Source organism: Ciconia boyciana, chromosome 3 (assembly GCF_034638445.1).
Source record: "Ciconia boyciana chromosome 3, ASM3463844v1, whole genome shotgun sequence".
Lineage (NCBI taxonomy): Eukaryota > Metazoa > Chordata > Aves > Ciconiiformes > Ciconiidae > Ciconia > Ciconia boyciana.
Genome location: NC_132936.1, coordinates 123,370,236 through 123,877,138, shown reverse-complemented (window position 1 = coordinate 123,877,138; position 506,903 = coordinate 123,370,236). Strand labels below are relative to the sequence as shown.

General features: G+C 43.5%; 1 protein-coding gene and 4 long non-coding RNA genes across 12 annotated transcripts; 2 read left to right on the top strand and 3 right to left on the bottom strand.

Moving 5' to 3' along the window:
- Positions 1-112,833: 112,833 nt before the first annotated feature.
- LOC140649780 (uncharacterized) lies at positions 112,834-130,474 on the bottom strand. 2 transcript variants are annotated; one of them, XR_012041754.1, is made up of 4 exons: positions 130,222-130,474; positions 124,887-127,263; positions 113,960-114,059; positions 112,834-113,176 (listed from the first exon to the last, which is right to left on the bottom strand). It is a non-coding gene; the product is annotated as an uncharacterized lncRNA (long non-coding RNA). The 2 variants fall into 2 exon arrangements; XR_012041753.1 differs by lacking the exons at positions 112,834-113,176; positions 113,960-114,059 and adding an exon at positions 121,090-121,392.
- A 35,626-nt stretch (positions 130,475-166,100) lies between these two features.
- On the top strand, positions 166,101-269,409 carry BMP2 (bone morphogenetic protein 2). 6 transcript variants are annotated; one of them, XR_012041749.1, is made up of 6 exons: positions 166,111-166,809; positions 167,819-168,177; positions 170,677-170,914; positions 243,506-243,640; positions 266,985-267,106; positions 267,432-269,409. XR_012041749.1 is itself a non-coding variant. In XM_072857470.1 (5 exons), exons 2-5 carry the CDS (start codon positions 167,826-167,828, stop codon positions 264,968-264,970), a joined length of 738 nt encoding a protein of 245 aa, XP_072713571.1. In that variant the 5' UTR covers positions 166,112-166,809; positions 167,819-167,825; the 3' UTR covers positions 264,971-265,285. The 6 variants fall into 6 exon arrangements, 2 of the variants coding, with proteins under 2 accessions (XP_072713569.1, XP_072713571.1); XR_012041750.1 differs by lacking the exon at positions 267,432-269,409 and adding an exon at positions 264,958-265,113 and having other exon boundaries at positions 166,112-166,809; XM_072857470.1 differs by lacking the exons at positions 266,985-267,106; positions 267,432-269,409 and adding an exon at positions 264,958-265,285 and having other exon boundaries at positions 166,112-166,809.
- Positions 260,989-269,842, bottom strand: LOC140649782 (uncharacterized). The gene is made up of 3 exons (XR_012041756.1): positions 269,761-269,842; positions 261,937-262,101; positions 260,989-261,071 (listed from the first exon to the last, which is right to left on the bottom strand). It is a non-coding gene; the product is annotated as an uncharacterized lncRNA (long non-coding RNA).
- A 3,622-nt stretch (positions 269,843-273,464) lies between these two features.
- On the bottom strand, positions 273,465-435,653 carry LOC140649775 (uncharacterized). Its single transcript, XR_012041748.1, has 3 exons — positions 435,458-435,653; positions 397,459-397,634; positions 273,465-273,511 (listed from the first exon to the last, which is right to left on the bottom strand). It is a non-coding gene; the product is annotated as an uncharacterized lncRNA (long non-coding RNA).
- On the top strand, positions 343,592-369,660 carry LOC140649774 (uncharacterized). Of its 2 annotated transcripts, XR_012041747.1 has the most exons (4): positions 343,592-344,040; positions 344,359-344,464; positions 344,918-345,031; positions 369,130-369,660. It is a non-coding gene; the product is annotated as an uncharacterized lncRNA (long non-coding RNA). The 2 variants fall into 2 exon arrangements; XR_012041746.1 differs by lacking the exon at positions 369,130-369,660 and having other exon boundaries at positions 344,918-345,463.
- Positions 435,654-506,903: the final 71,250 nt, after the last annotated feature.

Sequence of the window (506,903 nt, the reverse complement as noted above, 5' to 3'; positions counted from 1 at the left end):
CTGACTGGCACCCCAGGCTGTGGCACACGCTGCGGGGGACAAGCCCAAGTACACCACCATGGAGGGGTTAATAAGCATTTAGACCTCTCATTGGCACCAGTCCACACACACTCCCATATGGCCAAGGCCCTTGTCAAAGGAAGGCTGTGTCCCTCATGTCTCCACATGTTATGTTTTATCAGCTATTGACATAAAGTTGATGGTGCAATTGCCAATATTATTTTTACAGATAGGCAAAATAAATAATCACTCCTCTGGTTTATTTGCTGAAAAAATCAGACTCAGTTCAACTGAAACTGCTTGCAGTCAAACTTGGCAAACAATTTTGGCCAAGCTTTCCCACCCTGGAAAAAATGAGTGAAGTGAAAGCTGTCACTTCAGTATTTTCTACATGAAATGTTTAGGCTTTGTTTTGAAATGGGGTTCCTAGATCAGGTTCAATTAAACTTAATAAATAAAATTCTAGAAGTAAAGAAGCGCCCTCAAATAGAAAAAACAACTTGCCAGTTGTGAACATAATGAAACATTTCTTTTAGTCTGAAATGCGTTTTCTCCCAAGTTTATCTTTTGACAAGAAAACAGAGACATTTTGATTTTACAATGACCCTAAACAATTAGAATGAATAACCTGGAGAAATATTCCCTAGATCATTCCCTCATCCAGGCGCTGGTAGATTATGCGCATGTGCTGATGCTAATAGATGAGGTTTTGTGGGGGCTTGCTTTGTGCTGAGGAAGCAATGTTATCTAGTCCGAACTATCTCAAAGTCACCAGCTTAGTGCTGTAAATCACTCTCAGGACTCCAACCGGTTGTGATGGTGCTGGGGCAGTGATGTGGTGGTGCATTTTCTTGATGTCCCATTTGTTTATATTTTGCATGAGGCAGTGAGGGTGTCCACAGCATTTTTATCAGATAATGCCATGAAGCAGGACAAATGAGGGGAAATGGAAGAAAGAAACATTTACAGCCCATCACCACAGCAGAAATTTGCCTCGGTGAAAATGAGACCCAAGAGACACGTATAAAAATAACTTAGGATATGTTTAGTTAAAATAAGACTAAATCTCAGCATTTTGGCTAAGCTAAGTGGAAGAATCAGATACTAACTGTACATCTGCAGCCAGAAATATTTTGGACATGGACCTGTTAAATGATCAAATGCGTGTTATGTGTGGAACCTTGTTTAAATCTGAATGTTAATACCACTCAGAAGATTTACAGAAACTGTTTGATTCTTAATACCTCTTCTAAAGATATATCTCTACAATCCAAGTGTGTTTATTGCTCAATAATAAACAGTGTCGACAGGAAACTCATACAGAGTAAACACGATCCTTATGTTTTACTTCTGCGTTTTCATAAGAGGTCAATGCCCTGCTATAGCTTTCTTCTCCAAATTCTTAGGAGTTCAGTTTAGATGTTTCTTCAATGATACATGTCATCAAAGAGTAGAAAGAGCTTAGTTAGTAATACACTTTTTAGGCCTGTGAAATATTTAACCAGTAAATGAGTCTGTAGAAACACTTTATATAAACAGGCATCTTTATTATTATTATTATTTTTATTATTTTTTTAATTCCCAAAATGGCTAGCAGTAGTTTAATTCCACTGACACTAATAATTCTTGTACAAACTGTTTTCTTCTAATATGTTAAGCATTATGTTAACTAAAGCTAGATAAAACAAAATTAAATGTCGTCAGTATATATTGTTCACATTTCCCGTTCAAAACATTTGTGATGAAAGACAGCCTTCTTACTAGGTTAGAAACAACACTTTTTTTTTTGCTTTTTCATTAAAAATAGAAATGTTAATCTTGTGGAATTTTGATATCTTAGTTCTACCTATTTTTCTACTTTATTGATACTGAATGCAATTGAACAAAGGCATTAAAAAGTTTCAGAAGACAAAAAAGTCTAGAAAACTTAAAAAATTAAGAAAAAGCTGAAAAAGAAAAGTAAAACAGAAAAGTTATAGTTAGCAACAGTGATGTTAGACGTGATTTGAAACAATAAAAAAAGTAATAGCCTTCCACGTCTTTAAAAATATGATTTTTTTAAAAATTGTAAATATTTTGTATTAACTTTGAATTTTTATAAGAAATGTTGTTTTGTAAATATTTTAAACATGAATTAATTCCATTATGGAATAAAAATTGCTTCAAAATCCCCTATCTCTATCCAGAATTTCTGTACACCATAGATTTCCAACACCTCTTAGTCAGGACTCAAAAGGTTAGTGTTTAACTAGGGAGAGCATCTTACCCTTTTATGTCTTTTTATTAACCAGATTTTTTTTTCTTTTCCACTTTTAACTGCAGCATTATAAATTTTGCAGGGTCTCTGAATTCTTGGAACCAAAGAAGACTCACTTCCACCCCATGTCCTGCTGGAATTCTTTGAACCCTTGATGAACAACGATATAAGTTGTAGGGACCGCTTTATAAGATCCACAGCTCAGGAACTTTCTGTATTATTTTCATTTTCTTGTATCTCTGAGCTTTGAGAAAGAGAAGATTCCTGACTTTTTTTTTTTTTTAGAAGATCAGATGAATGTGTATCACGATAATCATGTTTACAAACATCCATCTTTTCAGCTTTACAGAGTTTAAGTTTGTGCAGACTGTCTTCGTTGGACAGCAGTAGAGCCAGTTACAGGACTGTTTAAAGAAGAAAAACCCAAATCAAATAGAATCTCAGAACTTTGGCTTATAAAAATCACTCTGTAAATTTACATCAGGAAGAGGGTCTTGCCCTGTTTATTATTTGGTGTTTAAATTATAGCACGCTTGTCTCTTAGCCTTAACAGCTATGCCTGCATTAAGGGGTGTGCTACAGTAGGAGTGCATCTGTAGACAAATCGATGCTGAAGAACAGATGTCCGCAGCGTATGTGGCTCGAGGGTTTCACTGCGGACGTAGTATGGACCCATACGCTTAAGGTGCTTTAATAGTTGGAGCATATCTTCTGGTTTAGTTTCGTGAGAAAGAATTCAGTTCTTGTGCCCTGAGTCTGCTTTGTGATGGGAACCAAAGCACAGCAAATGAAGATGACTGAAAGATTTGTCTCAGGAAGATACTTGCTGATTAGCATTAAAATGCTAGCATAGACACACCCAAATTAGTTGGAAACAGCAAAAAAACTTCCTTTCAGTCATCTCTATAATTAACTAGGTTCCTTTCAACTGCAGACTGGTGGTTTTAGGGTAAAATTGAAACTACGTAGGTTGAGAATTGATTTTTCTCTGGCATTCTCTGCTGAGCTTTCTTGAATTTCGAAGCTGATGGTCTGTCTTTCCACTGCCAGAGCTGTTGACTGATTGCAAGGAGCAAGTTGTGGGGGGCTGAGAGAGATGAAAGAAACAGGAAACAACCAGACGTGAGATCCGAAGCTTCCTGTCCTGAATTTGTTCCTTTGCTGAAACCTACCTGTAATATCTGAGCTGCTGTACGGCTGAGGTTCTCTATTGCCATTAAAGGCGTCCAAGTGTTATTATCATGTACTCTGGGCTCTTTAATTTTTCCTCTCAGTCCTTTGACTGATGTGAGGGGGTGATTCTGAGCAACTTTTCTGGTTCCCGCATACCTTTGAAGAAGCAAAACCGTCTTTTCTCTAGGCACGCAACAGCCGGAGCCTACTTCTTACGAGCTTTTTCTTCTGCTGATAGGGAGTAATTGTGTTCTTAGTGACACATGCCAGGGTGCTTGGGTGCTGCTGAAGGTAAAGCCTGCAGACAGGTATCTCCTTGGGGGTGTTGTGACCTGAGTTTGAGAAAACACAAAAAACTTCGTGCAAGTATTAAAATCTCATGCTTTGTAAGTACTATTTGTGATTTTTCTTTTTTTTAAGTTAAAACAGCTGTATGATCTCCAGACTCAGTGATGTGAGTGAATACAAGTGCTCTTCTCCAAAGTGACTGGGAGCTCGTGCTGCCTGTAGTATGGCCTCACCGTATGAGTCTTTAAAGAGTCCACTGGATTGTACTTAGGGGAGTGTGATAGACAGATATTTTTCCAGACGTGAGCTAGCAAGTGGTGAATTCTTACATGGATTCATTAATTAAACTGCTATAGTGTTGCAGTTAAGACCTTTTGGTTGCATGGTTTTTAGTAGCACTCTCTTTTTCCTCTTTTTGAAGAAGGGCTGTATATGAATTTTTGTCCATCTCCTTATTTGCTCACTTGCCAATAAATGGAGCACTAATTCATCACAGCTCTTAAATGTTAAATGTCAGAATAAATTTTATGCTAATCTGGTATGGGATAGCTGTAACCTGGGGCCTTGCAAGTCAGTTCCCGAGTGAAGGGAGATCACTGGTAGACAGACCAGCCAGATGGAGGGTGTATAGCTCTCGAGTCATGGGATCTGCTACATATTTATGTTTTAATCAGCAACTGCTGTGTGGGCTTAGGAAGAGGGAAGACTACAGTTCCTTTAGTCTCTTTGAGTTAATGAAATAAGGATGTATGTTTAGAAATACTTGTTTACTTGTGTACTCACATGCACTATTAAACTCATTCATGGAACTACAGATGGTCCGACAAGACATAGGCAAAACCCTCTTTCAGCAGTACCGGCACAGCTCCAGCACGGCTTTCCCGGTAACTGCCTCTAAAACTGAGTTGAGAGGGCTGTGGTCAGAGAGGGAAGCTAGTCCTGCTGCTAGTTTAAACTAGGAGAAGCAAGAAGGAAGAGAGAACAGTTTGCCTGAAGTCATACAGCCAGGCTGTGGCCTGGTGTACACCTGCGGCTGCTGGGTTCACTCTACCCTGTTTGACCTTTCTTGAATGCCAAGGCTAAGTTCAGCTCTAAGTTTTTAGCTCTTTTCATTGAGAAGATGGGTTTGAAGGCAACAGCTGGTTGTCAGCATTGGTAACTGGTCACCTGGCTTTTTCTGAAGAATGACCAATTATCCCCGTGTGCCCAAAGAAGCAGGTAGCTCAGTCTATAAAACCTTGTACTGGGTGATTTCCTGAATCACTGAATCCCGGTGGAAAAAACTTCTCAGAAGACTAATTCTGTCTCCTTTGTCATTGTCTCTTTATGGAGCAATCACAAAGTCTTCCCTCCTGTCTCTTTTTTTTTTTTTTCTGATCAGTATTTTTATTTTACAGCTCTGCATCTTTCCAATTCCTTTCCTGCCCTATGAGAAACTCTGGGGGTCATGTCTCTGCCTGATCCTGCCTTTCTAGTGATCATTATAAGCAGCATTTCCAGGAGCTTGACTCCCCTTGCTCCTACTAACAGAACAGCGCTTTGCAGGGCCATCACAGAGTGCTTTTTCATCTTGGCATCCATTGGGCATTACCCAGGCATCTCCTACCTTTCTGCTGTTAGTCAAAGAGTGCTCAGCAGAGGTGGTCTTTCCTTTGAAGAAATAAAGAATTCCTTGTTCTGGGTTATGGATGTGAAATAAGGATATTAAGTGTGGAGCATGGCATTTGCCTACCCCAACAGATTGCTTCCAGCAGGGCATTGTGGCATAAAGCATCAGTGCAACATATGTTGTGGCATCACATGGAAGGAGAGCCTGTAAGACTGGTCTTTAAGAGCTTTGCAAAAGAAAAATAAAGGTGTGTTTAAATTTACTGTGCAGTCAATATCACCTTTACTGTGTCTATTTTAGGTTTCAGTGCATAATTGTAAAGTTTTTGAATTGCTTAAACAATTATTTGCTAGTCACCTTTAACATACTTACTGTTCTTTTGCAGCTGAGAGGCTAAATATCATTACCTTTCACTGGTACATATTTTTTTCCCCACATGAAATGCTAAAAACATTTCTACAAAAGGCGGCCTGGGAACACTTAAAGGCATTTATTATTCAGATCTATTTTTAACCAACTAATACCCTCTTAAAAAAAAAAAAGCTCCTCAACTTCTCAAACTGTCCATCTTGAAAGGACTTTATTTTTTTTTCATCAAGTATTAAATTTATTCTTGGAAAAGTTGTGACAGCTTCTGGACAGCCAAATATGCAATTAGCTAACTCCTAGAGCTATCTAAGGCGGGTGCAGCTTCCAACATAGTCATCTTCTCAGACAATATGGTTTCTACTGGAGAATTAACTGGTTCAAATTTACTGTATTTTGCAAGGGATTTGAGATCTGGCATGTTCCTTCTGTTCTGGTCAGTGAGTTTATCAATATGAATGACTTCTGACAGAGTAAAATAAATTGAAGGTGTCCTCACTGAGAATCTGTGGATTATTTTCTGAAGTGGTGAAGCTGAAAACCTCCTCGTCCTTCTGTGTGAAACGCAGAGCCTTGCACTGGAGCTCCGAGTGCTGAGGTCAGTCCTGGCCTTATTAAAGTCAGTGGCAACGTTCCCATTGACTTCAGTGGAGCCAGAATTTCACCCTTTATTTTTATAATTCCTTAAGGGGATCTCTGGGGAGGGAAGGCAGGAAAGTATGGCTTTAATGCTAGCAAAAGGAGCCTGGATTCATGCGTAGGGCTCAGCAGATGATGGAAGGCTGGCCCATTCAAAATGGTGTCTGAGGGTAGGGCGTGGAGTCAAGTTACTTGCTGATGGGGCTTCGTGCAGAAGGTTATCGGAGGGGAATGGCTTAAGGAAGACAGGACAATCAAGGAGGTGGTGGTGGCATATTCAGAACATAAGGTTTTTGATGTAGATTATAGGAAGAAAATAAGGGGTCATCAAACACGAAGTAACAGAAAACCCATAATGGTCTAAAAAGGAACAGAAACTTGGAGTGGATGTAACACTGGATATAGCTCTGTTCATAAAAAGTGATTTTAAAAGTGCAAGGAAAATGTAAAAATAAGTAAGTACAGATGAAACTGCAGTACAGAGCTGTGGAAGAGAGCTTGCAACTCAGTGCTGCTTGGATCGTGCTGTGGAGCCGGTCTGCTTGATATTTAGAAATACCTGGGCCGAAATTCTCAAACTACGGAATTATATGGAAATCCTTGATCCATTGTGTGACTTCCTTAACCTTGCCAGGTAGTGCAATGTGCCGATCTCAGTATGAAGCCTTTTTATTCTCTGAAATTCAAGACTGGACTATGCAAACATATAAATGGGATTAATGAATGCAGCTCATTACCGGCTCTTGATTGAGACCACACATGATGATAATCAATCACTTTGGAGTGCTAATGGCTTTGGGTGACTGACCCCTAACCTAGTCTTTGATGGCCATCTTGTCAGGGACACTGAGCAGAGAGCTCTGGACAGCGTCCACTGCTCTGTAAAGCAGTCCAAGAAACCCTGGCCAGATGCATGCGTTGACTAGAGAAATGATGTATGCTCCGCAGTACAAATTGCCTCTACGCTGAGCTTTTTCTTCCTGTGACAATAGGCGACCAACTTGGGTTGTGCCAAGGAGATTTTGATGAAGAGGTCCTGTGAAGAAAGAGATAGGAATTGCGTAAAGGAGGGGGTGTTAGGGTAAAAGTCCAGCTGAATTCCCCTCAGCAACAGGGTCTGGCAGAGGTGTGGGTGAATTACATCAGATGGCAGTTCTCTGGTGTCACGCTGAGGAAGGATGGCAGACGAATCTACTGGATGCTGTAGCCCTGTCTCCCCAGGGTGCCAGTGTGTGTGTCCTGGGGCAGCTCAGTGGTGCGAGAGCTGGGGGGCGGGGGGGAGTGCTGAGAGGTGCCACAGATTTGTCAAGCTTTGCTGAAGAGTCAGCCTTTCTGCAGGCATGGTTGGGTCACGCTGTCTCCATCTTTGGCGTACGTTTCCATGTTGTCCTGACACTGTATGTCCTACTTCCTGAGAGTAATTAATTTTTAATTACATCGAGACTGCCAATAAAGAAGCTTCCTGAAAATATCTGTTCCCTTTAGATTTGATAAATCCTAACGACTGGTTTCAATTTGCTGTAATAAAACTTAGCAGATGGAATATTTTTCGTTGTCCCAGACGGTAATCTAAGTAAGATAATTTCGATGGCACCTCATCTGAAGCAGAATAGTGCTGGACTCGGAGAGATAGGAGAAATAACTGTGAAGAACAGTTTGCAATGGAAGCCTGTGGTGGAGCTTCTCATCCAAGGAGGAGGGTGTACAGCAGCTACTACAGGGGACTCAGGCCTTGCTTCGCAGCTGAGGTTCCCTGTTTCCTGCTGCACATTAACTCTGACTTCTGTGCCAGTTAATTCTGCAGTAGCTGAGGGTGAGCCAGATTTCCCCTCCTCCCTCTTACCCCAGCCCCAAAATATAGAGCCTTTTGTTTGGACTAAAAATTACAAATTCAAGTGGTTCATTTCTGAATAGCGAGACAAATTAAAAACAGCTGGTCTTGGAATGGCTGAAACGAGTCAGGTTCCTAGAGCATTTGTATTCATGGCTGAAAGTAGGTTTTTGGAGAGTCCTCTGAATGCAGGTCTGTTGCATCGCAGAAGGTAGGGTGTTTGGAGTAACAGCTAGTGTTTTGTGGCAGTTGCCTGTTCCCTGCTGAGCCATTGCTATCGTTTAGTTGTATCACTTACCTCTGATTATCTGTCCATTCGCTTCTATTTGTTGCTTTGTCATAAATAATAAGAATCACAAGGAATCAGAGAGCAGATTGGATTGGAGTACCATAGATGGCATGTCAACGTAGGGAGACATGAACCTTACCCTGGGAGTTTTGAGTCAGATGGTGTGATTGCAGGAAAGCCTGTTTCCTATAAAACTCCAGGCTAAACATGAATTCACGTTTTGAAGTATGCTAACCCCTAGAATTAAATACAGCTCTGCTCACCTGATGTAATTTTCTAATGATATCTGATTCGTGTTGGCATCAGTCTTTGGGGAGAGATTTACCCTGGGTGAGGAGCGTGGTGCCCTGGACTTTCGATCTTTGCAGAATGGAACGTTTACCAGCGAGAGATGGGTCGAAGCCCAGTGGCTGCTCTGGACTCCGAGAGCAACGCAGGCAATGAGGGTGTCTATTTTTGGAGAGCTGACAGCAGCGGGCCCTGAATCTAGTTCCCACAGCAGATAACTCGTCTCTGCACTTTAAGCATCAATGCTACTGGCACCATGTCACAAAAGAATAGAAATTCAGACTGGTATGCCCACAAACCCTGCTTCTTTTCCCTAGTGCTACTCTTCTAATGAACCTACCACCTTGCCTACCTTCCTTAGCTCTCTCCCATCTCTGGATGTTCCTCCAGAGATGTCTATACTATCGATTCACTCTACATCCCAAATCCAGTTGCCCCGTGATTGCCAGGGCTGGATATGTTGGCACACAGCTTAGAAAATGAGCTGATGCTGCTAGGAATGGTTATACTTAGTGTAGACTGTGAACCACTGGTCTGGAAGGGTTAGGAGCTAGATTTTGATACCCTTGCTCACCTTCAATAGTAAGAAATAATTTTGGGGGGTGGAGGTTGTGCTATAATGTAGAGAGAGGCAAGAGCAGGACTGTTGAAAGAACGGCTCTGTCTTAATATTGGCAATTCTCCCTTTGGTCTCTCCTGTCATATTTTGACATTTTGGATCAGTTTTAGCCCACTAAGAGATGTCCGAAAGGGGACCCTGAGGTTGTATGTTCAAGGCAGTAAGTATTGTGATATCATGATTAGGGCAGAACAGGAACTAGTGTGCCTGCATATAATTATGAAGAAGTATGGAGCATGCAGTGCAGAAAAGGCTATTCCCAAAACAACTATATTACTTATATCTCATGGATTTCGTGCCTTTGATATTGCTTTGGCTATCTCTTATTATGGGTTTCCTTCAGCAATAGGGTTGGATGTTCAGTTTTGACAAGTGGCCAGACGTTTTCAGTTCTCTCAGAAAGGTCATTGAAAGTTGGTCTGGCTATCTAACTGGAAATCTCATGACTCTAGGTCTTCTCAGGAGATTTCTTATTCTTCAGGTTTTCACTTGGCCAGTTGGAAATGTTAACAGCTGCCTTTGTTTCACTACTTCTGGACCTAGACCAGACATAGAAACAGAGGCGTGTGTGCTGCAGAAGACTGTAACTGTAGTGCATGATCCATAGAGTGAATGTGAGTGAGAAAAGGATTGTAGTTTGCCAATTTTATCTCATAATACTAGGCGCTTTACTAGGAGTTGCGACCGCAAAAGATGCGTACAAGTGAGAAAACTTCAGCATCTATTAAGGAAGGAAAAGTGGGTTGTTCACAGTCCTCTAGTTAAAGAGAAAAGAATTAAAATATGTGCATAAAGCAAAGAAAAAACCCAAACCCCAGACCTGCTTGAGAGTCTTGTCCTAAAATAAAATCAGTTGGCAAGAGACTTTAAAGCAAATTAAGAGTAGAATCAGCAGCTTATTGTGACGATGTAAAAAGATCACTATTTCTACTACGCATTGGTGGATTTACCAGTTAAGTATTGTGGACTAATGAATCAGTAATATATTGATTTGAAGAGCAGAAAGTCAAGACACAGGCTGAAAGTAGAGCTTTATGTATGGATTACTTTTTTTTTTTTTTTAAATTGCCAGCAGGACAAAAGAGGAAAAAGCTTTAAACACCAGTGAAATTTTCAGCAATATCTTGTTTTACACCTGGAATGAGAATTGAAGGTGCGGATTAGAGGGGGCTTCACTGCCCACACCTGTTAAAATAGCATCACAAAGACAAGTGTGTAAGATTTCAATTAAGTTCTTTTGCTGCCTTGGTTTTCTGTGAAGACCGTACATTTTTATAGTTGCAGATTTCACTGAAAAGGGTATAACGGAATCAGGCAAGGAATCTCTTTGTGACTGCCGAAATCTGAAAAATATTCCCAACTCCTGGCTTGGGTCAAAGTTTTCAGTGGAAACTAGGTTTTTCAGCAAAAAATGCAGATTTAGCTATGGTAATAGTTTCACAAATATATGTCACTTTTGCCAAATTGTTCTTCTATTAAAAACAAAAACATCCCCCAAATCAGGTAGATCTTGAAATCTAACAATTCAAGAGAGTTTGTGTTTCAAAATTGCCTCTTTAAAACACTTCAAAATTGAAATAAAGTAATCCCTTCAGATCAAGTTAATGTTTAGTTTGGACCCAAAATAAGTAATTACAATTTTCTACTTTGCTGGAACTTTTGAAAGACATTTGGATTGGATAGATCTAAAACAATGCTCTCCGGTTTTTAGAGGCTGCCGCAAAGTCAAAATCAGTTATTTACGTAGTTCAGCTTCTGAATATGATCCTACTCTTATTCAAGACAAGAGAAATCCTTTATCTGACATAAGGTGATGGAAATCCTCAGTGCTTTTTCTGCCACAACAGACAATATTTTGCGTAAGTGGGACATCTTTCCTGTTGCCAGCAGGCAGAGCCATAAAGTGGAATGCCAGCTCTTCCAGGACTTACTGCGAATGTCCTTGCTTTATTTCGTTAGACGAATTAATCTTTATCTAGCTGTGTGGTTCTGATCTGTTTTCTATACTCACAAATATTTCTCATCCAGGAAGATCAGTGTTCACGATGCCCAAAGCAGTCGTGTATGTATATTCGAATTCTCCCTGTGTTTATGTTCCTTAGTTGGGTACCAGCCAGCATTGACTTAAATTTGCAGTTTGCCATTGAGGTCAGCAGAGTAAGGATTGGTTTGCACATAGCTTTAGCCATCCTGCTGCCTTGCAGAGAATACTGTTTGGTTGTTACTTAAGCAGTTACCACCCTGATGGGATAGGAAATTCATAAAACCTTTTTGCCTCAATTCAAGTATCTGCCATGGTGCTTGGAGGGGTCTGCTGAGGCCTTCTGGAGGCAGTCAGATACCATAGGGAGCAATTGCAGATACTTGCAATTTCTGCCTTACTTGTCTTGCCAGTAAATGTCATTAAGACTTTTTTATGAAACAAGTTTAATTAATTCACTTGAATTTAATGGCCACGTTGCAATAGTCTGTCACCCATTTACAGCATTATTTTTTGAATGTACACAGCCCTTTTAAAAGATGAGAGCTGGCTTTGCTAGATCAAGTTGTCATTACGCTTAACTAGGTCTTTAATTATAACCAGATGGATGAATTATTTTAATCGCTGCTATATATCTTAACAGTAGTTTGTACATTGACACAAAGTTGAGAACATCAAACAGAAATTAAACGCGAGAGCAGGAAAGCTGCCAACCTCTAAGGGAAGCAGTTGATCAGAACCTGTCATCTTAAAAGGCTCAAAGAATGCAAAACAAACATTCGGGATTAGTATACTAAATATGGTTTATCAGCCCCACTCTCTTCTCTGGTAATTCATCTATATCATTTATTTTAATACTTTGCCATGCATATCTCAGACTCTGTAATTAGAGAGCTTCAGGTATTCGCTTCTTCCTGTCTTTGAAACAGTTTGCTTTGAGGCTCTTCAGAGAAAAAGATACAATTATTACAAGGCTATTTGATGCACAGTACAAAAGAATATTCGCATAGAACTGTCCCTTTGTGTGTAACAATTGACTGAAGTTCATATTGGCACCTACCGTGATTTCCACTCTTCTGATCAGCCTGACGGAAACTGAGGAAAGGGCTTGCAGGCTGAGACTGTGTTGATCTCAAGAATAAGAGGCCACAGATAAAAGCTGGCTCTAGGCAAGCATTTTGCTGCACTTTATTTAAAGAGAGAGGGAAGGAACAGTTGGAGTGCTGGTAAAGCTTTTGCGTACCATGTGTCATGAAAAACTTGGGTCCTGCACTGAGAGCACACAGCGTCAGATAAGATGCTAGGAAGCCTGAGCTTCCATACCGTGTCCGCAGGGGAATATTCCTCATCCAGTTGGGAAGAAGCTTAGATACTTTTCCCGCATTAGCCCCTCTCTTCTGCTTCTCAGTACGGTGCTGCATTCTGCCAGTCTCTAAATCTGGGGTGTAGGGTTAAGATGTGAAGATGGGGAACGGTGCTAAGCTGGGCACCTGTGCGTTTCTGGGACTGCGGCAGAGAGCAGCGGTGTGCTGCGGTCCGTCGTGCCACGCACCAACGCCAGCTCGTGGGTCAGAAGCTGTCTGGCACTGGACCTCTGCATCTCCCCTCTTGCTGTAAGGAAAGAATTAGGAAGGGGGTTCGGGAAGTCTCAGTACTGTCACCTTTTGAGTAAAGCCTCCAAAGGGAGTAGAATTAAACTGACACCAAGTGATTTTGTTAGAAACACCCAGGGTGATTTTGTCTGTTTGATGTCTAATTATACAGCAATTACTTTCTAATTATGGTGTTGATTTGAATGAGATTATTGTGCTCCTGATCAAATGCAAGTGCTGTGATAAAACTTGCTGCATTTGTTTGTTTTCTTGCCAAGTAATAATGATGTATTAAGTAGGATTATGTTATCTTTTGAGAATGTTTTGCATTTATCAGCTATGGTCCAGCTATGGCCGTTACTGTTTAAAACAGTGAGCAGGTATCTGTGAAAATCAGTTAAGTTATAATATTTCAGTTTCACTTTCTCTTGATTTTGAATTATCTTACTCTTCTAAATAAAAAACAATAATTTATACTTTATGTAAAGCGATATTTTATATGTAAAAAAGCCCTCAACCCTAATATGCTTTTCACTCAGTTAGAAATCTTTCTCTCCAGCCAGAGCCAAAATGACCCTTGCTGCAGCAGTGCTGTAGAGTTATTTTCAAAACAAGATTTTTTTTTTTTTCCCCACAAACATTTTTCCTCCAGAAATTTAGGAAGTTTAGAAAATGTTAGTACTCAGGAGCTTCTTTACCTACCCTATAACAGACTTCCTCTAGGACACTGGATGATTCTGTGAAAGTCAGGTCCAAAGGGCGTTCCAGGGACTATAAATACCTTGCACATCTGCTGATCAGACTCTCTGTGCCTAACTTCCCTGACTGGGTAAGCTTATGAGGTAGTCAGGTAGTATAAGTTTTGCAGGTGGGAATCATAATTATATCTAAGATAGGTAAAATGTGCTTTTTACTTCACTTTCTTGTTGTTTCCAAACTTTGCGATGGCAATGATGGCCGTAGGTGTTTAGAAGGTACCGGGAGTGATGCTCTGTTGTGCAAGTCACTATGAAAAACACCAGCAGAGAGCACCTGGAGAGAACGGCAGCACGTACAGGCAGAGGCAGCCGACTCGACATGGGGTGAGAGGAGGGGTGGAACACCCAAGCAGAATGACCAGTATGAACCTAGCAAGTGTCATGTTAGTTATCTAAAAATTCATCTCTCTAATGGATAGTTTCAAAAAGCCTAGAGCCCAGCGTGCAGGAACTTGCATCTTTGACAACTAACTCTTGAAAACTGAGAGCTGCTTGTGACCTGAACGCTTGCCTTTCCAAAGGATATTGCAAATGCTTTCTCTCATTTAGTTTTCCTTTTTCTGTTCTTGTAGTTTGTCCACACTTGAAAGCAGAACAGGCTCAGACTTCTTTGTTTAATACTGAAACACTGAAGCAAATGTCAGCTAGGTAGTGGATAGCTGAAAAGGAGAGGAGAGCTTAATATGCTTTTACCTGCTGCCTCCCAGAAACCAGCAGGAGAGATGAGCAGAAATTGGAGTTTCCATTCAGGGCTACATTTCAGGATTTACTTTGACATTTACCTTCACAGAATCGAAGACTAAGGCAGGTTGGAAGCAGCCTCTGTGTGTCATCGGGTTCACCCCTGTGCTGAGAGGAGGGCCACTTTCACAGTTAGATCTTTTTTGTTCCGAGTCAGAGTAAAGAGTCCAAGTTTTTTATATACCTTTAAATCTGATATTTTATATGTATAAAAGGAAAGGAATAAAAAGTTCAGAAAAAAACCTTTGATCCAGGAATGATGAAATATTCTCGATCAAAGTAGAATGTTGTTGACATTCTTAAATTGAGACACTTCATTAGAATCTGTTTGACAATAAAATGCATCTGCTTGCGATACCATGGCCTCTTATCAGAGTTGTAGTTCCAGCTGCTGATGCTTTGTTTTTCCCGGTGTGCCATGCTTCCCGAGTTATACTTCTGATGATGTTCCTTCTCCTCCTCCTGTCTTGCAATCATAGCTATATTATTTTTCTAAAATTAAATGTGTGCTCTTTCCAGTCTCTAGCGCTACTTTAATCTTTGATCTTTCATGGCTCTCCTAAAATCGCACAGGATCTCCAGTCTCCTTCCTGCGTGTCTATTGGCAATTCTGGGGAATCAAGGAGTTGCCCTTTGCCTAAAGACGTGATTATTGTTTTAGATAGACTTTTCTGTTCAAAGCCAGAGGCTTTCATAAGCCAGTCCTACATCTTCTGTTAGATAGTTGTGGTGGATGGACAGGGTGTCGAGGAGTTAGCCCTTTGTCTTTCATGAGACAAAGAGGCTCATGAAAGCCTCTTTGAAAACATCCACCATGAGAAGGTGGATGTTTAAGTGCTCGTTGTACCCACAAGGATCTCCAACAACAGGGAGTGCCTGGGTTAGACAGCTTCTGCCAGGGAGAAGTATGGAAACGGACCAGGTGCAGAGATTTTCCCTGTCAGACTTGGAAGCTAGTTTCATCTGTGATGTTATTGATGCCACCGCTAAATAAAAGCAGCTTTGAGATTCCCTGTTTTCACAGGCATTTATATTTGCTGTGAGGAAGAATTGCTTGCTAGAATCACCCAAAGGAAAAAAGGAGAGCCCTGTCTTTTTTACACCGCTTCGTGTATGGCGGTCAGCTTATTGTAGTGGCCCAAAGGGCAGGCTCTGCATTAGCTCACCTACGGAGTAGCGTGTGAATTTACACCTCCAGGCCTCAGTGTGCCTGTTGAACGATGATGGCTTCCTTATGTCTTCTGTCCTGTTTTTCATTTAGCCATTCCTGGAACTGGCCAGATTTGCACCCTTGCAAGCTACATTAGGGCAGCAGGACAAAGGAGCTCCTCCTGTGAGCTGGGCCAAAAAAAGAAAGTCAAATAAAACCTCCATTCATGGGATGAAGGACGATGAAAGGCAGAGAGGAAAGATGACACAAAGCTGACAGCTGTGGCACACGTCTCCTCTCTTAGCCAGGAAAGCTGACAAGTAGATTGCTCAGGACAGGCACTTACAGGTTACCCTGTCAGCTACTTGAATGCCTTGTCTTTTATCTGCCACCTTCATAGGGAAGAACAGAGGGAGCTTGTGCCCATCTGATGAGTTGGTTCATACTGGCACATCATCGGCTTTAGCAACACATGAACAAAATATAGTCCAAAAGCTACAGTTGGGTTACTGAAATCTTTCTCTTCTGTTTTCTTGCATACATGCATGCGTGAAGACACGTACCTGCCCAAGCAGCTGTATGCCCTTGAAGAGTCCTATTCATAGAAGTAAAATTCTCCCTCCTGTCAGAATTGGTCTTGTTTGGTCTCGTAAAGCCCCGCTCCATTAGTCACTGCATAATAGTGTGACTTTCTCTGTGTAGGGTAACTCCTGCAATGTACGGAGGTCATTCGGGCTGTATGTGATTTCAGTTCTTTTGCCTTGCTTCTGTCTCCACTGAAGAGAAGGACAGCGAGGACTGTGACTTCTTTCCCCTAACATTTGCGTTGAGTTTCATGTAAAAGGAAGTATTTATTTGTGTCTAATCTCGGAATGAGGGAGAAGACGTGATACTTCCTTTTGCCTATACCTGGTGCAGCAGCATGGGGTGGGGGCAAGTGCGTCGTCTTCTCAGTATATTCATCCGAGTGAAAACTGACAATGCAACTAAGCAGAACTTGCCCAAACAACCTGAAATTCCAACATTTCCTAACTTCAATTGTTTGATGTGGAATGTTGACTTAAGATGGGGTATATGTTGGAGGTGACACAGAAACCCTAAAATTTAGTTTCAAACTAATAATTGTCTTGTTTTGTAACTCAGCCATATTCAGATTTCCCCAGCAAGAACATTGCTTCCTTTGCACAATTTCAAGTTATTTCTGACCATGACCATGGTAGAGTTATTTGACCTGGCAGCAAAATTACTTCATTCTCTATCCTTATGTACAGAAATGACTTAATGATCTCTCTGAAAAAATCAGCCTGAGATCAATATAAAACTTGGAAACTATCAGTCTTAAGAGTTGCAGCTGTTTCAGTCATACCCTGTTCTAAACAGGGACGTGCTAGGTAACATTATCTACTGTTACCTTAAAATTAAAGGCTTACTCCATTTCCTCTTGATGTCAGCAGTAAAGATATCACTGCTTGTAGCGAAAGCAAGTAGAGTTTAAGGCTCTGTTCAAGAAAAAACGTAAGCAGTTGTTATTTTGAGTAGAGGCAGGATTGCATGAGCCTGAGGTGTTTTGCCCGAGTGCAATGTAGGAAGGTAGATAATGGCTGTGACCATAGATATTAAGGACCATCTAGAACTTGACTGTAAATCAGGATTTTTAGCAGTTGACTCTCAGGACTCTACAGATGTTAATAAAAGTAAATGCAAAGTAGTGAGTCTTTCAGCAAATGTAGTAATTCCTTTAACACATCATCCCATCCTCCTTTTCTTCTCCAGAACTGTGTAGTCAGTGTTTATAGGAGACTAAACATGCTGTGTGGTACAAGAGCTTAAAGATTAATTAGTAAACAATTATGATACACTTTGAAGAGGAGAAGGGTTGAGTATGATTATGATAGAGATACATTTGTGGGCCATGGGCCATTCAGAGTATTGCCAGTAATTAAAAATATGTTCTCTACCGCTTCAGTAGCTCTCTTTTAATTAGCTTGTATAAATGTATATATCTGCGGTATCATCAAGCAATTTTCTTGAGCATACAGGTTTTGTTGTTACAGATTATTTGAGATGATTGCATACAATTTTTTTTGTGGTTGCTTATTAAATGAATTTAACTGCCTACATTCTCAATTGCTATAAATCAGTGTCACTCCAGGCCAGGGAGCTGTGCTGATTCACACCAGGGAAAGCTGCAGTCAGTGGGGTTTTCTGGATGTTGCGATCTTTTATTGTCAGTCAATGGAGTGTGGTCAGGCCAAGAGACTGTGCCCCTCGGCACTTGAGAATGGAAAGGAAAAGACACTTCTTTTCCTTGGGCTCTCAGTACTATGTGCTCTCCAGGTGTCAATCATACTGATGAGGAATAACATCCATTTACTCATTAAAACATTCAAAAGCGAAATAGATGGTCTGCGTCTCAGGAAATCTTAGTTTCAGCTCCATCCCTTTTATTGCTGTGCTTGAGGAACTCATTCACAGCCCAAGAAAAATGATTTGTATTTGGAGTGCTTTAATTGGTCAGGAGCGCTGATAAATAGTCACAGCAAAGCTGTGGTTTGTGCTGCTTGAGGAAAACAACATATGGACACAACAAGGTAAAACAGAGCAAGTGAAGTTTTGTTGGAAAGTCGAGGCTCCTGCTGGCAGGACCAGACCTTTGAGAAGCCTGGCTTTACTGGTTGAAGTCTGTGGGGTAGATGTAACCTGCTTAAGGAAAGAAAAACAAGATCCATTTATTAAAGTATTTAGCAGGAAAAACATGGTGAATCTCTGCCAAGGGGCAAGAATTTAGATGACCTTGGCTGCAATAAGAATATATTGTTCCCATTCAACAGAGAACAGAAACATGGAGCTGTGCTTACTCCAATGTCAGAAAAAAAATGTTTGTGTTCAGTACATTGGAGAAATGTCCAGAAATAGTTCACCTTAGTGAAAATATTACTTCTGGAATATTACCAAGGTCAGCAAGACCCTGACTTATCAATCCTGTTAATGTTCACATAAATTCAAGCTGTCAAACACTAACTTGTGCAACCAAGATATTATAAAAGACTTTCATCTATGTCTCCCTTCTCCATATTTCTTTCCTTTTTTGCACGCTTCCATCCTTCTCCCGTTGCAATTTAGAGGTTCAGCCTGTGGCAAGGCAGGAATTCAAGGCTTTAGATTTTCTAGACCTTAAATGAGGCAGAAAAGCTAGATTCTGCAACGTCTTAAAATAATACGTGATTCCCAAAACATCCTCTGAGTGTAGCCACATCTGTGAGCAGGATATCAGTGTCTCGACAGTGAACTGTTGGATAACCCTCTGCTGTAGTTATTGTTCTGGTGAGTAACGGTAACGGGTGAGGGTTCAGCATATGGGATGTAATTCTCTGTTAGACTTCGGTTCTGCAAGGGGCTGAACAGCTTGGCTCTGAGTTAGCGAAGCAAGTTAATGCTTGTTTAAAATGAGGCGTACAATGTCTATAACCTCTGTAGATAAAGGAAACTCTTTATAGGCTCAAAGAAATTGAATTTGGCCAGAACGACTGGCGAGAACGCAGTCAGGACAGCTCTGTTGCTGTTTCCCAGTGTACTCGCTTATATCTGTGTGAAGCACATCACCAGTCCGCTAACGCTTCCTACGCCTGGCTCGCTCCTGGGGCCTGGCAAACAGCCCTTTTGCCACCAAGGGCAAGAATAGCAAAGGTGCTCCCTGTTCCTGTAAGTGCTTTTGGGCAGTCTGGACGCTGACTCTACACTAGAGCACCCTCAAGACCGCTCTAAATTTTGTTGGCGATGATGCCTGTTTAAGCACAAAGGCATCGGTTTAGGTCTGTGGACCTTGACCCCTCGGTCTCAGTGCCAGCCCCATCACAGCAGGGAATCTTCAGCTGCCTGTTTGCAAAGAGACTGAACAGGCACTTTGCTGCAGGAGAGAAACTGTCGCAGTTAAAAGTTCCCTATAAGAGTATAGTACACAAATCCAATATGGTCTGATCTGTTCTTAAAAGTTCATGAACTGATTTGTCATTTATGGAAGAGACAATAAACAACTTGCACTTTTCTTTCTTTGTTTCTCTCTCTCTGTTTCATACTGCTTTAAAACAATAACTACATATATCTGAAAGACTGATAAGAAATGGGAAGCCCGGGGGTACTGGTGACATTTCACAGGATGAAGTTAAGAGATAACTGACCTAATGTGACAAGTGTCTTTTTTCAAGTCTTTGCTAATAGCAGTAACCACTTAGACTCCTTAGGTGTGTGTCAGATGCCATGGGCAGTCAACTGAATCATGTCAAAAGGCTGCCTCTCATGACTACATAGTCTCATATCAGCACAAAGCCCTGTAAATCCACCAGGTGGACTTTAATCATTTTGCTTTCAATGGATTTTGGTTAGCGAGAAGTGACTGAGAGGCTAATATTTCACCCACTGTGGCTGTGAGTGTTTCATTACTGCTCAGTGATGCCGACTGTCCTTTTAGCTGTACAGCGTGGTTTGGTTTTCTGTTGTTTGTCCTTTGAGGACCCGAGCTGATAACAAAGCTGGGGGAATTTTCTGTTGATTTTCACCAGACTTCAGTCATTCTTGACCAACACTGATTTTTGAAGCACTTTGTAGCTGAAATCCTGTTTAGAAGAGTCTCGGGTTAAAGTTTTCAAGCATAGGGCTGGGATTTACCATAGAGTATAGCTGAGATCAGGTATCTGTGCTAATGTATTGACCTTGCAGTGACAGAGCACTTAATGACTGGCACTAATGAATTTACTCTTGTATATCAATAACTCTCTGGGATGTTAAGCATGAGAGGTAAACTCGAGGCAGACCAGCAGGCAGTTTGTGCCTGGGTATGATGATAAAGTATTGTATTGCCATTCTTTTATTTTCTGTGCTCAGATTCAATTAGACAATCCTAGACCAGGCTTCCATTTTTCTTGGTGCTTTACGAACACATACCGGGAGAGTCCAAAGAGATTCTTGTCTATTTGTGTTAACAAGAAGTACGTATGACAGATGGTATTCTAGGAGCAGAAAGGAACTAGCATTAAAAAGGGATTGTAAAGTGAAGTTTCAGGTTGCTGTGCAGGATTATGCTTAAAAATGAGTACAGCAAACGATAGTGAAAAGTTGGAAATATCTTTAAAAAATTCTGCAGTGTAGACATTCATATGTCTTGGATATTAATATAACTGTTATGGGAAATCATTCCTTCACAGCTTTCCCCTTCTCCTCTCCCAGTTTCCAGTCTTTTACCTATTGCCCTCCAGTCCTTGCAACTTCCCCTAGAAGAGGAATGATGCTAGCACTTTCGGATAATGTCTAAAGCAGCAAAATCCTGAGTTGTTTTTGGCTGTTCCCCAGAAGAGAGTAAGTCACAAAATGTGGCAAGAAAAATCAATGTGAGTTCCTCTGTTTGAACACTGGCGTACCTCCTCTTAGCCTGGAGGCTTTCTTAAACAGTGACACTCGCTCCGCATCTTCATTTCTCTGAGGGTCGATACGTTATCGCTTGGCCTACAGGCTGCCCACAGCCATGAGTAGATGCTCTCTTCTTTATTCAGTTGTGCTGCAGTAGAAGTCACTGCTCGCAGCCTCTCCCAACTTCTGATCGCTGCCTCTCTGCTGGAGCTACTGATCCCACAGCAGAGGAAGACAGCTGCTGATGTGAGCAATCCCTAATCTGGCTCAATCCACATAAACCAGTTTAGTTTGTCTTCACTAATCTGGTTCATTTTGAATGCAGTGGCTTAAGAAGTGCTCGTGTGAGCAACACCACTGTGGAGGCTGCGACCGTTAGGAGAGATGGTGGTGGACACTGAAGAGGAAGAGATGATCGCCATCTTCTGCTGTTTGCCAAAGCCACGTCTCTTTTCACTCCAAGGGTCTGCCAAGTGCTCCCTCCTACAGCTCGGGACCACAAGCTGCCTAGTCAAAGTCAAGTGTTTCTGTAGTCACTGGAGCAGAAGAGAGCTTAAAGGGAGGGATTTGAAACCTGATAGTAGAATGGATTTGTCTTGTTTACAATGAATCCCTTCCATGTTTGAGAAGCACTTTGCAAGAAAGCATGAAGGCGCTTGTTTGGAGCAGTCATAAACGGGCATGAGGCTGTTCCCGCTGGCCAGTGGAGCTGGAACCTGTCTGTAAGTCTGTGATATATGGTGGTGCAGGCAAGAATAGGCCAGGAGGAACCTGAAAATGAAGATAAATAGCCTGATGCAGTGTAAGAGGAGGAACCAAGAATTTGTCCCTGATGACCATTTCCTTATTATTTTCTGTTCTTGGTGCAAATATTTGGGATTTCAGGCACTCGTGTGCTAAGTTTTGGTCAATGCAGGCTTTTTGAATGACCATAACTTTTAGTCTACTCTTTTTCTTTCTTTTTTTTTTTTTCTTTTTTAAGACTCATCGTTAGAAAAACTTAACTACATGAACAGGAAAAAAAGCCCCTTCCTTTGACAAATTGGAAATCTCCAAAGACTTATAAGCCAGCATGAAAGATTGACTTAATGGAGCAGTATATTTTTGATACAGCAAGGAGCCCCCCAATCCTCTGATTAGACTGATATATAGATTTTCTAGAGATTAGCAAAATCTGAAATGCATTAAAAAAAAATCCAGTGTGACAAAACAGTTTTGACAGCATAAATGAAACCTAAAGCAATGTAAAATGTAATTACTGCAGCTATCCCTGTGACCCGTCAGTATATGCTGCCTTGCTCTGGCCTCAAGAGAGCTGGGCTTACTTTCCACTTATTTATTTTTCTGCATGTTTGGCAAGAATATTTTTAGTCTATTCATTTGCTTTTCTTTAGTACCCCTTTTCTGGTTCCTCTGTATTCCAACATGGGTTTTGGTGAAAAGATTAAAAAAATAAATAAATAAGGGATTGGAAGGTTATGATGAGGGTACAGGAAGTTCAAAGACAAACCGGAATCAATCTCTTACTGCCTTTTCACATGCTTTGGTGGTAGGGCTGTGCGATTACTTTATTTAACTTGCAGAAGTCCAGGAGAAGTGCTGGGTTTTATTTACATTCCAGTGGAATAGAGGGGCCCTCACTGGTATTAGGAATTCATAGTGCTAGGACCTGTGTGTCTACGTAGTGAGAGACAGTTTCTGCTTTGAAGAAACCAAGTGACCATGAGACAGGAGAGGAGGAAAAAGCCTTGGAAGTCCCGAGGTCACGCAGAAGATGTAGGAGTGTTGGGCCAGTGCTTTACCCTCCAAATAGCCCTGCTTTCCAACATGAAGCGTCCTGGCATCAGCCACGCAAGCATTGGGAATGTGACTCGACCCGCCTGTGCCTCCTTCTGAAAAACCTCTTCAGAACTGATTTATTTTTTTACCAAAGGTAGCATGGTGGATCTACTGAATATTGTATTTTATGTGTCATAGTTATACCCAAAGAAGCAGTGCTGATTTGCTTCTCCCCATGCTGTCATGGTGAGGGAAAGATAATTGAAGATTTAGTGTGATGGAAAGAGAGCTTGAATACAAAAGTCTCTGCGTGGGTGGTTTTTTTTAATCTTTTTTTTTTTTTCCCTTCTGCAAGCTAACATGTAATTGTTGTGGTGTGACTGGAGGTGGTGCATTTTACCTTAGGGATGATAAAAAGATCACAAACTTGCCATGAGGTAACTGCCTTGCATCAGTGAGCAACCTGGTTTTGAGCTGGCGACCTTGGGGAATGAGTTTTTGATCCTTGAGTCACCTTGTCTTCCTAGCCACTGTCACAGCAGAGAATGCTAACTAAATCAGTCAGCAGATAGCTCCAGATGCAAAAACATATCTTTTAAAAATAACCCCAGGGTCGGTTATTTGGTGTTTTGGGGAGGGATCGTAGATGGAAATGTTATCTGGCTCTTGGACAGCATCTATCTGAGGTATTTGCGTGGCTTCCATTACCACGGGATCTGAGCAACCTTGTAATCATCAGTATGCTCATCCCGCGGGCGCTCCTGCGAGGAGGCAGAGTGCTGCTGGTGGTGTCAGTCGGAGTGAGCCGCTGCCCGGTTTGCCCAAAGTCAGGCGGGAGCTCTGTCGCAGAGCCTGACAGCCCAACGCTGGCTTGCGGACAAGCACACAAAAGCATCCTCCGGCGAGGTAGCCAGCACAGCCCAGAGCGGTTCGCAGGGGCTGCTGGTTCTCATGGCTGTGTTTGATGTCAAGTCTTAAGAAAACCTCCAATTGCTCTAGTGGTGTCAGCCGTAAACTAAAACACAGGTTCCCCAGACGTTTTTGACCTCTGGAAGGCTGGCAACCCTCCAGTTTTCGTGGGTCTTGCTTCCGCTTCCATCCCCTTGTCATAGCTTTTAATTAAAACTGCTGTTCTGTGTGGCACATACCAAACTCGGTGCTGGTAATGTATCCTGTGATATTTTTAATGAGTTGCTTCTTGTGTCTCTAGCTCACTTATAACTTCTGATGGAAATTTTGCAGGGAAGGGGACTCTCTTTGTGTCGGTAAATGGCTAGCACAATGGCTTTCCGGTACTGATGTCAACACGGTTATGGTAATTTCTGTAAGTACTTCTACTGTAACATATGATTCTAACAACTACAGTAAAATAAATGCCATATCTGTTTTATGCAAAATCATGAATTTAATTGAGAACCCAAAGATAATCAGAGCTCACAGTAACTGGCAACACTAGCTGCATTTTGCATTGTTTTACATTTATGTATGTTAATACAGTCCGAATGGTTTTATTGCCCTGGAATTTAATGCATTTTAGATTTGCTAATCTCTCTAAAATCTATACATCAGTTTAATCAAAGGATTAAGGCTTCTTTAGTAAATCAAAAATATACTGCTCAATTAAGTCAATCTTTCACATCAGCTTATAAGTCTTTGGAGATTTTTAACTTGTAAAAGGCGATTTTTCAAGTAGGATTTACACTTTTATAACAATGCAGGAAAACAGAGAGAAATACAAAATAAATAGGCATTACAATTAAGTAATGCCCATGGAGAGAGGCATGTTTTTTTCGCCACAGGGTGTAACTTTGGAGATGCTGATGTTGTAGGTGAGGTGCAATGAATTCACAGGGACTCGTGAACTTTATCCTTACATTTCTACTGCATAGATTCAGGCTAGTGAGGTCTGAGACCAAATTAACCCCAAACTTGATATAATCCTGCAGAAATTTTCATTACCTGTGATAGGTTGTTATATCTGATACTTTTTGAATCATCAGTAATGGTGTTAAGAGGGGGAAAAAAAACCCTCTCAAGTTTTGAAAGATGTAGAAATCTTCATGCTTCAGGGCACAAAACCAGTATCTGAGCAACAGGAACTGGGCAGAAATTTTCTGTGTTGGCAACTGTAATTCCACAGTCACCAGTGGTGGGTTTTATTCCTGTGAGGATTCATGGGAGCTCATGATTGTCAATATTTTTATTTTCCCCAAACCTTTCAGATGTAGGGCAAGTATCATTTCTTAACTTTACAGGTAAAGAACTAAGGCACAGATCCCCAAACATTTGTGGGTACCCATATACTTCAAAGCTTTTGGGCAGAAGTGACTTGCCCAAAGTCATGTAGGAATGCGGTGAAGTGGAGAGCTGAACACAGCTTTTCTGAGCCCCCAGGTAGCACCCAGACTTCTGGACCACCCATCACACCTTCCTCTGGAACGGCGGTTATAGGCTGCTCCTAGATGCAAGCTGAAGTTCTTACACAAAGTGGCTGAGGTCAGTGGGGATCCTTTTCAGGGATGCCCATGCCAGGGATGTCTACGTATCGGTGGCTGCTGTGTTCCTTTAACCAAGGTCGTCTTTCAAGCAGCATTGCCACAGTTCACCGTGTTGTTGGTATACATCAGTGATGTTTTATTGTGGTTGTGCTGCAAAACAGATAATGCCTATTAGAAACAGCAAAGCTTCTGTAAACTGCCTTAGAGCTAAATTATTTATTTCACACATGTCTGGGAAGGAGAACAAAGAGCTAAGCCCAATGCATAGCAGCCCATATAAGAATCATTTATTTGTGTTGTGTGCCAAACCAGCGCTGTGTTAGATGGGGATGAGGTGGCAATATGTAAGTCACAACACAAACATCGTGTTGCTAAGTTTGACTGTAATGCCTTAGGAAAATTAATTTGCTGTGCAGCCCCTGTGTAAAAATTATTATAGTAGTTGCAATAGCAAACGCAGTTGTTAAGGCTGAGTTCTAATCCCCACTCTTGGCTAATAACTTTTTGCTAATAACTTTCTCAAATTCTTTTTGCTCTGAAATTTTCCGTGCTCGGTGTTAGCCCTAAGGTGAATTTTTTGGAAAGTCTGAGAGGATTTTGAATGATGAGAGCATGAATAAAATACATTTTTCCTCCTCATGCTTTAATGAAACTTTTGCATTCTGAAAAGTCTCTGAAGCTAGAAACTTCAGATTTGTTTTGTAGCCCTGAGTAAGGAAAGAAAGCAGCATAATTGATGTCTGCAGAATATCCTGGTTCACGGAACTGCAAGAGTTGTGGTGACTGTGTGTGGTCACAGCAACGTTAAAGATGAAGGATGACATTCTCAAAAGTATCTAATGATTTAGGCCCATTTCAAAAGCAACATTGACATTTAGGAGATTAAATGTCATAGAATCTTGTAGGACTGAGGCACCTGCATGCCTGCCGCTCTTGAAAGTAAAAGGCTGTTTTAATAGAGCTGGGCAAGGAGCGTTTCTCTTTTCATGAAGCGTGGGGTTATTTTGATTCCCAAGTTGGATCAGGAACCTACTAATACACTACAGTTACGCAGCTCCCATGATGTGCCACACAGCTAAGTCATATAGAAGAGCGTGGTGGAATGCTGGAAATGTGTAGTGAGGGATTTCCCCTCTGTGCAGTTCCTGTGAGGGTCTGGGTGCTTTAGGGGCTGTAGGGTTGAGTAGACTCAGTTTGAAATATTCTGTATTCCTGACAAAAGATTGAGCCCCTTTGGTCCCATCTACACCTCTGAGTCAGAGGTTTGGAACATTAATCTTAAATACGATGAGTGAGTAAAACAAAATTACGTTTAAGGAAATCTTTACATGGGAAAGTGTTACAACCTATATCTGACTTTAGACCATTAAACACAGTTTGGTTTTAATTTCAATGATATCTTAAAGGGCTTCAGCTGACCTCCACTTGAGCTTGTCTATTAAAACCCTTAGATTCCACCAATACCAGAAGCACAAAAAGTGCTGCTTCAGTGGCTCCTCTGGACTTTCCGTGGCTGTTGGCAAGATCTGAAAAGTCTTTTCCATGTTACAGGAACAGATTTGTGACTAAGTAGATTTACTTGCCGGCGCCTTCTACTGCCTTTCGCTATCCTGTTCTCACTTTGTGTAAGTGCTTTTCCAGTAGAGGTCCATTGGTGAACATTCTTAGAAGAGCCGAATTTCCACCAAGGAGCTTGGCTACCAAATGCAAGATGCCTTGGTCTGTTAATGATGCCTAGGTGAGGGCTGCTCGGGTTAATGTTTCATTTACTGGTGCCTCCATCAGAGCTGCATTAGGTGTTGATTCCTAAAACACTGTACCTTTACAATGAATGAAAGAAGTCATTGAGATGTTGCAGTTCTTAGAAATCCCCCTATGCTTTAAATAATTGCAAAAATCAGTGCTAGAATAATATGAAAGCTGAGGAGTCCAAAGTTCAGAGCAAGGAGAGTCTGAAATACGTGGTTTGTATCACTAACTCAGCCATGGTACACATACGCAGAGTGAGTCTAGAAGGCATTTTCCAGTTCAGTTTTCCTTGTTAAATGTAATGTGTTACTGTTTATTATTTAATCTATGCTTTACAATATACAGGATGTATAATGTGGCTGAGTTAATACTGTGGCTGGAAAGTTCATTTTTGGAATTTTTTTGCACTTCTGGCCTTTTTTTTTTTTTTTTGACCTGGATTTAGTGACAACTTTTACGTTTTCATCTGTATCATATGCAGAAGAATTGAATGGCTTGAATGCATGCTCAAGTGCCCGCCCTGGGACCAGAAGGAAGTAATTCTCCTCTGGAACCCCCCGCAACTGCTGCTCCCAGCTGAATTAGCTGAATGAGCCTTTGCCTGTATTTGATTCTTTTGTGTTCTCCCTCATTCACTGCGTGGTGAGGGTCAGCTTCGTTTTACTCACTGGAAGCAAGTTAAACGTGATGGCTTCGTTGATTCTGGCTCCCCTAGTCCAGAATGAATATTAATGCGCATCTCTCTTAAATTGGTCTGGTGTCCATCAAATGGATGATGGAAAGTTCCCTGCCAGCTTTGGTGGGATTTGTTCAAACCCTTCCTTTGGATCACTTTAGGGGCAGTTAGAAAAATCATCAGAAAGATTAGTTTTGGGAAGGGACTCCCACATTAATTGACTAAATCCTTGTGTATGGAATAAGGAAAAATATATCTTATCTGAAATTTTGTGGCAATAACAATTAAGTGATTTCAAAAAAACCCCTTATAAATAAATAAAGAATACACAAATGTCGGCCATGGAGAGACTCAAAACACAGAGTGAACATTTGGACTGGTTTTTTTTTTTTTACCACTGCCTATATTGCTTCCTTCTCAGCAGATCTGTTCCTTTAAAATTTTAGTACATAACACCTTCCTTTCCTTGCATTTCTAGGACCCTGTATGTCATGCATGTTTGGCTTTGAAATCCTGGAGGTTTTTATTTTTCTTAGGACAATTTCCTCCAAGACCTTAGCAATGAATCTGGTATGCATCACAGCTGCCATGTGCTAAGCAGCTAAATTGCATTACCAATTGGGGGAATAATTATCAGCCTCAGATTATGGCATTATTAGCGCCTTAATACTGATAACTCTTAGCAGTTCACAAGACCATCAAATGTTTTCTTTTTAATACTGTCACAGATTTTTCAGCGAGCACTGGAGATAACATGACAGCCCAATAGAGTTTGATGTATGTGTCTGGAGAGGGGGAAGAAAAAAAAAAGTCGAGATCCTCCAGTCAAACCAATGTCTTTAATGGCTTCCCTAGATTAAAATAATCCCTATGGGAAATCCACTATGACAACAGTTCTTATACAGATTTTCCGATTTTCCAGTCACTGCTTCTGTGCCACAACCATTCTTTGAAACTGTTTATGTTAGTGAAAGGCCACATTCTCAGCGACTTCTTTTTTTTTTTTTTTTTTTAAAGAATGTGTTTTAACTCCATTAAGAAGAGTTTGAAGTTCTCACTTTCTTCCTTGGGCATTAGCGTGCCTATTAGTCCTGTATCTTCTGAATGTTTGACAACGTGAAGAAATGTAGAGGTCAGCTCTGACTCTCGTATTAAAGGTCATCCTAGTGTTTGCGCTTAAGTACAGTATTTATAACATGGGTGACTTCATGCATCAGCCCTTTAGGGGATTGAAGAATTAGGCTGCATGACAGAAGGCCAGGCAGTAACAATACTAAAACGCTAACTAGTGTTGATTTAAAATCAAAATGAGAGAACAGATTTGCAGTCTTGAAATCGGGCACACTTATTCCTATTTAGATGTAACTGCAATACGAATCTAGCACTGAACAGGCTCTTTTCAAAAACAAGTCCCAAGGCCAGATTCTTAAAATGGGGAGACTTTCTGAAGAGCCCAGATTAATTCAGCAGTTTCTTGTTGGAAGAAAAAAGTTGTCATTTTTGATAATGACAGGAATTTAAAGCTACTAGGGAAGCTCCAAACTACTAGGGGGAAAAATCCATGAGAGAGCAAAAGACTGGAGTATTTCTGTGGGTGTCCACTGAGACCCAAGGTCATATGTTTTGTAGCATTGTTACACTTAACCTTTGTACCTTTGCTTTCAGGTTATATGATCAGCCGGAAAGCTGTGAACATGAAGAAGGTCATACTATTTTTTGTGTCCCTGCCACGAAAATACTGTTGGAACACATTGCCATGGCCACAGGTCATAGATTGTCAAATTAAAAAGGAGGATGAGGCTTTTCCTGCTCACTACTAGTTGCATGGGGCTTTTGACTGTTAGATGGTCATTTAAGTAGCAGCTTCTCTTGTTCCCAGTTTGATTTGGTGCTTGCAGCGATAAGGTTGATTAATTTGTGTTCAAGACCTGTGTGCTGTATAGTAAGTAGCTCTGAAGCACTTTGCAGTATTTCTGTAGTGTACATTGTTATTGTAGCACCCTCCACTGGCTCGTCTATCTACTTTACTTCTCTGAAAGATTAATCCTTAGGTATGTCGTGTGAAAAGCATCAATTTATTCCCAATTTAGAGTGGTGTCTCAGGCACCATGCAAATGTTAGTGTTACGTTGAGGTTTAGCTAGCAAAATGTCGTTAAAGACATTGTGAAGAATAATAATGATTTGAGACCCAAATTCATGATCAAAGGCTACATAGTATGAGATACTTCGGATATTTAGTAAAAAAAATAGTTCAACCTGAAGGAACAGGGAGGTCGTGGTGAATGGTGCGGTACCGTGAGGGCTGCCCAAACTGATAACAGTGCCGTGTTATCTCTAACCAGGACTCAAAGGTGTTATTCAAAAAGATAGAATTGCAGCTTTGTAGATTGTGATTAAGGTCTGCTCCTTGGAAATGTGACTAATGACTGTCTTTTAATTATACTCTGTATTCTGCTACTTTTGCATCTTGCTGCTGGTGTTGGGCACGGCGCTGCCAAGGCTGAACAGCAGTATAGCTTCATGACTTTGCAGATCAGCTTCCCAGGCAGAGTATGGTCATGTTTTCTACATCAAGCTCACTTGCTAGGCATATACCTCTCATCCTCCTAATGACCTTTACACAACAGCCCAGGGCCTCTTTACAGTTTGCGCACGGCTAGGAACCAGGTCTGCTGGCAGCCAGGAGCAGAGCTGCCTGGTGACATCTGCCCCCTCCTTGTCTGCCACAGTGGAATGGAGATGAAAATGGGAGCGTCTCGCTTAGTCCTGTGTCACTGTGCTCTTGTACTCAAAACGCTGCTCTCGGTTAGTGACCCGCTGGCAGGAGTCCTGTTGCTGGTGGTGATGGATATGTGAAATCAAACCACCTTCGAGGGGTTAAGCTGTGGTTTGTTGTAATGCTTTGGAAGGAGAAAGTCAAAGTTACCAAAACAGTTTTCAATCAGAGTGCCGGGCAGGGTCAGCTCTGGGTGTGGTGACCTTTCTGCTCTGACCACTACCCAGCTTAAAGTTCAACTGTATTGATATAATCTCAGGGGTGTTTACATGATAGGCTATAAAAACAGTGTTGCTCCAGCAAATTTTCACACTTCAATTTGTTTTAAGAGTTAGGGGGGAAAAAAAAAATCAACATTTCATAAATTCTTTTTCTCACAGACAGGTCTGCCTGAATGAAACAAGCAGTCCCACAACTTTATTTTAAGCTGCTTTTCCTGTTTCCCACACATTGCAGTCAGCAACCTTTGCCCAGGGCAGGGCGACCGTTGAGTAACATGGAAGACCCGAGTCCTGCCTGTAGCAGTAGGGATGCTCCAGCAAATAGGATGTTTGTTCCGCTTGCGGGCCAAGGAAAAAGGAATTTCTGGAATGATCTGGGTAAAAAATAATTGTTTCTTTTGGCAGTCTTGCTTGGACAGTCCTTGAGCTGTTGTGTGGTGGTTCTATTTACACCAAGAAAATTCAAACAAACAGGCTGCCCTGGGCTATCAGGATGAGTTAAGTTTCCAACATATTTTTCCTGCATATCAAAAGTTTGGATCTTTGCCACGCAATCGTTTTACAGAACCGTGAGTGGAAAGCACTCCAGTTGTGGTCAGTCTGTTTTCTAAATTCTCCAGCTACTGCTTTTCTGGGAATGGTCAGTGCAGCCCCCCATCAAATGAAATACCTCTAAATTTGTCCTTTCTTGATCTAATTCTTTACAAACAACTGCTCCTTCTGGGGAACTGTTTTTAGTGCTTACGGTGCTGTTATATTAATTCAATCCTTACCACCTTTCATCTGTGTAATTACATAGCAATGACAAGGCTATATACTGCAATGGTACTAGCAGTTTTTCATTGCCCTCAGTGTTGTTCAGCAGAGATGCACGAGTCCTGTCATGCAATTCTTCCAGCATCTCAGTATCACTGCGTGCCCATCCAGTTAATGCCTAGTGGTTTGCTGACTCATTCTGGATTTATGAATTCTGGAGCAAATTTCTTGAAGAATAACATCCCCAGGGTTGTGAATGGTCATTGAGAATACTACAGTGTTTTCTTCCCTGTAAGACACATTGCACCCTGGAGGACGACAGGGATTAAGGAAAATTAGCTTTGACTGAATCGGATGAAACTGAAATGAAAGTGGAGGAAGAGCAGAGCACTCTGAAGAGATCTTCCATCCACTGTAACACAGATGAAGCTGCAGATTTCAGCCTTCATACTTTCTCTTTTACCATTAGTCACAGACCCAGACTGGTGAAAAGAAAAAGCAAGCTAATTTCTGTCGATACTGTAGGACCCAATAGTGCTGGTTGTATGTACAGTGGTCCATCTCTTGGAGAGTTTACTTACTTATACAGGGACAGGATGCAACCTTGCCTATATCTTCACCCACCCAGTACCCACTCCTGCTACGGCTTCAATGCCAGTATCTCAAGGACATGCTTGGGAAACAGTCTTTTGGTTGTCTTTCATGTCGTGCTTGTGCTGTGGGAGTATTTTCACAGCTTTTCAGGCTTTCTTTTTGTTGTTGCTGCTATGTTAAAATTAAAGCCTATTTCCAGCTTGTTCAGGATAAGGCAATTCATATAGGTAGCCCTGAGCAAGTCCTCCCTCTCTGCCCTTCCCCACCCCACCCCTGTGCGCTCTTTCATGGCTCCTGGGGCAGTTCGAGGTTTCTGTTTTAATTTCTTATATGGAGCTGCCCAAAATTCCTGTCTGTGACCCTCTGTATGTTGAAGACAGGGTGTTACCATGGGCTGAAGAGGGAAGAAATGGTTAAAAAAGAAAACAAACCAGTAGCTAGCTTCCATGGGAAGTGTAGAAGAAATGTTACTTTTTTTGAGTTTTGCACTGTGTCAACAGGCACTCTTTGGTAGCATCTATGGAGAGATGATAGTTCCAGGAATCGTCTCCAGGCTTTATTTATCAGGGAAATAGCAAAAGAGTTGTTCATATTGCCCATAAACAGGCTTCCGGTGCTTCAGACTGATGTTTGTTCGTTCTGTTTACACCATGGTTAAAACAAAAATGAAAGTCTAAGATGTAAATCAGCTGATTAGTCTCGCTTGCTGTGTTCAGACCTGGGTAGCAGGATGAGAGAGCACAGAGTGGTGCTTTGGACCTCTGCCTGGCTATTCCCAGCTCTGCTGTCCAGCCAGGGATGACCTTAGCTGAGCCATGTTTCTCTGTGCCTCCGTTTCCATGTGTGTGAAAAGTTAGTCATGATCCTGATTTTTTTTTTTTTTTTTTTTTGGAAAGTATTTTGACCCCTGCTGCTGAAAAGAGCCAGACACTCCTCTTCGTGATTTACCCAGGTGCATGGGATAAAAGCAGGCTGCCTAGGAGGAACAGGCTCCCTTCTTTGGGGAGCTCGGTGTCGCTGGAGGTGCATGACTGTCTGAAGTGTTTACATCCTGGACTTCTAAAGTAATATCTGTAGGCCATCACTTCAGGTTGAAAATTGATTTTATTAGGTGAAAATGAAAATGAACTGAAGAAATTAACTGCAAGCCACATTGCTGCGCTTACAAAATGCGTTATCCAGCCTTATGTGCCCGGATGTAATGAATACGCAGAGACCACCTACTTTGAACACTCCTCTGATTTTCCAGTTTCTTTAAAGTCTAATAATATTGGCAATGCAGGATGAAAGCAATTGTGAAAAGTGAAAAAGTCCTTGTTTGCCTATCCTGTCATCTGGGGTCTGTTTCACTGAAGCTGAAAATGAAGGTAACTTGCCTTAATGCTGTAGGACAGCTTTTAGTCTAATTGAACCATGCATCGGCAAGAACCCAGTATTGAGCCTTCAGTCTCGGGTTAATCCCTTTTATTGGCTTGGGTGCAGGTTATCATCCCTTCTTATCAAACAAGGACCCCTTTCTTCTCGCTCGGGATCAGAACTAAAAGCCAGTTGAGAAAGAAATGACAAATTCAAAGCTTTAAGCCTCCCCCCCCAAAAAAAAAACCCCACCCTATGCATCCACGAGGTGTTCTGCAACACACACTCTTCAGCTGCAAGGCTCCGGCGCATTTTTGTTGCTAGGAAGCTCCCTCCCTCCCTCCCCTTTCAGCTGTGATTTTTGTAGCAGCAGCTTCAAAGCGTGCGGACTTGGTTCAATTGTTTTGCCCAGCATTTGCCGATCAGCATGTCAGATTAAATTTATGGGCAGTTGACTAGTGCTTAGTATTTGAACACCTGCTTCAACCTCCTCTTCTGGCATAGCTTTTTGAGCAGAGGTATGTTAAAGTCACCAATAGCGAGTGTGTAGTGTGGGTCAGTAATATTTTTTTAAGGAAAATAAAGATGGCTTTTGGGAAAAAATGATAAATAGTTCCTTTGTGTGATGCAGCTGGTCAAACTCCAGGATCACAATTGTCCTTTCTGACCTTAAACTCTAGGAATCTGCTTAAACTAACCCGGCCAAAAATCCCCCAAATTCATGTGAACTGTTTTACCATGATTATAGGTCAAATCACTGAGAACTAAATAAAAAGATACACTCTGCATATTTTTATATACAGGCAAAGATTTTCAAAGGAATTAATATGAAGTCTTCAACAAAGACTATCCTATATATACTTCCCATTTATCCCATACTGGGTTTTGAGAGTCACTTATTCTGACACTCTATTCTTTAAATATAGTTTAAAACTACCAAAAACCCCCACTTTTTTTTCCTCTATACTCAGTGCCTGCCTTGGTCTTTTGAAACAGCTTCTACAATGAGAGCAATATTTTAACAGGTTTTATGACAACGGACAGGAGGAGAAGAGGAGGAGAAATTAGGCTTATTAAAGGTCAGGACAGTCTAGTTAGTGGATATAATAAAATAAGGTCTTTATAAAGGCCTGAACCTTCGTGCTTCCGCAGTAGGGTTTCTCGCACTTTCCTCTGAAACATCTGGTCTGTGACTCCTAGAAACAGGATACTGAACTAGATGAACCGTGGGTCTGATCCAGTTTGGCGTTTTAGTTCCCCTTTGCACACTCCAAACTCCAGCAGTCAACAGCAATTTGAGGTGTGTGAGAAGTGTATGACCCAGCAATATTTCGATGCCTCTGAAAGAATCTGATCCTTTGTCTGTTTCTGGGATGTTCAGCCAAATTCTTCCCCTCTTCTGTTGTATTGCCTTCAAGACGCTTTCCCTGCAGGCGCCCTGAAAGAAAAGGTTGCAATGTCTTTAAAAACATTCTTTCCCTCCATATTGTTCTTTGGTAAAAGCATAGCATGGCTGGGATCATTTTTTCATACAAAACAGCACAATGCCTGCTGGCCTGGGTATCCAAAATATAGTTTTATTGTTGTGGAAAGGCCTTAATGAGGAAGAAAAAAACCCCTATTTAATAAAGTGCATCAAGTGCCCTTGGGAAAAATTAGCACACAATGACTTCTTGTGCCGCCAATTGAAACAGCAGATTGGTGTAGTGATAGGCTTTACAGGAAATATTAAAAAAGCACAGATGGCTCAAGTTTACATGTTTACAGTGGAGCTGGAACAGCAGCTAAAACCTTCCAGTATAGTATAATTTACTAGAAGGTCATAGACCTAGTGGTTAAGAATGAACCTGAAGACTATTGTAAACACACTATTAGGGTTTGTAGAGGTTTAATCCCAGCATTTTTCATTCTTTTCTGCAATATTAGAAGCAATTGGCTGCAGTGTTAGTGAAAATAGATACTTAAAGCATGGAAAAATGTGACATTCCATTGGCGAATGGGGAGCTGGGCTGTTGCAGGGAGCTGGAAGAGGGTTATGCAATTGCTACTGTTACTATGTAATTAGAAGCTCTTTGGCACTAATCTGTGATTCGGCTCACAATGTGATTAAAAAAAAAGTACTGAAAAATGTAACTAGAAACAAGCTGCTTCAGCAATTACAAGAGTATCTGCTATGCCCTTAAGAGCTGTGGTTCACAACGCTGTGGGGAAGGCTGACCAGCGAAAGAGATACCCAGGGGATCTGGGTTTAAGTCCTTGCTCTGCCATGAGCTTCCTATAGGGCCTAGGTCAAGCCAGCTAGGATGTTTCCTTATTTAGGTAACTAATGAAATGCTGCTTTTTTTTTTTTTTTTTAAGTTTGTTGTGCCTCTGGTGGGATCTAGGAGAAGTTTGACCACAGCAGATAACAGGGCACTCTGCAGGGATGCTTCAAACTCCCTGGGCATACTTTTCATCATCTGTCTAACTGCGATAAATGTCACTTCTTCTACTCTTCCTGCTCTTTGTTCAGGCTGTCAGCTCTTCAGGACAGGAATTGTAACATCCAAAACTCAGACAGAAAATGGGTTTCAAGAAGGCCTGTTGCAGGCTGTAGTGTAAGATAATAAGATGGGGTCAGCAAATGGACAGGCGAGCCTTGCTAGAAAAGGACTAACTGCCTTTAGTGACAGGTGTCCTTCAAGGATGTGATTTACGTGGTTTGTTCCCTACGGAAATCAGCAACCTTGGTCAATCAAGCATCTGCTTAACTTAATGACATTTTAATGTGGAACCATGTTCTGCCTCCCCTGCAGATTGAACTATTTGTTTACTTAAAACAAGACGTAACCCATAGAAATAGGACGAGCAGCTAATCTGGCCCAGACACTGAAAGTAAATCTGAAGTAATGAAAAGCTCTAAACAAAAAATATAACAAAATCTAGCTCATGTATTTCCCTTCATGACCAATTTTCAAAGCACTATGCAAAGCAGTTCAGTGTTGTTATCCCCTTCCAACAGATGGACAGACTGAAGCACAAAGAAGTGATTTGCCAGAAAAGTGATGAAGTTTGGACTCAGAAATAGGTATCTTGATTTCCCAGTCGAACGTTCTGTCCTTTGGACCAGAACCATTGGGTTGCGCTTAGTGGAGTCTTTGCATTTTCACGGTATAGTAGCTCACTAAGGTGCAATTAAATGTCACCGATTCAAACGACATCATTCCAGTTGCTGTCAGCCCAGGAGCAGCTGGTTTTTGTTTTTTTTTTTTTTTTCCTTGCACATGTACATGCAAATGTGAATGGCGTTATTTTCATTTAACAAGCTCCTGTAATATCATTGAAATCACTTGACAGTTAAGGCATGTTAAATTAAAACTGGCTGCTGCTGCCGTGTCATCACAATCAACAGTACAATAGGTACATTGTTAACTGAATATTTACTTTGCAGACAGTTATCTTCCTCATCATAAAGTTGACTTCACCTGGGAATGTTAAAATAAGTGAGTTGAAGCTGGAGTTCTCAGCTAATCTGGTGCTGATCTAGATGGCAATATCTCCATGTGAATTTTACCAAATGAAACCTGCATGACTCACCCTAGAAAAATCTCAACCAATAACATGAGCTCATTAAACAGAAATCAATCACCATAGCAACTAAAACCACAACATGGCAAGGAGTACCTCATAAAAAAGGAAATTTGGGTGAAAGTGCCCACCGTACCCAGCTTTCCAAGCAGAACTCATTGCTGGTGATGGTTAGGGGACAGAGCAGATGGTGAGGGTTGCTCCAGGACAGGGCCCAAAGCAAGCGTAGTGAGTTTCTGAAAAACCCACATTTTGTTCACTATGCAACCTTTTCCAGCTCCTTGCAGCAGAACTCATTTCAGGAGTCAGAAGCGTGGTAGCGAGCCTTGCAATTTAACAGCTGGTGGCGTTATCTACCTCCCCACTTCTCCAGTGGAGATTGTCCATACCTGGAATACTGTATCAAGGTCTGAAAATATTTGCGTCCACATGCAAGAGAGAGAAGTGGAATATAACACGTGGTTGCCCTCACCCGGGTCAGAAGGATGGAGTCCAATTTGAGGGCCTGCAAGCTAAGGTCAAGAGCCAAACACCCTCTGATTATTGGAGCAAGGGCAGGAATCTGTGATGATGCTGAGCACAAAAGGGAGACCTTCAGGTCGAGCTCAGTGCTGCTTTGGCCTCGTGCAGCCTTTCTGTGCCTGCCCTCAGCATGTTCTGGGAATTCCGCCAACCAAAATTCCCTGCTCACTGTGTGAGTAGCTTTTTAAACATCTCAGCCTAATCTGGGGGTGTACTATGCCACCATTTCAATTAACGACCTTCTATGAATCCTAAGTTCAGGAGACCTTTCAAGTTGAGTATCTTGCAGTTGAATAGGTGTTGCTGTCTGGATGCTTATTGTCCCAGCTGTGAGAATGACAGGGCATGCCCTAGAGAATGCCGTGAGCTGAAGCTAAGTGCCTTCTGGGTCCTAGGGTCAGTAACATCAGCCCTGATAATTTTGGCAACTATGTGTTTTTCACAATTCAGTGACAATTGCATTTTAGTTGATCTGCATGGGATTTATTTCATTTATATTTGTGGGTGTATGCGAGAGGAGAAACAGCTCGATGATCTGCTGTGACTTTCCTTCTCACTTCTGACCTGGGGGGAGAAAGGTTTAATACCAAATTCATCTTGTAGGTGTCCCACATGAGGCAGCATGCCTCACCAAGGTCTCAATGCATGTCTGGGAGACTCACTTCCCAGTCAGTTTGAGCTCAGTTACCAATGGCTACTGTTCACAATATGTCTGAAGTTGGAGAGCTTCCACACTGGTGAATGCAATCCTAATGACTGCAGGAGAAGGAATTCGGAGAAAAGATTTCTGTTCGAAAATCTGCAGCGAATGATAGATCTCCTATTAATTGCAATGGGATCCAGACTGGATCACGCTGTGGCCACTAGTAAGCACCATAAATTAATATATGTGACAATTTCCAGTTTACTAGATCTTCATTTAAATGACATGCACACACACATCTATTTTTATACACACACACACTTATGTAAGCCTGTTACCCTCTTTTGCCTGGTAGCAGTAGCTTTAGTTTATAGAAAGAAATGCAGTGTATCAGACCCCGTCCGTCTCTAGATATGTATGTTTATATAGGCCAGAGTTCCACATGATGTAAATCAGTGATAGCCATTAAATTCAGTGATGAATATTAGCTGAGGGTGGACTGTTTCTATTTACAGCACAAGCCCTGCTGTGTTTTATGTTTTGATAAGAACCTAAAATAAATTACGGGGGGGGGAATAGTTAAAGCTGCTCAGCATAGAGACTTCTTACGCAGAAAATACCAGTGTTGAAAGTGCTTTAATTTCTGAGAAGAAAGTGTAATGGGGAACCACTGCGATTTAGAACTGACCTCAGCAAATTCGAATGAGAAGTAGAATATTGTTAAAATATAATGTTAACTAGAGGGAGGGATAGCAAACTGTGAAGGGGAGGAGTGGATTCTCCATGTGAAATGGTTTCTTCTTCAAGAATAAATGAATTTTTTTTTTTTTTTAAATATACTCAAGCCAGACATAAGCTAGTGGAATCCATGTAGAAAAACTGGTCTGTGTTAAACAAAAGGTCAGGACTAAATGATCTAAATAATCTCTTCTGGCCCTTAATCTGGTCTATGAATCTTACTAGGTGTTTATCTAAGTCCTGGCACAATGAGTTCTTGAGCTCAGCTGTGACTTTGTGGTATAATAATTATTAATAACTGAAATACACTGTAATAAATTTGGAAAGTGAAAGTTTGTCTCCATACATAAGAATGCAGAAAAATTTATTCCTATTAGTTGTAGGTATGAATTCACAATGAGGTGGGTAGCCTGCTTGAAACCATTGGTGAACAATCTACTTCAGAAATAAAAGACACTTTAATTTAATTCAGCTTAAGTTTGGAAGTGAAAGAAGAAAAATCCACTTGAGGTCACAAACTCGGAACCAGTCTATTCTCACAAGGACTTAACACAGTTTAAAAAACCCTTTCTATGTTCAAATTATACTTCAGATTAATTTCCTCAAGTTGTCCCATGTAGACAAGTCTGTGGTCATGATACTCCTGCTTGTGCCTTTCAGAGTCTCCACACCGAAGCTAATGTTTCCTCATCTCTTTTTGGTGATGATAACTCTGTCCTTTATCTCCTAGATGACTGTTATGTTAAATGCAGAAGACATAAGATTGGATGCCTCTCAGTTTGGATGAAATTTATTACTTCAGGGCTTAACATTTCATCTTGGCTTATGATTAGGAGGATGAATGCTGATAGAATGTTGTCTTCATTCTCCAGGAATGCCGAAGAGGTAAATAGAGTGTCTTACTGAGCATGGTTTAGACCACACGAGTTGTTGGTCCTTACTATATATATGTATATCTTTTAGAGAAAGAAATCTACTACTGGAAGCATACTTGCTAAATAAGGGACAGAAGCATGGCAAAGGGGCACTAACACAGCGTTGTTAAAAGGTCTAACCAGGCATGACACTGCACGGTCTGCACCTTTTGAATCTAACGCGGATGTTGGCTCCAGCATGGTGTTGCTGTATGCGGGCATAGGTTTAGATGATTTAAGGTTTTTCTACTGGTGTTTAAAGTTCAGATTCTCTTTCTGTCATAAACTTCCCGTGTGACATAAGAGACATTAATCCTGCCCAAATCCTGTTAAAATTCAGGAGGCATTGTCTGCCGCACCTATGAATGTTGTTAGCTGTTTTGGACAGAGTAGATGATCTCTCACAGTGCGTCTGCGCAATACATAAAAGAATGAGAGTATAAAAAGAGGGACTCTGAGGTGATGTGCGTACCTCTTACAGCTCTAATACTTGGGCCTGCCATTGTCTAAGGAGTGTATCTGCCTAAAAATCCATGAGAATAAATGCATCATGTCAGGAAAGGAGAGGGCTTTTGTTTTCCTTTTTATTCAGCTGAGCCAAACTCCATACTGGCTTCAGAGAAATCATGTTGGGAAACAGAACTGTTCCAGTGAATGCAAATGGCTGATACCGGTGGGCTGTGATACCTATGAACTTCTGTGTGCTTTCTAAAGGAGTTAAGTGCCTTCAGCTTTCAGAAGCTGATTCTTTTACTCGTGTTTCGTGCAAAGATGTTGAAACATCACCTTGAATATTTGACGATCAGAAAATGTCATCTGTTGTTCTGGCCCCTGGTTTGTACTGTGTTACATTACCTCACTAGATTATATTTCAGTACTTTCTTTAGAAGAAGTCACGTTAACTTGCCTCAAGAGACTGGAAAATTCAAGAATAAGAATCCCCCAAGACTGTTTAATGCAAAGACACCATCTGTGGCTCACGAAATTCACAAATCGCGAATCCACAGATGCTGGGAGAGTATTCTGGATAAATATCACTGCATATGTACCCTGGCTATTTTATTGTTCTCCAGGTACCTGCTAGTGGTTGGAGACAGAGTCAGGTGTTAGATGGACTTTTGCTGGGACTTGTTACGCTGTTCTTATGCTGAAATCTGCTTCAACCTCCACATTGACTTTGAGTGGACACTCGTGGTACTCTGTTTTCCCATAAATGCTTGTATATAGATGGTGATGATAGTGTTACGGTCATGATTTTTACTTTTATGATCTGCCCCTGCAGTCCCCACTGAGGTCCGTACCAGGTGCTGTACAAGTCTCTGCAACAACAGGCTTTGAGCCAAAGGGTGGAGTTTTCATCTTCATTTGAAGATTTGAGAGGAGAAGTGCTTGCTCCACTAAATCCCTAAGACACTCATAAATCTCTCTTTCCCAATACACAAGGCAGATGTACAGTGGGAAAGGAAAACAAATGAAAACAGGAGCGAAGGGATTTACCTGCTGTCACAAAGCAGTTCTTGGCACAGCCACGCATGGAATTCAGGTTTTTTTTAGCCTTAGCCTGCTGTCCTGTGCAGTGGGCAATTCCTCCACTCCCCCACTGTCTTTTCATGAAAATGCTGTTGTAAAACAAAAACATTCAAAAGCTTTGATTCAAATACTTCCTCTCTCCAAGCACCAGGTGATGAATCAGAATAGTAAGCTGTCATTTCCATCCCTAAATCCTACATGTTCTGGCAGTTCCAATATGAAAGACAATAGCTTAGGACAAGTAGTTGCAGTGATTTCCATTCTTGACCACTTTTCATCACTTTGGTGATCAGAGATGGTCTCTTTAACCCTGGCTCAGCCTCTGAATATTCCCTGCTCTTTATAACAGTGTTCATTGCTTGCTGAAACTGCTTTGAAGGCATGATTGAGTTAAATCACCTGTAAATCCTACTTGACACAATATCTGTTTCAAGGTAGTGAAATATACACTTAACAAAATCATTCTGAATCATTAGCTGGTGCTGGGAGAGAGGAAGTATTTCAATCAAAGCTTACAAGCATTTTGTCTTACATTAGCTTTTTGACAAGACCCCAAGGGGCCAACTTTTGTCTTGTTAGTGTCAGATACATCACACGGTACTCAGAAGTCAGGAGGAAAAATTCACTTATAAGAAAGATTTATCAGAAATCATAGATGCAGTGGAATAGATGGAATTGGAGACAGTTAGTACAGGTAAGTAGTGGCCAGATGTATAGCTCCAGGGAGGAAGATCTTAGTCCATATATGTTGACCATATATAGTGGAAGTAGACAGCCTGTAGTTTTATCAGTAATTTGCAAGAGTTACCAGCTCTCAGTCATTGTGTTCTGATGGGAAGTGTATTTCTTAGAAGCATGTTACATGTATTTTTACTATTACTTTATAAATAGTTCAAGGCCGTTTGATAGTCTGCTTTGACCTTCTAAACAGCAATAGGGAATAATTTTTCCCAGGTGATTCTGCCATGAAACCAGTAACTTCTCCTGAAAATTGAGCACATTTTAAAAAGAACTAAAGATATAATCAGAGGGTTTGCCAAAAAATCACTGCTTCTAGGTGTAGGGTTTTTCAGGTCAGGACCTTTATTTTTGTGTATTGGACAGTGCTGAGCCCTCTGGTGGTGTTCAGCAAACAAAAAACGCTGTGCAGAGTCTTTGTAAGAGTCAGCCAAATTCATCTCTGGTGTCACGGCCTTGAGGCTATTCAGGACGCACCAGGAATGAATCGTCTCTCTTAGAGAGAGGTGAAAAACTAGCTTTCTCGTGCGCCTGGGTGGGCTACTGTATAACTCAGACAATAGCTTGGGCATAGGAAAGCTGTGGCAAGGGAGAGAAAACAGACCCATTGTTTCCCTTCTCCCAGTAATGTTCCTTGCTCAGTATACTAAAAAAACCCCCAAAACTTTGAAGAGCTTTACAGTTGTCATACAGCTGTCATGTAGTTGGTCTGATGTTGCTTCTTAGCCCTGAGTATTCGATCTACTGTCATCGCTTCACTCTGTATTAGAGTGTAACCAAACAAAACAGATTAACTACCTTTTTTTTGGTAAGATACGGCTAAATAATCCTTATCTGGTCCTATGTGGGGCCAGTTTCCGACAACGATTTCTTTCTTATGGTGCACGACCTATTTAAGCGTGACTGTTACAGATCAGTATGTACAAGTATCAATATGTTAGCCTACAATGAAGTCTGTGCATGCTGCTGCTCATAGACTTGTTTGTGATGGAGATAACTGAAGGTTGAAAGCAGGGAAACAATAGGCAGGGGAATGCTGATGACTGAGACGAGATGATAAAAAATTACATTCATGTTTCTTGCATGCAGCTTTATGCTGAGTTTGCAGATTTGGAAGTTTCAGTCCTCATAATATTGCACACCTCTGTCAAATGAGGGCAGAAGATTTATCTTAAAAGGCCTGCCTTGTGTAATTGCCTCCAGGAAACTAGAGACACTGATCTATGCTACCTACAGTAGTGCAGCGCAACACAGCGCAGTGGGGTCTGGTCCCTGAAGGGGTTCTGCAGTGCCTATAGCTTCTCCATTTATTTATTAACAACTGTCAGTAAAACCTTTCTCTTCTCAGTGCCACATTTTAATGTAGTTACCAAGAATTTGGATTATGTGCCAGGCAAGCTGTTGATGTAAGACACCTCTGTGCACCTGTCCACTTAGAAGGCTAATCTTATATCGGTCTTTACTTCAGGAAGTGGCTGTTACTAATAATTTATTGAGTGCTGACAGCCTGTTCTTCTCTGTCCAAAATACCTCCTCCCTACGAAGACTGCATACTGAGTAAGGCAGACGGTGCCCTATAAATCATGATCAAATACAGCCATGCTGCGGTGATTCAATATGTGATTCATTTAAGATTGGAGGGGAGGAGGAGAGATGGGAAAAGATGGGATAAAAGCACTTTCCTGAAGAATGCTAAGTGTAGATCACAGATTATTTTCAATTAGATTTGCTGGCGTGCGGCTTTTGCATGCAGGCAGGAACTGGTCGTCATGTGAACTGTCTGCTTTATTCACAGGAGCAATGCTTAGATGTCCTTCTCAGGAGCTACTTAAAAAGCAGTTCTGTTTATCTGCAAAGGAAAAAAATTATAGATGTTGCTCTGCTTTTCAGCCCTAAGGTTATGTCTATTTTCACCAAGTTCTTGCTAAGCATTTGTTCTTGAATCAAAAGATACTTTCGATTGATGAAAGCAATTAAACAATTTGAAGATGGTTGTCTGTGTTAGGTCTGTCTTTAAGGATTTTGGTGTCTCTCAGAAATTCTACACTGAAGGTTTCTGATGTGTGTCAAAGAACTCGATTTAAACTCAGATTCTGGCGCAGGGTGTGTGTGTATGTGTAATGACACAGGAAAGGAAGTCTGTCTTTCAGTTTTGCTGTCTGAAGAGGTGTTCAGAAGACTCCGCAGCTTTTGTCAGACTTGCTTTCTTGTGTGAATGACTTAAAAGTTCAAAGAGACTGTTACACAGACCTACGTCTGAGAGACTGGTCTCCCTCAGGGGTATCAACCATCACCCTTTGTTGATGATGAGTTATTCTCCTGGGTAGTACAGAAGAAGTCAGTGGGACCACTGTGAAAGTGACTGCATAGCAGAGGAAATGCAAGGCTCACAGTTTGACCCCAGGTTGTGTCTTGGTAATATTTTAACCCCGAAGTGTCCAATTCTGGACAGACGTGGAATCAAGGTACAACATTATCAAAACCCAGGGGCTGTTCTGCTGTGGCAAGTACCGTTTCCCTAGAGGGTAGGTGTCCTTTGCATCCTGTGCTGGCATGGGCACTGGAGGTAAACTATTTTAAAAGCATCTACATAATTTGGGAATCTATAGGTTCTGACTGATATATGATAGTTAAAATTAGGCAGCTGAAGTTATTACTTCCCACGTAAGTAACTTCCCAGCTTCCTCTGATGGACGTCATTGCCCTGAGACAGTGATGTCTGACCTACTTGGGAATTGCCACCGTTCGCAGCCTGGCATGTTCAAGTTTACCTGCAGCCTGCTTTCTTGGCTGATTTTTATGTGCCAGCCTGACTGTTAATGGTCGTGCTACCTTTGCTGCTCTGCCAGCTTCTGTCTGAGCCCCACACACATCCCCTTGGTTGTCTGTGCGATGTAGGTGATTGTCACATGAGCTATGTCTCCACTGCAGTTGCAGGCATGCTGATCGTCCAGACTGATGGGAAATGGCAGCCCGTTTAGCTCCCGCCTGGGCCTGTGCACCCTCTTCCTTCTGCGCAATCACCAGCGAGCAAGGGAGTGGATCGCTGCATCTCCAGGGCTACGGCCGAGCTATGGTTCTAGACCCAGGATCTTCAGTCTAGAAACTCCCCTCTGTTTTTTGGGCATGCAGGTGCCGTGCAGGTAATCTGTTCAGCATGACTGGCTGGAAAAACGGAGCTTGTCCACCAGCTCTGCCAGGGGGCCTTCTGTACAAGTGCCAAGAGGGAACCTGCATCCGGGCTTCAGTTTGGATCATGCTTGAGCTTTTGAAGTGAATCTTTCTACTGCCACACTTCAGTTAACATCACAGAGTGGCCCTGGACTGCTTTTGGATGAGGCTAAGCCAGAACATACGCACATAACATACTCTAAATGCTGACAGGCATTCAGTTCATAGGTTAGGTTTAGGGATAGGGTACATCTCAACACTGTTTTTTTTTCCCCTCGATCCTCTTGTATCGCTCCACAGTATCTGCTGATGTAAATGTAGCCTTAGGCTGGTCTTAAGGACGGCTCTCAGGCTGCAGTGTTCCTAATGCCTAGGGTTCTTTTTAACATATGGTCTGTTTTCAGTTGTACTCCAAACCAATGCCGCCTGTCATAAACTGTGAGAAATCTTCACAAAATTAGAAAGCAAGAAGGAAAAAACCAAGAACTTCCAAATTCTGCTTGTTAAATCAGGATACAGACCTGAATGACTCGAAACACTGGATTCACCCCTCCCCTCTCTTGTACCATGCGTGGTATTTCACACCAGCACATACGTGGTGGTTCTCAGATGACCAAACCGCAGTGGTAGCACCTGCCCCTGGGCTTGCGGTGATATAAACAGGTACGTTCCTCCAGGGTGAATCTCAGCTGGTATCAGGGAGGTGGCCCAGGGAGGTTTTTCCTTGGGGGTACACAGGGCACTGTCTCACACAGGACAGCACATCAAACCCTTGCCTTGATCCCAGGTCTCTGCACCATTTTGGGCTGGTAGGTTCGTCTCTCCTCAAGAGGGCAGCAAGACTTTAGGGAGGGCACCCGTACTGTGAGCCTGCAACCCTTGCAGAGAACCAGGGTAATTTTAGCAAGTCTTTCACAAGTAGGTGAATGTCCAGCTAACACGTCTCAGACCTATGTTGGAGTCATCTCTGGAGTCTAGGTAGCTCAGATTATTCTGTCTTTACATCAGGGATTTCAGCAAACTTCAGTGCAGCAAGATGGGGAGCCTGTGCAAAATGAGTTGGCCATCTGTATGACTGTGAGTGGACGGGAATCCCTAACACAAAGATGTCCAAAGACTTTCAGCAAGGGAGAGGGCTTCTTTAAATTCAAGGCACCAAGAACAACTCTGAAACGGGTAGTTTTCATCCGTGAGTCACCAGCACATGTCAGCTTGGGTTCCTCTCCCATTGCCAAAAACTTCCTGGTAATGAATTCTAGCAACCCGCCGTATATTGCAGCAAACCAGTGGAAGGTTAGGCACTACTTGTATTGTTAACCCACACATGTAACATGTATCAACATATCCCAAGCTGTAAGTAGGAGTCTTGTGAATTCCCAGCACTCAATATACTTGTCAATACACATTTATTCTCACTAGGCTTGGAACTTATGATCTAATTAGGATTTATTAGAAGGTAAACGATCTCCTTAACAGAAAATGCAATTTAAACTGATGAGGGTTTTGTGTAAACGCACATGTGCACACACACTTGTTTGTATAAGATTATCGTTCAAGTTCTTGCCCTCTTCTGTATAAGCCAACATTGCTATCTTCTCTAGTGAATCAGAGAAAGGAATGGATTATTTTTCTTTTTATTAATCAAAATATATCTTCAAGCAAAATTATTTGAGCATCACTGGTTTTGAGCGTCAAGGTAATGGCCGTTAGAAAAACAGGTATTGTGTCTGCAGTCAACAGTCTCAAGATGTGCTTCATGGACCGTTTCTTTGCCTTTGAAGAACTGTCCAGGTAGTGAGGCTGGTGGACCAGCCCATCCGTAGCTCCAAGAGCATGAGGTAGGCTGTGTTGTGGAGTGCTCCTGATATTAGTAGTACTTAAAAGACTTAAAGAATCATGAGGTATCCCTGGACACCTTTGTGCAGTGAGGTCCCTGTGTGGACAGGAGGTGGGACAGGTTTGGAAACATGCCGTGCTCTTGACCTTCTGCATAACCATTCCTCACTCATGATGTGGGTATACTCTTCAGCACTCTTTGTGAACCAGAGAGCAGGCAAGCCACCAGCACTTCAAGTTGGACCATTCCCACTGCTTTAACCAGCCCTTCCCACATATGTTTTGCATGTGGGAACAGGAGGGGAGATGGTTTGGGATGGGAGAAGGGGTGGGTCAGTGAGAAAGGCTCCTAAAATGTGTTCTACGCAAGAGAAATGCTTCACCTAGGCAAGGAGGGGGAAGGAGGGAGCTAGCTATATCTCTGCTAATAAATTAAACAATGCGCAGGAATGTTCCTGGGCCGGGAGCGTGACTGCCCGCCCTGGTAAACTGTTAGAACAGTCCCTGGCGAGGTTTTGGCATGCGCCAACCAGTGCTGCCCCGGGTAGTTTTCGAGTATGGTTTGGCAGCAAGCGTGTTCCTGGGACCGTCCCCAGTCGGCTGTTTGCATGCAGCCTCCCTGTTTTGAAGGTTAAGGGTGTTCACTGGCGGAGACTCAGGCTGTTCTGTGCCAGCTGGCCTCCGTGCCCAGGAATGTTCCCAGGCACACTTAATTTACTTGTATAGATATAACCTAATGTTAACAGTTATCATCTGTCCCTGAAACTCACATCACTGGGCTAAACTAGTACGGTGCTGCTTGTACACAAGCTGTTTTCAGCAGTGCCTTCTGCTGCACGGGGCGTTAAGGCTTGTGTTGTGTGTGTTTGAAATCAGGTCAAGGTGTCTTAATTGAGAACCCTGACACCAACGGGAGCTTTGTCCCAGATATGCTCCTGCTGTAAGGGCTCCAAGCAATGGTGCTTTGGGGACTACAGCAATGAACCCCCCCTTTATGGTAATTCCTTTCAGTTCGTCAGCAGTTTAGGTTGGCGTGCCGCATTTTCTTATTTACTTCTCATTGACATTAAGTTTACTTTGGAATTGTTGCTTTCTAAAGGAGAAATACCAACCCAAATGAATTGAGTAGAAAATTCTCACTGATTCTGTAGGGATAGGATTTTGCTGCAATTTCCTATATCCATCAACTTTCTGTGTTACTGGTTATTTTATTTTAGATGCATTTCTTGTATTCTTTCTAGATATTTTCTTCCAATATTTCTCAGTCTTCTGAGTCCCATGGTACAATTTCTTTCTTCTTTGCTGTTTACAGTTCTTTTCCTCTCTGCATCTCCAATCCATTTCATTATGTAAAAAGTCTTTGGCGTATTCATGATATAGTTACTGAAACCATATTTACAAAAGTTTAGGGCAGCACAGATCACAAAAAATAACAGGTCTGGTGGAAAACTATAATTTTTGCATGACAGTGTCTCCTTCTGGATTGATAGGAGTGAGGCTATCATATGTCAGGGTGCCTAGGTGTGTGTAATTTCTTCATTAATGATGTGGAGGAAAATAGAATATATTTTAGGATTGGCATGAGCTTTCTATTCAAAGACCAAAGAGATTAGGACACGCTTCAATGATATGACATCAAATTTGTAGTAAACTGTTAGTCATAGCTGAGATAGTCACCAGATTTTGTGATGTGGGAGCGATGGTGATATTTTGTATATTCTTTATTAGGTGTCCGTAATTACACTTTGCTGGTGACCTCTGTCTCTAAGCCAAGGCAAACCAGGCATTTTGGTTCATTACAGTATAATTGTAGGATTTCATTGTTTATTTTTGTAACCTGCATAATGATGGCACCTGCAGATAATGTTGGGGTAGCCACTTTCCACAAATGTGGAGGGAGTGAGTTGGGCTGGGGAATACTTATACTGAAGGTTATTAGCTTTATTCTTTAAGTATAAAAAACCCCAAACTTTTTATAGACCTCTTCCTGAGGTGTATCTAAGAGCTGAAGTCAGTGAACTACTTTATATTAAAAAATAAACGGATACATGGCATGGTGGTAGCCCCCTTGGATGCAGATCTACCACCTCCTCCTCCTGTAGTCCCAAACTGTCAGAACAGGCATATCTATTCCCCTATCCTCCCTTTTGATTTATTTTACATAGCTGGAAAATAATCACAAACTCTTTTATTCACAGAAGAACTGCTCAGCATGATGCAGGTGACTGACACGCAAATAACGGATCTGGAGTGATTTTGCAGTAAATAAAGGAGCAAGTAGCTCCCCTGAGTCTTTAATGCTATTATTTGTATTGATGAGAGACTGTGGGTTTGAAGGTAAAGCTGCTTCCTGATTTCTCACTGGGAGCTGAACATCTGAAATGCTTATGGTACTCAAATCTCTGACTGCTCCATCTGAGCAAGCAGTTAAACTTGGATCCAAAATGGCAGTAGTTCAGAACAGATGCATTACCCTTGTTTTAAATTCATGTTATATACCCACCATGATATATATCCATATATATCCATTTTGATCCAATCTTCTAATCTGATTTGGTGGATACAACTCCTCAGTAAAGACAGAAGCAGTTACAAAGCATGCTGCAATGCACAGCTCCCATATCTTCTTGAGATGCATTTTATTCTCCTCTGGACCACCAGCTCCACAGCCAAATTAGCCACCTCTTTGAGAAGCAAAGGCCAATGGCCTGAAGGAAAGTTTTATGGTTTAATGAAACAGTAAGAAAACAAATATTAAGTTCTTAATGAAAGAAATGAAAATGAAAAGCACACAGTAGTCAGTACTTTATGATGCATGAATTCCTTTCTCTTGCCCTGCAGAAAGCACATGTGTTCTGCAGTAGTTGGGCTGATCTTGTTGGCAAATCTTTTGTTCAATGTAATGGTGCAGGCTCAGGGGTTTGGGAAGGAAACTGGGAGCAGAAGTAGATGAGACCTGCTGAGACATAAATCCAGCCTTTTGCTATCGTGGGCTCTGCACCATAAAATCACTTCCATCAACTTTTCAAACCTCCATCACTGATTGTCAGATTTCTTTGTCCTCACAGCTCCCCTTGGCATGCTTTTCTAGTGACTCACCTTCTTCTCCTTTTTTGCCCAAATTAATTCACGGCTGTAGATGCCGCTTTGTTCTTGAGCCAAAGTTGTTCTTTAGCTTGCATGGATCTCCTTTCTGCTGTGCATGCCTCTGACATAGATGGCGACAGCAGCTACACTCCCTCTGCCTTTCATTGTCAGCCATAACAGCCGAACTCTTCTAGTCGTCTGCCATGGGACGGTGCTTTGATTGTGCTAGCAACTTTGCCCTGTCCCAGAATTCCTACTTGGTATGAAGACTGGAAAACCACATAAGGTAACGCCAGCATTAGTGTCACTTTGGAAACCACCCCCAGCAAGCTTTGGTGGTGACAGCAAGCGTGAAATGAACTGTGGTGTCTCACAAATACCAGGCCAAACTACGTATTTCTTTATATGACTTTTGTGTTCAGCACTAAAATTTCTGAGGAAACCCTGCCACACAGACATTGTGAAGTATGTTGCTGGTGCACGCAATGGTTTGCATAACACACTGTGATGTTCTCCCAGCTAGCCAGAAGGCTGATTGTGGGCCACCCCACTGACACAGGGCTCAGGATCTGATCTGAGTGGAAACTGAGTGGATGGCTTATTTCTGTGGTTACCAGTTTCTGTATTTCCGTGGGTTCAGTTTTTCATCGCTACAGTCACCATTCTCTGTGTTTTCAAGATAATTATGATTCCTTTACCTATTGAGTTTGTAAGGTCTTCAAGGCAGAATCTGCCATTTTCTGTGGGCAAATTCATCAGTGCGCACAACAGGATCATGGCAACCGAAGGCTTTTAGAGAGAGAACTGTAATGTGAGTAATTGTCATTACAGGAGCACTTTCAAGGTAGTAATTTTCAAATGATTTTATGGTTTTGCTGCATAAGTCACAAGGTACCTAGGTAGGCTCAAATCAAAGTATTTTGACCTCAGTACGTTTGAGCTAAGCCTTTATTGATGGAAATTTTCATGGAACACATTTTTTCATGGAAATTTAATTTTCTACATTTAAAGCTGTGTTTCTTGCAGATGGAAGTGAGTGTGCTTGTTCATTGTGAAGATAACAATACAGCCAATGAATTGCATATGCCTGGGTAAACTCTAAACACACAAGCCTAACATGGAATATAAATCTAAATGTCTTGCACATGCTATGCAAATTCAAAAGTCTTCAATAGGGCCCTGTTTCACCAAGAAGCTGATTCCAGAAAAGTTTGAAAAAGCAGTGGAATAACTTTAACATTATTAACCCACATAAAGACTCCTGAATATAGTACAAAATCACTCATGTTGATATTGGCTCCCCCCCGGAAAGAAAAAGAGATCAAAGTTTTTTTTTCCCCTGAAAATATTAGCCTTGAGTTTGTTTTCAGATCTTTAATGTAGAATTGCATTTACTTTCTATGTTTTCAAGACTGAGGCATTATTGTTACTCCAGTTCAGTAGGCTTTTTATAATCAGTTCATATACTCACATTTATTTAGCTCCTTCTTCTGAATGGCAAGGAGATGATTTTCCCTACAGAAATGGAGGGTCTTTTCAAAGATGGAAATATCTTAAAGAATTGCACCTTTATGATTATTCATAGATTTTTTTTATAAGGTTAGAGCCCCATAAAGTATTCAGAAGTAATTTAATTGGTAAGCTAACACTGGCTTGACATAACTTGCTGAATCCCGATGCTTTGTTCATTTTCTGTCCTAGCATATTGTATTTTTTAGTGCATTGTAATACTGGGTTACTCAAACAAGATGAGAATGCTCATTTCAACAAGAGCAGGACTAAAGCTGTTTTTTTTTGAAGAATATTACATATTGTCTTTTAATGTAACAATTTCAAAATGGTGCCTGTGTCTTCCTGTCAAAACAGAGAGAGTTATACTGCATCTTAATGGGATATATTTGTTTAATATCTGCAGGCAAAACCACAAAGTAACCTTCTCTAATGCATCCTGAGTTTCTGCTTTAGGTCTTTGTTCACCAGTGGCCACATTGACTCTGGGATTTTGTACAGCCTTGAGAGATGTATTGGGGCTGACTAATATACTACCAGTCAGTGTACTGTTACACTCCCTAGACAGGCCCTTACATGAGGCGAGGGGATGTGAAAAAAAACCTTCTCCATTTCAATTTTTTCAACTATGCTTTCTACCTCCTCCACCTACCAGGAGTGAGAATACCTTTATTGTAAACTGCTGGTACTGCAAAGATGAGTAAATGCATTCGGAGCAGCCCGGATCCTGGGTGACACCAGCAATTCTGTTCACGCTGCTGAGAAGAAATGCTGTAAGTTATCTTGGTTCCCCAGAGTCTTGAGAGACAGCTGGAAAACCACTGGATGGTCCATTTTTCACACGGCTTGAGAACTGAGGGGGAGCAGCTCTGTCTAACCTTCGGCTGCTTTTTCCTGCCTAGAAGAATCAAAATAGCTAACATGAAGGCAATGGCAAGAGCCAGGATGGCTTCTTTCTTTCCTTCAAAATTAAGACTCTATCCTGCAGTCATGGTGTTAGAGGGGAGGTCTTGCCTAAGTGAGGAATGCGGCACAAAATGAGTTCCTTACGCCAGGACGTTAATTGCTGTTGAGAATATTTACGAATGGGCTTCTTTAATGAAGTGATTTGTTGGTCCTAAGTAACTGCTTTATCTCATCAAGTCCACAGCACAGGAAATCTAATGTGAAGGTTTGGTCCCAGCAAAGTATGCTTGGCTTGAAGAAAAGAATCACACTTTGGAAAAAAGGAATAATGGAATGTTAAATTAGTAATGGCTTTTGCAGCTTGTTTGCAGTTTGATCTTTCTATGCTGTAAAAATTATTTCAGTATTTATTTTCTGGGGCTTAATTTGTGCCTTTGCTTGGATTATTTTTTAAAGAATTTCTTCTGCTTGGAAGAGTTTGTTTCCTACAACAGAAGAATAATATTACAATAGATGGTTTGCATTTGGCTGCCAGAAGCCCCAGCTGTTGGTAGGAGGATATTCTGAGCAAGTGTGTAAATAATGTTAAGACTGACAGGCTTCCTTGAATCTCCACAAAAACATAGCTTACCTCTCCCAGGCCTCCAGTCCAGGAGAGCAATGATGTTTGTATTACCTTGGCTTTTATAGGTCTGTTCACATATTCAAGGGATAGCTCATCTGCTTGGCTGGACTGGAGTCACACAGCTATGTCTGTGTTGCTGTGGGCTGCAGCTCATGTAAACATGCTCAAACTATCTTTACATGAAGTCTCTTGGGTATTGCTATTAATACAGACACAGGAACTTGGAGCCCAGCGTGTGGCACCAAGATCTGGCTGACCTGCGCTGAGCTCTGCCCTGCGTTAGCCATGCGTCTCAGCGTCCAGCCAGCTAGGTAAGGACATGTCGATAAAACCTGTAGCCATAGCTTCCAGGTGTGCTCAGCGAGCTTGAAGTAAACAAGGATACTGGTTTGACACTCCCTTTTGTACCCTGTTGTGGGGGTAACAGACCTTACTGGGCCCATAGAGGGGTAGAGGAAGAGTTACACCCGCTGAGATGGTGCTGGTAAGTGTCTCTGCACATTCATCTCCTGTATCAGATGTCCCTCAATTTCTCCACACTTGCACTCGTTAGGTTACATACCTAGACTTACGAAAGGGAAGCTGATGTGCAGAGAAATGAAATGATTTGCACAGGGTCAGGAATGGTAGAGCTGAAGACTGAATCCAAGTCTCTTGAAACCATGCCAGTACCTCAACCACAAGGCCACCGTTCCTTCGTAGCATATTTTCCTTTGACTCTAGCAGCTTTTGCAGCTGGCTGGCTTTGTAGAGCAGATCCAAAGCTCACTGAAGTCAGTGGGAGTCCACTTACCGATTTCCAGCAGGCTTTGGATCAGTCCCATTAGGTGCTTTTTTCCTATGCGCTAGAAAGAATAGTTCTGTCTTTTAATGCTCCCTTTACCTGTCCGTGTTGTGTGTTAGGGAAGCTGTACAGTTTGAGATTCGGGTTGTTTATTTTACCTTGTAAGGACCCCTGGCAACTGTTGGAAAACACTGATAGAAACCAAGGTTATTGCTCCCATCTCCTCACTGGAAATTTCTGCTCCCTCGGAGCACAGCTACGTAAACAGCTGATTTGGCATTTAGCACAAGGGAAGGAACGGAAACGCCTGGCAGGGTGGTGGGAATGAGTTATTGGAGGTGATGGGGGAAGGGCCAGAGCCTTGGAGCAGAGCTACTGCCAGTGGAAGAAGCTGTGCTGGATGCTGAATCCACTGTTTGTGTGGCTGCAGCCTCTTTGAAGAGATGAGAACTATCAGATGTGGGTGGGAAGGAATCTCTTCAACTGCTAATAAAATGTTATAATTAGTATGATCACTGATCACCCAGTTAGTATTTAACAGCTGTATGTGAAGATTTCCTTTAGTTCCCCAGGGTCAGTACTATCCACTGCCATCTCCCCAGACTGCAAAAATGAAGACTGGGAATTCACGGCCTTTTTTTACATTCCCGTACTTCCCCATGTGAGCTAATACCCATTTTTCTTAGCAGATTTGTCTCCACTCACGAAGAATTCGATCCTGTTCTTTATGAAATCAATGGCTAAATTACCAGTGGCTTCTGTGGCATGGTCTCGTTAGGTTTACTCTGTGAGGGAGGGAGAAGGCTGAGAAGAGCTGAACACAAAGCTGATGTGCACCAAAACCTCCCAAAACTTTAGCTGTATTTCTGTTGACTGTATTTGGCTTTTGATCTTACCCAAAGACCATTGAAACTGTCATTAAGATGAGGTAGTCTACTGCAACTGCAGTATAGTCATTATCTTTATTTAAAATTATATACATGGGCTAGAAACTAAAACGTGCTCCTGGCAGGTCCTCTGCTTGTTTGCTGATACTGCTGAGGACCCCAGAGTCTGGATTCATCCCAATTTGCATTAGATTCTTAGTTAATTGTTTAAGTTGGAGACCTAATTCCTCTGTGGGCCTGGGAGCCCTCTGTAATCAGGGAAGAAAAAATAGTTACTTCTAGAAAGCAATTCAGAAATTTAGATGGGATGCAAGTACCTGCAGTCTTCATGGTCCTGAAGTCATTTCTACTGACTGTAGGGGGAGTTCAGTGTAGGTGAACTTCTAATTTAGGCAGTGTAGTGAAGTGCCTGAAGTTAGGTGAGATGGATTTGTGGGCTGGTGACTAGTGATTTCTCATGGACCTCACTAAACTTTCATGGAGCTGCTTAACTACAGATATGTTGTTTAATAAGGAAAAGAGAAACCTGTGGGAAAACAAAGAATATCAATAATCACACGTACTTACATCTGGCAATAAAGTTTTTGGAAAAAAAAATCAGTACAGCAGCTTGTTGCCTTTGAAACTTAATGCTATTAAAATGTTCAACATGAAGTTTCTATTTTTAAAATAGCAGTTGAAAGAAATGCGCAAGATTAATAAGAAGCTAAATTGAAACCATGTTGGTTCATAGGTAATACAGACAAACACTGAGTTAATGGGGAGGCATTCTTGGGGAGAGCTATGTGTGCGCTCCGGTTTGGGCCACTGCTTGTTTGTTTTTTATTTTGTCTTTCTTAGAAAGCAGAAGGGGGTAGAAATACCAGCCTGTTAAATCTTTTATTTCCTTTTTTAGACTGTTGTTCAGTCGAGTTTATTAAGCTTTCTGAAACAGCAGCCTATGACAAGTTAAGACACCGTCTACCACCCCAATACCCAGAGAGTCGCTAATATAAACCATTCTCCAGCAGAAGTGGACAGCAGGTCTGCCTGTGGGAAAGCCTTAAAGACAAACAAGGACACATGTAGCAATCATGTAGGAAGTGGTGAAAGGGAGATTTGAGTATTGAGCTGTTTACCTGGAAGGGAGAAGCCATCTGACACAGGTATCCGAGAGAGCTGTACATCTCTGTCTCTATTTGTTGCTGTTGGAGCAGATGCAGCTTAGAATAGACAATTCTCGTCTAGCTAAAAAGCAGGAGAGAGGAGCTGCACCTCCAAGGAAGTGTTTACAAAAGCAGTTGCAGGTACAGGTTTGTTCCAAGATGACCACAGTCTCGTGCTAATAACCATAATTGCCAGCCCAGAGGACTGGATGGACTCTACTTCTTGATATTAGATGAAAAAAAGGGAGTTTGAGCAGGGAAGTAGGGCATTGGTAGGTTGGACCCTGGAGAAGAGCTTTGGTTTCATTGGCACTGTCACCATTTACATGATGTCAAGGTCCAGCCCACTGACTGCAGTGGAGTTAGGATGATCCATGCCAGCAGCAGAGCTGTCCCATATGGCTTTTATTTTCTCCCAGATTATTATTAATTTTTTTTAAAGTCTAAAGGGAACTGGCTGTGTGGTAATAATAGAAGAATGAGCACTGGAGGACCTTGTTAGCAGCCCGAAGGAGAATATGCAGATAGTTGTTCAGTTTGTGAATTGTTAGCAGAAGCAGTGAATGTTACCAGCAGGCACTGCATGAAGCTGCATATGGAATAACCTGCCGTGAATGAACTGCCCAGAACATCCAATGTATGTTTACATAAGGGAGACGTCTGTAAAATATTAAAGTAATAAATGTATTTATGTACATTTATATGTGCATTATTACCTTACACTAATACTCAAATGTGGGCTCTGTATTTCATTATGAGTTTGAATCAAAATGTATCTTTACGGGGCTGAATTAAATGTGGTATTAAGGCCTGTTCAACAGCATGCTGAAGCTGGCAGGGTGCTTTCCATTAGCTGTGGCTTGTATTAGTGAAATACCCCAAGATACTCACTGTGCTCAAAAAATCAGTTAGAGGTGGTTCCTGCCTTGCACTGTTGCCACTGACACCATGGTGTAAGGAATGGGCAGCGAGGAGCAGACTTGTCCATGCAGTGCAGGTGACAGACGTGAGAAAAGAACCAAGAACTTGTTGGAATAGAAGGACAAGATAAAGCCAGGGCAATTGCTGCTGCATCATAGATCGAGGTGCTGTCAGTCAACTCCAGCGATGGCCTCAGACTCCTTCCATGCTAGTATGACCTCTAGACGTGCTTCACAAGACCAGGTTTCTGGCTGCTCCTCTGAGGATGTTTGATTTTCAGCTGAACTCTGCGTGTCTCATAATGAGCTCTGGGTCTTAGTTTTGTGGTCATGGTTTGTGTTTTACGAATCTTACTTCTTAGATGATGGAGATTGGTAACAGGGATAGAAGCAGTGATGAGAACCTCAGGGAAGGCCATGGGTATGTGGGGAGGGATCTGCTGGTGTTTAACAACAAAACATGAAAATCTTTTGGCTTACTGTTATGATTATTCTGCTTTTGTAGATGAACAAGTTACATAACTTGCAAAGCTTCAATAACTTAAGCTCTGCAAAACGCCCAGATGAATGACAGGAACACAGGTACAAACTGCCCAATGGTAGCATTGCTAGTGAAATCCTTTTTTTCTGGCCAAAGTTGTTCAGTATTAAAGAAAAACAAACAAAACCCTCACAATTTTGAATGTTAGAGGAAGAAACCCCATTTTTTTCTCATTGACCAGATGTCTCACTTTCACAAATGCTGACCTTCTATTTACTCAAGCACTTTGGAGTCTCAAAGTGGTTGTTAAGGTGTTATGCATTATTGGTAGAATGGGTTGGAAACTAGAACTTTCTCTATTGAAGTAAAATTTGAAGTTTCAAAATGAGTTTGCATACCCTATCAGGATATCAGGCACTCAGTGAATTTGGAGTGAGGTGGGCACTCGCTGTGCAGGGGATATTCTGAGAAGTTTCACTTTGAAGGCGTCAGAACATTTTGATTCCGAAATTTGAAAATATGACATTTGATAATACTGATTTTATATTATCATATAGTATAGTATAACAGCATAATACTGAATAGGGTATAACAGTATGCACACGTGGTATATATTAAGGTTTGTTTTCATGTAATATATGTATAAATTGAAACAATGAAATACAGTGATATGGTGAGAATAAAACGTATGAGTCAAGATTAACTCAGAAAGCTAAAACATTTAGCTGAAGTCAGTTTCTGTAAAACAATTTGGTTTCAAAAAAATGGTATTTATTATGTAAAACTACTGCATCAAACTGCTCCTAGCTTTCAACCGAGTTTCATTATTATAAGTGAAACCAGTAATGCCTAACAATTTCCATTGTGGCAGCCCCTAATGTTGTTAAACTTTTACCATGCGTGCTGAAATCGTACATGCTGAGGTCTGCTTCAGGCTGAATTTCTTTGGAAATGATCAGCAGAAATGCTTCAGCAGTTTCTGAGACAGAGCACAGGGAAGATACATTATTTTGCTTACACTAAAATGTTACAGCTGTTTCAGAGAAGGGCCTTAAAAACGACTGGAAATCAGGATACTGGAATGGACTTTTTCGTCCCATGTGTCTGCCCCGGTTTGGCCAAGGTGTGAACTTGCATAGTGTTGGCGTGTTCTCTGTGTTAGAGCTCAGCAGTTAAACTCTGTTGGCTCAAGGAGGGTTTGGTGGGACCAGGGACTCGTATCTGGTTTTTTGTATCACTTTTACGGTGCAAATATGTAGGCAAGGTTTGGAAGGAACAGTAGCTTCAGGTGCCCTGTGTTCTTGATTGATCTCATTAGTTAATTATTCCTTTTTACTAAGGAAAAACCAGCAGATCTGCAGAAAAGGGAGTTTGTTACGTGGGACATCTGCCATTCTTTCTGTTCTGCCTTCAACCTCAGGTCCAAGTTTTAACGCAGGCTCGCAGGCTTGGTGAGACGATGCTCTCCTTGTTGCCAAAGCGGAGCCAGCGATGCCAGAGATCTAATCAGGTGGTGACACCAAGGACTAGCAGAGATGTTTGTGAACATGGAAAAAGTAGTTCTCCTGGCTCTCCCTGCCAAATGGCTGGCCAGAAGTAAGGTTTCAATTAGAAGCAGAGCTAAAGTATGTTTGCGTTAATGACAGATCCGTCAGCTGAAGCGCAGATACTCTAACGAGAATATGTGTGATGGGATCGTGTGCATGTTGCTAATTGATTTGACATAGCTGCCTACTTGAGTTTGGGTCATTAAGATGGATGATCTCTGTTGGCTGAGAGGCATCACTGAACCCAAATTTCTGCTAGAAGTTTAAGATTGCCGTGTTTCCTGGGCTGCTAGGTGTCAGGCCTACCTTCAGAGCGCCAGACTGGGGTCTGTATAGCAGCGCGAGTGACGTGCAGCAGATTATCAGTGATAACACAGGACGGGGCGGTTTTCAGTCACTGCTGGTTTCTCTGAAAATCTTCAGGATCCATTTGTGGCTAATTTCTCATTATTTTTGAACGGCAGCGCCGCTGCTCCCTGTCTGGCTGTGGGTGCCCGGGCATCGGCCGCGCTGTGAGGAGAGGCAGGGGCTGCCCCTGCCGGGCAAAGCCGGTTCCAGCCGGTTCCGGCCGGCTCCAGCGGCCCCATCCCAGGGCACAGCCGTATACAGCGTATACGCAGAATTAACAGAATTAATAACTTTTGAAGTACTTTTAATTAATTCCTTCAATTTGGGGGAAATTATTGAAATCTCCTGTTTCAGAAAGGTAATAATATTTTGTTGGTTTTATCTTTGTTCATCATTTTTACCTTAACAGAACTAGTCCGTATCAATAGGAAAATACTTTATGTGAGTTCATTTTTCTGAAACCAAATTTCTTCATACCGGCCTGCTTTGTGGGAATCCTGGTGCCACCCAAGCGTGAACTGCTTTCTATAATTCTGCCTCCTGAAGGAAAGATGATCTTAGCTCTAATTTATTTTTAGTCTGGTTCTGAGTTTGAACACATCAGGGCTAACTTTCGCCTTTTGGCTCGCGTATGGTCCCCAGGGGCCTGTCACTTCTGGCTCTACATGTGGAGTGGAATGTAACCTGGTTGTCCAGGGCAGGCTGCTAATTACAGCTTTAATTTTATTGTGTTTAGGAGGAGACAGATATCCAACCTTTTCTTACTTGTAACTACGGATCTGAAGAAAGGCATGATAGCAGATAAGGTGTGCCGACAGACAGGATGGCCTTGATGGCAAATTGCCCATCCGGTGAGTAAAACCTGCTATTGAGGAGCCGTATGAAAGGATGACTATTGCTATAACGATACATGTAGACAGATATAGCTGTGTATCTACGTACACATATACTCATGACACACACACACATATATGTATTTGTTTCTGTGTATTGTTAACAGAACCAGTTCCAAAAAGAGTTTAGAAAAGAGGGGAAAAGGTGTGGTTTGTATTATTCCTGTGTATACACTTGCTTATGTAATACATGCTTCATTTCCTCTGGGGAGTTCTTAAAGAAGTTACTAATGTATAAGCAGTGCAACTTAAAATAAACCAACTGGAATCTAAATAGTTTCTTACAATGCTGACAGTTTTGCAATAAGGAAAAAAAATTTGCACTTTGTGGCAACAGAAATGATCTATTATTTTACAAGAAATGAGCTATTATTATACAGTAAGAAAATAAAAGGAAGGGTCTGCTCTTAGCTCTAAATACTACAAAAATTATTATAATTTTGAAAATGGTGAGCTGTGGTTTTGTTAGCTGCAGCTCCATTGCTTTGAAAGGGAAACAGCTGATTTATATCAGCTGAAGATCTGTCTTTGCATTGTTGATGTTTTATTCAGAATTCTTGGATCACAGTACGTTAGAAATCGCTGCGGTAGATTTACCATAAGTATTCAGGTTCTGTGGTGCGTTAGTCCTTGAGTAATCCCATTGATTTCAGAGGCTTAAAAGTACTCAAGAGCACAGATTCCTCTGGAAAGAGGAAAAGCTGATCAGTCTTGAAATATGGTTGCTGGGAGTATTACCACAGCCTGCTTTCCAGTGTGGTGATGAACTTAATTGCTATAGCGTCAGCTCTGTTCCTTGTTCCATGCACTATTGTTTGCCAATCCTGTTGGGCCCAGTACAGCACCTCTTGAAATTGATAGGAGCCTTTCCACTGACTTCACCAGGTATTGGGTGGTTAGGGATCTTGAACTAGATCAAATAGAAGCTATTAATGTAGCTTGGCCTTCTTCCAGCTTTAGTTATTGCCTGTGGTGCTTATACAATCTGTTTGGTATATAATTTTCTCTCATTTCATAAAAGAGAGAGAATGACTCAGAGCAAAGCTATGCCACTTGGTATTTTTGTTTGTGTATTGTCACTTACCTTTGTATTCCAAGAAGATAAACCCAACAGCCATCTAGTTACTGACTCTTTCTATACGCGTTTATGTATACGAAGGCTGCTCTTACCTTTATATAACTGAGCAAAATGATTATGCGAGTTCAAAGCCATGTTCGTGCTCTCTTATAGTACTAATTTTTCAAAATTGGGACAGATGTTTGGTGCTGTTGAAAGAAAAAACCACAAAACCTGGGACAATGGAAAGGTCCAGTTTTGGTGCTGAGGATGTTTCAGAAATGGAGCTGGTTGAAATATTTCCAATTTTAAGATGGTGTAAACCCTTTTTATTTAAATTTCGGGCAAAGGGAAAAAAACAGTAAAGAAAATAACTGCAGAAAATATTTCATTTAAGTATTTTGCACATTTCTGCACTCTGAGCGTTGAAGAGCAGGGACATGGTCAATAATGAGCCTACGAGTGTCACAGGGATGTGAGTTTGGTATTGTAGATGCTGTGTGTTCTGCACTACTGATTGAAGAAGGCAAGAAGACTGCTGTCCAAAGTTTGGTAGCTCTCATCACACTAGGAGTTTTCTCCCAGCTCCATTGCCACCAGCAGTTTGTCCTGCTTTCTGCTTTTTTTCTCTGGTTGTTTGAATGAAACAGGTGTTTCACAGAAAGATTGAGTGCTTACAGCTCAATCTGTCTCTCACAAATGGATCTTTTGTACTGTCTGGTGGATTAAGAGGGGGTTAGGTGCTTAAAAAAATAAACAGTGAGTGCAAACAGTGGGAAGGAAGGGGGAAGGAGTAAAGCTGCATGTGGTTGATGAGCGAGATGATGTCATTTATTTAGCAGAGGTGATACAGTAGTCAAGAGATGCTACGAGAGGAAGGGCTCCTTTTAAGGAAATAGGGTAGTACACCACCGAGGACTAGTATACCACCAGGCGTGAAGCAAACCACAGCATATCTGTTAGTGGCCAATGAAAAAAGTTCATTGGTTTTGAAGCCTTGGAGCTCAGGTGCAGTGCAAGAGAATAGGGGCTCATTGTTAAGGCAAGGATCAGCACTCCCTTTTGTTCGTTCCCCTGCCCCCCTCCTCCTTTGGCACTGCAATAATAATATCTTGTCACTCCTAAGACATGCTGGCATAGATCACGTTCACTGATGGATGTTCAGTCAATGAATGTACTAAAATGGTCTGTTTCTGTTGATGTATGTCTTTGTAGACTCCTCTAATGGGAATGTAAATAAATGAACCCTTCACCAGTCATTTCTTTCACTGTAGTCCGGTTTAACCCTTGAGTGCCTCCCTGCTAGGAGGCACTCCAAATGCTTTACTGTCGTACATTGCTACAGCTTTTGCCTTTTTCTTGAGTTTCATGTATTCCATTTGCTGTCTGAGTACACAGGCAACTTCCTATATGTGGATGCAAGTATTTTTTTAAAATCGGTATTCAGTAAAACAAGGTTGAGAGATTAAGATGGGCAGTCAAGAAAGGTAAGGGCCTAACGTCCACTGAGATCATTGAAAGGATTTCTCATGATTTCCCTGGGAACTGTAGAGGTGATGACAAGCTCGTGAGATTCATTTATTTTCAGCTGTGTGCGAGACCTGGTTTGTATGGGGTTGTGAATGATAGAACTGTAACATTTTTCTGTGGTTAGTTCTCACCAGTATGTAAATTCTACAGTGGTGCTTGTCCTTAAGACACTGGCACTCAAAAACATAATCAGAAAATACCCAGAATAAATATATTTACCCTTAATGATGAACCAAGAATAATTTTTACAGAGAAGGTAGGCCCTAATGTATTTATTCTCAGGAGATTTTTTAACCATAAGTGTATGGGAAGGAAAGTTTTGAAAGAAGGTTAACATAGTTTTCACAGGTCCCTTCTAGACTTTGAAGTGCTTGTACTTGGACAATTTACCTACACCACTAGAAATGCCATTTCCATAATCGTGCATTTAAAGAACCATGTGATGACCACTAGCCAAACCCCATTTCTTCAAGTCTCCACTTGAAGAGGCTTCTTTTCCAGAGAAATTCATGCACCAGCGGTAAAGAGCTTCTGGTGAAGATGGAAATGGAAGGTAACAGGCCTAATGCTGTCAGTGTAATTTCATTTGTCATTTGGAAAAATTGCAAAACTGGTTGCGGTTTCCCTCCCATTTCCATAATCAGACAAATCAGTCATGGAACAGGATATGCTTGCACAACAGAGATCGAGAATGGTGGAATATCACATGGCTATAGAAATGCTCACCAACTGCAGAGCACTATCTGATATGATCAGTGTAACCTTGTAACAAGTTCATGTGTTGGGACAACATACTGTTGTATCATATAGCTGGAGCAAAGACAATTAAAAACAGCCTTCTCCCACTTCAGCCTCTTGTATGTAGGAGATGCAAATGCCAGATTTTGCCAGGAGACCAACTATTGACAGAGATCATCCCTTCCTGAAAGGCTTTTGCTAAATCTCATCTGTTCTGGAGTTTTCAATGCAAATGTACTCACTGATGGAGAAAATCCTCTTTTTAAAATGTGCTATGTATTTTTTAGCCTATGCGCTTGCTGACCCTGCTAATAAAGTGCTATTTAAAAGCTGTATTCTAGAATGGGGAACTTTGTACCTCCATCCCCTTCTCCTATATATTTATTGTAGTGGAAATGTAAGAACTTTATTAAATGCTTGACTGTGAGGACACTGGAACAGAGCATCCAGTATCTCCATATCATTCCTTCGTTATTTATGGTTGCAGCATAGTAACATGCAGCACCAGATGTGAGTAAGAAGAAGGAGGGGTGCAAAAGAGAACTTCAAATGACTGTGATGAATAGTTGAAAGTGAACAGAGGGGCTTTTAAAACTCCTTTAAAGAAAGCCTAATGCTCTGCTTCCCTAAGCAGCAGGCTACTGATGATGGAAAAGTCACAGACATACCTGCAGAGATTTGGGAAGCTCTTGTTTCAGTGGGTCTTTATGGCAGCTAAAAAAAAATTCCTGTGCTCCTGCCAACTTGGTTGGTGTGTCCAGCTTGCTTTTCTTCTTTGCATTTTGCTCTGTAAGGACAACATGCAATGACTTGGACAGTGCCGACTTCCAAACTGTGTTTATTCTTAGTTAGCTACCCCCACCAAGACCAGGCCCTACTTGTGTCTGGTACTTTACCATGCAGTGTCAGGATGGGTATATTGTAAATGATGTCATACAGAGGGAAAAATTTTGCTGGGAAAATAGTTATTTGTCATCAAGACTGTTGCCAATGAGACTGAATTCAAATTTCACGTGGTTATAATCTTCCTGTCCAATGCACCATCAAGGTGGTAAACATAGAGGACTCGAGCAGTGCTCTCTTGAGGATTGCTGTCTCCTGGCTGCATTTGATTTCTGATGGTAGCATGAAATACCAGGCCCTGAAAGCCCTGACTCTTCTTTGCCTTATTAAAACCAAATGGTGACGTTTTATTTGACAGGCACTACCCGTACTTCCCTGATGGCACCCTTGAAATCCAGCATTAGTATAAATCATGAATGAAGCACTTCCTATCCTCCTCCTGCTTGTTAACAAGCTTTCTAAAATATTCTGGATTCAGAATAAAAAATGTTGGCTTTTCCAACCATCAAATTCCTTGATTCAATTTTTTTTTCCTTTTTTGGCAACATGACTTGAAAAATTCAGCAAAAAAATTTTGACTGATGCAAAGGCATTTTTTTAAGGAATTGTTTAAGCTATAAGTGAGTCTGTTGTTTGAGTACAGCTAAAATTGTTTAAAGTAGAATCAAACAGTAGTCTTTGTGTACTCTGAGCTCTGCAGCAGTACATCTCTGAGAAGGATGCAATGCACTGCAAGCGTATGGCAGAGTGCTGCTCCTCCCCATGCCCGCTGACACTGAGCTACCGCTTCATGCTGTCCCCATGGGCTTTCTCCCTCCTGCCACTTCCACTTTCTACCGTGGTGGGTGTGTGTGCTTCAGGGACCGAGTAGATGCACTGCGGGTGGCTGAATCCTAGAGGTGAGGGTGAGCTTGTTGTGTGGAAGCGGAGTCAGTGAGAGCCTGTAGGTATTACGGTGCGTGGGCAGCAAGGCATGTAAAACATGGCGTGTACAGCTGGCCTGAGCATCAGTGCTGCCTTAACTGATGGTTTCCTTGGTTTATGCTGATTGCATGGATAGGAAAATGCACTCGAAGAGCTTTAGCTCTTCCGTTAACACAGTTTTTGTGTGGGTGAACTAATTGGCATAGCAGGCCACACCTCTTCACACAGACATTTAGGAAATGGTAAAGCAAATAAGCCCGGTGGTGCCAAAATCAGAGCAATAGCTGATGAAGCCCTGATGGGGAGAACAGCCAAATAGCGTGAATGGAATGTCAGTACGTACAGAAGTTAAAAATACACATCTCAAACCTTGAGGACACTCTGGGGACTAAGAAGCTATATTGAAACTAGACTTCAAAAGATCCAAATAAACAGCAGGATTTTCTCAATGCACAGAAGTACATACTTGTGATGTCAGAGAGATGTTATTTCTGCACTGCAAATCTCAAAACAGATGCCTAAAAAACCAGTCCAGATAAGTTGCTTCTTATTTAATTTACATTTATAGTTGCTCTTGTTTTATTTTCATTTATGTTAGAAACTTAGTTTTAGACTCATACTGTGAATCCCAAGTTTCCATATTTCTGGAGATAACATTACTCTAATGCTTGTTTAGGGGAGAGTGTGTGGCTTGTGTGGTACTGAGCAGGATTTCAGAGTATTAGAGTTCAGCTGGTGTCTATGCTGGATGAGCTTGGACAAGTAAAGCAGGAATAATAACGTTGATTTGCTTTGTGAGATACTTTGAGATCCACAGATGAGAAATACCAGAGAAGAGAGAAGTGTTAATCTAAAGCCAGACTTTTCCTGGATGCTTCTCATGCTAAGTGTTAGGAAGACCAACATGTCCCTTCTCCCAATGCAGGTGGCTTCCCAGTTCTCAAACCCTGGGTAGGCTGTGGCTTTGTCTCTCTATTCTAGACAAATGAAGACTGTAGATGGTATATACATACAGTGCCTGGATGGAAACTGCTGGAAATAGCTACAATTCTGGTATCTCCATCTGTGTTACTTATCCGGGGCTCCTGTCATAATGAGCAAGGAGGATTTTAGAGGATGATTCAAGTGACCCGTTTTAGATATCTGCTTTAGGATGAGATTACTTTTGTCTTGAAGTACCCGTTCTCTCCAGCACTCACAAAGGGAGTTTACTGTGACTACCTGGATCTTGCCATGGAGTCTTAACAAAAGCTCCTAGTGTGTGTTTCACACTGCTGTTTCAGAAAACAGCTGCCCTGGCTGGCAGTGAGCAGCGGCAGTTGACTTTCTACTGGTTAGATGTGAAAAACTGTGAGTTGCTTTCTCAGCTATACTTCAGCTCCCTTTGGTTTGTCTAAGAGAAAATGGAAAGACAGTAAGATAGGGAGAACATTTTTTTAATTAGTGCCCTACTTGGTTTAATGGAGAAGCTCAAATAGAAGCAAAGGCATGACAATACAGACCATAAAAGAAAATAAAATTGACCAATTTTTTAATAGTAGAGAGAATCTGTGGAATAATTTTCCGTGATACAAAAACTTTGAATCAGAGTTGTAAGCTGGATTAATTGATGACTGTATTCTACATATAGAATAGATTGGTCAATTGTAACAGTGCTCTCAGACGTGAAAAACCCCGCGCTGCTCTAGAGGAAAATGAAGAGCTTGTTGTTCTTGCGACAAAGTGTATTTATGATAAATGCCAACCTCCTAATGGGAGGCCAAATTAAGTGTGTTTTTACAAGCTTCTAAGAGTGGCAGCTAGTTGCTGCAGGAAGAAGGACCTCACTCAGGGTAGCACAGTTTACGCATAGGTTGACATGAATTAAAATAGCAGCATCAGAATATTAGCAATCTGCACGTCTTCATGTAAAAGCTTGATTAACTCTGAGAACATGAAACTCCTATGTTTTACACATGGTGTTTTGGCCAGACTAGGTTTCTCAACAGAAATACAGAAAATGTAAGAAAAGACATAAAGACATAATAAGGTTTTAAGAAACTACATTGAAGCAGCATCTAGATTCACGAACAAAATCAGGGACCACTGGGCGTACTGCTGTGCAAATGAGTAGTAACAGACATCTCCTGCTGTGCAAACATTTAAAACACACATTGGGGGAAGCGTTTTACCCTCATGGATGGCTCTGGCCATGTGAGTTGTTTCAGTTCAGGCTGTTCCCTGCGAGGGAACAGCCATGTCGAAGGGAGGAGGAGAAGACCACTTCTGTGCATTTCATCACTTCCTATTTTAGAGAACACCGTAGTCTTCAGAGCACGAAGAAAAATGCCCTCTAGAACCTGTTTTGTATTTTTAATGCATCCAAACTATTTGTATGAGAAGGAAGCTCAGACAGAAATATTGATGAGCTTTTCTGTATGTGTCCCACCTTGGAAATTCCCTTAGTTAATCTTCTCAGCTCTGTGCTTCAGTAGTATATGAGAGCTCTGTAGTGCTCTGTAGCACTAAGTGAGCTTCGGCAGGGGAGCTGCTTTTAGAGCTGGATTTGAGCTCTATTATTGAGAACTCATTGGAGGGCAGTGCAGTACAAAGTGGGACACTTGAAAGCTAGGTGCTGGGGAGAGGGAAAGTGCTGCATGAGCAAGAAGTGAGATTATAAATTAGAATTCAGCTCAGCACGTTTGGAGCCACATAAATAGATTAGAGGTTTGTAAAAGAACACCCTCAAGGATTCAGAATTACAGCCAAAGAGGAGGGAAAACATAATGCTTTAGTACCCTGTGATTTATGCACCAAATAAGTTTGGATTAGTCACTACTGTGAAGTGGGTTTGGAAGGATTAATAACCCTTACCCAGCACTTATTGTATGATGATCAGCTATAAATCTTCTTTGAGCAAAACAGGAAGTAGCCAAATCCTTTCTCTCTGGAGATGGGCAATACTCATGCCATTGTTCAAGGGCAGCCCAGTTTGAATTCTGGTTTTTTTTTTCTCAGGGTGAGGCTATGGATTGCTCATGGCAACTTGGCCATTTCCAGTTTTGCTCAGAAGATACATGCTGCCAGATGGGCCTGTCAAGGGATGGGACAACTGTGTGAAACTGTGAACTCCCATTTGCTTGGCTTATACAATTAGCAGCATACAGTTCATTTCTTGGAATGGTCATATTTGCCCGGAGAGGGACTATAAAAAGTGTGAAAATGCTGTAGGTTGCAAACTCTTCATTGTTGCTTTTCATGTTCTGACTATTTCAGTCCTGAACGACTTTTAGCTCATTTTTCCTACTTGTTGTGGTTGTTTGAAGTGGAAAACTTTCCATTAAGGACTAAAAATCCTGTTCTAGTTGATGCTTTGCCCATTTGTATTTGTGCCAAAAACAGTACGACTTTTGATTTCTTCCGAGCATATGTCAGCTGGTGACCCACCACACCTTCTCTTGTGTGGCCTATATAAACCGATGCCGACTGAAGCTTCAAAGAGTGACTTTCCTCCCTGTAGGACTCTACCTCACACTTATTTCCAATAAACTGCCATCCTTTCAATTTTCCACAAGCAACAGTATAATTGAGCAGTAACCTCAGTGTATGAAAATCTGTGTGGCAGATGAAAAAAACATAATTAGACTAGAGGCAGCTGGAGTGCAGTCATGAAGCGTACAGAGCTCAGCTCCCATAGAATCTCTTTTATGAATATTTAGGATTTAAGAGAAAAAACTGCTCAGCTGTTTGATGGAGGTGGAATTCTTATCAAACCAGGAAAGAGGGAGTGAGAGCTGTTTGACTAAACAAATTGCTGTTCATCCAAAGAATAAGGAAGGGAAGAGTTAGCCTTCCCTGTGGAGAGGTCTGGCTAGATCAGCCAACTGTGAACCCCCTGGGGTATTTCCATCTGGACAGTCAAATTTGTTTAGGCTGTTGGGGGAGAGGTACCAGAAGATGCACTGTCCATAAGACACAGGGAGTCCTCTGGATGGCAGAACAGACTGCTGCTATGTTATAAAGAGGTATCTTTTGTTTGTTGCTGTCTTTATTATTTTAAATCAATATTTAGCATATTTTTGTTAAATTTACCTGAACTTACCCAGCTGATATTTACAGCAACTTTGCTGCTGCAAACTGATTGCAGAAGATGTAGTTGATCTGCATAAGGCATCCTGGTAGACTGAAGCACAAGACTGTGATGGACCTACAGTCAGCACTTGCTCTGAAATCCATCCTTAGAAATGGTCAAGGCTTCCCTTCGCTGAAAGCGCACCAAGGAGGTTGTCGTGGTTGCTGAGAAGCCGCATGTGTGGAGTAGAAATGATACCTGCTCTTTTCAGCTTAGCTGAGCAGTCCTAGAGAGTCAAAGTAGTTCTTAAGCTGAGTCACGTGTGTGTCACCGCTGCTGTTACCCACAGAAGTTGTTCCAGGTGGCTCTTTCCCCTTTTCCAACAAGGGGGCATTGCCTGTTTGCTTCTAAGAGGACCTTAATAAAAACTAGAATATCCACGTGAAAATCAAGTGAGAATTGCCTTGGCTTAGGCTTACATTTTCCAAGTCTATGTGGAAGGACTTGTAAAACTGATCGGTAGATCTTTTCAAGATTAGGCTCCTGGCAGTACTTTTGTGAATAACGATGATGGAACCAGAACCATAAAAGGCATTAAAATACTCTTCCTAAGCACACTTACCCCTGTGCACATCTATGGAATGTGATTTTGAAATGCCTCAAATTCACACTCACGCAGAATCTGTCACCATTCCCTGTGACCTTGATCAGGAGCATTTCTTTTAATGCCTGTTATGCTTCCAGATAAGCAGAGCACCACCCATTGACCCAGGCAGGTCATTATCCTCTTCCTCTTTATCAGGAATCCTTCAGCCAATTAATCACGCACTGCTCTGCAATCTTGAGGCTCAATTATGCCTGGACAAGTGTTGCTCAGCTGTTCCTCCTGCTACAGATGTGACATATCCTGAGATTAGCTCTGATTCACAGAAGGTCACTGATTCAGTATCAGGTGCTAAGAAAAGCTGGGCTGTCTGGGAGGGAAGTGACACCATCTTAGAAGCATTTTATCACAAAGTAAGTGCAGATGTCTAAAAAATCCTGCTTGCCACCACCACATCACAGCAAGTCCTTTTCACTCACTGTTGCCTCTCATCCTGAGACAATTTACCAGTTTTTTCTAGATGGACATGTCAGCGGACTAATAAACTGTTAGTAGTGCACCGATGACAGACAGTAGCTAGTTCTCTTTTGGGATAGTAGATAGCTTAACTCTGAATCCCTATAAGAAACCTGTTTTTTTTCCTATTTTGTGAAAACCCATTTTAGGCACATCAAATAGTGGCTTTTTTTTTCATTTTCCTGTTGTTACTAGGTGCTTGGAGTACTCCATCATGGACAAGTTGCGCATGTGAAATAGTTTGATGGTATTTTTGATTGTTCTAAAAATTCTGCCTTAGATTTTTGGGGTTTTTTTCAGTGGCTGTGGCTTGACACACTTGCTTGTTTTTAGAGTGCCTGGGTCAGAGTACGTTTTGTGGCCCCCACAAGTACTATGGGGCACCCACTGAAACTATAAGCAAGCTGTAGCTAATCTTGGCAGCGTGATTCTGCATTTGGGAGGTTGGTCTCTTGTAACCATTTTCTTTTCGGTTACACGGAAACACAAGCAAACATTTAGTAGAGATGCTTGCAATTCTATCAATTTATATTATCCTTTTAGAAAAAAATAGCCTTCCAATTCCTATAAGCAGACCTAGTTAAAAAAAATTCTGTGTTTCAAATCTTTAAATATGGTTCTTATGGTTTTTATTTTTAAAAACTCTTTTTTGAACAAGATAAGCAGATGCTGAATATGTAATTGTTTGCTATAGAAAATAGTTTACTATACAGAATAACTACCCTTTATCACTTTCAGGCTTCAAATAAATTTTCTTAGAAACCCCTACAGAATGCAAGCAATATTTGCATTGCAGCTGTGGATGGTGCCGCATAGAGTCAATGAGCAGATAGGATCTGATTCTGCACCGTACCCCTGGCTGGGGACTCTTTACACGCTGGTGTGAATACAGAGATACACAGTGAAGTTAAATAGGGTTTGGAGCTGTGCATGAACAACTTGATTTAACTGGGGCTGAAGCAGATATAGCAGATAACAAGGCTGTATGTTAGCTCACAGGGCTGAGCCTGCCAGTTTGAGAGCCGGAAAGCTTCTGTCTTAAAACACCCAGATAGGCTGCACCTCATTTTCTGCAGATAGAGCTACTGCTGCTATTACTTCTCACATTGGCATCTAAATCTTAACTAGAGCTGTTTGTGGGTTAGACATTGTACAGAAGTATAAGCAAGGTAGTCTTTTTTTTGTAACAAGTTATTGCTCACCAGACAAGGGAAAAGTGAAATGTGTTGTCCAAGGTTAACACAGCTAGGAAATAGCAGGACAAGGAGGAAAAACTCAAACTACACTGCCTGTCATGACACCATTCAATGGATATTGGTGAATACATATAAACAGTTGTAATAGTACTGTAGCTAGTGTTCTCTCATACAGCCTAACATTACTGTTCTACATTGTCTTTTACAGGTTTAAATAAGGTTTAGAAAAGATTTAAGTGGGCTCATTTTGAATGGGCTTTATTACTCAGATTCTCACATACAAGTTCTTACTGACCGGTAGGTTCAGGTGGTGGATGAATCCCACCATGCTAAGACACTGAAAAATGGCTCTTGCTTCAAAGAGTGTATTGGAATCTAAGTATACGGCTACATGAGTCTAATTTGATATATTTGTTGCTGAAAAAGTTATATTTGCATCTTGTTATAAAACTTTATTTGCATTTTCAAGATACAGAAAATGGAGACTGTGGAAAGGGAGAAATGGAGACTGTGGAAAGGGAGAAAAGGAGGCTGAGGGGAGACCTTATTGCTCTCTACAACTACCTGAAAGGAGGTTGTAGAGAGGTGGGGGTCGGTCTCTTCTCCCAGGTAGCAAGTGATAGGACGAGAGGAAATGGCCTCAAGTTGTGCCAGGGGAGGTTTAGACTGGATATTAGGAAATTTTACTTCACTGAAAGGGTTATCAAGCATTGGAACAGGCTGCCCAGGGAAGGGGTTGAGTCGCCATCCCTGGAGGTATTTAAAAGACGTTTGGATGAGGTGCTTAGGGACATGGTGTAGTGGTGGTCTTGGTAGTGTTAGGTTTATGGTTGGACTCGATGATCTTAAAGGTCTTTTCCAACCTATACGATTCTGTGATTCTGTGAAAGATGTGAGTGCAGAAGTGGTATTTCACTTGAAACTTGTTCTATTTTATTTTATTTCTCAAAATTACTAGATAATATTTGGGCTTGGCTGCTTGCTCAACAGCAAATACTGCAGTTGTATTTATTTTTTAGGACACAGTTATTTGAATTGCAATACTTCTATTATTTTGACTATCAGGAAAGTTGTTGGGAAGCAAGCCAAACTGAACTCTTTAAGAAAATAAATAGTTGCCTAATTGAGACATTTCATCTTAAAAGCCACCTCGTTAAAAAGATGTTCAAGAGGGAAACTGGACATAAATGCTGTAGTTGTTCTTCATGAAAATATTTTGCACTGTTCAGCAAAGGAAGAAAGCACTGCAGTCTGTGATGGTAATAAATACAGAGCTCCCTGACGGCATTGCCAGAAGGCCTGTGGCTGAAGGGTAGCGCACAGTGGTGATGGACTAGAGTCTGAGGAACCGGATTGAGACTATGACTTCCAGGTATTCTCCGTTATGTTGTGCTGCGTACACTTGCCTTGTGTCGTGGACTTTCGGTGCAGGACGTGTTCCCAGCAAAGGCTGCAAGTGGTGTCTGATGCTATGTTTTAGACTAGTCTGTGAGCTAGATGTCACCTTCTGCCATGCCTTCTCAACACATCAGCCAGACTTAGTTACATGCCGCTTGCTCACCTCGTAGTGTGCGTAGCGTTAAAGCCTCACACAGAGAGGAGAATATAGACTGCTTTTGTTTCTGCAGCTCAGAGCTCTCCAGCCTTCCCCTCAGCCTTTTAAAAATAATTAAATGGGAACCTTAAACTCAAACACATCTCCAAAAAACCAAATAGAGGTGGTCTCGTCCTAAAGATGAAAATCAGGATTAGAACTGGGGGGAACTTAAGTTATTTTGGTGTTTTATAAATAATCTTCCAATTTCCTATCACTTGCCACTTCATCCCTCGTGGGGTTAGTGCTGGACTCTGCTATTCTTTTTGCCAGACATTCTGCTTTCTGTGCTGATCAGCCACAGGAGTGGAAAAGAAGCCGGAAAGATGAAAGGAGCTATAGACTCCTAAAAAAAGGCATAGAAATTTGCTAGGGATGGAGGTAGGAGTGGAATGTGCAATTCAGTTGGGGGCAGCTAATTTGCCATGTAGTCCCAATAGGAACCAGGCAGAGCTAAGAATAGAGCAGATATGACAGCTGGCTTCTTAGTATGAAGGTGAAGGACATGAAGGTTTTCTATCAAATCAAGTATTTTTGTTCTCGCTGCTGTCCACTGACAGCTATTAGATAATTCGTTAAAGACAAGAGAGGCTGGCTGAGGAATTCATGAGCAGTGTGTGTCTGTTACAGTGATTGTCTATAATAATCCACTAGAATAGTGCAAGAGCTCTATGCAAGAGCTCTCTTTTGGGCTTCTTTGTGGAAAGGACACCTATCCATAAGCAGGAGAAATTCTTGGAAACCTTGAATAATAAAAAGTTAAGCCAAGCTTTTACTGCTCTTCATTTTTCTACCAGTATGTTCAAGTTATTTGAAAGGGACCTCTGCTATCACTGAAAAGCACAAGAAATTTTCATCTGTGTATTCAGATCTGGGTTAAAATTTGCTCCATTCCTTCCAACATTGCACTATTTATAAACAATTCTTAAAAGTTAAAAATAGAAAAGCTCTTTCTCAGCATTGGCCCCAAACCTTTCAACCTCTTTGACTAGGAATTAAAATATTTGGCATATAATCTGAAAGGGATTATGTAGTGCTGTTTCTCCAGTGTTGGATCTCCAGTGCGCTGTATCTCTGCTGCTCTGATGGGGTCTTGGCAAAATGAAGAAACACTGAATGAAGTTTATTTCCTCTATGGCCAGATTGTATCCACTCTGTCTAAAAGCACGGCCTTTTATTTTTATTTTATTACCATGTGTTCTCAAAGGATCACTTCCTGCTTGGAAAAAGTTAAATCTTTTTCTTGTTTTCAATTTGTTTCACTAGTTTTAAAATACAACTTTACTTACAGTCTTGAGCATTATGGTTCATTACTAAAACCAAGTAATTTGCTTTACCATGTCTCAAATTGAAAGCTAGACTTCACCAGCTACCTTTTACAGGTAGGGATATTTAGGTGCAGAAGTATCAAGTTGTCCAGGATCACCCTGTAGCTCAGCAGTAGACTCAGGAGTAAAACCCATGTTTCTCTGCTTAGTCCAAGAAGCATCACTTTTTTTGGGGACACTTAAAATTTAGTTGAATTATAAGATATGTTGTTAGTGATTGTGTGGATGAGCAGATTATTAACTGTGGTATTGGCCAGGGAAAATATTTGTGTTCAGACTCCCAATTATCTAACAGGTGTGACTGGATGTGATTTAGCACAGGGACTCTACTAAGTTAGGAAAAGAAAGACAAACATTGGGATACCTGGTAAGTAATCATAAACTGCAACAAGGTGAAAACGTTTCAGCCAAACATAAAAACAAAACCAAGAGCCTGACCTCATAAGGAGTTATGATGGTAAAACGCTACTGTGAGATGAGATAGGGCCCTAAACATGGAGTGCTATGGCCAGTTAAAGTCACTAAGAATGTGTCTGTCAATTTAAGGAACATTGAATCCTGTAAGTGGTCCTGTAAATATCTATACTGTCTTCCGTGAAATCTTCTCTTTCCTAGGTCCTGCTTCTCTTTCCCTTTTTCCCCCTAAGAAATTATGGACTCTGTTGGTGGTGATTGTACTTTACCTTTCCCAAGTTCCTTGGTTCCGGATGGATGTGGTCAGGTTTTCATGAGATTTTAGATTAAGGTCCTGTGAGCAAACACCAGCATGCATGTAAGCACTGCTGTATGCTTTTCTCCTTCTCTAATTTATTACCTTGCAGCATCTGAATACAGAGGAAATTAGAGATTCAGATTTGTACTTCTCAAAGGGGGGGAAAAAGAAAGAGAGAGAAAAAGAAAAAGGGGGAAGGATCCCACCAAAATTGCTTTGTGATTCACTGTGGGGTCGTGACCCCATCCCGCTGAGACTGCTGTTCCAAAGTAGTAACTTGGTAGCTAGAGTTTTTTAAAGTGGTTGTTGATTGGCTTAGCTGTAAGAAAATCACATTTCCCTGAAACTCTTAGGGATACTTTAAATGGGTGGATTATCCAGCTGCCTGATTAGAAGTTTGGGTTATGTAAACACTGAGTGTTTAGATTTAGGCTTTTCAGTTGAAGTCCAGGCAGCTGTTTGCACTTAACTCCATCAAGAAGCCCAGTTAATCAAAGAGCAGGAAGGATTTTTTACCTCCTTAAACCTGTGTCATTATTTCTGCTGTCCAAACTCTTTGGAGTTAGGCTTGTTGCATTGTAGAACAAGGTATTTTGGATGTTCTGCTGAGGAAACAGGAAAAAATGGATGGGGTTTTGGTTAGCGAGATGTTGTGCCTTGTGGATTTTTCCCCCGTCGCTGTGACGTATTCATTTCTCCAGTCAAAACTGCATCAAGCCTCTAATTGCAACCAGTTCGTGCCTTTAAAGCTATGGATCATAGAGGTGATCTGTATTGTTATCCAATCTTGTTTAATAGTTTCTCTGCATATTTGTGTATTTGAGGGATCAGCTTGCTTTCGTAACCTCAGTGGATGAATATCCTCTGAAATTAAGTCCTTTTCTGTAGGGCAGACCTCTGGCAGAGATCTGCCCAGGACCAGGGGTGTGAGATATCTGTCCATACTTAGACCTTTATGTCCATGCCCTGTGGTTGACATAGCAGAAAAAAGTAGATGATTTTTCATGGCCTTCGTCTTGGTGCTTTTACACTGCAAGGATCTTATGCCCTGCTCCTTCTCGTGGGTGTGTTTTTTTTTTTTTTTTTTTGAACAGCTCCAGTGAGTCCCAGTGGGGCACTAATATACCCTGAGTTGTTTCCGTGTTGTGACATATGGTATGTGCTACGTTTGCTCGTGATGTCCCCAGATACATGCTCAGAGAGAGAAAGATTGGTAGAGGAGTAGGTGGGAGAAGGAGAGGATGTTCTGGGGAGCAGGGAGCTGTCAGTCAGGCCCCGAGGGAACAGAGGGGACTGCGGAGAGTCCCTAGAGTCAGTGGGGCACAATTTGCTGCAGCTCAGAAGGCTGTTGAAGCCAAGGAAAAAGAGACAGAGACAGGGAGTTACAGTTATAACTCTTTTATCAGAGGTTATATGTAGTTTCCTGTCGTCTTCTACTTGCCTTGAGTTTTCACTATGAAAAAAATCAGTTGCTGCTGAAGTCAAACTTGACTTTCTGAGTCTTACTTGGGGAGCTTCTTAGAAGGTTGAGGCAGATCTGCCTCAAAGCTCTGGCTCACTCATGTCGCTCTCCTACACACGTACCATTTCCAACCATCAGGACCTGTGGACCCTGTTTACACCGGATTTATTTTAGGGAATGCTTGACAGTGTGAATAGATAGCACAGTAGAGTAACTAGCTTAACACTTCAGGATCCAAGCAAATGAAAGAGTCTTTGTGTAGCAAAGAAACAGAGTCTTTCTTCTCCAGGAAAAAAAAAAAGAAAGAAAGAAAAGAAAAAGAAACTTCTAAAAAATTGGTTTTGTTTTTGTGTGTTCTGTTTTAACCCCTGCTAATTCGGAAATTTCAGAAGAAAAAAACACAAAAAACCTTTTTGTGAAACAGCTTCTCTCAGTGGTTATCTCTTTACATTCCACTTCTGGTTGTTGTAATTATAATTTTGCTTTTTAGTTACAAGTCACCAGTATTAATTGTTGATTTCTATTTCTGATATTTTTCTTTGTTTTCTAAATCTAGAGATATCCAGAGGCAAACAACGAGCACTTTAATGTGCATCTCTGATAGCATGTGTACTTGTGATTAGCTAAAAATAATTTATGCTTACTTGATATCAGTAAGATATGCTTCCTTGTATGTATGCTTACAATTGTACTGTGTGCTACCTAAACAATATATAATACGGTACAAATTCATAAAGAAGTAAGCAAAGTTTAGCTTTGACAAGCAAAACATGTTAAATATTTTATTTTTCTGAAATAATCTTCTCCAAATGTTTGAAATTGCCAGCTATTATATAGTTCTAACTGTGACAGCATCACCAGTGAACTCTCATGATGCTGTTAACACACAAGGGATACTACTTGCATCAAACTGTCCTGAAGCCATCGAGGGCCCAGCTGTGATCTTTTATGGCTGGAGAGGAAACACCCAGATAACTGTGGTTTAATAGGGTAGACGTTTCCCTATCAGTTTACTGGATAATAAATCCAAGACCCATAATTCCAGCCTGAATTACTAATCAGTGTCATACTGTAATTACAGAAAACATTTTTGAGAATGTTATTGCTAGATATTGATTTGCTTTTAATCTATAAAACAAACCTTAAGTTATATTTTATAATCTACATGGCTTTCCCTGTAATTAGATCTAATACTTATGATGTTGTTAACTAAGAAAATGTGTGTCAAATTATCCTGAGGAAACCCTAACTGACATGGGGATCATTCTATCTTGTACACTGTGTGGTGCCTGGGGACAAATCTATTCCTATGAGAATTAGAATAAAACCCACACAAATAATAAGCATATGGGGATACGATAGTCAGTAAAGGAGTCTGGTGAAAAATTGGCATGTCTCTGCTGACATTTAATAATGTTATCTAAATTGAGATATTGATTGATATTTGCAGACAATTTAAACCGATCAGATGGTCCTGACAGGAAGGTCAGTCAGTCGAATGATCTTTCTATGTTTTCCGTCCTTTCATTCACATTGCTCTGAAGATACACTTTAAGTGTGCTGGTCTTTAAGGTCTTTAAGTGGCAGTTGGCTATCAGGTTGTAGGCATATGGACTGAAATGATACTGAGTTTTTGTTATTATTGTTCATACTGTTTATCTTCAGAGAACCAGACATCTGGGTGGAGTATAATATTGTCACAACCTTTCATGTTTTCACATGTATTTATACCTGTGCTTTTCTACTTGCCTCTCTTGTTTTGCAAGCCTTGCCTATGAAAGGGAGCAGGCAGTGTTTCAGATACCTCCTCCCAGGCGATCCTGTGCTATTTACCATTACCAGATGTGGAGGGCTCTGGTGTCCCTTCTGTAAAGAATAAGGTAGTACTTAGGGCTTGTTTTTCTTACACCATGCCACGCTAGAATAACATTATCAGGTACTGCCTGGTCTCCTGGGAAATGCTTCCACCTTCTACCTGTGATTAACCCATCAGGCCACTTTATGTCACTATTGCTCCATGTTCAGTTGTGGCTGAAGCAGCATTTATTGAGCAGGAGGGCAGGATGCACTTTCCAGTCTGTTATAGACTTCAGAAATTCAACCTTCCAGAAATGGGATCTCAGAATTGGCCTTGGATGGCTCCTTTTGGTGGGAACGTCCCTGTCAGTTGTGTACCAGCCAGGTGACTCTGGTTTCCAAATGCAGGAGATGCATGGTCACTTGGGTTCCCTGGGTAATTATTTCCTTTTAGATTGTGCTCCTTTGTGACTTCAGCTGGAAGTAGATGAGCTGAGGCATGATCTCATCAACATTCTCTCTTTTCCCTCCAACTTTTGGGACAGCTGGCTTAGCAGCCACCCAGTCAGGAACGGTAGCAAGCCAGTCCTCCCTCTCTGCGGTAAGGCTGTGGCCAATAAGTAAATGTCACGCTTGCCAAGATAAGATTAATAAAATCTTATGCTTGAGGGCATAAGACAATCACTGCAGAAGTCAAGCTGGAATTCCTCCGCAAACATGCTACAGCATTACACACTTACCTCAGCCAACAGTTCTCATGAGTTTTCCATAGTGTAGCTTCTCTTTGCAAGGAAGGTCCCTCAGACGGTCTCTTCCCCATTTCTACATGCTGAATCTTCCTTGTAGCTGTTCTAGTGCTTACTTGTGCAAAAAAGTAAAGTTGGAAAAGTTGGGGGGTAGGCGGAACCTCACCTTGATGCCAGTTGTGCTGTCGCTGCTTGCTGGTATCTATTTACCATTGACGTACGTGCTGGGTTTTTCTCCTTCCCTTTGGAGACATGTCTACATTGAAGTAGTTTCTGCAAAACTCCTACTGTTGTGATGCAGCTGCAAGGGCGGAAGTGTGAGTTTAAACCAGCTGTGGGTGTCTTCGCCTCCATATGTTCTAGACTCTGCTTTATATCCAGGCTTGGTGGAAAAGAAATGTGTGCCAGAGAGAAAGTCTAGAGTTTTAAATCATCAGCTGATATAAATGGGCATCATTCCATTGACCTCAGTGGAATGACACTGGCCTGTGCCAGCTTAGGAGTCTCCATGGTGGGGAGGGAAACTGGAGAAAAGCAACTGTGAGGCATATTCATTCACTTGATTTAGCTGTGAAGTAATGCGCAAATTTTCTTGAGCAGCTTGAGTCCGGTAAAGGACTCGAGCGTCTGCAGCCTCAGGTTAGGAGCGTGGGCTCCCTGTGCGTGCCGCAGGAGAGGCACGTGCCAGCATGCTGTGCGCTTTGAGCTGGGCAGTAGGAAGTACGCAAGCCTGGCCCTCTGCAAAATGCCTCCCTCCATGGGCAGTCAGAGGCAGGAGCCTTCTCCTGGAAGTAGATGTTTTAGTGGCCTTTTGATAAAAGACATGGATGTGAAATGGTGCTTCCTTTTTAGACAGTGCTTTAGTGGTTGGTACTCACTATTTTGCAAGTCCTGTGGTATCGGGGCAGTGTCTTCTCGTTCACACAACCTATGTGGGAACCAGTATGTGAGAGATTTCTGCAGATGCCTGTAGGTGTCTGTGATGTGAAGCCACATCTGATGCAGCCTTCTGCCCAGAGGTGGACCTTGCAGGGAGTTTTGTGAGTCTCAGACCTGCGCCCCCGGTTACTGTGAGCTAGCACGTGCCCTAGGCTGGCACTATTAAGACACAAGACACTTTGAGGTCTGGTGAATGCTGTGTTTGCACAGTGAATCAGATTCATCACAGACTTACTTAGTAGCGACAGTAAAAGAGAATCTATAATTATGATTCAGTGGGAAAATATACAGTGGTCAATAACCCACATAACTCTTGCTTCTATTTATGTGGTGCAGCAATGTAATGTCAGGGTCCTGAGCTCTAATATGAAATATCTACATATACTGGGTTTTCCCAGCACTCTTTGTTTAGTAATCTTAAGAGCACAGCTGAATGTGAACTTTGGATTTTCCCCTTCTGAAGGGAGAGGTGCTGCCATGCCCCATCTACACGACAGATTGGAGTGGGAATGGCAATTGCTAGAGTCAAGTGGAGGTCCTCAACCCAGAGAAGTTGATCTTTCACTCTTAAATGTTACTGTATTTTAGTAGCTGATTCACCTGTCATATCCATTGGCTTTGCTCAATTTTCGGGATAAGTACCTGTGGCAATGGTAAAATTGATTAGAATAATTAGACTAAAATAATTAGGATTATGCAAAGATATTGCTTTGCCCTCTGAATAGTTTGGATGTCCTCTTCAATCTGAACCAGAATCTCCTGCTGTGTTAGGCCCTTGGAGAGAGGGTGGGGACAGCTATGGGCACCAGGGTCCTGCCGCATCCTGGGAAACACGGCAGAGCCTGGCCCAGAGGGGAGGATGGGGACATGAGGCAACTGAAGCAGAACTTCTCTTCAGCCAACGTTTTCAAACACAAAGAGTTGAAATTTAGGCCAGAATAGTCCCATCATAACAGAAAGCCAGTTCAACAGCCAACTGTTTTTTTAAAAGCTCCTTCTGCAAAAAATGAGTTGTGTCATCTTTGCTTCTGAGTGATGTTTAGAGATAGCTGGAAAGATTACTTTCAAGTGTGATTTTTGCTTTTTTTACATTACAAATATTTAATCCTTATATCCTCTGGCTTTGAAACACAGGCAGAGGTTATACTTTTTCTTTTTATATATATATGTATAAATATATGTTTACACATATATGTCAAGAGCTCTTGATAAAGTAACTGAAAGGAAAAAAACCTCGAATCTTTAACAGACCTTCTTTATCAGAAATGCTAACCAGCCATGTCAATAAAAGTAAACTGAACCCAAAAGATTTTAAGTTAACTTTTCCTCTTAGTAGTTACATTGTCTGCATTTCAAGACTTCTACAGTCATTAGAGCTAATGTCAGCAGTCATTAAGCTAACTTTAATGTTGGGAAAAAAAAAATCACACAAAATCTAAAAACAACTCGAAGCAAATTTGAAAAAAGTAAGCATTCTCACTATCATTTGCAGATAATCTCTCAGATTTTAAACAAAATAAAAACTTTCTAATCAATCCAGTTCTTCCTAATCTGCAGCAAAAGAGTTTGCCTACATTTTTTTTCCCCTTCTACAGTGTTTATTTGTTCCCTGTGATGTTAAATCTTACCGGTAGGTCACACCCCAGCCTCGTTTCAAATTGAGGGTTTTTACCTCTTGGATGACATAAGGCACAACTTTCAGTTCCTGTGAATCTAGGAGGAGTTTAGAGTGACCAAAATTATATATACCTACATGGCGTTTTGCCCTCACAAACCGTTGAAGCACAAAAGCCAGTGAGAGTGAGTGACACAGTGTAAGAAGTTTTATTTGCCACTCAGAGTGGCCATCATTGCAGAAAATACACTAATTTCCTGGTTACTTTATTAAGGGTTAGTAAAGTAACCTCTGTTTACTTTGGGTTTGTTTTTTTTTTTTTAGTTTGCCAGGTTGCTGAGTCCATCTCTAACTATTCCAGAATCAAACTCCACCAGCAGAGCACACTAGGAAACCTACAGCGGAGCTGCAGAGTGCCTGCTGCTCCTGCTTATAAGTAGCAGCATCTGTGCAGTAGTAATTAGGAGCTGTAATGGAATGGGCCACGTTATGAAAGTAGTTTGGCCAGACTAGTGTGGCCGAGCATTTTCTTAACAGGCATTACCTGTTTCAGTTAAATGGCATTCTTATGTTTCAAACCTAAGAAATAAAGAAGGATGGGGGTACCACAAGATGCAAAACTCCTGAAGCCTCCCAGAGCTAAGGTGACCAGATATTTTCATTATCCAGTTGTTCAACCTGCCTAGTCCTTCCAGTCCGTTCTCTTTAGCTGTAGAAAAAAGAAACATGGCTCTTTTTTTAGTAGTTATTTTTCAGTAAATTCACCAACACCAATAAAACCAAGAAAGCTGGTTCTTTGAATCACTGATTCAGTGTTAAGTGTCCATCCCATTTTGCCAAGGTATACAGTGCCATATATTTACTCTAGGGGAGCTTACTAACAGTAAATAATTCCATGCCATCATTTTTCCCATGGCAAAACTAAGAAGATAACCAGCTGTTAACAGAGGAGGTGTGGAGAGGGAAGTAGCCCAGGGTGCTCAGAATATAAAGATATGTGTGTTAGTGCAGGGGAAACAGTCAGCTCTTGCTACCTTGCCTTTTCAGCGCCAGAGCCTGGCCCTAACTGCTTCCAATTCTGACAGCCAGTTTCTGACCTTTCACTCTCTATGATCAGTGTTCATTTTTGCAAGAAACTTGGTCTCCTTTCTTGTCCAAAAATTTTAAGCAAATACTGTTGTTATTATGATTACCTCTGCAGTACTGGCTTCTAGGAACCAAGAAAAATCTCACATCACCACTGTGTACAATTACATCATCTCAACATCACAGCTGCCAACTCTTACTATTTGCTGGAGAGTCATTATTTTTGCTTTAAAGAGCTGGAGTGACCTCATGAGCTTCTGAAGAAACCCCACAGCTGAGTGCTTGCCATACCGACATAATAAAATGGTCATATGGGACTTTGGTTGATGAATACTTCAACACAGGAGCACCTGTGCTCGTTGCAAGAGATCAGGTCCTCTCCACTAGACCAGATCCTAAACCTGAGCTCCTCTTCTGTGTTCTTTTAAAAGTGGTAGACTGAGAATGGAAAAGAGTAACTGTTGTTCACAGCTAATCTGGAATGTGTTGGGATTTAAGAAAAAAAAAATCTGGCATTAGTTCAAGCTTGATTTTAAAGCTGAAACAAATCTAAGTGTAACTGAAAACAAGGGTGTGCATAGAAATTGTGAACCTGATTCTTATTTACACTGCACACCCTTTGCACCTATCCAGCAACGTGAAAGGTCTTGGAGCATGGCTCAGTTATTTTTATACTCTCATGAAGGGCCTGTTTATTGAGTTGGAGCTTAGAAATATTTATACGAGTGCAGGATCTGCCTTTTAGAGCAGTGGAAAGTCAGCACTGTATGACTCTCGGGCACCGTGCTTTAACTTATTTGGGGTATCCAGTTGGACAGTTGAGGGGAAAAATAGGGCCTGGACAACGGGTGGGTCAGAGGTTCAATAATGAAATGTGAAGTACCTCATCTGTAGGTCATTTGCGTGAATCAAGTAGACTTTGGTTATTGGCTGGAAAGCGCTGTGGCCTTTGAAGTCTAGGTAAAAGCAAATGGTCTCTGGGCTGTCTCATTGGCCAGATGATCTCATCCCAACTGGCAGCATTTGACAGACCCACCCTTGTTTGACACTGTAGCTCTCACCGAGCAACCCAATGATGCTACAAGATAATGAAGTATCTGCATGTCCTTGTGGGAGAAGACCTGCAGGTCAAGGTACTCGGCAACCTGGGTGGGACAGTGCATGGAAAATCTTCCATTGCTGTTGCCTTTTCTGTGCCCGTTCTGAGGACAAGCAGACATGATCAGGCTCCTGGATGACTGAATGCTGCCTATTGAAAGCTCTAAATTGGCTTAACCTTTACTAAAGGAATGGTAGAAAATGGAGAGGCAAAATGAGAAAGTGAAGGAGTGGTCTGGGAGAAACATAGTCATCATGAAGCTAGCAGGAAAATAAGGGCTTGATTATGTAGCTCCAAGAGGGCCCTGCCAAATTGCAGTGCAATGGGAAGAACCTGAGCTGGTGGCAGTCATTTCTTAGGGTGTTGACATCCTGTATAAGGGAGGTGCTTTCTGCACTGGCCTGAGCACGGTGAGTTTTCTTCTCCTGGCAGTGCCAGTCCTCCTCTGCAACTGGGGACTATGATTCTGCTATGTTGCAGGTTCCCTCAGTCGGCTGCCTCCAACTGACTAGGACCGAAGCAATTCTTTAGCGTGCAGATTATAATAGAATAAAACAGGGATGCATCTGCTGTACGTTTTTTATTTCATGTTTTACCAGTTGCCATGGTCTTTCTTAACACATGAACTCCAGGAGTTACAGGAGAATTTAACTTTCCAATTTTAAATGCTTGTAGAGGAAACCTGGAAAACACAAGACTTTTTAAAGCTCACTCAGAAGGAAATAAAAAGACACAAAGTCAACGTCTTAAAAAGTCCCAAGCACTATTTGGGGAATGTGGGAGAGGAAAAAAGATGGAGATGTTCAGATTATTGCCAACACAAAGTACTTCACACCGTTATGCAACATGTAGCACAGCAGAGCCTTGCTCAAGTGTGTTTTCAGGGAATTTCTGCTGCACCAATATTTGAGTCCGTGCTGTACAGAGGAGGTCAAATGCGAGAACAAGTTCATACCTTCTGGCCAAGCCAAGAATGTTTTCAAGTTCTCCCCCTCCCCAAAAGAGCCAAACCACTAGCAAATCACAGCTGCAAAAATGTTTGACTAAAGCAACATTTTTATGGATCAACATTAAAAATAGACCTCAAGAATTGGACCTAAAAAAAAAGTAATCCTGCTGCCCTGAATTTCCTGTCACTCTTGGATATTGTATTAGATTTTGATATGAAATGTATTTTCCTGAATTGGAATTTGTCCTTAAATTACTTATGAACACTGAACTCTTTCAAGAAAAATAACTGCTTGCTTATCACAAGAATTAATGCTGTGGTTTTTGTGAGTGAGTTTCCATAGCTTATCAAATCCTTTCGTTCCTCTTAGTTGGAGAGGAACTGAAAAATGTCTATCAGTTAATTCTCTTTGATTTCATGATTTTAAATCAGGTAATATTCCACATTTTACCTCGCTAAAAGTGGCTACAGGCCACTATTCATTCTTGTTCTCCCTTGTAATATCTTTAGCCCAAAGAAACTCAGTCTCTTTTTTCACTCATTTTACAGCTGCTTTGACTAAGGAACCATATTAACACCAACATAAGCACATAGGTTCTTTTGCAACTAATTTTGCTCTGCAGGATCCCAGCGTGGTTATCGCGTGGTTGTGTTTGCCACTGAAGTACTGCCACCTGTGGGTGAATCTGAGTTGTGATTCTGCATGGCAGGGTGAGGGGAAAGGGAAGAGTTTATATTGCTGGTCTGATGCTGAGTTAGTGATAAAAATGTCTGTTTTGTACCGTTTCAAAGCTCATTCGTGCTTATTTAGGAATGTCACATTAGTTATATGTGTGACAGTGGCATTCTAACCCTTTGACCGTTAGGTTGATGCTGCATTAGTGTTAATAAGCTTAGTTCAAGCTATAGATAATAGTAGTATAGCAGACTCTACAGATGAAAGTTGCAAGCAGTTTCCTTGACTTCTGGCATGCCTTGAAGGTCAGAGCTTGAGGGCCTTTTCATACTGAAAGGGTATGTTACAGGTGTTCTCAGTTGCAGAGGACAGAGCTTGAATCTGGGAACTTGTAGCAAGAGCACTAGCTCACTTCTGCAACTGTGGCAGCATAAGAAGATAAATGGTTCCTGAAGGCTCGATCCAAACCCAATGGCAATCAACAGGACTTTTAATCTTTCCTTCGGTGAGCTTTGGAAGTCCTCCAAAGGACTGATTCCCAAACAACACTAAATTTCTAAGTTAAAACCAGCCCCAGAGCTTAATCACATAAACCATTTCATCCCACAAGAAATCTGGGAGTGCAGTGTAAGACATAGATCTGCCCTGCTTGGCACTCATGGCACTGAAGACATATCCCAGCGCGTGGTTTGTGTTCACTGCTGAATGAAGCGTGAGTGGATTTCAAAGGCTCTTCCTGTCAGAATTCAGCAAAGAGGATGAGCAAGGGATGAGTATGAAATGGGCAGACCTTTGATAGATGGGTGACATCAGTGGATATAACTCGAGGAACAGTAGTAGTCATGCTGAGTCTTGCTTTTTAAGGTATGTAGGTTTATTTGTGCAGTCACAGTTTCTTGGTGACTGGTGGAATGGTTGACTGGAGGATTATGAAAATCTGATACAGCATTGCCCGTCAAGCGATGAGGAATCATCTAATTTGGAAGGCTGTCTGTATTTAAAATGCATCAAATACTTGGGAGTGTCAATAATTTAAAAAAAATCACAATGTGAAGCTTAGGTGAGCTGCACCATTTGCAGTTCAGATAATCATTTAAGCACAATTTTATTGGCTTCAGGAGCTGCAAGCATATACCCAAAGTTGGGTGTTTTCCTTAAAGGTAGTTGTTTCTTGTACTGGGGCTAACAACTGTAACTCATAGCAACTGCATCGTCATATATTGTTCAGATTGCAGTTAATATGTATAGTTCCATACAACAATGTGTTCTTTGTGCTTCCATTCATGCAAAAAAAATCCTTGTTTTCCCTTCATACTGTTGAAGTATGTGCCTAAATACGATGTCATTTGTAAAGCGGAAAGCAGATATCTACAACAAGGATTTAAAAAGAAAAATTGGACTTCCTAATTTGTATAAAAGGGAAACCCATTAAAAGGGTACAGAGGATAATGCTCAGATTATTTTTCAAACAATAGACAACTTGCGTAATCCCATTATGAACAGTATACATTTCACAGTCCATCTGGCAGACACTAAACATTGTGACTCTATGGGCTTGAAATGCTGGGTGTTGTACTGCCAAAAACAAAAGCTCTGCACATATGGCATTGGGTGAAAAAGCAGTCATGGCACGTCTCTCCCAAAAATATCCATTATGTTTGTTAGCTTTATGCTTTCTGCAAGATAATATGTGCTTAATAACTACTGAGCAGACCTATGTCAGTATTTGGCATTGAGTGCCTGCCACTGAAGTGGCGTGGATCTTGCCATGCTGAACTGCCACAAAGGCTGCCTTTGGTGTGTGCAGCCAGGCACTTTATATGCCTGTGCATCAGCTTAATGAATTTGCTCTTGCTAGAGTTGTATGAGCTCTCCTAAAGAGATTTTACTTGGAAGAGCCAGTCAGTCTGGAGAAATGCAGAAGCTGGAGTGCCAGCAGTTACATCAACTTGACCTTGTATCAAGGTGGTTTGCGTTTGCGTTTCTGTGGTGAAGAAGGAAATTCAGAAGATGACTCCTTAAGTTGTGGAATGTTTTAGTGTCCTTAAAAACACATGTGCAGCATTGCTACCAGATCTCAATTTTAACCATTGGAAGTCTTGTATATCAAATTACTGAACACTGCTGTCTTCCAAGGCACTAAGAGTCTTAGTCCCAGTAAGTAAGTAAAAGTCTTTCTTCCTGTTGTGGTTATCACTGGTCACTTGATTTTTTGGCCAAACTGCTCACTAGTCTTCACTATTACCCTGTGTATGCTTATATACATTAAACTTTTTTCTTTCTTTGCAAGAGAAAAGATTAGTCTTTGCTCTTTGACATGGTACTGTGTAATCTCCCAGGAAGTCAGTGAAAAAAAGAGAGTCTTGATTAAGTGTCTGTGAGTGTCCTTCCAGATCGCACTTCAGTGAAGGGTAGTTGCAGATTTATTATCCTTCAACAGGTTGCCATCACCAAAGAGAAATCTGCTGCCACAAGGCAACTGGGAATAATGCCTGGTCAGTAAGATCAATACTAGCCTTGGCTTGAACTGCCTGTGACAATGAGTGTCCCCCACTCCCACCCTTTTCTGCATGGAAGTGCCTCCTGGGTACTCCATAGCTAAGGGCTGTAACCTCCTGGAAGTTCAGCGCTAGTTCGCATCACTTGATGATGTGACATAAGGTAACTGTCCACACCTGCAACTGGCTTCCCAAAACATCTGGATCATGTTAGAAGCAGGCTTTGCTGCTAATTTCAATGCTAGAAATGGAAGGTGTGACCCTTTTCAGGGTCCATTACAGGATGGGGTGTGTCATGTAGTCAATACTGATACATGTGAATATCAAGCTACATTTCAAGATGTGAATATCAAGATATTTCTGGCCTCCTATTACTTATGCCACCAGGCGTCAAGTTCCAACTCTAGTGCGAGCAAAGAGGAAGTATCTGCAAACATGTTATGTCCACACGTTGAAGAGTTAGAAAACCTGTGGCTTAGCTGAAGAGTTCATGAAAGTAGCAGGCAGAGTGTTGTCGTGTTGATGGGATTTTTTTTTCCATGTCTTGACTCATTCAACTCCTGGGGGTGTGTGACAACCAACAGAAGAAACAGTGCCAAAAAGAAACACATTTTTACATGGAGCTGCCTTTATGTTATGATTAGCATTGCCTGTTGTGGCATCATTGCAGTAAGATCAGATTACTTGGTTTTACTAATGCCATACTTGTTCTCATAGTGAAAAAAGTAAATTTGATGTGGACTAAACCCCCCTGTCTTTTCCTCCCTCCTGATTTCATTCTCTTTAAATATTTATGAGTGCTGCAGCCCCACAATAGCTGACCCTTCATGATTTCAGCACCATAGGATTCCTCTGAGGCAGAGAATCAGGACTCCATTTTGTAGCTGGAGAACTAAGGCAGAGCAAAGTTGTCCATGGCCTGATCAGGATTACACAGATACCCTGAGACAGAATCAAAACCCACATTGGCACCTCCTGAGTCTTGTTTCACTCATTGACTCGGATCTCCTGAGGTGCCCTTCCTTTTCTACCCATCTAGGCAGCACTAAAAGGGTTTCCTGTAGCAAAGAAAAGCTAATGAATTTAGGTAACTAGCTAATGAATCTCAGTAACTGTATGTGGGTATGTATTTGCTTGAGGTGAGAGAAGAATTTTCCAAGAGGCTGAGACTGGCATGCTGATGAAAACAAGCAGAGATTATTTTATAACTAGGAAACCATTTAAATCTTTGCTTCAGTGGAGGAGTTTCAAAGGATTTTCATGAAAGAGTAGGAAGCATGATTTCCTGCTTCTGTAATTTTGTTGTTCTTTATAGTTGATTGGAAGTTGAGAGATCTGAGAAGCTTGTTGGAGCTTCCTTTTTGTGGAGATCCACAGTTGATTGTTTGCTTGTAGGACATCCACTTGCAGCTGCATTCTTAGTAATGTTGCTGTTGGAGAGCTGATATGCTTTTGTCAGATTTAACTTTCTAAAAAAATCAAGTGTCACTTTGCAAGCTCTGAAATGTTCAAACTCTCTTTTATCAGGGCACCTTTGATCTGCAGCCTGTGCCTTCACTGCATAGTCAGCTTGGGCTTTTAGTAGGTTGTTGTACTTTATCCTCTCTGTCCCATGGAAAACCCTGCAGTGAGTTTAGCACTTCTATCAACAGGGACAGACCTTACGGAGAGCAACAGTTAGAATATGGGCTTTGGTTTTACTTGGAGTAGCCACACTTAGGGTGGCAGGTAAGTCATTCCAGCCCAGCTTGTCCTTCAGTGCCTTTTTACAGCTCACAACCTGCATCTAAAAGGGGAGACCAATTCCCCTGTGACTCCCTGGATGAGAGCTGTGCAGTGCCGTGGGGAGCCATGGGACGCGCTCCCTGAAGGCTCAGCAACTGTTGGGGTATGTAGGATCATTAGGATACACTTGCTTTGTAGTGTGGCTGCTCACACCTAGGCTTAACTAACTGAGGTCCTGCTCACCAGAGGTAGTGATGGTATGTCCTAAGTTCCCATCCTCACCAGAAGCTTAAGTATGTGCTCCTGGAAATACAAAGCTATCTCATACTTGAGAAATAAATCCATCTCATTTCAGCAAGTCAATAGGTGGGAAAAACCTTCCACAGATATTTAAATGAAAAACAGAGGAATTTTTGCTGGGCGAGATTGGCAGGTAGATGCAGATAGATGATGTCTTTGATTGCAAGCCTGAGCATTAAAAGCCGTAAGCAGCTACCAGACAGAGTCCCATATTAAACAATGAGCAGCTGACAGTGTCCTTCAGGTGCCATTGTATCCAAAGGACATTAGTTTGGCCTCTAGACTGTGAAAAAACACCTCCCTTTTCCTCAGTGTTTGAATTGTTCTGTACAAATATATGCAAAATGCTGTTTTCTCTAGTTTGTGGATAAATCCATTTTTCTTCATGTCAAGAGACAGAAAATGAGAATGGCAAATACTGCCTCCCAGGAGCTCACATGCAAATGTCTTCCCATTTGATTTAGAGTGAGTTTCATGTACAGAAAAGCAGCTGAGCGCACAGCTCCTGTAACTCAGAAAAGGTAGCAGCCTTTAAAGAAGAATTAAGGGAAGTGGCATTAAAAGACATTATGTAGCCTTGTGACTGGAGAAAAGCAAATGATCTTTCTAAATTGTTCTAATTCAAACCCACTAAAGGAATGGAGTGGCTCTCACTGACATTTTTCTTTGAATCTAGTCCGCGTGAACAAGGGCAGCTTTATTGTGCAAGAGTGTCCTGGCTTTGCAAATCACATATGCAAAAGCAGTCCTTCTGCTTTGCATCTTCTAAAGGGCTGAAACATCAGGTTGTCTAGTCCCAACTAGAAAAGGGAGTCCCACAGGAGCTGCTCGTTGGCTGGATGTCCTTGCTCTACCAGTAGCAACTAATCTTACTTTGGGTTTTCTCCTGCAATATTCCCCAAGTGTCGTCGTGGTTTGCAAGGACTTCCACAAAAGGAGAGATCCTAGGATCTAGAGCAGTGGCTTTCAACCTGCCACCCACATATCCTGGGGAAGAGGCTAGTGGAAGCTGACAAAGCTTCCAAAACTCCCTTGCGAGAAAATCTTCATTCTTGGCTTGCTACTGCCAGATGTTTCATGAGTCACTGTGTCTTGCTGCATCTGCCATTCTTTGTGCACGTAGACTGTAAGCTTTTCAGGGCAGGGACTGTCTTTCGCTGCATGCTTGTACAGTGCTCTGGTCTTGCCTGGTACCCCTAGGGCCTAGCACAGTATAGATCAGTTTAGCTGTAACTGATGGGAATGATTCTTGATGAGGATGCACAACCAACCAGAAGAATCCAGCTGGCTCCTTTATATACATATGTGTTCTCCAGTGCTAACAGCAGTAGAAATTAAGCAATTGAAACTGCAGATGCTTATAAAGACTTTGATTACCCACAGGAAGCACATCTTTTGAATAAATCAGTGCGGTAATTTCTTTTCAGACTAAAAGGGATATTGAAGTCAGGAACAAACTTGCAGTTGTTGGGAATATTCTGTGAATGGGTAAGTGGTGTTGTTTTTGGCAGTAGTTAATTGTAGACATCTTAGGATGGTAACTGCAGGATCACTGATAATACTCAGGCAGCATTCCTGCTTATTACTAGCAGGGATTTGGATCGCTGCTTTCTTCTCAGAAGGTGATTATTCCAAACAACAGAAGATTTGGAAATATGTCACTTCAGCATGCTTGTTTTTATAAGATCTTAGGAATTAGTATGTTTGATCATTCTACTTAAAATGGTAGCAAGTTGTTCCGCAACATATGGTTTAAAGGTTGAGTGTGCTGTAAGTACTACCTTTTTTTAATAAAGTCTTTGAGGTTTAGCTGCGGCTGGTAGAAAAATGGGAAAGTACAGGTAGTAGATGACTAACATAGTAGATGACTAAGGCAGTAGATAACTTAAAATGGCCGTAGACTGTAGCTGGAAATAGTGCAGCTGACAGGTACATGTTGTACCTTATAGATGTTTTCAGCCCTGCCTGAGCTTTGCCTGGCATTAGTTTGAAACTCCAGCCATGTCATTATGGTGGGGGATCTGATATGCAAGAACAACGTTTAAAAAGGCACCTTACTTTATTTTCTAAAGTGACTTAGAGATGCAGGTATTTCAGTCTGGCAGGATGTAGAGTCCTATGCGAAGTAGATCAGACTTTTTTTGAGAGATGTTTTTCCAAAAGAGTGAGACATTTACTTGAATTGAAAATCTTTTGCAGTAATCAGTCAGTTTTGATGTATTGTTTTATGTAATCTTTTATATTTTTTTTAAAGAAAACTCAGTTAAGTCAGCTATAAACATGAGAATTGGATTGGCAAGAACTGGAGAGGAGATGGGAGGACATTTGCGTCTTATTTTTCATTTGGTTTTGGGACTGGCTTAAGGGTTGAGTGTGCTGAAGCGTGTTGCTTGAAGTATATCAAGAAAATTAATGTAGGACAGAGGGAGGTATTCTTCATCTAGTTCTTCTGGTCAGGCACTTTTCAGATATCTTTACTCACCTGGCAGAGTGAGGATTGAACTTGGATCATGGGCCCTAGTTGCGTATTGAAGAGGCAATCCCCTTATGCATGGTTACAACACATATGACTGAAGTCATGAGTCCCCTCCGTGCCATTCCTGCCCATAATGCAGAATGGTACACTTTTCTTTTTTTGTTTCTGCTTTTGTTTTGGAGAGAGGAATCTGTTTGGTTTGGGTTTTTACGTGGCTTATTTTTGGTGAAATGGAGGGGTTTGCATCTGCAGAACAGTGCTGACAACTTGGTACCCAGAATAATGTGATGACCTTTTGCTTCCCTTTTGGCATGTGTATGCTTGCAGAACATTCAGTTTGAAATAAAATGCATCTCACTGCTAAGTATTTGAGTTATTTAGTAAACATTTTTCCACATGTGCCTAAAGGCAAGCCTGAACAATACAGTGCAAAACAGTGCTTTCTTTGTTTCTTATTAAAGCATATTAAGTCTAGCTCTATCCTGGACTTGACCACTTTTCCGTTTTACTTGATTTAGAAAATCTTCGGAAGGAATCATGCCACATTATGCACTGTTCTGGTTCTCTGTTTGGAGTGGCTGTACAGATAGTGTTCCTCATTTGGAGGGATCAGGAACAGCAAGGATTTTTCATTCTATAGCCACATGGCATGTCAGAGGAGAGCAGGCATCTTCTTCCACAGGCCAGCAAGGGAACCTGGACAAGCCTGCACTTTGCTATTGACCTTACTGGCACCTGGAGTTCAGAGTCCCTCTGTGTGTCCCCCAAAAATGAGACATGCCAATTTACTGTTCCAGTCTGATAATTTATCTAGTGGAGCTTTCCCAGCTCAATCATCGAAGTGTTTTTGTACTGGAAAAAACACATTTTCCATTGTCATGCCTGGGAACTAAAATTTGTAAGTGATCAACATCAGAGGTTTTAAGATACACTTGAATTTCCTACACGACATAGAGCACCTTCATATTCCGCTAGCTATAAATTATTTCTTCTCCCCAATCCTGCAAAGATTATCACCTTGCCACTCTTAATTTTATGCTGCTAACATCCCCCACATATACCAGTTACTGTTTCTTAAATAGATGGCCTCACTGGTACGTGTTAAATTAAACTCCAGGCAATTTTTTTTCAATTTGCACTTAGTTTTGAATTCTGCTGCTTATGTTTTAGATCTGGAAGAAAGGCCTGTGAGCTGTCCTGAAAGCTCATCTGCTTTTCAAATGATACTAGTCGGTCTGATAGGGGAAATTCCTTCCACATACAAACCTCATCTTGCTGGCTTGGATGAGAGACAAGCTAGTAGAATTTTTAGTGGTTGTAGGTGCAGAACGTATTGCTCCTGAATGTCAGTTTAGTATGATTCTTCTTGGATAGTAGCAGTGGCTTTGTGAAGGAGGCAGGTGTGGGAGGAATGGGGCACAGAAGTGAAAAACCTCTACCTTTTAGGAAAAGGAAGAAAGCACTTGTCTGGCTGGAGATTTGTATTTGTCGACATATGAATATGTGCTGGAAATTTCACCTACTCTTAGCTCTTATTTGAATTGTGCCAGGATAAGAGGATTATGCCATGGAGGTGGACATGGGTCCAAGTGCTGCTGGACAAATGTACATATTATAGTGGACTTCTATCAAATTACTTTTCTGCTGATCACATGACTGTTACTGACTCAAGTATAGCATAAACACCAAGTAAGGAAAAGAATTGTAACTACAGTGAAGAAAAAAAATAAAAGAGATGAATAACAAGAAAATGTAAGGTGAAAGACCAGAATATTTCTGTTTGGAAAAGCTGCCATAGTACCTGGCTTTAAGCTTCTTTCTTTAAGCTTCTTTAAACCTGGCTTCTATTTGGACTAATCCTCTGTGGTCTCCTCCCTTAAAGATGATAGATATATGACATTTGAAATGTAATTCATTTAAGGAGTTTGGCTTAGATGAACACCATAGAACAAAATCCAGCTCCCATGGAACATTGCAAAAGCATGCAGAAATGTCTTTGTGCATGGTTGGAATACTTTAATATTTCGAACAATCAGTTTCTTCAGGGGAAAATAGGATCCTTTTCATGCAGAATGGGCACTTTTCAGAAGAATTGTGTTACGAAAAGACCCATTCTCCATCAAAACATCTGTGATTCATTTCCAGACCACTATTTATAATGATAGCTAATTTGATTCATATTTTCCTCATTCTGTTCATAAGTTGTATGTGAAAAGATGGTGATTGTCACATACGGCTTTACATTTGAGCCATGCTTGTCAAACAGTCTTTGCCTATAGATCATTAACTGCCAGTTTGTTGAAAAGACTCAAGATCCAAAATTTAATTGGTGTTGAGTTGCTGTGACATGGTATAGAGGGTGGGATTTTCAAAATAACTGGTTGACCTACCTTTACTGCTACTGAAGTCAGAAAGGATATCTGGGAAGGAAGATGAGGCTACCTTGGAGACAAAGGTACAGTTTCTGCCAGCAAATATTAAAAGGTTGGAGCTGTTCAGAGAAATAGTAAATAGTAGGGCTTGGTTTTCAAAAGAACTCAACACCAAGCTCACTTCAGAAAAGCAGTGATGAATTCTGCCCTTCCCAAAGAGAATACAGGGTGGTGAAGAATGGTTGGGTGTGCTTGGCATATTTGAAAATCTGGGCATTCCATTGATGTATCAGCCAGAGAACTGAGTGCATGTGAGAATGTGTCCTTGAGTGTGGATGGTGAACTGTTTCAAAATCAGTCTTTTGGTTCTTATTGCTAACTGTACTTGCAAGACTAGGATTTTCAAAAAGCATCTCTGGGACGCAGAGGCACAAATTCAATTGAAAATTGATAGACTGTGTTCCTAATTCACTGACAAATATTTTATGTAAGTGCAGTTTGGAGATGTAAATATCTGTAAACATCTGGCCCTAAGATACCTCTGAATTTGTACCCTAAATGACTTAGGAGTTAGTAAGTGCCACTGACTTTTGGTGAGGGAGATGTAGGCAGTTATAGAACAGTATACACAGCAGCTGGAGTTCTTAAGTTATCTTGGGCGTGCCCAGACCAACATATACATGGTGAGCGGGAAGGACAGGACTTTCCTATCCTGCCTTGCATTGCCGAAGCGAGGTAGGTGTCTACCTCTGGATATGACTCTTTCCTCACCTTGCCATTAATCCTCTCTTAGAATTAAGGCTTAAGTCCTATCTCATATAAAAAACAAACAAAACAAACCAAACCACAAGAAAACCAGAAGAGATCTGATGCATTTTCCTCTCCCAAAACATTCTTCAAGTCTCAAGGCTGGGCTTTGAAAACCAGCTTCCCACCTCTGGGGGGAACGTTGATCTCTAGACTATGGAACCATTCTGGGTTTCTCTTGGCCCCAGTGAATCTTTCAGTATTTTACACAAAGCAAAGGATCTTCAGCAGGAAGAGCACAGCAAAACCCTTCAGTATGCCGTGCAGTCAGGGAAAAAGCTGTCTCCTAAAAGTGGGAGAGTCCACATTTAAATCTTGCTCCAGGTTAGCTGATGATGGAGTTTGAATGAGGTGTTCAAGGGACAGCTAACTGGTACCACTAAGCCCTGTCATGGGGGGCAACGCTAAGCACAGGGTATGATGAGGCTTATGTCTGTTCATTGTGTACCAACCAGATCCAGTGGGCGATCACCTGATTTCTGATTCAGCCTGGGATTTAGGCAGGAGGTGGGCGCTGATCTGCTCGCTGCTGCCAAGATACAACCTGTGCCTACCCACAGAGAGAGATCTTGGGGACTTTCCCCATGAAATGAGGTGGTGGCAAAGTCAGGATGTGGCAATGCCAGTCTGACTGGTAGAATTAGGACTGGCTTCAGAAGGGGGTTTTTGCTCTTAACTTCCTTTTGAAAATAAGACTTTGACTCCTAAGTCAGTAAAGAGCTTTTAAAAACATGAGCTTTAGCCCTTTTCAAAACCACAGCCTTGATCCCTACCACCAGTAATTTGCATTGGTACGGTGTGAATGAAATTAGTCCAGTAAGTTTTCTGGCATTACTTGCTTACTCAGAAAGTCTGACTATCTAGTCCTTGTTGTGTCTGAATTCTTTTTTTCTTGTCTTCAAACCATCTGGGGCAAATGGGGTTTAATCCTATGCAGGCCTTTGGAGTTGGATTTTTTCTTTTTTTTCCCCCCTCTCTTTTTCTTTTTTTTTTATTTTTTTTTTTTTTACTATCAGACCTGAGGCATTTGGCTTACAGCCCAGGGTGAAGAAAGAAATAAGGAGGAGAGAGGAAGAGTCTGACTGAAGTGGGAAAATCAGAGAGAGTGATGAGCACACAGAGGCAAAGGACAGAAAGTTGGCTGCCGTGGAGGTGGAAGAGTAGTGACAACGTACGGACAGAGGGTGTGATGGCACAGACTGAAGGTCATATCCATCTTGGGACTTGGTGGAGGAGAAGGGAAAGCCAGAGTGCAGCCAGCCACGGGTTCTGGTCAGGTCTGGCATATCACTGCAAAGAAATAATTGGATAATGCGCTACCATCTCTTCTTGCATTGCTATGAGGATGACACAGGGCCGACTAAAAAAGGAGGTAGAAATTAGTGAGGGAAACACAGGAAGAAAAAGGAATAGGCTAATATAGAAAAAAAAGAAAGGATATGCTGCTAGGCTGAATGAGGAAAGAGAAAATAAGAGAGAGAGAGAGAGAGAGAGGAAAGAGTCACAGCAGCAGAAAGTTCAAGTAGAATATGATTTCCTTAATTCTCCAGTCTTTCTCGTACAGAGGAAAAAACCCAGCATTTGCAGAGAGAACTGACGAAATCACTGATTTGTGTGGCTGAGCCCTTTCCTTGCAAAGGGAGCTATAAGACAGGGATTTGAGATATCTATTTTTTAAATTTAGCATTTGGTCTTTTGTAGGGGAAGGGGTAGACTTTCAGGGCTGATTGTGGTCTAGAAAGGAAATAGATTGTGGCGTAATTAGGGATGAGAAGAAAAGGTAAAGGCGTTCCTATAGCCTCTATGACCTGAATGTGGTGGGAAAGATTAGGGTTGATGGATATTTCCATAGCAAAAAATGCAGGTGTGTTCTTAATTTGGATTTGCTTACCTGAGCTAGATAATTCAGATTAAATCAGATAAACCAAAGCAATTTGAGAGCCCTCACTGTTATTTTAACCTGAATCGGCCAGCCCCAATTAAAAGTGCATATTTGTAGACTTGCCCTGTGCTAGGCAGCCATACCCATGTTCTTACTGGCTCCGGGAAGCATCTCTGTACAGTCACTGTTGGAGGGTTAGGCTTTGGCTGTGCTGCAAGCCCTGAGCTCTTGCGCGTAGCTGTGCTGGCCCAGGAGCAGACTGAACTGGAGAGATTGCTCGAGTTGCCCAGGATCAGACAGGGAGTCTGGCAGAGACAGGGACTGAGTGGAGGCCTCTTGAACTGCAGCCCAGCGCGTGGGATTGGATAAGCAGAACACTTAATATTGGGTTTCTGTTGAGAATACGCACAATTATGAACACTAAATTTCTTTCCCAGGAGCATTCCCCAGTTCTGATTTAAAAAGTACCGTTTCCACAAATATTCCTGCCAGAAAATTAATTTGTTAAAATATTCGTTGAAAGCAAATATGGAAAGGGGGCTGGCACACAGCTGAATGTTAAGGATTCAAATGAATATTAAATCTCTTTTGCAATAGTACATTCCTGTCTCTAATTATGACTCTGGGTGAGTAGATGACTCTGTAAAGTCACTCCTGGAAGGTGTACATACAGCAATCAATGTGATAACAGCCTTGCAGATCGAAGTGGGTGGATGACTTGAGCAGTATGTTAATGACATATGGAGCCTTCCCTATCTTGGAGACGAGCTCCTGTCTAGCTCAGATCAATAGTGGGGTGAGCATTATTGCTTGTGGAGAAGCTCTGTAACACAGAGACGTCCAGAGGCTGTGATATGTTGGGAGATGCTGGCCACAGCCCTGCCAGGTCCAGGAGCAGCCCAAGGCAGGAAGCCAGGCCTGAGCAATTAGACTCCGTGGGCGATAGCCTCCTGTTGAGATACTGGCACGGATGGGAACTGCTGCGAGAAGGGGGCGACCACCTATTCAAACAAACTCCAGGCTTCTCTTGGTGGCTTTCATTTAAGGCCAGACCACCCTTTTAGGTACCTGAAGCACACACAAGATTTTGGGCTAAAATAAAGAAAGATTTTGAGATGTAATGGCCTATGATACACAGGACATCAACCTGCATGACCTAAGGGTCTGTAGGCTGTGGAGAAGCCTGCCTGGTACAGGCTGGCCTGCCTGCACCTATTGCAGTAGAGCTGTGTTGGTTCCCAGTAGCTGGGCTCTGGTGCTGTGTCCACAGGCTCCTGCCCAGTACTCATAGCCAGCTGCATGGTGCTTGTGGCAATTTGTCAGGAAAACAGCTCCCACCATCTTTCTGTGTTTTTTTTTTTTTTTTCCTTCTGTTTCCCCTTGCCTCTTGCTCCTTTGATACTCGTATAAATGGCCTTTTATTTTATGATAGTTGGCTTTGCTTTTACCTTCCTCATGCTATTCATTTTTCTTCAGCCACTTTCACTTTACCCTCCTTGCTTCCCTGCTGTCCCCACTCCTTTCCTTTCCTTCCTCCACATTTTATGCCAGTAGATGGTGGTATTCAGCAAGTTCTTTGAGTGCCAATGTCGCTCCCTTTGTCACTAGCTGGCAGTCCAGCTCAGCAGTAGGAAGAGCTGTTAATGTGTGCAGGAGTTTGTCTGTGGCTGGGTGACTGTCTCAGTGGTGACCTGCATGAACAAGAAGCACAAGTTCTGCTAAGTTACTCTTTATTTTCCTTCTTGTAGGCCTGTGAAAGAGCTGTCAAATTGACAGAGAGTCCTAAACATCACCAGGGGAAGCAATTATTTGTTGTGATGTATGGGATTTGGGAGAACTTCGTGTACACATTTCTGTGGGGTTACTCAACCAGCTGGCAGAGGCTGATGTTGGTTTTGTAGCCTGCTGTCTGACAAAAAAATTAGGGCTGGAAATGAGGGAACATATTTCTGAACAAGATTATCACTGGTGAAATAGTAGGTCTCAGGTCTGGATGCCCAATGCAGGATAATTGGATTATAAAAACTCAGACCCCTTTAAACTATCTTGCGTCAGGCACCAAAGAATTGAAATTCATGGTACTTCGGCAAGTAAGTTCTCAGCGAGCCTCACCCCTGCTTAAGGGCAGGATTTGCAGTGAGAGGTTGGCTGAGGGTTTTCCTCTTATCATGGATAGCATAATGGGACTACGCGTGCTTTGCACCATGTGTGATGAGACCAGTAAAGAGCCTTAATCCAATATGACAGCACGCTGCTCTGTAGGTAAAGGTGTGGAAAGCATTCTCTTCCACATCTTCCTTTTGTGTGTGCTTTATTCATTCATGTGATGTCTGTATTCCTCTTTGGAAATGATTTTTATACCAGGATGCTGGTGCTTATTTGAGTCAATGGGAAGGCTGTATAGAAGTTATAGAAATTGGATAGAAATTATGTTAAGGATTAAAGCAAAGATTTTTCTAATTTGGTGGTGGGAGTAGTGTGCAAAATTCCTCCTGAAAGACGATGGGCAGCAGTACAAGCAGCACATGTACTTTCTAGGTGCTGTCAGTTCTTGTTCAGCTCTGTGATGCTTCCTAGCCAGCACTGGCCAAAGTTTTTTTTAAAAAATAAATGCTTTGAGTGTGAAACTCTTCTTGCCTTGCTTTTAACATCTTCCTGTAGTTCTCGCATGTTCTACGTGTAACTTTGCAGCTCTTTCCATCCCAAGCTCCTTTTGGGCGTGCTTGAGTGGGAATAGCTTTTATTCCTTTTCTGAGTTTGGAATTTGGACTTCCTTCCTATGGAGAGCTCTACTCCAGCAGCAGATCTGAAATAAATTTGCTTTTTAATATTGAGATTATCATTAGTCAGTTAAGAGTAGCCAGACAATAAGAACTAAAATGTTGAGGTGGTGTCGTGATTAACCCCAGCTGGTAACTGAGCAGCACCCAGCCGCTCGCTCACTCCCACACTGTGGGATGGGGGAGAGAATCAGAAGAGTAAAAGTGAGAAAACTCGTGGGTTGTGATAAAGGCAATTTAATAGGGAAAGCAAAAGTCGTGCACGCAAGCAAAGCAAACCAAGGAATTCATTCACCACTTCCCATGAGCAGGCAGGTGTTCAGCCATCTGCAGGAAAGCAGGGCTCCATCACGCGTAATGATTACTTGGGGAGACAAACGCCATCACTCCGAACGTCCCCCCCTCCCTTCTCTTTCCCCAGCTTTATATGCTGAGCACGACGCCATATGGTGTGGAATGTCCCTTTGGTCAGCTGGGGTCAGCTGTCCCGGCTGTGTCCCCTCCCAGCTTCTTGTGCCCCCCCAGCCTCCTCGCTGGTGGGGTGGGGTGAGGAGCAGAAAAGGCCTTGACTCTGTGTCAGCACTGCTCAGCAGGAACGAAAACATCCCTGGGTTATCAACACTGTGTCCAGCACAAATCCAAACCACAGCCCCATACTAGCTACTGTGAAGAAAATTAACTCTGTCCCAGCCAAAACCAGCACAGGTGTGATGCTTTGATAAGCTTCTGGCTGGAAAATTACTGATTCAACTACATGGAAAAAACGTGGAGAAATCTGAAGTGGTGTGCTATTTTGGTGTCTATTTTAAGAGATTTTGCAGGTCGCTGGTATTCAAGAGTTGCTCAGTACTTACTTTCTGTAACAAGTTGTTTCAAACTTTTTTACCTGAGAAACAAATACTTTGCTGATCTGAAGAGTCACTTGACCTCAGAACCCTTAAACATAAACCTTAGAAAGACCTTGTGTCTCACTGCAAGAATTGCTGTGTTTTCGATGCCCCAACCTGTCATTGAAAATATGCTTATCTCTTTTTAGTAATGTACCTCAGGAAGGTATCTTGTCCCAGGAAGTGTCTCTCCTTCTTTTTCAGTTGCAGCACACTATTGTTTCTTGTTCTAGCAAGGAGTGTTTCATAGCCAATGTGTCTCCTTCCCATTCTTTCTCCCCTTTGTCATTCCCTGGGGCTTTACCAGCCCAGTTGATAAACGTTCATCAGCATACTGTAGATTACCTCATCCTAAGATAAGAACTCAATACACAATTACAATCCTATTTCTAAATAACAGTGGGCCAGGCTGTAATGCCTTTACTCTTCCTAAATAGCACCCACAGTTCACTAGTGGAGTGGCCTGAAATCAAAATGCTATTCCGTGTGGGTAAGAATATTCAAACTGAGCCTCAGAGTCAAGTCCGATGGATTTTAATTCAGTATTACTTTTTCAGTACTTCCCTTCTTCAATACTTCCCTTCTTCAATTTTCATCTGGTTCTCATGGATGTATTCCAAAGATTGTTGTCCCACATCTGAAGTTCTTTGAATATCTGTGAAAAGCATGTTCTCCAAGATCCCAAGATGAATGATACCCGTGTCTCCTAAATGTTAGCAACGTTAATAATGCTGCTTTGTCTCCACATGTATTAGCAATAGGACTGCTTTAGAGATGTCTTTTCCATGTGGAAAAATACAATTCAAAAATCCCTTCCTCTGCTATTTTTGATGTATGTTTTATCCAAATCTTTTTTGTGAGAGGGTTGCAACAAGAAACAAAAGCAAGAAATAATATAAAGGGGGATTTCAACATCTGAAATAATGTTTTGTTTTTTGATCAAAGTTACTTTCTGATCCACAATCAGAGTGTTTAGTTTGGGATTTTCAATGAAATTGAGTTCTCAATGAAAACTCCAAAATTTTGTCAACAGTTGAATTGTGTTAGTTGAAGAAGCCAACATCCTTCAGCAGAAAAATCTTGCCCAGTTCTAATCAGCAATGCTGGAAAAACTATTGGATCCTGCAGAAGTCCCCTTCAATCAATGAAAAGACATAGTCAGCTCTGGACTTGCTTCTGTTTATGTAACTGTGGCCAACATCGCTGCTGTTCTATCAAATGATCCTGCTGAGAACAAACCTTCCTCAACGTGGGGTCGAATTGCCAGTGGTGCATTATAGCATTGATGGAACAGAGCCAGCGTTTGTAACAGTACTGTCTGCAGACATGAGATTGATTTCCAGAAAAACATCTCAGGACAACTGAGAAACATTTCACAAATCCTGAATCTAGTTCTCCTTTGGAGGAGAGAGCTGTAGCATGAGTAGGACCCATTTCTAACCTATTTGCCCACCCTACTGGAAGCAGCAGACTCTGTTGTGGAAGCACGTATGCTGGATACTGGTCTCCCTTGTTCCCTGTGCTGGGTTCAGAGGGATTGCTCCTGAGCAAGGGCTTGTCCATGTGAATAATATGTCACAGACAAGTTTCTAATGAGCTGTTAATTTTAGGACTCCTGGCTAATTGCCAGGTAGACACGATTGACTTTATAGTAAGTACAGCTCACTTCAGCCACTAGAACTGTCAACTAGCATTGCTAACCCAAAGCATTAACAAGTCATGAGTCAAGCCTCTCAAATCATGCCACTGGATAAAAATGATGAGATTTTGTAAATAATGCCTTCTGGGGTTTTATTTGACTGGTGATTATTTGGGTTCATGTTTCTATATTTCATTTTCTGCAGCTGTGGGAATTTGAGTTTTACTATTTTGTTTTTTCTAATAGGAGCTCTGATCATCAGCCCCTAGATTGTCACACCCATGTCTGCATTCATAGGGTCTTCGTAAAGGTCTTACAAATAAAATTGGCAGAGAGGCTTCTGCCTTCTGGCCTCTCAGATTTTACTCCCGAACTTGAGCATAACTTGCCCTGAAAACTTTAAAGACAAGCATCTGGGGTAATTTGGAAGATGCTTGGTTTAGACATTTCCAGGTTACGGGGCTGGCAACTCCTTATCATTCTAACTTGGTTCGCATGGCATGAGATAGAGATTACAATCTAGGACATTATATAATCTTGTGAAGATTATATGGTCCAGTGTGAGTATCATCCATGTTAAGTGTGCCAATAAAGCCTGCCATGCTTCCTTAAAATGTGTGTCAGATACCGGCACATCGTGCTCCCAGTGAAGGCAATGAGGAGAATGTGAATCCTCATGGGGCACATCCAGCATCTTTGTTAGATAATTTGCTACATATCTACAAATACATAATATATTTTAGATGAGCAAGTCTGAGGAATCCATATTAAGAAGATATTGGATGTTTTACAATATTCTCTCTCAGAGCCTATTTCTGTAAAACTTTTTAATAATTTCTTAGTCAGACCAAATTCAACAGAAGTTTTACCTGAGTAAGGAGTGTGGAAGGGATCTCTTGAGGGGCTTGGAGGTTTTCCTGCAGGTGAGCACATCTGTGTGTGAGTGCATCCTGCAGTGAATACTTTATGAATCGCACACATCTTTCAGTTCAAGGGGCAGACCATTTCCAAAAGGATGTCTGAGTAGGCCAGCTCTTGTGTAATATTCCAAGCTCAATGAATTTGGGTTTTGGTGAGCATTGGGTGAGGAATAGCAAGAGGTGACACCTGTAGCAGAACATCCTGTGATATAATAGGCACTACGATGTCCCTCCTAAAAGGGCTTCTTTGCTTTCCTCACAGGTCTTCCTTTTTCCTAGCTTTTATCCACTTTGATATTCAGGAAGGCGTTCTGCCTGAAAGGCAGTTTTTGTAGTAGGGAGGTACTAAGGCAGGGCAGAATGGAAGGCCACGTCATTATTTTCTCTTTTTGTTGCTGACTGTTTAAATAAAAGGGATTTCCTTTTCAGAAAGTATCATTATTTGATAGTTAAGAAAAGCTGAATAGTGTCGGGATGAGGCTCCCCTTCAGTCCCTGCTCTCCCCGTTGCACCTCTGCACAAGATGAGGAGCCTACATAAACCAAATGAAGCTGCAATCTCTCTTTCCAGGTTGGAGAAGGCAAGGGAGTAAGTACTTAATTCCTGCTGCCTGGGACTTACTGGTAAAATGCCAGTTTTTGAAGAGTCCCAGACTTGCTCTGGGAACTTCTCTGGTAACCAAAGATGTGCAGGTGGTTTCGCTTGTATTCCAGGACTCTCCAGGTGCGTGCAAAGTATAAAACAGTCACTGATGCTGAAGAGATATTCACGCCAGCTCCTGTCCTTTCATCTGAAGTTGGTAAGGAACCTCCTTTGAAAAGTTTTTTTACAAGAAGAAAGGAAGAAAGTCTCTCTCAAGGATCAGTGCCACCACAGGGAAAGGAAATGGCTCATAACACAAGGCATCTCGCATCTCCATCTCTTTCATCCCCTACCAGAAGCCCTACTGTACTTCAGCACCTGAAGTATCCTCAAATGCAGCATGTACTATCTTGTATTAGGCTTCCCTAGATACTGTAACATGCAAGAGGAGCTTCAAGGGCTTTAGACTGAAGTCAGGATAGTGGTTATGTGGTGGATTTCATACCCCAAACCCACTGCACTTGTGTGGAGAAGTCTCTGTTTGGCTAGCAGGACTGAGAACAGCAGCAGATGGACATTTGGGGGTCAAAGCTTTCTACAGGGAAATAAAGTAGGAATGTTTTTTCTCAAGACAACCCTCTGTGAAAACTCTGAAATTCCATCAAAATGCATGGCTTTTCTGAAGACAAAACATCAGATTGTTTCCTAGGTCTTTCTTATTTGGGTTTTCTTTTTCCTTTTGTCAAAAAATTGTCAGCGGGACAGTACTGCATTTAAAAGCACAGGAAATGTTTTTGTTTCTTTAAACCTTTTGGTAGAAAATATTTCTCACTTTCCTTCTAGTTGTGATCAGAATCTCATCTGCACTTCTCAGGTGTTATCTATATCTAATCTGAACAGGCACAAGGAGATACTTGAAGCTGTCACATTGGCAGATGTATTTGAAAGCATTCCCTGGAACAAACTCAGTGCAAATCAGTGGTGGGGGAAGGGAGAGTAAAACTTAATTTTAAGCTCTTTGGGAGAGGCACTGTCATTATGTTCTGTATGCATTAAATGCAAACACAGAACAGGTTCAGGTCTGTGGCTGGTGCTCTTAGGTGTGACAGCAGTACAAATGAAATAATAATATCAAGTAATCTCAGCTGGTCATTAACCCTGCAGTAAATGCCTGTTTCATTTGCCAGGTAGGAGCACTGAGGGACCTCAGCTAAAATTGGCACCTTATTGTGCTAAGCACATGCAGGCACCTAATTAAAGACAGTCCCTTTCAATGAAGTATTTTTTGGTATAGATGGGCAAGACAGATAAAGGATGGGAGTAAGAAAGCATAATTATCCCTGTTTCACAGATGGGGAGCTGAGGAACTCTGGTCACACAGGGACTCTGCCGTGGGTTTTCTGTGCTATCCTGGAGACATGCTGTGGGTTAGCAGGGTCTTACACCCTAGCCCTGTGCTTCAGCCACAAGACCATCCTTCCTCTGCAGAAGGATGCATCGAGTTTCTTGTTGCTTAAATAGAAACCTCAATTTTCATTTTCCTTGTTCCTCTTTTAAAAAAAGCTCCCTGACCATTTTGGTTTCTCTCATCCTCTCAGACTGTTAGTCATCATTCAAAATACACACAATGATTAAAATGAGTCTGATCATGTTCAAGTACAATATTTCAGGGAGGCTACTTGGTATGACTTGCATGAGGACATGAAATGCCAGAAGGACCAGTGCAATCAACAGCAAACTTCTGTGCCAAAAAGAGTGGGTGGGGTCATGTGCCATATACAAGGGATTCATAAATGTTTACTATAATTTGCTGCCTGGTTATATTTGACCTCTGTGGGTTGGCACACGGACTGATTTATTGCATCCATGCTATCCTAATTACTAAGGACACAGCTGAGAGCTTTTTAAAATTAAAAGTGACTTATTTTCCTCAATTACTTAAGTGCAGAGGCTTAAGCACATAGGCAGTTGTATTTTTCTATCAAGAGAATATATGATTCGTACAGCCAGTTACACTTGTTTGTGGTTCTCCCGGATGCTGGACTTCAGGTATGCACAGATGCAGGCACTTGACACTGGCTCATACAGATATGTTTACCAAGACTTTGCAAACTTTTCTTTCCCCCACTGCTGGTCCTGCTTACAAAACTTTGCTCTTCTGGGTCTCAGCTGGAACTGGAAGGCAAAATGAGGAAAGTCTCTGAAAGGTTGCTCCGAGTATTTTTCTAGCCCAGCTGGATGCAGGTATTATTGGAGACCTCATGAGAAGGATTATTCCAACAAAATTTTCACCCTGGCTTCATGGACTAAGGGATACAAACAAGTTTTAAATAAGTATCCAAACTTATGCTTGCTTAGCCAAACTCAAACACTGAAGCTTTTGATGCAGCCCTGCTAACACGTACATTGTTGGACCATTTCAAATGTGTGACACTAAACAGTTATGTAGCAGGTCAGCAGGAATTCACAAGTGCTTGGACTTAATTTTTTCATAGTTCTCATTTTGAAAATGTGTCTGAATAATCAGGTCAAGACATTAGGGAAGCTGGTGTTCTGTCAGCTATAGCCCTGTCTTGACTTTTGCAAATTTAGGCAAAGATTATGAGAAGCAGTTTGCAATTTGAAGTTTTCTGTCTGGGACTTGAGACTTCCTCAAAGGGTCTAACTTTCAGAGGCCCTTTCAGTGTAGCCCCTAAAAACTGAAAAGTCCAAATTGCTCTTACCTTTCTCTTACTTATTATTGCACTTCTGTGTACAGATAAGGTACATAACCATATCTATGGATCTGAATTTGCAGATGCTCCAGCTGTGCTAGAGCATAGTTGCAGAATTAGGTACTTACAGGCTTTATTCTTATTTCACATTAGTTATGCTCACATATAACTCAGCTGCAGCTGGTGGCATTTCTCTTCAAGTCAGATAGCAGTGCAGTGCAGTGATTTTCAGCGTCTGGTTCCAGGACCCCAAGCATCCTCCGCAGGATCCTCGACAAGTAAAACACTCAGTAGAGCAAACCTGTCAGAAGACATAAAGTCACTCTAAAGATGTTCACATCTCTTCTGTAAGTGGAAACAAGTTGTAAACTCTGAACTGGTGTAAGAAAAGTGGTAATTCAATTTCTGTAAATCTCCATGGTAGCTCATCTCATGCTCATTCCAGGATTTAAAATACGTAATGCAAATAGCAACTTCATACAAAAGTGTGTTTCTCTCCCTTTAACAGATCACTTGTTGAGAAAGCAGCTAAAATAAATTCAATCTATCCCAGTCCTAAGTCTATCTTCTCTGCCAGAGCGTGGGGATGAAAGGGGGAGACTGAAATATCACGGTGTTTGTGAGCTACTAACAAAACTATGGCTGCTCTGGAACAAAACAGGCAGGCTGCAGGCAGGGAGGACCACCTCGGTACAGCCTTCCAGCCCCCCTTGCTTCTCACGCAGCTAGTGCATACTTCTGACAATACAGCATAGAGAGAGGAACAGTCCCCTGGTCACCGACTGTGCACCTACATTGCAACTGGGAGGTGTGATTGCAGCACAGATAATCAAATAACAACTGGCTTTAATCTTCACAGGGTTTAGGGCAGGCTGGACAAGCCTGCCCGGGATGCGGCATGCATATTCAAGAGCTGGTGCCTGAACACTGTGTCTCCACTGCTTAAGGTATCCAAAGTAGCTAGGTTGAAGCTGGTCAACGTGTTGCTGTCATCCCTTTGACTGCGAGGCGGACAAAGTCACAGCTGCAAATTAAGGTGTTGTAAGTTAACTTGAGCAATAGGTATTCTTCATCCAGAATTACTATCGAGATGCTCCCAGTTCTGTACAAGCCTCGGGTCCCATTGCTCTTACTGCTGTGCAGACAGGCAGCAAAACCAGCACCAGTTCCTGAAGGACTTGCAGTCCAAATGTGCAGAACGCCTCTCTGTACAGAGAGAGATGGATCTGACAGTGGAATGACTTCTTCATGGTCACACCAGAAGGCCAACATGATCTGGAAACTTAGACCAAATTGCCAGTCCGGACCCATAATAATAACAACAAATCATTTTCCCTAGATCATTCACTGATAGCTAGGATCTGTTTATAGACCTATGTTACAAAAGGTATTAAATACAGAAGACCTGATCATGGAGAAGAGAAAAGCACAGGAAAGGCAAAAAACATTTGAAACTTGAGACAACAAAGGAGAGAAAACTAAAGTGTTAAGAAGTAAATACGGATGACGTGTACACAGATACGCCTGGAACAGGGAACTGCATCTGTGATTGTACAGTACCAAAGGAAGAAGAGAAGCATAAGGAACATGGAACAGGCCTTTGTAACAAGTCAGAACTAACCCTTGGAGCGAGATTGGAGGGAAATCAGCATTGTAGAAACCTAGAGAGCCAGTTAGTAAAGAGTCGTGTAACCAAACCTCGAGTCCAATGGCATCAGAGTCCTGCATGAAATCATGACTCTACTGAAATCAGTGGCAAAAATCCCAGTGATGTCAGTGGAGCAGCTCCTGGCATCTACCCATAGCCAACTGGTTCTGCTCATGAGCTGCGGGACTGTACGTGGTACTGTAGTCTGCAGGAAAAGCAAAGGCTAGTAATAGGTGGATTCACGTGTGCACTGAAAGAAAGTTTTTTCAGAAACATGGCTTTTTGATTAGGTGTGTTTCTTTTGAAAAGCGCTCGCTTTCTTTGGGAAGTGCCACTGTCACATCAAAAAATGAAACTCTCGAAAAGCAGTAGGTTTTCAGCTGAAGTAGATGACCATCCTGGAAAATGTCCTTTGTCTCAAGAACCTGACCCGTGGAGTCAAAGGGAAGCACAATTTCATTTCCGATGGGACACCAAAGACACCATCTTGAATCACAATATTAAGGTATTGGCTAGAATACTGCAGTGATGTTTTACCTCCGCGTCAAATTTTTCAGCACAAAACCCCGTTCTGTTTTGTGAGCAATGCAGAAACCAAACTCGGAGGCCTGCTTGGACAAAACCCTGTTTGTCCAGCTGCTGCACAGGAAAAATCCGCTTCTTCCCAGGATAAGCCAGCATCTTGCCGCCTCTCAGAAGGTGTATTGTCACCTCTCCAAGGGTAACAGCACCCCAGGCTGAGTCCCTGGATGCAGGAATTGGACCCGGGACCGACTGTTGCAGTCAGTAGAGGGGGACAGAGAGCCACACCAGGAGACGAGCCCGTACTGGGCTTCACAGCTTTGTTAGCAGCTGTGTGAGAAATGGCATTTTGTTCTGTGTTTTTACAGTGACCGATGCACTGGAGTGGTGTTGGTCTGTAAGCGGAGACCCTGTATGCTTTGGTAATACAGATGGAGAATGCTAGTTCAACAAAGGAGCGTTGTTAGATAAATCTAACTTAAAATAAAGGCTGGTTTTGCAAAGCAAATTCCAAGCCGTGACAGGGAAGACTTTTCATTTTATGTGCTGCTAAAAGGAAGATGCTTCAGGGCCTATCTCCAAAGGGAAAATATGTGCTCATTTAATTGCATCTTTTCTGGCAAAGGGAGAGTGCATTATTATTATTTATTATTATTATTGTTAGACATATTAGAAAGAGCTATATGCTGTAATATCCTTCATTGCAACCACATTGATTAGCACTAACTGAGAACGTAGTATAATATTAACGCGAGGCGCAGAGGACTTGTTTGGCCTGTCCTGTTTGTTACTTAATTACGCATGTATAAAGTAAGAGGCACAGCACCTGTAGAGATTCCCAGCACCTCCTGTTAAGCTGAGGCAGGAGCTGCAGTGTATGAGAGCAGTAACCAAATCCTGCAAGCATGTTTACATTTTGAACTTACCAAATCTTCCCAAGTGGAATGCAGGGTCCGGTTTCAGCCAAGGAACTGTTAGCAGTGAGTGAGAGTTAATGGATCAATCTGCTGTCTCTTGTCAGTGCTTTTACTGTTGACTTCTGGAATGTGTTTGATGAAAAGAAAGCAACTTCTTGAGACAGAAGATACAGATGTAGCATGTTAAGGTTGGGACCTACATGAACAATAAAGCAATGTTATCAGTGTTTCGCTTCCCCAGTGCTGCTTGCCAAAACTGACAATAGAATAGCAGCAGAGCATTTCTTTTTTTAACTACCATAACTGCACATTAACCATTTGCTCTGATTCTTTTTGGAGACAGTCAGATGTTGTACTGGTGTTATAAGTGAAAGATGCCAGATATTTAAATGGGAGCACGTTGCACAGGCCCCTGTTGCCTTTCTGCGGCCAGTGGAAGCTGCTTTCTGAAAAGCTGAATTAAAATGGAATTTGCAGGATCGTTCAGCCGAACCAAGCCTGCTGGCTCCCTGTGCTTTACGTGCTGCTCACCAGCAGAACGCCCGGGCACCACGCGAATCTTATGGGATGCACTCATTCTCCCCGTATCCCGACGAGGCAGGCTGTTACCCAAATTGCAGTGTAATTTTGAGGCATGTGGGTTGTACCCACCCAGCAGGACGCAGTGCTGTGTGGAGATACCCAGGCTAGCTCTGAGCGTGCTGTAGCTGGGAATGCTGTGGTGAGAGTTATCCACAATCAGATTATATTCCACTCTTGGCTGAATAGTAGACCAACACCAGGATATTGCTCTTCTACCGGAGCCAGGTTGTTAAGAGTTAGCTCTGATGTGCCCACTCGGTACTATGGATACCCTTGTGCTGTGTAGACATAACCACAGAGGCTAAAACCCAGATCCATTGAGGTATTTAGGCTTTTAACTCTCACTGAAATGAACAGGAGTTAAAAGCCTAAATACCTTTGGGGATTTGGGCCTAAGTGGCTTACAGAAAGCCTGTAGCACAGCAGAGACTCAGATATTTTGACTCAGAGGCTAGTGCCTCCGATACGAAATCATGCTTCCTCTCTACATCTGGTAGCAGTTTGCATTCACATTTCCCAGCTCGGGCCATCAAAAATATGCCCATGCTTAGGACAGGAGGTGAAGAATAATTTAGGTAATTGAAACTACAGCAGGAATGTGGTTCTGTCAGAGGGCTGTTGCCTGACCTGGAATTTAACCAGACAAGTAGGGCTTGGGGAAACTGCGCGCCAGCTCTCGCCTTTCAGGTGCACTGAAGGCAGTTAGTTTCTCTGGTAGAAGGGGATAAATAGTTGAGCTTATGTGTCTGTTGAAAAGGAAGCCATATTGCTGAGAATGAAAGCAGGAGACTTGCCAAACACTTGCCTTGTTATCCACATGACTGTTTATCAGTTATAACTAGAGCTGAGCCAATAATTCTTAATAGGTAATTCATATGATGAATATCTCCCCCTTACACTATGTTTGAATGGTGTATGAACCAGCCATTACTTTCAAATATTTATTTACTAGTCACAATTATTTGTTTAATACTGTGAATAATTCATGGTTTGTGGAATGTTTTCAGGCAGTTCTCTGAAAGTAGCCAATACCCAGGCTATTTTCATTGGGCAGAGAAGTAAATGTCGCCTTTTTCTGATTACGCCAGTGTTAACTGAGGATAACTTGAAGTCAAAAGGCTGGATCCTTCACTGATGTAATTTGGCATAGCTCCATTTTTTTCAATTGATTTCAAATGACCAGTCTTAATTCACACCAACTTACTAGATGGTCCTGAAAAGAAGAATTGTACGAAGGAAGAATGACTCCCACACCACATTGTCCCAGGACTGGCTAAATGTACTGCATTTTACAGTCACATCTTTCCATTAAAGTTCCCATATGTATAAATTCAAAATTTACCTTTAAAAATATCATTCAGTATTCATATCTCCATTGCTTATTAATGAGTAGCTTTGCAGTAAATTATGCTTGTGTGATTGTACACTCAGTGACAATTTTTGCAGAAATAGTCTGACTTCAGTGTTTATTTGCAGGGCGGGGGGGGGGGAAATTGTTTTGAGGACAAATCCGTGGCTTTTGTTGAGGTTAACCTGAAAAAAAATTCCTTGTTCAGTGTGCAGGACTTTGCAGTTCCAGTATTACTTTTACCATTACAAAATCTTCCCTTATATAAGTCTCACTGACGTCAGTGGAGCTTTGCCACTTGTATTTGCCTTATCAGATTTCCAATCCTTAAAGCTATTTTAGAAGACATTTTTAACTACATTCTCTGTGGTACCCAGCTAATGATGGGAAAAGTAGAGCAGGAGATTGTGTTGGATTGTGTCTCTGTGAGTCTCGCACCAGTTGTCCGTGGTCTCCAAGGGTTGTATGTCAGAAGGATTTTGCTGGAATACCTCATGCCCTGTCTGTATCCTGTATCTGTCCCTCTCTGTCCCAGTTCCCTTCATTGCAATAGCAAATTATACGTAATGATACCACCAAGAGAACCAGGGATGGGTTAAAGGCTTGGTCCCTAAAAGTAGATTTCTAGGTTGTTTCCGTTTCCAGATTTTCAGAGCAACACATCAAGCTTGCACTCAACACTGCTGCAAATTTCCCAGCTGAATCTCCACATATCTCTGTTCCTCTTTAGTGTTTCTTGTCTAGCTATACAGCAAAAATTGAAACGCTGCTACTCAGATTGCCACCATAATGTGGCTGTGGTCCTGGCAGCAGGATCCTTGTGTTCATAGCAAACTGATTGTTAACAGCGCTTCATAGGGAGAAGTCTTGTGCTTTTCTTTCTTCTCTTTCGTTCTTGCTTTTTGGTACTTCTGCTCCACTGATGATATGGCTCCTAGAAATACAAAAGCATAAAGAAAAAAATCACATTTCAGAAAGATCTGTTGCTTTTTTTGCTGAAGTAGCACAACCAATTTGGATGTTACAGAATCTACTCAGACTAAATGTCCAGGTGCGTGCCATTGCTCACTACACGTAATTTACTAATGAGTGGATCCAGACAAACAAACTGAGGATCCAGCATGCCCTCTGGCTGCCTATAAAAACAAGGAAAGATAATGAAGTGCTGTGAATCAGGGCCTTTCTGTAGCAGCGAGGCATGAAAAAACTGGAACACAACAGCTTTTGCTGTTAGGTACCAAATATTATCTCAACAGTTCTGTAACCAACCAGGGGGGCAAATCGGTTTCACAAACCTTATTAGATTAGCGCAGTTGGCTGTTTAATATTTTTCATGTCTCAGGTTTCACGTTTCTGGATGTCAACGGAAGTTTCCATTGTGAAATTTGTATACGTTTGGTTTTTGACTGTGCAAAGGTAAGCGTGATTCTCAGAAAGGCACAGCTACTGACCTTTCTTTAATTACAAGCAAATGCAGGGGGTTGATGGATATTGCCATACTGTTGGTCTCTTCTGTTGAGTGAACATTACTGAACAGCCTTCTGAAAAACAGTGGTGTCTTTGTACTGCGGGCTGCAGTTCAGTAGGAACACACCTGATTACACCAAGCCCTTTTTAAGCAGAGCCCCGCACAGTGTCAAAGGAAAATGTTTTATTGTAAGTGTAGGGAAGAGCAGATGCATAGAAGAAAGGTCAAAGAAGAAGAGAACCAACTGACCTGCTAAAACAGAGCATCTTTGGGGATTTTTAGCAGAAAACCTCTTTGTCTTCCAACCACCATGATGGTGCAACCTTCAATCAGAAAGAACTGCTGTGACCTGAAAGATACGATACCTTTTTATATAAAGTCCTTCCAGCCAGTTCAAAGGCAGTAGCTCTTCTTCAGCCATGTACTGTCATTACAACCGTTTCCTGGACTGTGATTCAGGGCTCAGTCCTGCAAACACTTGGTTTCCCATTTATATTTGTATTTGTAAGACTCTCACTTCCTGAAGCACAGTCCTCAGAGACGCAGGCTTGTAAAATTGTCCCTATTGACGGAGTGACGGAGACGAAGAGCACACACACACCGCACAGGGGAGCTGGCTGCCCATGTGTTGGTACAGCCACACAGTGCGGTGCCGTCTGGGGACACTTGTGTTGGCCCAGTGCAGACCTACATCAGGGTCGTGTTACGCTGGGCTATTTCAGCAGGACAAAAGAGCCTGGGCATAGTGTCACGCTGACTTGGTTATACTGCTGTGGCTCTCGCCCTGTAGCTATGTCAGGAGATATTTGCTCAGAAATCTCTGAAGCATTGGAAGGTCAGCAGTGCATGTGTATCCCCATGTGTATGCCCAGGAGGGAGATCCCTCTAAGAGGGGGACTGGCATTAGCATTTTATTTGAGATCAACAGCGTGCTTCTGAAATGAGTCTCCAAGTGATCCCCACTTAACTGCACATTTATGTTGCAGAGCAGTCATGGAGGACATGAACTGGATTCCGCTGGGATGGCACTCAGCTGGTGGATGTGCTTCAGGACTGCATCTGGCACGGGACAGCTCATGCTGGTTGCTGCTCCCACTAGACTGCAGCTAGTCTGAAGTAAAGCATGTACAGAATGGACATGCACGGTGTGGATGTCAGGTCCTCGGCACCAATTGTTTCTCTCTATGTATCCATTCCTCTTGTTCTGCACTACTTGCTATTATAGATGTGGTCAGAGGTGCCGCAAGTCCCACCTCAGTACATTGACCCTTCTTTCCCTCCCCTGGGCTGTGCCATTCAGGCCATTTTCAATATGTATGTAAGACTTTGGGAAATCAGGTTTACTTTGATAAGACTCTCCATATGCTTACAGTGATTTCTGTATGTGAATACCGTGCTGAAGAGGGACTGGTGGGTCAGATCAGGCAGCACAAAACTTAGACCTCTTGTACAGTTGCAAAGCTATGAGGTGCGTAAGGGGCAAGGGTGAATTTCTTTCTTTCTCCCCTTGTTATATGGTATCTGATCACATCTCATGATAGTCCCCTTCCCCTTACTTGCACTCATATAATTACCAAACATTGCTCTTTCGTGCTGCCTCTGGAGACTGATACTGTTGAAGCATGTAGTTTAACTCTCCTATTGACCCTCTGGGGCAAAGATAGGAAGAAAGACTGAAATTAAACGTAGGTGGGGTAGCAATGATAATTATGTTGGATCATAACTTCCACTGATCTAATTAATGCCACCTAAGTTGTGGCTTGTGCAACTGCCTTGATTTATTGGTTATATCCACAGTTCGCAGAATGACGTTTTTGCAGAAGGCCCGTGGCTCTGATACACGGAGCGATAGAAGTCATATTTCATGAACTTCATGCGGTATAGTTACGGTTTGTGTAACAGTTTGAAAGGTGCCTGTTCTGTGATGCTATTTAGAGGCACTGTAAATTGGTGATCCAGATAGGATTAATGATGTAGGCTGTACAGACCAATTAATTTGTTTCCAGCCAAAATCCCTTCATGCTGCTCTTAAAATTACATTTTCCTATTGAACCTAGTATAACAAGCTCTAGGTGTTCCCAGCATTAAGTGACAGTAAAAGATGACTCTCACCTAAGTTCCAGTTTATGTATTTGTTTTATTACTCAGGATATGTCTGGATTTTACAGCTGAGTATGTTAGGAATTTAGTTACAAGTTGAAACCGCTTATAATGCGTGGCTATAAAGATCAAAGGTTGCAAAACCAACATTGGAGAGCCAGGTCCTGCTCTTCCAAGGCTCATCAATCATGACTTAGTTCTGGCCCATCTCACATAATTTTCCACCATGTGCTGTCATTCGGACAAATGTTTACCCATAGCAGTAGACCAGAGACTCCCACAACTCTTACGCTAAGTGTTGCCATCGGTTCCTGACAGCACTTCTCTTTTCCTATTTACCTGGTATCTCTTTTTCCTCCCCAGTTTTTTTCTTTATCTCACACTTGATAATTTGAGGTATGTGGCTTCTGCTAGTGGCACACTGGGAGTTCTCCTTTCTTCCAGGTGGACAAAAATCAAGATCAATATAAGATCAAGATAAAGATCTTCCTTGGTTCCCCCTAGGTATCTGCTGAAGACCATTAAATTTGTACTTGCTGAAGTTCTGCAACCCTCTGCCAGCCCGTGAAGCAGAAATAAGGCAGGAGAAACCAAAATGAAGGCTTTATCCAGCGAGTCTGACCATACACTCCTATCAGATAGGTCACTGAAGGAAGAGTCGAGGTGAACCAGACTCTTTTTTGCACCACTGCCATCAGTCTGCTCTACGGCACTTGGCAAGTCACTTTATTTTTGGTTTCCCATCTTTGTTTCTCTTTTAATTGTGAGCTCCTCAAGTAAGGGGCAGTCTTTTGCATAATGGGGCACCCACAAGCCACAGTCTTAGGAGGCTTCTTGATGCCACTGTCACAGAAAAAATTATCTTTGTGCAATTCATCATCCCAACTTTGCCCGGGAAAACTGCAACGCCTATTATGAGTTTTCTTATGAAAGATTCCTTGGTGGGAGGTATAAGAACAACTGGTAGGTACTAGGATCACTGGCAATTCTGTTTTTTTAGGTCTTCCTAAATGAATTTTTCCCCAAGATATCAATTCTGTCAAAAACTAAAAAAAAAACTTAAAAGAAGATTAATTTTGTCTTAAATAAAATATATTGTGCAATCTGAAACAAAACATTTAATTTATTAGTTTTTGAAACTTTTAAATTTATTTATTTCAAAAAATAAAGTGTATTTAAAAGTAAAGCAGCTTTTTGAATGGAGACATTCAGACTTCTCTCCAGAAATATCTAAATTAAATATTTAAATAAAAATGAGCATTGGTATATTAGATTTAGCATCAAAACGTAACAGCTGTTAACTTCAGGTTTTAGTTTTGCCTACTTTGGTGACAGAGTTTGAGAAAATCAGCAGCATAAAATGCGTTTTAATATTTTTGAGACCTGAAAGTTTTCCTTACTTCTGTTCCTGAATGAACTTTTTGTGGAACTCCAAGGAGTAGATTGAGTTTATAGTCAGTTGTCATTTAAGTTACAGGGTTAGAAATGAGAATTAATCTGAACGGCTGTTCAAATGACTCATTTATTTCCTTTCTGAAATGTCTGTTTCTGTAGATCCAGCTTCGGTTTTCTCACCCCGTGCTGCCCCTTGCTTGTAAGGATTGCTAGGAAGAATAATGATTAATGTAATTTGCTTGTTATTGTGGCTGTCACTGTCATAGCTGGAGGGTTAGATGCATATTTGACAATGAAAATCCAGGTTTTCCGAAATGATTGGTGAGCCTAGGTACTTGTTTTTTTCACTGTCCTGTCTTTGGATATGTGAAAGAAGCTCAAAGCATTAAGCCTTAATTTTTTACGGTGCCTGAGAAAAGAGTCGCAGGCAGAACTGTTTCCTGTTCTACTTTGTGCCTTTGAGGGTGCAAGAAAGTTGGATCAAAAGGGAAAACAGCAAAAAACAAAACAGGGAAGCATGGGTGCATTATCATTCTGAAGAAGCATTTTTATGCAAATGCATGTAACAGTTAAAATAAAGCTCATGTTATGTTGCGTTTGACTTTTGTAACTGTTGGGGTGTGACAGGATTTAAACTTTTCATGGCATGCCAAAAATATTTCTTAACATAAAGTTACTTTGACTAGCTAATGTAATTATGTCCATTACTCACAGGGATTCCACTTTGTCCTTTACTTTGTCTTATTAATGTATTTACTGCTAGCGGGAGCTGGGGCCAGTGTTGATACCAGCATTCAGATGTTTCTTTCTGCTGCTGTTCACCCCTGAAGAGTCTGCTGGAGGTTTCGTGGAGGAGGAGGATAGGCATCTGGCTCGCTTGAGGGCTGGGAATGACAGGAGCTCCTGGGGTGGGGTAGGGCTGGAGGTAGAGGTAGGATTTGAGCTGGCGGCTGCTGCAGAGCTGAGGCAGGGGCTGGGCAAGATGTGCTGGGTGAAACCCCTACGGACCCATGAGCTGTGTCCCCAGCTGGAAGGAGCCCTGTGGATAGACTGAATCAACTCTGGCTGGGGCTGCTGGGCTGGCTTGAGTGGGGAGCGGGTTTGTGCCGGTCCTCAGGCATAAGGTTATGGTGGGGTCTGGAATTGGTGCTGGGATAAGCTTACGTTTGGCAGCGGTGGGCCTCTCTGCCTGGATTTCCACCTGAGGCCGGCTGGGATTTGGATTAGAATTTGGCTGTTTGGCTGATTTCATTGAGGATTAAGTTGTATAGCATTGGGTGGGATTTTTAAAGACACTCAGCTAAACGTCCTTTAACTTGCAAGAGGGCAAAGTTATTTCTCCCCATTGGTCCCCATAACTTCTGAGGGAGCTATTTTTTTGTCCCCTCAAGGCAGAGCCCAGATGTCCAAGGTACACATCCCCTGTGAGCACAGGACCATGTGGGTGCACCTCTCCCTGCCCTCCTGGGCAGGGGTATGGGCAGATGAGGAGACCTAGAGCCTCAAGTTAATTTAATCTGTACCTGCCTCTGTAACTACACCTGGCTTCCTCTGACCCAAATTACCTAACTCAGTTGGTATTTCCTTCCTCATATTCCTTCCCTTACATCTATGCATCTCACCTGCTATAGTTTAACTGGCTGCAGTGGGGGAGATGGGGAAACTGTGCTAACGCTGCGCCCACCTCTGCCCTTCTCCCTGCCTGGCTTAGAGAGACACTGTGTAAATGGAATTTTTAATATCAAAAGTTTCAATTACAGCAGGAAATGTCAGGCCGACAGAGTGCGACTGTTCCAGGTTTCCCATAAGGAATTCTCCCACCCCTACTATTTACCCATATGGAAAAAACAACCTCCGATGGTATTTTTTTAAGTTCTCAGGTAAACGGAGCTGAATGGTATCATCACATACACGGCAGGCTTTCTACAGGAGATGAAAAAGTGTAAATCATAGCACAGGGTCCAGAGCCTTTACAGTGCCTTTTTCATGAAAGAAAATCCCAGGATACAGGCTAAGTGGGATGGGGGCTGTTTGAGAGGCAGCTTAACCTCTAGCAAGTTAGCAGTCTCGGGGAAAGAGGAACAGGATAGAAACGTTGATCTCAGGGCAGGAGATCATATGGAAAACAGCATACAGAGTGGCACGTACACATAATGCTGGAGAAGGTGGGTTACAGAAGGAGAGCCTTACTGGGCTGCTTTCTAGGAGATGCGAGTTGTCAGTGCAATGACCAGCAGAGCTGTGCACCTTCAAGAAGAGCCTGGCTCTGTCTTCTTGGTACTGTCTCTGAGGTAGCTGAGACAAGAATAAGGTCTCCCCTTCATCTTCTCTTCTAGAGGCTGAACGAATCTAATTCTCTCAGTCTCTCTTTGGTCATGATGAGCTCCAGCTCCTGATAATCTTGGTTGCTGTCTCCTCGATTCATCCAGAAAATGTATCCCCAACATGTCTTGCAGGTCACTAGGCAGTATCAAGCTCAGCTTTTATTGGAAGAAATGTAAGACTTTTACCATGGCCTCGGAGATCTCCAGTGGTCTTAGGTCTTGCTTCATAGTGCAGAGCCACTGCTGAGGTGGATGATACAGCCACTTAATTCACTACCACTCCTGCAGGGACTCCATCATTTGCCTCAAGCAGGAACAGGTCATGCTTTTAATGACAGTGTTCAACCTGTGGGATTGTCTTGGACATACTGGTTCCTGAAATCGCAACTGGGGCTTCCAAAAAAGCCCGGAGAACTTCAGTGGTCAAATTTAATCAGTAAACGTGGTAAGGAATTTGGCACTTAAGTCACCTGGCTCTTCAGGATAATTCAGTGTATCCCAAAATCAGGCTCAGTCAGCATATTGTCCAGCAGAAGAGTTGTTGCTGTTGAGTTTTCAGAAGCATTTAAGCTCTCCAGCCTGCTCAGCAAACTGCTTCCTCATGGGAAGTGTCTGTCTTCATGTGTGCTGTATGTATAGATCGGCACTTATTTACAGGAGCGAAGTTTTGCGTGAGGTCAGCTGGTAATGTCATGTGAAACCTCATTGTGTTTCTGTGCAGAACGGCACAAGATCATAGCACAATACTATATGTTTTGCAGAAGTGGTGGTACAGTGCTTCTGGTTAGGGCAAGTGGGAACACAAGAATTCAATTTAATAGAAAATGGTAAGGTTTTGAAATGTGTTTTTACTCCATAGGAAGATGAAAGCAAGGCCTCTTGAATTGTTTCATGAAATGAAAATGAAAGGGAAGGAGAACTTTTTAAAAATAGCTATTAGCTTGCTGGTTAAGGAGTTCACCTGGGCAGAGGGAGCTGTGCATTGAACTTGCTGCCCTCTATCAAACAGAGCAGGAATTTTTACCTACATCCCATGTGTGAGCCTGGGTGGTAGTGAAGAGGGCTCTGTCCTCAGCAGGACTCGAGGACATGTGGGATGGGTTGTATTCACAGCGTTACTTGGGGAGATGGAAAGGGAACAGAGCTACATGTCAGCAAGCAGATCCAGCCATGGGTTCATCCGTGGGCACTATCCTCAGCAGCTCAGCTCAGCTCTGGCTCACATGGCACTGGGAGGCACCCTTTATTAAAGGGACCCTCTAAAGAGAAGCAGGATGAAGGACATGAGATAGGGTGGGAGAAGGCATCCTCTGAAATCTTTATCTCCACATACCAGTTTAATAGATGTCAAGGGTATTTTTTCTTTTTTTTTGAGAAGCTTATTAGCTATGGAAAAAAATGTAGCACTATTGCCCATGATGTAAATCGGTATAGATTTAAATTGGTGGGAGAAATTTGCAACTTGTGTAAACAGGCATAGCTCTGTGAAGTCAGTGGAGTCACACCAAATTATATCAGCTAAGGATATAACTCATCATTTTTAATGGTATCATTCTTCCATATAAGAAAAGGCAAGGAAATGGGGGTATGTGAGGGAGAAAATGAAGAAAAAAACACAGCACAGGATTTACAAAATCTTGACCATCACTTTTCTCAACCTCTGCATGGAAAACATCTGCGTGTTACAAAACACTTTGATGTCTGCCATACAAACTCTGGGCTCTCCTATCCACTGAATGGTACATTCACAGGGCATTGCTTCTCTGATGTCAGCTGCCCTCGCTGGGAATAGGCAAGCCGAGTATTGCTCTGAGCAGCTGAACATACACCACCTGCTGATTCCAGTGAGTTCATTCCGCTTGTCTGCAAATGTAAAATATTGAAAGGGTCGCAATTATTGTTCCTTTGGAGATATTAAAGTTTAGAAGCTGCCTCTAATGACTGATGTGTAGTAGTAGAGTGGGATCTTTCCATGGAAAGTTGATGGCTACTACAAGATAAACCTTGTGTGGGTAAAATAAATAACATCTTTCTCTTAGGAGCTAATGCATGATGTTTGGTTAACCAGTGGTGCCAAATCCAATGGGAATATACCTGTAACTATAGCAGGGAACCATGTAGCTTTCTAAGTTCAGAAATCTGCTGGGTGAAACACTGACTGGTAGCGCAGGAGACCAGCAGAGATGTTTGCGAAGGTCCCTGTTGGGGCTTTATGTCTACATGTAAGAACTCGGCTAACCAGTTCTGCTTCAAGCCTTTGTGCTAGAGCAGCACCGCCTGTGCACACGTGGCGTTCTTCATGTTCTAGTTGCCTATTGGAGGTGTAGAAACAGCAGCCGGTTCCCTGTCCTAGGGTCAGTCATAAAAGGCAGATTAGAACAAGGCAAAATAGGTGGGCAATGAGCAAAGGATGTACACAAGGCCAATTGTGTGTGTAAAGCAACTGCGCTTTTAATTTGTTGCAGCACAAGCTCAGCATCTGACCACTCAGTTGGGATAGGATTCCTCTGGCTGTATGTGGACATCTACAGCTGACCTAGAGCTAAACGGTCTTTACAGCTGTCAGGGAGCGATACTGATCTCATCCTAAGGGAGACATCTGCTGTAGGCCAGGTGATTTACTCCCCAGAAGTGCCTACTAACTCTGTTGGGAGGTCAGTGTGGCTGAGCAGACATAGGTACCAATGTTGTTGGGAGTTAGGTGAGAAAAAACCCATCCTTTGCCGCAAGGCAAGTGGTGATCAGGCTGGCTCCTAGGGAAAAACAGCAGGTCAATGAGTGAAGGGTCAGTCAGACAAATCTGCTTGAAGCCCTGCTGACCTCTCTCCAGCCTAGCCCAGTATCAGAATTGTGCATTTGGAGAACTGGTCCTGAAATACCTTTCGCCATCTGCCAACCTAGTGCCAGGTGTGACGTTGTTTCTAGGTTGTGTTTGGAGACAGTTGTGTTGGAAAAGGCCAAGACAGCCTCTTGGTATGGCTAGAAGTTGTCAGCATTGGACAATTTGTGAAAAATCCTGTTCGCTGATCCCTGCCAAACCCATCTCTCCAGTGGAGCCAAATTTAGCAATGACATCAGTGGTGATGTGCATTAAGTGTCATTAAAGCAACAGAGCTAGCACTATGGATGGACTTGTCCCAGAGGGCGAATGTTCCCTTCTGATCTGCTCTGCAGATCCTTTGCCTTCGATGTGTGGATCTGTACACCTCGCTTCTTCCACACACTGACATCAGTGGAAACTCCACGTTTAGACAGGTGCAAAATATGTGGTACTTAGATGCATCGCAGTGATAAGGGCTCTGAACTGCTAATCGTGGAGGAAAATTCCCCGTCCTGCTCCTACCCCACTGTTTAATTTTGTGTTACCTAGCAGGAGAGGATGATTCTATGCTGTATCCTCTTCTGAGATCACTGAATTTTCTGTACGGTGAGACTCACCATACCAATATGAGTCATTTAAAGAGTTCAATTAGTAATTTATGAAACTAATTAGCAAGATATTAAAGGCCTAGTGCAATGACGTGCTTCTGAAGTGATCTGATGAAGGACTTGTAATGCAAACTATTGTATCAGATAGGCTAATAATAAAGCAAACTTGTTCATTCAAAAGAAAATAGTCATTCTGAGGTTACCATCCCCTGCCATAAATATGGCACAGTAGCAGGGCTAGCACTGTACGATGTCAGTGAGCAAAAGGCAAAGGGCTTTTTTATGGAAATGGCAATAGCTTGTAGGTTGCAATTAGGGATGTATAAGGCAGGGTCACTATTTTTGTGTAACTCTGAAATTCTGCAGAACTCTTAAGGCTGCATCTGGACTGCAGTTGGGTCAGAGGATCCCAGCACAAGTTGCTGTGGCTGGGCTAGCTTTAAATTCCAGATTTTGGGTGCCTGGTGCACTTATATCATCAGACAAAGGAACGCCCACATTGTCCAGCAGATACGCTCACTGCTCTTTGCAAACCCTCCAGCTCACACTGAGAGCCCTCCTCAGTCTGAGTTTGGAGAGAGGCAACAGAGATACAGGAGGGGAGGAGAGGAGAGGAGTGCAGTTGATGCCCCAATACATTTGGCCAAAGCTTTCCTTCCTCCAGGTTGCCTTAGACATGAGTGCAATCTCATGTGCACTTCAGTCCGAGACAGTCCTCCAAAAAGGTCCTGAGCTCAGCTCTTCCTCAGTGCAATATTGAGACTTTGAGCCCAAGCAGCAGCCAGGCTAGCAGCCAGAAATGTGGACAGAAAGCAGGTAAGTCACAGGGCTGGGCACACTTGAACTGTTTTGAATCCCACTCATTACACAGTGATGTAGAAATAGCCTTGGATTATATTTTAAAACTGTTTAGCCCTGACCCACATCCCAGTGAAGTCAATGAGATGTTTGCCAGTGACTTACGCGGGCTCTGGAACAGGCCTGCAATGTTACTAGTGCCTTCAAATACTTCCTTCACCTGTAGGATGAAAGTCCTTCTCCTGAGTCAATGGGCCTCCTTACTTCTTCCTCCCCTCTCAGTTTCCATGGGCCCCTAGCATGGGAAACTCAGCCTTATTCATCTTTGTATTTCCATGTCTCTGAATCAGGCAGGTTCTGGGTATGTTCCACATAGAAGCCTGTTATCTTTTCAAATGGCAAAAAAGAGGGGATTTTTCCATAGTCACATAGTTTTTCCACAGAAATGTATTCATGAGAGTTAAACTTGCCCAAACTATGTTAATGTATGTGGTTGGCTTCTGTGCCAACTTTCATTGTGAATAAGACGCAAAATAAAAGGGCTCTTGTGTCTCCCTTTCCTCCTCCCTGAATCCCTCCCATAATTTTTGAGTTCATAAGCCCATTTTGTATGCGAATCAGATCAGGAGAGGAAAGGCAGGGGGATTACTTTTTCTTTTAAACTGTGCCTTTGCATTAAACTGCTGATAGACACATGAAAGTTATGACTGAACCAAGAAGAGGTTAATACAATGGGGTTGGACCTTGTAGTTGGTGTAAATTGGGATAACTCCATTTGTCCTGAGCAAACTTTGCTGATTTACACCAAAGGAGGACACAGCCTTAGCTCATTAGGGACTCTGTTCATTGCTGCATTGCTATTCTAAGGCATTTTCATCTTACAAGAGAAGCGGTGTCTCTTTTTAATACAGATGTTAGGACTTCAGCTTGGCAGTCTCCTTCCAGAGCATGCACCATGGATTACCACGGCATACACAAAACATCAGTTGAGTTTAGGCAGCTCTGTTAGCCAGATGGCTATGAAACATTCATAATACAAGCCGTAGCTATTATGAGCCATTTCTCTTCGGTGCATGTCCTGACAAGCTGCTGTTATTAAGTTTCAGTGTATTTCTGTTAATGTTACCTACCTATTTTCATTCCTGTATGCTGTCACACGGAGCTGGTTGGCGTGGTCTTGGGAACTGGGCTTCAAGGCTCCTCCCTGTGAAAGTTGCCAGCTCATTTATTTGTTTCTTTCCAGTGGTTCAAGCTGGTGCGTTATTCAGAAACTTCTGAAAGAGCGGGGTTGGGTAAACCTCTGATTCAGTTCGTTTGAAAGCACCCTTGAAGTCCTCCTCCACATCTTGCCCTCCTGTGGCTCTGAAATAGGTTTGACTAGGCTAATTTGGAGCCCATTTCTGAGAAATCATCAGTGCTTCTGTTGGAAATGTCCCTCAACTTGAAGGTCCCTGTCCTTTCTTGCAGAACTGTGATACTTCTAGTTTGGGCCCTGACTCTCCCTGGTCTTTGTTTCTCAGTCTTAGAGGGCAGAAGTGCAGGAGGAGAGGGGGGCAAACATAACGCAAGTTGTGAGGTGTGAAGGTCAGGTGACGAGAAGATTGCTTGTATTTTATCCTCATCCCAGCATTACTCTGCAGGGACAGCGGTCGCCTGTCCAAATTATGTTCTCCTGATGGCTGCTCAATTTTGCAAAGCCCTTTAACGTTGCATATATGGGAAGTCTCAAGGGGGCTCTGAGTACTCGCTGCTTTTGATCCTGCCAGTGTTGTCTCCCTATGTTTAGCAACAGCTCCTGTGGTGCAGGAGCCGCTCTAGGCTGTTGGCTGGTGGTATAATCCTTCTGGGATGGGTTGCATTAGATGAGGTGGTTTGACCGATAGCTGTAGGCTCTCCTCAGCCCACCTTTGCCCTGTAGAAAAGCTGCTGATGCTGCTGCAGCTACCCAGGAGTCTGCACACAGCCAACAGCATAGACTGTGAGCTGTTGTCTCTACGGATGGAGCACACTTCTACATGCAGTGACAGCAATATGCTAAGTGGTTACATGCAACTGGAAATACTTGGTATCTAAGTGTCATTCCTGACAAGACATTTAGTTTTTGGAGGCAATGTATACTATGTAAGATTAACAGATGGACTAAGGAAGCTCTTTGTAGAACATACTTTCAGCAAACCAGTTCAGTTGGTTTGTTGGTTTATAGCACTTCTTATATGAACCGCCTGCATACTGACAGCTGTTTCTTTTTTATATGACAGTAGTCATGTTAGCATCCAAAAAAGTGTAATCTTGAGATGGGCTTTAGAAATCCTGAGATTTTAGTACGTAGAGCTGGGGAGTTGCCTTCTGTTTTTTGCATCAGAGGCACTCAGGTCCTTGCATTCACAGAGGATAAAAACTGACTTTAAATCAGAGATGAGGTTCTTAGGTACGAAAATTATTTTAGTGGAAAGTCACTATATGTAGTACTACTCACTATAAAATTGTAGGAGTTGGCCATTCTGGAGAAATCGGGCAACACCTGGTATTTGAAGAAATTATTCACAGTACAAGGAGAGCCTTTTGTTCATGTGCAGCTGAATGGGTAGCAGACAGGTCTAAATTACTCTTTGCAAATGTTTTGTTGCAGTGGTGGGTGCAAGACCCTTACAGGATGGATGCTGCAAAAATAAGAGGGCACCCACAAGCTCTTTGGCTGGAGTAGCCTCCTGCAGCGTCCCCAGTATCTCTCTGTGACTTGACCACATGAGCCAAGGTGCAGTCCCCGAAGGGCAAGATCTCCTCTTGACAGATCTCGGTGGCTCTCATTTCAGCTGCTACTTTTTGGAGAGGAAGAGAGATGAGTGAATGCATGGTAGTTGTTTTGTAATGGATAGCCTGAGAAATTTCCATCACAGTTGCAATCTGCTTAGGTGGACCCATGTTCTCCTTTTCCAGCGTGTGAAGAGAAACAATATGTCTGGAAGGCAACAACTAGATTACTTCAGAAACTCCCTGCTCTCCTTTCAAGGAAATGCTTTATGCCATGATACAAGACTACCCAGTCTTGCAGACTTTGTTCCCTTGGCTTTGGCTCTAATCTCCCATGTTCCTGTCCTTTCCTGGGAGGGGGGCCTTCTTTCACATCTCAGATGTTTATAGAGAGGTCAGCCAGGTATTCATCCAAAGGAACCAGTGTCTTGGGCTCCGATGCAGACCCAGAGCTGTGCCCAGGAGAATGGCCCAGGGGACCCGCTCACCCACCCACCTCCGGGTGGTCAGGAACTATGGCAAGGCTTTGGGTAGCGTGTTTACGGTACATTTTCCAGCTGCAAAGGGAGAAGGGTTTTCTTTGCAGTTGTATGTAAATTGTTGTGGAAATGGAGAGTAATAATGTTCTTGTTTCAAGAATTGTCACGAATGCTTGGTTTTGAGGCCAACCATTCAGCTCCTGTTATCTCTAGGAATCAAGATGTTTATCTGTCTAAATGATTGCAGTGTGTCTCAGGTATTTGAAGGTGGTTCTTCCTATTTGTGGGAAAAAGAAAAAAAAAAAGAATCAATCTTTGTTTCCCAAACTATCAAAAGCTTATTAGCCTCAGGCAGATCTTTTTATCTGCAAGGAATAAAGCAGATATGTCCAGATCCTCAGCCAGTATAAATCAGTTTAATGCCCTTGGCCCATTATTTCTTCTCATGCAGTTTCTCTCGAGTGGGATTTAGGCTATGTTTAAGCATCTCCTTGTCTTCATGTGTCCAGTTTGAAGCTTAGCAGAACAACCATTAGCCCAGGCTCTTGGAGACCTTGCACCGGATGCCACCCTGGTCTCCAGTGCCTAGAGAGTCGATAGAGTGAGGTTGTGAGCCTTTTGTCAAGTAGCCAAGCAAGACAATTGCTTTGAAGGGTCAGTGGAGAAATGTGAGCTCAAAAGGTGAAGAAGGTGGTGGAGCTGAGTTCAGGTGACCCCAGATATAAGCAGCATGCATATGTGTGCCTCTCAGTTCATTGCAAGGCTGATGCAGTTTTATCTGATGTTTAGGCAGAACTTCACCCAAGGCAGCGGGTGCCCTGGGGGGCTGCTAAAGGTTTAGGCTTCCTGCTTCCCGACTGAATTGACTGGTGCTCTGGCAAAGTGGAGTATGCCTCCAGAAAATCTGGTTGCCACATGAAATCGGCAATGTTTGCCTCCCAAAATAAAACCTACAGCTTCCACTTGCAGTTGGTTAGACTGACTAAGGGACACAGAGTTGAAAATTATAACGTTCATAGGGACACAGAGACTCCTCTGCCAAGATTCACGTCAAGAAGAGGATAAGAGCAGTAAAGGAGGCCGGCTCCCACTGTTTCGGGGTTACTGGCAGAGCGGGGCCCTCTTCCCCTCCTGAGGGGACAGCTACGCTAGCCAGGAGCAGTGGTGGCACCAGGCGAGGAGGTGAGGATGAGGGGCCCGAGGGCCATAGGTGCAGTGGGTGCTGGCAGCCCAGCCTCCTGGTGCCCAGGAGGAAACCTGCCTGAGTCAGCCCAAATCCCTCTGGCAGCTCCCAGCCCTGCAGAGTCCCTCCGTGTTTCCCCCGAGCAGGACCCTACCTTAAAGCCAGGGCAAACCCTCATGTATCCACAGGTGCTTTCTTTGGGGTTGGGGGTATCAAATCAAAGCAGGCTGGCCCTTCTGGCCGAGAAGATCATGTTTCTGCAGTCCTGTGTGTGTTGTCGTCGTCCCCCTCCCCCCCGCTTTTTCCTTTTTTATTTTAAGGGCGTGGTATATTTTGTAAGTTTTATGTTTATCAAGAAGGTGATTGTGTAAATAAAATTGCTGCCTTGTGTGCCAAATAGCTGGGTTATGATTTCCTGGAGGAGAGCCAAGGCGGTGTGTGGGAGCATGCCAGTGTTAATATGTTCACTTTGCTAAGAAATACGGCATGTGTGAAGCAGCGAGGGAGGATGCTCTTCGAGCCGTAGCGCTGGTTAACCCTTCCCTGCCACCATCATCTCCATGCCTCTGCCGGGCTTCCCCCAGCAGTGGTTCACAAACAATTTGTGCATTCACCTGCAGAAGGGGCTGAGGCTCTCATGGGCTTACCTGGAGCCTGGCCAAATCAACGCGGGACTTCACAAGGCTCGGGATCCCACCCTGATTCCCCTCCCGTGGCGGGAACCTGGTGTTTTCTTCAGCCGGCGTGTGAAGCTGCGTCGCACAAACCTCAAAGGGGCCTCCGAGAGAGGCCAGGTCAGGCACGTGCCTGGGGATGCCAGGGCAGGGAAAAGGGCCTTGGGCTAAATGAGAATAAACTCCCCGACTGTAATGACTTTATTCCCTTTTTACTACTAAGTGCTCTCCAAAGTTTACCCTGTTTCCATCCTGCAGAGGCAGCCAGAGTTTTTCTCCAGTGGCTGTTCGAATAGCAGCTGAATCACTGAATAGTTTGAGAGTATTTTCTGCACAGGATGGTGCTGCAGAGGGGAAGCCTCATGTCACTGAAGGCAACAGGAGGATTACTACCAGGCTTTGACAGCACCAGAATTATGCTCTGGTTGCTTGTTTTGTTACTTTTTCCCTACAGATCATGCAGTCCCTGTCTCGGAGCAGCTCGTATCTCCTTCCACTCATCCTTAGGTCATTACATTCTGGAAGTATTTAAAACAAATGAATGCAGAAAATGTAACCTCTCGCTTTCCACCAAAAAGGAAATAATGAGTCGGCTACTTCTGCAGACAAAGCAAAAGTCCCGAGGATGCATGAAAGGACTTCATTTTGCCAAACAGCAGGGAGTGGAGTTAGCTGTGTTACAGTGGGGAGGGGATGGGGAGCCTGTGTGTGCAGAGAATTCTTGCAACTCAGACAAAAATAGTGACTTCCATTATTTACCAACCTAAGCCGGAAACCTGCTTGCATTTCAGGCATTTATTGTAATTCCTCACATAGCTGGGGATGATAAGCCCCGCTAACTAGTCATTGCATGCTGACTGAAAATGATAGTTAATGTACACTGTCTACCCAAACAACTTTCTTCTTTAACCCTTTCAAACTTGCTAGGTTTGGGGTTTTTTTCAGATAATATTGCTGCCGATCAGCCTCACCTCAACCCTCCGTCTTCATAAAATTCAGTTTAGTGGAACTCTTTGATCGCAGTCTAATCTATATGGGAGACTTCTCAGAGCAGTTCACACGTCTAAGATACAATGACAGTTATGGCTCATATTTCAAAGGAATCAAAGGGAGCCATTTGGCCGACTTCCACTAAATGTCACTGAAATTTGGATGCATAACTCTTATGTGTTCCTTGAGTAGGCTGGATACTGTGGTTTGAGCCTATTAATGATCCTGAGCTGTAGCTCGTTGCAGTCGGTGGAATTCTTTTCTTTGTGTGCTATTTTGTATTGTCTAGGCCCAAATGCCGAGGAGGCGAATGAGCTTTGCTCTCAGGGGAGCATATGGGAGAGGAAGCGCCCACCTAAGGGTTAGAGTTTAGGCAAGGGGAGCTTACCTTTTCTGTCTGTGCTTGTGCCTGTATCTGTGTCTTCCTGCAGCCATCCCGTCTCACTGCAGCCCTCGTGGCTTTGCCGCGTGCAGGAGCGTGCTCGGCTGTCCCAGGCGCCCCATCCCACATGGGCTGTCCTCTCGGCAGTGTGTAGCATCTGTTGCCTGGGCTGGTGTGCCCGTGGGCTTTGTATAGCACACTGAGCTCTAGACCTGAGGTCACCGCTGAAATGCCTGATGGAAACATTTACTAATTTCAATTCGTGGGGGAAGAGAGAGAAAGAGTTTGCAGTTGGGCTCCTGCCCAAAGCTGTTTGCACCGGGATGGTGCATCACATGACTCCCAGCAGGCTGCTGTTCTGGGGATTTGGCAACGTCGAAGGTACAAGGTGCATACTGATGTTTGGTACCAATGTTATATAAATGCTACTTGCGCAAGCCTAGCAGCTGATTTTACAAGACATGAGGAAAGACGCATCTTCTTCCAAGGGCAGGATTTAGCCCTAACTGCAATATCTTCCCAGCCATGATACAATAACAATACTTAGCAGGCATGTAGTTCTTAACATCATCAAAGCGATGTACAAGCAGCAACTAATTAATCCTCACAACACCCCTGTGAGGCAAGTATTACTATCCCCATTTCACAGATGGGGATGATGTGACTTTGGAAGGTCAAGTGACTTGTCCAGAGCTAAACAGTCTGCAATGGAGCTCATTAGTTCCTGGCTCACAGCCACCGCTCAATGTACTTGCCCAGCCTATTACTGTATTTTATTATGCAAATCTCCATGGAAATTAGAAGCCCAAAGCAACCCACAGATCTAAACATGGTGCCTTAGATGTAAATGCTGGATCCATTTTTTTTTAAATCGGTTCCGGAGGCCTTCCAGTAATTTCACTGGATTTTGGGTAGCAATGGAAAAAAACCAGAGTGACTGTCATGCCTGGAAGTCTCCAAGAAAAATGGGGGTCGTGAAGATGTGTGTTGGTGGCTGTCCAGCTTTATCATTGTTTGCGCAGGCTCTTCTGAGGCCACCAAATAGTGCCGAGCTAGACAGGGCGTCACTGAGATCAGTAAAATGACAAAGAAAAATTCAGCCTCAATTCACTGCAAGCAGTGAATGGAGATCAGTCTGCCTAGTCCCTGGAAGACTCTTTGGCCACAAGGTTAAAGCTGGCTGAAGAGACAACCCAGGAAAGCCAGCTAGCTGCAGTGAACTGGGGTCTAATTCAGGCATAAAGTTTTTTTTCAGTATTGGCAAGCTTTGCTCAAAAGCTGATGTTGTCCATGCAAACTGGCGCTATTTTGATGATTCAGAAAATAAGCCAAGCCCTGTTTGGCTTGCACAACCACAGTTCTTCCGGAAATTGCCGGGGATTTTGCGTGTGCAAGGAAAGGAAAAGATACTCACCGTGTAACGTTGGATCAGGACTGGTTCTTGGCTCCATATTTCATGGACTGACAAGTGCACTACTAGATTTCATGAGGGTGTCATCATGCCACTGAAAGTTATTTACACTAAGTCACCCTCCAGGAACTGGGTCACAACTTTTTCTTTCATGAGACTTGGCAGCGATCTCAAGGTTTACTAGAAGCTGAAGAGAGGATGCCTATGTGCAACGCCAAAACCAACTTAGATGCAAGGGGAACTGGGCCCTGTGCCACTGATCAGTGCGTGGCATGTCGGGCTCTGAAGGCGATGGGATGGGACTTCACTGCTTTGCAGCTCCAGCGGTTGCTGCTGGTTGCCTTTTGCACTCTGAACAGGTGTAAATGACTACCCAGAGGCAAAGCACGGCAGAATCGGGGCCAGATCTTCAGCTAGTGTCAATCAGTGCCTCGGCTTCAATGAGGCTGCATCAATTTGCCTTAGGAAAGGGTGTAATGTGGGAAAGAGAGATAAGGGAACTCATGTTCTCGCACCCTATATCCTATATAATTGCTTAAATGCAAGCACAGCCCAAAACGGGTTTGCCAGATTCTGGGGTGGTGCAGAATCAATCCCGTGTTTTACGGGCAGGTTTATACACCCAAATGGAGGAAGCCTATGGCCACGATGGGCACACCTTGCTTCAGCAGCGCAGCTTGGGTACCAGCTGTTGGGAAGGATGTGGTTGTATAGACCTCAGCACAGAGCCCATATAGGAGGCCTTACATTCTGGTTGCTGGGCTGTGCTCGGGCCGTGCCTCCATATCTCCTCTGCTTTTATGACCCATGGTAGCTGGAGTGAAGCCAGCGCAGGTCTGGGAGCTGGAGCAACAATCATACCTTTGTTTTGCCGGGCAGATGAATAGATAGATAACAGCGAGTTAATGGATGGCAGCCCCTTCCCCCCCCAAAACGTCAGTCCTATCACTCACCTCCTCCCCCAGCAAAACGAGGCCTCGGGGACAGAGAAAGAGCGCAAAGGCTAAAACGAACCCGTTGCTTTGGAACTCCTCAGCGAAAGGGTCTGATAAGAGAGGGCTGAGATCAGGAATCAGATTTCAGGGGTAACAAATGAATAACCAGAAAACGGAAGGATGCCGAAAGGGTTATCAGAAGAGAGCGAGATGGTGAGCACGTCCCAACAGCTTCTCTTTTGAAAAAAAAAAGGGGGAAAGGTGTTTCTTTTATAGCAGCTACAAACACACAGAACTGTTCAGACCACTTTGTGCCCGAAAGATGAAAGGGTGTCCCAGAGCTCTGGTGGAGGTTTGTAAGTTTTTAGTCAAGAACTGTTTCCATGCTGGCAGATTCACAGGAGCTGTAAGCCCCACTGTTTCATGCTCTCGCCGGGAGGCGATCAGCACTGGAAAGACTCAGGGAATAGACAGGGCTCATGCGGCAGGCTCTGGCTCAGGCTGGGCAATGTGGTTTCAATTTAGGAGCTCTCCTCTCAAAAGCCTCCATAAAAGCAGCCTGCATATAAAAGCCCATGTTCTTACAGCGCAGAAGCATTGGGAAGACTACCCCGCCTCTAGAGAGGAGTAAGATTCAGCAGTGGAGGCTTCACAAAAGCACTGCAAAGGTAAAGTTCACACCTCTGTAGTCTCACAAAAAAGTTGTTGGAGTCAATGCGTGATCCGAGTAGTGTATTTCCCCTGCTGAGACATGGGCCTTTCTTACATTCTTTGCACAGGACAGATTATCAAGAGTCAGCAGTACAGTGAGATAGAGGCATCAGGGAGCTTTTCCTCTTTTTGGGACGGTGAGGAAGGGGGAACCCACTTGCTGTTTTTCACCCCAGTGGAGATTGCAGGGGCTTGTTTAACTTGGAGGAAGAAAGCAGACTGCTATGGCAAGGTTGCAAGGTTACTCCAGCAAGCACACAGTTAGCAGGTTTCTGCCCCGTATCTGGGTGATCTGGACGAAGCTATGAAAGAGGCTAAAAACAGGCAAGGAGGATCCTGGGGCCTTGTCCCTCCTGCCTGGTTTTGATTCTGTCTTTAAAAATAAAGGTAAGCCTGAGGAAAGGGAGGAGAAGAGATCTGCCTTGGAGAATTTGTTTTCCCGTTCCCAGTGGGTGAGCCTGTCTACTTACTCACTTGGGCAAGTAGTAGTTAATACAATTTTCTTGATAATAAGTTTGGGGGCTCTGAAAAGCCAGCAGGTGGGAGCCAGATAAACCAGTTGTGAAGGTAAACGTTGACAACTCCTTGGATGGCCCCAGCCATCTCCAGTGAGGCTGCGGCAGCCTCAGCTGCGGGGCTGGAGACCTGTCTCTGGCTGCTCTCGGGGCCAGAGAGCTCCCTTGGGGCAGCACCAGAGGAACATCATCATCATCGTCAGCCTCAGCAGGTGTCCTTTAGCTGCCCACCTGAGTGGTGAATAGGCTACGATTACAGTGTTTCCTTCTTCTGAAATTCTGGATTTGGAGCCCACATCGGTCCCCTGGTTTTGCACCTTCAGCGTTGCTGTTTTCGAGCATCTCTGAGCAGACCCCAAGGCTAGCTGGTGCCATTGCAAGGACAGGGCTTTTAAAAGCCGTACTGGGTACCATGAGACTTGGGGAAGAGTTGGAATATTAGGCAATTTTCCTGGCAGCTACTCTAAGAACCATTTCTGAGGCCTGGCTTACATGAAAAATTGTCCTTTATACAATTTTTTTCTTAGGAAATAATTCTGTAGAATTTTTTTACCACTGGTTATAGTGGGACAAGACCTCATGTGAATGCAGTGATTTTGGTGTCAAAGTGACTTATACCAGACAGCTTTTCTTTCCGGTGAGAGCTGTAGTGCTTTCACTATTCTAATATACTCAAAGATGCACTGCCTTTGTATGTAGATGAGATGTTAATGGCAGAGACTTCATTGCAGCATGGTGAGGGTGAGCAGGAAGGTAATTATAGTCTTGCTTTTTATTGTTCTTACATAATGCTACTGTGGATATTTTCCACCCCAGCTGTAGCTCCCAGCCTGCCCAGTCTTACTTTCCATTGCGGTGTGGATTTTGGATCCCACAGATTCAGGGACACATGGCAAGATATCACAGAATGGCTCATTTTCCCCTGCACCATGACCATGGAGGTGCAGAGGCAGACCTGTGCTTGCAGATTTTGTCTGCATGAAGCCAGGGATACTGTCCAGTTTTCTTTTCATAGTCAGTTTTCTAGAACCAAGGAAGGGCCTGATCCCAAATCTGGATTCTTAAAGCAGCAGGTTTTTAAGGATACTTGAAACCTGAACCTGGATTTCATCCCAAATCTTGTGAGCAGCATTGCACTTACAATAAATCAGATCTGCACTATATGATCAGAAATCACGCAATAACTTTCTACTGTCCTGTGCAAGCATCTTCCCTTTGCAGAATGCAACCACCATGAATCTGACACTTCTCTGGAAGAGCTGGGCTGTAGGTCAGGGCGCTTTTGTTGGGCTCTGTGTGTTTGCTGGCTGTGTGGCAGTGCTGGCTGAGCCTTGCAGGTGGGCTTAGCTGTGTGGGGACCTTCCCTCAACATCAGGGGAACTGTACTTCTGGAAATCCCAGACTAACAGGTCGATTCCTCAAGTCCTTCCAGGTGAGGTTTCCAAGCAGGGAAATTAAGGGTAGAAAACAAGATGTACAACAGCTTTTCTTAGGCTATGTATTATTCCTCTCCAGTAGTTCTTGACAAGTTCTGCAAAATTACTTCACAAAACCTTTCCCTGAGGTGAGAGTATTCTTGCAAGCTGGAGAAGCAGAAATGTCTACAAGAGCTCAGTAGGTCCTACAAGGCATTTCACGCCTGATTGAGTACTAACAGAAACATTTAAGGAATATGAAAAAACCCCATTCTTTAGGGTTTCATCCCATGTCCAGCAAAGATACCATCAGGGATCTTACACCTGAACAATCATTATTATTGCACATTTAGATCTTCTGTGATTCCTCAGGGAGAGAACAAGAGATAATAGCATACATCCCATGAAATAACTTCTCGTCTCACTACCTCTGTGATGCTGGGTCACAAATCCTTTTGTTATATGCATGTAGAAGAACTAGCATGTTGAAACCTGTTAGCACTACAATGACATTATTATTAGCATTATTCCTATTAACACCACTACTGCTACTAATATGTTAATGAGTCATATCATTAATAGATTAAGAATGAATTATGTACTGACGTAATGTAAGTTACACTTTGATTTCAAGTGAAGGTCATCTGCAAATGTCATGTATGCCTTACTGTGGGGATGTATTTCCCTGTTTAGGAACGCCAGTGCTAGAGAAGCATTTGGCATTGCTCCTGTTTTCGTTAATGAAATAAGAAAGGACCTAATTCTATAGTTTTTGAGGCCCAGAATTTCCCATTAGTTTCGAAAGGAACAAGGAAGAAAACCAAAAATACAGGGCCAGTCCTCAGATATGCTCTTTGAGGTAGTAGGCAAGAGGCAGTGAAGCATTCCTCTTTCTGACTCCTGCAATTTCAGAGGAAATACCCAGAGAAGCTCCTTTAGCACGGTAATATCCATAGTCTACCTACCGTGTCCTGGACAGTGCTTCGGCAGCATGCATCGCCCAAAGTAATATTCCTCAGTGTCAACAGAACGATATTTGATTTATGTTTGCGGGTTTGAAATTTGATGCTGTGATTTAATTTTTGGAGGAACTGTGTTCCCTTCCAGGGGAAATTCTTGTTTAAGAAAGAAAGAAAGAAAGGAAGGGGGTGGGGGAAGGAAAAAAGAAAAGAGCGAGAATGATAGAGGTTACGATAGTATTACGTTACCGATTGGATAAACTGACAAAACAGCCTACTGTGACTCGGAGAGTTTAATTTTGTACATTTTGGCAACTTCTTAAAGCAGAAAATGAGAGGAGTACTGTCAACAGGGCTTTTGATATTTCTCGGTGTTTATACTAGAGATGAAAGTGCATTCTGAATTAGGGTGGAAGGCAGCGGGCCAGATTCTGACTTTGGCGACAAGAGGTGATAAACACTGCAGATCTACCCCCCGTAACAGCGGGTAGGAAACGGTTCTCCTGTTGCACAAGATGTTGTGAGATTTCAAGTTTTTTCCATTCTGCTTGAAAGACACAGGATCCGTAAAGCGTTTGTTTTTTTCTTATTACTGCAATAAACTAGTAGATAGCCAAGTCACTCGCTTGGCATATGGGAGACCCAGCGTCATGTTCCTGCTCTTTCTGCTTCAGTCTTCTGGCCTCTGGGCTGCAGAATTGGTCTCGCTGTTACCAGCAAATATTTTATGACTTACATCCGATATGAAATGACTCCTACAGGAAAGCAACATCCAAGAACGGCCTCTTGTCTGGGGGTTAAGATATCCCTCTTGGATTTAGGAGATCCAAGTTCAACTCCCTGATCTGTATCAGGCCTTCAAATGTACGCCTTCTGCACTCCAGCTGAATGCTGAAACCATTGGCTGCTCTGGACAGGTTTGTTTATGTGTGTTTTGACCAGAAGTTTCTTCCTGGACCAGAGAAAACTTTTCCTAGTGGAAGTTTTGCTGAAGCTGATATGTATAAACAACCAAAAAAACATGTTGGGGGGGACGACAAACTATCACAACCAATTCTCTGAACAAATATGGGCAAAGACATATGTTTGCCAGTGATTCACATCAGGCTCTGTGCCATTGTGTCCTTTTGCTAAGATTTAATGGAAAGAGCTATAAATTGTGGTTATGATTAGCCAGCAAGAAAGGTATCTGTCAGGCAAGTTCTGCCACCCTTACTCATGTGCAGTATTTCATTTCACAGGTTGTCTCGGCTATTTTGCTGGACCATCCCTGCAAGGCTGCTCTGCCCTGCTCCTCTCTGCCTCCAGCAGTGCTATTAAGGGAAGGAGGGAGTTGTGAATTCCCGCAGTCTTTGGTAAGGTACAACTTCCTTCCTTGCTCACAACTAATGAGAAAGGCTTCACCTCTTCTCCAAACCTTCTTGCCTGTTTATTTATAGAGGCCAGTATCCAGACAGTATGGGTAATGCTTCAAACCAGACTTGGACCTGGGATGTAGGCTGGTCCAGCTCAGCTGCACAGTAGAGTTTTTGTTGAGTGGAGGCATCTTAGTGTCCTGCTTGGGACAGAATATCTTGCCTCTAAATAAATGGTCTGCCCTGCAGGGTAAGGTGAATCTCAACATGAGTGAGGCTGGTGGAACTGGGCTTATATAAATATCTGAGCAGTGGAAGAAAATAACTGCTGTTTTCCAAGAAGATGCATTTTTCTATTTTAATTTTTTAAGGCTGTGATAAAATAAATGTTTTCTATGATGTAAAGCTGAAGGGTTGACCAGAACTTCCTTTGTGGTCAAGCTCTTTTTTTATTGATTGATTTTAAGTCCTCTAAATTTGTCAGGCTCACAAGTGCAGCGGTGACTTAAGTTATAAGAGAATGTTTGTGTCTTTAAGGAAAAATACAGCGACCCCTCCTCCCCCTTGCCCTTCTCAACCTTGCAAGGAAACCTACACTTGGCCAGAATATTTTTTCTCCCTCAGTGGAAAATGTTGATTAAATATTCAGAAAAAATAGCAATTAACCCCCCCAGACTCCTAAATCCCAAGAATCTTTAATGGGAAACTGCTGAATATGGAATAGTTGCATAATTTTGGCTGAAAATGCACATTGGCATTTTTTTGGTAGAAGCTCAAAACTTTAAGAGAAATGTCTTGAAAAAATCACTTTTCTGTTGATAAAAAGAGATATTTTTCCAAGCATTTCTATGCAAGTTTTTCTGCAGTTGAGTTGGTTGAGCAAAGCCATAGCCACATGGCTGTGCCACCGAAAGGCACATCAGTGACTTTCCATACTAATTTTTTCTTCCTGAGCCAGAAATGGTTTCAGTTCAGCTTTTTGGTCATTCTTCACACCAGGACAGACATCAGGGTTTGGGCTGGGATCATTTGAGTGGTCAAGTCCAGTCTTGTCACACCGTACTGATGCTGCTGTTGCTGTCAGCCCCTCAGGGTCTGGCATCAAGCTCTCTCTGCACTTTTGGGGCACATCTTTGCTTAGCTGGTTTAACAGGGGTAAAATTCCTACTCTTATTACTCCCCACTGGCATACACTGCTTCACTGCTGACTCGGGTTTGTTCTACAAATAATGTGCAAGTGTTGTGTGTGGAGGTACAAAATACGAAATGACCAGGTGAGATGACCAGGTTATGGCCAGTCAGTGACCCGAACAGCAAAGCTCAGCTGAACTCTGTGTAGTGAGATCACAAAGTGCTCAGTCCTCAAATAATACAAAATTACTCATCTTCCTTCAAAATCCGTGCCTACTTATGTAGCTAGCTTTTGAATGTAGAAATATATGGAATCTGGATATCTGAAGTGAATTCCAGGGAAGAGAAAAACAAGCAATATGAACATGGAAGAGCTTTGCAAATCCCTGTAAATTCTGCACTGTTTCTCTTATTCCCTGGGCATGCTGGCCGCTTCTCTAATACATCCAGTACTCAGTGGTTCTCAGGGTTTTCTGTGTTAGGAGTCTGATCCCTCTCCCATCTGACTGGGTCTTGCTTCTGGTTGAAGATTTAGAGAAGAGCTGGATATTGGCAATCTGCAAGACTGGAAAGAGAAAAGATGGAGCCATGTTTTGATAGCAGTTGAGTTTATTTACACCATTTAGGATGTGGACTTCTCTGCTTTGTTTTCCCTCAAGGAAGAGAGATACAGGGAAGTTAAAGGAGCTCCTGTGTATGATTGCGCAGTCAGTCAGCAGCAGAATCAGCCACGCAGGTTGCCTGTGGGGGTATTTCTTCAGGTTGGCTCAGTTTAGCTGTTGTTGAGGTCAGTTTTTCCAGTGATCTCTATTATGGGAGCCGAGGTTGGCCATTCCTCATCCACATGCCAGTTGGCGAGGGGCCCTTACGATGGCCAGGAGTACAGCTCCAGAGTAAGCTAGATGTTCACAAGGTAGTTTTCAGCGGCACTAGGGAAAACAGTTAACAGAAGGGGAAGAGATTTCTTTCCAGAGACCTTTGTTTTAAAGGGTATTTTGGGGTGTGAGTTAACCTTTCCTTGGGTCTCTTGCCAGCAGGTGGGAACCTTTTTAAGTTGTCCTTTTTCTGAGAAGGGCTGAATCGTCCGCCCTAAAGCATCCCTTAATGCAATTAAAACCAGCAGTACTGCTTCTCCAACACTGGGGCCTCCAATACTGGGAGGGGAAGCAGTGGCTCTTCTTTGAAGTCCCACCTACGTGAACATCAGTGGCAGGACTTCAAAGGGAAACTGCTATTTCCTGTTGGAGCTCAGCCCTGGTGCTCAGCACTGCTAACAAAGCAGTCGGACTGGTTGTAAAGGCACTGATCCAGCAGAGAACTTAAGCACATGCTTAAGTCCCTCAGGACTTAACCGCATGGTCTGCTGGGTTGGGACTCAGCTGGGTTGGGACTCAGTCTGGAGACTGGACTGATGGTCAGGGTTACGTCTCCCAGGTCAAATTTTCAAGGGGAAGGGCCAGGTTAAAAAGCCTTTCACAAATGGCTTGATGGGTGCTGCAAAGCTGGGCTCGCCATTCGTAACCCAATGACTTGGGGCACCTGTGCAGCAGCAGGAGGTGGAAATACCACAAGCAATACTACTGAATTTAGCAAACAACCTGGAGACATATAACAGGCTGCAGTAACTATCAGCAAATGCTTGTAAATCATTAATTCAGAGCTAGCCTAAATCAGCATTGTTGAGTTCACCTCAGAGGAGCTGGCCAGGATCAATAGAGTTGTAAAGATGGGAGTCTATTTGCAAACAGGTAAGAAATGCTAAAGGCACAATCACTCAGCCCCACCTTTTTCTGAGTAATATTTTATTTTAGTGTTCGTTCCTCTGCTGTCTGTGGAGCTGCTTGCAGACTAACGGATAGCAGAATTGGGATGTAATTTTCTAGCAAGCATTATTTAGGTAATTCATGTAATTTGCACCAACTTATTCTAGTTTTTGTCCTCAGGCTACAGACAGACCTTGTGGTCGTGATCTGCAGCTGATGCACAGGTACCACGCTGCTGGCCCTGTTGTCAGCATCACGTCATCCCCTCTTCAGTAGCAGTGCAGCATGAGAGCTTCTCCTTCATCATAACCTCCACGAAGCCCCATGGTTGCCTCATGTGTAGCAATTAAAAGATGTCTGGGAGATGTTTCATGCTGGCAGCATGGGTGTTTGCAATTGGAAAGGCTGCTCTTCTTTGTGGAACAGACGTATTGGATTGAACATGGTACCTCCCACATGGTTTATTCCCACATGGCTGTGGGAATAAACAGGTCACGAAGCCTGAGAAACCCCAGTAGTTTCCAGGTCCTGCTCCCTGAGGTCCTCCTGTACTTGGGGTAGCACAGCCTGCCAAACCCAACAGCAGACTGCTGTTTTCCTCCACCTTGCTGTTCTCCCTATAGGGGAGAAATGTCCCTAGGGATTGCCTAGTTGCTAATCCCCCATCCCAAGAAAGTGAACCAAGAACAGTGTATTTCCTGGAGATTGTAATCTGAGACAAACTGGAAACATCTTCATTTGGATTATGAAAATATCTATGAAACTGTTAGGACACTGGTTTTAGATGTCACCAGCAGACACCTGCCCAGCCACTCAGGTTCCCAGAAGAAACTTCTGACATGTCTTCACTGTGCGGATGAGCACTGCGTAGTTAGTGCTGACCAAAGCAGCCAGACTTACTCAATTCTGTGCTGACCTGCTATGTTACATGCCCGCAGTCCTGCCCAGAGAAAGTACGGCCCCCACACCTCTGCTTCTTGCTTCAAGTGTAGGATGCTAGTACAGTGCTAACGTTACTGTTAGCGCTGCGTGATACGTCCTTGGCATACTCCTTGTGGGCTCAGGTTGGTGTCTCCACTCTGTGATTTTGTGTGAAGGTCTGGTTTGGAAGTACCCACACACAAAGAGCAGTCATGCTTTTCTTTGGATGGGTAGGTTGCATGGGGCAGTCGTTGACAAACAGCAGCGTGACTCATTGCTCACGCCTGAATGCTCTGCAAGGGGTTTTTGTTCCTGAAAGTGAGTGTGGTCACTTCACCTGAGAGTGAAGCTGGTGACCTCAGAGACTTGAAAAAGTTCAAACTCAGCTTTTCTGCACCTTGAAAATTCACAAGAAGCAGCTGATGCGATTTCTTGGGAAGGAAGCCTTGTGTTGTGACTGAGGCATGGGACTAGTGTGCAAGAAAACTGTTCAGTTCTTGGTGCTGACACAGGCGTCTCGGGTGGCCTTGAGCAGTTCGTTTGGTCTCTTTTTTCCTTTGGTCTCCCACCTGTAAATTAGGCTAATAACTCCTTACCCATCTGGCTATTAGCCAGCAAGTTCTTCGGGTAAGGGGTATATCTCATTGCGTGCTGTATAGGTACTAGGTTTGCTCTTGAGCAGGATTCTCCTGTAAAATGAAGAAATAATATTAATAACCAATTGAGACAGGATGGATTTTTGGAAGGATTTCTTCTAAAGGCTCTTTGGATTCCAAGAAGGTGCATTTTGTTAATCTTCTTCATTTGTGTGGTTTCTACCCATGGGTTAGTACTGAAAGGGTTTTATCCGATTCAGGGTGTACATGCAAATATTTCTATTTGAATAATACTGGAGAATAAATTTAGAAATGTTTAAAGAGGGTATGAATACCTCAATCTGCTAGGTGGAAAAATTACTACTTCTTGTGGGTAACCCAACCTGTTTAAGTTGCTAAAAACATACCTGACTTAAAAAAAAGAGAAGAAGGAATAGCTGAAAAGAGAGCTTTTTAAAAAAACAACTCTCTTCAGATTTCTAGTTTAATATTTCAGTATGCAACAGTATTTTCATAACTGCAGCTTTTTTGGGCAGAGGTGGGGGAAATTAGAATATATTAAAGAACTCTGGAAACCACTTTCTATTTGTAAAACATGTTGTGTGTGTATCATAACACCTACAGTACTTGTAGCTCTGCCAGATTGTGCATCCACTGCCAGAATTTTCCTCACTAAATTACATTATACTACTTTGTGGGTATTGAAAACAAATATTTTGAGGGGAGGGAGCATTCTCATCCACAAAACGTTCGTCTTGCTTGCAATATTCAGTCACAGTGTTTTATTTGAAGGCTGCTGCGTTTTTCAGCTGCTTGCCATAAGTCAAAGGATAGGTTTGATGAATGTTTGCGTGCTCTCCAGCTGTTCATTGGTATATATTTTTTGCAATATAGCAGCCCCTAGGGGCTCTGAAGGAGATGAGGGCCTTGGGATGCTGGGCACCGTCCGAACATGTAGTAGAGGACAGTAGTGGAAATTGAAAAACATGGTGGTTATCTTCAGAAGTGCAGCCCCAGCGTAGTTTCTCTCGCACAAGGCGGTGTTGGGAGGGATGTGAGATTGCCTGGCTGGGTGGATGGAGCAAGGTAGACGGTGCGAGCGTGAGGTATGGTTGGGTGAAGCCATGGGGCACTGCAGAGAGGACTTCTGGTGTCTGGTACTGGAAATGAAGGAGACGGGAGAGATGCATTGCTAGCTGGGCAGCCACCGTTGCTGCTGAATAGGTTATGCAAAAGCTACAGCCTTGCTGTGAGATGCAGATACACTGCAGATATCTCTAACCAGCTGAGGTTATCAATTAACCCAGGGTCTCCCACACGCTTGTGGGTTTTGAGGGTGACACAGAGGCATTCCCTTGCCAACGTGAGATGAGCCCTGACAGATCCCACTGTATCCAGAAGAAAAATCCAGAAGAAAAGCCTCCAGAAGAGGAGCGAGGAAGGAGCAAACAGGATTAGAGGCTGCTGAGGTCTCCTCGGTTCAGCCGCTGGAGCAGCCTCCACTGGATTTTTGCTGCTGCCTATGAAGTAAAGCTGCCTTAAGACTGCTCTAACTTACACCCAGGGTTATGCCCCAGCCGCAGCCCGGTGCAGAGCTGTTCCTGTGCCAAAGCCCGAGAGGAGCATGGAGCATTGCCCATGCCCTTCAGTGCCCTGATGTCATCCGCACATTGCAAGCTGCATTTGCGAAGCACAGAAGTGGAGACATTTGCTGACATTTTATATTATGTTTCAGTGGCACTCCTGTTTTTGTTTGGCATAAAAGCCACGATTAAAATGTAAGCTAATTAGTAGTTAGTTATTAATATCTGCTTGCTTTTTAATCATAATAGTTGTGATCAATTTTCACAGGTATAAAGAATTAGTGTCCTGCTAAAAACTGTAACGTGCTTTAATTCGCCACTGAGAAGTTTTCTGTGACGGGAGAGACCTGTTGGTTTTTAGAATTTGTTATTAGAGATGGATGATTAAAATGGAAAGGAAATGGAAAGATGTTTTGGAGCCAGTTAGGAAAAAATCTTCAGGAATGGACTCTCTTGGCTTTTTTACTCTCCTTCTAGAAATGATATTATCTGGGATCGATGGGGTTGCTCCAGACGCTTCAGGGCACATTAAAGGGTAATAAGAAGGGCATGGGGTGAGAAAAAGGTTCCTGCTGGGTTAAAGAGAGACACATGATAGCTCATCTGGGAGCAGAGAGTCAGGTTTAATAATGTCCTTGCTAAACGCAGTTAATAATTGAGGTCAGGGCCCTGGGTGAGGGTAATAAGGGGACAGTCTCCCATGTGTGGAGTGATGGGGTAAGGACAAGCTGTTCAGAGTACACAAGTGATGCTGATAGCAGGCGCACAGCAGAGCTGGGCTGGGTCACTTGGGACCATGATGGCAGCAGGTAGTTCACAAAACACTGCTTTTTGTGTGTGTGTGTGTCTTTTCTTTTAAAATGCCCGATAATTGCATCGCTTGCAGAATAGGGGGGCAGCACAGAAGCAAGTGTCCTGGCTTAGCACAGTCAAAATGCTAACCGATCAGCTAGTAGAGATCTGGTTAAGACAACAGGCTTATCTTGCTCCATCTTGCTGATGTGGTAATGTATAGCTGGAATTAGGAACTAAAGGGCTATAAATGTTTCCATGAGAAGGATTGGTTTTAGGTATCTGGAGGTCATTACGCATGCTGTACATCAGAGTCCCTCCCAAAACCCAGTGCAGTCATCCTCAGAGTGCTCTGCTGAAGGCAGGATTACCTTCTCGTTGTTGTACAGATGAGAAATTGAACTATCAAATACCTGAGAGACTTGGCTAAAGTTGTACAGGGAATCTCTGTCAAAACAGAGTTAGGTTTTTACTCCAAGCACTGGTGCTGGCCAGTTCCCGTACAGCATTTACGCTCACTTGGTCTGTGTTGCCACCGACACTGGCGTATTCTCACAAAAATGTTGGGAGAAGAGTTCATACCTACTAGAAGAGACAAAATATGTGATGATCATGTTCAAGACACCATTTTTTGGGTTACAAATGAAACCAAACTGTTAAGAGTAGAATAAATGTTACTTTCTCGTTACATCTAGTTGTCATCAGTCTAAGAAGTCCAAACCACCTCTGTATCAAGGAGACGCTGAAGAATAGCCTTTATCTGAAAACATGGACTTATTTAATGTGTTGCTCGCTTTGCATGGCCTGTACTTCGTGGCCTTGATCCTGCCACAAGGTGCGGGAGGAAAAATGCCCATTAGTTTTGGTGGGGCCATGGGCTATGTGCTGCAAGCCTGGCGCTTTCTCTGTGACGGGATTTGAGCTACAGCTTTCTGGGACGAGGCACGCATCATTCCTGGCACAGCAGGGGAAAGCGAGCGCAACCCATCACAGTTTCTTCCACCTCATGGCAAAGTTGGAGGGAGGATGGGAAAAAACGCTCTCTGATTACAACTCATGTATGTGCTTTGGCAGAGAGAACACAGCGTAATTGTGGGCCAGAATTTTGCCAGTAAGTGGTAAATCCTTGAAAACTGTAATTCTGCAGACTTTAGGCAAGGGAAAAGCATGTTTCTCAGGTTTGCACTGAGAGTTGGGAGGAATGGGAACGTGTTGTCGGGGGGGAAGAGAGGTATTGCGGTGCTGTGTAGGTCTGGATTTAGCTCCAGGCACTTGCACGGTTTCTGTTGCAGCATGGCCACCCCGTGCACTCGATCAGCCAGCGCCTTTATTGCCCTTCCCATTACATAGGAGGGGGAAACTACCACTGCCTAGTTAAAAGGTCTGGGAAAAGGACGCCCTCTTCCTAGTCAATACATTGCCTAGCACAGCATCAATACGTTGCCTAGCACAGGCAGGGTCCTGTGACCCGCAGGGACTTCTGTGCCAGCAATTAATAATAAATCACAAATATCATACAAGTTCTCTGACAGACCCTTCCTTCCTTCCACAGGCTTGTACTCAAGGTATGGGGTAAGAAAAACAAAAAAGGAAAGAAACAGCTTACTAAATGGCCAGATTGCATTAGTTTGGCAGCCTTTGCTCTAAAAAGGCCTGGTAGCACATGAAAAATTAATCAGTATGTGAAGGACTGGAACATTAGCACAAGATCTAGTAGACCGATGAAGGACTGAAAATACTGCATGAATAAGTCATTCATAGCTTATCATCCCAGTAATCATTTCCTCAGTGATAACGACTTTTTAGAAAGCATTAAACTGAACATGGCATGGGCTTAAAATTTAAGATAAATCCGGGTCACATTTTGGCTGTCCGTGAGGTTGAGTGGCAGAGGGGGGATGGCAGGAAACGAGCCATTTCTGTGAGCTCTTTGTGCAGGGACGCGTGCTGGGCGAGTCCCCAGGGTCAGCAGTGCCCAAAGGGGCATCTTTTAAGGGATGCAGCTATACACAATTCCTCTCACATCTAAACGCTGCAGTCGTCCTATGTCAGTAAAATACTTGGCATAGCTTGTGGCTAGCTGGACCTTCCATGTCCCCACTCCCGAGCATGGGTCCCATTCCAAAAAATAGTATGTGGTCTGCAGAAAAAATATTATACCGTGAGGCATAAGTTAATCTTAATTGCTGTGTTCCCTCGCTTTTTAGGCTTGGCTTTGTCACTGCCGTAATGCTCTTTTAATGTTGTTATTGTTTCTTACGTACATTAAGTGTTTTACAAATGATGGATGGCCAGGCCTCTCTGATGTTTGGTTGCAACAGCTCAGTTACGTGTACTGCTAAAATGTTAGCCAAAGGAGACGATTAAGAGTCTGTGTGTACAACTAAGATGGATCTGGGGCTTCTGATCCTCTGGCTGGGTGTTCTCTGTCCTCACAGGTATTACCAGCCCAGATTACACTGCTGTGCCCCTGCTATAACTTCTTCTGCATTACTCCACTGTTCCCAGGGGAGAATCCATCCCCGCTAGTGGTGGCGAGTGCTCCCAAAATCACAGAGTCCCAATTGTCCTCCCTGTGCGATTCGTTTGCCACATGTTTAAAAATGAATGTAGCTATGTGAATAAGAGGAAAAGTTCAGGCAGAGGAATAATTTATAATTCCCAATAATACTGCTTCTAGCTACTGCTCTATAGTGCCAGTTCCTGCCCAGTGTGGTTTAAGCAGCTAACAGCTATAAAAGTTTGTTGACCTGAGAGGCTTAGTATCAACCATAGGTACAGTCAAAGTCAATATGGAGGCTGAAAATCCAGTGCTAATAGAAAAATAGAAGTCAATATTTAGGATGTGAGTCAGGAACTTAAAATAGGAAAGTGAAACAGATGAGGGCTGTAGCTGCAAGAGTGCTGGAGGTGAAATGTTTAGATCCAAGGACCACTGCTGATTACTATCTTCCTCTCTAACAAGGTTGCTCATTCTGCTTCAGAAATTCATTTCCAGTGGCCAGGCCACCTCCCTGACCTATATTCCTCAGACTGCCATTACGTCAGAGCCTGCCTATTTGGGGTTATAAGTGAAATCCTCTGTCTTCTAGGTGAAATCCACAGGTAATTATATGTGGGGCAAATATGGGCTGGGGCATGGAGAGGCCAGGAGAAGAGTTTGGCTTAGCTCTGTTTATACTGGAAAATCCCCTTTCTAAGGCTGTACTGTTAAGTCTTGGAGGGAAGGGTAGGGGGCACAGGGGAACTCCCCCCGTACGAGGCGGTAGCTGCCGAGAACAGGGATTTCACAGTGTGGCTCTTCCAGCTAAGCATCAGGCGGAAAAGTAACCAGCCGTAAGTGGGGGTTTTCGTACTGGAGAGGGGCATGAGGAACTGAGAGCTCTTACCCACAAATGAAAATGATGTGGCCTTATTTACACGATGAGGGATGGGGAGCAATGCCCGAGCACGCTGATGATGAATTTATATGCCCTTCAGTGAGGCGGTATTTTAATTTATACATCCTTTCCTCAGTTTGGTTGCAGTGGACCAGATCTCCAGCAGATGTGAATCTGTCCAGCTCCATTAAAGTCAGTAGAGCCTCTTTACTCCAGCTAGGGACTGCATCCACATCTTCTGGTATTTAAAGAAATTGCCATCTGCCAGATTCTCCCATTGCACTCCCTTTCCACAGAGAGACTTGGTAGCTGAGAAGGTTTCTTAGGAGTCACACTGACGTTATCATATCCTCTTCCGACACATGCGATGACATTCCTTTGTTTTGGCTTTGATGTCATAACATTCTTTTCACAGACTTGTCCTGATCTTGTTGTGACAAAGTCAAGTCCCATTCAATTCAAGAGGAAAGTATTAATACCAGGGTGAAAAACCCTGGTATTAATTAAGCTCTGAGCAGTAACTTCAGGCATATGCTGCTGTCTTTATTTCTTGCATGTAAAGTGCTTCAGCCAACACAATTGGTTCATGGTGCAACCCCAGCTTTGATTAAAAAAAATGTATGTACTCTAATGAATGATTGCTGGACAGGAAGGAATCAGATTCAAAATCAGAGCTGTGCTCAAAAGTAACACCAGAAGTAGCAGGGAGATAAAGTAGAAGGGAGATAAGTCTGACAAACTGTGTTGCAGTACACACTGACTGGGAAAATCTGTTATTGAAACTATTTTTTTGTGAAAAGTAAGGTTTGTTTCCACTGAACTACCTCAGGTCTCTATATAAATTTGAGCTTTTTATTTTTAAAACCAAATGCCCCAAACCTCAAATATTTAAGCTGAAACAGTTTGATTGTAATACAGTTCCTGTTTCATGCTACCCCATCTGACTATTGTGAACTGCACCAGGTTTTAATTTAATGTAATTGCAGACACCTATAATTTACTAGCATTATTGTAATATCAGTAGTGTTTGTTATTTTTTCTGACCAAATGCTCAGGCAATATGGCATGTCAGCACATCCTAAAATATATACATTGGGTTATGCAATGCCTGGTAGCTATTTAACTTAGTATTTCAGGTGTAGAAACTGAGGCACATTGCGAGGAATGATTTGCCCATGGTCCTAAATGCAACCTGTTGTAGACTCGGTACGTAACTGGATCCCAGTCTGATGGGATGTTTCCCCGATCTAGAAGAAGCCCAGTCATCTCATACTCCCCTTTGCTGCAGCCTTACTTTTGCTAAGGAAGAAACAAACTGATCTCTGTTTGTCTCACCTTGGGGACCAATATTAAAATGGATATGGCACCTCTCAGCCAAGCTTTTTCAGCTGGAGAGTTCTCAGAGATAAGGTATCCATAGAGATACATTATCTACACATAAAGTTATACGTAGAGGGCTCTCTTAAGGCTGGCAAAAATCCAGGGTTTCTGATTCTCAAGAAACCAAAAGAAACTACATTTTCTTTCCTTTTTTAACTTCAGGTAAAGCAGCAGCTCTTGGATCTGGGAGCTGCTCGGTTTCCCTTCTGTAGCAATTCTGCTGAGGCTGTGCTTTGATGCCTTTCTGCCTCTGAGGGAAAAGTTAATGTAGTCCTGATCCCCCGACTGCCCTTTGGCTCCTTGCTCCATCCCTGCACAGCAATTTGATGGCCTTTCGCCGGTGTTGCCACTGGTATTTGAGTGACTGTGCTATGGGCTGGGTGATGGGAACTTGCTGCTGATCCCAGCGCACTGTGGAGCTGCAGGGAGCTTCTGCTATTTCCCTGCTGGGGCACAAGGCAGAGGATGCCCACTTCAGGGTCACATCGCCTGCTGCTTCCAGGTATGCCAACAATACAGGCAAGGCTCTTTCTAAATCCTTGCTTTGCCTTTGACAGGACAAAAGTGAATCAAATGTAGGATATTTCAAATGAAACTTTTTGAGGATCCTTGAACCATCTTGTCTGATGGAACTTTGCTTCTATAGAGAGCCTTTCAACTGGGAGCAGTTTTCATCATCATACCTCTGGGGTAGTCCCATGATTTCAGAATAGACAAGCCATGAGTCAGTTATAAACGAAACTGCAAACAAGGTTTTGTTTGCAGACCATTGTATAAAGCATTGGGTATCTGTCAAAGGCTTTAAAGATTTTGTTTTAAATATAGTTGGGTATTGTAAAACCTTCTTTTTACAACATATAGATTTCCTATTATCTAGACACAAATTTAGCAGTACAGATTTTAGAGGGATGGAACATCCTAAATTGACCTAAAGTTGTTTTACTCTGCATAAACATGTCATGATTTTTAAAGAACTTAGGCTCTTTCATGGACAGAAACTTGGAATTTCTCCCCTCAGACAGTACAAAGCTTTCCATTGTGAGCTCTGATGAGTCAGGAAATACTGGATCTTAAACTTATCGCTTTTGCAAGACTGAATATTGCATATTCTGTTGCTCAGAAGATTGTGATTTCGCAGAGGTGTTACCCATTGAGGAACAAAGCTTGAATCGCTGTCATCTGGGCTTATGTCTAAAGATATATCTCCAAGGAGGCCCCAAGGAGGAATATTGACATCTGTTTCCTTACTCTGTTTGCCAAAAAGAGGATGAAAAATATCTTGACAAGTGGACATGAAGAACTTTGCAAGACTGGTCTAAAAATGAGTTGCAAGACAAAACAACTCCTTTATTGAACCCATGACTGCTTGGAGTAGAAGACGACAACATTCTTCCCCGCCATCCCAATACAAAGAAACATGTGCCTGGACATGTTAAAACACCAGCTATATTTCCTAGATCTTCCTACGAAACTGATCATGAGAAAGGGAAGAGAAAAAGATAGAAAGTAAAATAAAATATCTCTTCCTAAGAGGCTATTTGACACACAAAGAAATAATTTAAGTGAGAGGAAAAGAGCCCTCGCACCATTGCAGGCCCCTGGGTAAAGCTGGAAAAAACAAACCGCAGGCTCCTGGGCTAAGCTGCTGCAGGTACATTTGACCCTTTTGCCCAAGCTGTATTTCATTAGTATATCTCAAAGAGGATGGGCTGTTAAATGATTCAAGCTGGATAAGACTTGCTGCAATGGAAAACTTGTATGCCTCTATGCCTCTCTAGTTGAAAAACCATTTGCGAAAATAGATTAGCAAATCATTGTTGCAAAGTGGACTGTTAACCTAAGAGCAGAAAATGCAAGGGGATTTGAAACTGCATTTTAATTTGTCACGCTTCTAAATAATTTATTGTACATCTCACAATATATTGAAATTAAAACCTGAAGTATGACATACAGTAAATAATTCAGAATGGCTCTTTCATCAAGTGTGAGCTGGGTTATTGATACTTCATTTTAGGTAGATAGACGTCAATGTCAGCTCCTGCAGGGGATCTCTCAGTTGACTCATTTTGCTTGTGTTGGTACTGGTGAAATCCTCCTTTAGGCAGTCTGCAAACTCCTTGTGCTTAGTAATCATTCAGTTCTCCTAATAAAATGATTGTAAGGAAGGCTTCCTGAAGCCTGAGAAGCAAGGGCAAATGACCTCATCTAAGGATGTAGCCTCACATATACTTTAGGAGCAGCCACCCTACCTTGAGGATAAGGCTGCGGGTATTGATCAAAACCTGGTCATCTCCGCTACGTATCTAAGATGCCCAAGAAGCGTGTGTAGGGTACACAGCAGCAACAGAAGCCAGTGCAGGAGTGGTGTGTTATTTGCAGATTGGTGGCACGTGCTTTCACACTGGCAAAAACAAATACATGCATCCCTGCAAAACTGTTTTTGTTATTTGAGACTGAAATCTTAACAACCAATTAGTGTCTTATTAGGGTTCTATTTACATAGCTAATGAAGATAATTTATGAGGAAAGAAAACATTTGAGACTCCCCAGCACAGTCAATTGACTTCAACTTTGGTGAAGCAGACAGCCCACTGCATTTAGAGCTTCCTTTTTACCCAGATAATAGGGAGAACAAAAGGACGTTAACCCACAAGCAGACAACAGCCTTCCTGGACCATGCGGGGAGAGCACGACTTAAATCTCCCTGTGCCTCAGTTCCTGCTAACCAGGGGTAATGAGCTTTCCATTCCCCCCACACTTTATTTAGGGGACTGACTTCTGAGCAGAAAATGTGTGTGGTTTTCTTTTTCTTTTTTTTTTAATCCCCAAAAAAGAAGGGGGGTCATCAGACCTGTTTGAAATGTGTGGATCGGTCCTGTTCAGCCTGTCTGAGAAGAGGTCTATACATTATTGTCGGTAATCCAGTTTACTGCAGGACAGTGTGAATTTGGCACTCCCATATTTTGGGAAAGATTCAGTGAATGAAGTTGTTAGTTTCTGTAGTGAAAGATGGTATTTAGAGAGTGGTCCAGTACACCAGACCCCTTGGTGCTGCCTGTAGGCTGAGAATTATAGAGTTTATGAATGCCTGGAGGACACTAGCTCAGTCCTTAGGAGGAGGGAAGAAGTCAATTATTTTTAATTTCGAGGGGTTTCAGCAGCTCTCGTGGAACTGCAGCTCGTGTTTGCAAGTAGCAGAACAGCGAGGAAATGGAGCCCCAATCTCCCATGGCAGAGGGAAATCAAGCGACGGTAGCTGTGAGCTGTTGTTTTTGGTTTCCGGTGCCAGATCAGGAGTTAATCTGATCAGGGCCTAAGCCTTGCAGCTACTTCTGTGCGTCTTCACCAGAAGGCTCTATAGAACAAGCCATGACCCAGACTAGATTGACGTGTAGCACTGTGTTTCTGGCAGAGGATAGAAACTTATGTGACGCCGCACCCAAGTTCATTCCCACAGCCTCGGGAAGCGACTGTCTGAGGAAGACGGGGCTGTGGTTGGAAGTGTCCGGAGCAGTGCTTTGGGTGGCTGTGCTTACCTGCTTTGGCACTCAGGTGCTCCTCTACTTTCTTGGGAGAACTGCTCTGGGGGGAAAGAAAATCTTTTAAAAGCAAGGGAAAGGAGGTATTTGTTTCTCATCAAAACCAAATATTGACATTTCCTGCCTGTTAAAACTTTTGTTCTTGAACCATTGTTAAGGAAAAATATTTACAAGCTTAGAACAAAATCTGAAGCTAGAGCGCCTGTGGGAATCATGGGAGACTGTGTTTAAGGAAAAGATACTGGTTTTTTGTCATGTTTAATCAGGGACTAGTCCCAGAAATGCCAAGATATTGTAACAAGGGTTTTATGGATGGGCTAGGTCTTCAGCTGCTTTGAGTCAGCACAGTTTCAGCTGAGCTATACAAGTTCACTAGACTTAGACTTCATATTCCTTTCCAAGACTTGAAACAGGAACACTAAAAAGTTGCAAACCAAAGTTGAGCTAAAGCAAAGTGTCCTGTGTTATATTGATACATATTCAGACCCGAAAGAAGCTATATGAAGCTACATAAAAATGTGAATCTGTATTTATGATCTGATTGTAATTATTAGCAAATTGCACTCTAGAGATTAAACCATTTATGGAGGCAGTAGAGAACTTTTGGGTGGGCACAGGAAATTGGGTATCTAATGATGACATGAGGGCAATAAAAAGAAGACACAAACATATTAAAATCAGAAACAATCCATCTTCTTTCCCTCGCTAATAACTCCTTGATCACTCGTGGCCTTCCTGGGAAATACCTTGCTGAAGGTAAACATTTGTAGTGAGAGACAGGTAATATAGCGGGTGATGACACTGCGTTCTATGAAACGCCTGTAATGAGGTATGTGTGTGTGGCTGATGCTCATGGAGTGTAGAAATATTCTCTTATCCCATCCTTTTCTTTTTGCATCCATACGTCCACGGACAGAAGGCGTTCTTCGCAGCGGGGAAGGTGGGCAGTGGCTTCAGCACCCCCCCCCCATTGCTGGCTGGAAAACTGTTCCAAGCTGTGCTTCAACACACAGCACAGCAAGAAACGCATGCATAGGCCTGGGATTTAACTCTGAGTTGGGATCCTAAATCTCAGTATTAAGGGGCACCTGAGCGCTTTCTGCTCTGGAGTGGGTCTCAGTGGCTCCGAGGAAGTGCCTTCATCAGCATACAAAACATTTTTCTCTCTGGTTGACTAATTCAGCTGCTGTAGGGATCCAGCTGGCAATGCCTGAAATAGTTTTCCTTTACTACATGCTCCAACATTTGTTCTGAAAGCTGCTGCTGCAGAAGACACTTCTCCCTCATCTGCAGGAGGGTTTCAGTGAGATTATGAAACTTGTGCTTTGCTGGCTTTTCCCCCCTTTGCCACTTATTTTAATGATGCTGCGGAAGCTCTTCTTTCTCGTGCTGTTGCTGATCCAGTTGGTGCAGATCACATGGGCAGCATTCCCAGGGAGACTGGGTCACCCAGGAACAGAAATCAGCTTGGGAAAATCACTCCTCTTTTTTCATGCATCCTTGTTCCTCCTCCCCCTGTCCTCCCATGTGTGTGTGTGTCTCTGTCACACTAAAAAAAAAGAAATTAAAAAAAAGAGGGGAAAAAAAAGGCAAAAAAAGCTTTGAAGGCTTAAATCTCAGATGTGAGCTTACTCAAGCCTTTATTGCCCTTTTTTTAATCCAGAAAAGCTTATGTTCACTCAAAATGGCAATTACTTGAATCTAATTGGAACCATTTTATGTAGCTCCAGACTCATTGCTTAATCTCAATAATAAATGAACTTACAAAATATTTTTGTTACTAAAGGAATTGTAGTTGGGCAGGCCAGATCATCAATCATTATTTCCTTTTGTAGGCTTAATATGAACCTCATTTGATTTTGAACAAAACACCATTAGCTGAAAAGTTAGCTACTGTACCTTCAGCTATGGCAGGGAAGGCAATGTGGCTCCTACAGATTTTTAAATCCTGGTTTACAGGTTAAAGATTTTAACTGAGCTTTAATTATTTAATGAATTTACATTTAATTTAAATATAAAGGGAAAGAATGTATTTGTGATGTAGAAGTTCCAACCGAGATCAAGACCCCACTAAGCGAAGTGCTGTGCACCCGCTCAAAGACAGGATTACTTTTCAGACAAACCAGCTCTTTGAACCCATTTACTGCAGGAGCACTAGTTTTGGCAGAAGAGATGGAGCAGGGCTGGGTGGCTGGGGCTGGAAAGGAGGTATCTGAAGGGAGGGACGGTGGCAGCCTGCGCTTTGATCAGCCGAGTTGTTTGGAACTGCGTTCTTGGCAGCCGGGCTTGCTTCAAAAAGTTCCTGTGCAGAATAGAGGGCAGATGGAGAGAGGAGGGAAGGGTCCTTCATCTCTGGGATAGATTGGCCACTGGAAATGCAAAGCCTGAACCCAAACAAGGTGTTATTGAGCTGCAGCATGCATGGGAGAAGTGGCTTCGCCTTGGTTGCGCAGAAGCCCCAGGCACAGGTAGTGCTTAAGCAGAGGTCACTGATATCTTCTGCCCAGTTTATGGCTTGATAGTGTAGGAATAAAACTTGAATGAGGTTTGGCCAAATAATTGTCTCTAGTGGACAGATTGCTTTTGGGGAGGGATTTGAGACTATGTGTTTGTCTGGTGAACTGGATAAAAACATATTCACTCCCATCACTGAGCTGTTTTAAAAAAAAGAACTGAGATAAAAACCTGCCCAAAGAGGTGGTGGTCACACATCCTCATCTGGCATCAGCACTTTCTGCCAAGCCAGGTGCTCATCCCTGCTCCTCTCCCGCTCCCCGGAGCTGCCTCTCCCCTTTCCCCTGCCAGGAGAACAGCACATACAATTGCTCCCTAACCTGGTCCAGAGAAAATAGGTGGAGTTAGCTTAAATGTGTGGAGAAGTTTTATCCTAACTTGGAGCATATGGGGAGACCTGAGTTAGGGAGTGGTTGTGCATGTGAACTGGAGGAGGCACTAACCCTCAGTGAGGACGTGGGAGGAAAAGGCAATCCCTTTCCCTGCTCCCTGCAACCAGAACAGGGTTTATGGCCGTGGCGTGACACCTTGATAAAGAGGATGCCAGTTACAAGTCGGGTGCCAGTTTGGACCAGCTTGTGGACCAAACGCAATGCAAAACTATGTTGTGGTACATGCCATTAGCGTGCCAATGCAGAGCTCCATAGATCCCAGCAAGCCTGTGCACAATTCATGGCAAATATCCTTCAGCTCCTCTGTGGGAATGGCTGAGCACGGGGCTTGGCCCCGCAGGAGTCCCCGTGAGTCCTCTCACCTCACCACAGCTCGACAGCACCCTGGGATCCCACCCCGTTTTGGTCCGGGCCTGCCCCAGAGCTGCTCTCTGGATAACTGCAACTCTGCTTTCAAGTGGTTTCCCCTCTAGGCTCCTTTAAACGCTCTCTTATCAACAACTTCTGTATAAATAAAAAGTGTATTCAACAAGTCTATGAAATCATCATCAGCTGACTGAAGTGATGACAGTGTTAATCTAGGTCCTGCGTCCTCCCCATGGTACCTGGGCAGGCAGAGGTAGGCATGGCCTTGGGCTACACCTCTGCTGGTAAATAAAGCAGCACCTGGGAACATTTTTGGGCCCAGCCAAAAGCCAGTGACTGGTTGTACTATCAGGACACCTCCAGTATGCTTTTGGGCCAGGCCAAGAAGCTCTCTCCCAAACAGTTTCTAGCCATGGTTTGTTCTAACATTCCTGGGACCATCCCCAAGCAGCAGTTTGCATGCAGCCACCCTGGTGCGGAAGCTAGCAGTGAAGCAGGCTTTTCCACGCCAGCTGGCCTCCATGCCCAGGAATGTTCTCAGGCGCACTTAAATTTACTAGTAGAGATGTAGCCTTAGAGGAAGAGATACAAACAGGGCTGTGGGTCTAGCTTGCTCCCATGGAATTTTGCCCTGGGCTTTGGAAGAAGAGGATTTTGCTTCTCTGGAAATGCAGTGGGCCCAGGAGGAACATGAAGTGATGTGCTGTTGGAAGGAAGGGGAAGGAAGCGGGGAATACGATACATTTTTTGTCACGTCTTTGAGCTTGGGCAGTGCGATATGACAGGTCACTTTGGTATTGCTGGACCTGTATTTCTAGTTAATGCCCTAAGGTGGGTGTAAATAGTGCCTTCGGCACAAGTGAAGGAAGAGTTGCACTTTCAATAAACTTGGGAGAAACTAGAGACACTCTGCCCCTTGAACCCCAGTTTCTGGCCTGAAAGCCTTGCCTTGTGTTGACTTTGCAAGCCCAGCACAGGGACTGAAGCCTTCCAAGCTGCAGGTGCCAACTTCTAAATGCCCGTGCTACACGCCACTGGCCTAGTCAGGGTGAGCTAGAGGTTCACTTCCCCACAGTTAACTTGGGGTTTCATTTTCCTCCTTAAGATGGGATCCGATGCTGAGGTTTCTTCTGCTTTTGGGATGTGAAATACTACAATAAGAGAAAAGCTCTAAAGCCTCCTCATTCGGGTGGGTTATTTAGCCTTTCCTGGTTTTATTACGTTGTTTATATCAAAGTAGTGGTATTACAAACCCCTTTGTGAGTAGCAGGGCTAAGGAAGGGATTGTCAGGAGCAGTTACACCCCTCTTGAGGGACATGGAAAAATACTATTTCTCTGAACACAGTGGGGATATTCCTTCTGCTAATCTGCTACTCTGCTTAAAAATGTTTAATTTAAATGATCACCATGTGGCAGCTCAGGAGCCTCCTTTCCACATGGGGTTTTGGGAAAGCCACAGAGCAGATCAAAGGCCAAAAAGATGGACTTTAGACCCTAAAGCTAACTGCTGCAATAGCTGATACCCAACGTGTTGGGACTGAGAACACACCGTAATATCAGCAGCATCTCTTTGAGTTACTTAGGTAGCTTGGACACATCATTTGCCTGCAGAACGGGTAAATCAGACAGCTTAATGCACCAGGACAACTTCCCACGAGCCGTAAGACCAAACACATCAATTCGATTCCTGCCTTTTGTTATTGCTTTGGAGTTAGTAGCAAAAGCAACCAATTCTTGTAGCGAGTCTACATCGACACACACAGAGCTCGTCGTGGCAATACGGCTGAGATGTGCAGTCATTAAAATTCATATGCATGCAGCAGACCAGCACAGCGCCCGTATGCTACTTTGCCCAAATGTTATGGCCTAACTTATATGGTGCATGGGAGCTACCCTAGCTCTTCTATATAGTGGGGATTTTCAATCCGAGAACCTACAGGAGAAATATTTCAAATAGAAGACATCATCATGATCCAGTGTAGAGGAATTTTCTGTTTCTAACGAAATTACAATTCATTATTTCTAATGAAAGCAAACACATAAAATATGTGTACAGCTGCCTGGACACACATGGCAATGTGGTGCAAATGGCATTCAGTAAGGCTAGCTGTAAAATCACTTTGGCTTAAGGGAAATAAACCTTTATTTTATTATATATGTATATTTTCATTTGGAGAGTTTGTAGAAATGCTTTTTCACAGTTTTGGCCCTGGTAAATTCAGCTTGTTTTATCAGAATGTGTCCAATATTGTAAAAGAATGGAAGGAAGGAAAAAATAATATTTACATATTATTACAGTGGTGTGGTTTTTTAATCTATCAAAGTTCCTTAATAATAATGTCTGAGATTCTAGAAGTTGCTTAGGGAAAAAATAGATACAAACCAGTCTACTTTTTATTAAATTTATTTTGTAAGGAAACTATTTTCCCACCAGCTGCAGAAATGAATGTCACATTCAATTGCGCAACTTGGAATTTCAGTTTTCCACTGGTATGGAGAAAGTGGCCCTGATTTTTCAAGGATTTATTCATAAACTTAATTTTTAGGTCCTCAGGGTTCTTCCTAGGCTGTGTGAGCATCTGAACCAGGACTTACGAAGTCCATTCAGTCTGATTAAAATTATTTGAGGTAGCAATTTTGGGCTTGCGGTGATCTTGCTTCTTCCCTGATTCATGTGCTGGCTGCCTTTTCTGGCAAACAAAGAGGGGCAGGAGAAATTTTGGGGCAACTCCTTTTTCGTTTTCAAAACCCAGTGGCTGTCAGGGCTGTACGCAGAGGCTTGGGATGTGCACAGGAGAGCAGAGAGCAAGTGAGAAGGTCAAAGGTGCAAAATAAATGGAGTTTATTCCGTGGTTCCCCAGCTTGTTTGTTTGTTTAGTATTTTGATTTATTTGAAAGGAGTTTATTCCATGGCTGACTAAAGGAATGTATTCAATGTTTAGTATACCCACGTTAAGTGGATGTGAATGTTTACTGAGTCTATACACATGAATACGGTATAGAAAACAGAAAATGTAAGAAAGGGCAAAACTCCTACAGTAATACAGCGCCGAGGCTGCGTAAGTCCAGTTAGAGAACACAGAATTGATGGGAATAATGGAATTAGTAAGTGGACAATGCTGCACATCGTGAATGTTTTATGGTACTGCTTTTTCAGCCTAATCCTGAACGGGCTGAAGGACATGCTTAATTTTACAAGCACGTAAACTAAGGGTAGATAGGTCATTGCAAATTTCAGAAAAATGTAGGAAGCCGAGGTGTGGTGAGGGAAGGTAGTTAAAGGTATTACGGAATGTAAAGGTTAGCCCAGGCCTTCCCAAAGCGTTAAGCAGAGTGGCTGTACAACACCCATCCTTCAGTGCGGCCTGAAGAAAAGCAAAAGGGAGGAGGTGATGGCACAGCAGGCAAGGGAATTCACTGCGCACCTCTGCTACGGTGACTGATCCGGTTTGGGAACAAATCTGTATGTCGATACCCTGACCAGTATCTTTATCGTCCTGACCGAGGTTGTAAAAAACCCTCTCTCTTCAGCACAGATTGACTCGTACAAGATCAGAGCTTTTCTCCATAGTTGAATGAGATGATTATATTCCTACTAGGATTTATGGGTTGCAGCAAGAACCGTGGACAAGGCACTGCAGGAATTTGTCAGGAAACTATTGGGCAATAGAGTTGGTATTGGGCTTTTAAAAAATGTCTACGTGAGCCGAGTACTTAACGTCTCACTGAAGTTTTGGGAGTTTAACCCCAAAATTGTGTCTAACCTGATTATGCATCATCGAAAATCTCAGTGTGACCTATATAGATCTTTGGGCCCCCGTATACCTCTTAGAAAAACAGCCTTTCACCAATCTCTGCCCCTTTTCCCCCTCTGTAAAATGGAGGTAGCCGTTCTTCCTCCTCTTGGAGAGGAGTGGGGAGGCTGAATACAGGAAGAGTACTATGACTTTGGGGCTACAGATGTTCCGGGGATGAACGATACCTTGAAGCAGTTCGATGTGTGCCATTAATAACCAGTTTCTGCAATTCAGAGTGTGCTTTCTGGAATGCCGAAGAGGGAGCACACAGCGCTGGAGCAGACAAGAGCCTGGGAACGGTCAAAGGATGTTGTTCTCCTAAGATCCCTCCCAGTCAGTAAATTTTGTAGCACACAAGCAAACAAGGTACCAAGTAAAAGTTACAGGGTGGTGGCTGAACGGATACTTGTGCCCATCAGAGCTTCTCTGGAAACTGGGCAGAGCTGGGAACAAGGGACATAATTGAAAGCAACTTGCAAATAGCTTTACTCCCAGTGTGAAGCAGGTGCAGCAGCTGATCGCTTGTGCCGAGCACATGCCACAGAGCAGGCACAAGGCTTTATTATTACTTTCTGTAGTTCTGTCTAGTTTTAAGAGGATATTTAAAAATTGGAATGATAATGACCTGAGAAAACATGACTTTACACCAGAAAATAAAATTGCAAGCATTCATTATCAAAGGCATACTGGCAAAGAAGTGTTAGAGAACAAGAACGCCTGATGATGCAATGTTTTTCATCCTGCAACTGAGCACAGAAAACCTTTTCATATGCCCTAAATCTGCAGCTACAATAAAGCCTTCATACAGACAATCTGCTTAAACAGAACGTCACACTTGCCTTTATTTTATTTTAATTGCAAAACATTATCCAGTTTCACTGCTAAAATATGCACTTCTTAAGGCAATATGCGTAACTTCATATTATCCTCCATATTACTTGACGTCAGTATCTCTGCAGTGATGAAATTATAAGCTCCTGAAGTGGACCATCTATGACGCAGCCATTTCTCTTTTATGTGGGGAACACCCTCACCTCATTGTCTCCCTAACAAGACTTACATAATTAAAAAAATCCCTCTTTGCTCTGAATCTTCTGACCAGAATCGTTGGCATCCCTGTCTCTTCATCACTTAAACATGTGAGCCTGAACCACCGAAACCAGTAGGAATTTTGCCACTGTCTTTAAGGCAAGATTGAGCCCTGGGATTCCAGATATTTGAGATTACTATTGGTATTAACCTAGTATTTAGCCCCAAACAATAGCAGCGCCTAACTCTTAGTGCTTTTACTTGAAGGTCTCGCAGGGACTTACAAGCGGGGCTCAGCATGATCATCCCCATTTCCAAGGTGGGAAAACGGGGGCACAAAGGGAAGAAAAAGGACACTTTGATCGCTGGGAAGAGAACCGAGGTCTCCTGACTCTTAGTCAGTTCACTGCCTACAGAATCTCCCTAGCCTGACAGTCTGTGACTATGCATACTGCATGTAATTAAATGTACATAAATGGTGGCGGTGCCTAGGAATCTGTCCGGTGATGGCTTGGCTGTTCTCCAGGCTGTACAGAGGCGTTATGGCATTTTTTCACCTCTTAATGATAAAAGCCACAGGTCAAATACTGCATTTTGAAATTTGGAAGTTTGTAGCATCAAGGGGAAAACAGTCAAAAAAAGGTTATCATCTTAGCCTCCCTTTTTCCTCCTTCCCCAGCAATTGTATTACAAATTGTAGGAATTTGTCTTACAATATAGAAGTTGCACAGCCACGTGAACTGATTACTGCAGCCTGTATTTGCAGACATAACTTTGTTAGGAGCAACTGTTATCGTTCACTAGCAATGGAGACATACTGGAAATGTAGAAAATACTGGGTCTGCATTGTATTTTCTGATAAATTCCAATTTCCCTGCCGCCTTGACGGAAGGAAAGCTGAGATTTGATGAATGAAATTGAGACTCACTGTGAAACAGAGCAACAGCTTTGAAGAGCTGCCAGATTTCAGCAAAGGTGAATAAGAAAGAAATAGACATTTCTGAATAAACTGCCTTTCCCCTCTTCAAAAACAAATCACCATCTTGTAAATTATCTTCTCAGGTGAGAATCCATCCTCATGGAACAGGAGACAGGCTGCGCAGCAAAGCCAATTGATAGATTTTAAAAGATAAACCAGCAAAAGACAAATATGTCTTCAGAAAACAGTATTAAGTAATATTTTAAAGAATGGCCACATATCATATTCACACAGATGCCAACAGGAAGCACAGTTCAGGAACAGAAAAACTTTCAGATAATCTCCACCCGTTACAAAGCCAAAACCTCAACATCACTAACACATCTTAACTCATTTTCAGAAGTCGCCCCTCTAGCATTTGATGCTGGACCATGTATATGTTTCATACTTCAGCACAGATTTTTATCAAGAGCTTTATTCACTAAAATGTGCAAAATCTGTAAAAAAGCTCACTACTATTAATATTTCATGTCTCACTTATCATATCCAGGGGACAGTGGTCTAAAATGGGAATTTTCAAAAATGCTCAGCATTGGTCTAACTGGTCTGCTGAAGTGAGTAGTAAAACTGTTGACTATCAACGTGCATAGAGCAATGCGTTTCTGCAGACCTGCCTCTCTAACTAGACCAGAAATGAGGTCATTTTGTTAAGGATGACAAGTTACGGTCAGAGACCCGAGTGAGCATTTCTCACCTAGGTCTTCCAGCTGAAGTCTTCTGCCCGTAGCCATCAACAATGATAGTTGCAATTGAACCAGGTTGGCAAAAAAGACACTACATGGTGGCAGTATGCAAATGTGATTTGTATAGTATTTGTAAGAAGAAAATGCTGGGGGAAAAAAGATTTTCTTCTTTCCCCCTCTAGTCTTGAAAAAGGACTCTCACCATGTTGTAAAACCTATCCTTATTTGGATACTTTTCTAACATTTTACTAAGAAAACCCAACAATACCTGAAGTTGAGACCTATCAGCTGTGTTTGGGTCCTGGAAAGGAACACCTGGATCTGAAACCTTAGCAGCAGGTGCCGCTAGCTAAGTATTTACTGGCTTAACACCTCTCCAAAAAAACCACTAAACCAAACAAAAAAACCAAGGAAAAAAAAAAAAAGACAGTGCACGTGGGAGAGAAGAAAGAAATGAATCGGTCCAGTCAACTATACAAAGTTCAGGAGCAGGGAAATGAAGTTTCACAAAGGAGATTAACAAATATGCACGGTCAGGTTTCCTAAAACCCCATGCCTGTACCAGATCTTTTCAGCGTAAATGGTGGTTTCTCTCTCTGGCAGGAGTTTAGCTGAAGAGCAGGCTTGGTCTAAAAAGTAACTGTAAAATGAAATGATGTTGTGGGAGCCCACCGCGATGGGGCTGGATCTTTAGCTGATGTACCGTTCGACTCCTCAGTTTCACAGAGCTTGTGAGGAATTGCAGCATCGGGAGATGCGTCCGGTTGAGCTTCAGTTTCTTTATCTGAGGTGCACTGCTGCACAGCTGTAGGGGTGGGAAGGGGACAAGGGCGCTATGCCTGCTGCAAAGGCTGATTTGGGGAGCTGGAAGTCTGGGTGGGCACGTCCTGGTGTGTTTGCATTCCACAGACCAAGTGCTGCATTCATTATACCTAAATACCCCTGTCTCTAATGCTCTCTATCGTGATAAAGATGCTTCTCAGCTTGTGACCTCAAGTGCGCTGATGCTAGAGACGCAGCGGGAGCAGGCCTGAATGCAGTATTCAAAGGCAGTGGGCTCTGCAGAGGGGTGTTTAGTCGGTTGTTTTACTGATGAGGCATGAACCATAACCAGACCTTCATGGATGACATTTCGAGGGCCTTGCTCCCCATATTCACCAGGGCACTGGCTGAAAGGGAGCCAGATCTGCCTTGGTGAGAATTCTCTGCGGAGCAGGTAGCGTGAAGAAGGTGCTGAGGTGCTGGTGTGGGTGCCAGTGCGCTCAGGGAACAGAATTGCTTCGGTGTTGTCTTTTGGGACCTCATGGAAACAGATGGGAAGGCAGAGTCACTGCTCCAGCAGCTCCTGAGCTAAATAGACTGAGAGATGACAAACTAGAAGGGGAAACGTGTTTTATGGCCGAGAGAACAGAAGACTGTGAGAGCCTATTTATATTTAAAATCAGAGAGGGGCAAACCTACAAGACCCTCTTGATATCAGACCAGAGTATATGCAGGCCTTCAGAACAACCACAAACACGTTTCTCCCTTACAAGGCTCATCATCCTAATATAGAAAGCTCCTGGAGATAATGCAAAGCTGGGCATACAGTACAGCCTATGCTCCAGGCACAGGGAGTAAGTGTTGAGGCAAGAAATGACTTTTTCCTGGCATGACCCACTACAGATTGAACTGGAATAGCAATTAGAAGTTGAAGTGCTCATTTAATGTCAGTGATGTGTAAACTACGTTGCCATTGTTATTTTAGTGCTGATTTACATAATTGGCATACCCTGAAGTCACACTGCACCGCACTTTCAGTTCATGCTAAAGACTTGCAGGAAGTCATAAAATTAAACATTATCTGCGCTGGAATGCAACGGAAAAGTAACTAAACTTTTGAAGGATCTCACCTCGCTCTGTGTCACCTCTCCGGCCGTATGCACGGCGGTGAGCAAAATTCAGGTTACCAAGCGTTGGGAGCTGTTGGTATGAAGGAGCCTTACCAGCTCTTTAATTACGCTGGTGTAGTTCTAAGGTGGTTTGTTACGCTGGTATGTAACTCCCCGTGTGAGCACCTCATCCTGCAGCGACGTTTTGCCGGTGTAGCTAAGTCACTCTAATGTGATAGGAAAGCCAAGAGAAGAAGGTCCACAGGAGGAATTATTCCAGTCCAAATGTGCTGAATTCCTGCCTCAAATCGGCGGTTTTCCTACATCGAGAAGTTGTAAGATGGAGGGAAAAGGCCGCTCCCAAAGGAGGAGCTGGTAATGGAGCTGTCTCAGTTGTTATTGTTTTAAATCCTCCTCCGCAGCAATTCAAGGTGTCAAAGGCCGTCTGTGTCTTTTGCAAATGAAGCCCCCCGAGAGGTATTCGGAAGAGGAGGTGCAGCACAGGGCGCTCGCCTTGCCGAGAAGGAGCCTGCGCTAGCACGGGACCCCGGCTAATGACGGCGTGCCGATGGCTTCGGCTTTGATGAGGGCCCTAAATTGCTAGGTATCGCATACCTATGCAAGAAGGGCCAGGCCCTACCACAGAGCCCAAGCAGACAAACAAGAGACGGGGCAAAGGCCGCATCGCTACCCACAGGTTATAAATCGGATCGGGATGACGAGATTTGCCAATATCAGCAAGGGGAGCGAGGGACGTAGCTCGGATTGGGAGCCCAATCCCACCGAGCACGGGCCTGCCTTCTTCACCCCTGCCACCGCTGTCCTCCTCCGTGCCCGTACACAGCTGTACGCCATGCCGGGCCCGTGGTGGGCCGTCGAGGCTGCGAACGCGGGGAGCGGTGGCGTGGGACACGGCTGGGAGCCCGCCCCGGCCCCGGCCCCGGCCCCGGCCCCGCAGGGAGCGCGACTCGGCCCCGGGGCAGGTGCCGGGCGGAGGCGAGGGGCCCGTGGGCCGGCGGAGGGTGCTTTGCCGTGGGGATGCCGTTTCGGGGCCGGAGCTCCTCCGCCGCATTTCCACCACTGGAGGGCAGCCACATCTTAACAAAAAAGGAAAAAAACACCAAACCCTCCGCCGTCCGCCCGGGGCTGAGCCCGCAGTCGGACGCACCGCGGCAGCCCTCCGGGAGCGGGCTGCTCCCGAGCCTCGGCGCTTCTCTTTGGGGGAGGAGAGCGAGGAAAGCCCCGGGTTTCCAGCCCCCGCCCCGGGCTGGGCTGCGGGATGCCCCGCCGGCGAGGCCGGGCTCGGGCAGCGGGCTCCCGCGCACTGCTGCCGGTGGGGGTAGAAACCTAAATAAGTGTGCGTATATATACACGTATATGTTTAAACTGCTTTTACAGCACCGGGATTCTCCCGATACCTTACGTGACCTTCACACCTTACCACCCCGGCAGCCCCGGCCGTCCGGGGCACGGCGCTAATCCGATTTGCGGCGGCGGAGCCCGGGAGCGCTCGGGGCCGCACAATGGGTCGTTGTTCGGCCCGGCCCCGCGTCCTGCCCCGGGCGGCCGTGCCCCGCCGCCGATCCGGCGGCGGGGCACGGCCGCCCGGGGCAGGACGCGGGGCCGGGCCGGCGGCGCTTCCCACACCGGATCGGGGGAGGGTGGGGGGGGGGGGGGGCGCCGGTGGCACAGCTTAACGGGACGGGCCGCCGGCCCCATCCCTCGGCACGGCGAGCCGGGCGCGGGCGGCTGCGGCAGCCGCGGCGCGGCCGGGCGAGGGAGGGAGCGGGCGAGGGAGGAGAGAGGGAAGGAACGAGGGAAGGAACGAGGGAGGGAGGCGGCGTCTCCTTTAAAAGCCGTGCGGGGCCGCAGCCCGCTCCCACAGGGCGGCTGTGATTGGCGCGGGCCCGCGAGCCTCCGGGGTCGTGACATCGCCGCGCAACAAAAAGCCCCGGCGGCGGCCGGCCACCCCCGGCAATGGTGCGGTGCGGGGCGGGAGGCGGGCGGGCCGGCGGGACACCCGGCGCTGTCCCCTAGCGCGGCCGCTCCACGCGGGCCGGCAGCAGGCTGCTCCCCACCCTTTTTTTTTTTTTCCCTTCCCTCCCTTCCCCTCCTCCCTCCTTTCTTCTTTCTTTTTAAGGGAGCGGAGAAAAGTCAAGCTTCAACTTCATGTTGCTGCGGGAGTCTCAGTAAATGTCCATCTGTCTGATGCGGGTGATGCAAAGGACATTTTTTAAAAGGAGCCTTTTAACTCTATAGACACATAGGGACCCATTCACGGGCAGGCACACGCACACACACGCGAGGAGGAGGAGGAAGAAGAAGAAGCAACAACTTCTCGATCGCTGCTTTTAAAAGGGAGAAGCCCTTCCCTGGCCAGGACCTGCCTTCTGCCTCCTCACCCAGCTGCTAAAAGTATGTTTCTGAGGCGGACTGTACTTCAGGGAACTTCTATTTTCTGCTCGGCAGCTGTAGAGGAGCAGCAGCGAAGTTTGGAGTAACACCAAGTGATGCGGGAAAAACACCCCGAGAGCAGAAAACCCTCCTGCAGACACAACCCCTGCTGCTGCACACAGGTATAACTCCGGCGGTCGCAGATCCGCTGAAAGCCTTCTCCGCAGGATGACTCCGTGGGCCACGGCGGAGGTGCTAGCGCTCTGAAGAGAGAGGGGGGACGGGACACTAATCATAACAATTATAATAATAATAATGATAATAATAATAATAATCCAGCGCAGAGTTTCACGGGGGAGAAGAATATCCTGCGGGTTTGGCTAAGGACGCAGCAGGATTTGTATTTTCCTCCTTCCCCTTCTTCCACTCCGCCGAGGGAAACTAGCTCTCCCTTTCTCTCCGTTGGGGAAGCCGCTGCCCCGCCGCGGAGCCCCGGCGCGGGGGAAGCGCAGCCGGCCCCGAGCCCCCGCGGCGCGGCTCGGAAGGGGGGGTGGGGAGCACGGGGGTCGGGACGGGAGCGCAGCGGGGAGGTCGCTTCGCGCGTCGGCCGCTTCGCGCGTCGGCGGGGCAGCCGCCCCTTCCCTCTCCCGGCGCCGGGCGCTTTCCCCGCGGAGCGGTCCCAGCCGCGGCGGCGGGAGGCCCGGCCCGGCCCGGCGCGGCCGGGCGGCGCACACCTGTGCCCCGCCGAGGGCAGCGGCCCGGCCCCGGCGGTGCCCCCGGCCGCGCTGACAGCGGCTGCCCCCCGCTCCCCTTCACCTCCGCGCTCCTTTGTTGCGGATCGCCCCGCTCCGCTCCGCTCCCCCGCCCCGCCCCGCCCCGTCCCGCCGCGCTCCCTTTGATCTCCTGCCACGGGGATTTTCGTGCCTCGCTCCGCCGCCGAGCACCTGAAGCGGCCCGACGGGGCCCCGCGGGGGGCTCCTCCGCGCCCGCCCCGCCGGGTGCCGGCCGGGCCGCGGCGGGCGCCGCTCGCCATGGCCCGCGCCTCGCCCCGCCGCGGGGGCCAGGCCGGGCGCCGGGGTGGGACCCACCTGCGGACCGTCCCCGTCCGCCCTCCCCCCCCCGCGGCGCGCTCCCCCGGCGCGGTGTCCGCGCTGACTGGCTCCCATCGCCTCCTCCTCCTCCTCCGCGCAGGTTGATCATGGTTGCCGCGACCCGCTCCCTCCTGGCGCTGCTGCTCTGCCAGGTGCTGCTGGGCGGCGCGGCCGGCCTCATGCCGGAGGTGGGCCGGCGGCGCTTCAGCGACCCGGGCCGCGCCGCCTCGGCCGCGCAGCGCCCCGAGGACCTCCTCAGCGAGTTCGAGCTGCGCCTGCTCCACATGTTCGGGCTGAAGCGGCGGCCCAGCCCCGGCAAGGACGTCGTCATCCCCCCCTACATGCTGGACCTCTACCGCCTGCACGCGGGCCAGCAGCTGGGGCAGCCGCCGGCCCTCGGCTACCCGCTGGAGCGGGCCGCCAGCCGCGCCAACACCGTCCGCAGCTTCCACCACGAAGGTAGGGCCGGGGGCGCGGGGGTGAGGGCCGGTAACGGGCGCGGGCGCCGCGCGGCCGCCAGCGGTCGCGGGCCGGGCTGCGGCGGCGGAGGGGAAAGGGGAGGGCCGGAGGAGGAGCGTCGGGGCGGATTCCTCCCCGGGAGCGCGGGGTTTGTTAAATTCGGCGGGGCGGCGGTGTGCCTCCAGAGCCCCGGCTGCAGGGTCTCTGCTGCGGCGCGCTTGCTCTGCGAGCCTCCCTTCTCCTCCTCCTCCTCCTCCTCCTCCTCCCCCCCCCCCCCTTCGCCCGAGCAGAGGCGCCTGTTGTATTTACTTTGTCCGCTAAAACAGAGCGGCTCCGCGTGAAGCGTTCCCACAGATAGCTTTTCTTTTGCGAGGCTAAAGAGCAGGAAAGTCTCCCTAATGCTCGGCTGAGCCGGGGCCGCTGCGGAGATTTCTAATCCTCGTCTAATCCCCGTGAGAGATCAATGAAACGATCAATCGTGGCCTCTCCTCAACCGCTCCCTCGCCCCGCCGTCGAGGAGCGATTTATCCCGGACCCACGCTACGCCTCCCCAGCCACCAGCGCCCAGGCTGGTAAAAGCCCTGTGGCCAGGTTTCGGCTCTCACCTGCAGGTAACCCGGCCACAGGCAGAGCGGGGCGGCCAGCAGCACCTCCGCCCCTCCTTGCCTGCGGCCCGCCGAGGCAGTGGGCTCTCTGGGACAGGCCCTTGCTGAGCAACTGGGTGCGTTTCCCGGCTTACGTAGCCAAAATCATCGCTGCGCAGTTAGCCGTGGCACGGGTAGGCCCGTGGAGCCGGTAGCGCACGTGTCGCTCGCGTGCTCTTTGGGAAACGTTTCCCCAGGTTGTAATCGTTCCTGGCTGCTAGTTTCTGGTGCTGGCATGCAGTGGCCCCGCTGTAAAAGTAAAGAAAATGCAATTTTCCCATGCTTTTAAAGTGCAACTGTGTTGAGAAAAGAAATTAATTAGTATTGAATGTTTCTGATGGATAAAGGAGGTGGCCTCGGAGAAGTGGATGTGCTGTTTAGTGGAAAGCCTTATCGTGAGAAAGGAGCTGAATGATGAAATGTAACCTCTCGTGGTCTGCGTTTCCCTATGTGGAAAGTAAACACCTAGCAGTGAAGGGGGAAAAGCCAGTGCATGGGTCATTCACGTTAAAGCTGAGCATGGTGGGCGAGGAGCTGAGCAAGAGAGGAGCGGAAAGGGCAAAGTTTATAATTTTTAGGCAAACGTAAAAATCTGCAGTTTCAAGTAGTCATACTCTTACAGCAAAGACTGGTTTTGACATAAAAGCTATTCTATGATTTTCTTCTTAATTTTGAGAAAATTAACGCGACTCCATTTTTTTACTGAGTTCTCGCTCTGTATTAGTGGCTTCATGAAAGCAGAGGTTTGTCTTGTGACCAGTCAAAACATCTGTGGATTTACAAATACTGATCTGGTCCTGAAAGACCCTAAAGCTGAGCCTTACCTTATGCAAGAAGTTGTATCGGAATCAACCGGGAATGGTTACATGACTAAGAACTGCTAACAGCAGTTATGGCTTCCCCTTAGAAAGTGGATGTTTCTCCAGGATGCTTAGTACCCAAATCAAAACCCATGATTTGAGAGAGATTTGTTTTGGCAAATACTTTTAAATTCTTCAATGTCTGTAGTAACTATGTACTACTTAGCAACCCTAGATATATTTTACTCCCTCTGCAGCTCCATTCAATTATTTCTTGAGTCAAAGGTGAGAATGGCATGGGGTTTAGTGACTTTTTGAATTTTTTTTTTTGGAGTGTGTGTGTGGTTTTGAAAATCTGTTGTTCAGAAGCGACTTTGTTTCGTTATCCCTTTACCATCCACCCTTTTTTAGCAGTTGAACCCTCCTGCCATTCTTTATGGCCCTTTTGGGTAAACATTAGGGCGTGCTTCATAAAGTGCAGTTACACATGTCGAGTTCACCATCTCTAACTAAGATACAAAAATCCATACGTTAAGATTTATAAATCGCCTAAATTGCGGAGTAATATTTTTCAGAATGGAGTTTAAGGGATTGATGTTAGAGCCATATTCTTGAAAAAAGCAGAAATGCAAGTTACCCTAAGTCCTCAATCAGTTTTAACGATTCTCATCAGACCCCTACTAACTATAGCGCTTGAGTTTTCTCACTAATGTCCTGGAATTCCAAAGTAATGCCGCGTGTTTCTTGCCGCTTATTATAACCACCTGGAATGCAAAGGGCACCAGTATTCAATCAAAATGCAGAACAACGAATGAAGCATTCTTAACTTCGTGCTATACATGCTTGCATAAATAAACAGAAAGACGAGGAAGATGGTATTTTCTGCCTGAAAGTCTTTCAGATCTTGTATGTCACGTGCGTTAACTGTCATTTGAAAGTTGCCAGCAGCAGACTATCTGAGGGGTTTGGTTGCTTGTCTCAGTCACTGATTTTTTTCTTTCTTTCTTTCTTTCTTTTTTTTATTTTATTTTATTTTCCCTGTTTAATCAAATTAGAAGTTTTGGAAGAACTGCCAGAAACAAGTGGGAAAACAGCACGGCGTTTCTTCTTTAATTTAACTTCCATCCCTAATGAGGAGTCTATCACCTCAGCTGAACTCCAGATTTTTCGGAAACAGGTGCACGGAGGCTTTGAGAACAACAGCAGCTACCATCACCGTATTAATATTTATGAAATTATAAAGCCAGCCGCAGCCACCTCTAAGGACCCTGTCACAAGACTTTTGGACACCAGGTTGGTGCATCATAATGCAAGTAAATGGGAAAGTTTTGATGTAACGCCAGCTGTTTTGAGGTGGATTGCACATGGACAACCTAATCATGGGTTTGTGGTAGAGGTGGTTCACTTGGACAAAGAGAACAGTGCCTCCAAGAGGCACGTTAGGATTAGCAGGTCTTTACATCAGGATGAAGATAGCTGGTCTCAGCTCAGGCCATTATTAGTAACGTTTGGGCATGATGGCAAGGGACACCCGCTTCATAAAAGAGAAAAGCGTCAAGCGAAACACAAACAGCGTAAACGCCACAAATACAGTTGCAAAAGGCATCCGTTATATGTGGACTTCAATGATGTGGGGTGGAATGACTGGATTGTTGCCCCACCGGGGTATAGTGCCTTTTACTGCCATGGGGAATGTCCTTTTCCACTGGCAGATCATCTAAACTCAACAAACCATGCCATTGTTCAGACTTTGGTCAATTCAGTGAATTCCAAAATCCCCAAGGCTTGCTGTGTGCCGACAGAACTGAGTGCTATTTCCATGCTCTACCTTGATGAGAATGAAAAAGTTGTATTAAAGAACTATCAAGATATGGTTGTGGAGGGTTGTGGGTGCCGCTAACACAGCAAATATATTAGACATACAAAAAAAAAAAAAAGCTGACACTTTAATATTTCCCAATGAAGACTTTATTTATGTAATGAAATGGAAAGAAAAAAAACACAACTATTTTGAAAATATATTTATGTCTACGAAAAAGTTGGGAAAACAAATATTTTAATCAGAGAAATATTCCTTTAAAGATTTTAAATGTATTTTAGTTGTACATTTTATATGGGTTTAACCCCAGCACATGAAGTATAATGGTCAGATTCTTATTTTGTATTTATTTACTATTATAACCACTTTTTAGAAGAATAGCTAATTTGTATTTATATGTAATCAAAAAGAAAAAAATATAGGGTTTGTACATAATTTTCCAAAATTGTAGCTGTTTCAATTGTGTGTATTTAAGTTGAAAAGAATACATGGAAGGTTACTATGGCAAAGTGCATAGCACGTTTGCTTTCTGCTGTGCTACTGTTAAGGTCACAAGTTCAAGTCCAGAAAAAAGTGGATAATCCACTCTGCTGACTTTCAAGATTATTATATTGTACAATTCTCAGGAATGCTGCAGGGTGGGCTGTCCAATCCATGAGAACTGGCATCCTCTTTAGGTGGAACATTTGGATAAGAACCAGACGTTGCTGATCTAGTATAAATACTGCTATTCCCAACTAATTTGCAGTGTGAATATAAGAAGGGCCAATAGAAGTCCTGCGGGAGGTGGGGGTGGGGGAAGACTGAATCCTTTCTAGACCTACAGAAAAGTGAATGTTTGATGTTTTCTTTAAAAGTCCTTCCTTTAAAAGTCCTGGCCAAATATAAAATAATAAAAACTAAAATGTCATCTTTTTTTTTTTTTTGTGATTATGTACGCTAAAGGGGAATAATTATCTTATTTGTACCGGCCCTTGTCTTTAACAGTTGGAAAAGCATTGCATACTTCCTCACCTCAGATGAGAGCTCACTTCTGTGGAGTGTTATAGTGAAATTAATCTTCAATTTTTGCCCTACATACAGCAAGCTGTTGTCATATGAGCCTCCTATCTAACCTCAGCTGATGGTTTTGCTGTTTTGCAGATTAGCTTGTCTTCCTTTCCAGGGTTTTCTATTTGAAAGCTTTTTTTTTTTCTCCCCTCAAGTGTTTAAATCTATTTCAGATAATAAATCACAGAACTCTGATATTTCTTTCTGAAAAGTCTGTAAGAAAAAGTGTTTCACTTGTGCAGTCATCACAAGGATAAGTTGTGCTTGCATCTTCTTACTTTTTAAATCCCTCATGTAAGGGACAAAAGCATCATTTGCAATTGGCAAACACAGCATTAAAGCTAATAGTTAATTGTGCCTTAAATTGTGCGTTAAAAGACTGGTATGGCAGTCGGGTTACTAGCTGTACAACGTGGGACGAGCATGCAGAGGCTGGGTTGCTTGTTGCCTGAAAGTTGTGCTGAAATAGTAGAGCGGGAAAGTAGCTTAACTTGGCTTCTTGGCGATCCACTGCAAAGTGCACTAAAGCTGTGAACGGAATGAAATTGTGTTAGACTGCTAGTGGTAAGTTCCTGCCTATTTCAGGAGCTCTCCAGTGTCTTTAGTGGATATATAATGGCTCTGTGCTGATACCTCCAGAGGTCTCAGAACCCCCTTGTGCTCCGTGGTGGATCCATTCTGGATTTGGTGAACTGAGGCAGCACTTCCTAAAGCCATGTGTACAGTTGGCCCATTAGAGACCTCTCTAAGTCAACTCTGGGAATCTCTGATTTGGGCCTCCTATTAGCCTAACTTTTCTTTAACAGAAACCTCCTCTTTCTCATGGCCCTCCCCAAACTCCTCCTTTTTTACCAGAAGGTACTAAATAGGTTTGTTGATCAGAAAGGCTAACTTGATGATGTCTTACAGGTCGTCTTATAGAACAGTTGTCCAATGCTAATCATCACAAAAAGCAATGGGTGCAGAGGGTAGGAGAGAAAAACTAATTTGCTGTTGGTTGCTTCCATTTTTCTCTTGTGAGCTTAAAAATGTCTTAGGCTAGGTGTAAGTTTCTGTGGCGAGATAAAAACTTGTCTATTTCTTTGTACCAGCAGTATTTTTAATAGCTAGTAGAGAACAATCCACCACTCTGCAGTTTGGCTCTGCTTATTTTTGGGAGGTAGCTGATGTTATTGCTCATGCTGATACTACACAGTAGCCTACGCCTTCACTGGGTGGACAACCTCTATTTGCTTTTTCAAAAGACCAGTGCTGTTTTGTTGGCTAATGTTTTTAGGGGGGAGCGTCATACGTGCAGAAGTTTAGTTTGCCTTTTGCTTGTTGCCAGCTTTACTGGTGATGAGTGAGTTTACGGCTGTTGCTTTGGGAAGGTTGTCAGTCGCAGGATATGCCGCAGTGAAGGTTCTTCAAGAATTCATTGACTGTTTGCGATGCGTGGTTGTGCTAGTCAAGTCACGGCAGCGCTAGCAACTCTATAACCTGAGCTTGCAAAAGCTGGACGTAAAGTGGTGAAAAATTGAAGATTGCACCATTTCTGTGAGCAGGAAAGGTATGATCCCAAACCTGCTGAAATCAGTAAAGACCCCATGGCGCTTCTAACCAGATCCTAAACTCCAGCATTGCAAGGCTTGAGTTTCACAGCTCCCAGCCCTTCGCGTGTAACTAGATTGAGGGAGGCTTTTTACGGAGTGGTGACTGCTTTACTTCTCCTCTAAGGCATGAGAACACGTTGATGCTAATCTTGTTTCAGAAAAATTGGCTACGGCGCTTGTCTATGCATGAGCAGTAGCTGGCTTATGGCATGATGCTGCATTCCTTGTAAAGGCAAACCTCCTGTTGCTTGACAAAGAATTGCATCCTTAGTAAAATAGACTGTGAGACCAATGTATAATTGTAAACCTATTAAGACCCACTCTTGTAAGCGTTTCTATACCTGCTTAGTGTTAATCACAGAATCATCAGTTCCATAATGATTTTGAGGAGGAAATATGCATGTGTCAAGCTCAGCACGTCAAGAAATTTCTGCAGAATTGGTTTCATAATGTATCTTTCAATCCTTAACCTCTCTCTCTAGATTGGAGATGTGAGAGTGCTGCACTGAGTAGTTTGTTTAGGACTTAAAAAAAGACACAAAACAGACTTTCATACATGAGTAGTAGAAAATTCTCCTAGAGATCAGTTGGGTTCCTGAACTCTGCTAAATAGGGTTGATGGTCAGACAGTCCTTCTGAAAGATTTGGGCTTTCTGGTATCTTCTAAGTCTGGTAATGACTGCTAAATAATCCTAAATACTAAAGGTATGCTGTTACCACAGCACTCCCGTACTTATTTTAGTTCTTTAGTACTTATTAGTGTTCTAGTGCTCTACAAGAAGGAATGAGCCTTTTTTTTCCTCTTAAGAGGAGAAAAAGCAGGAGATCTGGAAGGCAAAACTGCCTCTGTTACCCTATAGCCTGTTTCCCCTAAACATATTGCTTCTAGGCACTTATATAATCTATATAGGCAGAGATTGTGATAGATAATGTCACCCTTTGTGCATTTCAGATAAGCATCTCTCTAAACACAAATGTGATCAGCATCTCTCCTTGTCCTTTTGAGACTCAGTAACAGCTTTGTCGAGTGGCTTGATAATTTTTGCGCAAAATTCAGTTGGACTTCTGTGGTCAGCAACATGTAAAAATGACGTGGGAAGATCTTCAGTTGAGGTAAGCTCTCCCGAGAGCATTGGCCATTTTCACCGAGCAGGACCTGCTCTGCTGTGCTCACCTGGGCTCATCATAATCAGGCATTGAGACCTTTGCTGCTCATGTGGTAATTGGGTTTGGGTGGCCACAGACTATCACCTGCTTTCCCCCCTGCTAGGCAGTTAGAGGTCTCACTTGTGCCATCAGTACTGATGAGGCTTGGAGAGGAACATGATTTATTGTACTCTCAGCTTTGAAGAAGGAGCTCATCTGGACTGCATTTATATTAGACCCACTTTGCTACACTATTAGAAGAGGATAATTATTGAACTATTTTATTGTACAGCTATTCCTAAATTGTTGATTTTGGGGGGTTTTTTATTGATTTCAGGAGGCAGCTAATTGCCATATGGCAGCTTGATGTTAATGTTTTATGAAGATCAGGAAACAAAAGTTTATGAAAAGCTTTTGTATAGTAACTGCAGAGTTTCAAGAACTGTTTTATACTTCCTGACAGTGCAGGTCTGGCTTAATGGTTTGTTTTTATTGCTTAAGAGTGTAAACCTTTCTTTAGCCGATGTGTGGAAATTATATCCTCATCCCACATTACGCATTTCTCATTGCTCATTACTCATTCCCTGCTTTCATTTCTGCCATCTATAATCAGAGCTTTACTGTTTCAACTGCATGCAAAATGCTCCTATCCTTTGCACAGTAAGACACTTTTCCTTAGCACTCACCCACCCTTTCAAAAAAAAGGGGGAGGTGGGGAAAGGGGGGTGGGGGAAGAGGAAGAAAAGCCTACTCCGTCTATATTGTTTTTCTCTGTTTTGGGTGGAGTCTGTCTTAGATTCTGGTTGCTAGATGGTTTCTGTAGTAACAAGCAGAGAGAAATCCAAGACTGAAAAGGCACTTTTAAAGGTGCCATATCTTGCCTGAAGTATTATTTATCTAATTATGGATATGGAATGTTTCTCTTCTCCTTTATATTAAGGCTACCCCTTTTGGTAGGGCAGACTGCTGCTATGAGAACTTGGTTTGTTGAGTTCTTATAGCACGAGAACGTGAGAACCACAATTCTTGTTCCCAGTTGACTTAAGCTGCTCAAAATAATGATGAAAAGCCAAAGGCATTAACATGTATTTTTAAAGATGTTATAAATGGTTGTTACAGGCACAAACCACTTTGCTTTTTAGTTACATAGGAAAGAAAAAAGAAGCTAGGTTCAGAAAGACACTTGGATTTTACATATTATTGCTCTAAGGGGGGTGTTGGATAAAAGCATCCGTCTTTTATTTTCTTAAGACTGCTACGTACAAGGAAAAGGTCCCAGCTCCTTCAGAATATATTCTTACTCTGCTGTACTCCAAATTTTTTGTTTATTTCTCCTAAGAGATTTTGCAAGTGTGTGAGAAAGTAACCATTTGTGAGTGTCCACTACGTTTGTGCCTTGCTTGGGCACAAAAAGCATTCGAAAATTATTTTAAGATTACTTCTTTCCAGTACTAATCCTTCATTACCTGTACTCCTGACAGCCTTGTCTGCAACAAGCAGTAATGGTTTCCTAAGGTGGAGTTTCCTCTCTTTTTGGAATCTAGTCACCTGTCAGTGCCCTCTGGGATTTAGCAGCCTTCCGTCCGCAAGCCTTGTGCAATGGTCACTTAGAAAAGCAGGCACACTGGTTTTTGTCCTGGTTCTGTGTCCTTTACAGAGGCAGATTTGTCCCTGCCTTCAGCAAGGATCTTAGTTTGGGAAGGGTCTGAAGGCTTGCACCCGTTGTGTGCAGCAGGAGACACCTCATAGCACCAGGGACTGGGTTTGTAACTTGCCGGAAGTCTGAGGGCCAAAGCTTATTTGCCTCTGTATTTACATAGTGCTGTGAAGGCACTCAGCTGTAATACCTGCCCAGGCTTGTATTGCCCTCGATAGATGAACAGAGGCTGGGAGTTGTTGGACTTCTCCAGAGGTAGGAAACTTGCAGTGGGTCAGCTTGGTTCTCAGCTCATAAGGCAGGGCGGCGATGAGATGTGTTTTTGCTCTTCACAGTTCATTCTTGTAGGGGCTTCTGCAAAATGTGCTTGGCTGCCCCTATAGAAATGAGACTGGAGCCACTGGGTTAGGTCTACAGTTGGGTATATTGGCTTAAATACAGGAAAGAAGCAGATGTATGGTTTCTTAGTTTGGAAAAAGGCAGGGATTTTTGTGGGAAGAAGTTGTAGGTGAGGGAAGTGGGGAAGGACCCTGCAGGCTTTTGAAGCTGAAAGTGTTAAAAGTTTCTAGAGGGACTTCAGGTAGAGAGATCAGAGCAGCAAATTGATAACATTCTGAAAGTTCAGGTTCCCACAACAGCTGGACTGTGGCAGATTTACCATTTAATGAGGCTGATAATCCCATTAGAGATTAAATTAAGAAGGTTTTTCTGGGAGATCACCAAGAAAATTGTGAATATTGTACTGTAGCTTGGGTCGTAATGCCAGGGCAGTGGAGAGCAGACATGTACTTCTTGCGCTGCTGGATACTGTTTCATTCAGTGCGTCTCATTAAAACAGAGCATTCAACTCTAGCAGTGTTTCACTACAAACAGAAGCAAATGTATTATTATTGTTATTACTACTACTATTATTACTATCATCATCATCATTCTGGAAACAACATGCAGATTAAAAGATGGAAGTATCAACCAGATCTGCAAATCAGCACAGCTCTACTGACTTCGTTCTCAGACGATCCTGTCCTTTTTATTAAAGCAAAGCCTCAGAAGGCAGGGTGACCACGTATAAAAAATAATGTATTTAAGGTAACTATTGACATAACTCCAGTAGCTTGGAACTTGTACAAAACCATTTTTTATGGCATCCTGCACGCCCTAGTGATGGGAAAGTGTTGTATGGAATAATGACTCTGTAACCACAGACTTCAAAAGTATAGAATGTCTGCAGCGTGATGGAAATAGCTGTTTCCACATCAATAATATACACACAGGCATATTGAAGCTTAATTGCAAGGCCAATGGTGATGGGAGGGGGAAGGGATATCTGACTACGGCTGCACCAAACACGCGGGCTGAGCAGAATGCTTCTGCTTTACGGCCAGAAACAATGATTCATTTCATTATAATCTTGACTTTTGCATTTTTCTCATGACTTATTGATAACTTCGTATGGGACTTCGTAGACCAAAGGAGTTACTGACTCCTTAGGAATTAGGAAGAGAGACAGGGTATGTATTATTTCTTATAAACATCACTCTCGCTGTTGTTTTACATTTTTCTATTTTAAGGACAGTTCTAACACATTTTTTTCTGCTTGCATTTTCTCTCTTCCTTTGAATTAAAAAATCTTTTACTTAAAAGCAGTCTCACTTTAAGAGCCCAGCTTTTTTCTCCATTTTCATGAAGAATCCTGATCTTCTAGTTGACATCATAATGTTAACATGAAGGCAGTTTTGATGTCACAAACTGTTGCTATTGGACCAGGTTGTAATGCACATGGAGGCTGTTTTCCCAGCCCTGGAATTGTAAATAAAAGGTGGGCTTTATAAAAGCTTTAAGTGAAAAATGAGCGGTTATGTTCTGCAAAATACTGGCGTTACTGATACCCTCTTATTCTTATTGTTCAAGACCTAGATTACTGGAATGGCAGGCATGTTGTCATTTTACTGCTTTCAGTGTACAGACTACTGGCATCTTGCAGGATTACTTTAAAGCTTCCCCTGCTGGAATCTCGTGAGGACACCACGGAGCCTGAGATTCTTAGAAAGAAAATTTCCTCCCAGTCTCTGGGGAGAAGCCTCAGAATGCCACCTTGAGACTCAAAGATCAGAAGGAAATGGAATTGAAGTTCTCCTTTTCTTAACCACTGGTATTTTTAAAGTCCATCAACATTTTTGGTTACTTAGGATTAGCAGTAACCCATGTTCTAGATGATGTTATTACTGAGGGGAGGATCAAAGACTAATTGATTCATATTTCCTGGTCTAGTGATTTTTTTTCTTTTTTTTTTTTTTTTAGAAATAGTTAATTGTTAACTAGTTCTTGACACGCTGGGCAAAGAAGTCTCCCAGGTTTGCAGATGAAAAGATTTTCATCTTTGAAAATATAACCCAAATGTACCCTAGAGGGCAGAGTCATTTAGAAAGAGATCCTGCACACCTGCTCAGTTACTGATTCATGCCCACTGCAGAGTTCCTCCGTGAGAAGGACCAAGCCCTGGGAAAATGGTGTTGGGAGCACGGGTGGAGCCTTCTGGTTTTTGTCAGCAGCAAAAGTTGAGAAAGTGGTCTGTGACTCTCCTGTGTGCAGGTTCTGACAAAAAAAAAAAACAACAAACAACAAACCCCAAACAAAAACCATTAAAAAAAAAAAAAAGAATCAGTAGTTTGCAAACAACTCTGTATAACCCAGCAGGCCATTCTGCTGGCAGGCAGCTATTGCAGCTCTCACCCGCTGGAGGGTCTTAGCCTTTTTTTGAGGGTTCGATTTAATTTTCAAATACAAGCAGCTTAACTTATGTTTTGTATCAAAGAAAATAAACCAGGTGCTCCCCTTTCCAAGAGCTTTCTCTTCTTGGGACCTGAGCCACGCAGTGGGTTGCTGCCAACTTTTCCATCTAACTGGTGAGGAAAAGTTGTTGTCAGGCCTTGCTCTGTGAGCCTGAGCGTCTGGGAAGGATCCGGGAAGGTCTTTGCAGCTCCTCTTGTATGTGAGTACTTCCTTCAGGGTTTCAGGCTCCATTCCTCTCTTCTCTACCCCATTAATCTGAGGGGGCGGGGGGAAAGGGTCAAACACTGGGACACTTTGAAGAGTGTGCCTTTACCAAGCTTTGGCTTTTCTCTCTTCCTGGAACTCTCATTACATGATCCTGGTTTTCTGAGCCAATTGTTAGCCCAAGGCCAAATCCTTAACCTTGGGCTAGATAACAAAAGCACAGCTGAGGTGATCTTGACTCCTTTAAAAAGGCTGTCTACTCTTTGATGCACTCGGAATGAGACGCATAATTCATTTTAGTTCCAGAGGTTGTTCTTAGCATCGGAAATTAGCAACCTCCGTGATAAAAAGTCAGCATGTTAAGTGTGTGTGTGTGTGTTTTATGTTGATCTGTCTTCCATTGCATTCCACATTCTGGAGGGTGTTGGTGTGTCTAGGGAGAACCTGAGATTGAATCCTATCTGCGAAGTTTTACTTTATGTAACTGCATCGGTTCATACCAAGGCCCGAAGACTTTGTGCCAACGATAGGAAGTGACATTTGGAAAACGTAGCTTTCTGACTTGCAGCTCTAAATGAGAGGAGTGTGTAATTGGAGCATATGCTCAAGAGAAATTAAGCTGAGATCAGGTTTATTAATGGATAACAAAACTGCTTGTTAAGTACAGCCCTATTCTTCTATGCAACGACCGCAGACGCGTGAGAGAGACCAGTGAGTGTCATACAGTGCTAATGCCTGGCAGTGCTATGTGCAGAAGCTCTTCTGTCTCTGTGCTGTGGAGGCCTCCCCGACAGGTCCTTTCTGAGCTTTTTCTTTGGGAGAGGACTCTTCCACCGTACGCTTTATTGCTGAAGTCTTGGTGCTACTCTGAATAACTTTGAGGGTTTAATTTGTACTGTAGGCTAGGAAGCCTGATGGCAAGAAACGTAGCGTCACTGGTGGCTGTAGCGTCAAGTGGGCCTAGTCACGAAAGGTAGTGGAATTCACAGCTAAGCTGGTAGCAACAAGAAGGGCTTTGGTGACTAAACCTGTTACAAGGAAATGCTGCTAGTCAAATACTGCATCGGAAAAAAGGGGCAATGTAGCAGCAGGGCCACCAGCCTAAGGACAGGAGAGACAGCAAACTTTACTCTGCCGCGGAGCTGGAGCGTGCCATCGGAAACGTCCCTCGCTGTCCTTGCGTGCTAGTTCTCAAATAGCTCTTTCCTGCCTCCTAAGTGTTTTGTAATGATAGGTACCTTAAAGAATTTGGAGATGCCCAAATGCACTGCTGTTTATCCTGTAGGGTAGAGATAGCTAGCTACATTATATGGCATAATAACAGGTTTCATCCGTTGGTAACCAGTTTGCATGTGGACCAGGTCTGGCCAGTATTAAATTGGAAAGCAAAGATGGCTTTGTGATTAAGGTGCTGGAGTGGGACGCTGGAAATCTGGGTTCAAGTTGTGGGTCAGCCATAAACTCCCTGTGTGACCTTGAGCAATATAATTATTCTGAGACTTCAAAGGTATCTAAACAATTTGGACACACATTTTCCAGTCATTTTAATTAACTGGGATGCTTTGAAATGCTCAGCTTTAATCTCTCTGTGCCTAGGATTCTCATTTGTAAAACCAGGATAATAATATTTCCTTGCGCATGAAGAGGATGCGTGTGTTAATGATCGGGAAGTGTGCAGCTACTCAAAATGCAGCAGATATGGAGCTTGCAAGGAGTTTAGCGAGGGGGGAGCATGTTGAGTTTTGCAGGCGTGGGGCTCAAATACATATATGGGTGCTGCACGCAGGACGAACTTAGCCTATTTCAGTGAGATTTGTTTACATGTGGGCATAAACTGGGGGATGGTTAGTTACCATGATATATTACCGTCATATTGGTTCATGGGAGATAAATACCACTGCCAGTAAACTGCAACCAAAATATTTACTGAGAGGAACAGCTCACTTATGCAATATTTCATTTAGCTCCATAACAACATCTTGCCGTTTCTTTAGTGTCTTGCCATTCTTTAATAGTGAATATTAAACTTTTACAAGATAAAATGACTAGTTACTAACATTGCCATTTCTGTAGCTTTACTTCATGACAAGCCATACTCCCCCTTTAACATCACCTACGGTTACGTCCCTTTTCCCGGTGTTATGTGTTTGTGATTTCATTAGAAAAGCCTGTAATGCACACAGGCAGAGGGAAGGGTTAAAAGAGCCAAGGGAGTCTTTAATTCCTTCGTTTTCTACTTTTGTGGCTTTAATACACAATCTTAACATTCCATTAGTAAGTGGTTGCATTTTTTTCTTTTTAACTTAAGAGATTAAAGGTTCCTTCAGATTTTTACATTTTTTTCACTACTCTCTTTAGTCATGTCAGTTTTGTGTGCTGGGCAGGCAGGAAATGAAAAGCTATCCTCCGTAACCATTGATGCTACTTCCAGAGCCGGGTGATGGGTGTCTAGGAGATGCCTGTCCATAGGGGGCTGCTTTTCCCAAAAGAATGTCAGTCAGGGTAGAGAAATGTTTCAAAGGCCCTAGGACTTGGGTTCTTCACCGGCCTTTGAGATGACCATCACCCAGTGCCTTTGAGGAAAGTGCTTTGCAAACTGCATGCTGTACAGTGTTATATACTGTCAGAACATCTGATCCTGCTTGTAACAACAGTTATTGATAAGTCAGCGGTACATATATGTTGAAATGAGGTTTCACTATTTAAATATGAAGGAAAGAGACGGCGGCTGCTACTTTAAACAGCTTCCACTGAATCTGTTGCATCTGTGACTTCAGTATGAATCAAATCGGAGTCCTTTTCATTGCTCCGTGCGTTGGCTTATGATAATGACTGCTTTGTAGAGAAGAAAATGTGACTCTCTCACTTCTCGTTATGGTTAGTAGCTTTATGCTAGGATGGCAATGGAGTAACTTGTTATTTGTCATAAGGAAGTCTCAAATCTGGCTGTCAAGATATGCTTTGCTCTTGAAATTTACTTTTCAAAGCAACCATGAACCAAGTGCTGCTTTAATGCGCTGACATGTATGCTTGCAGGTTAGGTGACCAAATATTTCTCAATTTTATTCTAAAATCTGTATTGCGAACATCCTGAATGGCAAATTTTCCTCTAAAATGTCAGTGGAAGAAGATAGTGAAAATTCTGGATGTAGTTTTCACTGAAAACCGACAGAGTTATAAAATGGATTTGGGGTGGTAGCTGTTATTACCCAAGATTTTCCTATTACTTTGGTTTAGTTTTTCTGAAGTGAGCAGGGAAGAAATACCGACAAATTATTACTTCATATTGTGTGCAAGCAAATATCATACTATTTTATGATTAGGCCAAGTAAACATTTTCAGGTAGTCTCACCTTGTAGAATGTGGTCCTTTGTCTCCAGTAGATGCATAGTTTAAAAATAAAAGCAAACAAAACAGGAAAGAATCATGTCTAGATACCTACCAAAAGTTAAAATGACCTTAGATAAAGAAAACTGGCTTGGGTTTTTCAGGAGAAAATAATGCATTGAATTAACTGAAAAAGGTAAGGCTAAGAACAAAATATGGTAATTTTTTGGTGTGTGTTTGGGTTGGTGTTTGGTGTGTGGTTTTTTTTTTTTTACCAATGGCCCAATTCTGCAAAAACTTAATGTTCTTATTAGCTCTTTTGTATTCTAGGCCCATGAAAAACTTTTGGACAGAACTTAATTTAGTATATTTTTACAAAGTCTGATATCTGCCCAACTTTATCCAAGTTCATGAACCTTTTGAACAGCGGTCCCCCTCACGCCCCTGGGGTTCTGGAGAGGGATTTATGGTTTCATGTGCAAAGCAGTGTGAAACTTGGCACTTTCGCATGGCCCGAACCCTGACAACCCCAGGAGCGCTAAGCAAAATCAGGGCCTATGAACTCAACCAGCTCGGAGGCGAAGTAAAGGTTTATTGGAACTCGCATGAACTTGAACTCAATTCCGTTTTAAAAAATCTGGCCCTTACTGTCCCATCACTGCCTTATCATTAACATGGGGGAAAGCCATCCTGCATGGCTGTTGTGAAGATAAATTCAGTAAAACTTGGGAGGTGCTCAAACAAGGATGGTGGCAGTGGTAGTGTTGGTGGGGTTAAGGACTTGTGATATGTAGGAAGGAGGTCGATGACTGGGAGATATGAAGGTATTAATAGCCAGTGTATGGATAGGAGAAGTTCCTCTGAGTTCCTACTTGCTGAAGAGCCAGGGCAGGCCAGTCATTAGGGCTGTCTGACGGTAAATGATTCACAGTCAAATCAGGCACTCATTTACATCACCAGGCTTTTTCAGAGCCTGTGTAAACTGCAAGTTCCAGGTCATACTGAAGGCCAGGTTTGCCTTTTGCTTATTCTGCTTTCAGTGGGGTTGAAAGATTATGAGTGGGAATTTGGCCAAAGGTCTAAAAAAACTACTTGCCTCCTGATTTATAAACCAGCAAAGGTGCTACGTGCAGCCAGTATCCAAGTCTATTAGAAAGAGAGTGTCAGGTTCCTAATGTTACTCAGTTCCAGTTCTGCAGATCCTGTCTTTTTTATAAGAGTGGAAGTCCCTGGCAGTCACTGGAATTAACTGATGCTGGGGATTGGGCCCACAAGGTACAGAAATATTTCTTCCTTTACTCATTTCCTGGCCTTGCCCTCTGGACTGTCTGGCTTTGGAGCTTTCGTCATTCAGGTAGGTCATGTTATGCCTCTTCTTACCAGGTCCTGAAACGAGCCAGTGTTGCTCACCTGCAGGCCCAAATTGGCTGTAAGTGAACACTTCGGGCATTAATTCTGTGTTGCGTTGCCTCTACTTCTACAATGTATAAAGTACTCCAGGGATCTTCCACAAGTGAGGCCACGGGTGGATTTGTTGAAGTGGACCTCTTTCAAAGTTGCTTGTAATTGTTGCCTTTACATGGTATGGATTCCAACTGTGATCCTACAGTGTACTTACGATGATAGTACCTTGGCTTATAAAGTCACAACAGGAATAGTCTGCCGTTAACACGTGCAGAAGTCTGGTTATCAAGAAGTGGGCTCATTTTTCTGACACTAGGCTAAACCCTTTTAGGAGAACCATTACCCTCCCCACATCTGCTGGAAGGGCAGTTTGAGGCATAAACAATTCAGGAGTCTTGCGGAGTGAGTGAGGGACAACTTTTTGATGCTGGTGCTGGATGAGCTGCTGATGGAAGCGCTGTGCTGGACCTGCTGCTCACGAATAAGGAAGAACTGTTTTGGGGTGACTTAGCTGCAGTATCATGAGGTGGTTGTTTAAGAACCTGAGGGAAGTGGGAAAGGCAAGTAATATAATAATCACTCAAAACTTCAAGCATGTGGACTTTGGCTTGTTCAAGGAACTGGTAGGCAGAATCTCCTGGGAGTCTGCCCTGGAGGGCAGAGAGACCCGTGAAAGTTGCTTGATCTTCAAGGACAGCCTCCTCAAAGCAAAAGAACAGTCCATCCTGATGTTCAGGATGCTGAGCAGGTATAGCAGGAGGCCAGCTTGGCTGAACGGGGAACTCCTGACTGATTGCAAATGCAAAAAGGAAGAGTATGGAGGTGGAAGCAGGGACAAGCAACCAAAGAGGAATACAGAAATGTTGCCTGGGCATGTAGGAACAGAGTTAGGAAATTCAAAGCTCAGCTGGAGCTGGAACTGATGAGGCTTGTGGAGTTTAAGCAGATCATTTCTACATGTATGTCAGCAACACAAGGGAGACCAAGGAAGATGTGGGCCTTCTGCTGAATGTGGCAGGTGACATAAAGGCATGGGAAAAGGCTGAAGTACTCGATGTCTTGTCTTGGTCTTTATTGGCAAGATCTGCTTTCAGGCCTCTATGCATAGTGGCAGGGTTTGAAGGAAGAGGTGGTACCTGCATTAAAGAATTAAAGATCACGTAGGTAAATGTGGCACATATAAGCCTATGGGGCTGGACAAGATGCATCAGAGGGTGCTGAGGCGCTGATACTGTTTTAACATCTTCATCAGCAACCCGATCAAAGAGACAGAGTGCATCCTTAGCAAGTTTGCAGGTGACACCAACCGAGGAGAAGTGGTTGACATGCTGGAGAGCAAGCCCGCTGGCCAGAGGAGCCATCTGAGAGATGAGCTGGAAGAATGGGCCAACAGGAATCTTCTGAAGTTCAAGAGAGATGGATGCAAGGTCCTGCACCTGGGACAGAAATGTCCCATGCCCAGGTACGGGGGTAGCATCTCCGCACCCGGGGAGCTGGGACTCCTGATGGACACCACATTCAACAGGCATCAGCGACGTGACTCCTGCAGGAATGGAAGCCAGCTGCGTGCTGGGTTGCCTGGAGGGGACTGACTATTGCCCTCTGCTTGCCCTCGTTAGGGTGCCACTGGACTACTGTGTCCAGTTTGGGACTCTGGTAGAAATACTGGCAAACTGGAGAGAGCTGAGAGCAGCTGTGGTGGTTAGGCGGCTAGACTGTGACACATGAGGAGAGGTGGGGGAACCTTAATTTATTTAGCTAAGGGGGAATATGATTGCACTCTTCTATAACCCAAAAGTTATAGAGAGGATGAAGCCAGACTCTTCTCAGTGGTGCACAGTGGAAGAAGAGGAGGCAGCTGCCACAGATTATAGCAAGGGGAAATCCGGCAATATAAGGAAAAAATTCTTCACAGCAACAGTGGTTTAGCACTTGAGCCCTGAGAAGTTGTAAAATTTCCGCTTTTGGAGATTTCCTGAACTTGACTAGTCAAAGCACCGAGCAACCTGATCTAACCTGAAGCTGGACCTGCTCTATATGAGCAAGAGGTTGGACGAGATGACCTCCAGAGGTCCCTTCCAACCTCAATATTTCTGATTTTGTGACATAGAGACAAACCATTGAGCAAGAGCAATAGATGGAGCAATATGAATGTAGCGAGTTCGTGTTTCTGTGTATACCATATTATTTCTAGTTTGTGCTCCATTTAATAAGCAGAGCAAAAGAGAAAGCATGCTGCTTTTATTTTCTTTTTTTTCTCCCCAAAATCATCAAAAATTTGTAGGCAGGAGGTCTGCTGCAATACGCAGATTAGGACATCACATTTGTTGGACACAGTGTTTCAATGTCAATGAAATAAGATAAGAATCAACTGATCATTTATTTCTGGCAGGCATTTTTGCTCATAAATATCAGTTTTGAATGAATCCTAACAATGGGTTTAAAAAGATCTTCATGCAGACAAGAGACTATAATGCTAGCTTCGAGATGAACTTTTACAACAAATTCAGTACAGGATAGTAAATGATTTCAGTAGAAAAACAAAGTGAAGTATTTTGTAAGTTTACTCACAAAAATCATTGCAGCATGGATGAGCAGATGATAGAAGGACATTTCGAACCAATTAGAATAAAAATTAAAAAAAAGACAGCAAACTGTTTGCAGCTACTGACACCTGTTAAAATTCAAGCCCATGCTAGAATATCAAGCTTCTGCTGAAATATGTACGGAGTGTATTTTTATGTTTTAAATATGACTTCCCATGCTGGTATTTGCAGGTGCATTGTACTGAAGTGAACACAATCATTTTGTTAATTGCAGTTCAAGCTCATTAGGGAACTATAAAGGCAGAAGAATGAATGTAACCGTGCATTAAATGGTAAATGATTTTGGGGTGGGAAGCAGTCAGGTGTGTTGCCCTAGGCTATGATTTTCCCCAAATTAACATACATAGCAAAGAAAGAAAGAATGAGGCGGGTGGGAAGAAAGAAAGGCCACAGGTCACCAAAGCAAACCTCCCAAACTTCAGTGACGCTGAAGGGAAACGTTAGTTGCTGAAGTGCTGAGAATCTAGCTGGTACTGGTTCACACTGGGCAGGTTTTGTATTGGTTTCGGTTCATTCAGACCAAACGTGGTGAAATCCAAACCAACTCAGCGTTGTTCACGTAGTTAACATGTAACTGAGCTGAGTTTTGGAAGGTTTCACTGCAGCCTGCAAGACCTCTCAGATGCGCAACGTTAATGACTTCTATTACAAAACCGTCTTGAAGTAGTGTATGCTTGAGCAAACAGCCAAACATTTCCCCTCAGAGTTTTGATGGAAGATTCGTAAACTTGAAAATGTGTTATCGCAAAGCTCGGTTGCTTCCATCTCCCTACCGGACTGTCCCCAGACAGCAGGAATCCACGGGTTTCCAGATGGTTGTACAAGCATATTTCGCTGCCTCAGAATAATAGTAGTCCAGTGAAATGAAAACCTTGGCTAACACTTCAGATCTGAATAGCAATACTGAGTGTCTCAGTGTTTGGGTGTCTAGATGGACATAGCTCCAAATGCAATTTCTTTGGATTGTCGTGATTTGGATCTCCTGGAAAATCAGGCTCCTTTATGTTGCCTCTTGTTTTCCATTTCACCTTTGCTCGAAGTGGAAATACTTGTTTTGAGAAAGGAGGAAGGTGCTAGGAGAACTGAATGCAGAACTGAATGAAAATTTTCCCCTGGAATTTTTTCAACTGATACTGTATTTTATGTAGAACCTCCTATTTTTTCTTTTCTGTTTATCAGTTTCTTGTCCATTTCCTGAAAGCATTTCCATTTTCTGCTGCTCTAGTGAATTGTTTCCAAAGTCACCAAAGTTTTAAAAGTTTCATGACTTTCAGAATATGTCTTTAATATCTTAATGGCAATTGAGGTGCAAATAACCTGAGTTTTTTAAAGCTTTCGGAAATACAGCTGGTTTCTGTCTAGTCCTAAAAAAATTCCTTTGGTAGAAAAGAGAGAGATAAATAACCATTATTTATCAATGTTTATATCTGGTGAAACTGTATACTCCTTAGCCATTGTTTAATTATATTTGGTTCAATTTCTTTGACCTTTAGTTGTATCCCAAAGAGAAAATAGACACCTGTGGACAGTGTTCTCTCAGAGCTTAAACATAACTATGAAAAGCAATTAGTCTGAATTAACAGAAGTGTGTGTATTAGTCATGAATTTTATAATTATTCAGGAAAATAATTGCACTTTTGTGGGACTCTCAAGCCCAGAAAGTGTATATAATAGACAGGAAGATTAATATTTTTTTCTCATCCCCTCTCGCATATCTGGTGCTGCGTAGGGTCAGGGAAGAGCTTCTGGGATGGACTTGGTTGAATCTTTTCCAGCAAATCCTCTGTTCTTTGAAGTCCCAGCTTTGGCAGCTGCTGCCAACTTTACTGTCCAACATGAGACCAGTAAAACCAGATTTTGCTGGTAGGCCTAGTCTCCAAGATGGCTTCCTTTTGTAGAACCAAATATGGGCAGTTAATATGCTTTTGGATGTATATCGTATTTAACGAGATGGGTATTTGTTCCTAACAGCTTAAACGCAAAGGTGTGTACTCTTGTCTACTGTGTCTATTCCCAGTTAATCCACTTGCAGTTTATTTTAGCACATGTGTTATTTGCCTATTACATACAGTAGGTCTGCAAAGAAAATGTATGCAACTTTGTAAGTCTGAAATGAAAGTTCTCAGCTTGAGATAGGCAGGTGATGAGCTGTTCAACCATAGCCAAGTGAAGGAAAAGTAAGAAAACCTTCTTGCCTGACAGCTGATCAAAAGTATTAATATTAAAAAACCAAAACAAACACACACCCGTGGCCAGACTGAAGTACAAAAGTCTTCTTTACTGGTGGCACGTGGGCAAATATAGTGGAAATACTTTTTAAAATATTACAGGAAGGAATTTCAGCCATCATGGGGTTTTCTGTTCTTGCGATGGGTGGATCTGAAATATAAAACTTCCCAGAAGTTTGCTGTAAATCAGGACAAACCCATCTCTTCTCTTAACAACGTAGAAATTTCAGTGGCAGTGCTGCTCTGTGTGTGTGTGTGTGTGTGTATGCACGTAAGCGTGTATGGCATGTGGTTGATGTGGGACTGGCACCACCAGTTTTTTGGAAAAAGGAAAAAAGAAGTTTTGCTTGCCTTGAAACAGTAAGATATCTGCCAATTTGAGCAGCTCTAGCACCACCGTGCTGTTGAGATTTGGCAGGAGAGTGACTTTCACTTCGTTTTCCTGCCAAACTCGGCCACTTAATGAACATTTCAAACCTCTCGGCTTGCATGTGCTCGGCTGATGTTTGAGGGAAAAATCCCGTCCTTGCAGAGCCGGCTGGGGCTTCTCCCTGCTGCGCGGGGCTGCTCTCCCACAGCCCCCACCCATGACGGGTCCGTCCCTCGGGGAGATGGAGGGGGGCACGGGTGAGAGAGGAATTGCTCTGTAATTGCAGCTGTATTTTCAGGATGGGAATAATCTCAGGAAAGCCTGCACGTCTGGTTGAGTATATCCCTCTGTACTCATGGGAGAGGGGGATAGATGTTTGCGAAGAGCTCCTCTGTCCCCGTGATGCATAGATACATATGGAACAGAGTAGAAAAGAGAGCAGGAGACTTCCGTATTTTGGGGAGGAGGTAGAAGAGTTTGTGTTCAGCACGTTTCCTTCCAGAAACCTGAAATGGAGCTGGCGATTCCTGCATTTTGCCCTTCTCAGCAAGTGTCTGCAAAGTCCCCAGGCAAAGCGTGCACTCGGGTCCCTCTTGTCTGCACAGCAGAAGGCAACGTGCTCCCCCTCACACGGGTACTTCGTTAGCTTTAACTACTGGAGGTCTCTTCAGTAACTCCAAGGGTCCCAGCCCTGCTGGAATTTGCTTCCAGCTATGCAGTGGATTTTTGTAGCTTCATTTTGATTTTTTTTTTTTGAAGCCAAGGACATCACACACGTGTGTGCCTGTGCAAACTGTATTTAAAACGCTTAGGATATACCAAAATTATCTTGCAACTTTAATTCTCTTCCCAGCCCTGCTCCCATCTTCTGTGTTATGATACAGTCTTTAATTAGACCACTACAATTACAGACCTGCTTGGGGAATGAATCAGGGTTGTGTGGTGTAAAAGACACCATTGTCCAAGGATCTCTACCCCATTTCTGGCAGGAGTGGAAGGATGAACGGTGAATGAGACGGGGGTTTGTGGACAGAGGGAAAAATATTAAAGGCCGTTCAGATGTACACTAGAGAATTAGCACTTTTAGTGCTTCTGCCAGAGTGATTCCAGGCAAGTTACTTAAACCAAACTCTTCATGGGTGGTCACTAATTAAGTGTTCCTCATATTCTGGGTATCTGACTTGAGACCTGGGGGTCTAACCTGAAATCCTGAGCAGTCACAGTTGCAATAGAAACTCAGGAGAGCTGCAGTGTAGAAAATACCGTCGTAGCGCTCTGGAAAGTGAAAAGCCTTTGGCATGCCCAGTTGCACTGTCCCCATAGCTGTGGATCCTTCAGCTCCCCTTTTCCTTCCTTGCTTCCCAGCCCCTGAAATTGGGGAAAGGTCGTCCCTTCACTTTGTTGGGAAACAGTGAAGGTAAATTCAAGTTTGTGACGTGCCTAAGTAATAACGTCAAGAGTGCCATAGCAAAACAGAGGAAGACATTGCTACTTCTGCCGTTGCAGCTGGGTTCGAGTCATGTGCAGCAAAGGGGGCCCGGGAGCATGCAGTGCGCTCCGAGGCTCACGTCGATTGTGGAATTGCTTTGCAGGGTCAGACCAGCCCCTTCCTCACCCTGGCCGAGGCCGGGGCAGGCACCCTGCGGTGAAAATAGGAGTGTGGTCATATCGCTACAGGCTGTGTCATCACGCACATGCATTGGGGGGGGTAAAATTGCTCCATTTACTGTAATTCTGGCTTTTCCTCACTTTTGAGTGCTCGGCTTTGCAAGAACATTAAGTCGTCTTTATCTGTTTTGTGAGTAACAAACATCCCTATGCACCCCCCAGCAAAGAAGTGCTTTCCTAATGGTCCTTTAAGGCAGAACGCGCTGTCTCAGTGGCTTGTTATTAGGAAGAAAACTTGGAGGCACAAATGTTGATCTTTTACTGCACAGCAGTTTATGGCTGGATAAAAGGTTTCTGAAAATAGGTTTGATTTAAATAAAACAACTATCTCCACTTTAATTTTTCATGTGTGAACGCTTCAGAGAGCACTTCTGTAAACTTCATTACAGCGCATGCCATTGCGTGCCAAATTATAACTTTCAGGATCTTTGAAATTAGGCATCTGTTATCTCTTGCCTGGGGTTTACTTAAGGAAAACAAGAATTCAAAACACGAATGCGCACAATCTTTACAAAAATACTTATGTTTACAGTTTGACCTTTACTTTCTAGTGTTTACCTAAGGGCTAAGTATTTGGAATTATGCTTTGGCTTATAAATGTTTATCATCTAATAGGAATGATATCAGAGTTCTTACAAAAATAAGAGTTCCCTGGAATAATTTGACCAAAAAAAGAACCACAGTGAGGGGAAAGGAGGAAAAAAAAAAAGCTGAAAGAAAGGATTGGGACTTTCTGGCATCGCTGCAGTTTTGATTGGGAACAGTCCCCCCAGGCCAGGTGTCCCTGCCATGCCAGCAGCCCGCTCCCTCGGGGGTGGCAACACGCTGCTCCACAGCCTGGCCCCGGGCTGCTCCTGTGCCCAGGTAAAACCCAGGGCCCTCAGGGAGGCCCTGAAGGCCAGCTCTCAAAGCTGGTAGCAGTGTCCTAGCTGGCGAGGATATGGCGCGAGATGTGAAGTTTAGCTGAGGAGTGGCAAAGGTGGAAGCAGCTACGGCCTGGAGGAGGTGCAGTGGTCACAGCACGGGGACCTGCGCAGGAGATGCACGCAAGGCACGAGGCTTAGCGGTGGTGCAGAAGTGGTGTGAGTGAAGGTGCAAGCTCTCACCCCATGTTACAAGCCTTTTGAAAGCTGACTCACGATAGTGGGGCTGTCCTGCAGCGAGGTAGAAAAAACCTACGCTGCTATTTTTTGTTCTGTTTTTCTACAGAATTATATAGAAGACTATGGGCTCTCCCTCCTCCTAAGACTGAAACAGGTGGAATTTCTGATCAATGTTTTTGAGAAGCTGAAAGAGGGACGATGAGATGACGGTGTGTTGGGGGAGTGGGGATGGGGCCAGATGTGGTGTAGGAAGGGCCAAAGAGAGCTATAACATAGCTCTAAGCTTACGCTTTGTCTCCATACAGCATCCTGCTTTTCCAATTTCCGGAGCAACTGAAGTTGCTGTCATTCTTTGTAGGAGATGCTGGGGTCTTCCTTTGTCTGAAAAAGTGGTGCTTTTCAACATGCCTTTTTCACACAAGATGCAGGAAGTCAGTAGGAATTCAGTTTAAGAAAGGTGGCTCAAAGTGCCATTACTGTGTCCTTTATCTCTGCTTGATGTAAACATGCTGAGATGACATTTGGATTCCTCTGCTGTTGGTGAGGACAACTCTGGGTCAGTCTTTGGCTGGTTTCTTCTATCAGTTCTGTTTATTGATGAGCTTATCGCTTGCCTGCCTGCTTGATTTCTTTCCCTTCTTGTACCGTTTTTTCACCCAGCTTAAAAACAAACACCTCTTCCCTCTCTCTCTCCCCAAGAGCAGCACCCAAGTATTTCCAGATAGGATATAGCTACAAAGCTCAACATGGTCATTGACTCTATCAATAGCCTGGTGAAAGTGGGCTTATTTCAAGCCACACCGACGATCCGGCATATTGCTGTGATGAAACAGAAGTGTGTAGGAACAGACTTTTTATGGCTGTAATGCACCATTAGTGTGCGACAGTGCCACCGTCTAGAGGGAAAGGCCTAAAGTCAGTGCAAAGGCAGCCAGTTCTGGTTTCTGCTGTCTTGACCTCAGATTTTCATATCCTCTGTAACTAGGTGGGCTTTTGAAATGCTCTGGAAGCAGCTATGGGTCTTGGGGTGGCTGGCTTGGTGGGTTGGTTTGGTTTGGTTTGGGGGTTGGTTTTTTTCCAGCTGCATACATCCGGCCCTGCATGTGTTTTAACTCTAGTTTTGCTCCAGATGGAAACTCCGTGATCTTGATTAGCTGTTCTCCGATTAGCTTGCTGTGGACAGGAAGAGGATTAGATTTACAAGAGGTGGCTATTTTTCTTGAAGTAGGGAGCACTCCCTGGTTTACTTTGAGACCATCAGGCACAACTTGGCTCCTGGGGTCAAATATACCTGTGTTCTTCCTGCCCAGCTTGCCCGTGCCAATGTATAGCATTTAGCGGGTCAGGACAGGGCTGTAAGTGATGAAATGAACACAAGGGTATTTCTACTGCTGCATTGGCTTGCGAGTGCCCTTGAAACATATAGTGTTTAAACCTCATTCTCTGCTGAATTCCTAAATTTAGAGCTTATCTTTTGATGCTCCTGCACTGCAGCTTGTCATCGACGGTGCAAGCTGGAGGTAAAACACTACTGTTCTGATTGGATTTTTGTAGTGGATTTTTTTCACTGGCACATTTGGCTACAAAAGCTGCAAGGGAATGGCGAGTCATGGCCAGACATGCCAAGGAGCTCCGTTCAGGTGGTATCCCCAGACTTAATCACTTCGCTCCAGTCAGGGAGAAACAGAGGTTAAGCAAGTGCCACTTTTGAGTGAGGAGGGTGGCCGAGCTGAGCTCTGGAGAGCTCTGGACCAGCGGGAGCACCCGCAGTGGAAAGCACGTGGATGGCAAACCAGGGACATGTCAGGGGACAAAAAGCTGTCGTGAGAACTGAGGTAAGAGGGAGGTGAGGCTTTGCCTAGCTCTTGCCCTTGGTCCTAGGCTGGATGACATTTCTCCTGACCTACTCCATCCTTTCTTCTGATTTCTCTGTGCAGTTTGATTTGCCCAGCTGCAGTAAATGGGAAGATGTCAGACTCCTGCTTCCTTGAGATCATGGCCCTTGTCACTGTCCAGAGGAGCAGCGCTGGCCGCGGGAGTGCTGATCCCATTGGCCTTGGAGGTCTCTGCACACTCTCGGTGATGCCAGGGCAGCTCTCAATCACAGTCCCAGGGGTGAACTTGACTAAGCAAACTTCGCTGCTGATGGGGTCACTGGGGTTTTATTTAATGTAATTATTGCGAAGCTCCTGCAGGCCTGGCTGGGTGAGGAGTGTATATGAATTTCCAAAACCTTGGAGAGACCTTTGCATGCACCATTCCATTTTTTTTCCAAATTTATGGCAAGAGAACAAAATGTGAAGCAGGTCAACAAGTTTTCTGCCAGTGCCTCTGGCATTAGCTAGGATTCATTAGCCCAGCCTTGAAGAGATGTTCAGAGGTCCAATAAAACCTATTCAAGATCTTGTTTTGAAAAGCATGCAGGAATAGGGAGCGAGACGTTCTTTACAATGTAACGCCTTCCCTTTCTCTTCAGGAACAGGGTTGATAAGTTCTGTTTCCTGCCTGCCTTTGAAGCTAGTTTTTAAATGTATATTCAATAGTGCTCAGGCACATATTCTGATGTGGATGGGTTTGCAGGACTGGTGGTAAGGAAGACAGGCCTGCCTCTGTCCTGTCCCTCCCTGCGTAACCTTACACTACCGAGTAAGAGCAAAATGCGTGTAAAATACAACTTTTTGAATTCAGATGGCATTTTTTACCATCGTTCCCACAGCATGTGTGAAAAACAGCCACTGCGATTCAGAGGAAAAAATCCTAGAAATAGCATTTTTAAGCCAGTCTCAGTGTAATTCTTCTAGCCTCTTTTGGGAAACTGAACTGTGTATAGACATAAAGTCAAACTCGCCATTTTTGACCCAATAGATGTAGAATAGGTAGAAATGCAAACGTAATTCCTTAGGTTACACATTTGTCAGTTTATAATAGAGGCAAAGCTGCTCATTAGCTTGTATAGAGTGGAGAGCAACAAAAAAAATCTTCAGAGGTATCGAGCTAGGTTCTAATCTCAGTTACAAGAGATGTGACTCCGGTGGTTTTGGTAAAGCTGTTCCTAAGGGATACGGGTCACTTAGGGCAGAATGAAGCCCATCCTGTTTTACAATCCTGGTTCATATGTATTAATAGATGATGGCAATGCTAATTTGGTCCGAGTGCTTGTGGTGGCCTATGGACGTGCCAGCTGGAATCATCTGGCCACAGGAAAAGCAGAGATTCTCCGTTTTCGGACAGACCTGCAGACTGTTAGACTGGACTCACGTGTTTATTCTAGGAATTCTTTTCTCTAGGTTATGTGAGAACTCTTTTTCGCTCAGTTTGGAGCACTTCCTCTCCCAGATTAGTGGCCAGAATTTGGATTCAGGGTTTGCTAAGAGAAATGCTTGACAGGATCTGTCTTGCTCTGTCCCTGGTCTTTTGGGGTATTTCAGCTATTTTTCCTCTGCTTTCAACATTGTGGTTTCTAAATGCCTCCTCCTTTCAATGGCCCTCGCAGATGAATTCCTTTTTCTCTCTTTTGAACTGTCTAACTAATAGACTGAGCAAAGTGAAAGTGAAGCCACTGCTGGACTACTAGTCTTTCAGTCAAAGTTACATATCATCTGTTGGGAAAGCTATCCAAGTCAAATGAGTATTTATGTGGAGTGGTTGAATTTAGTAGCTTAGCATCTGAATAGTAGCATTATTTTTTTTTCATGCAAACATTCCACTACTTCTTTCCAGTTTACCCACTTTTCCAAACAGGCCATTGTCCAGTGTTATCTCTGAAACAGCTGTCAGATAACACTGGACAATGCGCTAGTACAGTACAGACATTGGTTGGTTAATTATCAACTCCTCTATCAATATAGTTTTAACAAAGGAACTCGTCTTAATGCGATGACTGGTTAGGAAGTTAGCTTGTTTCCTCGTTCTGCAAATGCTATTACCGGTTTTATGTTGATGACTGCATGTTTTGGTCCAGATTTTGAGCTTAATGTACATCCACAGTGACTCTACTGCAGTTCTCATGCGCTTATAGGTATTGCCTGATGACCTGGATGGCAGCCTTTTACCATGGAGTAGTAAAAGAAAAAAAAAAAAAAGAAAGAAAAGAAAGGAAAAAGCACAACAACCCACAAAAACACCCCCAAAACACACCAAAAAAAAAAAAAAGTCCAAAGAAAAAAAGCTATTCCGCTAAAACATTGGATTTATATGCCATTGGAGGGTCCAATACAGAGCAAACATTTCCTTTCAAGTTGGTAAGCTGCGTGCTGGGAGTAGCAAACGTCTGAAGGGCAGAGAGGTCAGGCCCTGCCATCCAAGATCAGGGCTGTGTGGCTAGTGCCAAGCTGTGTGATGAAGATACCAATGGCCAAACTACCAGTGACCGAAACAGCACACGCTTTGTCTGCAACTTGCTTTTTCAGTGCTTTTGTCATACCTTCGTTGTGTTGGCATCACTTTGTACTGAAAGATGATTAGGTCTCTTAAGAGGGACCTGCGTTTACTCTGAGGTAACGACATTATTTTTCCAACACTGTTGCCCTCCCCAAACTTTCTTGCCTAAGGGGAATCATGTTAGATTAGCGGGGCAAAATGAGAACTCCTGGGGGTGGAGGTTTGCTGGTGAATGAGCTCTCTTCTTCATGGCTGCATACACTTTTCTAGCATGTTACCTGTTTATCCAGATGAATTAGACTCCTGAAGTCGCTCTAGGGCAAAGGAGGTTGTGTTAGCTTTGAACTAGTGCAGTTTTCTCACCCTCAAAGTGATATAGTTCATCTCTTTTGAACCTAGCAGAGGGTTTTAATACTAGCAAAAATCTAGAAGGAAATCCCAAACCCAGCATTTTGGCAATTCATCTCAACAGCCATCGTAAGCCGATGTTCAGCCTGCCTCGTGAAGGAGGAGCCCATGAAAATACCCTTGGAGGCTGGGGGGATTTTAAAGACTCCTGGTTTGTATGTGGGACTGACTGGAGACAGAAAGCAGCAATATATCAGCTCAGAACATGCTGTTATTTGCAGGGAGGCTCCGGAGTCCTGTTTCATTGGCACAACGAGTCTCCTGCCTTGTAAGGATGCTCCTTGTGTTAGACTACGCTGTTAGACTGCACTTGTGTTTTCTGTCATTCTGTGAGCTTTGCTTAGGTTTTGGGTGAAAGGCAACATGTGTGGTACCTATTTCCATTTACTGATCGGGGAAGAAGCTTCACCAAACACTCTTTATCCCAAAGCTGTTAATAAACAAGTTTCAAACTGACCTCTATTCAACGGAATTATACGCAATTTTAGTTGTCGTCGCTAACACAGACACAATTGCATTTAAACCCAAGGGTCTGCTGTTAAGAGTTTTACCCTGCTGGCGCAGCAAGACTTTTTTTTGAAGTTGATGCCTAATTCCAAGCAAAATTTACATCGCTTTGATCATCTGGCCCCTACAACCACGACACCCCTCTTTCTCACATTTCTAGTTTGCTGTTGACCTCCATAGTTTCATAATAGTACCGTGAGAGCGTGAACCTCGTAGCTCCACTTGCAGGTGAATGCCGCTCTCTCCGTTGCGCCGTACCGGGCACTGGCGTGCCAGACCGTCCCTGTGCCGTCACTGTCAGCGGAGGGATGCTGCTTAACCTGGGAGGGAGACTGCTCTGTCTATCAGCACGTTTCCTGTTGCTGAGCATTCAAAAAACTTCTTGCTCTGGGAGCAGATGGCCACCTCTCCACCCATCCTCTCAGGTATGGGGAGGCAGCCAAAAACTAGCTTAAAAGAGCAAAGCATAACCTGTTCAAAGAAGAACAGAAAGGAACATTTTTCAAACAGCTTAATGAAGCACTTGTTAAGGACTGCCAGGGACAGATTTCCATTCTACACAGGATATTCATTAGAAAAGTAAACACCCTCCAGCACCATTTGTAGGAACAAAGCAGCTTGCATTTTATAACGAGGTGTTAATTTAATGGAGGAGGGGACTGGCAGAGGAGCAGGAGGCAAGTAACCAAATGACAGGCACCTTTTCCTGGGAGGACAGGGCAGCTATGCCGTCCTGCTTCGCTGCGTGGTGGAGGAAGATGGGTGCTGTGCAGAGCACAGCAGGCAGGGACGGTTCTGGGCTGAGGAGCTGGGGGCATGCGGAGTTCCTTGGCCGACATGCCGTGGTTGAATCGAGGCTCTCCACAGCCAAGTGTCTCAGCTGAAGAACCAGGTCCCCTCAAGGCGATGGTTTCAGGGTAACCTTTTGGGCAGTTTTTTTCAGGTACTGGGGCACAGAGATCTCTGGGATGTGTACCTTCAACGCAGCTCATCTGTACAGCTTTGGGAGCTGGGGATCTTACAGCTTCCACCTTCACTGCCCCTGGGCAGGAGCCCAAAACCCCACGCAAGTGGGCCCCCCCATGCTCCTGCTCTGTGCCCTGCTCCAGGGCCCGAAGTCCTGGGTCTTCTCGAGTCTGCTCTCAGGGTCCCCGATGCTTATTGCGACCCCAGGGCAGGGTAAAGTAGCAGGTACTCAAGTGTTGAAAGAGCCAGCTATTTATTTATTTCACAAGGAAACAAATCCTGTGGAAAGGTTTCACATTTTTTCCCCTTAAAACGAGACAAAAAATCCTGAGTAATTTCCTTTGTGTGGGAAATTTTCTTTATCTTTCTGAAGCTGATCCCACACACAGACACTCACAAAATGTCACAGAGTCTTGCAAAATAGAAGCGTGGCAGTTCAACCATCTCCGCTCTGGTCAGGATGTCAATGGGTTTGTGACTTGCTGGCTAGAAAGAGCTGGTCTAGGGCTAAGGTGTATTCGCCAGTGGGGCATCCCAAATGATGCACAGCTCTGGGGTCACCCACAGGAAAGGGGGATGGAGAGTCCCAGCCTGCTTCTCTGGAGGGGGGAGAAGCATCAGGAACATTTTGCTCGGCCGCTGCTGGGGGATGAAGGTAATCTGTGTGCTCCCAGGATTAGCCAGATGTCACCGACGGAGAGCTGGGAGGTGAGGGCAAGTTTTTCTGCATCTCCTGCCAGAACTTTAGCCTCAAGCCTATCCCATATTTTCATACCTGTGTGTTTCCCACCAGGGAATTTCTACCAGAGCATTCAACCCGCACAGTTGCTTCCCGTGGGGACAGGGCCAAAGCTAACCTGCCCTCCCAGCTCCGGGAGAACGGGAGCGACTGTGGTGCTTGGCCAGGGAGGAGGTTTAGGAGTCGGAGGGAAAGCACATGACACGAGGCCAAGTCTTATTTAACGACGCTATCCTGTTTTTGATCAGAGCATACAGCAGACTGGAAAGGAGAGCAAAAATAAGGCCACAGGAGAAATTCTGGCCATGAACCTATATAATCAGTCTGAACGTTGGCACAAATGAGGTAATTTCTCGTGTTTATATTTTTACATGCATTGTGTGCTCCCCATTCCTCCTTCTTGTCTCACTGTGATGTGAAGGGAATTTCCTGCGCACGCACGGTATTGTTGTTGCAGGGCTTTTGTGAACATAAACCACTTCAAGTGGCAAGGAGAAATAATACTCTGTTCTGGCAGTAAAAATACAAAGTTAGGAAAACTCCCACTCCCTCAAATCGTTTTACTTCTGGTTGCTTGCTGAATATTTTATTAGAAGATTAGAAGGAGAAGTGGCCGCATTTAGCAGCTGCTGACACGTTTCAGCGCTCTCGATATGCAGAGGTCAGCTCTGAAGCGCTGTAAATCAGCCTGACTTTGCTGCAGCCTGGCCATGCTATGGCAGCTGAGGAGGAGGCTTGTGGAGAAGACCATTTGGAGCCCTCCTCTCCTAGTATACTGTAGATTATCTATCAGATCTACAAGCAAAAAGCATATTGCAACGGTGAGTTTCTTCCTCGCAGACTCTCACCTTTAGGTGTGTGCCAGTCATGATAGTGGGCAAGTTGAAAATATGTGTCCCCTTTGGCTGCTGGTTCCCATGAAATAGAAATATATATATTTCTTTGGCTATAGAATAAAAATCCTGGTTTGCGCTGGGAGTGAAGGGTGATGGGGCGCAAGGTCTGCAACCGGCATGCAGGTGCAGTCAGCCACAGGGTCCTCGCCAGTGGGCCAAATTGGGAGCGACGCAAAAGGGGTGCAATATTCCAACAGAGTCCAACTAAAAGCAGATGTGCAAAGAAGAATCGCCCTGCGCCCACCCCCTCACTCCTGCCCCCAGGAGTTGCCTCAGCTGCGAAGCTGTTGCTTAAGGGCAGCAGAGCTTTCCTGCCAAGGGCGGGCCAATAAAGCCATCCCAAAGCTACGTCTCCCAAGCCCGAGGCCAGAGGGCACAGCGTGCTTTTAACACCAGAGCTGTGAAAATGCAGTGTTTAGGCTTGAGGAGAGCCAGCCATAACTGAGAGCAGCCCCAAGGCTGCTGCGATGGGTGCATCTCCCCTCTCCCTCCATCCCCTGCCTGCCTGATGCCATCAGATGGCATCAGTTTGGCAACAGAGAGCTGGTGGCCGGGCTCCAGCCAGAAGCACAACTTGGCTTCCTATACGTACTGCCGATGGCCCACCTCAGCCTCCGAACTGAGGCAGGGCAGCTGTCACCAGCAAGGTGACAGGCGTGGGGCGGCGCTGCGTTCCAGCAGCCAGACCTGAGAGCACAACAGTGGTGCCCCAGACACTGCGATAATGCGCCTCTTCTAAAATTACACTTGGAAGAGGCTTCAGAGTGCAAAAAAACAACAACAGAGAAAGAAAAAAAACTGAACAAAAAGCCAACCCTCATGTAAACCCCAGGGCTGGAGGAATAAAAGCGCCAGAAAACATTTATATTGGGCTCCCCTGATATCAACACAGATGAAATGGATCCCCATGCTTCCCTCCAAACCGCAGGCTCTAAAGTGGATTCCAAATCCCATCCCCACTTTAATTTAAGGGCCTCCCAATTAGATCGTTGGATGCCTTTCAAAGCTTTGTATAAATTGGAGATTATGCATCTAGCAGCAGAGGCTTGTCTCCTCACCGGAGCAGCCACCAGCCGTAGCTCGCTGCCCAAGCAGCCCGGGCCTCTGGCAGGGAAACTGGGGGGCCGAACGTGGCGTCCGGGTGGCCCACGGAGGGCAGCTCTGGCCCCGCTGCCCCGGGGGCTGGTATCTGCTCCAGCCATGCGGCATTAGAAAAACCTCAGTGCTGCTGGGGGGCTGGAAGCGGCAGGGCTGTGGGAGTGAGCGATTTCTCCGGTGCGCTGACCGAAGTGGAAAAATCTCAGGAGGGGGGGGAAAAAAAATCCTTTCAGGTTGATTTGAAATGTTTTTGCTGTTCTTCCTCTTCCCTCCTCCCCCGAACCGGCAATCAAAAAAAACTCATCACAGAACATGGCACAAATTCAAATAGTTTTGGTTAAGCTGTATTTTTCACAGTTAATTTTAAAGATTTTTGTTGTTGTTGCCCAGACCAAGGATTCGCCTGTATTTTCCTAAGAAATAATACAGTCCTAGGTGGTGGAAGCTTTTCGTGGGAGAAGGCAGAACCACAGATTTTTCATTCCTGCGTGAACCTCAAGCGTTTCCTCCTGTCCCCCTTGTGTCCTTCCCTCCTGTCTGCCTTTCCTCCAGGGGCTGCACCCACACCTCGGAGGCTAATGAGCCATTAGCGTTGTCTCCAGGACTGAGCTGTCTGTCCCGCGTGAAGGCGGACGCAGGGAGATGTCCCTGTGGGATGCAGGGGAAGAGAGCTCCCACCTTCCTGCAAGTCCTGGAGCGGAGACCAACGACCGACTCCTCTAACAAAGGGTCTGCAAGGGTGGCTGGAAAAGGCCACCTCAAAGTGGCTGGTGGTCTTGGGTGGCCCGCTGTGGTCTTGCGTTTCTCCTGTTGCTCACCAGCTCCGTCATTTCCCATCTGCCCTCCCCATGCATTGCAGCTGCTGGACTGTCAGATCCTGAGCAGAGGCTGGGTCCTGTCCTGGTCTGCTTGGAGATAAGGAGCTGCCACTCGTAGTCCTTTGGATTTCCCAAGAAATGAACCAAAGCAGCTGAAGACAGATAATTTTATTAAGCTTCATATTGATGAAAATGCAATCGTTGTCCTAAATGTAAATATTTGCCACCAGGCTTCTGAGCCCAAACTCCATCAGAGTGGACCGGCTCATTGCACTGGCATTAACTGGCTTCAGTGAGTGGATTAATTTAATAATTAATGATTCAGTGACCAAGGTGACCAAGGGGTTGGGAAGTCATTTACTCAGGCATTTCCCCATGAGTTTGGGTCTGGACTGCCCAAGGAGCTGGAGCTGCAGGGAGTCCTGAGCCTGGTTCTGCTGCCCACGGCAGATTCCTCACTTTTTGGACCAGTTGATGGCTGCCAAACACAGGATTTGATTACAGCAAATTTACTTCTTTTTTTTGCAGCTCTTCAAAGTCATCTTTCATGGTCAAATGCCCTATTTGGCATAGTTCAAATTAGGACAGCCTTTTTTCGTTTTTTTTTTGCACAGGAGTGGAGCACTTACTTACAGGATGGCTAATTTGCTGCTACCGCTAATGCCAACTGCTTTAAACTACTGAGCCTTGAGTGAGGGATGTAGGACAGGACTGAGCTTTGAGTTCTTTTTTTCTTATGCACAGGAATATCCCATTTTTATCAGTCTTCCCTTGAAACATGAGAATTTTTCTTTAAAAAACAACAGGCAGGAAAAAAATAATCATAAAACCCAAAGGATAAATTTGTGTCTCTTTTAATGTAAAAACCACGACGTCACCATTAAACTGTCAAATTATCCTCTGTTTAATTTCTATATAAATTTTAAAACTTTCTGCAGACAGCCAATAAACCTCAAGGTGATAGGACTTGTTTCTGCTTCCATTGAAGTTGGTGGCAAACCTCCCATTTATTTCAGTGTGTAGGATCAAACCCCCAGCACATAAATAATCAGGCACTGAAGGTGCTCTGTGATTCTTCTGTCCATATCTCTCCCTTCCTCTCAGAAAACTTCTGAGGTTGGGCCCAACATTGATCTCATGCACAGGCTGGGAGCATCTTTCTTTCTTTCTTTCTTTCCTTTTCTTTTCTCCCCCCCCCCCCTTCTTTGTGGGTTTTGATCTCTGCCTTTGAAATGGAAGCAAATTCCCTGCAGGGTGCTCTGTGATCACTTGTTGGGTGTAGTCGCATGCTTTCACTTCTTGCTGTAGGTGAAATGGCTCGTGTGCGATGATATTAACTCTCTGCTAGGCAGCCGAACGCAGCAGGAGCGATACGCTGCATTCCTTCTGTTTCCCTAGATGCTTAACAGAGCGGGCAGCTTCCCCCAACCCCGTAAAACCTCGGTAAAGCACAAGCGTGTGTCGAGGAGTGATGCAGCGCTCTGAGAATACAACATATATGAGAGGCGATGTTTTAGGGAGAGCCAGATCTTGGGCAGGCCCGTCTGTATAGTTAGCCTGGGTTAGTTGGTCTAAATAAAAGGTATTACTTCTTCCTGCAAATTCGTGCATAATCTAACGGTTTGGTGTCGATTATGATTTACTTGCCATAGAAGAAAATGTCATTTCCCCTTGGTTTCACTGGAATGAAGCAGTTGTAGAGGGTAGTTGAAGAGAGAAATTACACTGATGGGATAAGTGTTGGGAGGAAAAAAAAAAAAAAAAAGACTTTTAACAGGAGAACTATGGTTAGGCCCAGCCCAGAGAAGTATGTAAGAATGTGCTTGTGATTTGCTTCCAACAAGATTTTTAAGCCTATACTTAACTATAAGCATGAGTATCTCGTTGCTTAAGGTTAAGCACGTGCTGAAATACTCATCTGGAGGTAAGCCCTGGCTGGCAAGACTGAAAGAAACAGAGATCACATAATCAACTTCCAAAGCAAGAGCCTAATCCTACCCAGTCAGCTATTTTGGGGGAGTTTCCAGGAAGGCAAAGAGGTTGCAGGAGGTGGATCTGCGTCTCTGATCTTACAAATTTCCTGGCAGGTGCAAAAGCGACTGCTCTGAACAATACCAGAGGTGTTTGCAGGATTGGCCTGAAGGCTTTGTCTGCAGCAGAAGATGAGGTTAACAGGCTATTTAAAACAAACAAACAGCCCCACCTCCCTCCAAAAATTTCACAAAGATGGCCCCTGTGGTTGTGGTGTGATTTTAAAAAGATTTAAGCAGGTTTGCTTTGAAACCGTTCCTATAGCTCTGGAAAAAAATTAGTCTTCGCTCCGCTGTCTCAATCAGTTTTGCAAATTCATATCCCAAAGTCACATCTGTATTAGGGAGTCAGTCTGGGCATCTCTTCTTACACCCCCATGGATTTTCATATTGTTTGAAGAAAAATACCAAGTGACAGTAAGCAGCTCTTCTTTAAATGATGTTTACTGATTTAGTAGGACTTTTAACTGGAAATTTTCCAAATAATTACACTTAAAGAATTTGTGTGTGCGCACGCGTGTGTGGTATGTGTGTGTAATGGGGTAAACTATGCTATTTACTTGTGAAAAAAAAGCATGTGCACACGCATGCTCAAAATAATGGGGAAGAAAGGGAAAGGAAAAGCGTTGGCTTGTGGCTATAAAATGCAATTCTGAAAACTAGTTTTATTTTAAGTGCTTGGAGGACGTTACAACATCAGTGAATGTAATGCCATTTCTTACCGTCTGCGAAATATAGGACCATGTTTATAGCAAGCAGAGAGAGAAGCAGGCACAAAAGGAGAGAAAACAAGACCAGCGTGGGTCCGCTGCTGCACGCTGCTGAGGTGGCCAAGGTCTGCTTGGGGCCACAGATAGGTGTTTAACAGGAAGGCTGGAAAAGGAGGCTTTGGGTACTCCACGCTTCGTCAAAACTAGGTTCAAGGTCCTATTTTCATTATGAAGGCTTTCGGCAAAGGCAGAGTTGATGAAGCCACTGGATTTCTTCTATCTAGTGGAGACGTGAGGGAGGTGATTGAAGTGTTTCCAAGTGTTTCTGGCTTCAGAGAAAACTCAGGAGAGTTTTCGGCTTGCCGGTGGTTTGTACGCTAGACTCGGGGTTCGCCAGCACTTGCTGCCCTCCCAGGCTGCTCGGGCAGCGGGTGAGTTTGTTCTGCAGCACGCACAAGCCCCGTGAGAGCTGATACAGCCTGGCCACCCCACAAAGACAGCTGGATCGCTCTAACCACCCAAGGCTTTGCTGCCAAAGCGTGTGACGGCTCTAGGAATGACCTCTGCAGACGTAGTTTCAACCTCTGGTTTAGCTGTAATTGCATTGGAGAATAAGCCACTCGTTTTCAAATCCCCCGCGGTGAGTTTGTGAGCCAGGCTGTGTATGTCGCAATATTAAATAATGAGGTGGAATAACATGGATGATCATCATATGGCATTAATACATTTGTAAGGCACTGGGTAATAAATGGGTCCTCCACAGTGTTTCAGCAAAGACCTCGCCTTTGGATTTTCGTGGAGATGATGATCTACAGAAAAGGTAACGTGCTCGAAACAATGGAAGTTATCTACAAGTATGTTCAGGAAGGCCTGGGGCTTTCAGATGCAAATACAGAAATATATTTAACATCTTGACTTCTATTCTTTTGTCGTAATACAAAGTGGAAAGACAATGTTTAGTAAATGTTTACATCTTACAAAGGGGAGTTTTGCAAATTGCATTGTAGCTCCTTGGGAGGAACCAGGAAAGAGGGCAGGATGTTAACAACATAAAAAAGAATAGCAATAAAACCCACCCCTAATATTAATTGTCTAAGAGGAAATGCATATATCTCTCATCAGGACATTTCAGACTCTGCTTTGCATTGCTGGAAGCCTGAGAACACTAATCGTTTTTTGGCATGGAGAAGCAAGTTCTTGCATACTTGAAACATAACTCATTTACAGTTGTTTTGATGGATGCTTATAAGCAGTATGGAGAACCTCCCAAGTCCCTTCGGCTTGCCGAGCGTCAGAGCTAAGAGCGGGCCCAAGCCGCAGAGTTCAGATGTAGATCTGGCTCAGCTCCTTGACGTGGGAACTGGAGGGGACTGCTCTGATTAAACACCTGTGTTCATTTTTGGTCCGAAGGTTGGCTGTGTTATGCAATGAAAATCTATCAGCAGCTTTCCTTGTGAATTAATAATGCACCTGAAAGGATTCTCGAAGAATCGTTTGCACCGGCACCGTGGCACGGAGCCATCAAAATAGCTCTTCAGTAAGGGGGCAACAGCTCACACTTCCTGAGGATCTGGGCCCTGGGCATTGTGAAGGTCGACCTAGTGCTGGCAGGTTAAATGAAGAGGAGTGCCCAAGCACTTCAAGGCATTCTTGGGAGGGAGACGTAGCCTAGAGAGCTGCAGCCTGCTCCTCGTCCTCCTTGAAACAGCAGCTGAGAGCCACCATGCGCTGGGGTCAGGTGCAGACTCAAAAGCCGGGCAGCGACGTCGCGGGACACGGGTGACGGGGGAAAGCATGGGCTGACCTGTAAAAAATTAGCCACTGAACTCTGTGTGCATATTTGTGCATACGTGTGTGTATGGAGCGAGGTGGAACAACAGGTTTGTGGCTGCAGTGAAATCCTTCATTGCTGGGCAATGCCAGACATGGTGTAAAAGCCTCAGTTGTTGATGTTATTTACTTAGACATGAGGCTTTGCCCCATGTTTCAGTTTCTCCCACAGACTGCTATCCAAAGATGAGTTTGAAGATGAAGATTAGCAACATGACATTAGCTCTTGTGGAGAGTGATTTCTTCTCCCCAGGCCCCCAGCCCATTTCACCTGGTGCCCAGAGAGCAAAACCCTGAGCAAAGTGGTCTCTGTGGGCAGTTTCTCTTAGTGATGGAAATCATTACATTTCTGCCCAATGATTGTCATTTCATGCTGAGTAAAATCCGACCAAGTTGCAATGAGTAACATTTCGGTTACATCACGTTGTTGGGAGGAAAAGGAATGGGGCTGTGAACCGTCAAGGAGTCCTGCGTGTAACTCACGGTGTGGCTTTGTATGCGGAGGATGCACAGATTTCTACAGGAAGACTGGAACTCCACTTGTGGAGATACAGAGGAGTTGATGCCAAATGCTTCAGAGCCACATTTTTTCTTTCCCATAGGCTACCGAAGTGCCCATGCACCTTCCTCCTCCCAGGTGAACCGGAGACCTGGTCTTCATTTTCCTTTGTAGTGTAGCTCTCATGCTGTTCTCATAGCATAGGTACTCCTGTTCTGCACGTACCATCCCTATGAAACCCTGCAGAAGCACGTTTTTGAAATCCCGCCCCCCCCGTTTTTCTCTCTCTCTCCCCCTGTCTCTTTCTACTCCTTCCTTTCCTTTCCCTCCTCTCCCTTTCCTTTCACCAGTCTTCCTCTGAGCATCCATTCTCCCTCCCATGCACGGCTGCCTGACTCATTCATTGCGCTGCACATCTCTCCTGATAGCTGGCAGGAGAACTGCAGGAGTCTCTTCCTGCTCCACCCTCGCAGGAGGTTTTGGAGCCCTGCAGGGAGCTGCAGACTTATTGCTCGCTGACTTGTAGGGGCAGGTGAAGTGCTCTAAACTCCACCTAGCAGGGAGGAAGGTGGAGGACCTGCTTGGCTGAGAGGCTTTGCAGAAGACAGTTCTGGAGGGAAGGAAACCTCGGAGCAGTCGGGGCTGTGCAGGAGGCTCGGGCTGAAAGCCCTGGACACTGCCAGTGGGTTTGCCCACTTGTTTAAAATGATTGGTGCTTTGGTACTTAAACAAACCAGACCAAATGGCTTCAGTATTCAAAAAAAAAAGGATAGGACCATACAAAGGTTGTCACCAGCCTTTGTCTCGTTTTCATGTTCATTACGGTGTTAACCTTAGCAGAAGCTTTCAGCTCACGTCAGCCCAGGACAAAGCCCAGAGGTGGGCACAGAGTCTGGCTTCCACAATCAGTCCGGTATCACCGAGGAAAAATTGGGCCAGAGGAGCAATGCCTGTCCAGCAGCTGCTGCCTGTAAAGCAGCACTGCAGCTTTGGAACGATACCGGGATATCAGTGAGTGATGCTGGCCCTGTCAGCCCGCCGGTGTCCGTGCTACTTCTCAGCCTTAGGAGACAAGCTGCAGGCTTTGCTAAAGGACCTCTTTTGCTAAGTGTGAAGGTACAGGGGCATAGCAAAACTGGCTGGACAGTATGCTGAGGTACTAATGACCCATCTCCACAAAAGCGTTTTAATATTCTGTTAAAAAAACCATTAAAGCGTGACTATCATTTTCTTCTCCTCCTTCACTCCCTCCTCCCCCCACTTCTGCTCTTTTTTCTTGCTGGAAAAAGAGTATAAAGTATTGAAAAAAGCCCAAAACCATAAGAGAAGAGGAAAGAGGTGAACATTACCAGTGTCACTTTAACCTCATTGAATAACAGCAAAGGACTTTATTTTTACTGTTTGTTTTTTTTTTTAATGAGGTTGCAGAAAACTTCTCCCAGTACAGTTAAAGGATAGTCAAAAATGTAATTAATAATAGAAACAAAATAACATTCTAATAGTCCAGGGTGAATATTGGCTAAGACGCTCATAATCATATAAAACCTCCTCTGGGGTCTTTCATGAGCACGAGTGAGCCCAGAGAGCCTTTTACAGCACAGCCAGAGCCCCCTGCAGCAATGCTATGCCCTCACAAACCAGGAATGATCTACAGGATCTTTATCAAGTCACCAAAAATATTTTCTAACTTTTTCAGTCCAGGAGATTTTTTTTCTTAAGGATCGTCCTCCCAGGTACTGACCACGGCTGGTCTTAGAGAGACTCGCTCACGTCGGGCTGTGATAATGTGGCAGCTGGGATAAATAGGAGAAAGAGGACATTTAGGACATCTGACTTGGACAATGTGATTGGGACCGGGGATTTTTTTTTTTTATTGCATCAGGACAAAATTTTCAAAATCTCCCAAATTTGCTTAAAGGCCTAAAGTAGCATTTTTAAAGGCAATGGAATGTTTAGGCTTTGGCCTCCCTCTGATTTTCTGTAGGAGAATCTGTGAGATTCAGAAGCATCACAGTTCTTTAGCCAAACTCCTTGTGGGTACTTGGTAGGTTTCCCTTCCCTGTTTCTAGTTTGGTTTATACCCCAAAGCCAACTGGTTTTTTGTATGCCTTCTGTGGGTGGGAAAGCTTGTGAGAAGGTATTAACAGTTATACATCCCAGTCGAGCGATTTTCTTCTCTGAACTTTCCTGGATGCGAGGAGGAAATTCTTCTCCAAATCAACAGCATGTTTTCAGGCCTTTGTTGTTGTTGTTGTTGTTTTTTGTCAGGCAGATCTACATCAGGAAATCTGAGCACCTGGAGAAGGTTCAAGTGCAGACTGAGCTTCAGGTCTCAGCTTGGACTCAACAGATGTTAGTAACAACTACAAATCTTTTATCAGCGCAGCTATCCTACGTGTTAGTAATACATGAAATATTGTTTATTACTCAGGGACTGGTGTTCTGGTTGTTCTGCTCCGTGGCACACGTACAGGATAAGTGATTCCTGCCAGTTTAAGGCAGCCTTCACCTCTGGTTTGTTCTCTGGTTCCCAGCTGAGGTTGCCGGCGTGGATGCTGCAGCCACCGGCCTCGGCTGCATGCGTGCGTCTCTTTGTCAGAGGAAGGGTGCAGTCTCCAAACCCCTCCATTGTGGTGGTGGATGTTGAGCATCAAATGAGACTTGCAGCTATTAGCAACAGACGTGTTAGCCACAAAATGAGAGACTTATGGGCAAGCTGGAGGGTCCCTGGGGAAAAGTCTACGAACCATACGCTAGTGAGGGAGCCAAGGGCTCCTGACCTCCTCCAAGTCATCCCACTTTCATGTCCATAATTACTGGCTGCTCATAGGCACTTGCTGTGATCCCACCTCTTCCCACTTTACCCAAGAGGAAGAGCTACACTTCAAAGCCCTTCTCTCTCCTTCGTTGCTGTTGGCTGTGTTTTGAGAGAGGTTTCTGTTTCTCCTTTAGCTATTAGAGGGGAGCTAGTGATCTGAGCTAGTCCCTGGTGAAAGCAGGGCTCCGAGCCTCTATTCTTACTCCTTCACTTGCCAGCTCACCAAGAGTGACGAGCCACCTCCTAAGAAATGGGCATCTTTCCGAAGACAGAGGACAGCTGAGTCTCCATCTGACCTTGGTGGGAAGGCTGATTGTCAAGAAGGGGTGTAAAAAGTATGAGGATAACCTCTTGGGGTGAGGAGGCATTGAGGGATCTTCTGTGTCAAGGCTTAAGCCTTGCTTTGCTTTGCTTAAGCCAGCTTGTTTGCTATCACCCTCTGAAGCCCCCAGTGATGATCACTAAGAGGTTAATGGGCTTCATTGGCCACGGGTTTGGGTCGGTGTAGTAATTCACAGAATCACAGAATTGTATAGGTTGGAAAAGACCTTTAAGATCATCGAGTCCAACCGTAAACCTAACACTACCAAGACCACCACTACACCATGTCCCTAAGCACCTCATCCCAACGTCTTTTGAATACCTCCAGGGATGGCGACTCAACCCCTTCCCTGGGCAGCCTGTTCCAATGCTTGATAACCCTTTCAGTGAAGTAAAATTTCCTAATATCCAGTCTACACCTCCCCTGGCACAACTTGAGGCCATTTCCTCTCGTCCTATCTCTTGTTACCTGGGAGAAGAGACCGACCCCCACCTCTCTACAACCTCCTTTCAGGTAGTTGTAGAGAGCGATGAGGTCTCCCCTCAGCCTCCGCTTCTCCAGGCTAAACAACCCCAGTTCCCTCAGCCGCTCCTCATCAGACTCGTGCTCCAGACCCTTCCCCAGCTCCGTTGCCCTTCTCTGGACATGCTCCAGCACCTCAACACCTCTCTTGTAGTGAGGGGCCCAACACTGAACACAGCATTCGAGGTGCGGCCTCACCAGTGCCGAGTACAGGGGCACGATCACTCCCCTAGTTCCGCTGGCCACACTATTTCTGATACAAGCCAGGATGCCATTGGCTTTCTTGGCCACCTGGGCACACTGCTGGCTCATATTCAGCTGGCTGTCAACCAACACCCCCAGGTCCTTTTCCACTGGGCAGCTTTCCAGCCACTCTTCCCCAAGCCTGTAGCGTTGCATGGGGTTGCTGTGGCCCAAGTGCAGGACCTCGCACTTGGCCTTGTTAAACCTCATACAATTGACCTCGGCCCATCGATCCAGCCTGTCCAGGTCCCTCTGTAGAGCCTTCCTCCCCTCAAGCAGATCAACACTCCCGCACAACTTGGTGTCATCTGCAAACTTACTGAGGGTGCACTCGATCCCCTCATCCAGATCATTGATCAAGATATTAAACAGAACTGGCCCCAGCACAGAGCCCTGGGGACACCACTGGTGACCGGCCGCCAACTGGAGTAAACTCCATTCACCACCACTCTTTGGGCCCGGCCATCCAGCCAGTTCTTTACCCAGCAAAGAGTACACCCGAATTCCTGTAGCAGTTCCCCAGTCTGGGGAAACGTGTTCTCCAAACACAACAGGGACCACATAAAATAGCTCATTGTTTTTAATCAAATTGCATTTTGTGCTAATACCACAGTTTCTTCCTTCAAGAAGAGATCGGTGACCAAAACTTTAACTCTATTTCCAAATTAAATTTGTTAAAACGCTGCCTCCAACAGGTGGGGGGAGCCCACGCCAACATTCAATTTAAAGTTCAATTCAGTGCTGATGGTTTATGGCTGATAATGAATTTAGCAAGCTACTAGTTAGGCTTTGATGCTAATTATTTTAAGTATCATAGGTTCTGATTCACAAGGCAGTAATCACAGGTCATTATTACTGACATTATTAGGCTAAGTTAAAAATTAGCTTTTAGGCTTAGAGCACCATGTAGTAATACGCTCTGAAATGGAACACCTGTGTGATGCCTTAACAGACAATTGAGGGAAATTAGCCCCCTTAATTAAATGAGCTACAACTGTGCCTTGTTTGTTGTTACACTGACAAAAAAATGGTATTTGCACCTTTAGACAGCAATTTTCTAGAGCTGAAATGGGACACCGGTTGGAAAAAATGAGCCCAGGTTTTGCAAAACAGCAGTGACTTTCCTTTGAGATATTGTGGTCAGTGCCCCACACGCTCTTCCAGGAATAAGTTGAACCAAAAGTGATTTTGTTGGCTGGACTCTTAAATGGGCTAAAATGGGATCAGCAGAGCCACATCCATGGACTGGCTTTTGGATAAACACACACGCAAATCCCGTTTTCTGACACAGCTGCGATGACGGGAGACAGAAAGTCGATTTTTTTTCCTATCTCGGGGTTTCTCCAGGCAGGCTCCAGCCTGCGCCTCTGCCGTGTCCAGCCGCACCACCGGCGTTCGCGGAGGGCTGAAGCACTTTTAACAGGATTAGCTTTTACTGTTGGGAGAAGTCGATAGCTGTGACTGTTCCCTTCACCTGTGGTGCTCGGCGTCCTCCGCCTCCTCTGCCAGCTCGGGGCAGGTTGTGGCCGTGCTGGTCCCTCCCGAGCAGTCCTGAGACCTGGAGACAGCACAGAAACGCGCTTGGTGAGAGGCACTTCCCTCTGGCTTCACGTCACACGGTGCTTTGCAATCGGCAATTCCTTTCCAGGTGCAATGAAAGGTATTAGCTTTAATAGATGGAGTTTTGAATAGGATGATTATTTCCATAGAGACTATTCCGCTTCCTTTAGCTTAGGTTATCCGAGGTATAGGAGCAAGTACCTTGTTTAATTGGGAAGGGCTGGATATTTGCATTTCCATGGGACCCTCCTGGTATAGAATCCAGTGAAAAGCATCTGCAGGCGTGTTTGTGTGCGATTTCGATCCCTTTGTGTCTCGCAAAGAATTGACAGATATTTAATTCTAAGAGGGAAGGAAGTATGATAATTTCCTCATCTCCAAATGTAAGGTTTCTTTACAAGGCAGTATGGAAAGCTTAAATAATTTGCCCAACAGCATAGCCCGAAACAGGACACAGATACCAACCTCTAATCCTTACCTGCAGCCGTAAGATCATCTTTCTTCTCTTGATCATAATGAAAACGCAGAAGCTGCTTGCGCTGTTGTGCAGGAAGGCAGGACGGGGCACGGCACCGTGGGGACAGGTTAGGATTCCGAGGGGCAGCGCCTGGCATGCGGGGGCCAGGCCAAAGCAAATGAAGCAGTCACCAAACCAGCCGGCCTGCCGCAGCCCGAAGGGAACGCACTCCTCCCCGCCGACATCTGCACACGGGGTGCTCGAAACAGAGAGTGGGCTCTTGCTGGGGTGACAGGGCACCTCTTGCCTTTCAGACTGGGGTTTTTGGGTAGCCCGCGGTACCTTCTGGCAGGTCGCTGTTGAGACCTCTGGTAACACAGGTGTGGAACGGGTGAGGAAACGCCTGCAGGGTCTTCCCAGCGTCAGGTCCACCCAGAAGCTGAAGAGCCGTGGTTTTCCTGGTTTTGTTCTTGGTGGGTTTGGGGGTCTTCTGTTTTTTCAGACACTCCAGAGCCTCCTGCCAGACAAAATGAGCCTGGTTCTGCAGCACATGTTTTGGTACACGTCCGTTCGGAGGAATATCTATTTTTCTCCTCCACCTGTCCAAAATAGGGCAGGGGTTGGCTTTCTTTCTTGAATGAGCCTAAAAAAAATAAATGAAAATGGAATCCCACCCTTCTAGAAACTGTGTCCAGCTGAAAAGCTATCTTGCATCATCAATATGCACTTAAATTTACAAACCCAGTCTGGATTGTTCTGATAAGTCTCTTGAAGATAACCAGGACAAAAACCGGGTCCATTAATTGAAATTGTAACAAGGAAATATGCAAGAACACCTAGAATATGAAACACCAGAACTGCAAAACTGAGCTAAAGACTCAGTGTTTGGATTTTGTGTCTGGAAATACAGGCAGATCCCAGTTTATTAAGTTCTGCAAGGAAAAATAATAAGTGGATCCAGGCTTTCAGTTATAAGCCTCAGAGCACTTCACAAATGTGCTAAGCATGCAATCACCTTTTTTTTTTTTTTTCCCTTTTGAGAGAGAGAGAGGGAGAGACGGGGAACTACAGCGCTGAAATATGTGCCGGTGTGACACAGCCACAAATGCATCTCTCTGAATCTCGCTCCATTGCTTTTGCTGCTGGGCTCCACTGAAGTAATTAGTTGGTTGCCAGTGGTGTGTCTGGGTATAAACAGAATTCACTCCATCACCCAGGAATTGTGGGTGGTGGGAAGTTCTGGCTGATGGGGCTGTGGATTAAGTGTGTGGATGCTGGAGGATAGGGTGTTCCTGCCCAGAGAGAGCCCTCGACTTAGGAATTTGCTGCTCACAAAGGTATGCCAAAGCCCTGAGGCTTCCTGCATTTAGGGTGTGATGTAAGATACAGCTCTTTGTTGAGAGCTTTTCTGCTGACATCCTTGCAAGCCAGGCAGATGCGTGGATATCTCCTAGTAGTTACCCCTGGAAGGAAACATTATTTGATATCCTAAGGGGTAAACAGCTGAATTAAGAAGTGTTGTCTCTACTCCAGTTCTGTATGCGCTGCTCGCTATTTGCAGGGCAAAGCATGCGTGTTTTATTAGCAGTGGCCAGTTTTCAGTATTGACTGCCAGACCTGCAGAGGTGTCCTCTTTGAAATCCAGAAGAATGAGGACCAGGGAAAATCCAGAGAACCCAGAATGAATTTGCCAAGACTTGAGGTTTCACTCCAGACCCAAAGCTCAGATCACAGTCAATGAAGGAGCTACCAAGGGGAGATGGGAATGGATGGCTTGGAAGTGCATGCGACAAGCAACGGGGCTGATGCTGGGCTCCATGCGCAGCCCTACTCCCAAGGCCAGCTCTTGGCCAGGAGGCATTGCCCCATCAGCTCCTTGTAGCCAGGAGAGCTGGAAGTGGATCAAGCTGGTGGCCTCCCCTGATGACTGCAAGCGGCCATGACCTGCCAGGACAAGGTGAGCACACCCTGCACAGTCCTTGTGCTGCCACGCACCTTTGCGGCTGTCCCTCGTCGTTGCTCTCCTCCTCCAAAAGCTGCGTCTTCTCTGTACAGGCATCTTCTGCTTTTGTAAGGTGGTAATCAGGCTTGGAGGTGACTGTTTCTTCTGTAGATTCTTTGGTGAGTGACAGAGCTCCTTGTCTGTGACGAGGAAGATACAAAAGCCACTGGCTAATGTTGTGCATAACTTCATGTCTCCCTGTACTCTCTCCCTTGGCTTGTTTGCTTTGTTTAGTTTGCAGTGTAGGACAACTGCTTCTGATTAATCTGTGCATTGCATTTTCCATCCTGCAATTTTTGTCCAAGTTTGGGAGCTCTAGCAGCGGCTGTTGTGTACATAATAATAAGGATCTTCAAGTATTTAGTCCTAGACTTTTTAAGCATCTTTCTTTCTCTTGTCTTTAGAAAATGCTGAATTTGTCATCACTCAAGAGGAAATTTTACCTGGAAGCAGGTTGTTTTTTGATAGGTTGTTTGGAGGGATAAAGTCTTTAGTCCAAGATGGAATTGAGGCAGGAGAGGAAAAGAAGGGATAGACAGACAGCTAGGCACAAGTAGATGGATGCACCCTTTCTTATCCCCATATTTCTGTGTATGAGTAGGCGCCAACCTGGTGTCTGACATGCCTGTTTATGTGGGAATTCAGGATCCAAGCAATGATCCTGCTTGACTGAGATCAGTGACTTGGCCTCGGGTTTCCACCTCTCCCAGGCAAAGGTCCTGTTTTGAGGGAAGAGGGGATCCTTGCTCTCTCCAAAATTCACAGCACAACTAACATTGCAGGCTCAGAAATCCTCCTAGCTGGAGTTCTTATTTTCTAGCTAATGCTATTTATATCAACCTTTCCCTTCAGCTTTAACCGGGATAGGATCAAAGCTCTGGGAGGAGAGATCTGTCATTACACAGGCTATGAATTCTATATTCCTACCTCAGATTTTGATTCAATTTGGGGGTTGTGTGGAATTCATCTGAAGCCAAGTGGTTTTGGATGTCAAAACCAGAAAACAATTTTCCTGTTTCATGTGACGCGGGTGTATAATAATATATTTGGCCTTGCCCCTAGGTTACCTAACCATGGGCTGTGATTCACCTCAGAGGTTTAGCTGCCCTTTTACTGGACCTGTGCTCAGCTTCAATTTTTGTAAGGAGTGCAAAGTCCAGCCAATGCTCCTGCCTTTCAGGTTCCACCAAGAGCACTTCCAGTAGCTCTGCTAGTTAATATTAAAATGTACTTAGTGCCAATACAACGCTAATGATCTGCACTTCAAGGGCACCTTTGATGTGATGATCTCAAAGCAAATCAATTAAGGGTTCTCCCACACCCATGCTATGGATGGAAACATTGAGTGTATGGAGAAATGAATCCTAAAATCACTGGCAAACTGGATGTGAAAACTGGAATTTCTGTCCCTGTGAGAAATTCAGCTATATCGATGCTTGTTTTCTTCCCTATCCAGAAGACCAAACTTTTGCTGTTGTGGATGTGTTGATGGCACACAATATATAAAAGAAAAAAAATTTCCCAGAAAATGTCACAGCGTTTAGTTGTGTTGTCAGTTAGATTCACAATCAGGCCAAATGACATTATACCTCTCGTGCTGTGTGCTGCGTATATACCTCTTGGTCCTCTGCGCCGCTGGGCTCCATGCTGTGCCATAATGGATGGTGCCTGAGGTCCAACAGCCTGGCTGCAGTCAGGGGTGATGGAGGTGCAAAGTATCCAAACTCTTATTGGTGTTATGGCGTCTTTGGCAAATGCTCTTTAATGCTATAGTGGGTCAAAGTCAAATACTTAATTTTAAATTTCCCGTATAGAAAAGAGACCCCTAACAAACCTTTCCTGAAATTTGTCCCTGAAAAAAGTCAACTCCACTTGCACGTTGCAAGCAGTGGTCTCCATGCGTACTGTTACAAATCTGACAAAAATCAGGTGTTTGCAGTACTCGGCTGGAATCAGGTTAGGGAAAGAGCTATGTATTACTTTATTTCAGAAGAGTCTCACTGTTTATTAGGCCATGTACAGCCACTGCACACAGGGCCCTCTCCAGGAAGCTGTGACTGCTCACACTAGCAGGCAGTGGTGGAAGTCCAGCCTGGAGGCACTGCCCTGTCCCAAGCCCTGTGCGGGTGGGATTCGGCCCGTAGGTCATTAAAAGACAACAGGTTACGGTCAGCTTTGGTTCTCAACGCTCCACATTGCAGTCCTTTTTGGCTGAGGAGGCACACAAACCATTTCTGATTAGACTGAGTGTTCTTGTCCTCTTCTGCATCCCTGAATGTTTGCACGTACAGGGATAGACAGTTGGCCAAACGAGAAGGGTGAGAGCCAGTGTTATAACCGGGTACGTTGCCTTTCATAAGGTCAGCACCAGATTTTTAGAATCATAGGATCATTAAGGTTGGAAAAGACCTCTAAGATCATCTAGTCCAACCGTCATAGAATCATAGAATCATTAAGGTTGGAAAAGACCTCTAAGATCATCTAGTCCAACCGTCATAGAATCATAGAATCATTAAGGTTGGAAAAGACCTCTAAGATCGCCTAGTCCAACTGTCATAGAATCATTAAGGTTGGAAGACCTGGTGTGGTACATGTAAACTCTGCAGGATTAAGCAAGGAAAAGCTTTCCCTCCCACGTTATGCTTTGTCCTGAGCACTGGTGGTAGTGGGACTTACACCCCGAAGCATATTTGGAAGCATTTAAACATGCAGCTGCGACAGCAGAAGGGGGAAATGGCTTCTCTTCAAACGCTCGAGGCAAGGATTACTTTTCTGCAAATTGCCATAGGATGCGATGTTTCTTTAAAGCTCACGCCTCCTTAAACACATGCGTATCTTTCTAAGGGACGACTTTCCCTCCACATTGAGAGTTTGCCTTTCTTGACAGTTAGCCTTTCTCGCAGTGCAAGTCATGGACTGGAAAATCTAGGCAGTTTAATGGAAACAGTCCCTAAAGCCAAACAGATTCTCCAATTTGTCCTGTTGGGCAAACATCTGCATGTGAACAGAGGCTTCTGCTTTAATCTTACCCTCTCGGTCTTGCATTTCCGGGTTATCCTTTTATGTGAGTCATAGTTTTCATCTATACAAAGAGAAGCTTTAAACTGCCTCAAGTGAGGTATTTTTCCAGTACTTTAGCACTAATTAATCATTAAAGCGCCAAGATCAAAGGGTGGGGAGCTACAATGTTGGTATGTTCTTATGATCACGTTGTGGCCAGTTCCTCTCATAAATACTGGTGTTTTGTGAGTTTCAAATCTCCGATGGAGAATGATTTGCCAACAAGATGGTGGGCTGCTTTTCTTTGCGTCTTTCCAAAGTAAAGGGAGCTCTAACTCCACGAGGAATGCAGTGGCATCCCCACAATAAAAAGGCCAGCTATTACTTCGAACACGTTGGCACCCAAAGATGCCAGTGATTTAGGCATGGACGTAAAAACCCAACCTCATGGAGTGAGAGACAACAGTCCCTGCCCTGAAGATCTGGTAGCTCAATCAGAGAAGCAGCGAAATGGCTGGAGCCTAGAGCCTATTTCAAGGGTAACTTAAGACAGTTAAGGGTGTAAACCTCACTGTAAGCCAGTAAGACTTACCATTTAAGTGCTTAAGTTACTTCTGAAAGTGAAGCTTTTAAAATAATGCTGCCGCTTTTGAAAAAAAATGTAGCCTAAGGACATGACTTCAGTGGAGCATTAACCTCAGTCTTAAATGGCTGTGGCTGTTGTCTTCTCACCTGAAAGGCCAGCGCTTGCATTTAATGATGCTTTCAACCGTAGGCAGCAGCAGGCATGGCAGAGGCGTGGGCTTTGCCTTTCCTTACGCTGATAACCTGCACCCTTCCCCAGAGCGATTGCCGGGGTCCTGGCAGCCTTCCTGTGGGCAATCCTGTGCTGTAGCCATAAAACTCACTTTGCCTTTTCAGTGTGGTTAACTGGTATAAAATCTGCAGCACCTAACTACTTGGGATCTGACAAAAGAGCTATCGTGCTTATGGCTTATTAAAAAGTGAGCGAGAGAAGAATATATGGAGTGCGAACAGGTCCTGCTGCTGGTGACCACCCGTGGATGGGAACACGAGAGTCTGGCTGGTCTGGAGGAAAGGCAGGTTTGGTTTGGTTTTGTTTTTGTGGGGAATGAGCAGACCATAGGGCTTGGTCTTCTGTGTCTGTCTCCTGCCCCTGGCGCAGGTGAGACGTGCACTGGGGAGCAGCAAGCACTGGGATTGAGGGAGGGGCAGGGCAAGGCAAGCACAAGCCGGCGACACAAGTAACGAAGCATCTGTAAAATTAGTGGCTAATAATGGTTGTCCTAGAAACAGACGGAATGGAGCAATAGTATTTCCGAAATGCCTTTTTTCCATAATATGGGATGTTTGCAAAGGCCATTATTCCTCCTTTAAAAAAAGGAAAATTATTTCCTTTTTTTTTTCCCCTTCGTTCTTTCTCTTGTGGGAGGCCTGGGACTTGACAGCGTGGGCTCTTGTCCAGCATTTGTTCTGACCTAGATTTTGATCTCTGCTTTTTTCCCTTACCTTCTGCTTAGCTGGCTACTACCTCTTAAAGACACGCATATAATCTATAAAACATTTGTGTTTCCCATTAGTTTTACTTTCTATTTTCAGGAGATTCTGAAGACTATAACAAAGAGATTTAAATTACAATGAACATCCATGCTTTGGGCTGCTAGGGCGGTCTAAATAATTGTAATCAGCAAAGGAACTTGCTAGACCATTTAGTAAAGAGAAGTGAGATACTAAAAAAATCACAAAACAGTGAAGAATGCTGTAGATTAATCAGCGCTTGTCTTCTCTCAGTGGGCAGCAGCAGTTTGCAATACCTTCCAGACAGCACTGGAGACCTGGTGCACCTGAATTAAACCCTTGAAATCAAGTAATTACTATTGCAGTACAGCCTCAAGCCTTGAGCACGGTTTGGGATCTGTTGTGCTGGGTGATGTGCGTGTGTATACAAAAGACAAGCCCTATCCTGAAGCATTTATAGTGGAAAAATACACAAAGCAGACCGAAGAGAAGCGGATGATGTGGTTTATGGTCCCTGTTTTCCAGTTGGTGATTGGAAGCAACAGGGAGACTCTGGCTGACATTACTTGTGAATCTGGCCTCCTCCTTATTGATCTCTTTTAGCCATCCTATCCCCGATGATCCCTGCTTTCCTGTTCTTCAGTGCTCAGCCACTTGGACTGTGGAGTAGATATGTTACGGTAAATACAAAGATATGGAGAACCAAACCCTGGGGTTTGCACAAGGACAAACAATTGAGCCTGAACCTTGGACTGAATGAGAATTCAAAGTGCTAAAATCATCAGTTGATGCAGTTAAATGAGTTGAAAGAGTACAATGTGATGTTTAGCTGTACTTATTTTACTGTTGCCTCCTATTTGACAAGGCTGAGTCTCGCATGTCCCGATTGATACTCGGAGACTCGCGGCAGGACGTGGATGTTTGGCATGAAGCACGGGGTCCCTGCATCTGGAACAGTCCTGCTCAGTTCACAAATGAATGTTTTCAGGCAAAAAGAAGCAGAGGGCGTAGGACGTTTCTCGTACATATCCCACAGTACTGGCTGGGAGATGTGATGTTCACCCTGAAATTTCAAACTGATGGTTGATCTGGTGCAGGTGAAGTTGGAACCAGCTGTTGCTAAGTTGCGTGGGGGCCATCTTCATGAAGGTGATTTTTCTTCTGTGTTGAATCTACAGACTTCCCCCACCAAACCCAAAGGTGGCTCAGTACCCAGGGAACAGGGCTGACTGAACACAACGGAGACTCTGGCTTGTGCTGGTTTGGTTTTCATGTGCCTATGAGAAATACTAACCCAGAAGACTAAACTTACCGTGCCATCTTGTTCTGCGACAGCAGTTTCTGATCGTGATCTATGTGCTGTTGTAAAATGGATTTTACATGAAAGGTGATTATTCTTATGCATAGATGTGGGCAGGGCTTTATTTTTGTCACCCACTGGTGGCAGCAGATCAAAAAGTAAAGACAAAAAGAAGGAAAAAACCTACCACCCTGAGAACACTGGTAACAGTAAGTGAGGCAGCCCTGCCGGCCCAGGTCACTGGAAGAGCGAAGGTTGATGGGATCCTGCGCTACGTAAAATGTGGAGGTTCTTGATAACCTGTGCAGTTTATTGATGGGTTAAAAAAATTTCAGTAGGAAGAGTGCTTATCTGGTGGGGAGCTGGAAACACCGTTTTTCATAGGGGAAGGCAGACCAAGCTATTCCCTGCTGAAGGTTATAACTGCTTGGTTGTCACATCAGTATGCTGCAAAGGAGCACGGACTTTCCCAGAGAGGAGGTAAAGGACCAGAGAGAGTTGAGCTTCTCCAAAGCATGTAGCTCTGGCCTGCTGTCTTACCTGGCCCTCCTGCAGCTAAGCAGGTCCCTTCGGGCATGTGTTGGTGAGGATTTCTAACTGTGCGTGCCACTCGTGGCACGGCTGGAGCGGCACTGGCCAAGCCTCTGCCGAAAACAAGACTCAGTGTATGCGCTGAGGAGCAGCAAAGTGCAACGCCATCGTTCAGGCAGCCCTCAGGAGCAAGCACTTTCGTTTGGTTGGTTTTTTCCCTTTTCCTCCCCTCCAAAAACTCAAGTCAGTGACCAACGAGCCTTGTGTGCGTGCATGCCTGTGTGCACACCCACGTACTGCGATTCCTCCTTGTTAACGTAAGAGAAGGACAAGGTGAGCATGCGGGCCCAGTCTCCTTTAGGTGTGCTGCACCACCCAGTGTAATTCATATGCTAATCCTGTTTGATGATCCAGAAAGAATGTTTCAAGAATGTTTCATCCCTCAGTAATTTCGTTAACCTCTCCTGGCAACAAAAAAAGGGGAGGTAATGAAGTGGTATTTTCAAAGAACATAAAACCTAGACAGCCCTTCTTTCGTTTGAGCAGGGGTAGTAGGCGTATGGAGGACCTCTCCACATGGCTGTGCACTTCATCTGCGACTTGAAAAAAAGCAACCTCGTGGGATACTAATTCAGTCCTTGGTTTCTTTCTTGTATCAAATGCTGCCAACTGTGCCTTAAATTTGGGCCAGATGCATGATGGTTTTATGATGTGATACTGTTAGGAAGTCTGGGTTGAATATAACAGAGGCTCTGCTAATGGGGCTGCTCCTTTAGGGCAGTGGTACGACGCTGGCTTGGGACGCTTGAGCTATTTACTCTGTGCCTCTGTGGGAATATGTCTTCAGCAGAAATTAATGGTTGGGTTTACCAGGGTGGGTAAGATTACTGGGGCTGACTGGATCTGTTAGTGTGGTGAGAGGAGCAAAACACTTTCTGATGCATTGGGGTTTGGGGGAGAGCCTTCCATGTCACCCTTATTTGAGCAAAAAAGCATCAGGTTTTGTTCAGGGTCATTCCTGAATTATTTGTGTGCTGCTGCAGGCACTGCATTCATACATTGCCAGGGCAGGCCCTCTTCTTGTCCGAATGGCCAGAATAGGCAAAGAGGGATTACGGTCATCGGAGTCGAGGGGTTTCATCACCCACCACAGTGAAGACGAGGCACAACTGGGCTTGGCAGTAGCACAGCTCACAAGTCCGGTTTAGTGCACGGGACTAACTTGCAACTGAAACCTAATCACAAGACTGTCTTGTTCCTTTCTGATCACATCATGTCCCAAAAGCTTTGTAGAGGATCACCCAGCCTCCTGTGTTTTCATTTACTAAGCTCAGTCAAGTGATACAAAAACCAGAACACTTTCTGCCAATCTGAATTTGCAGTGATTAAATTGTGCTGTTGTAAGGGGTTAATTTTCATGGAGAGATATTAACAATTACCAGTTAATATGCTCAGTCATCTTAAGGAAATATTTGGTAGTCTTTACAGCTACTTAGCTAACAGAAATTGGCATAATTCCTTTGAATTTGGGCTCTGTAACTCCATGTCGTCTCCTCTTTTTGTTCTCTTTCCTAATAATCTGGTCGCTGTCTTCACATGGTGGTGAAACTTTCTCTTCTTTACCTAGCATTTATTTCCCAGTGAGAGACCAAACTGCTTTGTCGTCACCTGTTCCTAAACTTGCCTGCTGATCCAGAGATGGAGGAGAACGATTGCTATAGCTTATCAAAAACACAGGCCAGGCATGACCGCAGGACCCCTGTGCATGCGTATATATGTATAATTAAAAAAACCAACACTCTTCTAATGCAGTGAGTGCGTGATGCAGTGAGTTCCTCACACTATAAAACTTCCTATGGAGATGAAACACTCATTTTTACTGTGCGGGAGTTTGGGGGCTGTGAGCGAGCGAAGCGAACTCAATAGTAGCCTGTTGAACTATGTGTGCTGGCCCAGGGCTCATTCACCTCCTGAGAAACCCGCAGCAGTCGTTGATGCAGGGCTTTAGAGGGGGGGAACAGCCAAGAGGTGTGGGGTAGTTGTTTTAAATGCAAATTATTGGGCTTTGTACAGGACTAAATGGCTGAATTCTACGGCTAGCGCGATGCAGGATGGCAAATTATGATGCTAACAGTTTGATGTACTGAGGACAAACCATTCCAGTGGAACACAGAGCTTGCCCATTTTTTTCTGTGCTTTTGATCAATACAAATAACTTGAAAAGTTCTCTACGCAAGAAAGACGCACAGCAGTTACTAAAAATTAAGGGAAATATAGTCAAATATCTTCAAATAGCAGCATTAAACCAGTAATTTAGGACTGAATTCAATCTCCAAGTGTAATGCAAGAATTCTTTATAAGGCAATTACACATCTGCCTAAAATTCCTCCAGTGAAAAAATACTTTTACAGCAGAAACATTTTAAAATATTACCAATATTACCATTTATCCCCTATTTTTTATTTGCCTTGAGGCTCTGTTAGCTGAGCAGCCACAGTGCTGATGGACTCAAATTTACGCACACACACAGAGAGATGGTGTCTTGGGGTGTCAGCCATTGTTAGCGTGTCTGAGGTGGGAACAGGAGAGACCATTATCCACATCTCATTTCTTCTTTATCCTTTCCATTTGCTTTGTCCTCAAATCCCTGTTCAGGGAGGCCATCAGTGACAGGAGTGGAGGTAGCTCCTCTCTGCGAGTCTGACACCAACCCTTTCATTTCTCTTTCAGCCGCGTTGTGCGAAGCTCATCACCCAAATGGGGGCCTTCTCCCTCCACGATGGCGGTGCAGGTGTTTCTCTGCTTTGCTGGCTCCATCTCTCAGCTGCTTTTTGGTGGGTGGCTGTACTAAGCTGCACACCAGTGTGACAAGAGAGGGGGGAGGATAGGAATGCTCTCCATTTGACAGACAAGGCACTGCGATCCTCTAGGCACAGACCTATGTTTCCCAAGAAGCAGTCAAGAAAAACCATCTTTCACCCGTCGTAGCAATCCAATGCCTCCCTGCCTCCCTGTGCTGTGCAAGGAGCATAAGCTCACCTTTTTCTGTCCCCAGATGTGCCCCTGGCTTGCGGGTCCAGCTGAAGGGCCTGGTGGCTGGATTGAGCCATCTTCCCCGTTTCCCGACTCCTGCTGCCATGGTCTCGGTGGGACCGGAGCTGCCACACTCCCATCTCCAGCGTGCCGCTGCTGCTGAAGGTGCAGGTTGAGGGCACAGCTGGAATGGGGACGCTTCCTCACTAGAGGACTAAACCCTCCTTGCTCCTGATGCTGTACCAGTAAGAAAACCTAGTCCAAGGCAAGTCGTATTATACTAGGAAAAGTGTGTTTTTCCTGGATATCTGTGCCTATGCTGGAAGAACGGTACCAGAAGCTATGGCAGCCAAAGCCGTTAACTTTTTAACCGGCTTTGTCAATAAATGCTGTGACAAACTCGGCGAAGTTGCACCGCGACGCTGGCCTGGGCTGTGCAAAGCTGGTGCAGTACCAGCTCACGACCTGCCTCGGCTGCCGGCGGTGCTGCGGGGACGCCGGCAGCAGCAGAGCTGCTCTCAAGAGGTCTCAGATTTACTCGAGGTTGAGACGAGAGTGGGTTTCGCGGGACAGGGCTGTGGAGCGCGCTGTAACCGTACCAGCAGGGTACGTACCAGCCTGAAGCCCTGCCCTCGCAAACATTTATGCTGTGGCAAACGTGAGATACTACGTGGCTGCTTTCCAAAGCGTGGGATAGGAAGACGTGGAGAGGGTGTATTATCATTTCCCTGACCATTGCAGGTGCAAAGACTTCGGTAACAATATTTGCTCTGGAGCCAAATTGCTCTCAGACTCCCTCCTATGTTTATTCAGTTGAAGAGAATTACCCAGCTTTTCTGCTGTGCAACAATCACAGGGTAAGAATTCCCAGACAGGGTATTTTTCTTTCTTTTATTTTATTCCCTTTTGAAACATGTGTCTAGACAAGTGACAGGCAAACCTCAGATTGTTTGGTTGCCTATTTGAAAGGTACCTGAATGTTTCCTCCCTCAGTCCATCCCCCCCGAATGCATTCAACCTGCTTCAGTTCCTGGTAATTGGGCTGAGAGCCTCAAGAGAGCAACTTGTCTTGTGAGCTTTTCATCTCCTCCTGGTTTTAAGGAGTTCAAAGACCTCTCAACCATAGAGCTTTTGCAAATACTTTGCTCTTTGGCTGTCTGATTCTGCCTCAAACCAAGAAGCACAAGGAAGCATGAAATGGTAAAAAAAAAAATAATTATATATATATATATATATCTCTATCCCCCAACCCTCCAAACCTTAACAGAAAAGTGTTCTTCATTCAAATTAAAAATGCAAAGAAGCTGCTTATAAGCAGTTTGAGAAAAGGAGAAATGTTTGAATCCATTTTTAAGCTCATTTAGACCAGGAGCTTACTGCCAGTAGCACACTGTCCTCACGTCTGTGGCACGTAACACTGCAGAAGTTAGGTAGTCCTGTGAAATGGGCCACACCGGACACTTCACTAGTACAGACCTTGGTCGTGGTTATAGGCTGTTTGCTGAGCAGAACGAATGCAGTTAGTCAAATTCATTTGATTTCAGTGGGATTGCACATGGATGAAAAAGTCTAGTGCAATGTTGATAGCAACCTTTTCAGTACTTGGATCAATAAACATTTTCCCGCTCTAAAATAATTACAGAGTCAGGGATATTTACTGGCAACAGTTAAAAAATAATTAAGGGTAAGTGACGGCAATCAAGAGCCTCTTATGGATCTGTCAATCCATTTTATTACCTATTTGTCCAACCAGTGATGCAGATGGTCCTGCCCTCTGAGCAATGAATTACCAAGTGTTCATGGTAAAGTTTGTCCCATTTATACTATGTCATCATTCTTTTAAAATTTTTCGGATTTGGGTTTTACTTTAGTAAGTCATCTCAGGAACACACTCCACCTCAGCTGGGTCACTTCTCTCAGGTTTTGGGCAGCTCCGGTTGCACTTGTTCTGACACGGAGGTGGGAGCAATCTGGTTCAAAATGCATCGCCCTGGTGTGGCTCCAGTCTCTCCACCGCCCCACTGGCTTGGTGCTGACACACAGTAAATACCTGCGATGAGCCAAAGCACCTAACTTAGTGTGGGAGTGGAGGTTACTGCAATAAATTAGGTAGGAATAGTGAAAAAACACTGGTTTCTGCTATCCAGCAGTTCATTTTTGTTCTTATTTTTCAGTTAGCAATCTATAAAAAAATTATTGCAAAACTCGACTCTTCTCTCCAGAGTCAATAACATCCCCTGTGCCAGGTGGTGTAATAATTCAAAATAGGGCAGACCTAGGAGGGAGTTAGACTGGCTTAGGAGGCAAACTCCAAAACTCCAACTCCACTGCAGCTGGTTCCTTACTGCTAAAGGCTGAGTAAGGGGAAACCCAATATTGCAGCTCCACAGTAACACTGGAAGATTATAATTTCCATTCCATTCGAATTTTAACACGAAAAAAAGTATTTCTTTGGCTTGATAAATTCCACGCGTCCTTCCCACCTGTTTCCATTTTAATGCAAAAATAGAAACGCTCTGGTTCGTATCTTGTTTCCGAGTTGGCAGCAGAAGTCCCTGGGTTGGTTGGTACTGCTATAACTTATCAGAATACGGTGTAGCTCAGCCTCTATTTTGCTACTTTTTTCTTTCCCCCCTAATGTATTGAATACCGAGAGCTGGTGCTTCAGTTAGCGTCAGCTGGCAAAGTCCTGGCTCTTCTGGAGAAGAGAGCCCAGACCCGTCGCTAATGCAAATCACCACAAAGTTGGGTAATGTTACTAAGAAAACATTCTGTAATAAGCCGTGCGCTCAGAGTTGCTCAGGGAGGAAGAAGAATTTGGTGTGCTTCGATCACAGGGTGACTTTGAGACACAGCTACGTTGTAGCCGTGGAAAGGGAAGTGCAGTCTAAGGGGACAGATGAGAGAGTGACAGCACACCAGGCACAGATGAGAGCTCGGCCCCAACACGGTGCACGTTTTTGCTCACCAAGGAAGAAGAAAGATGAGCTGAAGCAGGAGCAATAGCAGAAGTGTGTTGATGAGCTGGCAGGGGCAGGCGCGCCTGTCTTGGGAGAGGAGACTGGGAGGGAAGAGCTGAGAAAAGCAATGGCTGAGATTTCTGCCTATAAATATGTCATAGCTAAAAATTAACGAAGGTGAAGAAGAGCTCTTTAGGCAAAGGGGTGCAGTGGTACGAGGGTGAAAATATAAACTGCCACGGAGGGACTTCGGCTGGAATTAGAGACAGGCTTTCTAACTACTGGTGGTAGCGAGCACAAACACTCCACTGCTGGGAACCTTTTCTTGCTTAAGCTGCAAGGCCCAACAGGGATCATGCCTGTGGGCTCTTAGCAGGTGTCTCTTGGTTTGGAAAAGGACATCAGAAAAACTGTTTACCAAGGAAAAAGTAAGGACTGTATAAAAAGTATGTTTCTGCCCAAGAAATGCACGCTTAGACCAAAAGAATGTGGGTAACAACAAAGAAATGAAATGCTTTTGGGGAAACGGAGGGGAGAAGTTGCTGTCTGTATTTGTCTATATCACATTCAAATGTCCAGGTTAGCCAGAGGGCTGCTCAGAAAGGGTATCCTTTGGAGAGGTTAAGGCACGGGTGACATCAAAGTGCCTGGTGCTGTAACGCTCTTCCGTGAGCGTAAATACAAGCCGTGCACCCCCAAAATGCCTTCCTGCCGGGCCTGATTTCAGCCCGCCCGTGCGTGATGTGGGGAGCGGGCGGGAACCGAAGGTGGCTCTGAGAGGAGAAGGGCAGAAATGTGCCCCTGTGTGGGGAGGCACCCGCGCAACTGCTCATCCTCAAAACCGCCCCGTACCTTTCTCTTACCAAGGAGCAGGCAGAGGTATCACGCAAGGACGACAGCGGCTAACTAACAGCGCAGCCCCCCAAATAACTGTCCTTATTTGAGTGTTACCGACCCAAGGGGAGCCACTGTGCTGCCCTGGCTTGAGGAGCTGCTTCATATACAGCTTGTCAACACGGAGAAAGTATTTTTTTTAAACCGTGGGTGATGTCAAGAATAAGAGGCTTTAGTGAATAATCCTCAATAAGGAGGGAGCATTTAAACAAAGAGCCACTGTGGAACTTACAGACAAATGCATGAATTGGCCTGTTGTAAAATGGACAGCATTTTATTCAAGGATGCAATGGCCACTTCCAGTCTTTCGAATTTCCACCAAGTTTTAGAGGCTAAGTGCTAAAGAAGATAAAGAAGAGAGATGTTAATCAGTGATGGGATTTCATCTGTCTTAAGAGTTTCCATAGGATGTAAGCATTAGCCCATCTTCAGTACACCTGGATTGGCTTCGATCTCAGATCACTGTCCTGCAGCTGATGAAAGACAGACATAGCAGCAGAACAGATCTGCTGGGAAAATTTAGCTGGCCAGTCTGAAAGTCCTTTGCACCTCCCTCACCTCCCATCCAGTTAGCACGTTAGACCTCCCTTTCTTTGCAACCGTGCATAAAAATAATGGCTCCAAGCACGGCAGTACGTTGGCGTTACATAGAGTGAATGGGTTGTGCAATTTCTATTGCAGCATAGGAACACTGCTTGCTTTTATGCTTTAGAGTCAGTGAGAAGAAAAAAAAAAAGTAAAAAAAAAAATAGCCCTGCCTTAGCTCCTTGGCAGAAGAGCAATAATTTCAAGGCACCCCCCCCTCCCCATGCTTTGCTGTGTTACAGGCAATGGTGTCGCTTGGAATGACATGCCTCAGCTGTGAACTTCGCTTTGTGTTAGACAGGAATGAAATGTTCTCTCCTTCACTTCTGTTTGCAACACAGGCGACATGATTTCGGATTACATTACCTGAGTGATCAACATCCAAATTATTTGTCCAGACCGGTGTAGCAGGGCAAAAAAACCCACCCAAGAAATCTGTGGTGTAACACCAAATATGTATGTGAGTATTTCCATGCTTGCAACTCTCCTGTGTAGGTGTCTAGTGATTCCCACTGATTATCTAACCATATGTTTTATTTTTCTCTTTTTTTAAAAAAATAAATGATTCAACACATTTTTTGTGGCATGTTAGATGATTGGCTAAAATAACACATGGCCTTATCCTGCTCTGATTGAATTTAATGCCAGCATTCCTACTGACTAAACTGATTCAGGATTAGGCCCCCAGTGAAGAAAAGTCCACGCTATGTGTACAAGTAGGCAGGACTGTAAATACAGGACTGTAAATACAGGACTGTAAATACAGCTTGGGAACATATTGAGCTCATTTGGTACAGAAATAATATTTTTCCATAACCTGGACATATACAGATGGTCCAGTCCTGCACAGTACAGGCAAAGCTCCCACTGAATTAAGAAGAGAAAGAAACAGGTTGAAAATTTGCAATTGCAATTAAGGTCAGTATAGCATGATCAGTGCAGTTCTGAAATATGTAGGTGTTGCAGTTTTTCTTTGGAAAAAGTTGTGGTCCAAATGTGCTGCTCAACTCCAAAGATTCACAGCAAGAATTGTACAATTCATGCAGTACGGGTTGGCTCCCCTTCCACTTCCACTCTCTGTAAGCGCCAGGCTCTCATGTTTGTGATACAATTTTCTGCAGCGGATTACCTGTATGTCCTGCAAACAGGTTTTCCAGGTGCAAAGTGGTGCACGGAACAATGCCCAGAGGGGTAACGCTCAGAAACGCATGATAACTTCACATGGCAGGTCCTGCACCACAACAGAGCCAGGGGAGACCTGAGTCACAGTCCTCAGGGACGCCTCACAAATGCACAGCTTCCTAGGATGAGGCACAAGCTAAGTCTTGGGTTAAGTTTATCACAAGTTTGGCCCTTCCTGCTAAACCACTCGGACAGCTGACTGACGGGAGAGTGAGAATGATCCGGGACAACAGAGGAGCGGCGATATTTTGTGAAACAAGGAAATGGCTTGCCAACGCTAACTGCCCCGTGGGGTTTCACACTGCTGTGAGTGTTAATCCTCCAGGAGAACTGGATCTATACCAGACTACAGTAAAGAGAACAATCTCCTGTGCAAGCAGGGCGATTTCAGATGAACTTGATTCTCGGTGTAGCTGAGAATTCCCCAAGAGGAGGGCAGCTGAGAGCAGCAATAGGTATTGCGTCGGCACATCAAACCAAGCCCACCGTTCAGGATGCTGTGGTCTCTTGCAGTAGGGCATTAGGGACAGATCCTGTTGTTTTGGCTGATAAACTATAGGAATTCAGTGCAAAAGGTGTGCAGCTCACCTATAGACAGAAGCGATTCTGTATTTGGCAAAAAAAGGTGGTGGTGTAGTTGAATCTTTCTTACCAACCTGAGGTCCTTCTGTTTGATGGTCTGCATGGTTTACAGAGAAACCATGATCATCAGGGACAGATGATCTGATAGTTATTAAAAATAATAGGCCGACAAATGACATATCCCTGGCCGTGGAATGAAATACTTGACACACCAGATGGGTCTTCTTATCACTGGTTTCTCCAGCTTACCCACTCAATATTGATAACATGCTCAGAGGAGTTAGGAGAGTCATGCCAATAAACACAAATGCCTAGAAACTGTCTGCAACAAGGCTTCATGATAAGAAATGAGAAAAGAAAGTTCTTCCCTGAAGTTATAAGAAGTTAAAAGCTGTCTTTTTGGAAGCTGGGTATAAAGCTCTGTTCACTATTGTGGGAGGTTACTGGTGAGTCCCCTCAAGGCTTTGGCTAGGACGTCTGCCACACATCTTTGTGCAAGAGAGAGGTTTTTGCGCATTACTTAGAACTGAGGTCGTTCAAATACTGATTTGATAGTGTTCAGACATATTCATAAATAGTCCGGTAAAAAGGATGAATAGTGAGATGAGAAATTTTGCAGATGATGCAAATTATTCAGCGTTGTAAAACTAAATCTGGCCACAAAGCGCTGCCGAAAGAGTTCATGATCCTGAGTGGCTGGCAATAAAATGACTGATGTAGTGCAGTGTCAACAAAAGCAGAGCACATGCAGAAAACTCACCCTAACTATACTTCAACGTAGACGAGCCCTAAATGTAACATTTAGCAAAGAGCGCTTGGAGGCCTCTGCAAATATCATTTGAAGTCCATCAGAAGAGGCAACTATCACACTAAGAGTGAACTGGCAAAGAGGCAGGAACAAATCAGAAAACGTCATTACGGCACTCCTCGATGAAACTACATCTCCATGGTAGTGTGTTTTCTTCCATCTAGCTCCAGAAGGGTTGAGCTGAACTAGAAAGCACAGGAAGGAAAGGATTCAGGATGAGGAGAGATGGGCAACAGCTTCCATAAAGATGGAAAAATAAGCAGATGAGGAGGCTTCAGGGCGGAAAGGGATGGCAGCAGCAGGAGGTACAGTAAAGGTCTGTCAGATCGTGATTGACATAGAAAAAGGCAAATAGAAACTGGTCGTTCACTGCTTCTTGTAAGAATTAGAGGGGACCCGATGACGCTGTCACACAAGAAGGTTTAAACCAACACAAGGAAGTACTTTTTCATACAAAGCATAATTAAATTGTGGAACTCATTGCCACAGGATGTTGCGGAGGCCAAAAGTTATAAATGGCTTGAGAAAGGGATCAAAAACATTTGAGGAGGATAGATCCATGGGTGGCTGTTAAAACACACTGGTCTGGAGGCAGCCTCTGCTTTGGGAAGTCCATAAACCACGGATTGCCTGAAGCAAGGAGGGTACAGCAGGGGAGGGATCGCGCTGAACCTCCTCCTCGAGTTGCCTCCTCCTGCATCTCCTCCTGCCTATGCCGGGAGACGGGATACTGGGAGACGGGATACTGGGAGACGGGATACTGGCCCATGTGGCCTTTTGGTGTGACACTGGTCAGGTCCCAGCTCTGCTGGGTCTGTTTGGGGCATGTCTCTTCTTACTCGTCTTTAATTAAAAAACAAAACAAAACAAAATACAACCAAAAACAGACGAGGGAGAAGAAACAACCCCCAGCCCTCCACACACTGTTAGTAGGCAGCCTGGTAGTTGTTTTATTTTCTTTAGAGTGGACTTTGTGTTGCAAGTGGCAGGAAGCCATGAACCACAAAAATAAAATAATTCTAACCCTAGTGCTAAGTAAGGAAAACAAAGATGGCTCAGCAATTAGCAGCATTATATATGTTAGTACTAAGTAACAACAGATGTCAGGACTTGAGCCCTTTGCATTCCTCGCAATCCTTCGGAAACCAAAGCCTTTTGACGTTGCTATACATTATTACAGTTATTTTGGGTCTGAGAGAACAGCAAGGGCTCTTTGAATGTTGAAATATGTAGGTTGCTAGGACTGGCTGGGTCTTACCTGTGTCTACCTCACCGTCCTGCATACTTCTGCTGACTTAACAGGCTAGCGTGTGCTGTAAAAGCCTGCTCTGTAAAGACATGCGCTGGCCATGAGTCATTAGCAAGCATGCGAAGCTAATTGGCAAAATACTCATAAAAGATTTTGAAGGTGGGTTAATTACAATTCATTACACTGTAAACTGTCCCCAGGCTATTGTTAAAAAATGCAGGAGTTTCAAGGTCCAGTATTTTATGATTCATTTTGCCATGCAGTGAAAAACAGACTCTATATCAAACTACATTCATTATAGTTAAGACCACAAAATCTTTATTGGTTTTCCCTCCTTGTTATATGAATTCATATGGACTGCACATTTCTAACAATTGGCAAGAAGGCATGAAATAAAATTTATGATATTTTCTTACCTTCTACTCAGTGCAGCCTTAAAGACTGCCTGTTCTAGTTGCTTTACCTCCTCCCCCTTGAATTCATTTGAGCTGATAGGATGGGAAATTGAAAATAAACAGAGAAATGAATGGGAACAACTTTGCCACGCTTAAGATTTGGTTGTCTGATCAATCTGGCTGCTGCGTGTGTGCACAGGAACTTCAGCTCCAAAGGATACTGGTAATGAAACAGTCATAAAGAAGAATTTCCCCTTGTAGTAATACAGATAATTTTTTTCAAATTCAGAGTAGACACATTTTTACCGATTACTTGGATTTCCAGATGGAGGCTCTTGTAGCTAAGCCCAGGACACACCTTCAGAGATCTGCTTAGACAAATCTTGCAGGCTCGTGCATCACTTTACTCACGAGTGACACTACCCCCATGCTTTGCTGGACGGGGACCTTTGTCTACTCATAGCCAAATTCTCCGGCTTATAAAAGACGACAACAGAGCCTTTGACTGTCCTTGCTTATGCCAGGGATGTCAAATACTTATATTTTCTTGTGAAAGGTCTGTGGAGGGGAGGCATTACTATCGAGTAGCTTGCTATAATTCTCAATAATGCTGTGTTGAGAAAAAGTTAACAGAGGACCCAGCTGGGACCTTCGTGGGAGCAAAGCCAAGCACTGCTCATCAGTGCTACCTTTGTACCCTTCTCCCGGGGTGCTCCTTATCTCCTTGTGCTGGCTGGCACTTGGGCTCTCCTTTGAGGCTTAAATGGTGCCATTCAGCTGTGCTTTTTCTCTACCCCAAGATGCTAAGCTCTATTGACTTTTGCAAATCCAGTGGACTTTCTCCTGTGTTGGCCCAGCACGCGTCTGACTGCACCGAGTCCTGCTCTGCGCATTCATATACATCACTAGCAGAATCGTCGGTGGTGGCATTTCCAGCTCAGCCGAACTAATTTGGGGTTTAAATAGGTACGAATAAGCTCTAAGCATATTGCTGTTACTTTTATTAATACATGGCATTGAGCTGCAGCGGTCTGCTCGGAGTCTGAGCCCAAGTCAGAGCCCAGCCCTGCGTGGCTTTGGGGTGCTGCTGCCGTGGGTAGAGCAGCCACCGATGGCGGTTAGAGCTGGATCAAAACCAGATTTAAGCGTAAGGAGTAAATGATGGAAGTAGCCAGGGACTACTGCTTTCCCCCATTAAAAATGTTGATGACATGGATGGATTTTGTTCTTTCAGTTAATATTTTACTTTTTTATTTTTTTGAGGTGATGGGGAGAGGGGAAATACCAAAGACATCTCTCACTCAGGCAATAATTGAATTGTTGGTCTTAGTTTTTTCTTATTGAAACCTCTAAATCTTTCAATGAAACTGGATGTTTTTGGAGGCAAACTTTTTCATTCAATTGAAAAATACTTTCTCCATCACAAAAAAGCATTAATAGAAAAAAACCAAACCCAAACCCTTCCAGCTTGAAATTAGTCATGTGGGAGTATCAGTTTGTTCTAGTAAGACTCAGTAATGGATTTATTGTAGCGTGGATTGTTTTTGTTTGCATTAACATAGTGTAAAGCGATAAATATCTTGGGCTGGCTATTTTGTCTGAGGTTTTCTCTGGGAAACTGGATTTTTCTTACATGACAGTGTCAGAACTGCCATATTTATTGGGACCAAGAATCTGTCTAGCTTGGTTTCCAACAGAGGCATGCAGAGAAGAGTAAAAACTGACCCGAGCATTTATGATACTTGCCCTGGGTAGTTTGCCAGCCTCCACACCTGCTCTGTCGCACTAAGGCCTGACCCCTTCCTACTGATGTGACTGGAGGCTGTGGCAACGGGAATGAAGCTCGAGGGGGTCACCTGCGCCATATGATTTACAATGAAGGCATTCTCCTACTGGGTGATCCACCGTATGGGATGTGCCTCTTGCTTCCCCTCCTGAAATGCTCTCCCGATTGCACTGGCGGGGACCCCCGGTCATTGCGCCAAGAACTGAGCAAAGCCCAGAAGTTTATAGCCCAGCAGCCAGAGTTCGGATGGGTTTTCACAGCCGGTGGGCGTTTGGAGCAAAGAACTTGGAAATCGGAGTTCAATGACAGTGATATTTATGGGTACTCTAACTAATCTCTGTGCCTGGGACCGAACAACTATATCCAAAAGCATCGGCAAATACTTCTTTTGTCTTGTTTTGGTAGGAATTATAGCTGTTCCTGTTGCCATCTCGCCTAGTACAGGGAGAAACTAGTACATGAAGAAACTTCAACTTCACTTCATGACATTTAGCAATGTCAGTGCTGTTACTGGACAGACGTACCAGTGAGTGGAATGGAAGCAAAGGAGGAAAAAATGAGTGACCAAAATTTTCCAAACTCTCACAGATATTTGTTTCTAGTGGTGGAGAGATTTTGTAAGTGGCAGGTGTCAGTATTAAGTACTGAATTCTTCATTTTCCCTTTGGTATCATTATAAACAGGGATATTTGTTTTTAAAATAGACATTTTTCATCACTTCTTTTTAGGGTCATGCCTCTGTAAGGCACACAGATGCTGAATTTGGACAGGACCTTTTAGCCATAACATATGAAGCTCCAAAATTTCAGAGGCTCCATTAAGAGTATCACGCAGAAATTGGGATTTTTGCCATTGGCTTGATTGGCTCCAGGATTACACCCTTGCTGTTCCTTGGAAATCATCTTTGATTTGGAAATTGTCTTGAAAAACGCTGTGATACATTGCTCTCCAAGGAGATTCCTGCTACTTCATTGTTTTGATGAGGCTGTAAATAACAAAAGAGCCTTACTCATCAAGTGCTCCTCCAGTCCCGGCTGAAGTCAGAATAGTCAGGAATGGGCAACAGCACAATGTTAATCAAATTCCTTGGAATCTCAAAAGAAATGTTGAGCAGAGCTTCTCCGAGACTGCAGAAAACTCTCCATGGGAAACTGTCAACATTTCTATTTAACATATTGTGTCAACATTTGGCATCTGTGAATCAGCTGGTGAAGTGGCTGGAAAAAGCAGGAAAATATAATTTTATGGATGTTGGGAATATATATCTATGTGAGTATATACTCCTTCTATCTATACATCTTTCTATCTAAAACATACGTACTACCTATAGCCAAAGTTTTCCAGTTGCCAGCTACGTGTGTGTGTATATGTGTTTATGTGATATTTATATATGACAACAGGAAAATTTTCAGCCAGCTCCAGTTTTGAGCCAGTCACTTTGAAGGCAGATTTGTTCGTTTGTTTGTTTAACAAAACCCGTTTTGACAAATGGCCTCTCCTAGCTAGGAGCTGGATACCCTGCACGCCGTTCTGGATGGGCTTTGGGACGGGACATGACTGTTGGCGCGTTCAGAGTTGCTACCATCAGTAAGTCCTCTGGACTTCTCCTCCCCGAGCTGTTGTAATTCACCGGTGTACTGCCCTCCACTCCGGCAGCTGCTGAGTCCCGTGCAAGCGTTTAGGGAGAGAGCTTGGCCCCATGGCCATCCGTGGCAAAAATCCCATCGACTTCAACGAACCTGGATTTCACCCCCAGTCCTTGGAAGATTTTTACAGATGTCCAAATGACACACTGTGTATATCCCGTAATCAAAGCCTCCCCTATTGAGTTTATTTACTTTTACACTGTGCACGATGTTAGACTCAAGCGCTTTAAATTCCTGCTCTTATTCCGGGCCCAGTGGAAGGACCTCCCGCTTCTGTTTTCATTGAAATTCATCAAGGTTGGTGGAAGTACCTCGCTCAGGGTCCTTCATGTAGATCGCGTCCTCCAGTAAATTCAAAGGGATAAGACGTCTCAAAATTGGTGTTTATAACCTTATGAAAAAAACAAAAGTCTGGCTGAAAAGCTGCTGACTTTTTCTCTAGCGGAGGCTGAGCTGCTAAGAGATCTGTAGCACTCCCCCTCAGTGAGCCAAACCCTGCAACTCGAAGCAGCGCAAAGCATCATAAATCGTTGCAAACAAGAGGCACCGCTGTCTACCTGTGCGCTGGTGGCCCAGCCATCACTTTGGAGCCAACAGCTCACCAGCAAAGACGACCTTATCACCGCCGTAAAGGCAACCTGGAGCCCTGCAATGAATTCAGGTCCCCTGTGTGACCTTGGACAAGGTGCGTACGCTCCCTGCCTTCACTTCCCCATCTAGAAGATGGAGCTAGTAACACTTGATTTGCTCATCATGTTTATTTAAATTATGAACACCTCCAGGCAGAGGCAATCTCTTACAACGTGTCTATACAATGTCTAATAGAAGGCCCTTGTCTCAGTTCAACCTCTAGGTACTACATGAAGGCAAATAGTAGTACTTGGCAGACTGCAGATTTCAAACTAGAAATCTAATACCAAATAGTTCTCATTCTCTCCTGCTTTTGGCACTTGGCCCTATTCAAGATGATTTTGTTTTGTTTTGTTTTTTTTTTTTTTAAGAAGGTACAAGACCAAATCCTGAGGGCTCTCTGTCTCCGATTCCCATTAAAGTTTACATTACACTCACTGGCAGTTTGTCTCAGAAGAAGTGTCCCAGGGTTTCCCCCTTAGATTTTTAAACAGCCGTACGGTAGAAAGCAAGAAAGCATGAACTCTATCTGGTCCTGGAGCTGCAGCTGTAATCAGAAGCTTTATGATGAAGTTCAGCTGGAAGAGCAAGGCAGAGGAGAAAAAAAAACACACAACAAAACAAGGGAATGCCATCAAAGTCTTTCAAAGACAGAAATTCATTTTACCTTTGTCAATGACTGTGGTTTTCAAGGATAAAGATCAAAGCGATGACCGTGGGCAGAGCTATGACAAATGCCGAGATCAGTCTGTTAAACCCTAGCATTAGCGCTACAGTTAGACTGGTGTCTAGACTAGCAGTGGGTGCTCATGCCAGGTTTGGCAAACAGGGCAGCAGAGCGCTTGCATCAGAGCTGTAGCAAGAAGAGTGAGGCATCCAAATTGCAGAGGGGAGGGACAATCAGACTCTAGCAGAGTGGAACTGGAAAAAGGAAGTTTAGAAAAAAAAAAACAACACAACACCCAACCAACCAAAACAAAACCCCACAAAAAAACACCGCCAGATTGTTGCCTGAGCTCGGGGAACACAGCTGAGAAGACACATCCCCCCTCCTGGATTGTGCGTTGTGATTAACGTACACAGAAAGCTTAGATAATTGGGGGAAAGTAATGCCAAATTCTTATCAATACAGATGAGCTGGCTTCATATTCCTCCAGCCCTTTCATGTGGAAATGAGACTGCATTTGATGAGGCCAAGCCCATGTTTGAAATAGCACAGCTGGGATGTGCGCGTGGTGAGGGTTCAGGTGCCTGCGTGGAGAATCGCTACAGCTGGATGGAAAGGGGAGACCTTTCCCCAGGGCAGAGAATGCCTTCGGGTTCTTCGCTTTTTCCCTTCCACATGGGGAGGACAGAAAGCCCTTGCTCCACGGGATAAACGCATGCTGAAGTCTGAGCTGATGGACTGTGCAAGGAGGCAAGGTGATTTGGGCTGGTGAGGGGCCCTGGCCTGCAGGGTCTCCACGTTCCTCCAGAGACCTCTTGCATGGACCCTTAAAAATAACACCCTGTCACGTCCCAAAGGAGGAAGGTGGATAAATGAGGGGAGTACACGCATGCTTACAGCAGCTCGTGTTAGCACGCTTGGGGCCAGCCCTGCTCGCACGCCGCTGCCCTGGGGCACACGCTCGCTCCAGGGCTGCAGGCTTGGACGGAGGAGAGAGGAGTGTCGGCATCGCTCTCTGTGTGTGGCACCCTGTGCCTGGCCGAGCCTGGGGCAATCCTGGCCTGAGAATGCCACACAGGATGGGTACAGGGATAAACTCTAGAAAAAACTGCATACTGCTGGACAGCCACCGTCGCCGGAGTATCTCAAAACTCCCCAGATACTTTAAACCAACCATTTCTCATCGCAGTTACATTGGCTTCCGCCAGTCATGACGAGTTCAAAAGACGCTGCAAATTAATGTGGGCAAATGTCATCTCCAATGGGTGAAGACAGACTGAAGGAAATCTTTTCAGAAACCCAGCTGGTTTCAGCTGTGCTTCACGCAGGGGCTTGCATTGCCCGTTGTCAGGAGTACTTGCTAGAAACAATTAGCTAAGACCTAGACTGGTCATACGCTATTCTCAGCTCTGCTACTGACTCACCTGCATGGCCTCGGGCAAGTTGCTTGCATATTTGTGCCTTAGTTTACCCATTGGTAAGAGCAGAGATAGTAACAGTCTCACGGAGTGGTGCGAGAATTAGTTAATTAATATTTGGAAAACTGTTTGTGCCTTGACGTCTTTGTGCCTTTGTTTACCCATCAGTAATATCAGAGATAATAACTGTCTCATGGAGAGGTACAAGGATTATTTAATTATTTGAAATGCACTTTGAGATCCTCGGATGAAAGATGCTATGCGAGTAAAACATATCATTAGAAACATCTCCCGGTCCTCTGTGAAGTTAAAATAAAGCTGGAGCTTCTTAGTCATTCAAATAATTAAACCATAAATACTGTTTAGTTTAATCTTCCCTTTAAAAAAATAATCTAATCTAGGCAGCGATACCAGCCAAAGAATGAAAAATGTTTCAAATTCAGGAGACCTATCAATTTGAAGAGCTTGATTCTTAATTGCTTTTTGATTTCTATCAATGGAAAGTGAGAGCAATTGTATTTACAAATGCCTGCAAAAGCACAGGGCAGCTGGGAGGACACCCACAGTTCTCTGCAGGGTTTCAGCCTGCATATTCACACGGATAGAGCAGCTGTACGCTGCGCTGCACAGGGTTTCTCACACTATCCAAGCAGATGATCCTATTCAACTTGTTAGCCAACAGGGAGGTGTAGACTAGCCTATCTTAAAGGCACACCAAAGCCAGCTTCCCCCCCAAAACGCGGGTGCACTGAAGCAGGCTTGCAAGAGCAACTTCTCCTGCCGGGAATGGTGCCGAAGGGACAACTCGACCAAGCAAAGGTGCCGTCGATCCGTTCAGCCTTTTGCACCCGGGGCAGCACGTCTCTCCTAAAACTCAGCACTGACCGTGTGCCGCGAGCCGATGCTGCCCTGCCTGCTGCGCCCAGGCCCAGGGGAGAGAAATCCCAGAGCAGTACTGGCTGGCACTGGAAAGGAACAGTAGGAGAATCGATGGAGTCTACATTTAAAAATCATCTTTTATTCAGAGCTGGACGTGCCAAACGTGGAAAGTCACTTCCCTGGGGACTTATGGTATATTGGGGCGTAAAATATATGCAATTGGCCCTTGTTTTGTCTCTTTCTTTCTCTCTAGTTTTTGTGCATGTTTTTGTTTCACAAACCACATATGGGAAGAAGAGGTTTGCAGAATCAAGGTCACGGTTTTTAATTGAACGGGGCCTCTTTTAAGGTGTAACCACTGCTGGGAACCTGCGAGCATAACCATCTGCTGTACTGGGCACCCAAACCACCACCCCACGTGAGCCTTCCACCGGCTCAGAGGGACTCGTCTCAGCCTTTGCGTGGCCTCCCACTCCTCTCTGCCCGTGGAAGATTTTGCAGCAATCGCCAGTTAACCTGTGTGGGAATGTGGGGAGGAAGAAAGGATGTAATTGCCTTCCTGAGCTCCAGCGCTTTCATTAGTTAAAAGTCCTCCTGTCTTTTCCACGCTAGTCCAGCTTCTACTGAATTTTCATCAGACCAGAAGAGGCCTTTAGGGCCATTTGAAAGTAACCATCAGATAAAAGCAACTGTCATCCTCCTTATGCGGCAGGCAAGGAAGCAGACACTGGTAGACTGGTCACACAGGAAGGAGAGGAGGGACGTGGTGACTCAGAGCTTTTGACTCCCAGCTGTCAGCTTTAGACGCCATTCCAGCCAAGTCTAAAAGCACATGGTTATCTCTGAACTCATGAATAATCCCATTGATTTAAGCCATAAACTTCAGCATCAGGGCCTTAACCACCTGACTGTGCTCTCCAAGAGTGGATACATAGGAGTGCGGGTCTGGAGAGGCCTGAGATACTCCTCTTGACATAGAGGAATAGCAACAAATGGTAGTTTCCCTGGTGCAGGTTTCTAAGAGAACCACCAGTGGGGATGAAAAGGTGGCTTGGTCCCCAAGGTGAGGGGTCCCTGGGGGATGATGTAGCTCCTGTGCCGGCCCCAGGAGCTCTCTCCACGCTGGACATGAGTGGACTCGTCCACCTCCCTCACAGTCGCGCTGTTGGATGCACGTGGGGGGCTGACTGCGGTGACATTGACCTTGGCGGCGATTCCCCCGAGTTCGGTGCCCAGATGATGTGATCCCAGTCCCCACGCTTTGCTGGAGGGCAGCCAGGTTCCCCTGGAGGGGAAGGGGGCATTTGCATATGTGATGATACCAGCTGTCCTCTCCTGACTGGGATGTAGCGAGTTCTTTATCCCTTTGCTCACGCAGAATCGGGAAATGAGCTGGCTTGTAAAGGAGTCTCACCCACAAGCAGAGGCGTCCCTCAAAGCTCTGCAGCCCAGTTCAGGATACAGTTTACTCCCCCACAGCTGCTTTTGACCTTGCATTTCTAGCAAAGGGCCTCTAAGAGATCAAGGGAAACAAGAAGGAAGCTACGTTTCTGTTGTTGATGGGAGAGTGAGTGAAGCAACCTAAATTATACATGGCGTTGCCTACCAGATGGTCGGAGTGTCTCTCCCTTCTATTATGCAAAGTAATAGTTTCACAGACAAAGTAGAGGGGACCGGAGACACCAGAGCATTTGGGAAACACGTCCCATAGCTGATTGAAAGGCATGTTTTACTTCTAGCTGGTAACGTGGGATTTCAGCTGGATGCCTGTCCTTCAACCCTTCCCCAGAGGTGAAAGGTGTCAGCTCTGTCTCTGAGAGGGAGCAGAAAGACTGAACCCAACCAGAATCGGAGCAGTAATTTATAATAGCAGGGTTTAGGTTCTGCAGACTGGGACAGGAGGCGGTGGTTTAAATAAAATGTTCAATAAACCTGGGCAAAGCCCATTTTGCTTCTCACTTAGGAGAAGCTTTCAGTTTGGTCCTTTGTGGCCGTGGACACTGACTCGTGATCTCTCCGCTGGAGTAAGGGTGGGGGTGTGTGAGCCAAATGAACCAATCCCCATTGCCTAATATGTCCAAATATTCTTCCCGGTCTGCATCCATCTGCTGCCTCGTGTCATTATGGCACGTTGACATGAAAACTGAAGGTGTGAATGGAAAGCTACTTCTGCTGGCTTTAACTTAATGACAGTTCAGATATCGGTGCAATGCTCCCCCGGGAGCGTGAAGCTCAGCGTGTGCCGAAGCAGCGCTCGGCCAGATTTCTGGGGCTGAGGCTTCCCAGGGAGCCTCCGCTGCCCCACGCCGGCTGGCTGGAAGCCATCTCTATCTCGGGTTTGTTTGCAGCACAGACATACCCATCCTGAGGGTGGGGATGAGAATATTTTCTCCGCTTCATGACTCTACAATTATTTTGCACAAGAGTCCTAGTCCATGAGCAGAGCTCCTCCACGCGGCGTTAACACCTATTAAGAGTACGTACAGAAATGAAAATTTCTCTTATAAGCCTTGCTAGATTGGCCCCCTTCATGCCCATTGTGCAAACCCACTGACAGGTGGGATGCACGGGCTTAATTTCACTGATAACGGCGTTGTTCCGTACATAAAATAAGGAAGCCACTCATGGCTTTGGTTTGTGCATTATGTGATCATCCGAAGGCTTTAAAAAGGGTATCACACAGATCTCATACCCACGTATAATTTCTGTCTTCTCTCGGATGCAGCTTTCACTGGACTAGTGCAAGATATAAAAATATGTCAGGCTTCCCTTGTGGCTTTTTGGTAACTGAAATTCCACTGATTAAATCTCAGATTAGGAACGGTGGCCCTTGTTTTCACTCAGAGCTGGGGGCTATCAGCTCTCGGGCTGATTTCTGATGCAGTTCACTCTGTGACAAGAAGTTGTTTAAGAATCAGCAGCCAATACCGGACCAAATTCAGCCACCTTTCACTTGGCTGCAGACTGCCCTAGCACAGACACTGGAGTTTATAATCCGCATTTAATTTTCCCCTCTTTCATTTTTCCCTAGGAGCGCAAGGGGAAACAAGCCCAGGAAAGGACAGAAGGGATGGAGGAGCCCTGCTTGCGCCTGGCACGCTGCTCAGGGCCTTGGCAGTCTGACTCCTGCTCCAAGCCCCTGCTTCAGACTACTGCCTGACCTCAGGTAAATCGCGTCACAGCTTCCCCATCACTCAAATATAGTTAAATACAGCATTTTTTTTCTTAGCGTTTACAAACCAACAGGTGGAAAGCGTTACCTTGGATCTAGGCACTTGCCATATTGCTTTTTAAGGCATAGACTCCAAAAATCAAGGCATGAGAAAACCAAGGGTTTCATAACAAAGCGTGGAAAAACCCCAACAAATATTGGCTCAAACCCTCCCTTTCAGGCCACACCCAAAAAGCAAGTGAGACTATAATGGACAAATCCTCCTCTGGCAGCGGGCCGATCAGCCAGAGCACCATTCGCTGAGTCCCAACCTATTTCACACCATGCAAAATCACTGCGGGAAAAGGCTGACAAGGTTCAGACAATTCATAGCCCTGTACCTTTGCTCATGACAGTGACGCCAGCCAATTGCTAGCGTCTCGGTGTCTGGCCAAAGCGGATGGCAGACGGCTGTCTGAAGCTGGGACCTGGGAAAATGGGGATAACATCAGGAAAAAACAAAAACATCTTACATAGCTACTACTCCCATCTCATCCCACTCTGGGGAGATGCCTGCTTGCCGTGGACTGAGTCAGTGCCTGGTCTTGTGGTCCTTCAGTACTCCGTGGAGCTACTGTGTGCTTGCAGACTTGGGGCTGTTGGCACATCTCGTCCTATCGGCTGCGTGCGAGGTCTTTACAGCCAACGCTGCGAACCAGCGGCTTGGCTATTTCCACCCTGTTTTGGCTGTTTTGGCCTACCTGCGTGTGTGAACGAACGCGCAGCCTCCCCAGCGGGTCAGCAGGTCAGGATGGAGCAACAGCACCTACTTGGGAGTATTTGCTGGCTCCTTTGAAAAATTTCCCCGGATTTTTATTGGATCTTAGGTTACCACAAAGTATCTGCCTGGATCTGGGCTTTGATTCTCTGCTCCATAGCTTTATCCCAGGCTGGCTGGGTAGCGCCTTTCCCTCAGAGACCACAACTGACAGCTCTCTTCTCGGGGAGAGAGAGGAATGGGGCAGTGGTTGCGTTTTGAGGGTGGGGAGAGGGAAAGGCTGTTTGAGGCCGCTGTCTGCATGGGGGAGCTGCAGGGCTGGTGAGAATGATCAGGAATTGTCTTATTTCTCCTTCCCTGGGTTGCTAACTCCGTCTGGGGGACCCCCGCTCCTGGCTTTTCCATTGCCCCCCTCCCCAGGTCCCACATTCCTGTCTCTCCCCACCCAGCTGTGCCACCCCAGCTCTACCCCAGCCTCCCCACCGCTCCGCTCCCCAGGCAAGTCCTGGCCCTTCAGCTGCGGTGTGGCAAAATTCAGTTTTGCCTACGTGGCTGAGAAACGTTGGCTCTTCATAAAAATACTAGCTCGCCTGCAGGGAACGAGGTGGAAGCTAGACCACGCTGAGGCCTTTTATTTCCTGCAAAGGCGTGTTTGCAAGACACTCGTGGAGAGTCTATGCAGATGAGCGACACTGTGAAAGGCAGGGCCAGCTCCCCAGCGGGGGGAAAACGGGGTAGATCAAATAGTTATCCAGATTTCCATCAGCTGTGGGGCTGGCCAGGTGACAGTTAGGTAGGCTTGCCATTTTGCATGGATGCCTCACCTCTTTGCCAGCTCTAATAAACATGGGAGCTTGATGCCAACAGAGCTGGGCTGAGCTTCACCAACAGATGCGTTTTCTTCCCTGCCTGCTCTGTTGGTGCGAGTGGCCTCATCTCTGCAAAATAAGCGCATGAAGAGAAGCTGAAATTGCCAGGTGGGAATCCGGTTTGTATTCATGCTGAGAGCTGCCCAAAGCAGGAGAAAACATCAATCTCAAAAGGGTTTTCAAGAGTTGGACACTTGGCTTCATCTTTCACTATGTTCAAACACGATCTGTCAACTCCCATCAAGAAAAACAAGAGGGAGAATAGCCTAGCCTGTAAAAGGCAGTGCTGCCGTGGCTAGAAGGTTCAGGAAGCACACGGGAGAAAAAAGATTAGTCTGAACCCATGACTTGAACACAAATCTACAAATCTATCCTGTAACCGAATATTGTGGGGTTCCTTTCTCTCTCATTGCGCTAAGAAATTCTGGCCAGAATATTAGAAAGTGAAATGCAAAAAAAGCTCTTAGAAGTAACAATAATCCTCCCCCCCAAATTAAAGCTAAATTGTGGAACTTGCATGTTCCTCGGCTGTGTATGTTTTGTGTTGGAGAAAACTCATGGTAGGGTGTAAAGATTTTACCTATCTGAGCTTTGGATAGTTTCATTATTAGCAGGCCACAAATGATTTAGGTGGATGATGCAAAAATGATGGCAAATAAAATATTTACACCGATTCTTCATTCTGTGTGAAACATCTTTTATATATATGTATATACGTATATACTATAAATAATAGAAATGATGCTCATATTTTATACTAGGGATGTAAACACTGGTCCCAACAGCAGTGGCAAATGAACCACTCACATTTTCTGATTGCATAATTTGCCTAGAGGATGGATACATAATTACACTATAATTAAGTATAATAAACAGAGAAAATGATTTGAGAAGGAAAAATTATCACAGCCTCAACCACATCAGCCAGAAGCTCTCTTCTAATTAAGTTATTTTATTAAACAAAATGTTTTTAAGGTGGGTCCCCTTTGAAAATGTACATTATAGCCCATGTAATGCAATTTACTTTATAAGTAAAACATGGCTTGTGTATGGACAGATCATATCTGATAGGACTCATGAAATACACAGCCACTGGGTCCAGTCCAGCCAGGTGCCGAGTCCCTCACACCCCTGGTCCAAGGAGCAGACCCCGAGTGCTGCTCCGGGAAATTGCAGCAGCCTGTAGAGCAGCCTTTTATTTGCGCTCACTGATGAGCTCTTGTTATGTTACTTGGTTTTTTTCTGGTTTAAAGGGAGAAATGCTAGCAGGTAAGCCTGATGTTGTCATCCTGTAATGATACAGTGCGGGCAAAGAACAAGAAAAGAGGTAGCTCAAGCTACCCCAAATAGCTCATGCTATTTGCAGTTGAGGGAGTCTTAAAACACTATTTCCTCCCAAGTGCTTTTACCCTCACCAGTTCTTCTCAGTGTTTGGCAAGACGTGAAGAGGGAGTTGTCTTTTATGTTACTGTGGCCGAAGACATCCAAAACACTGGCTCACAAACTGTAGGACTCAGGAAGACCACATAATCTGGTACCTCATGTGGCAAAGGCCATCAGACACCCTCCAGTTCATTCCTCTTAGACCTACAGCTTATTTTTTTAAACACCTGCCCCCCAGCCGCTCGGGGACTACAGGAGCTATTACAGAAGCCTTGGAGCATTATTCTGAAGTTAGCTACTGCTCCTGTTCCCCCTCCCCACAAAAAGTAAAAAATGTTCAGCTTTAAGTTTCAGCCATAAGATTTCTGTATACATCTGCCTCATTTCCACATTTCTCTTCCTCTTGTACTTAGAGATTGTGATCAAGCCATCCCTTAGCCTCGCTTCTGTAAGCTCATTAGATCACGCTGCCTGATACAAATCTCTGCTGGTTTCCTGGCTCTTCAAGGCTCGTACTGCCTTGCAATGTTCTTTGGGAAGATCTCTGTATATCAGTGACCTGTTTTCTTAACTATTTACTCTCTTCTCCAATTCCCAAGTCACTTGTAAGGTTTATTTGCAATGATTTAGGTTTTCTTGCAGATCACTGTAAAAAAGAGCGTGACCTCAGTAACACACCCCTTTGGTACCTGCTAGGGATGAGATCTCAGAATGGGCTTACATCCAGAGTAGGAGAAAACATCCCTGGCCAAGGAAAATCCAGGGAAAAAAGAAACTGTGTCCTAAAATGTCAGTTGTCCACAGCAGCACACAGCTCCTTGAATTCAAAATGTTGAACATCATGCTGTGAGAACATCTCCGGGTGCCCAATGGAGATGTATTTCTCTAGCTCTGTCTACTGCACGCACAGCTTATTGGGTAATGGAGAGAGCGCTATGGTGGTCAAGAGGAATCTTCTCTTGTTTAGAGTTTTCCACTCTTAAATGTCGTAGGTTATTGACGAGATTATTGATGTGTGTGGTTACTGCTTGCAGGGTGCCCCAGGCAGGACACTTAGGTCATCATGGGTCTGTATACTCCTGATGACTGCTTCAGTTTCTCTCCTAATCCCATGCATTTTCAGTTGTATAGTGACCTGATTTCAACTAGGAGCTGCCATGAGAAACCACGTGGCAATCATAGACATTGTAAACTCAAGCCAAAGAGTCATTTTCAAATGCTTGGCAAACGCTAGACCACAGAAACTCAATGTGTCGTAAGATTCCACTTGGTCCCATCATCATGGGTGGGAAAAAGGAGGAGGATTATCCATAGACCTCAAAGTGTTTTACGAAGGGAGGCAAATGCTGCTATTCCCATTTATTGGATAGGGCAACAGCAAGTTGAGACTTGCACAAAGTCACCCAATTAATCAGCCAGAAAACTGCCACTGAAACCCATATTCTGGTCTAAACAGGTTCTCAGACTGCCCTCATCACTGTAATATCTGAGTACCCTCCAGTAGCACATCAGGAGAATTTGGGCATGTCTACACTGGCCGATGCAAACAGCTGCCTGTCAATCCAGTCCCCTTCTCAGCCAACTGGACAAAAGCCATCTCCAGACGGAAGCTGTGTAGCCACGTTAACGCTGCCCTGAGCCCAGATGTGTGAACCCCACCACAAGCTGGGGTGAAAGCTCAACCCACCACCACTCTAACTCAGCTCTGTAGCTTCCAGGGTGTAGCTTGCTCATGGGGTGTGGGCAAAGCGGATGCGAGACTGTCTCTGAGAGCAGACAGACCTACCTTTATTCTAAATCCAGTTTCATCATCTGTAGTGCCCCTCAGAGTATTTCCTCATGCTTCGGTTCTCACTGAGCCAGGGAGACAGGGCACAAACGCGTCGGTTATCTGGTTACAGCCTTATGGCTCCTTTGAGGAAAGATCCGGGAGATGACAATTTAAACCAGGGATATTTGGATACACTGCCTTAAAGAAAGAAAATCTCCAAATTTATTAAGTCAGGAAAAAGGAAAGAGAAGGAAAGCATCTCTTTAAACTCAAGATCTACTTGTCATGAGCAAGAGTACTAAAAAATTGGTAACTTAATGACCTGAAGGAAGAGTAGCTGTTATTACAGGGCATTGTACTGGCAAAGCTCCTATATATCACAACAATAATTCTTTCTAGGCTTCTCTTCCCTTCCAAGGCACAAGGAAACATCAGTGTATTTAGCCTCAACTCCCTGGCAGGCGGCATCACTTCCTTGTGAGAGGCAGGGAGCTGACACAGCGATGGGAAGGCTGTCCTTTGTAGCAGCTACAAAAGCCCCGTGTGACCCAGTAGGTCTGATGCAGAGCTGAAGAAACGAGTCCTGCTCCAAGGAAGCTAAAAATCCCAAGGTGCCCTGAGAGCTTGTCCTGGACTACTCATGCTCCCAGGTTTAGAAATCCTTTGAGGGTTGCTAAATTCATACGAACCACTCCTAGCTCTGGAAGTCCCCGTGCCTTGAATGGTTAGAGGCTGGGAAAGCACAGCGTGGATGCGTCCAGCTCCGCTCACCCTGATTTTGCTTTCCTCCCCGGGGCCTACTTCCGCCGTCTGCCAGCAATGGGCCATCGGGCAAGGTGGGCTTTGACCCGGAGCAGCACAGCTGCTCTGATGCTCTTGCCTGTTTCTGGATCCAAATCCCTGCTGGCAGGGATCCAGCGGCTTCACTAGATCATCACCCTTCGCCTAGGGAAACCAGGGCAGCGCGTAGGCGGCAGCGTTTCTTTGCAGCTTTGCATTTCTTGGACTTTTGCGCAAAGCCCTGAACAGTGAATGTACGCTTCATGCATATGCAGAAAGGGCACAGACGCCGCTTGAAAAAAACGGACCTGGTTAACTTGGCTACGATCATCCAGGAAGTTTGTGGCAGAGCTGCAAATAAAATCCAGACATTTTGCCTTTTGGGCCTGTGTCTTCACAACAACACTGTTCTTCCTCTGGGCATCTGGGCTTGTTGTCTTATCAGGACGCGCTGCTCAGCATGTCTCCTTAAAGGGAAAGAGTGCTGGGAAAGCCACGCTTTAATTCTTCAGAGAAAATGACACCACCTACATAGGAAAACCCCATCGCTTTTTGCAATTATTGCCATGCATGTATATCTTCCCCTCCCTTTGTGATCTTTACCACTTCCTCACCATATGTAAAAGGCCTGATCCTGATGAAAATAGTCATGGTTCCAGAAGTGCCACTCAGACAATGTTGATTTACCTCCACAAAGGATGTGGCCCGATGCTTTTGGCCAGACTTTTCTGCAAGCAGCCAGACATCTCTCTCTCTCCCCCACCCAGAAAGCTGGGGGAAGTCGTGTGACAATAACCTTGCTCGCCTTCACCTGGCCCACCCAGGGAATAGCTATTTCTGGACGGACACGGAAAACCCAAGCCTTGTCCCTTTAATCTAACATCACATGCATGTTGCTAAGCCTAATGTTTAATTTGAAAAAAAACCAACCTGAAAATAGCATTAAAGGAAGCAGAGGATTTGAACAGCACTATATTCTTAAGAGAGTCTTTCTGGAAAATACTATATTTAAAAACTGACCCTTTTACCATGAGGTTTCTGAAACTATAGAGCCATCCCAAGCTTCCTGTGAGATAAGGCTTGTAATTTGGAACTGAGTAATGGAGTATAAACACAATTGGCTTTGTATTAAGAGGCAATGTGTAATCATCTGGCAGTGTCATATTGCCCCCACTCCACAGTGGTTTGGGGCTATTTGTACTGGAAATTAAAATTAAGAGCAACATGATGATGAAGGTATCTCATCCTCCATGCTTGACAGAAGGATGGTGTCTCAGGGTGCAAATCGCCTCAGGGCTTTGGAGAAAAACCCTACTTTTGGGCATTTATGGTCCCCTGTCTCCCACGCTTGCAGGACTGCTGATTTAAGCTGTGAGGCTGCAATTTGAAGAGTTTGGAAGGGCAGCTGGTGAGCTGTGGTGGGCAGAGGTGGACATTGCCCCCTCCTCTTAACTGAAGCGATACAGACTCAAGACTATTTTAACAAGAAGATCTCATTCCTTCATATTCGCTTGACATATTTCTATTAAAGGGATGGCAAAAGCCGAGAGAGAAACACAGGAGTTTCCATGGTGGTTTTATGCCAAGCATAAATACCTGTGTAGGAGCCTTTCAGACCTCTCTGCAATCCCAGAGCAAGGACCAGATCTGGCCTGGGTTTTTTAATTTTCTTCCAATTTGTTGGCGTGAAATCTGACAGCCAGGCAGATGTGTCTGCCTCGATCTTTGGTGTGGATCTCCTGTTGCACTCTCCTCTGTTTTTCCAAGCCTCAATAGGGGAAAGTGAAATTGCTGTCCAGAAACATTAATCACAGCATCTCAGATCTGTAAATTCTCAAGAGTTTTCCTCCTGGAGCACTGGAAGGCTTTGACCCATTTTCAAAAGTGGGTATAAAGCATATATACATAAGGAAAGCACACATACTTGTAGCATCTGCAAAAACATATGGTAGTTTCACATCCCACTAACCAGTTTCCTGGATTGAATACATATAAGTGCAGGCTTTATGAGAACTAGCAGTTTTTGAATGCTGGGTTTCTGACTCTCATCCCTTAACCACAGTCCTTCCTTGACTTTGTGAGAGATACCATTTCCCTCTTAATTTGGCAAGTTACTGCACAGAGCCTTTCTGGATATTTATTCACGTATTGCCTTTTTTGCAGGTGAAACTACTCTCAGGCTCCCCTGACAATCTCTTTACCCATCTTTCCATTGCATACAGAGGTGCTGTGTTATCTCTCCTTAATCCTGAATGGCGAAAAGTAACCATTTCCAGTATCACTAATTACACTTCAGGTGTCTTGGGATTTTGCTGGGCTGCTAATCTACAGAGCTCATTACAAATTTTTCCATCTAAATCTTTTACTGGATAAAAGGCTCTGTTTTTGCCAAAGGATCCATTTTCCTTAAATACACTTTTTTGAAGCAGAACATCTAAAACTTTTGGCTGCTGTTTCTGACAACAATATCATTTTTCCTGTCTTATCAACATTTTCTGTGCAAACGTACCCACCTATCAGCATGTTTTCCGCTTTAGCAACCAAACTTGCGTCCAACATGCCTTCTGCTACCGCCACCAAAGCAACAAACCCTGAAGAATGGGTTTGAGCAAAGGCATGCAGATATGGAGAGACCCTCCTGCATCTTTCTGTGCCCGTGCCTATGCCAATCCTGTTGTACGTCAGTTTAAACTCTTGGACACTCCCAGGAATGGAGATCCCAAAGCCTGTGATCTGATGAAGCCTCTGATGAAACAGAGGAGATCCCAAAGCCTACTGATGGCGTAGACGCGTAGACGCCATCAGTTCCAGCATCTCCCTCTCTTTACGGATAGAGCTTTTCTAAACTGTCATCTCCTCTGTTTTCCTGCAAATAAAGCCAACTAGATCTTGTCCCTCCCCATGCAAATAGACCCAGTAATCACCGTACCCCTTTCAGCTACTGTCTTCACATGTGAAGTCTCTCATAACTGTCCTCAGTCTTTTCTAGACTAAACAAATTCAATTTAAAAAAAAAAAAAAATCCTTACAGGTCACATTTTTTGAAACCTCTTATCAGTCCTGTGACTCTCCTCCAGACTTCCTCGTGTGTTTACATCTTCATTTGTACTATGGAGCGCCGGTCTGTGGTCTGGGCCTCTCCAGCACCAGAATGACCTCCACACAAAGGGTGCTCTTAATACCTTTTTGAGTAACAAGTATCTTTCTGGCCACAGCATCACACGGTGGACTTATATTTGAGCTTGTCCTCTACCAGCTCCCCTAGCATATTGCCAGTACCATGACTTGGTTCCTTATGTGTATTTAATTATGCGCTTTCTTTTTCATGTAAGACTATCTCTAAAGTTTATTCAGAACATTTAAAATCAATCCCCCTCCCCTCTCAAAGTTAGGATCCCAGTCTATTTTGTTATTTTAACCTACCGTAAGAGCCCTATCTCCTCTGCCATCCAAACTGTTAACAGAGATTTAAATGAACGGTGACCAGCACAGACTTCTGTGGATGGTCCTCTCACTTTGATAGTGGCTCACTCACACCTAATCTTCAAGGATGTAATTCCCATCAATGGTTGAAAAATAGCAATTATTTCTGTCAGATAAATATCATTTCTGATACCAACAGCTTTCCAAAGGAGACCTAAAGCCAAGAGAGATACCAGTGAATAATAGGCAAATACCTACTCATCCCCTGTACCGAGAAACAGGCTTGAGTACCAAGCCCTGAAACTACTCTCTCTCCTTTTTTTTTGTAAGAGGACAGCAGCAAAGCTGGATTATTCATAGCTCTGAAAGCAGGATGGGCACATCAGTATGCCCCTAAAGCCAAGATGATGAGCTAATCAACTTTGTATTGTTAGAAGAGTCCCCACCTACGCTTTCACACAAAGGGCCGATTAGCTCACAGGTATGCAAAACTCTGGGAGGATGCCATCTTTCATCGCTACCAGAAGATGTTTAATATATGTTAAGTTGCCAACAATTAAGTGTTTGCGTGTGTGTGTGTGTACAGACACGCGCAGCCACTTGCTTGGGTCCCAGGAGCTGCACGCTGTGTTGTGCTAACCCGCCGTGCCAGGGCAGAGCCCTGTGCTGGGCATGGCTCCGCTGCTGTGTGCTCAGCTGCGTCGTGGGGTCCTGCACATCGCTGGGTGACAGGAGCACAGCAGCTACTGCCTTTACAGCCCAAAGGAAGCAAATCTTAACACGCTTGTTCTGTCACAGCAGCGGCTGTGACAGAAACAGCGGCTGTCTGCATGGGGAGCAAGGGGGTGAGTCTACAGTGCGTGATGCACTTCCACCACTCTTGCAACGTCCCGGTGCAAGAAAGCACTCCACTGTCCAAGTCACTGATAGAAGTGCTGAGTCTGAGTGCACTAAAACATCCTCTTCCCATATGCCGGTGTGCTCCATATAGGAAGACTGAATAAGGAGCAGGACTGTAAGCGCACATAGCAGCGTATTACCACCGAGGCTGGTCGGTATTATTGCCATTCCAAACCAGGAGTGATGACGTGAAGTATTGGCTCGACGTTTGGAGGTGCTTAGCACCTCCTCCCCATCACCACCCCATGGGATGCACATGGGCGCAGCACTTTTCTCAATAAACACTGGTTTCACGTTGCTTCCAACGTCACCTCTATGAAAAGTGCTGCAGGGCCCAAAAGGGAAACAAGCAGGGTGGGAGGAACTGGGAAGAAAAGTCCTTTGAAGCAACACATTCCTCTCTTCCTCCAGTGGTGAAGTTGTGCTGTTCGGAGGAATATATGTGCCAAGGTGGCACGCAGCCCATTGTGAACCACCGACAATGTATTTGTCCCCTTTCAATGTCCATTAGCAGTTCTCAAAGTGCAACAAGCTAGAATGATTGCCTTATGTCACAGACAAATGTCAGACGCATGCCAGAAGGAAACAAAGGATAATTTGAGGAAGAAACCCTTCCTACTATAAGAAAAAAGAAAGACAATGTCAGTAATACCTTTGCTATCTTCCAATGGCGTACCTTATCTCATGCGCGTAGGAAGTAATGTCTTCTCACTGTCTTTTTCTGCACTCTTCTTCCGTGCTCCTTGCTGAAGATTTGCAGGATGTCAGGAATACCCTGTGCTCCCTGTTAGCTTAAAAGTTATCCGGAAAAGCATGTGACCAAAAAAGTCAGGCATTGAAACATGCTTTTGACAAATATATAACAATATATGTTTCCTAATGTGTTTTCTGACTATAGTGTGTAAGCAGTAGAAGATGCAGGAGTGCATCACAAAAACGTATGCTTGCAAATAGAAGAGCTTTCTTTTATCTTGCTTATACAGGGAGCCGTCAGCCACTGTAGTATAGAGGATTTTTCCATCTGGGCCACCTGTCTTCTAAGGAATGGAGGTGCTGAGGGTGTGCCACCTGCATCTCCTCTTCCCAGGGCTGTGTGTGATGAGGGCTGGTTCATGTTGGGCAGATCAAGCCCCTAAGGAACTAAGTGTAAATTCATGCCCTACAGCTTGTGGGGAGAAATTATCCCAGAATAAATTTGGTCTATTGCTGACAGAGAGTAACTGGCTAAATCCCAAATTCTTACACCCCTGTAGAGCTTTGCTGGCTTCAGAGGAGCAGTCCCGGTTGTATCCCTTGGGCTCCAGCACAGCCCCTTCACCGGGTGGGAGCTCCCAGCCCCAGCCCAACCATGACCGCTCCTTCAGACAGACCATGGCCTCTTCCATCACATGGCTCTTCTATCGCCGTTCGCAGCATGGCACATCAAGCGAGGCAAAGAGGGAGTTTGTGGAGGCAGGCAGCTCCCTTTGTTTCCTCTGGCCAGTGCTTGTACTTAATGCAGAGCGTTTTTGCTTTACAGAAGTCTTTGCACCAAATTACTTTGTCCTAATTACTGCACTACCTCGGTTATCACCGGTACAAACATTCCCTTCAGATCAACATACTGGCTGGGCCAGAAATCACACAATCAATGTTTTGGTTTCCACTGCCTTATCTAAATCCAGTTACTGCTCAAAATGAGACTAAGTCAACAGACTTAATTGAATGAAAAGGCTGTGAGACAACCTAGAGATTTATGGCTGTGTATGTCCATGCATGAGTTAATCGCTAAGCAAACACTTTGCAACAAACAGAGCTGGGCTGAGCAGGATTGGTTTTTCTGCAGCCTGGAAGCTCCCGACACGCTGGGGTTGCATGAGGCATTGTTGGGGCTGGCAGGAGGATTTAAACAGCATCGCAAACAACGTACCGCCACGGAGAAAAGCTGGGGATGGATAATGGAGCAGGCCATGAACAAACACTTCTGCTTGCTGCCTAGATCAGGAGATAGCAGAGACCCTGTAGTAGTGGCCAAAAATAATTGCTCCCCTGTAATAGTTGCTGTCCGGATATGTGCCCTGCTGGCACCCAACAGCTGGGAGCAGGGAGTTGCTTGATGTCCTTAGCTCATTTTTGGGGAGGCAGCTGCCAAACTCCGGATGTCCCCAGCTGCCAGCTCTTGCAGACATCACAGCTTTTCCTGGCTCTACAGCCATAGCATTCCTCCTGGCTCTGCAGTTCAAGAAAGAAAGGTATAAATTAAATACGTAGGAATGGCCACACTGGGTCAGACCACTGCTCCACCTCACCTCTCTTCTTGGCTTCAATGGAGGCCATGAGCAGAGTCTTAGGAAAGACCATTAAAACCTGTGTAGGGTCATAGCCAGGATCTAGTCCCCGCTGTGACAGCAGTGCACAAAGCTTCTCCAGAGCTGCAGGAGTGAAAGGACAAAGCCTTACTCCGCAGTTGCAACTTGCCCTGGCAAAATCTGTGCCTCTCCTTTTCCTACCACCTGCTCAGTTCAGAGGCCCTGTGTTGGTACCTGGTGCAGCTGCTGTTTAGGCTGGAAATGCTCAAGTTCACGCCAGTGGTTCATCTTAGCCATTGCAAGAAGGGAGGTTGAAGCTACAAACCTCCTAAAATAGTCATTAAATATCTTCAAATAGAAGATGACTCACGTACTTTCCTGGCTGGTAGGACTCCATCAGGTGATGGAGAACCTCAATCAGGTTCTTCAGCAGGCAATAACAGCTTTACGGACATGTAAAGGTGGCGTCGTCATGAGCAGTATAAAGACAGAGCCTCGCCATTTTAACTGGGGGTTTGAACACAATTTTGTCTGGAAAAACTCATCCCATGCTACAGAGAGACACCGTGCCTTGCACAGGCCACCCACTTGTCGCCACACTCTAGCTAGGGGCCAGGACATCTGGCTGTAAAAATGCAACTGTGGTGGTGTCCCCTAAACAAAGGAGGATGCTGAACTTGGCCAGATCTTTCCTCCCTAAGGGAGGCCACAGACGCCACTGTTATATTTGCAACCCATTTGACAGTTCTTGCCCTTTGGCGTGCTGTACAAGCAGACAGGACAACTTTTCTAGCAAAGCCAGGAAGGATGGGAAAGATTATTAGCTTTGCGATCAGGTGCTGTTCGGCCAGAGTGCTACGCAACGTCAAAAGAAACTGCTGCTGAATGCCCAGGTTTCAGGATACAACAATAACACGCAGTGCTATATTTCATTCTTTTAACAAGTGCTGAATATGCAAAGGCTCCTTTCCCAGCTTCTGTCTCCATCTTGGAAGCTGGGGAAGAGCTGTGTGTGTAATTATTTTCAGATGCCATCCATTTTATTGATTATCTGAGCGGGATGCGCAAATAATGGCAGCTAATGCCAGGAGCAGAGATCGAATGAAGCTTGCTCCCTTTTGGGAAAAGCTGAAATAAAACCACCATATGAATGGGTCATTGAAAACAGGCTGGAATATATTCCCTATAGTCATTCCAAAAGTTCAAGGGCAGGGGAAAAGAAGAAAAAAAAAAAAAAAAGCTGTCTCTGTGTTCACTAAACTTCTAATATCTGAAAGTGCTTAAAAAAAACACACATGCACTTTTTTTCATACAATCATGGAAAAACACACTAAGCTTTTGACTCAATGGTTTTGTTTTTCCAGTGAGTCCCTTCCAGGTTCCACGCGCCATCTCGTAGTCACGTCTGCTGGGTGAGCTTCGAGCTAACAAACTTTAGAAGAGCTCTCTGTGATTTTGCCACATCGAGTTTCAAGTATCAGCTTGCTGGAAGTGCAGTGGAGAGGGAGGAGGGAGGGAAGCGGTGCAAGCTTTGCCAACACACCTGCACAAGCTTGGGCTCTCCTGGACACTCTGTGCGCTAATGATGTATAACCTGTAGAGCCTGGCAGCACGCTCGCTGAAGACTATAACAGACAGACTGTGCATGCCTCTGATTTCTCATTTCTTAAAACAAGTAATAAACCTCCCCCTTCCCCAACCCTGTGCTGTAGGTAAATGCTTAGGATGGAAACTGAGATGTGTTCAGCTAGGCAGAGCTTCTACCAAGGTAAGGAACAAATGACAATTTAATTATGGTATTTTAGGTCTATGTAATTCCTCTTCTAAAGCGAAAAGGAGGAAAAAAGCTAAAAGAAAGACAGAGTTCATTTCAGCTCCAATGTTCTGCTAATTTTTCTTTTGACTATTAGAGATGCAGCTGGATCCTATTTCTAATCCACTTTCAAATTTGCTTGAATTAAAATCCCAGATCACTGCTGGGTTTTCAAGTTGAAGCGCGCATAGTAGCCAAGGTTTATATTGCAATTTCTGGAGTTATGGAATGATGAGCTCCAATAGAGGAAAGTGTGTTGTATGCCTGAGTCCCGGGGAAAAAAAAGGTTGGCATCAGTATTATTTGGAATTAGAGCTCACTTGTAGAATAAATAGCCTTGAAGTTAATACACTGGGCTACATTTTACATTTGGTTCCACCCGCTGGAACTGGTGGGTACGGAAGAGCAAAGGCTGCCATGGTGGAGAGGTAGGAATGGGAAGTGCTATTTAATTATAAAGCCTGGATATTTTTGAACTTTCATCTGAAATGTAAAAGTTCCCCCATTGGTTTGGGGCTTATTTTAGTAAGAAATTCACTTTCTGACTAAAATAGCACAGAAAGACTGCCCTTGCCTTGAAATACCTGTGCTTTCTCTATTGCTACCTGAATCCCAGTCTAAAAGCTGACATTTCTCCTCCGGTATCCTGTTTATGTCTAAATCCAATAGCATAGTCTTGTTAGACTTTGCCACCTGGAAAACACCATAACTCACATGAAGTTATGAATCCCCATATTCTCTGGGCTTTCATATCTGCCATGACAATTCCCAGCCACTGCCAGGTGAAGCCAGCCAGCCAGTATTTATGGAAAATGAACAGACTAATCATTTCCAATAGCGGGACACGATTATGATATAATTGCGGCAGTTTACGTTGACATCCAAGTGGACGGATACGAGCCAAAAATTGGAATAACGGCTCCACCCATCTACCACCCAAACGTAAACAAGCCAGCATGGTTAAAAAGAGGACTAGAAGACAGGGCTCAGGCGTTCTCCTTCAGCTGTGTTATGGTACGATTGCCAGGTTGCCACACAACCTTCCTGCCAGGCAATTTACCCAGCCATAAACTGTCCCTTACCTCACACAAGAAGTTCAGTGGCTTCTTTCAGTATCAGCTTCTTTTTAAACAGGGCTAGAAGTGCATTATTATCAGTAAGAGTGACAGATTATATTTTAGAGACTGGGTGTCGTAGGGTCACGATTGAAACCTGTTAAGTACCTAGAATCCAGCTCAGCCTGAGCCATGATTGGCACTGTTGTAGTGTGCACACATTGCTGCCAGCGTCGATAAGGGAATACCTGCAAAGAGGAATGAAGTCTGTATGAATACGGCTAGAGGTAAATGAGACTGATAGCTTTTTACAAAAGACTGGGGAGTGGCTCCTTTGCTGATGGATGACTGAAAATCCAGAGCTGGATTGTGAGGAGCTTGATGTGATGTCAAGGGAAACTAGGGTAGGGCCTCAGTTGAAATAAATCTGTATAATGGTCCTGATGCTGAGCAAAATCTGCTGGTTTCCACTAGCTTTGTGAACTATTAGTCCCTTTCAGAGCAGAGTTTCTCGCAGGAGAAAGACAGTTTTTTCTTTCAGCAATACTAGAGTCAATCCCACTCCACTGTGAGGATTTTGCTCATTAACAGAAAAAGGGAGAACAAAGCTGTCCATGTTTGGGTAGGGGTGGTCCTGAGAAGAGCCTTGAAATTACCCCTATAACTTACTTCCTTGCCTCTCTAGAAGTTAGCCTAAATTCAACGAAATTAAACTATTCCCCAAATTGCATTTTCAATAACTTCATGACCCTGAATGAAACAGCATCTGCTGTTTGTTGATGCAACTTTGTGTGCAATGGTCCATCCGTTCCTCCTGATAGCGTTACCAGGAGAAAACGGGTGCTGCTCGCCTTCAAGTTCTCGCTCCTAAACATGAGACCAGCTTGCCCTGAGCGTGGCCTGTAACTGCATCTCTGGATATCACAAACCTCCTCAAACGGGCTGGCTAAAAGGAGGAAGCTCTCGTGGAGGCTGGGGCAGCTTATACCAGTGGTGGATCTGGCCTGCGAACACTGGCACCTGTGGCGCGAGGACAGATGAAGGCCCATGCTCCAAAGCATGGTGAGCTCCCAGTCTCCTAAGCTGTATGAAATCCCATTTCCTTTCTACTCGTGCTAAATATAAAAGCAGAAACAAAGACACACACCTAAATAAACAGAAAAGCACAGGCAGCAGAAGGGGAGGGGGGCCCTAGTACAGGTTGTACGCCAACCGGTACAGAGAGATGTTTTCTATTTGCGGTCCTTCGTGTGAGACCTCGCCATATTGTGTGGACGAGAATGTGAGTGGGAGACTTGTTGGACAACGTTAGTTTTACAAATGTCTCACGATTGCAGAAACACCTGCTTTACATTATTTTTCTTGCTGGTCCACAACAAAATTCCTCCCCGGTCAACAGTTTTCAGCAGGCCTCGTTTCCTCCTTCTCTGTGGATGGCTCAAGTCACTGGTTTCTAAATCACGGGCCACCACGAGATCACGCCCGAACCTCCTTGACTAGAAAGGGGAATACAGGAGGCAGAAGGGCACTTCTGCACAGAATCATGCCAAAATGTTGGCTAGAGGACCAAAACCACATGAGACTGTTTACCATCAGGTAGGGGAAGGGGGGCAGGAGGGTTACCCAGGCCAAACGGACGGATCTGTAAGACCCATCTGTTTTCACCATGAAAACCTCACAGCCCACACCTATGCAACACACACCACTGCCGTTACCACAAGTTATTACTCTTGGTCTCCACCGCTTCCTGTGAAACTGTAATGGGTCTGAGACAGTGTCCAATGAAACCAAAGGGAGCCTTTCCATTAACTCAATGGGCTCTGGATCAGGCCCAACATCTGTTTGGCCCTCTCTGTACACAGTGCAGCCAATTTATTCTTTATCCATTCCTGGGCCTCCCTCTCCAATAGTGTCCATATTTTTCCTACTTATGGTTGTCATTAGCCACACTTAAGCACCACCCCCAGAAAGAGACCATCCCCACCCCTTTGGCAGCCAAGCCCCTGGCGTGGCATGGCTAGGAGTGCTGCCCTAACCTTTTATCATTCCAGCGAGGTAACAGTCTCTCCTTCCTCCTTGTTCACGTTTCCAGGCCATCCCTTCAAGCTGCCAAGCTCTTCCTGCTCTTCTCTTCCCACCAAGGATAAGGCTGGTTGTGCTGTCTGTTGTATTGTAAACCTGATCAAGAATCAATGCAAAATCCAAACAGAAAGGTCCAAGAGCCTGTAAGTCACCTGAAGAGCACTATCAGAGCAGGAACAGACTCTCTGAACAGACGTTTCCTACCTTGGTTGATGAAAACCCAGGCAACAACTTCCCTGGCGATCCACAGTACGAGGGACAATAGCCAACAGGCAGCTCCATAATCTTTTACTGGGGTCCAGAGCTAGAGTAAGAGACCTGGTGATAATTCTCCAAACTACCTCCATAAGACCATCCCCGTATCTCCTCAAATATGAATATATACCTTGTGCCAGTTCACAGCCCTTCAGTTTCTGACCACTCTCGCTAAATTTGTGATTTATGTTGCAGACTATGATAGGACCAGGTCTTTTCTTGGTCCCGTGGTGACAGCAATAGCACCAGCCCATGAGATACCATCCATTCACTGAGCAATACACAATATTAATTTGTGACTTCGCTGAGCCCTCGGATTCCAGGGTCCTTTTTTCACCTGCCACACATGCATACCGATGCCATGAAAGGCATGTCATTGCTAAGCAGAGCAACAGCCTTCGCTGAGAAGCTGAGCAGCTTCTTACAGCAGAAAAACAGTTCTCCAGTGTTAAATCTATAGATTCTTCCAGACGTAGAGCTGCAGAGTCATTTTGGGCATTGCCATTACGTAAGTGAGACTCCCATGCAAAAATAACCCCTCAACATACCCCAAAATCACATAGGTTTGAAAACGCGAGCGTGACGCCTGAGGCCAGATGTGTGGACTGGCAGGCTGTTGGCACTGTGCATAGGCACATCTGCATGTCAGGTAGTTACTCATCCCTGCATACTTCCCTGATAAAATCTGGATTGCCTAAAGCTGGTATTTTCACTCCAGTTTCCTTATCAAGGTATTTACCACCTCCTGTCTGTGCCTTGCAGACTGAGGGTGTTAAATGCTCCCTTACTCTCTCTGCGGTACAGCGAGCTCAAGCATGTAGGAGCTGCTGTACAAGATGGGATTTCTAAACCCACTGGAGCACGCAGTGGGTGGCTGCTGGCCTGGGCTCGATAGGATCTCACCCTGTTTGTACCTGGGACGTCGCTCGTTTGATCCTCACACTGGCTTTCTGCAGCTGGCGGGCTCCTTCCTGTGTTTCGGGGCGTTTGTTGTGGTGTTTTCTGGGAGTCCCTGATTGCATTTTAAAAGTTGTTGTCTCCTGTGGAGGGTTCTGCCCTGGTGTAGCTGTTGTACAGCTCTGTATGAAGAGAAGGATAGTTTGGGATGAAGTTATTTCAGGAACGGCAGAAGCGTATATGGCACCTTAATACATACACATAACTTATTTTTCTCTCTCCAAAACAGAAAGCATCTCTCGGTCTCTTTAAATAACAATGTTGAGATAGGCCTGGGATCACAAATGCAAGCTGCCCTTGGAAACTTTGAGCAGTCCCTTTCCAAGAGCACCCCACACTTCTTTCCCACCCACTGCCGATACCAATCATCTATTCTAGCTAATGGCTCTCACACCCTCCTCTTCCCACGAGAGAACACGTCACTCTGAACCCTGCAGAGAGTGCCCTTGATGGCTGTGCTGTTCCCCTCCAAGCTTGATGAAAGGGGAAAAAGAGGGACAGGTCTGAAATGCAGTATCTTAAAAACTATTAGCTTCCTTCAGGAAAAATATTATTTGATTACCATTGGGGAAACCTAAGCAACGGATCTGTTTCCGTTTGATTTCACAAACATGGTAAATGTTTCATCAGTTTAGGAATACCATTTGTGGAGACTGACCAGCTGGGTCCACATTGCATTGGGGGAGGACATAGTTTATTTTGGGATGCTGATTCTACAAACAACGCTGTCCTGAACAACTCCTGTGAGCATTACGCTGCAAGAATATAGCTTGGTGTCAATCAGACTGAAAAGGAAACCTTTTGGTAAACTCAAACAGAATGAAATGAAATGCAATGCAATTTGATTTCAGAAATGCCACCAAGTTCTTTTAGTTCAAAAAAAATAACAATATAGAATTTTTCAGACTTCATATAAAAAGATTTTCTTCTGATGTTTCTGCTCCATTTTTTTATTGCTGTTTGGGATGTAGAAAAGAAAAGTCAGAACTATTGCATGGGGTAGGTTTCCAAATTACTTGCAATTTCTGTCTTGACACAAGCTGGCTGAAGACAGAGTGATCTCCTCGGCTGCCTTTCCTAGAGCAACTGCCCAGCTGTTACCAGCTTGAGCAAACTTGTTTAAATCCCACCACTACACCCCCCATACACGTAGTGCTCTTGGGACGCTGGACAACACTTAACGGGACCCAGGAGAGAGACCTTTATTTTAGAGTATTTAACTCCTCTGTGGTCTTTCTGCTGAAAGATGTTAGACTTGGATCTAAGGTTGTTGTCATACTTGACAGCGTCCATCCTGGCGAGAGCACTCTGAACCCCACCAAAAGGGCTTGTTGGGCAAAACAAGCCCTGTCCACTGGCAGTGGTGAAGGAGAACCAGGCAGAGTTCATGGGGCTGGTTTTTCCCCTCCCTTTGGTTTTTGGACAAGCCAGTACTGAAATCAGAGAGATACCTGCATACCTGAGGTGGCGTTAATTAGGTGCCAATTGCAATGAAGACATGATGACATGGGCTTTAACGGGAGCTGGCTGCCTGGGATCATATCCTGCATCCAAGCTGTGACCTGCTTTGCATCCTCCCTCCTGTCGGTGCTAAGACTAGCTAGGCTAAAACCAGCTTGAGACATGCCTGCTCCTTCTGTGGTTTCTCCTCAGACTCTCTTAGGAGCTGCAGTTTTTTGGAGGTGGTGTGCACCTGCCACAATCTCTGCCTGGGTGCCCAGAGCACGGGGAGGAGCAGCTCTAAGAGGCCTCGAGCAAGAAGCACAGAAAAGCAGATGCTTTGCAAAATGCTGATCCACAGTTTTGTCCTGTTCTGCAACCTCCAAAGACAGGGCGCGAGAATAAAACGTAGGGAACCATGTAGTGTGAGAGAGCAACTCAAAAATTACTCCTGTAGTGAAGAAACCACATAATATATTCAAGATGTCAGAGGTTAGCTGTGGTGCATGTGAATCATGCTGCAAATACCTCACCTTTAACTTTACCGTCGTAATTAGATTACAAAGTTTTTATTACGGTTTTAAATTCTGCCTTTATAGGTTGCTGCCCAGCTGTGCACTTAAATCTGGTTTTATCACACTTTCTGAGCTCATCACATTTAATTCTGCCCCTACAATGCTGGATTAACTTTAAGGGTCGCTGAAGTCAGAAGTCACTCACCCTTGCCCTACTAATGGCTTCACACCATCCCTGCACGGCCCCGAAGAGCGATGTGTACAGTAAACTATAGGTATTGGCGTGGTGGAGGGGAAGGGGTGGTGGGGTTGGTTGTTTGTTTACTCCACCACTGTGCTTAGCTATCAGGATATTTGCACAGATTACTGCATCCACGAGATGTTGTTTACCTCCGTGTAATGGCCTGTTGCAATGAAATCTTCTCAGCAGCACTGATGTGAGAGCTAAAAAGGAGAACATTTAGGTCCATCTGTGAGAAGCGGATGGCTGATTAATGAGGTGTATAGACCTGTATCATCTGAGGAACTGATCAATTGTCTCCATTCAGAAATCACACCCTGCTGTCACACTCACTCCTGCCAGAGAGCCCAGACCTGGTATTTTATGGATCCTGCCTCTGATATTTGAGGCAGTCCCAGAAGAATGGAAAACCATCATTTTTTCCTAAGGGTGACCTCTTTGTTGTTTCCTATCATCAAGAAAGCAGGGCAAGGCACAAATGAAACTCTTCATCTAAACAACATTCATCCCCAGGTTTTACCTCAATCTGTTTTTCTTCTTTGACCAGCAAAGATTAGATGGGTTGGTGTTAGATACCACCCAAACAAGGTGATCCATTGTCCTGAAAAATTCGTCATGTAAATGAGCAAATAAAGGGGAAATCATACTAGTTCTATTTAAAAAACGGAGAAATGAAGTACTGAACGTCCAAGTGATTTACATGAAGTCACAGGGGGAGTCTGAAAGGGATCTGGGAAATAAAACTAGCTCCAGTTGAAAGGTCATTTCTCTCTTTCTTGCAGGGGAATACTTTGAAGAGAAGTAGAACAGACCTGAGCCAGAGATGGACAGCAGGGACTTCAATGAAAAATGGAGGGCAAAATTCATCACCGAGTAGTGCCGTGACAATTTTTGACCTTTGGCATTCAATGACTAGACACAACATTTTTGGAACCAAGGTTAATAATCTTCGGCAATATACAACCTTCTCCCAAGGAATGTGCGGTGATTAGGGCAAAGAATTTCACATGGTCACAAAATATCTATCTCAGAGTCCTGGGCTTATAAAATACTCTATTTCCTCCATTAATTGTGTCCACGTGGAGCTGTAACTAAGTAGCTGAAACAAATAAAACCAAAGTAATATTGTTTCCTTTTAAAATATTTCACTTAATTTGTGGAAGAGGTTTGGGCTCATTAAAAGTAGACCATCTCCCATGAGGGCTTTTTCCTTTTCTTCTCCAAGTCTCTCAACCAATCCTTAGTAATGTGTATAGCAGCACACTCCTCCTCGGCACAGCCCTAGCTGGAGCCGTTTGACTCAGCAGCTCCTGTCGTGCTCAGCAGCGAGGGCAGGCAGCGCTTGTTTGGCTAAGTAAAGCGAGGCCTCGGAGTCTTCTGACGCATCATTGCTCCGAGATGACCAGTCAGGGTCACTGACTAAAATTTTCTCCTTCCATCTCCAGCTCATTAGGAAACGCCACCTCTTCCTCCCGTGTAAAGATTTGGCTATCATTATCTATGCTTTTTTTTGGAAATGACAATATGCTCACTGCGACTGAAGGTGCAAGCAATGCCTAGACCTCAGCTAGAGCCTACACAGTTGAAGCTATCATGCAGGCACGTGCCGCCTTCTGGTGGATCTTCGTCTGTTCCCTAATCTTCCGAAGTAAGCTATGAATCAGTTACAGGTGACATCAGAAACCTCTGTGTTATCAACAAACCGTGACAATTCCTTTCCCCGAGGTAATGTGAATCACAAAGCAGGGGACAAAGCACACAAGACAGAGGTAAAGAGCAACCTGGAGCAAGGGCATGAGGCTGCAAGAACAACAAGATAAAATGATTCCACAGATTCCTTTCCTGTTTAACATTGTTCTTCCACCTTCATCAGGATATCTTTTCCTCTTAAATCTACTCCTCCAAAAGAAAGGCATCTGCAACCACAACTCTCTCTAAACAAAAACAGGAGAAGATCCAGTGATTCCACATAGTTCCTTGCAAACTGTCCCATTGCTGGTGTGCTCTGACTTGGAAAGTGCTTGCGCTGCAGTGTGACTGGGGCAACGTCGAGAGCCAAGGGTGGATGATGGAAGGATCTGACCAAAGGAGGCCAAATATGCAAGTGTTTGCAGGAGTTACAGGAAGCTTAGGGTAGAAGTTGAGGCCGTGATCTTCTCTGTGCTAGCGTGTTTCACAAGGTAGTAATGCCCTGTTGGCACCCAACATCCTTCCCCTCTCCCCCACTACTGATGTGGCCTCAAATACTCATCAGGTATCTGGGACAGATGTCATGGTCTGTATGCTTCAGTGCTGCTTCATGAAGACATTTCCATAAAATTAGATCCTATGATCCCTCTCCGAGTTTCTCCTCTTGTGGGCTCATGGTCACACTGTAGAAGAATTTATGCCAATGTTACCAGGCAACAACCAAACTATTCGTGAGGGCATCCCAGACAAAAGACGTAGAGGAGTTCAGAGGCTCCCCCAGTGCTGGGTCGCTCCAGTTCTTCTCACTGGTTTTGTTCTCCTTCTAGCGGGGAAGCCACATCTGGAAAATTACTGGTGTCCTGCTGTTCGCTATGGACACCACTGGGAACTGGCATATGGTCTTGTAAACTGTGATTAGATCTACAAAGTAAACTCTCGTTATGACCTCTCTCAAGGTCTTTAAAAACACATTTCCCTAACTGCTATGATTATATTAAAATTCTTTCATTTTGGTAATAACAACAACATCCACATTTTCCTCTCTCCCTCCTTCTTTTTCTGATCATAATCTTGTTAGGGACAATAGAAAAATCATTCCATAATTCTCTTTTGTCCCCAGGCTCTCCAACTCTGGGCATGAACACTCTCCTCCCACCAGAAAAACAATATAAATACAAACAGCTTCTCTGCTCTGGATGAGCTGAACCTGAAGTGTGCGGCTTTTCTGGACCATATTAAAAGGTAACTATCATCAGTCTTTCCTTGGCATCATCATCAGTATCATTAATATTAGTATTGTTATTGCTGATGTTAGAGCCCACCTTAGAGATAATAGCCAAGATTCAAGGCTTGACAACTGTTCAGATGCTGTACAGACATAGTGTGAAGGCAGTCCTTACCCTCAACAGCTTGAAATATATCTGACCAACGCAGACACGAAACAGAGTGCAGAACATTGGGTGAGGCACTCTGTCAGTGTGAGAACCAGAACCCAGCTCAATTAATCCTGTTGTCACTACCATTCCTCTGCTGCCTCTCTGCATAATTTGAATTCTTCCTTCTGCAGCCTCTGCCGATCATCAACATGGCCATACCAAATGTCTCCTCTTAATGTGAGGTGCAAAGCCCAGAAAAGCCGTCGCTCAGCGCCAGGAAACACGCTCACAGCAACTGACTGGGATGGCAGTGAGGTTTTGCCCAAAATCTTGTCCCCACTGTAAGAGCCGTGGGAGAACTTGAGTGGGACGAAGATTTCTGCCCCGAGTATATTTTTTCCAGAGTATAATGTCCTGCTCCCGGCAGACAGGCACTAGTCCTGGGTGACTTCAAAAGAGCTTCAGGATCACCTCTCAGCCCGTAAGAGACAAGAGGGAGAGAGCTGGACCTGCTGACTCTGCAAAGACCAGTTTAGGTACTGCAGCACCTGGGAAAAAGGCATCTGACCACAGCAGGACAACTTGGCACGTCTAAGTCATCCTGGCGTCCTCTGAGGGACAACATGCAAAACCTACATACCTGACAGAGGGCTATGCATTGCTTGTATGAGATCTGTAAAGTATCCTGTGATATTATTAAATATTTAAAAAGTTACGATTTTAACAGAATATCCCACTCAGATGTATCACGGGAACCAAAGCGGTAAAAATATCCATCAGCAGCTCACTCCGCGATAGGGACTATGCATGCAGGTCACATATGCCTATGCAGGCATTCTCTGGATCACGTGTATCTATGCATCATAAACGGAGACACAGACATAAGAACACTTGGTTTTAAGGACTGAATCACTTGGCTTTGATAAGATTTTATCTAGATAAAAACTGAATTGATTGAGATCTCATATTTCTTGGGTTTAATGAGCTCAGAACTGCACTTTAATTGGCTTAATTACCAGAACATAATATTACAGGTATGTAATGTAGACCTGTAATATAGAGTTATACAATATATTATATATGCTATACATAATAAAATGCAACAGGTAATATAACACAGTTTTTCATGAGAATTATTACTAGGATTATCAGTAGTGAATATTCAGCGACATGAATAGAAATTTCCTTTAAGTAATGTCTTCAGGATTCAGCCCTTCTTGTATAAGCTTCTAAGAACAACATACCTACGAGGAAAATGTGAAAGCTGTGAAATATGAAATTATTTGTCGGCTAGGGCGGGATTTGGCTTCAGTAAGCTCAGGGTCTAAGTTCCTCCAAGATGTTTAGGCACCTAACTCCCATTTCAAATTTCCATGTTCACTTCAGAAATACAATTTTTCCTCCAGCTTTTTCCAAGGCTGGCTCAACGCTCACAGCATTTTCTCCATCTATTTATTGTCTGCACTTTGGAAATTACTATTAACAGTCACCCAGTGTTTTCCTAATAGAATTGTTTAGATCTCTCCGGTGACACAATTAGCATCTGGGAGAAACACCGTAGCGTGCAATTGTGTCTTTAATTATCTTTCCATTGTGAATAGAGATGGTATGTGCCAAGGCAGTTATTACACCTGACAAGGACAATGTATTTGCAATGGGTGTTTATACAGGCTAATTCCTTATAAAAATATCTTGACAGAAAGTGCTCCACCTGCCTTCATGTTCCCTATCGCAATTGCTAATTGATATTATTGTGCTGAAAATGATCCTATCAATTAAAGCCTCTTCTGTCAAAACCACTGCTCCCTGCCTAGCTATGCCTAATTAACCTGCCGCTGACTCACATGCCGGGAAGGACGTTCACCAGCCAGACTTCGCGTTGCTGATCTGATTTCCATTGCTCCGCTTGGTTTTACACAGAGCCCTCCATTCAGCTAAGCATGTGCCTCCCCTGAAGCACACTACCCAGTCGGTTTGCCTCTCCACTCGGCAATTCTTACGCTCAACTGCTACTGCCGATTCAGGGTTTAAAGCTGTATTCAGGTTCGTGGTAAAGTTCTCATTGATTTAACTGGTTAATAGGGCTGACCATAAGCATATATTTGAAGCCAAGTGCCATCCAATTCACTTTGTCACTCACGCTGCTTAAAATACAGTTGTGAGCACGCTCCGTGCTTTTGGACAAAATTATGCTGCAGGACACTGCACGCAATGGTTGCAGCTGTTCTCAATTTTCTGTATACTTGTCAAGTTAAAATGATGTTTATATTGCTTGCATAAATAAGACTTGATCCTTCAAACTGAAACAGAGTGGAACTGCTTTGCAGATCTGGTCTCTGGGAATTGTGATGGGGACTGGGAAGGACTGTGGCGAAAGCCTGCCATCGGTCCCAGAAGAGTCAGGTTCAAAGAGTGACTTTGCTCTGTGCAAGATGCTTTGGGCTTGATTTTGGGCTTGTATGCAGGTACGTAAGGATACAAACAGCAGTCTAATGGGATTGTCAAAAAAACATTACTCACCCCTCGGGAGCCCGCCTGCTTCTGCCAAAGAGCTCCTGCACGGCTCAGCTCAAATTGCAAAACCTCCATATTCTTCTGTTTCTCATCTGTTACAAGAGAGATAATTACAGAGGTGCTAAGAGGATAAACATAGTAAAGTCTGGGAGGTACTCAAAAAAAGAGCATGTAAGATAGACGGGGCATGACTAGTTACTCTTGTCTCAAGGCATGCCTGGGCTCTGTAGCGAGACAGAGAGGGCTTCTGCCGACTGAAAAAGAGCCATGATGTCTCAGTGACCAAGGGGGCTGGGTGAGGGCTCTGAGGATATGGGGTTGTCCTCTCCAGGTTTGCTTCAGATCAGCTGCTGAGAGATGTTGGAGACTGAAACTTTCTTGAGCCTTTTCAGTGATCAAGCAATCATCAGGATAACCCTGGAGGACCACTTTTTAAATCAGATTCCTGGTGTCCCTCTGTGCAACTACGAACATCAGCAAATTACATGGAAGGAAAAAAACCACCCCAATCTCCTCTTTTCCAACCCTCCAAGAAAGACTAGCTTAAAATATGGAGGAGCATTCCTCCTGGAAGCTGCTGTTCACTCATCACAGCTTGCTGGGCTATCCTCGGCAATAAAGCCATTTGCCGGGGCTACGCAGAAGGAAGCGGGATCTTAAGAGAAAGGATGTCAAGTGATGAGCCACTGCCTTGGGACCAGCTCTACAGTGCATGTTACAGATTAAATTCTAAGCAAATGCAATGAAATCTTGCGGAGGGGTGGCAAAGTAAGAAGCCCACGCGCATGTGCCTTCCGGCAGATACGGCATTCAGACTGCTCTTTCTGGAACTAACCAATAACAACAAAAATAAACAGAAAAAGGGAAACAAATAAAGCTTAAAAATTGACTGCATCTTCCAGTGTACAAAATGAATCAGTGAACCAAGTGGGCTAAAGGAAGAAGAGATGTGGAAAAATCAAGACTTTTTTACCTACGTGAAATCATGGGATTCTTGTAAAGAGCGGAAGAGGAAATACTTATTCTCAAAGAAATACAATGGTGCCACAGTGAAACGAAGCAGGTGGTCAGCACATTGTGTCTGTGCATCTTCAGCACTAACGAGGACTAAGGCATTGCAGAAAATGTTGTACTTAAACCCGTTCCCAAAGCACCCCGGGATCCCCTGGCTGTGAGGAGCACCTTTCCCCCCGGAGGTCTCCCTCTGTGGCAATCCTGCTCTTCCTCCTGCGTTTGGAGAAGAGCTGGAAGGTGGCTAGGATTGACCACAGTGCCTGTACATCACAGGCAAATACCCTTTATGGAAATATTTGTTCTTGTCAGGGACTCCCATGGGAGCTGAAGGTATGCAGCACCTCACTGGATCAGCACTTGCTATTGCCACTAGTAATAATAATAATAATAATAATGGGCAGGGAAGGAAATAATACTGCAACTTCCTTTCAACTTTGAGGTCTGTGTGTGTTGGGAGAGGAAGGATTCCAGAGAGCACTCGATTCTGCTTTCTTTGAAGCAGCAGTAAATAGAAACGGTTGGTAAAACTTCAAAGAACCATATATATCTGTGATTATATAGGCTAAATATAAGGAATACACATATATTTCTTCGAAATATGCTGTTCTACCAAAAGGGAGTCACTTAACAAAAGCAGATCCCTTTTTGACTGCACTTTGCTTTGAAAGGAAAACATCCAGAGGAAAAACAAAAACGCCAAGAGCACTGCAATTGTGCCATTTCAAAATTTAGAGCGTGAAGCATTTGGCTTTTTCACCTTCAAGTTTTCACGTAGATCGTTATGCAAGACCGTGAAAAGCAGGAATGGAGACAACAGACACAGGCTTACTTTTTGGGAGGTAAGGTGGAAGCAAAATTTTTCTTCTGGGGTGATTCTTAAACTCTTAAGTCAAATTTCAAAATTCCTTCTTGGCAGGGCATTCCATTTGGAGTATTGCTTATATGTCTCTCTATATTACCACTATCACTGTAGAAGCCACAGGTCACATCTCCAATCATCGCAGAGCCCGTGGCCCACAGCTGCGGAAACTGAGGCAAGGAGCAAGAAGGTGATTTTTATAACTTAACGGAGAGCATCACTGACAGCACTAGGTGACGAGCTGCATATGGTGAGTCTGTGATCCACAGCTCTGTCAAAAAAATCCCCTTTCCTACTCTGTTTTGAGTCAGCCTGGGTAATGACAAGGAGTCTTTTGTTGTTGCCATTTGTGGAGTTGGCTGTTGGTTCGAGCTCTTGCACTCTCGTTAAGGAGGCAGCGAGGGGGGAGCAGAGCGCCGATCCCAGTGGGAACACGTGTCCTAGGTTGGCCCATCTGCAAAATAATTCTTCTGCGTGTCATCTAGGCCAAAAGCTGAGTCTGGGATCTGCTACATGGCTAAGTTCCCTCCCCGCGGCAGCCAGAGCAAGCGTGGTGACAGTTACGGGGAAGGAAATTGAAATGTTTTGGGGAGTTATGGCATGGAGAGTGACATCTGTGGCAATGGGCTCATTAAGTGAAGGACTTGGTGTAATACATATTGCAACAAGGTCATATTCTCAGAAAACTAGGACTTGCCAGAAAAACCATTGAAATCAGCCAGGCTTATGATTTGGCTTGATTGCTTCCAAACTCATCTTTAACCTAAGTTCTTTTCAAGGTCATCACAACTGGGCTTGCATGAATCTTGGGGCCTAATCCTCATCTGGTGCAAGCTGGACTGAATCCATTTAATTCAAGGGACCCTCGCCAGTTTACATCAGATTATGGTTATTTTTAAGGGTAGGTCATTTAGAAATATGTAAGTACTTATTTCCAGCTATACTTTTTGAATAAAGCACATAAATCTGAAACCTGTACCAGGTTACAGAGCATCCAATTTCTCCCCGCCCCCCCCCAAGCATCCCCTACACTGTAACGCAGGAAACCCAAGGATGTAAACGGCATCGAGGTCTCCATAGAGCATTCCCCAGTCCATCTTTTGCCAAGAAAGAACATCCAGAAGGGTGCTAGGCTAGTCACTGTGCTTAACAGCGATACCAGTCAAATGTGCCACCAGGAGAGAAACTGGAGGAGAGTGAAGGAGACATTGCTTGCCTGCAGCCTCCAGAGCCTCCTACATCTCAGCCCTGTCGCTCCTCCTTCAGCATCCCTGCACTCTCACCGGCTGCTCCCAGGCTGTCCCCAATGATTGAGGAGGTGCAGCTCCCTTAAAATAAACGAGGCCTTTTCAGATTATACCAGATGAGGATTTGGCCACGGGATTCAGAGAAGCCCAGGTCTGACAGCCCTGTGAAAGAACTCAGATGAAAGATGTATCTGGAAGCAACAAAGCCTTGAACAAACCCCAGGCCCCATCTCAACTTTCAAAACTGGCCAGCCTCAGCTTCCAGAACCCCAAATAGCCCCTTTCCAGATTGAATTTTGCAGCTTCAGGGAGGAAGACCAACCATGATTTGCCTCACTGCTGGGATGGGCTGGCTCTGAACACTCCCCCTCATGCAAGAGGGAGTACCAACTTCGTGAATTACTTTTGATTCTTCATCTCTAGTGATAACTCCTCTTCCCACGTCCTAATTTCTAGCCATGGTGAATTGCTTTGCCCTCAGTCCCACAGACCCGTTATCCGTGGGAACAGTCACAAGGTAATGAATGAATGCATTTCCCAGGAAGGAGAGAACATTCATAAGTTTAAGAATAAAAAAAAAAGGTCATTACCTGGATTGAACGTAGTTCAGTAGGTCAGAAGCAGCAGCAGCAGCTCACTGAAAGAGAAAGACGGACACCCACTAGCAATGCTTTGTAGGGAAATAAGGTAAGACCCAGGGACCTGCAGCTCTCTCCCTGCCTTTTGGACTGTAGCCTCTAAAGACCTCAGTGCAACGGTCTCCAAACAAGACTGAGACCTCTGGGTGTTATCCAAGTATAAAGAGAATGAACAGCGTTGCCTAACGAAGTACTGAGTAGGAAAAATACCTATTCTGCTCTATGCTTTGTTGGTTTTTCTTTTTTTTTTTTTTTTTAAACATCCTTTGCACTTGAATAATTGTCTCCCTTAGCAAAACTGGTGCACGTAATACATGGCAGAGGCAAAAGAGTATTTAAAAGCTATAATTACTGCTGTTTAACAATTAGTAGTTCTATTTGAAGATGTTTTGAATAAGATTTATGGTATGTTTTCTAATTTTTAATTTATAATTATGGGGGACAAACTTAGCCTTGAGTATTTCTCCTCTAAAAAGTTTAAAATAATATATAGTACACTTTTGGTCTATAGAAAGGGATACAAAAACAGGAAAAAACATGTAGGAAGAAAAGGATAAATTTTTTGTGTGTGTAAGCAAGGTTTAAATGGAATAATTAAATTTACCATAATCAATAAAATGTGTGAGTCAAGTTTATTGAAGTGGCTATTTCCCATTGCATAATTTCCCTAGGGAACTTTCATTTTTAATTCAAAAATATATTAAAAAAAAAATAAAAAAAAGAAACCCCTGAGCACTTACTGTAAATATGCCAGCATATGTGTGAGGTTAAGAAAAGCACGAGCCTACACCCAGGAATCAAAGAGGGGCTTACCACTGCTTTGACACTAATTGTAAAAGCTGAACATTTTCTAGAACCATAATCAAATCTTAACTGCCATGGGGGACTCATTCAGCAGCTCACAGTAATTCTAATAAGATGCAGAGCCTTTCACCTTTAGGTCACCAGTTCAAACCCACTTCGGGTTGGTTAGTAAACAGAAGGTAAATCCCGAGTCCAGTGGAGTGCCAGAGCATCTACAGTAGGTGCCAGAGCAGCTGTTAGGCACAAGCGGGAAAGGGTTTTCCTTTCCGTCCCGTGTCATCCATGCTTCCCCTGGGATTGACGGGGCCACCTCCTCTGGGGACTCGCCTCATCTCCCTTGGCCTCAGACCCTTCCTCTGGAAAGGGGATGGGAAACCCTTCTTCTTGCTGCCCTTCCTCCATTTCAGCTGGAAGCTCCCCAGGTGCCCCACAGCACCTACCACCAGAGACCCTGATCTTGCCATGGGGTTTTTCAACGCTTCCATAACACCCCTCCCAAGAAAATATAAATAGCGATTATCATCTCTGTCCCAATTCCATGTATACAATTCCTCTTAATTAATTAGTTCATTTATTTGAGCACCGCACGGAAAACAGACTGATCAAACATGTAATTGAAAATAACAGGCCCCCACCCCGCTGCCCTAGGCCGCACAACAAACAGCTCTGCCAATAACGGCAGCGTTTGAAAGCTGAAGCTGAGTCCTCGCCTCAGCACTTCACCAGGCTTCAGGTAGAACTTCTTGCACCGCTCTGAGGTGCTTGTGTGCGAAATCACAACTCTAGACAAGGCCACCGGCACTGGCAGCAGCCCCAAAGCATCTTAAGTTTTGTGGCAAGCACCCCGCGCATCCCCGGCTACACCAATGCCTGGATGGGTCCTGGCTCTACCGTGTCTTCCTTGAGGAAGCCATGAACATTTGTTTCAAGCTGTCTGAACATCAAAAGATGGTTACGTGATCCAACCAGCCTACAGACAGGTTGCCACCAGCATGGACAGTCTCCTCTCTCCCTCAAACACGCGTCCTCCCTTCCCACGTACGCAGGGACGACTCGGAGGCTGTTTTATGGTATATAGTTATGGTATGCAACCCCATCTTTCTGGCTATGATGATTATGTACACTTCTGTGTATGTGTGTGAGTGAATATAATAGCCTGAGGCCTTAATTGTGTCTCATTAATCCAGCTGAGAAGTTGAGGAGCTCTAAGGAACAATTCATTCATTGTCCTCTACACATCTGGGTTAATGTTTCCTCCTTGGATTAGTCTGTACCAGCGTGTTCCCTCTCTGCTCACCACAAGCTAGCAGTGCCAATTTCCCTCCGTGACAGCTCCAGTGACAGCTGTTTACTTGGAAGCTCATAGATTTGATATATAGGTGCTAGCCACAAATTAATGGAATACTTTCCAGATGCAATGTCTTTAAATAGTCAAACAATAAGCCAAAAGCACTAAGCTGTTCTGGCCATTTTTTCTCTTAATTCTGAATGTCTCTCAGAGATGATGTAAACACGATTTCTTGGGGCAATGACCCAAGAAACATTTAAGATGTTTCAAAGGTGAGCAGCAGCATGAGGTGCTGGATGGTAGACAGTTGATGTCCTCTGAAGCCAAGACCTGAAATGGCCAAGAAAGGAGAGCAGAATAAATAAGAAAAAAGAAGTATTGAGGCTAACCGTTAGCCTCCCAGCCTGCTCTGGTCAGGGGCTGCGTGTGCTGGCCCGGACCCCCGAGCTCAGGTGAGCTGTTTGGCATGGGCTCCAAAAGACATCTCCAGAGGCTCACCTGGAACATTTCAAAGCAACAACAAGAGTCTGCTGAGGCTGGTTACAATGGACAAGGATCACTAAAATGCCTCAAACCTCTCCTTGCTAGGTGTCATCTAGAAATCCTTCTCGAGCAGAGGAGTTGTTATCTAGCTCAGAAACAGAGGCCAAGATCTGCCCCGGGTGTGCCTTTTTCCCAAGCCAGACCTTCAGCAGTGGCATTGCTCCTATGATCTCAGTTTGCATTATATTCACTCTAATGCTGAAGACTGGGACAAAAATAGCATTTGAGGGTGAAGATCAGCATACAAAAGTGGGCAAAATTGCTTTGGGGCTGGGGTAATTTTGACTGTTACCACCTTTGCTCAAAGTTGACAACAGGTCAAATTTAAAACTTCGGTGAAGTGGAATGGCTACACCGAAGCTGTGTGGTAATGATTTATACCACCACAGAGCCTGGGCCAAGAATTGTAACTTATTTCTTGGCCAACTTACATCACTTTTTCTTCCCTCATTGCATTTTCTTTGGCATTTTCTTCTTTGCATTTTCTCATTTTCTTCCACAGAAATTTAACGTGACCTGGACAGTTGAGCTACCAGGATATGGATTTTCTATCCAGTAGTTAAAGGGAGGAACCTTCTTACACACTTTTATCTACTTAGAAATACCAACAAACATGAGCTGTGTGCCCTCACATTGGAGGAGGGCAAGAGAGAGCTCCAAGTAACCCTGTCTGAATTTGAAACCAGTTCAAGCCTGAAACGCTGCCTGTTTGAAGGTTTCTCCTTTATTCCCTCCAATGTTGTTATTAATTAGAGAATTAGTAGTTATTAAAGTTGTCCTCAGCTTCACTGAATGGAAAAATTCAAGGTCATTATCTAATGGGAGGAATATAAACATAATTTTACAAGGGTTTTAAAACAACAACAGTAATAACAAACCACCCCAAACTCTAGTCCACAGGCAGAACGGACATCTGCTAGAAAAATATGATGATTCCCCCACCCACCACCCTTAAATTTAGGGATTTGTGGAATATGGGCCTTGCCTAAAGTTGCTTGGCAGAAATCCCCATGTTAAGTTCTTACTTAATGAAATCATGTGGTAGTAAATCAAACACAGAAACAGGAATAAGTAAATCCACCACATCCTTTGAAAAAAGTACGGTTTGACTCTGTCAACTCAAGTTGCCCGGGCAATGGATTATCTGTATTTGTCAACTAAAAAGCAATCACCCAACAGTCACCCACCTTTTTGTATAATTTCCTAATCTTCAGTCTCAAAGCTGAGCTGACAGCCAGCACAAAATGGGCAGGTCACTCACATAAAGAGCTCCTAAAACTAGCACTAAGCTGTCACATCTTTGCAAAGCCTGTGCAAATGGCCCAAAATGCAAAATTTGGGCCCTCTTACAAAGTATTCACCTCTGAACGTTGCATGAAAGGTGGCAAACGAGCACCACAAACAACACGAGGGAAAACGGGCAGAAGAGTAGGAAGAACACCACCGACATGAACACAAAAACCTAGAGGTTTTCTTGATCTAGTACCTACTGAAGTCAACAGGAACCTTTACACAGATCTACTCTACACGGTTTTCTCTATGCCCTTGGAGCACCCACATGGTTCAGAGCCCTGCAGAGGTGCTGGGTAGACTTTGTCTTCTGACAAATTCATTACAACTTGGTCACAACTATCAAAACAAAAGAGCACTCTCACAGGGAGTGCTCATTAACCTTTTTCTTTTGAAACTTCCTACAGAAACTATTGTCTGTTGAATCAACAACATCTGCAGACAATGACTGATTGCTTTTAAATTATGTTTCAGTTTTCTGTCCCGTTTTCCCTCTTTTTCCCTAGAAAAGATGTATTTGATTTTCGGTCCCCAAAAACTCCAAGGAAAAAGTAAGTTCAGTAAAATTTTCAATTTTTTGGAAGGAAACTTATATTTCCTCTGGAAAATCACAACAAAAAATAAACATTTGCTGTCAACATTTGCCTTAGGAGTAATAAAACATGGATTTCATTCACTGATATGTCCAAGCAAGCAATCAGAAAAAAAGAGATCATTAGTGGCTTTACAAACAAGATGACAAAGAGAATGATCTTGTATTTCATGAAGCAGTTGAAAAATATATTGTATCACATCCCGCCGTTGTGCCCATTTTGATCACGATCCACCCACTGAGATTGCTGTCCTGCTCATAGCTGCTGCTTGAAATTAGTTTGGTCACTCAATTACAGGTGGAGCCCCCCTTAGCTCCCCAGTTTTTAAAGCAACTTTAATTTAATGACAAAACATACAAAATTTGGTATCCTATCTCGTCCCCTGACATTCTGAACTTCTAATTTAAGGTTTTTATTTTTATAACCGAGTACTTAGAAGTACTAAGATCATGGTTTTATGCTTGTCAGTCTATCTTGGATCCATTGTTGTTTCAGCGTTGTGATTCATCGCTGTGAAATCAATGCGAAACAAACTTCTCAGAAATCTTGGGATTTCTCAGAATCCCCATCTGAATGCCATTTAAGAAGATTTGACTTTGTAATTAACCATTTCTGAGGGAGTTAAAAAATATAAACAGCTCAAATGTGGCATTTTTACAACCTTAATAAAACCAAATGCAACATTTACTAGGTGCGCATTTTAACAAAAAGAAAAAGGTTGCTATAACAAAACAGCAATCGCTGTAATTTTAAGGAAAACCAACGGTAATTATAGAGCAGCAAGGTGCGTGTTATTGGCATAAGAAAAAGTCTCTCTTTGTACTCGAATAGGACAACTTGCTAAAAACAAGAAATCACCACATGGAAAGAGGCTGCAGTGCTTAGCAGGAACCAAAAGCAACTTTTCCACTAGACAGCAAAGCTTATGCAAAAAGCGTCCCCATCAACCATGATCCGAGTGCTTGTGAAGGGCACTGAGTTTACTCAAACTGCTGTAGACTTCGGTAAAACTGATGCACGGACGCATCCATGGCGCGTTTCCTCGAGCTAAAAGCACTGCTGCAGGGATCCTTCCCAGCTACTCGGCGCGTCACTGCGGGAGGGGGGCAGGGTGGCTGCTGCGCCTCGCCCAGAGGGAGGAGCGCGGTGTGCTCCTACCGATGCGTTGGCCTTCTTTATGGCCCAATTTCCAGAGGTAAAGAATGATATGAACTACAGCTGGGTGATGTTGACTTTTTTTTTTTATTTGGGCTGAAAGTTTTCCTCTGTTAATTTCATAGTCCAGTTTAGGAAAAAAAAAGGGACATGAATTCTGAAATTAGCAAATATTTTCATGCTTACACTAAGGAATGTGTGTCTTTATTTAAATTTTGAATGATATTTGTTTCCAAATGCCTTTTCTTCACTAAAAAAGGCAAATTCCAGAGTGGCACATTTGGCCCTGAACAAGTAATACTTTTTAATTGTAATTTTTTTCCCTTTCTTTCAATTTACTGAAAAAAAATTGGGGAAAACCATTTGGTGCAACATTGACCCCCTACAGAAGGGTTCCTTGCTGTTACGAGTGGCCTGTGCACACGCTGCTGTGAGTTACTGTGCCTGGTCAGACACGACGCTCCGGGATTAGGACCCAGGCTTCACAGGCTCCATTTATCCCTTTTCGGAGCAGAGAAGAGATGAACTTAGAATAAGCCTTCCCAGAGGACTTAACTCCTCCTCCTCTCACAGCAGGAACTGGTGCAGCCATCAGATAGGCTGCAAGCGAGCGCCATGTAACTTTACCCATGTCGAGCTTCAGAGCACTGCACACAAAGAGCATTACGTTTTATGGCTCCTGCAGAATACTAGGGGATACTAATTTTACAGGTGCATTCTAGCAAACTGCAGTCCCTAATATCAGAATGCCATTAAAAATAATGCACTCCTTATGCCAGGCAGTTAATTTAATATTAAATCAATAAAACATTTACTAGGGCTGGTCAGGGGCCTGGTTGCTGACAGCAGACTCGGCTCACGGCAACAAATGTCTCCTCACCCTTTGCAGACAGCTGCTGGTTTATTGTAGAAGACTTCTTTGGTCCTGACAAACAGCCTCCCTAAGCCCTAATGAGTGCAGAAATTCAAAACATTTGTGGAACATTTATTAGCAAGAAAATACACCAGCCTTTTGGGAGATTTGGATCGACAGCAACAATCATCCATGGGCCAAGTTCAGTCCAGCTTGTACAGGGAACACAAAATGACTTTCTTGGCCACAGGGAAAGAGATTGCAGCTCTTTCCAGTTGGTTTCATCTCTGGGATATGGAGACTGGGGTGGGAGCTCCGCCCTATGCTGAATTTTCACTGGTGAAAACTGGTTTTCACATTTTGGACTCCACCAGGTTCCCAACAACATCCCAAGATGGCAGAGGTCACTGGGATGGGATCCATCACATCCCATCTGCTGTTGAGCACGAGCAAATCACCTGGCACAGCCACCTTCCCCCTCCACAGTCATTTCCAAATCAACTCAAGCACAAAATACAGGATTTTGCCAGAATGCCTGATGGGCAATGTGCTATAGTGACATTAAGGAGTAAGATTAGGGAACGGTTTTGTTGTGGGGTTTGTTTGTGCTTTTTTTTTCCCCCATAAGAGAGTAGAATAGAGGTCAACTTTTTATCAAGAATCTGAGAATCAAAGTAGAACTTTTATAGCAACTGCAAACAACCTCCTCACACACACCAAATAAACAAAAAAAAGAGAAAATGGAAAACACGAAAACTACCAAAAAGAAAAAAAACTGACCACGTTCACAGAGAGTAGCAATCTGGCACTACTCTATGAAGAACTGACATTTCTGAGTTAAACAGATACCTTCTATCCAAATGGTATTGTGTGGAAAGTCCAATTATCTGAACCCCCCCGCACAAGTTGTTTCCCAGCATTGTTCTCAGAAGGCCGGTCCTGCCCCAAGCCAACAGAGCTCCAGGGACTCATGGCCAAGGACCTTTGCTCAAGAAAGTGGATCTGGGACACTGACTTCCGTGAGAACGGCAGCATGCACCGTTTCAGGCATAGTCCACCCAGAAATGCTCCCAGCAGACTTGCCTCCTCCAGGAGCAAGGTCACGGGTACAGAGATGGCTGGTGAAGGAGTCTGGTCCTCGCAGGAGGTGTCTGCCTGGAGGACAAGGTGCTCCCTGTGCCTTCCCTAAACCCTGAGCACCTGGGACAAGTTGGGGCCTGGCCCAGCTCTGACTTGTCCTGACACTGCTGACGTTATTTGTGTGATGAGCCTCCACGCTGCGCTTACAGGAACGCTTTAGCTGTAACCCACAAAGCCAAGCCCGGCCAGAATTAATATTGAACTCAATCCCTAGTAGCTTCCCTTAGACATCAGCATTCCAGCACATGTAATATGATGAAAACAAATTTCATGCCATGAAAGCAGAAATATGGGTGAGGTCTGGGAGCATAGTTAGGATGTGGTTTTCATAAGCACTCAGCACTGGCTTAACTCTGCTCCTATTACAGTCGAGGGTAAGAAAGCCCCATTGACTTCAATGGGAGCAGAATTAGGCCAGCACTGAGTGGTTTTGAAAATCCCACCCTTAGCTTTTATATAACATAGAAAATAAGAATCACATGCAAACCTTCAGAGGGTAATTGGCCCATTAAAATGCATATAATTATTTATTTTAGCCACCATTTTTAATTTGAAGATTTGTGGCACTGATAGATGCGGCCTGACAATAGCTGGGGAACGCCCTCTGGTTGGAGGGAGCCGAACCTCTCTGGGGAGAGGAGCATGACACTGGGGAAGTCACTGGGCCAGCTGAAAGCAACGTGTTGATGCTGTTCTCGGTTAAAAAAGAAAAAAAGTCTTTTCTAAAAAACAAACATGCTTGTAGAGATTTCATTGGGGGGGGGGGGGAAGAAGAACTTTCCATTGGAAAGACCAAAGTCTCTTACCCCCATCTAACAGCCCACTTTTATGTTCTTTTGTTTTTCCTGATTTATGACAAAAATATCTCTGCAGCTGTAAAACCAACAAATCTCTTCATTTTCCCCCTGCCTTTGGAATGAACTCTACAAAAGTTGCACAGAAAAATGTAGACTAAAGCTTTTTTTCACCAATAGCCTTTGACGGGGAGGTGCTGGTATCCTGGCTAGCCATCGTGGTCATGCTGGGATCAGAAGATACAAGATGGGATGCAGTGTGATGCAGAGCCGAAGGGGCAGGATTCACTGTGTCAATCTGGAATGCGTTATTCACCTGCCCACGTTCCAGGAGAAGAGGAAAAATAGGAAAGCAACATTGTTTAAAGGCTGTAAAACCCCAAGCTGTTCCCTGAAGGGCAGCTTTGGAGCACGGCACTGTTTCCTCGGGAGGTCTCAATAGGAAGCAGAGAACAAGGTGGCTTCCAAGGGGTCTGTGGTCCTGTGGTCAAGCCTGGGTGTCACACAGAGGTGACTGCCTTTGCTTGTCCCTGGGTGCGTGGGGACCTGGCGTGCCCTCGGCACGGCAGTGAGTCAGGAATGACTCAAAGAGGACAGACTGGTTCTCAGGCACTCAGGAAGCTCAAACAGAGGAAGAGGACAACCAGGACATGAAGGCATCTTAGTTGTGCAAGAGAAGAGGCTGCTGGGTTTATTCACTAGGACCAGCAGAGCAAAAAGCAGGGGCAATGCAGTATTTCAGGGCTTTGCCATCATCAGCAGGGCTAGAGGAACACAGTCACTGACCTGTTGCTTTCCGACCCCAATGCTCCAGCTGAACGTGGGACCTCCCCACGTGTCTTGAATGGAAAATGCTGCCAGCTTAATCCCGATGCTGTCAGCAGAGCGTTTATCAAGCTGATGTATCAGGTAGGGATAAAAACAACACGCGTCCTTCAGAGCAACTCAGTTAGTCTTCCCATCACTCCCAAATCACTGCTCATCTCTGCTCTGCCCTGCCCTGGTCCTAGATATGCTGATTGCAAGCGTTTTGCTGATGCCCTGGCATCTGTTCGGCTCACTGCCGTACACTGCTGTTGTCAGAGCATTAGGCCCCTGCCACGTAAAGCCTTACACACACCCTTCACGCCAGCTCCGTGTCTGCAGTAGGGCTCCATGGGTCAGGCTCAGATGGCGACAGCTCTGCAGAGACCAGGTCTAGTCTCTGCTCCCGCCACCGCGCAGGCATTTAGCATGAAAAAAGTCACCACGCACAAGCCATTAACAGTGCTGGGTGCGGGGACTGGAGCCCCAGCGGAGACATCCCCACCCTGCCTGGGTTTGAGCTCCTCATTCACTTCTGAAAGCACAGTGGAGGTTTCTCAAGACCCTTGCTGAAACTTTACCCATGGTGAGGAGACCAGGAAGCCCGGCCGAGGCCCCTGGCGCCCATAACCCAAGAAGGCTCTTCATCCACCATGTCAGTCGTGACCCTTGGAGACTTCAGGCTATTGGGGGAAAGGATGCTTTTATCAAACATTTTTGCCATAGCAGACACAGGGGGCTCTTTGCCAGGTTCCTTCACTCTTTCCCCTGCTTTATTTGCACAGATGTTTTTGCCAAGGCTTGTCATCAACTTGGGGAGGGGGCAGTTAAAAAAAAAAAAATAAAAAAATGACCGAACAAGTTGAAGAAATTGCAAACAGTAAATCTGGCGCTCGCTAGGCCGAGCCCAATAAGTTGCTGAGGTTGTACTTTTCAGATTCGGTTTTAGGCTCTTGTAAATTTTCAGTTATTTTTAACCTGCCTTTCTGAGCGAGCCTAAGAATGAGAAAGTAATCGTTTCATCAACTCAGGCTATATAAATCTCCTCGGGGTTTATTATTTGCTGTTTCATTTTACTGGCACAAGAGCTCCTACGAAAGTACAATAACCTACTCGTTGATTTACAACTTGGAAGCAGGCACACGCTGAAAAACCAAGCGTGTAGCACCTGAGGAAAAGTGCAGCGAGTTAATTGAAAAGCTTCAGGAAACTGGAATTCCTCGCAACGATACTGTCACATGCGTCAGTCACCAGATGTAACTCCAATTTTCTGCTTTCATAATAAGAATTCAATTGATATCCCCAGAAATAAAAATCTGCAGCCAGAATAACAGCACATTTATCATGAGCAGGTTTAAACCTTAGAAGACAGCTGTGTGCAGCCCTCAGCAGAGGGGCTAGTAAGTGCTGTGGGTGCTTTTTCTTTTTTATGTGAGTGTGCTTTTGTGCACATACCTATACATACAGGCACACAGACATATATATCTCCCAAGGAAGTCTAAGATTAGAAGAAGGATGTTGTCTCTGGAGAGTTACTCCCATAGTCCGAGTTAAACATCACCGCCCTCAATTCCTTTTTTTATCCGTTTTGTTCTTCCACTGGCCCCCATCTCCATCTTTCTCTCTCACACAGACTTTTCCTGCAGTCCTGACCTGTGCCGTCACTCGCCAGGTAAAGGGGGATATTCTCCAAGTGGACCATTGCCTTTGATTAGAAACACAGACGTGCTGTGAGCGGCACCACACAATACCGCATACTCCTTTATACACATACTTACACACACCCAGCGATAACGAAGCCCGTCTATTGCCTTTTGGACATCTACATGTTGCAATCCTGCCAAAAGAGAGTAATAGGGACACACCAGGCAATATTAGCACATCTCTCCATTTTCTAGGGAATATAGCCAGGTGCTGCCAACCAAAGTCCCATTCCCGTGGGCTGTGGGAAGGAGGGTGCTGGCTGCGGCTGCCCTTAGAGAGCTTGGCCATGGCTCTCCATGAGCTCCCTTGGGGAGAAGGGTAGGAAATTAAAAATAAATAAATAAATAAATAAATTAATTAAAATAAATAAATAAAAAAATATCGACATCTCACCATGGAGGAAACACAGGGAATGGCCTATTTTTGGTCCAGAGGTTTCCAGCTCAGGTAGGTTTCATGCTACCTTTAGTGGGGTTTGTATTTTGTCAGGATGGGGTTCATTGTGTAGTGTTGAATAAACTGCAAAAACCCCACCTTCACACCCCGGTTTCTCGATCTCCCTTGGACAGCAACACGTAGCATCCCTGAAACCAAGGCCACTTTGCTTCCTATACCTAAGAAATAGGCTCTGCATTGTACTTTGGTGAGAACTTGTCTCAGCCTGTACGCTCAGCGGTATCCAAGGTCCCCACCAGGGATTTAGCTGTCCTCATAAAGCTGGCAGGCACTTGCCTAATGTAAACATTCCCATGGAGATTTTACATACATTAGGGTGAAAAAACCCCCCTCTTTCTTGTTTTCCAACCAGTTTTAGGCAATGTCTGACTTGATATACTCAGACTGGATGGAGTTGGTTTAAGAATTTTGTTTTTAAATAGGACAGCTCTGCTTCTGGAATAAGAACAAGTGACCATTTTCCCCCTTGTATAGCTGAAATCTGTGATTCCCTTCCAGAGAGAAACCATAAAATGCAATGAAATTAGTGCCCTCACTGGAATTTAAACTTTTTCAAATATTTTGTATTCAATAATCTTAACATATTGCACCCGCACACGTGCAAAAAACCATATACCTATATGCACGTGCAATGTCAAAACAAAATATGCGTTATAATAACATCCTCTCCTAAATGAAGGCAAACGCTCAAAGTCACTGACAATCACAGATCCTTTCTGAGAAGGCGGATGACCCGCAACGCTCCTTGCCTGAAGCTGGGTCGGCAGCTCTCACTCTGCACTCCCATCAGTGGCCCCAGCAGGAATCACGTCCTGATGTCACCCAGCAAACACCACAGCGCAGATCCACAATTTCCACATATTTTGCAACCGACAGACCACTGACGGCCATCAGGATTTCTCCCAGACCACAGGGAATCCTTGCACCCAAACTCCTAATTGAAAACCCCACCATGAGCACCAGTCCCAGGGGCCACCACAGGCTCGTGCCATGGCTTCATGGGAGACCCGAGACCGCTTGACCAGAGCTTGGGACCAGCAGCATCATGTTTGCAAGCTCAGCACCTTCCACATCAGACCAGGTTGTTCTGCTGCTAATGCACACCTCCCTGCATTTGCTCTGAGTCTGTGCCAAGCTAAGTTTGTTTGTTGTTTTTTTTTTTTTTTTTAAAAAAAACCCAAAGAACAACACACAAACCAAACAACCCTGTAAAAATTACAGCAGTTTAATTATGTCAGCTAACTTTTGTCCTGTCACCTTATTTAACAGTCTTGTCTCTATTAGTAGCACACATATTGTGCTCAGGAGTAAAGCAACTCAAGTATGAGAGGCCAAATTACTTCTCAACTTTATTAGACCTTTGATACAGGCTAATTTCTCCTGCCAGAGGAACACCAAGACAGGCTGCAAGCCTTCCTTCTGGTCACGAGGGCTTGGTGAGAAACATCGCTCTCCTGCTGGCTATAGGGAGACTTCCCCCATCAGCTGCCACGCGTGAGCTGTGAAAACCTCTTCCTACCGCTGCTGAAGAACTAAATCTAGGTTTGCAATGTATTTCCGACACGCAGCTTTTAGGTACTTTATACAAAGTGGCCCTCTTTCATCTGAGGCCCTCTCTTTTTATTTTTTAATCATTTGCCCAAATCTCACCAATGCCTCTTTTTCATGAGGCCAAACGGGTGAGATTTCAAAGGCTGTATCTCACGGGAACGATTGATCTCCAGGAGCAGACTAACGAAGTAATCCTGTGGAGGAGCGGTGAGTGCCCTTAACGCTCTGCACGCCGCAAGAAGAGCCAGTCCAATGAGTCAGTACAAAGCACTCTCATATTAACCTGCCTCTGAAGTTTAGGTAAACTTCCTGATCACTTAGACTTTCAATTTATTTTTAGGGAACTATTTCCAGTAAGTGGTTCAAGATGGATTATAGTTTAACTGGAAGCTTGGGAATAAAAAGATGGTCACAGGAAAGCTGGGTTCAATTCTTGCCTCTGCCACAGACTTCCTGTATAAATCTGGACACACTGCACCGGGGGGGTATTCACCCATCTAACTCAAACCATCTAGTTTCAATGCCTACATTAAAAGCTCAGGCTTCCATTATAGCCAGGCTATCATGTGTGTGAGCTAGGAGCGAGCTAGGCTGGGGTGATCCAGAGCACTTCCAGGAGCGGTGCACTCACCCACCGTATAGGGACCATAGGCTCCTGATTTAAGAGCATAGAGCAGACTTCTAAATCAGCTCAGCCCTTCTGACATCCTTGGGGCTCAGTTTCTCACCCGTGAAATATGTCCTGGATTAGCAACATGAAAAAAGTGGTACCCAAACTGAGCTTGAGCACCAGTCCCCTGGCTCAGCAGCTCAGCAGCCACACCAGGCAAGACCAAATTTCCGATTTTAAATTTTTCACTGGCATCTGTGACTTATCTACTTTGTGATTTAAAAAAACAAAAAAAAACCCAAAAAACCCACAAAACAAACAAAAAACCAAAACCAACCCACCACAAAAATTAGACAAGGAAAATGTTTCAAGTACATTTTTATAGATTTACTTTTTTTTTTTTCCTTTTTTCTCTCTCCTGATGGTTCTCCCTGAGGTCTTAAGAACACAGCACGACTGCAAAAGTACTTCTGGTGACATTTGTGAAAACAGTCACAAAATTTCTGAGCTTCATGAACAGGCCCCCAAAACTAAACATCTTTCCTGTCGGTGTTTTTGAAATGAAAAAAGTAGACTGTGTATGCTACTGAAGCTAATTCAAATTCATTTGAGTATTCTTCCCCAGACATCCTCTTAGGGATTTTTTTGTTCACCTTTAGTTCTGAATAACTGAGAATATTGCTCTCTGTCTCCAGAATGAAATTATTTGAGAACACTGCTTGAAACGCCTAAAAAGAGAGAGCAACACCACAGACAATCATCCAATGTTTCGTAAGGAATTTTAAAACGCGAGGCTTCACATATATAGATTCAGCTCTGAACGATAAACATGCTGGGCATTCCTGGGGCTTTTTTTGTGGGGTTTGTCTTTTTTTTTTTTTTTTTTGATGACTGTAAACTTTCTCTTCACAAAACTTCCCTTTTGGGATTGATGCTATATCAGTATCTGAAGATTGTGCTACTGAGCAGCTACTCGGAATCCTGCAGTGATAAATTAAACCAGAGGAAACGGATCATTTCTACTATCAGGGTCACTGTTGTCAACTCCTAACAGGGCAATTGACTTGTCAAGTTGTCTCTGAGAGCCTGAGCTCAGATTTCATTGCCTTTCACGTTTTTTTTCAGAATTGTATACAAGGGTCTCTGAGCCTGTCTTTCACCCAGCGCTTCGGGAAATTCCAGGCACCAATCCTGCTCATAAATTGCAGAGGAATAGACGAGGTGAGTCTCAGCATGAGACTCTCCTGCTGGAGCCACTGTGTGGAAATATTAAATACAAGAAAAGAAAGATACGATAGGGATGTGCACGTGAACAGATGGGGATTTGCTTGTGTGTCATTATCAGACACGAGCAAGATCTTAAATGGTGAAAGGTCATTTGGAAAAGCCACGGGACCCCTCTGGCATCAAGAAGAGAAGAACAAGAAAGCTCTGACGCTCTGAGGCTCACTGTATTATTTAGAATAACAATCAAATCCACCTGCTAGGGAAGCAAGACAGTAACTGTAAGCAGACCAAACCCACTAGTAACGTTTCCTACTTACATTTTTATAATTTATGTAATATAGAGGTATAAATATAGAGAGAGAATTAGAAGCCAAAACAAGATCAGTACTGCATAGCTGTATTCACTCAGCAGAAGAGAGATCCTCTGTTTTAATCAGCTTCCAGGCTAGAAGAAATAGGTATGGCAGGAAAAGCCACTTGTTTGAATATCACATCACAGGGTAATGCCAGAGAGGAGGAGAGGCAAAGCCATTTCAAGTGCATCGCCGTAATGCTTGGGTCATGCTGCTACCCAAATTAGAGTTTCAGTTTTCCAAAAATGCTTTGGAGTAGTGCAGAAACTCAAGTGATCACTTAAAGGAAATGCCACTATTATAAAAAAACGCTCTTGTTCCAAAACCAAAATTGGTCCGTGGTCAACTGAAAGATTTCTTCTGTTGTTAAAGATTTCTTTTGGTGGTGGTGTTGCTGCTGCTGCAATTAAATTGAAAGGGTTCTATTATGATGTTAACATCCTTGTTTTTATTACTGATTAAATAAATAGTTCAATTCCCCCTCCCCACTCCCTGAACTAAGCCACATCCATTTTTCCATGGAAGACCTTAGTTTCAATGAAAATAATTTCTGGAGGAAAAATGTTCTGTTGGAAAATAGTGACCAACTCTTATAATCATGGTTGAAAATCCAAACACACCCAGATGCACTGTAAGCCCTTGTTATCTTTGGGATGTCTGAGTTTTTGTGGCGTCCTCATATACATCCATGGCATTTTGAACAGAGAAAGGCGAAGCAAGAATATGCGCGTAGGGAGTTCCTCTGCTTGGCCCTGCAAGAATACCTCTTCCCTCCAGCCCCAAAAAGACGGTTTTTCCTCCCAATTCCATGCGCTTTACCACCTGACCCCCAGTTTACCCTCTTGTCATTTCCTCTTGCCCTCTTCCCGCCGTATCACGTTTCCAGTTCAGAATCTGTAGATCCACAATTGTTTAAAAAGCAGCTCAAACTTCCAACTTACAAACATCGCTTCCTCTGTCTCCTGAATTTATTTTAATAGCTGATATTTGAGCCCAGGGGATTGTTTTAACTAACACTGTATAGTCAGAAGGAATCACTTTCCTCCAGGCTACCTCTAGGTCAATAGCATAAGGCAAGACCCCCTCACATTTCATTACCCAGGGATCAGATCCCCTTTCCCAATCCATCACTCTGAAGCTCGTTCCTCCTATTCCTCTCAGATTTGCCTGCATGATTCATGCGGTGCCAAATCAACAGTATATTTGCTTTTTTCTCAGTTCATTGTTTTTATTTGCTTACATGTTCCCTGTCGTAGTTCAACTCATAAATCAATGCTGGTTTATTTTTTACAAACCTGTTGAAAGTTTGAGCCAGTTTCCACTGTTATGAAAGACTCCCAATACTACACGTCCTTTAACAGGTGGAAAATGTCTTAAGAGGCTGTTTGGATGGGAACGATTTTCTAACTTAAAGACAAAGTAGTACTTATTTATGACTTAATCTAATTCCAAAACAAAGTAACAGTTCCCTGCACCGAATTATCTCCTTACGATGCTATCCCACCAACATATGGTTTTATTATTTAAATAAAAAAAGTAATATTGAAACCATTTCTAGCTATTAAACTTGTGTAACTGATTATAGTGAAACAATCTTCCTGAGATACTTTAACAGACCATTTTCCCTTAAGACCACCACTGTCTGTCCTAGCTAAATTTAGCATTGTAAAAAGCAAGCAAACAAAACCCAAACACACTCCCCCCTCCAAACTTTTTACTTAACTTTTTTGGTTCAGAGGAAAAAGCTGTTGATTTACCAGGTTATCAGTGAACAAAACCACCCCTCTTCTGGTGACCTAGACTCGGAGAAAAAAGAAAAATGCAAAGAACCACCCGCAAAGCTGAATTTTGTGTGCATTACCGAGGCCAAAGCTTGGCTCAGCAGGCCAAGCCCAGACAGTTCCTGCTGGGGACAAGGCTCGCCTATCCCACCTGTACAAAAGTACAGCCCAGAGGAACCTGCCTTTGAAGTCACCTACACCTCCTTCTACCTGGCATCAGAAACAAGCCCTTGAAGCACTCTGCCTGCAAGGACAGCAGGCTTAAAACAGAGACGACCTACCCCACTAGGATGGGACAAAGATTTTCCCTGCTGCTAGAGCAGGCTTAAAGCGGAAAGTCCAGAAGTTAGAAGCTTATGACATTGCAGACCTCGAGCTAACATTGTACTGTTGGATTGAAACAAGTAATGTCGCAAGACGACTTTGAACATGCTGAGAATCAGTTTTCACCAAACATATAAAGTTTAATGCATTGAAAATATTTCCCACCATGAGTTCTGATGAAAACCTTGGCAATTTTGTGTGCTGTGAAAGTTTAAAAAAGTAATTTAGAATAACTGAAATATTTCATTTCTGTAATGTTTCATTAGGATTTGGACACATAACCATTTTCCAATATTTTTACTACAAAGAGAATATGATTCTGTACAACATATTGTTTTAGATGGGAAAGCCATAACATTTGTCTGAAAAATGCCAAAAATTTTTTGCTTGACAATTTTGAGCTTTACTACCTTGCTTTTTCTTCAGATGAAAAATTGACTGAAACTGACCATTTCTTGTAAGACGTTTCAGATTTGACACATCAGCATTTTCCAACCACAACACATTTACTTTGAAAAAAAAACTCAACCAACTTGGACAGTCGCTATGAACTTGTGCTGCTCTTTGCTTGTTCCTTTCCAGCTCTGAGATCACTAGGGATGGATCCAATATGAGGTTTCCGCACGCCAAGAATCCCTTTGTCCCACACACAAGCTGCCGTCTCGCAGAAAACCCGCTTCCAGCCTTCTACTTGGTGGAGTTAGCAACCCAGCCCTGTCCTTCAAGCCTTTATAAAGATCCCTGAATAAATCTGCTATAAAGCTATTAGAAATAGTCTCTTCTTCCTAACCACTGATAAAACTTTTGGTGAAGATCAGCTCTAAGTTCAGATCAGGTATTTGCAAAGTCACACAAGTTCATGCCATTCAATAAAAATGACAAGAAACACAATGGAAAATGAAGAAGACAGGTTAAAAGCCATCATCTATTTCTTTCATGAAAAATCAACACACATTCCACGATAAGTTTTCACAGGCTCAGTTCCCAATTTATTATATGTCATTATACTAATCCTTGTCAGTGGGATGAGTGAGAGGCAGCGGGTAGAAGCAAGACGAGACCATTCAGATGAAGACAAGGGTATTTAGCCACGAGAGCAAACAGACAATGGCCCCAGATTCACTGCCACAGGCTGGTGGATTCACACCTCCTGAAGCAAGACCAAGGAGACATTTTCTGGACGATGCACTGTAGTCAAACACACTCTTACTAGCCTCGTGCTCCAACGCCTAATGACATTCTGTAGGCCAGAAACACAGGTTGTCCAGCTAGATATTTCCTAACGTTTTAAAACGTATTATTTACTTCTACTTTCTGTTTGCCAGAGAAAGAAGCTAAGTCTCCCCACAAACCTTAATTAGACGAGTTAGAACGGCTGGAAAAAATAATCACATTTCAGGCACACAAGCCTTTTCTATGTGGGTCTGTGTGCCCAAAACCTGTTCCAGCTGTACGAGTTGACCTAACAAACAAGATTACCTGTACCTGCAAGCCTTGTCTGCCTTATGTCCGTAGACAGTCCAGGCTACCACAGCACCACTGCTTTAACTGTGTATTTAGACATTCCTGGCACAGCAAGACTTTAAGCTTGGTTTTTACCTCTGGAAGTAACAACATATTGGAGGCAATTAAAAAAAAAAAAAAGAAAGGGTGCTTGCCTTCTATTTGTCCCTTTCAAAACCTCCCCCACTGAAACTAAAATTACATAAATCCAATTAGGAGGGGAGCTAAAAAGATTTAGATTTTTATACACTCATCTAAAAGACTGGATTATTTGCTACAGCCCAAGAAACACACCACGGGACACCGCTGGTGGACATGTACCCGGGTCTGAGAATTCCTGCTTGCTGCCATGAAAGAGCGAGGTTTGTTGCAACGCGCACAGACCCATTATTATTAATTTCCTCCAGCTTCTGAGCAATTTTTGAATTGTTCCTCAATTTTTTAAAGTGATTTATGGGTTATAGGGAGACAAAGAAGCAGGGGTTTTGTAAATAGTCCCTCCCTTTCATTCCATTTCAGCACATTAATTGCTCATTGTCTGTAATTGGAAACATAAAGTGCATTCCTACTTGGATCGCATGCAGACAGCTGCCCCGATGTGACTCTTAACATACAATAAACCTCCAGCGTGGTACTGTGGACTTGCTTGTTTTAATAAAGTTAACGTATGTGGACTTTGAAATCCACGGAAATATGTCTAATGGGCATTTCTGGTGAAGAGATTATTTAAGTTTCTGCTTTGGGAATATTTTTCCTCTTTGGAGGTGTGCATATTAAGGCAATCACCCCAGTTCACATAAGCATCCCCAAGATCTCACCCTTCTAGTTTAAAGTCAAAGTTTTGGGTAGTATTTTGCCTTTTCTATGTCAAGGCAGGCCCTAGAATTGCCTTAGAAAGGAAAGGAAGAAAGAAAGAAAAATAAAGAAATATAAATGGCTGTTTCTTAAATACAGAGTTTTCCACTTCACCAGGCTTATCTCTGTTTCTAAGCCTGTGCAAATGCAAAAAGGCCTAATGCAACCACATGATTTTATTGGCTTGACAGCCAATTTCCCAGGCTATAACTTGCCTTTAGGAAATGTGGCTAAGAAAGCCAGGAATAGTCCATTAACTTCCCCGTTGCTGTGAGCAAGCAGAAGACTGATGGTTCCCACAGACAGAAGGGGCGAGGAACGATTCCTCACTCCATACCTGAGTTCAGTTTTAAGGAGACTCCCATTTGATTAAAACCCTTGCTTTTGATTTTACAGTGGGAACTATTTATAAAGCCCACAGCTAAATGAACTTTTCCAGTAGTTTCACAGGAAGTCAAATGAACACAAGTTATTTTGAGTCAACCTTTCTGGAGAGGAGTAGGTAAAGAGAAGGCTTCACAACGAGTACTGGCGACGGGAAACTGAATCCCTGGAAGGATCCTGGGCACGCTTGGGAAGCCTCTTCACGCGGGGAGGGGCATCCAATGGCCCACAAATCATCTTTGTTTGCCACACAAGTTAAGCTCGGGATTTTGCCTGAAGCAGCATAGGAAAATCACAACTGGTTTCTTCTGCTAGCAGATTCATGGGACTGCAAACCTCCCAGCAGCGAGTGGGAAGAAGCAGCCGGAGCGGGAAGCTGCGTCCCAACCAGCGCGGCTATTTGCAAACTGAACGTCTGCCTGCAGCATGGCTCCCTTATTCAGAGAGGCAGAGCTTTCCCCTCTGCTCCCCAGAGAGGCGGACACAGGGAAGTTTAGCGACAGATGCCTAAATTTCTCTGTTATCAACCAGTCTGGAGAAAGGAAGATGTGCTCAGATGGGCGCTGGCACCCGAGCGCAACGGGCGATAGAGAAAATGGAAGATCCTGAAATCCTGACTCTGGGCCACACATGGTGGCCCACCAGATGCACAACACTGATGAGCCGAGGGAACAAGAAATAGTTCAAGTTTCCAGGGAGAACTGTGTTTATTTTAAAGCTCACAGTAGCCCTTTAAATAAAGAAATAAAGTCCTTCGTCTCCAACTGCATATAGACCTGAGCCTGAAAGTTAGTGTTTTGGGGGACCTATTATTAAAATAGAGACCACATAGTAAAGGCTGAAACAAATGAGAAGGTATTTTAGTTTCCGATACTAAATTCATTAGATATATTTCTGTCACTTGCAGGAACATTGCTCTTGCTAGGTACAGTACAGAAAAACAGCAACAGGCAGCTCCCCGAACCACTCAATCACTTCAAGGAATATAGAAAAACATGTGTGAAACATCCACCTGAGCCCCCTCCCCGCCCATTTAAAGAAAAAAATAAAAAAATTTATGCCCTATACCCTGTCCTGGTTGTTATTTTAGACTTAGACAGAGACTTTTTTTTTTGTTTGCTGAATAGTAAACAAAAACTGGCATGCTGTGAGAAAAACGATTGCCTCAATAGAAAAGTGCCCATTTATGTCATCCCACAATTATTTCAAGCACTATAGTTGAGGTTAGTCCCTCCAAGGCATGTACAAATTGCAAATACACACAAATAATAATGCTCGTACTTTTGGAAAATGTGAAACCCTTTGTTTTGGAAAGGTTGTTCCTATTATTTGTGGCTTGCAACTGTCATCATTATTCAAGCCTTGTCTTCTTTCATGATTGTTCTACAGCTACTGGGTGCTTGAGAACTTCCCCAAAATTAATATACTTCAAAGAACCAGACATTTTGTATATAGCTTAATTACAGCCTATATAATTAAGTTTTAAAATGATAAAAACTCTTCTGTGCCATAAGCGTACTCAGGCTTCGGCTCACAGGCAAGCTACTACATATCATCCAACGGAGCAAAGGGCCAAGAAATTCCATTTCATTAATTGTTTCCTCCAAATCTGAAATGTAATTACATATTTTCCAGGGACCTTTGACATTTTCACACTGTGGCTTGGAATCTGATCATACCCTGAAGTAAATTGCCCGGCTGGTCACAGACTTTTTTTAAAAAAAAAAAAAAAAAAAAAAAATCATCGCTAGCAAGGTAGACTTGGCCTTTTTCAGACTCCGGAGAAGCGAGCTGCACGGGTCTGGGTCAGGTTTCATTAACAAAGCCTTGAAAGGAATGAGGAGGAGATGATGAGCTGAACTCTTATCTCAAGCAATCGCTCTTAGAACGATCAGAAAAGGCACTGGAAGAGAGAAGAGTCTCTCTTTGCAGCAGCCATGGCTGGTTCACATAGGAACTAAAGGGATTTTTGAACTTGCTCGCATTTAACCTCCTTGGGTTTTGTGCTTCTGATGTTTCCGGACTCTTTCTGAGCACAAGCCCCAGCCCAGGTAAACAGATAGATCTGATCCATACAGACGTAACACTCCAGCACTTGATTGCTCTGCGAAACATCCCATAAGGTGGGCGCTGCTAGGAACTGGCACCAGGGGCCCGATGCTGCCATCCTCGTTCAGGGTGGGCATGTCCTTGGTCTACCAGAAGCTACAGTGATTTTATTAATGAATAACTCTTTACTAATGAGTAAACCATGAATGAACTCACTGACTCGCATCAGTGGGCCCAGCCCACCGTTAGTGTCATTCAGATGAGCGTGATGTGTACGCATGTACACACATGCACACGTACACGCACGAGGTACACGTGCGTTAGCAAATAGCTAGGTGATTTACCTTCTTGCAAACAGAGCACGTTAGACCTCAGTGCCATCAACCTGAAACTTCTGCAAATGCTAAATTCACATTAAAATGCAATTTTTAACATAACACCATGGGGGGTTTTTTTAATCTCAAAATGCTTTTCGTGTATTGCTTTGGATGCCTCAACTCCTAGACAAAACATATTTCTTCAAAATGTCGCTCTGTTTCCCCTTACTTTCATGAACAGGAGAACAGCACCTTATTAGAAACAAAATCGATGAGTCTCCATGAATCATTACTTGGAGTTTGGAAAGGAAAAAAGAAATTTGGCAAGCCTTTAGTCGGTAATATGTGCTTCTAAAACCTACTCTTTGAAAGGGCCAAGTTATTACATTGTGAAAAGTAGTTACTCAGCACGTGCTGTAACTTTTCATAGGCATTTTTAGGCCAAATTTAAAGAGTGCTAATGATTTTGAATGCCAGACTTGAGACCCTACAGCAGGATGAGGTTTTAACAAGATTTGAACAACTGCCCTCCCTCCTCCAAGGTTGTGCCTCCTTTAAAGATCTGGATTTTTGGTGCCTTAAAATTAAAGTACCCCACATCTCCAGTCATGGAAAGTCTTGGCCTTCATATCCTTTTCAGTACACGGAGAGTAAACTCCCACTCAAAGCAGTGGGAAAGCTCCTGGCATTCACCAAAATACGTTGGCATACTGTGAACGTCATTCATTATTAGGAATAAGGAGAAACCACAACTGCAAGCGCCTTGTTCAGCAATGCGAGTGTACGCAGCGACGGGGCACACCGGTTCCTTTCAGACAGCCTAGTTCTGGTACTGGGAGCAAGCTGGCCACAGAAACTTGGAGCCAATTTCTTTTGCTTCTCAATTACCTCGCCTAACTCAGCTATCACTACGGGGAAGCCTGTTGAAAGCTTCTCCAACAGTGGCTTATACTGAATGCTTTAGAAGATGGCATAACCTGAGGGTGATGTGTGGTAAGGGCCAGCACCTACTCACTTATTCTTCTTATTCATTTATTATTTTAATAAATAATTAAAAATACTTGTGAAGGCAGACTAGAGATTACATATTATATTAGAACACAATTCTCAGAGCTTGCCAAATATCATAGGCAGGTGCTATTGCGGGGACGGCAAGGAAGTCGAACCCAATTCCTCCACTTACAGCGCTCCGGCTCATGGCGAGCCTGCAAAACTGGCGCCCTGCAGTGAAGCGGACAGACAAGAAATCCAGATTTCATGAACCCCCAGGATCCCCGGCGCACATCCAGCCAGCCGTCAGCTCCGAGCCCCTGAATTACCTCCAGGTCCCTCATCGGCCATCTGGTTCCCCAGTGATGCAGCTCCACTGCAATTCAAACCCTTCTTTAACATTACCCTTAGAAAGGGGAGACGAAAACAAAAGGATCATTTACTTCCTCTAATTGAGAAACAAGATAGGAAGACAGATAAGCCAAGGAAAATTGGCACAACTCCACAGACTTCAACTGATCCTAGAGAGCAGGGCGATGAGCATGGCATAAAGAATACGAGCATGCTACTATTACTGCCTTGTGATAGTAATACCAGGCTGTTATCTTACACATTTCATCTTGGGATATAAAAACACTTTACAAGGGGGGTCGGTATCACAGAAATGAAGTCACATCAATTTACCCAGGAGGAGCTACCCCAACAGTTTTTTCCTTGTCATTCACAATGGTGTTTTTTTTTTCCCCCCCTTACTAAGACAAAAATAATATAGTGCTAGTTGTTGCCAAATATCCACTTTTGAAACTTGGGCTCAGTCATTTTTAGCTAAGCAAACTTGGCATAAAACGAGTGTTGCCTATGGATGGAGTTTATAGTGTGGGAAGTTTGCCAGGATCCTATTGCAGCCTACTTTGAGGTCTGGTGCTTCACCTTCTCACCCTACAACAAAGATTAAATGGTCTTCTAACAAGGAAAAAAGAAAAAACACCTGATACTATTTTTCTCTTCCCTCCCTAGGATTCTAGGAATTACAGTCCACAGGAGATGAATTTCAATAATGCCATGAGCAAAACCGTGGCTTCGCCCGAAGCCAGCAGTACTTCTCCAGGCTATGACTATTTATGTGCCACACAGACATGTAAACACGCATGCACACACAGCCATCTTTTACAGGAGTCTGGTAGAAGAGCTCTCCTCTCTGGTTTAAGGGCACAAAGAAAAATATGCTGTTAAAAAAAGGACAGATAAACGCCGTGAAATAATCCAAAGCCACAGAGACTATGCTTTTAAGAAGATACTCAGCAGCTCCAGGGTGAGCAGTGGCTGCCTGCACAGTGACTCAAAGGAAGGACTGTAACACACAACAGAGCTCAGACGTTGCCCCATCAGGGCAGAACGGACCCCCAGAAAATCCCCCAAGGAACAAACCTGACAAACAATGGGTCAAAGGAGTTCGAGAGGTTGCCACAGCTCCTCTGGGCGTTACGTGCTCTGCTTTGGGTCTCCTTGCTGAAGAGGGAGACAGAAGTGGAAGCCACAGCACTTCCTTCCCTGGTCCCTTCTTGCCCGCAGCGTCAGCAAGAGGTCTTCAATGTATTCACTGCTCTCCTCTCTGCACAGGGGAAACTAAAAAGGACCAAAAAAAAGCTACGACATTCTGCCAGAGAGGAGAGTTACCGCTCTGTTAGAGCCTGTGCACGGCTCCCACCTCAGCAACCTTGGTAAAGCATTTAGCATTTTCTGAGTGTGACATGGGATGCAGAAAAAGAGCGGGATGGGGATGTTCCCCTGGACCAGCTTTCCTCCTTCGCCTCTCTGAAAGAATAGCTGAGACAAGAGGGGAGGGTGTGGGTGGGAGGGAACCATGGAAAGATTGATGTAAATTCATTTTTAAAAGCCAAACAGATGAAAATAATTTTCACAGCCCCACAGCTGTTCTATGTATTTTTTTTGGACCAAGTCTGAGCAAAACACGGTGCAGATAACTGCTCGAACTTCGGGCAGATAAGCGCCGCGTAATCAAGTCAGCAGCGTAGCCCCGACATCTCCCCTCCCTGGCAGGGAGTGTGCTCCGAGACAGATGAGCACCTCTCCCACCTCGGGGCCCTTTTCCTCCATCTGACAGGTCCTCTGGGGCAAGACGCCATCTTCAGCGCATTGCCATTTGCGCCCATCGTTCTCCACTTCACACCTGAGCTCCAGGTGAGTCGGAGAGGACGGGCAGCACTGCTCCAGGCCTTCCCAAACTCTCTGCCAGCACCTTTCAGCATGAAACACGTAGGGGATGAAAAGGCAAAAGGAGGGAATGGACAGAAGTCCCGAAGGCATGCTCTCCGAGGCGACATTGCCAAGCCTCGGACCACAGAAATGACAGACGGACTTACAGTCGCGTTTATCCTCGGTTATTTTCCTATAAACCAGCCCTGCCAACAGCCAGCCAGTGCTTTCTGCAGCTTCCACTGCACTTTGTGGAGCAAGATCTCACACTGGTTTTTAAAGGCTACAAAAAATCTCTCTGTTTTAGAGCCAGACAACACATGTCCAGGAACTTACTGTTGTGCTCCATGTCCTGGTGCCTGGTAGGAGGCAGAACTGCCTTTTCCGCCACAGGGAAAGCAGGAGGGCCCTGGCACGCCGGCTCCCCGTGGGCACCTTCTGGCCAAGGACAGGGCCCAGCACAAAGCGATGGCGTTGCTCTGCATTGGTCCCGACAGGTTCTCCCCCTGAAGTCAGCCTGAGCCCATCCCTTGTCCTCACCAGGCTCTGGGACTGGCCTCAAAGAAATGATGGGGAATATAAAACGCTACAATGCTTTCAAGAGTCCAAGCTGGCATCTTCGCCTGCCTAGAGGTTCCTAAATGGCGTCGAAAACCTTGCTCTGAATGTTTTCTCTGGGACCGTTTCATTAAACGGAAGTGTTCAAAACTGCTTTTATAAAAATTGCTGAGGCTCTGAAAGCAATACCTTGAGCAGACGCAGGCAGGGTGCATGGAAAGCAACTGCTAAAGGCGACACCAAATGGGACAGATTGTGTACGCTAAGCTTTGAAGCGGGCTTAGGGCACCTGGGCTCAGCAACTTCCATTCCTCAGTATATTTAACCCAAAAGCACACCTGAACCCCTTGGGACAAGGAACAAGGGGCCTGGAAGGGCTCCCCATCATCCTGGGGCACCCCCTCGGCGCAGCCCCCCTCAGCACAGGGCTATCGCGTTGCACGGTGTTTATACACAATGGCACAATATAAAATCCATTTAGAAACTGGGCTCACTCGCTGCTATTAAAGAATCCATCAGTGATTTTCATTTTTTATTGGTTCAAGTTACAAAACTCACAGCAGCGTGTTGTGTTTGTTTTTCCAGAGCACCAATAAAAATCTTTTTGATTAAAAAAATTGAGAGAGGGAGAGAGAGAAAGAAAGAAAAAGACAGACATGAAAAGCTGACCTGGTATAACCCACGCGAGCGCTGAACCTCAGCAGTGCTATATAAAAAGAGCCAAGAGGCAAAGCAAAGCCAATTGCTGAGCAAATGCTCGACTGTGGCTGTAACCCGCAACGATCAAAACCTGTTTATGACAGAGTTTTTGCTTCATAAAAATAAGCGCAATCAAGCCCCGCTGTATTGAACCAGCTTTTGTCATAGATTGATCGCTGAAGGCAAAGCATGGCAGATGTAGAGCCCCAGGAGTACAACACAAAGCTCTTTCTCTGCTTTTCCACGGGCCCAATCCTGCCGTATGCAGACAATACGGCCGGCTCCAGGTATTTATGGTGCCACGTTGCCATATTGCTCCAGAGCTGTCAAACGAGCTACGCCTGGTGTTTCTTTACAGACTTCTTTTTTCTCCTCTCATTTATGGCCACGCATACATCTCAAAATCAGCTGCCTTTGGCATGTGTGACCTGCAATCCTATTTGGCCTTTGTCCAATCCTCCTAGTTACGCCCACCTGCAGCTGAGCTTAAAATTATATGCGAGGTGAAAATTACCATTAAACGCTGTAAAGATTGTAGAGACACCACATCGTGACGCAATCACAGAAAGTGCTAGCCACATTGCATCAGGGGCTGTATAGAAAAATGGTGCATATGGCCCAAGTCAGGGCCACTAACTCCTGCACAGTGAAACGACAGCCTGGTTGCGGTGCAGTTATGGCCCAGGTTTCCAGAATAATGTCTATGAAGAGCAAATATAATATGAAGTAATTCAGTCATAGAAGTTTAATTTCTAATTATATGGACTGGTTGCAACTCTATGTAACTGCTAACATATTATAACTACATTGTTATGAATGGACCTGTAATAAGAAATAAAATTTCTATCTTTAGAGCAAAAATAAACCTAAATGCATAATTTCCTAGACACATAATATGAATTCTATATTTAACAGAGCTGGTTAAGTTTTTTTTTAAAAACAGGTGAATTCTGCCTTTTCCATCAATTATTTCTCAAAATATAAATTTGTGTAAATGCACTTTTTAAGAACAAGCAATTAAAGAAAACAATTTGCTTTAAAAAGATGTGATTCTTTCCCATCTCAGTTAAGAGAATTAATTTTCAAAATGTCAGCTAAAATATATGTATACAGTTCTAATACTTGAGAGAAATGCAAATGGAGTAAAGACAAGACTTTTGGACATTTCAGTTCCTTTATTTTTTTTAAAATCAGTCTTAGAAAAGTAAGAAAATAAATCCTATTTTATTCATAACTGTCTGTCAGATATTTTATCTGTTACACCTTATGGGATGTTAATGAACTGCTCACTTTGGTTATTCATTATTAGTTACCGATTCTTGGCTGGCCACCATAGTACTAGGAAACGGTCTCACAATACCATGGGTGCTGGTGTGAAGGCATGGGTTTTGGTATGAATTCCACAGACATTCATAAACCAGAAACATCTTCCTGGGCAAGAAACGAGGCACAAAGTGCTCAACTGGAACAGCTGTCCAGAACTGGAATGAATATTTGCAAACACTCACTTTGTCATCTTTGGCTATCTTTAGAAATGCTCCTTGGAGGACCCTGAATCCTGCTGAAAATCAAGCAGCTTATGTGCTGCTAAACCTCTCGGAGGCTTTCAAAATCTTCACTCGAAGGCTTGTCTAACTTGGAAAACAAATTAGGCCAGCTATCACGGGACAGGTACTTATCAATACCTGCATGGGTGGATACTGATAGCACGCTTATCGCATTCAGTTTAATCCACTTGGGAAACAAGCCATTAAATACTCCACAGAAGACGGCCGAGCAGGAGCATCCACTCTGGGCAGTATTGGACTTTGCATTCGCACGCCAGCTCCCGCTCCCTCCACCCAAGCGCTCGGCCTTCAGATAAGGGGGTGTCAACCGAGTGGGAAGTTTGTCCCAGTCAAAATCTCCAAACTCTTGGGAAAAAGTCATCCAACTAGGTAAGAGCAGGAGCCTGTGTTTTCTTTCCTCCTTCTTGTGGGTGGGAAAAGAACAGCTTACACAAATAACAGTGCAGGAAACCTTTGGGGATTAAAACATGATACGCGGTATTTCAGCAGGGATTTAGACAGGCCTCGCGGAAGAAGGAATGCCTCCCTCGCGGTGCTTTTCTTGCTTTCTTCTTTCACCATGAGCTTTCATATAGAGAGAAGTCATTTGCTACCGGGAGGTGTGCAGAGAAAGCAGCAAAATCAAGCTACTATTTTTGCAGAGGCCTTTTTCTTTCCACCCCATCGGCAGAACAGATCTTACAAGGACACAAGAAAACTATTATGCTAAGTCTGTTCCCAGGACAGGAAAAGTCCTCTCCCATCCTCATTAACATTGTACAAAGTATTTCAGGCTTGCAAGTGCTATAGGATAGGCTTGACAGACATGACTGTTGACCCAAAATATTAGCAAGGATTGGAAAACAACCGGCTGAAGCTTTCTGAACATGACCATCAGCGTGACTGCCAAAGAAAGCATCAGCACCCATTACTTCATGAACCAACATGTGATTTGCAGAAACACTTACACGGCTTAAAAAGTCTAAATCCTGCTTTCAGAGGGGCTTAGTCACCACAAAGTGATTTAGGTATCTCAGTACATTTGAGGGGCTGGCTGTTGAAAGTGCAACTTTCAATGGAAATGAGTCGTCGATTATGGATTTCAAAGCGGGAAATTCCTACTACAACAGCTATTGCGGGAGACCAACAGCTCCTGTGAAATACATTTCCTCCAGCATAACCCCTACACCTCCACTCAGGCCACCCAGAAAAAGTGAGCTGAAACAGCAATATCATAAGTCTGGTAACAATAGCTAAGATGGGAAATGTAGAGATCCCAAACTGGCAGCAACTTCAGAGACCATCCTAATGGAACAGAGCTATACCTTTAGGATGTAGGTAACTTACTGCGTGTGTACAAAACTAACACACAAACTTCTTCGCCCATAAAGAAACCACAAAAGCCATCAGCCCTAAGACTGAGCTTGCACATGAAACTATAAAGAAATAGGACACTCGCATAATACAGGAAAATTATTGATTCAATTCGGCAAACAGTTCCAGAAAGAATGAGAGGCTTCAGTCCGCATTGGTTAAATAAGATTACAGTTTTCTTGCATTTTGTTCAAGCCATTCGACAGGAACGTACTGCATTAGACCTACGCTGGGAGACTGTTGCTCTAGCACGGCATCCACACGTGGTTTTAAGGCAACTATTTTCAGAAAGGTTGTTGCCCCAGGTAAAACTCCAACTGTGTGCAAGAGACCCATTCCTGAGCCCCTACCATCTTCCAATTTCTTGCCATTGTAATTCAGAGAAATTAACTGCTGAAATCCTTTGCTGTGAATAGGAAGAGCTGCTATGTCAACATCCTAACAGAGATCAACATAGCTTACACCCTGGCAAAAATGATAATAAATCCCAATCACTGCAAAAAGTAACAGAAATGCAGGAGAAATTCATGTCCTTTTCAGCAGAGGACTTCGCATATTAGTCTGGAGCCTGGGTAGGTAGAAGAATTGACCTAAAAAGGCAAACCCAAAGGGCTTGGATTCTGAAGTCCAAAACAGCTCTGAAAGTGAAAGCAGCAAGTAAAGTTGCTAATAACCACAAATCAAGCTGCAGGCCAAACACTTTGTCATTTAAAAGCCTTAGATCAGTGGTTGGAGTGGCATTATTTGAATTTAATTGGCACACAGTAAAGTGCTGTTTAATTAAGCACTGAAAACTTAACATGAGCTTTTAAAATACCCTTCAATCTGCCATTTGCTTTAACATATATTAATAGCTAGAGCTTGCTGGAAATGCTCCACCGGGAGAAATTTTGGAGTGATGAAAGCTCAAATTTTCTCCATGAAAATTTCCATTTTCTTAAATCTAAAAATCACAGGAAAAACACCTGAAGGCAAAATATTTCACTTTGAATCAGTTCAGTATTAATGGAAAAACCCCCCACAGGTAAGTTCATCTATGATGACATATTGCCTGATGTAAATCTAAGTTTTGATCACTAAAACCTTGGCTTTTTTTGGCGAGCTGGGCTCTTTGCTTGGACTACCCAAGAGGCAGCACCAAAATCCTCCTTACCTCGGGCCATTTGGAAGATGTCTGGAGGAATATGCCTCTTGCCTCATGGTGGTCTCTCATTATCACTCATACCTGAACGAGCCCCTGCTGAAACAAGCAGGAAAAAAACCCTCTAAGATATCATAAGGAAAAAATCTTTACACAGCAATGGAAAGATAATGTGTGACAACCAGAATAGCTGAAGGCTTCTTTTTTTAATTTGCAATAGCAACAGTGGGCTTGAAAGTCAGCTCAGATCATACTGATGGTCTACCCAAGGACAGCTGTGGCACAGTTTGAGAAAAGCTGCTTGTGATTTGCTCAGTATGACCATCATGGCTTCCAAAACCAAGGAAAAGGACTATTTCCAAAACGTCAAAGCATTGTCTTCACCTATAATGCCAGCTGAGCAGGCTAGTGAACTCACTCCTGCTTAACAATAAATTTTTATTTGGTTTTCCACTGTGAGATTAGATCATGCAGGAAAAGTTCACCAAATAATACTGTAAAAAGAGATGAACTCACACAAGATTTTTGTCGGTCATTAAAAAAAAGCCCTCTGTCAAACTAGCGGAAATTAATTAACTTCGAATACTCAAATACATAAACATTTCTGCAAAAACACTTTGGGATGAAAAAAATTATTTATTGTGCCCTCCAGGGAAATGTACCTTGTCAATCCCTTGTCACTAAATCACTTGCTAGCAGTTATGGTGTGAGGTAAATTGCTGTTTAACCCTGATGAGTTTAAAGACCTTGATGCCTAATGAATTCTCCTATTCATACTGGAGGTTACATCTGCGCTAGAGCTCTCTTAACAACCTGGTGCTGAAAAGATTTGATTGTAATTTTATTATTTACTAAACAGGTGTCAGTAATCATATCCAGTGATGTCAGGCAGCTTGATGGGAACTCGCTGTAAGATGACTATCCAAGCCGGCACTCCGTGGTCATAAAAAGGCTATCCCCTAGGTAGCGACAGCCTCGCAGCGCATTTGTCTCTGTGATAGCGAGGGCTAGTTAATGCCGCCGTGAACGAGAACAAGTACCGAGAATATTTCATAATCTGGTGGGATTAATTCTGCAAACCCCATTAACACAGCTCATCCGCTGAGGTCTTGGGGTTTGCTCATGCAACAGAGCACCCCTACACGCAACAGGGCACATAGCCCTGGGCGCTTGCCCTCCTCCACCGAAGCACACCTGGGGCTACACCAAGGGAGAGGGTGCTCAGCGGAGCTGCGCCATTTGAATAGAGCAAATGGGCACAACGTCTTGTTCATCCCAGCCACTGAGGGTAAGAAGCCAAAGTGATATTTTACTTCAAGAGATAATGAAAGTGCTCCTGCAGCGCTTCACTGGCATAAACGAGCCCGATGGCTCCCTAAGATAATTTCCGAGTCGCTTCTCGAGTAACCCAGAGGCTGAACGCGGCCCTGTGACCACCCCTCCCTCCCAGGCAGGCCGATGCGGAGGGCAGAGCTGGGGTGCTGCTCCTCTCCCCTGGGCCCTGAGGGCTGCAACAGCCCCTCCGAGTAGCACCTGATGCAGTTATATCAGATACAGAGCCGCTCTTACATGCCCTTTGTGACCCCACCATCTCCAACAGCCCAAGAAGTAGGTGGGCATGGCTCTGACACTTTCTACATTACACCCCTTAGAGCATCTATGCAAAACCATGAGCTCCCGCTGCTGGAGGAGCACTGCGCATGTCCCCAGCAACAACCAGCTCAACGAGAAAGAAATAATGTTTTGGGCAGTCAGGATTTTACTCCAGGAATGTCTTAATTTCGCTGTGAAATATTTGGTGTTAACAACATGGTATTTTAATTGTTTTATGTTCAGTCACTCACGCAGCATCGGGCTGCTGGGGATTTGCAAAAGATCTTGGCTATGTAATACTGTTCCCTTGGCAGGAGGGAAATTCGAGGCAAAAAAGGCAGGAATGCCAGCTTCTGGTGAACAGTGATGCTTGGGCCACAGGCAACATGAGGGTCCTCAGCCCATCTAGCTTATTACACTCCTAAACTAAATAATCCTAAGTAGGTTACTGAATGTTTTTAGACAGAGAAAAAAAAATCTTGTTTGGCTAAATGAAACATTCACAGAAAATGTAGAAAAGTTTTCTACAACACAAAGAAGATTTTGGCTGAAAACTTTCCCGTTTCAGCCTCATGCTGAAAACATTCCAGGTTAGACTAAAAATGTTTAGTCTTTAATGACAATGTTAAGTTTTCCATGGAAGAAAAGAAATGTTTCTCAGATATGTTAATAAGCAACAAGCTGTATTCCTCACTGCTGGAAATGCATTCATTTGACTATATAATTTTGGGCTCTAATTCAGCATTTGTATGCCTGGAGTTTTAACAGGAGATTACTTATTTTCATCAGACCAGTAAAACAGCATCAAAACTCTATACGGGCATTTGTGCAGATATAAAATCATCTCAACTTTTTCATCTTAACTCGTAAATTAAAGGGAATGTGAAGTGACATTTGAATTCAAATTCAAGCAAACTTCCTACTAGTTATGAGATCTCCATGTGGACAGTCTTACTTGGCCCTAGGAGATGGTGGTAGTTTGGTTTAACAGGCTTTCCAAAACGCCTTACATTAAATGACACGCTTCTTCAGACCTGAAGAAGAACTCATAAGTTTGTGTCTACTTTTTCCAGCTACATCAGTTGCATCTAATAAAACACATTACCAAAGAGCATGTCTTGCTGCAGAAAACGAGCGTTGAATAAATTTATTTGATTGCGCTTTGTAAAACCAGGTTCCCAACAATTTTTTTTTGCACACAGCAATAGATGGTAGTAGTAAATTTTAGTGCTTTTGTTTGCTTAAATAGAACATTTTCTACTCTGTAAGAACTAATTTTCCAGGTCCAAGCCTACGTGGTTTATAGATTTTTTTTTTCCCCCTTTCAATTTTGTTACTAGGTATTTAGCTCTTCCTCCCTTAATGGGAATTTAATAAGACCCAGCTGACAAGTGCTCAGTGAAGTGACCAAGCAGCACCTGAAAGAGACGGGATGTAACATTCACATAAAATGCCTGAGTACAATCATTGTTATTAAAAGGATAACCAAATGAATTCATAATGATGGGACACTCATTTCAAAGTGTTTCCATAGCTGTTACACATCAGGAAAAATAGGGAAGTTACCTCATTTTCTCCAATCCTAAATAACCTTATAAACTCACCAAAGAAATTAATTAGCCAATATTTCTTGAAAATTCATAACAAAGTTTCCATTTTTCCGTCAGATAATTCCTTAGTGCATTCTGGTTTTTAACTTCCTTCAAGTCTGGATCATTTTGATGTGTGAACAGACATTTTGTGTTTCCATGGGCTATTTCCACAGGTTCAAATATCTTATGTAATTGACATTTTCCTGCTTACAAAAGCTGTCAAACTTAAAAGTAGCAGTTGATTGATAAAACATGGTTTTTGTCTGTAACTTAACTTCATTGTTGGGGCTTATTGCTCAAGTTCTGAATAACCCCTCTCTTCAAAGTGACATGCAGTCAGGTTTTTTTTGGGTTTTTGATTTGGTGTTTTCTTTTTTTTTTTTTTTAAGCATCTATGCTTTAAGCTACTTTTATAAATTAGAAAACAGCAGCAACTGCTTTTTCTTTTTCCAACAGGTAGATCTCTTCTACAATTTGCTTCCACTTTAGAATTACTACTCTCTAAATAGCGTAACTTGACTTTAAAGTAAAGTTTTCCAAAGTCAGCTTAATAATTTGGCAACATTTACCTTTTCCAATCCTGCCTATAAAAAAAAAAGAAAAGAAAGCACTGAGGAGAGCACTGACATTTGCAGCATATCTACAGAGGACGACAGCTATACAGGCCATAAAGCAGGCGGTGCACTTTTTTTTTTTTTAATAGTAACAAAACTCACAATAATTATGAAAGGACCATTTCTTCTAGCTATGAGAAATGCACTAAAGTGTGATCCAGGGCCGGGTAGGGTCTTTTTCTCAGCTTTAGCAGGGTCTGGGTCTTGCTCGTGATAAAGACATGAGCAAGGTGGTATCATGCTAAAGCAACCAGCATTGGCACGGACAGGGATGCCTTTGCCTCTGCGCAAATCATCACCGATACGACGCTTCATGGTGGGCAACTGTATACATTTTCCACCTAAATGTCACTGATTTATGATGCAGACACTCAGTGGTGCCATAATGACACCTCACTGTTATCCTCCTCTGTGCTCAAGAGAGCAAAGATGAGGGTCACACAACCCTTCTGCTGACCCCAGGTTTTTCCTGCATTTCAGGAGCGCAGCATCCTGGTTTCCTTCGCACAGGGCAGAACCTGGACGTAGGAGATGAGAGGCAAACATTCGATAAAACTGCAGAAGGAGATGGAGTTGCCAAGGCTGTGCTCTGCCCACGCATGGCTCTCCCATGGAGATCACCTCCAACAGCCTTTTCTCCTCTTTCATAAGCCCACTCCGCACAGAGATGGCTCAAAGCCATTCTGTTGTAGCCGGTCTGTGCTTTAATTTTGCCCCACTGTAGCTGGCGCAGTCTCAGAATTAAGTTCAATTGTGCTGAATAGGGATGGATTAAAGCAAGTGCCAACTTTTTTTTTTTTTTGAGTCACAGCCCAGATACAGTAGTTTCACATGCCTTTGGCAGAAAAATGTTATTGCTTTCTGAAGCAGTTGTTTTTTCAGTGACATGACTTCCTGCAGGGGCGTTTTAATTATTGTTGGTGTATCACCTAACTTAGTTATGTATTGCTTTGAAGGTGTTTTTTGTATCTGATTGTAAGAGGATGGAAAACAAACACGACTGTGTTTATTCTCTTCCCCTTGCCCTGCATTGGCTTGGTGCAGCCTTTTCTTTGGATTACACAAGCACAGGGCAGATGGAAAAGGAGGTCGAAAAGAAGAGGCCAGACAAAGCACATGTACCTGACACCTTTCTGCTGGCAGGTGTTTTCTCTTAAGCTGTCCTTTATTAACAGTCAAACAGAGATCACGTGCATAAAGCCCCAAATGCCAGGTCAGGCCCTGAAGACAGAAAATTGCTGAAGACTAAGGAGTGCACCCATGTGTTAAATGGCCCTTCCCAGCTAAAAATAAAATAATAAAAAAAAAAAAATCAGTTCCTGAACTGAATACATCAGTGTTGTACTGGGTTATGGGAGCTGCTTCATTGTGGCAGAGAGGTAGTATCATAGAATGGTTTGGGTTGGAAGGGACCTTTAAAGGTTACCTAGTCCAACCCCCCTGCAATGAGCAGGGACATCTTCAACTAGATTGGGTTGCTCAGAACCCTGTCCAACCTGACCTTGAATGTTTCCAGGGATGGGGCATCTACCACCTCTCTGGGCAACCTGTTCCAGTGCCTCACCACCCTCATTGTAAAAAATTTCTTCCTTATACCTAGTCTAAATCTACCTTCTTTTAGTCTAAAACCATTACCCCTTGTCTTATTGCAACAGGCCCTGCCAAAGCAAGCATTTGCATGTAACTGCATGAAGCGATATCCCAGCCACCCGCAAAATAGACGCAAGGAAAGCTTCCTCATCGTACTGCCAAGGTAGGGTGGAAGGGCTCGACGCTAGCCAGATGGCAGCAGAGCATGCACAACCTACAGCGGGCTGCTGAAATGTGTCCCAGCCCAAGTCTCCTGTTATCTTGGATGTTTCTAATGGATTTAGGTATTGAGGGTTGGGTGATGACACCTCACTGCACTCAACTTGGAGTCTCCACATCAGACACAATCCACCTCCTCCCCATCCAGGTAACAACTAGTTAAGATCCTCAGGTTTTTTTTTTTTTTTTAATTAATCACCAGAAAGGTATTTTCTTTTTACAAAAAAAAAAAAGGCAATTCAGAAAAAGAGATGGTTCCTGAAAGGCAGCATGCCAGCAGCCAGGTAAAACATTTCAAGCCACCTACTGCAAAGTACATGCACAATGAAGCTGTGAACTGGGGTATTCATTTTGGGGCAACCCTCTCCTCATCTTGAATGAATTTTAATGGTTTTAAAGTCAGACAGGAGAGATCTTGTAGGTTCATCAAAATCTTCTCCCTACCCACCAAAGGCACCAAGAGAAGGTACCATGAGAACACCTTCTAGCAGAGTCAGTTATTATTAATGGTTTCTTCATTAAGAGGGCAATTTCAGTCCCATTCTGCCTCTCCCATCGAGGATGGAAGTTCTCATCTTTCAAAAGCAATCTGAGCAAGCCATGTGAAGATTTCACCATTTGTGGCTTGGGAAAGTAGAGATGAAAGACTTCTAAGACCTTTTACTTAGGTTTGTTTTCTACTCTGGGATGATTATGACATTACTCACCACATGTGCCATCTTCCAACCCAGGAGACCGTGCTGGGGAGACCCAGTGGACTATATAGCTCATTTCTTAATTTAGGACTTTTGGTTTCCATGCAGTTTTCACCACCATGGCTGAGGTCCCAACTTGAGAGCTTTTAAGTTGGATACTGGAGGAGATATTTACATGGGGAACTTCAAGGAAGGGTCACAATCCTGCTTCAGGGCTACGTGCAGCCATAAAGACTTTCTGTTTCTAACAAACTGGTTTTAAAGGCTTTTTTTTTTTTTTTTTGCCTTGAATGTTGTGCCATGCTGAGAAAATACCTTAAAGTGAAGGATGCACCCACACCACCTCTTGCAAGAGCTTCGTGACTGCACTCGCTCCTCATGGGAAACAAAAGTCCAAATACATAGAAAAAAAAAATCCTCCAGCCAGCTCTCCACTCCCACTTCCCAACCCTGCACACCTGGTGTTTAACATATACAAAGGGAGTCTCTCTCCTTTTCCCACAACCTGAAATCTGGAGTTTAGCAGTAAAGCTGAGCAGGACATGAATCTGGCACATCCTCTGCTTGCTGGTCCTTCTGCCTCCTCATTTGCTAAGGCTTGTTTTCAGGTTCAAAGCCTTTCCACCGTCCCCCAGTGAATAAACCTCATTAAAGAGGAGGACAGGAGTCAACTCCTGGTGCCGAAACCTCTCAGCTCATATGCCACAGTCACACCGCCTGCCCACGCTCATGGCCACGGCATGAAAAACCATACTGAAATCCTATTGCTTCAGACCCACAACAATCTTTGAACCCAGACAGATGTCCAGAGATGAAAGGGGAAATGAAGCTGCTGAGTTCCTTTCCTGCCATGACAGAAGCGTACACCCAAGTCGACTACTTCCTATGGCCAGCCCCACCCTCTGAAATTCTGAGAAAAAAGGGAAAAAAAAGCTCAGCTAATGAGAATTGCAGCACTGTTCACGCCACAGTAGTTAAGGTTGTATTCATTATAAATCCCCTTTTCAAGGTTTCTGTCAGTCAGCCATAAAAATCATTCTGGGTTGAAATTTAGCATCCAAGCTTTCTGCCCAAGGACAATATTTTTGACAGAATTTGGAAACAATTGGTTTGGCAAAGGGCATCTGAAGTTTTAAGGAGTGCAAAAAAGAATAGTGGTTAGTGGTGTCAAATGCTATTATTTTATGCTCTTATAACTTAAAAACAACTAATTTAGGTTCTGTGGTTGTTATTACTCCATAATTTCCTCCGAAATATTTGGCCCGTTCCTAATAACAAACTCCTGCAAATTGCTAGCACTGCTCTAAATAGAAAAATAATAGCATTCCTGGGCCAAATCTTCAGCTGCTATAAATTAGCTTAGTGTCATTGCTGCCCATTTACATCAGCTGAGGTGTTGGCCCCAGGTGTTTAGCAAAACTCATTTTTGGTGTGTGCATGTGTCTGGTTGGCTCCATTAGTCCTTAGCTGGGCAGTTCCCAGGAATACCGAAAGCAGATGGTTAGGTAATGTCTTCAGGATCCGACAGAAGCCATCCTGCTCTCATCAAAGCCCATTGCTAAACATCACTTGACTTCATGCACTGAAATCAGCACCTCCACCTAGAATGCGTAAGGTTTTCTTGGGGAGCACTGTCACACCAGGAAGTTACGCTGGCCATGTCCAAACCCAAATTTAAGTCAGGCTTCCTCAGTGCGATGAATCACACATGTTTAGCTTCTCTTGTTTTGCCTTTGGAGAAGCTGGCATTTAATTTGTCCTCAGTACATTTCATGCAGGACCATATATTTTGGAGGTCACTACTTCCCAAGGCACAGCAACTGAAGGGTGTTAGCGGTCAGAAGTTGGTTCTCCGGTGCCCTGGGGAAGTCGGGTATTTGCTTTTGAGCTCATGCAGCATTTTTGAGTGGGATCTTGAATGCTACAAGTGGGATTTGGATATTTTCAGAGAGGCCGATCACAACAGTAACCTGTCCCCTCCTTCTCCTTGTACCCACATAAATGATATTTTCTTACTGAAAACTAGCGCTTGGTTAAACGAGTACTTCGGAAATGCTTGGGTAAGTTCTGAATAACTGAGCGGTTCCTCTCCCATTTGTACTAACCTGCAGAGCAAAACCCACGTGCATCGTACCATGTCATTGTAATGTTTTAACAAAGCACTTCTGCCGACTGCAAGCCTTCTGCAGCTCCTACTAGAAGTCAGTCACCTCCGTATTTCCTCCTCTTCGCTGTGCTGTGCACAGTGTATGCACACAGAGGTTAGTTAACTGCTTTCCCTTGCAGGCTTCTCATCAACACCACTAAAAATCAAATTGGATGGAGCAGCTGCCCACCTCTGACACATGTCTGAGAAGACTCCTTGCAAAGCTTCCCAATTTTCAAACACTCTCTTACTTCTGCGTGCACCAAACGGCATCGTTGTCTGAACTCAGACCTCTCCTTCTTCCCCTTGCAACGGCTTCAAGGTGGTCTTTGTTGTTTGGGGTATGTTGCTGCATTTGCATTTAGCAATCTAGTAACTGCATCTGGCCAAAAGTGGGGTGAAGATTGTGGATATTAGCCAAAAGTGGAAGAAGTTAAAACAATATTTGTGTTGTGAAAGTTTCTTATTTATATGTCCTACCGGCGTATTTGGATTGGAACCTGAAGGTTTTTTGTGTATATATCAGAGAAAATACTTATTTTTCTTCCTAGTTGGGGTAATTTGTTAGTTAACCTGAAAAAGCTTGTCTAGCTCTGAACCCCCAAAATTCAGTGATTCCTTCTGTATATCCTTCCCACTCCCTCAAATTTAAGCATTGCTCAGAGGAATGGATTCAAAGAAGAGCAACACAAAGATTAACCAAGTACCAGGTACAGGTCATTTGGATCCTTATCTAAAATTCACACTATTTATGCACTTTAATCCTGGTCTAAAACTCCCTGCCCCGCCAGATCCCCTTTGACAATACATAGCTAATATTTAGCAGACAGAGCTCCAGCGATGGGATGCTGAAGTCTGCACAGCTGCGTGTTTTCAACATGAAAAACAACAGCTAGAGGTGGGTTGACTCTCTCATGTCAATATGAGAATTATTAGGTGATCCCCTATTAATTGCTCTGTGGCCATGACAGCCTCTTGGGCTTAAAATGCTACGACTTTACAAATCAGCTTTCCCCTTAAAGATTGCTTATCTACATACAAGAGAGACAAACAAGGAGGCTCCAACCAATTACAATGATCAAATGGCATCGTTTTTCTCCTGATCTTTGAAGCAGAAGGGCAAGCCCCTCAAGCAGGGCAGAGATGACTCCCCGCAGCCGAGGCAGGCGGTGCTTCTGTCCGCGGAGGGAGGAAAGCAGCAGGAGTAGGTGCTGCTCAGAGGCAGCACGACACCCATCACCAGTGCCACGGGGACCAGTGTCAGTCACCGGGGACAAACCTATTCACCTGACAAGAGTAGTAGATTGCACAGTGTCAGATGTCAAGAGAACTTCCCAAACACTGTTTGGAAAATCCAGGGACTGTTTATGTTGGGGTGGGGGGAAAGGTATTCATTCCCCCTTGCAATGGGTTAAGCAGCTCTTACCCCTAAGATAAGCTACTTGTGCTAAAATGTCAACAACTGACCTAAATTATTTAAGATACAGAGCAAAAGTGGCCTCTACTTTTCAAGTTTAGGCGAGGAAACAGCTTAGGGGAGGAAGAAAAAAAAAAAGAGAAAAGGGATCCCTTCTCACAAAAAAGCACTATACTATCCTGTCAGTCAATGAGATTTTTCTGCCTGGGCTACTCCATCTTCCTGAATTATACTAAAAAAATAAAAATCTCTCAAGTTTTGAAAGTGACAATCTGAAAAGCAGCATAGAAAGAAATCCCTTCCTGAGAACAGGTTAAAATTTCAGTAAAAAAAGAAATAGCAGCTTTCTGCTTTGACACAGCAGCTACAGCTTGTTCCTGTCAAGGTGGTTTAAAAATAGTATTTTGGGTCGCAGCTACAGAAAGCCCCTCTCAGCTACTATTTCAGAACTCTGCTTGGCTTTTTCCTAATCCCTCTAACAACAACGGCAGGCTCCTAAAAATACCCAGGAAAAAAATATAAAAGCTCAATCAATCCATTACTTTCAGAATAATATTTGTAGATTCCTTATTTCCCTCTGTGATACCATCACATTTAATAATGAAAGTCATGTTAAGGTTTTACTTGGCATCTGTATCTCTTGTGGTGTAGGGAATAGAAATTTTGGGCTTCCAACAGCTGTGGAGAGGGGCCTCGAATATTACATCATTTATCAGTAGTGTTTCCAGAAAAAAAGGAAACATTCCATGAAAAGATAATTTACTTGTCTTAATAATGTAAGCAGAAATTAAAGTGGAGAAATCCCTTCTGGCAGGATTTTTGACAGTTACCTTCATTTTCATCACTGCTGACTGCACATATCTACTTTGAAAATGAATACAGTTTCCACTTCAAAAGGAAAAAAAGAAAAAAAGCACAGGAAAGGAGTGCGAGAGGGACCCTGTGATGTAAAACCTCACTGGCTACAATATTTTCTGGAAGTTTACCTGCTCTGAAGTCCAGATAGAAAAGGCACCTTGGAGAGTATTAGGGAAATGTTATAGCACATTCAGTAGGAGCACACATCAGGGGTTTGGCTCAACATACCTACACTGAACTTTTAAATAAATGTGCATTTAGGCAAAGAGAAGAAAAGTGATGGGTCCAAAACTGTACAGCATATATATACACATTAATGACTTTTTCCGAGTCAAAATACCTGGAAATAGTTCAGGAAAAGAGCTACGAGAGTGGTAACCTGTCACTGAGAAGATGGGTCTCAATTCCAATGTTCTCATTACTGCTGCTGTTAACGGCAGGACCCAGTTTTCTCTGCTACACTTAGATCTCTTCTGTGCTAGGCACTGTACGAAAACTGAAAACCAGAGAACCCTAATTTCAAACACTCTCCCTGTATGTACAGCTAAAAGGCATCTATGGATGGGAGGTCCCTTCTTGCACCAGGAGAGCCAAAGGCCAGGGAGGCCAACAGTGGAGGGCCAAGCATTTGGATGTATGTCCTTGCACCCTTCTAGGGAAGATGACCTCTGACAATTGAGGAAAAAGTGCACAGGAAGCCAGTGGCAAAAGTGGGAATTTAGCCCAGACCTCCTTTCTCCTCACCACTCTACAGCAACCACCTCGCCTCCAAAGGAGGAGGATACACGTGATGCTGAACATGAAAAATAGTATCGTGATCTGCAATGAGCATATGGTCAAATTCTCCTTAGAGTTGCGTCAATCCAGTCCCATTACGGTCTGGGAAAGCTGTGCAGCTTCAGCCCAAATAACCAAACCAGGAAATACCCTGAGGGGTTTCCACAACCATTGAGGTGCTCTCAGGCTCTTCAGAAGCTAAATAAATATGGGCGAAAGTCATCTGACTGCTGGGTGGACACTCTTGCTCCTGCCAGCCAGGGCTGTTAAGTAGCAGTGCAATACCGTGGGTTCACACCATTTCTAAGGAGAGGGTTGTCTGACTAAACTTCTGTGCGGAAATTAGTGCATAGCCAAACCTGATTCTCTTGCCTAATGAGGACTTAGTTAATTACTGCAGAGAAAACACCCAAAAGGGATCGGGATAAAACAGACTCTAGGTCAAGTAGAACTCCACTCAGCACAAGTTACTTGGTAGTTCTTGTAGAAGTGACAATGAAGTGGATCCCGGTTGCCGCTAATCCTGGTTACCTTTACGGTATGCTCTTTCCACCTAAGTCTTTAACTCTTTTAGTAGAGCGTGACCTCAGGGCCTGATCTCTCAGCTGATTTCACACTGTAAAACCAGTTGAGTTTTGACAACGTGCATGAAATCCACGGTACCTATACAGTTTTAAGTTAATACGCAGTCATTTCCAACACTGTTTAGAATGAGAGGGTTCCACGCACAATTTCCACCCACCTAAACGCACTTTTTCATGAATGCGGTTCAAGAGGAGAGAAAAATATCTGCAAGTCATACTCAAACTGAAATACCCCACTGTTATTGCAAAAAGGTAGTTGAGGTGGAAAACCTGTTATACAACACAGCCCAGTTAAATAAAACTATGTTGTTTGCACAATGTTTTTAATTATTATTTAATTATTTTAAAAATCAAAGTAGTTTTTGCAGACCTGTGTGGTAACTCAGTCACTTGGGTAAGCTGGTGTAAACTTATCTACTGAAGCTATAATAAGGTATTCATTTTTGCCAGAACGATGCATTCAAAAATCCTTGCTTAGCCACTGAAGGATGAGGTTGGCTTACCGGTTGCAATTTTTAAATAAGATTTATGTTTTGTTGGTCTCTACGGTGCATGTTTTCAAACCTTTCTGTGCAACCACGAGGAACAGAAACCCAAATATAGAAGCACCGTCAGACAGACCTATTTATCAGGATACTGTACTGATTATTTCAGACGCAGAACTTGGCTTCCTACCCAAAGCACTGCCAAGCTCCAAAACAATTTTCTGACAGCTCCTCTGAGGTGGTGGAGAGGGGAGGGTGTTTCTGACCCCAGCCCAGCAGGACTATGCCATGCTATCTCAAAGCCACATGGGTCCAAATGGGGAAAGCAAGCTGCTCAGGGGAGAGTGAAGACAGGGAGCAGAGAGACAAGGGCATGGGGACCTACCCTGCACACAGCTTCCAGGCAAGCCGGGAAGCTATCCCTCCTCAAGGAGGGGTGCATAATATTAGATACTTTAAAGAAGACAACTGATGTAACGCAAGACTGCGTTCCCCAGATTCACCTTGAACACTAGACATTCAGCCCAGAACACACCAGGCACGCCACGGCCTGAGGAACCACTGGCAGGAGGTGACCACTTCCATGGGCACGTGGCTGGGAGTCCAGCTCCCTGCCCCAGCCATGGGGTAAAGGAACAGAGGCTTTTGCCTCAGCCTAGCTGGCTCTCCCCATTTGACCAGCCTCACTCAGCTCCCCAGTGAGACCCCAAAGCCCCGGCACAGTCGGGAGCACCAGCACCGCTTCGCTCCCCTTGTAGGATGGCTGGAGTGGAAACCCCGTAGCCTCCTCCTGGGGGCTTTGCCTCAGGAAGGGGCGACTGGCCCTAAGTAGTTTAACAGATGTACAATCCCATGCACAGAAGCCCTTTATGTGAAATCAATGAACCACTGGCTGTTTTAAATCTCAAACAAAATACAGGAGAGTTTTGATTGTGGTTTGAAAAGAAAACTGAAAGGAACACGTCAGAAGGGGAGCAGATCTCACCTAACGAGATCCCTGCAAGTGTTGGGGATTAACACACTGTTTGCAATTCCTCCTGAATACTAACAGCTTTGTTACACAGCTCATGACAAGCCCAAGAAGCTTTGTAGTTTCATTGCATTATTTTAAACCTTAGGAACTCCTTGCGCTCTTGAAAAAAAAAATAAGAGGCCAGCGTGAACTGACCTATCTGACTTGGCTTCAGAGCGTCTGACACTAGACCAGAGTGAACAACACAAGGAAATGGATAGTTTTACATTGGTCCTACCCTGCGGGGTGCTCAGCACCATCTCCAGACAGCAGCGTGGCTTTATGCTACCTGAAGAACTTCTTCCAGCTCTTTTTTCCCCACTCCCATTTTCCCCTCATATTTGTGATTTCTAGCAAATCACAGCCTTTGGTCTCCTCCCCTTTCCAAAGGGCTGGGATCCAGCTGGATGCTGGTCCACAGGGAAACAAAATGAGGAAAGGAGTAAGCTGGCAGCACAATCCCTTGGCAGCTCCCACTGAAGACAACACTCCCCTCTAATTCACAGCATTGCAGAGTTCGGATTTCAAGGTGATCGCTGCCCTGGTTCCTGCCAATGCACCTTGCAATGGCACATCGGTGCCCTACCAGAAGATGCTCCAGCAGCAAAGTCCTCCAGAGGACTTTGATGGACCGCAGTTGACAAAGGGATGGCTTGTTTTGACCCACTGCTGTGTAAAGCCTCCTCAGATAGCTATGCTATCTACAACATAAACTACCATGAACTAAAAAGGACTAACTGTTCCCGGAAGAGTTGAGATTATACTTTAGGTATTTACACTGCTCTCAGCCATAGATAAGGAATTATGATAAGAATTCAAGTGACTGTGTTAAAAAAAAAAACACCAACCAGGTGGTTTACAAACTCAAGAGGTTTCTCAGGAAGGAGCTGGGAAAAAGATAGTTTTAGTGTCTTAAAAGCAGGGACTGGGACTTTGAGTCTGGGTTGCCTCTCTTCCAGTTGCTTGTGGGACTTTGGGCAACTCAACTCCGGATCATTGCAGGTCTCAGTTCTGCAAGAACAACTGAGGTGATTGGAAATTAAAGAATAGTAATATAAGAAATACTTTTATCATCACAAAATCTCATTCTATTGAAACAAGGATATTTTACAGAAAGAATTTCAAACTTATATCCTTCTCCTGATACCCAGGACAGGGGCTGGGAAAATCCACTACAGATGACCCTGCTGGACTGAGGGAAATTGCCATGTTTTTCGGGTGCCTACGAGGGGAACTGTGAGGACACCAGGTTTCCTCAATCTCACACCTCCAGGGCATCCTTACCACACACACACTGCCCTGGAGGTGGCGATCCCAGCCCTATCAACCTCCCTGTTGTAATGCTCCCAGGGTCTCAGGAAGACCTGAGATCTGGGACAACCTTGGGGTTTTGCAAAATTGAAGGTAGCAAAGTGGTCACTACCAAGGAGGTATTTAGGACAGCTTGAGGATCTGTTCCTTCAAAAAAGCCCCAAACCTAAGCAGTCCCTTCTCTCCAAACAGCTGGCATGGCTTGATTTTTGTAAAAGGTGCAGAAAATTTCTTGCCCAGTACATTTTGAAATTACTCCTTTTTTATCTTGTATCAGAATGAAAACTTAAAAAAAAAATTAAAACAGGGCAGCATTTCAAGTGGAACAGATACTCCAAACTCAACCAGCTGCAGCCAGGCCTGGAAGGAGCCCTGGAGCTGACCTCTCCCCAGCCCTCCTGGCCGAGGTCCATGACTATTGCGGGGAGCCATCTGCTCCACGGAAAGGTGCAGAGCACATTCTGCTCTCCTCTGCTCCCTCCCCACAGCAAGGAAGTAATTTAGCTCCCAAGCGCTTGTCTGATATTTAGAAGGTGCTAATTTTAATATTACATTCCTCCTCCTCTTTCCAGGCCTTTCCTCCTCTATTTTCACGGTGGAGATAGCATCAGCTCCACTGATCCCTTGTGGCACGTATGGAGATAGCATGTGCTTCCCGTCCTTTTTGTGTTTTGTGACGAGACATCTGGATGCTGCCTGGCACAATGGGATCTTGCTTTTGGTTTGAGGATCTGTGAGTAGCTATTACAGGAATCACACGACATCTCTTAAGAAATATAGATGATTTTGACTTAGCAGAGCTGCCCGACAGCCTTGACAAACTGTTCCCACCCCAAAGTTGTGCCCTGATTTTAGGAAGCTTTTGACATCACGCAGGGCTAAACCACCCAGTCTGATAGCAAAAAGCTCACTTTGGACTTGAAGGAAGGCTGGGATTTCAAGCCCAGCATCTCCAATCCAAGTGCTTTGCAGTGAACAGTAGCAAAGCAAATACTCCTGTTTTTACTGCTTGTGCAAAGAAAACTACTTTTCAGGGGTTTGTGCATCGAGTAGAGTGGATCATATTTCTCTGACTCCAACCCCCCCCCCTTTTTTTTTTAATTTTTTGCAATGACATTGGCATTTCTTTGTAAGATATTTAATTGCAGAAGGGTTCAACAGACCCTCCCCACTCAGAGCCCTGTTTGCAAGTGTCAACCCCAACTTGGAGTTCAACCCTCAGTCAGAGAAGCAGTAAAGCTGGCAGGCTTAAGTACTACAGGAATGCTAACATGGCAGATCTGAGAGAGTTAATTTGGTCAGAATGCACTCTAGTAATGTTTATGTTTTAGATAAAGTGCCTACAATGTTGCAGCTTGCCCTTCTGACCCCATTTCCTCATTGGTGTGCAGCTCAGAGAAAGTGATACTTAATTCCAAATCTTTGCTTTTATTAACTCCCAGAGAGGGATAGGATTTCAACCCAGCCTTATCTCTGTTATAAACATCCTGTTACCATTCATATCAGGGGGATATCTTTGCGAAAATGATTAAATACGTTCCACCAGACACAAACAGCATCCCCCGATTGGGTTTGCACAGCACATGGTCATTTTGCATGTGTGCGTGTTGTCAAACAGCATGAGCCTAATCATTGCAAAAGGGGTGGAAATTTTACATGCAAGTGTGAAAGCACGGGGGGGCTCTTCCACAAAATAACGCTATCTGTGCGTTTAAGAGAACAGACCTAAGTGCCGGATCTAGTCCTCGCCTTGCTCAGACAACTTAGCCATAGAGGTCTAATTCTTCATTCTTCTACCTTTTTGCTAACTCTGCTGCAAACCACCTCTGATTGTTTAAGCCACGAGCAAGCATGACATAAGCGGTGGTGCTTCTCCAGCCCCACGCTGATTTCAGGATCAAAAAAGCTCAGGCACAGTCTTGCAGCAGCATTAACAATATTAACTTCATATCTCAAGTCATTTAAGCAAACAATTTTATGAAGCGCTACGTGCTCAAGAAGGCAGGCTCATGAGGGACACCTCCCTCATGCCCCACAGGTTACCATCGGGTATCATTGCTCTACCGCAGCAGCTTTTCAGTCAAGTGCATATTCACAAACTTCAGCTACAGAGTCCACAAAAGGGACTGAGAAAGCAAGTGGAAAGTGGAAATCTAGGCTGTCCAGCAATATATGTAGGTGATACTTCTAAAAGCATCTCTACCTCTAGCCTGAGCATCTCAAAGGATTCACAAGCCAAGAAAACCCTTGCCAAGGCCCTCCACCCCCAAAGCACTTTCTCTGGATGTACCTGTACATCACCAATATATAGCATCAAAGAGAGAAAGTACCTGATAAGTTATTACACTTAGCATATGGGAAAGCTGGATATATAAGTTGGAGTGCAAGGATGGGGGTTCCTAGCGTTAAAGAAGTTTTATTTCCCATATTCACTGGTACAGAATCACAGAATTGTATAGGTTGGAAAAGACCTTCAAGATCATCGAGTCCAACCATAAACCTAACACTACCAAGACCACCACTACACCACGTCCCTAAGCACCTCATCCCAACGTCTTTTAAATACCTCCAGGGATGGCGACCCAACCCCTTCCCTGGGCAGCCTGTTCCAATGCTTGATAACACTTTCAGTGAAGTAAAATTTCCTAATATCCAGTCTAAACCTCCCCTGGCGCAACTTGAGGCCATTTCCTCTCGTCCTATCACTTGTGACCTGGGAGAAGAGACCAACCCCCACCCCTCTACAACCTCCTTTCAGGTAGTTGTAGAGAGCGATGAGGTCTCCCCTCAGCCTCCTTTTCTGCAGGCTAAACAACCCCAGTTCCCTCAGCCGCTCCTCCTCAGGCTCGTGCTCCAGACCCTTCACCAGCTTCGTTGCCCTTCTCTGGACACGCTCCTGCACCTCAATGTCTCTCTTGTAGCGGGGGCCCAAAATTGAACACAGCGTTCAAGGTGTGGCCTCACCAGTGCCGAGTACGGGGGCACGATCACTTCAGTACCCGACAGTACAGAGACACACAGGGCGAGAGGAGCAGGTTTGCACAGGACAAGCACATGTCCAGAGGCTCTGTCTGCTGTGGCTAATACTAAGTGCTGACACACCAACTTCTTGTGACATCTTGACATCTCCTTGCCTAGCTCTACCTTTTGGCACTGACCCAGGACACCCACCCCTCAGTTTCTTTATACAAGTGACCTGGACCAAGATCATAAGAAACCTCTAAGTCTAACATTAAACTCTTGAATTCAGTCATTCAGGAAGATACTTTCAGCATCACAAAGGGCAGGTAGGAAACCAGTTCTCCATAACTTTCCACCAGAGCTAGGTGCCAAATTATGCCTTCTTTTGATCTAGAAGATAGATATCTTACTCAAGTAAACCCCTGGATTTCCAAACGTGCTCAGCAGGCAGCAGTACTCCTTGATTTGGAGCCGGGGTTCAGCTCCACATTCCCCAACATGCATCTGCAAATACTTCCATATAGCAGATACTTCTTGGAGCTGAGGCTCAACCCAGCTCCCCATCAAAATACATCCAAATTCTGAAAACAAACTTAAACCTGGATCTATATGACTTCTACACGTTGGACTCAGACTGAATCCTATATTAACATATACATGGAATTCAGGGCAAAAGAAGGCAAAAAAAAAATGCTTCCAGTGCAATAGGTGGAATATCACTGGTTGGAAAATTACAATTGTTCTGTGTGGAAGTTAGAAGGAGATATATCCGTCTCATTTATATATGTTAAAGAATATATCTCTTCTGGGAATTCCTTTTTAATGTGTTAGTGATGATATAAAGAAAAACCTCAACAACAAAACATTTTCTTCCATGTTCTGTAATCAGCTTCTAATTCCTCTTAGTTTTGGAGGTTTGACTAAAACCAATAACTTGGGAGTTTAATTAAAACAAACCCCAAAAGTGAAATTTTTATGCACAAACTGAATTTTACATGGAAGTTAGTTCCAGTTTCTTTCTTTCTTTCCTCTCCAACCAAAGATTGAAAGATACAAACTAAAACTGAACATTTTTTAGACTGTCTTTTCCCCTCTTGGCTGGAGGCCAATTTAATCTTTTGATTTTAACAGCCTTTGTATCTAATTAAATGATACACCCTCCACGGGACGAGGCGAGGGAACAGCCCCTCCATTCTCCAGCCCTTTCAGCCTTTTCTTCTACTCACTGAAGTGGGAACAGGATGCCACATGCACCAGGGGATGACTGTGATCAGGGAAAGGTCCATCTTTCTACAGACCTCAAAACATCACCCCGATGTCTTGCTCAGCCCCAGCTCAAGCGTGCAGGAGCACTACGGGGCCGCAATGGCACCAGCTGACAGCAGGGCCTGTCCCACAGCCTCCAGCACTGCATGGCCCACGGTTTTCCGTACCACCTGGAAAGGGACACGCTTAAGCGACCAAACAAGAGGTTGATGGCTTGTGCTTGAGCAACCCATTCTATGAGGAGCCTCTACATGGCCCCACATAACACTGCAAAACAGCTCCCTTTGGGATCATCATCAACAGATCCAGCCTCCTCGGGAGGAGGAGAGGCAGCAATATGGGTTCAGAAAGGCAGAAACATGCTCAGAGGAGTGCAGAGAGTACACGCTTATCTCCCCAACAGCCACTCCTCCCGTCCCCAAATGGGGTTAAGCTCCTCCAGCAAACACTGTTTGTTTCCCTAGTTGGCGTGCAGCCAGAAGATTTTGCCTTCCAGTCATGTGAACTTTTCAATTTGTGATTCTTACAAGCTGAGCTTACATTAAACTGTTTCCTGAAATGAACCATTTTTATTCCCCCTCTGTCCCTCTCTCCACCCCACCATTTCTGCTAGAGCAAAACCGAGCCCATCTATTGATCAGCTCAACAATAAACAAAGGCTCAGAGGCATCCTTTAAAAGCTATGGTGACATGGTCTCCTATCAGATTTGCTCAGTTTAACTACGCTTCCCTCAAACATTACATCCCTTAATGTGTATTTAAACAGGTCTTGGCCTCTTGGGTACATTTTCTAATGACCTTTGTTTTAACCCAGTGCATTCACCAGTGCAAATGAAATGCTGTGAGCCATGTGCGATCATGAGTTTTGCTGAAGTGGGAACTTGATCACCGATTCCAATAAAAACCAGATCAGATCCTATATCTTTACTTCCAAAAAACCAGCTGGTCTGCTGTTTTTACCATAGTATAAGTAACACAACATTATGCCCTGGGATGTTGTTTGCAACATGCATCATCAATCTGGGCAGAACAAAGCTACACATGCAATTATTTAGTTCACTCGGGACCAGGACACACCATTAAGTAGAAAGACTTTCCAAACGAAGGTGAATGGGCAGTGGAAGAGAAGACCTGTTGCTGGTTGTTGCTAGATACAGCACACTGGGGGGACTGACTTGACTTCTATGTAGCGGAGAATTAAAATCAAGCTCAGGACATGGAGTGAGGCATCCTTGCCTGCAGCCCAAGAAGCATCTCTGCTCCATGGCAGCAGGGATGAAGAGAGCCAAGAGAATGTGAGGTCAGATAGTAAAGTAACACAAATCTGGTTATGTCACAGGCAGATGGCGGAACCTCATCTGGAATAACGTGAACATCTGCTAATTTTTTCCTTAAAATGAAGTTGATTGGAAGGAATTAGGGACACTGAGGGGTATAAAGAAAGTGAAAACTAGAAGAATCCACTCAAAAGAGTAGAAAATGTAAAAAAAAAATTGTCCTTTTTAAAAAGAAAAAATCACCTCTGCTAAAAACAGTTTTCCTAGGAGGGGGTTGTTTCTGACTTTTATTTTTATTTTACTTTTTGAGAAAATAAAACTTCTGTCCTTTTCCAAGACTGAGAAACTCTTGTTGAACTTTTCAATCAGACCTGAAGCCTGACATTCTCAATCCATGCCAGGTCTCAAAAAGCAAGTGAGCAGTGCATTTTCTAGGCATATATTTAATTTTCATCAATTTAACTGGGATTTAAATATGCATTTAAGATTGGGGTTTTCCACGGCTTGAGCAACTAAATGTCTTCAGCTCCACCAAAAAAGCTGAGCAAAATGTCCCATACTGGCTAGTGCCTCAAGAAGCACACAGCCAGCAGATAGGAAGCACCAGGCCCTGGGATTTAGGGAGACGGAAAGTGCTATCAGGTTGGGTTTAGACAATCCTGAGAGCTAGTGAAATGCAGGCTCCACATCTCTCTCAATAAATCCTTTGCTAAACTGAAAACTCAAGCATACTCCAGGGCACAAATGCGGTACCCCATGGGACCGGAGCATGCCACGATGGCTAGCATCCGAGTGTTGCAGATAGGATTTGGGGACCTTCTGCTGTCTGCTCAGCCCTAGGGTCTGGTTTGGCCAGCTGCTGTAAGGTTTGACCTACTCAAATGATAAAAGGATTACTGGAGGTCATCCACACTTCAGCAAAAAGCCTAAGCCCAGCTTTCTTCACGGCAAACTGCCTTCTTTTAATGGTATGCTGATTACAATCAAGAATGCACAAGGGTTTCTACAGATAGAGCTTAGGCTCACTTTTTTTTTTTAAAACCTTTTTCCAATTCAATATTTGGTCTCTGATCTACCTCTTCCCTATATTTCCTCAATAAGTATGTTTTGGTGCTCAACCCAAGGAACTGTCAGCCTGGGTTGGAAATGCTGAGGCCTGACATTTCTAGATTAAATGTCAACCAGATGTTTGTGCACTTCCCTTACAAGCCTTTCAAGAAGCTTCCCAATTTAGTATTGTGTTTCGCTATTAGGGGAAACCCAAGTTCATACCTTACTAGTTTGAGCTGAAAGAGATTGAAAGCCTGGGGGGTGGGGGGGAAAGAAATGACAGGTACCCGAGTGACAGGAAATACGATTCCAAACTGCAATCCACAATAGCTAGTGTCCATCTCTTTTTTTCCTCTCCTTCAATGTATTTGAAGACTAAAATAAATTAGCTTCAGCTCCAGAAACTATTTTTATATAATACTAACATTTTCCCTCAACCACTGAAGCAAGGGAAATGCAGAATAGGACGTTGCCCTTCCCTTAATCCTCATGGCCACAGTGCCAGAGGTGGCACTGCTTCTGACAATGGACAGCAGGATACAGGGGGAAAACTGTAAAGAGATTTATTCATGAAAAGAGAAGAGAGGAGGGAGAGTACTACTGCAGCTGTAACTGTCTCTAAAGCCCCTACCTGGGATGCAGAACACCCCAGGTTTCCTCTGCTCTCTCGTCTCTGTGTGCAGCCTTGCAAAAGAGAAGCCTCCGTTCTCGCTCTGTAAAATGGGATTTATAGTAGGATTTTTTTGTGTGTTTGTTACGTCTTGTATGGTCTTCACAGCAAGGGACTTGCTCTTATTATGCTTCTCACATGTACTGCAACAGGGCCTCAGGCAGAGATGGGGAACTCTAGGTGCCAATGTAGTCAATAAATAAGGACATAAATAATACAGTTACAACATGTGGCTGAGAACTGGCTCTCATCCCAGAAATTCAGAGTGAACTTTCCTGTTTTTGTTGGTTTAGTTTGATACTAGTTTCTTGGTCAAAGCAACAATTTTTTAAACTGAATTTTCAGTATTATGAAAGAAATCAACAGGGAGACCTGGACAATGACCCTACAAGTTGGCCATCGTGAACGTCTCCAAGAGGTGAGGAAAGACTCAGCTAATGGCTGCTCATGGAGCAGGGAGGATCAACACCCCCTCCCAAGCCAGATCCTTCACTTACAGCTGCATCCCAATTCCAGCATCCAAGTTTTTTGGAGCAAGCCTATCTACAGAAAAAATAAAGAGCAGTAACACATGCACATACCCTGCAAGAGTTAAGGCTTGTCGTAAAGGCCGAATTCTTATTCTCTGCATATACTAGGTTCCAAAAGAAGTTGTTAGAAATAAGACCCCCCAAAAATCCCCACTGGGGTGAGCATTCTGGAAGAAGTAAACACCTCCACGGCCTCCAAATCCGCCCTCCATGCGTGCAGTGGGAGCCGTGCTGATCAGCCAAGAGCTGGTTCCTACCCATGAAAACACAGGCAAGGTTTCCCGCTGAATTTCATTACCGAGAACAAGGAGCAATTCCACTAGACTCAGTAAATGGCTTCCAGACCGTGGCGCGGTGTGACCGCGATGAAAGTCTGACCTCACGCACTCGTGCGGCGGGAGGCTGGGAAATATATTGGGTGAAATCCTGGCTCTGCTGAAGTCGGTGGCAAAATTCCCATTGACTTCAGGCAGGTCTGGGATTTCACCCATTACATTTTTGGATGTCAGGGCAGCAACCCCGTACCAGATCCTGTTCCAGCCTCCCAGGTCTGTTTGGAGCCACTTGTCAGGGATCAGTGACCCCTCCAGAGCGGCGATATGTTCCTCGGCAGGCTCGCAACATGCTGGCGAGCCCAGGGGAGGTGAGCAGGTTGAAGGAGTCTCCATAAACATGTCACCCAAAACAGGGGGGAAAGAGAGAAATCTGATAATTTAGAGCAACTCCTGTGTTATTAGGGACTGGATTACTTTGCTTGGTGGGGGGCAGAGGGGGCCCTGATGAAGGCTTTTGAAAACAAATATACTTAATTACTGCAACGGCTTGGTGACTTATTGTCCTGTGAAAAGTTTCTTTTGACAACACAATGGCATCTGAACAGAATAGATAGAAGAGGTGCTCAGAACAAAAAGATATTGAAGGGAATAACAAATAACAGATATTGAAGGGAAATGAAACCAAGGCAATTAATCTATCCACACTGTTACAGAACAATCCCATGGTCCTGTCTTTGCATGAATCCAAAGACTGGGAAAGTGCTAAAGTCTGTTCATAACCCTCTGACAAAAACCACGGGCTCTGTCCATCTCCCGCTGAAGTGAATGAGAGCAATTTTGGTGCAGCAATCAGAGCATACAGTTTTAATGTATTGTTTTGCCACTCTTAACTAAAACACTTTCTACGAAGTAAGATTTTATAAGTCATAGCCATATTCACTGCTGAGGACATGTTGGGAAACGTCTACTCAGGAGCAGTTTTAGATGACAGTTGTTCTCTGGGAAAAGTTGCTAATGGCTCCACTGGAGAGCAGCACAGATGGAAAATACACAGAGTTTGTTTTTGTTCGGGAGATGCAGGAGAAAAGTAAACCTAGACTGTAATTTCTCTGGGGTTTGCAAAGTGTAATTTTCTCCCGGCCAAGCCAGTTCAGAAGCTGACCATGTCATATGGCTGAATAAATACTTATGTCATTATGATCATGTCCGAGTATTTGAAGTGAAAAGGTTAACGTTTAGTGCAGCTCCAACATGAACAGTATTGCCAGAGAACAGACATAATCCAGCATCTAAATTGCAAGCCATAAATCTCATTGTTCACATCACAGGAATGGAGAATATTAAACATATCCCCCATAAGTCTTCCTCGTTCCTTAACATGATAAATTAACACCTACCAACTTCTTAGACAAAACAACAGCAAACCTTAAATGAGCCATGACCTGGTCTCTCATTGAAGAATCCAGACTTGGTTTGCTTTGAGAAAATAAATTCTTTCTAGTTACCAAAAATCACGGCTATTTAAATATCACCAACTGCACAACCACAGATGGATCTTTGCTACTTGATGCATACTTGAACAGAGATACATCACCTGGCTTTGTTTACAAATAATTAAAAGCCCCACCTGTAAAATCTGCCTTGGTGAATTTACATTGCTCAAATGATTTTCTCCAAACTCGACTTCAGGCCTCAACACTACAAAAGAAGTCAAAAGAGTTCTGCATGTTTATAATCAACAACTCCTAAGACCAGCTTAATATATAATCACCTTAGTCCAACATACACACACACAGGCAAGAACATGCAGAATCAGAGTTCATCTTGCAAGGCAGGAGATGCTAGAATGCTAATATATATGACCAGAAAACACGTTCCAGTGCACTAAAATAATTTCACTGTTCAGGAACAATCTTGTGCTCCTCAGAACTAAAATTAGTTAATATTTGAGAACAGGAAGGTTGTTGAATTGCACTGGTAACAGCTTAGCACCCTTAGACCCAGGAAGAGCGATGGCAAGAAACACATCACAGTTTCCTCCACCCCAGTCTGAGCATGTCAGAGGTGGATTTTTCTCAGTGCTGTGTGTTAGCAGAGCTCTGTGTGTTTGTCAATCTTTTTCCGTAGCTTCTTGCATCGGAACAACAACAAAAAACCCAACAAAAAAATCCAACACAAGCCTCAAACTACACACATCAATCCTGTCCTAAAGGAATGATAAAGGCTAAGCAGTAACAACACAGGAAATGCAGGTGGCATGGCTGAATGCAGTTTCCCCTATAGCTTTTGGCCTAGACATATCATCGCACAAGCTTTGTGCGACTGCAAGTCATCCCGGGTGCAGAGATGGTGCTCGTAGCTGCAAAACTACAGATGCACACAACAAAATATGCATGTTTTGAAATACCAGTTTAAAAAAAAAAACCAAACACAAAACACCACAAAAAACTTCCCATGATACTGCTTTTCCTTTGTGAAACGTATTCCCCTTCAGTCTTATGTTTTCCACTCTCATTTAGCATGGCATGAATTTGTCAGGAGGAGGGAGTGAAGAAAGAGGGAGGGAAAGAGAGGAAGCACTTGCTAAAGCAATGGTTGAATTGTTTTCAAAACTAATTTTTTTTTTTAAAAGAGAAAAACAACCCCACATGAATATTCCTACAAATTACATTTTTTTCAGCCTTTTAAAATGAAATTAAAAGGACAGCAGTAATTCCCAGCAGGTGGTGGATAGACTTGCTGTTATTTGCATCTAGTGCACAGACACCTAAATTCCCCAGCCTTGCCTGAGCGAGCGCTCAGCACGATGCTGCAGAGCAAACAGAAGGTAACAAGTAACCTGAAAACCTCACCACCTAAAGCAGACAAGCGGGTGGGGGAAGCATCACTGTTGCCATCTTATCAATGGAGAAATAAAGCACAGAGTAGACAACAACTTGTCTGAGGTCAAAGAAGGAATTGCAGGTGGAAATAAGAGCAAACCCCAGCCCTCTTAAGTCTCATTACATTGTCTTCACCACAGAAAACAAGCTTTTGCTGGGTAGGGAGATAACTCGGAGCTCAGGCCTGTGTCCAGTAAAACCCATTTCTCTGCATTGTTTGTGCATGCACGGTGGAGTGTGTTCCTCAGACAGGCAACGTGAGTCCTATATTTGTTCCTATAATTCCTATATTTAAGATACAGAAGTGGACAAGTATTTTAATACACACATGGTGTACAGTTCTGCTACATCCCACAAACACTATAAGGAACACTTCATTTATCTACACAAGCCTCTCAGTTACACAATGCTACTTGAAAGCCTACAGTCAATCACCATGGGCCATGCTCCAATGCAGACTCCACATGCACCAGACCTCCCCTGAGCTCCTTGCAGCTGCTGAGCTAAAGCTCTCGGTGGAGACATCAACAGTCAGACAAAAATCTCTTCATACCATTAACTTGTATGAAGGGATTTGTAACCAAAGTACCACCTATTCCAAGACAGAGATGTTACAGGATTGCACATGCCGACGTTGTGTCTCCTCCATAGAACCTTAGTCAGGACATCAATATCACACCTCACACAAGCGCTCGTGGTATCCCCACTGCAGCACAATACCTTGAGCATCAGTGTCTGCTCCCTACTTTGGTTTTGGTAGCAGGATAGGTCTTCAGTCCCCTTGCAGAAACAAAGAAAAGAAATAGCTGCTGTTGCAGGTGGTCTTATCAGTGGCACAAACTCCTAAGGTTCCCCCTGGTCACGGGCTAATAAATTGCCTTAAACTCTGCCACCTGTAGAAGTTAACTCTGCACATGCCTTTACTGGCGATTTCTCAACTGCTCTGAGATCAGCTGCTGAATAAACACCAAATTCTAGTTAGGTGCATTTGTTCTGCTGGGTTAAACCCCAGACATTTGTCCTAAAGGCACAGCAATATAGCTGGTTGCTATGGCTTTTTCTTAAGCACTGTTTAGCGTGGAGGTGAGTGCCCTGCACCTGTGGTGTGTGGGTGGGTGCATGGGTGGCTCTTTGCATAGTGAGTGCAGATGTTTCTAATGAGAGCAGCGAACGAGCCAGGGCACTGCCGGAGACCTGCCTCCCTCGCTGTGTGCTTTCCTAGGCACGCATCTGGATTTGGGCTTTGGAGCGCACCTTGGATGTCTCAGAGAAACTCCCTTTGAAATGCTGTTTTCACACAAATAAAGAAATGAAAACCTTTTAAAGTGACCTCCCATTAAACTACTAAAACATTAAAATAACAGAATTCGCTGGAAGTGCTTATTTTGAAAGAAAAAAATGTCATTGTGTTCCATATTTGACCAGAGTTGCTATTTTTAATTGCTTAACAAGTGTCAACTTTAGAACAATCTGCTTTAAAAATGTTGATGATTTTTTCCTACGTATTTTTAGAAATAAAACTCCTTTTCCTCCCAAATTAGTTATGGATCAACCCAGAGAGAGGGCAAAATATGTATATGTTAAAACATAATGGCATAGCTCCACAACAAAATTCAGCGGCTCCTACTTAGCTCCAGAAATCTTGTAACATACTATTGTCCACTGACTGACCTCTCAAAATATAAAATATCCCTAGAACCTCTAACACTGTCTATCTGTACAGTCGATCACTATATATTAGTATTTCTGGATATACTTTGCCAGTCCACCCTCCACTTGTTTGGAGCAGAGAGTAAGCAAAATTAGATGGTTTAGGCAGATGTTAACATGCTCTGAACTAGGTTTAAAGTCTTTGGATGGTAAAATACTCTTTATTTATAGCATAGCGCTTCTTTCACAGTTCAGGCATAGTTCAGTCCCAGTCGTATAAATAATACTCTGACTATCATAATAGAAAAAAAAAAGTGTATAGACCTACTTATTGCACCAACCAGATAAGCCCTTCAAGGCCAGGGTAATTTATTAACTACGCTGGAACATTTATGGGCTAATTAGCCAGAGCTACAATGATAATGAATTTCATGGACATTGAAGAAATCATGCAGATGAGCAGCCTGGCAAAACGCATAATGTCACACAGCTTTGAAGACCACTCATCCAGCGCTAGTAAAATATAGCTCTCCGAGAGCTGGGGCTTTGCTGGCAGCCAAAACAGTGCAGTAAACAACTCCTGCCCTGCAGCGAGATGGGTGCAGGGAAGCTCCTGCAGCCCGACCTCAGCCACCAGTCTTGCCTGGCAAATGTAAGACCTGAAAACATTAAGTTTGTCTGGATGACAAATAGTCGCCACTGAAACGCAAAGGCACCAGCCCAGCGAAGCAAGCTCGAGGCTGCTTGGCCCAAAGATAGATGGGTTCCTAATTTTCATGTATTTCAGGAGTATATCCTTCCTGAGATCAGAAAACACTACGTCAACCCTGATTTTTTTTTTTTTAAGTTAGTCAAAAGAGGTAATTGCCTTGTTCTCTCAGCAGTGATGGTTTCGTGGTAACACTTGAAGGTAAGGCAAGATCTGCTGTTGGAGGGCACACAAGTGGCTGCTGTTGGGAGTGGGAGGAGCAGGACAGCAGATCTAGCCCCGCAATGAAAAGCGGTCCAGGAGAGCTGGTTGATTTTCAGGGACAACCTTCTCCATACTCAAGAATGGTCCATCCCACCAAGCAGAAAAGCAAGCAAAGGCAGCAGGAGCCTATGTGGATGAACAGGGAGCTCCTGACAAAACTAAGACATAAAAAGGAAGTGTGCAAGAGGTGCAAGTAGGGACAGGCGACCTGGGAGGAATACAGAGGGTGACCAGACACTGGAGCAGGTTGCCCAGAGGTGGTGTGCAGTCTCTATCCATGCTGGTATTCAAACCCTGACTGGACGTGGCCCTGGGAAACCAGCTCTAACTGTCCCTGCCCAGAGCGGGGGGGGTGGACACGATGATCTCCAGAGGTCCTTCCAGCCTCAGCAAGTTTGTGGCGTTACTCAACGGAAAGCGCTGAGCAGAGAGATGTGTGTGAACTGCCACCCCACTGGTGTGCCAAAGGCGCCTGAGTCAGAGCAGCCAGGGAGATGCCTCCATCTACTTCAGATCCAGAGCTCTCTCGGGAGGGTCAGTATTTATAGCTTGTTTTTTCCCAAGTGCAGACAGACACGGGTGGGAATGCCCTGCCTTTTGCACAACCATCCCGTGGTCAGAGCTCTCAGCTGTGTGTGGGGAGCTCTCCCAGGACTGTTTATGTATTTCACAATAAACAATCTTGGGATAAAACAAAACGAAACCCCAACGAAATAATCTTGGGAGCTGGGATGAGAAGCCAGGAATCCTACCTGCCGGCTGGGTGCCTGGGCGCTGCGTTACAAAACCCTTTTCCTTCATCCCCTGGCACCACGAAGCTGTGCTCAGTGCCGTGCTGCTGCTCCGTCCCCGTCAGGGGAGTAGAGGGTGCAAACGGAGAAAGAAACCCCCACCTTCCCCTCTCCTCCTCCTTCCCAGGGTATTCTCCTCCTTGGTTTGTAGGGAGGTCTCTGAATCCCCCATCTGAGCTGAACAGAGGCCCTCAACTCTCTCAGCCAAGCCTTTAACCTCGAGGCCACGCAACGGGATAAGCAGAAACAACTGAACACCTAAAAGTCTCTGCAATATATATGTCAACTTTCCTGTTTTGTTTTTTTAAATTTTCTATTTCCCTGCTATGCCTTACAGCACATCTTAGAGTGAAAGCAAACAGCTTGGAGATCTCTAATCCTCTCGCTGCTGTTCCTACGTTGTTATCTCAGGGCAGAAGGTCTGGCTTTGCAGCCGCACATTGCATCTCACACCTCAGCGTATTGATTTAGCAATAGCCTCCTCTGATTAACGGGTGCAACTGACATTAGAAGGGGTTCCTGTACAAAAAAATACATGATAAAATGTAGCACAGTCAGTAGAAATTAATTTAAAGCCACTAAACCTCACCAGGAATAGTCTTGTCCTTCAAAGTTAAGCACATGCTCCAGGGTTTTACAGGTATTTAAGCACAGCTCAGCACTGTGCTGCCCAGATTTTCAGATGGTGTTTTTAAAGGTGTTTGACCAATTACAACTGTAAATTGAAGATAAATACAATTTTCAAAAGCTTCTCAAGTGACGCTTTCGTTGCTCTCGGTAGGAGTTAGTATCCGGATCACCAAAGAGCTTTGGGTGTTTCCTCTGACGGAATCAGGAGATTTAAATCCTGAAAAGAACTGGTGCTGGGTGCAGAAAGACTCAGTCCCTTGAAGGATCTGGACATAGGTGCCTTCTGAAAATCTCCCTCTGCACAGCCAGGAAAGGTGGCCTTCAGGCTCGGCAGCACTGAGCAGGGAATACCCAAACATGCGGCTCAGGGACCTCGCACAGGTTTTTCCCCTGTAGTGGTACTGACAGGCACGCATCTAAAACAGCAAAGAGAAAACACTCACCTTGACCTAAAGTCTGTATGCTTTGGGACAGAAACTTTGGGCCTGTTAATTCATTTAAGTGGCTGCTGATACAGCTAATTATAGATAGGAAAATCAGGTGGGAGCCACCTCACCTAATGCAGACCTTTGCACCTGGGTTCACCTTCCAACCTGCCTTCATGGCCAACAAGAGAAGGCTTTTTAGGGGCTGATTCATTTGACCAGTTTTGGGGTGAGCTGAAATGACGCCCATGTCCCTGCACCAGGAGCACCACGGTGACATGTGGCTCAGAGGATCAGCCCTTGTGGGTGGATAAATTTAGGTGAGACAAATTCTCTCCTTGCCGCCGGGATGCCATAGCCTATTGAAATCAAGCAGGGTTAGCCGCCCTGACGCTTTGGATATCCCACCGGTCTCTACCATTGATTTTTACACAAGGAAATGCCCATTAATATATGACCTTTTGTCTTCCTATGTGTCTGCTTGCTGTTTGGTTTATTGGGGCACCAAATGATGTTTCACAGCATGGGTAGAGCTGGCCGAAATTTCTCATGGAAATACCTGTACCTCAGACACAACAACTTGTAAATACATGTGTATATGTGTGTGTATTAGAAAAGAATTCAATGAAAAATAGAAACCCAATGAAACATGTCGACTGTCAAAAAACATTCTTTGAGATTTTGCATTTTCTTTCAGTTTTTGAAACACTGAACACACAAATGTGTTTTACATTATTACTAGGATCTTTCAGACTCTTCTCCCCCCCCCCCCCCCCTTTTTTTTTTCCACCGGACAATACAGAAACATTGGAAGTATTTTGACGTGTTTTGATCACCTTTCACATGTCATACTGTTTTCCATTCAAAAAAAGCGGGAAAACAGGAAAATCCTAAATGAAATATAGGAGGCTGGAAATGCAGCTAAACCATGGCAATGTCACAACTGAATAAGGAAGCTAAAATGTTTTGCTTTATAGAAACCAAAATATATAAATCTTCCATTTTAATGTTTCATTTTGTCAAAAAAAAAAAAAAAAAGTTTTCCTATATTTCCTTCTCAGCCTGACAGGAGATGAAAAATCCTGCGGTATTACTCTCTTCCTAGATTAGGTATGCCATCTGCAAAGGAAAACGGTATGGAAACGTGTGCTATAAATGGCCTAGCATTAATTGCAGTAATTTCCCCATGGCTAAAAATGGGTGTTGCAGGGTCCTTTATTCCCCTAAATTCTCGTCTTCCTTTTCTTTAAATAGCTGAAGTGTGAATGTCGCTTGACATTTCTTTTTCTTTGGGGAGCAGTTATACCACCCATGACCCTTGGCTGTGTCTCCCAGAAGCTGCAGTCATTTTTAGTTAAGGGTAATTGGCAGCAGAATACACTTTGTTCTGTGTCGTGTTAAAAATGGGCTACTTTGTTTTGCCAACCTTCCTGAACTTCCCTTCAGTTCAATGAAGAAGTGCAACATTTGTATAAGAAAGAAATATTGTCTTCAATGGGAAATGTATTCCATGTGTGTTATAATTTATATTATGACAGATCTTTCTTAACTTACAATATTGTTATTCACTGGGTGGAAAGAAACTTTATCAACTTCTTTCTTTCTTTTTTTTAAAATGTGTTCTTTGAGGCAACCATAATTTTTATTTGCGGAAATATGTGATAAATTTGAATAATAAATTTATATTAAAACTCCCATTTGTATTCAATTTCCTTCATAAATCTGGGTAAGATGTCAGCTGAGCGGTTCATATATAAAATATTAGAACAAACATTGCCTGTCTAATTGAAAAATCTGTCTTCATCAAGGACCTGGAGCTGAGCTTAAGAATGAAAGATGGAGGCTTTATTTAATGCAGTTCTGCCCCGACTGTCATGAATGCTGTCTTTTTCTTCCCCTTCACCACCTCAACATAAATAGCAAAGCTCTATTCCCCAACTGGTCTTAAAGGCAGAAATACAAAGATATGCAGAGAAAGGAATGGTCGCTGGTGTCTGTAGAGTGGTTTAACGTACTTATGTTCCCGAGCGTTAATCCTCCTGCACTTAAAGGATGGGAGTTGCAATCCCTACTGTATTGGCTGGCCCGGATTCAAAATTTACAGCTAATGTAATAATCTTCCAGGGTCACCCCATGGGGTCATTCCTGCTATCATCAGAGGATGTAACTACAACAGTGGGGAGAGATAAAGGCGAAAGCAGAAAGGGAAATGAAAAAAGGAGGCTGGGAGGCTTTCGCAGACCAAGGAAAGAAAAAAAGAGGAAAGGAAGGGAAGAAAAGAGCGTATGTGTGTTTTCAGAACCGCTGGGATTTCCCTTGCTGATTTAAAGCTCAGAGAGTGAGTGTGAAAACCTGCCAAACCCACCAGCATCCCCTGATCCAGCCGGGCTTTCACAAGAGCGACTGCAAAGTCGGTCACGGTTTGAAATGGAGACGGGGGAATAGGTGGATCCCGGAGCACACGAGGGCGAGAGCTGGTGGGACTCCTTCGCCGGGCACTGGAGTGGAGCCGAACAGAGCAGCACCCCAGCCTGGGGACCTGGCCGGAGGTGCCTGCTCCACTCACCGGGATGCGAGGCTTGACCCTGCTGAGCTTCATGGAGGTGCAGCAGGGGCAGCAGGACCCTCTTGGTTTGTCATACCAAAAAAAAAAATGCCCAAGTGTCTAGCCTGATAATTAAAAATTTAAGGAGGTCTCTGAAGCTATTTCAAAGTTCACATGTAAGTATGTGTACCAGGCTTTTCTTTGCCGCGCTCAGGAAGCACAGGGGTGAATGAACGAGATAGAACACTGGTTTTTATAGAGCAGTCAACAAAGGAGATAAAACCCTACTCTTCTAAAGCTGGATCCTCCCCAGGGCCTAACAAACAGCTCGGGAAGGGTGGAGGGCACAATGCTATGGACAGGGAGGAGCCATATCCAGATGTGGACTTTGCTGGCAGCAGACAGATTTGTGCAACACTTTAAGCTGGCTCGGGTCAGAGATACAGCCCTGGCATCTCCTGCAGATGTAAGCAGCTGTTGGGGTGCTAATCCACAGCTCTGGAAAACTGAGTTCAGTTTTTATCCCATCAGACACTTTCCCTGCCACCTTGTTCAAAGCACTCAGCTCCTCTGAACCTTGGATTTCAGTTTTCTGCAAAATATATTTCATTTACTTTCAGCTATGATCCTGGTGCTACCACTACAGAGTCGAGGATCTTTGCACTGACTCAGTGCTGCTTTGCGTCCAGCCCTAAGCAAAGGGGCAATTTGAGTAATATGGAGGAATCCAGACAGGAGGAAGAACAAACAACTGTCAAGGAGAACTAAGAAGATGTAGCTTGCATGAGAGGCAAAATCTCAATGTAAGCAGTGGTCACGGGACTATTCTGATGGACGCTAAAGGTGGGCACGACATCAATATTAATAATTGTCATGTACTGCTTAGTCCTGTGGCCACTGAAAACTTTATCTTCCAGCTTTTTTAAGGAAATTCTGGACCCTAGAGCACCAAAGAAATGATAACATTTCAAAAGAGTTCAATCTGTATTTGGGACTCTTCAAGCACCTCACCAGCATCTTTGCGAAGGGAGGAGGTGGAAGCAGAGCATCTATTTTAGCATGTCAAACCCTCCTTTGACTCAGGTATCCCCCCTCCCCCCCCCCAAACTCCTAGAAGAGTGAAGAGAATTGTTAGTACATTAGAAATACAAGAACAGGGAACTGATGACTTCAACACTAATGTTACAACCAGTGTAAAGAAAACCACAAACTAACAAATCTGTCAAAAAACTACCAGTCCATCAAAAGAGAATATACCACATTTTATATACTGCGCTCAGAAATGAAACCAGTATCAATCTGAGCTCTCGCAGTACTGGAGATCATGTCTCTCTTCATGGTAGCTCGAAATTCATCCAAGGTGTAAGACAATCTCATTTGTTTCCCATCGTAGGTTTGTGGCCCTAACAATTTTTCATGTAGGCAGTACTGCTACAGTGGAATTACAGCCTGGCAATGCCTTTCACCTTTCAGGGAGAAACTAGGGAGGGAAAGGATGACTTGCGATAGAAATATTTTTTCTTCAGCCAAAAAGATAAGGAAAAAAAACCATTAACCACAACACAAATACTCAGCAAGAACCTAAGAAAACTGGAATGAATATTCTTCAACTCCTGAACAAATTTGCAAATTAAAATGTCTCATTTTCTGGTTTTGATGAAAACCAGAAACACTCCAAGGAAAGTAGAAACTTTCTGTGATTTCCTTGCTTTGGCAGAAATGAAATAGTTTCTGATAATAATTTTTATGAGCACTGTTTTTACCAGCCTTTGCTCTCACCATCACTTTATTAAAAACTAGGGAAGCCTCTTATTAAAGGACATGTAAAGAAATAAGCTAAAAGCAAATCACCTTCTCTGTTTGCATGAGACATTAAGGGATCGTGGAGATGTAAAGGAGGTGGCTTCCAATCAAAGTTGGAGGAACACTCTGTCATGTCACCGGGGGCAAAATTCAGCAGGCAGTAGGGACTTGAACAGCAGCTAATCTGGAGTCTCACCGCAGAAGCAGTGGCTACTAGTTGGCTGTGGGGGGCAAGGAAGCCTGGCCAGGGATGGGGCCACACCACCACGTTCACTTGTGTGCTCGGCCCCTCGAGCCTTTGTCCACTGGCTAGCTCATGACTGAGAATTTCCTGCAATGGTAAACGTCAGGAGTATGAGCCTTTAATTCACTTTCAAGAATACCACAACAGACTGGGAGCTGATGCTGGAAATGGCTACCAACCATGCTAGAAACAGCTACCCACCATCCTGCCTCACCGACAAGACGTGATGCTCATACGCCATCCAAAATGTGAACGGTTCGCTGTGCAACGTAGCGCTACTGCACCTCTTACGGAGCACATAAACGGGTCTTTTCATTCTCAGGTCTTACAGTTAACAACATACACTTTACATATACGTGCATACATATATAACAAGAGGAACGCAAGAGGTTAACGCTAGCTCTGGAGGTTACTGACTCTGGAAGATACAGTTGCTGATGAGAGCAGTGGTAGCAGTTCACCATTTCAATACGATACTGTAATTTCTGTAGTGACCTGTCTATTAACCCTGCCCCACTCTCGCTGCACCAGCAGCAATTCAGGTTGAGCTGAATAACCTCTGTCATTGTCCTGGCCTGCCATGAGGTTTCTCAGCTCAATGCCACACTTGAATGACACTCTGTCATTATGCTATATTTAGGTAATGAAAGGTGTAATTAGCTTTGTTCTACTGCAAGCTGATCCAACCCTGTATGCATTATAAAAGGTAATAAAATAGGTGCACAGATATAAAAACCTGAATAAGCATATTATTCGGTGTAATTTCACAAGCCAAAAACCGATGAAAGAACTGGGGTAAGGGAGCCTCAGCCACTCCAGCGCCCAACCAGACTTGTCGTGAGAAGCCACGCAAAAAGAGCAGCGAAGGTATGTCGAGGCATCAACAGAGCCATATTTAATCAGTCCCCTGCTGTTGCAGCTTTTATATAATTGATGGCATTTTGCGATGATTGCTTTCCTATTACGGTACTGTATCTTATCTTCCCATTGTGAGGGGAGCAGCTTTATGTTATTGTCAGCAGCTCTCCAGAGCCAGCATTATCCCGGGCCCATGCCCTTTGTGGGGCTGTCGGCTTGTCATTAATTGTTCTGCCTGGCCTTTGTCTGGGACTTTGGCCATCTGCTTTATCGCACCCCATCAGCCTTCGGTAGGAATGAATGGAACTGATAATATAAAAGTCCTGGCAGGAGAGATACTGGGCTAGAAGCTCTGGATGCCAAATTAGTCAGTCCTTGGGACATCACACATTTTCTTTGCATGAGTAATTCTCGTTGGGGAAAGGAGTTTTGCGGTATTTGCAAAAAAATGCTGGTATGTTTGATATGGATGCTATCCTTACCAGCAAATCCTCGGTAATTTACACCAGGTGAGTGGCACACCCAGCTTCGGACAGTGCCTTAGCTTTTTAGGGAATATCCTCAAAGCTTTGCTTGTCTCCAAGACAGTGGAAAATCATGCAACGGCTCATGCACTCTCCTGCACCCAGGCCGTGATCCTGGAGATGAGCTACTCCTCCATCCCACCTCTATTCCAGCTGCAGCAGGACCAAGGCTCTACAGTGAAATATGCCAGCAAAAAAATCCCCCGCCTGCTATACCAGAGGCTGACCTGGTATCTGCCGGTAGTTGGGAGCAGGCGAGAGGCTTGAGCACGGACACGAAGCCCAGAAAACCCAGGCACCTGAGCCACCGGCTCCTGGCAGGGCAGCTGGTACTGCCAACTTGCTCACATGTGCATGGACCTGCGGGCTCCTGGGCTACCCTGCTTCAGACGCAGCACCTCCGCGGAGAAAGGGAGAGGAGACAACCCACCCACAGCACCACTGCAGCCCTACCCAGAAGGGCAGAAGTGCAAATCCAACGTGCCCCATGTCTTGTGGCCCAGCCGAAGAGCTGCAGGACTTTCAAATGCCTGACGCACATTTGGAAGGGGCTACTCCACGACTGCAGCATTTGCAGAGAATGTAGGTTCAACCTCTTGCACCCACCTCACACGTTGCTCACTGGATGTGGCTGCTCTTGGGTGTCTCACAGAGCATTCACCACACACGACGGGGGGCTGGGAGTGTCTGGTCCAGCATACGCAGAAAACACACCTTGGAGGAGTGGACGTCAGGGTGTCGTACATTTTCACGTAGTGGCTGTGATCAAAAGGCTGTTGGAGTCACGGGAAAGACGCATCCCTCCCATGGACTCCAGTGGGCTTTAAAGCAGGGCCTGTGATCAACAGTGTATGAAGTCTCCTCACAAAAGTCTCCCACAATAAAGATGTTTCACCTGATGCAGATGCCTGTAAAACATTTCTCAAGCAATTATAAACAGGTAATGCTTAAATTGCGTGGGAATATATGTACACAAAGTGAAATGGATCTGTTTTCTTTTTGCTAATGAACAGGACTATGGGTGTTTGCTCTCTGGTGGGAAGAAGGAGTTTCTCAGACATATTTCCTAGGTGAGGCAGGAGCTGATGGTGAATATAACCAAAGTACCAAAGGCAAATATTCCAGTTATTGCCATCTGGTATGGCTGTGACCACCAAACAACTCGTGCAAACCTATCCATCCTTCCATCCCGCTTTACCACCACTTGCTCTTCTTTCCCTCTGGTGGGTCTCTAACCTCTATTTTGTTTGCCGTGTATGAAGGAATAAATATTTTTCCTATTCAAATAGCTTGAATGTAGTTCTCTCCTAAAAAAAGCTCTGACTCTCAGGGAAGCCTTTAGACCAGCACTAAATTCTCCTGAACGTGTTGCCCTATGGTAAAAAAGGTAGTAAAGGCATGAAAAAGAGCCCTTTAAAATTCACAGTATTTTTTTTCTTTTTTTTTTTTTTTCCCCCTTGTGTGTGGTATTTAATCAACTCTTCCAATTATCTTATTTCCCCATAGAACACTGCCTTTATCAGAATAAATCAAGTTTTCCTACCCTCATGCCCAGTTCCCACATTCCAGGATATAGGAAAGTCCACAAAGCAGCCAGGAGCACGAAGGCCGGTGGGGGGACACAAACCCAAAGCCACCCCTGCCACCAGAGACTTCGCCCAGGAATTACAGGGCAGAGAGCCCTGTGTTTCTTGGGAGGTCAGAACAGATTTCCTAACGATCCTCTCAAGTCTTAAATCTTCTGAATTAGTTCAGCTGGGGCTTAAGTGTCTATCCAACAAAATCAACAGACCAGCTACAAGCAGCTGTAGAGCTGATTTTTCTTCCTTTTTTTCCCCCCAAAGAGCCAGACAAAGCCTCAGCGAGATACTCCACGTCTGCAAGCCCAAACCTGCCACGGGCCCAGCTGGACACAGCCTTGGTGCAACCCACAGCAAACACCTCCCCAGAGCCGCGGCGTGACATTGCAGCCGCCCACACTTTCACTCAGGAATGCCTCTGGTCTCGGGAGATGATGGATATTTTCTCCTGATGCTACCCATGGAAAAACAAACAAACACACACACCTTCTGACAGCCCCGTAACCCGGCTGCTACCGGGGGGTGGGAAGCCGCACCCTGCGAGTAGAAAATTACTCCTGGGTTTGGGCAGGCGCGGAGCACACCGGGTACCCGGTCTCATGAGCTGCTCTGCCACAAGCTTCCTCCGTGACCTTGGGAAAGTCACCTTACCGCCACAATTTAGATATTAATGGGAGTGAGACGCATGAGTGTTTTTCACTTTGCTCTTCGTAAAGTAGGAGTAATGCGAGGGGCTCTACCTCACAGGGGCGTTGTGAGAAAAATACAATAAAGGTGGTAAGACAGTCATAGCCTGCTGGGATGGGGGCCACACGCATTCCTGAAATAGATTTCCTTGGGGTCAAGTTTCTCTCGAGGTGGTATTTCGAAAGCTAAACATAAATGGGTAATGAATTACCGCTTGGGATAAACCAGGTCCTTAGCTATTCATAGTTTAGATATGTCTCATTAATGTTTTTATCAGGGCCGGCTCCTGTGCATATTAAAAATGCTAGTAATGTCCTGTTCGACTGGGTTTCTTTGGCCTTAAGTGATATTGCTTGCTGAATACAATGAAAATGTGACACTTCAAAATAAATGTGTTCTTTCCAAGGAAATCTGGCTTGGACGCCTGATAAATTCCACCATTCACTCAGTTTCTGGAATTTGAAGAATCCCTCCCCATCCTTCAGCTGGTATTTTCTTAAAAGTAACTATCAGGAATTATCAAACGTGGGGAATTCCCAAAGGCCCTAACATCCCAGCTGGATCAAAGCGTGGTGGTGATAAGATCGGTGACTGCATACATCCCTATTCTGTGGCAGATAGGTGGGCGGAAGAATAAATACAGTAGAGGCCGTGCCAGCAGCTAATGCAATACAAACACTCAGCTACGCCAGATGCATTTTCATCAGGCTTTGTCTGTGACAGACCATCTTCCCACCTGCGGAGAGAGGAGCAGTTCAGTCGGAGTTAATCTGGCACCGGGTCACATTTACCACCTCTGCTCCTCTGCCCAGCCCTTCGGGCCCAGAGAGGGGCTTTGCGCCCAGCCGTCGCCCCAGCTCCCTCTCCCAGGCAGAGCAGGGGACGTTCTCAGCCAGGCGAGAAGGACGAGGAGAGCTATCAGAGATACTAAGCGTACTGATGGGTGCAAGTCTGACGCTGGAGAAGACAGCACGTGTCTGAAGAAGATGCACAGAATGTGGTTCTCCACAGTTCCTGCACAGTTTACATTCCTTTAATGTTCCCACAAAGCTGAAGTGCCTTTAAAGTCCTTTAAAAGATACCGGGTCTCTGACGGTTTCTTGCCAAAAGGTAGCCAACACTTCACGTTTCATCTTAAATCAAGATAGTTTTAGTGATTCCCCGTTTCTGCAGCAGATGTTGATACCTGCCACGGAAAAGTGCTTTTGGAATATGAGACTCCTACTTTCCAATCAAGGGTGTTGGGGCAAACTTTGCAAACATAAATATATGCATATTCATATTCGTGCATTTATTTCAATTACAGCTAATGATACCTGTGGATGGAGTGGCTAGCACTTACTGTCTGTGTAGTTTTCTCTTTTACTTTGAGTTTTCTGTAATGTAGACAAGAGAAAATAAAAATAATGAATTCTGCATCCTCCCTAGGCAGACTCTCTGGTTTCCCTCTGTCTGACCCACATCCCACCCCCAAGGTACGGTGCTACCGTCTGCACACGGGAAGGAACTACGGCGCCTCGTCTTCTCTGTTAAGGTATTTAGCAGATGCACAAAAGACACATTTTTATCAACCTGAGTCATTAGGAATCCAAAGTAAAGGGGAAATCCTAATAGTATAGAAGAGAAGGACTTAGCTCAAATATCGCAAAATAAGAGTAGGCGCTGCTTTGACAACTGATACTGATATCACAGTGTGTTTGGAGAGAAGATGCTGCACAGAACGGGCCGTGGTGTTTAACTATTCAGCGGTGAAACTATTCAGTGGTGTTTATCTTTCTACCTTTTTAATTTTTCTTTGCCCATTGCCTAGCAGTTGCCAGATAGGACTTAAATCAAATAATTTCTTTTTCATTTTACTTGCCTGACTTACTGTAACAGTCGTGAAGTTGGTTGGTGTAGAATGGAAATGTCAGGGGAAGCATTTTTTTATTAGTGGCTTCTGGAGGAAATGTGCTAATAACTGTGTTACTATTACTTGTTTCACCAGTTTGAATTCACGTCAAGTGAGAGAGCTGACATCAGGACCAGGGCAATTCTCCGCTGGAGGACAACGCAGCGCACGCAGAAATTGCTAACGCCACCATCTGCTGGAAATGGATATGTACGTTAGGGCTTTGCCTATTACGGCTTTTATGATTATTTTACTGCTCGTTTTAATGCCAGAGTTTCCATTTTTCATGTACTGATTGCTTTCAGGTGCATCAATTCATACAATACTAGCAGAGGATGCATTCTTTAAATGTTTTTCCAAGGACCGGGAAGAGAGATTCTTAGGATTTTCCTGCTCTTTGGGGTCACTCACAGTGTAGGCTCTGTTAACGCTGCCTATCCAGTTAGCTGTTTGGATGCTAATGTGATGAATTACTATCATATAAAATGGGCTCAATGCTTCGCAGGCAGCACACGCATCATCTCATAAATGCAACGAATGTGAAAAAAAATAACAGCACATAATGATATTATCACACTGAAAGTTTAGGGAGAAAATGCACTAAAATTCTCCCCGCTGGCAAAAGTGTTCTGTTATTTTTTGACATTCCAGTTTGTATGGAAAACAAGAAGGCACTCGTGCTCAAAGACAAACGCGAGTTTTCCAAGATCTTATATCAGGCCACAGTCTTCTGCAAAAGGCTTTTCGAGGAGGAATGTGTGTGGAAGTGGCAATGATCGACAGGTAACTATTAAAGATGACAGAAAGAGGATATGGAGCCAGGAAGTATTTCAAAGACCCAGCCAGCAAAATACAGTCTGGCTGCTTTAATCAAAATTTGCAAGTGGGTACTAAAGTTAAGCATATGCTTAAATAGTAGGCTGAATAAGGACGGACTTATACACATATTCAAGTTCTTTGATGATCAGTTTCTTATTAGCGGGTTTAATTTTATACAGCTGAAAGTGCCGGAGCAAGTTACTGGGATGTTAATAGAGAGTGTCTTCGCTGACCAAGCTCAGCCGGTGGGTGGAAAAAGTTGTGGAACGGCGTTAAAGAGCATTCCAGAGCAATATTAGCTCTTCTTCATATTATATATATTTCAAAACACGGGCAAACTGTTAATAACAAGATGAGACATCAAGGCATGCATCAGGGATAACGAGTTAATGATTAAATTATTCCTGTCTGTTTACATTGTCAGACAAAGTAGCAGTCAAAACATTCAGAATGTTGCCTCAGTGCTAGAAAATCCACAGGGAAAATACCTTTTCGGCACTTAAAATAACAATTTTCGTGCTACTGAGTCATCAAAATTAGTTCTGCGTTGTTAAACTTTAAAGGAATTCTGCAGATAAAGGAGTCCATGAAATGTCTCTGAGACATACAGAATATTCAGCGCCAATTGTGCAATGAAAACGATTTATGCTGGAAAACAAAAAAACCCCTATTACTTTTGGTACTTTCTTGTCTTCTCTAACACCAAGTACCATTGTTTCTGTGCTCGACTAAAGGACATTTAACAGACTAACACAGTGAGAGGGATCTACTTAACAACCACATTGATTTATACAGAGGATTAGACCTGCCTCCCTATCACCGCTACAATACCACTCTGGAGAGGACAATGTTTTTCCTTCCCTCTCTAGGATCAATGGTATCTCATTCAATGCCACAGGCTCGCCAGAAATGGTCAGAAAGGATGGGGAAGGGATTATTGCTGGCTTTCTTAAGATTCACCTTCTCGTTTCAAAGAACATGGCTGACAAGTCACCAACTTACCCCGGTGAGCCTACAGTCTGCACGAGGATGAGGAGGATGAAGGAGAATAAAGGGGAACTACAGATGTCTGCCCTCGGGTGACTGAGCAAAACCGCTGGGAAAAAAGTCCCTGCAGAAAGCTGCTCCCCAAAATGGTCATATCTGTCTTGCTGAAGTCAACTGACTAGTGAAACCAGCTGCATGGGGACATCTGTGTCCCTCCCATGCAGGGAATGGCAGCAGCAGGGCCCGAATGACCCGCCAACAGCACCTTCTCCCGGTTTCTTAATTAAATGTGCAAAACTAGAGTATTTTTGGCATTCAGCTCTGTGTAGTTTAGCAGCTCTGCTTCAGGATTCACGAAGATGTTTAAGGGCACTGCAGAAGCGTCCTGGACAGCCGGGTTTCCTCCTAATGTGACTGCTATGGAGTTATGGAAAGTGGGAAGATGCTTATGAAAAGGAAGATCTAAATCTAGAGTAATTTTCTGTGTTTATTTACAGAATGTCTGTAAATAACTCCTACTGAGTTACTCCCACCTTAGGTGAGCATACTGTCCCCAGCCTGAAGATCTTAACAGTTCGGGTAAAACGACAAATTACTTTGATCAGTCAAATGTCCTCATCATTTCTTCAGTGAGGCACTCTCCTAATGAGTTCCTTAAGATATTCTCACTTACTTGCTTCTTCACTCTAATGATATGTACTGGACACTACTGTTTCTCTCTTTCTCTGGTACCTGGTACAGCGGCTGCAAGGCACAAACAGATCTAGAACCCTCTACGCTGCCCTGCCATTCTGGAGAGCCAGGTGGCACATTGCAACATCACAGGCTACAAACACATACCCAAACACAGTCACCTTTCTTGGGAAGCCGCTACGGCGTGTCAGAGATCCCCAGCCATTCAAATTCCTGTAGACACGATCATTTGTACTCATAGCTTTTCGGCCCGTCTGCAAAACAAACCTCTGGAGCTACAAAGAAGAGACTGTTACAGCTGAGCCCCAGTCCCTAATATGCAGTGCAGCCCTCAGAGCCCCTCGGCAGCCCCATGGGTGGTCATCAGCGGGGTGGGCAACACAAGCATGTCCCAGCCTTCCTGCGCTCCCACAGCTCTTGTACAAAGGCTTTTCTTCGCCTGGCGGATGCCTCGTTATCTCCCTGCAGGGCCGTGCTTCTGCACGCAGGGTGGCGGTTCCCCTTCACCCTCACGCAAGGCTGCAGAATGCGGATGAGATAACTGGTCCCGGGCAGCCCCAGGCGGCCGCGCAGGTATTAAGCCCTCAGCCTGCAGTTTTTCAAGCACCGAGAGCAGGTTTGTGATTATCAGCAATTACCTAACTGGGATGGGTATTTCCAGTCCTACCTCTCTCTTGTTTGGTCACAAGATGTTTAATTAGAGAGATGAAGAGAGTTTCATTATATTCTCATTGCTGCCTTTCAAGGGTGAAGAATTGCAGAAATGCAACAAGCCCAATTTCCTTGCAGTCAAGATTAATTTGAAAGCTGTCCAGTGAAAGTATATTTTTTCTTAAAGTATAACATACTTGCAGCTACTGGGATAGCGGAGGCTGTAAAATATCTAACAGACGTAACAAATGAAGTTTATTTCTCCCAAGTGATAACTCATTCAATCACGTTTTCAAAAAGATTAGCAGCAGGGTACAGTCTTTGTTGGTACTACCTACTTCAGCAGATTCCTTGATGATTATTTTTATTTCCTCGTCAAAACCATTTTATACGTTCATTGGTACGCTCATTTACAGGCTATTTCTGAGTAATAGCTGTGACAAAACGCTAGTGGTGGTTGTTGTTTTATTTGATAAAAGTAAGATTTTTGCACTGAGATGAAGAGTAATCCTCTTTAGTTCTCTCAAAGCCGTGTGGGTCAATATATTCCCAATGGAAAACAATTTGACCATTACCGTGGATGACAAAATTTGTGAAAGAATGAATGGAAAACAACGCAAATGTTTAGCAAAGCTTGAAAGTATTTTATAAGCACATTTTTGCTTTATAGAAAGAGAAAGCCAACATTGAAAGCTACCAGTTTTCAAAACTATTTTCTATCAAAAGTTATTCTGAGCACCTCTAAAACTGTCACAGAACAGGACTTTAAACAAGATTGAGAAGATAATTCCTGACCTTTGAATATCATGAACGTTTACTCGAGTAAAGAATGATTCACGACAACTGCATGAATCCCTGAAGGGGACTCAGTTTGCAGTAACTTCCACGACGAGTACTTCAGCAAGCCCCACTGGTGAGCCACTTCCTACGACGCTGTACCGTGTGTGACGACATTTCACAGAGTGCTGGGCATGGCATGGCTCAGTGGAAGACCTCTGGCATATGGACTATGTTTCGTTTTGAAGTAATATTCATCACTGGGGTCCAAATCCATGAGCTGACTGCCATGGCAGCACACCACAGAGGTCCAGATAATCTCATGAAGGTAAAGAATAGAATTACACCCCACTAAAATACTGCTGCAGCCCTTTCCTTTAACATTAACATAACTTTATAAGCAACTGAATGATGGCAGAGCTTTAGAGTCCGAAGGCAATGAGATGCAGTTTGATTTGACATCCACATGTTATTGAAATCTGTAATGAGGGAGTGGGCAAACACCTACATGTCCACAAGTGGCACGGAGGAACCGGAGGCAGAAGCCAGTTGTGGTACCGAGCACATAAACTGGCTATGCCCGGTCCACTTTCTTTTTCGGACCAATATATTATTGTTTTCCTTTCTTCAGTGCTGCATCACTACCACTATTCTGTGAAGCTGCCATTGACAGGGCACTATTTTAGCAGAAATGATGTGAGCGGCAACAGTACCATACTGCCACCGGGCACGTTTCCTGCAGAATATCCTCAGATTCACCTGTGCTCAGCCTAATTGCTGCTCTTACAGCAATTAATCCTCGTGTGTTTAAGACAAAACATACCTCCAAGTAATCTTGTGCATAACCCTAATTCCACATTTGTTTTGATGGTGTTTTGAGAGCTTCAGCCTCATTTTCCTTCTTACCTGTTAGCACAGAAAAATGATATTGTGTTTTCTACTGGCATATGTTTGCTATTGGGTTTTTGCAGTTCCATGGGAGTCAAGGCAGGAAAATCTCATGCCCAGTGGACCTGGGAGCTGACTGGGTCTCATACAGAAGACCACAGTGCTATGTCTAGATATCCATTTCTGAGGCAGAAGTGAGATGGTCTTTTCAGTGCCTTGAGGAACCATATCTTGTTTTATCTCCATCTTTTGCACTGTTATGGGTAACTGATCACAACTTAAATATTTTGCTTCATAAGAGCACATATCCTCTCAAGAGACACTGTAAGACAGAGGCAGATTCCTAGGCTGGTACAAACAAGCAGATGTTCCTTTTGAACATGCGCAGGGAAACCAAATGCTCTCATAATCCTACAGGACCTCCAAGAGAGATTGAAGTGTTCATTTTTTTTCCTCCCTGGAGCAGCTAGCACTTCTCAATGCTGACTTCTCTGGTTATGCAAGAAGTAGTCATGGGTGATTGAATCCTGGACTTTTGCAGCGCAAGGATGTGTTGCCTTTTTCACTCAATTGAGCTGATTTCATGTTCCAAGGGGCGCAGGAACCAGTGGCACCTTGAGTGGGAACAAAATCCCTGTTCTTGCAATTCCGTGCTGTTGATGAGATACGACCTGACAAGGCCGATCCCTGATTTCCGGCTCTGCTGAGAGCCTCCCCAGCCCACCCCGGTGATGGGGCCGGTGCCCTGCTCGCCTTCCTCCGCACCCCACTCCGCGCGACCTGCGTTAAGTGGCATGTGAATTACACGTTACGAGTGGAAACACCATGCAAGCTGGCTTCCCGCAGAGGTTATTTACTTGCTTGAAATGTCAGCTGGGCTATTTTTCTCCCCCTCCCTCCCTCTCTCCTTCCCCTCCTCCTCCCCGACCCTCACCTAGCAAAGCAGATGAAATGCCAAGAAGAAATGTCACTCCAGCAAGCAAGTTCGCTTTGGGGCATAAGTTGCACTTTGATAATGGTATTTGTTCTGTGGGTGGTCAAATTCCCCTCCACCTCCCCTGTTTGGTCCTAACCATTATCTCATGCAAAGATAAGGTTCATTAGTAGCTCCTCTAAGCTGTGGACACTGCAGAGCTCATGAAGCAGCATGTTCATTGGCGATAGTACTTATTAATGATTGCTGCTTTCATGCACCTTTTAGTTTATTCTGCTGCTTTCTCTATATGGAAAGTCTTTAAAAAACTTTCAAACCCAGGCACACTTTTGAGGCACATGTATGTGTGCAACCCATGCATACACATAGCGTACATACGTTGTTTATTATTACAATTAAAACTAATGAAGCACTACCTGTGAGCCCAAGCGCAAACAAAAGTTTTACTGAAAATAATGAATTTCTAAAACCTAAAATTAACTCAAATTCATGTATACCATTTATATGGTATATATATGGTACCACAAGCTTGGCCTGAGATTCATGAATATCTCTCTTTTGCAGCCTAAATGATAGCATTGTCCTGCGGTTCTGGTAGCAGAAATACATATTCCTATTTCTGTTGGTTAAAAGGAGGCTTCCTAATTCTATAGTTTATGAAGATAACATGAAGAAAACCTAAAGAGATTTGGTATCATTTCTCTTAAAACTGATTCACACTAAAGCTTAACTCCTAAAAATATTTAATTGCTTTATGGCATAATCTATTCCAGATAGAGGAAAAAAAAGATCCTGGAATACATCCTGCATCTACTCTAAGAGGGCTGCATAGCTTTTCATATACCAGCAATGTCAAACGCCTGTAACTTCCTAGGTAGAGACACTATGAATGAGAAGATGAATAAGAGGGGATAATATAAGCTCATAAAATAAGGAGCAGTCCAGGGAAAGTAGGCTGGAACAACTATTTATCCTTTTTTGTATAGCATGAACAATGAGCTTTCAACCTGAAAGGAATACTTTTCCACAGAACACAAATCTAGATAGTGCCACTCTTCACCACAAGATTACATTGCCATCATGAATGCAATGAAAATTAAAAAAAAACAAAAAACCACACCTCTATCTATAGGAAAATAATAAACACAACAGATACAAAGGGTAATATTATAGAAATGTAATGGCTACCTACCAATGGCAAGTATTTAAAAAGCAAACAAAAGCTTTTGAATGCATAAAACCTTTGAATCTTCAGGGCATAAAATCTACATTTTACTGCTTTGGGGATGGGTTAACTTTTATGTGCCTATTGCCCACTTTCCTCCCTTAAAATGGTTTCTCTTGGCTGCTGTTAGGGGCGGCTCCTGGCCAAGCGCATCCCTGGCTGAGCCACACAGCCCGATTCTCTGCAGGCACTGCAAAGAAAGGAATGCAATCTCAAACGGTACCGTCAGGTTTCCTCCCCCAAGTTGCACTAATAAGCTCATTAATGATAACAAGGAAAAGAATGATAATTGAAAAGTACCCCAATTTGAAAAATACCCAAATTTGCACCTTTATTGTCATGGGCTTTGCCACTAAGTTAGGTTAAAGGACTCATTTGAAGTGAGACCAAATTTTGTTCTCGACTTCATTTCATTTACCCTGCTAGAGGTAGTGGGTTGCAAGGACAGACATGAGAACGGCATTTGTTTTCTGAGAGGCTTAAAATACTAGCCAGACACTGGAAATTTCTGTTATCTCAACATTGATGTTTAGCCTGATTAGGGAGAAAAGTTACATTTGGTGGCTTTCCTGATTCCCGAATTATGAGGCCATATAGCGCTGGTATCCAAGCACCATCTCCTCTTACCCTCTTAACCGTTTACACAATGAGTGATGTCTCTGGGATGGAGAGCAGATTCCAGTTTGTACAGCAGTTCCTTCTTCCAAAAGCAAGCAATCTGGTGGTAAACTTGCGATATTTTAGCAAAGCCTCTGAGCTTTGGAAGCTATAGGAATTGTGCATATATGCGTACACATACGCAAACACAGGCATGTTTATTACAGGCTTATCTAGCCAGGCTTTACACAATGATGTTGGAAATAGAGGAATCAAGTGAAAAATGGCAGCTGGCAAAACTTGTACCTTCCCCTTTGCCTTTTTGTATGTAAAAAGCTTTTTTGCTTTACGGTCATGGAAATGCATATGAGTAGAGCGCGCATAGGAAAGTCTGCTCGAATCATTGCCATCATGCGAAGAAACTTATCTTGCTCCCCAAAAGAGGAACAGGCCCCTCCCCTCCCTTCTCATTTTAACAACCGGCAGTAATATCGTCCTATCTTAAGGCTGTAACCCATCCTTTAAAAAGTGAATCTGAGATAATCAGCAATAAAGCTGACTTATCTCTGGACTCTGACGAATATCAGCTTCTCCACATGCTCATGTGGAACATAAACTTTCTGAAGCACGCTCACAAGAGAGACACGGTGCAAGTCCTTCCAAAACAACGAGGCTCCTCGTTCCCTGAAATCAAAGCGAGATGCGTGCCTAAATACCCCAGGATGCTCCAAGTCACTGAGTCACTGCAGAGACAAACACCCTGGCCCAGGATCTAGTCCTCAGGTGCGAAGGAAACAGAGACCTGGCTGAGAAAGAGCCGCAGCTGATTCATGCCATGCATTATACATATATAACCCTTTTCCATACAGGATCACAAAAGGAGATAGAAGAGCACAGTCCATCCAGAGCTGTCACTGCAATCCAGACTGCAGATCCTGACACATACTTCTGTCTTGTTAAAGTGCTCTAACGCAAATGCTACGGATTTGGCAGTGGAAGGGCTCTATGAGGCAAGCTCTCATGGAAAAAAAGATAAAATGAGAGAAGATAATGATGCTAAACATGACTGCATGCAATTATAAGTCCACAGTGCCTATGTCTTTCATATGCAAGGAGATATGGTTACCTCCTTTATTCCCAACAGTTAAAGGCAGCATTTCTGTCACAGTAACTCTTGAAAAAATGAATGAGTTACTTGAGATTTTTTTCAAGCTGCTCGGGGGATTTGTTTGCCACAGCAATCATTCAGTTGACCAGGACGTGAGCAACCTGGCTCGGCTGTATCTGGCACAGCTGTACCCCTGAACCCCAGCAGCACCCTGCTCCGGGCAGGGAGGACAGCACCCGGGCTGGGCTGCCCCGTCCCCTACGCAGACGGCAGCTACGGCTGTGGCACGTTAGCCAGTCTGCAGCCTGTTGTGCCTGAGGGTGGGTGGCAGGGTGGTTTCACTGCATGCAGCTACAAAGTACAGCTTTCCTCGTATAGCTGCGTTCAGGTGAGGAGCATTTTACTGTTATAGCACACGTTGTAAAGCGTTTCTATTCTAGACATGACCTCGGTCATCACTATTATTTTTACTATGTACCTTTGCAGTGGTGTGGCAAAAGGGGGAGGGAGAAGAGCATGGGAATCCCAATTGAGCAAAATGCTGGAGTTCCTCTAGTCCGTCCCCACGTGATTCCCCATAAGCCATTCAGATCTCCTTCAGGAAATCACGTATATGCTGTTTTAACACCCAGAAGCTGAAGTGAGCTCTCACAGATTTAGATGCTGTAAGTCCTGCCCAGAGAATCTTTCAGTCTAAGCTGGAAGGCAGCAGATACCCTTTTATCCTTTGCAACTATTGCATATGTTGAGAGTTTTAAAAGAAAAGGCTGTGGTCTCATCATCAGATGCAAGGACAGAAAATCTTTCTCCAAGTTCCCACTGTCACAGACTTTCAGTATTGCCTATTCCACCACACTTTAAGCAACATGACTGTGCTGCAGTCCACCTAGTGTGCATGGACTATAAGCTCCTCAGGAGCATCCCTTCTTCTGCATCCCTTTGGAGAACTCCTTATGAGACAGTCCAGTCCTCCAGACATAAACAAACAAATACAAATAGATCTATGCAAGTCCCTGAAGTGCTGTGCACATGTACAAGCCGATGGCTTTTTAGCTTGGAGCCAGAAATGTCACCTCAGGGATTTGACTTGCCACTTCTTTTAAGCAATCAATTAAAAGCGTAGCAGTGTCCTGTGATGAAAAGAAGAGGAAGAAGGGAAAAGACATTTTAGTTGCCTAATGGTGAAATGTGGTTGCACTGCTAGGAAGGAGCTCATGGACCTTGTTTTTGCACAGCATTGTTACAGGCTTTGGGGCCAGTTACGAGCTCACCAGTTCATGAACTCCCTCTTGGCCAGGGCCCAGAGCTGACACCAGCTGGGCACTTTTCATCCTTTATAAAGTAAATTACACTCCAGGAGGCTGTCACTCTTTGCACAAATGAGGAAAACCTGAGATGAAGCCATACCACGAAATAATGTGCCAGCATGGAGATAGTCACTGAGGCAACCCTGCAGAGCTCACCTCCTGGCTTTGGATGGCAGAGGTCCGGCTGCTGCTCCTACGGCCACTGGCAACACGCACACCGATGAGCCACGCTCTGCAAGTGCTGGTGTTATTGGTGTTGCTCTACCCATTAGCAAGCGGTGCTTACTTTTCAGGCCTCAGTTTGAGGACAACCTCTGGTCCTCAAATCAATCTGTAAATCCTCAAATCAAAGCAAAACTGTAAAGCAATCTGAGATGAAAGCTGCTAGCCATGTAATGGGTATGGTTACGAGTCAGCAGCTTAAACACTTTCCCAGGTTTTTTTTTTTACTTTACTACCAGGAGAACAGCATGAAATCCAGGTATTACCCTCAGTTGTTCCCAGCAAAAGGAATAACTCATATTTCCAAGGAGCTGCTAGGTAACAATTTCACCTGGACGTGTGAGATCAGCTTTCACCAGCTCCTGTCTTGAAAGGAAGAGTGCTCTTACAGCGGGAGCAGAGGTCAGTACTTAGGAGATCTGGTCTCAGCCCCATGACAAGAAGGTATGTGACCTTCAGCACGAGTCTCAGCATCCCAGAACTCAGTTCCTCCCTCTCGATTGAAAAGTAAACCATGCCTTTACCATTTTACTTTAATACCCCGGGAAGATGCTGTTGCACCCTATTACTCTATTGAGTAACTCTAAGAGGGAGGCGAAAACTGTGCTCTTGATTGCTGTTTTATGAAACGGGATATTGATTTTCTCCTGAATGGCCAATGCAAAAGTGAAAGTGAGTTCAGTGCAATAAATGTGGTGAGGAACTGAATTTGAGAAGCACTCTCTCAGTGCTTTGTGGGCTGCCTGCCCTTCAGCTGAAACCACTACATTTTTCACAGTCCAACCAATACTTTCGCAAAAAGAGAAAGCAACATCAGGTACCACAGTTAGATTTGCCAGGTATGAGACAATACAAAAACAATGTAACTTTGAGGACACAAGAGGGTTTGTTGCCATCTCTGTTGGTAGTAATAATAATGCTTTGCATTTAGCAAGCATTATAATATCTGTCAGGCATTGAGCAGACACTCAATGTTACTTATCCTCAGCGCTGCAATGCTACCATACAGCTCCATATAGGTCGCTTTTGGTCCAATTAGGGCTCTTTCATGGAGACATAATTAAGAGTCTTTCTTTTAGTACAAAAGAAAGATGATGTCTCCCCAGTGGTTAACCCTCAGGACAACCCCACGAGACAGGGGAGAGGTGGGAACGGGCTGAGAAACTGCGGCAGGGCTTTGCAACGTCCCGCAGAGTGACTGGGCTGTGGAGTTGAGCTGGATACCTCCTGCCTCCCGACACTTCACTTCTGTTCCCTACACTGACAAAACAGCTTCCCTCTGCTATCTGAGCAGAGAAAAGGTCCCATTACACAGCTCATTACACATCAGAAGAGCCCTGGGCTTAGCCTCAGTCCTAGAGAGGACAGTCCTACAAATAACTTTTGCCCAGAAACGAACTTCCAGGCAAAGCTAGTGTATTTTCATACAGTCATGCCTTCTCCAGAAAATGGATCAACCCTGAGATAGCAACATTTGCAGATGGGAACCAGTGTTTTAGTATCATGAACACCAGTGAAGACTACAGGGAAACTCCGAACAGCCTGGGACAAGCAGGTGAATGGGAAGACAAAACTCAGAGATGACAAGTGTAGGTAATGCCTACCACAAAGTGCAATGGAAAATTACTCATACTTGCAATTGGCATATACATTACCTGTCATTGCCTGTGGCCAGGGAGAACTAAGCTTAAACAGCTGAAAGAAAAATCTCCATACCTGCTACAGTGAGCCAAATAAGTAAATAAAGTACTAAGAAGTACGAAGGATGTGACAGAAAACCAGACTGAACATATTCTAGTAATGGGGTTTCTTTAATGTGAAAGGAGTTAATGGCTGCCTTCAACTGGGTCAACAGCAAATAACAGCTTTGCACAAAGCCAGCGGGTGTCAGATGTCTCTTTTTTTGTGTGTGAAAGGAGAAAGTAATTTATGCAGGGAGGTAGCTGGAAACAACAGGAGCCACCGTCCCTGCCAAGGTCTGATGTGGAGACCAATCTTTGGGCAGAGGTGGTCACCCCGACTGCAACTGAATGGGCACGAGCACTGCTTGGCAAGGTCTAGGAGGGGTTGTGTGGCAGAGGAAGGAGCAAACCCAACAGATGACGGGCTGCAGGGCAGCAGAGCTCCCTGCGGCTCAGAAATGATTGGCAGAGCAGACTCGAATGTTGTGAGCAACAGGACTTTCCACTGTTTGCTCCTGTGGTGTTCGGGGCTCAAGCGGTCATGAGCATTCTTTGCAAATAAACAGGTTGTGTCAAGGTGCATACCTGGGTTGTGTCATCCGTTTCTCCTCCTAAAGGAAAAAAATCCTACAAGGCCTTAAATATTGATTTACCTCTCAGACCAAAGGGGAAACTGTTCACTGTATTTGCTAACATACCCTTATCTCTGAAGAACAGCAAGTAATAGATTCAGAAGAGGGTGTGGGGTTTAGGAAGGAGAAATGAAATGACAAGCCACAGAGAAGTTTCTGCAGAGAGTTTGAAAAGTGTAGGGGTGTTTCATTTGTAAGTACGGCAAGTAAGTGGGGATGCGACAGGAACATTCCTCTAAAGAGTGGAAAGGGGTGGGGAGCACCTCGTACGTATTTTGCATACCTTAACACAAGGGCAAAAAGACATTCAGTTAAACTAAAAAGGAAGAAAAAAAGAAAATTAAAAAAAGGCAATGCCATCATATATAACTAACCTGGAATGCGTTGCTACAGAAAATCACTGTGACCAAATACCGAGAGACCATCAAAACAGGATTCACTAGCTATAAGAATAAGGGCATGCAGATGACCAACTTGTTTCTAAGCAGATGGAAGTCCCCATATTTCCAGACATAAACAAAACATAGGCTGGCAGAAATAATCTATAATTACCTATAAGGGTTTTTTGTACTATCCTGAAAACACCTAGAACTGATCAATAGGTTAAAGAAGATACTGGGCAGAAGTACCGGACATTATAGATGATGATGAAGAAAGTATTATCAAGAATAAACTTTCGAACATGCAAACTAGCCCATGACTTGCATTAGAATAGCAGAATGTCTCTAAACACAGGGAACTTAAGGTACAGGGACAGCATTTCAGAGGTATCTGAGCAGATACAGCTAGTCCTCTTGCACTTATGTACTCTGTCCTTTTGTAATATGGTTATATTACTGGGACTGATCCTGAAGACTTCCTGACTTTCCATGGTGCTTTCGTGAGTTCCCAATACAAATAGGACATCTCTTGGAGAACAATACTTCTTAGCGTGAGTGAAAAGTGGCAGAACCAGATTCAAAACACAAAGAGAAAAAAGTACACTTGATGTACTTTTAACTGCCCAGTACCTCTCTTACAGATCTGGATGTCTTTGATTTATTCTCCCACACCCACACCCCAGGCCTCTGGAAATGGGAGAGTTGCTAACTGCACCTGAAAAATACCAATTGCTATAAAGAAGAAACTAAACAAACCTTGCTTTTGTGTGCAAGGGAAGCATTAATGGGATATCTACTGAGTTGTCATTTTTAAAAACTTGCTATTACAATGAGAAAAAGAAACACACCCGTATCTGTATACCTATCCATACGTATAGGAATGGAACCCATAGATTATGGAGGTCTGCGTTGTGCCAGCTATTCTGGCCAGGAGGCCCTTTGGGTGCCCGCTCCCTGTCCAGGCAGCACAAGAAAGCAGAGAGATCTTACACCAGCACATGCAGTGAGCTGCGTAGGAGCTTTCCAGTGACAGACCTGCTATAGCAGGACAGCATCCTTTCTTGTCCTTCTAAATGGAACCACAGAGTCTGCCGCAAGGAGCTCTGGGTGGGAAGGGAGAGCTGCCTTCAGGTGATGCTCCACCTTGGGCAAGCCACTCTCACCCTCACGGCAACCCTTGTCCAACAACCTCAGACCTCCCCCAAAACACACGTGAGAATGAAGCTCTCCTGGGCTCGGACAGTGGCGTCCCTCTTGGTAGATGGGCTGGGAGTGGGTTTGTCCCTGGCAGGAGTGGCTCCCAGTGGGACCTGCTCTGAAGGTAGGGCTGACCCACAGAGCAAACTGCCAGCAAAGCCTCATCCAGCAGAGAACTAATTTAGTCTCTTGTACAGTTGATGAATGAAGAATTTCCTCTTGGGACTAAATTACAGGCCTTGTCAGGGTTGCTCTTTCGTGATCTGTTATTTAGATGTAATTTTCCAACAGGGCTGGAACACATAGCCATGAGCTAGAATAGTATTTGCTGTGAACAGCTGCCACACACCGTCCTTCACATCCCACACCCTTTCCACCCTCCCCGGTATCCCCCCTCCTTCCCTCCCTCCCTCCTGACACACATGCGAGACCCACTAGGCACAACTCGCACTGCATTTGTTAGATCCTCATTGAGGTCCTTAATTAAACCACAAGAATGGCATTTGCCCACCTTCCCTGCACCCCTGTTGTACAAAGAGTCACGTCTTGTTTGAACATGCTTAAAAACAGATGAGAAGGCTTTTTTCAGACACTGATGATTACAACCCTGTGTCAATCTTTTTCCCCTTTGGCTTGAAGATAGACTTGTGATCCTCCTTTGGCTTTTTGAACTGTTGGAAGCTGTGTAAACACCCAGCGTGTTAGTAAAGCTCTGTTGACCTAATGGCTGCTGAGTGCAAAGCGATTATGTTAAAACTCCCATATCTCACGAAGCTGCAGTCTCACCTGTTTTGAGGTCATTAACGATGAGGTCTGAAAACGAAGGCAGGAACATTCTAGCTAGTCATTACCTAATGAAGAAATGGCTGGGTAGGACTATTTAAAGGAGTTTTATAACAGTCCAATAGTTGTTTTGGGCTTTAATTCCAGGATGCTATCTCCAATTATGAGGCTGACTATTTTAATGTGGAGCAGTAAATCTGAATGCTAAGGGAACACGTTACAATGCAGTCCATAGACCCATCTGGGCGTCACTCTGCTAGACGTGCATCATAAATCCACAGGGCATGGAAGCAATCCAAGATGCAGGGCTCTATTTTATCCACTTGCGCACACTTACGCCTTTCCCCTACGCAGACCGGGCTGCATGCTCAGAAGCAGAAGCTGTACAGCCTGCATAATTGAAAGTCCTGTAGGTGAGGAGCTGGGATCCACGCTGTATAAGTGACGATGACCAAATAGCCTGAAATAATTTTCAAATGTAATGCTGGTGTGGAGCCTAAACAAATCGAGGAGCTGCTGACAGCAAATTATATAGTTTTAGAATAGCATAAAGGAGCTCAGAGGAGAAAATGCTGAGGGATGAATTTGAGCGCATTTGCACACAGGGGTAGACCAAGTATCTTATTTTATAGCCTCGCTAATAATACCTGGCACTTTGGCACTATCCAAACATAAGCCCCATGTGATCACTTTGACATCTGCAGGATGGGTGTGCGTAGGCCCACAAGTCCGGCTTAGTTCACATCCTTGGGCCAGCACAGTGAGGAAGGAGTCCTAAGCACAACTGCAAGGAGATCCTACCACAGGCAGATGCTGAGCAGAGACCTTCTTGGGGACCTCGAAGCTTCCTGGTATCTAGTGGTCTTTCCTTTGCGTGAAATCACAGCAGCCCAGCACGGTGTGGCTGGCTGGGCACAGAGCAGGGCTGGCACCTTTCGCTTGCCTGCAGGGAGCCTTCGTTCGTCTGCTTAAGCTCCTGAGGTCCTGCTTTGCTCCAGATGGAAACCATAATGCTCTCATTTGGCTGCACTGGAGGCAAGATCAGACTCCAGGAGAAGAGAGAGGATGACAGACCCCAGGAGTACGGGTGCTCTCCCAAAAGAGGCACCTCATTCACGCGGCCCACGGGCTGCCAGCTACAGGAACAAACCGAAATGAGAACGCTGCTCTCCGGGAAGGGGGATTTCCATTTGCACTTGGTCCCTCCGCCTTCCTGACTCCAGCAGCCCTGGCCACAGGTCCCTGAAATGCTGTTCCCTGGGGTAGCCTCATTTCCCCCCTCATCCTCAGCCCTACAGGGAGCTCTAGAAAAAAGAGACGTGGCCGTATTCATGGACAGGCAATAGAAATAGTGCCATCTACTGACAAGTAGGAATATGTAGCCTTCTAGAGAGTCAATGAGGTTATTGTGACTGTGACATGCGAAATGCCATCACAGCCCACATCATATTCTGGGATGAGAGGGCGGGAGCATAAATGTTATAGTGCATTTACACCCACTGCTGAGCCTGAACAACCTGCATTAGTGTGGCAAGATCCCTGCAAGAGAACACCGGAATCCTATTTGCAAACCTGTTCCTTTCTCTATGCAGAAACCTTCTACCAGCAGATTTGCCATTTTCTTACATTTGTCTGTGGTTTGAAAATACCTAGTCGGTCTTTGTGTGTTGGCTCGTTGGAACACTTACCAACCTAAGGCACAAGGGGTCCTTAGGAAACAGGGTCCTTAGAAAACAGGGTCCTGTTTTCCTAAGTAACTGGACAAACAGCAAAACAAAAAGACAGATCTGGCTCCCAAAGACCATCAGTCTGTGCAGACTGCAGTTGGCTTGTGGGTAGCTCTTGAGTGGTACTCCATATGTAAGCAATCTTTATGGACATGCAGGTGATTTTGCTCCCTGTTCCTAGAGGCGTTAAATAATGAATTACTTCATCTTACCTACAGTTTAGACTACCATGTCATTTCTGTTTGTTCTGATGACAGTGACTTTGTTTGCAGAACATTTTTTTTTGGTACAACATTATGACAGAGCATTTAGTTCTGGACCAGCTAGCACAGCTGCATACATACGTGCCCATTAGCAGCAAGCCAAGCCAGCATTCCCCCTACCAGGGCTCCAGATGCTCACTTAAGTGACTCACAAGCCTTTTGCAGCGGAGAGTCTGCACAAAAAAGATTTTTATTTTCAACAACATGCAGACAGTTATATGTCAATGGCACAAAATTAATTCAAAAGGTTTTTTTCCAGTTTCCACAACTCCCTGCGAGACAGCCCTGCTTTCTCTATAACCCCCAAAATATTCTCTGCCTGCAAAGAACCAGGCAGGAGGGCTGCATTCCTACCTCTCAAGGCCCCATGGCTTGTGTTGTGTGACATACTCTGCCCTGTTTAAAAGGAAACCAACAGCAGCTCCCAGGAAAGGCTCACAATACAGCCTAGCAGCTTTGTGCTGAGCCCTGGCACTCACAAAGCCCCAGTCGCACAGCTAGACCTACAGTGCCTTGGCTGGCAACAAGACTTGCCTTTGCAGAGCCTCCTCCCCATGAAATCTGTATTTCCAGAATTTCCTTGTCCCCAGGTCCCCGGGAGCACACCTGCTCGCTGTGAGGAACGTCTGGTTGCCCTCCTTGAAATGAAATGCTCCAAGCAGTGGATGAAGACTGTTAATATTGGGCACTAATTTCTAAATGTTGGCTACCGTTGTGCTCTTTGTACACAGGTGCCAAAACAGATGGTGAACGGCTGCTCACGCCCGGGCAGGAGAAGGAGCAGCTACAGACACTGACAGTCACGTCCCTGAGTGCTGATGAAAAGAGGAGCCATCCTCATTTTTCATGTAGTTTCTTTACCAGCACGTCCCTCTCATCTCACTTTCCCACAGCTCCTCCCTAGCATGAAGTGATGGTGGGGAGGTGAGGAATAAGCATTTTGGAAGAGCCTCAGACAGCACTGGTGGGTCCTCATTGCTTCTCCGCTTCATGCACATGGCACAAAGTTTCTGATAGCAGCTTCTGGTGGCCATAGCCCGAAGAGTCCCTACACCCCAAGGTCAACAGAAAGCACAATGCTCATCACAATGTCAGCAGCAATGTCAGGACTGAACCGCCCAGCAGATATAATCCCTAAGTCAATTGACTTATCATTAGAGACCCCTTTGTCAATAATATGGGAAAAAACCCTTGGATTGTTTTAAATCCTCCTGGCAGAAAACAGCCTGATCTCTTTCCAAAAAAAGAGTGGTTTTGACGAAGGTGAGAACGTTCTCTGGATCTCTTTCCTGCCTGTGTGGCACCTCTCCCTGCTGCCGCCTCTGGATGCCTCGGAGAGGAGGAGCGATGTGTCCCTCTCCGGGCAGAGGCACTGCAGGATACCCACGCTCAGAGCAACAGCGAGGAATTGCTCCAGCCTTTGCCTATTTGTGTTGAGAGAAGGGTAGGCCACATTTCTTCTCCACAATGTCCCCAGTTCTCAGGGTTGTACTATGAATTTCAGAGAGTGGTTGGTGTTTTCCTTCAAGACCGGTAGGATGAGGTCCTCCAGAATATTGCTGCTTTTTCTCGCACTCACTTTTTTCTCTCTAGTCTTAGTGTGATTTGAAGGTACTTTAACAACTTGGAAGTCAAAAGTCAGTGAAAAACTTCCCCAAATATAGGGTTATTTTTTTTTAATCCCCCCACTTTCAGGGCATTCTCAGAGCCGACACATGCCTGTTAACAGCACTGGCAATCCTGCTTGAAGCGTTTGAGAGCAGCTTTGATTCTTTCCATTAATGGCCTCTTAAGAGCTACACCCTGCAGCTGCCACATTTCTTGCAGGCATAAACCCTGACATTTAGCATTTACCACTGCTTTATTTAAGGGGGGTTTGTTCTTGCTCTTCCCCATCGGCCTCAGTTAATAATTCTCTGGTGATTTTATCTCCCTCTTTATCTGCTGCAAACCTCTGGGTGCTTGCTGTATTTCCCCAGCTAGCAGCACTGCTATCAGTGCCAAATATTTCAAGCTGTCAGGACATTACTGAACCGAAATTCCTTGAAGCCACTGGTAGCCTAAAGGTGAAGCATTTAACTATATTGCATTGGGGTTAACGACTCTGATGGCCCCTGCATTAGCTTATTAGCGGTGGCCAGTTGCTGCTGGTGGCAGCGTGGGGACAGCCTTTGCATGGTCCATCCTGGAGCAGCTCCACCTTCCAGCTCCTGGCCGGGGTCAGGAGCCGCCGTGACTTGCCGCCTCGCTCCAGATTCCTTAGGATTTTCCTGAAAATGTGATCTGTGTTGCATTTTTTCATACTTCTCGGTTAGTCCCTAGTAGGAGAAGGGGTGGGGTCAGGTCTGTTTTTAGCATATTTTTCCTTTGGTTTTTAAAGTTTATTTAAACTGACTCACATTTAATTGTCCTAAGGTAAACAGATGAATCACCCAGGGGGGAATACACCTCCAAAGGTCAGGGTTCACAGCAAGTTTTTTTTCTTTCTTTCTTTTCCTTGGGCTTAAATAAGGAAAAATGGGTTGGTTGGAAAATAAAACTATTTTATTTGGGAGTTTAGCAGACAGTGACTCAGATTTTTTAGTTTCCTGAACTTTTGCTTTTATATAAGTAGGACTCTTGATAAACAGGTATTGGGCCCACACCTGCCATGGAAAGAGCAGCGGGAGTTCAGTGCAGCGTGTTAACAGAAGGTCTCTTGTTCTGCCGCTGAAATTAGCTGGTTGGCTACAGGGAGATTCTTGATAAATCCTAATTCGAGCCCTTCAGACCAAGCGTGCTGCAGGGCCCCTTTTTTTCCCCTTTGGAAAGTTCATAATCAGTCAGTGAGAAAACACTATTAAAAACAGAAGAAGAAAAGAGACGCAAGTTAAATTTTGCTTCTGGAAAGTTAGCTGTGATCCCTTGAAAGCCATCGACAACTTGCTATTCGAATTTTTCTCTTCTATTAAAAATCATTCACAGTAACAGGTTGCTATTTCCGACCTTGCTCATCTGTGTGGGATGTGTCTCCAGCTCTGTTGATAGTGTCGGCTACGGAAGTGCTAGCTGGTGCAGTGTGAGGTTGCCAAAAAACAGGCCGTAGATTTGTATTTCCCAGCATTTTTACTTTGATCTGGTTTTTGGGCTCAGAGCTTGCCAGAGTCTATCTCAGGTCATGCTAACAGCACCTGTATCCCTGCAAGAAACACCATGCTCAGTTGAGTTTTGTTGTTGTTCCCTTCCCTCCTCTCATTAATACAGAGAAAAAGACACCAGTAAAGCGCTGTAGAAACACATGGCTGTAGAAATCACGCTACAGAAAGAGTGATAAGGAAGACAGATATTTGCTGCAATGGCTACAGATGGATTTCAGCTCCTTCTGGCTCATCACACCTTTTCCCCCACCAAGCTAGGTAGGGCTAGGACCGTCACATAATCTGATCAGAGATTTATAAGTAGAAAGGATACACAGAGGTTTTCCAAGCCCTCATCCCATCCCGCTCTAGGATGAGTGACAAGATTGTTTGGATGTGCCCCCTAGATCATGAGTCCATAATTCCCTGCCGGACAAAGCCTGGGAGACATCTGCCTCCCTCTTGTGCTTCACCAAAAGAGAGGTCCCAAAAGTGCCTCTCATTTCAGGAACCAAGGTGCATCATTCTGCCAGCACGGACAGGCAGTTGGACACAGAAGGATTTTCCCACTAGGTCCTGATTTGCAAGGCTGTGAGTGCTTTGCACTTCCCTCCCCTTTCTGTAAAATATGGGGGGGAACAACACTTCTGTTGAGATCCCTCTGAGATACTCAGCTACCATGGTCACACTTTGATTAGATACATTTCTCCATGCAAAAATGTAGGGAAATATTCATTTTCCCACTGCATTTCTCTTGATATTTTTGAGGGTTCTGAAAATTGGAAACAAAAGGAAAAAAGTCTAAATCATCAAAAATGTTTGCTTAAATAGAAAGACACTCATCAAAATTTTGCATAATCAACAATGTATTTCACAACCTTATTTTGCTTTTTAAATTACCAGCTCTTTTCTCCAGCTTGCTAGGAATATTTAAATGTGAACTAGTAGCTGAGATACTTTGTGAAAAGTAAGCGTATGTGACAGCAACAACTCTAAGGGCAACGACTGCTACATTTTGGTGACATTTGGTGAATAACAGATAAAAAAAGTCATCGGAAGAACTCACTTCTGCATTTTATCACCACTTGGATTGTAGCGTAAATCAATGGACAATATTCCAGTGACAACACTTTGGGTTTACAAGTACGTAACCAAAGGTTTTCCCCAACTTGACTTAAAAGTGATACAGTCAACTTCAAGACTACCTAAACCAAACAATATTTATTTGCTGGGTCTCTGAGCTTCCAAAAACAGTTCCTGTTGGACCTTTGGTGTGGTGCAGTATGATCATTCCCAGGCTCTTTTGTCCCTCTGTGCTCACCCCAAATGCCTGGACAGCAGAACACTTTCAACAGTCTCATCCCAGAATAGAAGACATTTAAAATTAAGTTTATAAATGCAAAGATTAGGAATTCCATTCAAGGGAGCTAGGTTTGAAAATATGGTTCCCAAATCCCCAGGAATTTATTTATCCGTTGTCTCTGGCTTTCACGACAGCCAGGTTTGAGCAGCCCCAGGTGCCAACAGGTACTGGAAGAGGTGGAAAGTCACAGCTATAGTTGCTTCGTATGCTCTGCAGTGGCAACCAGTAGTCAGTACTGAGTCCAAAACTTCTCTCTGACTGTATGTGAAGCCCAGCTGCTGTTTCCCTGTGAGAAAACCTAACCATTTCCATATTTCATCCCCTAGCCATTTTGGGTTGCTCAAAGCAACTCCCAAAGCCATCGTGTCTCACACCTGAAAAGAATCTCTTGATTCCAGACCCACTAAAACATCCCCCGCATATCCTGTTTATATTTGTTTTGCACTTGTTTGCTGTCTCAACCCATCTTAACCAAAACTGTGGGAGGCCCCCATGGTTTTCCCTTCCTCACGCAGAAAGCCTCGGTCTTTGCAGAAACACCTTAGCCCTCTTGCGGTGCCGTTCCCCTGCCTCTGGAGGAAGCGAAAGCCTACAGCCAAGCTCTCTCAACATTTTGGAAACCAAAGGGAACACATAGCAACATGAGGTCTGTTTGTATTTACACTGTAGTTACCAGAGCCTCCTTGGGCTTTTTCCCCATGCTCTCTCCCTCTTGTTCTCACTCCTTTCTTTCGAACGGTGGATGTGTACTTGGTAACACTGGAACTGCTCTGTATGTTTCTTTAGTTCTGCTTCTATTAGTAGCTTCCGTCCGCTCTTCCAGCCCCAAGCGCGGAGAACTGGCAGTGAGGAGATCAAACAAACACAGCTGCTCCCGTGTCACTCCCGCCGCCAGCCGGCTCGCTGCTCGCCCGCTCCCTGAGCCCACGGCAGCCAGGGTGCAGGTGGAAGCGGATGGCTTTGAGGTCGAGGTGTAAATACCCATAATTAGACATGAATTACATTTAATACCCATGACGGGGTCTGGTGGGAAACAGGTGGGGCAGAAAGCTGAAAGATGCACACTGGAAAAAATTCTCCTTACTCGACTTGATCTCAAGCCCATGGAAGCGCATGGAAAGAATCCCCCGGAGTTGTGATGGGCTTCGGACCAGGGTTCTGTGAAAAGCAAGGGGAGCGCAATAGGAAAAGCTGCATATACAGTATGGATTGGCAATTTTAGCAGCCTTCTCTTTGGCAGGGAGAGTTAAAGGAGAAGGGGGCTGGGGGGGGGCAGAATTAAAAAAGAAAAGAAGAAGAAGAAGAAGAAGAAGAAGAAGAAGAAGAAAAAGAAGAAGAACAAAGCAAAAAACAACTGGAGGGCAGGGAGAAAAGCAGAAGGATGGTAATGTACATCTTCATTTCAAAGATACTCATACGGTCTATTTCAACACACCTTGCAGAAAGTAATAAAACAGCGTGGGTTGCCAGAAATAAATAGTAGGGTTCTCACGTTCTCTTCTCATTTTTCTGGAGAGATATTTCAGATATTCCTTACAATTTGAGCTTTGAGCTGCTTGGAAGATTTACTGAGTGCCTCAAATGCAGTCATTTTCACAAAACTGGTGTGTAGCATTAGCTATAGGAGAGTGTTCCAGTGATGTGCAAATAGGTCAAGGAAAAAAGTGAACCAATAAGGTAACCAAACAGGAATGTAAACTGAATGGAGCCTTTTATGCAAAGGTGAAGGGTTCAATTTTTTCCAGAATTATGAAATATTGAAAAGCTTGTGTCAGAGCCCCCATGCTCAAAACCTTTTGATAAGCAGAGATGTTTTTAAAGCTACCCAGGCTTTAGCACATTTGTCCTTGCACCTCTAAAAATGTTGGTCTTGGAAACTCACCTATAAGTACAAATACATGGTTGGAAAACATAACTTTATCATAACACACAAAATCTATGGTAAATCTTGAATTAATGTTCATGCGATACAGTCTCAGGCTTGCCAATGTTATCACTTCTACCTGGTTCTTTTTTTTTTTCTTTTTTTTTTTTTTTTTTTTTAGTAGAAAGCAAATAGTCTGCTTCATGCTACCCTGTCCCTAATCTCCTGCACTTCCATTTAAGTTTATCCACACTCCTCCTTTACCACATATATGGGGGCAGATCCTCAGCCGACGTAAATTCGCTTAGTGGTTTTGATACCTACTGAAAATCTAACTGAATCTCCTTAATGGATACCGAGCAACCCCACACTCACAGGTTTGCCTCAGCAATATTCAAAGTTCAATTTACAATTTTTCTTTCCAAGGTGACTCATACCTGTGAATTTATTTCTCATTTTTCATGACCAGAGTGCCATGTTTTTCACTTGAAGAGTCAGGCAAATCCTTCCTGGAAGTTTGTGTTGATATGTTAAATCCTTTTGATTTCTTTCATTCTGACACTTAAAAGTTGCAGTGATTCAATCAAGAAATAGAAGCAACGCCCAGTGGCCCAAACAACTCAAAATATACCACCGACACCAGAGAGTCAAAAGAAACAAAAAGGGATACATGGAGTAAAACACTTTTTTTCCTCTGATTTAAAATGATCCAGTAATTTCAAGGTAATGCCAAAAAATGGGAAAATGGAAGTCTAGTCAGAAGCAGTTCTGAAAGAAGAAGGCTAAATAACTTGATGAAGTATTTCTAGCCTATATGCTCTCTGCTGTATTCTGTTTTGCTTGTCCCTATGGAAGAACACCAGAGGGAAAACAAGGTAAAGCCAAATCACACCTTCCTGCAACTGTTTCTTCCATTCAATAGATACCTGTCTCCAGTCACAAATGAAGACCTTTTTATGCTCTAGCAAGTGCCACTCACTGAGAACATGTAATTCCCATTAAAAAGCTAGATTCGGATGTAGGTAGTTAAACGTATCACTTAACTGTGGTCAAGGTACATCCATTTTAATGCTGACCTTTTTTTGCTAAGTAGGTCAGCACCAGAGATGCCGAGGTCTTTCCTGGTTTGCAAAATATTCCCACCCATTTATGGTGGACCCTGCAGCGCCTACCTCTGGACTACGGTTTGCAGTGAATCAACAACTGCTGAAATAAATACACAGCTAACCTGAACAGTGAGACTCTGCGGCATGTAAGCTGGGTGCCACTTACGTATCCCACGTGACAAAAAATTCCTGTTTCTAACAGTCACGGTCACCCTGCACCTAGAGTTGGTCTCTCTCAAGATGGCTGTGGGTTGAATCCCACTGCAGAGGTAGCGTTGGGCGTCTGCACCACTAAGAAGATGCTTCTCTTTAGGGAAACTTGCCCGGCCAGTGGCATGGATGCGAAAATAAGCGGTTGCTGAAAGACACCAGCGTTGCGTTAACACCAAAGAGCCAAAAATTTTCATGACTAGCCTTCTCATGGCTTTTAGTCATACCTTAAGCCAGGGAATGGAGACACATGTGATAATTAAAGCAAAAAGATCTTTTTGAACCTTAAAAGATTTGAGTTTGACTGAATTTGAATTTTAGCAAAGGTTCACATGGGTTTTTATTTCACCCAAGCCAGTTTATCCGCCTTTCCTTTTCAGACAGGCTTAGATTTTAATCCTCAATACCTGTGAAGTCATTTATGCTAGTTTGTTTGTTTGTTTCCAATTAAACTTTTAATTCATTTTTGGGTCTGAGCAGGTTATTTATTTTTCAAAATGCTGGGTGTAACCATTTATATAAACAAATCTGCCTAACTCATTTTTCTCCTTTTGATGTTGATTTCCATTACTTTTAGCCCCATGCGTGATGGGAGACTTTCCTACATGTCCTGGTAACTCTATTCTCAAATAGCCATCAGTGACCTGAATGTCCATTTAACAACTGATTAATTGATCAGAGCAGGTAGAAAACAGCGGTCCTGCATGACAACCGGGACTTTTAGTGTTAGAGGCAGCTGAAAAGTTGAGCCACGTTTAGATTAAAACCATTTCTTTTCAACCAGATTAAAACATCTGCAGAACACGACTACCTTCAACAATCTGTCCCCATATTTTTTATTTCGTCAGAAAACTAAAATCTCCAATGTTTCAGCCCAAATGGTCAATTCAATCTAGCTTTCACGCTGAGAGTACTTGAGTTTTGTGGGGTTTTCACCAATTTTTACTTTGCACTTTTTAATGAAACATAGTAATTTTCTACAGAATAATCGCAGCAGCAATGGCAATAACAACAAATACCTCATTCTCCAACATGCTGTACTTTGTATACAGCTTTAGAGTCCATCAAACATGGGCTAGAAATACAAGAGAAAAAAATCACTAGCTTATTGGAAAATCTCCATTGCCTTATGCTGGGAATAAGGTCCAGTGATCCTCATAACTGCACTAAGAGTCCCTGATTGCATTAAGGAACACATTTGTTAAGACAGAAAAAGAAAAGAAAAAAAAAACAGGCTGGTTGCTTTTTTTTTTTTAATTCCCATAAATTCAGTCTGCCTGGGTTCAGGTTCTCCCCAGCTTTTATGCAAGCAAACTGTAGGAAGGGTAAGGGATGAAAGCCAGGAAAATTTTGCAGTCCTTTCTTTTTGAGTGATTTCAGGTGTTCTCCATTTCTAACTGCTAGTGGTGAGATAAAAAGTGTAGGAGGTGGTGTAATGGCTTGATCTGAACTCGGAGCAGGTAGCAGAGCTGTGGGTGCACAGCAAATAGGAAGCCATAAGAAGCCTTCTGCCTCCTTACAAGGGCATTTAACAGCTCATGTAACTCTCAGCCAGCCTTTACTGTAGGAAATTTAGGGACAGAAAAAGGTCCCATGAAGTCTGCAGCAAAAGCTGGGAGTGTGACCCTCTGTCTAGTAGGATAAAGAGCAGAAAGACGAACCCACACCTTCTGTAACCTCACAGCAAACTGCTCCATTTGCCACCCCCAGCCCCCTCTAGGAAGCCCTGCCTAAATAGCACAATTGAGACCCATTTATTTAGTAGATAAAATTGTACCTGAGTTGTACAAAGTGATTCGAGATTTATGCACGCATGGAAGCCAGCAGAGATGAACTACTCCTCAGGTCTGCAAAGCACTTTACAAATGCAAGGCAGCACATGAGCACTAAGCATCATTATTTCTCTCTATTTACCCACTAGCTGGCTTTTTCATACCAGCTAATAGCCAAACCATTGTAAAGAAACTAATATAAAAATATTGGAAATACAGACGCATATAGTTTCAGCTATCCAGAGACCCCTTTTCTATCATAAGCTGTCTCAGGCCAGAACAGAGCTGAATTGCTACTTCAGGTTGAGCATTTTCTTCAGCTGAAGGATGACTCGCCCTGTCTGCGAGCAAATGTTTGGTCTCTAAACGTGCAGGGTGGCCATCAGCCACTACGGCAGATGTGTCCAGCTCTGCTGTGATACTGCCGGAAGAGCCCTGACTTCAAGAAACAAAGCTTCAATGTAGCCTAATCAGAAGGGACACTGAGTCACTAAAAACTTTCTGCCTTTCTTTGAATGTTAAAGTGATATATGCATATCATTCCCCAAAGAGCACTGACACAGTGCTCCTTTTACCCTGGGGCAGGAAGAAGGCTCCGTGTCCATGCCACAACGAAGCAGCCGACTTTGGTTTTTACAGTAAAGACACTCAAAACCAGGCCTACTCCTCCCACAGAAAAAAACAACAGCAGGAGGGTTGAAAATAGCACATACAAAACTCTCTGTTCCCATTCAGAGTTGTTGAGGTCCTTCATATCCAAGACCAAAAGAACAACCTTTTCATCATACTTCATGGTTTCTCGCAGGTACAGGTGTCTCTGTTTTCCCACCGTTCCCTTGCTGAATGGATTTGCAGGTACGGGACAGGCATGAAGCGATTTTCTCCTTTGCTGGGACATGGTGCTTGTTAATCCATAATGCCTTGGTCATACACACCAACTCCCCTTCCTTTTCTTCTGGCAGTCAAAAGGGGCAGAAAATTGATGCAGGTGTAATTCATGTCTACTCTACAGCCCCTCTGGAGTGCCAAAGCAGATGTCTTCTGGGAAAGAGAATGAGATCCACACATTTCCAAGTCCTCAAATCCTTAAGCTTTAAAAGGAGAATAGTTCCGGCTTGCGGTATTTAGAGTTTTCAATAGTTGTGGTGAAGAAGGGAGGCATGTAATGTGTCTGTTTGTTTGGTTGCTGGCTACTTGAATGGTTCTGCCATTTTCCCAAGAGTTGAAAGGACGATACTATCATAAAGATGACTACGAAGGCATACAAATTTCATGTGTGCTGGCAAATGAAAGATTCACTTCCAAACATTGGGTGCGTTCCCAAACTCTCCACACCTCCCGAATGCGGTCAGGAAACCTCATAAGAGCCGACTCCACTGTAAATGGTCTGAATCCAGTTGGGCCACAAATGCCATGAGAAGAAAGTTTCTCATGCCATGATGAACAATTTTTCCCATGTAGACAAGGCCTTAATTAATCTTTAAAGTGTTCCAGTTTTAATTTTAGGTCACAGTTGGGACTGGTTCTTACCGTGGCTCCCGTCCAGCAAAGCTCTTAAGCACATGCCTAATTCTAAGCATTTAAAGTAGCCTCGTTGACTCCTATGGGATTGTTCACATGCTCACTATGCAGATGTTTAAACTTCTGCTGGATCGAGGCCTGCCTCCGAACTTGACTGTCCTCCTCTAGTCACAACAACAATGCAACGTAAGAGAAAGTGCTCCCGAACCGACCTTCAAAGTTTTGTCTGAAGGCATACTGGAAGGGCCAGACAGCTGGCAGGCTTTGCATTAGTTTGCTCACCACAGTATAAATTACCTCCGATTTGCTTAATGACTGTTTGGAACAGGATGTCTCAGCCCCACTAATACAATGCCCCATGGGCAATAATCCTCTTTTTAGAAGAGTCATAGGCAAAGTACATTTTCAGCAGAATAAACCACTTCACACAACTCCAGGTGAACTATGTGCTGTGTAAGTACCCTGGCCCCAGTGAAGATCAGAAAAGCAAATCGGTGTGTGCTCGCTTTATGTGCTTGGTTTTAAGGAGTGTGGTTTATTTCTCAGTAAAAATAACATTTCTTAATGAGGACGTATCGGCCAAAACATTGATTAACTGTGGCTTTTAACAGCTTACTCAGAGGTATGAATTTAATTAGCCCTCATCAAAGCAAGAAGAATTAGCGTTAAGCTGTTTTATAACTCAATTCTCTTGGCTGGAGGACAAAATGAAAGGAATAATTTTTTAAGGGGAATGATTGGAAAGGTGATTAAGTGATGCTGTCATGTTTGCTTGGGCTCCAAACGTAAATTTTGTTTTAAAAACCAGAAATATGGAAACGGCAATTGTAGAAATGCTGAAGGCCCCAATTTGTCATGTTGGTGTTGCTGTAAGCCCTGATTCTCTGAACTTCTGCTACATTAAAAAGCACCACGAAGCAACACAACCAGTTAATGTGAAGTTCAAACAGATGGTATCCTATTTGTTTAGAGGTCTGCCAAATGATGTTCAAGAGATGCAAGCTAGCTGACTTCAAAAAAAACTTTTTCTCACCTACACAAACCTTCCTTTCATATTTCTGTAGCATGCCTAACAAAATAGCCTGTACCAAAGTTCCTCCCCTGTGAAATGTGAAACATCTGCACCTGTAAGGATCAGATCAAAAATGAAATCTAAATATGGCCTATTTTTTAATCAGTGTTGCTTCTTGAAATATATGTGCAATTTTTTAGTCACCTAAGCTCTTTAAAGCAAAAAACAGATTAAAAAATGTCTGAGAGGTTGGAGAGTTCTGAATAGGAGTCCTTTCCCGTTCTGAAATGCTACTCCTGAGCATCTGCTGAAAGTGCTCAACATCCTTATGGAAGCTGGCAGACATTACCGACTGTCGTTTTATAGAGCGACTCCCTGCTAGTTGCCCTCGCTTCCAGCTAAGGCCCCAATACACAATGAGGAGCTGACCCACTTCCTTCTCCTGGCCCCTCTCAATGCTCCTCTGGAAGCATCTGCTGTCAAACGGTGAAGCTTCGTGATATTCCCCCGCCCGTTCCTGGGGCTGCACGGCACCAGCAGAGCTTTCCCTGATGATTCACAACTTGTCCAAGCTGTGCACGCAACGAAATCCAAGTGCATGCAACTTGGGACTTGGAAACCTAACCTGTGATGTTTTTGCTGGTGAGGATGGACTTTGTTCTTCTTCATGTCTGTCTCTTTAGCCTTGGATCAACTTCAGTAAACATGTTTTAAAAAGCAACGGCAGAAAGGCTGCTGAAGAGGGCTCTAAACAGAAGGAGCCTCCTTAAACACAGCAGGCTTCGGAGAGCCTGTAGCAACAAGTGGGAAGTAGAAAGGCAAGGGGAGTAGAGAAGCTCTAAAATACTGCAGTTAAAAAAGGAAAGGATCTGGAGTCTAAGACTGCTCAGAGAAGAGGAAATACCTAAAGTATTTCTGGGAAAACAGCCGCTGGAACCAAACCGTTTCCACTTTCAGGGGCCCCCAGGGCTGGTGGAACATGCTCACACGGTGCTGAGCAAAACCTGGAGCTTTTCAGGACAACCGTGGCTTGCTTGGTTGATGTAAAAGAAAGGCTGAACTCTGCAAAAAGTAACTGAAAGCAGTAGTGTACCGAGGGACAGATCCTGTTTTCAAATGATTTATGGTTATTACTCAAGATATATGCCTAATTGCGAAAGCCACGTGATCTCAGATGAAGGAAAGCTTCTAACCCTGCACATCTTCTTACCAGGGCTAAAAATCCACCACCGCTATTTATTTAATCCTTCTCATCTCCAATGAAATATAAATATGGTGACTTCCAAGAACACGTGCAATCCAGCTTGGAGGAACAATAAAGGTAAATAGTCCGCTAGTTTATCACAATTCACCAGATGGCTCTGATGTGGAATTGGCCCCTTCCAGCCTCTCCAGCCCCAGGCAGAGGACAGGGAAGCTGTGACCGAGAAGCCTGAGAGTTGTGCACTCTCCTCTCAGGAACGCAAAGAAATGCAAAAAGGCTTTGCTGAGCAAATACCCAGCTGTGCATGGAAGAGTCCACATTGCAAAACGGAAGACCGTGGAGCATCAGTGCAAAAACAGAGGTAAAGAAGGTATGCGGCGTAGCTCTGACACAAAAAGCTGTACAGCTGCACCGGTGCTTGAGCTAATTATTCCTAATTAGGGTAGGCACGGAGCCATACTGTAGCGCTTTTGGAATGAAGCTTATAGTCCTGCACAGGCCCACGAGATGCCAGGTATGTCTTGCTGGTTTTAGGTGAAGGAAAATAGAGGAACCTTTTTTTAGGCGGTGCGGTGCAGCTTGTAGTTAATTGTATAATGGCAGGTCGTCTCTACTAAGTGATTGACAAGCAAAAGAGGAGAGATGCATATTAAAAACCCACATTGGCAACTGTGAACTACAGAACCACAACTCCACTGCCTGGGGACTCTTACGGTCTGTTAAGTCACCCAGAAGCCCTGTTGGAATTACAGCCCCTTAATTCAACATTTCCTTAGCTTTACTCTGTTATTATCATTATTATAGCTATTTTTTTATTATATATAGAGCAGCATTTTGGAGCTATGCCCTGTACCCCCTGCAGCTGCTTCAAGCTATGACTACATCTGCTGTTGCCTTCGCAATGGCTGCTATCTCCTCCTCTTCCTGTTCTTCCAGGAGCAATGGAAATGCGTCCCCTGCGTAACACCCACTGCACCGTCCTTCCAGCATGCTCATGTGCTAGTTGTCTCACTCTTCTGTCCTCCACCAGGAACAGTGCTTGCCTCTCTGGGAGCTTCCTGTTTATCTCAAACCAAGAGAGATGCCAGAGCGGTAAATTGGTGTCCTGGATACATTTGCACAGTTTATCTCTTTTCACATGTAAATATTCATGAGGCAATTCCTAACCTCCTGGAAGCTACTGATAAACATCCCCTTGCCTCACTGCTAGAACTGAAGATGTGGTGTTCTTCTCCCTGCAGCTCCGCAGCCCAGGTATTTGAAGGCTAATCCATCCCCAAAGGGCCGTGACCGCAAGGTAACACCCACAGCCAAGTAAGAATATTCTATAAGATCTGCAGCATTGGATGTTATTGGAATGGATGGTTGAATGATTTATAACATGAAATACTGCATTTACCAGTTGCTTTTATGTATATGTATGTATATTTACACATATATATTTACATATATACACACTGATATATGGGATACAAAGTTACATTAGTTGGCTGAATCCACTTAAACTTTAATATTGCAATAAGGAGTCAATAATAATGTACCAAAACATGTAGCTAGTTAAGCGATTCCCATCAGTATTTTTCATAGAATAGAAATTTGTAACATCTGCTTCAGGTTCTCTCCCCCAAAATAAATGTGCCTTGGCCCAAAGATTTTCTGATTTTTGTGTGTTTTCATTTGGCTTTTGGACTGCTGAAAAGTGGTTCACTTCAGCTGATTTTTAAATTTTAATCTAGGTTCCCAGCAGCATGAAGACATGGTTTGGGTTTTGTGATAGAAACTTCTTCTAGAAAGGAATCACTGAGGTCGAAAAGCTTTTCTTTTCTTTTTTACATAAGTCATTTTCATCTATTAAAAATGGAAATTTTACGTGAGTAAATAATGTGACCAGTATCTTTTAGGTAGTGCATTGTAACAGTAAGATTAAACTCTAGGAGAAAATGCTTCACACAGAACACCAAAGGAGTAAGACAGGAAGAAAAGCCTTATAACTTCTTCCCATGCAGGTATGTGGCTCTCCGGTACCGAGACTAATCCCCTAATTTTGGAGGGAGAATTTCCACAGAGATTTGCCATGGGAATCTTTATCTCCTCCAAGGTTCTGCAGACACATTCACTGGTGCTCTAGGGTGGAAAGATGGGAGAAAGAAAGGATTGCTGCAAAAGAACTGCAAGGCCATCAACGGTGTCATCTGAATGTCCCTAAGGTCCAAATCCTGGCCTTTCAATCTGAAAGGGGTTTTCCTATGCACAAGCCTCATTCCCCAAGTTGGCACAGTTGTTTCGCAAATACACAGTGTATTTCATGTCTCTTTTCTGACTGTGCACGCTCAGCAACCCAAGCTCCTCTGATCTGCTGATCATTCAAGGAGCCATAGCAAATTACTTAAGCAGTCACCTACTGGGAGTCTGGACTCGGGACATGGGCAGTAGAGGCTCAGCTGCCCGATTTCCCAAATATACCATGCATCTTGGTTTGCTGACACTGAGGATTTACATTATTTAGGCACTAAGCAGGCACAGAGGATAAGCTGGAGGACACTATTGCTGGGAAGGGCCTAAGGGGAAGCTACAGAGGAAAGCCCTGCAGTGGCATAAGCAGAGAGAGGAGAGGCCCTACAAAAATAAGAGATGCAGAGAAGGACCCCCAACCCCTGATGGAGGGCTTGAGGGGCCATTTTAATCTGATAAACACATAGTGCTGTACTGAAGAACAAGAAACAAACAGTGCCAATAGAAGTCACAGTGCTGATCGTTACTAAGCAAATGCACAGTCACAGCCAAGCAGGTTTATTCTCGTCCTGCTTGCTTAACACTGTCCTCGCACTGCGTTTATCTGTGGCTGAACACACTAATTGCCCTGGGAAAGTTAAAAGTGTGAAGATGCTAATGGGGGCCTATAGCTTCAGATGCAGTTCCTGTCCTGACAGAGGTAAGTCCATGTTTTAACACATCTAGATGTGGTTTAGTTGCCTTCTGTAACCAGCTGATTATATCTACACTTAACTTAAGTTTTCCCAAAGCAACCATTTTTCCCAGGTGTTTCAGTTTTGGAGTATCTTATTTTAAGAGGCCTGATTTTCACTGCGTAACCTTTCAGCACTTCCTAACAGCTGAGACTTCGCAGCTTCTCAGTATCCAAAAGAACCAGGAGTGGGTCTTCCACTGGTCCCTTGGGAAAATCCTGACTTTACATTTCTCCCTTTCCTCTATGTTTCTGTCCTTCATTCCTGAGAGCCAAGCAGACGTCCAGGCTGTGGCACCTCCAGTCCTGGAGCTCTCCCAGGCATGGTCACCAGGACCCTACGCAAGGGATGTGGTTACATGGTCGCTTTTCTGTATGAGAGCAGAAATGGACTTTGAGGAGAATCTGGGCTGGACCAGCAGCCAGACATGCACCACCCTGTGGGTTTTTCATAACTCCAAACACTGAGCAGTGCAAATTTGATAAACCTCAAGCACTAGAATTATGAACTCTAAGACTGACACCTTTTACAACCAATTCCTGCTTCCCAACATCCACTGCCTTCCCTTGCGTCATTTATTTCAATTAAGGGCTTCATAATGCATGAATAACTCAAAAAATGTAATTGCAGTTAAATGATATGCAAGAAAAACCACACTCTTAGGCAAAGTGTAAGCCATCGGGTTCCTGATCCAGGAACCTTGTCCACTCAGCTACAGAGGCAGTTTATTGCAGCAGGGATAATATCATCTACTTGTTTTTCTCTAGCTGAGATTTGCAAAGCAACCTAGGAGTTACTCATTAAATGAATGAGAAATCTTTGTTTAAGTCTCTGATTTATCTTTGAAAGCCTACCCTTAATAAATCTCAATAATAATATTATTATATGCACTTACAAATGAATTTTCTGGGCAGCAGATTAACATAAAAATTAAATGCTCTGCTATCTGCTGTTACTATCTAGGTTGGTACCTATCTCATATTGCTCTAATATCTGGCCTATATTAAGGTAATATCCACACACCGCTGCTTCTTTATAAACACATTTGTCAGTACACACAAGCGCTCCGGCAAAGGCTTTCATATTCGTCCCTTCTATTATATTCAGTGAGGATCTATAAAAATGAATTAAAAGACTCATTTTTCTACCCTTAGGAAGATTCCTTCTTCCTATCATTTTGCCATCAAGGTTATAATTAAAGACACTGGCTGCTGTGGCCTGTGTACTTAATTGCAATATATGATCAAGGATTGTAAGCACCAGGATAAATGCATTATCACACTGTCTAATTATCGTGTTATCTGACTGACAGGAGGCTGTTTTATCTCTATCTAGAGATGAAGGACATATCTGACAGACACCAGGACTTTGCTTTGATGTCAGATTTGTATACGAAAGAATCAAAGACTCGAACCCTTTCCAAAATGGTTCCAATGTGGTTTAATCCCGCCAGACAATTCCCTGCCTCACTGCCAGAGCCTGCTTTGAAGTGGCATTGCACAGTGCATGCTGCTAGCGCGTATTCCCGAAAGCTGGAGCGCCGGGTGTAGCCCCACATGCCGAGCAGAAGGCCTGTGCCCTCCGTCTCGCACGCCCACCGCCGCATTCGCAAGATCACAGGGCAAAGAGGGGATGTGGTGTGGCTGGCAGGCCGGGAGGGCTGAAGGAACATGGGTTAAAGTGCCATCCCCAGCACACGCCTGGGGCGTGCGGCCAGGCGCTTCCTGCTTTTGGCCGTGCTTATCGTCAACACTTTCTATGGCAGCACAACCAACTTGGGTTCATCATGCTGCCAGCACCCCAGCAAGAGCATGTCCAGCATTTTGTCCACTGCTGGGACCTCCACGTCCCCACTGAGAGCTTGCATACAAGTAACCACAGTCCTTGGTCACACAGGAATACAAATTAAATCCTCCCTTCCCCCTTTCCACCCCTGTATGACCTGGCTTTGTACCACCAAAGCATTTCTCCATCGCATTAGTGATAACAGCCAAGCACTGTTAAATGTCAGAGTAATAGGGGAAGGCTGGGAACGGAGGAGACTGGGAAGGGGCACCAGTAGTGGGACAGGCAAGGGTGAAACAGGCTAAAAAGGAGGGAGGAGCACAGAAGTGTCAACCATAAAAGAATAAGCAAAAGTGTCCCCTCCCACATGTTCCCAGCGGCTTGAGATCTTGCATCCCACCGTTCTTGGCTCAGCAGAAACCTGTGGATCCCCCTCCCCTGCCAAGCACTTTGCTGCTTACTGCTGCTTATCTCCCCAGTGACCTACTGCTGCTACGCTTCAGACAGTCAAGTGGCTCCAGTCCATGCGATGGCACAAAGGTTAATTTTGTCCCCTCTGTGCACATTCATTATGGTATAATCTCTAATTACACAATCCTTTTTTCTTTAAGTAGGTTTTTCCTGGGGTGTCTGATTGCTGTCTTCAGCCTGCTATGCTAAAAACAACCCGGCATCCCTGCACAGCAGCAAAAGCCTCAAAGATTGCTGTGTCAACAAATCATTTCAGAAACGGTTTTCATCATTTGAGTAACTGCATAATTATGATAAGATAATGAACCAGATTTGTACTATTTCCAGCTTTTTCTGGCAAAAAGAATCATGCCAGGAACCTGGAAAGAGTTTCTAATCATTTCTATGGTATAGGAATGAGCAGATAGTTTTGTTGTCAGGGTTTTTGGTTTTTAATTTGGTTAGTTTCATCATCCTTAGCACATTCTTCACACACCCTTTGGTCATTTATCAGTCATAGTAGAGAAGGATGAATCCCGTGAAGCTCAGAAATGTCCTAAGTCTGGAGCACTTAACTTTGCAAATGAAATATTTTTCCAGCATGGGGTTTGTTTGTATATTTAAACTCCCAGGTTTTTAAAAGCAAAATGAACTAACTTTCCTTGCCACATCCCCAAGACCTCACAATTGCCCGGTGAACGCTCAAGCCTCCACCTCCCTGCGTCAAAACCAAACAGAGCAACCCATTTCTAGAAGCAGGAAGAAGGAACCGTTTCAGCAGCAGGGGCACCTCCCTGGATGGAGAAGATAAATTCTCTCACATCACCCTGGCATTCTGCAGGGTAGATATGAACTGATTTTTTTTCTGAGTTTCAGATCAGGTCTGTGCCTCCAAGATCTTCCACATCCTCTACTTTCCTGTCATTTTAACTAATATATGATATTTTAACAACCGGACTTTTAATCCCTGCCTAATTTCTCTTTGCACCTATGTTTTTTTGAAGTAGAGAGATATCAGTGTCATTTACAAGACGGGTACTTGCGTATTGCCATGCTTAATGTCTCTCTAACAATTGCCTGTCTTCAGGGATATAGGTGAGGGACTCCCCTGTTTTCTATGCTGCCATAGCTGATTTGTGAGCACTTGATGACTAAGACCCAGAGGTGTTTTGGGTGCCTAACTCAGACCATTTGGAGCAAAGCAGCCAAGCATCTTTAGGGACCAGAGCCAGTGTTTGCGATACAACAGCAGCAAAAAAAACCAGACATGGAAGAAGTGAAGCTGCAACAAAACCCCCCTATGGATCTGCCTACTGTAAGTGATATTTCTCCCCCTGTCTCTGCGCTTGAGAAAACAGCCATGAGAGCTTCTTCATTTACAGGTGCAGCTATAGGAAGCTCATATCACTCCATCCTTCTCCCCAACAGCAACAAAAACTCTCACCATCTCCCTGTGGACCCTAGGAAAGCAGATAGCTGCTGTTGGGCTTTTACCAGTGAGTGAGTGTCTTCAAGCCCCAAAGAAGCCTTCTGCCAAACTGTTATATCTCCAAAAATCCTTGTTCGGCCATAAGCAACATCCTGCCACTGCCACAGAGGTGCCTACAAACACGTTTGGGAATATAAACATAACAGCAAATGCCTACCTGTGTGTATAACAATCAAACCAGAAACAAAGATCAAATTGAACTTTGTGTCTTTAAATCATTGTGGGTAACTGCATAGTTACCAGTTCGGCGCAACAACAAACTGAATGGGGGGCTTCGACACAGGCAGAGGTGAGGCTTGGCCCAATCTGTCAACATGTCTCAATTTTCTCCTGTGGCACAGACACACGTTTACCACTTTTTAACACTTGAGAGATGCTTCTATTCTTCTCCACAAGTATTGTTAGGAAAGTCTGGTTATATTTATACATACATATAAACATTGTAAAATGAACTCTTTAGAAATGTTTTGAAGATTTTTATAGATGCTCTCAACCCTATATAATCTTTTTTCCTGCCTTACAGATAAAACCTAAAAAACTTTGAAATGTCAATGACATCAAAGTGCAGCTTCCATTACTCTTAAATTGCACTTGTAAAACCTGTTGGCCATAAGCAACTCAAGTACAGTTGCAAGTGTCTTATTGTCCCTTGCACTTCTAGTAATAAAAGTACATTTTAACCAAATTATTATGCTGTTGAAGTCTTCAGACGGGACCTTGTCTTTCAAAGAAAAATGGAACTAAAAGGGGCAACAATCAACCATTTATTCTTTTTATACATTTGTAACAAACATATACATACCCACTTGCGTGCATGAAGAGGTTAATTATGTGATAAACTTGAATTGTCTTTATTGTTATATGATCTGCAAATGTGTTTGCTTTATGCTGCCAGACATTCCTTACCCCCTATTTAATTTTAAAAGCTTTGTTTACTATGCGATAGGAATCTTTTTAGTATGTTGTCCATTCTGACTGCCAGCCCCCTCGAAGTCCTGGCTGCAATGCAGACATCAGACATATTAATTTTGATTTCAATGGAAGGTGGATATTACTGATATGATAACATTGAAGAAAAAGTCCTTTAAGTAGTTCAGGACTGAGTGAACCCCCAAAAGCTTTGGTGAAGGTTTTGTGGGAAACCACACCACTCAATTAACATTTGAACTGGAGCAATGCAAGGCCAAACTTTTTCCAAACATGAGATAAATTGGAACAGTTATCAGCCGCAGCTTGTACGAGAATTCATATACTTTTATACACACTAGAAGTGTTTTACTCCATTAGAAGACTCTCTGGTTTCAGCTCAACTATTTGCAGAATAAAATACTACTTACTATGGGTAAGGTTGTCAAAACCTCAGAAACCATACTTACTGCTAGAGGTGCCCAAAATGTCCTCATTGAAATTTTTCTTTCTTTTATATAGAAATGGCTTTTCCATATGAGCACTTTCCCCCCACCGAAGGTATAACATATATCTGTTTGAGTGGATTTTTCAATTACTAAAAAAAGCAAGCAAAGAACTTTCGTGTTTTAAGAAAAAAAAAGGAAATCCATTGAAAACACCTAACAGAAATTTTGGAGGGGATCTGCTCTATTGAGCCTTACCAGGTGTGGAAACAGCCACTTAAGTCATTTTAATCGCTGGCTAGAAAATGTTACACCAAGCATCTGTACCCACTGCTAAGCAAGTACTAACAAGACATAGTTATCTCAATAAATCAACAGACTATCAACTTCATACTGAGCTCTCCCAACGTGCTCAATCAGCATCAAAGACTACAGAAGACTTTATTTATTTTGACCAAGGTTATTTTAATCTATTTTAATCAATACTTTAAATTCATTTTCTGTGTGAGCTAAGGCATCTCTGCGTGGCTGAAGAAGTGCCTTCTCTACCTTCAGCCTTTATCTGACTCTAGCCATGCAGAAAAGGAGCACAGAATACAAACATTTTGGTAACCAAGCAGAGTGATTGAAGGGTTTCTTTGTCAGAGGTATCCTAACTACTTATTTAAATCCTTCAAATAAGAGAAGGGTTCATGAGTGACATCTAGAGGTAATTCCTTAAGATCGCTGGGGCAACTGCCTACTGAGGCTCAGGTACCTGCCCTAAGAGCTGACATCTCACTTGCCAGCATAGGTAGTGCTTGTACACACTGTGAGAGTTGAATGGAATACAGCAACGCAGATTTTAACAAGTAGGTCAGGCCAGAAAGTTTTCAGAGAGAAATTATTTTCTGTAGAACCTCCCACTCAGTGTTGCAAAAGAGAACTGAAAAAGCTTAAATGAAATCTTTCCATTTGAGTTAAATATGAAATCACTTTTCCCTGCAGAGCACGTAAGTCCAGGTACCTCTTTCCTCATTCCCTTCTGCGGGTCTGAGATCCCTGGCCAGATCTCATTTCCCAAACTATCAAGTGTCTCTTCTCTTTCCCACACAATATATCGGAAAAGCCACATAAATACAGGGTAGGAAGGAGGGTTGAAAAACCTGGGCTACAACTCACAAAAGATGGTGAGATCTCATATGGTATAACACAAAAAGGACTTAAACCTAGTCACAAATTCCATCTTTTGATTTTGTTTTAGTGAAAAATGTGGCCAAAAATACTATGCCGCCTCCAATTTGAAATTTCCAGGAACTTCTCAGCCTTGTGGCTTTTGGGACCCGAGTGGTGCAGGCAGGGTTTCAAGGCAGCTTCCCTGCCCATGCTGCCCACCTAAGGGAAACCTGAGCCTTCTGATACAAGAGCAAACGTGCCAAGCTGAGCTTCTCCAGGTGACGCTGCTGGGCCACCCCTCAGCGACACTCAGACCAGGCTGTTAAAAAATGGAGCAGCTGCCTCTCCTGGCAAGACCTTGTTCCCACCTGTCTGGAGATCCCTTCCCTTGGCTACTTTATGTATGTATACGTTAAGTGTCTTATAGGTTTTGGTAGTACCAGGAAGGCTGATATCTCCTGATTTCTTGTCATAATTTAGGATGAGAAGAAATACTGATGTATCAGAACTTCTTTCAGGACAGACGTTTTCTCTCACCTCTAGCAGTGAAAGGCAAGCTACAAGCACATATCCAGCCAAGGATAACTAGATAATGCAATATCAAAAAATAATGGGACCAAACATTTTGCTTGAGCTATGGCTATTTGGGACATTTCCAACAACAAGGAGACAAGGGGAAAAGGCTCAAACTAAAAGAAACAACTACGAAAGTGAGGAATATTAATGAAACACGAACATCTTGCACAACGCCGTAGATGTAAGCTGCTCTGTGCAGGAACGGAAAAGAGCCAAACAGATAATGGAGTCCCTGCCTGAAGTCCTGTGGATACGCTGCTGAGCATTACAGTATCAGCTGGGGTGTGCCTGATAGCTGGAATGCTCTGAAGAGCAGGTGGCTCTTCAGCAGTTAATCTTTCTTTTTCATCATCTGCATTTGCTTGGCATGTTTGGACACATGCATCTCGTTTCTGTGCCATCAGGGAGCTCAACCGTAGTTCACCTATATCACATACCTGCAAAATGGTAGGTCTCTTCTCGTTTGCTCGGTTTGGAAGTATTCGAGGTACCTAAAGAAAGCCTTTAATCTGTCATTTAAAATCTTATTGTGGTTTAATTCGTAAGGAATAATGGTATTTTCATAGTGTGCCAAGAGCACTATTGGCAGCAGTGAGACAATTATTTATGTGGGTTATCAGTTCACAGAGCTGATTAAGTAACCTGAAATGTGATGATAATGGCTTCCAGTAATGGCTCCATATCAAAAGGATAACAAATACTATTTGCTGCTCTTTCTTATAAGACATGGGATATATTTCAGTCCTGTTGAAATAAAAGCAAAACTCCTTCTGTTCTTTGGAAAAGTCTCCCAATAGTTCTAATTTCACATCATGTCTACTTCAATATGCTCATTTTGTTGCATAAAATTATGAATGGTATATTGAATATTACCGATACATCTGGATAACCGATGTTAAATCTCAACCCAATTTCAGAGCACCAGAGTGACCTCTCCATGGTAGCAACTCCATTTTTAGTCCACTGCAAGGTACAGAGAGCCAGCTGTGTCCCTTTTGCTTAGCTTTATCCACGTAGCATCACACCCTAATTCTTAGACGTGTTTTAGAAAATATTCAAAGATTACTTCCTGCTGTATTTTACCAAAGGAAACTAGATCTACATAAACTGGAGGTGATTAAATGAACTAGCCTTGCCACTAATAACATTTCTTATGATGATTTGTAGTTTTGTCCATCATGAAGCTACCCTGACCTACCTTAAACCCACAGAGTGCCCAGTTATGAAATCCCTGTTCTCAGTGAGGGACACTCATCAGCAGAGGTTTTTCTTATTCATTTAATTATAGCGTGAATAATGCAGACCCTATTCAGAATTGCCACTGATGTGCAGATTTGGATCACTTGCCAATGGCTCAGTTGTTTCAGTATTAGATCGTGGTAAGTATTTAGAAAAAATACAAATCTGGATTAATTTAGAGCTACAGTTATAGAGAAATATATTTAGTTTAGAACTTCCAAGAATGGTTTGCCAAGACACTTTGGATGTGAAGCCTTTCTCAAAAATACCTTATCAATGAAAAAAGGAAAGTATAGTAACTTATTTTGGATAGGAAATCTGTAGAGGGAGGGCTGTTACAATAGCTGCAAGAGCTTTTCTGCTCTGAGGAGTACTGAACCGGTGCTAGCTGGTTTGAATGAGAGCCTGTAGGCTCTTATGAACATTTCAGCTCATACATATAATATACCTACGTAATACCTACAAATCAAAATGCTGTTAAATAAAAAAGAGGCGACTCCGTAACTGCTGTATAAGGCACTTGATTTTCAGTTACGCTAAAGAATAAGATTTGAGTGAAGTCACAGTATTACAAAGCAGGTTATTTATTTATAATATAAATATCTTTTGCAGAGACAAGACAATAATATATTGCCAGGATCTGTAGGCTACAGTATTTTTTCTTTTAACCTAAAGACCTATTCTGTACATTTTGATTAAAAAGAATACTGTTCCCATTATTTTTAAAGATACCACTCTCCCGTTAAGAGTTTTCCATACATCTACCCATCAGAGCAGCAATTTGGATTCTAGTCCTTGCCTCTCAGTGCTTAACTTGAGTGAGTTATCTCCTGAATTGGGGCCTAATGTCTGATGAAGTTTAAAGGAGAACATAGGGCTGGGATGTGAAACTGGTACAAGGAACACAAAGATGAAGACAGTCACTTTTGAAACCACCAGACAAACTTTTAACTCATATCAAAGAGCAAAACCTTGGCAATGAAGATCTCTTTGACAATGTTTCAGCTAAAAGGCAGGCCACTTTGCAGGACTAGTTGTAAGGGTATTAAGATTACTTCATCATTTTCTCTCAAATACTTCTTTTTTCTAACTGATACAGGACTTTATTTTTATAGGAAGCCTGCAATTTTGTTGAGCTTTCAAGAAGCATTGAGTGCTCAATGTTAAGATTTCTGGTGCATATTTTGGTATCCAATTCAACATTCAAATCAATGGGAAGCTGATTCAGAATTTGAGCCTAAACGCAGTGCTGAACATGGCCTCAAGAGCATAAATGTTAGCCATTTATTTTTTTTAAATGTTTACCATTCATGCTTTATACGGATTTCTCGTTTCAGTATGTAGGAATTGAAACTTATTCTAAGAACTGGTGTCAGATACGATGGACAAATTTGCAAGTGCTACCAAAAGCAAAAAGCAATCATCATTTTTTCCACCAGAAACTAGTAAGACGTAAGTATGCAGTTCACCTAGATAAGAAATACAGTAGGCATAAAAAAAGCACATCGGTATGTTTCTACGATGATTTACACTTCGAAGATTGTACATCTGTTCATTACAAATACTGATGGGCCAGATGATCTCCACCTTTGATGTAACCAGATCTTACCACCCAAACAAGGACAGGAGGGTTAGTGAAATGCCCATGTAACTGCCTGGCAGATTGTAGGGAGGAGGCAGACAGCCCAGCAGACGCTGTCCTTCCTGGGTACATCAAACCTGACTGAATGCCTGGGTAAGACATTTACAGCACCAGGCTCTGGGTTTGTACTCTATCAGTAGAAACATGTAACAAATCACCTGCTTGTGGTGGGAAGGCACATCGGTGCAGGGTTGGACAAAATAAAGTTGTCAGCTATTTTTCTGAGAAAAACCCAGTCTAGGCAATCATCCCCTATTTTATTCTTTTGTTTGGTGCTCCTACTGCCATCAGTGGCTCCATTTTAATCGGAAGTGAAACAATTCTCACACACTTTCCCCAAAGAGGGAATACAGACACTTTACTCTCTTAACTAAACGAAGGTGTGCAAAGATGCGCTTGGAGGCGTAACTTTAGGCATCCAATTAGAAAACGCAGGCCCATGTTCAGCTCCAGCCTCTGTCCTCCTACTTCATTGCCTGAGGCTGTATTGGTTGTTTTATCACATCGAGGATCATTGTCAGAGTGTCAGCGGGGCTGGATTTATGAAGCGTGTCACAACCAGTCATTTGACAATGCACTACGACTGCAAAATAGGTTTAAAATATCCCATCCTGTGAATCTTATGCTGTGAAACTACAAAACAGGTCACATTTCACTTGAAAACCTCTGCATGATCTGCCAGGAAAACCCAGACTATGTAAGCATGTGGAGGAAAAATATAGTGGATGTTTTCTATGTTATCTAGCTACGCATAAGAATAGGTTATGATAAACCCTTGAGAATATTATCAACACTTACGGTGACATAACTGAATTTTATTCAGGTGACTTAAACTATGAATATCAGGAAGCTATGGGTGACTGACAAAGGAAGCTCCATTTAGAGACCAGGTGACCAGGAGGGGAACAGATCTGGGGCCTCCTTCCGACCGCACAAAATGTTACATCAGTGCAACTCCACTGATATCCATCCACGAAGCTACGCTCAACTGACACCTGCCCAAACAATTTCTGTCGTGGGATCCTGATCTTTATCCTCCAGTTACCACTAGTTACGTTTTGCTTAAACAAAAACAATGAGACACATTCTCTGGGCTCAATGATGACTGTCCATCCCAGCTTCTCCCATCTCCTTTCTTCACTAGTGTGTATCTACTCTACTCCCAATCTCATTTCCCTCCCTGTAATTTGGTGATTCATCTGTAGCCTCGGGGAAGGGCACCTGATTTCATTGCTTAACTGCTGTTACAAGTTACTGCACAAATCACCTGGCACTGAAGCATGAGGCTGCCAACAACTTTCTACTAGAGCTACAGAGAGCAGGTTTGCAATGCCAGCTTTCTTGTGAAAATTTTATTTCATTTCTTGTGGGCTTATTCCAGGTGTATTGCCGTGTTGCCCAAAATGCCACCTTCAGTACTGCTGTACTATCAGCAACATTCTGCTTCTGAGTTCTTCTCACAATTGAATCTGGGCAACCAGCAGAAAGTACAGCTAGCTATTAGGAAGTTTCTTTCCTCAATCCTCTTACAGCAAAACAGCTTTCTGTCCATGTTATTTTTCAGCTCAGTTTCCAGAAATTTAAAATTATTTGGTTTATTAGGAATTCCTTCTTTTTTAATATTGAGTTATTTAATGCCAACTAAATATGCTAGTGCAGCAGTATTTTTAGAATAAGACCTAGCATATCCGGGTATTAGGTGCGAGCTAGAAGATGAGAATCAAGCCTGCTTTATGAAGGGCATCCTCGAAAAGATATGTCCCATTCAGTCTTTGGTTTCCTTGCTAAGTCTGTCAGCTGATGTGATTTCAACATGTACATGATGTCCCAGGGCAGCTTTTACTCCCCTGCCTGTAACACTTCAGACCCCTTTCTGCCTCCCATGTCACTCCCTGCTTCACCAGCTCTCGTCCCGCACGTTTTCACATCATTTTAACTCTTAGAGAAGGGATAGAGAAGTCGGGTGGCCAACTCATATGAAATGCAATGCCTGCCTTCCTCCCCTCCTTGTTCAGAGAGTGCCACAACTCACGGTAGTCTGCCTGTGAGTGACCAGACAGGGGAAAGAGCGGAAAGGGGGTCCAGGTCTCCTGTAGCCCATTCTGCCTTGCTCCCAGTAAACGTTTGACCTTAAATTAACTTTCCAAATCCTACCTGTCTCAGTTCTAGAAGATACAGAAATTGCAGGGTCATAAAAGAAAGAAAAACCATCTTTGAAAAGTTAATTAGTCGAGGATGAACACCAGCGTGGCACGTTTGGTGTAGCACTGGAGTGAAGAATACTGAAGTGCAAACCATCCCTTCAGTTCAGACCCAAAGTGGAAATGAACGGCTCTGCCAGCTTACATGTAATTTATTGCTAGAAAAATAAGAGACAGACTCAGCTATCCTCTTTCATGATGAACAGATCTATACTGGACTGTGGCACCCTATGTTTTATGTGAGTAAGAGACTTGTCCTGATATAAATCACAGAACACCAAAGCTAGCCAGCTGCATTTGTTCAGAAATAGCTGCATGCTGAAGGACACTTGTTTCAAAGACAGTTCTTATCAACCTGAGACTCATTTACTTCAGGATCCTGCTTTGTTTTAATCACTCTGACAGGGTTGGCTTGTAAAGCCATTCTGCTTGTTTATCTGTACGTAAATAAAATACATGTAGACATCCACCCCCAAGGACCCAGAGCTGCAAATGGACATAAATAACTTCAGCTGTGCGATTGGTCTCATTGGGTAAACATCAGGGAGGAAGAAGAGGTACTTACAATATTGACATAAGAACAAATTGGTAGAAACTGTCCATGACTAACCTGAGGCTGAAAACGAGGGAAGAGTTTTTAACCATCAACTGAACAAGGCAATGGAATAGCTTTCCAGTAGGAAGGATGGCAGGCAAAAACTCAGAAAGCTTTACAATAAAGCTTGGCCATTTTATGAGCAGAGTTATGAGCCTTGCCTGCCATACCACAGGACTGGAATCAGTGACCCATGAGGCCTCTTTCGTCCCAGTGTTTGTACGTGACTGAAGTTACTCAGAAGCGTAAATGTTTATAGGATGAGCCTGGAGCTTGCGTCAGCATAGCTGGCAAGCTTCCATGGGTGTTTTATTCAACCCGCTGAACGCGCAGAAACACTGGGGGATAACTTCCTAGTAAAAATGCACATACACTATATATATATTAAAAATATATATATTTTTGCATGGCAGTTTGAAAATGCAAAAAAGTTACTAGTTACAAGTATTTAATGTATATTGTAAACTATATTTCTGCTGCAAATTATATACACATTTATGCATAAATGCTGACAAGCAAGCCAAATAACTTTCACTGAACTCTAACATGGATTATATTAATATTCTTGTTACGAGAAACTGAATGTGTTGAACAGAGATGATTTCTTCAGATGTCCATAGGGTATTTAGGAACTTTTTAAGGTATTAACTGAGCATGATTTGGGCACTGTGCCCCACAACTTCCAACAGGGATTATGCACCAGAGCATTAAGGATATGGGTTGTCACAGTTTAAGTCACCAAGATCAGCAATAGGATTTAGCCCTAAAGTGGCTTCTGGTGCAGGGCCCTACATGACTTGGGTCCCTTGATAGTGTTACCTGTAGTATATATTGAATCAACAGACAACTTTAAAAGAATACCTGAATACACAAAAGTAAGCAACCAGAAATGAGAATATTCCCAAATTAAGTCTGAACTGGTAATGTGAACTATAGTATTTATTACGATATACAGAACTTCATCCTACAGTTCAATCTTCAGTGTACTGTGTACTTGCCTGTACCTGTGTAAAGCCTGCAGTTTAGCCCCTGAGAAAAGGCTTCCTCTTTCCCTACAGACTCACAAAACTTTTCCTTAGTCGCATGAGAAAACATCCTTGAGTGAGATAAGCATGAAAAAGGCATCTAACAGAAGCCTTGCTGAGGACAGAGTTGGTTTCCACCAGGACATTAGAGCTTTCTTTGAAACCATGTAAGATGCAATATTTACAGATAATGCACTATATTAATAGCTATTTTTACCGTAACATCAAACCTGCACTTAGAGTAAAAGGAGTTGAGTAATATAGTAAAATTATGTGTGTTAACACCTAATTTTTAAGAGAACGAGCTCGGTATTTCCATAAAATAGAATAAGACACCCTGATTGTGTAGTTATTAATCATCAGTCATAACAGCCCAGAATGGATATAAAATACTCTCACAAAGCAACTTTCTATTCTCTCTGCCTTTGTGTCAAGATAACACTGACTCAATGTCAAGGAGAATCAGCCTCAAAATCTTTTAGGGTTGATAATTAAGAATAGAGGGGGATTTCCCCAACCATCATTATTTCTAGACACAAAGATCTATTCACTTGTTTACTTTTATTTGCATTTGCATATGATCTTTTCATCAGTGGCAATGTTAATGATACAGCTATGAGAGCCTGCAAGTGAGCAATGCATTTACCAGATCTTTTTCTTACTTAGCTTAGAGATTCCCTTAAAAAAAATAATGAGAAGTGTGTTGCTCCGAAGGAACTAGCCTGGATAGAGGCCCTCTTGGCCTGGGTGTTTCCTGTAGGAGAAGATTTCTGACTCCTGTTGTGGGAGAAACTCCTACTTGTCCTGCCCCTAGGGTGAAAGATACTGCCAGGGAATTACAGCAACAAACCTCCAGGTCCCTGTCAAGCTCCAACCATCCCAATGAGTTATTATTCCCTTAGGACTCAAGAGGCCTCAGGGAGATTGAAAAGCGCTGCTCCTTCTACAGATGACCCAACCCATAACCGCAACGAACAGAGGAGCATCCTTTGCCAAAGCCGGGGTTGGAAACTGTGGGAGCTCGGTGAGGCCACGGAGTGGGTGGCTGGGAAGGCTGGAGTCAGGTGGTCCCTACTGCAGCACTTGCACAGCCGCGCATGATCACAGCCTGCTTTCTCCCTGGCTGCCGAGGCTCCTGGCGCGCTCCTGGCCATTTGGACTGCCCGCTTGCTGGCAGGCTGCAGGACGAGCTGCTGCGCCAACTGCAGCTGGAGCACGGTGGAGGTTTGCCAGGAAGCCCAGTGAAACGTCGGTCTGAGCCAGGCTGCTCCTGCACACACACGTAGGTGCTTGGAGAAGAAAAACGTAGCCTATTCCATAGCACAGGCAGGGCAGTGGCAGGGGCTAGACTCCCAGCAGACAGCCGGGTCAGAGTGCCGACCTGCAGCAGGTCTGGCTGACCAGGGCTGCTACCCATCCTCATGTTTCACAAGAGCTGCTTTGGCAGTGCAGGGGGCTGGCAGGGTGCATTGAACCGCTCTGCAAGGCCCTGGGGAAGGCAGGTTGGGCAGACCTCTGCTGCGGCGGGCCTCAGCTGCTGCTGGGTGGGAGCAGAGCAGAAGGGGAACAGGTTTCATGTCCAAAACACCCGGCTGAGCGGGCATCTGCCCATCAGGGTGCAGGCTTAGCTCCCAGCCCAGATGCAGGCAATTCAAAAAAAAACCAAGAAGGAAGGAAACACTCTCTGAGCTGTTCTCGTTGTGGTGGAGTGAGTGTGCCCAACCAGCAAGTCACATTCATGGCAGTATGTAGTCAGGTCTAAGAGGAAAAACACCTTTCCCATCTTCATGGGAAATGCACTGGCACCCACTGTCCTCTACTCTGTGCCTAGGCACTTATTCACCCATTGACAGTCATCTTGGGGCACCCTTTGCACCATGCTTTTCATGGTGCTCTGATGACAACGATGCCTTAAAGTTTCTAAAATTCATTTTTATTTTACATTTTTCATTTTCTCTACTCTAAAGTATTCATTCAGGTGCTTCATACAATAACCCATTTCTGAAGACAAAAACTATGTTAATTTGAAGTTGACCCTTTACCTGACCAGGTGTCTAGCACATACACCTCACGGTGGCAGCAAGGTCAGGCTCACATATTTGGAAAGTAAAGGCAACGTCAGTCTGAGTAGTCACACAGGCAAATTAAACGTCTCTGCATGAGCTTAGACAGACACACATGCATGCATAGAAGGGAGGCTACCACTGATCTCAGGTAGATCTGCCTCCCTGATGCCATTCAACTTCAGTGAGAGCAGGATTTTTTTCCACTCTCCTGAGAATTTGTAGACTCTCCCAACCTGCCTTCAAGCAAATAGAAAGAAGTAGCACATATAACAACCAAAGGAAAGTCTGAGCAAAACTATCTGTAACCACTTAAGATTCAAATATGCCAGAAGTTCCTAAGTCATCTGATACTAATTTCTGAAGAATTCAAATAGGACTTGTGCTACGCTATATGCCAGAAACCATAAATACAATGCTTTCTCTTATCAATCTCTTCTCTCGCTTTAGGCAGCTTGATAGCATTAGCTCGATATCTGCACTATTCCTCCTTCCTTCCCCTAACAGAACGCGAGGAACCTGTGGGACTTTTCTGCTGATTTATGTTCGAAGCTGGGGGTGAAACTGCTGTATTAGAAGACTGCACTGAACAGGAACTAGAAGCCAGCCCACACAGGCTTTACAGGAAGATATCATAGAAAAAGACAAACACAAGAGAAAACTTAGAACAGGGATAAATTAGCAAATGGCAAAGTTCACCAGGAGGTAAGGTTTGCGTGCTAGCCTTTGTGTTTACGGGCTTGCTCCTGTGGATGCGGATCTCCACTGATGTGCTCCTGGGGAGAGAGCAGCTGGGACTCTCTCAGTTCACACTGCCAGGACTAGTCTGAAGACAGGAATTTCAGATAATGTAGCAAGGAGAGAGCATCTAGAGTTACAAAAACAGTTAAAACAGTCTGACGGGCAAAACAGGTGACTGCTAGAGCTGAAGTTTTATCTTTAGAAAAAGCCACATAGTTCAGTATTGTAAGCTTCTGAAATGCGCTAGAGATTTTCATTTAAAGCTAAAACCTAAAAGTTCACTGATTTATTAAATTGCAGATCTATAACGACAGGTATTTAAATATTTCTCTTCCTACCAGACTGGAATCCACAGAGCACTTTGCCTCCCATGAGGCTACACAGGGATGGTTAACTCTGATGTTAGGTGTCACAAATCAGTTGGGTGCGGGAACATAGGGGAAAGACCAGCCAGTGAACCACACTTACAGGAAAGAATGAGTTGATCAGACTCTCGAGCTGCCTTAAGACATGTCATGCCCCTAAATATGTACAGCTAAATACAGATTAATGTTCACAGGATTGAAAATTAATCACTTTTCAGTCAAATCAACAAACAAAACCAGGATATTTTGATTTTAAGAATCTCAGTATTTCATCCCTATCCCAAGAACAGAATTTCAGCTAAAAAAAATTACAGAATTCCAGTTCCATTGAATGCTGAACTACTCAAATTTTATTTGTGATAGGGATGTTCAATAGAAATTCTTAATTTTTATCTTCTCAGATAGAAAAGGCTTAATTCACAGAATCTGCAAAATTCAACATAAACAAGTGGTTGTATTATCCATCAATTAGATGGAGAAATTAAAATAAGATACAATGAAACATTTTATTATGAAGTTATTAAAAAATCTGAAGCAAGTATTTGTAGATATAGGAAACTATAGCCATGCTATCCTTGAGCTACAACAGATTTTGGGGGTTCAGTTGTTGAACCAAAACATAGTATTTTTTCCACTCAGAAAAAATGTTAAAGTAAATTCACATTCAGAGCCTCGATTGTTTTACTTAGTTTCCTTTCAGGTTACTTAACCCTTCTGAAAACCTCTTAAAGTTGACATCATTTTTCAGGTAAAAATAATTTCAAAATAAAAGATTACATATGATCTTCTGATAATATTGAAGCAAAATATTGTGTTTTAACCTACAGGAAAGACTGACATCTGACAGAAATGAACTGCTTTGATATTTCTAGATGTGGCCTAAATCTATTTGTGAAAAGTGACCCCTGTGGTCCTGAACCTCAATTTTTTTAGGAATTCTGTTACTCAGCACAAGTATTATAACAAATACTATTAATTAACTATTGCATTCACTCTGGTAGATGTCAGATTCATTATTTTTTAAAAAAACACAACTACTGACACACTTTCACAAAGATTTTGGCGATCTCTCAGAAACTGTTGTGGGAGGAGGAACACCTAACAGGAGAATCTAGTTTACAAGACTTCCAGCCCAAACCCTACAGATCAGAGATTTTTTAATCTGTTTCAGTCAAACATCTAAACCAAATATGTCAAGATTTACTGGATTCACTAATCTACGTCCTTTTTGAAATATACCACTCTCTTTTTTAAGACCATTGGCATACTCCCTAGACACTAGTGAACTTAAGATGCTAGTATACTTGAGAATACCTCAGTGACACTGTTTCTTTGACGAGTCTTGTCTCTTAAGTTACTCTGGCACTGAAAATCCTCAGCCAATTCCTTTCTTGTTTGTTCACTTAAAAGCAAACTTAAGAGTGAACTTCTTGGGAAAAAACTTTCATTTTAATTTCATTTGACATTTCTTTGTCATAAAACACCCCTTCTGAAATCGTATTTGCCATAGCAAGCGTAATTCAGAAATGATGTGATCTGGAAAACTCAGATGAAGAAATCCAGATGCATTTCACCCTGTTTGGCAAAAACTGGCAACTGCTGCAAAGAAATATAACTCAAACCCAGAAATGTTTGGGTCACCACAATGCAGGAAAGCAGACAAGTTGAGTGGCAAGAAGAGCTGTGCACTTCTGAACATGTCACAAGAAGTCCAACATGGTAGCAAGCAGCCCTGTTGCTGTCTATTCTGCATCCCCATCTGGTGTCCTGTAATGGTTTTAATGAAAGCTCTTACACATGGTTCTTAAAACAACCCATCTGTTTACTGGGGTGAATTAAAAGATGTAAATGCAGTGTAATATGCCAAAGAATATAATAGTCTCAATATAAGATCTGTGTCAACCAGCAACAGGTTCCAGCTGGGGCAGCCTCATGGAACAAAGACGGCCTTTGGCTTAATACTGAGTATATGCTTCTGAAGTCCCAAATCAGGCGAAAGAGAAATAAAGCTCAAGACCTTGACCAGATGTGCAATACCCAGCCAAGCGCACAGTAAGCATGCTCCCACAGCAACCTCGCTATCAATGTGGACAGTTCCGATAGGAGCAGACATCTGTTTCAGATGGCTAATACATGGGATGTAGTACATAATCACAGATAACGCTTGAGCAGGACTGATCCTTTGAACTGCCTTCTCCCTCTCTGCTGTTGCTGGCCACAACTCAAATTAGCTCATGTTCTATTTTAGACAATCAGGGACAGAGTCGCAGCAACTCAGCTCTGAACTCTGCAGCTGAGGAAGGACAGGATCTCCAAAAGTGCCCCAGTACAACGTTAATGGCCAGGGTTGCAAAGTCCACACACACCCCGCCGTGCTCCTCGTTCTAATATCTTTCCAACCTCTTCCCACTAAATTAGATAAACAGATGGAAATGAATTAAATCTACAGATTAATGGTTATTGTACTAGGGTCCACAATGAGTATTCATCACGTAACCATGCTTAGTACACGTTGTTAGGAAAGGAGGTTAAAGACAGACATTCCTAATGACCAATCATCTCTAGTCCCAATGACCGCTTCCCTCTTAATCAAACCACCTAGATACATGCTGACACATACATTCTCCAAGTCCTCTGTCCCACAGGAAAAGCCTGTGATTATCCCAATTTCCAGAGCTTCTAGCTCCCTGCAAAGATGAGGTTGACTCTACACATCATATGAACTTACCGTAATCATGCTGTGCAACAAACACATATGAGAAATGGCCTAGATAACACATCGCCCTTTTGGGTTGGTTGGTTGGTTTGTTTTTGGGAAAAGGACTTTATTATCATTTTGCTTTCTTAGAGTATTTATCACAGAAAATTCCTGATCCATGACTAGAGCTTGCAGGTGTTATCATAACACAAATTATATAACATTCTCCAAATCTGGATTAATTCATAAACTTACCAGAGGCTCTCTTGTGAAGATTTTTCCCTCAAAGGTTGATTGAGATGACAGAACTCTTGGAAGTGATTACTCCTATCTTTCGATTACAGCCTTGATGGTCTGATAAAGACTACAAAACTGCAACCATTAAACCTCTGGTCCCTGAATTCCCCCTGAGCATTCTCCTTTGAGATCACCTGAAAGAGATAAACAGAGATGTGAAGAGCATGTGATGGAACTGTTCCAGCCTTGATACTGATAATATTACTTGGCTTTGCATTTATGCTAATACCAAATTAAGCATATTTTATTAATACTTGCTGTCATTTCTTGAAGTTACCTTACAAAGCCATCTAAAATAGAAGCTTTCACTTTGCACTTATGAGGAAAAAAATGGCTTTCCACACTCATATGCTCTGTACAGCATGCTAGGAGAGGCAGCCTTTAGAGAGAGGGTTATCAGACAGATTAGAGAAGAGTAGCAATGGAGGAAAATGTTGTATGTCCACTTTCACAGGAAAGGCCGTTTTCTGTAGACTCTTTAATTTATCCTCATAAACACGGATCAGAAGCTTAATGGAGTCTAAGTTGTATATTTTTGACCAGCTCTCCTAACTCCGCATGGGATAGCTATAGAAGTGTTTTTCCTCGTTTGTAACTAAGTTGCACACTGGCAAAGTTCAAGAGCCACTGCTAACTTTCCTCTTTCCTTTTAGTTGTGTGTAGAAAGTGTGCCGAACAATCCCATTTTATCTTAACCCCTTCAAGTGTTTCTCTGCCTGAAACTGCGGGACCAGCATCCTTACAATACTATTCTCGGAATAAAGTGGCTTCCTTTCTGCTGCTATAATCAAACCTCGTTAGAAAATAGCTTCTGCTTCTCCCCCTGCTGCACACACACCTTTTACCTTTCTTCTGACATCCAAATTTCCCTTCCCTTAAGTTTACCAAGGAACTACTTTGATCCAACGGGATCTATGAGCCATGATACAGTATCAGGATAGAGCAATAGAGATAATTGAGAGCCCATCACAAGCTGGCCCTACTGGAAGTGTTCTTGTGAAGAGTGATTGTCATTTACTATATACTTAAATTGAGTACTGATATGACTGATGATTACATTCACCTTAGCAACAGAAAAATAATACAAACCAAAGTATTTAACATTTCTGTAGCTCCCATAACCTCAGTGTGTGCACCTCAGAGTTTTTGGCCCACTGTGGTGCTGACATCCTCATCTAATATGAAACACTGAGACGTGGAGAAGATGAATGACTTTCCCAGCAGATGCCAGAAATTCTGGAGCAGAGTAGGGATCTGAAAATGTGTATCACACTCTAACCAGCTGAATGTGAAGAAATCAAAACTAGTCAAAGATTTTAGATTCCAGCCTTGCTGGATATTCACACTCCTTTTCTTGCCCCAAAAGCATTGCAAGCACACAGTAGCCTGGTATAGTTCAGGTGTAGGTACTCCAAGCTTTTATTTCTCTGCCTCTGAGTGGTGTTTGTTAGCGGAAATTTAATCTCAGCTAAAGTATTTTTACACACTACTTTTCAGGCATGGCTGTAATTTATCATGTGTTTTCTATCTTTTGTGCATGATACGTGCAGCAAGCACCACGACCAGTTCTACTCCCGAATGTTCTAGCTTCACCTGAAATCAGCCTCTCTGAGCTCATCTTAATTGTCTCCTCGTGACTCTGCGTTAACTTCAAAGAGCACTTCGAAGACCACACAGGTCTTACTGCAAACAAGCCAGCAGGACAAGTATAAGCCCTACTAATGTCATAGAGGCTAGACCACACAGAAGATTCCTGCAGTGCCCTTTGGGCTTAAAGATGTAGGGGGTCTGAGCTACCTGCCGCTTAGACCGATTCACAGCAGCTCCAAGAATCCCCCGTGCAAGGCATGTGGTGAGGTTTGTGCCCATATGGATGGGTGTAGAGCTGCAGATCTTCTCTGTCGATCAGATAGCCACATTAGTTTTGCCCCAGCTTGCAGCACGCCCTCCTCAAAGCTGAATGTAGCAGAGAGAAAGTTCACACCCGAGTACCTGACAGGTTGCCAGTTAAGGAAGTTTAGCCACTGTGAAAGTCTTGGGTCCTGGGTCCTGCTTCACAGCAAGCTGGCGGGGGTTCAACCCTAGTCACTCCCCATGGCAAGAAACGGCATTGCCCCCTTGGATGACTGAATATAATAGCACCCACAAACCATCATGACATCCATCTTTAGAAGACTCTGAAGGCACCCACAAGTGAGCGAGGAAGGGAAAATGTCTGGTTTAAAAGTCCTAGTGTTGTCAGGTCACCAAGTGGTGTAGTGGAGTCAAGATGTAGGGAGTTGTGAACAGCTGAACTACGGAGCTTCACTAACAAAACCATGTGGACTCATGGAAAAAACTGATGGAAATGGAGAGCATCCAAAGAGGGGCTTTGTGACAGTGCTATATATGTGCCAAACTTTTGCACATCATCCTTCACAGGTCCTGCCTCTGAACCTTCAGGTCAACAAAGACAAGTTGCTGCTGCAGCAGAGGCTCCAGGTTTGGTGCTTGAAGGCAGCAGACTGTGACATGCTATGGAGATTGGGCTGAAAAAATGAATAGGGCAATTCATCATTCTTCTCTTTAGAAATTGTCAACAGCTGACTTGCAGTTGTCTTAAAATGAGCAGTCACTAATTAAATTTTTGTGAATAGTAATAGCTAAAAGTAGTTATCGTCTGAAAGTTCACCACAGCCAGTATGTCTGGGCTGTGGTGGCTGAAATGCAGCTGTAGAGCTGGGATGGTTAGTTTTGGCCGGACACACAAGCTATAGGTACAGATTTTTTTCAGAATGTTCTGAATTTTTGGCACAGGAGCCTATGATTTGAGCTAATGTTCATTTCCTCATTGCCCTGGTTGCAAACAAAACTTTTCCTTGTTTGAAACTGGAATTCTATCCAGGGTGAAAGGAGGCAGTTGAGAGAGGAAAGAGAGAGGGTTAACATTTTTCGGAGGAAAGATTGGAAGTGGTGGGACAGCTCTGCTAGGGAGGTCAGGAAGAAGTGCTGCTTGCTTCAGCTCAGGAATCAGAGGTGCATCCTCAGACACAAAGATGCCTTGTAGGAAATGCAGTTCTGGACCAGTTGCATGCTTAGTGCCCGGTATCTCCCATGACACAATCTTTTCTTGCCGCATACTTATTTCCTCTTCACTTTTCCCAGAACACAGAAGATACCAATAGTTTTACTCTTTGTCCTAATTTAGTATACACTTGTTAAACAAAACACTGCAATTTTGTGATGTGAAAATTACCTTTTTTCCAATCATTTCCAAGGCTGTCTAGGACCTTGCATAGTCCTTGAACGAGACACAAAGGTTACTTCACCTGCTCAAATACTTACTGGTAAGGAACCCAAAATAAATCACAACTGTTGCTAAAGCAAATTTCTCGGCAAACTTTTTTTTTTTAAGTTGCAGTACTTATGGAAAATGTTGACATATGCATTCAACTCTAGATTAGAGCCAGCTATCCTCAGAAAGACAAGGAGCCATACTCATTTATTCCTGCTACAAGGAACAAGCCTTCAGCTTTCTAAGACGGTAGTGTATTGAAAAGAAAATAGAAAAAAAACCCTGAATCTTCTGCGGTGCACAAGCCTAAGTTGCAGTTTGCATTTGAGTCCTTTGCCACTGAATTTTTTCCTTTGCACAGAAGCCAAACACGGCAGACCCTGAACAAGATCCCTGCCAAGACTCTGATTAAAGACTAGCTCTCTGCACCTGCCTATTATTTTACCACTACGCACCTGCAGACCGGTTTCAAGAGCCTCATTATTGCTCACTTGTCTCTGGCCTCATTCTGACAAACTTCACAGACAAAATGCCACATTTCCCCTCTAATGACCATCACAACAGTTCCAACTCTGAACAGCCTCTAATAATTTCTTATTTTTTTTTCCTGCTCACTGCTCACCAAATATGTAATAATGAATAGTGATCCAGCAGGCTGAAAGCAGAGTTAATGCAGTTCCTAGAAAGGGAAATCTGCTTTAAAAAGTTAAATCAGAAAAATCCAGGGCTCCAGGTAAAAGATATAAAAGAATGGGGAAAAACAAAAAAAGAAAAAAGGAAAAAAACCTTAAGTATAACTGAAGACAGTCACCTTTTCACATTTCCATAGCTTCTATCTGGAAATTTATGAATGTTTCTGCACCTGTTTCTGCACTCTGCAGCTCTCAGCTTTGCATAGCCCTTATATTGTGTCTCAGTCCCTAATTTCTGTTCTGTGTGAAACGTAAAGGGGACCCAGCACTGACTTTCCCCATTGCTGCTGGTGCTGCCACTGGCCACACTGGAGCCCTTGCTCAAGCCAGTCTGGGGACAAACGGCTGAAACTCCAGGCTTTCTTTGAGCTCTAGTCCTGCCTGTAGGCTCTCCCTGGCTGCCTTCTCTACTTCCCCACAAGATGTACTTGGAGCTTAACGTCTTTTCACTAACCAGAAAAAAAATAAAATCCCTTTTCTACTTGGACCCGTGGTGTCCTGGGCAGAGGATAGCCCATGTGTGCATGCACGAGTGGCCACTGCTCTCATGAGTGGCTTTGATTCATATTCCAGGTTGTTCTTCTCCCAAGACAATAGATATGAATAGCTCTTGAAGGAGGTGCCATGAATCTGCTTCATGGTACAACTGACAGGCAACCAGTGATGGCAGCAAAAAACCCTGCCTAGATCTAGTGTGCCTGAAGAAGTGCTTCTGCACCCAGAAATTGTATGTTTTCTTTCCCACTGTATCAGTTATGCTTGTAAAAATATGCTTCTTACAACACCGCCTGTATCTATACATGTGTTAGGAAGCTAAGATACAACCCTTCCGTTAAGATACCATCCTGCTGCTTCCCAAGGGGCCTTTTCATGATGTTGCTGAAGCATGGGTGTGCAGGGACGATGAACAAACAGGGATTTTAAAGAGATATCCGTATCAAACTTTAATGGGGAAATCAAATATTGATGCTTTTGTTTTGTCCTGTTTTGTTAGAAGAGCTTGTTCTTTAATCCTCCAGCCAGAGGGCACTCAAAGAGGCTATTGTGCCACGTGCATTTCCAAAGGCACAGCAAGGAGCAAATATTACCAAGTTCTCGTTGGTTACCCAGCCTAAGGGTAGCAAACCACCTCCAGAAGAGAGCCTTGTGCACAGCTGTGGCGTACAAAGAGAGGATTTATTTACACGTGTTGGTCCAGACAGAAGTGAAGGGTTCTGATCCAGCTAGCAAAAGCTCTAGTCTCATTAGTGCAAGTTTCTGTGTTATAAACCAGGACCAAAATGGGAGAGGAAAAAAGCAGATCTTGGATTCATACCATCAAAGAGAGAACGAAGTTTACCCTGTGAGTCACAAGTCACAAACCAAAGTGTATATTAATCTTCACCCTGACACATTTCTTCCATCCATCAGATCTAGCATTGTGCTGGTCTACGAGTGAGGATACATCATGTCATTCGTGACACATGATGATTCCCAGATGTTCAGAGAGCTGTGCTACCCAGTGGAACAAATGGGTGTTTACAGTAAAATAAGTACCAAATTTAGGCAAAATTGAAGATGAAGTTACAAGTTAATTAGTGCAAGAGGGCCTAAAACCCATACTATATGGGAGCTCATACTTCTTCAGTAGACCCAGAAGCAGAAATTGAGAAAAGAGCCTAACAATTGAATAGTAAAAAATAAAAAACAAACCAAAAAACCCACCACCCAGAAAGTCACCATGAGAGAAGCCAGAATAAATAACATCACTGCCGAGCTCTGACGTAGCTCTTCTGGTGGAGTTCCTGGTGATGAATAAAAGGAGCTCTGAGTCAGGTGCTTGTAAATACAGTCATATGTAACACCTACCAAATCAGTGAGAAAGCAAGCTGAAAGAGGGAAAAGGATCTAAATACATCTTAGAGAGGCTGTGAACCTCTCAGCTGACTATAAGAGCTCCTGATTCAGGGAAGAACATCACAAGCCTCTTTGAAGGCTTGTTTTTGCTCTTAAATTTCTCCGGTGGCATATTGAGGAGCTCTGCGAGAAGCTGGAGAAGGTGGCCACCTACCTGAGGCTGTGGAAGGAGATATGAACTTGGGCCCTTCTGACTTACACAAGCTGAAGCAAAACACAGCTTTCCACTGGGCTGCCTTGGTGACGATGTTTCAGAGATGTCCAGGTCAGGGCCGCGGTAGGCAAGGAAGACTAAGGGCTATTCATACCAGAAAGATACAGTCCACACTAACATAGAGAGTGGAGAATGGTAAACTCTAAAACCAGACACTGCTAAACCCCAGTGAGATCGAAAGTGAGTAACTCCCTGTTAAAGGCTGTCTGCCTAAAAAGTGTAATGTTCCCAAAAGTCATTACAACTCTCTAGATCTTCCGCTAAATCATCCTTACTCTCCCAGACAGTTAAGTCAGCACCGAATGGAGCCATGCAAACTGTAACCCAGCTGACCCATTCTCTTGCATTCCATGTCAAAACCAGGAGGCAGGAGCAGCCTATGGAGCAGACGGTGCTGCCAGCAGTGGGGATTCTGATAACCCAGAAGAGATTGCTGGAGCCAGAGTTCACACAACTACAGAGGGCCGGTCGCCAGCATTGGCCCTGGATACTTCCATTATTCTGTGCTAGAGCAGCAAATTCATTTTCCATAAAGCACTAACTACGCCAATTTTTAATCTGACTTGCAGTGCTGAAAACAACCTGCAAAAAACAGGTGGCAGTCTCCTTTCATGCAAGCCAAAAGAGAGATAAAAATAGACTTGAATTGCCATTGAAAATATGGTAAAACAATCCTTTTCCATCTGCTAAAGCAAACCTTGGGAGCAAGTGAATTAACAGGTCTCCACTATCAGACACTGTGAGCTAGGCATTGCTGCTCATTAATTAATATTAACATGACAGCAATTGATTGCCTATATCTATTGCACATGTTAATCAGAGCCGAAAGCTGAGTGTGCACCTTCTATATCACTCACAAACCCTGTTGGCACATCACCCATTCCATCCTAAACGTTTACAGCAGTGTTTGCTTGCTGAAGATCGTCCCTATTGCAAGCGCACCGTAGCAAAGGCCTTTCCTCTCCTGCCATCTCAGTATTCCCTGTCCAGCCCGTGCCCTGTAGATCGTATTCTTAAATGCACAGTGCCGTCTCCTCCACTTTGAAGTCAGCCACAAATGATGAATCCAAGATGCAAAACCCAGGTCATTTACAGAAAGGGTTTTTACAAAGAAAAGGATGTCCTTCCAGAAAGATTACATCTGAAGGCCCTAATTAACACGTCTCCACTGCTGTTACGACAGCGTAGCGCTGATCGCCCACGCTGACATTCAGCTAGCCGGAGTGATCCTGGAGGAAGGATCCTCAGCACTGTCTAATTATCCCAGACTTCAGCCTATTGCTCAAGAGGCCTGCTTCTGTGGGTAGACTGCTAAAAATACCCCGAGTACCCAGTCATGGAAATGTAGACTTCCCCTCAATCCAAACACAACCAGTTTAATCAAGTCAGAAAGTAACCTGTCCCATCCAGAAGGAAGAGAGAGTAGTTTCTGTTTAAACAAGGAAAAAAAGAAATAGGCCAAATCCTTGTCTCTTTTATGGTAATGTAAATCTAGAATAACTGAATAAATATAACTGGAGTTAAAGCTTTTATAAACAGGTATAAATTAGATCAGAATCAGCTTAAACACATGCAAGTTTTTAAGACTCTTTGGCATCTTTTAAACCTCAGTTACCGCTTAGATGCTCAGTCAGCCTGACAGCAGCCTTTCAGCTGCCTATTATTTATGTGACTATTCACAAAACTGAGTAGTCACCCAACAGGACATGTCGAACCTGCATTTGCACAACACTAAGCAGATGCGTAAGCTGAAAGGCTGGCAGAAATTTGAGAGTACACATCTAAGGGACAGTAGTGCAATAAAGCATCAAATAGAGCTGATAAAAAAAAATAATAATCAAGATGTCCACCTCAGGAAATTACGATTTTCATTTCAAATTGAGATTAAACATCCAGAGCTTTTTCTGCACAGAATCAAAAGTTCAGAACATTTTTTTTAAGTCTGAAATGTTGAAACATTTTGACTGAAAAATAAACATTTTGACATTTCCAAGTCAGAATGTATACATATGGTTTGTCAACAAAATTAGGTTAGAAATTGCAGAGGAAGAGGTTTTCATGTGAGGTTTATCTTGTACTTCCTGCTTTTTGAAGAAATAGTGCAATCGTGTCCAGGTCAAAAAGTTAAGAGGTGCTCAAAAACACTAACAATGAATTGCCCACTCTCCTTTAATCTCAGATCAGTTTTGATCTCAGTTTGGATTATCCCTGGTTTTATTCAAGCTAATTCATCTACTTTTCCAGCTGCATAGGCAGATACAGAGATCCGGGCCGCTGATGACTTTTATGCACGATCCAGGATTAGAAGTGTAGGAAAGCACAGAAATACTATATTACCTTTGTATATGTTTTCTTGGACCAGAAGTTTTATTTTGCACCTTTTAAGGGTGAACACTGGATCCCATTTCAGATTTCTCTTCTGTGTTTAGCCCAGTTGGACAGAGCTGAGAGATTTCAACATCAAATACGTTTAGAGCTGTGTGAATTCCTTCCAGCTATTACTTTTCTCGTATGTAAAAAGACTCAGCACTCATATAGCACCTGAATGACAATCCTGCTACCAAAGTGACTAGGATAGCAAAGGATCTGAATGAGTAAACTACTGCCAGTTCAATTCTTTTTATTTTCTTTTTTTAAACTGCAATGTAGAGAACAGCTGCCTTCCAGGGACGGGGACATAAGAGTTCAGGCAACAGAATATTTTAAATCTATGCCCTAAACTTGGAACAGAACTGCATGGTCAGAAGAATTAAATTTGTCTTGCTTTTATCTCAAATTCCTATATCTATTCACCTTCTTGATTCTGGCAAGAAATTGAAATGCCCAGAATAATTCTCTTTTCTCAATATTTCTGGCTTGCCTTCAAGCAAGGTAGCTGGAACGACTGGAATCAGACAAATCATTTCCATTTACTCTTATATCTTACTAGTGAAAGCCTATGGGAGTTACATAAATTGTCAATGCTTGTGCAACAGGTGTTGATCTGAAAAATATGGCATTTATTTTGTGACTTTGGAAGACTTTACTCAGAGAATATTTCTTTTATATATATATGTTTGTATGTATGTCTGTGTGTGTATTTATCTATATAATCCCAGTACGCAACCAAGACTGTTTTTCTCTACGATATACCTACCACCACTGTGTGTTCTATGGTAATACATTAAATTTATATAATTCATTGGTCCTTTGGAAATGGTGTCTTATCTTAAAGATGCTCAAGTACCCACAAGAAAAAAAGAGAAAAGTTGATACCATGCCTAGATTGTTAGAGAAAAGACCTGCAAAATATTGCAATAAATACTGAAGAGAGAATATCAGTGTATGAAGTTTAATAGTCAATTCTCAGTTTATTTTATTCTGATTTGGTTTAAACTCATTGCTCAGTCTAAAAGTTACATCTACAGCTGAAAAAGTACATGCACATGGTTTTTCAAAAAACCTGGAACTTCATTACTGATGTTCAGTGTTACTAATATTTGCAGTGATTGAGTAGTAATTTCTAAAACTGTATTAAGAACACAATCCAGCTTCCTGCAAGAATTCTCTTTTTGACATAAACTCTCATGCATTACAGTCTGTATCACATTATATTTATCCATTGATGTTCTGGATTTCTTTCTCAAGGTGAGCTATGTTATTAAATGTAATGTTCTACTTCTTAAAAATACAGACAGCATTCCTAGTCTTAATTGTTGTGGTGCCCTGTGTATCCAAACTAAAAAGTCCTGAGTCTGAGGGACCAGCTGCTACTGAGCATCACATGTTAACATCCATAAGAATGGCCAAGCAATAATGAAGACATGCAAAATCACAATGCAAGTTTGAAAATTTAAGCAGTTGGTTTTCTTTTTTAACATAAGTTTCAAACCATTAGATTCTCAATTCATTTTCTATCAAAAGAACACTTAAGATCCAAACGTTTGATGTAACATTCAAGTATTTTGCAATACATGCAGTCCAGATTTCTCTCATTTTTGCCTTTTACAAAACCCTCGTAATATTTTACTCCTCAACTCATTTTACTTGCAGGGGCTTAACTTTTTCATGATGGAAGGAGACAGTGTTGGAAGACAGGTGGCTGAGATGTAGCATTTAATCTGTTTGATCAAGCCATCTCTCTTACTTCAAGGATCCCTTGCTAAAGTAATAATGAACCGACTACATCAATACAATAGTAAGCTTCACATTGCACTAGCATTATCACTTTCAGATAATGTTTAACTTAAACTCCTTTACCCCTTTATAGCTAAGCACCATACCAACATCTAAGGGAATTTAAATTGTTGCATAAAACCAAAAAGAAGTATAAATTATTTTAGGGGAGAGCATACTACATCTCATATCTTTGAAGCTTTTGGTACAGAAATAGCTGTGGGAAGTGGAAATGAATGCACAAATTAATATAAAGGATACAACATCTTTCAATTTGGCTGAGTGAATCCAAAAGAGTCTAACTCAGTAAGTTTAGGACTTCAGGGAGTACACATGTTCAATATTAACCAAAAGGTCTTCAAGTAAAGCAGTAGATTGCACTAATCTAGATGGCCTCTGAATTTCAACTTGATTTAACTCGCTTACATCCACCTCTGAGTTTGGCCCTTGGAATGGTACCTACTACGTAGCGTTTTATATTCTTCGGGAAACAAGATGAATGAGTCCTACTAGAATTGTCTGAGAGGCTTAGCTGCAGGTCACTAACAATATTAAACATCTGGATGAGCGGAACAGCCTAACAGATTCCCAGAAAATGAGCAAGCCCGGCTACGGAAACATATGTATTGCCTTTAAATTATTGCAAGGAATACTAATCTAGATCATGCCAAAGAGCTGAAGTTCTATCATAATCAGGGAACATCAGTGTTATTACTAATTGCATGTTGGCTGCAGCTCTGAGATCCATTTTGCTAGGGAGCAGCAGCCACGGAGCTGGAGACAACCTCGTCTTCAAGAGCTTGGGAGTACAGGAGTGGGACTGTTGATTTATCTCCTGCAGTATCACACACTCCAGAGCCAGGAATACAACAAAGACCTGAACTGTGTCCCCTGTATAAGGTTCAAATTATCCTACCATGCGAGAGCTACTTGTCACCACACTGTTTTCCCCATAGCTTGTCTCTGCCTCCTCACACCATCCACACGTTGGTGAGAAAGGAAAGGAAGAGCCTTTCTCAGCTGTAGAGCAAGGTGTAGAGCAAGAAGATCCAGGAGCTGGATCTTTTTGTTTCCAGTTGTGCAGTCTCCAGGAGATGCTCGCAGTGGCAGCCAGGATCCCGAATCTGAAAACTGGATCAGTGTAATCGTTCTAAGCTCAATCTACCATCCCATATCCTCATCCCAGTTGGAAGTGCCCTGACTTCATTTTCCCACAGAGAGGAGAAATGAAGTTTTATGTCATATAAAGCTAGGAGCCTTTTGCTAAGCAGATGGACAACCAACTTCCTGGTCTCTTAGGTAAGCAATATAGGAAATTATACTGTAATTCGGAGAGGTTTGAAAGAAAATGTCTTTTGGCAACGCTTCGACTTGGGCTCATATCACAGCAGTTATTTCTGTCAACTTCAGAGTACTATGCTGTGGCCAATTAATGGAAAAAAGATGAGATTCAGTCAACCGCTCTGGGATTTTCTCTTTGAATGTTCAGGCTAGATTAAGGAAAAGACCTTGCCCTAGCCTATATAGCCTTGTAACGCTACTGCCTGTTATTTCCAATTGTTGTTACAGCAGAGCTGGCCTCGCTGCTATTGTTAAAGGTCAGTCAATATTTCCACTATAAACCTTCTTTATTGCGGATTTCACATAAGTGTGTGATTTTAATTTACTCTGGACTGAAACACAGTTTTTCTTGACCTGGAAATGGATGTGCTTTGTTCTGTTCTTTAAATCTGTATGCTCATTTCGTTATTAATCCAGGACATCTTCAAAAAAGGTGATCTCTAACCCACATTCTTATTTAAATGATTTCAAGGGCAGATGATCCCATTTGGATAACTGACTCCTTCATAACACCAGCCAGTGGTTTCCTGATTTAGTCCCAAAGCAATATTGGCAGCTCATTGCACGTTATCTAAGAAACCATGGTTATCAAGCCTTATTATTCAATAGTGGGTGGGTCACTTCTGAAAAATGAAAATCTGAAGGGAAGGTATTATTACTTGGAGCAATTTCAGTTTCAAAACAAAAAGTTGTATTTCACAATGGGTTGTGCACACAACCAGTGTATTAGACACAGTGCAATCCCCAGGGCAGATTATGAAAATGATTTTTGCCATTGGGCAGGAAAGAAAAAAGCACTGGAATCAAAATCCTGTATTCTCCAAACTTCTCCAGAAATTAAGTACTCCATGGGATATCTCCAGGGCAACTGAACGTCCCTTTAAAATGAATAATCACCAAGGAATTATTTGTAAAGTCCCCTCATTATACACCCACACACATCTTCTTTCCCACTGAAACAACAGCTCTCCACTCTATCTTTTGCCTCCCTCTGTTGGGAAGCGGTCTCCTCCGCAGGTAGGAGAAGCAAAGTGCCACCCGGTGCCTCCACACCAACAACTCTGGTGGGTTGTCCACTGCTCTGCCTTAGCCGGTGCAGACATGACATGTGCAGCCCCCTTGCCCTCCCTGGGACAGAAGCTGCCCTCTTGTTCTCCCTTTCCCCTCATGGGAAGAAGGGTCAGGGGGGCCTTTTCTTCCTCTAGAAAGCAGTTGCACTGAAAGAGGAGGAGGCCCACCAGAAAATATAGTTTTGATGTCACATACATTTCATTGAGGTGTATAAGAAAGGATGGTGGAAATACCTAAGAATTCAAAAATAGCTTTGCATTACATGTTATAGTATAAAAAACTGATGCAACTTTTAAAAGGAAAATTCAAAATATCTCTTGATTGATCATGTTTTTATTCTCAGAGAATTATTTGGTGGAAATTAAGCAATTTGTGAGGTTTCACTCTGAACAAAGCAAAAGCAAAGTTCTTTTTCAACGGTTATTTGCATTCTTTGCCCATCCCTATTTTCAGCTTTAAGTCTCTACACACGTACGCACATACATTTGCTCATACGCACAACCGTACACCTGGTACTCCATTAGGATTGACTTGGCACGGCCCCAAGAACAGTGGATTTTGAAGCCAACACCCATTTCTCATGCAGAGAGGACAATCCCACACCTATGGCTATGCTTTCAAACTATCTAAACACACACGAGGAACCTGCAGAACTCAGTTGTATCAGAACAACTTGAGGTGTAAATTTAGACTGTTACAACGATCTTGATGGAGATCTAATGAAATTCTTACTGCATCAGAAGGATCGGGTTTTGGTTTAGCTCAGCCCATTTGGAAGAGGTTAAGCTAAAGCAAAAGTCCCTATGTGAATTTTAGAGCCAGAATGGCCACACAGGGAAGTTATGCCGTCGTGACTGAGGAGTTCACCAAATCAGGTGAGAATTGCCTGTGTATCTCCGTAGCAGCTAAAAGTAACTTGCATTTTCATGCTCCTCTTCTCAGACCTGAGGATTAGAAACCTGATACTTCAAAACAAAGATGAATGAGCTGATGTCTTGGCTTCCATGAGCTGGCACCAGAGCCGCAGTTCAGGGGATCCTAAACCTTAACTTGTCATGCACATGCATATGAGCACGCAGACCCCCATTTTGTCTACAATTACAGCTCTTCGGCTTTGCACTCTGCATTGGCTAGATGCAAACTAGGTCTAATCTGGGAGCTGGCAAGTCATGTCCATGCAGTGCTGTGCTTAAACTAAAATATCTTGTCTCTCAGCAGGGATTTGCTTGGATTGCAGGTAGCATTAACATGGTGATACCACGTACAAATAAGACTGGAACAAGTTCAAATAATGGGTTGAGCTCATTTGCATCTGCCAGCATCAATTCATGTAGCCATGCCTTCCTATCATAATTAATTAGGTTTTTACAGGTCTGACACCAAAGAGATAAAGGCTCACCAGGCAGCTTTACAGTACAGCCAGCTATCATGAAATAACCTGGGGAGGATACAAGTGTGTATAAAGAAATGGGACCATCAGCAGTGCAGATTTGTGTGTCTCCGTTTTCATCACTGCTCTGCTGGGACAGCAGTGATGAGGCACCTCATGGAGTGTGGGAAGGAAGAGTAAAGGAAACTGCACTGCAAGAGATCCACTAGAGAAAATCTCTCAACCCAGTGGGACTAAACCTGAAAACGCCCATGCAGGGTATCCTCATGGAGAATGAGGTCCTCAGGCTGTCACACTACACCATGCTCTCTATTCAGAGAGAAGAAGAATGCACATTTTTAGGCTTGTTGGTAAAGTAGGCTCAGTCCAAAACAGAGGGACAGCTCAGTAGTAAGTTGGATTTACAACTATTTACCTTTAAGTGAGGCTTGGCTCCCATTCCCCTGACTGAACTCAAGACTTTCCATGCTTTCCACTATTTACCTCACCTAAAAGAGCGTGACTCTTAGGAGTAATTTTAAGGTGTGGGAGTATTTCATCCTCCATTTGTCAAGGGCTTCTCCAGTCTGTATTTTTGTGTCTCCGTACTTATAGGAGGGAAAGTCCTCTCCCTCTGAGGCTACATTGTACATATGATGGGAAAACCTCCTAAAACATCCTAACAAAACAAGCTTAAACAAAGCCAACAAGATTTCACTATAAGCTTTATCTGTAGGTTAATTATATTGCATAACTTAAATGATGGACAATCAGCTATAGAAGAACAAAGGATGTGTTGCACAAAAGAGGGGGACTTCTCAAGTTGTATGACACGATTCTCTGCTGTTTCCAGCTCAAAGTTTTCAGCCCCATACCATCACAGAAAGGCAGAAGACAGAGATGGCCCATGCAACATGAACTAAGGTAGCGTTACTGCCTCAGCTGAGCAGAAGTCTTTCTGTCCAGCTGCTGAGTGACTGATGCCACTTACCCTTTTGCTTTCCTGTCCATTTGCTAAGGGCCTGACACTGTGTTAATGCTCCACTTATTTAGTAATTCTTTTCGAATTACAATAGGCTGTGCTTTTATTCACTCAAATGTCCTTTTTTTTTCCTTTTTTTTTTTTTTCCCCCAGATGGAAACTATCTGGAAAGAAACCCTTCAGTAAAAAGAGAAACCAGCAACTTGTGGAATGAATTCAGGACTGCTTGGGAAGAATAGACTCAGAAAGCATACGTTATTTATCTTGCATTATTCCACTTTTTTCCAAACGTGGTTTTATATAACATGACAGGTTATCACTTCTTGCCTTTGGCTACAGATGGGTAGGACTGCAAACAATCAAATGTAAATCAAGAAGAGTCTACAGCAGACGCACTGTTGTATTGTCATGGCATCACTCCTACTCACTCGATTAGTCAAAGCACTCCCTTTGGTTTGGTTATTTGGATGGAGTAGCTGGGTGGAGACGGAGCGTGTGGGTGGATGGCCATTTTCCAGCAGAGCAAACACTCTCCTTGGGGGACGTCCCTTACGACAAGGAATTCCTCGTGACATCATGGGCTGCTTGACGCTGGAGTGATGTGCTTGAGCTGGAATTGCTCCCATTGCGTTTTATAACACAGCCAAAATAGGATGAGCAAATCCTACAAGAATAATCAATTTAGAGGCGTGGCTGTACTTATACCAGAATTTTTCCTTCCTTTCTCAATAGGAAGATGTGTTTCAGAAAGGCAGCTTCTAACCCCAAGAAAAGCCAGATGCACATATTGACTGTGATTAACAGAGCTTTTGCTTTGTTGCTCCTATGCACAAAATACCAAGTCAAAAAAATGTTTTCCCTTTCAAGATCAATTAAAAGAAATCACCTTCACACAACCTCATAAAATTACCTAATAGTCTTCAAGAACGGATTAAGTAGTTTTAAAACTTTAAGTCAACCACACTGTAGATTTAAATCTGTCTTTGCTATCTAGAAAAGGGCTGACATTTTCTTAGTTAGTGGGAAAAAAAAGGAATGGCAAACTTGGGCTAGATGAATCAAGGAACTGTTTGTCCCATCTAATTCATGAGAAACCCAAGAGATGTCTACTCAATTCCTTCATCTTTGAAAAATGTTCATACAGTGTACAGATTGGGCTGGTATCGGTATGAACAGAGGACATCTCATCAAAATATAACACGTTCTATAAATCATATCCTGGGCAGCACCTTTGGGATGAGCAATGTCTTTTTCCTCATTTTTTGGTTAACTGAGCACAAAAATCCCTGGTCAAGACTATTAAGCACTACAGAACAAGGCAGACCAGGTTGTGGATATACGATGATCTCTGACTCCTGGGTAAAGGTTTAGGGCAGGAGCTTTCACTCCAATTTTCTGTGGTTTACTTGGCTTAGAACAACTGACAAGGGTGATTCTTTTGTTGTTTTAGTGAAAACATTTGTGAAAAGACAGGTGAGTACGGCTACACATATCCTGGGCTACAAAATCCTATTCTGGCATGATATTATGAGAACAATGTGATGAGAACTGATGAGCTGCAGTACACAGGACCTGATATTAAAAAAACCAACCACCTTGCCTCAAAAAGCTAAAGCTTTTTTCTTCTGGAAAGGATGCAATCAAAGAAGAGCACACAACTTCAGTGAGATGTCGTAACCTGGTATTAGCAAAATAAAATTCCCACATAAAACTGAGCTACTATTCCAAGCAAAATATTGTATACTAACGGTAATTCTGTGAGAAACTTTCCTGTAATGGAGAGAATTACAGCAGCATGTACTGTGGCCACATCTCTATCTAGGATCTGCTCACAAGGAGCTTTGAGATGGAAGAAGAAAAGGTTTGGCTACTGGTGAAAAGATTTCCTCCTTCTGCACTACAAAACAGACTATAAGCCCAAACACAAAGTCACAGAAATATAGTTTCCAATAATAAGCAAAATTACAACACATAATTATCTATATTACTCAGTGGCCAAACCCCTCATTTGTAATGAATCAACAGGTTCCCCAGAAGACGAATCTCTGCTGTGGTTCTTGCGATAGTTCATGTCCAGGAACTCTCCCTAAGGCACGAGCGGGGCAGGTCTGCCCCCCGCTGTCCTCCACGTCCCAGGACACCATCCTCCCACATCCCAGGCTGTATCGTACTTCTCCTTGGCATCACGCTACACAAACACACCCTCACAGGCCCAAACACACCTTTCACGTTATGTTAAATGTTTTGCATTGAGGAACACATGTGCATTCTTACAAATATTTGTAAGAGCCTACAGGGGCCCAGAGGAGATGTGGACCCTATGGCATGCAACAGGAACACAGCCAGCCCACTTGAAAAGAAACTCGCCCTAAGCAATGCTTATTCTTAGATTAGCTGCAAACAAGAGGAGTATCTTCATATCTGAAAAATACATATTTTGAGAAGTACACCTATTGCTAATGCTTTCCCAAGCGGCTCCCAGGTGTACCTAGGTTAGCAGTGGTATTAGAGAGAAGGTAAAAACAAACTCTGGCATGTGAGAGAGGTAACACCACTTCACTAAATTCCTCTCTTAATCCCTGATATTTAAGAGATCGCTTTAAACCCTGCAGCATGAGATTTTCAATTCATGACACATATGTTCTTTATTTGGGTTATTCCTATTATTCCTACCGGTGTACAGTGTCATATTCTCTCCAACAGGAGCTAAACAGCCGATGGAAGCAGCACAGGTGATTGGCAATTTTAAGCGATCCTTTCCCCTACCAGTCCCATTTCTCACTCTAATTTAATCAGCTTACTTCCCTGCCATTTTTCAGCCTGCTATATCATGCTCTACTCTCCAAGGCACGCTATAGCTAAGACTCACCTACACACTATGTTGCTGGCATCTTAAATCACTGTTCTGGCTCCAGGGTAGCTATAGGAGTATCAGCATGTACCAACTATCCCTCATTAAAATTCAGCAGCGCCTGAGCAGAGGAATTGTGCAACCCCATTGTTCCTGCTGTGTGGTTGCAGGCATTCATATAATCTTATGACTTTTGGCTCGTTCGTGTGCATATTTACACTTTAATTTTCTGTGCTGCAGGTTCAAAGAAGAGCGTGTAAAATAATATTATATGGCTTTTGGTACTAGGAAAAGATTAAAAGTCTCCTGGAAAAAACACAAAGTCATCTGACAGCACTACAGTGTAGAATTAATGCTGGAGCATGCGTTATTTAAGAAAAAAATTTTGTGAACTGTTTCTGGGAAAATAATTTGGGTTTTTTTTGAAGAAAGCGTTGCCTCTGATAAGCTTCAGGTTAAGTAAAGGTTCTTATATTTTAAGCATGATATATATCAAAGTGAGGCCTTGGAGCCCTTTTCACAGACCAGATACCCATTGTGTTAGCCACCAGACAAATACAAAATGAAATTGCAGTGCCTACCTCGGGGATCTTACAGTCCTGTTGTCTGTCTGCTGACATGCACCGCATTTCACCATGCTAGAAGAGATGTCAGGGACCTACACTGTATACATCAGCCCTCAAATATCAGTAATTCAGAAGAGCATATTGGCAAAGCTAACTAAATTTGAAGGAAATACGGAGGCCTATTTCCCCATAAGCAATTTTGCATTAAGGGACTCAGCAGAAAGAGATGAAGGGAAAATGCTTCCCTGTTGGTTGTGACAGTTTCTCCGAAAGGATTTACATCGACAGCCTAGGGACAACTCAACATATTTGAAACTTTGCATAATGCCTACAAAACAATACAGATGAGCAAGCCTTGGAAGATTACAAGGAAGTGTGCCTGCTAGTAATTCCCAGAAAAATGCTTTCATCGCACAAATACAGTTGAGGGAGAGATAAAAGGAAAAGGAAGGACTCACAGTGCGCTTGCAGCCCAGAAGGCCAACTCTATCCTGGGCTGCATCAAAAGAAGCATGGCCAGCAGGTCAAGGGAGGTGATTCTGTCCCTCTGCTCTGGTGAGACCTCACCTGGACTACTGTGTCCAGCGCTGGAGTCCTCAGCACAAGAAGGACATGGAGCTGTTGGAGCGGGTCCAGAGGAGGACCACGAAAATGATCCAAGGGCTGGAGCACCTCTCCTACGAGGACAGGCTGAGAGAGTTGGGGTTGTTCAGCCTGGAGAAGAGAAGGCTGCGGGGAGACCTTATAGCAGCCTTCCAGTACTTAAAGGGGGCCTATAGGAAAGACGGGGACAGACTTTTTAGCAAGGCCTGTTGTGACAGGACAAGGAGCAATGGTTTTAAACTAAGGGAGGGCAGGTTTAGACTGGATTTAAGAAAGAAATTTTTTACAATGAGGGTGGTGAGGCACTGGAACAGGTTGCCCAGAGAGGTGGTGGAGGCCCCATCCCTGGAAACATTCAAGGTCAGGTTGGATGGGGCTCTGAGCAACCTATCTAGTTAAAGATGTCCCTGCTCTTGCAGGGGGGTTGGACTAGGTGATCTCTAAAGGTCCCTTCCAATCCAAAGCATTCTATGATTCTATGACTCGAAGGAATCCTGACCTGACAGGGAAAGAGATCACTCCATACCCAGTTGTGCTGAGTTAAGACACTGGCAACATCAGCAACTGGCTAAGGCATTAGCAACTTCAACAACGAAGAGGGTTTGTTTGGATTTGGATCCTCAGCATTATTAGTCACCTTCCCACTTCAGAAAATGTGGCCATGGCATCCTCCAGGTTTCATAACATGGACTGACTGACTTGTGCCTTTCTCCAGTTTTCCTTGATGAACCTCAAATGAAATGTGTATGCCTCAGCATTAGCTCAGGAGGAAGAGGCCCTGAGTTCTTTCCACTCTTATTTCTATAATATGCCTATATTATTTACATGCACTTTTATTTACACAAATGTATTTACATTTCTATTCATATATATTTTATGAATATAATGCACATAGGGATTTAATGGCACAGACAGGACAAGAGCCCAGAAATCCCCATCTATTTCTCAACTACAAGACTTTATTCACCCCACCCCTTGGCTTCTCTACGAGGACCTCCAACAGAGGCAACAGCTGAAGACAAGTGCAGTGGTTTTCTTTGGACTATGAACATGAGGAATTCAGCAGACACCAATGCTAGAGGGATTCTGGACAGTGGGTTATACACCTGCCAGGAAGAACCAGCAGTTTAGAAGGTGATCTCTGGCCTGGTTTTTTTTTTTTGTTTTTTTTTCCCCTTCATTCCCCCATTTATAAAAGAAAAGTAGTCCATCAGATAAGGTGGTCAGAGCAGAGGAATATTTAAGTCAGGTAAGAGGTGCTGTGCATCAACAGCGTAGTGGATGGTAGTAGAGAAACATCTGGCAGGAGGCTTGGCTCCAGCTCTGGGAAGCAGGACAGCCCCGCTCCATCCTCCCATCCCTCTCATGCACACGGGCGCAGCCCGCATGGCTTCTTTCCTGTTACCCCTTCCACCTTCTCCTTTTCGGTAACATGGGAGAAGTAAAGAGCAGCAGCAGCCATGAAGTTTCTCCTTTTTGTGGTTTAATGCTGAAGTGTGTGATCTCAGGCAAATTGAAAATATACTCTTTTTTTTTTTTTTTTTTTAGTCGCAAGTTGGCAGGTACAACTTAAATGAGGCTGTTGCAGTGGAAGTGAAATAGACAGTCTAAAAGGGGTGGCTGGCATAGATGACTTAAACAGAAAACCTTGTGTTTACTGGTCCAGGATCAAGCAAACCTTGTTGGCCTAAATGCTTTCCTATATATATTAACCTACTTCATTACACAAAGTCCTTAACCATAGTAAGTGAAACATTACCAATGGGAAATCCATAAAAGTTGGAACTCACAGAGTGGAATGTTTTGATTTATTTTTGCCTCCCCTCTCCCAGGAGTCGATCAAAGAGTAAACAATATTTTACCTTTCCTCGAATTAATTATTTGTAAGCTTTTCCCCATCAGACTTCCCACTTGGTGCAGAATAACATACCTCCCCTCACGAAAAAAAGAATCTTTAAATTCCAGCGGAAACATCTTAGCACCTTTTGACTGGCCCAAAGAAAATAGTCCGTAACCCAGTAAAATCTTTATTAAGAAGAATGGGCAAGGAAATGGCTAAAAAAGTAGTTTCTGAAAATCCAACAGCGGAACAAAACAGGAAAATGTCTGGATTTTGCATCTGTATTTTACAAACACCCACTTTCTAGTCAACTGTCTGCTTTCTCACCATATGAATTTTGGGCTTTACTTCATCACACTGATTAAACCTTTCAGGTTTCAGTGGCTGCTTTCAGGAAGAAAAATCTGGAGGTTGTTTACAGATAGAGAGGTATGACAAGGATGCTCTAAGTTAGTACAGAAGCTCCAAATAAAATCGCTATTGAGGGAAATGGCAACTTGTTCATTAGTTCTAGCACTTTTGAAATTTTTGAGGCTTTTCTACATAATTTAAACCCGTGCAAATCACCAGTGCTCATATTGCACAAAGAAATTATCTCCTATCTTTTTTATATAAAGTATACATATAAGCATTGGCTTAAATAAAGTAATGCTTTTGTACAAGGACTTTAGAATCTAGAGTGTGACAGATAACCAGGCAGTCTGAATGTGCTTAAAATTAGAAAGATTTCAGCATAGCTAAAAGGTATCAAAGATATTTTTTGTTTCAGAATGTTTAAAATGGACACAATTTCTCTTTTGTAATTTCTCAGTACAGCTTTCTCAAATGAAAACATCTGAGGGTACGTACCTTTTCTTTGAAATGTCATGCATTTTTTATCATGCTGAGTTTAAAAAAAAAAAGTATTTTGAAAGACAGTTTTTTTAAAAAATCCAAAATAAACAGTGATTTTTTCTGAAACACTTAGAGTTTGTTAAGATTTTTTTCCTAAGAAAAATGCCAATCATTTTCTTTCACATTCTATAAAATCTAGATCAGAGAAAAGAAGTGCTGTTAGTGGGATGTGTAATCTAGTAGACAGGAGAGGCAGAACTCCTGACTGGAAGCTGAAGCTCATTCTTGTTCAAGTAGGAAATACTTTTTTTTTTTAAACAAATGAGAGTAAATTCTCCTGGGTGTTGTAATTCTATCATCACTTGGAATCTGAAATCAAGATTGGATGCCTTTCTAAAAGATGCACTCATGGCTCAGTCACAGATTAATGTCATTGATAGTTCATGTACTTGGTAGGGAATAATATAAAAATAGCAAGGTCAAATTCTTTGGCTTGTTTTACACCACAGGTCAAAGTGGACAATCGTACTGGTCCCTGAGGAATTCTGAATTCATTGCCACCATCAACAACAGTAATAATTAACGTGTGCCTGTATTCTTTGATTTAAATCCTGTTTGCAAGCAGTGAAGGAGGACATGAATATCATCAGAGCAACAAGCTGCTTGAATCCTAAGTCAATTCACAAGTGAGACTTCAGGAATTCTCCTGGCTCTGATCCTTTACTGTGGTGCAAAGCAACCAACATCAGTGTCAGTACCATAGGTAAGGTAAGAGTTTCTCTTTAAATAGATGTCAGGGATCTACCCTATATTTTACACACAGCAGAGGAGACATCTTTTTTCAGCTACATCTGCCAGGCTAGGTTCAGATGTTTAGAAGTCTTTGGAAGGCGGAAGATCATCCATCTAACAGGTCACAAGGGTAGAGATGTCAGAGACAGCCACAAAGGTTCCATAGGTGGATGTTTCTAAAAACATACAATTCTGGCCAGTTCTCCACTGTGAACTAAAGCACAGGGCAGAGGTCCCAAGTATCAGGAGTACAAGCAGTAATCAGTTCTGATACTTAAATAATACAACTGTATCAGGGCAGTCCTGAAAGTTGGCTTGCTAACCCTGCTGGAAGATGGAGCTATAAACTTGTGCTGCACAAAACCAGCTCACAACACTGTTCCAGGTGGATGAATCACCTTGACTGACATTAGCCTGAGAAAAACTACACTTACAGGTTTGCTTTAACCACTGAAGGAGCTTGTTGTTTAGTACTAGGATGAGTAAGGCGTTGGCTGTGATTTATTGCTATCCTCCTCTAGAAAGAATGAAGATTTTTAAATAGTGGGTAGAGTAGTGGGGTGACAGGTGCTGAATCTTGTCTTTTTCCTTAGATTGATTTTGTTGTTCCCACAGTTTCATGGACAAGGTGAGTCAGTCACAAGATCTTACAGAGCCAGTGTTTTAGTCTGGTAACACATAAGTTAGCACATTGCCCACCTCCGCTGTGGAAGGCAGTAGGAATAACTGGGATCATGCTAAAACTGCATACAAAATCATGCCTATCATCCCGATTTCTTCAACAGCTGATTGAGGAGACAGCTGAGGGCTTTGCAATGTCACCTTCTCTCTCATGCCAACATCCCTAGCACTGGGCAGAAGGCAAGAGTGCTCCCTGTAGATATCAAAGAAGAGGCATAGGTGCATCTTGCTTTGCATATTTCCTGTCTTGGATTTAAAGAAAGAATAAAAACCTAGCCAAGCCATTGCCCCATAAAATTTGTTGGCCACAAGAGCTGCTGTACTTAGCAGGAGATACGCCAAGTCAGCTGCAGGTGCAGAAAAGCCTCCCCTGCTTTCTGCTTCTGGCAGAAACAGGGATACATTGCGATGACAGTCTGTCCCCGCAGGATGTGCTTGCAGAGCTAAGCTCCTGCCTCATGTCTCCTGCAATGCTACGTGCCACCTGCCTGTGGTCTCCGAAGAAAGTGGCTCAGAAACTCTCTATGGTCTTTTCTGAATAAAAATTTTCTGACCAAATCTCTCTCCCAAAGTAAAACGTGGTTCCTGAGAAGACAAACTCTTTGGCGGCACATGACTTTCATCAGAGAAAAAAAAAACAACCAGCACTTCATCGTTGGCAGCCTGGTCTAGATTCTGGGGGAGTCCTTTAAAATTTTAGGGTTTTTTGTTTGGCTTTTTTTTTCAGTTAAAAGTCTTCCTTTTTCTAGTAAGGACAACAAAAAGTCAGACTGGGATTATGAGAATCATATCTGAGATTTACAGTTCTTCTTCTCCCTAAGAGCAAAAATGTGGCAACAAATGTCCTTGGAGTTTGGAATTTTGGAAGTTTCGGTTCTTTTCGGAGTTTCTGGTTTTTTGAAATTGCACACAGGACCATAAAAATAACAAATTGAGTGGCAAGGCAAGGAGGAGAGAGGAAGGGAGCAAAAAAGCCAATAAAAGCTTTCAAACTCCTCCAGTTCTGGTTGCTGGAAATTGCGGCAGACGAGCTTTTCAGGTCAAGTGCACACCTCCAAGGTGGTCCCCACAGCTCCACCCCACCTGTGTCCCCTCTGATCCCTGCCAGCCCTTGGCTTCCCTCCCCAACCCAAGTGGCCACTTCTTCCCTGCCCATGTTCCTCCTTTCAGGAAAGCACTTCTTTTTTTTAAGTGAAGCTCATCCTTTAAAATCTAGTTTGCCACATTAAAAACTGCTTGCATACACACACACATGCTCTGATGTTCCTTCTCTAACCATATCAACTGTGAGGCCTCTCCTACATTCACGACAGCTTTTGAACCTCTTAATCTGAGGACTAAATTTGCAAAGAGTTCCAGAAGGGTAAATCCTCTTGGCTCTCAAGAAACAACTAAGGGCTACACGCATTTTTGGCAATACAGAAATCACTCTAACAACCAGCTGCAGTTCTGAATTGGCCATTTGAGGGGAGGATAAAGACTTGGGTGGTGTTTAGTCTGGAGGAGAGGAAACTGAGGAATGAATGTGACAGAATCTTCCAATGCGTAGGGACTTTCAAGAAGAGAGGAATGATTGATTGTTCTTCATAGTCAGCGGGAGAGGAAAGAGGAGGAATCAGCATAATCTCTAGCAAAGACAACTTAGGTCAGATATTAGAAAAACATTTCAGCTACAGTGGTGAAATACTGGAACAGGCAACCTAGGAGTGTGGACTCTCCTTCACTGAAATTATGCAGACAAAGTTTAGATAAATACCACTTGAACAGGCAACCCAGAAATGTGGAATTTCCTTCACCGGAGTTTTAAAGAAAATGTTAAGACAAATGTCTGGTAGGTATGGCTTAGCTACACTTGATCCTGTTTCATCCAGCTCAACGACCTCCAAGGTTCCTTCCAGCTCTCCGTTTCTGCGACTCTGTGATTTATAGGGCAGCGGTAAATATTTGTATGACGGGTACACCCACACCTCACTGCACGAGGCATTGCACACACACACTGCAAAGGAGGCCCAAGGAGCTAAATGGACGTGGCCATTAAAAAAGCAAACTGAAAACAAAAACGAAGACTTGCTCAAGTCTTTGCATATATAACAAATCAGCAGCAGACAGACAGGTATAATCTCCAGAATCTTATAACCCACAGTCCACTCACCCAGCTATTGGGTCATTTCCCAACTGCTGGCTATAATAGACCATCCCTCATCAAAAACTGTATCAGAGCCCTGTTATATTCTTCCTCCCATTTTCCCTTTGCTTAATGAAAGGAAGAATAGCTGCTTGATAGCTAGAGTGCAATCAGTTGCATCCTGCTCGGCACGGCTGAAGTTGTATATTTGCATTTTAATATTTTTTCTATGCCAGACCTCCCTGTGCTACCATAAAAAACACAGCCTCTAATCCCCTATTAACTGTATTTAGCAAACCTCGAGTGTTTCCTCCATTTGCAATCTGGCTGGGCTTCAGCCCTGAAGCAAATTTCAGGTGGCTGTGGTCTAAACATTAACTCTGGTCTGGAGCGATTTGAATTACAAACCAAACAGACTGTAAATGGAATCCTAAAGTGCAGTCAGAGCTCAGTCTGGGAACCTGGCTTTGTTCTCCTGAGCCTGCAAACCTACTCTTGCACTGCTCCTCAGGCAGTCAAAAAATGGGTTGTTACTCACGGAGAGGAAGCGCAGGTGTTACATTAAAGGACTGCAAAGGGAGCCATTTGGTACCAACAATATAGATTTATTACTCGTAAATTTTTAAAATTTCCTTGTGTTTTGTGATTAAAAACACATCATACTTTGATTTCCTAACCACCTCCTGTGTTTTGCTTCCAAATTTTTGACAGCCAGTTAATTATGAAGTTTTGAACTTATTTGCCAAAGTCTACTGCACATGCATTTTCTGTGTTGCAGCTAAGAAAGGTATTCAGCCACAAATATACCCCTTTTCTAAAACTGCAACAGCTAAGACATGATGCATGCTTTAATTACTCACGTCCTCCAACAATACAGAAGCATCATCTGTTATGCAGAAGGCATCAGAGTGCTTCTATCCTCATAAAAAAACAAGGACCAAATTTAAGCCCGTGTTAGTACTTCACTCACACTGAAGACTTAGAGGAAAACTACGGAAGTGGAAAAGGCATGTGATGTTATCCACACAGCTGGCATTTTGTAGACTGCTTTTAATAGGATGCAAGAGATGATCAGCTAAACCTTTAAATAACTAGACCTAAGAGAAGTTTCGAATAACAAACTAGAGTTATAATTATAGGCAACAAATCAGCTATTGTGCTTTCTTTGCAAGAAGGAAGCTGCTTATGCAATAAAATACAGTTGGGCACATTAGATGATCAATCACTGAACATCTAAGGACTCAGGAATGCATCATAATCATTATGATAGTTACCAGTTTTATATTGCAGGCTGAAATCAATGGGACTTTTCATGTACTGGAAATCAGGCATGTGCTTCAATACCTTCCTGAACCAGAGACTGATGTCAAAAAAGGATAAGTGTGTGTTGATACAAACTGCTGAACAATATTCTCAACTACTGTCGTGGACAGGGGGTAGCATGAATTTACTAGTAGGCCCAAGGTGTCTTTGAAGTATTTGTTCTATGATGGGTTTATGTCACACACTAGTCATTCTGTCTTTTTATAGCACAGGAAATATTTTCTGCAGAAAATAGGGAAGAATATAATGGTCCTCTTTGAAGGATCCTCCCCTCTTCCCATCTCTGCTCTAATATTATACCCATATGCTGGCTGCTTTTGGACTACCATTTGTTTTTTCAAAGGCATCCTACAGCATTTAAGTAACTCTGCATCTGAAAGCTGCTAACCTTGAGGGATTTTCCACAGCTGCACGAGGCATGACTTAGAGAGATTGCTCTACAGATACTGCTCGTGGCCAAAGTCAACAGAAAGTAGATACACATCTTTCAAGATAGACATAGGTAAAATGAAGCCTGTGTTCTGAAGCAATCCACACTGTAAGCACATCTAATAAATAAATACATCCTATTTGAACTACTTTGTTGATTAGCTTCCTCATACAAAGCACAGGTAGTGACTGACTTGCTCTTGTGGGCTTGGGACCAGAGCTTTCATCCAAAGCTTTTCTCCTTTGTGCCCTCAAAACAATTACACTAGTCTTCCACAATGGATGAAGACTCCTCCAAAACTGTTCTTTGTTAAATTTGACTGAAGACAGTTTTTATTTCACTATTTGAGGTAAGACTTATGTAAGCTAAATATTCAAGTTCTTAAGCTAACTTCCCAACGTGGCGGAAGGACAACATATGAGAGTATGGCCACACATCACACAGGAGGGATGCAAATACTTATGAATATTTATTTGTGTTCCAAGCATTTCTTTCCCTCAATAGTCTTAATACCCTTTTTTGTTTGCTGTGAGCTGGCATTACTCCTTAAGATGTTTTATTTGTGGGAATACATGTGAAACACCTGTTTCCACGCCGTATGTGACTACAGATAAGGTATGTGTATATAAAACAACTACTGGTTATTTGCCATTTATTGTTCACTGCTCCTTCTATGTCAGATGCTTAAATTTGATGTTGCATGGGTAGAAACACTGCCGTGCTATAAAATTGGAAAACATGCTAGGTAATTACACTTCCTATCTGCAGGTCTCAAAACACTATCCAACAGGAAAGTAAGTCCTAACAACATTTCAGAGTCAGCAAACCAAGTCACAGCCCTGTGTCTTCAAGGCTTGCTTGTGTCTTCAGGCAGATGAACGACAGGGTGGAGAACAGCCTCCTGCCTCCCAGCTCAGCACACTCAGTAAGGTGCACACGTGTCATCTCTCCAGCCTGTCTTGGTGAAGAGCCCACAGGGCAGCACTCGGACTTAACCTGACTTATTCCTGGTAAAATCAATGGGAAAGCTCAGGGCAGTGAAGCTGAACACACCTGAAAACCCTCACTCTTAGCACACAAGAAATGGTCAATGTTGGTGAAAAATCCACATGTGGCTTCTCCTCCACTTGAGAAAATATTCTGCAAGAGAGAAGTTTGTCTGTTCAACTGCATTAACTACCTCTGGTAAGAACTGCCTAGAGGCTATAGCTCGAAAGGAAATTTTACATTTTCATATATGAAAGCAGAGGGGATAAAAAGATGACTATTCTGTACCCTTGTTTCTGTACCTCAGCGATGAAGGTTTGCTTAGGCAGCCAAGCTGAACGCCTTTGCACTCTACCCTGCGTAGGACAGCTGAGACTCAGGGTGTTTGGGCAGGCCACACGGAGAAAGCCAGACCTGCTGGAAAATGATGTCTGTCTCCTGCAGAGCTGTGCAACATAGCACCATGGAAAACACGAGGTGTGAGGACATTTCCACAGTTGTGCCCCTCAACGAGGGCTAGGCACAACACAGCTCTGTACTTTCCCAAAGACCTTGGCCTGGCTACGTCTTTGACCTGCTCTAAGAGGCCAAGGCTGGAGCCTTTCTGGCCTGTGCTCTGTAAGAAAAAATTATTTCAGAAAAAGAAAACATAATTCAAAGTGGTGCTGTCAGACACAGCAATACTTATTTTTGCATGTTTAGTTCCAGCGAGTACAGCTCAGATGCAATGTACATCGTGAGTGAACAATAAAATAACAGTGGGAAACTTGATTAATATATACTTATGTCAATCATACCCCTTTTTGCCATCCTGCTCGATGGCCCCTGTGGTTACTGGTACCAGCACATTCATCACTTCTATACTGAATCCCACCACCAAGGAGCCGTGAACACAGTGGAAATACTTCTGTGCATGCTGCCTGGTGTTTCTGTTTCAGGCTAGCTTTCCTGTTGTACAATCAAGGTGTACGGTGATATTCAGAGGCATAACACTGCTTTTTTCTCCCTCCCTGTGGTTTCTGTGTTACAATTAATCTAATTTCTAGTGACCTGGCAAGAGAATGCTTTCCATGTAATTTGGCAACAACAGGTCAATGCGAAGCATTAGATTCTACATGCCAAGAACTGGATTTTCTCAGCTTGGCTCCAGGTGCTAACAACAGGATGCAACGTGACCACCAACACCAAAGACTCAACAGTGAGAAGGTGTATTTTTAAACCATGGAAATAACAAGTTAAAGTAGGGTTTTCATTCTAGATTATTCCAGTTGTTTTAGGTCTTGGCATCACAGCTAATCTCTAGACCCATGCTGATTTTGCTATAATTCAAAATGTTTTATAATTATTTCATAATCCATTATCCAGGTACAATTATTGTTAGCTTTGTCCTGGGTGTGGATGAGGACAACTTTCAGTGAGAGGCCCCAGCTGCAACCAGAGACTCGCAATACCAGGATAAGATACAGCCCGTCCTCTGGCACCAGTGCAGGGACTTGGGGAAATTGCCTCTCTGCCCTCCATGCTGTGTTTCTAAAAGATCATAAACTTATTACCTGAGTACAAACTGACAAAAAATCTCAGCCCAGACTTTTAATTTAGTTTCCCTTGCTTGATGAATTAAGGTATAAATAATATTTGCTGGAAACACATTCCCTAAATGCCTAATTCTTCATTCTTGGGACACGCACTTGAGAGGTTGTGTTTTATATTCATGTCCGAACATAATAGACTCCAAAATTGATTTCTTTTCTACAGCTGTGCAAAGCTTAGGGATTTCAGGTCACAGCAAGCTGTACAAATATTTCCTTCCGTTTCAGTCCACAGTGCTTTTGAATCCCCAAATTCTCTTCCCATTTCAGATTCAAACAAATACTGAAACTAATAAAAAGCCTTCAATCATACAGAAGTAAAACTAGCAAAGCTGAATTTTGCATCATTTACCTGCATCACCACTAAAGCAAAGCCCCAGGTTCACCTAAACATCTCTGGGAACCTTAACAAAGCAGGCAACACATTTAGCCAGTTTAACATTCAGCACCAACATGAATATTTGGGCAGGTAAAACATAGCTTGGATTCCACTATGATCATTTTTATAAAATTCTTGTGTTATTTTTTCATCAAACTTTAAGGGAAGAACTCAAATAGATCTGAAGTACTTTTAGTGAGATATCCACAGACTTAAAATACAGTTTTATTTCCTTTATTTCATACCCAATTAACAACAACAACAAAAAGTATATCATAACTAGTTTGGGCTACCTGCATACCAAAAAGTGTTATTGTGGGGGGAAAAAAAAACCACACACATTTTCATATCTGTGTTTTCCTTATATAAGAACATTGGCCTCCATGTACAGTGACTGTGAACCAGGAGAGATAACAAGACCCACCGGAGAAAAGTGAGAAAAGGGCAGGTAGATGAAGAGGCAAATTAACTGCAGTTTTCCTCCATACATACTTTTCTCTTCCACTCCCCAACTAGCCAAAATAGCTGAGCTGACACAGGCTGTCAGTTAATGGCAATGTCCTATAACATATGGCTCCACTGACTTAAAGGGATATCTGCGTCCCAGAGGCTTTTCCCCAAAATCTCCTCCTGTCATAGTGACAGCACCACATGGATGCCACTGGTTTCAGCACAGCATCAGCACATACTATGGTGCAGCATAAATTCCGTTGTCACTCAACATTCCAATTTATTGCGGTCAATATTACTTTCCTTTGACCTTTTTTTTCCCTCCCTAAAGGTAAGTCTTATTTAGAAAGGGGAAAATGCAAACCAGCTATGAATATAATAGGCTCCTAAGTTGTTCTCCTGCCCCCTCCATTTTCCTTGCACCCTCACACTCCTTTCCAGCCACATAATACATCCAAAGTATTATATAGGTGTCTACTTAGATCTAGTCAGAATTTCCAACTGACAGGTCTTATTTTCCAGCTGGAAAATCCTTCTGGTCTCAGTCATTTTTTCAAGGAAAACAAAAACTCTATTGGGAAATTAAAATAAAATCCTGTTGGTTATGATCAGCTGGCTGTTCAGTGGAAAGACATAAAAGCCTTCACGGAGCAGGCATGGAGCACTGGAAAGAGATAACACTACAGCCATTCAGATACTAACAGCCTTAAGGGGAGCTCTGCGGACTGCCCCAGTCCCCTCCGTAGCTACAGTTCAAGTTGCCTCTTAATAATGGCTTTGACTGTTTGCACCTGAGATTTTGCCATAGGCTTTATTGGCCTGCTTCTGCCATCCGTGAACGCGGCACGGTTCCCACCCAAACTGGTGGAAAGATGCTCTGCAACAGCACACAAAGCTCTGCAAAGATATGCATGGAAGCACTTCCAAAATGGGTGCCAAGACTGGAGGAGCAAGGTACGGCTTCAGCCTCCTCATCACACCCAGGGCTTTGCAAAGGGACCTGCCACCTACAGAACAGCCCTGACCATTGGCTGGAGGAGAAGCTGAAAATGAGCCACAGAGAGAGTTTGGACTGGCAAAGGACAACACTTCTGCGTGACAAGGAAGAGCAGACTCACAGAGGTTGTATTATTGTCCTGAAATACACAATTTCATCTTCATGATCTTCAATTGCTAATTAGGGCTTTGCTGTAAACCAGGTTGGTTGGGTTGGGTACAGAAGATATGAGCTGCACATGAAAACCTCTCCCTATTCAAGCTGAAGTCCCTGGCAGCCTTTACATGCATTTCTACAGACTGGTGTCAATCCCACAGAGAGTCTTCTTGTGCTAAGAAGACTTTAGCACAAACAGATGACGCACGTCTTACAAGTAAGGCAAAAAAAAAAGTCAGTGTGCCCAAGCCCAATACCTGATTTTCAGTCTTAATTTTGATGGCAAAGGTATTTCGTGATCGATTCTTTTCTACAAGGGTCCTCCATAGCACATACACTTTCCATAATGCTACAACTGGTTTAGTTACAGTTGTGGCCTCTTATTTTTAATGAGCATCACTACACTAGTATAGTCTGCAGCAGAGAGACAAATCTCTTTGCAAAGGGATCTCCCCTCCCTCACAGGAAACAGCTATTTCTGCAAAAATACTTTAAGGTGGAATAACTGAGTCTGGACTGAGGGGGGTGTCTGTTGTTATCTGTAGCATAAAAAGAGTACATTATTTATGTATGAACGAGACCTAAAATTCTACTTTCTTTTTCATTAAAAACAAGAAAATAGGTCTTAAAAAAAAAGATTACTTAGTTCATTTCAGTCCTTCAATTAAAGACTATAAATTGTTTTAAAGAAGTGAACTTGGCAGGTTTTACAGGATGTTGCCATCTGGGCAACAGACCTGGGGCTTTGTATATTTACCATATTATGAAGAATTAAAATCTGCCTCGGTGTTGTAGCCACCCTGCTGCAGAAACAGAAAATGTGACCAGCATGGTGGGAGGGGTGTGTGGAAGAAAAGTAGTGCTTTGGATTTAAAAGGTTTTGGCACCACTTTCAAGGTCTGCGACAAATTTATAAAATTTGTTTTATTAACCACATTAATGGTGTTGCTGAGTGAACTATTGATTTATTTAGGTCCTCTCCAACAAATTTTCAAAGGTAAGTTCAGCTATGAAATACAATAAAACCTCAATAAATAAATTACTTGTGTCAGAAGAGGGGGGGGGGGGAGGGAAACAAGGAAGCTGTCATGGAACAGGTGCTGATGTTTAAAAAAAAAAAAGATTAATTGCTACAAAACATTACCAAATAGAAAATGAACCTTTAATTCATCTGGAAACTGGGCACACAAAATCTTGTGGAATGAGCACCGTGACCTAACAATTAAAATAATAATAATAATAAAAATTCTGTGATTCCAGGTGAACATTTATAGAATAGGATGCAATAACTGCAGTACAGGGACTCTTAAAACTCTTCAAGAGACCACCCTGATGCCTAGCCAGAAGTAGCAAAAGGCTGGTAAACCTGAAGGTCAGGACTTTACAATTAAACCACACCCATCAAAAAATCAGTATTCCTACCGTCACTTTTTCTATAGTACCATACATTCTAGGAAATTTTAGGAACAATAAGACGTGCTCCAGAAAAAACACAGAAGTATTCTGGGAAACTCTCACTTCCAAATATTTCCATATTGCACCCACATTCTTTTATGCTAAGAATATCAGTGAAACTCTATCATGGAAGCTGGTGGCCCTTTTCCTGCTGAGACAGTGGCTCTCCCTACCCTTCTGCACGTATGCACAGCCCTTCCCCAGAGGATTTACAGAGGCTACACCACTGCTCGGAAGCCAAGAGGGCCAAAAGCCGTGGCACCACAGGTGTCTGCCCACGCACCTGCATGCTAGTCTGCTTGGCGACAGGTCCTGGCTCATGACACTTTGCAGTCTTCTGGACAACACCAACAGCATGGGCCATTGACCACTTTCCATAAGCATTATGGACCAGAGCCAGTTTGGGGTTTTTTGATGGGGAAGAGAGTTAGTTACACAGACATGAGCTGCTGATGGACCACTTGCCTTCAAAGCCAGATGAGAGTCCTTGGCTCATTTTATTTTCTAGCGTGAACCTGGCAAGCATGGGATGAGAGAAGCAAAAGATTGTCTCCCATTTAGAGATGTGGAATGAAGGGACAAGAAGGCAGGTCGGTAGATATATTAAGCATGTAAAGGTATTTAAATGCTGTGAGAAGGAGATAAGACTTCTTCAAGGGTTTTCGGGAGTGTTTAGGTTTCTAAATCCTTCAGATTTGTCTGACAACTGGCACTCTAAATCACCTCTGAGGTGTCCACAGAGTCACATATGCTTTACAAAAACTCTGGTCTGGAGTGATTGCCCTAAGTTATATCAGGAGTCCACGTGAGAACCAGGAATGAATCCAGCTCTCCCAAAGCCCAGCATAATCCCTAAAACTAGTTTACCTACTCCTAAAGACTATGTCCTCCTTCCTACCCTGACTTCAGCATGGAAACACTTCAAAGCTCTGGAGCTCTTTGCGGCTCCCTGCTGGAAACCCCCACACACCTGATGCTTCCTGGTTCAACACCAGCAGAGGCAACGTCAAATGTTAGCACACATCAGGACTGTAAAATGGTCTGTTTGCTCCCTTCAGACTTCTCAGATAAAATTCTTAGTATCCTGCCTTAACCCACAGAAGCTTTGCCTTCACCTGTGCTGGCACCAGGATTTCACCATTTCTGTTTTACCCCAAACCAAAGGCTTTACCTCTGGGAATTAAAAAAAAAACAACAAACCAAAACCCAACAACAAACCAAGAGTAGAACAGCAGGAGCCACCAAAAACTTGGACATTACACAACCCATGGAGAGGGGTCTGGCAGTAACAACTGGTGTTAACTGCAGGACTGCAGAGGGGCTACTTAACAGGAGCTACTTAGCCTGGCACTTAGAAATAGCACAGAGCTATTTCCGCACAGACACTGGAAAAATGTATTTGCCAATTAAAATAATCCAAGCAGGTCCCTTATGTGCGAGCAGAGAAGCAGAGCTGAGGAAAACAGCATCTAACATCTTCCACAAAGAATCACAAAAACAGAAAGTATTCCTGACATTTGGGATACTCAGGGTGAAATTCCCTCCCTGCTGAAGTCAACACCAAAATGCCCATTGAGTTGAAAAAGGCCAGGATTTCACTTTCAAATTCCACAAATAGTCTTAGCCTCCTTTGGCTCAGGATGAAGGACTGGGACAGCCAAGTAGGCAGCACAATCCGTTCCTCAATAAGAAGAATAGGCCAAATTCAACAATACTGCAAGCCCTGCAAGACTTGCTTACATCAGGCCTGGACCAAACCCAACGCCTTGTCTTGCTCTGCAGTGTTGAGCAACAGCTGCTCTTGGATTTGTGATCCTCATTCACAGCAGTGCTGCTGCAAATCCAGAGCAAGAAGAACAATCTTCCTAGATGGCATTTATTCCAGGGGCACAGAGTTGCTGGGACACCAGATCAAGAGGGCATTTTAGGCTTGGAAGACAAGAGAATTGATCGGAAATCCTGTACTAAAGCAAAATCATGATCAAGATACTATTTTCCCATAAACGAGTGCGAGGATGTTTTCCATGGGAGCTGTGTTTCCTCTAGGGAATTGAAAATATTGCCTCTGCTGTCATAATTCTCTGGTGGTCTACTTAATGAGGTGCTTTTGCAGATGACATCCTAAAGTGCGCTGTTCCCATGGTGCTGAACCACCGTCTGGGTCACTGTTCCCCAGGATGCTGACTCACTTCCTCTGCCACTGTCATCCTGCATGCTATCGCACTGGGTCATGCAAATGCCAGAATGTCTTACTGTAAGAGCAGCCTCCGCTGGTACGTGTCCGATATCACTCAATACACCAAGCAACCAAGAACGTGCACCATAGTCCCCAGTTGTTTTATCTTCCCAGCATACTAAAGCATAGGAAAACATGCTCCACACAAACCCTGCTGCAAGAAATAAACACCCATTGTGGGGGGGGGGGGAAATCACTTAAGATAGATTTCATGCAACTCTGCCAACAGACCCACAGACATTAGAGGACTCTCCAGGAACTCCGCCACAAAAATTCGTCTGCCGTCAGAGACTCCCGGTCAGAATTTGCTCAGATCAATGTGCAGCTGGCTTAATACCACCGAGTCTATGGGGTTTCTTCAGATTTGTGGCTATGTTTGGGATTAGACTCTGGATTGACCTCCCTAACTCAACTAGAAGTGAAGTGGAAATGGTCTTGGCCATACCAGAGATCAAACATTAGCTGGACACCATAAAACCATATCAGAATGACAGGTACAGCCAAAATTATTGCAGATTAAGAAAAGGTTGGTGGGAAAAGAGTTAGATGAAAAAGTGAATTAAATGACCAGGAAAGTCTTCTAAATTCTCTCTCTTGGAAAAGAACTAATATTCAAATTCTTGGATAGTATTTACTCTGCAGAGCAGTGCACGAACAATGGGATCAGATAAAAATAGGCAGGCACATTTTGGTTATGTTTAAATAACATAATACTCCTGAAATAACTCTCACACATTAACAGAAAACCTTCTGGCTATGGTGGTGTTATTTTAACCTACATCGTGCAGACAAAAGACGCTGAAGATTTTTTTTCTACTATGAGATAAAAGCAAATGAGATAAAAATACTTGACTCTGGTTTTTTTCTCCCTTTTCTTTAGGGACCATCCAAGATTATTTGTGTGCTGGACAAAGGGATGCCAGCACTGACACTTACTACGCTGGTATTTTTCTATAATACTTGGAATGTCAACAAGAAGGACAGTCTTTTGAAATGTGATTTTATTTCCCAGCTTGGCAGCAGCATCCCTGTCCCAGACATGGACTGTACTCCCAGCTCCGCTCCCATCCCAAGGCTCTGTCTCACGCTCCTGTTCTCTCTATATGATCTATTCTGACTGCATGTTTGTGAAGCAGGTCTGGATGTCACAGAGTACACTATGGTACCCTCATTTTCAGACAAAACCTCTGACTCCTGCTGGAAAATGGGTCAAAATGATCACAAACAGCAAGCATCAAAGTAAAACATTAGAGATATCCCAAATTCCCAAGCAGTTGACAACACAAGTCCAGCTTCATTTTGAAAAACCAAGACAGCAACGTTTGTTCTTTATTTGAAAGCAGCAACAAGGGTGGTGTAGTCAAGTTTGTATCATGAAAAGAGCTCATAGAATTCAGTATCTTTCCAAAATGATCTGCTAATGCTAAGGAAGAGAAACACAACCAAATTCACCAAAAACACCTTTGTAAAGATCAGCTGTGCTTGCTTATTCAACACCTTAATTTCATACGCTGACTACAAACTTGTCTTGTGTTGTTTCTCAGCCTGGCTGAAACTGGAGGTACGGGCAGACTGAAATGAGCCATAGGTGTTATGGCAGAGTAACAATATGATGCCTTAGTCCAGCATAATCCAAATTCAGGTCATTGCTAGAGATGGAGAGGAAGGTTTAGGAACCCCTCTCCTTTCCCTAATAGCTACCCTTAGCTGCAACGCTTCCTATAACAAATAGTTAAGGAGATCCATTTCTGTCCCTTCGGACCCGTCACCTGCTCTAGCTCAGCAACACAGCTGTGAGACCTCATTTAGCAGTCTCCATCAACAAGCCACACCGCAAAGACCCACATCAAAGACATCCTGCTCCTGCCATGCTCCACAGAGCCTTCCCAAAAGACATCCTGCCACTCCCGGGAGGTCTGGAGAGCACTGCACATCGGTACGAGCTGGAGGGCAAGCAGGAAGCTCTGCCCAGGAGCCTCCCAGCTGGCTTTGAGGTTTTGCTGTGCTTCAGATAAGCATTCAGCCTTTCAGGTGCTTATAATAACTAGAATTGAACCTCCAAAACCTTTTGAGGTTCACCCATCTCTACACATAACCATATATAAACAGCGCATAGAAACCTGCCAATGTTAGCAGCGAGCACACAGGACTTGACTTGCTGCAAACATTGGTTAACATTTCCTTTCTTAGCCACCGAGGAAACCCACAGTGACTGGTATTCAGGAAAAGGTCTCTTCTTTGGAATAATTAATTCATGCAGTTCCGTAATATTGTTGTTCAGGTTCCAATCGCACCCTTTTACTTTATTTTATCTTAACTAACAGAGCTAAAATATAAACACCAGCTACCTGTACCTCCAAATAGAAGAGTACAGAAAGTCAATAGTTTAAACTTCTTTTCTGACCATGAAAATTAGTATGTGCTCTTATTGACAATTTTAGCAAAAAAATCCGAACAGGAGTTTTAAAAATACATTATGTTTAATTTCAAAATACATTGTTTGCTAAACACATACAATTCTGTTTCTGCCAACTGGTCTATTATAAGGATAATCCACACATGCCTTTTTGGTTGCCCTGGGAAAAAACAAACAAACAAACAAACAAACAAAAAACAACAAACAAAAAAACCCCCACGAAACACTTCTGAATCTGTGGGTGCTTTCTCACCAGTGATGGAGAGACGTCAGTGCTCACAGGCACGGGAATAGTTGCCCTCTTGCAAGTGTGGTGGGGTTCTGTTTTTCCAGCCTTGGCCTTTGGGTCCAAGAGTTACTGAGGATTTTCCATCCTGACTTTTGATTCAAATGAAGTCCAGATGGTACCACTCGGAGTCAGCATTATCTGGAGACTTTTCAGTGGCTGGTAGAGCTAAAAAGGTTTTGAGGTTAGGAGGGGTCAATCTGATATCCTGCAAAACAGAGGAGCTCGCCCCACCATTCCTGCATCAAACCCATACCAGACAGCTGAGCCACAGAAGACCTTTAAAAATACATCCTATTGTTTTAAAGACCATCAGTGCAGCTGAAATAAATAGACGCAGATTAAAAGATTCAGTAAACTAAGTTTGCACTGTCTGGTATCAATATTACAAGACTGGTTCTACTATGCAGCCCTGTTCTGCAGGTCAGGGTTGGTGCCTCTCTTCGTGCCTCCCTAAGATTCAAGTGCACGAGGAAGGCAGAAAAAAAAATTATGGGAAGAAAATGTTGAAGCTGTTTCTATTCCTTAAAGGTTGAAACCAGAAATAAATCCCAGTTTCTGACAGTATGTATGCTTCATTTTTATTTTCCCCACTTTTTTTCCTTTTCTCAGCTCAAGCAAATATTGTTCTTGTCCTTCCCCTCTTTTTCAGCTCTATTCTTCAAGGACTTCTCCTTTAACTGTTTCAAACAGCTCTAGAGTTTTTGAAAGTCTGACAGTACTTAAAACTACAAAATTTCTTTTGTGTTTTGTACTTGCCTCTTTCACTTTTGCAAATCTTGGTAAATTTTGAAAACCTGGACCCCAGGTGCCCACCAAAGCCACCTTATCACTCCCCTTCCTCAACCAGACGGGGGAGAAAATACAATGAAAGGCTTGTGGATCGAGATAAAGACAGGGAGAGATCATTCACCAATTACTGTCATGGGCAAAACCAGACTCAGCTTGGGGAAAATTAATTTAATTTATTACCAATCAAATCAGAGTAAGGGTAACGAGAAATAAAAACTAAATCTTAAAACACCTTCCCCCCACCCCTCCCCTCTTCCCAGGCCCAACTTCACTCCCGATTTCTCTACCTCCTCCCCACCAGCGGCGCAGGGGGACGGGGAATGGGGGTTGCGGTCAGTTCATCACACGTTGTCTCTGCTGCTCCTTCCTCCTCAGGGGGAGGACTCCTCACTCCTCACACTCTTCCCCTGCTCCAGCGTGGGGTCCCTCCCACGGGAGACACTTCTCCACAAACTTCTCCAACATGAGTCCTTCCCACTGGCTACAGTTCTTCACGAACTGCTCCAGCGTGGGTCCCTTCCACGGGGTGCAGTCCTTCAGGAACAGACTGCTCCAGCGTGGGTCCCCCACGGGGTCACAAGTCCTGCCAGCAAAGCTGCTCCAGCGTGGGCTCCTCTCTCTCCATGGGTCCACAGGTCCTGCCAGGAGCCTGCTCCAGCACGGGCTTCCCATGGGGTCACAGCCTCCTTTGGGCATCCACCTGCTCTGGCGTGGGGTCCTCCACGGGCTGCAGGTGGATATCTGCTCCACCATGGACCTCCATGGGCTGCAGGGGACAGCCTGCCTCACCATGGTCTTCATCATGGGCTGCAGGGGAATTTCTGCTCCGGCGCCTGGAGCACCTCCTCCCCCTCCTTCTTCACTGACCTTGGTGTCTGCAGAGCTGTTCCTCTCACATATTCTCACTCCTCTCTCTGGCTGCAATTGCTGTTGTGCAGCAACTTTTTCCCCCTTCTTAAGTATGTTATCACAGAGGCGCTACCCACCATCAGCGATTGGCTCGGCCTTGGCCAGCAGCGGGTCCGTCTTGGAGCTGGCTGGCATTGGCTCTATCAGACATAGGGGAAGCTTCTAGCAGCTTCTCACAGAAGCCACCCCTGAGGTCCTCCCACTACCAAAACCTTGCCATCAAACCCAATATAGTTATAGAATGACAAAAGAAAAAATGGCATGTGATACCACCCTCCATATGGAAACGGGAATATCAGAAGCACCTTAGCTGATACAGTGCATTCGCAACACCAATATCTCTTTCCCTCAACATAAGCAAACTCCATCAGCAAAGGGGAAATATGTATTATTTCCTTTTCCTTTGGTAAGCACCCTACTTAGCTTAAGCTATTGCAAACCACAGAATATTGTACTGCTTTATTCACGAATGGTTTCAGCAAATTCAACAGAAGTCACAGAGATGACCAGGAAAACCAGATAGACTGCTCACTAGATGCTGCGTTCCACCAGCTTGGTGGAATAAACAAAGTCTGATCCAGTTATCATAGTAACGGCTCTAGACAAGGTACCAGAAAACTTTGGTACCCCAGTGGTTGACCCAAGGCATTCCCAGAAGCACCAGCTCTGTGCCTGGAGCGTGGGACCACATTTTCTGAGATGAGAAGTTGCAGATTCTGCACTATGGGCACCCAAGCTCCATAGCTCAGATGTGTGCTCACTATCAGCTCCATCAAAAGTTTTTTAAAGTCAAAGAGACTTCAGTGGGCTTTGAATTAGTCTAATTTCAAACACCTACCTTTAATACCTGCCCTGGTTAGTCACATGCTACTGAACAACCACTATTCCAAGACTTCATTCTTCCCATTTATATGGGCCCCTGTTTTCCATAAAACAGCCACAGCTAACCTTTTTGCTGATCTGCTTTGGCTGTAGTGAGTACATGTGAAAAACTGGGCGCTCTCCTGTCTCTGGAGACTATGGCTTCAAATCAGACTGGTACTCAAGTAGGTGCTAAACTTTCAAGGCCAGGATAATCTTTCTGAAGTCATCCATTCAATCAAATTATTTACACAAAGAAATTTAAGCACATTCTAAATACCGTGTGAAATCATAGCCTGAGAGGTACACCTCCAGGCACAGTTCCCTTTAGCTATATTCATTTGGCTATAAATCAGAGAGCACAAGAGCCTGACCAGTTATTTCTCTAATTAGTAGTAGTACTAGTCCACTGTGCAAAAAGCTTTAATTCCATAATATTTTATTTTCTTGGAGAAACAGACCCCTCCAACATGAAAGTATGGAAATTCAGGATATTTAGTTCTCAAAAAAAAAAAAAATCTTTTCAGCATGAAACATTTCCTTCCTTATCATAGCAAAAGGCTTAAAAACATGCTTGATTTTCAGCATATGCTGAAAGCATAGTCCCCATGACGTAAGTGCTTAAATTAGTACATCTGCTTAAATGTGTTTCTAACTCAACATCAGGATAAAAATTCATTCTGAGATGAAATTTGGCAGAGACAATTCAAGCCTGGAAACAAATTTTGTAATATATTTTGAAAAATTTGGTTCAGCTATATTTGACTTTTATGGAACATACAAAGAATCAATTAAGAGATTCAAGACGGTTTCTTCTTTTGGTTCTCATGTGATTTAAAACCAGTTTTGTTTCTTCATACCTAAACTTGCCAAGTGATTAATAGAAGACTAAGTATTTTCCCAGTTTGACATAAAACCCTAAAAAACCCACCAAAAAACAAAACCCAAACTTTTTAAAATAATAATTATTGTTGTTTTAAAATGACGTTCTGGGCATGCAAAGCATGGGTTTGAATCTTTTGGATGCCGCATATTGCAGCTGCAAGCTGGATTTTGCATGCAGAATCAAACAGGAGATATGAAATCCTTTTAGCCCCAAGGGGAAATATTTCTATCCCAGATGGCCCAGGCAAGGACTCCCTGAACTCACCGCAGATGCCGTATCACTGCAGCGTTGTGGTGGATGAGACAGTGAACAATCAGTCCCTGTGTAGCCTCTCCAAGGCAGTCATGATTCTGGGTGTCCGTGTCCTCAACCATGCCTTCTTTCACATCATATTATGTATGGCCTTGCAATATTCATGTTACAGTAATAGCAGTGTTACAGTATCTCCACACAGGAGTCAGAAATTTTACCCTTTGCTTTGTTCCAAAGCCCAAACAAACCCACAGAGATCATCCTTACGGCATCTCTGGGCTTTCGATGAAATCAAAGCAAGGAGCAGGTTGTGACAGAGATGCTGTCAGCCCTGCCTCATTCTATAGCCACATACTGGTGTTTGCCATGACAAATGCACAGCCCAGAGCACCAGTGGAGTCACTCCAAACAGGGACCACCAAACTTTGAGAGACGACCTGCTCTTCCAGGGGATGGGGGAAGATGGTGTTCAGCACAGAACAGGCGAAAATAAACCATCTAAGAACAAATCCATCAGACTAACTGCATTGATGCTAACTCTGCTCATTATCTAGCCCAAACAATGCAAAATAGGCTAAATTATTGTATTGTAAATGATTGTGTATTTTATAAGTATGTACTTTACTCTGTTGAACTTTTACAGCTAATAGTGTGCATATGGTCACACATATAGACACGTGTATGCATTTAACCCCTCATTAAGCCCTTCACTCCTCTGCTGTGGCAGCGCAGTTGCACTGCTGTTCCCCGTGCAGAGCTGTGGCCGGGGAAACGTGCTGCTGAACCAGGAACGGGAACAGGTCAACACATGGCCAAGCTAAAACCTGTCCCCGTCCCACACCTGCATGCCCCTCATAGGCACACATATGGCCTGGCTCAGCAGTGTGCGGGACAGGAAGGCATGAGATTAAAAGGAATAAAAATGCAGGAGTGCACGTCCAGGCTGAGATCAGGCTTATCTGACACGATCTTTCCTTGGGTCATATATTGACTTTTCTTGGCTGCGCCTGCCATTCGTTGAACTATGGCACATGAGCAACTCTTAGGATTTAACTGGACTCATTAAACTTAAGAAGACATTTGAGAGTAATGTAATTGATTCTGAAGGAATCACCAGCCGCAGTGGAAACGCTGAAGGCGGAAAGCAGGTCCCCTTGGACGCGACTCTGAGAACAGGCTGAGTCAGCAGTTCTCTAGCACTACTAAAGACTTCCTCTACCTTCAGGCACTAATTTGTCTGAAGACTTTTGTAAGGCTTTTGCTAAAGAGAACCAGAAAGCCTATGAAAATGTGCTTTACTGGTAACACTTTCCATCTGTTCCCTCTGAGGCAACAGGCAGAGAATGGTGTGTTTGGAAACACCTCAAACTAAGGCACTGTGACTGTCAGGTCTGCCTGGGGTTTTTAACAGTGCAGCTGTCAGTGACTTCACTGAGGTGGCAAACTTAAAACCCCCTACCTCTCAGAAAGTGTACTTTTCTTGCTCTTTATCCTATGCCCAGCTTCCAGGGGTTCAAGCAAGAGTTTCCACAGAAGATCCCTATGCTGAATGCATGAGCAATGCTGTAGGTGCAACGTCCCCACCCGCTACTTGGAAGAACATCACTGTACAGTGTTGGATAGAAGAACTGCTTTGGGGTTTTTTGGGGTTTTTGTTTGTTTGTTTGGTTGTTTGTTTTGTTTTGTTTTGGTTGTTGGGGTTTTTTTTGTTTGTTTTTTTTTTTTTACAGCAATATGCCTGCTTCTCCCCTTATTTACACCATCAGCATGGAATAGCTCTATTAAAATCAGCCACATCATCATCCTGGGGGGAAAAAAAGGCCAAAGTCCCAAATTAACTAAAAATAACATTTAAAAAACAAACAAACAAACAAACAAAAAACAAGCACCAAACCAAAAATGTCAATGGCACTCTTCTTTTGTTTGGAGATTTCTTTCCCTTTCTATATTTATCCTATTAGAGCTGATCAAAACTTTTCTAAATTTTGAAATTTCACCTCATTTTTGATGCTGGCAATCAAGCAATGTTTCAAAAAGATGTTCAGGTAAAAGACAGCATAAGCACTGGGTAGCAATAACTCTCATTAAGTTGAGCCTTCATTCCAGAAGCAGGCAACTCAAGGACAATAGAAGTATTCCTGTAGTTCCTGTACTTAAAAGCAGTGGTTTGTTCTGACTAATCTGTGTTTCATTAGCTAAGTAACCTTATTTTTATTCCCTATTGTGCTTTTCCCAAACTTTAAACACAGATATTTCTTGTTGGAAATCTTCAGCTATTATGGAACATCCACAGCGGAGAAATATGCTGACCATTAGTCCTACTTCACTGCTCTGTTCCAAATTCAAAAATTATCATCTTAACTGGCTTATCGTTCAAGCAACATTCTTAACCTTTCCTAATGACAAATAAACTAAATCATATGGCTTTAATATCTAAAGAGCTATTCAAAAGAAAACCAACATACACATTCTTGTATCCAAAAAGATAAGGAATTGCAGCTGAGTCACCAGTTTGCAGTACCAGGTTATGACTGCTCCCTCCCTGGGTGCAAAACCAAGAGGCTGAGTAGTAGGAGTTTTTCTCATCTTGTACACATGCATACAGAGACCAGCTGTTTAGGATCCTCTCCTGAGGCACGTCCATTGCAATCAACAGGCGTGACCTTCGTGATGAGTGGATATACTTTCTGATGGGACCCTCAAGAAATCCACATCATAGCTGTTGCAAGCTTGTTTTTAAAGCACTTGGAACCTATTCACACCAGCATGTTTAAACACAATTTCTTCCAACTACAACAGCCAGCCAACAAAGTCAAAGCTGTACCACATCTTGCAGTAGCTGTACCTTAAACTAATGCCATTTATAGTGCCAAACTACGCTTGAAACACAACAGCGTCAGGGATGTTTTCTTTTTCTATATCGTAATATTTTTAGCCAATTTGTACCAGCCAGAAATCACAGGAGGAACTAGCTTAAACCAAGCAATGTTTTTACTAGGAGCCAGACCTCCAGCTGTTACACAAGGCGAAGATATAGCTGCTGTGTTTCACAATGTTAAGTTAATTCAATTTGATGTTCAGTATAGACACGACCTTCTTATCCACTCAGATAGATTGGCAGACCATGAGGCATCGGTTCTTTTTTACACTTGTAATTGAAACACTGAAGAGATCTTTAATGCAGTAAAGAACAACAAATCACAAAGGAAAAGTGGGTGACCTTGGAAAAGAGAGATTTAGAGAAAAGAAAGTTGAAGTGATCTGTGACAACAGATCAGAGAGAATTTAAGTTCCCAAAATATTTGCTCAAAAGTGTTTTGGGTTGGACTTCTTTTTACTGGATTTGTAAAATTAGTGGGTGAAAGGAACAAAAGGGGACAATCTCTTGCAGACCTCCAACACTGCAGCCAAGTGTGGACTCGAGTTGAGAGGAATCCCGAAAAGGTTTGTCCCATGTGCCAGAAGACATAGAACCCTCCTGGCATTATGGAGAAAAATCGAAGGGTTTCAGTATAAACTACCATAAAACCAAGAATAGTACCAAGTACTGCCAAAGAAGAGTAAGAAATGTCAGACAGATACTGGGAGGTTTGCTTAGGAGCAGCAGGAACACCAGCACATGTCAGTCACCCAACATCCTACCTTCAGCTAGAGCCAATTGCTGATGCTTCAAAGAGACGGAAAAAAAACCCACCCACAAATAAACCACCAAATGAATCATCATCAACAGGAGCAAGAACAATAAACACAAGGCATGTTGTTCAAATTAAAGGAAAAGAAAGTCTCCCTAGTTCCTGTGAGCTACACGGGCAATCTTAGGACTGAATTAATAGAATTAAAAATAATGTATATGAATTCTAGTCTCTAAGTATCTTTTGAAGCAGTGTCATGAGATCTCACACAGTACCTGGGATAAAAGCACTGCTGTTAGTGGCGGAGCAGAGCTGAAGGGGAGCGGTACCCCTCTGCTGCCCTGTGTTGTGACCCAGGTGAAGGCAGACCATCCCAGCCGGTGCTCCAAAGTGCACAGTATTTGGCACGTGCGCTGTGTCGGCATGAAGAGCTGCAGCCAGCTTTTTCCCTCCCCACACATCCCTCCCCCATTTTTTCCCACTCCCTCTTTAGAGATGTTCAATGACAGGACGAACTGTCCTGGAGTAGTGGTCAAGTTTGCCTTGTATTATATTCAAGCCTGTCTTATTTTAGCTCCCTTTGCTTTATTCTGTTCTGGCTTCCCCAGCCAGCAGGTAGGTGCTGCCTTACAAACCGCTACTAGCACAGGCTAGAGCAGGGGAAGAGTCAGGGGAAGTCAGGGATAGCGTTCATTTGAGATTCACACCTGGGCAGAAAAGTAATTATGGTGAGTACGGGCTCTAAACACATCATGTACCATAAATACCCTTGCAATGAGTTCACTGCAGCATCTTCTGAAGAGTACTCACTTTGGGCACAGTTACAGCACAGGAAAGGATCCTGGATGAACACAGAGCTATGAGATTTGTCTGCTTGAGGTCCTCCATGAAAGCTTAGTGGTTTATGTTTCCTGTTGATGATTCCCATTCCTAGAACTGTCTGGTTGTTGCATATAACTTCTAACACCTCGCAATGTTCTGGTCACACAGTGAGATCCTGCTAGGGGACAGCCAGGCTTGTCCGAATCAGTCACTTCTCTCATTTAAACCTTCTGAAGGGCTGGGCTCTGCCTTTATTTCAAGCCTCCTCTGTTTTTCCTGCTTTCTCTCTCTCTGTGCAGTAACTGGCCACTTCGACCGGGCATGTTAGGTAATCCACAGATATGAACTGCAATCCATTTTCTCCCACTTCTGTTACCCCCTTCCGCTTTTGCCTGAGTTTTTCTACATCCCCATTTCTCCTCCCCACATTTGCTTTTAGGCGTACAAAGGGGGAAGGATAGATGGAAAAAGAGAGGGGCAGGGTCAGCAAAGTTGGGCTCAGCCTTGGCAATCCACTGCCTCACTAACTTGTTGCTTTTCCCTTGCTGCCGAGCTAGCGGTTCGGGCTCTGAAGGCTGCATAGTGCCATTGTCCCCCTGCCAATGCTCTTTCTCCACCAGGCCAGTCCTCATTAATGAAGCCCAGCTGGGCTTCACTGACCTTGTACCAGGTACCCGAGGGCTGGCAGCAGCTCCTCGTTAGACATCAGCCTCATTCAGCCCACTGGAGGGTGAAGGCAGCAATCGAGAGCTGTCAAGTCCGGCACGTACAACCTGCTGAGGCAGCGAGGAAAAGGCAGCTATATGCAACAGACGCATGAGTGGCACCATTTCCTGCATGTCACAGTCGTTATGCGTGGTTTCCCCACACATTAGGACGTGACACAGAAAAGGAGTTACAGGCACCTGCAGCAGATGATTCAGCTTCAATAGAGGAAGCTTATATGGTGTCGAGGTAGCGAAGGAAACTAATCACATTGGCTCTAGGAAAACAAATAAGCACTGAACACGTGCCAAAAATGACTTGGCACTTCCAGTCACCTTGCAGTTCATTTCCAGTGCAAGCTGGAGGCAAATACAGGAATTTTCTTTTCCTGTTTTACAGGTGTCACCCTGCAGAGGTCTTGAAAAAGTGACAAAGTACGGAGGAAGAAGGAAGCAGCTGAAGCAGCGCCGAGTAAGGGGATGAGCACGTTAGCCCTAGCGATCTTCCAAGGCAGGCAGACCCAGAGCCACATCTCTGGGCACCATAACCAGTCCCATCCCCAGCTCCAGGCGCAGTGTCCCCGCAGTCACTGGCTGCAGAGGGAGGTGAGCGAGGAGCAGGTGCTTACCTTGGGTACACCGAAACACCCTCACGCTGACCGTGGGGAACCCCTGAGGCCAAATACGTCTTCAAGTGTTAACGCTTTAGTTAATAACGCTCCAGAGATTCACACAGGGGAAAGCAACACAAATGACTGAAAGCTCAAAGTTTATCAGCAGACCCGTACCACGAGCATGTCTGAAGGGGGCTGCCGGGTTAAAATCAGATGACTTTGAAATAAAGAAAATAAATTCAAAAATATGAGCTGCACTAATGATCATAGATCTGGAATACAAATTGCAACAGCCTACTGCTGTTTATAATGTTGACCTTGCTTTTTTTTTTTTTTTCCCTTTTAAATCCACTGTGAAGGACAGACATACCACCTACTGCCTCGTCCACCAGACGAAGGACTGAAGCTATTTTTGGCATTCATTATTGTCCAGGTGGCCCATCTGGCCTGATTCACTTGGCCAGTTTTCCTTTCCATCTGGGAATTTTGACCCTCCTGCTTTCCAACTAATTGTATCACATTATCTCCTTTTTGTTCCCCACTTCCCTCGCTGCAAAAGGTTGCAAAAATCTCATGCGCTGTGTTAGAAAGTCTCAATTAACCTCTAACCCTGCTTCAGTGCATGCGGCTTGGGTTACTTCTCACACCCAACCGTGGGCCCATTAACACGTTGTCGTAAAACAAAAACTGTTTTGACGGGCTGTAATTGCTGCTAAGTGATGCCGAACAAAGGCGCTCTTGTCCCGGGGCGGCCGGGGCTCAGCCCCGCTCCCAGCCCCGCTCCTCCCGGGATGGGGCTCAGCCCCCCCGGATCTCTTTAAAGCCCTTGAGCCAAGGAGCTCCCCGGCACCGTGAGCTGATGAAGGAGCTGCAAGACACCCCGCAAACCTGGCAGCGCTGCTGACAGCCCCTGCAAGACCCGCGGAAAGGTTTGGGGTGGCGAGTTTTACCCCCCTTCCTCCTCCTGCCGCAAATATAATTAGTTTATGTTCGCTGGAAAAGGTCGGAGGTGACCGAAGGGCAGGGCCCTTTTTGTTTTTAGGCAAGATAGTGGAATAATTGCTTGACGCTCAGATCTGCAGGTGCTTTATGAAGCTCATTTGGCGCTGGCAGCCCGCAGTGAAAGCTGATTTCCCTGGAAAACGCCGGATTCCATGTGACAGGGTTTATTTGCTGTGGCAGGAGTGATTGTCCATTCATGCCATTCATCATTACGGTACCTGCTACAGTCAACACTTACCTCGACCGCTAGTCCTTTGAATGCTTGCTCTCCTTCTCCCCAAAGGCCGGGTATCTGCCGCCCAGGCAGGAGCGAGCCGCTGTGTGCCTTTCCAGAGAGGGCGTGAGGATGCCACGGGGGTTCGTGCCTGCCAGCTCTCCTCCTCTCCCACCCAGGATGCTGAAAAAGCCTTCACGGGCAGTGGCAGAGCCACAGGGCATCCTGCTCGGACTGACTTTATGAAACAACCCCTGGCCAGCTCACCCATGACTCCAGGCACCCTGCAACAGGTTTCCTGGGTGAAGCAGGTATTTCGGGCCCAGGCCACCCCTCACAGTCAAGCTGCAGGGATGGCAGTATCCATTTTGCCATGTGCGCTCCACTCAGGGAGCTGTAAATACACACAGTTTGACAAATAGAAAAGCCCCCATGCCAAAGGAAAGAGGGAGACTGAGCGTTTCAAAACCCTCCTTCAGGCTGAAGTAAGGATTTTGCTGGAAATTTAAGTCTCATGCCCATTCAAATTCACGTTTCAAAGAAACTGTCAGGAAATACCTTCAGAAGATAGATCCATCTGTTTGAAATAGTGCATTCCAGCTCTCCAAAAGATAAAGAGCCCTTAGTCCCTGCAGACTGGCCTGCACAATGCTCTGGATGGTCATCCCAGGTGCAGATTGCTGCTAATGCAGAGCTGGACGACAGGGATCATCTGTGGCCCCTTGTCAGCAGCACACAAACAGGTGGGACCCTGCTGCCTTCCTATGGGGCCTTTGTGGAATAATTCAGTTATTCCTAGAGCCTTTATTACAGCAGTTTCCTGGGACATCCCGATGGCCACACGAGTTCTCTGTAGAGCATCTTGTCTTGCACTCATAAGTGCATCTTCCGCTGGCAGAGTCCTCTCCCCATCCCTGCAGCCCCTGAGGGCCAGGGCAGCCTCTTCTGCAGGCATCTACTGTAAGTGTACAGGTGGACCAGGACAGACGTAATCAGATAGCACGGATACTGCAAGACATCCTATGTTGTGTTTGCAGGGCACATCCATAGCCTGGATACACCTGACAGATCCCAGAAAGTAGTGCTAGCAAGTTTCCTCTCCCATCCGCTATCCCAAGGCAGAATCATTCCTCCCTGTGTTGTTCTAAAAAGTTATTTTCTATCTTGTTCTTAAATATGTGCCGTTCTTAAATATGGAGCCTCCCTGGCAGACAACCTGGCAGTGTACTCTTCTTAATGCCGGAAAGTTCGTCCTGCTACTTAGCCTTACTCCTTTTGGATGCCATTTAATCTCATCACTAATTGTCCTACCTGCTTTGAGAACAGAATTTCCCCCCTTTCTTCTGCAGAAACCTATATATTGGTAGAAGATCCTCATTACACAATGTCATTAACCTCCAGAGCACAACCAGAAAACTCATTGCCACAGTGTCGTCTTACCCCTTTGTGCGAACCAGCAATGCTCAGTCACTGTAATAAAATGAAAGCCACCTCATCTTTTTTTAATTCCAAACATCCTCCTATTCCTTCAGGTTTCTAGTGGGCTGCTGTCTTTATTTCTTACTGTAAATAAAAGCTAAACAGCTTCAAGCATTAGCATTTCAAAGCAGCCTGCACTTGGAAACACACCAAAATAACTATTCCAGATACTCTGGAATAGCTGCTTTGGTTAATTTCCAGGCATAGACAAACGTTAAGATTTAACCTCCCGATGCTGCCTGCAACGGGTTGCTGACCCCAAATCCCAGCACTAACCTTCTGTGCCTGGAGGTACCACCTGGCCTTTAGGAAAGGAAACTATCACGGCCAACAATTACATCTCAGACATTTCCACATCACTATGCATTTCTGCCCTACTGCACTCATTACTGGTTTATATCTTATTTAGGTATTTATCTTCTGGCTGAGAAATGAAGTTTCTACAAACACTATCTAAGCCCCGATTAATAATGCACAGATATTACCTAACCAGTATAAACTGGCACTTCTCCACTGATTTGCACAGAGGTACTTTTAATTTATATCAGGTGAGGATCTAGCCTGCTTAAGAGTGCGTTAACAGAAGACAAAGCCCAAGTATGTTTTATCTTCAGTGATAAACATTGCATTACACAGTGCATGTAGGATATACCTTCTCAGAAATATGATCTTGGCTGTAGCGAGTACTGGGCACAATAGTTGGAAAAGTTTGGATGTTTGCAAGCAGGGGTGGTTAGAGATTGCCAAGAGCTGTTACTTGAGGCCTGAATGTAGGCAATTTGTTATTGCCTAAGTAACAAGTGCCCAGATCTATCAGGACAGTTAAAGGAGACTCAATCAGGCCCCTGGCTCACTTTTGCAGCGAGGGGAGGAAGCCCCTGAAGGGAGACATACAGGGGTGAAAGCTGGGCACCTCAGAGCAATCCAGAGCAAAGATTAGCTAGTGCTGGCTAAAGACAGACCTGGGCATAAAAGTCAGAAAGCAGCATTTCTGTGCTTCAGAAAGCTAATATTACATACCCAGGGAAGTGTAAGATCCAACATGCAGGCACAAAAGAAACTGAAGTGCCCAGCAGATGTGCAGCCCTAGAAATGTCTGTTTTCTCAATCAGTTAGTGAAGTTTAGCACCTGAAGTCACACCTACCAGCCCCACTGAGGTCTCACTTTGCAGTCATTACAGAGTGCTTTCCATCAGTATTTCACCTGTGAGCCCTAAAGCCTGTCAGGTGAATGTGTACAACTGCACTCTTCCTCCTCCCACAGATCAGGATTTATATCTGCAACTCCAGGAGAAGTAAGTCCCTGCAAACAGGAGAGGTTAGTTCTCTTCCTGGCTCTGCTGGGTGACCCTGAGAAAATCCGTTTTCTTTCTCTTCCTCCCTTTCTTTTCTCACACTTGTCTGTCTTCAGCGTGGGACAGATCTGTCCAAATGCCAATGGTCGATGCTAACTGGAACTATATGAGAAGTAGCAGAGTCACTTTTTCAAGAAGATTCTAGTGCTGTGCATTAAATACAGCTGCCAATAGGATCTAGCAGGCCATGAGTACCACTATGATAACTGTTCTTTGACTAAGGCTAGAGAAATAACTTCAAGCATTCTCCATAACAAATCAGAATAGCAATTTGGCAATACAATCCCAAAGCAAACACAAAATAAATCATTGTTAACTTCTGTTTGCTTTTCATATTGAAAAGTTCTCCACAGAGATGGAAGATGCACAATTCTTTTTTGTAAGATACGTTGTATAGCTATTTCTGCAATTAGACACTGCAATTCATATAAACAGTGAAGGGAAATTATGCATTAAATGCATTTTTAAGCTTTGAGGAAAATCACACTAATCTCTTCCCAGGGACACAAGGAGCAGGGACAGCACTACAATCAAGGAGAAAAGGTAAGAGTGGTATTTGATTGCCATATCCCAACCTTTTGCCTGTATATCTGCAGAATTTTCCTCTGCCCCTTTCACCCGTGATTCACCAACATACTCCACTGAACTGCTGAAGCAAAGCCTATAATTAGGCTATTATCTTTAAGAAAGGAGGCTACTTGTAGGACAACAAATGCCAAGCACACAGAAAATTACTTGCGTCTTATGAACAGATGATGATACCTTCCAATGCATGTTCCTTTTCGCGTGTGGAAGACTCAGATGCCAGTTTCAGATAGGACTGAATCACTGACATCTACCTAAAAAGACATCTGGAAGTAGATGATATCATGTGGTGAAAGGGAACAATAAACTAACTACAAGAACAACCTCATTTTCCTGGCAGCAGGGAAAAAAGAAAAAGAATTCAACTGTATGCAAGTGGACTTCCAGTCCCAGAGGTAAAACATATGGGAATCAATAGCAGAGGCGGGAGGACAACTGTCATACAAAGGATGCGGGGAATTTAAGCAAATTAATAGCTGTGGGAAGATGAAACAAAGATGACTCAATTGTCAGGCAAATAGTTTTGTTTCCCCCCACAGGCATCATTACTAGTTATTTGATACAGATTCCCATTAAGCTGGCTCAAAATAGGTCAGAGAAGTGTACCTATGGGTTGAGCAAGATCTGCGCCGCTAGTGATAACATGTGAGCTCTTGCAAAGAACGGCTCAGCCTCTGTAGCACAGCTTTTGGGATTCACCAGCTTGCCACAGTCTATGGGAGTATTCTCAGACATTCAGACCAAGTGACCTCCAGGAAGCTATTTCAGAGGCATGCAGCTTGAATTGATCTCCTAAATCCACAAATCGACAGCCTTCAGCTCTATCACTTCTAAATTCAGTGAGAACTTCCAGGAGCTCTGCCCTTAGGAAGATAGTAAAGAACATCACATAGGACTCACAAACCAAAACTGCTTTTTTTTTTTTTTAAGCTGTTTGTGAAGCTTGCGATAGCTGTCAGATAAAATGACAGTTCCACTGAAGCACCTTGACTCAGGTGCTTGATTGGGTGGAGAGTGGGTGAGGAATTATTTGGGTTTTTTGGTTTGTTTTGTTTTGTTTTGGATTTTGGGGGGGGTTTTTTGGTTTTTGTGGGTTTTTTTTTTTTTTTTTAAATCAAAGCTATTCATTGATGACCTGGATCAAGCAATTTGGAAGCAAAGTTCAGCTCTTGTAGTAGAAGAGTCACCCATCCCATTTCTGGGATGTGAGCACCCAAGTCTACCCACACATTTGACCTGGTGACCTCCCGCAGCAGTAAGATTGACAGGATAACTAATACGCTGTGTGAAGTAGTACAGTAAAGCCTCGTTAATATTCCCATCGCTGATCCGCACACCTCATAATTCACACACAGAAAGCAGTGGTCTCTTCCCTCTTCTCTGCTAAGATTTAATAGATTGCTTTAAGGAGGTCTCACATTACCAAGAGTTCAGGAGTATTACAAAACACACTCCTGGACATTTCTTCCTGTACATGAAGGATGAACAGAAATCATCACAAAGTCTATTCACACAACAATGGACCAAACCCACAGCTTTACAATCATTTCTGCAGCTGTCAGCATGAATGATCAAAATGTGATTGTTTTATTTTGTGTTTCCTATTTCATCTAAACAAGCTCGGTTAGTAATACTATTGAAAGACATAATCTCATTGTGAAAGGAAGAAGTGACCTATTTCTAATGTTTCCTCCAAAATTTGAAAGGCCTTAGGAAAATTCCTTTTAAACACTTTTTCACCACAAAGTTAGCTCATGCTGTAACTTGAGTTACCACCTCACACAGAAGAGGAATTCTTACCTTAAATGGGTGGGCTTGTTAGCTTGCCTTGGCTGGCCCAGAGACAAGACATTTGAGTAGTGACTAGATGAGTACCACTAATTCTCCAGTGTTTTCCCATAACTCCTGCTGGGAAGCAGGAAGGACAACAAAGTTTTCCTGGATGCATTAAAACACAGCTTGTAGAGCAGCCCAGCCCAGCAGAGCTGTCTTGAAGAACTGGGAGCCTGTGAATTAATTCTTTCATCAGGATTTCCAGGAGAACTGTTGTGTCATTTCTGGGCCCAAGAGAAGTTCAGCCTTTGTCCTCACAGCAAAATAAGTGGGTAACTCGTCTACCCAAGTCAAACAAGCTCACATCCCTTCTCTCCTCATGGGGAGAAGCATGAAGAAGATCTTGCACAATCTCTTCCTCTTACTCATTTTGTGTCCTCAGCACAGCTAACCACAGAGCTGGGGACCACATCCAGAGTCCGCAGCAGTCATGGGGAAGAACCTTCTGAAATCTAATGGAGTAAAACCTGCCAGACCCTTTAAGTTATATCTGTCACTGTATTAAGTAGAAACTCACCAACTGCATGCATGAGTTCCTAGTTCTTTTTATTTCCTCAAGGTTCCAAGAAATTCAGAACCCGCTTGGGTACAAGAGAAATCCTGCCTATTTCTGCCAGCCCTCTTCTACTGCATTACCAGAGCCTGATGAAATGAAACTTTCCTGCTGTGTACGGCAATAACATCTGCTCTATTGGCTGCCCTCACTTAGCTCCACTAAACTTCAGCTTACAACTGCTTGCTTAAAAAACAAGCAAGCAAAACCTCCAAACTCCCACTTTAATAATTAAAATAAATAACTGGAAATAAATTGTAAACACTTCTCTGACATCACGTTAGCGTTGTGCATTACAGGAGGACACTTATGCTAAGGCTGAAATTTGGCTTTGGGGGCAAGTGCCTCAGCTCCTCAATGGACCCAAACCAGTTAAGGCTACTTCATTCTTAATTTATTTGTTGCTGCTAACAGAAACTACTTGGATTCAACAGCAACTTCACTATTGTGTTGTATACATGATCCCCCAACACATGAATGATATCAAAATACCACCACTGCTGCCAGCCCCAAAATGCTCTCACTGCCAGCCACTCCTCAGCAGGAACGAGCTGCCATCCCCTTTCTCTGGGGCTCAACCAGTTGTCACAGGAATCCGTCTGATTTCCTTTTATAAGCTTATATATTAGGTATGTCATAACAGCAATCTGGTCACTTAAATGAGTTGCTTTCTGGTCCATTGGGTAACCTTTTAATGGAGTCACTTAGGTCAGGAAAAGGGATTATTCCCTTCTAGAGCAGCTCTGTTGTTTTGACCTTGGTAGATGAAACTATTTATTTTAAAATGGAAGCTAAACAAATACATGAAAGGCAATGCAAGACTCAAGAACTTGCTCTTGTTTGTTTGTTCTTGAGCGTTGAAGGCTTTCATTTTTGGGTGGGTGGGAGGAGGCAAAGGGGGAATGAACTTTTTTTTAATGGAAACATCTCCTTTGTCAGAAAGCTGTATTACCTTAAAAGAACTTCCGGAGGAAAAAATTATAGACTATCTACTTATGCAGCTCTTGTCACCAAAATTCAGCATTTGTGCAGTCCAGAGTAGATTTTTATCTTGAGTCAGGAGTCCTTGGCAAACGCGAGCTAATGCAGCAGCATTCCAGCCTCTCCTGCTGTCTGGACTGGCCTTGCCACTTCATACTGAAATTTCTGCAAAACACTCTGAATTGCTATTCGTAGTGACCTACTGCATACAAGCTGCTCCAAAATTTGATTTCTTCCTTGAAGATTTTGTCTCCTGCCAGAATCAAACATGGGTTTTCTCTACAGAAAAAATGTTTCTGGAGTTCATTTTTCCTTCCTTATTACCTTCTGCAGCAAAGCAGGGGAAGATTCAGACCTAACTGAAAAACCATTCAGCAGACAGACCCAGGGGTGAGCAGGGATGAGCTCTGCCCCGGGCGGGAGTCTGATTCCCATCTTGCCCTTTGCCTCCCCCTCAATTCCCTGTGCTGTCTACTGAACATCCAAGTTCTTCAGGGCTGAAACTGCCCCACAGCAGTGGCATCTGCACGCGGCTGCACCAAAGAGAGCAGCGACCCTCATCACCTCCCAAGCTGTAGTGCACAGGCAAAGAGCTGCTTAGGCTCGTGGTGAGACCGACGGAGCTGTTTGCGAGGTGTGAAGCAGGGCTGATTTTAAACTTTGAAGCATCTGCCACATATTCATCTGTAATTGCTTCAGGAATAATCCGTAGATTAATAATCTTGTTAATCCTTCTTCTGTCATCAGACTAACCTTCCTCCCTAATCCTACTCCCTAAAGTAAAACATGGAGCTATTCTGAATCATTACTACTGCCACAAACCTTGAGCAAGAGACAGAGTTTACCAAGCTGGCAAGAAGTGGAGCCAGACTCAGGGCTGAGTCTGATGAGGTTCAGGAGAGTTTACATTCATGCCGATGGGGGTGGGAGGGAAGATGTCCCTTAGGGCTTCTTGGCATTTACTAAAATAATAAAACAAGCCATCCCTTGTATTAATAGGCACCTCCCTTGGAAGTTATCACAAGGGTAGTCCTCTCTAGCTTATTTACTCACAATTTGGCTCAGACAATGAGTTTTGGCCTGTCTGCATCTACTTATCCAAAGGTAACTTGCATTGCTTTGCAGCCCAGCTCTGCATCTGGCCACTGTGAAGGAGCAGCTATAAGCCTCTTTGCTTCATAAGGGCCAACTTTATACAAACTCCTTTTGTTCAGAAAAGGGTTTTGATAGCAAAGCCACAGGTACAACGTGATTAGTTAAGCTACAGAGTTCCTCTAACACGACCACCAAGAAAAAAGCAAAAGTCACCATCAGTAAGAGGAAGCTATTTCTGCCTCCCCACTTATTGAGTTAGACTCTTCTCCCCAGAACACTCTGTATTTTCTCAACTTATTACATAAAAGCTGTTCCTCTTGGGGAGCACTGCACATACACACACACAGATAATTACTAATAAATTGCGAAGCTCTGGATTTCACAAATTAATGCTGGCTTAATCTTGCCAATCATAATCTGCCAACAAGTTCTCAGGTCTAGCCATCACATTTTTGGTCCCACTAAAAGCAGGAATTTTAATACTTATATTGCAATTCCATATAATAAAGACTGATGTTTAAAAAATATTGTCACTGTTAAAAAAATATTTAAAGTAAGCTCAAAAGCTTTTATTTTTAGTATTTATAAAGGAAATGATTGCTATTTTTCTTGGGAAATTAAGTTTGCACACCTACCTAGAACATAACTCGCTTCTATTTTTTTAATACCTATAAATTGGTTTTGACATGTCTTCCTTTATTAAGCTTCTAAATTTGTCCTCGAGTAAATGTGTGCTTGTTTAAAATAGTTTAACACAGTGGTTCAAAACCATTGGGGCTGCCAAGGCAGATTTTTGAACTTTATGCTCCCAAGAAATGTATGGCCTTGACCTTGCCAAAAACTCCGTTTTATGTTTAAATGGTCACAGATTTAATAACGGGCTGCAAGAAAGACTTGCCGTTAACTACCTCCTTTACTTTCCTCCTAGTTAACAAAACACTTATGTCTGCAGTGGATGCTGTAAGAATTGAATTAGTTATCTAGGATAATCTGTCCACATTAGCAAATGGTGTCCCACTAGGTCAATACAGAAATTAATTGTGGGATTCTTGTCAAATCCACATTGTTTCCTGGCGCAGTTGCAAGCCACTCAATTAGACACCTTTCAAGGCCTTTTGCTGGTCTAAATGTAGCTAATTGCTCCAGTTCTGCATGGGGATGATTCATCTCCCAGATGTCTCAGACCTCTCCGCAGCTCTGCTCAGCTAATATCAATACATACATCCAGCCGACAGGATATTCTTGTGAACAGGATATTTTTACTCATGCCTCCCTTTTATATGATTAATCCCAAACAAGGAAGGTCTCCTGAATCATGCTCTTGACACGGCAACTCCTTTACGTCTGCTGGCTTCCCACACACGAGGGACTGGGCATGAATGCAGCCTCTTTGTCAGCGCTCTCCAGGTGCAGCACTATTCACACTTGAGCTTGACAGCGTAACATAACAGTTTTTATTTGCCGGTCTCCTCTGTCAAGTATTCTTTTCTCTTCTGCTGCTTCCTCATTTGTCCATATATCAGTGGCAGGGCTGGCCAAATTGAAAATGAGTGAAGCACAAAGAAAGACTGTAGTTTCCACAGTGACGGTCTATGGGAAAACAGCGCGCGGTTTGGTTTTTTTTTATGGAGTCCTCAAAGGTCACTGGTAGCACTTGTAGCTGCAAGTCCCAGAGGAAAAGACCAGAGCATCTGGTCCACTGGTTACCAGCTTTCAAGGAGAAATCCTCACGAGCTGTTGCTTAAGAGCCATCGGGAGAAGTGGGGGTGGGGATTAAAAATATAATAACCTTGAAACCTCTTCCCCAACCCCCCCTCTGTATATGTAGATTCAGGAATACAAGAATGAGGGAGAGAGAGGCAGCTTGGTAACTCAGCCCCCATGGGGTAGGACGCAGCGTTGTACGTGGGAGGCGTGCGCTTCCAGCCTTGGTGGGTGGCTGCAACATGAAACTTTAACTAGATCTGGCGCAGCACCTTTGGCTATATAAAACCTCAGCGAGGCTCCCTGCGAGGAACACGCACTCACCTGCCATTAACACAACCAGCCACCGGATGTCTTCGTTGCTCCATGCCAATACCCACGGAAAAGCATTTCCCCATGAGTGGAAAATTAGGTCTCTTAAGGATGGCAATACACAAAATGACACCTGGAAGATAACAGCTCAGCTCACTCGAGCACCACATCTGTGCTTTAGTAGGAAGCAATGCGCAGTGGTTAGGACATTAGCTTGAGGAATAGGTTTTTGTTCAACACAGGGCTGACTGTCCCTGGGACCTTCACTTACAAGATAGGTCATCTGAGTTTCTCCATCAGCAAACTGGAATGCCGGATATCCTCCACTTGTGCAAGTGTCAAGAGAACGGTATTATGTCCAGAGAGCATCTTGTAATGCTGAGGTCCCTACTCCAGAACTGCAGTAATCACTGTCAAGCACTTGCCTTGTCTGTGCCTTTCCCCTGCCTCGTCCTAGTTGAGTACACAGCACCACAACCACTACAAAGGAGCAGCACTGTCCACCCCTGAGAGCTGGTTCTCACCCAGCTCTGCACATTTGCATCCAACTTCAGAAGAAAAAAGAAAAGGGAGCAAAATGAAGTCGATTTCACTTGTATATATACATACAGAGAGACAGCCACTATAAGCAATAGTTGTAACATGGTGGTAGGCAGAGGCCAGCACTGAGCTGGACAGCAGCACTGCAAACACGCAGAGCAGAAAGACAGCACCTACTGTCTCCTTTCAGACCCCTGGAGTGTGTTTGTCAGTTGATTAATTTCTCTTGATTTCTTCTTTTTCTCTCCTAGTAATCCCACCTTTCATGTTTTTGCTTGTCAATCCTCTTTCTTGCTCCTCCTCCTTTTTACTAGTGTTTGTAATTCTCGATCACACCCCTTATACTGTCACTGTTTCCCAGGATGGGAATAGTGCTGGGCACAGAGCCCCTACAAATTCCTCTGTGCATCCTGACTTCTATGTGAAACATCCTTATCAGCTGCTCATCTTTATCAGCACCTGCCTCCGTGACAGCTTATGCTTGCAGTCATTATTGCCAGGGCTGGGCTGGAGATGCTTCGAAACAGTTCACTGGAAGCAGCTACTATAGACTGTGGTCCAGCATGCTCTGCTCCCCAGCTTTACTGTCTTCATTCCCAGGACATGTGCTGCCAGCACTTGCCTGAGGCAGATCTGGAAATGCCTTTTTCAATCCTGTACCAGGCAGGTTTGCTAGGGACACACTCAAGTAGGAAAGGCTCAAGAGATGTAGCCCAAATACTAAAACTAAAGCAACACACAGTTTCAGTAAAATGTATTTTTGAGATCTCACGAGGCCTCAGCACAACATTATAAGGAAATTTATCTTTCTTATCAAAACTATTCCTATGCTAACAACTGCATACTTGTTTAAGTGCTTTCATATGGTTGGGTCTATGTCTGCTATAGCAGCCATTCAAAGCCCTGCTGACTCAGAACTTTCTTGGTGATTCCACTATCCCTTGGATCAAGTCTGCCTTTGGGGGAGATGTAAACTCCTACAGCATTAAAAACAACCTACTTCAGGTTTTCTGTTGTTATTGACTCCCTTGGTAGCTCAATTCCGTTCACTCAGAAATGACAGCAACAGGAAAGTCCCCATTACTTTTCTAATCTTTCCCATACCATTGTACATAAGTTACCATGATTGTTTTCTTAGGGCAACAAATTAATTAAGCAACTCAGACGCTTTTCTATAGTGAGCAGTCTAATCAATTTTACTGTGGTGGTAAGCCTGTCACTGGCTAGCAGATGCACTATTTTCGTTTCTAAAGTAGCTGAGGTCCCAGAGGCAAGAGATGCAGTGCTCGGGGCAATGTCTTCTGGCAGGAATACCAAGCACCTTCAAAAACTTTCTCACCCAAAAAGTAAGCAAAGTCTGATATTTCCAGTGACCGCTCTATGGTAACCTCTTGAGTGGCCAACCACATGATATTTTAAGTCTGGAATCGTATTTTTTTAATAACAGAATCATGTTATTTAGTATATTGCTGCTCCACTGTTATCAAACAGCAAGGGAAAGTAACTTCGGTGTGGTGGTACTTAACATGAACTGCAACTATTAGTAAAAGTGATGATACGGTATCTCTTAATTTTATTTTCTGGATGTTTTTCTTCAATTGTTTCACTTGCTCTGACTAATGATCATCATCTTATGCTTGCTTTCTGTATCACACTGTCAGGCTTTCAGGCATTTTCTCCGGGTTTCCATTTCAGATGGAATGTTTCAGGCGCTTTTTTTAAGCGCTCCAGAAAATGAAATAATAGTTGAGTCTTTTGTTTTGCTTTGCTTTTAAAGAATAAAGCTAATGAAAAGTAGGTCAAGCTGAACCCTGTTTTCCCAAGCATTATTCTTGAAATCTGTTAGCACCTTGTATCTCTATTCTTCTCTTAGCACTGCAGTGTTTACAAGCTCTCTAAGCATGCATTCACATGCCAATTATGCCAAACAGACGAACTCAGACATGAAAGATGAATCCCAAATTTGAGCAAGTAGCTGTTTGGGGAAGCTATTTAAAAAAAAGAAAGAAAGAAAGAAAAAAGAAACCATCACCCAGATCCATAAATTCACATTTCTTTTTGGCTTATTTCCAGGCTATGTCTTAAGCATTGAATAGGGACTAATGCAGAATACATACACAGAAGTTTATTATTTCACTGCTGCTCAGAGAATTTAATGCCAGAGAGAGCAATGCAACATGTGTAAAGGGACAATAGCCCCTTATAGCAAAGTTTTGCAATTTAAGATGAAAAGTAGGTGTTCTGCTATGCTGATAATTGTAATCCTTGTTACAACACGCAGTGCTACAAATCCCTTCTCCACACCAGCACCGGAGCTACGCCTAAGTACTCTGCTGCATGATTCGGCACTTGCATTCAGCTTGCCCATAACCAGCAAGCTGGTTAACACAGCCCAGGTCTCACCTGCATCTGTTTTAAAAGCACAACTACCTGCAGCACCACGCACCCAAAAAGAGCCTGGCCCCTCTCTTTCAGCTTCTGCACAGTCTCATAGAAGGAACAGCTCACTCAGAAGCACACAAAATCTAAGTAAAGGAGGCAACAGAGGTCTTACTCTAATAACTTCACAGATGAGAAACTGAGGCATAGCTCAAGTAAATACACGGACTGTTGAGTGATACATGCTGCCTGTGGTACAGCATGAGTTTAGTGGTTTTTTACTTTTTTATTACTTTTTTTTTTTAGCATTACTGCTTTGCTTAGGCTGCCTTATGTGAGGAAACTGATCTTTCCATTTGGTAATTTTGGTTTTGGGCACACGAATTGGCAGACAGGGCCACATCTCAGACAAATCTATTGTGGCTCTTTGGTCAACAGCTGACCTAAGTTACTTCCCTGAGCTATCAGGGCTCTAGAAAGGCAGAGTTGCTGTCTACTGAATACCAATGCAAAGCCATTTCAGGATCCAAGCCCTGAAAACAGCCCTTCTGTGCATCACTATTAACCCTTTTGAGCATCCAGAAGCTACACAGGGGCCTTGTGGCTTTGATTTGCACCTGTATTTAGATATAAGCATACAGCAAAGACCCAAACATGTATCCTCTTTCATCTCTCCACTTCTTCCTGACATTTGATTTTCCACCTTGGAAGGTTTATATTGAAATGCCAGAAAATCACAGGAATCCAAGATGAAAACCTGTCTCTGTTGGCACAGAACCAGGCTAACACCTGAAAGTTATGCCACTACAGAGAGACCAGGCTACACCAGCAGCCTTAGTGGAATAATCCCTCCTTAGGAATAGAGGAAAGCTTGGAAACCAGTGTCAAGGAATACACATCAGCCTGGAACTGGATATTCTGCTGGCACCTGAGCACTGAGCATTATAATGAATCCCTGTCCCCACAGATGGGCTGTGTAAGGTCCAGGTTTTGCTTGGAGAAACTACGTGCTGCCCTGAAGAGGCAGCTCATGGCTACATCTTCACTGTGTCCATGAGAAAGCTGGGGGAGAACCTGAACGGGGGGAAATGGCTGTCTTGGGCATCACAACCTCAGCAGATATCTGAAGCCAGCTGGTAGCATTGCTCTGTAACCCACCCCGGTATAAGATTATGTTTATATACTATACTCAGATACTTTCCCCCCCCATAAGTGAGGCAACACAGAGAACTGATTTGCAGCTGAAATTAAGTGTTGGTCTCAAACTTGTCCAGAGCATCTGCTGAGGGTTGAAACCTTGATTTTCTACAATAAATAAATAAATGAAAGCCTCTGTATGGTTTGAAATGGGAGAAGCAGCAAAATAGCAGGTTAGACAACTGCTACCCTAGCAGAAATCTCTAATGGTATTTTCAGTGTGGTGATACGAGACAGAGCACAAATTTTGCCCCAAAGCATAGAGCAAGAAAATGAGACTGCAAAAGTAAGAAAGTTTAAGTAAGAGTCTGTAAACTCTCTCCCCACAATACAGAAAGTCTGCATAACTAAGGAGCTGCTTTTCAGCTGTAGGTCACTGGTTGAATCCAACCCAAGTGGTAGGGACAGAGCCATTACCATCTGGCAGACGTCGACTAGCTCCTGTGACATGAGCTATCATTGACAGCCCAGAGCATAGCGGACAGGTAGAAGCATCTCCAAAATTTCAGTCACCTACAGTAATTTCACCTTTGCTGGGCATAGTGCTGGACTGAGATTGGGATGCTTTTACCAAGTCAGGATGAAGGTGCACTGAGAAAGAGGCCCGTGGAAGAAGCTCACACTATTGCAGTCTGCTGAACCTGCAACACGAACAAATGAAGCTGGTCATCTGGCACAAAAATTCAAGAAAAACTTTGATTGCTGCAGGAAGAAAAGACTCAAAATCATGGATTTTTGCATAGTTAAATTGATGAGACACTCAAGTAGCAGAACTACAGTAAGAATTATCATATAATTGATACTAACATGGTTATTATTCAGCCTTATAGGATATTTTCTATATTCGTGTCAACTGAGTTGGCGTTTCTTTTCCATTCTGTTGTAATTCTTTTTTCTTTTATGAAATGTAATTACATTTCCACAAACGTCATGCCTACAGAGGGAGCATGCCAGAAAGCTATTAGGCTAGTACTTGACTTGCTGCTGTGCCAGATGCAGTATGCATTGATTTTCTGAAGATCATGAGGTGTCTCATTTTGCCCAGCTCTCCCCGTCTCAGCAAAGGCACACGTGTAGACATCAACACTGCCAGTTTACAAAGGTGTCAGTTCATAACATCACCGAGTTTAGTTCACTTCCACCACAAGCAAGGTGCAAGTCACTTACATTATTAGGCAGCACCAATGCTAGGAAAATAGCATTAAAAGAATGAGAACTACTATATCCATAGCAGATTACTCAGACCTGCTGCAGTCATCTGAAAGTTGGGGCTGCACAAATATTAGCATACATAGTAAGAGTTTTCCCATTCCTGGATTCCTGTGGAACAAATCTGGAATTTTGCCGTGCCTTTTTCATTACAACGTTTTCGCTCTCTTCTACCACCTGCCACATTAGTAAGCTACCAGAAATGAAAGACTAAGTCATCTTAGGGTAAGCTTTGTTATTCTTTATTAATGCTCTATAAATCAGTCTTGTTATAAATCAGGGAATGTTCATTAATCAATTCTCAAAAAATATTTTATTTGGCTAAGAGTGTCAAATCATGAAAGTAACAAAGAAAAAATTAAAACCATGTGCTAGAAGTAGGTTCATGACTGCTTGCTTACGTCAACAAAGACTCATAACTGCACAAACAATTACCATATATCATGTTAACTTTCATTAAATAAAACCATGCTGAAAACCAGTAGTACGATCCTTATAAAACACACATGTTTTCCAATATATTTGTGTATGCAGGACAGCATTTTGTGCTCAGTTAACTGCAAGCTTGGGTTGCATATGTGTAAATGCGGGCAGAATTTCTCCTGCTGGCTTTCCATACACAGGTACATTAGAAAATACTGTCTGAAATGCTCATCTCTAGTAGTTTGCTCTGTAGTCAGAGCAACGTTATCCTCCTTTTAAGACAGACTATCTTGCTGAGTGACAAAAACAGAGGACTAAAGATCAGAGATACCCAGACTTCATTCCTTAGCCTGTTACTACCTAGTTATTTAATCTTTGATAAGCCATTTAGAACAAAGTATTTCAACTTGGTTGAGACCAGATCATCAGTTAGTGTGCACCGATGTGTTCATTGATTAAAACTATAGTCCCTTGACTGTATGCTACCCAGAATCAACTGGGGTCTGGTTTCCTTAACATAAAGTTAAGCAACACTATCTACATTTAGGAGAAGTCAGTAATAAAGAGCTGTGCCAAGAACACAACAGAAGTAAATCCTCCTGGAGAAGGAACAAGTTTAACCAGCAAAATAACATATCAGTTCCCTGTGCAAAATAACTGCCAGCGAGACTGTGATTTAGTTGGTGTCACTGTGCAAGCTCTTTCTAGATCACTAGAAAAGTATTAAAAAAAATTAGACACCATCGTATTTGTCACATGCAAAAGTCTAAAACAGATCTGAGCTGGGGCAGCTGGGGCATAGTCACTTCCCAAATGACAGCAAACCACATGAACCGCAGAAGCTTCAAATTCCAGCCTGGGCCCATTCGTAGGTCAGTTTTCTTCTTTTTCCACATTTTCATTTACTGATATTTATATTACAGCAGTTCCTAGAGGTCCCAAGTGATAGCATGCTCCTACTGAACTAGGCATCATAAAAAATAAATACAGCAAAATAAAACATATTGAGAGGGTCTACAAACAGTCAACAATTAAAACAGACAAGACAGGGAGAAATATCTACGTCATACTCATTTTGCTGTATATGCAGGAAGACCAACATATTTGGCCCTCCTTTATCACATGCTTAAGTCGTGAAAATATATACCTGGTATAAAGAAGGTACTGATACAGGGCTAGATTAAAAACAACAACAACAGATTAGTTGGAATTTAGGTGACAAAGCCCAACTAAATGATCCACTTGTGGATCATCCATGTGACAGCAAGCTGAGGTAAGATCACTGGCCACTGAGGCGCATGCAGCCTGATCATATGGTAGCACAATTCTTTGCACTGTTCCTCTTGCTGGATACATTCTGGTCAGAACTTTCATCCTTTCTAATCTTTTCCAATCACAGTAAGTAGAAAAATGCATCTCTGGCCATTGGGGCTATAGAGAACACAAAAGTAAGCCCCCACAAAAAGGCTCAGAAGGCAGAGGGAAACAAAAAGAACGAGCCTCCCCACACCATTATTTCTAGAACATCTTCACATTTTGTTAGCCAGTCTCTCAGGGCTGCTGGGGGCTGATCCACTGTACTGGAAAGCCTGAGGCTGACTCTAACACAGGCAAAACTCCTGCCAAAGCACAAGGCACCCATGCATTGCCTGAGCCTGTGCGCTGCCCTGGTTTTGCAAGTTTCTTGTATTTAAGTTTCTATGCACTAACAGTTATCAAATGGGTGGCTGTTTATTTTATAAAGGAAAGCCTACCCTGTGGAGCTGGTAGTTTAAGTATTTTAAACAAACATTCTCTCCAAACTCTAAAACAGTGCATTTGCCAGGCCTTTTATATGCATTCAGATGTGTAAGAAAAAATAAATAGGAAAGAGGATAATTTAAGCCTTGTCATCGATGGAGTTTCATCTCTGAACTTTAGCACCTGATGCTTATTAATCAGTTGTGGCCTGTCACGTTGTCAGAATCAAAAAATATCCTGCCAGAATTTTGATCAGAGACAAGCACCAACTGTATCTATAGAATAAATCCCGATTTGCTGCACAAATTTCAGGTTGCACAAAAACCTCTCTTGATCTGCAGAAGGATAAGACGTTCAGTGTTGGTGCAGGACTGAAAGGCCCTGACATGCAGTGAAAACAAATGCCTGCCCTCTCACAGGCCTGGTGCACATAGCACCCATTTGCTGATGAGTTGCATTGATTCTGTGAAGTGTCCCATGAAATAGGCCTTCAGAGCAGCAAAAAAACACCCTGAAAGAGGACAACCACTGTGAAAGCTACAGAACCTTCTTTGTGTCTTTGCTCTTCCCTTCGAATCGAGGCCTTAGCCATGAACACACACAGCAGGATGGAGGGAAGCTGTGGTTATTCACTATATCTTGCGGTCACTTCCTTCATTCACCTGGCTCTGTATCTGTATTCTGAAATTTCAGAGCCAAATTCACACCTTTAAATCAGCTGGAACTCTACCGCACATCAGGCAGACTATTATGGCAGCAAAATGCTGGATTAGCACAGTTACAGGTGGCCAATACAGATCTCCTTCACAGGGGATGAGAGAAGAGAAGTCTTTTCTGAAAGTTTCAAGATAAAATAAGAAGCTGGTTCAAAAGTTCTGTTTGGACTTCCCCTCCCTGCCTTTTTCACATTTCTTCTAAGTTATCTAAATAGGGGTAGGAAAGGAAAAGGGGGAAAATTCCACAATAGAAGGAGGAAAAAGCCAAATAACATCTCAAAGGGATGCTAAAAAGCAGTCCATGCATATACAGCCTACAAAGTTTGAGCTTTCTAGCTGTCTCCACTTGCTCATTCACAGACCTGCCATCTGTGCAATTTTCTCCATGCACTTCAAGCCCATACTGCGACTAGAGATGTTGAACTTTACTTTCCCCCCACCCCCATGGAAAATTTGATTTTTAATTAGAGGAAAATGTCTATTTTCCCTGAACTTAGTAATTACATTTTTTTCCCCTAGTCATTTCCCAAATGAGCACAAAGCTCATTTGGGAAAATTTTACCTGAATGGTTTTGTTCGCCCAAACTGGGGGGTGGGGGTGGAGATAAGTGAGGGCAAGGGGGAAGTTTTTTTTACATTTATGTTTTAGAATAAAGGTCTGGATTTCCTGAAAATGTGGAGATAAGGAGTGTGATAAAGTCTGCAAATTACACTGAAAAATTAAATCAAATACACAAGTGTGTTAATATTTGGTGAACACTTCCCTCTCCAAGGAAGGGGTTGGTCCATGGTACAAGCCAGCCCATTCCTCTCCTCCCTGCACTCAGATGTAATTCTCCAGCTGACTCAAACAAGACCATGTCTGCGCTGAATTGCTGGATGGTATCTAATGCGGACCTTCACTGATTTCATATTTATCCATATGACCTTTCCTGAAGGCAGCCCGAGTCACAAGCCAAGCCTCCATTGTAAAAACAGAGTCACCAAGAGCTTTCAGTCCAGGAGCAAGAAGCCCAACTCAGCTCCACTACCGCAAATAGTAACCATCTCACAGACTTCAACGAGAGCAAAACCAGTCCCTCCAGTGCTATATATGCTTGTATATATGACAAAGATGGGAACAAAAGGTTCAGTCCAGACCACTTAACTAACAGGCCTAGGCTGAATCCAACTTTTACTTAAGGCTAAAGTACTACAAATACAACAAGGGCAAAAGGGGTTTGTTTCTGAAAATGTGAAGTTACTTACAGGTTGGGCATGCTTCACTATAAACCAGGGCTGGTGCAGGTGTGCAAAATACAGAGGCAATTTTCATCTGTTATTTTATATGCAAGCGGAACCTGTCCCAGTGGCAACCATCTGATGTTCCCAGGTATCAATCTTGTGTTGAGGACTTAGCCCTGTTCACAGATTAACTAGATTTATTTTTAATAGAGAATTCCATTAGTAGGGTTTTTTTATTAATGTTTTTCTTGCATGGCTCCTGAAACTTTCTGCATACGTTCCACCACAGCTAACGAATGTCTTTTGGGAAGCAGATGCTGCAGATATGGTCAGGACATAATGACCTGTAAGAGGTAAAAGAGAGGTGGTAGCTAGGAGAAAGGAAGAGGGGGAGTTCAAGCAATTCAGAATGTGAGCCAAAGACTCACTGAATCCAGCAGGCTTTGGATAAAACTTGTGCTAAGGTTAGACATGTATCTTTGCACACTACAAGTAAAAGGGGCAGAACCAATCCTTTCTTTCTTCTTTATACTGAGAGGAGAGGAGACACAGGAAAAACAGGACTAAGTGCAAGCAAACATATATGGAAGAGCCCTTGAAAGAAGTTTCATGGATGGAGTCGTGATAGGAAGAAAAATGGCATGGTCCTGCAAGAAGATAAAGAAATAGTGCAGGCAGCTTGGCTGGATTGGCTCAGCAATGAGGGTCCAGTAACCAGAGACAGCCATCAAAAGGGGAGAAAATCCACATCCTTTGGTAGCTAAGCCCTTTGCTGGAGCCATCTGCCAGCAGCACTGCTGCTGGAGACAGAGCTGCCCCAAACGATGCTCTCTCAACCTCTGCGTGCTGTGCAGTGCTGGGAACACAGAGCCGAACTTACCTCTCTGCATCCTAACTCAAACCCCAGGGGGAAAGGAGACAGACTGGCCCCTCTTAAGTTGTTTACTTATCAGTAAATATAATGAAATAATCTTCTGCTGCTAGCCTTTCTGAGTACCAGTTCTAGAAAACCTATCCTGAGCCTGCAGCAGTGTTTGTGTCCTGTTCCCCACCCCTTATCCCAAAGAGGAAAAATCCAACTGGAAATAAACTTTAAATAAGGCTTAAAAGCATAGCAGCCTAGGAGCGCTTTGGAAAAATTCCTTTCCTTGGCTCCAGGAAACGCTTTCATAGGAATAGCCATTGTCAGCACTTTACGCTTCAACAAAAGCGGTTCATGGTAAGAATGAAAAAAATTAGAGTTCTGAAAGTTTTTCAGTAAACTGCACTTAATTTTGAAAGGGGGAAAAAAATGGCCACAGACTATATTATGAGGAAAAGTGTCCTCCCAATTAAAAAGAATGATTAGTTCAGGCAGAAAAAGTCCTCAGAAATGAAGTTACATCCGACGTGCTCCACTGTGCATACTGCTAAATCGTACCCATTCCATTTCCACCTGCACATGGGCTTTGCTTCCTCTTTCATACTCACCCCTCAGATGTGGAAATAATAAAGGAGAAATGAGACACCGCTATTGTTTTCTAAACCATACCAGCTTCTTCTGAATTTATTGTCAAGATCTATTTTTTGGCAGGGATAACAAGAAAGGTCAAACTGGAACACAGCTGCAGGTGTGCAGCTACAATCCAAGCCACCGCTTTGTGTAGTGATGAATGAAAACATGGGGGTTTTTTAAACTCTGCCTAACAATCCAGAGGCTCTTTTATCTCTCCTTGAGGGACGTTGGAGGGGAGCTGCTCAGCTGCTGCTCTATCGGATACATTTGGTCCTGCTGACTTCAGGGCTGGGAAGCTTTATATTACAGCTGATCTGTAAATCTGGTCTTTTCTCCTTTAGTTTTCATGCATCTTTACATATGGTGCTGGAAAAGCAAATAAGAACAAACTAATCTGAAATCAAAACCAAGTCAGCACTGAAAGGAGACTAGAATAAGGTTTTGATATTTTCATTGTTACAAAAGAATACAGAGAAGCTCTTTATGTGAAGGGAATGCTCAGCAACAAAAACAGTGCAAGTGCTGTGAGGTATGCAGGAATACTGACACTTTCACTAAAAGACACTGATTTAGGACTTACACTTTTTTTTAATCATGCATTCAAGCTGGTGTCTCGCTTTACACCTTACAGATCCCATTTGTGATTAGAGCAGAACTTGCACTGAGCATTTTAGAAATTTGTTATTTCGGGGAGGAAGGACCTGAAACCCAGTAAGAAGGTGGGACACAACTCTGCCTGCATTGCTGGGGAGACAGCAGAGATCTAAGAAAACCTAGTCTTGTACGATTCATTTTGTTCCTGCAGAAATATCTATTTCCTTTCCACTGTTGCCTCTCAATGTCACCACTACACAAAGGTCCTTGAAACAACTTCGCTCCCAACAGTTCCCACTCTGACACCAAAACAAGTGACTTTATCACAAGAATTCAGCTTCTGGTTGGGGAGGAAGAAAAACCCTTCAGCTCTCCCAGAAAGCAACGTGAACTTCTGCCACATTCTTGAGCTGGTGAATGGGACTGAACACTTTAGAAAATGCAGGCTATTTTATTTATTTGCTTCAATGGGAACAGAAGTCAGAAAATTCAGCTGTCTTTGTGCCTGCCTCAAAAGCCTGAAATTCAGATTGAAAGCTACCAAGGGCAAGTCTGCGCTGCTGGCTCACATCACTGAGCTGGTTCTGCCAACGCCCAAACTAGAAACTGCAGGAAGGCCAGCACAGTCGCTTTTCAGGAGGATCGGCAGCCCAGGTTGACACTTAAGCAAATAACGGGGTTTTGCTGCTGACCTTAAGCTGAAAATACTTATGGCTGGTCACCTAATTGACTGACAGTTGGGGCAACACCATGGTGTTGTCTTTGACCACTGAAGTGATCAGGTCCAGTACCTTAAAAAGCGTGTAATCTCTAACCAGCTTGGCAGCTCAACACCTTTTGACGATGAAGAAATCCAAGTCTCCTTGCAAATCTTACCCAGCATCTCGACTTCAGGCTCTGGCTCTGGAAGATCTTGCCCTTAAATCAAAATCACATCTTGGAAATATTCCAAGTAGGTGTACCTCAAGCTTCTTTCTAGAAATGACAACCTATAGGCATAAATAGGCCAGCTCTGCCCCAACTATTAGGCCAGTGACTTCAACACAACTACAAGCAGCAGTATCCAAAATATATACTAAATATATAAACACACAGACTGGACTACGCTGTGCCTTTGCTACAAGTCCTACAATCATGGCAATTTTGTTAAGTATTAGAAATATGCTTTTAGAGCCTCTAGATTCCAGTACTCATCACTATGGTCTAAGCACAAATGTTGTCTCTTAGTTATTCAAATAACCTTTGTTCCTGAAGCATTAATGTCCCCAGAAGCTACCACACCTTTTTTTGGCTGGAGAACTGAGGCACAGGCTTATGATATGTCCAAGGCCATGTAAAAAGATATTAATAGTGGAAATTTAGGTCATGGCCAGCATCTGGTGTAGATTATTTACAAATAAGTTGGCTCTCAAAGAAAAAAAAAAGAAAATAATAGTTTTTAAGTTTGTTTACAAAGTTGCCACATGTTATTTCCACTATTTTATTAAGAGCACATGGAGCCATGCTTCCAAACAGCAGCATTAAAAATAGACTAGGATTCACAGTGGATGAAGTTCAAGCTTTGGTTTTGATAAGCATCCAGAAGTTAGGATTAGCCAAACTACTTTGGTCAGCCAAGAATTTATAGTAAGACATTTATTATGGAAAGCTAGAGTATGAGAAACCCAAACAGAAGTAAGCCATAGTCTTCCAGCCAAATCCATCTACCATGTAAAGATGGCATGGGCTGCCAAGGCTCAACATACAGGACACCTTGCAGGAGAGATAGGAAATCATCAGCTACACGCACTGGAGTTAGAATGGAGCATAGCATCCAGGTCAACATAAAGGGAGACAGATGGTTTCCTTTGGGAAGCTGTCCTTGATAAGAGCTCCAGTTCCCATGGAGTGCTGTCAGGCCTTGGTCAGCCTTTACCCACTGTTGCCTGTAAGACCTAACTTTGCACAGTCATCATGGACTCGACACTGGGTAAACTCTTGGCTTGCTGAAATCAGCATCAGCACTGCTGACAGCATCACATCAACCATAAAACACACCCATTTGGACACCAAGAGTTTTTGTAAACTTGTACAGAACAGTATGTTACTGATATCTTGCCACTGAAAGGCAGGAAGGAGAATGAAAAGTGTCCAAGCAGTTTGATCTGAAGAATTCAAAGAAGGTCAAGTGTGCTTTATTACAGACCAGTTGCTTGCACCAAAACCCGTTTGCCTGACCAAAGATTTACATCTGGTAATGACACCTCCTGATGATGGCTGGAACGAAATGTTTTCCAAAAGCCCCCAAAATGGGTTGAATGAGAATACCCTGGAACTGGCAAAAATACACTGTGTCCTAAATTAAAACATAACTATGAGCCTAAATAAAGAGATGTGGTTCATGGCTGTCTGCTCATCCCCACTTCGTTGGCTCATCTTAGCTTATAGGTTATTAAAGAGAGAAGCCTTTCTTTCCTCCTGCAGCCAGGAGCATGGCAGCAGTCTCAGACAGGTTCAGAAGAGCAGCTGCTAGGTTTTCCCAACAGCAGCAGATCCCATAAACCTCAACCACAGTGCCAGCGTACACAGGAACACCAGACAAGGCAGATGAGGATGTCAGGTAAGGATTTGCCTTTTATACCAGCACTAAATTTTCCCTGTGAAATAGCCTAGCTCGTGGATGTGTCAGAGGAAGAGCTGAAAAAACTATTAGCCTTCCAGGGAGTGATTTCTGAAATGTCTGGCTCTTTTTTTCACTGCCATTCATTGCATAGGTAAGACCCCCCCCTCCAAAGAAGAACTGAGAATGTTCAGTGTTTACACTGGGTTAGGTTATATATTGTCATCTGAAGACACTGGCCGGGTTACAGAAGGAATAAAGGGGGTGCATCCAGTATTTAGGAATTCATCAAAAATTGCAGATTAAAAGAACAAGAGCACATCCAAAAAGAATAGAGCTCCAGCAACATGATATCTGCCAAAATCAGGACTCTACAGGAAGGAGATCATAACTGGAGAGCTTTTCTGAGCATGAGTGGGTGACCTTCGCACAATTGCATGGACGGGACGCTCGCATATAGATTTTTCCATTTGATTTTTAAACAGAGAGTAAAGGTCAGATGTGCAGATATTGACTGAGAACGGAGGTAAAACATAGCTTAACCCAAACCTTGCTGTGTGCAATTTCAGGACAAGACTAACTACCTGTCTGCACATCTGTAAGAAATGTGTGAGTTTACCTTCAAACCACAACCCTCTGTTCAGAAGCCTGGTACTAAGATGTACTGAAACAGCTTGCTGTCTTTTTAGGACTCTGGCTAACATGTAATCCTGCCAGGCTTCTGCAGACCTGGAAATGGTTGGACCTGTTTCTGTCACAGCCAGGAAGGATTACTGCAATTCTTTCTCCTGAGTCTTATTATTTTTACAGAAATTTCAGTTCACCCAAAAATAAAGCTGAAGACATTACTGTGGGCGGAATATCTGGCACTTTAAAGAACAAGGCAGACTTACCCATTGCAAAATCAAAATACTGATGCCAGACTTCAGCCAGATGCTGTTCTGAAATATCTCATCAACAGGGAAAGAAACTCTCATGATCACATTCCTTCATTACTCTGTACCCTCAGATGAATTTAGGAGACAGGTCTAACACCAATACCCAAGTCACAAATTACTGAGATTTTCTATACCTGGCACAGCCTCTCTGTCTGTGACTTTTCTCTACCCAATACCCATTTCTCCTCCATCATCACCATCCACATCATGGCAAATCTTGCTGCTTCCATGTATTGTCGAGGTTTCTTATCTGCTGCAGATCCTGGCTCCACCACACTGTGGCCAAACCCACACCAGCTTGTGTGTTATGTGATCAAACTGGTGTAAGTCAGCATTGCTTGGAGGAGTCAGAGGGCAACTACACTTGTTGAAGTTGAGGCCGCTTGCTTGCAAAAGGGGCTTGCTGGCAAAACGGGGCCAGGCTTTGAGTTTCAACTTTTAGAAAGTGTTAACCTTTCAAAAATTAGTGTAACTTAATTCCTTCCTCAGATGATCTGTGATCTCATGAGCAGGCAAATCTGTTCAATACGATGAGGATAAGGACAAATGATTTTTCCTTCACCTGCTCTTATGCCTCACCACAAAGGTACAGATGCCCCCATCGTTCTCAAAGCCTGCAGTACAAAAATCAAAGAAGAGGGGAAGTTAAAGCTCTGTTTATGAGGAGTTTAAATTTGTTATAAAAGTTGGTTCTGTCCACCTGGCATGATTTAAGCAAACAGGTGAATATCACTCATTGAAAAAATAATGGGCTTGAGTCTCCACTCAGCTATAATGGATTTACACTGTTATAACTTTGAACAGACCTATGGGATGTTTATGCCCTACAAATAAACAGAAAGTTGCTTTTCTTTCAGCAAAGTACAATCTGTTTCACCCTGATGATTGATGTTTCTACTACGGAAAGAAATCTTAGTCCTACTGGGCTAACCCCAGTATTAGTCAATAATGACTTTTAGAGTATTCAGCCAATCTTCTGGGAAAAACAATATTATATAAGTGTTTTGCCAAGGCAAAAATCATAAGCAAAAATATCAGACCAGCTGACATAAATTAGCATAGCTCCATTGACATCGGTTGCATAAACTACAAATTTTGCAATAGAAAAAAAAGCAAACTATAGTACTAGTTACAGGAGATAACACTGATGTTGCAATTAGCATATTATCCTAAATCATTGGTAACAATAGTTGGGATGCTTTCAGTTCTTTCTATATTTTTGTTTTAAGAGCACATAAATTCCCATGGCTAGAAAAATAACAACCCCACATAATATGCATGCAAGAAAAAAAACTAAATCCATTTTTTAAAATTAACAGGCTATAATTCAGATTTTTTATCAGAATGGGACTCTGAAGTGGTGTATGGGAAGTTCAGCTTTTGATACATTTCCTAAAGATTACAACAGGTGATGTTGGAGAAGGCTTGGCCAAATCTTTACTCAACTGCTGCAAATGCCTCTTCCCAAATACCCAATTTTGCATGAAAGGCAGACCATTCTGTTCAGATGTGCCCAAAACGTGTCCATGGATAAGACCTTTCACTGGTGTCACCCAGAAGAAACTTTGAATTAATTCACACAAGCTTAGAATCTCATTCAAAAGACTGGCCATCATTTCCCTGTTTGTTTTATCCTCTTTACTTTGCCCGAGTCTGACCCAGAATTTGCACTTTCTTTCACAGGTGAACCTCCTGTTACACCATGCTGCTAGGCTGGGAGGAATTTCATAGCCTCCCCACAGGCACTGGTAACATCACCCTCTCCGCAGAGCTGAAACTCCAGTGACTGAGGGACAGCAAGCGTCCCGACGTGTGACTCTTAATCCCAACATGAGACGTGGCTGATTAGCTCTTACCCTTGTCAGCACTACTCCTGCTCAGACACGACCAATCTGCCTGCTGGACTGCAGATGTGAACTCATTAAGCTAAAAGGAAACATGACTTTGATTCCGATCAAGCCAACTGTAAATAAAATACCAATGTTTTATGATGACTTTTCTTTCCAATCTTATAGGAGACAAGATCTGAACATGTAGTATTTGGCCACTAAACCCTGAAATAAGGCTGAGGCAGTCTGCAAAGATGTGATGCTGAAAGCTAGGACAGGGAAATGCAGGCTCTTACCAAGGTACCAATGCAAAGCCTCCAGCTCCGTACTGGCTTCCTTCCTCACTCTCCACAGAGAGGGAAGAAGCTGATGACATGGTGGGCTGGACAGATACACACAGAAAACATGGAGCATTGCAGTATCTATAAAAAGATCTGAATTTGGCTAAGCAAAGCCAATACAGTCTACCCTCAGAATGGGTCCTCTGTGCTTAAGAGAGCTAACGTGGGAGAAGCTACGATGGAAAAGCCAGTGTATGAAACCTGTCATAATTTCCACCAAAAATTGAATTTCTATTCAAAGTCCCTTTTTACTGAGAAGTTTCATTTTTTTATGATTTAAAAACTATTCCTGTTCTGTACTGGGACAAATCCACAGCAATTTCAAATATGGGTGGAAAAGGAAGAGAAAGGTCCTCTACCCATTCTAACCTACTTATCTGGCTGTTTATTTAGGTGAGAGAAACTAAACAAAAGTGAATGCAGAGGCCCTGTGTTAACAGACTGGGCTTGTTCCTGGACTTGCTGCACAGCTTGGAGGAGCGAACCTCAGAGTCCGTTATCTGGCACAAGGAGGCAACAACACTAAATAAATTTGGTACATCTCCAAAAGTGCTCAGCTGAGATGTTCAACACTGGTCTAGGAATTTATTTCACACAACTCCCATTGAACTTAAGTACTGCATAGCTTAAAAAAACCCGACCAAACAAAACCAACAACAAAAACCAAAGCACTGAATCTCACGGGGACATGGCAGAGAGTAAGCAATGCACAAAAACTTTTAAAATGTTGAAATGGACCATACACTTATAGACAAGGTTTCATATTTTCTGTGCAAAAAATAAACTGGAAGTAGAGCTAGTGGAAAAAAAAATAATCAGAGAATGCTTTAAGTGACAGGCTTTTAACAATTACTTTTTCTATAAATGCGATCAGCATTGTTTTGACATTTTAGTTAATTCTTTTGCTTCCCCCACTCTTAAAAATGCTTTTCTGATTTTCTTCTTCCATCATTTGTTTTCCTTTTTCTCTACTATTTTTTTTCTACTGCTCTTTTTCAATTTATAGTTAAAAAAACCAGGAAGACCAACCTGTGGACAGGGGAGGAAAAAAAAAAAAGTAAAGCCATACAACTGGAGGAATAATAAAAAAACCACAAACAGAAAATACTCACTTTTCATATGTCAATTAAAAAAGAAATTATCTTTTTCAAAAAGCAATCTCCAATTTAGGGAAAAAAAATATTTTTCAAAACACAGCCTGCACAAACCCAGCAGTCTTTGCTTATTTCTAAAAATGAGGTCATGGCTCAACGTGGTCACCTTTCAAAATCTTTCAATTACAGAAACTCTCATTTGGGGTGACTGTAGGACCATACCCAACCAAGATCACATCAAATTTTTGCACTGATAGAAATTTAGCAGATACAAGGATAAAGCTTTTGGGGGCAAATCCCCACCTGGAATAAATGGATTTATCTACACTGCAGAGCTCTACTGATCTCAACCAGCTGATGGTCCGGCCCTTTGTGATTCAACCTATTGTTATAACTCAGCCCAGCCGGTTCATGCCCTGGCTTGCTCTGACACCCCATAAACTTGAACATTTCAAAGGAGCTGTGCACAATGACCCTACCAGGTTGTCTACTGTCTCCAATTACCCTGTGCTAATCTGCAGCTGTTCCTCATCAAAAAAGTAAAGAAATAAGCCCTACTAATCACAACCTGAAAGTCCAAGAAGAATTTTTCCTCTCTACTTTGCATATTTGAATGCTGATTTGCTTATCTCCCAGCCAGTGCTAGTTCTAAAGTTATTAACCTCTTTGTTTTACCTGCTGACATGCAAAGGCATGATGAGTACTCTATTTAAGAGGTGGAGTATTCAGCATAGGAAACATTATTTCTGGGATACATTATCCAACACCATTATCCACAATTTCTCATCAGCTGAAAAATCATATTGAATTCAGAAAATTGCTAGGCTTGTGTTCTAGTGAAACAGTTTAACAGCTATGTTTACAACTCTGCTTATCTAACTCACTGTAAATAAGATTAAATAAGTGAACTGATGTTATTCTGTCAATAGGAAAGCTCGCACACCAATAATTTTGTCTCCTTAAAACCACATACAACAGGGTCAGTTGGTGGTCCTCTTCTGACATGTGACAGGGAAACCTCTACTTTCTATATACACACCATGATATCAAAAAGCAAACACTGCAGATATAACAAATTTGACAGAACCACCTCTTAACTGGAGAACAGGTCAGCCAGCAGACAGCGCGCCTCTTGGAGAAGACTCAGTTCTGCACGAGAACTATCACTGCTGCTGGCAACAGTCACCTGTTTTATTTTGGGAGACAAGGAAAACAAAACAGCCTTTCTGAAGCACAAGTCTGACACAAATTTTGCTGAAGTTAACGGAAATGCTTCCTGTTAATTTCTGTGAGCTTTGGATCAATTCCTGTGTTTGGCAACTGAAATGATGCTTGTGCACTGGAGATAGGAGTAGCTGCAAATACATCCAGTAACTGAGAAGCAGGGTCCTCTGCTAGTGCAGAGAGTAGTGCAGTCAGAAGTACTGTTGAGAGAAAGCAGGTGTTCAGAAAGAGACATAAAACAAAGTTTTGCATTATTTCTCCTTATTAATAGCACTACTTTTAGTACTATCCTCTGGAGCATATCTAAAAACATTATAGCTGTGTTTAGTTTGCTCACCTAAAACAACAGATAGAGGGGGGACATAAATCCAAGGAACTAAGTTAACAATAAACGCTAGTCTCTGTGGTACTTGTGGAGTGAAAGTGCTACCGCAGAGGTTTGATTTTGTACAAGCATACAGTACCTGATGGCTCAGAAGGTCCAAAGATCATGGGGAACTAGCTGCAGCGTTGTGTCTTCCTATCCCCATGTTTCCAACACACACAAGTGCAAAATTGTAACAGCTAAAGATGACACACAACTCAATTTGAGTTTTGCCCCTCATGAGGAAAGAACTTGGCGTCACAAACCACAGACTATTCTAGGGCTTTGCCAGAGCTACTGATTTGTGTGCAAAGTAGTCAAATGCTGCTATGACATGCAGCAATGTAAAAGCTGAAAGAATTGCATCTTCGCTTGTACAATTCAACCATGTGGGTTAACTCATGTGTATTTAAATATTACAGAATAACCTTTCATACCAGTTCAATTCTCTTTTCATATGGTACCTCAAACACCTGGATATCTTACTACATTTCACCAAAGCAGAAAAACTATTCAAGCATAAATCTTCTTAGCATAACTCTGTCCACAATGGAGGTGAGGAACAAGCAGAAGAAATTCAGCGTGCCTCTGCTTTAGTTTCACAGGTACGCGCACATCTTGTTGCGCTCTTGCACCACAACGGGGGGAGAAAAATTCAAACTCAGCAGCTAAGAGTTACTGTAATTCATGACATTGTAATTCATGACAGCTAAGGTTCAAGAGAGAAGTAAAACAGATATAGCCAACTGATATAGTAGTAAGCATCCTTCCCACTGTAAGACACAATTAGGCAGAGGAGTAATGATAAGAATCTGCGGAATACAGACATTAATATTTGGCCACAGGGACATGCAATTAAATGAATCACTTGCAGGCACATGAATGCAATGGACAGGGCAACAACTGGATCGAGCTCCTAAGACTAATTTCTCATGCCTTCCTGGTCCAACAGTATTAGTCTACTGTCATTATTCGAGTTCTTTTAAAGAAGGGTATTTCCCCCATACAGTAAAATAAAATACTTTTCTGCTTGTTTAAAGAAACACGCTGTAAAAAATGAAATGCAACTTGCTAGAAGTATGTCAATGCATTAGAAATACAGCAGGCAGCTACTGGGCATTACTGGCAAAGGTATTAGCTGACATCACTGACAACCAACCGGAGAGCTTCGCGGTGTCCCAAATTCCTAAGCTATTTCATAATCAGAAAGAGTACGCTACACCTCTGCTCCTCCTCCCTTCCAGGCCTCCTCCGGAAAACCCTCACAAGTCGCCAAAGTCCGAAGGACGCTCCACAGAGCGCAGGGCATCGGGATGACTGCCCACCTGGATGTGAACCTGGGATTTAAGTCAGCTATATTGTTTCAGAAAAGTCTGACTAAAAAAACCAAGGCAATACTCTCACTCATATAAATGACCCCACTTCAAGCTCAGACATCCATTTCAGCTGTTTGAGTACTGCATGCACCTATTTTTTGCATGGGGGGGGTATCACGGTAAAGTAATAAAGCTTTGTAATGGGGTTTTGCTGGATGGAATGAAAATGCAAATTTCCTGTTTATTTTTGTAAATGAATAAACAGAAAAGTTTCACCAGCTAGCCTGACACACGTTGAACTTTTGCAAACCTTTGAAAAGAACACTGACAATTTGTATTTCAACTTTTTTTTTTTTTTGGGGGGGGGCGGAGGGGGGGGGCTGGGGAGGCAGGAGTTAAGGGGCAGAGTTAATGATTTCTCCAAATCTTTTGCAAAATGGTTTCTTTGTGGTTTGGTGTTTTTTTTCTTAGTTCTAAAATGTTTCTTTTCAATCCTCCTCTTTCACTTAAGGGGTGTTCCAAAATTTTTATTTATTTTTTTTTTAACCTGATTTATCAAGAGCTGCTGATTGGCTGCTGAGCCTGGCAGATTAGTAAGGCAATTCAGTAGTGAATTCAGGTCTTTGTCCTGTATGTGAGCATATGTGTGCATGTAAATTTTTCATATGTAGGTACATTAGTTTACAGTTTTTTAATTCTTTGTATGAACTTTTAAGTCCACAGTCTTAGCCTGATGATGCAACTCCAGTTCCTATAAAACACTAGAAGACATACAGACATACACAGAAGGCTGCAGAAATCAGAAGATCTGTGCAACTCCCACTGAGCTGTAAATCTAAAATCCTCTGCTGTCACTACAGAGACTCCTATCGATCTTGGAGCGCCCGGTAGGAAACAGGGCATATCGTACAGGACGTATCATTCCTCAATGCACTGCACAGCCTCTCTGTCAACAGAGCCAAAATACAGAATGCAGCATTTCTTCCACAGCAGTTATAACTCAGGCTGCGGAAATAGTGAATATTTCCATTGGGTGACCAGGGAAAAAAAGCCCAGCTCGGTTGTGTCAAATGTAAACTTTGGGGTTTACAGACTAAGAAAAAATCATTCCCGATCAGCCCACAATATTGGATTCCAAATGATTTTTTCTCTAAACTATAAACCTTAAATTTTGCATTTGACAAAACTAAGTTTTCCAAAGAAGTTAGTCTATAACCTTTTACACTTTTCTCTTTAGTTAGGTCCCTTTATATGTTCAAAATTTGTTACAGAAATTAAAAAGCCGAGAGTTCTATGCAAGTAAAACCTATATTAGACATTTCAAATTTCCAAAAATACAGATATAGTGATAAAGCACTGAAAAAAGTTTCAAAGTCTCTTCCACCCACACAGTGCTTTTAGCCAAAATTATTTACCAGTTTGTCCCAACCTTATAGAGAATGCATCTATTTCAGCAAATCTGCTATTCATTGAAGTAACTGTTTTGTTCAACAAGCACTTCAACAGACATACTGAAAAACACATTAAGGCTTGAACCCAGGATGGAAAAATAAACCTTCATTTTCCCAAAATGAGCAGAGAAGCTCTATAAAGAAGAATACTGCTGCTTGCCTATGAAGCACGCCTTTTTCTTCTGAGACAATCAGGTAGAGCACTGCCCTGGGGTTAAAGACCAGGCTAAATTATCACAGCAGTGGGAGAATGGAAGAAAATGACTGGTGCTGTGTTTGCAAAGCATACCTGCAAAGCATAGTCACAGTACTCATCTATCCACTCCCTGGTAGCCATTTCCAGCACAAGAGGACTGGGTGCTCAGCCTACCAAGGGGCTTCGATGCCTCCCTGATCAGCAGGCAGGACCCAAAGGCACATGCAACAGAAGGTAAAAAGTTAGAAGAAATGCTACAATTTCTCCCTATTCATTAATGTTTTTAAGGAAAAGCAGAGAAAAGTGAGAGAACTCCAAAAAGAGAAACAGCAACACTGAAACCTTTGCACCTTGTTTTATCTTTAAAAGGAGCAACTCACTGTAGATGCACTCCTCTCATTCACCTACTGACAGAAAACTACATTACTCATCACTCAAATGTCTACTGAATTTAAATCATTAGACAACAACATTATTCACCTGTCTGTGCTGATCCCACACATTGTACTGGGAGAAGGGTTTTGGGTATTTTTGTTTGTTTTTTTAATTTGTTTGGTTTTTTGCAAGGGTCTTGCACAAATAGCAGGAATGAATGGGGGAGATCAACCCTAGAGATCTACGGGCAGGCAGCTCCTCTAGAGCCAATGGTGACAGCACACACCATACCTTCTGCTGCACGGAAATGATTTAGTGTGTCCTAGCACACTGGTCCCTGGTCTCCTGGAGTAAAGTTGCCATAACATCAGGGTGTTTAGCCCACAGATAACTGTCAGGAAAGATTTGGAAGAAGTGCATTTTGGAATCAGACCTGGGTTGGGCAAGCAAAGACGGAGAAACTTCAAATACCATGAAAGAGTCAGAAAGTGATGGTAGTGTTGAACACGGCTCAGCTTTTATCTTGTTTTAACTAGGTTTTTTGCACCACAGTTTTATGGGCAAAACCAGGTGGCCATACAGTAGAGAACTGACAAGTAGGATGCATTCCTCAGCCCAAACAAAGGTGTCTACAAGCTCTTTATCTCAATTGCCCCTATAATCACAGCAGAGAACAATATACTTTTAAGTCACATTTCACCTCCAAGATAGAGGATTAAAACAAGTCATATGAACTGTGCCCAAGTATTGCCTATAACTCCTATTGATGATAAAAAGGGCCTAGAGGGCTGTATGAGCTGTGGATATCTGCACAGAAAATAGCTGAAGGTAGGCAAGTTGAATTCAGTGACACCAAAAAGCCAGCACTGCTCGCACACACAACAATTTATCCCTCACTGTTTGCATCGCTCAACCACAGTTTTCCTCCTCCCCCACGAAAAAGACATGATAATTCAATACAGGTTTCCAGGTGTACTGAGCATTCACAGCTCCCTTCAAACTGCTCCATTCATGGTTCCTCAGCACACCAGGAAGACAGGCCCATGGCTATATAATGATACGCCACTTCATATCTGTGCTCTGGTTAAGCCTGCAGGAATTGCATAGTAAGCATTGCAACATACCTGAAGCAAATGGGTAAGAATATCTTTGCATACAAACTCAGAGTCTAGCCTACAGAACAAGACCTCCTTGACCCAGGATTTGGGTGAGGATCTGGCCCTCAAAGCAGTAATGCACCAATAGCAAATGAAGTTAAAAATGTCGTCAGACACTGTCAGAACAGATTTCTTTTTTCCCACTTAGCTGTAAATACCTAAGCAGGGTGTAAAATTTAAACAGTGCCTTCTCATTCCTAAATGGTTTAGGCTGGGACTTTGCCATGTCCTTGGGAACACCAGGAAAAAAGGATCTCAAGTGAGATTTCCGCTTTCTACTACTTGCTTTATTGAGTCTTTCCTCAATACATCAGTTGCTGTTGAGTTTGCCTGTGAACAAGGACCTGCGCTTAATCCCACCTGTCAGCCAAGTGCTGCAAACAGCCTCTCTTCATTATCACAGAATCGTATAGGTTGGAAAAGGCCTTTAAGGTCACCAAGTCCAACCGTTATCCTAGCACTGCCAAGTCCACCACTAAACCACGTCCCCAAGCACCACATCTACACGCCCTTTAAATACCCTCCAGGGAAGGCGACTCAACCACTTCCCTAGGCAGCCTGTTCCAATGCTTGATAACCCTTTCAGTGAAGAAATTTTTCCTAATATCCAACCTAAACCTCCCCTGGCACAACTTGAGGCCATTTCCTCTCGTCCTATCACTTATTACCTGGGACAAGAGACCAACACCCACCTCTCTACAACCTCCTTTCAGGGAGTTGTAGAGAGCAATAAGGTCTCCCCTCAGCCTCCGCTTCTCCAGGCTAAACAACCCCAGTTCCCTCAGCCGCTCCTCATCAGACTCGTGCTCCAGACCCTTCCCCAGCTCCGTTGCCCTTCTCTGGACACGCTCCTGCACCTCAATGTCTCTCTTGTAGTGAGGGACCCAACACTGAACACAGTATTCAAGGTGCAGCCTCACCAGTGCCGAGTACAGGGGCACGATCACTTCCCTAGTCCTGCTGGCCACGCTATTCCTGATACAAGCCAGGATGCTGTTGGCCTTCTTGGCCACCTGGGCACACTGCTGGCTCATATTCAGCCAGCTGTTGACCAACCCTCCCAGGTGCTTTTCCACTGGGCAGCTTTCCAGCCACTCTTCCCCAAGCCTGTAGCGTTGCATGGGGTTGTTGTGACCCATGTGCAAGACCCGACACTTCACCTTGTTGAACCTCCTACAATTGGCCTTGGCCCATCGATCCAGCCTGTCCAGATCCCTCTGCAGACCCTTCCTGTCCTCAAGCAGATCAACACTCCCACCCAAATCATGCTCCAACCCCACTTTGGAGTCTCACACAGAGGCCATAAATATTCCTGGATTAAAATCCAAGAGAGGTGAGTTGAATAGAAGCGTGAACACCTTACCCCGAGACTGGAGTAACATAGTCCATGCCTGGGATGACTTTGTTATGGCAGTCAGCAGGGCAGTTGGAAGATGAATAATTGAAGAAACAGCTTCTTTAATATAGTCCATGGGCAGCATGTGGTGCAACTTTCCCTCTGTTTCCCCCTCCCCAACAAGAATTCTTCATATCAAGCTGGTTTGGTGTTAAGTGCGCATATCTAGGAGGCATTTCTCTCCAAAATTTGGATCCAAACACACATCAAAAATAACAGTTCATCCGTCACGGTTGGGAAGCATGTATGACAAGAAAATATTTGCTTTGCTCTGGTTTTGTGTTTGGTTTGCTGACCGCTTATATCAAAAAGCTAGAACAGCTTTTTCATCTTGGTGTAGTTTAGAAACATTTATAGGACAGATGGTCTAAATTTGTGGGTTTTATAAACTTAATGAGAATGTAAAAAAAGCGCATATGGGTGCAATATTTTTCTGGGGCTTCTTTGAGCTGGCCAAAAAGTAGCCCACTGCAGAGCGGAGTAACAATTCGCATTGGGAACTCATTCAAAGGTTTACAAATGACTGAGAAGAGGGACTGCCACAGGCTTTCTTCACCTCAGTGGCAGTTTCACTTGCACTGTGTGGTATAGGGAAAACATACATTTATTCTTCCCAGCAAGCAACTGTTGCTTTAAACTTTGCCTTTACATAACTGTTAAATGAGCTGGCTGCAATAGCTCACCAAAAGGCATAAGTAGTGCTCCATCATCTGTCCTGAAGACTTGCTCTTGGGGCTTCTTGCTGGGCCCAATAAAGATGTTTAGCCATCAGTTCCTTTAAGATGATTATTATTTCAGTCCTACACGCGGCTTCTCTTTCTCCAGACAACACCATTTAAACAGAACAATGACAATGCAATCTGGTCTTGAGGTCAGGCCGCAGCATGGGGACTTGGGAGGTCCGTATGAAGGCCCTGGCCCTGCTCCAGGCTCTGTCACAACCTTCGGGCAGTTGCACATGAGCAAGTCCGAACATGGCTTTTGTCCCGAAGTGGGCCTCAAAACAGAGCCGCCGTGAGCACAGCAGGAAGAGAAGAGAGTCCACTCTTCAGGGAAGCACCATGTAGCCCAGTATCCTGCTCTTTCTCCAGCCACTTCCTCCAAGAGCTGGTGTATGAAAGCCTACCTCAAAGTGAATACATTAGCGTATATCAGAGTAAAATCAACCAAAAGTCCTATTTCCTCACTACAAAGCAATGAATAACAAGCGCCATCTTCTCAGGCTCTTTATATCAGTCAGTCTCTCCATCTGAAAAGTTAATCTCAGCTGAAACACCTACAAGTTGAAATAAAATAGGTTGAAGATGTTTTCATGAAACAGCATCGTTTGTGTAAGATAGATAGTAAGAATTTGTTAGGCAAAAATCCTCCTCCATCCAGCTCCCCAGTCTGAAAAAACTAAGTTAAAAAAAAAATCAGTTTCCAGTCCTCCCTTATGTAAGCTATTAAAATATTCACGAACAAAGCATAATTCATCAAAACAGGCCAAATAACTTAAGAGCTCAATTTTCACCTTGGACAATCCTCTTCCACTGAGACACACTAGGAGGTACGACCCTCAAATTATTATCAGCAAAATATTTCAGAGTGTTGTCATGTAAGCTGTCATCTTTAGGTTTCTGCATAAACACAGCATTAAGAAAAAAAAGGCAGCAATTCACTCAAAATTGTTGTTTAAGCCCCTTTCAAATGTTAGGCATGCACCATTTCATTTTACACCCAGCTGCTGCTTCTAAATTTTGCTTCAGGATTCTGATTTTTTATTTTATTTTTTTAAATGTGGCAGCTCAGACTATAGCCAGGTGTGAGGTTCCTGGCATAGGAACTGTGCAATACTTCAATTATGAGGAAATCTCGAACAAATCCTTTAGCCCACTAATTTCATCAGGAACTTAAATGAGCAGGGCATGGAGACTGTTCAGGCCTTGCTTTACCTTAGCTAGATCTCAGGCTCTCTTTAACCAACCAGCAGAGTTGGTACGTGTTGAAATCTTACTTATTAACAGCCAAGAGAAAAAGCAGCACAGGGCAATATTATGCCCCAGTTTAACCCCCCCAGGATTCCTTTGCATGTTATCAGTTAGAGACAGCATTTCTATACATACAAAGGTGGTTATTCCCAATTATAAGTCATCTCTATACACCATCCAACAAAAGCTAGCCGTGCTGGGGGTAGGGAGGAAGGCTGTGATTACACAAATCACCTCTTCATGCAAGGCAGAAGCAAGCCTGCCCCCCCCAGCTTCCTACCCACCTCCCAGTAACTAAAGTGCTCAAATGTTCAGCAAATATTTGGACAAACAGCCACGGATTTCTCAGAACATCAAATGATTATTAAATCTTAAACTGTACTTTCCAAAAATAATTTTCTGCTGCTGCTGTTTGTTTGTTTGAAAGGAAGGTAGTAAAATCCACAGATGTGTACAGTCATAAACCTTTAGATGAGACTCAATTTCCTTGATGTCCAACGATAAAATCCACTAATAAATGTGTACAGATGCAAAGGCCTATTTGTTGTCCTGTCAAGTCAGGCCATGTGGAACAAAAAACCTAAAAGCAACCAGGAGAGGAACTAATGATGTAGGCTCTCCTCTGCCAAGATGCACTTACTGCAGTTCCTGTGACATTTAAGGAACATAATGATGGGACATTCCTTTTTAACTTTATTGTTTTGTCAAAAGCGGGTTTTTACAGCTGAAGATCACGTTCCCAAGATAGTCAATTAGGTTATGCAGATTTACACACACGCTGTGATCTCTTTTGTGCAGCATGACTAGTTTCTTTGCTAACAATCACTCACATTTGATGACAAAGATGGGGCTGGTGTCAATATCTCCCATAGAGAGTGGGATTTTTTTTTATTTTAAATGCTTTCCATGAAAAGCTCTTTAGATCTCACGGTGCATCAAGACAGCATTTTTTTTTTAATCTCCAGATAATTATTTCTGAATGTGCAAATATAGTTTTCAAGGGGAAAAAACCCCACTCTCTGGAGTAACCAAACACCAGATTTCCGCAGTATGAAAGCCATTTTAAGGCACTGTGGTGTGCTTCGTGGTTAGCCCTGCTTCTACTTAATTAGGGACCTAAGTTATAAGTCCACAGCTGCAGGAGAGCAGTAAATAGCTATTGCTGACTTCCTTATTGCCAATATGTACATCATGATTGTAGGGTGAAGAGCAGGGATCTTTTCATAAACGCTGCCTTGTGCGGCAACAGTACTTTGATGTCATAAAAATGCTGTTACATATTTTAAAGTCTTAATTGTGGTCCACTGTGGTGCTGTCAGCTTCCTGGTGAAACACTAACCCTTTCCATGATTTCTCGGGTATACAGAACACTTCTTTTATTTGCAGGTTTCATAATTAAGTCTACATGTGCTGTATCCTCAGCTCTCGTAATGCAGCCTATCTTCACTGATTTCAAACCACCAAGCCCTCATATAGTACATGATATACATGCTGGGGAGGGAGAGAAGAGGGGGAAAAGAAAGGAAAAAGAAAAGCCCTGCAGTATGAAGGGTACTTGCCTGCTCCATATTGTTCTGATTAACAGCATCCGCTTGCTTACTGTTATGAACACTCCCTCACTAAACACCCTGGCCAGAAACCCCTTAATTCAGTGCCTCCGAGACAGAATCCCCACACCAGCGTTCCTAGATAACCCTCAGTCTTTGACTGATCCTTGCTTCGATCTCCAGATAAACCTTCCCACCCCAGCACATTCTGGCTTTGTGCATGAACTCCACAGCCTCTCTTCTAGCTGAGTTCTCATGATTTCAGGTCACCCAAAATTGAATGCCTTCAGCTTTCTTACATAATTTTTTTAGTACCTGATTTTGCTTCTATGGCTGCTGTCACCATCTCAAGAACATTTTTTCCAACCAGTTCTTAGTCTCTTTTTGAGCCTCCCCATGGACAGGCAACTTCTCCCTATTACCCCATAAATGGTGGAAATTTGGCTGAAAATGCCTCAAATCAAAACAAGTAAAGCTTGCAAGACCAAAGACTTGTGTGTCAGACTCCTCTGGTGCTGGCAAACATTTCTGCACGCAGCCCAGTACCAAGCCCTGCCCCTAGCTGAAGGGCCAACTCCTTGGGGGTAGTGGGACAGGCACTGCAGTACCCACCAGCCCTTCTGAGCTCGTGGGGCACTTGGCATTAGCTACTGGGTCTAGCGACACAGCCACCTGATCCTGACTGCTGCTTTCCCTGTCTGCAGGATCCAGTCCTACACTCTGTGCTTTGCAGGTTGTCTGCATGACCACAGAAGTTCCTCCTGGCCTTCAGAGCGTGTATTCTTCTGGAGATATCACTACATCAGCAGGTAAGAACCCAGCCTCAGAAGAAAGCTTTAAGGAGTGGATAGGACACTGAAAAGAACTCACGTCCAGTCCCAGCTCTGCTATTACCCGGATAAACACAAAGACGTCTTGTCCCCTTTTCACACCTTTGTCCAAACATTTCGACAAAGGTTGCAAGAGCCATGAAGACGGGCTCCTTTCAGTATGAGGTATTCAGCAGGTGTGGCAGGCAACATGTGGAGGATGGCACATGTAAACTCACATTCTACTTCATGTTAGTAAATAAAAGCCACCAGTTCTCACCTAGGCTGAACAGGCTGTCAGGAACAGGTCCCACATTCTGTCCCTATTGCCAACAACCTACTCAGGGTTCAAAACTAAACATCACCTCCAAACAGGCTGCTGACCTCAGGTAGTCTTTCTAGGCATCCTTGTAACAGAAATAAAGAGCAATGCTAGAAACTGCAGAGGGAAGACTTGCCTTTACCCAGATCGGGTTTGTGCGGTATCCCTGGTAAACACTAGGCACTTTGGAACTTGTTTTGATGAATGGGTTTGTCTGAAGGCAACACAATGGGGACCGATGATGAAATAGTAACAAATGGATTTCCTCCCCGGCTGGAGACAGCTATTGTTTGCAATCTGCACAGTATGTCTCATGGAGGCATATTTTGCAACATGAACACTGAGTTCATGCAAAAAAAACCCCTGTCTGACAAAGACAGCTCCCAGAGCAAGAAGCAACTGGATTAAAGGTACAGAAGAGGACAAGAGCTGTCTCTAAAAAGAGTCGTAGACCCCAAAGAATGTCTCAGGGAAGGAAAAGATGGCTTCTAAATACAGCCGCATTTACCAAGTAAGCCTCAATACCTCAGTCTTTGGATAAGGGGGTAGGTGTATCAGTGATACACAAGGAGTGCAGGAGAAAAGCTGGCCAGGATAAAGGAAAAGAGTTAAGACAAATTTAACTGACTTAGCAGTAGGAAGCAACAAGGGGAAAGAGATTTAGGAAGCCATTACAAATTTGCAAGGGGGGGGGAGGGAAAGATAGCCAAATTAGTCACACAAGAGAAGAAAACTGCTTGCCACAACTGAATTGCCAGGTCATTTCATAGTGACACTCAAACCCATTGGATTATATTTTGATTTAGAACAAGGAACTCAGGCTGGGTTTGTTGGGTGTCTGGGCCTGGAGGCAGCTCTTCTGAAAAGCCACAGACGTCACCACCAGAGCTGCCTCTGGGTGGGAAGCTCCCATCTGGGAGTAGCTCAAGATCCCTACAGGAACACACGCTTCTACCACTCCAAATAACAAAGGCAGAGTTTGAACTTCTATTCTCAAAGAGCACACCAAGAATGAGCTAAGAGAACAGAGCAACCATACAAATACTTTTCCCTTCACTCTTCTCTGTCCTAAGGGGATTAATGAGAGCAAGAACACGCAAGAACACATTGGGGTATATTAGAGATTAGAAACAAATTTTTAAAACCCGGCTAGTCACTTGGCGCACGGAGTAGAATCCAAAGCCATACATCACTCTCCTGAAGAGATCCCATAAGATATCACTGATAATACAGGTGGTGTTCAAATGCTACACAAGTAAGCACAGCACAACGCAACAAACCACTAAATGAAACAAACGTGTTAGGATCAGGTGTATTGTGGGCTGCTTGGGAATAAAAAAAAAAGTTTCTGCTTTGTTGACTAGTTTTTAATGTTTGCAGATCCAGCATGACTGAATACACTTGCCCCAAGGCTCTTGCTGGCATCCTATTTGTTGTTGGCCTATTAGAAGTTCACCAGAGAAGCTATGTTTTATCAATATGTACCAAAGTCACAGAATCACAGAATTGCATGGGCTGGAAAAGACCTTCAAGATCATTGAGTCCAACTGTAAACCTAACACTACCAAGACCACCACTACACCATGTCCCTAAGCACCTCATCCAAATGTCTTTTAAATACCTCCAGGGATGGCGACTCAACCACTTCCCTGGGCAGCCTGTTCCAATGCTTGATAACACTTTCAGTGAAGTAAAATTTCCTAATATCCAGTCTACACCTCCCCTGGCACAACTTGAGGCCATTTCCTCTCGTCCTATCACTTGTTACCTGGGAGAAGAGACCAACCCCCACCTCTCTACAACCTCCTTTCAGGTAGTTGTAGAGAGCGATGAGGTCTCCCCTCAGCCTTCTTTTCTCCAGGCTAAACAACCCCAGTTCCCTCAGCCGCTCCTCATCAGACTTCTGCTCCAGACCCTTCCCCAGCTTCGTTGCCCTTCTCTGGACACGCTCCAGCACCTCAATGTCTCTCTTGTAGTGAGGGGCCCAAAACTGAACACAGTATTCGAGGTGCAGCCTCACAGGTGCAGAGTACAAAATATTGACTTAGAACATAAGTTGTCACAGGTTTCATGCTTTAAGTAAAAGACCGAATTTCCTCTCATTTCTAAAATCAGAGTTCCTGCTTCTGCCACAGTTTCTCTGTGTCACCTACTGGCCAGTCACTTTGTCTTGTAAGACTTCTGCATATTTATAAAACGGGGCTAACAGTTTTTTCCAACATATTGTCTGTCTTGTATACTGAGTTTATGAAGCTCTGGAGTCCAGGAACCATTCTCAATTTTATAAACATAGCATCAAGCATGAGAGGCCACCATGTCAACTGGAGTCTGCAGTAACAAATAACCCTTAAAAACAAACAAACCAAGTCTCCCTTATCTATTGTATATGTTTTAAAGCACATGCTACAAAAGTGATTTAGCAGCCAGCAGCAGGAGTGGTTTATCTTCATTCACAAAGCTGCACTGAAAGACGTGTCTCTTCCACTTTCATTTCTTCTGGGAAAAAAAACCTTAAGAAACTCTTTTATGGGAAAGACCAGTGATTGTAGTCAGAACCAAACCAAGAGATACAAGAGCCAGGATCATCATCATGTGGGGCTACACTGCATGGCATTTTGATGAATCATGTCAGAGACTGAACTTGAAATAATTGTAAAACCATTACCATGATTCAGATTATAAAATGGTAAGTTAGTCAAGCTGTCTCCATCCACAGACAGGAGTAATTGGGGGACAGTTTTTAGCATAACCAAAGGCCCATTGAGGCAACACTAACTCTTGAGCTCCTAAAGGATTACTGTATAGCAGTTCATGCAAAAGTTATCCTGCCAGTGGTATTTACACTAGTTGTGAGTGGGTACTTATATACCCACCTACAGGCACGGACTTGTGGATACCCCCAAATTACTGACTGACTCAGGAGGTAACATTTCTGGAAATAATGATTCAGTGCCGCGGGGTGACTGGCTGAATCTGTTCCCTCCCACCAAACCCAACAGACACCCGTAACCTCAGGTCTGTGGTATTTCTCTCTTTGGAAGCATGCAAAAATGTTGGGAGTGTTCAAATATCTTTAAACTGTGTAGCAGATCTTATCTGCTGTGCTGCATGCAGCACCCAATGCTGGCAGGCTACCTGGAAATACCATTCCCTTGGATTTAACTTCCAGTATCTAAAGAAGTGTTTGTTTGGTTCCCCCCCCCCTCCCCCCAAAGAAAAATCAGTAAGGTCTATAGACAGTTCTTCATTAGCTTAAGTTTTAAAACATTGCAGGAGCTTGGGTGCTTCTTAAAACAGGCCATGTTAACTTAATCTCTCAAAGGACACTGATTTCTAAAACATATTTATGACCCAAAAGAATTCCTCCAAGTTCTTCCAATAAGCTTTCCTTTACCTTACACAGTACAGGAGCATTTGCAGGCTGAAATCCCATTTGTGACCTAGATTCCTGGCACGTCCACAGCACAATATCTATTTTTCAAAGAATGTGAAGTTCTGATATATGCTTTTATGCGCTTACCATGCCATTTATTCCTGAGAAAATGCAAATAGAAGGCACCAGAATGATTGGAGGGGAAAAGAAAAAGAAAAAAAAAAAAAGCTCAACTCCTTGAAGCAAACACACCTCAAAATCCATTACTTTAGGAAGAACACAGTAACATCTGTCCAGTTCTAATCAATAAGATTTAGGATAAGAATCTGTAGTTTAGGAACCAAAAAAAGTTGTTGCAGTTACACCTGGGATGAATTTGATTTAGCAGCCCACTTATCTGTACATATAAGTTAAATAATTCCCCTTAAACAGCAGGTTATCAAGCAGAAATCAGCAACACCTGTTATATTTGTAAAATAACAATAACAAGCCGAGATGCCATTCATTTACGGTAAGAAGAATGCCAACTTTGCCAAGATTTGTTTTGGCCACCGGTAAATCTACCTCTAATAGGCAAGTGATGCATTTCATGGAAAATAAGCTGCACCTGGATTTGAGTCATACCTTGTCCCCTTGAAAACCTGTCATATCCTCCTACTTAAATGTCTCTGATACAATAAACACATGAGCATAAACAAGGCCCCAAGTCTTTTGCCCTGTCTCTCTCTCCGTTCCAGACAGGAAACATAAAACAGCTAACAGCCCAAGATGCATGAAACCATTTCTAAAGCTACTTCGGGCCATTTGTTTAATGTCATCCAGGATCTCTTTTGTGTACTGCACAATTTTCCTACCATGTGTTCACTTATTGTGTTACCTGCTGGTGCATTTCCAGGCAGAAATAGCCACAGAATAGAAACCGTAGCTGGCGTAGTTCTTCACAGAGGGTGCCTGATCCTGCACCACTGAGATAAATGGGAGCTTTAAAAGGGGCAGATGGTGCAGGTGGACTCATAAAATGTAGGGACATGAAAATTGTTGCAGTGAGAACTACGTGAAAAACATGAAAAAACCACTGTATATGGACTAGAATATGTATCGTATGGGAGATGCTACACTCATTACCAGCCGTGACTTGCAAAGGTGTGAACTAACTTTCTTCTAATGCTAAATGTGGTACTGATGACTGTCCCTTTTAAAGAAGTTAGGGGAAGCATTGATAGAAGCACATGTAAAGTGTATATGCCCAAGTGTCTTGTATCTTCACTTTAGCAGCATCTAAAGGCCGCAGCATGAATGGTGCCTTATCTGAAACACAAACACACATGGGTGACAGTTGCAGCTTTATGGAGGCTGTCGAATTAGACAGCACACAGGCAATCATGAGTGATACGCAGGAGTACAGCGAGTCAGCCCCATAACCATCCTGGGCAGACAGGGAACGAGAGGGTAGGGAACAGGGGCAGAGCAGTGCCTTAGCTGATGTAAGCAACTCCTGACACCTACAAACACCTGCATACCTGATCTTGGACAAGTCACTTCACTTGTCCCCATCTCACATTGCAACAGAGAAAGTAAGACACCGGCACTCCCATTCCAAGATGCCTGCAGAGGAATGTGAGCAACAGTATCACAAGTTTCTCTACTAGAGTAACAGAGGTCATGCACCTATTAGACATGTGGAAAACCCTGGGTTTCAAAAGGCCCCGTTCCCCCAGCAGTTAGCAAACTCCTATGGTGCAGGGATTGTCGATGCATAAAAATTCTCACTACTATTTCAGGTTTCAAGTGTTTTATTGGCATAATTCAGCCAATTTTCCCCTCTTTGCCTGTCACATGTCACTCTGCAAGGCAGGTTCAAGGCTTGCAGAATTTCAAACTTTCACATTTATCATTTTTCCCTTCATTTATACATTGACTTTTCCATATAGGATCTACGCATGTCCACACACCTGAAAATGAGTAACTAGATCCCTTTTCCACATTTAATGAGTGCTTCCCTCATTATTCTCCTTCCTGTAGGGCCACACAGGTAGACATAAAAGGGAAAATTAAAATGACTCAAAGTCACTTTAGTAATCCCCAGACCACCCATGTCATTAGTGCTAGTCCTCTAGCAAATGCCCCATTTGAAGGGGTTCTATGTCACTTGCAATAATTTAGGTGCAAGACAGACTATAAAACCTCCTAGACCTACTAGCAGACGTACTCGACAGTGGTAGTGGTGCACTGCAGCACTCCAATAACTCAGGCTAAATACAGCAGCTCGCCTAACAAATCACAAACACTGGTTAACACTGAACTATAGTTTCCCACCCACCCCAATGATTTTTCTTCAGCTGGCTGGCTTGTTCCTCAATTCTGTTTTTCTTCTCAGACTCTTCAGTCCCTCCCAAAGCATAAGGATGGAAAGAACCATGAGACAAAAAAAAAGTTTACCGAGTAGTTCGGAGAAGAGACTGCCTGGACTGGGGTTGTGCATGTATGACTGCTGAAGTAATGTCAGGGCAACCAGGGAAAACATGGTGACCTGGAAAAAAGCCTAACCCTTGGGAAGGGAATGTGGGTAGTGATAACAGGGTTGTACAAGGGACAGAAAGGGAAATGGAGGGTCGATTTGCTGATGTCTGCATGTTCAGGCAAGTAGTATGGGAAATGAAAAGGAGGAACTGAAAGCATCAGTACATAATCAAAATTATAGGTTAGTGGGCATAACAGATATCATGGAATAACTCATATGACTGGAAAATTAACATTGAACATACAGGCTATTCAAGAACAGCAAGCAGGGGAGAAGAAAGTCTATTCCGAAACACAGACTGAATTGCTGAAAGACTGGATAAAACAGCAAGAAAAATGGTAAGAACCACAGATGGGGTTCATCACATACTAAACTTCGAAGGTGATGTTGAAGAGGCTTTTTCCCCCCCCTGAAAATCTACTAGTTGTATAAGATTGCCCAAAGCAGGACTTAAGGCATCCTGATATCTTTTGTAACTTCTGTTGTACTGCTACCTTCCCAAGAGTACAGTGTCCAGAGAAGGCAACAAGGGCAAGTGGAAGGAGCTTGATTTTGATCAGTAAGGAGGAACCAAAAGAGACTAAATGCCAAAGGCAGTTTTAGCGATATTAAGTAGGTAACAAGGCAATTGGAGCAAGAAGAAAGATCACAGACAGTATTAAAATCACCCAAATTTGCTCAAGCTGCCATGATCCACACCGGCACTGTTGTGTGAATGCAGATCCAAACACAGCAATGCTCCAGTTGGTTTTGGAAGCACAGAGCAGTGTCCCAGAGGGGCTATGATCCAGGTAAAGCTATGGTATCCAGCTATTACCTACTCTACGTTTTTCCTCATGTCCTAATGCGAAAAGAACAAAAAGTTACAAATGCATTACTATAATTTTCATCCACAGATGAATTCCAAGAGGTGAATGATGACTTCTGTCTAACTAATGTCTCATAGGCATCTGGAGCAGTGCCTGCACTTACTAGTAGAGCTTTTCAATAAAAGCTCTCTACTCTGTAGCATTTGGTCACTCATAGTAGCAGAAGTTCACTTGCAATATCACATGTCACCATCGGTGACTATCACATGCTCCATGCTTTGAAGGCACAGCACTGATGTAGAAGCTCCTTTTGAAATTGTGCTTGATTGCTGGTGTTGCAAACGCTTGCATGTTCAATGCCATCTCTAAATGATGAGAGTATAAGTCTGATGCAGTTATTCAAATTATCTCCAGGACCTTTCTCCTTTGCAAGAACTCTACCACCAACTGCAATTATTTGTGCCCAGTGAGTCACTTTTCTAAGACAAAAAGCACAGACCAATCAAAAAACCCAGTGTCCCTCTGTGGATCACACTTAAGCAAGTCCAGGCAGGAGTTTAATTTAAGACCCATGAATACACTATCATGCTGTTTGTAATATCATTACCTGAATTCCTACAGCAGATCCCATAGCACAGATTGTTAGGATATACCCATTACTTAATCCATTTGCAGCAGTCACAGAAGAGATCATGCAAGACATTTGACAGAGCAGATAGCAAACTGGGATCCTTTAGAGGGTAAATCACCGTAAATTATTTGATTTGAGCTGCCTTAACTCTTCCATCTTCTGTGCTAAGACTAGCTGAATTCCTGCACATTACTTGAAGATTTTCAGAACATGCATCAAGCAGATTCAAAAATACACCTCTTAAGTGCTCTAGCATTATGTACATGAATTCCCAAGTCCCAAATAGCTTGTGCCTATTCTTTGTAAGATGCATAACCTGAGCTTCTCTGGTTATGCTGGCTTCTGTTACTACCAATCTTCAAGCTGTGCAACCCAGGATACTTTAACTGTCTCCAGATCCGTACCCTGCCTTTTCTCCATCAGTGGTGGCACAAAAAGCAACCATCACTGGCTAGTACATTCTTGTTTCAGTCTTGTAACAGTGACTGCAGAATATTGCCCATCTCTAGTCACGCTACACCTGTGGCAAGTGCCCCTATGCCTAGGATAACAAGGAAGAGCTGGTGATGTAGCATGGTTGTAGAGCATTTTCCCCTGTTAGCACAGTTAGCTTTTTTAACCCTTTAGTGGAATCTCAGGTCTTTTCTATCAATTTGATGATGGTTCTACACCACAAAAAGGAAATATTTAAAACTGAAGGCAAGAGGCCTTCTGCCATATAAGAAATGATTTAGTCTTTCTCATGGGGAGATGCCGCAATGCAGGCAGTGGTGCACTGAAACCACATGGAACGCCTCAGACAACATTTGTGCCTTTGCACTGTCATGAGCACACGTGGATGGATATAATTTCATTTTCTTGTGCAGCAGTTCACTCAGGATGAACTGCTGTTGCTATGTTAGGTAAAAACCTATAATAAAAACTGACCATCTTCAGCAAGGAGTATCATTGCGACATGCTTTGTGGTCAGGGTGCCTTAAGGATAACTTCAACCTTGTCTCAGGATTTATGTAGACCATAATTATCAATGGCATGGCCACAATATATCATTAAAGCTTTGAAAAATTAGTGTTTTTCCTTGTATGCTGGTGACATGCCTTAAGCGGAAAAAGACTTATTTTGCAATGAAGCTGTCCACACAAGGACTTGCATCTGCACAAGTTATATGACTATAGTTCCACTCATAAATCTCCCACAATGATGAGCTCTTTCTAAACCTTTTCCATCAAAGAATCCTCTCTTCAGTCACCTTTTCCTGCATCTTCTACTCTTGACACAGCAAAACCTCTTAGAGAGTGCAAGCTGTTTGCTTGTGAAGTACATATGAAATGGTACACCAGAGCAGTGCATACACACAGTTGCTGCTGTTTTGGCTCATGCCTGCGCATAGAGCAGTGAAAAATCACTAGGCAAGACAAAACATATTTAAGGGACGTTGCACAATTTCTGTAGCCTGTATCAAGGGCTGGATGGGTCACTTGCTCTTAACATTGCTAAGTATCCTTCTGTTACTAATGAACTGACTCAGATAGTAAAGCAGGGAGAAATGTTAATATTTTAGGCTATGTTCCACTTATCTATTCTAACACTTATTTGACTGGTACTCAAAGCTACAAAGAATGCACACACAGAGGAAAACAATAGCCATGCTGATCTGTTGATATTGTAGGCAGTCAGGTACGTTCTCATGATAATGTAAAACTTACAAGTCTGCAGGCTGAGAGTTTAAGCCTCTGATCTCTTATTTTCCCTTAGTTGGTAATGCTAAGAGGAAAGAGGGATCCAGGAAATACTCTAGATGAGACAGCCCACATTTACAAAAACAAAGTTATACTGAAGTGTTGTATGTATCTTGACACAGACTACTTACAAATAGCAGCATAAGCAAAACCAGAAAAAGCAGACAAGCCTTCATAACTTTTCATTGCACAATTTCATACTTAGGAGGCATATTTGATGCTTTGTGCTTATATACACAATTCACTGACACAGCTGAAGCACTGTTCTAAAAAAAAAAATTTGGCCCTTATTGTTTTTTGATGCACTGCCTTTTCAATTATTTTTTTCTTGCCTGTAGCATCCATCTTAATCCTCTAACAGATGCTTAAACGGTAAAAAAAGCGCGACTTTTGTGATTTTCAGTAGAGCTGGTTGGAAAGTGCTATATTTTTCCTGGGCAAAGCTTCAATAGAAATACAAAATAGTTTTCATCTAAATTTTTCAAAGGAAAAATTTCAATGTTTTGGCTGAAACTCAAATACCAAAATATTTCAACCAAACCCCAAAATATTTCCATTAGGAAATGCTGCTGCGTGGTGCCCTGGGAGATGGAATTCCAGGTCTCATACTCTCATTTCCCTTTAAGCCCCATGATACAGCTGATTTCCCTTTTTCCAGGTGAGAGCTGCTGCATCTCCAAAGTTGTATTTCCTAATTCCTGGTGGGACACACACACTAGAGAAGTGAATGGGGATCTGAGGCTGCAGAATACCAACAAATTCCCATACCACCCCTTCAGCTGATCCAGATGGAAACATTTCGGGCTTCAAGAAATAGCTTTCAAGAAAAAGGTTTCCCTAGAAAGCAAGCCTTTTTTCAAGGTAAGCTTAATTGAAAACCTGTGATTTCTGTCAACAGGCAGTTTTAAGACAGCTATTTTGTTTCAGTTGGTTGAAAAGATCCTGCTGTTGAGCATTATTCCAGATTCCCATACAGCTTGAGTGCAGTTAGCTATAAGCAGTAAGACTTCCAAAGCTTTCTAGAAGATCTGGGCACCCCATCTCTGTGAGTTTTGAAATTAACATTCTGATCCTGCAGGTGGCACTGACTATTCTCAGTCTACACATTTTTCCCCAGTGCTGCTATTTTCTTCAGGCTTTGTCAGCAACTGATTCAGATGGCAATGCCAAGCAGTCTAGTCTGGTAGTAGGAATCTCACAAGGCATTGAGTCCAATGCCTTTGAGTATTAGTGACTAAAATGCTTTTCGATTTAAGTAAACACCAGCCTTGCTTTACCTTGCGGCACACAAAGTTGCCAGCAGAACCCAGAGCATCCCCTGGTTGCTGAGGAAGCTTTTGGATGTAGAGGAAGATGAACTTCCTTACACCTTTGATGAGACTCTTTCCTCTTCATGCCACTGCATGGCAAGCTAGGAGAGGCTCGTTCCCCAGAGGAGAAGGGGAACAAAGCATTCATGGAGCAGCAGGAAAACCAGCCAGTATAACCCTGGGCATCCAAGAGCCCCGAGGTTCTCAGGAGGAAGCGTGCCTTCTCTGAGCTGTTAATTTTAGTGCTAGAAACTTTGCCTCAGACTAAGTGAGGCCCAGCCTAGATCCCTTCCTAGGGACAGAGAGGTGAGAGGGCTGGGAGACACCTTACTGAACTCACAGTTGGGTTGAATTTGAGCATCTCCCCTCGAAGTTCTGTCTACAACTGAGGCTTTCTGTCAGTGGGCTCACCTACTTTAAGATGCCACACCATGGGGTCTTCTCTGCTTTGCCCTTCCAACCAAAATGCCTTGTTATGGTTCTGGGCCTTACCAAGTGATGCAGAAGAAAATTTCTTCCCAGATCTGGTAATCAAATCAGTTTGACCAGCCAGTCATCTGCAAAGAGAGGATTTTAGGTACCACGTCCAAGCACTGGCCTACCTCCAGTGTCATGTCTCCAGCTGGGAAAAATCTGGTGCCTCAGAGGAAAGCAAACAATAAATCCTTCCCAAGTCCTGCAGGCTGAAGCCCTGAAACATGAGATTTGGTTACAGCTTTCCATTTCAAAAGGGTTAGGAACACACTGAAACCAGTACAGATCTTCCTGTTCTCCCTAAGAAGGGAATGAATACTACCACATACCAAATAATTTCTCTCTGTAGTTGGACTAAAGCACCGGTATCCTTCAGACAGACACGTAGGGTTTGCTTCCATTGCATGGAGATATTTAGGGCTATTTTGGATGCTGGGGGAGGGGGGTGGATGGGATCTCATCTGCCTGCTCCTCCAGAAGGACACAAGTACCTGCAGTCCTATTTCAGACCAGCCTCAGCCAGATCTCTCCGAGACGTCAGGTTTTAAGTGCCTTGGAGATGTTCCATCTGTAAGAAACTGAATCAAGTCCCTACTCTCACTCTGAGGACCTTAAGTGTTGATAAAACAGTTTAAAAAAACATTTTTTTTTTCTTAATTTGTTACAGGGCTTAGTTACATCACTGTTATGAAATTTCACCTTCACTCTAAGCTGAAGCAGTCTGACTTTAACCAGCCATTAGATTTCGTTCTGCGTGTCAGCAAACCAGAACCATCCGAGCATCTTTTCACATGTAAATAGCTACACGATGCTCAAGGCACCTCAATTTCAGCTATGGTAGCTAAATAAATTGAGATCTAAAAGCCCCATGCTTAGGCTTAGACTCATTTTTGAGGCTCTCTTTGAAAATTATAACACTGAATAATCCTTCCTCGTGAAGGAACACAATGACTGGGCTCTCTTACAAGTCTTAATGCCGCATAGAGAGGGCAAAAGTATACACTCTTAAATACATTCAAACATCACACTTGCCACAGAACTGAACGGAGTCTGGAGGTCAAAAACTTCATCAAGTTTGTATCTTCACTATAGTGGAAACTGATTAACTGACATAGATGATACTTTTAATTAGAAAAAGTAAAGAACGATTTTAGAAATATTTTTGCAGATCACACTCTTCCCACCTCCAACAGGTGGTTTCTACCAACCTTAAACTATTTATTGAAAATTCAAGTATTCCTTTTCAATCAGACTGATTTGGGGTTGACCAGGGCTGGCACAAAGGGGGCAAAGACAAGGAAAGGAACCAAGTTCAGAAAACACTGCAAGACTTCACACAGCCAGAATACGCAACAGCCAGTGATAATATCAATGACTCTTCCAATTACCATATACCTTTGAATGTCTACTCTATTTCTGCCTGCTGCCCTTATTTACTCAGTCTACTTCTGATGTTTCTTCCTCTAATAGAGCTATAAGCTTTTTCTAATTCACTACCAAAGTAGTTCCTTATGCACCAGTTTTGGATACTGTGGCAAACACTCAGGAGCAGCATGTACGTATCCAGATGATAATTGATACACAACCTAGGAATTAAACTCATGTGCTGATATAATTTGTGATACAATTCTGCAGTTTACTGGTAGCTTTAGCCTCTGATATCTTATGGATCTGCAGTTTATCATGCACCAGGGACTGCCTTGCCCGACTGTACTCGCTTGACCATCTCTCCCATAGGACCATCTTCTTGATGTACAATCTAGTTCAATATGCCATTAAAAACACGATAATATCTTATTACCTACTCCAGCTGTGCTTCTGGAGAGCCAGTCAGGATAGTCTTGAGCCAGGAATGCAAGCTTTTTGCATGGCTTTCCCTTACATAGAACAGATTTCTGTAGCTCTATAGAGCTTTGGACTAAACCTCTTGACCCCTCCTACCGGGGTGGGGGGGAATCTTTGCCCAACTTGGACAGGGTGGAGGCTCTTGAGGGCCCCTGTTCAAGGAGCAATGCAAGCCTCTGCATAACAATAAACATGTGTATATCAACGGGACCATGCACATGTTGAAACACTATGTGCATGCTCAAATACCTTGCTGAATCAGGGCCACAGTAAATGCATTCTTTTCATAGAAACACTTTTCCATGGACCTGATCCAAAGCCCACTGAGGTCAGCAAGAGTCTTTCACTTCAATAGGATTTGGATCAGACCCCATGAGCATTTCCAACTAAAACCAGCATTGGAATTTGTGCATGCCCGTGCACTGAAGCAATTTCAGCCTAGTTCACTGTATACCCTAAACTCAAATACTCCTCAGCTCTGGGAAAGCTGGGAACACAAGCTGGATCTTCACTTTGCTCAGGCCCTTCTTTCAAAGGCCAATTCAAAAAAGGTTCAGACTCCAATGAGCATAAGCCTTCAGAACATTGATACCTGAATCAGGGTCTAAACTTTAAAACAGCTGGAATATCTCCGAGGAGGGGAGTTTCATCAGATCTTTCCTATAGTACTGCAGGTTAAGTGTAAAAATAATAATTAAAGAATAGCTGAAAAGGCATCTGCTGAGGTATACATTTTAGGGTCTTCCTACAAAGATAAGCATTCTATTTCCTAATAGCTATATAAATCCATAAAGACTTATCCACAATTTCACTGATCGATCACCACTGGAAAAAAAGAGAGAGAGAGAGGGAAGAGAAAAATCATAAAAGCATTCCACCTGTATTGCTGGCAGATGGCTTATAAATGTCGCACAGACTTAGACCTACTACTGGCTCATACAAGAGGTATTAAATAAACTGCTGAACATCTGCTGGTAAATACACAGCAAACAAGAATGCAACTTAGAGCCAAACATCTGGCGAGTGTGGGCCACATCTCTGCTCATAAACTAAGCAATGTTTTCTGCTAATCATTAACAGAGTTATTGATTTTAGAAGTGTATCACACAGCTATAATTTTGTCAGAGAGTAGACCACATAAGTTGTTCTTTTTCTGGTTGTTTCATTTTGTCTTATTCCAAAAGTCCGTAAATTGACGAGCGGGACAAAAATTATAATTGACATCATCTGTGGGAAATATTTCATAAAACAACAGGCCCAGATGTAGGATTAAAGCCATGTGGTAGTAAAATACCACACTGAAAAAAGTCCAGGTTCCATGATTTCTTACGAAAACAGATGTGCTATTACTCCACTCTACTTGTTTTTCAATGCTTTTTACTCCAAATAATTCTCTCTTTTTTTCCTCTTCTTTTTTTCCACAATTGCACTAGGGAGAGATCATAAATTGATTGCAGATGGCAACTTGTACTTCAAAATCCTAACTGTCAGAATCTTTGAAATAAAAATAAATGAAACGTTTTGTGAAATTATATTGAGCTGTGTTAAAAGTAATGAAGATTATACAAACATATGTCTGTTTGTCATTTATACAGCACCTTCAGGCATGATAACCAAATCTATTAGACAATACTTCCCTCCCTGGGAAGTAGTTATTTTCTAAGTCCAGGATGTACTGAAATATAGAAGGTAACCTATAGTCTGAGCACTCCTTTATCCAAGCCTCAAGATGGTCTGAACCTCCTGCAACACAGAACCAGGCATGCACATCCTTGATTCTCTCACATACAAAGAGGCAACGTGGAAACACGACAGAACAGTTCTGTGCATCCTGCTTTGCACATCCTTGACAAACATACTGTGTAAGAGATCCATGAAAGACAGAGGCTTGTATGGTTTGAATCCTAATTTGTCAGTGCTGTGCAGAATGGCAAACAACTGTATTTCTTCCTAAATGACTTAGTAACATATGGAGCCCATTATGATGCCACTAATTACAATTCAGTAAGTTCTGAATGTATGCAGTTTCACAATGGACTCGCAGAGATTCTCCATTTCCAGTTATCAGAGATTTTGTAAGACCTAATAAAATAAAGGACTAAATAGGCTCCCAACCTGTCACTTTATTGCCTTCAGACAAAAGCCGTATCCAATAGAGCCGATGGTGTTTGATGTTTATTAAAACAGGTTTGATCTAGGTGCCTGTTATAGGGATAGCTGAAGATAGAAAGAGGGAGGGAGGAAAGCTGCAGATACTCATTTGGGAAAAGATGATGTTCACCTCCCAGTATACTTTGGAGGAAGCTGTGAAGGAAATGGGAATATGGCTCAGTTAAAGTGTAGCCCTTCTTTTGTCTCGCATAACGGAAGAATAAACCAACAGTCGTGGGTGATGGGAAAAGCAAGAAAGGAGGATTTTTTGGGACTACAGAAGTCGTTAAAAAAAAATAGACCAGGAGAGGAGTCAATGCCCATAATAAGATGTGGGAGCAGACTGAGAAATAGCACCATTTCTTCTATTAAATCTTTATATCCAAGGGAGTTAACAGGAATCCCTTCATTATTCCCTCTCCCAGGCAAACCCTACAGAGATTAGCAATCTTTGCCATCTGGCTCTGAAAACTCCACATCCTTGCTGTGAAATCTTTGCTCATGATGCAGCTCTCAGACCATCCCTTCTTCAGTAGCAGCAAAACTTGGGCAACTATTCACACACCAAATCAAGAATCCCTTCTGCCAGAAATGCCAGGAGTAGCAAGACTCAGTTCAAGACATCTGATGTACACTGTACCCAATGTGATAAACGAGAGTTTTCAGAGACTGAAGTGGTGGGATCGAATCGTTGCTCAGTTGGCTAGAATAAAGGCTTTCAAGCAACAAGGGGAAGACTTGGAGGAAGTTCAAATCAGGGTCATTTGCCTTTTGTAACAGATGAGTCTGAAATCCCATGAAGACTGGTACTCTGGAGCACAGAAATTCACAGCTCTAGTAAAGCCCCTGCAGAGGGACAGCAGCTTAACACCCAATCTTCCTCCCTAAAGAGACATGGTTCAAATCCTTATTCAAGGAACTCCATTCTTTATACTGCCTGGTATTTTGGCATGTAGGTTTAAGCCTTGTATGCTGGATGCGAAGATCTAGGGAAAAAAAAACGAAACTAGAAGCTCATGGAGAAAGATAGCAAGGGCTTTGCAGGCCAGGTAAATGCAAGAACTGTAGCAATAGCTTTGTATGCATACATACTTACATATCTACCTTTCCAGGCTTTCTGTGGCTCTACCCAACCTCTCCCTCACCTCCCAGTTTACTAGGAAATTACATTCTGAATTGCAAGGAGCATAGCTGCAAACTTCAAATAAGACAAGGATTGCTTCGAATGCTCCTGACCCATCGTTGCCTTCTGTAAGTCACCTCCCTCCCACTTTTCTCCAAGAAGAGTTTGCTTAACTCAACTCACTGTAAAAGTGACCTTGACCAAAATATTTACTGAAGTTTTGGGGTCAGCAAGCAACACTGAAAACATTACCACCACTTTTCCTGTAAATAGTTTGCAATTCAAAATGGACAACTCATTCTTTCTCAATTTGCAGTTATTTCAAACTGAGGATGGCATCTACCTTCAACATCCAGAAGACACCTCCTCATTTCAAACCTATTTTCCAAAGCAAAAAAAGCATTAAGAAAGCACATATTTAATGCAATGTAGTGCCCAGATTAAACAAAATAAAGGGGGTACCTTTCTGAATTTATTTTTAAATCAAAGTCCCCCTTAAGGCTGAGACCTGTAATGCTTACCTTTCAGCAGTTTCAAAGTTTGCAGAAATAGTCAAATGGTATGTCTCTTACCTAATTTTGAAAAAGCTCCCCTCCCCAATAAGACTTAAGTCCCATGGGACATGATACTGTGAAAGGGACATGAGGGACATGATACTGTGAAAATCAGAAGATAAAGGGGTTTGGTTGGTTGGGGTTTTTTGGGTTGGGGTTTTTTTTGGGGGGTGGGGGGGTGGGGGGGGTGGGGTGCTGGTGTCGTCATCCGTCCCCCCCCAAAGTATGCTTTGGGCATTGTACTCTCAAGCTGTTTTTGTTCAGTCTGTGATATTGTCTGGGTACCACCTGAAAGCCTACACATCCTGTCCAGTCAGCTGTGTCCAGTACAGCAGCCCAAGAAAGTAAATGAGAAAGTAAATCAGACTATGAAACCAGACAGAATTCAGGAGGTGTGGGCAAGAGTAGACAGAAAACGATCCATATGAACATAGAGCAGAGCAGAGGAAAAGCCTAAAGCAAGATATTGGTCAGCTGACTCATGGCCCAATTTTCTACGGGACAACTCCAAGAACTCTCATGTTTTCCCATAATGGCTTGGGGGCTGAATATGTTGCCCAGAAGGCGGCCCTGTGGTGCTGCGCACTGAGCCAGACCCAGGACAGAGGAATGTCACATTTACTGATGTAGTTGGAGTATTCTGTGACTTGCAGGCTATATTGGCCGCCTTTATCACAGGAGTTTTATTCTTGCAAAACCTGCTGTTGTTCCTGAAAGGGCCAGCAGCTTTCCTCATCCTTCCAGTCTTACTTTCACACACTAGAAAAAGAAAGGATGTGTTTTAGAGAGATTGAATAGGTCAGAGAAACAGAAGAACAGAGAAAAAGGATGAAAATGGAAAAGTTTGTTCCTAAATAAAGATGTGCCCTTCACTTGAAAAAGGCTGTATTTGAGAGTTTCCATTCATTTTCAGGGTTTTCTCTGTAGAACATAAAAAGCCTAGAAATACATTTATTCTTCAAACAAAACTTTGGAACAAGTTTCTGAGCTCACATCAGATCGGCCAACATGGTCAATGGGCTACTCCTGTATCCACAATTTAAGACCTTGCTTCATAGCTGCTATCTTGTTCCACAGCTAGCAGTGAAGAGGGAGTGGGAATGGGGAATCCGTGGGGTACTGCAATTAAGATTTTGTTTCATCATCAGTATGGCTGTTGGTATTCCTGACATAAGCCAAAACCACCCCACTGAGCTGCCTGAAAAAGGGGTGGTCAGTGCTAGAAGAGGATTTCAAACATTTGAGATGGATGAAAGGAAGCCCATGGCCATTAGCACTGTTGGAGACACAACTGTTATTAACACCATCTGCGACATGGACATTTCGGTCTTTGATGAAGGAATTATGGAGCTGGAGACCACCAGCAGCAGCAGCTTGGAGTGGGTGGAGAGGGGAGGAAATATACCACAGTAGCAGCAGCCACAGGATTTGTGATCAATAGCGAGGAGGACGGATCCAAACAGGATGTTGTTCAGTTAGCAGCCATACGTGCTCTTGGGCATTTGAAGCTCTACACACTTCACTAGGAACAAGGGGAAACAACAATTCTTTGAGATCTATTTCTGCTCCGAATTAAGTGCAGTCATTGTAACAAATCATACAAAGATTTGTGTCTATCAGCAGCTGGTCAAAAGTCTCAACAGCAATCAGCAAGAGAAAGTGACATTGGCAAAATCTGCAGCAAGACAAGGGTCTAGCACTGAAAAAAACAGTAACAGTTGACTCTATTTAAACATCCTGAACATCCTAGTACCAACCAATGAAGGAAGAAAACCAAACCAAGACATAACAATGCACGTGCCATTCACACGAAGGTTAGACTACACATAAAGGAGCATACAAATACTGTGGTTCCTGTTTCAGGCCTTGAGAGCTCTCTTGCAACCCAGCAGCCTCTTAACTGCCTATGGAAGCACGCATTTGCCCCAACTACACGAGCTAGTGTTGGCAGGACAGGCAGCACAATCATCAGCAACGGCAGTGCTGCCAAACACTCCCATCTTCTCCTCCTTCCAATGCTAGCATTAGAAGCATTACCTCCTGAAAAGGGCTAATTATGGTTGACCCCACCTTTTCCGTGGTGATGTTGGCCTTAGCAACAGCCACGAGACTGCCAGCAACAGAGATATCAACCACAACTTCCCACAAGTTGCATTTCAAGCCACAGCAAATATTAGCCCTTAAAGCTTGTGGGAAGGCATATGACCCAATTGATAGGGCAGCTGATAACACTTTGTGTCAGCATACTGCTATCTGCTTTGTTGCCAGCTTCAGGCCTGGAGAGGCCTTCTCACTTTCCACCAAAAAGAGTAGGATCTTGGGAACTTTGCTGCAAAACCAAAGGGAATTAAGTGTAACAGATGCTACAAACTATATTAGCATCTTTTCTTCAGAACTGGCTCCTTAGGGAAGGAAAAAAAATGCCTGTTTGGAGTAGGCTGCAGGATAGCAGTCAGTAGCAGAGGACCTATTATTTATATTTGACTTTACTTTGCCAGTCATTGTCATGAGATCTTTCTGCACCTTTTTTCACTGACAGCTTTAGTTTTGACGGTCTGCATAACTTTGTATCAGAGGCGATTTCTCTCACCTTGCTATTCATTCTTTTTAGATCATGGATGATAGGTTGAACTGCACAAGTTTGACACAAAACCTTCATTGGACCATCATGATCTTCTAAAAAGAGGCAAAGCTAAAAAAGAAGTCTATATAAATAAGGTCTTGTTTTAGCTGTCCAGTGCTACAGGGCCTTCCATGTCAAAGCCCGGGGCTAGAAATGACCATGTAGCAAAGAAAAATCAGGAATTACCATTTTTTACATATAAGAAAAAAATGCGTAAGTGTCTCAGTTTTGACATAGAACAAAACCTTTGTCTTTGGCGGAGGACCCATGTCATTTGCCAAAGCAGCAATTTGTCTTCTTGTGTAACAACGGATGCTAATGGGAAGCACACTCATTGCTCCATCACTGCTGGCCACCCGAAGTGGATTTGCATACAACCACCAGCATTTCCAAGTTCCACCCAAAGCCAAATCACCTAGGCTGAGCCCTCATTGCCTCCTTACTCAACTAAACATCCTTTCTTACATGTGGACCCAGGATCAACACGTACAACTTTACTTTCTGGCAAATCAAATCCAATAAGTGACAGGGTCCTTGGGGCTGTTCCTAGGCTCATTTCTTTCATTAGCTTTCAAAAATACAACAGCCCATGAAGCCATGCACTGGATGTTCTGCCAAGAGTCCCTTGGTTTTGAAGGCCTTGGGCCTCTCTCAGAGGAAAACTCCCATCAGTCTCATTGCCTGAGTTGCCCACTGAATCTAACAAGACACTTCATAATTTAGATACCATGAGCAAAGTTTAATCAAATTTAATTCACATTTTCCTGGTACAGAAAGAAACAGGGAGCCATGCAAAATGTGTAATTTCTTGGAAGTAACTTGAAGAAATCATTTTTCACCCACTTGGGTCTGATGCACAGCCAGTCTCTAGCAAGGGTCCAGTAACTCAGCTGTCTAAATGCTTAGGAAAGGAGCCAGGGGTTTTCTGAAGTTCACTTTTCCCTATCATCTACTGTTAAGCAGCACTGAGTCTATCTGCAGTAGCTACATGTGATCTGTTGACCTACTGTAAATTCCTTTTTAAGCAGCAGCTTATATTTCACCACTAATAGGATATAAGGCAATAGGAAATGCTCACTTGTTGTTTTTGGTATCCCATATTCTTTCCAAATTTTATCAATTCCATTAGTTCTCATTTCCTAGCAGAGCATGGTACAATTTAACATTTGACATGGTCAAAGCTAGTCAGCCTAACTCCACGTGAAGAACATTTGAAGTGAGCTTTAGCCA

Coding starts and splice junctions, on each gene's coding strand:
- BMP2 (XM_072857468.1), top strand. CDS start 167,826: ATGGTTGCCGCGACCCGCTCCCTCCTGGCGCTGCTGCTCTGCCAGGTG. Junction 168,178..170,676: donor CCGCAGCTTCCACCACGAAG/GTAGGGCCGGGG, acceptor TAATCAAATTAG/AAGTTTTGGAAGAACTGCCA.